The following is a 549,970-nucleotide window of genomic DNA, read 5'->3' as shown; positions in this document are numbered from 1 at the left end:
TCTTCTGTTCTTTCAAAGTCCAGTCCAGCTACATGAATCAAACATCCAAATGTGAAGATCTATGAATTCTGCAAAAGTACATTAAGTCCATGAAAGGAGCAACTCTCATTTGATAAATCGAAACAAGTTCCGTTTATTAGCGGCTCCTCCAGAAGCCAATGAAGAGAAAGTGTTGTCTCATTTCTCTGTGAGTCAAAGAGACTCCAAACCTTAAAAAGATTGCGATAAAACACTGACAGTCCATTCACGTTCACTTTAAAGGGATCCATTAGAAACAAGGATTTGTCCAGTCCTTCAGTTCTGTGTAAAATGGCGCATGTAACAGGCCACCACCCATTCACTGATGATTTATACAGAAATCTTTGTAAAAATTGCAAATGAAAAGCTGCTATTCTACTTTTCAAATGTATCAAACCATGACAACTCTGGTGAAAAAAAAAAGCTAAGTATACTTGCAGCCAGGCTAATTATCAGTATACTTCAAGTGTATTAAAGGGGTGGTAAAACACCTTTTTCCGAAGGCTTGATTGTATTTGTGGGGTGCATTGTAACGTGTTCATGCTTCGTTTTTTAAAAATTCGCATTATTTTTCACATATTTAACCATTATTCTACACTGCTCTGTCCCTCCTTGTAAAAACGGTCGGATAATTTCCGGGTTCCATAAATTACATATTGCTGGGTGTTAGATTTTTTAGAGTCACTTATTTGCTTTAAAAAGTCTTTTAAAATGTCAATGACGTCATACATATCGTACGACCAGAGATACTGCTTTACGGCAATCCTTCAGTCACTTTGGTGCTTTCGTGCTCTGCACTTTCTTTTCTCTCGAGGCATCGACAACACAGCTGACACAGGAAAACACACGTGCTAGAAGAGTTTTTGTTTTGTTTGTTTCTGGTCCCGCTTCGGATGCCACGATGCCATCAAGCGGTATCTCTGGTCGTAATCAGTCCTTCACTGACCAATCAGCGTTCATTAGCAGAATGCTAGCGTGTTATGGGCAACAACAACTCAACCTGTACGAAATCGAAAGGACATAAGTACTCGTTCATTCAACTTTCGACCTATAACCCATGTTGAACTTGCAAAACCTACAATAAATTCTGAGATTTCTCAACGGCAATCAGGTGAAAGAGACAAATTTAGCCATCTAGCCCCATAGAATCACATTCAGTCTGCGCTCGCCTGCGATCACCTCCAGTGGAATTCTAATGGAACTGCAACCAAGATCGATACAATGGGGCTAATAGGAAGTGCCAAGGCTCTCCGTAGACGGGCTCTGATTATAAACAATGGTGTTAATATTGCCATACCAGCCCAGAGAATGTTAGTGAAGAGGATCAAGCAGAACCTGTTCAAGAACGGCTGTTAAAGGACGTTTCAGAATGGTATATTTTTTGTTTTTTGTTTTACTGCAGATCTATTGTGATCGCTACTGACTATATGGCACTGTTACTTTTGTATTTTTAGAACGATTGTAGCCAAATGTCTGTCGCCAGAGCTATTAATAGCTATCTACTATGGCAGAGCCATATTTATAAAAATTTTGTAGAACGTTTCAGTTATACCTGTATTACTGAAAAGTACACTATGAATATTACATCACTAAATAAATAAGCATCACAATGTCACTTTCTGAAAAAAATTAAAATAAGTTACGGAAAAACAATGTGCAGAACTGAATAATGCATTATTTACAAACTTAGGCCTACAAATGGCTGAACCAAAGAAACAAGAGTTTGAATGTTACATCTTCATCTTCATCTTCAAGTGGATGATCACTTCTTTGAGTACAACTCATTTTCTGCAACTGAGGGCTTGTGGTTCAGACACTGTAGTATTTGAAGACTGCTTTATCACAGGATCTGTGAAAGGGAAGAATTTATATAAAATTAACCAATGATTAACATTTTTGTATCCATGTTTGAATGTATAATAATTTGCATAGAAATGCATTTGAATTCCGTTGCCTTCTCAGTTTACCTTTCAAAGCTTTGACTATATCCTCAAGCTGGACATGAGTGTCCATTTTTATCCTCTTGTCTGTTGTCACTCTACAGCACTCTGAGTTACATTGAACATGAGATTAGAAGAAGCCCAACACAATTTACAGTGAGCAAAGTTCAATCAAAAAGTCGCTGATATAGTTATTTGCAGCAATAAAGCAACTTGTAGAGGGTATGTTGTATATTGATAATTGTGTTTTTTTTTAATAGGGTATTTCCCATGAACGTGTCTTTTCAAACTTTTCAAAGATCATTTACATCATAACAATGAAGCCAAACTGTTCAGGAAATCAGAAATAAATACACAGCTTCATTTTGCAAATAAAAATAATGTTAATGTAATGTTGTACATGTTATAATGTTTTTCGCAGATGCATTGGACAATGTTTTATAGTTGTTTTAAGACAGACAAATGTCCCCACATAGATTTTAAACAGATTTATCAAAGACTTTAGACTTAGACTATATACCCAGTGCTGAAGGTGCTAGAAATCAGTGTCAGCATCATGTTACAGTGGTTAACGTCAGTATTCCACGTGTAAGTCATATTAGCAAATGCATAGCAGACCTATCCACCTAGGAAAAAGACTAAACAGTGAGCTATTTATTTATGCAAACAGCAACTAAAACTTACCAGTAACTTCTGAGGGCAGTATATTCAACTCTTCAAGTCTACTTCGACTTGAAAAGCTTGGCTCTGATTGGTCAAATTGAATGAAGCTGAACTGAAAAAGATGTGCTGTTACACTTTGTCAAAAATACGACTGGCACAGACAAGTAACGTTAATGTAATACAAATCGTACCTAGAATCACAATATAATGAGGTTCGAAATGTCACACGCCATGCAAACTTGAAGAAGCTGGGTAAAATTAAAAACACTACGTTTTCTATTAAATAGTCCAACCAAAATAAAAATCTAAATTCTGACATGATCACTCACCCTTAAGTAGTTCCAAACCATTTAATGAGACTTTTGTTCATCTTCGAAAGAAAAACTGACATATTTTAATGAAACCTGAGAGATTTACATCCCTCCGATAAACGATTCACCAAATCCATTCACGTTTCAAAAAGTTACTTGCAAAAAACATCACCTAATCCATATAAATTGCATGGTTTCCTCCTAGTCCTCTAAAGAGACATGATCGCTCTATATATTTTTAACAGTTTAAATTTAAACTTCTAAATCTAATCACATTCAAGTAACATAGGCATGCACAGCATATCTGATAAATGGAAGCTCTGAGTGAGGTGCGAGCTCATTATCATAAGAACCAATCACAACCGTTCAACGTCTCTGGAACCAATCAGGACTAGTACAAACATTTTTAAACATCTTTGGAAAACGTATCTATGATGCTTTTCAAATAATATGATGTTGAATTTCAGTAGTGCAAACGTATCGTAATGGACAACATTAATTTTAAGTATGCTTATTACAATGCAATGTACTGTAAGTAAGAGCAACATAAGTATGTTTTCTTTAAATACACTAAAACTTCACTAAAAGTATGCTTGTGTTTAGCATATTTCTTAAGTGTAACTAAGCATATATTTATTACCAATGTACTTCTAGTGCACTTGTTAGTAATATATTAAAAGTATGCTTGTGTTTGGCATATTTCTTAAAAGTGTAACTAAGCATATTTATTACCAATGTATGTCTAGTATACTTTTTTAGAAATATATTAAAATGCAATTCAATGTATTTTTAATGCACTTCAAATAAGCATGTTGGGAATACAAATGTATTATAAACATACTACTTGAATTTCAAGTATATTTTTAATACATTTAGTACCACGTCTTTTTCACCTAGGCACCCTCCTCTTTAGGTAAATGTAACACACTCTGAGGGACCCAGTGTAATTTATCCCCCAAAAAATCGACCAAAATCCATTGAATTTTTGCTTGAAGTTGTGTGAGAGGATCCAAACATGCTAGCCTATGCCAAAGGCAAGAAGCTACTAAATTATTCACAATTAATGTCCTCGCTCCCTTTATATGTCAACTTTGGTATTAACCATTTCCATTTGTCAAGCTTGCCTTTCACCTTATCAACAACCCCTTCCTAATTTTTTCTGAATGGACATTTCATCTCCCAAATACACTCCTAAATACTTAAAACCCCCTGTTCCCCAGGTTAAACCATCAGGAAGGCTTGGTTTCCCTTTTGACCAATTTCCAATTAAAAGTGTTTCACTCTTGTTTCAATTAACTTTTGCTGATGACAAAACTCTAAAATCTTCCAAAACTTTCATTAAAACATGCACATCATTTTGTCCGTTAATTAAAACTACCACATCATCAGCATAGGCAGACAAAGAAATGCTGCTTTTACAAATAGGTAAATTCAAGCCACAAATATTTTCTCTTAATTGTTGCAACAAAGGTTCTATAGCAAGTGCGCATAACATTCCAGACAAAGAACAGCCCTGTCTAATACCCCTACGGAACTTAAAAGGATTGCATAAGCCACCATTTATCTTAAGACACTCTCAATAGACACACTCTCATAGAGCACTTTCCCTTTATCAATAAAATCCTGACAGAATCCAAAAGCTTCTAAAGTTCTCCACAAGTAAAGGTGTTCGACCCTATCAAACGCCTTTTCTTGATCTAATGAAATAAGTCCAATATTAATGTTGAATCAGACTGCCAGGTATCTTTAGGGGAAGCGCCCAGCCCAAACATCTCCTGCCATTTTGACTCTTTGACACTCTCTAGTGTTTTAAGGTGCCATATATTAACACACAGAGTATAAAAGACTTTTTTTTCCAGCATCTCGAAACAAAAACAGCTGTGGTGTCTTAAAAGATAGCAAGCAACCCTCCTTTTCTTGCCTTGTCCCAGTCTCAGCAGAGACACTCAGCTCTGGAAACACACATTTGTCCACCTCCTCTTCAAAAGTTTCTAGTGCCAGTCTATAGTCCTGTGGCAGAGACTCTAAAATCTGATTCAACACTTTCTGTACCAGTCTGATTGATCTTAGTCCCAATTTTAAAGCCAAACTTTCAGCAGTTATCCATTCTTTTGTTTCCATTAAATGTCCAATCTTTACAATTTTCACTTTCCACATGGCTTTTCTGAGCGTGTCTGATTTAGAAATGTCCAAATCTAATTCAAGATTAAAAAGTAGCAGTTCTTCTTTCAGCCTTAATGTCTGTGTCCCATTTCCACTCTGTGAAAACTTAAAGTGTCCATGATTAATTTCCATAAGGAAGAGATGGCAGTCTAGACCCATGTTTCCCACTCTCCTCAGGAGGGCACAGGCAATTCCAGCCCAGCTCACCTCTTCTCCATACAGCAGTCTCTGTGCCGTCTGGATTCTGAAGGCCTTTATTCTTAACGTGACATCGATCAGCCCCTGGCCTCCTTTCTGTGTAGGCAGATACAGAACCGCCGCCTTCAACCAATGATGTCCAGTCCAGAAAAACTCCACCAGTTGCTGCTGGATTTCTCTCACCATCTCTTCAGGAGGGTCAAGTATTGCCATTTTGTGCCATAATGAAGATGCAACCAAATTATTACAAACCAGTACCCTCCCCATGTAGGATAGCTGGGGTAGCAACCATTTCCAATTAGACAACCGAGCACACACTTTCTCCACTAGGCCCTCCCAGTTTTTTCTTTTGTACTCTTCTGTCCCTATAAATCTTTTCCATACCACAAACCATCACATTTACCCCAATTAACAACTGCTTGAGGAGGCTTTACCATAACACTCTAAGGCCACCTTAAGCATCTGAATGTCATTTTGTTCCCGTATTATAACTGTGACATCATCAGCATATGCAAAAAATAATAATCTTCTAATAATATTAGAAGATATAGGGCCCTATTTTAACGATCTGAAACGCAAGTGTCAAAGCGCAAAGCGCAAGTAACTTTGTGGGCGGGTCTCGGCGCTGTTGCTATTTTCCCGGCGGAATAAATGACTCTTGCGCCCGACGCAAATCTAAAATGGGTTGGTCTGAAGTAGCTTCATTATTCATAGGTGTGGTTTGGGCGTAACGTGAAATAAACCAATCAGAGCATCATCTCACATTCCCTTTAAGAGCAGACGCGCTTTTTCCTTGGCGTATTGCTATTATAACGGCGGATTTGCCAGGCGTGCGCCAGGAGCGGTTCACACCCGAGGAGAGCAACGCTCTCGTCACTGCCGTAAAAGAGAGATAAGTGACATTGGGGATGGAGAAACACACCCAAATTAGCTTCGGTTAAACAGGCGTATAATAATGTGGGTAAATGTGTAAGCTAGATGTATGCTTTTATAATAAATTGTCTGTCTATCTATCTATCTATCTATCTATCTATCGTTTGTAATAATATGATTTGCAAAAATGAAAACTGCTGCTTCTGTGTAGATTAGAGAATCAAAGTGTATGCACGCAACGCGCCACTGACTTTAGACTAGTTTTTTTCTGGCCAGTGGCGCAATTGTTTTATGGAACAGTAAAATAGCACCAGGGATTGTTTGCGCCGGAACACGCCTCCTTTTTTGCGCTGAACCGCCCAGGGAGCGCAAGTTCATTCCCTAGTTTAGCGACGTGCTTCTGTGGAGTCAATTGCGCTGGGTGCAAGATAGGGCCCATAGTGTTAACCTTTAGACCCATTAGCTCTTTCCTCAACTTACACAGAAAACGTTCAATTACAATACTTTACAGTTGACCTGAGAGAGGACAGCCCTGTCTGATACCTCTTTTTACACTTATGGGGATACTCAATCCACCGTCCATTTTAATCATACATTTTGCCTCAGTATATAATAGTTTTTTTTATTTTATTAAAATAAAGACATCCCTTGTTAGGTGAAGATTATCTGTAATGGATCTATTCTTTAAGATTGATCCTAATGCACAATTTCTTGTAACACAAAGTTCAGTCTATTGGCCAAACATTTAGAAAGTATCTAGATTTAGAAAGTCTATGCATCCCCAGCGGATCTGAGGTGACATGTCCTTTATCATCCTTCAACGAGTACATCTGTTTTTGTTGGCCCTTTTTATGCTTCAAATTAAAGAAGTAGGTAGTAGGAGCATCCATGTATTTTACAGTCAGAAAGGCTTCTTATGAGAGCTCCTTTAACTCTTTAATTTAAAATTGAGCTTAGTTGATTTTTTTTTCTCAGTTCACCACAGTTCTTTTAGATTATCAGCATCATTATCAGTATTCTTTTTTTTTCAATGTCACAAATCTCTCTTTCCAGCCACTCCAAAGTTTTTTTTTAAATTGAAAGGAGGAATGAAATGCATATTTTTGGCAAAAGTCTCTTAAGCCCTATTCGGATGGGACTAGTTTTACATGGAGAGGTGGGGTAAAGTAATAATTACCAGAGCTTCTCTGTGATTTTAGTCCCGTCCGAATGTGCCATCTCAGTAATCATTACGGACAATGTCAGTAAAGATTACGGCGACTTTTACCTTCAGTAAAAAGGTCTGGAAAAATTACCTCAGGTTATACTAATCCTGTGCGAATAGACTCGCTGTAAATATGTACGTAAATATTTCGTCATTTCCTCTTTAAAAGTAGTTTTCCGCGTTTTTTCAAGAATGGAGACGCTTGAAAAAGCACTTAGTTGCGTTCTAGACGCTGGGACAAGTCTGTGGCAAAATTCCCACATACCATTCAGATCAGAAAGAAGATCAAAAGCACTTGTTAGAGGCACACAATATCTTTTAGCGTTAGGTAAGTGCCTATTACCAACACAATCCAATCTGAAGTTAATTAATACATCGAGAGAGAGAGAGAAAGAGATGCCTTTCTCTCTTCACTTTGAAAGACAGTTGGATCACAGAGGTGCCACCTACTGTGAGAGAAGAGGAGAATGAAGGATGGGTGGAACTGTGCATCGTTTAGCCTTCGGCATGGTGCTTTGCCAGATATATTGGAGAGGTTTTACATTGTATTTATGAAAATGATAAATGATGCATGTAACAGTCATTTACTGTTTCAGCCAATAATTGCCCTATTCTCCTCATTCCTGATGAGGTTATAATGTATTGAGCACTTCCATTACTCCAATTAAAGTGTTTATCTCGGAGTCTCAGCTGAAAAATAAAAGTTCACCCAAAAAATTTAAATCTGTCATTATTTACTGAGCTCATGCATGTTGTTCCATGACAGTAATATAATGACATTTGCCATCAATGGCATTGAAAAGGTGTTAAAGCACTATTTTCATAGTCCATGTGGCTTGTCCATTTCAGAACTTTGGCAGAGGGAATTTTCTGTGAATAATGACTTTAAAGTTTAGTTTAACTAAAAATGAAAATGTCATCCTTTACTCATACCGTTCCAAACTCATAAGACAGACGTGTGTGATGCCCAATAACCAATGAGGGTTTGATGTGCTCTGTGTATGTGTGTAGATCAACATTTATATGTGAATAATAACATGCATATAAAGTGATCATGTCTTTTCAAAAGACTTACATTAAACCTCTTAATTCATGAATTACATTTATGGTGTTTTTATGTACTTTTTGAAGCTTGAAAATGTTGATTACCTAGACTTTCAATAGATGGACAAAAGTGACAAGATAATATTAAAAATATCTTTATTTGTGTCCCCAAGATGAATGGAAGTCTTATGGGTTTGGAAACGACATGAGGGTTAGTAAAGGCTGACAGAATTTTTGGGTGAACTAACACTCTGTTCATCAAACTACCTGTATGACTTCATAAGGCCTTGAATACAACATCATCATTTTATTTCTAAGAAGTATTTTATACTTTTTTTTCTGTACTTTTGGAGTTTGACAGCCGCAGCCCTATCTCGCATTATGTAAAAAATAAAAATAAAAAAATGGCCAGGATATTCTTCCGATTTTTTTTTTCATTCTTTTTCCACAGAAGACATACATCTTTCAGACAACATGAGGGTGAGTAAATTATCTAAAACTTGTGTGTGTGTGTGTGTGTGTGTGTGTATATATATATATATATATATATATATATATATATATATATATATATATATATATACACACATTGAAAATTCCTTCAAGTTTCAGGTGAACTTCAGTCAGCTTACTTTTAGAGCTGGCCATGGTTCTGAAACAGAAAGTGTGAACTGAGAGTGAACCAAACAGTGTGGGTGTTGTCCATGGTGCTAGAAGTCAACAGTCACAGTGCACACAATGCAGTTCCCCTAGCAAAACAAATACAGATTTTTCTTCAGACATTGATCTTGCATTTATATATTGCTCTCTCAGCAGACATGTCTCTTTGGAGATCTTCTCTATCGTATTACACTCATTTTTTTTAAAGCATCTTTATCATCCCACATGGTTCCCTTTCAATCGCTCACGTTCGATGTAGTCGTCATGTCGACTAATTGGGATCATGCTGTCATCTTCGAGTATTGTAAAAATGAGCCAATGGACATTGGCGTGCGTGAATCGCATCACACGGCCCGCCCCGCAGCACGGGTATAAATACGGAAGTAGATGCAAGCACCAGTTGTCAACTGACTTGGCTCTCCAGAGCGGGAAAGTTGCAGCTTGTGCTGCTCGGCGACGCAGAGGAGAACTGCGCCTAACAGTTCTCTGCTGTCCAGGCACAGATGGAGGCTGTCCGACACATCCTGCCCTGGCGGCCCGCTGCTGCCATCACCCCACCGCCGGTGGCAGTTCCTCCACCTGCACGTCACCGAGGGCGCCCCCCTGCCGGTGCTCATGCTCTCGCTGGGCCACCGCAGCAGCCTTCACTCAGGCCTCAGCCTGTATCAAATGCTGCCAAACCAGGTGGCAAGAGCGAGACTAAGCGTCCCTGATACAGGCCACCCAGGGATGGAGGAGGATGCTCTTTGAATTGGTCCGATCCACTCCCTCCCCCCGGTGGCTCCCAAAAACAGCAGAGCCGGCGGTACCCACACTTCAAAGAAAGAGCAGTTTCCTCTGTTCCTGGGTCCAGAGAAGGCCAGACTGGTGGTGTGCAACCCTGTAAATCCTTGCACCCCTCAGCTATGTACCGCCAGCCAGCAGTTGGGTGTGGTTTGAGGACCCAGTCACGCCTTCTCATGCACATTCTGCCGCCATGAAGAGACAGGTAAAAGTCACACTACACACTCAGACCCTGCTTTGGGCCGCCTACGGGCCTTCCGAGCTTGGTCCCTGTTTTTTGCCTAGAAGTCTTTGGTATCCGTGGTTCCCCTGCATCGCTCAATTGTAGCACTACACGGTGCTCCTGGCTGATCCAGTCGGTTCTTCTGTACCAACAGACTCTGCTTCACTCGGTTTGATGACCCGGTCATGCCTCCTCACGCACTCTCTGCCGCTACCCAGAGAGAGGTGTTAAAGGCCATGTTGCAGGTTAACAACCACTGTCGATTAATGGGTACATAAATCACTCAAGATATGTATATCATTTTTAAAATGTCCCAAAAATGGCCTTAAAGACCAGTTTTTTACGTTTTTGGTATTAACGGTTTTTTTACGCAACTCGGTGATGACGTCACGTTGGGGAGAAGTGGAGGAAAGCTAGCCTCAGCCTAGTATTATGGTGCGTTCAAGCCATCTCGTATAGATCGTATTTACGAGTTGAACGCAATTAAACGCCACCACAATGTCGTAAATACTTAATAATTAAATGCATGGTCCGAGGAGAATGAGTGGAGAGTTGGTGAAGTGTTCTGGTGAGTTGCTATCATTTAACAACGCAGCAATGAGCACTGGAGCTAGTCTACGAGCAGCAGTGCACAATAACCACACTTTTTTTTTCTTTTCATCTAGAAATAGAAGGCATCATGCTAGCTATATGGGTGTTTCTAAGCGTTTATCTCTTCCTCCGGTGAAAATGTTGTTGCAAACGTAGCCGCCGCGTGTCTGTCGCTGTGTTCGGCAGGTGCTTGTGTGGGCGCCGGCGGCGGTGCCGTCCCATGGAAACTGCGTTGGAAAGCTTGTTGTGCTGTAGGGAAGTGAGTGTGTTTTGGTCGCTGGTCGAGCTCACCCCGCGACCAGATGTGACGTGCCTCACTCAGCATCCAGAGTTTTTACACCCAGCACAAACAGTAGTTCACCATTGTCAATCTACCTAACGTTATATATTTCTATATATTTATCTATCTAGCTGCTAGCTATCTATGCTATTGCTAACGTTATGCTATCTGGCTGTCTGCCTATCTCTCTATACTAGCCTATCTATCTATCTATTTATCTGTCTGTCTATCTATATCTATTTATTTATCTATAATCTGCGCTAACGTTATCTGAATACTCTCGTCTGCTACTCGTCTCTCTAGTCACTCTCAATGCGGGCCGCGGGCTTTGGTAAATTCTCTCCCCAACGTGACGTAATGGCATTGTGGGGGAAAGGAGAGTCGTTGCAAACCGCTCTACTTTTTCGTATTATATTCCGCTTTGTGATACCCAACGACATAAAATACAATGGATAACAGTTTAAATGTTTATTACCAACAAGTAAATAGCACAAATTCGATGAAAAAAAAAACCTGCAACACGGCCTTTAAACACTCAGACCCTGCTTCGGGCCGCCTTCGGGCCTTCCGAGTTGGGTCCCTGTTCTCTAGCCTGCTGCCTCACTCACGCTTCGTGTGTTAACACCTGGTCTGCTGCCAAAATCTCAGCAGTTTTCAGACCTTTTGTTTCTCCGGGCTAGGCTAATCGCTCCTAGAACAAGTGTCTACTAAACACTAGCTCAGGGGTCACGTATAACAGGCATGCAGTAAATAGGGGTTTGGGCGAGCCTCCCACTGCATTGGCATTCAATTGCCTTGAGCTGTTAGCAGTTTCCTTGTTTGATGCCACTGCTCAGCAAGATTGCACTGCCCAGTACAGCGTCCATTGCTCATATGCTTCCCTCGCATATCACAACTCGCCCGCCACCTCCTCCTATGGAGTCAGAAGCTTCTGAGGTTGCTTCTTCCACTTAAGTTCCGGCCTGCTCAATCATGCCGCCCAGGTAGCCTCATGACAGCCTGTTGCTGAAGAGAGTGGAGACTCCATCCCCAGGCAGTCCAGTTGTCCGGGATTTTCCGGGGCCGCAGTAGTTATATCTGTTGCAGACGCTCTTTCCCTTCCAGTTGTTTACTTCCTGAAACACGGAGACACTGGCTTACACCTGAGCCGGGGCCTACGCAAGATGCGTTAATTCCCCAGTGAGCCCTCCTGCACATTACTGTTAAGTCAGGTAGAGAGGGAGCAGGTTCTTTAAGTTGCCCCGTAATGGCCTAACTAGGACCTCATTCTCCAAACAGCCTTCCTGACTCTTTCCTCTGAGACTTCTCAGGGATGGGGCACCGTTGACACCTGCACTGAACCTGAGAATCCAGGTTCCGTTGCGGTGGTTCAGTTATCTATGTTTTTAAAGAAACAGTTCTCCTGCTTGCTTGCTCTATCAAGAAGCCTGCACACATTTACGGTCAACGAATCGTGCCTGGATTTGGGCCGGCTAACTCTCACTAATATGAGACCCCGGCCCTGGATATGTGCCCAAGGTTCCTACCTCTCCCTTAAGATGGGACCAGGTGGTGAGCCTGCAAGCGCTGCCCCAGAGGAGGCAGACCCAGCCCTGACTTTTCTCTGTTCCTCCCGAGTTGCGATTATTCAGGACAGAATGCAAAGTCTCAGGACCTCTCCAGCTCTCGTCTGTATCGGAAACCAGCAGAAGGGAAGGCGGTTTCCATGCAGAGGTTGGCCCACTAAAAAATTAGTGCTTGCCATCATCTTGGTGAGTTTTTCCCAAGATGCACCGTGCCCACCTGGGTAGTGAGCTCCTCCAAAAAGAGAGTGTAGCTCCTTCCTGGAGTCCCTCGAGTCCCTCGCTGACAGATTAAGAGCTGTGGGCTGGGCGACACCAGCACATTCGCTAGGAAATTAGCCTATATGTTGAGCCGGTTGCTTTCCGTGGTCTCCCTTCACACGAAGCCAGCTTCACCTTAGCCCGGTTTGAAGTGTCGGCTTGCTGCACCATTCTCCTCCTATGGATTGTATAAGTGCGCCTTTTTTGCGCCAGTTGAGTTCCCTCTTCTGAACCCTGTTGAGTTCCACCTCACCCCTTCGGTGTTGGACGTGGCGGAGCGTCCGATGCTAGACCTATGACTTGTATGCTTGTGTAACTTGTGTTAAGTGGGGTCCATATGTTGTGATCCCTATAGCGATCCAATATGTGTATTCTTCCACAGTTTGACTCCCTGCGGCTAGCCCGTGTCTTCCCTTGGCAGAGCCTGCTCTGCTGTCACTGACCGGTTGCGTCTCCCCCCTGTTATCGGCTGGAGCCACCTCAGTGACATGCCATATGTTGTACTGCCCGCTAAATTCGCTCAGTCCATGTGTATTCTCTACATGTTACCTCCTTCGGGTAGGATGTGGTTTCCGCAGCGAATGCCTTCCAACGAAAGGTACGCTTTCCCAGTGGTCCTGTGGAACAGCAGTGACATTCCTGGCCTAAGCCCTGTCCTATATCCGCCTCAATATGCGGGAGGATCAGGAGGCTTTTGTCTAGGCACTGGAAGGTGGCAGCACAAGTCAAGTTTTAATAGGATCCCAATCAGTCGACTACATCGAACGTGAGCGACTGAAATTGAACGGGTTACATATGTAACCCTCGTTCCCTGAAGGAGGGAACGGAGACATAGTCCCCTAGCCACTATTGCTGTACCACCGCTGACTGGGTTCCGCTCGGCTCCTCACCGAAAAACAACTGGTGTGTGCATCCGCTTCCGTATTTATACCCGTGATGCGGATTCCAATCAGCGTGATCCCAATCAGTCGACTACGTCTCTGTTCCCTCCTTCAGGGAACGAGGTTTACATACGTAACCGAGACGTTGATCTGAGATCAATTCATCACTGGAGTATTTTTATAGAGGATATTTGCTCCACAGACAAGGCAAATAAATAACTACTGGAGAATTGGATTTTATTTTTGTTCCCTCCAAGAACAGCTCATTTTTTTGTTCCTTTCCATTTTTTTTTCATGCCCTGTTTATGATAGCTCCATGCTTGATGTCTTATTAGGACACTTTTGAATTGAGTGTCAAGTGTACAGAATTTTGTTAAAGCTAGAATACATCCCAGCTGGTTTGTATTGCCACATGATGAGTTGGAGAGAGAAAGAGAGAGAGAGAGTAAGGACGGACCTCTGTGAGTTTTGTATTAAGCCCACAGCTTTCACCTTAGTAACTCGGCGGGTGATTTTGAACAGAGTGAATGTAATTGATATTCAGAGGAAAGGCTGGTGCAGAACTGTCTAGCGAGCTTGTGGACAGCAGCCAGAAGATGAGGTGAAGGTCCATGCCCAGCACTGTCTTGGTGGTGATAGTCATCTCTCCATATCAGTGTATGTTTTTAAGGTATAGGTGTTAGCAGTCTGCCTGAACAGTCTACATTTAGATTAAATTACCTGCTGGTGAGCTGATTGGCTGAAAGGAAACAATAAATGCTTGAGAAGGGAGTCTGACAATTGTAATCTGATATACTAGATAAATGTGAAGATTTTTCTAAAGAGTTTCTTTATGAAATGTATGTAATATTCAAAGGAATATGTGTACTTTAGTGGAATTAGGTGTTTGGTTGTTTCCTGAGGCTATGTCACTTTGTATAGCAATTCCAAGAGCTCTGAAGTTAAAATATGAAAATCATTGTGTAGTAATGAATAACTTTAAGGCATTTCAGGCCCAAACTCAGGCTGTGCCCAAAATCGCATTCTCTCTTGAGAATCTTACTTTATTTTGAATAAGTAATTTAAATAAATAAAAAAGTACATTCTATATAGTATGCATATGTGTAGTAGTATGAATGTAATCTGGATGTACTACAGTACACTTGGCATGTTGTCATTATCATGTTACCTACCAATGTCAATTGTGTCGCTTCACTGCCATTCATAAATCCTCTCCCATGGCCTCATGGGATAGTAAAGTGTCCATTGAATGCAAACTTCAGAATCTCAATAGAATTAGTACATAATCCGGGTACCTTTTGCCTACTCTTACACTGTGAATTTGGACATACTTTTGTCACATAGTTTTTCACCTACTAGGAAAGTATGCCATTTCAGATGCAGCCTAAATCAAACATGGCCGCCAATCTTTAAGATCTGATAAAATGTTAATTGATAGTTCATAAAAATGTGTTCCAGCATAACTTGCATTGTTTAAACTTGTTTGGCAATGTGTTTCTTCTGTGAAACACAAAGTTACTTCGCAGAATGTTCATGCTGCTCATTTCCATTCAATAAAAATTGATGGGGACCACAGCTGTGAATCTTTAAAAAGATTTTTCGAGTTTGACAGACTGTCACAATTGCTGTGTATATGTTCCAAAAGACAAGAGGAAATGAAACAAAAGGAGTATTAATGAACACAAGAACAGAGTAAAACACTAGCATTACAATATCAACAACAATTTTTTTAGTTCATTGTCTGGTATTGTTGTGTTCTACACACTGTTTCGTATGTGTCTTACTATTGGATAACCTGAGTTTACTTTGTTTTACTTTATTTAAATAAAATGACTTGTATATTATATTATATTTTTTTCTCTGTTCATCGTCACAAAAAGTTTCAATTATAAGGTTTTAGTTAGCTGTTTCGTCTGTTTAGTTAACTATGTTAACATGAACTAACAATAAACTACAGCATTTGTTAATCTTATGCCGAGTTCAGGGGCGATTCTAGGATTTTTTCAACTGGGGGCAAAGGAGGGACCACAATTAATACAGAGGGGTCATTCTTATGTTGTGTATTTATATGTAGAACTGTAGATTGTTGAGGGTAAATGTGGCTGAGTCGTCGTGAGCACTCAGGAGAAGTTGGATGAGTTTGAACAGATGGGATCTTTTTATTTACCCCAATTAAGGCCAAAGAAAGGCAATAAAAATTCACAAGAAAGAAAAAAAAGAAAAAAAAATACTGTTTAGTAAATAAATTGACATGAGAGTAAAAAAAAAACACAATCACAATTTTTGCAGCTGTTTAGAAATTGACCTTTGCACAAGCCACTATACATAGAGCATCGACAGACTTATGTCCTCTCATCTCACGCTCCCCCCAAGAGACTGGAGCTACTAGGCTTTATAGGACTGAAGTCACCCCTGAAATTGGCACATACCAACACAATATTACAATACAGGGGTGGCTCAGGTGAATAGGCCATAAATGCTTAAAGGGGCATTCCACCCATTTGAACATTGTTTTTTATTTAAAGTGGGTCATATATGTAGTCGAAATGTAAAATAAATTTTGAATTTGGTGCCTTCGTGACCGAGGAAAGACAAAAAATAACTTCAGGACGCATTTGTATGAAAGACAACAACTCCCACAATGCACCACATTGCACAGCTCCGCAAGCCACTCCCACTAATCCAGAAAGCGCATATCTGCCTATAAGAGAAATCACTCTTCCGTCTACAAGGCTAGCTACCACCAGAGCTTGAAATTCATTTCAAATTCACACAAAATGTCTAGTTAGTTTGCGAACTCATTAGTGCATTACTCCTCGTTTGTATTTCTTTTGAAAAGGTGAATTATTGCATGGTACCTGGATGTTCAGTCAGAACATATGCGGTGCGAAACTAGGATAGTTCTCAACACAAACGTCCGTGTCCTCGTCTGATTCAGAGATTTCGTCCAGGAGAAATTGTCATCGTTGAAATTCTTTGGCGCAGACGGACTCTATCTCTGTGTTCGTAGTTGCATCTTACAGTCTATGAGTTGCATAGTGAGATCACCGGCGCCACCAGTCCACCCTAACTCGAGCCAGTCCGGGCTCCTCGTCCGCGGCAGGCAGGTCTTCTGCCTCGGCTGCTCTTCGCTATAATGCGGCTTGTAAAGGTAGCCACAAACACCTGATTCAAGCATCAGACTTCCGAAATCCTCTTCTTCTATATCATATTGAGCACTCTCCTCCGCTATTGTCATTACTTTACATCTGTCTCCACAGCGCCTGTTAGCTTAGCTTCAAACAAGATGGAGGATATTGCTTTCAGTTTCAGAGAGTAAAGTCCCACCCACTGATCTGTAATAGGTCTGTAGCGTGAGCGGGTCCCGCCCCCTGGGAAAGATGAGGAACTAGTGCTTGTAGTCTCAACAGAAATCCCCCCCCTTACACTTCCTCCTACAATGACGCAAAATGACGATTTTTGCGTCATTGTAGGAGGAAGTGTAAGAGGTAAATAACGGATTTCTCCCACCTCAGGGGAAAATGAGAGAGTGATGCACGACCATTCAATAGTATGGGTGGAGTGTCCCTTTAAAAACAGCCGAAATGCTACATCTATAAAACTAGAAAATTACAAAATATTATTTCTATGGTTCCAGCTAACATTTGGCAAAGCCACAAGTCATATTAACAGCCAAAAAATTAATAACTCAAACTCCGGGCCACTTCCAATTGACCCGGAAGTCATAGCGTCATTTAAACCCCACCATTGCGGCAAAAATTCCTTTCCACAAACAAACCGGAGACGCCAGTAAGACACAAAGATGGTATGTCAAAGCTATGTTCCTTTTAAACTAAATAAACAAATACATAATTAACGAAGACATGTGTTGCGTGGTTATTAAATGGTTTTATATGGTTTTAAACAGTAAGATATTGATAGTAGTAGCTATAGCATATAAATCACCGTAGTATTAGATATTAAAAGTGTGCACACGAAAGCTACGGGATTTCTGTGGGGGTTTTGATGAAAGGCTAGGTTACCACTGATTTGATACAGTATGAGGATTAACAGAATACATTAACATGCTAGACAAACAAATACAGGCAACATTTGCACTCAGTCTTTGTGCGCTAGAATAGGCAGCGCATCGCTGCCGTGACTGTAGCTATGCGCCCCGTCACATAGATATCCAAATAATTTCAAGTTTAGTAAGCTTTAAAATCAGTAATAAACCGTGATACCCTATTATCTTTAAATGGCATTTATTCACTGCTGTAAATCAAAACAATCAAATACAATTTGTATTAACTTTTCACTTTTCAAAAGTGAAAGAAAAACTGTAATAAAAGAATCCAATGTATGAATAGTGTACAACTCACAAATAATAATATAACAGCCTAATTTATATAAATGCAGAATTATATTAATCATTCATATAATAAATACATAATGAAGTAATAGAACTAATATAAATTTTATACAATAAAAAATATTTATTTTCATTTTATCCACATCCGATTCAATTTGCATAGCAGCAGTTTGCATTGACGAATAGACAACATCTACATATGTCAAAGCTAATTAGTCTTGAGCATACTGACTGTATCCATACTTTGTTAGATTGCTACTTTTTCAAAAAGGTAGCTTTAGTTTAACATGCAAATTACGTGGATCCTATAAAAACAGTTTAGAATAGCTTAATTAGTCCAGTGTTATTTTAGTATTAGTTATGTATTTTGCTATGTAATCATGCATTTATATTTATGTATGATTTTTGTATTTGACAATGTTTCTAGATGTCATTAAATTACGTTTTGTCTCTATGTGAATACATACACTAAATTTAAAACTAATTTTATTCACTTTGCTTGACACAAAATTCAAGAAATGAGTCAGATTGTGCCACACAGCATTGCAATACTACAATATATTGTAGCAAGAAAACTAAACATCAAGTTATAAATTATGTACAACTCCTTTTTTCCTCACAGCTGTAAATACTGACAAAACAAAAAACAGCAATACAAAACCACTGTCCTTCTGCAAACTAAATACAGTGGGTGTAGTTTATTTTCTAAGTAAAATGTGGCTTATAATAGGTATAGCCTATGTATCTGGTTCCTTTAAAAAAAGTACAATTCTGCGATTTTTATGGTTGCTGCTAAAACGTTTTATAAACTCATCCATATTTAATGATTTTGCTGGTCTTGATTCAATGCTCAAAACCCCTAGATGGCTTAGTCTCTCATTCCGCATTGTTGTTCTGAGATGGTTTTTGATCAACATAAGTGCTGAAAAGCTACGTTCACATGCAGCACTAGGCTACTTACAGGTGTTACAATGGCTATCTTATGCCGGGTGCACACTGTGCGATTTTGGCCGCGTTTTGGCCGTCTGAGACAAATTTTGCAAATCCTAAAAGAATCCTCTGATCCTAGGCTAAAATCTGAAGTCTTTGATCGTTACTTTGACATGTTCACTGACAGGCGATAAAGTTTTACCTGAAGACGACCCAGTGAACATTTACCGTCTTTCAATGTTGAAATATGGTTGAAAAGTCAGACTTTACGACGTGATTTCAACTAAGTAGTTTCGGCCGGACTGTTTGACTACGTGTTTTCAACTGATCTTTAAGACAGTCAAATATACCACATGTTTTCAACTGATAATCTAAGACAGGATAAGTCTGTTTTACATGCTAAAATAACTGAGGAAAACAAACTACCAAACCATGTTCATTATTATCTAAAATAAATTTACAGAGTTTTACATATTCCATCAAAGTTATAAAAAAAATACATTGAAACTGCAGCAATGAGAAGATTCATACTTGGAAAGAATTACCACACCCCAGTCCAGCTGATGGCGGTAATGCACTATTAAAGTTAGTTGCCAACCGCAAGAAGCCGCAATGAGGAGGCGCGCGCACGAACCTGAATTTTTTGATCGATATAAGGATTAAGGTGAGCATTTTCCCTGTCTCACACAGCACAGTGCTTGCATGGATTTATAGGTACTGTTGTGGTAGCTAGGTAAACCTGTCTTGACTGGCAGTTTATCAACAAAGGGATGTTAGCTATGTAAGAGAGATATCCTTACGAAACTTTGGCAGTCCTTGAGAGAATCCAGGAATAAATTGTAGCAAGCATCATCACGATGTCTGCACAGAAATGTACCTCCTATAATTATTGATAAGTTGAGTAACCAATTTCTGTGTTTTGGATTCTAGCTTCTTTGCAATCACTATTAAGCTTTTTGATGGACTTCAAGAACTTGTACAAGATAACGCATCTGATTATGGATACACAGAGCATGTAGAATCCTCTGACTCTGAGCCTGAAATCCTGAATTTACACCGTGACAGTGATATTGATACACCAGATCTTGGCTGTGATTTAAGGATTTGGTCAAGTAATTCAACCACTCAAACGTCATTGAATGAGCTACTAGGCATCCTACGTAGACATGGGCACCAGCTGCCCCCAAAACCGTTGAATGTGTCCTGTGTTTCTTTAGGATCTAGGCGTTCTCTCACACCTCAGCGTGGAGTAGGAATAGGTTCCGGCTGACCTACTGTAATCTATGCAGCCTAGCATTGAATTTTAGAATTATATAATATGTTATGTCTATGTTAGGTCAAAGAGATGTGTTTTTAGTCTAGATTTTGGTGCTAAATAGGAAAAGGGTCTACCGCCAGCAGTCGATTTTGATATTTAATAAACAATGAGTTAATATCGTGTTAGTTATTAGATAAAATGGGGTTAGGGTTATCACAAACCGCATCATCCTAACTTACCTCATATTCCTCATGGCTTTCTGATTCAGAAAGTATTCTCCTATATTTCTGGCACTGCCCTCTCCCTAATTCTTCATTCCCTTCAGGTCTGGATATTTTTATGGACTGATTTTTCTCAATAGAATGAAGCTGCTTAAGCATGGCATATCTAGTTCCTGAAATGATACATAATAATTATCACAATATGCATCCATTTTATCACAGTAATGCACAGACATATTACAAAAACATACATACCAAAGTTAAAAAAATGTTTTGCAGGGCTGGATTCTTCTTTGTACTGTACATCACCACCAATTTCACACCGTCCATTAATATATTTTTTTTCTGTTGGAGGCACATCCCATTTTGGGGGATCTTCAAGCCATTGGATCAACATAAACCTAATTTTCTAAATAGGATTTAAAAAAAAATTAGGGACCGTTCGGTATTTATGGAAGGGGCCACCGGAGGAAAATAGGGGAGGGTCATGTCTTTTTATTCTTTGTTGAGGGGAGGGTCATCCAACTTTTTTTAGTCTAGGGGGAGGGTCACCCAACTTTTATATTCATTAAAACAGCAACATTTCAAAGTGGCTTGTTTGGTGCTATTTTTTTTCCATTTAGCTCCATGTTGATCTCGCGTTATCAGCCCCCCTTCGACATCAGATGGGTCTGACCCAACAAAAATCCAGTTTGGCGCTGTTTGACAGTGTGCGCTTCAGTTCGCGCTTAGAAAAAGTGCATCATGTCAGAACAGAATGCCAAAGAAATGTTTACCCGGCAAAGCTTTAAAGCACGAGCAAATAATGAACTTTTGTTAAGTGCACAGTGTCCTGTGAGTAACTCTACCGCTGCATTAACATGTGATGTGAACGTACGTCGAGTTTAACAGTATTGGGACTGAGGCGCCAGAACTGCTGATAGAATGTGCGCTGTAGGGCAAAACTGCATATTTTAGTTTCCATTCTTATTTTGTTTCCACGATGTGTAAGATGTAGGGCTACCACCAGCCGCGGCGCTACCATTGGGCCCGGGTGGGCATTTAGGTCCGGGCCCACCCATTTTCTATAGCCTATGGTTTTGTACGTTTCTTCATTCGGATCTATTTGCGATGATCGATCCAAATTCTAAACAAACATGCTTCGTCCTTGTTACATTATTCATTAAGATAATAATTAATAAATGCACGCATAATTATCAGTGAACTTGATAAATGTTGCAGATATGTTTTACATGCATGCACAAACAAATGCCTTTCATCTTGTGTGTGCAAAATTCAGAATAAAATGAATGTGCAGCAATTTGTACAAATACAGAGTCTGAAGGCCTACTGTGTTGTTACCATTAAATAAGCTCATTTAGTTTCATTTTTGTTAAAATATAATGTTATTTTTTCATCTATGTTGATTATGAAAAGTGAACCGCACACACGAGTATACGCAATATCGAGAGACATGGAGCGGGTCAGACATGATTTTGACCACTTAATTCAGTTTTGTTTTGCAGAAAGCGATTTTTTTAAGTGAATTTCGTTTTGTATAAATTGTATCTTAATTTTAATATTTTTTTTTTATCAACCAATTGCCAAATACCAAATATAGCAGACAACACAATCATAGAGGCGCCCGCGTGGTCACTTGCACTGCTCGTAAACAGGAGCGCATCTCATCCTAACTTAACGAAACTCAGCATATGCCTCACATACATGAAATATATCTTAAGAAAGCTTGAAATGTCTTTTTAACAATTTAAAACGAAAAGAAATAGGCTACTCTCTGGTTATGTAATGATGTGCATTTCTCTCTATAGGCGTGTTCACTACTACGGAGATGGCGATCGTCAACTTCATCTTTACAGCTGTTGTTGCTGTTAATAAACTAAAAATAATAGGCTTTTAATTTTATTAAACAATAAATTAAATGACATTTTTATTGTATTAAAAAAGCAACAAAAAAATCCTGTTTATCAATATTGTGTGTGTGTGTGTGTGTGTGTGTGTGTGTGTGTGTGTGTGTGTGTGTGTGTGTGTGTCGAAATAATTTGTCCGCAGCTGCTCAAAAAAAAAAAAAAAAAAAAAAAAAAAAAAAAAGTCAAAAACCCCATTGTCAGTGTTTTGTAAGGAACAGGCAAATATGTTCAATATAGCAGGAGACATTTTAATTGTTTACTAATAAAACAGTTATTTTTTTATGTCAGTGTCGGCTAGACAGATGAATTTGACGACTCGCGATCTTCGCAGCGCTACCACATCTTTAAATCACTATTAGTAGCCTAGGCTATTATTTAAGTTAACATAAAATACATAGACCTACACCACAAAAACTAGTTGAGGATAAATTCGTTAAAATTGGGCGATTCCAGTGAATGGACGTGACATTTGCAGTCAAAACTTAAAATAAAAATTCTCAGAAAATGCATTTATTTGAAACGTCTGAAAGGAGTCAAGACATTAGAAGAATATCAGTCACATGCGTTTTATATTTAATATGAGGGAAATACACATGTGACGTGACACAAAAAAATCTTTAACTTTTAGGTGGCAAAATATTTTTTAGTAGCCTAATTCTATAAATTACACTGTGCAAACCAAAATATATATACCCACCGGATGAATATCGGCCTCCACAGAAAATTAAATTTTATATTATTTTTATTTTATTTTTCGTGTTTGCATTTATGTGAAAAAAATAAATAAAAATGTTACCGACGTGACAGTTCTCCATTACGCATGGACATGACTGCTCTGAAGCGACTTTAAAAATTGCACAGAGACCTCAAACAGAAAGCACAAAGCCTTTCTTTAAAGTGAATTTCATTTTTTTAATTAATTTTATCTTAATTTTAATCAATGTCTCATCTGGATTTAATAAATAAGAAGTAGTCTAAATATAGTAGAAAATAGATAATCATGACACGGAGGCGCGGGCGAGTGAACTGGACTCTTGTCTCATAAATGAACCGAAACTCAGCGTAAGGTATGCTACTTGCCTCATAGACCTGGGAAATATATAGACAGCTTGAAATGTCTACTTTTAAACATGCAGAACAATTCAAAACGAAGGAAAACAGACTGCTTTCTCCTTATGAAATGTGCATTTCTCTCTGGCGTGTTCTGAGAAGATCGCGACGCATCGTCAACTTCATCTTTGCAGTCGACACAGAAAACACTTGTTTATTAAAAACAATTAAAATGTCTAGCTATATATGACATATTAATAATCATTACTTTTGCCGGTTCTTTGTGACAGCTTTTAGATGCTTTATTCGCAACGCCACCCACATGTTGAACGAGTCACACCGCATCAGCACCGAAAACATGATTTTTTTTTCAAATCTAAAATAAAAAATCGTGATACGAACCAAATCGTAGGTTTGGTCTATCGTTACAGCCAGATGAGAAAGCAAGAGTTTATGGTTTAAAAAACAAACAAACAATGGCTATCTGAACATCTTTGCCAAGCGCAAACCAGTACAGAATTAGGCTAATCAATAAATTATCGGGGAGGGTCATGCCTTTTTTCACAATCATTTTGGAGGGTCATAGAAAAAAATATTGCTGGCGAAGGGAGGGTCATGTCTTTTTTGACAACAGATCTCAAAACTCCTCCGGTGGCCCCTTAAATAAATAACGAACAGTCCCTTATCAGCGTTATCAATATTCTGTCAATCATATGCTAGTGGTGTGTGGGCAAAACAAATAGCGTTTATCCTAATATTATATGTTTGATGTTTAATGTAAAAAGACATGAATGTTTTATAGGTGTATTAATCTTGGTTAAGGTTTTGTTCGATCCGGACCTCAGTTCAGACATAGCTTCGCACCAGCCGGTGGATCTAGTATTTTTAAGTTATTGTTTTTGCCACCATAAAATAACGTTCCCAGAACGTTGCAGGGTGGTTACTTTTAAATAACCTAAAATAACTTATAAAGAACGTTCCCTGGTTATTTTTAAGTTTTTTTTTTTTTTTTGCAATCATAAAACAACGTTCCCAGAACGTTGCTGGAAGGTTATTTTATAGGTTGCTGGAAGGTTATGGGAACGTTAAGAAAACTTTCCTGGCTAACCAAAAACAAACCATAAAAAATTATGTTCTGGGAACCATGCAAATAGTGTTAGCTGGGACACAAGTGAAGTCTTAATGTTAAGAAAAAAAAACATTTTACGCAGGTTTACACATAAATATTTCTAGATTGTGTCAAATGTTAATATAAAGAAACTTTTAAATATGTTACTTACAATTGTTTGTCACAGCTCGTCTTCCAGAAAGTTGTATGATATCGTCTCTCCTCCGACCGTTGCGCTGCAGTGAGCAAGAATGCGCATACGCAATTGAATGTTCATGCTTACAATGTGAGTTGTGGGCAGTGTTCTTTGTATGAATATACAAATTATTTTCCGTTCAGTTTTTATGTTGACTTTCTAACCAATATTTTGTATTATAATTATTATTATAAGGCTATTATTTACATATGCAGTACGTTATACATATGTAATCTTTCCACAACACTGACCACAAATGATTCCTCTAAACAAGAAGATATCCCTACATTGAAATGAATGCAAAACAATGAGGCCCTTACAAAAGGTACCCTATTTTTACAGCTTGAAGCTAAGTATAGATAAGCATTTCAATTCGATACATTTCAAATAATTAATTAGTAAATTTAAAATATTAATAATGCAAATTATTTTTCATATTGGCCTATTGACATTGTACATCTAATACAATGTTCACTGTTATTTATATAATTTTGTTTTTGTTGGAAAGAAAGTTTTTAACCCACTAGTATTGTTCATTTATTTTGTAGCCACACTTGTATGGTTTACAGTCAAAACAGACCTGCTTTGCCACATGCTGTTGGCCGCTGTCTTTGAAGAATCCTGATTTGGGAAACTATTTGTTTGCTGCCCAAATGTAAGTGAGGTTATATCATGGGTTTTTTTGTTGTTGTTTTTTTTTTTCTTCTTTTTTTCTTTTCTTTGATTTAGTTGGAGACCTGTTTCTTTTAAATAGATTGTTTGTTTATGGATGAGGAGGTGATTTGTTGTATTTCTTTTTCTTGTAGAGGATTTTTGTGCTATTATGGTACTACTGGATTACTTACCAGATTACCTATTTCATTGATTCCCTTTGGAGGTAGACATGCCAATAGCCAAGGAAGGACATCTATGTGACCACCACTTAAACTCTACAGACAAGTCTGGTCTCATCCTGAGGAAATTGACTTTTGACATCCTGCTTATCTATCATTAACTCTTATGATTCAGTATTCTCTTCTGATCACCTACGGTTGCTATTTGGACAATTTGCTTGGCTGGTGATTGCTTAGCATGTGCTTATGTAAATATTTTCTATGCCTCAATATATGTTTGAAATGAGTTTGATCTTTTGGCTGTTTTTTTTCCATTATTCTTTGTTTGATTTCTTGAAATACATTATATCCTTCCCTGGGTATTTTGCAAATATGATCCCCCCTTTTATTTCTTTTGTAACTTATCAGTGCTAAGTAGCTGGGACAGTTATAGAGTGGCGTCCGAACAGGGACTCTTTGCAAGTTAAGAATTTCAAGAATATTTGGTACATTTTATTTTGGAAATTATACTGTAAAATGTCAGTCTCTTCAGATGTTATTGAGGATGAGTGTGAGCTCAATCCAGATTTCACTGCTGGACCTTTTGTTACACGAAGAGATCCACATCCTGTACGAGAGCTCATTACTACTTTTAGTGAACTGTACATCAACTCCGAAGAGGATAACGACTCTGAGGCCCCGCTGGACGTTCCACTTCCTCCACCACCACCTCCTGATGTACTTGATCCTCAATTCTCGACTCAGTCAATGGATGAGATAACACGTCGTATTACAACTTTGGAAGAAGATCTTCAAGACTGTGTACAAAAAGTGAGTTTATGCTGTCTAAATGCAGAGTTTAATGATCAGTGCCGTTTTTTGGAGGAGAGATTAAACTATAAAATAGAACGAGAGTGTGAAAGAGTCAAAAACGTTCTTGAGTTGAGTATTCAGGATTTGGGCAAGTCAGTAGTGGATTGTTTGAAGAGGAGAGATTTGCAAATTGATGCCAAATTAAAATCTCAAGCTCCCTTTAGATCTACTCCTATTGTGCCTCCAATGTTTACTCCTACCTTACCACACCACAGACCTTCCAGTGCTCAAATTCAGCCTCCTATACCTGCCAACCCAGATAGTGGTCATGTTTCTCAATATTGTCCTCCTGTAAGAGTTGAATTCCCACAGTTCGGCTCTGATGAAGAAAATGACCCCATTTTATTTATTGAACATTGTGAAGATTATCTTGCTCTTAGACCTCTTACTGATTATGAGATTTTAGCTTCTCTCACCTCAGTTTTAAAGGGAACAGCTAAGGATTGGTGGCTAGCAGAACGACGATTCATCTTCACGTGGAACCAGTTCAAGCAAACTTTTCTTCAAGCTTTCTTAAACGACGACTATGAAACAGAAGCTGCTAAACGGTTGTTGGAGAGGAAGCAAGGCCCCAAAGAGTCTATACGTGATTTTGCCTATCATTACAGAGCCCTGTGTCTACGATGGAAAAAGGAGATGACAGAGAAAGAGATTGTCCAGTCCATTTTAAGAAATTGCAACCCTCGCCTCGCCAGTCTCCTGAGAGGAACTGTCAAGGAAGTAGGTGAGTTGGTGAGGATTGGAACTCAAATTGAAAGAGATCTGGAAGAAGCCAAGAAATATTGGAGTCAGGCCAATGCAGATATACAGAAACGGAAAACCCAAACTGAAAGAGACATTCACACAAAGTCAAATCCCTCAAACACGCGTGTTATTCAACCTGTTCACACCCCTGCTCAGATTAACTTGAAGATGGTGACCCTACCGATGGTGATCCGTGGAATATATTTCCAGGTCATGATCGACACAGGAAGTTCACTGACTCTAATGCAAGAATCTTGTTGGAATCAGTTGAAGCACAGAGAACAGTTGGATTCTAGTCGTGGACAGACTTTCCAACAGGCCAATGGACAAGTTTTAAGTGCCTTGGGTTTGTGGAGATGTGATGGTGAGTTACAGCAGAGAAAGTTTGCTTTGTCCTTGTATATAATGAGGGATGTTGATCTCACTGTGCCTATAATCCTAGGAATGGATTTTCTTATGTCATCTGGAATTTGTCTGGATTTTCATAAAGCCCAATATACACTGCCTGCCACAAATGGATGCCAAAAAGAAGTATTTTCATTCACCTCTGTCCATTCTCCCAATGCTTTGTTGTCCTTCTATCTAGCCTTACCCATACCAGAAGAGTCATCTGAAACCCGCTCTCTTATCCATCAACTAGTGGACAATGCAGACATATCTTCAGGATTGAAGTCACGACTTGAGCAGCTCATGAAAGACTGGCCCACAGTGTGCACCAATGAAATAGGGCACACCAATATAGTGAAACATCGAATCATAACCACTAATGAAGTACCCATCCGCCGGAAAGCCTATAGAGTATCTCCTGAAAAACAGCTTTTCATCGATCAAGAGATCAAGGGGATGCTTGATAAGAAAATTATTCGTCCCTCGACGTCTCCCTGGGCTGCTCCAATTGTCCTTGTACCCAAGAAAGGAGGAGGACAAAGATTCTGTGTTGACTTTAGAGGGTTGAACTCAAAGACCTTCTTAGATGCGTATCCTATGCCAAAAATACAGGATATTCTTGAGTCTCTCCATGGAGCGGGAATCTTCAGTACCCTAGATCTTAAAAGTGGGTATTGGCAGGTGGAAATGGAACCTGAAAGCATCTCCAAGACTGCTTTCGTCACATCGTCAGGCTTATTTGAATTTCTCCGTGCAACCTCATGCAAAAGTCTTTGATGTTTTTAGGACATGTGGTATCTAGTGACGGAATACAAACAGACCCTGCAAAGGTGGAAGCTGTTACTAAATTTACTAAATTTACCTCAATGTTTGAAGGAAGTACAACGGTTCCTAGGTCTTGCAAATGGAGGGTTTGTATTGTTGCATTTCTGGATCATCATTTTGGGATTTGGCAATGTCAGACCATTCTATCGGAAAACTGGAAAAAGTGGTAGATGAGTCCTGTGATTTGACATGGGCTAATAGAGGAAGTGAAGAAACATCCAAGTGACTACATGAGAGAGTATCAGGCACAATGTTGCACTGACCTTTTCGATATTTGACACTGAAGTCAAATTCTTGTAGTCGGATGGCCCATCGGGTCAATCTGGAAGACGGCTTTGGGTGGTTAAACACCCACGTGAGAGCCGCATGATCAGTGATTATTTCAAAAGGTCTACCTTCAAGATAGGGCCTCCATTTCTCAACAGCCCATATGACGGCACAACACTCCTTCTCTGAAACTGAATAGGACTTCTCAGCTCCTTGTACTTGCTTAGCATGTGCTTATGTAAATATTTTCTATGCCTCAATATATGTTTGATCTTTTGGCTGTTTTTTTTCCATTATTCTTTGTTTGATTTCTTGAAATACATTATATCCTTCCCTGGGTATTTTGCAAATATGATCCCCCCTTTTATTTCTTTTGTAACTTATCAGTGCTAAGTAGCTGGGACAGTTATAATGTCCTCACTTATAAAGTGAATGATAATTATTATTATGATAACTGAGTACTGAGGTAATTTTGCTGGTTATCACTAGTTAGAAAAGGGTTATAAATCTGCCAAAACACTTTTAATATATTATTCAGCACATGGTTCTGTGATGGGTAAGCAATGGGTGTTGGGTTAGGTGATAGAAAATTGTTTTAGCTTGATATCAAATCCTCACTATAGTCAAATAAGTGTGTTTACTGCAGCAAGTGCTAAAAAGAAACAGAAAAGAAAAAAAAAATCACAAAGCTTAGTACCATTTTGATTAAGTAAAAAATGGAACAATTTCAAAACAGGAAAATGACTGACCAGTACCATAAGGGTTAAATAAATTGTATATCTTTATCATACTTGAAAGCACTGTCACATGTTAAAATAGTCTTTGATTATATTACTAGATTTTTGGATCCAGAATCGAGTTGCTCCCTTCCAAAGACAAGTCGATGGCGGACAAACAACACTCCTCAATGCAATTGGGATGATCTTACCCATCAGAATGAATCCTCTGCAGACAGTGAGGAAGACGAGGAGGAATTGTATGATTCTGTTGATGAAATGGACCATGGTGAAGATGAGTGGAGTGACACTCAGGGAGAATTAGACTATACTATGAATGACACTGCTGTCACAAATTCTGATTCCAAGTCCACTACTATGGAACTGTGATGGCATTCCAATGTTTACATCTTCACCTTTCTCATTGTGGCCCATCAGATGTGTAATAAATGAACTCCAACCAAATGTTAGTTTCAAAAACATGATACTCTCAGGTGTCTGGTTTGGGCGTGGTAAACTGACATGTCTACCTACCTTAAAGGGTTAGTTCACCCAAAAATGACTCACCCTCATGTTGTTCCAACCGCGTAAGACCTTCGTTCATCTTCGGAACACAAATTAAGATATTTTTGATTAAATCTGAGAGTTGTCTCACTCCTCCATAGGCTTCTAGGTGACCGAAACTTGCTGGCCCAGAAAAGTTATTAAAGAGATCGTTAATATAGTCCAAGTGACTACAGTGGCTTAATCTTAAGTATATCAAGCGACGAGAATACTTTTTGTGCGCAAAAACAAACAAAAATAACGACTTTATTCCACTATTCATTTCCTTCTCTCTGGGCCTCGTAGTGTTTTTGCGCTGCGCGTCTGTGTTGCACGTCAACACGCATCACACACATGACCACCTTCGGCCAATTGTGAGCCTACGTGGTGACGTGTAACACAGACGCGCTACGCAAAAACACTACGTGAACCAACTAGAGGCCCAGAGAGAAGGAAATGAAAAGTGGAATAAAGTCGTTATTTTTGTTTGTTTTTGCGCACAAAAAGTATTCTCGTCGCTTGATATACTTAAGATTGAACCACTGTAGTCACTTGGACTATACTAATGATCTCTTTAATAACTTTTCTGGGCCAGCAAGTTTCGGTCACCTAGCAGCCTATGGAGAAGTGATCCAGCACTCAGATTTCATCAAAAATATCTTAATTTATGTTCCGAAGATGAACGAAGGTCTTACGCGGTTGGAACAACATGAGGGTGAGTAATTACTGACAGAATTTTCATTTTGGGGTGAACTAACCCTTTAAGCAATTTGTGGATGACATTTTAAAAATCAATTCACAAGGTCTGGAATGGAGGCACCCACATACAAAAACAACTGTGGTGTCTAAAGTTTTCCCTATCATACGCTCAAGTGACGCAGTAGCCCAATGTGTGCTTCTAGGTATATATCAGCATATGGATGTGGACATTGCTTAAATGAAGGGAAAACAGTGCCAAAGGGAAGAGGATATGCCAGAGTATATCCACCCACCGAGGCACAGAAAATAACCCATGACCATGTCATTGAATGTGGGCAGAGGGCCATTGAGAATGATGTTGACCATGTGTTTCGGGTGAAGACAGTATCACCATTAGTCCTCCTGATTCCCTCCACTGTTTTTGACATTGTGAACAGCTTTCCAATTGACTACATGCACTGTGATCTCTTGGGAGTGACAAAGCAATTCTTGGACTTGTGGTTCAATAGCAAGTACCATGACAACCTATGGTACATTGGGACATCACATAAGCTTGTTGATCAAAGTCTGCTTACCATCAAACCTCCATCTGATATACCAAGAATACCACAGTCTGTGATCTATCTGAAAATGATGAGTACTCTGCAGAGACATATGACAGAGCAATTATGAATGGACAACTGTTAACGACAGAGAAATATGGAAAGGAGTACAAACACAACAGTTTTACTGTTCAGCTGAATAATGGTTGCATTGGAAAGATTGAGTCAATTGTAAATATCATACATGATCTCAAAAACAATCCACTCATCCAAGTTCAGCTTTTACAAACCACACTTGCTGGTTTTGTGTCTGGAGGATCTCCTTCCCATATAAAAGAAGTGGTGCACATTTGCTATATCGTGCAACATGCTATATTTGCATTACAACCAAACAGCATAGAGCTTGACTGATGTATAGGCCTAGCATAGAGTTTTACTGTTCAGCTGAATAATGGTTGCATTGGAAAGATTGAGTCAATTGTAAAGATCATACTGATGGCTGAATATTTTTATAGTAACTGAGCTGCATGATGTTCCTGCAAGTGTAAATAAATCCTTTTATTGTGTCTATATAGTTACACATTAATAAAGGTGGTTTGGAAGAGCGGCAACAGGCTTCCACTGAGGGGTGCGAATTGCTTTTACATTTTTAAAGAGCTCTGGTATTTCATTTTTTTTCTGGTCTTTGTTCATTTGCAATTGACAGGAGAAATTATTTTGTGCTACAGAAAAAAAACACTGTGTCCTTTATCTAAACAGTTTATGACTCCTCACGTCTCTCCTGTTCCCCAGGTTCTTTCCTGCCTCTCTCTCTCACACACACACTCATAAACCCATAGAGCATCTCAAGTGTGTGTGTTTGTGCACATAAGATATTTGCCACCCTCACCATGGATATCACAGATAGACACTGGAGAGGTCTTTTATCAACCACTCTTTGACTCCAGATTCTTTTTAAACAATGTATCAGGTGTGTCAGCCAGTGCCTCCTATCGCTTTCCATTTTTTAAATCAAGACTCAAAATTCATGATATGGCGACAGCTACACTGTGCATCATCTGAGTGCATGTGCGTCAGAAGATTCTGTCTCTGTTGTATTTCATTGTAAAGAATTTCAAGAATCTCTCTTTAGATTTAACTCAGTGTCAGATAAGAGAGGAGAGCTGCTGTATGTTTCCATAGCAACCACATCCTACTTCACTGTGTTGCAGTCTCTACTAAATCAATTGTTGCTTATATGCAGTCATTTGAAAATGGTTTACTCTTTGTGATTTGTTTAATGCTAGTACAAGGAGGTAGGGAGGAAAATAGTACCAACATTTTGAAAGTCTACTTATGATACATCAAACATGGACCTCAGTTAGATCCCCAATGCAGACATAAGCCAAATAATCAGATATGCCATAAATGTTTAACTCACAACATAAGAAAATCATAATTTAGAATGACATAGTTCCTTGTGCACACACAACTAAAAAACATGGTATGGATGATAATCTGCAGCCTTTCAAATTTTCTACCCAGTAGCAGAACGTTTCAGTCACATTCTTCCCCTGAAACTGTTCAACAAAATAATCATAAGCAATAGGGAGGGAAAAAATCTGTGGTCCTATTTCAAGGAAGTTTCTTTTCCTTGCATGCTGTCTTGAGGATTTTGCTCATCTATAATTGAAGCACTCAAAATGAGGCTTTCTTAAGTGCCGGGAATCCAGCTGTCCTAACTTCATCTGAAAACAAACTGTCATGTAAAATGTGACAAGACCTCACTGCTGTGCATGTCATGGAGAAGATAAAACCTATATTAGGTTAATTCAGTAACCGGCAGAGTTGGGTAAAACGCGTTACAAAGTAGGCTAATGTAATTTGATTACAGTTACTGATGTCAATAAAATTAAGTTACTTGCATTACAAATGTATTGTTAAGAAAAAATATGAAGTAAAATGCATTTCTAATCATGTTTGGCGTGGCTGCGTCAGTTTATGATTATGGCTTTAGTGAATCACCGGAGAACGAGTGCTGCTAAAATGGATGCAGATGAGTGTGGTGGTTGTTTCTTCAAGTTGAAATATAAACATTTAGATTTTATTGAGCGTAAATACAAAAATATAACTGTTAAATGCATGCAAACTGTGCACATGCAATTCCTAAAGAACCTTTTACCGCTATTAACTCGACCAGCAATTTGTTGAAGCAGGGGGAGAGCGGGGCACAACGTAAGGCAGGGCTAGTTGTAACACACTTGTTTTAAATACTTCCACACTTGCTAGCATGACGAAACTTGGTGTATTTACTAGTTGCCATATCAACACTATAGATAAAAAAAATGCGCCAACATTTTTTTTTTTTTTTTTTTTTTTGTGGAAGATATCCATAGACATTTATTAAACCATAGTTAATTCTTCATTTTTTTTTTTTTTTTTGTGTTTATTTAAAATTAGACAAATCGGATATTATTTTAATCTCCAATATGTTATTTAACAGTTGAGATAGTTCTTTAATGCTTCGCTAACTAGCAGAAGACACTTTAAATCCCAGTTGTGCAGGTGGGGCATGTTGTCACACTGCGTTACAATGTGCCCCTATTAGAAATATGCTTTTCTATTCTATACTTTTATTAATTCTATTGAGAAAATGTGAGAAAAAGGTGAATAAAGACTGAGAGTCAGTGTTCAGAAATTACTAATTATTTATTTGTTTTGAACTATGTTGTATAGCTGTGTTTTCCTGTGTTCGTAGTCAAAACTCAAAAATGAGTTTATAGTTAATTATTAAAAAATGCCATTATTTGTATTTTATTTAGAAAACATTTTAGTTTGTCTTGTATATATTTTTTTATTAGATCAGATAACATTTTAAGCTGTCATATGTTCATGTTACAATGTGCCCCTCACATGTTACAATGTACCCCACCTATGGGGCATGTTGTCACATTTCACTTCCATTCTTTCGGGGTATATCAAGAAAAAAGTATATACTGTATTAATAAAACAAAACCACATAATTGTACTAGATGTGGGAAATTAATGTGGGAAAAAATAAATACTCTGAACCCTAAGTAGATTTACACAAACTGAGAAAGTCAAAAAGCGTTACTTTGTGCCCCGCTCTCCCCACTTGAACATAATGCATTCTGCACAAAACTCGTCACCAAGGAGAATACCCACGCCCAAGACGAGAGCGGTGCAACCTCGCTTAAACAAGCTAGATTGGATTTTTGTTCAGGATCGGGAGGGAAGGTAACTTCTGGACAGGTGAAGAGAGGTGTTGTAGCATATGTGGTGGAGGAAATGCTGCCCTTGTCGACTGTTGAATCAAAGTCATTGCCAAACATTAAAGTCATCTCACTCAAGTACAACACAGCAACACCCGATCTCATGAAAGTGCATATCTATAGCACAAATTTTATTTCTCGTGTCATTTATATGCCAAAAATAGTTTTTGCATCCATATGATACGCACTTTATGACGTGTAATACGCACGCACTCCACACCACAAAGAGAAACAGACTTTCCAGCAAGCGATTTGAGAAACGTCTTTTGATGAGTTACAATCGCTATTTTACTGACAAGTAAAATACATGAAAAGTCAAACTGAATTTGTACCCTGTAGTGGTGTTGAAGAAACTTTCACTTTGCAGTACATACATAATGAAAAACAACTACAGGCATTCAAATATGTTTTTTTATAAATACCGTTTTCAAGTGTTATCAATTTAAAGTATTTTTTCCTGTCTTTAATGCACACAAACAGAGTTAAGCTAGCACACACATACAGTACATGTTACACAAATCAAGCAATGTTGTAGATAAGACATACTGTGCAGTCACATTGTTAGGCAGGTTTATGTTAAGAATGTTAATTTTAAGTTCTAGAAAGGCATTTTAGTCAAGTTGCACTTTGTAGTGTATTCTTGTAGGTTTGATAGGTTTTCAAAGTAACTTGAAAGTAAAGTAACTAGTAATCTGATTACTTTTTACATGCAGTAATCAGTAATGTAATCAAATTACAATTTTAAAGTAGTAATTAGTAATTTGTAGTGGATTACTTTTTTTTGAGTAACTTACCCAACACTAACCAGTCTTACAGATTCAACCATTAATTCATTAGAGTTTGTGAGTCTTTTTGAGTGATTTATGAAGATTCGAAAGAGTTTATAAGACCTAATCTGCAGGAGGAATCTAACATTAAAGAAGGTGAAAAGAAAAAAAGAAAGTTTGCAGTTGTGGTAGCTAGAATTGTACTGTAAAAAGAAAGGAATTTTGATGTATATTTTACAGTTCCTAGATGTACATGTCATTAAATAATATATTGTTTGTCAGGGTTCTGTCACTTCTGTCTAGTTCATTTCTTGGTTTTGTGACAGAGCTCTGACACTCCTGGTTTTGTCTCGTCTTTGTCAGAGTTTTGAGCCGTGCACTCACTTGTCTAGGTGCCTTGTTACATGGTGCATGGTGGTGTTGTGTTCTGTGTTGCACGCCGGTTCGTGTTTTCATCAGCCGCGTGCTTTCATGTTATGTTTTGTGTTGTACTGTGTAGCACGCAGCTTGTGTTTTTCACTAGCTGTGTGCTTTCATGTTGTCATGTTTTGTGTGAACACATGGCTTATGAGTTTTCTCATTGGCTGCGTGTTCATGCCTCGTTTTTTTGTCAAGCGAATCACATGGCTTGTGATGTTTTAATGTTTTACTGGCCATGAGCTTGTGTTTTTTGTCATGTTTGGTGTGAGCACATGGCTTGTCATGTGTTTCCTTGTGCCATGTGCTCTCCTGTCATTGTCTAACCCCGCCCACCTTGTTACCTGATTATTGATTAATTTGCCCCACCTGTCCTCCCTCATTACCTAGTCTAGTCTAGTCTAGTCTAGTCTAGTCTAGTCTTCCCCCTCTGGGTAGTTTTTGTTTGTGATTAATAAAAGCCTTATTCTTCTGCGTTTGAGTCCTCGTCTCATCTCCTCAACCCCAAACTGTGACAGCATTAATATACCACCAATTTGAGCTATTCCAAAAAAAATAAAAATAATGTTTTACTGTAAAATGTACTGACAACAACACAGATTATACATGGTAGGTCACATTATAGGCAGTGCACAATGTTGCCCACACAAAAACAAAACCATCAAGATAACATGTGCCACTATAATAATGTGAAAAATATTAACTAAAAGTATTTTGTAGCATTAAACACTGTAATATAGATGAGTGTTTGAAAAAAAAATAAATGTTGTGCTTCACTCAAGGAATTTTGGGAATTCCCCTTTTCCCATAAATTATAAGGTATTTCACAATTTTTACTTTTCTAAAACCAGAAAAGCAGTACATACTTTTTAACATATATTTATTTATTCTATCATAAATTATGATGAAACTAATACTTTTTAATCTTTAAAATCATAACTTTAACTCAAAAATAACTTTAATTGTAAAAAAAAAAAAAAGTTGCTGCCTTACATTTTTTAGTACAATCAACTTCAAGTCAAGCACTGCCTTTATAATCACACAGCCTGATTACGTAACATTCAATGTGGATGTGCACCACAATGTGAAACATTATTTGGAATATACATTGCATAATAATGACAACCCTCAGTATTACAAAGAATATATTACCATGGTTTTATAGGCTTCATTCTCTCCAGTGTGTATATAAAAGCATTATATGTTATTCTATTAAGACAATTTCTCTGCCTTTTCTCTTTCATTATATTGATCAAACAACACTAATATGGTTGCTGTTCTATCTGGACCCCTTTGACCTTAAATCCCATTAAGTATAAAGTATAGTATTATAACATTGATTCACAAATCCTCAAAACTAGTTTGACACTTACCCAAGCATTTCCAACTTAAAACTAAAGCATTTTGTTTGGATGTAATATTGATATAAGGTGATTTAGACAGCCACTCTCAGTCTGTCTGCCTGACAAAAGAATGATATTGTAAACGGAGTGAGCATGGGTTGGCACGGCAGAGCTTCCACTGACAGAGGAAGTCTATCTTAAGCTCTTCAACATAAGCTGTTACAGCTTCAGGTACATTAGCTGATTGTGTGCCATCACTCTAAGGCTGGCTAACAGTGGCTGGCAGGTCAGGTCTAATTGGACAGGACTTAACACCAGCAGGCACAGCTATGGAATGTGTGCAGCTGTTCTCCCAGCTGTCAAATAGCTGCTCTGATCAACTGATCACTGCTTCGTCCATCACATTCCCACACGTCTGAACTCAGTGCACTGAAATTGCCAGTTCATTTATCTCACCTGTCAGTTCCAACATGTACAAACTCCCTATCAGTAGTTTATCAGTTTATCCAAGGTCTGGGAAAATGCATCCTGGAGTTCTGTATTTGGATAATAATAATTACTGTGGAGAATGTCATTCCCCAGTTCAAGCTATCCTGTGGTCTATTCAGATAAAGTTAAGCTAAAAGGCTCCAAAAAGCGGTGGAATCGAAAGCATTCAGAATATTTGTCCCTCTTAATCTGTCTGAGAATGTGAGCTTTGAACATGAATGTGTGATAACTACAGAAAACACAGACTCCTCAACAACCACCTAATCCAGTCTAACAAAACATTATTTACATTTACAGACCTTTTATTTTATTTTAGCATGGCTCTGATAAATAATGCCCTTTTACAAGGCCATCGGAAATCTTTTGTGAATTTCTATTCTGATGGTTAAAAATGTAGCTTCGGGTCGATGAAGCTGGTCTTGGATCAGTATGAAAGGACAGATTTCTCTCAGAGCATGTGACTCAATTCTCTGTGATAATCGCATCTGCTGTATTATGCACTAAACGGCACATTTGTAGCATATATTAGTCAACTGATTTAATTTTGAATGCCAATGAGTGTAAATGCTATTAACTAAAAGCTTACAGTTTTCCAAACAGTATGTGCTCAATGAGTAAATGAGGTCAAATGATGATTAACTTCTTTATTATCACTGCTTAATGTAAAATCAAGAGTTTATTTTTATTTACAGCAAAAAGGCAATTATTTGCCTAAGCTGTCATTAAATGTAATTAATCATATTTTGCTTGTTCCATGAAAATGACAACAGCTTGTGGATGTTTCTGTCAGTTGGAATAAAAGCTATCAAATAAGCTTGGCCAATGTTTATATAGCATAATTATGCTATAATATATACTATCTGTCTGTTGACGTCTACATGTTGAACCGTATTACTTTCTGAGCTCCATTCAGAAGTGCAAACACAAACAACAGGATTTTTATATCCAACAATTTTATAAGATCAAAGTGCTGAATAAGTGTGTGTGTTTTGACTCACTCCATTAGACTCATTTTCTATTTCACCACATTTTTCATGACCTTGACGAAATGCTACAGGCCCACACATCTGGTCTCTTCTGGTTGGCATGCCAACAAACTAAATCTATGCAAGAGCTTTAAGTAAATGTGGCATTCTGTCGAAGCAACACAGAATTGAATCTAGGCAAGCAAATGTAGTCATTTCCCAGGCCAGTCTGCAACTAGTACTCAATGAACTATAGTGTTTTACAACATCAAAGATGTCTGTAAGTTTAATAACAATTAACCAAATCAAAAAAATGTTGTTGTGTAAATGAGTGACTTCCAAAATGTACAGTGCTTGGGGACCTGCGACTCATGAACAGGATTTAGAAACACTGGTGTAATGTATTACAATTTTAGCTAAAAATAAATGGCTACTTCTTAGTTAATTTATGACCTTTTGGATTGAAGACAGTGTCTTTTTTTATTTCCATGCCTGTAAATAATTAGAAAAAGCCTTTTCCTGTCATGTTGGAAACTGGATATTGATGCACCACCCGTGACCTCCTCTGTTTGATTTTATGGCAGTCTGATGTGCTTTGATTCGCCTCCTGCTTATCACAGTCTAAACACTTGCCCACCTTGCTAACAGATGACAGGAGGTGAGATTATGTCAAATACTGGGTAAATGCTTATTGCTGGTGGCAACAGATTAATAACTGATTCTGTTCAAATGTATTTCATACAGTACATCAATTAGAGAACTTATGAACAGGAGAGCCTTTAAAAAAAAAAAAAAAAAAAAAAAAAAAATATATATATATATATATATATATATATATATATATATATATATATATATATATATATATATATATATATATATATATATAATTATATTGCCTATTAGAAAGCATAAATAAACTCTAATTTCATTGACTGTTTAAACTAGCATGAACTCTGGTATTCCACATATTCTAATATATTTTCTGTTTGTAACAAAACAACAACAACAAACCTACATTCAGTGACACACTGAGTAAATTTGGTCTGTGGGTGTGGAGCTCTTCTAGATCAAGGTCTAACTGAGACTCGCTGACTCATGCCCTCTTCTCTTCTCTTCTCTTCTCTTCTCTTCTCTTCTCTTCTCTTCTCTTCTCTTCTCTTCTCTTCTCTTCTCTTCTCTTCTCTTCTGCATTAAACCTTGCTCACACAACCTATCTGGTTTTAGCATGTTATTAGGGTATGATAGGCTAATCACCAGCACTCCATGTAAACAGCTTTTTTGAACTATGTATGTGACATGTTCCTGGGGGATTAAAAGAGGAATAATAAATCTAATGAAAATCAAAAATAATTTAAAATTATGGTCACACTTTAGTTTAGGGTCCAAGTCTCACTATTAACTAACTATTAACTATGACTTTTGCCTCAATAAACTCATAATTACTGCCTATTTATAGTTTAAAATAGTTAAGTTTAGGTATTGGGTAGGATTTGGTTGGATTAAGGGATGTAGAATATGGTCATGCAGAATAAGGCATTAAAATGTGTTTTATAAGGACTAACAAAAAGCCAATATCCTAGTAATATGCATGCTGTTAAGCAACTATTTTCTGCAGAGGGACTAAACACTGTGGTAATTAGTGATGCAATGTATGACTATCTTCAGTTGATTACGTCTCAGACACACATATTGTGATAGTAATTAATTGGTCATTCTTTATCGTTTGTCAGTTAGTTGATAGTTATTAATGAGGCTAATCTCATTGTTACAGATCTGCCAGGCTCTCACACCAGCCAATCAAAGCGCACTCCCTCACCTGAGTTCTAATCACATACACCTGCACCTCATCATCACCGCCACTATTTATACACACACTTCACCACACCTCATTGTCTGGTCTTGATTGTATAAAGAGGAACACTTACCTTGCCTCTACGACTAACTACCTGATATCTCCAGCGATCCTTCTCCAGTCTCCAGTGTCATCTTCAGCTTCTCGTCTCCTCCATTCTCTTCCATGTTGTTCCTACAGTGTCTCGTCCTTACATGTCTCCAAGCCCACTGCTGTTCAGAGTTCCTGCCATCCACCGTATCATCTACCAATCATCACACCTGTAAGAAGAAACATATTATTAACTGCCAGCATCCCGCTCTCCAAAGTATCACTGCACTTACCGATGAATGCTTTGTTCATCTGCTCAGTTGTCACTATAAAATTCCTATTATCTTCAATCTCCTTCTCTTGAGTCTGCTTCCGTAACACTTATTTAGTAATTATTGATTACTTAAAGCGACCCATTATGCTATTTTAAAGTTTTCTAATGTGTTTTGGGGTCTCCTACAACAGGTTTACATGCATCAAAGGTCAAAAAACTGTTTCATTTCCTCATAATATACATTTGCACATCACCACATTTTCAATGATTCTCAAACGACTCGTCAGATGAATCAATTTCACTAAATCCCTCCTTTCCGTGAGATACTCTGCTCTGATTGGCCAGACAGCTCAGTCTGTTATAATTGGTCTACTGCGTACACCTCGCGTGTCGAAAACAAAAACGGCCATTGCCATAACAACGTCAGCTATCCTGAGGCGTCCTACACACAGTAAACTAAACACAGTAACGAACAATGACGTTGATTTTACCATGTCAGTCCGAGCGTGAGTCCAATGATGATACATTGGAAGAAATAGTCATTCAAACCAAACCTCCATCTCAAGGACAACTCGAGCAGGATGTTTCTCAGTGATATACTACTCAGTTTGAGGTACATTATGAGATGTTGTGTTGCGACTGTAATTCCTCACCATCAGCATTAACAAGTGCATGTCTATCAACAAACCGATTATTTTACTTGTACTTATTTATAAACAGAGAGTTTTTCTAATTTATTGTGGCGGTGAACTTGTGGAAACTGTATCAATAACAGTGCACACATTAGCCAAGCTCAAGCGTAAATGACTGATGTAACGTAATTGGTAAAACAAATCTTGCTCCAAGCTTAAGCTTTACTCAAAGTAGTGAGAACAACAGACAATCTGCATCAATAGACACAGTTTTAGGTAATAGTGGCCCACAACTGATTAGCAGAAATATTTCAGTAAGACTGTAATAATGTGAGTTAGCCAGTTAGCAGGAGACCTACACAATATCAAACTCAAAACTATGTATTTTGAACACCATCTTTCAAGAGCAAGCAGTTTGCGAATCCTGCATTGAACTCCGAGATTTGAGAAGCAGTTGTCAGAAAAATAAAGGGAACACAGCAAAAGTTTAGGATTATACTGCTGTGGTATCGTGTTAAAGATGAATTTTAACCACTGGTTCTTCACATGCTCGTCCTTGGGTAGTGGGAAAAACTGGCTTTACCTTCACATTGTAGAGCACATCGTCTTTCTCGACATGGTGCTATCCAGTATCCACAGGAATCAGCTTCCAGTTTGAAGGGGTTCAAGTTTTCCCTGGCGTCTGCGCGTGCAATAAGTGGGCGGGCAGTATGCTAATGTTTCGTCTTGACATCACAATGAAACGGCTTATGACTCGTTTGAAAAACGATTCATTTCATTGACTGAGTCGATTTGAAAGTCAATAACTTTATATATGGTGCACTTTCAGGTTTAAAACTTTACAGGATGTTTTTATTGACTATGTTACACACTACATGATAGGTCATTTTCAAAAATCCATAATAGGGGCACTTTAATAAGGAACTCAGTCCTACATTTGCTAATACTTACTGATTAGTTAAGCTTGTTTCCATATTAGTTAATAGTAGTAGCTAAAGTGTTAATGTAGTACTACTCATTTGTCCTGCATTACTTCATGCATAGTTAATGACAGGCCATTCTATTCTGAAGTGTTACCCAATATTTTTAAGCCTGTAAAAAATGCCTTTTATACCTTTGAGACTTTATCCAAATGACAGCTGATTTCAAGTTAGTTTTATCTTGTTTTTTAATCACATTTTTTTAATACTTTGGCTACAAATCATGATTGTGATTTTTACACTGAACAATTCTTTTTGAATTGTGATTTTCTACACATTTATCCAGATTAACGTTGTCTTTATCACCTTAGATTATGACCTCGGGTCTAAATGATTAAAGATTCAGAGAAGCCAAAGCATTTTGTTTGCACTGGTTTTAGCTCAGTATTAGAGCTATAATTACATTATAAGTCACAGGATGTCAAGCTCCATCGGAAATTCCTCTGGGGCTCTAGCGTATGCTGCTTTCGTAACTTAATTAAGACCTCTCTTTCCCTCCCTTGACGATTTAATTACCCCTACCATTTGCTTGATATGTATTGTATTTTTAGTATATGATAAATTACAAATGAAGACTTTTGCCCTGCAGTTATGTAATCTATGATATCTATTGTTAGAAAAGTGCTCAGTTCAAAAGTGTGAGATAACTGGAACAGGAGGAAATTATATGAGAGTATTTAAAACTTCTTATGTGCAAAAAACATTTACCCTCTGCTTCGTCCTGAGAAATAAAAATGAGAAAGAAACACTGCTGTGCTTGTTGTATGTTTGTTTTTCTCGTGTGTTGTTCTCATGGTCGGGAGTAAAAATGGGTAACGTGGGTAGTTGTTGGTTTTGCACAGTAAAATGTAAAATAAAAACTATAATAAAAATGATACTGATTGATAGCTTTAAAGCTCAGAAATGCACAGGTTGGAGGATTGTGGTTCTTTTGAACATTAAGGTTATGAATGCATAATTTTAGGATGGTGGCACTAAACCCCTATTTGGATGAATGAATGAATTCATGAATGAATAAACAAAAGAACAAGGAACGAACGAACGAACGAACATACAGCCTGTATTTGCATGTAGCATCTTCCGCATCAGATTTTTATGTTACGCAAGATCTCACTTTCTGTGGCATGAGCGAGGATACTATTTATAAAGGTATTGCAGCATTTGCTTCACTGGACATCACACAACCAGTGTTATTGGTAGGGGCTGTCTATCATAGATTAAGCTTAACCATACTTCCTTTACATGGAACTTCTGAAGGATCTATATCTCTCGGGAGGGTTCTTTATCTTTCATTAGTATGCAGTGATGATTTTTAAAGGGTTCTATAGGAAACACTGGTGAGTGTTCAATTTAAATTAAAATAAATGGGTCATGAAAAATAAATGGGTAAAAATATGGTGGCAAACATGTTCCTTGCATTTTCAGATTTATTAAATTATCAAACTTTTTGGCTCTAAATTGTTTTTGTCAACAAAATGAACCAAGAATTTTGAATCTGGCTTTATCCAATGTTCAGATTTCTCTTCTGGAAATATATGCAAATTAGCACATATTTAATGAGATAATACCTAATTTGCATATTTAAACAAATATTCTAAAAACTTGTAATACAAAAGATATGTGTCTTAATGTCAGTAATCAACTGGGGAAGTTTCATGCTGATATCTACTAGTTTTTCTAATTTTTTCTATTCACCTGGGGTGTCTCCCCTTAAACTAGGTTTATGGAGGTTTTCCTGTGAAGCACATAGCTTGGGCTTTGACCATAGGGAATGCTGTCACTGACAGCCCAGTGTAACCTGAGGGTGAGTGGTTCTGGCATTTCATTTAAACTTGCTGGTTCTGACAGTTGTCACTGCCAAATGGCATGCACTCCCCTTAGCATGGTGGCGTTGGTATATCGTTCCCCAAAGCGACAATCGATGCGACAATCGATTTCCCTTTCGAAAGGGAACGTCTGGTTTAAGACTGTAACCTCTGTTCCCTGAGAACAGGGATCGAGACACTGCGTCTTTCGTCGTACCTCGGGGCCTGCCAAACAGTCCCTTCAGACGAAAAGGTGATTGTCATTTGTGCAAGGCGCCCTTATATACTTCCAGGTTGCACGTTAATGATGTCAGCAGCTGTCGCCGGTCAATGTGATTGCCGTGATTTGATTGTGGTTTCAGACACCTGTCACACCTGAGGTGTTCCCCAAGGCGTCAATTGATGCAGTGTCTCGTTCCCTGTTCTCAGGGAACAGAGGTTACAGTCATAACCTAGACGTTATTTCACATTACCACATTGAAAAAGTAAAAAAAAAAAATGTTTTATTGTGACATTTTTAATGGCATGCAAAATATTTTTATAAGAATTTATCACTGGTGTTATAACCCTGCTTCATAAAGACCAAAAATAGAGTTGTCCTTTATCATCAGTAAAAATGTGGTTTTTAAAAACTTGTAAACCAAACACCAACACATTTTTCGCCCACCAAAAAAAAAACTAGACTAAATAACTCCTTCAGTAAGACACTTTGACCGAACTTCACAATCCATTTACATCCAAGTGACTGGTAATGACTATGAGAGAATACTCCCAGCTTTCATCTCAAATTATTACCTCTAATAAGAAAAACCACACAAGAATAAAAATAATTGGCAGCAGACTTCTAGCATAGCAATTTGTTATGTATTATAAGTCCACCTCAAGATACTGTAGATTCATATAATCGCATATATTTAAGATTCTCTTCAACAAACCATTGGTATGATTGAACAGCATCACAGCCGTCAAACATCAGCGATTAGTCAACATTTCGCCGTCTCTTCGCTCCATCTCAGCCACTCTCGACTGATCACTGACTTCCTGTCTGAGACTTCATGTGTAACATCCACAGACAGACACATTCACTTCACAAGCAGATCAGAATTAATTTAGCATTCAGGTTAGGAAATGAGCAGGAGGCAAAATGGCTTATGCCAAATTTGTGCATTAGCTGTGGTTTAGACCAATGAGCATAATAGGTAAATGACAGTAAATAGAGCTGGCAAGAGTAGGTCCCCAAAGAAAGGCAGGGAAAAAAGCAGGAACTAATCCATTTCTAAACTCTTTTGACTCATTTCTTTCATAAATGCAAAATTGGCCTGAAATCCATATATTTTGTACAGGAGAGATAATTAAACAGTGCTGTTGTAAAAGTCATTGACTGCGGGTGCCATTAGCGCTGGTTAGTTTAACATTTAATGATTGTGTTTTGCTTGAATAGATGGGCCTGTTCATCCACAGAGAGGGCTTATGCATTCACAGGGTTTCATGCTGCTGTTGCTGTTTCAAAACAGGCTATGATGGGGGTCAAATGTAATGAAAAGTTTTACTTGGCATCCAGTGATATGTTTTCTTAATTTAGGGTTTTGTTGCAACTGGGCATAAATCCCAAGAATATGATGTCTCTATGGCACAATGGTTAAAGTATCACCTGGAGATCAGTGGCATTTGTTGGCCTGTCCTTAAGATATTACAAACACCTTTATTCCTCCTTTATTTCTGTAATCTGTAATTATCTCCTGCCTTCCACAAAACAAAATCATTGACATCATAATAACATACACACAAGCCAGTATGAAATCTCTTCAACAGAAACCAAGAAAGAATAGCTTCATCAAGCAAGGTAATTCCAGACACAACCAATTTCCACAAGTATATTCTCAGTGCTGCTCCTAAAAGAGCCATTAATCTATTCCCGTCAAAGTTAATGAAATCGATTTATTCTGAGAGTCCTCAAAAGGGTTGCTTGTCTCAAGTCAATGCATAATGATATTGCAATCAGTTAGTGCCATCATAATGTCATAGTGTAGTCCACTGAAGATATATCATACACTTTGATCTCAAAGTTGAATTGTTTTAATTTAATTAAACTTAAAATATGTTAATTATAGATTGTCTTTTGTAGTATTTAAATCTGTTTGAGAAGAGTCTGCAACTCATATATGTTTCACTTTCAATCTCTTTAACCTCTGGTTTTATCTGCCAGCCTCCATCTCTGTTTGGATCAATGATGGGACACTTTGTCGCTGTCTGGGTAATTTTGTCAAAAACGAATTAAATGGAATTCACACATATTATTCCTATAAGTACACTTTAGCATACTTAAAAAAAAAAAAAAAGTATTATTACGGAAATAATATACTTTATAAAAGAATATGCCAACTGAAAATTTTTAGAGACTTATTACATATCAATTGCAATTAAATTAAACTGTATTATTGTTTGAATTTATATTAAAGGGGTCATGAACTGGATTGTTTTATTATTTTATAATGTTGCCTGGGGTGCCCTTATAATGTTAGTATGATTTTTACATAAAAAATTGTCATAATTTATAAATAAAAGCCATTTTTCCAAGCCTGATTTCTGCCTCAGATTTGAACGCTCCGTTTTAAGGGGCGTGTCTGCTGTGAGACTGCAGTGCAAACGCCCACTGCTGTGATTGGCTGACATGCTTGCAATGAAATAGCTAGTATTACAGGAACTCTCTCGAAAACTTTTACTACGTTTTTACTATTACAGCTATCGAGATTAACAAATCGTGAAAAGTATCGTTTAAAGCATTATATTTAAATCTATTCCATCACATGAAAGGTTGCAGCATGATGAGCACTGAGCAGATGACAGACAGTCTGTTGATCGCGTGAATAAAGATCTTATCATTGCAACGCAATTTTTGCACTCTCACAAATGCTTACACCAAATCACAATGCAAACACGATGTGAATACACAGTAAGAGCTTCGTTGTGTAGTGTAACAGTGTCATTATGTCATCACGAGTTTGGTAAGTGTCCAGATAAGCTCTCGCGGCTCGCGCTGTGCTGTTTGATTGACAGCTTGGGCGAAAGGGATCGTTCTTTGATCGCTTTCTGTAGGCTATATAATTTAATAACAGTTTAAAAAAAGATTATTTTCATAATACTACGAGAAATTATGTGAAGTTGATCGTTTAGTCACTGATGCATAAACAGTATTGAACGATTTTAAGAGAAATATCTGAACTTGAATAATTACACAGAAATCACTGATCGCAGATCAGGCATTAGAATACACATGGTTACTTACATGTTGCTGGCAGATCCGTGTCGGGGAATTGTGATTGATTTAATAAAGTTTAACCATGCTGGAATCCGAAGGAAGCTTAATGCAGACTTTCTTCTTCCACAAACAGGCGCTGCACAATATTTAGTAAACAGCATGTTTATTACTTGTAAGTAGCCGGTTTAGCAATTATCATGTCGTCCTATGTTATTTAGCATGTTTGGGCGAATCGGTGGGCGGGGCTAAACAGGCCGTGTTGAAGTAGGCGTTGATCTTCTTTTGTGGAGGCGGTGTTTTATCCTCTTTGACGTCATAGTTCCCCACTTTGAAAAACGAGTCGTTTGCTGAGCCTGATGTCTATAAAAGCTTTTATTGGACTAACAAGGTAGTTTTCAGTTCTGAAACTTACAGGATATTATTATAGTATGATGATCTCTTATATGTCAAAAGCTCAAGGAAACTTTGATTTCTCAGTTCATCACCCCTTTAAATGCAATTAGCTGAACTTTAAAGTGCAGGACATAAGTTGTAATGCAATTTCATAATTATTTCTATTTTATATCCAGGCTACTTCTATAGAAACTCACCTCTGTCATTTATTTAAATATAAATTTGTAATCACACATTTGTAATGATGAAGTTGCAATATAGTATATTTAAAATCAAAATTTATAATCAAGTACTTTACATGTGTTTTACTGTGTTAGTCAACATAAGAGTGCTAATTAAGAGTGCTTATTAAAGTCGGCATGAAACGGAAGTTGAGATTGTAATTTTTTCCTTGTTGTGACGTATATCCGAGTGAAACGGCTTCTGAAATTAGAAAAAAATGTAGGGCGGGGCTTGATTTCGTCCTTCGGGAATTGATTGGATCGTTGGAGGTTGGGCGTTGCAAACAAAATGGAGGCAGATTTGAATGCCAGTTTACATTCAGTTGTGGAGGATTTCTCTCCACCGGACTCCCCACCGTTACCCTCCCATGAAGGATTTTTTATTTTATTTTATTATTCCCGCGAACCAAGATGAGTCAAATCAAGTTATCAGCCTTATTAGACATTCTCTGTTATCAGTCAAGTTCACCCTCGAGAGCATCTCGATAGCCGCACCCTCATCGACTCTGGCCGCACCCTTTCGCCATGGCACGTGACCGAAAGAGAAGAGAGGTCGTTTCGAGGGGGGATGGAAGGGTAATGTATTTGATTAAAGATTATAAGGGTACATGAATTTAAAAAAAATAATGAAGTGCACAGATAAATCATTTATAATAAACACTACAATATTACATATAAAAAGAAGATTTGTCAAATTTGATTTCATGCCGACTTTAAGAAAGCACGAGGTAGATGGATTTGGCGTTAAAAAAACAAAACAAAAATTCACATGTGTCTACCTCCTGAACATGATCACCTATTTTGTAAGATAAATAAAATTGTGATGAGGATCATGAGGCTGTGTGTATGAATGCAAGGTCAATACAGAGACTACAAACATTTGATGTTCTCTGAAAATTAATGCATCTCCGTATAGATTGACACAGGAAAAACAGAAGTGACACCTTTAGCGTCAGCATTAGCTTGTATGAGGTTATCTAGCGATTGACTGTGTTATCATGAGCCAGATTATTTACTGAAGATACATATACTTATTATACTATTTCCAGGGCTATATCAATTCATGCTGGATCACATTCAGTGGCAAATAAAATTCTGATGGGTATTGTACATAAAAAATTGGCATTTCCAATATGACTAGCTTGGTCCTAGGAGTCAGGATGCATTGATATATAGACTAAGAGTACATGACAACGATGTGCTAAAAACAGAAAAGTTTTTTCTTGGTACAGATGGCAACATTATCAAAACGATCCCTGTTCACACTGATCTGCGAAAACTACCAAAAAGCTGTATTAGTCATGCCAGGCCAGCAGTTAGCAATGCCATTTAATATTAATATACACCATTAATTCTGAAGAATGAATTGTCCTTTTCTGTACGTCAGTTCAAAGTGACTGGGTATGCCAGATGCCAGATACATTTTTTAAATCAACCTTGTTGCTGATTTAAAGATGTTTCAGATGGGTCCAATGCGTTTTGTGGTCTGCGCCAACTCGTGCACATAATCCGCTCTGTGCTATCGTGACTCTGGACCAGAGCAGACTGTGTGCACGATTGCACACATATGCATTCTTCTACAGAGCAGACTCGGGCCAGACACGCACGCCTATAGTATAGTCAGACTAAACACGTAATACGCATGCGCATGACATCACCGGTTTCACAGATTCACGTTTTGGTTGTACACAGAGACGATAAAGCTTTCGTTTTCAAAAACTTGCACTTTGAAACCCATTTTCAAAAGTTAGCATTTTCAGGCCCCCAAAACACCGTTATTGTGTAAATGTACGGCAAAAACGCTTAAAAAGTTTTTAGTTGAAACCGGTGTTGTGTAAACAGCCCCTCAGTTGTAGACTGGTTGGGCACTTAATTTGAAGTATATACTGTATATGCTTATGATAATTTAGGACATGTTCACTCACATTTTGTTATAATATGTATGTTGGTCTACAGTATTTATTTGTTTATTTGTGTTATAATTGTAAAAACTGTTGCATGCTCTCCAGCTGACTTATATACAAACCCTAATCATCACATAAAAGACTGGATGTTCTACATGGTCAGGCTTTTCCTTCTTGTCTTTGTAGCTGATTCTAGGCCAGAATAAGCTACAATGTGTAGAGACTTTATGCCAATAGTCAAAAGTATGTCTCTGTGAGACGATCCATCACATTACGCGATTAACATTCATGAGCCACAGTAAGACTGTACATTTCTGGCAACAAGAATATAAATGATCCGCCATCAAAAATGATACCATATGGATCCAATGCAAATACTTTAATCCTTCACTAAACAACAGTAGGATACATAAGCTTTGCTTGAGTTATCAAATCCTCCATGATAAATTTATGAATTTCTGCCTTCATACAGACTGCTGTATTAACATTTGCTGAAGATTTGTATTGTCCTCCAACCCTGGAGAACATATGTAATCATATTTTCCCTGCTGGCTAATTATGATAATCCACATAATGGGATAAGAAAAAAGGACACACTCAGAAACAGCTAATTGGAAATACTGTTAAAACTGAATTTATGCAGTGATGTCCTTTGTTGCCCCCTTTATATACTTTTTAGAGCACAGGAGTAAATGAAGGTTTCCTTCTCCTCTTCTGACTTTCCTGAGAGCTAAGAGCTGCCAAGCTCAATAACAGACTGTTAGAAGCTTCTGTACTGTGTCAATGCACAGAGGTTGGATCTCCTCTGAATTTCCAATGTGATGGGTGCTCTGATGGCACTGATGGCTGTATTATGACTGTAGAACTTTGAAGTATTAAAATATCACTTAAAAGAAATGAAATCCCTGAAGTAAAAAAATAAATCATACTGAGTTCACTATAAGATGTTCAGAGAGCAAATTAGTCAACTAATTAGTTGACACTGTTCAAAATAGTGCATTTTATTTGAAGTATTTGAAGTATTTTTTAAAGACTTTTATTTTTTATTACAGTGTTACATTGTTCTGCAAAAATATTAAGCAGCACAACCGATTTCAATTGTGATAATAATAAGAAATGCTATTTTAACTAACTATCAATGCTATTTTAACTAAATCAGCATATTGGAATGCTTTCTGACACTGAAAACTGGAGTAATGTCTGCTGAAAATTCAGCTTTGTCACCACAGGAATAAATTACATTTTAAAATATTGTAAAATTGTACATTACTACTGTTTGTATTGTATTTTGATCAAATCAGTGCAGCTTTGGTGAGCGACAACTGGTTATATTCAAAGTCAAGGTCAACTTGGTTATTTTTAATAACTCACACAGGGAACTCGCACTGCATCGATTGATGCTAAGGGGAATGCCTCAGGTGTGACAGGTGTCTGAAATCACAATCAAATCACGGTAATTCTATTGACCATGAATCATTAACGTGCGACCTGGAAGTATATAAGGGTGCCTTGCAAACATGATAATCACCTTTTCGTCTGAAGGGACTGTTTGGTAGGCAGGCCCAGAGGCATGGCGAAAAGACGCAGTGTCTCGTTCCCTGTTCTCAGAGAACAGAGGTTACAGTCGTAACCTAGATGTACAGTCGTAACCTAGACGTTGCGGACTCGCACTGCGTCAATTGACGCTAAGGGGAACGATATACCAAGCCCTCCATGCTAAGGGGAGTGCAGACCCATTGGCAGTTACAACTGTCAAAACCAGCAAATTCAATTGAAATGCCAGAACCACTCACCCTCAGGTCACACTGGGCTGTCAGTGACAGCATTCCCTACGGTCATAGCCCATGCTATACGTTCCACAGGAAAACCTCCATAAACATTGTTTAATGAAAGGCCTACCTGGGCCTGCTCAAGGGCCTAGGACCACAGCTTCAAATTTAGAAGGGTTCCTTCTAGGGAATGTGGCTAGGGAACCTGAAGGAGCCCCAGCCAATCACTATTCAGGGGAACATACTCACCCGAAATGCCACCTGGAAGGCCTGAGCTGGTGTCACTTACATTGGACATTTTAGTCTGGCCAAATTCCTGTTTGTCCGAAGACAGAGCCCCTGGACACTTGCCTTTAGATAAGGCTTCCAACTCGAGGGACTGCGAAGCTGACAGTGAACCACCCGGATTTCAGAGACAGGGTATCCCGGAGAATATGACTCAGCATTGTGCTTACAAGGGGAGTTTCTCTGCTAGATCCACGGATCTACCCAGTGTTTGTGTTTCAAAACACTGGCCTGAAAAGGCCTAAGGGCTGATCAAACTGGGAGGCCTCATGAGAGGCCTACGACCGAGGCTGAGTACTCATAGTGACCCTCAATGAGGGGAGCACATGGTCTGCCTGGTAGGCAAACCAGGCTGTAGGCTAGATAAATAAGGTTCCGGGAGGGAACCAGTAGCAGAATATTACCATTTAGTCATGCTAGAGCGCCACCTTGCCTTCAGAAGCTGTCTGCTAAGGCCAGCTGAACTGATAGCAAGCGGCCACAGAACCCAGCGTCGCTGGGAGACCACTAACAAGGAGGCCTGGTGAAGCCTACTACCTGATAACCAGAGGGCTGGCTACCTAGTGCCCAGATTTGGGAACTCACCTTTAGGGAGGCCTACTACTACCTGGCAGCCAGTACAGCTAGCGGTGCAGTTGCCCATCCTTGGGACTTCGGCTTCAGAGAGGCCTGGAGAGGCCTACTACCTGAAAGCTAGCATCCGTGGGAACTCCCCTTCAGGGAGGCCTGGAGAGGCCTACTACCTGCCTTCAAGGAGGCCTGGTTATTGCTATGAACCCTGATTCCGGGTGTCAGTCCCAGGGCGGCCTGCTAAGGTCTGCCAGTCTTGGGGCTCAGTCTCGGAGTGGCCTGTTAAAGTCGGACGTCTGAAAGTTTTCTTTAGGTAAGAAACTGACTGCCATGGCCGAATTAACAGTCGACCACCCCATGAAGGGGCTCAGGGTCAGGGAGGCCTTGCTAAGGTCAAGACAATAAACACCTCTATTTGTATACCCTGTCACTCAAGACTCACTTAGAAGATTGAGAGGCCTACTAGGCCTGAAGCAAGTCAGTGCTGTCAGCCAAAATCATACTGCCGGGGACTCGCCTTCAGTGAGGCCTGGTTGGGCCTAATAGCTGATATCCAGTCTATTCTGCTACACGCTAGAGATGCGCAGATGGGCTATTATTTCATCCGCAACCGCATCACAAACCTCATCATCCATCCACCATCCATCCGCACCAACATTTTTTTACCAATTTTCAAAGCCGCACCGACCCTGCCCCCGCCATCTGCTGATTGTTTTAAGGTCTATGGGCGATGCAAGGCAATGCAAGGCGATGCAAGGTGCTGCTGAAGCGAGCCGCGAGGCTAGAAAGCTCTTGCATGTTCTAGAAAGGATACTGATCCACTGCAACAAAGATATTTAAAGGCTAAAGTTCCTACTAGTATAGCTTATTGGCTTATTGTATCCCCATTCCCCAGAATATCAGCAGTGAACTCCGTCTCCGATCGGCGCACAGGGACAAAAATAAATAATTAGCCTAAATAAAATGCACATCGGCAAACCTGACCTTACCTGACTAGGCTGCTGTACAATTTTATTATTGTAATAAAAAATGCAATTTGGCACATAATTTCAACATGCTGCTATTTAGCCTACTACTAATTAATGCCTATTGCACTTTATTTTTTTTGCAAAAAGAAAGACATCTCAAATAAAACAACAAGTCATTCACATTATAGGCTAATTAACTCTACGCACTGTCATGTCAGGGTGACAACTAGGACAAGCCTGTTCTGAAGACTCCCGTTAATTTTGACTGCATGGGAAGAGAGCATGTCTTTTTCAGGCAGACAGTGCAATTCATTTTATACCAGCTGGCCTATCAATCATTTGATTGGTTCAACCGCCACCCAACCAAATTTAATTAAAATATTATTTTTCGTCACGTCACCCACCAGATCCACAGAGTCCGCGGCTGGTACCGCCAACCGCACATCTCTACTACACACATATACCATTGGGAACCATACTACACCAGCACAAATATTGAGGCTACCCACAAGAGGCCTAATAAGGCTAGTTACCTGGTCGCAGCTATAATATATGTCCCACAACGTTAGAACTCCCTTCTGAGGAGGCCTGTTTAAGGCCTACTACCCATGGGTGTCAGCTCATGGCAATGCTCTGGCTTCACGGGAGCGTACTTCGAAAACCAAAAAGAAGTGAAGGTTAAAACTTTCCGGTCGACCCTACCCTATAATGGTGCCAGGTAGGATAATACAGAACTGAAAGTGAAGTACTCAGACCTACCCTGTATCACAGGGGAATACTACCACCTAACCCTGAGATTTAACAGGGTGCGGTCCCGCCAGCGGCTCTAGAGGTGACATAATTTTATCTGCACCCAGCCTAGGGGAGTGGAGCTTGCTTGTAAGCCAACCACCTACAACCCGACGCTCGAGCAGTAGCTCAGCGAGGTGAGTGGAGCCTATTCTGGTGGCCCAAATCCATATGCTAGCTCTGCACAGCGATGTGAAAGACGGCCTGACCCTGCTAAAGAAAGACCCATTGTACTGGGGAGGCCATATTGAGGCCTAATTCAGGGTCTTTATAAATCATGACTCTGCACCAAGCTGCATTACACTTCTCGCCCCAGAATGCCGAAAAGGGGGCGGGCCTTGGCCTAATGACTCCCATGGGAGGAGGCTGTCATATAGGGATGCTAAAAACCTACATTCACAAAGTGAGGGCAGAATTGCTTTAGCAGAACACCTCCACTATCCCTAGCATAGCCTAGGCCAGCTATAGAGGTACTGGCCCTGGTGAAGGCCAGCCTGTAAGCATAGATCTACCTGAGGGCTCGGAGGAGCCACAGCCTTACGAGAATTTATTTTATTTTTTTCATATGAGGGGCTGCAGAATCGCTCAGCCTACTGAAAACCCAAACAGAGCTCAAGGGGGCGATGTACTCAGGACCAGAAAATGTCAGACGGTCCTGTGGGCCGGACAAAAAATCTATTTGAAGCTCCAGCGTCAGTCTATACTCCAAAACAAAAACTTTTTTTTTTGAGAGAGAGACCAACTACTCTACCCTAAGGTGGCTAATAGCCCGAGGGCTAACACAGGTGTGTGTAGAAAAAACAAGCGGTAGCATAAACATTCCCATTCTTTATAGAAGTATGCCACTTAACTCTCCGCTGATAACATATTTCATATGACTGAGCGGTGGCCTCAAATGCTCTCACCATGAGAGGAAGCCTAAGCTATAAATATAGTTTTACAACTAGAATGAGTATTGCCACATCCTCGCTTTATCTTACATATGACAACAAGGGAAGCCATCGCATACTCACAAAAGAAGCCCATACAACTGGTGCTTCTCTCTATTGTTCTAGTCACCTAACAGGGGAACTTCAGGGCCCTAATAGCAAAAATTTTTACCTTGCCTTATGACATTGACATGACCCCATAACTCTATACAGGGTCTGTACGAGGGCTGTAGAGAGATACAATTTAGTGTTAGTTGCACAAAAAAAAAAAAGACCAACTCAGCTCACCTGCAGTGTGTGAAGTGAAGACTCACCACACAGTTCTTTGTGAACATGGGGTCTACCGCCTTTCACATACCTGAAAGAGGCGCTCTCACTAACCAAGCCAAGGCGGGCCATCAGAACATTATTCTCATCATGGGCCCAACTTCAGGCCTGATTTAAGAAGCGCCTGGGAGTCGGCTGCAATATAATCACGCCCTCAGGGAAGGTGATCCATCACCGACACTGTGTGCATTTGTGCTGGATCACCTCCCTCAGATCCCTCTTCTTGAGAGACTCGCCTTCTGAAGAACGAGAGGCAACACTGGTTCTCTGGCCCTGTCTACTGTCCTTGGACTGTGAGGGGCCAGGTCCTCCCGTTTGCCTGGGCGTGGATGCGGATCTCAGTGGTATGCGTGTCCAAAATGCTGCTGAGCGCGACTTCGCCTCTCTGAACTTTCCAACCACCGCTTCCACGGAGGTGCCAAAAAGTTCAGAGGGTGAAACCGGCGAATTGAGGAGAAAGCCCTTCTCTTTTTCCCCGATGTCAGCCAGGTTTAACCACAGATATATCTCCGTGGCCACCATCGCCGCCATCGACCGGCCGATCGTGGCAGCGGTTTGCTTAGTAGCCCAGAGAGCAAGATCAGTGGTGTGGCGCAGCTCAGCAACTGCCTCAGGGGATATCCCTGCCCCCTGGTCAAGATCCCCCAGCAGATCGGCCTAGTGCACCTGGAACACCGCCATGGTGTGCAGGGAAGCACTGGCCTGACCCGCTGCCGTGTATGTTCTGCCATTCAAACGGGATGTTGCTTTAAGCGGTTTGGATGGCAGGGTTGGGGCTCTCAGTGTCGATGCCCACCCAGACACAAGACAGTTCGCGAACGTCTAGTCAATGAGCGGCATAGACACATACCTATGTTCCCCTATCCCCTCAACATCAGCGAAACTAGCCCGCTGATGTTGGTGGATACGGGCCAAATATGGGTTCTTGCATTCCCTCTCGATCTCGATCAGGAAGGAATGGAAGGCTCACCTGAGCTGGTGGCTTAGGGCCGGGGAGAAACCGATCGTCAAGCCTACCGCGAGCGACCTCTCCCCTAACGTGCTGCCAAGGCAACCGCAGCCTGCCCGCAGCGCGATCCATCACATCCACCAGCTCTGCATACACGGGGAAGAGTGGCTGAGGGGTTTCAGAATCTGAATATCACCACCCTCATCAGCCATCTCCTGCTCATCTTGAAGAGCACTCACTGGGCTAGGTGGGGGCGAGAAATCCTCCACCTGCAGCTCACCCTCATCAGCCGCCGAGCCGTCTTAGAGGGTTATCCCCACTCTCAAGGCGATTGGCGAGCTCCATCTGGGAACCCCTTGATGCACGTTGCCGCTCTGCCTCAGCACAAGCGGGACCCAAACCACGAGGTCCAGACGCTGAACCCTCTTCGCTCGAGAAGAGGGCCAGACGAGAGCGGAGCGTTCTCAAGGGAAAACACTCACAGTTTGCACAGGCAGCTCCTTCGAGAACTGCCTGTGTGTGCTCTTCTTCCAAACAAAAAACGCACAGCTCGTGCATGTCACCCAACGCCAGATATCTTGGGCACAGGTCCGCACACTTCAGGAAGCTTTGCTTCTTCTCAGTGCATTTAATTTTTTCTTACTGTAATTCTCAAGCGCTTTACAGACAGAACAGTCCCTGAAGACGAAAAGATGATTATCATGTTTGCAAGGCGACTTTGTATACTTCCAGGTTGCACGTTAATGATTCATGGGCTGTCGACGGTCAATAGGATTACCGTGATTTGATTGTGATTTCAGACACCTGTCACATCTGAGGCATTCCCCTTAGCGTCAATCGACGCAGTGCGAGTTCCCTTTTGAAAGGGAACAGCTCCTTCAGGAAACAACAGTGACACATGTAGTAGACAGTCACAAAGAATTTTGGAAAATTGTTCGTAGTTTCATCAATACTTTTTGAGAACTGCCTACTGACATTAGAACAATACAGACAAATATTTAAATCTCTAAATTACATTGGAACATTCAGGCATGTGCCCAAGACACTGTGGCACTGATATATCTGCTAGACAAAATAATAACAACAAAACCAGATCTAAATCCTGGCTATCATACAATCTTTATATATCGCCATATCACCCAGCCCTAAAACTGCTCAATGTTAAAGCATTAAGGCATTAAATAACATAATCTCTTCAATATTTCTGCTTTGAAATACTGTACTGTGAAAAGTGCAATACAAATAAAAAAATTCCAATTAGAACCATAACCATTCTTTCTTTTTCCCTCATAGTTTCTTTTTAGAGAGAAATTTTAGACACTTTATTTTACAGTGTCCTTATTACATATGTTACATGTACTTACTGTTGTAATAACAGTAAGTTAATCAAAATTACGTTCAACTAACCCTAAACCAAATCCTATTTCTAACCCTAACCCTATAGTAAGAAAATGTTGTTTATTAATAATATTCAGTACTTAGATGTAGAATAACAAGGATACATTAAAATAAAATGTAACCATTTTTTCTTTAATCTCTCAAGGAAACAATAATTTAAATGCAGACCAGTATTTCAGCATTGTCGCAGACATGAGCTTAGTGATCTATGACGATTCACCTTCTCTTGTTAAATGAAGTAAATCACATCTTACCTTGACTTATGAGACACTTTGTGGCTGGTGGCATCATTTGGAAGCATAGGGGGAGAGAGAAATTTCAATTTGCAGCTTAACTAAGTTACACTTTCAGAGTTGTAATAAATCCTTCTGATTTGTGAGGGGCGAGTGGAATTGATCTAAATGATTTGAAGGTACCATTAGTTTGTTCAAAGGTTCTTAAAGGATTCATTGGACTCTTTGGCCACCAGTGACTTGAACTGCAAAGGTTACAAAAACAAAGTACTTTTCATCTCATTTCAGACTCATTATGAGAGGAGTTTGCGTTTCAGGTGAGGACCTCTTTAAGACAGACAGAAAATGAGACTGTGAGGACAGACACGTGAGATCAAAGAGACAGCAGCTGGTTTTCCCCCAGTGTGAGGTGAAGACAGACAGATGGTACGATATTAATTATAAGCAGTAAACAAGCAGGATTCACCTCACCTGAAAAACATGAATCCTTCTTCATTTATCCACTCTGCTTCCTGCTAGTGGTTGGTCTTCTACGCTATGCTGGGATCAGCACCCCTAATGATGTATCCTATAATAGAAGAAAAGGCCTAGATAATTCAAAAACAGCAGGAGAGAGCAGTACACACAACAGCTATTTTGAACCCTCCGGCAGAAAATAGGATCTTCTTTATTCATAAGTGGATACAAAATGTTTGATATAACCTCATTATCAAGCTTGTTAACAGATTCACATATGATCTTTCGTTTAATGAGCATTAATTATTTTAATGGTGTAGTTCCCCCTCAGATTCTTGTGGGTTTAAAATGTGCTGCCAAAGCACTGTCAATACAAAAAAAAAAAATGTTTTTTTAAATAATCGTTTTCTATTTTAATATTTTTGAAAATGTAATTTATTCTTGTTGTGGCATAGCTGAATTTTCAGAGGCAATTACTCCAGTTTTCAGTGTCACGGGAAATCATTCTAATATGTTGCATTTGGTGCTCAAATAATATTTGATAAATAAGTTCCAAAGAACAGCATTTTTAAAAATAGATATTTGCAACAAGTACTGTATAATATTTAGTGTCACTTTTGATCAATTTCATGCATCCTTGCTGAATAAAAGTACTAATTTTGGTAACTTTATTTTGATGGTCAACTTTGGTGATTCTTTTGACTATAAGTAACATTGCACCTGTTAACTGACTCTTATTAGAGTATTAGTAGCCTGCTTAATATCTGCTAACACTTTATTGTTAGAGGTGGTCCCCCAGCAAACATTCTATATAAGTAACTTTGCAAGTACATGTCAACTTATTCTACTAACCCTAACCGTCTACTAATGAAAAGGGCTCAGTGTACTGTATTAATTTTATGGAGTTTTCCATATACATTTTTTACAGGTGTTTTACCTGTATTTAGAATTTTGAACTTCATTGCGTCATGTTTTATAACGGAAATCTCCGTAAGATTACTGGATAATGTCCAGGTAATAAGCTGCCAGGTCTTTTTCTGTTATTTTACGGATTTAATTTTTACAGTAAACTTGTTACATGTTTAGTATGTCTCCTGTGTTTCATTGTGTTTTTGGTTCAGTCCCTGTGACCTAGTTTTCCCCAGTCTGTTAAATTATTTTTGTCTTTCACCTGTGCCCTGTTGATTTACTAATCAAGCTCCTTTGTTAACTCCATGTATTTAGTCCCTGCGGGTGCTTCTCAATTCTTATTTGTGCATCCTCGTTTCCTTTCCTCGCGTCTCAGCTCCACCCCCTGTAGGATGCGAGGGAAGGACGCAAGGAAAGAAAATGAGGACGAAGGAATCGAATGAAAGCTTTTTTACACATTGGAATATTGATCACTCGAGCGTCACTCCACAGCATCATCATCTGCGCTCAAAGGATCTGCCCTTATGTTGTATTAGTTTGGTTATTTAAGAAATTCATAATAAATAATAATAAAGCAAGATACCCTGTTGAAATATGTGAGATGTGTGGTTTATATAAACTGCAAAGGTAAAGTATAAATTAAAATGATTGTGATCGATGTGAAGGGGGAGGAGAATTTAAACGTGCGTCATGTTTAGATGATAAAACACCCTGCATAGGATACACCTGTGCATCCTCGCTCATAACTCCTCAGGAAGCCTCCTCACTCCTCGCCTCCTCACGGTGCAATTAGAGAATTGAGATGTCCTTCAAGATGGCTGAGCTCAATCGGTTTCCGGGTCATAGGATGGAGGACGGAGGAGACGAGGAGACGAGGAGGGATATTGAGAAGTACCCCGTGTTCTCCCTCAGTCTTCGTCCGTTCTCGTTAATGATGCCGTTAGTGTATATGAGTATTTCTTCTGAGCTAAGCCTGTTTCCTGAGTATTTGTTATTAAAGCCTGACTCCTTCAAGTATTCCTCTTCGCGCAAGTTTATACACATCACGTTACGTGACAATACTCTAATGAGAGTTAGCTGACAAGTATGTAAAATGTAACTTTGAAAAGAATGTCTAAATGGGGCCAATCAAAAAAAAAAAAAAAAAACTACCCGTAATTTCTTTATAAATCTTAGTGACTATAAACTTTTGTGTGTATATGCATGATATTAAATTAAGCCTGCTGTCAAGGAAACTTTTGCTATTTCTTTATATTAATCTAGAAGGGTTATTCCAAAGAAGCAAAACACACTGATAGATTATCAACTTTCCTTACAAATAACCAATAGTCATACAACATAGGAAATACCTCTCTTTAAAACAAATTCACTTACTGAGAAAATGAATGTGTAGATTATCACAACTAATTCAAACTGAGTGTTTAAACACTCAAGAATCACTTTGATAAATGGTACCGTGGCAGTTACGGGGTTTCAAGTTTATATTTCAGCATATGTTTACACAAGTAGAATTCATTATATTAACCAAATGTTCTTCTCAATAGTTAGCCAATCAAATGTCACTAAGTCTTAAATGTGGGTATCACTGTCTGTAGTTAATTGTGTGTTTACCTCTTTTAGTCATTCAGCTGCTCGCAGGCTCCAGCTTGGATGGTAACAGGGAAATCCATCAGAGATGTGCAAGATCATCACCCCCGCTAGTGTAATTATATGCCTTTGTTACTAAAAGTAAAGTTTCCATCTAAATGGACTTTGAGTTGTTGTGGGTATCTCTTCACACCTCCACACACACAGAAAGGAGCACAGATCAGCGCACATTATATTAATGCTTAAGGTTTTGACAAGTATTTGTTAGATCTGGCCCAATATCAGCACAAAAAGGCAGTCTCTACCTGAAGCGATAGTCTCATGAAGGCATTCATCGCATGAGGCAGACGGTGATATCAGCTGGACTTTAAATGTCACCACCCGCTGCACACAGCTGTCAGGAGTCCCTGCCGTCCTCGGCCGTGGCTTTTCCTCACTGTCTCCAAATACAGAGGGCTCTGCGCTCTTGAAAAAAAGATTCAGATGGTTTTAGAAATTATTCTGAGTGAGTCCTCACCTTGACCTTAAGTGGGTTTCCATAGGATGAATGTCAGATTATCTGTTGTTTGCTGACAAGCACTGACTCAAGGTCAGTCTTGACATCATTTACTCACCATTATATCCTTCCAAACTCTTATGACATACTTTGTGAAACACAAAGGCAGATATTTTGAAGAATATTTCAGCTGTTTTTGTCCATATGTGACCCTGGACCACAAAACCAGTCACAAGTTGCACGGGTATATTTGTGGCAATAGCCAACAATACATTAGTATAGGGTCAAAATGATACATTTTTCTTTTATGCCAAAAATCATTAGGATATTAAGTAAAGATCATGTTCCATGAAGATATTTTGTAAATTTCCTACCGTAAATATATATAAAAAAATTATATTTTTCTGAGTGGATGCAGCAAAATCGTTAACATAAATGGACAACTTCAAAGGTGATTTTCTCAATGTTTAGATTTTTTTGCACCCTCAGATTCCAGATTTTCATATAGCTTTATCTCGGCCAAATATTGGCCTTAAACGTAGTCTGAACGTCTGAAATTAGTTTACTTGTATATTCCATGCAATACTATCAACTAACGTTAACCCCATTGGTTCTCATAATGATTGGTTCTGTAACGTGCCGTGTGATGTATGTCGCAGTAATCCATGCAATTTGTGTATGTGTGCGTATGATATTTCAATCAACATTTTGAATTGAGAGTTCATCACTACAATTTTCCTTTTGAGTGAAATCATCAAGAGAGAGGATAGGGACAGCAACGAGGAAGCAGAAAGAAAGAGAAATAAATAAAGGCAAAACATCTAAGAGCACCTTTACAATCCTCAATGCAGGGGAAATTTAGTGAATTAATACCAAGCTAATTTATGCTAGGCAGAGATGAAACCCATGTGCCAAGATTTATAATGAAGTAGGAGTCTGCAGAAAATAGACAAAAGAGGACAGACTAAAAGTGCCTTTCTGCTGATGAATTTATGCGTACACCGGCTATAAATAAAGCATTTACAAAACAAACCTTTCCAACTACTTGAAACATTTTTGGGGTCTTTTGAGCAAAGGAATGCCACTGCAACTTGCCTTGACTCTAAGCTCTCTATCTCTGCTGAGTAACCCATGAGAGTTTGTGAATGCAGCAACCTTTTCAGTTCCATTCTTATCCCAGTCATGTTCTCCTCTGCCCATGTCTGAAGAGAAACCCTTGGCCCTTGAGAATACACGCCCCTGCTCCTCACACTCCCTGAGAATCTTAAGTGGCTGTACTACACTGTTTGACTGACACGCTTTTGTTGTTCCATCACCTGACTTTTTCACATCCATGTGAAAGGAGAAATGTCATGCAAACAGGAGGCATGCGTTGCTCACAGTAAGAATGATATGAAAAAAGAATTGAAATTGAAAAGATATGACCTGCCATATAGTATGTGCCATTTTACATACTGTTTTTGTAGATTTCTGGATTTAATATATTGGGATCTGACCATTAGTGAAAATTCAACTAGTTTACTTTCTTCTCTGATTTAGTACTATTTTTCCTTGACGAAAAATACCACTGTCTGTAAAAAATACATAATAAAAAGTAATTTTAATCCATTTAAGAGCCCTCCAAAAATTGGGCTTTACCTTTTAGGCATTTAAGTTACTTTTTAATAGCCGTCAGTGGGGAAATGTTTTTTAAAACTAGATAATGTTACAACACCTACCAGCAGGAGCTAACTAGACAATGCTAAACCAACCAAACCATTAAACCCATTGGCCATTTTATGAGTTATACCTGTATGGAAATCTTGGTAACAACTTGAAGTATAAGCATACAGAAGAAATGTGGGGAAGAATGAGATTAACAAACAAATTCAGTGAAAGGTAGTTCTGTGGGTAAAAAAATCTTGGCAATAAGAGAGGTCAGAAATGGCCAGACTGGTTCATGTTGACAGGAAGTCAAAAGTAACTAAGACATGTTACAATGGTGCTAGACCTATTGTACCTGTGAATGGACAAAGTGTCAAACCTTGAAGTGATTTTGTTATAGCATCAGAAGACTAGGCCAGGTTCCATTTATGCCAGCTAAGAACTGGACACAGATAATGCACCATGTCATAAAAGCACATGCAATCTCAAATTGGTTCCACAAATCTGACAATGGGTTCAGTGTACTTCAGTGGCCTCCAGGTCTCCAGATTTCAATCCAATAGAGCAGCTTTGGGATGTGGTGGAACAGCAGCCAGCATTCTTCAAAATATCTTCTGTTATGTACAGGTTTGGAATGGCATGAGGGTGAAGAAATGATGACATAATTGTAATTTACTATCCTTTTAAGCTTAAAAATCTTTTAAGATTTTTCCCATTTTATCTTCCTCAGGGGACACCTGTTTGGTCACACATTAAATATATCTCTATAGCTTTGCAGGCTTATATTTATGGGCTCTAGTATGTACATATATTAGTGTCATGTCTTCCAGTTAATATTAATATGGATTATTATGTTAAGTAGCTTGACCACTAATCTTATTCAGAATGCTGCATATTAAATCATGTCAGATGGGTTAAATTCAATTAAGCTTTACTGCTCTTCTAATTTATTCTCTAATATCACTGTATGAAATGTCAAGCACATGCTCGGATAAATAAAAAAACTCTGACAATTATGAAAAATTGTAGCTGCTATATGAGTGTAATGAGGAGCCCATCGTGATTCCAGAATAAGACTTGCAGAGAGGTGGAAAACAGAGGAACAACAAGATACAAGAGATGGATGAATAATTGTGTTGAACAGAAATAAATAAATAAATTATGCAGAAAAAAATGCAGGCCTCAGATTGCATGGATTCTTAGAGTGAAGAGGTTGGCGTTATGCCGATGGTCGCCAGGGAAATCACAAATTCAACAAGTGCAGAGGTTTCGTTAGAAATTGATGTAGCTGAATCTGAGGAAGCACTAATAAGCAATGTACACCTTTACTCCTCCACAGCAATGCAGGTCTCTGTAAGAGTCCCTATTTCTGATCCAGCTCTTTTAAATTACCTTAACTAGCAGTTACATTGTAAAGTTATTATAACAAACTGGATGAATGTTTCTGTTCCCTTTCAAAAGCTACAATCGATACTGCGCTGCTTAGCGCATTGGGAACGTCTTTAATCATGACCTGCTGTGAATATAGTGTGTAAACACGTCGATGGAATCGACAGGAAGTAATATAGCATCGGTCGGAGATGTCATCGGCTCGCACACGCGACAATATAATTAGATAAGCCACAGGTGCATCGTCAGGTCTTTTGTCTTCAGAGACCTCTCTGTGTTTGGTGTGCAAGCATCTATTTCCTTAGCCTGGCAAGCCAGACCTACATCAAGATGTTAGGTCTGGCAACTCACCATAGACACGGCTCAATCCGAGGGGCGGGATAAACGGCTGTCTTTCAAATTCCCTCTGCACGCAATGGGACAGCGCTTCAACCAACCAGAGCGTTTTCCCAAAAGCGGAGCTTACGTTAGTTCTGCGTTAGTTGATAAATTCAACTTTTGAATCTGGCCGGCAAAACTACGAACACATCTTCCTTTTTTAAGAATGACTTAAGTGCCGTTCTTTGCTCTTTTCTCAAAGAAAAACTTAACTCCAAGTCCTCCAGGGTCGCGGCCAAAGCCGATTCGAAAGACTGTTCTCCAGCAGCAGCAGCCATTCTTTGTTTTCAAGTAGCAAGGAACCGTTGCAACTCTGTCGTCATTATGTTAAGCCCGCCCCGCCTACTCTATACACGATGTGATTGGCCTGACCCAATTTAGGTTTTTACAGCTCTGAAAGTCAATGGAGAGTTGCTAGACTACCCTGGCTGCAAAATAAATTTTGCTGCCGCTAGGGTGCGTCTAGATTTCTAGGCTACTCTTTCCTCTCTGTCTACTACAGATCTTGGTTAGGAGTTATTTAGTTTTACATCTGGCAGTGTGCAGATTTTTTCTCTTTCTCATCTCTGAACGATCTAATAAAAGAGTTTAAAAGTCAAAAAGAGAAATGAGTCAGCAAAGTAAGCGCTGTGTCCCTCCATGTTCTCGTCCTATGTCAGAACTGGATACACACGCTTACTGCTTTGTGTGTTTGGGGGAGGAGCATGCGATCGCTGCATTGGAGTCAGGAGAGTGCGAGCATTGTGAACTGTTCACAATTAAGATGCTTCGTGCTCGTCTTGGGTACTTTCAGTCCGCACCCGTATTAACATCGTGGGGCTCCCGATGGATTTGGCTGACGGGTCCGTCCCTTTCGCTTGCTCGCTCACCAGATCCACAAGTTCCCTCGCGTGATCCCGAAGCCCACCCCGGTGCTTCTTCGGCTCACGCAGGGGACGATGATGAATCTCTTGGGTCTACGGACTTCTGAACATTCCTCGCACGTCGATAAGTCCGTCGAGGAATTACTCGAGGTGGTTACTCGCACGGTGGCCAGATTGCAGCTTGACTGGTCTCGCGAACAAGAGACCCCCAAACGCAGTAAGCTTGAGGATAGGTTTCTGTCCGGTGGCAGGGGGGAGGGACCGCAACATCAGTCTCTCCCCTTCTTCAAGGACCTCCATGATGAGCTATCTAAATCATGGAGAAAACCATATACCTCTCGTGTCTTTGTTCCCTCGACGTCGACTTTTTCAACTATCGTGGGTTCGAAGGCGCGGGGGTATGCGGAGATGCCTCAGGTTGAAGAGACGCTCGCCAGATATCTCTCACCTGGGTCTGCATCTTCGCTTAAGAGACCTACCCTCCCCACGAAGCCATGCAGAACAACATCGGCTCTCGTGGGTAAAGCTTACCAAGCTGCAGGTCAGGCTGGTGCTGCGCTGCACACAATGGCTGTGTTACAGACGTACCAGGCTGACCTCTTTAAGAATTTGAGTGCAGGCACTACGATAGATGAGGAAGCGTTTTCTGAACTGCACCGAGCCACAGACCTGTCTCTCCGTGCCACTAAACAGACGGCCCATGCCATCGGCCATTCTATGTCTGCGTTAGTCAGCACAGAGAGGCATCTGTGGCTCAACCTCACGGGGATAAAAGATAAGGAGCCATGCTCCCCCTAGTAAGAACTGGGTACAGGCTCGTCGCGCTCAGCAACCTCCTAAGCCAGACCTCAGGACTATCATCAACAGAAAGAAGAAGTCCTGATGGTCTGGCGCCCAGTCTGGTGGGGGTAGCCCCCCACGGAACGGGGCGCATATTACATCTGACCACCCCTTCTCGTTACCCCCCACGAAACCTCTCCATCCCAGCCACCTCTGGTGCTTCGGGGGGCAGCGGTTTCTAGCAAATTGTTAGATCAGGGGTCTCCAACCTTTTTTCATTTGAGAGCTACTTTTTAAAAATGAAAGTGGCCGAGAGCTACTCATGTAATGCAATACTTAAATCTCTTAAATAATGTCTCATAACTCTCATATTAGCAACTATCCAAACTGTTTTAGACCTAAAAGAGTTTTGTAGGCCTATATATGTCACCCTTAAATGTCAGAGATAAAAAAATATATAGAAAATTGTACTTTGCATATTATATTGTAAAAACACATAACTATAGTTTTATAATGCATCATAACTAGAGATGAAATGGCATGAAAATTTCATTTCATGATTATAGTGACAAAAATGATCAGGGTTATCACAGAATCCTGTTAAAAAAATACTAATACTACACAATAAAATCAATTCACCAAGTTTTATGTCGAAAACCAGCAAATAACAAATAAACTTAGCATCAATATGCACTTTTTGTTTACATAAACATTAAAATAATAACATTAAAAATGATGGCCAGATTTTAGGAGTGTCTTGCAACGTTATCTACTAACATGTACAAGTTCAAATAAAGTTTTGACAAAAAAGTTTTTATAAAAAGATAAACCTCACATATTTCAGCCTTTAAATAATTTTTATAAAAATAATGAGTCAAAAAAGATAAATTACTGACATTTACAATGCACTTTAGCTTAGCTTTTATTATTAATAGTAAAATTCGCTCCGATTTTCCCATGGCGTGTGTCGTTGCTATGCAACCATGCACTGCGCTCTCCACAATGACAAAGAAGTTTTAATAGCTAATGGATTTACACCACCGAAAAACGCTTGCTGTAACTTTGCTACAAGATTTATTTATGGAGAAGAAAAAAACACCAGTAGTGTTTGGGTGCAACCCCATCCTTCATGTTGACTCGCTGCGCCTGGAAAAAATTAGCTTGTCGCTTCAATTATTTGAAATAACGAACTTGAGCGCGCAAAAGACGCGATATGTGAACGGCCCTTGGCGAGCTACCTCCAATCAGGCCACGAGCTACTGGTAGCTCGCGAGCGACGTGTTGGAGACCCCTGTGTTAGATGTTCTGTTGCTTCCTGCTGTCATCCAGGACACGGAACATATAACATCCCCTCAAAAGGAAGTGTTAAAATTGATACCACTCTCAGAGAGTCTGGCAGTATGGAAACTTCTGCCAGGCATTTCTGCGTGGGTATTAAGCACAGTACAGATAGGATACAGAATCCAATTTATTCATCGTCCTCCACGTTTCAACGGCGTGGTATCCACTTCCGTGAGACCGGAGCTGATGCATGTACTGTAGCAAGAGCTACAAACTCTTCTGAGCAAAGAGACCATAGAACATGTTCCTCTTCCAGAGAGGGAGTCGGGCTATTACAGAAGATACTTCCTGGTTCCCAAGAAGGATGGGGGGTTGCGTCCAATCTTAGATCTTCAAGGCTTATACCGTACAGTCAAAGCGCTCAAGTTCAAGATATTAACCGTCAAGGCGGTCGTGTCGCAAATTCAACATCACGATTGGTTCGTCACGTTCGATTTGAAGGACGCATATTTTCACATACAAATATTGCCACAACACAGGAAGTTCCTGAGGTTCGCTTTCGGGGGCGAAGCATACCAATTTCGGGTTCTTCCATTTGGCCTAGCCTTGTCACCCTGCACTTACACAAAATGCATGGATGCAGCACTGGCTCCATTAAGACTCCAGGGCATTCGCATTTTGAATTACATAGACGACTGGCTAATACTAGCACAATCGCAAAAGGTGGCGCTTCAACACAGAGACATCGTGTTAGCTCATCTAGTTTCTCTAGGGTTGAGACTCAACTCCAAGAAAAATGTTCTTTCTCCTGCCCAGAGAACGACTTATCTCGGGATTGTTTGGGATTCGATCACGATGCGGGCACAATTGTCTCCCTCTCGAATCGAGACCATTCGGCTAACCATGAGCAAAGTCAGGCTAGGCCAAGATCGCACTGTTCGTCAGTACCAAAAAATGTTAGGTTTCATGGCCTCAGCATCCACGGTAATTCCTTTGGGGCTGTTGCACATGAGACCGTTTCAGTTGTGGCTAAAAGCCAGGGGATTTCATCCAAGGGCCAATCCTCAAAGGCAAATAAAAGTGACGTGCCGAGGGTTTCGTACACTATCTCTGTGGCTCAGACCCCGGTTCCTCGCCTTGGGTCCCACTCTAGGGGCCCCTTGTCGTCGCAGATTGCTAATGACAGTCGCCTCCCTGATGGGCTGGGGAGCGGTCTTAAGTGGTCGTCCAGCTCAAGGGGAATGGGAGGGTCATCAGCTCAATTGGCACATCAACTGCCTTGATGGCTGTATTTCTGGCCCTGAAACACTTTCTCCCCCAGTTGAGAGGCTGTCATGTCCTAGTGCGGGTGGACAACACAGCGTCTGTCTCTTACATAAATCACCAGGGAGGTCTGCGCTCACGCAATCTGAACAGAATAGTGAGGCAGATTTTTCTCTGGGCCCAGGAAAAGTTCCTGTCACTCAGGGCAGTTTACATTCCGGGTTATCTGAATGTGGGAGCGGATTTACTGTCCTGACAGAAACTACAGATGGGGGAATGGAAACTCCACCCAGAAGTAGTAAAACAGATCTGGACCAGATTTTACGAAGAGGAGGTGGACCTCTTCGCCTCCCAACAGACAGCGCAATGTCCCCTCTACTTCTCTGAGTCACCCAGCCCCCCTAGGTCTGGACGCGATGGCACACACATGGCCCAAAATGCTCCTGTATGCATTTCCTCCAGTATCTCTGCTCCCGGGAGTTCTAGCCAGAGTTCTCCAACAAGGGTCTTGCCTCTTACTGATAGCGCCACGTTGGCCGAACAGAGTATGGTTCTCGGAGATAATATCTCTCCTCGACGGCTCGCCATGGGCGATTCCGGAGAGGATGGACCTTCTGTCCCAGGCGGAGGGCACGATATTCCATCCCAGGCCCAACCTGTGGAACCTTCATGTTTGGCCCCTGATGGGTACCAACTGAGGGACACTGGGCTTTCGCCTGCCGTTATTGAGACCATTCTAAGTGCTAGGGCCCCCTCCACTAGATATAGTTATGCCAACAAATGGGGTGTCTTTGAAAGGTGGTGTGTCGTACATAATGCAGATCCGGTCAACTGCCAGATTGCTTCAGTTCTGGACTTCCTGCAGGAAAAAATTATCAACAGGCACATGCCCCGCCAGTCTCAAGGTTTATGTGGCCGCTCTTTCGGCTTGCCACGCCTTGGTTGACGGGGTGCCACTCGGGAGACATCCTCTGCTCGGTTGCTTCATTTGTTGGGCCAGACGACTGAGGCCTTCCATAACAACCAAGATCCCTTCATGGAAAGTGTGAAAGTTTTTCCAAAATACCAGATCCTCCCTATAGATGGGAAATCCTCTGGAGGTCCAATCAGAACACAGTATACTCTTGCTCTTGCTTCTGCCATGGCAACAAAATAATAACAGTGAGGACCAGTCTGTATTTCTGGGAAAACTTAAAGGGGTTCATTGCTGTATCAGCACAGTCCCTGTGCAAGGGAGCAATTGACAGCATGGTGAAGATCGATTGCTATATCAACTTTATTGTCCCCTACAGCAGAAATATTTTCTCATAAATATTCATGTGGGGAATATGAAAAATGCATGTACGGCAGGTGGAAACAGTACAACATGCACATACTCATACAATGTACAGATTTACAGGGGCTTGATATCTGCAGCAAACATTGACTTTATATTGTATAGCAGTACTGAAAGACATAACATAAGGAGTGAATTAACCACACACACTGACACATCTCTATCTCCCCTCTTGGAGGTTATTTAGCAACTGCTTGGTAAACAGCACAGAAGGCAACACATTTATTCCGCCTCCATTTGTTTGTCTTGCTCATTGATTAACCCTGATTGTTTTCTTCTGTAGGTTAGGCTGGGATCACTGCAGTACTGCAGCTATACTGCACATTATGGATATGTACATAGCATATTCCACAATTTATAAACTAGAAAAAGAAAAAGTTCCAAAAAAGTAACGCGGAAGAAACGTAATGCATTATTTTCCATAAAAAGTAACTAACTCAATTAGTTACTTTTTTAGGGAGTAACACAATATTGTAATGCATTACTTTTAAAAGTAACTTTGCCCAAAACTGAATATGACTGTATTTAGTCTTGTCTGCACAGATGTTTTCACAAGTATTTCAAATATTTAAGAAAAAAATCTGAGTGTGTAAAGACAAAATATACTTGGATTCAACATATAAAAATCATAATAGTGTTGCTTCTCAAGTAAGTTTTTAAGATTTTAAGAATATTTAGATATTTTTATTTGGAAACTAGTCAACAAAGAATAATTAAAAATTCATTAAGACGACTTGCAGTGTATGTACTGATTTGATTAATATCATTAACAATGATACACTTGGGGCCCTATTTTAATGATCTAAGCGCATGGTCTAAAGCGCAGGGCGCAAGTTCACTTAGGGCGTGTCTGAATCCACTTTTGCTAGTTTAACGATGGGAAAAATGGTCGGCACACCAGGCGCTTGGTCTAAAAGGGTTGTCCCTATTCTCATGATGAGTAATGGGTGTGTTTTGAGATTTACGTGCGTTAAACCAATCAGAGTCTCATCTCCCATTCCCTTTAAATGCCAGCTACGCTCGCGCCATGGCAAATTCGCTATTCACACGAGGACACCACAATGATTTTCCTTGTGTGATAATATTTTTCCTTGTAATTATGCATGGTTTGCAAAAATGGGAACTGCTGCGTCTGTGTAGATGAGAGAAGCAAAGTGTATGCGGGTTGTGCACACGCTACATTATGGCCAAGCATGTGCCCTTAAAATAGCATCTAAATAACGTGGTTAGACTAGGTTTTTCCTGGTCTGTGGCAGAATTGTTTTCTGAAACTGTAAAATTGCACCAGGTAATGTTTAGCACCAGGTAAAGTTCATTCCCTAATTTACTGACGTGCGTCTGTGGAGGGAAAAGTCTGCTGTGCGTCGGGTGCAAAATAGGAATGAAACATACGTCGGTGTACAAAGTCAGTTGTGCTGGGTGCAAGATAGGGCCCTTAAACAACGTGGCGCAGGACGTGAAAATGATAACCGCGTCAGACTGAAACTAGCAAAAAACATTTGCGTCGCGTATGGCGCTGCATTGCGTCGGGTGTAAGATAGTCTCTTGGCTTGACATTAATTGCAAACACGCTTAAAGATTATAAATAAACTTACTTCGAGGTGTTGCCTATGAGAACAAATTTGGCACTGTCATATCTTTCAATACAAGATATTTAGAAAAACCAGCAGCATTTTGAGAATAATTAATAAAAGAGTAAATTATACGGACAAACAGAAACATCCTTGTTCAATTCCTCAGGCACGTCAGTAAAAAATATTTCAGCCATGTATTCATAATAGCTTGATTTTTTTTCGAAGGGTATGCTCAGTTTTTGGAGGTGCAGTTTGTCTACATACATGGATAGAACAACACCAGGCGGTGGACAGACATGAGTTATTAAGGGCACATCACCTTGATTTACATAGCCTACATAGCCTTCTTTTTCAGACAGTCAGGACCTACACCTATCTACTTGAAAAGGGGATGACCGATATGTCTAAAATTGCTTGGTCGCTATGTTTTTATTGAACCTTGATGGAGCAACAGATTTTGTGTAAAAAATAAATAATAAAGTTTGTTTGTTTGTTTGTTTGAGAATCTAACAAATTCTGCCCACACATGGGGTAAAAGGCTCACCAGTATGGGGCAAAAGGCACAAAGTATTGAAACAAATATACTTGAACTAAAATAATATATTTTTGACAATGTCTAAGTTAATACTTGTTCAAAACAATCACTTTAGCAAAGGTTGAACTATTTTTGGTTTATTTTAATAAATAAAAGAAAACATTTTTGTTCAGTAAACAATCACTTTAGCATTAAAAAAATCTCCAAACTGTCATTAAAATATGTTTATTTAAAAAATTCAGAAACAAAATTATTTAAAAAAAGATTTTTAACATCAGATTCTGAATGCATTGAATGACTGAGATCCCATAATAATAGAATAAAGCTTTACAGTAGTAACAAGTAAATATGGTATTTTATTATATGAATTCTAAATATGATGGTTTCATTATAAATATGGTGATTATCTCTAAGGTGGACACACAGTTTGATATATGATATTTACCATCTGAATCTAACTATGTCATGTGAACAAATGGAAAAGTCAACCAGCTATTTATTATCATGTTAATTATTATGCCAGCAGGGGTGCCTTTTACCCCAAATACCATACTTTTACATATTCTTCTGTTATTGAAAAACTGTTGCTTTAATTTCCTTGAATAAAACTGAAAAACATTAATAAGATCTTTTTTTCTCAAAATATAGACATTCATTTTATCGATTCTCATTTGCTACATAAATCTACAATATATATATATATATATATATATATATATATATATATATATATATATATATATATATATATATATATATATATATATATGTTAGATCAAATTAGCGCAGTCCTCGATCACGTCAAGAATCAGCCAAATTTCCACTTTCATCAAAAGTGGTTGTTAAGAAAAGTGCTGAGCTGATTTTTTGTGGCATATAGTGGCTCAAAAGAAAGTAAGGTCAAATGCGTCTTTTATCCCAGTGCACCTTTAGCCCTGTTGTTCTCTATAATCTATATATAATTTAATTATAAATTCTTTAACAATTGACGTTTGGCTCATTTTATTGAAGATGGGATTTCCTTCTCTAGAGTGGACAAATTGAGCATTGCACTTTCTCCTTTTTATTGTAATTCCTGTGGACCTTCTGTGTGTAATATCGTCTCTGGTAATTCAGACCCTGAATCCATAAGGGTCAATTTGACAATTTCCCTCTAACAAACTACACGTCAATTAACTGAGCTTCTCTGAAGCCAATATTTCTGTGCTTACTGTAAAATATCACCCTGTAGCCCAATACTGGTTGCCCACTGAAGCTAAGCAGGGCTGAGCCTGGTCAGTACCTGGATGGGAGACCTCCTGAGAAAAACCAGGATGCTGCTGGAAAAGGTGTTAGTGAGGCCAGCAGGGGGTGCTCACCCTGTGGTCTGTGTGGGTCCTAATGCCCCAGTGTAGTGACGGGGACACTATACTGCCAAAAGAGCACCGTCCTTCGGATGAGACGTTAAACCGAGGTCCTGACTCTCTGTGGTCATTAAAAATCCCAGGATGTCCTTCGAAAAAGAGTAGGGGTGTAACCCCGGCATCCTGGCCAAATTTGCCCCTTGGCCCCTGTCCATTATGGCCTCCTAATCATCCCCATATACTGATTGGCTTCATCACTGTCTCCTCTCCACCAGTAAGCTGGTGTGTGGTGGGCGTTGAGGCGCAATATGGCTGCCGTCGCTTCATCCAAGTGGATGCAGCACATTGGTGGTGGTTGAGGAGATTCCCCCATCTATGTAAAGCGCTTTGAGGTCTCAGAAAAAGCGCTATATAAATGTAACGAATTATAATTATTATAAAATAACTGTTTAAAATAATTAAAAAATGTGACTGTTTAATTCGTCAAATAAACTGACCTGTGTGAGCAGCACTTGCAGGTAGTTCGGTAGAATGAAATGTCCTCATTCCTTTATATTCGCAGGTCTCGCGTGTGGCGCTGATATCTGTCTCTCATTAGCAATCGTGCCATGCTTCATACCACAGTCATGTTAAAAACATCAATGTACTCACTCATCCATAAACATTATTAGATCCTTCAGCATGACGACAAGTCTCATAATTCCGCTTATGTGTCATCAACCTACTCCTTTGTTATTGCAAGAGGTTAGCGACCCCTAGCGGCGAAAAAAATTACATATTGTAGCTTTAAAGGGATAGTTCACCCAAAAATGAAAATCAGCCCATGATTTAGGGGAGCGCGGGGCACAACCTAACACGGACCTTTTTCATAGTTAGTCAGGGTTAAGCAGGTTGTGTTTCCACTTATTTTCTCTCGCTGCCAGAAGACGGTCTCCCGCTTATTTGTAGAACGTTTTGATAAGATTTCGTGAACATACTGGACAAAGAGTGTTTTGACACCATGCAAGTAAATTTTTTCATCATACGTTTTTATTTTTGGTTTCTGAGTTGTGTGTGTACGTCACCAAATCTAACTTTATATTACCTTAATCACTGTCTTGTTGGCTAAAACATAGCACCATTTTGAAACATGTCAGCAACTCCTAGCAACTGATAGCTAGGCTTAAAATATTTTTTACACAGCAGGGTAAGTTGTAGCACAGTGTTATAACTAAGCCGCCAAGTGTACAACGATAATGAAATGAAAACAGGGAGCCACACAACTTTTTAGGTTTGACTATTTATTTATATATTTATTTTGCCACATTTAACTTTGTTGTACTTTCACAAACAATGTTGGAATTTAAATGTCAAATTTAATTGATTATTAAATTGTTTGATCAGGTTTATAGTTTCCATGATTGAGTTCAAGACAAATCTTTTCATTACTTCTGGAGCTGCCAGTTTACTAAGGGTGCTTTTACACTGGGCTTGTTTGCTGCGGTCCGAGCCCGAGCGCGTTTGTTCCCGGCGCCCCCCGCAGCGTTGGTCTGGTTTCACACTCAACTTGATTCTATCAAACCCTGGTGCATTTGCGTGCATCTTACATCATTGCAAACATGCACAGCGTTGATAGAAAACAGAACGCGAGTCAATATATTGTGTTTTTTTATTCATTTGGTGCTATTATGCACAGTTGAGTGAACAACACAGGTTTACTGTGTGTGTGTGTGACACATAAGGTGGTTTTCTGCTGATTGCAAACGGACTCATTAATTTGTTGCCCTGATTCCACACGCTATGTGTGAATACACTGCTGGCTCACTCTCGCTCGTATCCAAGGTAAATCATCAACACTATCATCCCTTACATATGTTTTATTTAACTAAATACATCATATTCAGCTAAAACGCATGGGCAGGTCACTTTTCTCCCTGAGCAAGTGTGCACCCGAGTTCGTGTTGCTTTCACATTCACGCGAACCATGACGATTGCATGTTCGAGTGCAACCAAACTCAGACCACCTCCTCCAGGTAGTCTCGGGTTCGGTACCCCAGTGCGCACCCGAGTCTACATGACAGCGTTCACATTAGCGATTTCTCATGCGATCCGTGCCCCATTCCGAACTAAACTGCCAGTGTGAAAGCACTCTAAGTTTCAAATAATTATTACACAGCAAGCACAAACTATGCAAAAGCGGCAGCCCTTCCGGTGCACTCCAAAGTGTCCGAATTCACTCACTCGTTTTGTGATCTATATTGGTGGACTAATGTAGGAAGAAGTGAATAAGGGTATAGGGTGCGATTTTGGACACAGCCCGGGCTGAAATACAAACCAGTCAAGGGAACAAGCAACAGGTGTGACTGATAATCAAACAATGAAGAAATCAAAGCAAAGGGATTCCAAGAAAACCAATTAAAGCTGGGACCGAGATGGGTCTTGTGCATGTTGTCCACTTGGGTCCCACCTAGTACCAAGTGCAATCCTACATGAAATTCATCTGGGCAATTAACATGGGGCCATTATGTAACCCGCGGACAATCCCATACAGAGCCCATTTTTCAGCCCATTTCAAACCCACATGGGCCCCACATACAAATGTTGGCTGGGTAGAACCAAAGGAAAAATAACTAAACTGACAAAACCCAGCCATAAAAAGGAAAAACACAGATAACTGTAACAGTTGTAATGTTATGTAAATAAAAGGAGATCAAAGACGCACAATAATTGCATCTTAAAATGCTATGATTCTTTTCTCTTAATGTTTCAACTTCATTTTTGTTCAAGGCCTATTTTGAGATTATCCTTAAAACATTACAACTTCATTCTCATAAAATATTTTTTATGAAAATATTATGACTTTTCATATAGTGATTCCCTGTTTATGAAAAGCAAAATAAAGTATTAAGAGAATATTATGACTTTTTTCTTGTATTGTTCCAATTCTCATTACATTCGACTTTAAATCTTTGTTTTTGTTTTTTAGCATGGCACTTAAAAGCTGTCATAACTGCATGAATGAAATAACATGTTAAAAAAAATTGTGCACGACGCATTTCACAAATAGAGATGTTTAATGGTCAGACAGTGAATGCAAGTGAACAAACATCTCTGCTTGGGCACAAGAGTGTTTCACTGCAATCACAATCTACAAGGCCAACAGCATAATTAGAGCAATACCAATGTCTGCCATTGCCATAGTAACAACTCAGTTCTGCCTAATGCCCAAATGCATAGTTCAGGTGCAGATGCATTATCTCTGAAACACAAGAACAAATCCACTGAATCCAACATTACTCTCATCTATGATTTATGAAATAAATTATACATTTTATGCCTAGATAATGAAATAAAATGAAATGTTTAAATAATGTTACAGAAATCACAAATGTATTTTTCAAAATGGCAAATATAATGAAGCCTCATTACCTCATAAGCCAAAAGTATTGTGATTACCTTCTGTTCAGAATACACTCTTTTGTATATTGCACATCACATCCTTTCAGGGCTTGTTATAGCAAATTTGAGCACTCATCTAAACTTGGCTCAGAATTAGACCTTAAATAAAGTAAATCTATTATAGGCTAAAGATCTTTATATTTGACAGACCACATTAAAACAGGAAATTACCACTAAGCAAATAATATCAATGGAAAGTGATATACACACTGTTTTAAAGGCTCATGAAACCTCACGATTAAGAAAGACTAAGAAGTGTAATTGCAGCCCATCTAATGTGAATGTCAAAACCACAAGGGAGTTATGTAATCTGAAATTCATTGCGTTATTTATTCAAACACTCACAATCATGGTGGCAGTTGCCTAAGCTCTTGTCCAACAACACCTGTTATATTTATCTTTTAATTGAAACTGTACAGATACCACACTGCGTATAAAGTCAGAGAGCTGTGCTAGAGTAGAATGATTTATGATGATAACTGCAAACATACAGTTCTGTCTCATACTGTACATGTAAACATGCTGCTGAACCATCTGTCAGATAAAGGTGTTGTAGCTAACTAAATTATTTGAAAAAATTAATATGTTAGGATATTCTGAACTTCTGTAACTATGATGGGATTCATACTGAATAAATTTTGTGGGGTTGATAAATAGTTAAGCATGAAAAAATAACAAATTAATGTATGTTAATCCTCTGATGCATGGTGACCACTACAGATATGTAACTCTCTCTAAATTGATCATTTTGAATTATTAATTCCATATTATTAGATATGGAATCATTATGTTCTTCTTTTGAAGTCACCTTTATTTTACAATACAGAATAGATACTGTCACGGAATGGTAAACGAGAGTCGAGGATACAAATGCAGAGTTAGTTTATTAGTGACATGCAGGTACGGTACAAACACAAAAACTCAGGAACTCCAGGAAACAAGAAACACGGACAACGAACCAGCACAAGACTACAAACACAAGGAGGCTAAATAGGGGAACAAACAAAGGAGGGTAACGAGACCGACAGGTGGGACAAATTAACCAATAATCAGATAACAAGATGGGAGGGGCTAGACAATAGACACGAGCACATGGCCCAAAATAACAAAACACCCATGTGCAGCACAAGACAGGACAGGCATGTGACATTACCCCCTCCCTACGGAGCGGCTACCAGACGCTCCATAAGACCAGGGCGGGACGGGAGGGACAGACCAGGGCGGGACGGGAGAGACAGACCAGGGCGGGACGGGAGAGACAGACCAGGGCGGGACAGACCAGGGCGGGACGGGAGGGACAGACCAGGGCGGGACAAGGGGAATGGACAGTTCAGAAGGCCAGGGAGACACACAACGTTCGGGAGTCCAGGGCAGGGGAGACACACAACGTTCGGGAGTCCAGGGCAGAGCAGACAGTCCATCGGGCGGCCAGGGCGGAGACGACAGTCCATCGGGCGGCCAGGGCGGAGACGACAGTCCATCGGGAGGCCAGGGCGGAGACGACAGTCCATCGGGCGGCCAGGGCGGAGACGACAGTCCATCGGGCGGCCAGGGCAGAGATGACAGTCCATCGGGCGGCCAGGGCGGAGACGAGAGTCCATCGGGCGGCCAGGGCGGAGACGACCCCTCGGGCGGCCAAGGAACAGGCACCGGCTCAGGAACAGACACCACCGGCTCAGATACCACCGGCTCGGGAACAGATACTGTACCACCGACTCAGGCACTGGAACTGGCACCACCGACTCAGGCACTGGAACTGGCACCACCGACTCAGGCACTGGAACTGGCACCACCGGAACAGGCACGGAGGAAGTCTTCCTACCTCTCCTCCGTTTCGGGACCAGCGACGAAGGCTTTCCCTTCCACTGACTGCCATCTGCCGTGATACTCTCCTCCTCCAAAGTCCTTTGAGCGCATCTGGAAAAGTACTCCAGCAAGGAAATAGAGGCTCCTTCTCCCTCTCCCTGAGGAAAAATTTCACTCCGCTGTATCCACATACTTGGCTGGTTCGTTCTGTCACGGAATGGTAAACGGGAGTCGAGGATACAAATGCAGAGTTAGTTTATTAGTGACATGCAGGTACGGTACAAACACAAAAACTCAGGAACTCCAGGAAACAAGAAACACGGACAACGAACCAGCACAAGACTACAAACACAAGGAGGCTAAATAGGGGAACAAACAAAGGAGGGTAACGAGACAGACAGGTGGGACAAATTAACCAATAATCAGATAACAAGATGGGAGGGGCTAGACAATAGACACGAGCACATGGCCCAAAATAACAAAACACCCATGTGCAGCACAAGACAGGACAGGCATGTGACAGATACAAAGCAGCTTTACAGTGATAACAGGAAAATGATTCAATGATGCAAACTTTATAGTTATATAATAAATATTATACATTTATAATAACTCAGCTGTACAGCAGCTCAAAGAGAAAACTAGTGTCATTGTTCAGCTGAAGTCAGTTCAGTGTTGATTCAGTTTTGTTGTAAAGATCAAGTATTCAGTTTAATCTATAAAGCAATTCTGCAGAAAATAGTGATGTCATCATCCAGCTTAGTTCTACCAGAAAGACTCGGGAGGCAAAATGACGTAACAAAGCATCAATTTATTAACAGCCCAGCAAGCAAGTATTGTGATATAAAGTTCTTTGGCGTAGGCCCCGTCCGTAACTCGCAATCCGAGGGTAACGGATTCTGCATTTCCTGCCTGAGGACAAAGGCAGGGGCGCAGCCGACCCCCAGAAATAGTTGAAGGAGATAATTACACCAGGACGGAGCCCGCCACCAAATAACTGTAAAGAAAAAAGTATACCCACCAGTCGTGTATTCTGAAATTCCTAAAACATAGAAAGTAAAAATAAGTTAAACATGAAATAAGCATGAAGAAACATGAAATCGTGGAAGGCCTCATAGACCGATAGCTTAATCGGTAAAGAGGGCCGCTTCCATCATTGTGCGAAAACAGTGAAGCTACTAATGGAGACGTATTGAGAGGAAAGCAAGGTAGCTGAGAAAGAGTGAAATATTTAGACCAAGAGCGAGAGGCCATCATAGCTACATAGAGACAAGGCCACGATAGGCCACACAGAACAAGGCCACACAGAGACGAGGCCACGATAGGCTATAAGGCCGTGATAGGCCACACAGAGCAAGGCCACACAGAGACGAGGCCACGATAGGGCACAAGGCCACTAAAAGCCACACTGAGACAAAGCCATGGAGACAAGGCCACTAGGCCACACGGAACCAATGCCACGATGTGCCACGATAGGCCGCACAGGACAAGGCCAAAAGGCCATGATAGACCACACAGAACCAAGGCCACGATGGGCCACAAAGCCATGATAGGCCACACAGGACAAGGCCACGATAGGCCACAAAGCCACTATAGGCCACACAGAGACAAGGCCACTAGGCCGCACGAAACCAATGCCACGATGGGCCTCAATAGGCCACGATAGGCCACAAGGCCTTGAAGACCCACACAGAGACAAGGCCACGATAGGCCACTAATGCCACACAGAGAAAAAACACTCAGAGACAAGGCCGCTAGACCACACAGAACCTATGCGCCGAAGGGCCACACTGCTACGATAGACACAAAGTACAAGGCCACGATAGGCCACAAGGCCATGATAGACCACACAGAACCAAAGCCATGAGGGCCACAAGGCCACGATAGACCACACAGGACAAGACCACGATAGGCCACAAGGCCACTATAGGCCACACAGAGACGAGGTCGCACAGAAACAACGGCCACTAGGCCACACAGAACCAAGGCCACGATAGGCCACAAGGCCTTGAAGACCCACACAGAGACAAGCCACTCAGAAACAAGGCCACTAGACCACACAGAACCTATGCCCCAAAGGGCCACACTGCCATGATAGCCACAAAGGACAAGGCCACGATAGGCCAAAAGGCCATGATAGACCACACAGAACCAAAGCCACGAGGCCACGATAGGCCACACAGGACAAGACCACCATAGGCCACAAGGCCACTAAAGGCCAAAGAGAGACCATGCCCGCTAAGCCACATAGAGACAGTTAGGCCACGCAGACGAGTAATGCAAGCTAAAGACTACTGAACAGGATAGATGAGTAATATGTGAAACCATGATACCACCACCAGTATTTGCATGAGGATTACCTAATTATTGCTAGAAAGAGATTATATTTTATTCAAATTATAGCTTGCTGAGCTTCGAGGATGATTTTAGAATCGGGTCTTATATAGAATTCACATGCAGAGGAAGACCACCTACCCAGGATCTAGATTGCTGATGTAGGAACTCTGTGTTCAGCCGCTGTAGTGGCTGCCCCGATCCTGAAGGAGTGTCCGGTATAAGGAAGGGAGATAGACTGCAGCTTTTGTGGACAGTAGCTAAATGATTCCTGACCCAGGCCTTAGAGAGAGGTGCTCCGTTAGATAAGATAAATAGGGGGGAGTGATCTGGAGTAGAGGTCTTCACAGTGAACCCGAGACCCGTCGACCCGGGACCCGACCCGGGACCCGTACGGGTTCGGGTCTATATTTTAAATGATCAGCCGGGTCCGGGTCGGGTCCGAATTTATTACTTCGGGTCCCGGGTCTGTTTAACATTGTGTGTAATACCCGTGCGATCGGAGTCATTAGATCAGACTCGGAGAAAACCCGGCCGTGATTAGACACTGCTTGTGTTTTTTTGTAACTTGCAACTTGTAAAATTAGGACACTCAAAATAAATTGCGTTAAAAAGCATCTTTTAGGTTGATCCAGCTAGCGTGCATGTGCAGTCTCAAGCGCGTGTCATGTTTCTATGGCAACCAGTTACCAGCTTCAGTGAGGGACCGCCAAACCCCGCTTTAGATTTTACAATATAAATTAACCGTCTTGTTTAATCTTAAAGTTTTAGTGGTCAGATTCAGACTCGATGCAGAGCAGAGAGCACGGAGATGATAGCAAATAAATAACGTCAGCAGCCATGGCACTGAACGAGCAATCGTTATTATAACGTTAGTTCAAAAGGGCAAACAGTCAAAAGTTATTATGCGAGTTAACTCGAGTCAGAATGTAAGTTAGCAGCTACATGTGCAAAGTTGCATTTGTCATCCGTCACCGTGACATCAAGTGGACTTTTGAAGCTGAAATAATGAGTGGATTAAGCTTGGACTTGGAATAACAAGAGGAATAACTTTCTTGTCGGAGGATTGTAATGCATGATCACAGCCAGTCAGGTAACGTTAACGTTACAAGGAAGGGAGAGGAGACTACTACGCTACCATGGCTCCTTAAATTAGGTAAGACAAAAAGTTGTATTTTTAGCAACAGGTTTATTGACTTGTAATAGCAGTTTAAGGTGGAATATGTGACAATCGGGTCCAGTCGGGTCTGTGTCTTCCCGGCGGTTTCGGGTCCAGCTTTCAAATAATAGACGGGTCCAGGTCGGGTCCGGTTAGGCATTTCTCGGATCTGCACGGGTCCGGGTCCAGCTTTTGAAATAATAGACGGGTCCGGGTTGGTTCGGTTTAGCACATTACGGGTCTCTTTCGGGATCGGGCACGAATTTTTGGACCCGTGAAGACCTCTAATCTGGAGTTTTAGGATGGATTTTAAAGAATTTAATCATGGATGAGAAGGGACAGAAACTATTATTAGTTTAAGAAGGGAAAGAGTAACACCAGATCCTTGAGAGTCATACTTAGAGTGCTTGAGAAAAAGAGTAAAGAAATTAGGTGAGAAACGTAATCGAAAAAGACCACGGGCAGGATCGAAGTATTTAGATTCGGAAGTAAATTCTCTGGATGCATGAAGCCATGAAACGCTGTTAAAAACACGGCTACGAGCTGAAAATGAATATATGAAGAGAAGAGACCATTGCGGACGGAGGTGATTAAAGGGGGGTTGATTATGATTTCACTGTTTAAGCATAAACAACATCTGCAAAGTTACGACGCTCAAAGCAAAGGGAGATATTTTCATTAAAATAATTGCTTTTTAGGGACTACAGTACAGCAAACAGCTGGTAGGAACTACACAACATTCCTCCCGGGTTAGTGACATCACAAACCCTACAATTTACATAAATCCTGCCCCCGGAACATGATTAATAGATTATCAAAACAGAATATGCTAATCAATGACTAGAAGATTACTACACATAAGCTACATAAATTCATCAACCAACCATTCAGAAATGTTGTCTACATGTTGACGCTTGTTCGTGGAGAGAGAGCACAATTGCATAAGCCTTAAAAACTGCTAGATCTGCTTATTTTTCAACTCTCTTAGAAAAAAAAACACAACCCTAGGTATTTATTTGACACAGTGGCTAAATTAAAAACAAATAAAGCTTCTACTTCTGAAGTTTCCAAAGAGCATAGCAGGAATGATCCTAGAGAATTAGTCAATTACAGGCCGATCTCAAATCTACCCTTTTTGTCAAAGATACTAGAAAAAGCAGTCTCCTCACAACTATGTTGGTTTTTTGGAAGAAATGGTATCTGCAAGGATTTCCAGTCAGGACTAGACCATACCATAGTACTGAGACTGCTCTCATTAGAGTTACAAATGATTTGCTCTTATCATCTGATCGTGGTTGTATCTCTCTATTAGTGTTACTTGATCTTAATGCTGCATTTGATACCATTGACCACAACATTCTTTTAAATAGACTCTAAAAAATTATGTTGATATTAGTGGAATTGCATTAGTATGGTTTAAATCATACTTATCTGACCGTTATCAGTTTGTAGCAGCAAATGAAGAAATGTCTTATCGATCACAAGTTCAGTATGGAGTACCACAAGGCTCAGTACTAGAACCAGGAAGTATGACAATATTAGCCTGATTTTGTCAACACTGCATTTGCTCCTTTAAATATCGTATACATTTTAAAATATTGCTGATTACTTACAAAGTACTAAATGGTTTAGCTCCCCAGTACTTGAGCGAGCTCTTAACACATTATAGTCCTTCACGTCTATTGCGATCACAAAACTCTGGCCAGTTGATAATAATACCTGGAATATCAAAATCGACTACTGGCGGAAGATCCTTTTCCTATATAGCACCTACAGTAAACTCTGCAACAGTCTTCCTAACATTGTCCGGGAACCAGACACACTCTGTCAGTTTAAATCTAGACTAAAAACACATCTCTTTAACCTGGCATATAGAAAATTATACATTCCTATTATTCAAATCAGTTAAATGATTATTAGGCTCCATAAATTAGGTCAGCCGGAACCGGGAACACTTCCTATAACACCCAATGTACTCGTTACATCATAAGAAGAATGGCATCTACGCTAATGGATCCAGGCCGTATCCAGACCAGATGGAGGACCTGCACCTAGACACGACCACAATGCATCCCTGAAGTGTCAGTAGAGATTGTGTCAACTAGACTCTCATCGAAGGCCTCATCGACACAACCTTTTTCCACCTTTGTTGCCATTGGCTTGGCTTGCTTAGCTGGGGACATTAAATTTAACATTTAATTTAATATTCAACAATAATATTGATCTGCCTGCTATATATATATATATATATATATATATATATATATATATATATATATATGTCACGGGGTGACGAAAAGGCGGGGCGGAACCTTTTCTTAGGGGGGTGTTTCCCCGTCGGAGGATTTCCGGTGAGACACAGGGCCGGTTCCGGTTTTACATGTCATGGCCGATCGCGGGGTGATGGATGAAGAAACGAGTGTCAGCTGCGAGAGATGAGGGAGGCGATCAGCGATTGGGACATGTGTCTTGGTAATGGAGATAAAAAGGCATTTTTAACAGAGGAGAGCAGAGTTCGAGATGTGAGCCACACAGCACGTGAGCGGCCGCGGCCGCGGATGCGGAGGGAGGCCGCGGGAGAGAGAGAACGAGAGAGACAGACGAGAGAGACAGAGAAAACTTCGGCTGGATTGCGGGGGGGAAGCTTTGGTTGCACTATGAGTCTGTTGAATTGCAGTTTTATTGTGGAAATGAGCACGAGTGAAACCTTACAGTGTGTGGTGGAAATGTGAGTGTGGGAATTATTTCTGCTGATCACTCGCAGTCACAGCTGTCCATTCCTCTCTCTGCTCTAAGTCCAGTGAAGAACCTGCTACCGCTGTGAGTTACCCGTATCCATTCCTCTCTCTGCCTGGGTCCAGCGAAGAACCTGCTAACGCTGTGAATTACACGTATCCATCCCTCTCTCTGCCTGAGTCCAGTGAAGAGCCGGCTAATGCTGTGCTGAGAAACGCGAAGAGAACGCTGAAGAAGAGAATGCGGAAGCTGTGAATTATGTTCATTCCTCTCTCTGTCTGAAGGTGCTGAGAAACGCAAAGAGAACGCTGAAGAGATGCGGAAGCTGTGAATTATGTTCATTCCTCTCTCTGTCTGAAGGTGCTGGGATACGCGAAGAGAACGCTGAAGAAGAGAATGCGGAAGCTGTGAATTATGTTCATTCCTCTCTCTGTCTGAAGGTGCTGAGATACGCGAAGAGAACGCTGAAGAGATGCGGAAGCTGTGAATTATGTTCATTCCTCTCTCTGTCTGAAGGTGCTGAGATACGCGAAGAGAACACTGAAGAAGAGAATGCGGAAGCTGTGAATTATGTTCATTCCTCTCTCTGTCTGAGTCTAGTGAAGAGCCTGCTAATGCTGTGAGTTACATGTATCCTCCACTCTCTGCCTGAGGCTAGTGAAGAGCCTACTAATGCTGGAAGAGCCGGCTAATGCCGGAAGGGCCTGCTAATGCTAGTGAAGAGCCTGCTAATGCTGTGAGTTACAAGTGTTCTCCACTCTCTGTCTGTGGCTAGTGAAGAGCCTGCTGATGCTGTGAGTTGCGTGTCCTCCGCTCTCTGCCTGAGTCCAATGAAGAGCCGGCTAATGCTGGAAGAACCTGCTAATGCTAGTGAAGAGCCTGCTAATGCTGTGAGTTGTACGTGTTCTCCACTCTCTGTCTGAGGCTGGTGAAGAGCCTGCTAATGCTGTGAGTTACACGTATCCTCTGCTCTCTGTCTGAGTCCAGAAGAGCCTGCTAATGCTGGAAGAGCCTGCTAATGCTGGAAGGGCCTGCTAATGCTAGTGAAGAGCCTGCTAATGCTGTGAGTTATACGTTTCCTCCACTCTCCGAGTCCAGTGACGAGCCCGCTAGTGCTGTGAGAAGAACCTGCTAATGCTGTGAGATATACGTATCCTCCACTCTCTGTCTGAGTCCAGTGAAGAACCTGCTCCCCAAAAGAAGAGAATGCTGAAGAGACTTTTTAAGATTTTGTTTTTATTATTTAATAAAGAGTATATTTATTTTGAATTCTGTGTGTGTCTGTCTCCTTCGTGTCCACGGTCAGCTCCTCAGGGGCGGCACGCAAGCGAAGGGGTGGGCGGCCCGCTGGCGCTCCACCCCGACCTGTGACATAAATGGCATAGTCGGCAGGATGCCGCCCTGAGTTGAGCGACCGTGGGCCGAAGGCATGGCGACCATTTTTTTCCTCCTTTTTTTTTTGTTTGTTTTTGCTTTGTTTTAGTTTTTTCCTCTTCTTTTTTTTTTCTTCAGCATCCTGGAGCGGATTGGTGGGGGAGGATGTCACGGGGTGACGAAAAGGCGGGGCGGAACCTTTTCTTAGGGGGGTGTTTCCCCGTCGGAGGATTTCCGGTGAGACACAGGGCCGGTTCCGGTTTTACATGTCATGGCCGATCGCAGGGTGATGAATGAAGAAACGAGTGTCAGCTGCGAGAGATGAGGGAGGCGATCAGCGATTGGGACATGTGTCTTGGTAATGGAGATAAAAAGGCATTTTTAACAGAGGAGAGCAGAGTTCGAGATGTGAGCCACACAGCACGTGAGCGGCCGCGGCCGCGGATGCGGAGGGAGGCCGCGGGAGAGAGAGAACGAGAGAGACAGACGAGAGAGACAGAGAAAACTTCGGCTGGATTGCGGGGGGGAAGCTTTGGTTGCACTATGAGTCTGTTGAATTGCAGTTTTATTGTGGAAATGAGCACGAGTGAAACCTTACAGTGTGTGGTGGAAATGTGAGTGTGGGAATTATTTCTGCTGATCACTCGCAATCACAGCTGTCCATTCCTCTCTCTGCTCTAAGTCCAGTGAAGAACCTGCTACCGCTGTGAGTTACCCGTATCCATTCCTCTCTCTGCCTGGGTCCAGCGAAGAACCTGCTAACGCTGTGAGTTACACGTATCCATCCCTCTCTCTGCCTGAGTCCAGTGAAGAGCCGGCTAATGCTGTGCTGAGAAACGCGAAGAGAACGCTGAAGAAGAGAATGCGGAAGCTGTGAATTATGTTCATTCCTCTCTCTGTCTGAAGGTGCTGAGAAACGCGAAGAGAACGCTGAAGAGATGCGGAAGCTGTGAATTATGTTCATTCCTCTCTCTGTCTGAAGGTGCTGGGATACGCGAAGAGAACGCTGAAGAAGAGAATGCGGAAGCTGTGAATTATGTTCATTCCTCTCTCTGTCTGAAGGTGCTGAGATACGCGAAGAGAACACTGAAGAAGAGAATGCGGAAGCTGTGAATTATGTTCATTCCTCTCTCTGTCTGAGTCTAGTGAAGAGCCTGCTAATGCTGTGAGTTACATGTATCCTCCACTCTCTGCCTGAGGCTAGTGAAGAGCCTACTAATGCTGGAAGAGCCGGCTAATGCCGGAAGGGCCTGCTAATGCTAGTGAAGAGCCTGCTAATGCTGTGAGTTACACGTGTTCTCCACTCTCTGTCTGTGGCTAGTGAAGAGCCTGCTGATGCTGTGAGTTGCGTGTGTCCTCCGCTCTCTGCCTGAGTCCAATGAAGAGCCGGCTAATGCTGGAAGAACCTGCTAATGCTAGTGAAGAGCCTGCTAATGCTGTGAGTTGTACGTGTTCTCCACTCTCTGTCTGAGGCTGGTGAAGAGCCTGCTAATGCTGTGAGTTACACGTATCCTCTGCTCTCTGTCTGAGTCCAGAAGAGCCTGCTAATGCTGGAAGAGCCTGCTAATGCTGGAAGGGCCTGCTAATGCTAGTGAAGAGCCTGCTAATGCTGTGAGTTATACGTTTCCTCCACTCTCCGAGTCCAGTGACGAGCCCGCTAGTGCTGTGAGAAGAACCTGCTAATGCTGTGAGATATACGTATCCTCCACTCTCTGTCTGAGTCCAGTGAAGAACCTGCTCCCCAAAAGAAGAGAATGCTGAAGAGACTTTTTAAGATTTTGTTTTTATTATTTAATAAAGAGTATATTTATTTTGAATTCTGTGTGTGTCTCCTTCGTGTCCACGGTCAGCTCCTCAGGGGCGGCACGCAAGCGAAGGGGTGGGCGGCCCGCTGGCGCTCCACCCCGACCTGTGACATATATATATATATATATATATATATATATGAAGAGTTCAGATGCAAAAGCCTCTAAGTGCCATCTGAAATTTCCTTCTAGAATGATCATTTTTATCAAGCTTGTATATTTAAGTTCAGTAATTTCACTTAAATAGCAATGAAAATAACCTATTAATTGTCATTTAAGTGAAATTACAGAACTTAAATATACAAGCTTGATGAAAATTATCATTCTAGAAGAAAATTTCAGATGGCACTTAGAGGCTTTTGCATCTGAACTCTTCATATATATATATATATATATACAGTATATATAGCCGCTCTGGAGTAAACCGTGATGTCATCGTCCAGCTCAGTTCAGTTCTTGTACAACCCCAAATCAGAAACAGTTGGGACACTGTACAAATTGTGAGTAAAAAAGGAATGGAATAATTTACAAATCTCATAAACTTATATTTTATTCACAATAGAATATAGATAACATATCAAATGTTGAAAGTGAGACATTTTGAAATGAAGCGACCTTGGGTTCTTGAAAGGCGCTATAGAAAATAAACTTATTATTATTATTATTATTGTTATCATCATCTACAGTGCATAATATCATCCAAAGATTCAGAGAATCTGGAACAATCTCTGTGCGTAAGGGTCAAGGCCGGAAAACCATACTGGATGCCCGTGATCTTCGGGCCCTTAGACGGCACTGCATCACATACAGGAATGCTACTGTAATGGAAATCACAACATGGGCTCAGGAATACTTCCAGAAAACATTGTCGGTGAACATAATCCACCGTGTCATTCGCCGTTGCCAGCTAAAACTCTATAGGTCAAAAAAGAAGCCATATCTAAACAAGATCTAGAAGCGCAGGCGTTTTCTCTGGGCCAAGGCTCATTAAAAATGGACTGTGGCAAAGTGGAAAACTGTTCTGTGGTCAGACAAATCAAACTTGAAGTTCTTTTTGGAAAACTGGGACGCCATGTCATCCAGACTAAAGAGGACAAGGACAACCCCAAGTTGTAATCAGCACTCAGTTCAGAAGCCTGCATCTCTGATGGTATGGGGTTGCATGAGTGCGTGTGGCATGGGCAGCTTACACATCTGGAAAGGCACCATCAATACTGAAAGGTATATCCAAGTTCTAGAACAACATATGCTCCCATCCTGACGTCGTCTCTTTCAGGGAAGACCTTGCATTTTCCAACATGACAATGCCAGACCATATACTGCATCAATTACAATATCATGGCTGCGTAGAAGAAGGATCTGGGTACTGAAATGGCCAGCCTGCAGTCCAGATCTTTTACCCATAGAAAACATTTGGTGCATCATAAAGAGGAAGATGCAACAAAGAAGACCTAAGACAGTTGAGCAACTAGAAGCTTGTATTAGACAAGAATGGGACAACATTCCTATTCCTAAACTTGAGCAACTTGTCTCCTCAGTCCCCAGACGTTTGCAGACTGTTATAAAAAGAAGAGGGGATGCCACACAGTGGTAAACATGGCCTTGTCCCAACTTTTTTTAGATGTGTTGATGCCATGAAATTTAAAATCAACTTATTTTTCCCTTAAAATTATACATTTTCTCAGTTTAAACATTTGATATGTCATCTATGTTGTATTTTGAATAAAATATTGAAATTTGAAACTTCCACATTGCATTCTGTTTTTATTCACAATTTGTACAGTGTCCCAACTTTTTCTGATTTGGGTTGTATAATAGTGCTGTGATGCTATTTTCTTCTGGAAACAAACTTTTTTGCATTATTTTCCTGTTCTTGAGTTTCTCCATCTTTGTGGAAAACTCCATTTTGACCATAAAAGGCTAAATGTTTTTTAAAATGTATCTGTGAGAGGTAATAGAAGCTGCAAAGAACGAGCTGTTGAAGCCCTGCCCTCTGTGCCGGGATCAGCAGCTTTTTGCATTTATCATCATCATTTGCATTTAAAGGGACAGACAAAAGCTATGCGTTTTGATCACCATCGAAGTGACATTTTAAGATGCTATGAAAATATCTGTGGGGTATTTGAGCTAAAACTTCACATACATGCTCTGGGGACATCAGAGATTTATTTTACATCTTGTGAAAAGGGCATTATACCACCTCTTTAAGGTCCGCCAGAGTTGGCAACAACAAAATCAACAATATGATTTTGTGTTGTTATGGTTGCAATCGAGGTTTCTGCAAACTGAATGCTGACGTCAGCATCTGCCAATTCAGACATGTGAAAGTACCGATATTTTATACTACAAGTATTAGAACATGATTGGTTAGATGATAAAGTAATAAGTGACGTAACAATTGAGTCTTCCTGACAGAACTTACGCTAAAGCTACCATTTCTCATCCAATAGTGTCCGTGCAGTCAAGTCAATAATACTGCTGAATATTAAGTTGTTTAAGATTGTAGTTTGCAGTGTTATTATTGAATACTAAAATCATTCAAAATAGTTGTTAATTGAAATAAATCTGAAATAAAATATAAATATATGATGGAAAAACTTAAATCTTGCCTTGGCTGTCAGGGAACACAGACTCAAGGAAACGGCGTGAGTAACTTCAGTAGAAATGGTTTTTGACAACTGATGAATGATATGGAGAAATGAACAGTCTATAATGGTATGTGTTACCACACATACCTTTAGATAGCAGATGCTTTGAAGAAAATTAACTGAAATGAGTCTTGCGGGGAAGAACGGGTGAAGATGGATACACAGGAGAACAGAGAAATCACACAAAGATAGGTAATCACATGTAAGTAAAACATTTGACTATTATGGAGATTCTAGTCATAGAGCAGACGGTGATGTGTTTGTGGAGCATCTTAAATGGAGTGGAGCTGATGAGGGTGAATGATGGCAGTTGTGGATAATTGTGTGTGCAGGTGGAAGCCAGGAGGGATTATGGGAAATATAGTGCAAGGTGACAGGTGACGGTGAAATGTCTGGAGATCGATTGACAACCATTTGAAATTTAAAATACTACAATTACTATAACCAAAATAAATAATTTAAAGCTAAGCAGAAATATTTTATCTTAAAAAAAAACACAAAAACTAATAAAATGACAAAAGAATAAAATCACATAAACTTAAATTAAAATAACGAAATAAAAAATATTAAAAGCTACTGGCCCATGCCAGAGTTGAGGGAGGAGCCATGGTGGAGACTTGGCAAGCGGAAAAACTGGGGAATGACTGACTGAGGCAGATGAGATGGAGCCACAGAAACCGGACGACAAAGAAGGGTCTTGGAGACAATGGCAGAGCCACGGGGACGAGCAGCCGAGGTGAAGCCAGGATGCCGGGAGGACTGAGGCGGAGCCAGTGGGACCGAGGACCACGGCGGAGCCGGAACCCCACAAAGCCAAAGGGGTAGAGTCACAGATGAAGGCCTGAAAGTCCATGGGAACGGCAGAGCGGTGAATAACCAAGGCGGAGCCGGGGAGACGAGGAACCCCAGTGGAGCCGTAGGGACGATGATCCCAGGTGGAGCTGAGGGAGCGAGGAGCCAAGGTGGATACATCAATACAGGAACTATCAATACATCTCATTGAATCACCCTGGGAGGTCTTTCACTCACGTTAAAAAGAATGGCTTACTGAGAACCTTAAAAATACATAGTGGTAAGGCAAGAAGAGATCATAAACCCAGGTCTGCAGGAAAAGTTACTTGAATTCAAAAACAAATATTACAGGAAAAAATTATCTTTCTGCTGGGGCAATGAGGGGCCAGCTGAATTAAAAACTAATATGATTTGTTCTGCATTGACCACCTCTGAGCCAGTGCTGTGAATCTGAAATTGACTAGAAGAGAGTTTAACAATCAAGGCAGAGACCTGAAAATGCAAACAAAATTGTTTCAAAGACATCTGAGCAGCGGATTCATTAATCTGGAGTGTGTTTAATTGTACAGTTATTCTGCCAACACATCACAATCATAATTTAAACAGGGAACCAGGAAGCATTGATATGGAGATTTTTAAAGGACCATCTTGGTGAGCTGCCCAGACATGATAAAAATATGACTGTTTGTATTGCTTTGATAAAGATAAAGACAAATTGCCCCCAAGTTAGGGGTAAGCCAAGGGACACTTGAACAGATTTCTTTTACAAAATACAAATTATGCTAACACACAAAAGCAATATGCCATTGCAAATATTTCACTGTACTTCATATTCTTTTATTAAATATAGGCCTATTCAAAGATATATTAAAGATATTCAGGGTTGACAATTCAGAATATTGTTTTAATATTTCTTTCTTCCTTTTTTTAAATGTATGGATAGTGACAAAAAAACCAAAAGGATTATTTTGGGGGAAAATCAACAAAAGCTTTGCTATGCTGCAGTATTTTCTTTAGCACGTGAATTCTGATTGAAAGCAAAGGTGGCTCTCTTTTTTCCAGTTAAGCCTCTTCAGATTCTTCAAAGAAATCTGTTCCCCCCACTTGCCCTCAGGTTTCTCAGCCAAACCAATGCAAAGGTTTTTCCTATATTTCATTGCAAATTTCACTATAAAAAAGTCCAAGTTGGGACACATTCATCTTTCTCTGAGCTCTCAGTCAATCTGAAGTATGTGTTTTTGTACAATGTTTTTGTACAACATCAGTTGTAAAGTACTATATGATAACTAGATTATCATTTTCTGAAGGAAATACCAGTACTTGCAAGCCAGAAAAAGAATAGTGTTAAATGCAAGCTTATGTAGCTTTTTGGTAAGCGTAGGTTTTATCCTCTGGTTCTGTGTAAATTTAATGCTGCATCAGAGACTCTTTGCTATCCCATAAGACCATGAGACCTGAAGAGCCGTCAGATTTGAAAAGCTGAAAAATAAAAACTGGTGAACTGTGAGCCCTTTCAATCACTGTAGGTAGCAAGAAAGTTCCTTGTAGTTAAAATGTACTTGTTTAAAGTACATTCACTCAAGTAAATTATTTTCATGGTTCTTAGCACACCATATGTCAAAGAACACATGGGTGAAAGGACAATGCCACCATAGCAGATGATGTGTGTCCAAGAATGTGTTCTTACACACCTCCATACCAAAGGAATGTACTTCATTAGTATGAAAATTTGGACACAGCAAAAGTTACAGAGTAAGCCTAAAGGTAGCAATACATAGTTAAATATATGGAACAATCATAATTAAGCGTGCAAAAGTCTGAATTGAGTCTAAATTTTTGGTAGTTCGATCTGAATTAATTGGAATACTTAAGTATTAAGTATAAGTAAGCATAGACAGAGCTGTATTGAGTTTAAACTTGCTGTTAGGGGTTGAACTTTAGAACAAAGTCCTATCAAATGTTCAAAGAATATCAATACAGCACTACACACGATAATTAAATGTTGGCAAAATTTACTCAATTTCCATTGCCTTTATTGTTTTTATAAAGGAGCCTCATTATCTAACTCAGGGTTAATCACTAGCTAAACTATTTATTTAAGATTTCATACGCTGGCAAATAAATCAACACCATATGTGTTTCATAAATAAATCATTTTATTAAAATTTTACTTTTCTCGTGTGCCCATTTCAGTCACTGAAAGATATGTATAAATTGGCTATATAGTCACATAATAAAATCTGTGCAGTTCTTTACAAGTGGTTCAATTTCCCCATTGGCACATCTTACCCCACTTTCACTTGTTCAAAGAAAAAAGGAATTAATTGCTTTACAGCATCTAGAGCTGTCACTACAGCAGACTCAAATACTAGATGACAGACTTTGAGAATAATTTGCTTGACCCTTGACCTAAGCTGATAGAAAGCCATTGTTTCTTGTCTTATCAAATAAAAATGGTGTAAGTTGCTTCAGTGGCTGCAGAGCCCCCAAGCACTGCTGTGCTTCCGTATTTCCAGATGATCCGTCCATTCATTATTTACACTGCATCAGTTCCTTACATAATTAATTGGAACCATTGATGCATAATTTGGCAGATTAATGAGTTTTAATTAAGCGAGTTTTTTTATTGTGCTGTTGATTAGGCTTACTGGGGAATGAGGTGGGGGTGTGGCTTGTGTCTAATCACTCTGTGCCTAATTATTTGAAGTTAAAATTGATTATATGGACACTAGAATTTTCTGGCACTATTAGACTACAGATACAAGTGTGTGTGTGTGTGATTACAGACTTTAACTTGCTGATGTATAGCTTATGTACTTAATGCACACGCTACATATTAGCAAATGGCATGAACTTTATAATCGATAAAACTGAACAAAACCTCTTGTACTGTTTAAAACTTGTATCAAAAACTATTCAGTTGTGCGGAGTAAAGGTAATCTATGTTGCACTACATTGTGAAACACAATAGCAAAGTTGACATTATATGTTTTAGCATTCCAAAGGTCATTGTGTCAGACCAACAAATACACAACACAACTCTATTTGTTTATGTCTGAACAGGAAAGCGCTGACCTTAAACGAAATCCTGAGAAACACTGCGAGCGAATGTAACATAAAGGTCTTTCCTGTTGTGAGATGACTGTTGCTGTGAGACATCTTTAGATCCAGACCGAACTGTCAGACCTTGTAAATGAGATCTGATATGCAGAGTGCAGCGACTGACTGACTAAAAAAAAAGTCACCTACAGGTAGATGATTCATGACAGTTAATGTATGAACCACTGGAGCTTTTCACTTCAATAACAACTATCAGATCATTCAGTCAGATCATTCAATCATTTATGGTTGTGATATATTTATCATCTGAATATCTAAAAGACAGCTTTATATGATTTATTCAACTCAGCTGTAATAAGTCACACAAATTATTTAAAACAAACTCTAAGGCAAATAAGACATAAAGTTGGCATAAAATGAAAATTCTATTTATTTTCTAAATGCATCTTATTGATCTTAATGTGAACAGTTCCTTTTCATATAATTATTAATTAATTAATTTATTTATTTATTTTGATCTCATAATTTAAATTAAATTGTCATAGCTGGATCTACCTGTGAGACAGACTTCTTTCTGGTGACCTATTCCAGACTTCTCCAATCATTTAGTTTGCTTAAACCCAATCAACTGCCAGTTGATTGTACTCAGATCTGCCTCCATCCAATCAACAAATCATAAATAGAATCAAGTTTTGTGAAAAAAAAATCTATCACTTTAAAGAGGTTCACCAAAAAAATTTTTTCCAAAATTGTATTCCCATTTACTCACCCTCATGTTGTTCCAAACCCAACGCTATCTCACGACCAACTCGTACAAATTAGTATGACCTCACATGATTTGTCTAAACGCCATGGGTGGGTGGGTAGGTTTAGGGGCGGGGTCAGGGGTAGGTCATTCATACGAATTCATACGAATTGGGCAACTCATAAAATATGTACGATTTAGCAAAAATCGCACAAATTCTTACGAGGGAGGTTGTATGAATTTGTATAAATTAGCCACCTCGTAAAATACGTACGAATTGCGGTGAGATCGGGTTGAACCTGTATGACTTTCTTTCTTCTTTGGAGCACAAAATAAGTCAGTGGGGTCCAAAGCAACATTGAGGAAAAACAGAGGGATTTTTCAGAATATCTTCTTTTGTGTTTCACAGAAAACAGAAGGTCATACAGGTTTGAAACGTAAATTGTGCAAATGAGTAAATGATGACAAAATCCCATTAAGCTAAAAATGCATGATTCTATATTAAAGAGAAAATGAAAATCGCATACAGCCTGGGGATATTATACATAGTAAAGATATTCTACAGTGGAAATTGCATTTTGGACTCTTTCTGGGACCAAATGAGAAAGTGTGTGAGAGAGAGAGAGCTGTGACTATGTCTGAGACATCCGACTTCCTAAACCCTCTGTCTGTGAGCTGGCAAGCCTGGTGCACACAAGCGTCAGTGGGCGTGACATTGGGGTGAGCGCGCGTAATGGGCGAGTGTCTCGCTGGGAAAAAACCACACAACTATATTTCTGTCTGACTGCGTCACTGTGCAGACTTAGATTATTTATGAACAAGCTTAAATGAGAGACTTGAGGAGTCTCTCTGGGTGGGACACAAAACCAACAACCCCGACTGTTACATAAGAGTGCATAGCCAAATGATCTGTCAGCCCAAGATAAGGGAGGGAGACTGTCTCAGAGTACCTTAACACAACTTCCTATTCATCTTGCAGAGAGGCTACAGTAAATATGACCACCATAAAGCACAGTATAATAACATGACTGGAGAGCGAGGGAGGAGGGGGAGCAGGAGAGCTTTCTCCAGCATTTTAGAGCAGCAGGGGGCTTCTCTGATGTGTTAATGTGTTGACGGAGACAAATGAGGCCGTGTGGTCATGAGGGGACATGGAACAAGAGCCCTGTTGTACACAGCACAGCCCAGAATACAGGAACCCCATGCCTAGGCAAACAACAGCACAGGAAGCCAGGCCTGTCAAACACAAAGGCTGTTTATTTACCCTCATGTCAACCAATCATGAGTACACAAATCAATAAAGTGTTAGACTACAAGAGACAAGCCAGGTTAAACAGAGCCTGTAGGTTAAATAATGACTGCTTTAAATAAAGACTCATTAGAAGTACAAAAGATGTTAACAGATTTTTGTTTTGGATGTTTTTCAGGCCACAGTATGTGGCGTACTACTGTTATAAATATACAAATCATATATAAATAATATCCACAATCATATCCACAGTCATAAATCATATCCACATATAAATCATATCCACAATCGTCCACGTAAATACATGGAATAATTCACCCAAAAATTCAAATTTTGTCACCATTTTGTCATTTGACTTTCTTCTGGAAGTGGAACACAAAAGGAGAAATTTAGCCGAATGTCTAAATCAGTGGTAAACTTTTTGACTTGAAGGCCCCCCATTCTCTAACACAATATCTAAAATTTTGCTGAAACCTCCCAATGGGCCCTGCCCAAGTCATATATGTTTGAAACAAAAAATCCATTGCTAGCTGTGCATTAAACTATTTTAAAGCACGATATGGAGTCAAAGAACCAAAGCGGAGTGCATTCAAATCGTTCAGTGCACAGCTGGCTGTGGATTATCCCGCTTATAACATGGCCACGTGTGTCCCAGGAGAGAGAGAGAGAGAGAGAGAGAGAGAGAGAGAGAGAGAGAGAGAGAGAGAGAGAGAGAGAGAGAGAGAGAGAGATGGGAGATGAGTGTGTGAATGATCTGCATCTGTGCAGTGTCTCTCTACACTAACAATGAAGCTGCGAGTTTAATTAATTCAAAAACAGCAATGTTACCCCCTCATTGCTGAGAAATATAATGAAGCGATTTAGTAGCGAAGCTATCTTAGTGTAATGATCAGTTTAACTGAACGTACATGCTGTTTCCTTATATCCCTGTGTTGTCTTCTCTGTTACACTCTATCACTATCATTAGACAAGACCATCAAACAGTCAACAGGCCTGACATTTCCTCCAACAATAACCTGTTTTTAGCCTCTCGTCGGTCTGATAAATTTCACCTCTTTATATGCTCATTTATTATTGTTAGCCTCATAGCATACTTGCCTATAAGTCATTTTTTTTAAATAGGACGTAGGCAATTATGCTATGAGGCTAACGTTATGTAATATCCAGTTATAAACTTCTACAATCAGTCTCTCTGCATTCATGCTTTTTAATTTGCATGAGGACAAGTACTTTGGTCCAATAAGTTTTCTGTGTAGGTGGGGCAACCAGGACAAATAGAAAGTAAAGTAGAAATAGTAAGCAAGCCACCAACAAAATTTTGTTTTGATCAGTTTAACTGAACATATGCTGTTTCCTTATATCCCTGTGTTGTCTGCTCTGTAACATTCCAAACTGTCAATAGACAAGACCTCCAAACACAGTCAACAATAACATGTTTTTAGTCTCTCGTCGCTCTGATAAACTCCACCACTGTTCCTCTCAGTAGAACCATCATTCTTCAGCCAGAGAGAGAGAGAGAAAGAGAAAGAATCATCAGCTTTGAGATACTGTGATAAGAATCAGGAGCATGTTTCTCTTTCAGCTTCTCTGAGCATGACGCCAAGGGCAGATCGCAACTCTCCACAGGTGACAGAGAGGAAGTTCACAGAGCTGCCACAAGACGCCTACAGTGGATCACTGTCTTGCCTCTAAAAATGGGATATGAGATAATGACCTGCCAGTCAAAGAGTTGGACAGGTAAAATAAAAGGTAAGGAAGAAATAGATATGAGTCCTACAAAGAGAGAGGAAGGCAGGGGGAGAGAAAGAGAGAGATTCATTGAAACAGATAATTGGGGCCTGAAAATTGGGACAGCAATGCACTGTGAGACTCATTGAGTGCTGCTGGTACTTGAGAATGAGTTCTTCAGGGAATAAAATAGACATAATTTAGACGTAACACAAAATCCAGGGCTAAGATTACAGACTCAAGAAATGAACCGAACGCAAAAAACGGGGTGTGACAAGAAACAATCACTCATAACACACATCCAATCAATTTGTGTGTTTTGAACACCAATTTTTTAATGTTCTCTGAAAAACTGGCTGTGCAGTCTTAAGCGCATGTCTCAGGACACTGACTAGTCTGTAGCAACTGGAGCTTCTAATGACAAATGCATTAATGCAATGACTTTATCAACTGGCGATTGGCTCTTTTATTTAGAAGGTGGGACTTATTCCACAATAATACCATCTTGGTACAGTATACCTAATGTATTTGCATCCAGTCGGAAACGATTCTTTGTTTGAGCGGTCTCTTGCACTTGCAGTCCAAGAGGATAATATACATACCTTGTATTTTCATGACTTCTATGATGGTTAACAACCAGACGGTATGCTTTTTTAAATTTTATTTTTTTATCATATGTTAAATTGTATTTGTAGAAATTTTGGAGAAATTTTGTATACAATCCCCCATTAATTTCTGACCCGACACAACAGTAACAAAAGGAATCATATTATAAATTAGATGATTGAATTTGAAGCAGGAAGTTTTCACATGAATGAATGAGAGAATGAATGGATGAATGAATGAATTAATTAATTAATTCATGCCCTTTCATGCATGAATTATGATAACCTCAGTTAGGATTTTTTTCCTATGTGTTTTTATTGCTCTTAGGGCATGAAAAACAAGATTTGATTTTTATTTTATTTTTTTACAAATTTTTCAAAGAGATCTTCAGATGTCCACTTGAGTGGACAGCATGCGGTTATGGTTTAAACTGAAGATATACTGTATTAAATATAAGACAATAATCAAACAGATAAAGTATGTGAATTTAACAAACTAATCAATACAATTATATCCAATCATGTGAAAACTATAAAATATATACAAAAAATATAAATGCGAAATATTGCAAAGGCTTCATACAACTTAATACAAGTTGCACATCCCGTATCTTTGATATCAGAACATGAGGACGTGATTCCATCAGAATTTTCTACAGCCTGTCAAGGTGCAACTGTGGAAACCACTCAGATGCTCCCTCCAGTGCACCAGAGTATGGATATTTAGCCATATTATATGATAATTCTGATTATGTTCAAGATGGACATGCACATTTCTATCATAGCCCTCCTCTGAGAAAACCTAGCGAGACGTTTTTTCAATCTCATCTGAAATGATCAGTGTTGAGGGTAACGCATTACAAGTAACATGCATAACACATTCAGATTACTTTTTTGATGTTACAAGTAAAGTAATGTGTTACAAGTAACATGCATTACGAAATCAGTTTTGTTTTAAAGTCCGCGTGAACCGGAAGTTGCAAACGACTTTTCTCCAGTGTTGTGACGTATTTCCCAGTGAAAAGGAATATTGAACAGAGGGCAGGGTTTTACTCTAGCGCTCCTCCTCTCCATCTCTGCTCATAGCAGACTAACGGTTTGAGGGGAGTGGTTAAGCGTTTCCCAACCCAAGCCATCAAACCTACATCATCAGAGAAGGAACGCCATTCCAGACCGGAAGTAACTTTTCAGACTTAGATTAAAGATTACGACGGCAAACAGTTTTTTTCTGTGTATTAACTTGCACGGATTAATTTTTCACCACAAGACTAGTAATATGCGCTAACAAAGTAAATAGGGTCAATTTTGATTTCAGTTGGACTTTAATGTTACGAGTAATGTATTGTAACATGCATTACCTAATCAGATTACTTTTTGATTTAACAAGTAATTAACTACAAGTAATGTGCATTACCTAATCAGATTACTTTTTGATGTAACGAGTAAAGAAACGCATTACAAGTAACATGCATTATGTAATCAGATTACTTTTTGATGTTATGAGTAAAGAAACGCATTACAAGTAACATGCATTACATAATCAGATTACTTTTTGATGTTGAGTAAAGAAACGCATTACAAAAAACATGCCTTACGTAATCAGATTACTTTTTGATGTTATGAGTAAAGAAACGCATTACAATAACGTGCATTATGAAATCAGATTACTTTTTGATGTTATGAGTAAAGAAACGCATTACAATAACGTGCATTACATAATCAGATTACTTTTTGATGTTATGAGTAAGGAAACGCATTACAATAACGTGCATTATGAAATCAGATTACTTTTTGATCTAACAAGTAAAGTAATGCATTACAAGTGTCATACATTATGTAATCACATGACTTTTTTCGATGTCAATGAAAATTACATTCTAATAATACAAATACATTTATTTACAGTAAAAAAAGTCACTGCTGATTAAGTTTTTAAGTTTTAAATTTCAAAAACAATATTCACATTATAATTATGAATTGTAGCTGAAATATAGCCATTGATGCATGACGTCCACTACAGTGGACATGTGATTAATCAGAGTTTTCTCTCCATCTAAAATCAAAACTTGGAAAATTTCACTGTGATATGACTCATTAGATATTGCTTGATGCTGCAATATTTTTTTTACCTACAAGAATATTCTAGGATAGAAGGAATGGGTGGATATTCCGGAGCAACTTGGCATGTTTGACTGACCCTTGGCCATCTTGGTTTGGAGGGGGAAAAAATCGAAACACAACGGCTTGCCACTTGGTTGCAATTTATAGGATGATGCACCAGGGTCCAATGAAGAGGTTGATGTGCAACTTTGCCATAAAAACCCATGCAAATTCAAGAAAATGCTTTTTTAATAGCTGTCCACTGTAGTGACCACTATGCGTGAAAGGGTTAATTAATGGATGAAAGAATGTATTGTGGTTATACAAGTATACATCTTTAAACTAAAAATAAGAAAGCATACTTTCAGTCTACTTTTTATGTACTTCTTTACTTACAGAAAAGTATTTTCGGCCTTAGGAACAGTATCATAGTAGTATACAAAGTGCAAAATAGTAAATAAATAGTAATCTATAAGTATGATGTTAAAGGGCCCTTATTATGGATTTTTGAAAATGACCTTTCATGTAGTGTGTAACATAGCTCCAAGTGAATGAAAACATCCTGCAAAGTTTCAAATCTGAAAGTGCACCGTATATAAAATTTTTGTTTTTCAAAAGTAAGAGTCGACTCTGAGTCAATTAAATGAATTGTTTTTCAAACGAGTCATAAGCCGTTTCGTTGTGACATCAAGACGAAACATTAGCATATTGCGCGGCAGACACCAGGGAAAACTTGAACCTCAAACCAGCAGCTGATTCCTGTGGATACTGGATAGCATCATGTCGAGAAGACGGCGCTGTGCTCTATAATGTGAAGGCAAAGCCAATTTTTTTTTTTCACTGCGCAAGGACGAGCATCTGAAGAATCAGTGGTTAAAGTTAATCTTTACCACGATATCACAGCAGTATAATCCTAAACTTTTGCTGTGTTCCCTTTATTTCACTGACGACTGCTTCTCAAATCTCGGAGTTCAATGTAGGTTTCGCAAACCGCTTGTTCTTGAAAGATGGTGTTCAAAATACTTAGTTTTGAGTTTTAGATTGTGTAGGTATCCTGGCAAGCAGAGCTGACGTTGTTATGGCAATGGGCGGTTTTGTTTTTGACGCGCTGTACATGGTATGCCAATCACAACAGACTGAGCTCTCTGGCCAATCAGAGTAGTAGAGTATATCGCGGAAAGGAGGGATTTAGAGAGATTGATTCATTTGATGAGTCGTTTGAGAGTCATTGAAAATGTGATGATGTGCAAATGTACAGGTGCTGGTCATATAATTAGAATATCATCAAAAAGTTGATTTATTTCAGTAAATCCGTTAAAAAAGTGAAACTTGTATATTATATAGACTCATTACATGCAAAGTGAGATATCTCAAGCCTTTATTTGTTATAATTTTGATGATTATGGCTTACAGGAAATGAAGGAAGCATCTCCATAAAGCTTGTCTGCTGAAGGAAGCATGAAGTGCTCTGGAAATGTCCTGGTAGACGGCTGCGTTGAGTGGACAGCACAGTGGACCAACACCAGCCGATGACATGGCTCCCCAAACCAACACAGACTGTGGAAACTTCACACTGGACTTCAAGCATCTTGGATTGTGTGCCTCTCCATTCTTCCTCCAGACTCTGGGACCTTGGTTTCCAAATGAGATGCAAAATTTGCTCTCATCAGAAAAGAGGACTTTGGTCCACTGTGCTTTATTAAATCCAGCGTCAACGCAGCCGTCTACCAGGACATTTTCAGAGCACTTCATGCTGACTTCATTTTCCAGCAGGATTTGCACCTGCCCACACTGCCAAAAGAACCAAAACCTGGTTCAATGACCATGGGATTACTGTGTAATTACTGTGTGATTTCATGTAATATTCTAATTTTCTGAGATTTTGATTTTGTGGTTTTCACAAGCTGTAAGCCATAATCATCAAAATTATAACAAATAAAGGCTTGAGATATCTCACTTTGCATGTAATGAGTCTATATAATATACAAGTTTAACTTTTTTAACGGAATTACTGAAATAAATCAACTTTTTGATGATATTCTAATTATATGACCAGCACCTGTATATTATGAGGAAATTAAACAGTTTTTTTTTTTTTACCTTTGATGCATGTAAACATGGAGAGTCCACAACAACATTAGGAAACTTTAAAATAGCATAATAGGGGCCCTTTAAGTTAACTTGAAGAAAATGTACATGTAGGCCTATACTTACAGTATAAAACTACTAAATTAGTAGTTTACTGAGAGTATAGCCTACTTCAAAGTGTACTTTCATAAACTAAAAAATGTGCTACAAGTATTTAAATCTGTATAGTTTACTTGTAGAATAGTTGCAGTGCAAACAAAAAAATCATTGTAAACTACTTGTAAATGTTGTACTACTATCTAGTTGTAAACTACTTGTGTACTCAAAGTTTACTATTGTTACGTATACTGTACATACAGTAAAATTATACTTTTATACACTAAAAAGTGGGACAATTTAGTTCCAAGGTAGCAATGAAGTAGTACACTTACACCAAGTAGTATACTACTTGTACATATTAGTATACTTACTACATAAAGTATAATTAATATGCTTGAACTTTACTTAAGTATACTTAAAATGAACTATAGAAGGATACTTATGTTTTTGTAAGTGTTTCTAGAGCCCTGCAAGTGTAGCAAGCAGCAAACAGGAAAAAAAATCATTTTAATTCTCTAATTTTTTTTAAGTGAGTTTTGAGTGTGATAAACCTAGACTCAGAAAAGGTCAGATAATCAAAAATTATCTATAGATTAAAAGAACTTCAGCATTACGCTCAGCGTGTGTGAACACACAGCAGTTGATATGACGTGTCAGCACAGAAAAGATTTTCTTTTATGGTTTTTTCACATGCATTATTTAGATATTGAATCAATATTCCAGATTGTTCTTGTACTGTGAGGGAGAACTCAAAGAAGCACACTGTATGTGGCATTCCTGCTTAATCTGTGTGGTACAATGATGTGTTCCAGAGCAAAGTCTTGTCAGTGTGTCCGTCAGTGCATCAACATAAATGATGTAGCTCAAAGGTTTTGATAGAGCTCCTGTAACGTGACTTTCCATCACATTAATCCCTAGCTGTGGTGATACATTCATGGTCAGGCATGCCCCTGAGTATCAAGCCCCCTTTTAACAAAGCCATGTTCTAGAAAGTCAGGTCCTGTTCCTTTTGGCATAACACAGCTAAATATCAGCTAGTAATGAAAAGGTGAAAATTGTTGCCCCAGCAACCTGGAGCTGAACCACACAGGCAAGATTTTATCATTTAATGCACTGAGAGCAGAACAAACCTCTGACCTTCTATGAAAAATGATCATTTGATTCACAAATATAACTGCCAAAGCATCCAGTCGTCCTTTCGTTCATATGTTAATTCGTTTGTTCATTCATTCATTTAGCTGGTCATTTCCCTCCTGCGCATTTTTTATGGAATATTGCAGTATTTATGATGAATTATTTATCTTTTTATTCGTGTGCACTCATAATCTTCAAACAAAAGAACTTCCCCTCCCTCTTGTATCTCACTCACGTTACAGCATAGCAATCTACAATGATACAACAATCCAGTAAATTCCTGGTGGACAAAATCAAGTCCCGCCTTAAATTTCTTCTTGTTCGAGAAGCTGTTTCACTCTGATATATATGGAGCCCCAAAAGGGACATGGTGGTGGAAAAAAATATGGGATGAGAGGAAATAATATTTTTCAAAGCTTTTGCATTCTCTCGCAAAACTTTTGCGTTCCCCAAGAATCTCTGCGTTCTCTCGCAAAACTTGTTGTGAGTTCGGACAGACACTTCCTGTTTAATGACCCGCTGGCAGTGTTTCATACAGCTCCGTATTCGAACTAGAATCAACTCGTGAGCTAAACGTTGTTAAAACACAAATGAGCTACAACCTAATTTTCGTTATAGTGTAACCAGCAGGAGAGCAGTGATGTGTGAACTATATTTGGTGACACTACAGTAACATTGAATCTAATGTAGTAACGCTTTTCAGGTTTTGCACATTGCAGATGGTCCCTTTGGACTTGTCTCTCAGCCGCCTGCTCATAGAGATCGATATATATTATAAAGCTCGTTTTGAGGAAAATTGGGTTGTAGCTCATTGTCTACGTTACTATGATTGGAGAGAGGTGTCATTTGTGTTTTAACAACATTTAGCTCAAAATTTATAGATTCCAGTTTGAATCTGTGAACATATTGCCATACGGAGAAGTTCGAATCTGTGAATATGTTGCCAACTTTACTGAACTACTTGAGTTAAGCACTGACCGTATTTCTTTATACTTAAGTCCAAGTTTAAAATAAAACTCTATGGACCGCTCCACTGTTAACGTACAGAGCTGTCTGAAACACTGGCAATGGGACATAAAACAGGAAGTGTTTGTCCGAACTCAAAACAGGTTTTGCGAGAGAACTCAAAGGTTTTGCGAGAGAACGTGAAAGTTTGCGAGAGAACGCATCTCAGGGGAATGCAAAAGCTTTGACAAAAAAAATTCTCCCATCCCATATTTTTTTCCACCAGCTTATCCCTTTAGGGGCTCTGTGTATATATGTCACAATAGGGAAGAAATTTTAATTTGCATAGGTTTGTTCTTGTTTTTCAATGGTGAGGCCATGCCATGCAACCTATCCAATTTAAAATCCAAAATAGTTTAAAAAAAATTCCAAGTTATAAAGAATTCCAAGTTTTATTGGATGTCAACAACAAATTATGAAGAAAATATTGTCTCCCCTCAAATTGCATTTTATTATTTGCATTTAGTACGTTTTTTTTTTTGTTTTTTTTGCTGTCTGTGAATGTGTAAAACAGACCTGCAACACTTTGAGGTTGCAACCAACCAGTTGAAAACTACTGATCAATGAAATTCACATTTACATGACAAGTATTCATTTAGCAGAAATGTATTAATTCATGTCTTTGATTTAGTTTTACAAAAATCCTAACAGGAGCCATGGTGGCTTGGTGATTAGCACTGTAAGGTAGCCTATTTGGTCTGAGTCTTATTTGTGTGGAGCTTGCATGTTCTCTCTGTGTTGTTGAGGGTTTCTTCTGGGTGCTCTGGTGTCCACTACAAGACATAGAATTTCAGGGCATGGAAATTGGAAACAGATACAATGCCTGTAGGAGTGAATGTGTGTGTTATAGACCAGTGATGTACTGGCCATCTATCCAGGGTGTTTCCCCTGCTGGGAAAGTCTCCAGCATTCAATTGACATAGGACATAGGTTTGGAAAATGGATGGAAAAGCTAATATCAATTCTGTCTCTAAACAGGTGTCTTTGGAATTGGTTTTGATAACTATGTTTGTTATCACACACAACATAAACCTGTCATTCAGTCAGACCTCCACTATAATTGCTCTGCATGAGGCAAAACAGTCTTTTCTGTGAGGCTGTAGTTTGTGCAGCAGGTAGAATAGATCAATGCTGTCAGAGCGGTTGTCCAGAGGGACTGCTGACTCTGTCAGATTTGCTGCCTGTAGGGCTGCAGACATTTCAACACACACAAGCTCACTCCTTCCAGGAAATGTGTGCCTCAATCACACACACACACACACACACACACACACACACACACACACACACACACACACACACACACACACACACACACACACACACACACACACACACACACACACACACACACACACACACACACACACACACACACACACACACACACACACACACACACACACATATATATATATAGAGACTACAGAACAGGTACGATCTGGTCCAGTCCGGGCATGTTCTTTGGTCATTATTCCTGAACAAGCTGTGTCTTGAGATCCAGACAGAACCTCACCCTTTACACAAACACACGTGCCGTGAACTATGTGTTTGGTTATGCTTTTTAGGTTTGAACAGCAGAACATCTTCAGATAATTGGACGCGGGTTAAGTAGTAAAGAATGAAGTGTTGATCGGGTGACGTTATGGATTGCAGAGGAGAGCAACAGCATAGATTTATGCAACGGCCCTCTTTTTTTGCATATCTAAGACAAAAAAGGATCATCTTTTATCATACCCACATACAGCAAATAGGACAATCAAATGGCTGATTTTATTATTCATATCTTAGGTAACACTTTATTTTGATGGTTCCTTTTGAACATTCTGTTGACTATAAGTAACTTTGCAACTACATGTCAACTAGCTCTCGTTAGAGTATTAGTAGACTGTCTGCTTGATATCTGCTTACTCTTTATTTTGATGGTCCCCAAAAGACATTATACTGACTATAAGTAACTTTGCAAGTACATTGTCAACTTATTCTAACCCTACCTGTCTACTAATACTCTACTAACACTCTAATGAGAGTTAGTAGACATGTAGGTGCAACGTTACTTACAGTCAACAGAATGTTAAAGGGACCATCAAAATAAAGTGAAACCATACCTTGTATTTATAATCAAAAGAATGTTGTATTATTATTTGATTTTCCAGTAGAGCAGAAGCAAAAACTAAATCATTTAAAGTCAGCCTTTCAGAGGTAATAAAAAATATATTCTAAATGTAATGAAGCCAAGTGACTGCTGAACTGATATTCTTCCATAGAAGACTTCTATATAACACAAGCTGTCTGAATTTCTCATCCACAGTGTGTCCGTAACTAGTTTAGTGTCAGTCTCTGGCAGCAGTAAACCCTGGGCCACCTAAAACAATATTAATGTGATTTTATATTTCTAGACACTTCAGACACACAGACTAAATCACAGCTAATTGTTCTTTCAAGAAATTTAGAGTCAAAATAAAATCCTCTCCGTCAATTTGCTTTTGATTGTTCCAATGTTATTTAATCAGACTATTCAATTCAATAAAGGGCTTCACGGTTTGGAGGTCAGCTAGTGAATCCCTAAATCATTTCCTCATACTAAGAAGCTGCTTTTAACTGTGTATATGCAGACTATTAATCTGAATAGACTATGGGTTTTGATGTTGCAGTTGTTTGGTTTATTATAGAGAATGTGTTTAAAATGAACAGTCCTGATTCTCTGAGAGCACAAAATTGTACCCAAGTATTGATTACAGTAATAGTGAGAGCGAGTAGCTTTGAGAAGACATAGAAACTTGAATTTGAATTCTGTTTCAGATTTTATGACCTACAATATTTTCAGTTCAAATATAAACAACCTAAGTCTGGAATGGTAACACCAAAATTCAGATATTTTAATACTTTTTTGTACAGCAGTAATGAAATATGGAGGAAATTGCATTTGTCCCTTTATATATTTCCTGTTGGTAGTGTATTTGGCTTCCATGGAAATAACTTAGTCTGAGAAAATATGACAGTGATCTTTTGATTGACAATCAAAGGCAGGCCGTTGATGTTTCTTCTGAGAATGCTTTGATCTGCTCCTCCTATAAAAACACATTGCTATGCAAGTCATTCCACATGGCCAGAGGCTAAGATATTATCGCAAATCATCTGCTCCCTCGCAGACTTCAACTTGACCAACAATAGCAGCAGGGCTTTTATGTTTGCATGTAAAACAGGGAAGATGAAAATGTTAAAGGTGTTGAAAAGCATTTCATGTACTTTTTTAATTATATTTGATGAGGGTTAATGTATTCCTTCCTGAAGTCCTGGGACTTCTTGACTCTCTCTTGCTTCAATTGCAATTTGATAATCATTAATGATAATAGAGAATATAAAAACACTGACATTTGCCTCTGAAATTTCACTCACATTTCTGAGATACTAAAGTTGAACATTCTGTTTTCAACAGTCCAAAATGAAAATTCTTTTTTCTATGCATGTTATTGATCTTTTCACAAGCTCACATTTATATACAGTAATCGTGTGGAGTAAAGATTATGCATATTTGCCGTGCTGTTCAAGGGGAGTGCTTCAAGTTCGGAATCAGGGGGAGTGCACCAAGTTTGGAATTTGGCCCGAACCCAGTTTTTTTTACCTCATAGTTTTTATTGAATTAGATCTTCTCTCTAGTGGCATATGCTGGACTTCTCCAATCATTAAGTCTGCTTTAAACCCGTCCCTTTCTTACAATCGACTGCAAGATCACATTCAAATCTGCCTCAATTCAATCAACAACCGATGGAAAGAACCAAGTTCTCGCCCTAATTTTATTTTATTTTTTTATAATTTGTTTCACTCGTCACAACACGAAGGAAAAGATCAATAGCTACACTCTTAAGAAAAATGGTTCTAAACAGTACCAAATTAGGGTTCCTCGGCTTGTAACAATAGCATAACCCTTTTTGGTGCTAAATAGAACCCTTTTTATAAGGTTCCATAAAGAACCATGCTTTGAAAGTGCTATATAGAACCTTAATAGTGTCAACAAATGACAGGATTCAGAAGCGAGTGTGCAAACAATAAAGTTTATTCAGGAACAAAGTAAGAGTAGATGGCAAGGGTCAGATGAAATAGAGGTGCCAGTCTCTCTCGGCAGCGCAGGGACGCGAATGGGCAACCCGATCCTCCGTGGAAGAAGGAAGAGTGATCAGGAAGACACAATCCGTAATCCAAACATGTAACTCAGGGAGCACAAAGACAGCCAGGAACAAGACACAAATCCTGGGAACTCCAAACGATCTGACAAGCTCAAGGCGAATGACAATGACTACAAATAGACAAGACTGATCAGATGCAGCTGGCGCTGATGATTAGATCAGTGGTAATCAGCAGCCACACACACACACATAGGGAGAGAGAAAGAGTCAGTGAATTCATGAACCATGACAGTACGATCCCAGGAGAACTTACCCGTTGATTCTAATCAACATTAAGGGAATGATCCAGAATGTCTCTAGCAGGAACCCAATTTACGGACCGTAACCTTCTCAGTCCACCAGGTACTGAAATCCACGTCCCCTCCGTCTCGAGTCCAGAATACGATTAACCAAATAAACTGGTTCCCCGTCTACGAGTCACGGCGGAGGGTGAACCAGGGAACGCGGATTAATATGAGAATGAAACACGGGCTTCAATTTGGAGACATGAAAGACGTGATGAATTCTCCTGTACGTAGGAGGGAGTTTGAGTCAGACTGCCAGCGGACTAAGGACTTTGGTGACAGTGAACGGGCCGATGAATTTGGGAGCTAGCTTGTTACATACGGAGTGAAGAGGAATATTCTTGGATGAAAGCCACACCTTTTGATCTACGACGTAAACGGGAGGCTTTGACCGGTGGCGATTGGCCTTAGTGCGTGCCCCCACCTGGAGGAGAGTCTAACGGGCTCTGCTCCACGTGTGGCGGCACCTCTGGACAAAGGCGTGAGCGGAAGGGTGCCCGTGAATGACACTGGTAACGAGTTATGTGCGTACTCAACCCATGAGAGCTGCTGACTCCAGGAGGAAGGATTCTTGGATACCAAACATTGCAACACTCTCTCCAAGTCTTGGTTGGCCCTCTCAGTTTGGCCATTGCTCTGGGGGTGAAAACTCGAAGACAGACTGACACTCGCCCCCAGTAATCTATAAAACTCTTGCCAGAATTATATATATATGGGACCGAGCACTAAAATCGAGTGCTATATGGGACCAGGGTCTCGAAGGGACAGTCAGGGGTTGGATTAACCCATCTGGGGTTCAATTGGAAGTCTTACCACTAGCACAAACCGAACAGGCCAAAACAAAACTCCGAATGTCACAAGCCATTAATGGCCACCAGAATCAAAACACGGTCAAAAACACGAGACAAGGCATTGGGTTTGATATTTTTGGAACCCGGACAGTACGAGAGAGAAAACTCAAAACAACAGAAAAAAAAGTGCCTACCGAGCCTGCCTGGAGTTGAGTCGTTTTGCGGATCTGATGTATTCGAGGTTCCGTCCAGACGATAAAAGGTACCCCCGACCCCTCTAACCAATGACGCCATTCCTCCAAAGCTAACTTGACCGCCAACAACTCTCTGTTACCAATGTCATAGTTACGTTGGGAGGACGACAAGCGATGGGAAAAAAAAAACGCGAAAGGGTGCATCTTGTCATCCTTGGAAGAGCGCTGGGAAAGAACCGCACCTACCCTCACCTCTGACGCGTCGACGGTCGACCTCCACCATGAACTGACATGACAGATCAGGGGCTATCAGAATGGAAGCCGAAACAAAGCGGCTCTTGGGGTTGGAAAATGTAGCTTCGGCTGCACCAGACCACCTGAACATTGCCCTGGAGGAGGTCAAGGAAGAGGAGCGGCTAGATAGCTGAAATTGCGAATAAAACGCCGGTAAAAATTGGCGAACCCCAGAAACCTCTATAGGGCCTTAAGGGAATCTGGATTTGGCCAATCTACCACAGCCTTAACCTTGTCAGGATCCATGCGCACTCCCTCGGATGAGATGATGTAACCTAAGAAAGAAACAGACTGTGAATGAAAAGCGCATTTCTCTGCCTTGACAAAAAGCCCATTCTCTAGCAGCCTCTGGAGCACTTGTTTGATGTGCTGAACATGTTTCTGGAGAGAAGAGGAAAATATCAATATGTCATCCACGTAGACATATATGAACTGATCTACCATATCTCTCAGCATGTCATTGACGAGTGCCTGGAAAACCGCAGAGGAGTTAGACAGACCAAAAGGCATGACCAAATATTCAAAATGCCCCCTGGGGGTGTTAAACGCGATTTTCCACTCATCCCCGTCCCTTATGCGAACCAAATGATATGCATTGCGCAAGTCCAGTTTTGTGAAGATGGATGCTCCCTGCAACTGCTCGAAGGCTGAAGACATCAACGGCAAAGGATAAGTATTCTTTACCATGATGTTGTTCAGCCCTCTGTAATCAATACACGGTCGCAGAGAACCATCCTTCTTCCCCACAAAAAATAACCCCACCCCCGCTGGAGAAGAGGAAGGACGAATGAACCCGGCTGCTTGAGAATCAGAAATGTATTTCTCCATGGCCTCCCTCTCTGAAGCAGAAAGTGAGTATAACTTGCCCTTAGGCGGAGACGTACCTGGTAGTAGATCTATAGCACAGTGATAGGGACGATGTGGAGGAAGAGAGGCAGCCCGGGACTTACTGAACACTTCCTTCAGGTCGAGGTACTCCTCGGGCACGTTTGACAAATTCACCGACTCATCCTGCAACACAGAACAAGACACAGACGAACAGGCAGACACTTCAGTAGGCATAGTACTGAGTACTCCAAGCTGAAATGGAACTGTGGCCCCAGTTAACCCTGGGAATGTGCTGCACCAGCCAGGGATGACCAAGGACGATAGGAACCAGCGGAGAGTTCATAAGCATGAACGACAGCTCCTCCATGTGGTTCCCTGACGTGATGAGGGTTATGAGACAATGTGAGTGAAATGTCTGGAAATTCTTGAACATTAAGTGCACAGACAGAAATCTTGTGAGTGAGGGAAATTATAGGAATCTGAAGTTTCTGAGCTAGAGCCATGTCCATGAAGTTGCCTTCAGCCCCCGAATCCAGCAAGGCCTGGCAGTGGTGAAAGCGGGTTACCCATTGCAGTCTTACCGGGAGGAGAGTAGAAGATGAGGATTTCTCCACGGAGAGTCCGCCCGATAGTAGCCTCAGTCCTACTACCGGGCTTGAACCCTTTACCTGGCAGTTAATCAGAAAGTGCCCGGCCCCACCACAGTAAAGACAATGTCTCTTTGTTCTCCGTCGCTCTCTCTCCTCCCGGGAAAGCCGAGCTCTACCCACCTGCATGGGTTTGTGATCGAAAGCGGGGCTGACCATATTGCTGATGCTGGACCTGGGACCTTCAGGGTTCTCGTAGACCAAGGTATGGCATGCTCGTTGCTCTTGTCACTGTAGTCGAGCGTCCACACGCAGAGCCAACTCAATGAGTCCATCGAGATCCTTGGGGAGTTCCAGCGTGAAGATCTCCCTTTGAATACGGTCAGCCAACCCATGCAGGAACATGTACCACTGTGCCTCCTCGTTCCATCTGCGCTCTGCTGCCAATGTCCAAAACTCGATGGAATAGTCTGAGACGGGTCTGTTATTCTGACGAAGGTCAGAAAGTAGCCGAGGCGAGGCAGCAGAGAGTGCTTGGAATGAGGAACAGCACTGATGTTGATTCTGCCACACCGCCGTTCCCCACTAAGCTCAGCGCCCAGACAACAACGTCATCACCAAGGCCACCTTAGACTGTTCTGTAGCAAACGTCAGGGGCTGAAGAGAGAAGAACAATGAACACTTGGTTAGAAATGCTCTGCAGAAGTTTGTCTCACCAGAGTACGCTTCCGGAGTGGGTAGACGCGGCTCATGCTGACGGCTACTGTTCGATGTAATGGGGGGAACAGGCGGCGGGGGTGGCACAGTGGACATTCTCAGTTGTTGGAGTTGATTGGTGAGCTTGGACACCTGCACTACCGAGGATTGCACCGCTCAACCCGTAACATCCATCTATTCCTCTTGATGATCCATACGAGCGATGTTGTTAGAGAGAAACTCTCTCAAATCAGATGCACTCGCTGAATCCATAGTGGTCAGATCGTTCTGACAGGTAACAAATGACCGAGGATTCAGAAGCGAGTGTGCAAGCAATAAAGTGTATTCAGGAACAAAGTAAAAGTAGATGCCGAGGGTCAGATGAAATAGAGGTGCCCGGAAACAGTCTCTCTCGGCAGCGCAGGGTGGGCAACCCGATCCTCAGTGGAAGAAGGAAGAGCGATCAGGAAGACACAATCCGTAATCCAGACATGAAACTCAGGAAACACAAAAACAGCCAGGAACAAGACACAAACCCCAGTAACTCCAAACGATCTGACATACAGAAGGCGAATGACAATGACTATAAAAAGACAAGACTGATCAGATGCAGCTGCCGCTGATGATCAGATCAGTGGTAATCAGCGGCCACACCCACACACACACAGGGAGAGAGAAAGAGTCAGTGAATTCATGAACCGTGACAGGCAGTTTCTCTCTGCAGATGATGAGGTTATGGTACGGGACAGCATCTGAAATAAACAATTGAGTTTAGAGTTAGACATTGTGTCTCTTCCATTTGATTATGTAAAAACAATTATGCTCATGAAGGCCAAAATGAGCAAAAATGGACAGAATGAGCCCTTTACCATGTTAAAAGGAAAAAGTGATAAAGTCATGGCATATGGTATGGCTTTAATGTTTTTTTTGTGACTGGGAATGTTTAAGCATAAAGTTATAATAAAAAAAAATCTAACAATCTGGATCAAAAATTCCATTTCTGTGTTACTTACTTTGTGGAGAAAAGAAGATGAGTATCCTTAACTGAACGGAGCTGCTCACACATGTTCTGTTAAACTAAAAGAGAAAAAGACATGATTGTTAGGAAATGATTTTTACAATTTTTAAAGTTATAATTTATAGAAATTTTAAGAAAGAAATAATTTACCTGTTGAGACTATGTTGACAGTCTGTGTAGTAGCCTAACTGTAGTTGTACAGCTGAGCTTCAGAAAATCAGTAAGAAGGAGGCTTTGACAGTTACAGATTTGAAAAACAAAAAGGCGGGAATAAAGAACCTTAAACTCTAACACAAAGAACCATTTCAGCATATGAAGGGTTTTTCAGGACGATACGGTACTAAATAGAACTGTTACTACGTGTAAAGAACCTTTAAAGAACCATATTTTTTTAGAGTGTCTTCTGTTACATTGCGACTTAAAGCAACTTGATTGCTTTGTATATACACATACTCAGTCAAAAGTGAATCAATTTGCCTTAATGTGAACAGTGCAATGTGTTCAAAAACTGTTCATCTTTTGACAAAACCTTACGCACACACAATACAGGAAAATCAAATGATCCCCTTTCTTCAGAAAGGCCATGAATCTTTCCTTTGTGTCTTTATCATAAAACTGTTCAAGTGAAAGTTGGGTAATGTCTTATTTTAAATAGGAAATTGAAGATGAGCCAATTGAATATGCAAACATTGGGGTATTTCTTGTTAACACTGAACCCCATTAATCAAGTGAAGCCAGAAATTATGAGGATGGTGGTGGTATCAGTATGTAGAGCAGAACAGCTCAAATATTTGACTTAACATGATGAAATAACTGAGAAGATACATTACATTTACACAATATGATACTTACATACGATATGTAACATTTTTTAACTTTTATGTTAAAAAATATATTTTATATATTTCTCCATGAGAACCCATTAAATGGGTTTAATTGTATTATGCAACAAAAAAAGCATCGAAAAGCATAGAAAAACTAAAAGCTCACAGGAAATAAAGCATACATTGACTACAATGTAATTAGTCATTATTATTTTGTCAGTTCTCCCTTGTTTTTAATTACAGCAGCCATTCTCCTGGGCATTGACTCAGAAAACATGTTGCATGCCTCATGCATAACTTCCTTCCAATCCTCCTTAAGTTCTTCCTAAAGATGAGCTTCATTAGAAGACCTGCATGACTTCTCACAATTCAGGTTTATAATTTCCCAAAGGGTTTCAAAGGCATTAACATCAGGGGACTGAGGAGGCCTCCTCAAAAGACTTCAAAATGCTGAGCATAAACACTTTCATTGTGTACAACTTTGTCACATGCGTGGTGGGTATGGGACCGTTATCATGTTGGAAAATATATATTTGATCTCCAAGCAGATCCTCCATACTTGGCTACACTGTGTTCTGCAGGATTACCAAGTACTGGTCCGTTTTAAAAGTGCCAGCAAAATTGTATATCCTGCTGTAGACATGCGTCCCAAATACCATTATGTTTCTCCTGCCATCCTTAATGGTGCCAAGCATGCATTTGGTATTAAAACACTCCAGTTGTCTCCTACAAACATATCTGAAACCATCCATGCTAGGTTGTTAAATTTGAACTTGTCGGACTGCAGTCTTCCATACTCATCCTTATGTTTTTTTTCTTAGTAGATAAAACTAATAAATGGTTTCTTTACTGGTACACACCCTCTCAATCCAGCCTCTTGTAGCCATTGATTTACAGTTGAGGATTAAATTGGAGGTTGGAGGTCTCATCCAGGTCTTTAGAAGCTGTTTTGAGGGGGTCCCACATTCAGGTGATTCATCCTCCTGTCAAAATGCTCACTAGTCTTCCTTGACCAGCCACAGCACTTTACATTCTGCATGGTAGTGGTCTCACGGTGCTTTGAAATAATCCTGTGGACATTGTGACCATTCATATCCTACACATGAGCAATTTCCAAAACCCATTGACCAGATTTAGCCATTTTAAGTTTCAGAGGGCAGCTCCTATCATCTGGCCATTCTCACTAAACCCCACAAAATAACATCTAATAATATAGCTAATACTTGCCACATAGTGATTTAATGAATTGTAGGCTGGGAATAATGAGTGCAAGATTGGTATGACCACTTGGTCAAAAATGATGTCCACAAAATAAGGTATGTTTCATTGTGTCATGACAAATGATACAGTTGAGACGTGGAACACGTACATTAGTTTTACACTCCAGGTACATCTTCACAACATGGATACAAAAATATTTAACAAATATTTAATAAAAAGTTTAAAAAAGGTGTGAAAAAGCCAATTTTCCTAGGACGGACATCACTTTTGCCCACTGCTGTATGTGCATAAAAATCTAGATAAAGAGACTAGGGGGTCATTTGTAAATCACACTAATTTCATGCTTGACATTTTCTTGACCTTTGACCTTTCAGAGGTACTTCATACAGTACGTGTGTTGAAAATGTTTCCAAGGTTAGCATAGCATAATTTTTCTTAATACCTAAAGCAATCACTTAAAACTCAAAAGCACCCACTACAATAAACTGTGCACAGTACTGAGCACTCATTACAACATGAAACCGCAGTATTGCATGTAAAAACACTTGATGTGACACGGCGTAACAGCACATTCTCAGATCCCACATTATTATGCGGCACGATAATCAATTTTGATTTAAGTGTTTACATTCACACTGACTGCATTGTTCTGTGAAACGAAAATGTTTTTTTTTACACTGACCGGCACTTTTGACTGTTTTGATGAATGATGTGATTAAACACATAGATGTGGTTTTTGATGACTGCACACTTCAAAAACAATTAAACAAAAGAAAATGAAATATCATTACTGATGCCAGATCATTACTTTACTGGCACATGGTCACTCAGAATTGTCTTTAAGAGGCTCTTCCAAAGTTATTTGAGCATCTCTGCTATAAAGTGTTTTCCTAAAGCTGGATAAACCCTTCAAACATCTGTCTACTGGTTGAGTTTAATCTCTAACAGTGTGCATCACATGCATTTTTCCTGTCTCCCTCTTTTTTTGTCCCTCTTTGAATTTAAAGGTTCAGCCATTGTGTATATGGATCTAAGAAGGAGGTCAAAAGTGTGACAGCGTATGCTGGGACTCTTGTGCCATCAAACAGAGGAGAAGGACCCAACACTAGTTTCTGAAGGATGAGTTTCAGGTGAATTTCATCCTTCCCCTGAGATCCACTTCCCTGAAGTGTTCGGTAAGGCTTCTTGCACCAGATGCTGCAATACAACTGTAATATCGCAATTTAGTTTTACAATGATAGTTTTAAGCCTGTTTCATGCACATGTACTGTAAGTGAAGTGGCAGTGTAACTGCAACAGAACTTTGGCTCTCCATAGAAAATAAAGTGATTTATGTTTGGAGAATATCCTATGATAAAATGCTTACCTGAAGTGTGCCACCGAAAATGATTTCAAACTGGATTTTCATGAAGAGGGAGATCACATTACAGTATACAAATGGTAATTAATTTATATGCAACAGAATCCACAGATAAATTGAAGCTTTAAACTGCTTAAATCAATCATCTAAATTCAGTCAGTTTTATGGTTTTACATATACAATTTTGAATATAGAAATATGAAATGATGGGAAAAATGACAATTCTTTGAAATATGAAATTAATAATGGACACTGTATTTCTGAATGTATAATTGAAAATATTGTGTCTATGTAGTCACTTAATATTAAGCTCTTTTTTACTGAACTGTTGTGTAAAATCAATAAATAGTACTGATATTTGGGGAAAAAACTTGCTTGTGTGATATTGCAGGGGCAGGGACATTGTATCTCCACATTCTTTTTATTAAATTTGGAGACATTTTTTGCCCCAAGCCCCATTCATTTACAACCCTGGATAGGATTTCCTTTAGGAGGTATATTCTACCTTAAATTTACACACACCCCCCAAAGCGGCACGTGCCATCAGAATTAAACAGGGTGTTTTTGCTCATGTACCAATATGTAAATAAACACTATTATGATTCCCTAACCTCTGCATACTTACACAGTTTATACTTTTATCAGTCGCTGAACACTGAATAGGTGTAGAAGAGAGGACAAGTTCTCAGTCTAAGAAACACAATGTCTCCAGAAATCTCTGAATGGTTTATGGGGAAATAAACAGAGCTTGCGCATTTTATATGGGCACAATAACTGGAAGTGGCTCTGCCTGCTGCATGGCTGACTATAATCATTTGCATGCTCTGTAAAAAAGATGGAGGTGGAAAGAGAGCATGAGCTGGGTGAGCGGTGACCATGCCAGTGTAATAACAGAGCTGTCATGGTAGGCAACATGCTGCAGATCTGTTAGATGGAGGGTGTAATTACTTGGTGAATCTGGCCTGCTGCTATTTGTGATAATTGCTTGTATATGCAGCTTCCTCCTCTCTAAACCATCTCTCATCAACTGGTTTGCAGAGGCAAACATGTATTATGAAGCATAGCTGGTAAAAGCGTAATGTAGAGATGACCTTTTGAGACTCACAATATGCAGTTGTGACTTGATGTTTATCAAATAGATCCCCATCTGAACATATGTGTTGAGCACAGTGTCTGAACACACTTAAACATAGGGTTGACATTTGAGAATGTATTAAAAATAAAATATAGGTAAAACATTGTAATAAATCTACACTGTGAAACACAATGTGACACTCCCAGTCCCTGTTAATAAAATGTTAGAAAATAAGCAGCTTTGTCATAATTACAGCACAATTACCAGAAGAAATATCTTATCTTAAAAGGGGTCCATTGGATTTTGTGCTGGACAATGAGGGCCTTGGAGTCTAAAAGGATGAGAATCACAAATTAACTGGACACAAGTAAATTCTTTATGATTCCCATCCCTTTTGAAAATCCTCCCTTTTTTTGACATAATTTCTCCAAATATCATTTCAAGTCACATGAAAGCTAAATACTTGTGAACAAACAATGAATCACTCAATTATGAGAATTATTGGATAATTCACAAGGATTATAGACACTGATCTTATACGCTGACCACACAAAAAAAGAAAGAGTATTTATGCTTTATAGTAATTTAGAATAATTGCCAAGAATTAGGTCATAAATGACTTTTGAATGCTGTACATTGTTTTAAACCACCGCAGTCGGTGATCCAGTTGTTCAGTGGCACAGACCAAGCTGTGCAGTGAGCGAACTAAGTCCATGAAACAAAAGACTGACTGTGTTTGACTCGAATCATTGAGCTCTTTCTGTAGACAAGCTGGCTTACTGTAGTGCACATGGGAAAAACAGGCATGACTTAGTGAGTATCAGTGCTTCCCTGGGCACCAAGCTGGCAGAGCAATAACCAATGGTGCCCCAGCTGGCAATGAGCTAACAGGATTATCCTAAAATGGGTCATGGTGATGCAGAATGCCAATGTGCCCAAATGTTCCATCCCTCAAGAGCTGAAAGGTGATTGAAAATGTCACTCATCTCTAGGTGCAAAACATGTCCAAGTAAATGTCAAGGTGACATGAGTCAAGAGTTCAAATCAACCTCTAAAAAGAAAATAAATGCAAACTGCAACTGCAATATTAAAGGGATAGTTCACCCAAAGGTTTTGTCATTACTTACCCTCAAGCTGTTCCAAACCTGTATGATTTTCTTTCTTCTGTTTAACACAAAAGAAGATATTTTGAAGAATTCTGTTAACCAGACAGTTGATGGACCGCATTGACTTTCATTGTAGGGGGAAACAAATACTATGGAAGTCAATGGGTGCCGTCGACTGTCTGATTACCAACATTCTTCAAAATATCTTCTTTTGTATTCAGCAGAAGAAATTCATTCAGGTTTGGAACAACTTGAGGTAAGTAATGATACCATTTCCATTTGTGAACTATCCCTTTAACAAATCTGTTATAGAAAGGTAACTTAAACCAATAAAGACAATATTTTTTATAATATCATGGGTATTTTATAGTTTACCCAGTTCTGAGAGGATTAGATTATTATTTTGAATCAAATTGTTTCGATGAACAAGTTGAACCAGTTCACAATGAATAATTTGTTCTTGAATTAGTTGCTCCAATTCATTGATTCAATAGCAGCACTTATAGGAACACGCCGGCTTTTTGGGACTTTAGCTTATTCACCGTATCCCCCAGAGTTAGATAAGTCCATACATACATACGCATCTCCGTGCGTGCCGTAACTCTGTCTGACGCACCCACCGTTAGCCTAGCTTAGCACAAAGACTGGAGGTAAACGGCTCCAGCTAGCATACTGCTCCCAATAAGTGACAAAATAACGCCAACATTTTCCTATTTACATGACTTTTTAGTAATTCAGTAATTAGCAATTCAGATTTATTTCTGTCAAATAAGTGAATATATTGTTATTACAGTAACTAACCTCTGTAAATGCATCACTAATGGCTTTAAGTAAAGTGAAAACATAGGATGCAATTTTCCTAAAGCAAATGTTAAGAAATCATGAAGATGTGGAAGATCATGGAGATGTGGATTCTGTCCGTGGAATACATTTTACACGGGAAAACTAGAAAACTTAGAAAGCATGCAGGGTCTTCCCCCCGGAACTTTAAAATACACACCCAAAGATCTAGTCTGCATATTCATTGGCTTTCTTCTATATTAAACGGTTTATTGTAAGAACTACATGCACATTTATGGACAGCAGCTATTTGCTTCTAATTATACAAAGTAATTTTGTGTTGCCAAATCAAATGTGTTCCTTTGCTGAGCAAAATTCACGAATCTGCCTGGGTTTCGCTCCTGGGTAAGACTGCTTTGTTTTTTTGTTTTTTACATCCCTTCAAATGATCACATCAGTGAATATGATTGTAGATCATGCAGTTATCTATTGTGGTGCCGTTTGTATCAAACCGTACAGACAGGATTCTCCCATAAAGCGCCACTCGTGCTGGGGGGCAGGATTACAGGAACAAAGAAACCAGGGTGAAGAAAAAGATCTTAATCCTTCATCCCCTCCTTTTCCACTCTTTTATAAAATTCCTCATCCCTTCCTTTCTTCTTATAACAATAATGATACTCTCTTGCTCTCCTTTTTCTCTTTCAAGTTCGACTAATAGCCAGGGCCCTGGAACTTCTGAATCAAAAGAATCTACACTGAGGGATATTTATTGAAGCCAATAAACTGCCTGAATGTGAAAAAAAAAGATTAAACGTTAATTTTTTTTGACATTGAAATCAACTAAAAATGAAAATGACATACCAGCATCTAAAAAGATTGGTGAGTCAAGTGTGTTTTAGGTGAGAGAAAGTGGTAGATGTGTCAAAGGTAACCATTTAACAACAACTGACATTCAATCCCATGAATGTCCACTGCGATTAGTCACTGACTGTCAAACGAGTCAATTTTTCAAGTTTGATTTCCAAACACTAAGACGGCAAAACTATTCTGGAGCTGATCGTCAAGAATCAGAATTCCTGGGCTCAGGCTGATTTTTAATGCTCTTTAGTCTTCATTTTTGAATAATTAATTAAAGTGAATAGAGAACCATATCACCAGAGCTGACAGAGAGAGCAGATGTCTGAAGGATTTTGTAATAACATGACGCATAAATATTGTTGCATTGATTTAGATGCAGAGTCCAGCAGAACTGTTCAAGCTTCTGTATATTAGTCGTTTTCTTGACATCAAGCTTATGTAAGTCCTTATTTTCAATACATGAAGCATCCATCTTGAGTCTTTTATTACTACATTTCACTATAGTTCATGTAATGTATTCATGCTCTTAAAATGTCATGTAGTTAATGTTTTTGTGAGGTGTGTTGCCCTGATGCTGTTGTCTCTGTAAACCCCTGTGCGACGTCTGTTGTACGTCTGTTTTTGGCCTTGTTTTAAAGGCAAGCTTTAAAGAACTTTTTAGGAAAAAGCTAATTTTAGTAGGTCAAGTAGTAATAGTTATAAAACTTAATGAAACATCCTGTTATAAGCTGTAATTATACAGGCATATATTCTATCCCTAATACTAGAAACATTGTCACAGTATTTTTACTGTGAATTTCTGGCTACTGCTCCCCGTTTTTTTTTTTTTTTTAACCATAAATTGTATGCAATACTTTTAAAAGAACAGAGAATATCATATATAGTATGGGTTTTCTTCCAGTACTCATTCTTGACTTACAGTATCAACTATTCGAACATTGTAGTAACTAAGCAGAGCTGAACCATTGCTAGGCAACAGGCTATGAACATCCTGTAGCTTTAGGCAGGATGACTCTGCAACAGATACAGAGAAATACATCATCCCTCAACTGAAAAACGTTTGGTTATGTCTAAGAGCTAAGATGTACATTTGTCTGTTGCTATCATGGAGGACTAATGTGCATAAAAAGATTGTACACGATTTGCGTTGCACTGTAAAAAGTGACAAACAAACACTGGCTGGTTTAGAAAGGTTACTGATCTACGCTTGAGACAACAGGCAGGTATTTTTAAATGATTTATCAGCTGTTCTGCAGGACACAATGCGGTCCAGCTCACGCATCTGGGGCTTTAAAGTGAGGATGAAATGTACCAGAAGGAGAAGAGTTGCCATCCTGTCTAGAAGACAAGAGAAGATGAGCTTTTCTGCCTTGTTAAATGAAAATCACATTAACCAATAAGCCCCATGGTTGGAATGCCTTGTTATTAAGCGGAACAAACTATAGAAGCTTTATTGGACACATGACACACTTTCACACATTGAGGAACACAGACAGCCAAAATTGTTGAAATGAACAAAGAAAAACCCACATTTTATTGCACTTAAGTTATAAGAAAATAAAAATTCTAAATGAATCAAACAAATACACAATCCCTTTAAGGTTTCTTTTTTTATCTGTCTGTTATGCCAGGCAGTTTACATAAACTGAAAAAATAAAACAGCTCCAACATCTGATTTCTCAAACCAGATTATAAATTAAACAGAAAAAAAAACCGAAAAAAAAAACAAAAACAAAAAAAACAGGAGAAAGAACAAGATTGTTTTTTCTTTTAATATACAGTGTTAAACCACTTTCACAGTTCAGCTTGAGTTGTGTGACTTGGAGGATGAGACAAATCGTTTGGCTACGGATGCGGTTACGTTGTTTATCTATGAAGCTGCTTTACCATAAAAAAAAAAAAAAAGAAAAAAGAAAAAAACAAAACAAAACAAAAAAAAACTCATGAGAGCATTACCAACGGAACCAGGTTAGCTCTAGCACTTAAAACGTAATCAGATGTCCATTTCTGTACACTAAGACCACCTTTTTTCCTCGGTAACTTAACGTCGGTTCCAACAATCTCGTTTTTCAACTCATTAAAAACAAGAACGGTATTCTTTTTTTGTCGAAGCATACATTTCCACACAGAACAGGCTGGCAGAGCTTTTGTCCCAAGGAATGTGTGAACAATTTGCTCAAACACACACCCGCACGCACACCCAGTCATGCTCACAAACGCGCAAAATAGTTTCTACTCGTCTGTCGTTTCATCTCAGCAGACAAACCCGTCTCTTTGTCAGACATTCTCCCTCCTCTACGCCTCGTAGAGGCACATTTGGCTCAAGTTTCAGTGGCAAAAAAAAAAGAGAAGCTGTTATGTGGATATCTTGCTTTTGTTGGTACGTTTGTTTGTGTCGTTTTTATAAGTTCAAACTCTACAAGTAACTTTTGTTTAGAATTTCGTCTGGGACTAAAACGTCACAGCCAGTTAAAGTTCCACCTTATTTTTTTCTGTGTCTAGCAGCATAAAATCCAGTTTGGCCACTGGGATGGACAGTACTGGGGGGAAAAGGGTGGGGGGGTGGGAAGAGACATTCCCAGGAGCTTATGGGAAAACATTCTCATTTCCCACGGAGCACCAGCACTGATGAACTAATGAGACCAGACTGGTTGAAAAACAATGAACGCAGGTCATCTCCGATCCAGAGAGCCACTGCTTATGGAGTACTGAATTTATAAAAAAAAAAAAAAAACACATCACAAGTAAAACCTCAAAAATGTGTGAAACAGCAGAGTGGGTTTAGCTTAATACTGAGACCTGTTGTTTGCAACAGTAGGCAGGAAGTGAACAAAAAATGCTGAACTTGAAAAGAAAGCACAAAACTTTAATTCACAGCTGTTGATGCGAAAACCAAAAAAAAAAAAAAAAAAACGAAAGTTGTGGGGAACAAAGCAAAAAAAAAAAAAAAAAAAAACGGATACAAAAGAAAATAACGTGCGAGGAAGAAAGGGATATTTGGCGTGTGCTGAGGTTGATGAGGACTGACAAAATTGGCTTCCTTTGTCTCTCTTTCTCGAATCACTCCTGCAGTACAAAGCTCTTCAATTCTCATCTTTCTCCATAAATTTTTTATTTGTATACACTATTTATCTCTCCGTATCCGTGTTGATGCGTTAGGGTTTCATGTATACAGTGTTGACTGTTTAGATCAAAAAAATAACGTTTGTACATATGGGTGTGAATTTCAGTCAGGCTTGAGCGAACAAGTCTCTGTGCAAGGTCGCCTTGAGTGGTAGGAAAAGGGACAATCCAGTCTTCCCAAGTCCTTCCTGTCAGTTTCCTTCCCAGAATGCTGTGGTGCATGAGCGTCTGCCCCCACCCCTCCCCCCTTCGGAAGGTGAACGGAACTGTGGCGGCAGTCGTGGACCGTGGCACAACGGGGAGAGATGTTGGCGGCAACTTATCGGGGAGGTGGAGATGCCATGAAGTGAGCGATCGGTCCTGGCGCGGAAAGACCCGGGGCAGGTTGCTCTCCCCACCCTCCCCATTTTACAAACAAGTCCCCTTTAAGTTCACCCCCTTCACTTCATGTCCACATCAAAGTCCAGCACCAGGAGCTTGGTTTCCTCCGTGCCGTTACGGCTGCCCACCGCGCAAACAAGTTTGGTATTGGAGGCGCGGATTCGCCAGACCACACCGCCGCTGCCTCCGCTCTCCAGTGTGACCAGGTTGCGGATGAACTCGCCTGTCCGAAGGTCCCACAACTTCACCGTACCGTCATCGGAGCTGGTGATGACAAAATTCTTGTTGAACTGCAAGCATGTTACTGCACTCTGGTGCTTGTGGGGACCTAAGAGCGAGATAAAAGAAAGAAAACAAGTTAAGAGTTGACATTCATTGTGAAAACTAAGTACATTCAGTATTGAATGTACACTTTTAGATTACTCAAATCTTAAAAGTATATATATAAAAAAACTACATGCAGATAATATAATATTACTGAAATAAAAGGCCACTTAAGTAGTAGGCCACTAAAAAAATTGCTGCCTTAAAGTTTTAAGTACAGTCAACTTGGATATTTACATAAGTCATTTCAACTTAAATTACATTCTATGACATATAGATTAATCTTCTATAACTTATAAAAAAGTTGAAAACCTTATTTTGATGACTTGTAAAAACACATGTTGTCAAATTATTGATCATATAATTTTTTACAGTGTACTTGGAGCACACCTTCACTTCGATTGTTTCTTGACACTCGAGTACACTTTTAAAAATTAGAATTTTTTTTAAGAAAAAAAATTAGTGCACCTTGTAATTAGAGCTGCACGATTCTGAAATGATTTTTTGTACTGAACTAAACAAAATAACTTGTAATTTACTAGAGGTTCTAAAAAAAATTAATTGCAGCAGTCTATTTAAAAAAAAAAAAAAATTAATTTACATTTATTAGAGGTTGTTTTTTTTGTTTTTTTGTTTGAACGAATGATTCAATGACTCACTCATAAAGACTCCAGCATTTTTGAACGAATCTCCTGAATGAATGATTCAATGACAAATAGCCTACATTTTTTAACAGTCACTTGTCGCCACCTAATGCTGTAATTTAACTGATACAATCTTTAAAGCATCTAGTTACTTTCAAAAGTTGATTTGCTCTATTTTGATCGCTATCATAGATAGTGTTTATATCAGAAATATCCCAGTTCTTCTGTGATAATATAAATTATTGTAACACAAATAATGATCCTGGTGTTTGAAAACTGCTCTCTCTAGCTCTTCAGCAGCGCCGAAGCAGATTTGAATGTTCTGCTGTGATCGCAGCTACTTGTCAAAGGTATAAGATTGTGTGGGTGTTTGAATAAAGACAGCAATCTTTTAACGATTAATCGTTCAGCTCTATTTGTAATAATGTCAAATTAAACGTTTTACTCTAAAGTACTTTTATTTCTATGCTTAAGTCCTACTTATATTGACCAAATAAGCACTCTTAAGATGAAATAATTGCATTAATATAAATTTCAACTAAAAGAAATTTTCATTTTACAGCAAATAACATTTCTTCAAGTGTCAAAAACAGTACATTAAATTTGCACTTGGGTATATTCTTTTAAAGTATATTATTTCCCAAATAAGTACTCTTTTTAAAGTTTACAAGGGATTCCAGATGTAGAGGCTCATCACACACACACCGCAACGCTGAGAGCCCGATAGACAGGAAATCGACCTGCAGCTATTTGCCACAACGGTGAAATCGGAGAGAGGATGTGTAACTATGGTTACGGGAAATACTGTGGCATTAATGGCTTTGATTCTATGCCCTTGAGGTATTGAATCGAGCCAGTCTTTCTGATAGGCCAAGGAACATCTGAGTCTAAACAAAAGTGCTTAGACTGCTGTCAGCGAGGCATATAAAGATAAAGAGAAAAAGAGATGTGCTACAGTACACTGGCTCCTGTTACTGCAGAGGGGTGTGGTGAGCTATTACAGGCAATCCGCAGTCAAATACTGAAAATCATGTTATCAAACATCTAGATTGAGAACAAAGACAGATTGAAGTTCATGAGTGAATGAAAACTCAAAATATCCATTTCAAAGGCATGAATTTGCTCATGAATACCCATTAGTAGAGCGCTAAAGTCAACTGTGTGAATGTAAATGAGATGGCCGCTCTCCATTGATGTGCAAGACACTACACAGAGTGACAAAATAGACCCTTTTCCTTTAATGAGTGACTGTCTATGAGCATTCGCACTTCAAAGCTCAGCCATTGAGTTGAGCATCTTGTCTGGGGTCAAATGTGTGTTTTTGTTTATTATGTCAAACGATTAAGTGATAATAGGAAATGCTCAAGACCTAATTAAATGACCTACAAACTGATATATGGTCCATCCCCCCTCTGTCTTACCCTCAGGGCACCCCCAATAGGACCACCACATCCCCCTCCAATTCCTTTCATCATGTCATCTATTCCTCACCCTTCCAGAAGATTAAAGCACAAGATGCTAAGAGAGGCTGGGAACTATGAAAAATACATATTTGGAAACATGTTTTTCTTTGGCCTGAAGACGGAGTAAAAATGTTGTTTGTGGTTAAAATGCAATGGATAAAGCTCTTAAAGGAACAGCTTACCCAAAAACAATATGTATACCCTTTTTCCCCCCAACAACACACAAAAGTAGAAAATGTTGGAAAATATTTTCATTCAACAACTTCACAGTGGCTGTCAAGCTACACAAAGGACAATCACTGTGGTCCAAACGAGACGTGTACTAAATCCCAAGTCTTCTAATGATTGCTTTGTGTGAGGAAGAGACTGAAATTTAAGTCATTAAGTAATAATCTTCCCCTACACCAAATTTTACATTTATTCAACATCTATGTTCAGGTTAAAGGAATGCTGCATTTAAATTCAGTATGAAACATATTGCAAGCTGATTTGATTCCCTATTGTGCCATATACCAAAGTAAAAAGGCTTCTCGAACTAAAAAAACAAAAACAGGATGCAACCTCATTTTGTACATGTGAGTGACAGGTTGTTGGAGGAAAGGGATTATTGTCCCGCCCTCGCACATGTCAGAGAAAAGATGTCTTTCCGATTAAAAATTACAAGGGTGCATTCATTTAAAAATAAAATAATGTGTACAGATAAATAATTTATAATAAACACTGCAATAATCTATAAAGAATTAAAGCTGTGTTTACACTGCCAGCGACAATGCGCCATAATCCCATTCATTTCACTGCTGAGCTGGCGATTTTTGGCGATATGAGTGACAGTGACAATTAGTGACAGGATGCAGGTGTGTCCAGCGACACAACAACAGCGACTTTCCGGAGCGACACAACAACCAATAGGAGTGAAGTCAGTGGATCGTATGTGATTAGTCATACAGCCTGTATTGAAATTTATTTTAGAGGTTAGCAACTTTCCTATAATTTATGATATGTCTCTGTGCACATACAGGGACACTCGCTGTGCTGACTCAGAGCCTGAATGGATTTGTGAACCCAGACAGTCCGTTGCTTGTGCTTTCGCTCCAGATAAATAGCCACAATGGCAAATAGCACCAGCTGTTTCTCATTCATCTTTAATATTAAGCATTTCATGTATGGATTCCATTTATATTTTCTCTGTTCCCTTAGTTTAGTTTAGCGGAAAAAAATGGATTCAGTGTCTAGAACATGGAATAACAGATTGTGTGCTTTTTCTGGGTGAGATGGAGTAAACTGCGGCGCTAACAGTGTCACACGATAGCACACGTTGCGTAGCCATGGACTGAAGACCAACGGCCAAGGTCAGGATTTTCGTTAAATAATGCATTAAATTTCATATCGTATACCCAAGAACACTTGGTATATACGAGTCACATGGGATCATTCTGTGATACTTTTGCATCTTTTTTATAAGCTTTATGCAGATCACTATGCACTACCATTATATGGATGAGCACGAGCTGAACATTTTTTTTTTTTTAAATCTCCTTTTGTGGTCCATAAAAGAAAGAAGGGCATATGGCATTAGAAAAACACCAGGGTGAGTAATTTATGACTTAAATTAGATTTTAGGGTGAACTATCTCTAAGTCACTGACATTTTTAGGTGAACTTTTCCTTTGACCGAGTTAAGATCAGTCATACTCTCTCTGCTCACCTTGCAGTGTCTGTAGGCACTGGCCGGTCTTAATGTCCCAGATCTTGACGGTGGAGTCAGCGTTTCCAGAGACGAGGATATTATCTTTGAGCTCCATGCCGCTGGTGAGAGACTGATGACCTGTGAGCGTGTGAATACAGTTTCCCGTTTCTACATCCCACACCCGAATTGATGTGTCCAACGAACCACTCACTACATGGATGCCGTCAAACTGTAGAAAGAGCGGATTAAATAAATCATTGTTCAGTAATTAATAAATTACATTATGTAAGAAAACTGTGGCTAAACACCCACAGTAGTCATTTGGCTTATTCTGTGTCTAGAATAAAACCCAAGAATTCAATAAAAGCTGTATTGAGCAGGGAAGGGATTTGATTCATTTCACAATGAGATGCAGCACAAGCTGAATTCCAGATATTTTCCATTCCATTGTTATTGCATTAAATGGCACTATGTTTGATTAACTTATGCAATTACTGCAAAGCTCTTAAAATGATGGATATATGAACAAATGAGGACAAATGCAGATTAGTATGGACTACAGCCCAAATGTTTTGTCCCACAGTTGCTGTGTCAAAGACACAATAGACTGTCCAAGATAAAAATCTTTGCAGGAACGTTGGTTTACAATAGTTGCCTTACACAGTTTGACCCTGTAATCTATGAACCAAAATTAAATATAATTATGCTTTTTTCAGATTCTATTGAGGTTGCATCTAATAGCACTCATGATTAGATAATCCTGAGTCACTGAAGGTGTGTGGTTAAGATAAACTTCCTGCACAGTTAGCAGTAGGTCATGAAAGCTTTTTAAGAGAATAGACAGAATGATAGTGCTTCTTATTCAGGCCAAATCTCTCTTTAACCCATGCTTCTTTAGAGCACTGAGTGATGATTGAGCCTTACTGCTCAAGAATTAACCTAGCAATGACCCGCAAAGACATTTAATGTTTCTTCGAGGAGATGGCTTGATTCTTTTTCTTGCTTTAAAGGACTATGAATCCATCAGCCATTAATCTGACCTCTGCGAGGCAGGTGAAGTGGCCGAGCGTTAGTCAGGTCACGTGTGTCAGGTGTAGGTAAATGTCTATGTTTACCTGTAGGGAGTAGACTCTGTTGGTGTGACCCTGGAGTGTGTGTAGGCAGGTCTCGGTTTCAGGATCCCACACTTTCACCATGAAGTCATAGGCACCGCTGACAACCCTACGGCCGTCATACTGCACGCAGCGAACAGCTGCCACGTGACCCATGAGCACGTGCAAACACTGACCCGTCTCTATGTCCCAAACCCGCAGTGTGGCGTCCCGAGAACCGCTCACCACCCTGAGAGAGAAAAACAAACTGGTTTAAGTGTTTGCTCGCATTAAAAGTTTCACATAATAATGTTGGAATTATTTATTTTTCAACTTATGATGGTAGAATTTAATCAGGCATTAATTCAGCAGTCTATGACAGTCAATTGCTTGTACCTTCAAGGGTTGTATTTGCTTATAGCATTACATAAATCAAAGGGAAAACATACTTTGTTTATAAAACCAGACCCCTAGGAAACGAGTTTGATATATTTTTCTTAAACAAAATGAACATTAAAATGGGTTCTGGTGAAGCAAAGAGTAACAAACAGAAACTACTATTGTTGTTGCTGAATGAAGCCTGAGGTCACTGAACAAAATAAGCAATCAAGCTTGACACAAAGGAAAAATATGCACACCAATTGGCCCAAAACAGAGAATACTTTCATGCGAGCAATTGTGTAGTTCACAACAGAGCATAAAGAAGCAAAGCTCAACTCTGTATATGAGCACTCCGCACAGTTAATGAGTACAGCTGAAATCAGATGGGAAATGTGCAGTTTAACTAGCACTGTGTGCTGCTATTGAATGGAATTATCTTTAAAGAAGTATTAGGCTATATAATGTATTTTACAATATATATAACATTTAAAAAAAAAAAATTAACTCACGCATGGTAGTTGTTTATCCAAAGCTGATACTCGACATCAGTTTTTCCTTTTCAATTTCATTTAACCAGAAATGCCACAATACCATTAATATTTCAGTTATTAATATTTAAATATTAAATTTATAAGTTTTTAATTTTAATCTAATTTTAACAGTTTTAACATATGCTTAATTTAAAAATTAAAATTTAAATCTCACTGTAAGTGAAAAATGTATTGTGTATTAATGTATTAATCATTCACTTTTTTTGTTTTCCTTAATATATCTAATAAAGTATTTAATTCATGTAAATCTGGAGGTAAACACAAAAAGGCCACGAACCAAAGTGGAAAAACTATTGACTAATCATTGATATGAAATGTTTGTTGAGCACTAAATCAGCATATTAGAATGATTTCTGAAGGATCATGTGACACTGAATACTGGAGTAATGGCTGCTCAAAATTCAACTTTGCCATCATAGGAATTAATTACATTTTTAAATATATTCAAATGGAAAAGTACTTTTTTTAAGTGTCAAAATATTTCACAATATTACTGCCTTTACTGTAATAATGTGAGTAAAGCTTGCATAACCTCAGTGGAGCAATCTATATGCATCTGGATGTACAGTAAAGTGCCTTTTGGGAGGTGGTAGATGTTACCTTTTCTCATGCAAGTGCATACAGCGCACTGTTGAGGTATGACCATACAGCGTGTGGATACATTCTCCTGTCTCTGCATTCCAGACCTTCAGCGTTCGGTCTGTGGAGCCACTGATAATGATGTTGTCTCGCATCTGAGAGGACCAGACCCCTCCGGTGTGGCCGACTAACGTCCGCAAACACTGGCGACACAGAGAGAAGGAATTCAAGTGTAAATTAATTGAATTACAATGGCATGCATTTAAACTGCAACTCAAAGGATGGCCAACAAAAACGGTAGCAAATTAATTACCCACTAATTTAAAGCACTCAGATCCATCACTTTGACCTTTACCCAAGACATTACTTATGCTTATCAACATATATCAAATAACTCTATGGTCCATTTGAAGCAGGAAGCAGTGTTACTGGAAAAAGAAACTCCTTATTTCATATCATATATTAGATATCGATCGGCATGATGAGAGAAATCCCATAGAATAATCCATAAGGCTATAGCCCATTTCCTCTAAATCTAATTAAACCAAATTCAATTTAATTTCAGAGGCAAACATGAAAGCAAAGGTGCCTGTGGTCATTTCGTTGTGTTATGAGGCGAGTGGAAAGCTTTGCAAGTGTCAAAGGCGTAACCTCTGAACCATGGCCGATAAAAGAAGGGGTGATAAACCCAGGAGATGTGAAAGAGGAGGTCTCAAGGCCTTTAATTCATAATGCAGCTGCTCCTATTTCTGTCTCCATCTCGATTCATGATCAACCGCAATGCATCATTAATCTTTAGAAGCGGTGACCAACCTCCACGCCACCGAGGACTTTCGAGCGTTTTAACGTGTCTTTCTTTGTTCTATCGCCATATGTGGCAATTGATGGAACAAAAGAGCAACTACTGAGGAAATCAAACCACTTAACATGAATCATTTCAAACCATTACTGTACCTACAAAAATGACAAATGGGATAAAACAAAGGAGTTAAAAGCAGAATGGCTTTTCATAGAGAACTGGATGAACGACAAGGACGTCGTCTCTAAACAATCCTGTGTTAAAATGTGCCCAAAGCCAATTTCTTATCTTATGATCAAAAGCTACTGCACTCACATTTGTAGTGTCCATAACATGCCAGAGAGAAAAAGGGAGGGAGGTTAAATCATGAATATTAATGTACTTCTTACTGCATTATGCATGAGGCGTTGTGTTCCATAATGAGTATGTGTTACTAAGGCGATGGATCTTTCCCATGGAATGTTGGGGTGGTTTAAATAATGCTGGTGAGCATGGAGCCGTGTTCTTAGGCGATTACAGCCTGCTCAGGCTGTCTCTGGAAAAGGAACTTTGAAACCAAAAGGCTTAGGTGTCTGTTTATCTGCCCGTTGAGAAACCATAAAAGAGCAAGTCTGTGGCACCCACGAGGCATGGAGATTAGCATTCCGTTTGAGTGGCTGATGGGAAACGTTTGAAGCCAAGGATCGAGGTTTAAATCCATTTGAGAAACCCCTTCCAAATTCCACTCATTTTACAGTCCACATCTAATCTTAGGGAAGAAGATACCGTGCAAATGGTGGCTAGGGTGGTAAAGTGCCAGTGTTTATTTTGTTTAGTCTCCTTCCACATTGCGCTCGTCGGACTGAAGTGGGTCCCATTTCAACACCCTCGTTCTCGTGTTCAAAACCCACCGTATTCCTGAATGGCCAGGATTGGCACACAAATTCCGTGTTTCAGATGGTGAGCAGACTGTTTAGAGCAGCTGTTTTCATTGCTAACCCTCCTATTTTCATACTAAAAAAGTCCTCTCCCATCTGGAAGAGCACTATTATTAAAGCTTTTCATCACCAAACCACAGACTACAATGGTTTGTGGGAACTGCAGTTTGAAGAACATCTGTCTGTTAAACACTGTTCAGCTATTGAGCCTGGGCTTTGTAAAGGAGTTAAAGGAGGGTATACAAGGTAAACAGAGGAAATTATAGTGTGCCATAACCATGGTATGGTTCTCTTAAGCACAAAACCTCTTCTAGGGCCAATAAATGGCTGATGGCTGTTTGCATAAATAGAAGGGTAAACAGAGTCTTTGCATACAAAACAATGCTGTCACTACCACATTACATTAGTTCTAAGCTTTCTGGGAAAGACTGACTATTCAAAAGGTCATCAGAGAATAGATCAGTGTTGTTATTGTTAAAACAAACTACAACTATAAAAAAAGTGTTTTCATTAATTGAAAATATAGTTCCACCGAGTCGTTTACACCGTGCTCTCTCATTTCATACCTTGTATCCTGTTTTTGGTGCGTACATTTTTTCTAATTACTTCATGAATACAGCTATGATCTGCACTCAAAATTTGTCACGTTATATTACATTTTTCACTTTTGATTGACAAAGCTGAAATATAATAAAATATAAATAGATGAAAAACAAACCCAAAATTAGCAACTGAAATAAAATGCATTGAAGAACTAAAATTACTTAAACCTAAATCGATTTTTAGAATTAAACTAAATAGAATTACCTAAATAGGAAAAAAAAAAAAAAACATTAAAAATTACAAAAACAAAATGACTAAAAACTTAAATGAAAACGAAAACTTACAAATAAAAGCTTATTCAACACTAGTAAATACTACAATAACATACAAATAATGCAAAAATAACACTGGGTTAGACGATTTCAACCTCAGTACATATGAATGGTATGGAGTTAATTATCCATCTACAGCCACATTTAAAAATCTTTAGTTGGGGTGTTAAGCCCATCAGGCCTCAAACAAGCAGAGGTTTAAGCTTATTCCAGAACAGGTTTAGACGTCTTCTAATATACGATTTGCAAGATCAGCATATGAAGGTAATCTCTGGCTGGGTGTGTTTGTTTCTCTGATGCAGGAGTGGGTGGATGGTTTGGGCAGGAGTGCTGCAGTCTGCATGTTAAGGAGTTGGTGGTCAGCCAAAGGTGCAGTCTGAGTCATGGCTGGAGCGAGGGAGGGGGAGGAGAGTCGCAGGAAATTAAAAGCCGAATAAAGCAGCGAAAACGAGGGGAGAGAGCGTGAAATGGAGCCAAAGGCTTTAGGATTGAGTGAAAGATGTGATGAAAGCAAGAAGTAAACAGGAGGAAGGAGGCTGGAGGGCTGTTTTCACAGTGAGAGACACAGATGCATATGCTCATACACTCCCTGTGACCTTCTCACTCCTCTCTACAGTACGTCATGTCACACCCAGATCTCCTGCGCTACCGTAAACACATCTCCACGAAAGGTGACCTCCAGCAGCAGAGAGCAGCTTTGAACACATTGCCAAATTAAAACCCGAAAGCCCTTGAGACTGTTTATGCAATCTAAACCCAGGGTTTCACACAGTTCATACTGTACCCTGGGTTAGTAATTAATGAAATATCACACTGTACATTTGTAAAAACCGGGTTAATGTTCTTATTTGCTTATTCATGAGGCGATAGCATGCAAGTAGGTACTTTAATAGTTAATTCGTCTATGGAAATTGTCAAATTTGTTTTGGCGTCTTAAATCTTCTGAAATATAATACAAACATAATACACCTGCTGGTTTATTCCAGTTAACGCGTTTGTTGTTGCTGTTCAACATTTTTTTCCCCTCAGGTGCTGAAACTAAATAGTACAAAAAGCTCATGAAATTTTAATGAGGTAAGCACTGAGGATGCTTATGACCACTTATTTGTTTCCAAATATTTTGCTGTAACTTTCCATCATAGGTTCCCACATTTTCAGATATATCAATTTAAATAATTTTCCCAAGACATATGTATATTTAATTATAGAGCATAACAAGAACATATCTATTGACCACAGAAATTTCCATGACTTCTCCAAGATTTTTTAGACTTTTATCTATTTACTTTTTCAGGACAGAAAATCACACTTTTGAAAGATACGCAAACTAAAGTCACATCTAAATGAAAAACTTATGATGTGCATAGATTTTTATCATAAATAAATATATATAATATAACACAATATATATATATACACACACATATACATATATACATGTATACAGAGACACTTACAAGATAATTTTTTTAACCAAAAAAATATTTTATAATAGAGCATAAGGAACATTTCTATAGACTACAGAATTTTCCATGATTTCATATGATTTTATTCATTTCAGATTCTTCTAGGCCTGAAAAAGCACACTTTTCACAATCGTGGCTAGCCAGGCCGGGGTTTCTCCTTCAAAATTACAATCGAGAAATGCTGCTTTAAGCACAGTGTGAAAAGCCCTTTAGTATTTTTTTCAGGCATTTTTCAAAGCATCCACATAACCTTTTGTGGTCACCAACTTTCTACGCCACTCATCCCTGAACAGGTGAAAAGAGCTGTGGTTAAATCCTGTCGACATCTCAGAAAAGCCAGATTAAATACGTCTTAGCCCTGGGCTGGTTGTGATGTGACAGAAAGAGAGAGATGTTGGCCAAGTGTCACTATATGAGGAATATTCCACAGGCATTTTAAAGCTGCTAGATGTCAGACATGCCCGTACAGCTGGCATAGAGGAAACTTCCATTGCTTCAGAGTTCTGGTGATTGTCTCTGAAGTTTTAGGATAAATCCTTCTCAACTCCGGAGACTGTGGACGAGTCCGACAGCTCCCAGTGAGATGGAGAGAGAGTGCTACATATAATCTGTGAAGTGGTTCAATCGATAAAACGCCTCATCTATTCAGGTAATCTGAGCAAAGTAGTTTGTTTTGTTGGTCATGCCATGGAGACAACATTAAAACCAAAGTCCATAGAAGCCCCTGTTCTTATCTTGATCCTAATCCAAAGCAGCTCATCTGCTTGCTTATGTTTCTGTCACATTTCATCCCTCATCAGACGCTTATCGTGCTGTACACATCCTCAAGCGTGGCACACATTCAAATGAGCACGATGCTGCGTTCGAGCCTAATCTTCCCTCAAAATCACTTTCCTATTACACACAGCATGAGGCCCATTCATTTACTATGGAAGGGGGCCAGTAATAGCATTATCATGCAAGTGCGGGTGAAGATGGTCTGTAATCCACGGCACGCCTATCAGATCTTTATCTTCCATTCGTATCAGGCGTCGCTCAGCCATTTACTTATTTCCATGTTGGGCTAATGATACTAGGGGTCGGGTATAAATTTAATAACACACCAGTATTTGTTGTAGTTGCCAGTCTTTCCTATGCAGCTTTCCTGATTCAGCTGAAATTAAAAGATATGTAGCCACTAAATAATGGCAAGAGAACCAGTGAATTGTTTTCACAAACAAGGTTCGTCAAAACATAACTCTTATGGGCAGATTATTGTATTAGGTTACAAATCAGGGCACTATCATTATAGTCGGATTCAATAAAATTCACCAAAAACCACACTATGGAAAACCAAACTTTTTTTTTTTTTCATAAACTCTGAATATTGCAGTTTTTTCACATTTTTTAAGAGAAAAAGTGTGCAAAAGTGCTTACCTGAAGCTTAAGCAGTAGAGCATGGTGCAGATAACACCAAGCTCATGGGTTTGATTTGCAATTAACTGAACATGCATAAACGTATAAAAATATACACCTTCAATGCAGTATAAGATTTTTTTTTTTTTTTTAATGCATCGGCGAAATGCATAAATGTAAATGTAAACTACCCTTTTCAATAAAAAAAAAAATATTTCAGGTCTATGAGGGTGCCTTTAACAATGAAATATGTGGGTCAAATTAACCTGCAAACATCATAATCATGATAGAAATTTTACACATTCCACAACAGTGTTCATGAGTGTGTTCCTAAAATGAGAAAAAGTCAACCAGTATTTGACTACTAAAAAGCCAAAATGGGTCATAATATAAAAATATTATTTAAAAAGATATGCAAATAAAAGGTTTTGAATCATTTTTGCTTATATGGTGCATCTCTAAATTAATCATAACCTTAGCCAAGACTGTATGTGTCAAACTGTTTGTGCGCATAAATAATATCCTTGATTGAAAAACTACTTTTAGCAACCGGTATTTCATGTTCTTTCCCGTCCAAGTTTTTCATGAATCACTTCAACAGAAAGCGGGAACCAGCCCATAGTGGTGCTTGCCAACTCTCAATAAACATTATCTGTAATGGGAAAAGCTGTTAATCTGGTCTCAGATCAGCAGTGAAGGGCACCTTTTTACCTAAACAGAAAGAAACCTGCTGGTTCCAACAGATGGACTGCAGCAAAATGGCCCCTTTGGAGCCTTTTTTTTTTTGCTTGTGAAAAACAAGTGAATGGCAATTTTCTGTTTTAATCTATAAACACAAAATGGGCTCCACTATAATGAGTGAAATGAGTGAAGGGTGTTTACTGAGAAAAGAGCACTTGTGTGCAAAGGAATTCCAACTATTCTCTTGCTATGACATTCTTTGGCCGGCTTTATCCTCAGACAATATCAGAGCAAAGCAAACAAAGAACGAAGAGAAATTTGGACAATGACACATCCAAATACCATACAAAGAAAAAGCACACGCTTTCATTCTTTAGACAAAATAGAGGTCAAACTGGAGGAAAACAAAATACATAGTGTTTGTCTGAGTATGTGTACATAGGGGTTGGTGATGTAGAAATCCGGGACCCATGACCCAAAGGAGCCTATTTGTCTAGATCTGCTATCGATCCCAACCCAAGAAGGTTTTAGTCTCAGAGGATGAGTATCTGCCAGTGAGTTGCTTGCATGAACTCCAGGGGGTTTACAGCACTTAAATGGTGAACTGAAGTGTAGCGAGAGGAAAAAGTAAACAGACCCAAGGTCAAGAAGACAGAGAGACTGTAAGAGAACCAGAAAGAGATGAACAGAGCAGTGGAACCGAGGGGAGGGGAGGGGGCATCCACAGATTCAGAGTTTTGTGGTTGTGGCTGTGGTCACGACAACAGAAACGCAGACCGCAAAAGTGCAGAAAATGCAAATTTTTAAAAACACAAGAAGAATATATTTTGGACTTTATAAATGTCCTCAAAAAGACAGTTAATAGTTTACAGTTGAGTGAACTGCAAAAGTGAATAGAGAGTATGAAAGAGTAGTCGCACTAAACCCCATTGTCTCCTGCTTTACTGTTCCACTTCCTCTGACAGGAGCTTCAAAGGACACAGCATTTCCTGTTTAATTGGCCCCAGCGAGTTCCACGGGACTCTCTAAAGCATTGCATCAGACTTGAGACACTATTCACACAGCTATAATCTCCTTTATATTAGGGATGCATAATATACTGGTTATCGGCTGATATCTGAAATTAATATATTATAACAATTTAAATAGAAAATATTTAAACCATTTAATTAACTTATTTAGCCATTTAATAAAACGTGGGCAACACAAACAAGTATTGACATATCAACTGTTTTCCATTATGGGCCAGCTGAACACGTACAAATACAAATGTTTTTAGAACTACTGTATGAATACATTTATATACACATCTGATGGTACGCTCTCTGATGGTAATGCCTGTTTTAGCCTTTTTGGAAAAAATGTGGGTATATTTCTGAGTAACAGAAGTTGATCCAAGCTTTACAAGCATTTTCAAGCTGGTGCTGCTTTTCGACAGCTCCGCAAACAGAACTGCATGATGGGAACAAAAAGGCAGCCTGCCATATATGCGGCGATGACCCTAATCATGGCGCATCTGCCATCTGCTACGATGATGTCTCTCATCAGACAGCATGTTGCTGCTGCACCAATCACGTCTCCGCTGTGATAAGACGAGAGCCAATCAATGCACACTAGATTTGATTACAGAAGCTCAAAGGCTGATAACCTTGGGAATGATTTGAGATCCTCTTCTGTGAAAAGCGGACTAGTGAGAGTCACATGGAAGAAAAATCTAACAAACGAGAATGACAACGCCCCTGTCAGTGTCTATTATGATAGTGAACATTGAAAGGAGAGATTTCATTAGACTCTGGATGAAAATGGAGGTCAGGATGGAAAGGGCAGCGCTGCATGATGAGTGAACCGTACACACACACACGTTATTTTACAACTGCCATAAACTTGCAGCACAAGGAACATGTCACAGCATCAGCCAGCACAATGAATCCTTAAAGTGCAGGAGGAAGGGAATGGCAAAAAAAAAAGGAGGAGAGAGAGAGAGAGAGAGAGAGAGAGAGAGAGAGAGAGAGAGAGAGAGAGAGAGAGAGAGAGAGAGAGAGAGAGAGAGAGAGAGAGAGAGAGAGAGTCAGGCAGAAAGACAGGGTGTTTGCAGCTAGTGATCATCTCAGTGTTCAATAGAACATGACTGTTCTCACATTCTCACGTGAATAAGTGATGAAGATACTCATGTGCAGGTTTTCTGGATGAATTGAGATGGTAGTGAGTGCAGTTGTACAAGGATGCTCAATGAAAACACACCTCCCATGAGAGAGAGAGTGAGAAGATGAAGAGAATGAGAGGAGGACAGAGAGGGGTCAGCTGCACATTCATGTACACTTCAAATATCTGAAAGCATTTTACAAATGCAAGCAAAGCAACCAAACTTTCTCAATCAGTGATCAATGTATTATTCAGTGATAACTGAGAAAATTAAATGATCATCATTGATTTTGATAGTGGAACTAGAGCCAATAATTTTAAATGATAATCCTGCAAATTCACATCACGTGACGACGTGACTAATAGTAGATTAATATGTGACTCTGAGACCCTTTAGCTGCATTTTTTTCTTTTTAATCTGCCAGATTGCACTGTTGCAGTAAAAGTTGAGTAGATGGCATATTTATATATTTTGGATGTGCTATATGTTGAATTATGCGTTTTTTTTTAAAAAGTCATATTACAACCGTTGCAGTTTCCGTAGAAATTTCGCATGATCAAACTTTAGTGTGACTGTGGCTTTAAGTAAGAGTGATGAAGCACAATTGTGCCTCATTTTAATCAGAATCATATGCTGTGAGTAATACTCTTACAGCAGACATTCAACAGAATATACTATATTCTGTTTCTTTAATTTGAACAAAAAAAAAAGAAGAAATCATTTAAATTTATAATTCATGTACTTAAATATGTATATATACAGTATTTATCACTGCTGAACAATGCATTTCCCATTGGATTATGCATTTACCTTTAAAGCTAAATAAATACATAAATAAATAAAAGCTCACCTTTCCAGTAACAGCAGACCACACTTTGAGTGTGTTGTCATCTGAGCCGCTCACTATGCGATTTCCACAGAACTGGAGACAGGTGATGACATGGTCGTCATGGCCTTTCAACACCTGGAGATAGAGAGAAGGCACAGGAGAGAAAGAGAGGATTAATTACAAAATGAAGAGAAACGCTAGTATTTCAGTAATGTGTGAGAATGATGTGAACCTGCTGATGTGGCAAATGGCAAAGCAGCTTTCAACTTGACATGGATGAACGAAACCGTCAGGTTCATGGTCACAATGGTAACGAACGAGTCAGGTAAATAAATGCTTCTGCTGTTCTGGTGCAGCTGAAGCATGTGTACATCCTAAAATTCTTTCTTTTCTTTTTTTTTTTTTTGCACCCACTGTGCCTTAAAGAGGATTTTTTAAGTAGCTCTTTACAGGGTAGTGCAGGTGTTTTCTAACACTTTTCCACACATATCTGTTCCAGGATTGAGCCCCAGGGGACAGGCGGATGGGTATCTCTCAAAATTAAATTTAAAGCAGTAAAAATCAGTTTGAGTGCCAATTTTGACTAAGTGATTAAAGTGATTTAATATTATGCCTTAAAGTAATGATGAAACAGAAAAATGAATGTGGGAAAAAGCAAAACCATCCATCCTTAGGCAATAAGATTTTTTTTATGTGTCTGAAAGAAGTCTCTTAGAAAGTTCATATGATCAGCAATTACTTAAAACAGAAAACAATTGTAACATTATACATGTCTGTACTGTCACCTTTGATACATTTATTGCATCCTTGCAGAATTAAAGCATACATTAGAAAAACGTACTCATGCCAAACTATTGAACGGTAGTGTTTGTGTATATAGTTAAAATAACATTATTTTTTCTATATTTAATTATTTAATATTTCCAGTAATGTGTAAGTACAAATGTACACTTGTTCCCTGTGCCATGTGCAGTGCCTTTTTAGACATATGGGATAAACACTTGAAATTTCATTTAAAACGGGTGTATGTACAGTGAAGTCCACTTCGCAGGACACTATCAGGAATGTACCTGTGAAGTAGGAGTGTAAATAAAAGTGAATACACACACACACTACCTTAGGTGATTTGAGGTCCCCTCTCCTCCAGTTGGTGTCTATTCTGTGTTGTCTGATGTAGGCACTCTTCCAGGGACTGTGTGTGAACCCTGGCTTGATAACCTTCCTTCTCTTTATGTGCAAGGGCTCGTCAATACCTGCAAAAGTGTCATTTTCCATGTTGGTGACACCGATTCAATGCATGATTCTACTATTATAACGGCATCAATCAGGCAACTATTTAATAAATGTGTGTTTTTTTTTGACTCCCTCCACAGAGTTTGTGGAGAGCAGTGAAATCACCTTCTTCTTTGCATTTTTCCCTCCAGAGCAGGTTGTCTTCTGCTAGAATACGCCAGTAACGACACGTCTGAGCCGCCTGAAGCAGATCCTTTGGCTCCAGAAATGACAATACGTGTAAGGCCAACTACAACAAGACAGAAAGAGTGAGACATCAGGAGAAGGCTACGACAGGGATCAAAACACTATTGGGATAGTGTCACAAAGGGGCTTAAAACCCCTTTTATTTTATTTCTCTCAAAATGTTACATAGCAGGTTTTTCAGGAACCAATGAAATAGGAAACGCATAGGATTTGAGATAAAACTATTGGTTGTAAAAGCTTAATTAAAAACAGAACATTGGCTAAACATTTGTTGAAACTTATTTTCAATAAACATGCTCTTAAATTATGTTCTTAAATTATATCAAATGACATAACTCATTTATGAGTTCAATATGGTGACATACTGTCATTATTGATAATATAATTAATATAAAACATAAGAATGGGGATTTGGATCTTTGAGAAGTAAAAATATTTTTTCTTAATTTGAGCTTTTATCCATTTTAACCCTATGACTAAAGTATTCACTTGATCACAGTAGTGGATTATCAATGTACAATTCTTTTCTTTTTTTTCTGTCTTCCCATTGTCAAGAGTGCTGCCATTTTGCGCAGACCTCAGTGAAGACAGAGCATGTCCAAACAGTTCCACCATTCCTTATGCAATCAATCACAACGTTTGCAGTCTGAGATTCCTCAGTGTGTACAGTACTAGCCTAAAGGAGCTTTTTCCACAATCTGCTTCAATCAGGCAGACAGACACACCCTGCATATTACTGCACTGACACAAAAGAAAAACAACCTTGATGGGGAGGAGAGTCGGGAAAGATGACAGGTGATGGAGAACAAGAAAGGCAAGCTGAAACAGCAACAGGAAGGAGAGAGGATGAAAGGAAAAGATGACTGCCATTACAGAAAGAAGAAGAGCAGAGAAATGGAAGGGGAGGGGGTGCCAAGGTAGTTTCCTCTCTATATTCTTGAACAGAGGCTGAGAGAATTGTGATCTTTTTCTTGAAGAGGTGTAAGAGAGGACATGTCTGTCAAACTAATCTCCAGCACCTACTACTTTGCTTTAAAACCACCCTGTCAAATATCAAAGCCATAAAGTGGAAGACTGCGTTAAATTAACATGAATGGACATCAGTGTTACAGGTCATATTTACCTCTCTGGGCAGCAGTGAGATGAAGTCTCTTTGAAACTGCGGTTCGATCACCTGCATCATGTGTTTCACCTGCGTGGGCTCACAGCTGTCGATCAACTCATCCAGCGCAAGCAGCTTCTCTGGGCCACTCCAGCTCTGTAACACACACGTCAGCACATGTGACCAAGAGCATATAAAGAATGTGTGCACGTTTACATTTAGAGCTTTCAATTAGAACTGGCAAATGCTTTTTCACTGGCTATACTGCAGCAAACCATTCCCTGAAATGGTAACTTCTGGTATGAACGGAACCATGAAGGTTCTTGTGAGTCAAATGGAACAGACTTCATGTCTTGGGGCTGTTGGAAACTTCCAAGGGTTCGTTCTCTCCATATTAAGCTGCGGTCAACTTGATCCAGAGGAATAAAATGTTTCGCTGATCTCATGGTGTTCGGAACTTAATTCGCTCTCAGTGAGGACGTGCTGCACCAGAGAGATTGTGCCAAAGTCATTCCGCTCTGAGGCGCATCAAATGAGGGAGGAGGATTGCTCAGGGATGTTTATGATGGAAGAGGGATGCACAGAAGACGACTATGGAGGACTATAATTCACTGCTGAAACGCTTCAGCTGGGGGAACTCGGCATTGTTGTCGCAAGCTGGTTTATGTCTATATGTGTTTATGCAAGCATAACTAACACATTTAGCAGCTCAAACTAATGAGATGCCATTAAACAGTTGAGCAAAAATCTGATTCAAATGCTTATTTGCGTTGGTTCTTTAATTGAAGCCAACTAATTAGATTAATCTTGAGATACAGGCTTCCCAAACTTTATCAATGAATTCCCATGACTTTTCAACAACACGTGTTATTACTTATGACCAAGGTTGACATTTCCAAGATAAAACATTTAAAATTCCAGCAAGGTTTCCCATGACTGTCAGAACTCCAAAAGTTGCACTTCTAATGCCCGGCTTCAACCCTGAACTGCTACTAAGATATATCACCACAGGCTTCCACTGTAGAATGCAGAAATGACACATTTAATGTGAATCACGCAAGCGATACTGAAAACGCTGACTCATAGGGATACGGAGTGTCATTTGCACCTCCAGATATAAGCCTTACAATAACTCAGGGCTGAAACAAGTAACTCATTCAAGCACTGACTGAGCAAACAAGCGAAACCATTTCTGAACCCACTGTGTAACCGCATAGACCGCAATTGAGAGGACATTATGCAAAACTATTGATTCTCTCCTGAGACACCATTTAAAGACTCGCCTTTGACGTCATGAAGAATTACGTGCACATTCCCAACTGCACTTTTATTAAAGGCTTTTTTGAGTAAACGGAAATCTAGCTTGACTCAAAATTAATTCAGAAGAAGCAAGAACACATCTTGGGCAAAACTTTGAGCATTAGACGAAAGCTTCTTCATCCTTTCAGTCAACACAGGTATCTGCTATTTCATGCCAGAGCAACTTCGTAAAGCCTGAGGACTGATGAAGCCTGTAATTATCTGTAAGGCAGAGCAAACACAGACTGAGGTGGAGACTCTGCTTTCTGTTGAGGCTCGAATTGTTGTTCTAGCAAGACGGATATGACAACGATGTAAATAGTTGCAAACTTGTAACGGCCGCATGTCCTTAAATAGCTAATTTAGATTCTGTCAGATCTTAGTACCAGCACTTAATAATTAACATAAAACCAGACTGCAAAAAAAACTTAAGTCTCTTAGCACATGTTGTCAAGGTACAGAGTCCCACAAATGTATTCATGGACACGTTTTAAGTTTAAAACAAATCCCTCATTTTAGTTAAATCATGGCCATGCTGTACTAACTCATTTCCTTGTTTTAATTTAGTTGACATGCAGAAAAAAAAAAAAAGCAGCAAGATATCAGCCACAAATTGACGATTCACTCCCATGACTTTACTCATTCCCTCGGAACAAATGAATAATTCACGGGAACAATGTTTAACGTGCATGTCACTAACATGATGCTCATAAACAAACAATCTCTAAATTCTGACATATCGCCATTATATAGCCAATATGTTCATATCTGTGATTTAAATTCTTTATTAATTCTTGTTGAAATCTATAGAATGTTCACCAACAACCATACAATTATTGGCAGAAGAATTGTGTTTGTTATTATTAATAAATATTTTATTATAATAATGGTTAATTTGTATTAAACTATGGTGTCATGTTTATTTTAAAAAACGATATGCCTAGAGAAGTGTGCTACAGTGATTTTACCATGATTACGGTTTTACTTCGCAGTGATAGCACAGTGGCACCTGGTTAACTCTCTCTGGCAGGTCTTGTGAGAAACAGACTCAAATTGTTTGGCTGAACTCACCTGAAAGGTGCGGAGCCACTCCTGCAGGCCCGTGGGGGGCTGGATGGATGTGATACGCCGTCTCTGCTGACCCTGCCCGTTGACCGCTCGCAAGCCCCCAAACGTGGTGGGGGTGGCTGGGTACGGCAGTCCTGTGGGACTATTCAGTGAGGAAGGATAAAAAGAGAGGGAAACTAATTAGACTTCAAGAGCGGGAAAAAGAACACACTAAATGATAACATTTGTAAAGGACATTCGGTTGAGGAATTTATAACAATTCACTCTGACAGGAGACATCTTTATGGTCCTTATCAATGATAGAGTGGCAAGACTGTAGTTTATAGAAGATTTCAAAACAAAATAGCTCACTGAATGTACTGTGGATGAAGCTACTATGAAAATCTGAGGCTTTATTTCAGAACAATAGTGTGAGAATTACAGCCAAAACCAAAGTGGTGTGTGGACTGAATCTGTGCCAGATGACCACTACAGCCCACTAGAGCCACTGTTGTGGTCCAACATTAGACAACGTGACCATTTACCTCAGCCTCAGAATTCAATCAGCCACCTGCCCAACACCAATTCATTCAAATGTTTATCTTCATCTTTGTTTCATTCCTGGAAACCCTTTCCTGTTTCATTTCATTATTAGAGAGCCCATTTAAAACGGTGCTCAAAAGCTTAATGTATGCAAACTAGTAAGAACTGAAGCACATTCCTTTTTCCACTTGTGGTGAGAAAAGGACACAGAGAGTTGTCCCATGTCAGCAGTCCTTACTGCAATTCTATGTCTCTGGGGCCCTACACTAAAACAAAAAAGACAATTCAGCACTCCTTCCTTGCTTTCTGCTCATCTACGAATACCTTCTCCGGTGGAAGAAAGGAACGGATGAGCAGGAGAGCGGGACGAGTGCAGGCGAGCACGTAGTGAGGTCTGTTTTTATTATGGATTCATATTTAATGGGATTGGAGAGCGAGATGCCAAGATGCTTCAATTACCCAGCGCGCAACTGCTGACTGGTTGGCCATGTACTATTCTAGTATAAACCAGGAGAACACCTGCGTCTTGACAATAAGGCATGAATACTCGTCAGAGCTTAATGCTGAGTTTTGGTTTGCTGAATAAGGAACCTCTCAGATGGTGATTCCATGATTAAGGGATTTGAGTGACTGCGTTCATTGCTGAACCATTAGCAACACCAAAAAAAGAGAGCTAGATTTGCACACGTATATTAGCTCTTGCAAAGGTAGCTAGATGATTAGATAGATACAAAAAAAGAAGTTTAAATAGCTATGTTTCCATCCTAATTGTGAATTTAATTTAGGTGAAATAAAAGGAACTGCACACGAAGAATTTACAAATAAAGCTACGCTTTCATCCCATGTGTTCAAAAGAACAAAATTAATTCCAGTTAAATTTATGCGAAACTAAAGGAAGACACTGTGGCCCTTTTTTATTAAAAACTTGTGGTTTAAAGTGTGTGGACATAACACAAACATCCTGTTCGTTAGCAATCGTGGGCAGATTCCTTGTCAGACAGTAGGAAGTAACTGTAGCCAAACATCTGAGCAAATTATTCATTGCATGAGCAAAGTCACATAAAATTTTTAATGCACATCAAGGAATTTACTCGTTAAATGTGTCTTTTTTTCCATCCAGCATTTTATATGTGGTATCCCAAAATTCCTGTATACATGTGGATAAAAACCTGGCTAATTGGGGATTTTCAAACATTAAAATATATACTACCATTCAAAAGTTTAGGGATTGTAAGATCTCTCAATATTTTGAAAGAAGTCACTTACGCTCACCGAGGCTGCATTTATTTGATCCAAAACACAGTGAACACAAATACTTCTAAATGTTATTTCAATTTAACATCATTACTACTTAATCTATTTTTTTAAAAATAGATTTATTTCTGTGAAGGCAAAGCTAAATTATCAGCAGCTATTATTCTAGTCTTTAGTGTCACATGATCTTTCATAAATCATACTAATGTGCTGATTTGGTGCTGAAGTAACATTATTGACTATCAAAGCTGAAAAAAGGCTGTGCTACTTGTTTTTGTCGAAACAGTGATATTTTTTTTTCCCAGGATTTTCACAAAAAAAACAAACATGTAAGCCTTTTTTCAAGATTTACACATTTCAATTAGTAAAATGTCATCAAATTGAATTGAATAATCCATACATATTCATATGAATAAAATTTTATATATATATATATATATATATATATATATATATATATATATATATATATATATATATAAAAAATAGAGTTTAAAACATTTTGTATAATTCTTAATGCAACAAGGGAGTGGACCATTTAGTTTATGTAGTTCATATTCTTAAACTAATTTCTTTTTCTTTTAAAAAAAATATGTTTAAATGTAAGTTTAAGAATTATATAAAATATTTTATTAAGCTTTTTTCTTATTTTATTTACTCATTTAAAATTCTTAATTCATAATATGAATAAAGGATTATTTAATTAAATTTGATGGAGTTTTACAATTAATTGAAATGCAAAATATTGAAAAAAGGCATACATTTTTTTTTTTTTGGAGTGTAGAAAGTTCAAAAGAACAGCATTTGTTTGAAATAGAAATCTTTTGTATAAGTAAATGTCTTTGTCACTTGTAATCCATTTAATGTGTCCTTGCTGAATATGAATATATATGTGTGTGTGTGTGTGTGTGTGTGTGTGTGTGTGTGTGTGTGTGTGTGTGTGTGTCTTTTTTTCACCTCATTTTTTTGTGTTTCCATCCAGCATTTTATATATATATATATATATATATATATATATATATATATATATATATATATATATATATATATATATATATATATATATATATATATATATATATATATATATAATCAATTATGTCTACCCGTTACTGTACTATTTGGTAGTTTAATGCAACAACGGCTAAAACATTTAGCAAAATTCAGGTAAGGTGGTGAGAGTTTACCTTGGACAGGGCTTTTTTCCTGAAGGGAAAGGTCGAACCTCAGGGCCATGGTCCAACTTCCTCTTCATCTGCAACAAAGAGATGGAGGGGAGCTGGTTAGTTTGGGTTTGTAGAAGGCAACAAAATAATGACAGCATAAACAACCAACAAAGCAACTTGACAGTAATGAGAGGGCAAATTCCTCAACCTGTTTAACACCACATGCTACTGATCCACCCGTGTTCCTTCCTATGTTAAGAGGTTACTGAGCGAGTCTGGGTTTTGTACTAGAGTGTGTTGGGTATTGTGCTATGGTTCCCTCACTACCAAATGTAGGCCAGAGGAAGGAAGGTCATGTCCACTTTATAGTGACATGGCACAGAAAAGATAAAGTCTGACAGCTGATGCTAACGCTTGTCATGCGAGTCTTCAAAGAGGTGTAGGGTATAAACGTACACACCCCTCAGAGGAGTTGGAAAGGGGGGCACACACACAAAAACACACATCTGTGTTGGTGTTACAGGCTGTGCTTTCACAACAGCCTACATTTATTTGGGCTTAAAAGGAAAAAAAGACTAACCCTATGCCTCACTGTCTCTTTCTATGTCACCCACCCCCCGCACAGGCTGAAATGGCCCTGATTTTGCTGCATAGTTGGTGCCTGGCTACGGAGCATCTACTCTGGAAAAACAAGGGTTCAGTGTCCTCAACACAATGAGGTCCTAAAGCACATTTGAATAAAACTATTTTAGGAGGGTACAGAGCTGCCAGTGAATCTGTGCAGTTCACTTTCAGGAGGAGCTCAGTGATAGACTCAAAATTATGAATCACTGTGCTGCGCCAAACATTTAAGAGTCATTAAGGACGTGAGCAGAAATTAAGAGTGATGAGTAAAGATTTGCACTACTGAAACAAGCACATACAGTACATTTACAATGTTGATTTGTACCACGCCACTGGTAAATAACAGGTCTGAAATGACTAAATCAACATTCATTCAGTGTGTATGCATTCACAACAATTTGCTAATGACTATGGAAAAAAGTCACATTCTATAAACTCCACAATGACAAAACACATTTATTTATTATATTATTCAGCAAGGATGCATTCAATTGACCTAAAGTGACAGTAAATTCTGATTCAAATAAAATGTTTTCTTTTGAACTTCCAAATTTTGAAAAAATGTGTTTCCAAAGATATTAAGAACACTATTTTCAAAATCGATCATTGATAATAAATATAATATTTCACAACTGTATTTCATTTTGATCTAATTAATGCAGCTTTGGTAAGCATAAGAGACTATTATTACTACTACTGTTTGTAACAATAATGATAAATGCAATCTTCTGCAAATATTACAAATAATATTACATTTTCATTCTGTATTACATGATTAGATGTCTAAATTCACCTGTAGGATTTAAAACCATTGATTCCACTAATTAATTTCTAGTTAATATAAACAAAATATCATATATTGCAATCACATTAAAATAATTACTGATGAAAATCTGTCAGCCGAAACATTTCTCTGCTTAAAACATTCGTGACATTTCATGGTATTGAGACGACCACAGAAAGACCAAAATCCAGGCCTGGTACCAGGACACATGACTTGGGGGGGACATTTCTATTTCTATAAACTCAAAAAAAATTGACAATTAAAGTATATTTTTTTATTTTCAGAACACAGTCTGAACTATATTTTGTTTTTAGGGGACAGTATGGCAAGCATCAGTTTAGACCCACTCACAGCTGATTTCCTCAGTCAGTGATCTCACCACAAAGGCAGTCAAACGGATAGGACAGGCAGGGTGTATGAGCCAATTTGCAGGAATGAAGATAAGATGGCATGACACTGAAGATGTTTGAAAGTGCACGTCTGTAACTGCTTAAGAGCCGGTGTGTGTTCGAAAGTGTTAAGACACTCTCAGGTTACTCCACGAGAATGTGTAAACACAAAACACGCAGGGAATGCCACATTTGATAATCACTACTAATACCTAAACCTGTCAAGCCTACTTGGTAAAAAGCACTTAACACAAAATAATGTGAACAAAGTGAAAGCATTCATTTGCTTAGTTATACATTCATTTCACTGAGTGGATTAGACTGTCGCTTTTCTCTAAGGTTCACAGTGAGAGCCATCTGATTTTAGATGAGTCACTGTGTAATCATTCTCCGTGTCTGACACCACAGAGCAAAAATGGCTTGGTCTGTGGTTAACAGGAATGCTTGTGTTCGTGGAAACCTAGTGAATAAATCCTGTGATTTATGAATGAATAACCTAGCTCTTTATTTTGAGAACTACTTGGATTGGTCACGACTGCGCATATAGTTAAAATTCTCGCATTTTAGACTATAAAAGTGTGCTTCACTTCATAAATGTAACCCTAACAAATCATAAAAACTGATGAAACAAACTATGAGAATGTCAGAAACTGGGCATCATGAACGTCATCATTAAAGGGATACATTTGCATGATCTATTTTCAAATTTTGTCCATCTAAGACCATCAAACATCCTTAATGAGTTTCGTTTTTAGAACCAAACAATTAGAGTAACAAGATTGCCGGGAGCATCCGTCAACGTCACTGCAGTTTACTCGATGTGGTTCTGATCAAAGGACACACTGAAAACTGCAGCGACTGCAAGCTTCTGATAAGCTCTAGGATTTAAAACATTCATTTCACTCAAATTTAAAATCATAAAGTGTGCGCTGTGCACCAGATGTGGCTCGGTTTCCTCCGTCAAAAGCAATGACACAGTGACCCAATCACACTGTAGGGTGGTCTGATGCCGCCAGCCAGTGGAGGATACACACCCTTCAACAGGCAGCGCAGAAGCTGACATGACTCCCTTACAAAATCATTCACACATCACAACATCATATACGCGACTGTACGTTAACATGGCTACAATAACAGTAAAGGGGGTTTCTGCAGCATATCAGGCTACATTCTGCAAAGCACAAAATAATATTACCAACAGGTTTACTCTGAGTGGCGCAGGAAGATGAGTATCAAAAATTTGAAGAGTCAATTATACATCAAAAAGCGGTTAACTCATATAAGATCCAATAAATCAGACTTACAAATAATGCTAAGAATGATGCAGCGCTTCTTAAGATCTAGTATAGGGAATGTTTAGATATGTATGATGAAGGAAGCGCAGGTGCAGTATTGTATGTATTAGGATGGGCAGATGGTGAAGAAATAGTGATGGAGCCTATGTTCTCCAAACCCACCACATAATCAAGTGCATCACATCCATTTCTACATATGAGCTACCTAAAAGAGACTTAAAGTATATTCAAGTGAATGCATATCGCGGAAGGTGATTCTCTATGTCAGCTGGAGATTTTTCCGCAGTGGCCGTAAGAACAGTCGCATATTTCACCGACGCACCCTTAAAGACGCGCACGGGTCTCGCAGTGTACGCGGTCAGAGCGCGACGCGACAAACCCGAACGCAGAAATTACAATCAACGAAGCTGTGTACATTGTACGCGGGCGCGTCGAATTTGAATATTACAAAGAGCTGTACGAATCCTACATCGCGCGCTTGCAGTGTAAACCGCTTCTTTGATTTATAATGGGAGCGTTCCAGTCGCGTCGCGTCAGCGTTGATGGGGTTACTACAGAGAGCCTGCTGAGAGAAGGCGGATGGCTGTATCGATATAAAAGCCGCAGTGCATCCAACACTAGGCGTTTACTCACTTTATAGAAGATCATCTTTAAAGTGCCGTAGAAACCCATGGTGATGGTGGTGACGATAATCCGGCTGTGATTCACTGAGAGACGATGAAGAATTTATGGAAATATATCTGCGCGATAAGGGCTCTATTAATCCCGGATAGATCCGACAGGGACATACTCATCCACGGACGGATGCACAGGAAGCCGAAAGGAAGAATCCAACGACCCGCCCGTCTGTCTCTTTGACCGTCCTCTGAGCGGACTGACTGAGCGAGCAGAAGGAGAGAGACGGGAGGGGAGGAGAGATATGGAGAGAGAGAGAGAGAGAGAGAGAGAGAGAGAGAGAGAGAGAGAGAGAGAGAGAGAGAGAGAGAGAGAGACTGCCCTCTTCAAAGAACTTGTCATCCAGCACAAAAACCTAGACTTTATATCACTCTTTATTAATTAAGTAAGCCTATATAAGGAGTTTTTTTCTTTCTTTTTAAGTCATATTACATTATATTTCTATTTTATTATATTACAAGTCTATATAAACACAGGGCTACCATATATTTTATTTAATTAAACATTAATAAATACATATTTAATATTTTCTTAATATTCAACATTATTGATCTGACTGTACTGACGCTGCTGTATGAGAACTGAGCTGGACAATGATGTTTTTTTTTTGTTTTTTTTTTTGCAGAACTGCTTTATAAATTAAATTAACTAATTTAATAATTGATCTTTACAACGGAACTGAATCAACACTGAACTGACTTCAGCTGAACAACAGATGAAATGCATACTTTTCCTGTTATCTCTGTAAAGCTGCTTTGAAACAACCTGTCTTGTATAAAGCGCTACATCAATAAAGGTGACGAGACTAATTACATCAAATCTTATGACCGAAAAACCCAAGATAAACAAGGATACACCAGGTTTAAACACTGGGATGGAAAAGGGGGGAAAAAATAAGCCATGTAATCAGATCACCTAAAAATGAAGAGAGTGGCTTATTCTGCTATATCATCCCATATTATAATGCTGCTTCTGAAATTAACATGCATGAAATATCAATTGAAGTTGAAATTATTTTATTACGTGGGAACAGTTGTCATTCTAATTCTCAGCTTTGCATCAGCCTCAGTCCTGATCAATTTGGTGTTTATTTTGTGATAATGGTTGGCTGGCATTACATTATCCTGCTTATTACAAAGCTGATGGCAAATGGACAAAAAATATTGATTTGAGCAGAAATTTATTTAATAACTTGCTTGTAGAGACAGCGGAGAGACAGAACGCGGCTATGTAAGAAACAAAACTCCCAAACGAGCGGTCAGTTATACAGAATTGCCCTGGACAACTGTCATTATTCATAATATTTGACATCTGCTACAATTGAGAAACTAGATTAAAGTATTCAAGAGAGCCCGGTAATAAATAGTATTATGTTATTATCAAAACAAAAATGGCCAGAAATGAATTGCTGGCTCTCAGGAGTATACACTGGCTAAACACAGGGATCAGATGACAGGTTTTCTGCAGATGAGGAAGTGAATGGTGCTGTACATGCAGCCAGAGGACGACAGTGGAAGAGCCTGAGATTATATTCAACCGAAACTGGGTAGTGCACGCCTTCCATTTGTTGTGGATCCTGAGCCCGCCCCTCAGCCGCTGAAGACGACTGCCGGCCCCTTCTCTTGTTATTTCCGTCAGACTGAGCAGGTGGTATTTGCCAATCGGGGTGGTTTTGTGTGGAATGCATGATTAAAGATCGCCTAAGCGTATACAGACACACAAGGGTTGTTAAACTACATTAAATATGTTTCAAATAATATCTACACTAAACTAGAACCAGAACACTAAACCAGAATCAATAGGTCATGCAAATAATCTCTGATAACTCTGTCAAAAGCAACTACAGTAAAGAAAATTCTGCAACACTATAGTAAGGTTCCATTTGTTAATGGCCCACTGAAGTGCCTTGAAACATGCAGCATTATTCAATGTGTAGATGTAATTTCCAATGAAATGGGAAGACAGGATGGGACATACAGTACAGAACAGCTCCTCTCATTTCTTAAAAAATAGCCAATAGGCTCCAAGCACGATCACTTCTGCGTTTTGTCTCAGCCCGCCCGGTTACATCCGGTGCTGCGTCGGAAGCCGTTTTTGCATTAGGTGGAGATAATGGTAAATTACACTCGCTGTTTAAAAGAACTTCCAGCGGTTAACGTGAATGATGTTAACAATATTGTGAGGCAGTTAGTTGTCACACCTAAGAGTAAGAAAGAGAAGGGCTTTAAATTATATACTTCGAGCTACATCGACAACTTTGAGGGTGAGTATTCTCTCATATCATGCGAAATCCGACTAGCGAATCAGTTTCTAAAATCGTTGTCTCCGTTTCTGAGAAAATGAACGTTTTGCCGCTAGTACACTTCGCTATAGAACGCGCTATGTTGGAAGTAAAGACGCTGGCTGAGATTCTACCGGAAATACATCAGCAGCGTTCGTGAATAGAGCGTATAGCGTTTTGTTTATATCATAGCTCGGCCAGACATTAACTACTAACGTTAACTAATGAAAACACTGTAGTGTTACCTGCTAACAAGCATGTGACCAAAAAAAAAAAGGTTCTCTAAAAATTAGATAGCTGGCTGTGGCGCTCTCCTGTTTAGATGTCAAGATAAGTTTGAGCAATTCAAACAAACGATAAAGAGATGCCATAGGTGGTGACTGCTTGTTGTCTGTTTTGTTCATGTGACTCACTGAACAAGCCTAGACATGTCCCACAGACACCTCAGTGATGCCTATACTGAACCACCCTGACTGCCTTTAAGAACATAGAGCCATGAGAAATGCTTAATTGTGTTCTTTAGCACTCATAATTATATTTTCATGACACAAATTCAGATTTCCCCATTTAATAGCAAATGACCTATTCTACATGACTAGTATGACTAGTATATTAAGTTACTTCCCTGACATACTGTAGTCATTATGTACAATATAAGTAGTTTTTGAAAACAAATTAATTACTAATTAACAAGTCTAATTACTCATCTTGCAGTTTCAGTAAGTCAATAAATCTAAAACTCAGACAACAGACAGATCCATTGCATCATTGACAAACTGAGAACAGTCACTGAAGCTTAACAGCACAAACACCCCAGAGTTTCTGTATCATGGCTTTTGTTTACAGGTAACAAGCCATATCTTCCATCTATGAGCACTGGAGCACAGAATAGCCACGTTAAACAAATCAGTGGTTACCATGCTTCCACCCCAACCATTTCATTACATTTCCCCAAAAAGGGTTCAGATCAAACAAACCAGCAAGTGTGATGAAGCCAGACTAAACAAATCTCAAAGGACTGTGGTTGGTGTTACAATGCTCATTACAGCCTAATCAAGGCAAATGAAAAAAAGGGAATGTATCAAGGAAGTGTTAGCAAATGTGATCTCTGCCATTTGCCTGACATTCATTACAAAGGAAACATCACAGGATTAATAGGGCATCTACTTGTGAAACAATCAGCATGGCACCAAGTACCTTCTATTGACCGCCAAGGGCTAGGTGCTCCAAATAACACCAAACTGAGTTAAAGCAACCAAGTAACCATGTTGTTAGTTGAGTTAGCAGTTTTAGCAACCACTTTCAAATCAATGTCCTAATTTTCCCCACTGAGACTGATTCTCAGAGAAATCCATTTGGAGTATAACACTGTTGCCTAACCCTGATAATGAAAGTGCAGGTGTATGAAATTGTATAAATGAATTTTATTTACAATGTGTGCGGTTGTTCACAATTGCGAGTAGTGAGAATATGCTTGAAAAGAAGGTTAAGTACCGGAAAACAAACCTTGTGGGTTTAAACTTTTTACTAGGGCTGCCCCCTAATACTCGACTAATTAGTCGACCAGAAGAGGCTTAGTCGACCAAAATTTGTATTAGTCAGTTAGTAAAAAACTGCGGCAAAGTCACGCAGTTTGTTATCGGTGAGTCTTTGTGGTAATTACAGTATGTTGTGCAGGGAATCCAAATCATCCATCAACCTCAAATATTTCTTCTCATTTGAAACATGTAAGTAGTAGCAACTTTACATGGCTGCTCGCTCTAACGTTCACCTGGATAACTGTGCACTATTATTAGGCGCATATCAAAGTGTTTGAGCGGAGTAACGAAGCTGAAGTATAGCACGTTTACTGCATGACAGGGAGGCGCCGGCACGATCACTTGCATTTTTTCCTGAAACAACTTAAAATAATTCATTTTTGGTCATACAAATAATCATTAAAAACTGTAAGGGTCTACTTTTATTTGTATAAACTCACAATAAGAAACCTTCCTTTGTATAATAAAAAAAGCAAACAGGATGTGCTTTCTGCCCTCTCGATGTCTGTGAACTTGAGCTCATCAAAAAGAAAAAAAAGAAAACTCAGTGTATACTTGCCTCACTGACATATCTACAGAAAGCTTGAAATGCCAATCGATTGTCAACCAATTCAGGTGGAAAACAAATAATCTCAGATTATGTAATCTGTATGAAACGTATATAGGCCCGTCCACAACTGTGGCGATGACGAGTCAACCTCATCGACTATCTCTGCAGCCGAGAAAAGAGAAAACATTATCAATATATTATTGTAATGTTTAGACAATCTCCTTGCGGTTTTTCACCACACATTCATAATCATTACTTTTGCCGGTGTGCTGTGGCAAGTTTTATGCGTGCGCTTGAGAGCTGCCACTGATTAGGCTATATATTATATATAGGCAATTAAAGGCTCATTATTATGATTTATATGGCTTATTAATAACACCTGCGACTAATGTTATTAATAACATTAGTCGACTAAACGCTTAAATGAACAACTAGTCGGCTAGAAAAATCTTTAGTTGAGGGCAGCCCTTTATACAAAAAAATGCATGGTTTGAACAGGTCCCTTGGTTTGTTCTCTTTGCACTTAAAAATAAAAATAAAAGTTAATCTTTGCAGGTGCAGTGATACCGTGTGCAGAGAGAGGAACACACTGAGTTACTGCGACCCAGCGTTAGGGACAAAATTGCACCTGTCAAAAGTTTCCAAGCAATTTGTTGATGAATTGCTGGAAAAAAAACACTTCATCTTACACAAGTTCCAATGAATCTGTGTCCTGAAGCCAATGAAACTGGAGAGCGAGTGAGCAGCTATAAGGGGCCGTTACGGCAATAACTTTGGCAATAAAGTCTGCACAAAATGGAGAAGAAATGAATTAAGAAACTTGGTAACACTTTTCTCTGTCGTTCACAAATGGCAAACATTGTATTTTGTTGGAATTAATCTAAGACACAGGTGTGATGATGACCCGTTTCACGGCTGTTAGAACATCACCATGGCAATCCCTAAACAAACTGGAGCGAGTTGGGGGGTGGGGTCACAGAACTGGGAGTTTGTGTGTATAAAGCTCTTTCTCTTGCCTTCGCAGACAAAAACCCTCCTAAACTTTACACAGCGGATAGGAATGTATGGCATGTGAGAAGGTCCTGCCCGTGTCTTTTGAAGAGACTCTGACCCCTCCGTGTTCACAGTGGAAAATTAACAAACTCCATGGCGAGAGGCTTTCACTGACATGCAACCGCCAAAAAAACAGGTGCTTTCCTGGGAACGCTTGCGTTGTAAAGCCCATTTTGTTATCTCCCAATTTCACAGATTTTAGAATGATATAGATATGCTTAAAGCAACAAGACCTGCCAGAGACATGATAGATGGAAAATGTTACACTGTTTTAGTGAAGCAGCAATACAGGTTCCAAGAAAATGTTAATTTCTTAAGACACTATCACAAATCAAGCAGGCAAAATGCCAAGAACATTCTGCAAACATGAGGACAGCTTGTGAAAATATGTGAATGCTAAAACAGTTGGTAGATTTGTCATGACAATGTTCATTTTTTGCCTGGATCAATCAAGTTGAATTAATTTTGGGACATAAAGTCAGAGAGGTACAACCATATTGCTTATATCATTATGAGAAAAAAGAAAAAAAAAAAAGAATGAAGAATAATTAAATTCTTGAAAAGAAAACCTTATTGGGTCCTTTGGCTTTTTTTAAAAATTCATTTTCTTCAATTATTTGTCACTGATGGTCAATTTTCGTGATTTTTCATTTCATTTTGAATGAGTCACCCTGATTCATTCAAAATTAAATAGAAAATCATGAAAATGTAAATGTCGGTTAAGAAACTTGAAATAAAACACTTAAGTTTCAAAGTATTCCTAAACATAATTTAGACATTTTGTATTTTCCCTTTTTGAAAAGAAAATGGAGGACAGACAGTGTCCTTCCCGTGAATGGGCAACCGGTGCAAAGCGAACAAACGTACATTCCAATCGGCCAGATGACATCGAGGTTAATGAATTCGCCTGCGGACTGCAACATCCTACGAAGCACAATGACACCATCTGCTCCTGACCCGGGCATTTAGCCTCCAACTTGACAATAAGACCCTGATCCATCACGTTTGATTGGATCATTACGAATGACGTTCAGACAGCATCATGGGTGGGTGAATGATGAGATGGAATGATACACAGAGACAACGTAAGGTCACTGTCCAATTTAGGATTTGGATAAACAACAATGATGGGTAAATTAAATCAGATGTGTGCAAAGCACAGAAGAGTAGAGAGAATTAACTTCTGTGATTTTCCCAAAAATCAATTAACCCGAGATAGAGATGTAGTGCAAATATTACAAAATATTCTCTAAACAGGATCCAGAAACTGCAGCAACTTCCAATTTTAAAATTACAGAATCAGAATGGATAAAAAAAAAAAAAAGGGCTTGAGTCTCTAAACACTTCAAGTCCTTTATGAGATGGGACAATATCATCATGGTCTAATGCACAGGTTTTTCTCAATTAGCACAGTGCCATTTAGTATGGCATGTGCACCCTACATAGGCAGTATGAATTAAGTAAATGCAAATGTAGTATTTGCTCCAATAACTAAAATATACAAGCATACATGCTCAATGACCTTTGCACTAATCTTATCTTGCAATATAACCGTCATAAATTCTTTGCAAACATACTGACTCATATGTGGTTTATCATGCTGTAAAATCTAAATAGAGATTTTTGTTTGTTAGCAACAGAGAAGGGAAGGCATTTTCTGCTAAGCCACAAAGAGTTGTTCCACATCTACTATCAACAGCATAACTGTAGTCTTAAGGCAAAATAAATGTCCTTTAGTTTGTGAAGGGAGGTTGTGGCCAATCCTTGTAAAACACCAGGAAAGAGAACTACAAAAAAAAAACTCCAGGTGTTGTTTTCCTATATGGGGACTGTAATTTTACCCTGTCTGTAGTGGTAATGTTGGGTAATTAGTGGGGACAGTGGCTACAGCTTTATTTTTCCAGCTGTTTGTGAAATGAAGCTCTACATGATTTCAGTAATAGTAACTGTTACTGACTGGTCACAGACTGGTTTGTCAACATTCTGTAGGATAGAGAACAGCGATAGATAGGGTGTGCAAATCCAGCTCCTGGAGGGCCCTCTAACCGGCAAAGTTTAGTTCAAATCCTAATTAAACACATCTGAATGAACTAATAACGGCCTTCAGGATCACTAGAAAATTCCAACCAAACTTGTTGGGGCATGTTGGAGCTAACCTCTGCAGGACACTGGCCCTCCAGGAGCAGAATTGGACACCCTGTTCTAGAGAACCTCAATGTGACAAAACAGAGGTGCTGACCTTAGAGTAATTCAGTGAGCAGATATGATAAGTGAACCCCTCCCCTGATAGCTTGAAGTGAACCAGAACAGTAGGGCAGCAGCCAGTCCTGCACAACATGAAAGAACAAACTGTTAAAAGCTCCACTTTTGACCCTTTGTGTTGCATTGAAAGACAGGAATCTTCAAAGGTGCAGTGACCTTTAACATAGCAGATTCCCACAGAAAGTCTTTGCCCTCATCTGGTTTCATATGATTTTCAGGCCTCTCAAAGAGTGTTAAACATAGGTAACGTGAGGAAAAAGACATGTGAAGAGCCACCAGCAGTGTCCACTAGTGGTGTCAACAATAATCGATTTGGCGATGCATCGCAATGCGAGATTCAGCATCTATGCGGCAAAGTGCCATAATCGATTATGTCACTGTTTATTTTCTGGCCTTGAGTTGGACAATAAATTTGTGAATTTTCAATTACTTCCGGGACTTTTAAACATCAAAATAACATTTATTAATATGTATTCTTGTCAAAATGACATATAAACATCTTTTCCTGTTCTATTGCTCTAATTTCAAATGGTTCTAAAGCAGAGAGAAGAGAAACATTTCTCATTCAAAGCACTGAAAGCAGTGATTTATGTTTTCTTTTTCAGTTTTCAGTTTTGAAAATGCCATATCCAATACCCTGTACCATTCAATTTTATTTTATTTAATGACATTTATGTCAAAGATACAGGAGAGTGATAATACACACATAGCAGCCAATAAAATCTGTTGTTCAATATCTGACTGCTTGTATTGCCTCATGAATGATGAAAAATTCGCCTTGTTGTGTGCAGTAGAATTTTGATGCATCGCAATGCATCGTAGAATCGAATTGAATCGAATCGTTACCTGGTGAATCGTAATCGAATCGAATTGTGAGGGCACTGCCAATGCACACCCCTAGTGTCCACTGGAAATACTATGAAAGTCTGACCTTTTTCCTTTTTGAATGAAGTTTAAAGACCAAATTGTATTACTTACCATTACCACTGAAACTAAGCCAAGGCTGTGAAACTTTCAATTTTCAAAGACAGAAAGGCAAGTATCTTGTAGCCAACACAATTAGTGAAGAAATGTCAGTGCATGACAGGGAAACTCCACATAATGAATACAGTTTGATGTTTTATCTGAAGACAGTTGCCTAGGGTCTGCTCAGAGGCATATGGCTGCATATGGATTTGTTAACCGAAGCAATCTAGTGCCACTGCAGTTGTTGATTTTCTGGCTGACGATTTTCTTCCTACTTTGAGTCACATGGTGCAGATACTGCAGACAAGTCCGTAGATAACATCTCTGACCATCTTATCAAAAAAAAAAAAAAGTCTCATTAAAAGCTGACCTTTCGTGGGCTGATTGTTTTTGAGGCGACACACTTGAGAAGCGACCGTTTTTTTAGAATCTGTGACTGTGTGTTTGTGTAAATGAGAAAGTATTGGGCTATGGAAGGTCAACTAACACTGTAGAAGATGATGATTACCACTAACAGATAAAAATAGACCTAGATTACAGTCCTGGAGCTCCACTAACAATGTTTTGTACTCTCATGAATGCATTTAAAACTGAAGAAAGGAGACATGAAGTCTGTGGGGGTGAGAGACCGCTGTGGTCTTGAAACCTCTGTGTGAACCAAACAGCTCCAGACTCACATCTAAAGGAAAAAATAAATACCCCCATAGCAGCTACACGTTCTAACATCTATCCTACAGATTTCCAGCTTTCTCTATGAAGATGATGAACATTATGGAAGAAAGTGAAATATCGTTCTGTTAGCACATTCCTTGTACTTCGGTCTTCTCTAAAGGAAACTCTTGTGATGGATTAAGTGTATCCAGAGTTGGAAATACCTGAGCAAAATTGAAAGTAATATTTTTGAAAAAGTGGAAAAATTTATGGAGCAAAGGTCTGGACTGGAGAAGCTAGAACATCAGGAAAGTTATCTCAGGATTTAAAAGTAAAGAGAATGTGCTCAATGCTGCACATTTTAATGCGATATATTGTCTCTACAGGTGAGTCAGAGATGCTCTCATGTGGAAGGAATGCAAGTGGAACATCTTAGCAGAACAAGTGTACAACACTTGCTAAAGATGTTTGCAGTCGTCAAATTGACAGAATGAAGCAGAAGTCACACTTCACAACTGACAATTCCGGCCATCAGGGTGAAACAGAGTTAACTGACATTCAAATCTATGTTTTGAGATGCATGTACCTCATGCAGTAAGTGTTTAATATCAATGTAGTCCTTTAGCTTGAACCACACGAACCGGCATTACTGCACAGGGCATGTTCAGTCTTGTTGCAGCTGTCATTAGATGTTTCCTCCAGCTCCTGTTCCAGACACTCCAGTCGGGCTGGTATAATACATCATTTTTTGGCACTGAGGGAGGATCTTAATGTGGTTAAACCACAATTGCAGCTCTTTCATATGCATGTTGACGCTGACTCTGAACCAGTTTCACCTCTTCAAATTTTACTCCTCCACAAGAAAAAAAACACCAAAGCTGATCAGGTAGTGTCAAACGTCAACCATGAGGTGCTTTTCACGAGAACAATGGCTTTTGAAATGAAGAATGGAGAAAAACCTGTAAAAATCAATCATAACTAAATGTACTACTGGTTGCTGTCCTCCAGAAAAAAAAAAAAAAAAAAACACCTTGGCAAAGAAAAACTGTTCTTGATTTTTGTTTTGGATGGTGAGTCAGTTGAAGCGAGATGATGTAACACAACAGCAATGCTGGCCTGTCTCGGATAATAAGTGAAAGACATTGCAACTTTAAACATCAAGCGAATAAAAGAGGAATATTATGGTGTTCATGATTAATTTTCTTATTTTGAATAGAACCACGTTCTTGCGCGGATTGGTTGCACAAATATTTACAAAATGGTGTTCTACTGACTCAAATCTAGTCAATTTAGCTATGGACGGCTGTCAGTGCTTAAATCAGTCCATAAAAAGCCATTTACTATACCAACAAACAAAACGCATTACAATGCCCTCATTCAAGCACACCAGATCGAGTAGGCGTGGCTTCAAATAATAGCAAGGATCAGATTTAGCTCAATTATGGAGCAGTGCCTGTGGGAAAGGTTTAAAAAGCTAACCACACACAAACAGAAAGAGTACACATAAGCAGTCTCCTCAAGAGCCTAAGGACAGGCCTCAGGGGTTGGAGGAGCTCTCGCTCACTCCATTATCTCAAACAGTTTTCAGAAAAACAACTCAAAGTCGGTAAGCGCATGTTAAAAATCAGTGTAACCTACTAGGAAAGCTGGTATCTGAAAGGTGCAAATTCTTTAATTGCACATCCAGGAGTTAATTATACAGTTTTTGAATATGGAGCAAGATTAATCACTTGAGGCACAGAGACACAAACCACTCTTCCCTTGAGATATAAGAGAGACCCGTGACTCTGGGTCAAGATGTGAGAGTGTGATGAAGTAATTACTCTTAGTCAGGCCTTGTAGGACAAAGAGTGACAGCCACTAACGGGATGATATCAAGTGTTTGGTTACATCTCCAGAGGGTTGAGGGAGCAGTCAGTCCTGAGCAGAGACACAATCCTCTCAGCTCCTGCTGTCTGTGTGAACCGCAAAACAACAAGAGCAGTTTCTCCCAGTCTAATACCGTAGGTGATGGCGTAGATGAGGGAGGAACACAATGTAGCGATCAAAGAGACAGAATGAGGCACTGAGAAAAAAAAGCAGGATGAGAATAAGCAATGGAGAATAAAGACACATTGACAAGACACAGTCTTGAGTCCTATACTTTTTTAATACTTTATAACTATTATAACTTTATACTTCTTTAGTTTCGTGGAAACAACAAAAGCACAATCACCTATTCCACATCCAGGCGTTGATAAACAAGGAATGCATTAAGCTAGAATATTTATTTATTTATTTTTAAAGCAAAGGCTCTTTTCTTTCTTTTTACATATTTCTTGATCAGATATTCATACAACAAAATATTCTGGGGGTTATGAAAATTTTGTGAAAATGATCAAAAATGCTGGTGGTGGCTGGTAACTTTTTTTTTTTTTTTACGCTAGTGGGGAAAGAGTTTATTGTACAGAAGGTTGAGGACAAATTCTCAAGTGTCTTCCTAAAGAGGTGGCTTGGTCTTAGTTTGGTGCTTTACTCTGCCTCAAAAGTACAGACGACTCATCTACTTGACTAACCCTTCCTTGAGTTTGTCCAACAGGATTGAAGTGTGAAGTTATAAAAATTCAGAAGTGCATGATCACACAAAACCAGCCTTGTAGAAGCAATGCACACTTCTATAAGAGCCTCAATTACATCACTTGCACATGGACCCTTGCATAAACCAGGTTTAGCGAGGATGGGGAAAGAGGGCAATGTGGGCCTCTGAGACTTAAAAAAAATAAAGAGAGGAAAAAAAAGTGTATGGAAAAAAGCTCCATCATACCCTCCTTCAGGGTGTTTTTGGTACTTGATTATAATTTCTGCTGAATTTTATGCTCAAGGAAACAGCTGGACCACAGGCATGGAAATTCACTAATTAAGACTGTTGTGATATCCATCTAAACAGTCCCTTAAACCACCCGGGATAGACAGTTTGTTACATATAATGTTGGAGAGGGGAAAAAAACACCACAACTACAATTAAATGAGAAGTTCTACATTGAGAAAACCAGTAAGATAACTTGCTTTTCTTTTTAATGATCTCAGAAAAGTAACAAGCAGCAAAGAGGGTGCAATAGTTCTCTCCGCAAAGTCGAACGGGTCAAGATTTTTCCCGCATTAACACCTCCAAAGACAGGCTTCATCGTCCACAACAACACAAAAGAGTTCTATATTATTCAAGGGAGCAATCTGCCAGTCATCAATAATAGATGTCTGCCAGTGGCAGCAGAACGTTAAGTGCTCATGTATTCTTAATGAGTCTTTGGTTGGAGAGGAACTGCGTGCCACCTCGTGTTCTAAACGGCCGGCCATGGGGAATCGTGGTTATATATCCCTGTTAACATGCATGAATTCACCAGAACTGCCACATCAACCTCCCCTCCCATGAATCCAAAAGCTCGGAGAAGTACTTGTCCAGACAGACCACACAGAGCGTTGGAAGACCGCAATGCCCGCAGTGTTTAACACCGTTTTGAGTTCCTACTATGAATGAAATAAAAGGAATGTATTGATCATTAAGGATGCAAGTCTCTGTTTATTCAGTAATTGGGCATTTACCATGTCTTATGGTTTCTAAAAGTTCCTTTGTGGTGGTGGCATTCAAAAACCAACTGAGGAATGTAGGTATGAGCTCAAGTTTTCTATAGTCTGCTGGCAAGAAGAGACCAGAATAAACACAAATGGCCATTTTGAGTGAGAGCTGGGATATAATGAACTACTTCCATTGTCTTGGGTCAGTTTGCTGAGGTCTTGAAAAATCGTGACTCGAATGCAAACCAATTGTGGCTGTCTCCTCTCTGTCATGTCTTCAAACAGCAAGAAATAATGTACAGCCGATTCATAATAGAGTAATAGGGCTCATCACCAATAATTAAATTCTATTTTACTGACAACATGTTTATGTTTACCAGGACAATTACTTTTTTTAAATTATCATGTTGTCTTACAGCCTTTCCTCTTTGTTGTTGCATGTTAACATGTAATGCACACACATATTTGTAAAAATTCAAATTTAAAATAATGTGAAGCCAGTCACAATGCAAGATATCCACTGTTGCAATCAGGCAATTATGTAAAAACTGAAATAGACATGTTAACACTAATTCAAATTCCCAATTTAATCATATTTATTAAAATTTAGATTACAATGAAATCGAGAGAGTATGATTCAGAATCAAATTGGGAAGTCTGCCTTAGACCCTGTCCTACAACATTCCTACTACTGAATTTCTAGAGTTGTAATGGGATTCTGGATAAGCTTATTGTGAGGATTTGGTAAAGTAAAATTTTTGTGTACTGCTGGGGAAGTTAGAACTATACAGGTAAAGTAGCTAATGAAACATCTCATATGCTACTTAGAATAGAAGAATAAAAAGAGCAAAAGTTAAGGCCACAGGTTATCTAGTCATATATTTCTCCGCTGGGTGAAGCTATGACACACAGTATCTTAAAAGTCTCTGTTCAAATCTCAGAGCACACTCCAGTGTCTGCTAAAAATAAAACCTCTCCAAATGATACTTCATGTCAAAGTGTATTAACACAGTGGTGAGGCAAGGCCTTTACATAGAAGATTATTTCATTTCAAAATGAACCATTAAGTTTTAGATACACACACAAACACACACACACACAAAAAAAACATCATTCTTAATGAATAACATCTAATGATTAAAAGAAGTGGAATGGTAGCAAAACTATGACCTTCACAACAGATGTTTCTTTTCATCCAAGAGTAACAAGTGCTGAATGCTATCATTCAGAGACAAATTAAGAAATGTTATGAATATAAATTTAATTAAGATCCATGTTCACTTAAGGATGGATAACTCTGATTATTTATAATATTTGAATAACCACAAGCTACCACGCAAAGGTGAGATGACGGTAAGCAGATAGAAAAGGATTTAATTAATCTTGACAATCCGGTTTCGTTGAAATGCTCATAACTATTTAAATATCTCTATTTAATAGTTATGTATATGTCTATTTAATATAAATGTGTATGTGCGAGATTTTTTTGTCAAAAGAACCTTGTTTTTAAATCACTTCTTCAAAGTTTAAATCATGATAAAAAAATTAGATTGTATATTTGAATAATTCCATTTATATTACAAATGTTCCACTATTTTACAGTAGAAAGACTAAGAAAGTACTGGTTATTACAAGGTAACTTCATGGGTTAAAGTTAGGTTTAGGTATCTAGTTATTACCCACTTAATGTAACGACTATGTACATGGGGAACAGGACTTTAAAATAAAGTGCTACCATTATTCATATTAAATTATTATAATTTTTTTCATCAACCAGAATTTTATCAATATTTAATGCTTGGCTCCATCCTCCACCCCTATAAGTGACACTATAAAACACCAGAATTGCACTCACATAGACGCTGGCAGCCTGCAGCAGGCCTGAATTAGAGATGCTGATTAAGGAGTTTGTCTTGGGCCGGCCGCACCCCTCTACAGCACACGCTGAAAAATGCAAACTGAACGTGGTGCTTTACGTGATGAGAGATGCTAGATCAGTGTCTATGCACCATGCAGTGTCTATGCAGTCTATGCACCAGCTACTCAAGCGCATTCTCCCACTCCTCCCTCAGTTTGGTTTTGGATATGGAGTTGTTGATTAAAGTCCAACAGGACTCAACAAGGCAAGAAGTGTCAATAAAAGTGTGTACAGAAAGACTCAAGCATGTACATGACTTCCCTTCCTTCCATCAGCCTCGCCACAAAGATAGAGCATCTTTCACGCCAGCTGGCCATCTTCCTCTGAGGATAAGACACTACATAATCCGGAGAGCCAGAAAGAGAGGTTAGCACATCTTCCCAAAAATAGACGCTCCGTCGACTGCTCGTCTTGCTTTCATACCACAACGGCAGTCAATTTTCCGTAGGAGGATTCCTTGAATTTTTATACCAAAGCCATGCTGCTGTTTCCAGCGATCACTGGACAGATTCTGTTTTAAAAACAGCCAGGTAGGATCCACTGAATGAAAGGAGATAAATCTTCTATAACACCAAGGCTGATCTCTCTGTTTCACAACCTTTTGCATATTCTCATTGTATAACCACTGCTCCACACCTCTGTCTTGGGGCCGGGTAGATAAGGGTTGAATCAATGGGCTTGTTCATGTACCATCCCTTGCTAAATCAATCACGAACATTCAGAATATAAGGGAAGAAAACTGATACATTAAAGAAATAGTTCACCTATAAATTAAACTTTTATTTACTTACCCTCATGTAGTTAAACATTTGATTTACCATCTTGCAACAAATAAATCATACTTTCAGATCAGATCTTTTAAATGAATTGGTTGATCTGGTTCACACAACCTGAACTAAACTACTCTGACAGAATCAATCCAGTGGATGTATCCAAAACCGACCCCTACAACTTCATTCATGATTCCCTACTTTACTGCACTAATATAGTCCACTGAATGAGTGAATGAAAAAGAATGAGTAATTCAGACACGTTTTCACACATGAATTAATTTGGTGCAATGCTCAGTGCATTGTTTTTTTTAAGCTAGCTGTTGACTGTGTATTGGTTGTACACTTGTTATTAAGGTCCATTATGTGATTGAATGAGTGCACTCGATAATGTCCACTATGGTTTCGTAAACCACTAAAAATGTCTGTCCCCTCAAACAGTACACTATATAAGGGTATAGGGGCTATTTCAGATTTTGTTTTTTTATTCGCCCTCATGTCACTTCAAATCCATATGACTTTTGGTCATCTTTGCAGCACAAATTAATATATATATTTTTTAATATATATATTCTGAGCATTTGTTCATCAATTGAAAGTCTAGGTAATCAACATTTTCAAGCTTCAAAATGTACATGACATCGGAAAAAGTGATCCATATGCATCAAGCACTTTAAGTCTTCCAAAAAGACACAATTGCTTTATGACGAACATATTTAAATTTAGGCATAGAGCACATTAAATAGTCATTCACTCTAAAAAGTAATTCAGGGGACCTGTAAGCACAACTTAAATAAAATGCAGTGTTGCAAGTTAAAAATTCATATTTATTTGTTAAATTAAAACTTTTAAGTTGCAAACATTATTTTGTAGAGTTCTGTTGACATAATAATGTTGATCATTACATCAAATTAATATCGTCTGTAATTTAAACTCAAATTTCTGCGTTAATTGGCTTTTTAAAAATTTTTGGTTGTAGTAACTTAATGAAATTGTCTTGATAACATCAGGAATTAGGCAGTGGATTTCTAGATCCCAGCATGCTTTGCATAGGACTGGATAAGAGGATAAATGTTGAAATAAAGTGTTAAATTATTTGTTTTTAGTGAAGGAAAGACTTGTTAGTGTTTAATGCTGTTATGTTTGACAATAAAAGAGTTTCTGCAGTGTTGAAGTTTTTGTGGTTACCATTGTGCTGAAGAGCTGTGCTGTTGATTTGAACTTAAATAGATACGGTTTATTGGTTCCAGGGCTACAACTATGGTAGTTGGAGCGATTTAAGTAATCAACTTAAAAATGTGTTTTTATGTTACAAATTAAGTTCCTCTAACTCAATGTAGCTTGTTGGTTGAACGTAAATTCACTCAAAGAGGTCACTAAAAAAAAATTGCGTTACTTTTTTTTTGTGCAGCCAACATTCTTTTTTATAAATGTGCATGGTAAAAGGAAACTCTAATGTGATTTCAGACACAGCCAGCAAATTAAACCAGAGAAGCAGATCAGTCTTGAATCATTCGGACTGTTTTTGTGAACCGAATCAATTGATTAATTGAAAACACCCGATTAAAAAATTATTTGTTCAAGAATCAGATTATTCTCATGAACGTACAAGAGTTAGGATGGGTATCAAGATTTTCAGTGAAAAGTGACTTAAATTATGATTATTCCTCAAACAATACTCATCATACAACTTCTAAAGACACAGTATGACACATGAACTGTTCTAATACAATGTTATGGTGCTTTCACCACTACAATATTCACAATCTATCCTTTTTTGTTTAATGGAAGAAAGTTAATAATACTTGTTTGGATCAACTTGAAGAATGATGTCAGAATTTCCATCTTTGGTTACACTTCCTTTAAAAATTCAGCATCTGACAGTCGATTTAAGAGTTAAGACTGTAAATTGTAGGTTATATGCATCATGAAATTAGTTTTATTTGGTGCTCATCTACAATGAATGTACCCACAATCCCTTAATCGAAGTGTCGATTAGCCTTTATGTACAGCGTACGGTACAGTAACGTGTGTAGGTACATGAAAGGTAACAGCTTTTCCCTTGTGCTGGCATATCTGCACTGAGACCTGCCCACCAGGACAGCTGTATGGAAATTAGAGAGCTTGGGCTGCACCATTACATGGCCCGCCCTGGCAGCGCTCAGAACAACGGCTCTCTCAGCAGCGTTGCTTCAGGCATGAACTTGGCAGATTAGCCATTCAGGAAACAAATAAGCCCTCTAACACAGACGGCCCCCTGAAAGGGAGAAATAAAAACAACCTGAATGCTACGAACCGGACACAAGAGGCCTGAAAAACACCAAGTTTCCTCCCTCTAAAGACATTGTGTCTGAGGGATGGAAAACCCTCTGTCGGTGAGCTTGTTTTCCATCTCGCTCTCTCTCTCTCTCTCTCTCGATGCACAAGCAGTGATATTTAACAAGGTTGTAAATAAGCAGCCCTGGGGCATTTGTATTATAACAGGATACGTGCACCCTAAAGTGCTCAACAACAGAGGGTACACATCTCTGAACGAGCAGTACAAAATTCTGAACGAGAGAAACCGTAAAAAGTACGGAGCCGACCGCCCACTCCTCTGCTACTTGTGATACTCATCTTCTGGAACGTGTTGGTGTGAGATCTAACATGAAGCAAATACCACTAAGGTTACGCTGCTCTATTGATTGGACCATAGCATATGTTTCTTGCTGAAGAGGCTGGCTGAATCCTTCGCTCATTGTCGGTAAAACTCTGATCAGCAGAGAGAGAGCGGGCGGGCTGTAGATCTCACTCACTCCATCGCCACTGACGGTGGGCGGCAGCGAGAAGGACGCTGTCCACCTCCCTCTATCTGTACATGGTTGCCAGGCAACACGGAGAGGTCTGGCCAACCGGAGGGTTGTAGTGCTCTCCTTCTGGCCACTCGTGAGTAAAAACTCTAGGACTTTTATGAATATGTATTAGAGGTGAAGGGGAAAATGAAATGCAAACTGCAATACGTTATTGTGATTGTCATTAAGACACTGAATCAACACTTAAGCAACACTTAAGAATCACTTATGGCTGTCAATCAATTTAATCAAATTAATTACATTTAATTCAAAGATAGTGACAGACCAGAAAATCAACTGGCTTTAGAAGTCAGTTTATAGTATGATCGTTAAATGTATTTAGAGGGACAGTTCACTCAAAAAAAAAAACCTATCAATTACTCACCCTCATGTTGCTTCAAAACCATGAACTCAAATTCAGCGGTTTAATTCAAGTCTTCTGAATGGACACAATCGTTCTTTATATTATATAAAAAAAACATTTTAATTTAGGCATAGAGCTGAGCACATCAAATAAGGTAAAAAGGAGGCTCTAACATATGCCTGATGGGCAAGAACACACCTCATTGGTTTGAGCTTCTATTTACTATATGTGATGTTCTTTATGTATGTGTGTTGATTTGTGTTCCGTAGATTTAAAAGTCTTTGAAACAACATGAGGGTGAGTAAATGGCAGAATCCTAACCCTAACCCTTTTTTTTTTTTTTATTCATCAATTCGGTCCAACATTATTATTGCATACAAAATACAATTCGCTTTAATATATCCATGAAACATATTTTTTGCAATTTTTTTATATTTACTGGACATTTATTTTTCATGAAATGTTGTTACAAATTTAGTTTTGTAAAGAAAAAAAAAACTAAAATAAAAACCTTTACAAAGAAAAACAGTACAAATAAAATTTGTAAAAAGTATTTACACAGCTTTAAAAATTTTACTCTAATTCATAACACACTTTAACTAGAAACCAAATATTTGGCATACTATGATAAACATTATTGATGTGCAGTTTCTACTTTTCATTCACTGATGCTTCCAAGACTATCACAAGTCAACTTGGACAAAACCATCTATGTTAGCCAGATAACATTGACAAAAGAAATAAAAATGTATAAGCTCAATGAATGTAAAATTGTCAGTGGCAATGCAGCACAGTGGGCCATGATTACTGTAAAGACCTAAGCACTAAAATTAACAGTTTGTGTAGATTTCCTCTAGTACATGTTCTAACATTTAGGTACAAAAATTCTTAAAGCTAGATACTAATATCATGGAAACAATATCTATTTTTAGTACAAAACTAACTGTTGCATGCTGAAGCAGGCAGTCCTGAATTGGTAATAAGGTGTATGAAAACTAAAGAAAACTAAATCTAATTTAATTGAGAGAAGCATTTTCACCCTAAATAAACTGATTATTTTCTCTTTTTTTAATTACACTCCTCAGCCCTCATTTTTTTCTATTGGCCAGCCATCTGTCTCTGATTCACTGTGTGCTGATGTGTGTTAATAACCGTTGTGGAAATGTAGGGACACAAACAGCCACATGGTTTACGGCCATCCGGCCAAATTATGATGCAGCCAGATAACATGCATTTTAATATCCTGACTTTTCAAGAGGGCAAAATGGGAGAAAAAGCACAATGGCATGATAATACTTGGAGACGGCAGCCATCAGTGTGCATTTATTAGGAAAAGAACACTGAACTGAACAGTCGGAAAGACACTAAAAGGAGGCTGTAAATACAATGAAGAATGAAAAGGACAGTTTAGTTACGAAGAGACTTAGGTTTTTCCTATAGGCTAGATGAAAAATTCAAAACACATACATGGTGAGCATATCTGTCCCTCAATCCAGAGATTAAACTTCTGACCTAACTAAACAAATAAAAATACATGTAATATGAACTATCATCTGCCTTCCTGCAAAGTTCAGCTCCAAACACAACTGAACCAGTTAAATAAGATCTTTAGAAACACGTAATTACAGACAAGTGTGTTGAAGCAGGGCTGGAACAGGATTGGGCACCCCTGATCTAAATCATTACAATAAAGTGATAAATTCTCATGGGTGGAATACCAACTAGGTACCCCATATGCAAGAACGAGTTTCTATGACTTTGAGAAGACAAAACTTTGAGGCAGAGTGACTTGAGTTTCTGTCTGGCCTCCAGAGATCTTCTCCTCTGAAGTTTTAATTAAAGAACCTTAATCCTTCACAGTCTAAGCTAAATCTTTTCAAAAGCATCCAACTTCTACAATAAGACTGTTAAAGGTAAATTGTAATTTTTCTCTCTTATGCTCACCAAGGCTGCATTTTTTTTTTTTTACATTTAAAATAAGGTTTGATTATTTTTAATATATTTTAAAATATAATTTAATCCTGGGATGACACATTTATCAATGTTAAAAAGTGTTGCTGCTTAATGTTTTTGTGGAAACCGAGATAATATTCAGGATTTTTTGACAAATAGAATGTTCAAAAGAACAGCACGTTTGCTGAATACAAACTAAAGAGATCAACCCAAGTATCCTAACTGATGAACATTGTACACAAGCATCCATCTTGTTAAATAAGTTTGTCTGGAATGTCTGTACTCGTAAATGATGGTGGTGCCTCTTCTAATGATGCCTAATGACGAGTGCAGTAGGACGTTTTAAAGCTCCTTTATAAAGAAAAAAAAACAAACAAAACAATGGCGTCTCCTTATTAAATTTGCACCTGTCAGTTTTAAACCAACAAAACAGTCTCCTCTCTTTCACATATTTGGCAACTCCAACAAGCTCTAAAAGTATTTCCAATCCTACCGTGTCACCTGAAACACTCAAATTTCACTTGGCAGTTCTGAAAACACTCCAAAACCGAACGACAACTTTTGTCAGGAGATGACTGGCAGGTCAAAGCACGAGTTGCTCTGCCGTGTTTACCGGTTACCTCAACTGTTTATACCAAGCTGGAAGTTTAACGGCCTAAGAACAGTGCTATAAAAATAACCTCTTTGAATGAGACTGTGGGATTGTTGATTGAAAAGCAGATGCCAAAGAGATCCCATGTCTCTTGATGCAAGCATATCTCGACTTACCAACATGTGCGTGTGCTCCACATTTAAATAAAACAGCATCTCAAGAGGATTCTTCGCACCAGCACTCAAATTTACGGGATTAGGATGCTCAAGGTCTGTTTACACATTCAAGCCTGTTTGTGCGTGACTAAGAGCGTGTGTGCACGTGTGCACTTCCTGTTTACTCTGTCAAAGCTAATGTCTGAATGAAGAATCTGAGGCGGTGTTTCTCAGCAGGTTCTGACAGGGGGAATGACCCTAGGGATGGAGAGCTTTCAGCAACACACCGGTAACAACCCTGGTGGAGGGTTTGCGCAGCAGTGTTTATTCATCAAACGGGATTAGGCTTTGGTCTGCCTTATCAAGTGATGGGGGCTTGTTTTAAGAGACAAAACATCCATTGCGGGTCGCAGGAGCTAACAGAAAATGACAGCAGGATGAAGAAAAGCTCATTCTTTCTGTCTCTCTTGTTAGTGTTATCAATGCACTCTCATCCTCCTCAGACAAGTGTACTTTATTCCAAAAAGTGTGCACAGATAAATATTATCAGTGGCATCGAAAGTGGAGAGATGAAAGATATTGCATTCACAGCCTCCACAAACACAGTTGTTCTTAAAGGGATAGTTCACCCAAAAATGACAATTCTGTCATCAATTACTCACCCTCTTTGCATTCCAAACCCATAAGACTTTTTTCATCTTCAGAACAGATATTATATATTAGATTAGAAAAGATAGAGATTTCTGACCCTTAAATGAAAGTCTATTCACCTAAAACTCATTCAAAGTTCAAAATGTTCATAAAGTTCAAAATGTTCATAAAGAGGTTGCAGAATAAAACCATCTGAAACCAAACTGTTTAATCCAAGTCTTCTAAAGGGCTGCTTTATATGATAAAGAGATTAAATTTAGGCTTTTATTCACATACAAACATTCATTGGCGAATGTACACAGAGCATTCAAATTTCTCTATTTCTTTATGAACATTTGAACCACCTTTCGTTTTGGGTGAATAGACTTTCAATAGAGGGACTGAAATCTCTCAAATTTCATTAAAAATATCTTCATTTGTGTTTCGAAGATGAAGTTTCGGTTGAGTTTGGAACAAAATGAGAGTAAATGAAGACAGAATATTCATTTTTGGGTGAACAATGCCTTAAATTAATATCACCACTGCAGCCCTCGCAAGCCGACATCAGGGTGGCCTGGTGAGTAAGACATGAACACATATGAAAAGAGATACACAAACAGAGTCAATGAGCTAGATGGACTGCACAGCTGGTTGGAAAGCAGACAAGGCTCTGGGTAGCCTCAGGATGACTCTCTCATTCCACAGAGGTCTGAGTCCATCAGACACCCAGCAGGAATTACAGCAGATCCCTGACCACATGCCAGATGTTCAATACAAACAGACCTGCAGACATCCTCAGGACGCCTTCCTCAGATGTGCCCAAGCATGAATGAGAGATGTTTATTTAGAGAAATGACACATAATTAGGCTAAAGTAAGGTTAATATGATACCACTTTTTCTTTCCCAACACTTTTAAGTGTTTTTGCTTCTTGATCAGTTTAGAATATGTAAGCCTTATGGCTAAATAAGGGAGAATTCATTTACATGCATTAGGCATCACTAACAATTAACAAAACTTTCACAACATTTATCAATCTAGGTTATTAATATTTTAACACTTACTTATACACAAATATTACACAATATATTACAAACAAACATGAATTAACGTAGTATGTTTCTTTGTATTACAACCCAGCCCTATAGTGGAAATGGTATGAGTTTCTGTTCAAAAGTTTGGGGTTGGTAAAAAAAATTTAAGCGTTTGAAAGATGTATTTTTTGCTCACCAAGGTTCAATAATATTGGAAAAATTTACTATTTAAATATCTTCCATTTTTCATATTCTTTGAAATGTAATGTATTCCTGTGATGACAAAGAAGAATTCTGAGCAGCAATTATTTTTGTCTACAGTGTCAAATAATCTTTCAGAAATCATTCTGATCTGAGCTTTGGTGCACTTTTTGATGAAAAGGTCTTTGAAATGAACATTTATTTGAAGTAGAAATATTTTTGTAATAATGTACTGCAAGTCTTTACTTTCACTTTTGATTAATTCAGTGCATCCTTGCTGAATAAAAGTAATAATTACTTCAACAACAAAAAAATCTCTTCCAACTTTTTGGACAAAAATATACAGTATAAGATCATACAGTAATTTTACTCTCAAGCTTTTTGAAGCTACACAATATAAAAGATAGTAGGCACTGGTGCCAATACCAGTCTAGATATTGAATTGATGCATTCTTAAAGTAAATATACTGTTGTATAAGTGACTTCAGAGCTGTAGAAGCTGAGAGTGGCCACGTATGAAAAGGTTAAAGGTATTAGTGATTAAGTCTGGCTCAAGCAGAGTTAGCAAGACTAGGCTATATTAGCAGCTATAATTCGGACTGTCTGAAATGAAGATGTTTAATGCTTTTTTGTATAACAGATAAGCAGATCTTTCACTCAGGATATCTTAAACAAGCATGAATGATAATGATGTTGGTAATGAGAGCTGGGTAATCACATCAGAGGTTTATTTAAAGAATGAAGGTAATCAGACAGCGAGGTAATCAAATCAAGAAAAGGAAGTCTCTTATGTATTAAATAATCAGATTCATTATCATCTTGCTGACCTCAAGTCTCAGAGAGGTTAAAGAGAAGCTATTATGCAGTTTTGACCTCTAATAATGGGGATCCAAAAACTGATCCCAGTTCTGTTAAGCCAAAGTACAGTTCAGAGGTAGTGCAAATATTTTTAGACAATCCTGATGTCCATATCTGGGACGGAAATATAGTAAAAACAATTCTGTAAAATATTATTAGTGTTTAAAATAAAATAATTTTCAGCACCCATAACTCCCAGTCATCACTGTCACATGATCCTTCAGAAATCATTATAAAATGATTATTTGGTGCTCAAGAAACATTTCTTATTATCACTGTTTAAAACAGTTGTGCTGCTTCATAATTCTGTGGAAAGAGTCATACTTTTTTCAGGATTGTTAGAATAGAAAGTTCAAAATAACAGTAGAATTTTATAAACAAATATTTTACAGTCACCTTTGATCAATTTAATGCATCCTTGCACTCTAAAAAGTAATTCAGGGCACCTGTTACCACAACTTAAATAAATGCATGGTTGCAATTAAAAAATCTAATTTATTTAAATAAACCTTTTAAGTTGCAAACATTATTTTGTTGAGTTCTGTTGACATAATAATGTTGATCATTAACTTATTATTGTGTGTATTTTAAACTCAAATTTATGTTAATTGATTTAAAAATAATAATAAAAATAACTTTTTTATTAAAAAAACAAAAAACAAAAAAAAACCTAATTTAAAACCCCGTCATGCCTCCAACACACTAGGTGGTTGTCCTTGATTTTCTTATTTTATACAATTATATGTTCTCAGCTTCCACCAGATATCCCCATTGGTTGACTTGATATTGACCACAGTACTGCAATGGCTTTGTTAAAGCTGTTAGACTGACAATTTAAAAAGTAACCCAAGATCCTCAGAGAAAAGTGCAGTACACATTGACTTGTGGAAATTGATAAGTATTTAATTTGGTTTCAAATGTCTTCTGCTTTGTAGAACAGCATGCTTGTTAAAGGAGACAAGCACCTAAAGACAACAGTGATCAAACAGGAAGGAGCTAAATACAGACTGCACAAAATACCCCACACTGCTCAAGCAAAACATCTCCTTAGACCACAATGGCCTTTGGACATCAAATACATAAATCTGCAATGTGTTGATATTGTACATATTTTTATGCTTTGCAAAGTAAATTCTGCTGATGTAAATAGGACCAAAAAAAAAAAAAAAAAAAAAAAAAAAGTGTTCTCTAGCTGGCTAATATACAGGTAGATGGCCGGAATTGTTGAATAGGTTTTGTTGAAACTGAAATAATGACTTGAAATCATCAGTTAGAATGGTTTGAAAATAGTAATGCAAATACCATTTAAAATGGTATGTATGTATGTATGTATGTATGTATGTATGTATAAATAAATATAAAATGGTATTTGCATTACTATTTTCAAACCATTATAACGTGTGTGCGTGTGCGTGTGTGTGTGTGTGAGATATCAGTTCAGAAGAGTGATTGCTAAAACAGCAGAAATATCCAAAGTAGCTGTATAGTAGGAGTTGGCCAAACAGGAGATGTATATTTATTAAAGGGGCGACTTTGCAGACAACCACTTAATAAAGAGCAGATGTGGAAATGATGGTGGGTGGTTTATAGCACATCTAACGGGCGATATGATGACACCCTGAATGAAGATCACCATAAGGAGATGATTATTTGTTTTAACTTAAGTAACAAGTGGACCTTTTTTTGTCCCTCATTTTGGGGCTTTCAAAAGGTCCACAGTAAACTGTGTAAATTCTCTGCTAGAATGCCTTAAACATCTCAAGAGATGAGCGTTTGAAGTCCACCTGTTTCTCATTGAGATTCCAGTGATGTGCGCTCAGCCGGAACACCTAAGCGTCTGCGGGAAGGGAAAGGCCGGATAACTGGCAGACTCTACACTGTCCTAGCATTGACAACAGTGTGGCTGACTTTCTCTAAAAAGGAGAGAATGCGGCAATGAACTCCATAACTGGTGGCTAGAGGTCAAGTATGCAGTTGTGGTTGGTCTGACGTTGGAAGATACTGGGAAGGTGCTTGCAAGCCCAAAAATGACATTTTAAAACATGCAGTTATGTGGAATCTAAACGGATCAGAGGAAAATAAGCCTGTCTGCTGCTATAGCAACTGGATTTGAAGATGAATGTCCTTGGTTGGTTTGTCACAGAGTTTGAAGAAATTCAACCTCACAAACACAGTCTCCAATGACATACAGTACAATGGTACAAGGGAACAGAAAAATTTAACTACTATAATTAAATAGCAGTTGAAGTATTACATTATTTGAATCACACCAATACAACAATTCTTATAGTAATTTTGAGGAAGAAATATTTGGAAAAACCAATAGTAATTTGTAAAAAAATAAATAAAAAGGTGTGTGATTCACTTAAAAGCTTATTGTGCTTTGTGGTTGTTCATAAGAGTAATTATTTGGACTTTGCTGATCTTTCTGTAGGAGTTAGATTCACTGAAAAAAAAAAAAAAAACAGTTCAAGGAAGGAATTGGATTACTCTGGTCATGCTGATTATTCTTGATTCAGTAAATGGATTTGCTCATAAGAGTCGTTTGCTCATGAATCAGCTAGACTACACTGGCTGTACTTATATTTTTGAATCAATCAATAGTCATTTGTTCAGTAATTGTACTATAATGGCTGGGTGTTCTGTTTTGTACAGCTGAATAAGTAGTGCTTTCACTATTTTATTACAGTATCCAGTTCGCATTGACAAACGCAAACATTTACATATCCAAAAGTCATTTGGTTCCGGTAGTTAAAGACATAAACTGGTTTTTAACTGATTTCCAACCTTATTCCCCTGATAAGTTGACATAATAATCCAAACGGATTCCTTTGACAAATAATCTTCAATTAAATATTTATGTATAGTAAGCAGCTTTTTGACTCAAAATTGGATTTCATGTGGGCTGGTAGGTTGCAACTTGAACACAGAGTAAGCAAATTACATTTTACTGCCATTAAACAATTTTGTTGTTTAGCTCATCACAAGACAAGGCTCCATTTAATCACTTTATGTGAATGGAAAAAGAGAGACAAGAAAGTGTTCACCACATTCTGGATCTTAGCTTAGCCTTGACAAAAAAGGCTTCTGCGGCTCTGTTTCAGGCTGATAAAATGGAAAACCAAAGCTTTTAGAAGTAAGAGAACATTAAAATGCTTTACAGCTCTTAAACGCAACTTTCCCATTCAATTTGGCGGGTTCTGATGCTAATTCATTAGGGTTCGTTTCTTTTTATGGTCTGCTGAGTTAGACTCTGGTTACTATTGTGGATTGACAAGCCCCGTTTCACAGGCTGGTATTTGCGTCATAGACCTCCATTTTACTACAAAACACTTTTCTAACAGGATGTAGCTGAAAATAGCCTTGCAAAAATGAACTAATAGAAAGAAATTCAGGCAGAAGGGGGATTTAACCACCATCTTGTAAAGACACAGTGCTTTTGATGCACTGCCAGGCTCCCAAGGTCCCTCATCTCAACCACCCCTCCGCTGGCAATGACTTCTGCCCCCATGACACGTGTCGGCCACTCAGCTTGCTTAGTCTGAACTATTGGAGAGGCTGCAGGGGGTTCCACAATACAGTGCGCCCACTGTGCTGTCACAAAGTGCGCTGCAGGAAAATTCAGTTATCTGATCGCTCCCTGGCCTTAGATCAGTGACTCACAGCTCAAGGTTAACACAACACTCAGGCCACCTCCTCGGTGCGCGGCAGAACAATTCCACTATGCCAACAATGGCACTCTTATTCAAAGCCAAGAACGGGCAGCAACAAGCTCATGCTGCCTGAGCTCAAGTGCCTTCACTATGCACCCGAAAACCCTACATGTGTTATCTTATCTAGACTACGTGAGTTCCATACCATCCCAGTGACATCATTTCAAGCCATGACTACATAAATTGACCACTGACCTCTTCAACCAAAAGTCAAGGCTGACCAGTTGCTAAAGCCTGCTAGAGTGAAAGAAACTCTGTATTTCTCAAGTTTGGTAGTGACAGGACAACCACAGCAATAGACATCCAGAAAAACTCTTACCAATGAGTTTGGCTAGATTAACAATGAAACACTTGTTAAGAACTTATTTTTCCATTTTTCCACCACAAAATTACTAATTTCATAATCTGATTCTTCACAGTGTAAAAAAATAACAATAAATAAAAAAAATACAAGAGCTCATCACTGGGGCAGTACCCTTAAAGAGACAACTTTGTACCTTATCTACCTTCATAATGCCCATATTAGAACAAGAAAGTGAATAAACTACTTTGAACAGATTTGAAAACACTAGGCATCATACACTTGCTGTCTTTGTAAATAGTAGCCTAACAGAGAAAAACTAAGCAACACAAACTCACAAACTACTACTAGGATCACACACTACGAGACTTTTAAGTAGTTGTGAACACAAACACAGAAACTTGCGTCTTATTGCTAGGAGCCGCATGGCAAATGAAAACAATGCATTTTAAAAGTGTGCTTAAAATATCAAACATGTTTGACATCCTCCGACTGAATGGAACAAAACGAAGAAAGGTGTCTGTTCCATCATACACTAAGAGAAATCTGAAACTCTGATTGGCCAAAACCGGCAGATTGGTCCCTTTAAGGGTCCTGCCCCAGTGACGAGCTGTTGTAGCCCTAAAGGTACAGTTTTTGCATTTTTTTTTTGTGCACACATAAGTTAACTTGAAATACGATATTAAAAACATGATTTTCACTTGTATCAGCTAGAAAACTTTTGACCTGATGGTCAACCATGACCAGTGCCATCACTCAATTACACTTACAGTGTAATCTCAGTGTGGAACGATTTAAAATAGCGAGAATAAACAGCATCAATGAACAGCAATGGCTAGATGAAGCATTATGGGAGGGAGCGCTTAGAGAGATTATAGTAGTGAGCTGCCAATCTCAATGAAAACATCAGCTGTTAGACCACACTGCCACCTGTTGTTCACCAACGAATGGTGCACAATAAACAGCACTTCTATGAGAAATGCTTAGTTGACTGCAGGGGGAAATGTATGTAGTGCATTGAAGTAAAGCTTTTTAGAAAAGATTCTGCTTACCTACCATGAGCCAATCCAGCGATGACATCAGAAGTGGAGGGTGAACATAGAAAAAGAAAGAAAAAAACAATTACATCACTAGTTTAGCAAGGGTTACGCTTTCACTGTAGCACAAATTAGCGTTTTCCCACACCCAATTCCTCTTTGAAATTGGTGACAGCTAGAACGCAAATACACTAGAAAAAATGAACATGTATCAGATGTTATTATCTACACAGAAGGCATCATTCCTCATGAAAAAAGGACTGCCTTTAATAATCAGTGGCACAGATGGAGCATTCCGAATCAGTATTCCGAATCTCTGCAGCCCTTCCGTCAGAATGATTGAAGACAGATAGGGATGGAAATCAACAGGGGAGAACAGGATAAACAAAAGGCCAGGGCGTCTGTGCATGCTGATGGGAGACTAATGCAGTAAAATGTGTGTTTCTGGGTGCAGATGTAGACCACTTAAACACCCCAGGAGACTACATAAGGAGTTTAATTAGCAAACTAAAACACAAGGTGTTTGACAAACATTAATATAAATGGAACAGGAGCCAGGGAAAGTGACAAGTGTGAAAGAAAGTGCTTTTAGTCCCTCATAATCACCACAGTAAATTTACCAATTAATCAGTTGATGAAAAATAATGACATGTAAAATCATGACAACACAAACTCATACTATACACAGACTGTTTTTCCAAAACTTTTGTCTGCCAAATCAGAGTTATGTGGTACAACTAACAAGCAGAAACATGCAAGAAAAAAAATTATGGTAGAGAGGTCTCTTAAAATGTCATATTTTATCAAAAGATAATGTGTGACGGTAAGGTTGTAACATGCAATTGGGTGAAACTCTCCAAAAAGAAAATATTAATTGATAAATTGTTAGTTAAAATGTTTCACCTTTAAAAAAAAAAAAAAAAAAAAAGATTAAAACAGACATGTATTCAAACTGTACAGTAAAATTGTTATTGCACTATTAAATCACAGTTTATACAGTGATTTAATGGTAACCTTTCTTGAAAATTTTAATGAAACCAACATTAATAATATAAAGAACCCATTTCTAAGAACTTCATAAGAGCGTTTTAAACTAAATATTTCCGTTATTATCTGTCATTGAACCATATAAGTAATAAAGAAAACTGCAGAACTGCAGAACAAATATCACAAGGTCTCCGAACAGCAAACAAGCACAAAGTGAAAAGGACACCAATGAAGCTGATCTTTTCACTGAACTAATGTCCTCCGAGAGAGACAGGAGGCTGAGACAGCAGTGATCTGGCCTGAAGTCACTTCTGCCACCCTGGAGAAGACATACTGCGCTCCTGACATCATTCCAAGCAGAGAGAATGGCCAAAGCCTGCAGATTCCACACTCCTGATCTCTGAACAGTGAACACACACAAGCCGTTCCTCTCTGACCTTAGAAGTCCACAATATTAGAGATGGTGGAAACTAGACTGAAACATCCCCAAGTGTCTTCCAACAATGAAATCTGCAAATACATTTAATACATACTTTTGTGATATACACGCTGGTCTACTTCATTAGAAAAGCTTTTAAGAATCCACCCGCCCCCTTTATCCTTTAGGGTTGACCAATGTTGCCATTAGCATGCTTTCATGTATAGTAAACCCAGTTGTGCTTATTAACGGAGCCCCAAAGCACAAGTATTAAGATTCATCTGTGTTGCGATATCATACACTTTCAAGTCCATCTTCCATTGAACACTGTGTTCTTTGAGGATAGAGACGGTGAGTAGATGTGGGCCTAAAGAGACTGTCTGAGAGGAAGATCAGGAACCAGGGACTGACTATAAGACTAAACACAGAATCAAAAGACCTGCTAGATTCTCAAAGTCATCCCACATGATTGATCTTCAGAGACCGGCCCAAGAGAGTCTCATAACAACCAATCATCCAAATATTACATAGCAAGAAAATGCAAATGCGACTAACTTTCCACTTCATGCTCATCTGCAAAGGCAACCGCAATTCAAATTATTTTTTTTGTCTAAGGACACTGTGTTCTTATTTGCTCAGCACTGCACAAATCATTTGAGACCAGATACTTTCAGAAGTTCTCAGGAAATGTGTATCTGCACACTGTAAAGACCAAACTTTGTACTAGGGAAGTGAAATGATGGAGACTGGTGCTTAATTTGGTATAAAGAGTTACTGAGACAAAGGCATACTGATCTTTTATTAAAGTAAAATATATCTTTCATAATAGCCTTGACATTATAGCTAAAACAATATCATCTCAATATTTATCAGCCTTCTCTCATTTCAACCAAACAGACATTGTTGCTTTGAAAAGTTTGATCATTTTGAATGCAACCTTTTACATATTTTACCTTTTTTTCATCTTTTTTTAACAAATCGAAACTGACAAACTTTCCAACTTTAGCTGCTTTTTTTGTTAGACATTAAAATTCTGAAGACTACCTGCAAGCTGCAAGACAAGAAGAAGGTGCAAGCAATTTGAAGAAAGTTGCTGTTGGCAGTCAGTTTGAGCATAAATGCGGGTCTTTGCCCAATTTTTCATCTATTTTCATCAACTATTTTCATCAAGTCAGCTGCCTAGAATTACTGACCCATATAGGTGGCTAATAACATCCAATGATCAGGTCTGAGTGGGGGGGAATCAATTAAGCCATGGGTCCTATAAATTAACAATTAGGTAGGGGTTGCCCCGAAATGAAAGTTCTGGGCCAAAAGCGAAAATTCAGGATGCACTTGGCCGAAAACCGAAAACGCTCTTTAAAAATTAGTTTGAATTAGCTTTTTTTGTATAATTGTACTACTATTAGACATTAATGAAATTCAATCATTTTAATGATACAGAATAAAATAAAATAAAGTCAATAAAATAACCACATTTTTATTGAGTAACTAAAATTGGACAGACATTTAACAGATACATTTTTTTGGGCCAATTATACAAATAATGTATAGTCCTACAAAGCTATTATTATCAGAGCATGTGAGCAGAGCATAGCGGGGAGTGGATCAGTAAATGAGAGGGTAGCGTCATTTTACCAGCGTTGCCAAGCACGGCTGTAACCATGTTACAGCACAGTAGGGCTATTGCAAACATAAACAAAAATACTACTACATAGAAATTGTATGTCAGCGTGTTATTTGAGCTGACTTTGCTTTTCCGATGAGCATGAGCAACTGAGCTCTGCATGTGCATAGGGCAGAATATTGAGCGGAGCGTCACACCACGCAGTGATAACGAGAGTAAAACTTTGGCTCACATTTGATCTTTCAGCCAAAAACCGAAAATGCCATTTTTACCCATACATTTTTCGCCAAAAATCCAATGCATGTGACACTGATATTGCATGTTATCTAGCACTGGATGTCTTAATGTCCTCTTATACACAAAACCTGAAAAACAGGTAATTTTTTAGCTGCTTAATGCATATAGAGAGATGTTACATAAAGATGAAACACAACCTCACCTAATAAGTGAATAACCAAGTAGGCTGTGTGTAAAATCTTTCTACAGTCTTATTATCATATTAAAAGCATGGATCACTTGACACACATGTAATCTGCAGACTGAGCAGGTCTGGGCACCTTATGTCAAGTCAGCAGTAAAAGGGTTCTCGAAATGTGCTGGATGAGCAACTCATGAATATTTAACTCAACGTGGTTATACAACACAACAACTTGAACTTTTATATTCATTGAGGCCATCAAACCTGACTTAGAAAAAGTTAACTCAAATTTATTCAAATAACTAAACATTGTGCAGCACAACTTAATAGGCCTACTTGATATAAATTATTCATTTTGTTCAACATTATTAACCTAAATGTTTTTGCCAAAACAATGTTTAATGAGATTCAAGTGATCGACAATAGATACAAAGTATTTGCAAGAAGAACATCTTTCAAAGATTAAGGCAACAATTAATGCGCATGAGTGACATTTCTGCCATAGGAAAATCACTTGATTGTGGTAAATCTAATCCTAGATTAATTTCACATACAACAGGAAATGCTGATGTGTGAAAATCTCCAGAAACAATGAAAACAGAGGAATCCCGGTAGCTATAGAGTATAAAACCTGATAAGCAACACTTTCCTTGCTTTTTTAAACTTTCATCCATGTAAATGCATTGCAATGGCCGTGAACACATAAGGCTGTTTGGTAAACAGTAAATAAATAAGTGTTAGGAATTATATTGCATAAAAACAAGGACTTCAACTTCTAGAAGGAAGGACACTGTGCTGTTGTTGCTTAAGTGATGCACCTCTTAAGACCAAGGCCCTTGACTAAAATGATTGGTTGTGATCGGCTTGAAATGGAGAGATGACTGTGCAATGCTCAAGTCAAGTTGGTGGTAATGCAAGGAACCTATTAATAGCCAGGCATGTCAATGGGTTACATTCATGCACATACCACCAAACCGTCTATTCAGCTTCTCAACTCAGTGAGATCCCATTAATGAAATCAAATTAATTGGGCTCAGAATCAAGTAGGACAAGGACTAAGCAAAATTTTTTAATTATTCCCTACATGCCTGTATTTGGACCAAAATCAATTTACGAATTAGTCCCTAAAGAATCAAAATACATTATCGTACAGCATTCTTGGACACTTTGAATTATTATACCTATAAATTATAAACCTTCAACCATCAGGTAGGGGTGGGGGTGCATGTTTTCTTGGATGTGCAGGCTAATATGCAGGTTTTATAAATAGGCGTAGAGAATGCCTGCGCTCCATCACCCACATGATACACGGTCTTGATCAATCTGTGAATCAGAGTCAAATTTCCTGAGCTGGGCAACGAACTCAACATGGATGCAGCAACCTCACTTCTACTGAATGCAGTCATGATAGATAAGTTCATCAGACCAGTATAGAAACTCTGAAATTCAAGAAAATACTTAAAATAATATGACAACGAAGATGAAAATAACTGACACGAGTCATTGCAGACATAACATAAGGAGCCTCAACTTTTTTAAGACAAAGAGAGCTTAACCAGTGAGAGCAGGATTGTAAATGATCCATTTTCCTATCACAAGCCAAAAGGGGCTATAAAGGGTCACATATAAACAGAGCAAGGGCCAAGGATGTTGAAGGACCTCTTATCCCTCTAGTGTCTGTACATATGGAGGACTGTGTGCAACAAAGTGCTTGCATTGTTTGCCAGTTCAAGACAATGCTGAGACCAAATCGGCCCATATCATATGATAATGGATGAACTCAGTGGTGATGTCACACTGACAACAACACTGCTCTGAGCAAGACTTGGAGACAAAATCATGGGACTGAAATAGAGAAACCAATCAGGGGTCAGTTTGAAAGGATATCCTCATCCAACTATGCAGCTAGCTACACGTGCTCAGTCGTCAGTGAGGCACGTAGTGGGTATGCAACGCCTCCCAGAATCTCTGTTATCCAGTGTCTGCTATAAATCAGTCTCTGCTTTTTCACTAAATTCAGAGCTTGCCCATCTATCTCTCTCTCTCTCTCTCTCTCGCTTACACACACAATCAATCTAGAGTGCAATCTAGGCTGGACCACACAAGCAGTGGCATACCTTATGCCCAAATTAAATGAACCATGTAGACAGCTGCGTCAGTTACACCATGGCCAAATGACTGCTTCTGGACCGCAGACAAGCCAAGTAGCCATGGGTAGGGAGGATAGGCTGATGGAGAAGGGTTGAGGGAGTGAAAGGTGAGAAACATTCCCAAAAAACTAGCGATGAAGACCAGACATAGTGTTCAGCAAGAAACTGACATCATTTACTTACCCACATGTCGCTCCAAACCTGTATGACTGACTATCTTCTGTGGGACATAAAATATATTTTGAGAAAAGTCTCTTTTTTTTTTTTTTTGTCAATACAATGGAGGCCAATGGTAACCAAAACTGTTTAGTTAACCTTTTTCAAATTATCTTCTGCAGAAAAAAGTCAGTTCGAAAAGTTTGGAACAACATGAGCGCAAGTAAATGATGACAATTTTCATTTTGGGGTAAATTATTCCTTTAACAACAAAAGTGTGTGTCTGTGCTGTTGAGAACATCACAGCAATGGGCTTAAACAAGCAAACAAAAAATCTGTGTAGTTGAGGTTGGGTCAGGTCAGGCTATCCACGGAGGAACGTTGTTCCAGGGTAACCGTTACTTGACCTGCCATTCTGAAGTAATCAACTACCCCCTCTCAAGATATCCCGATAACCAGACTCATATTACAAGCTGTTAACAGCAACAATGTGCTGTCGAAAAGCATATTTAGCACAAACATTCATTATTGCAATGGTCCCGGATATTAAAATGCATGAGTGTTTTAAACCGAGCAGCCCCATCTTCAGTTACGGCCCCTAGCTCTCGGCAGATGCTGGGAGCACGTGACACATTCCAGGGCCAGGAGAAAGCCTCTCACCCGCACTGCCAGCTCTGCAAGAAATGTCAGCACCTCTTGGCAGCCTTGCAGCAGGTGGGAGGTCTTCAAACACATGGGAAAAGTCGCTGTCTGAGATCAGCAGGTTTTCGAATTGATGGAGCTTTGGGTACTGAGGGTGGCCCAAAATCATCAAAGGGCAACTTGAGAAACAATGTCAGCACTTCTTTGTGCCAGCTGGGCTTGGACCGATCACAGTGTGTAAGCCACTTACCTTCAGCTTCAGTAGTAGTTCAGCTTCTGTGTGCTATCATGACTTGACAATAGTGTGGGCATCTACATTTTTTCTACACAAAGCTACACAAGTAAAATCCCTGACATCCCTTAATGTTTGTTGGTGGGAGTCCAGCCTTCCCATATGGAGAATGCCACAATACTGTTTGCCCAACACTTTCTGTTTGTATGACCAGCGCTGGAATGGGCCTGCTCAGAATAGCTTTGGGCAGATGCCTTCACCCAGCGTTATTTGGAGCTCAAGGGCAATGCAATCCCATCATCTTCCTCCCATAGGAGCTGGCACGGAAGGGCGGGAGGACACATCAGCTGACTAGATACTCAAACAGTGCCCATACACAACAAGGTGAAGAAAAGTCATCTAGGTAAAACAATTTCCACCTGAGATAATGCCAAGTTAGAATGGCAAGAGTTTCAATAAATGTGAAAACTACTTTTGCTCTTTTCAGATCTGCAAGAGTGGGAATGAGGCTCGGGTTGATTTTCTATGCCCACAGCACAATGGCAGTTTACTTAGAGGCTGGGGTAATAAATGTGTGCCCCTGAAATCTTTCTCTATTCTAAAATAGAGTTGTAGAATCGGATTCCTTTTAGGAAATCAGTTTGTTCAGACAGGTCAAGAAATAAAAGGGATGTATTGATACACTTGAATCACTGTGCAACAAACTGCATCTTTAAGGTAAATATGTAATTCAATTATAAAATAATTCCCCAGAAATTCCCACCAAATGTTTTTAGCAATTTTTTTTAGCAAACTGTTTGGTGCACCTGGAAAAAGATCAGCAAGTCACAATGTATACTGCTAATGCATTTTTTTGTTTTAAGTCGTGTCCTCTTGTGTTCTGCAGAAGAATGTGGAATACGAAGTGGAATAAAGGACAATTTTATTTTATTTTGGGGTGAACACTTTAATCCCCTTCAATGCTGCTGAGATGATATGAACTGCTTTGAGTGCATACATGCATACATACAGTACATACACACATACATATATTAAAATAAGACCTTGTCCCCTTAACTAACTTGCTATAGTACTTTAATAGCTTGTAGTGTAGTCAACTATTTAATAGCTTAGAAAAGACTGACAACACAAAACAATTAAAAGGTATAGGAAATAATCTCCTGTAAAGGCAGCACTACAAGATCTACACAACAGAATGCAAGTGGAGTTGAGTCTAAAGATGTCTGTGCACGCCTTGACAATCAAAGTGAGGAAATACGAGCATCAAAACTTCAGGATCCATTTTATTGATGCATCTTGAAAAAAGGAAAGTTGTGAGGGTTTTCCAAAGGAGACACATCTGCCTCTTGATCCAACAGGATTCATGAGACCAGTGTGATCATCATCATCACATTGCCCTTCAGCTTACACATACATGAAGACAAGCACCATCTTGTCTCCATTTAAAAATAAGCCCCAGAACTAACCACAGCGCACAGAAACACAAACACTTCAAAACAAATCCAAGTGCACTGACAACCCTCAAAGCCAGAGCTTAAAAAAAGCCTTTGACTGTACAGCATGTAACATTTACCACACTTAAATCTGTTAGTATGTGCTGCCGGGCTCTTGTGTGTGAGATTGTTAGCACATGGCTCACTTTAAAAACACACAGAAATTCTTGCACAATCAGAACATAAAGGAGACTGCTTAAAGAGACTTTAAGAGTTCTGGCAATCAAATGTAGACAAGATCCATATTTTGAAACAGTACTCTTTAAAAAAAGTTGCAATTAAAACAATTGTTTCGTGCTGTCACTGAAAAAAGGAGTAAAATGCCAGAGCACTATGACTCCATAGTAAGAAAATTCTCACTGAAAGATTAAGAGAGAAAAGTTGTGTTATTCGCTTTTGTCCACTGTTTTTGTGATTCTTTATTACCAACACCAGCTTTAAGAAAGCCCAGTGATTGAATGACTGGGGAAGTAAAATTTTTGGTTGATCCAAAAAAGTCACTACTTACCCATGTCATTCCAAAATGATATGCTGTTATATGTTCAGTGGAACACAATTCTCACTGAAAATGTTGGATTAGCTGTAACTTTCAAATCAGTTGTTCACATCACATCAAATTCTCACCATTTTTCATGTTTCATGAACAAATGTCATTGTCAAAGATGATGCCATATTTGATCTGGGAGCTGTGGAGAAAGATTTTTTTTAACAAACTGTCAATTTTTGGTCTGTTCTTCACACCTCCTATGGCTTCAGAAGACTTTGGAAAACTCAGAGTCGTCATATGGAGCTTGAGGGACAAAGAAATGTGGAAAAAAGTAGCATGAAGGTTCTTAAATTCTACTTTTGTATTCCTCTCTAAAAATGGATTTGGAATGACAAGAGGATCAATATATGATAATTTTCACTTTTGGATGAACTAACAAGGAAACTGGCATAGTGAGACTTACAGGCCAAAGGTAAGAGCTCAAGTAGCAAATGGCTCTTGATGGCGACCATGGCAGTGACATAGCATTGATGGGCAGGACCGGATCACTTTACCCAATTGGCAAAGCAGATCCGGAACAGAAAAGCAATACGCACCCAAGTGCTCTGGCATGAAAACAAGTTCATTTCCTGGGGGTCTTTTCAGAAACAGCTGTCTTCTATACCAGGCCTGGGAAAAATAGATGGTTTTGTCTCCTCAGCATTTCTTCATTGGAAACTCAGTTGCCATCTATTTATAAAAGGGTCTCAGAGTAAGGGCTAAAAAAACTTAAACTTTTTTTGTGTGTGTGTGTGTGTGTGTGTGTGTGTGTGTGTGTGTGTGTGTGTGTGTGTGTGTGTCTTCTCATGAAACTAAATCCATACAAGGACTTACAGAATATCTGGATATGAACAAACGTATTTTCAACCTAAGTTTGATTCCTGTAGGACTTTTTTATTATTTCCTTTCTACAATGATAAAAGCTGCTGCTTCTTTATGCTCAGTGGACTCTGCAGAACCTGCTGAGCGAAGTTTCAAGGATCTTATATTGGCCTATGGGGACCATGAGAAATTCAAGCAATTTCATTCACTGGAGCCAGCTGGTGGATCTCAAGTCTCTTCTGCAAGGTGGTGTCTAAACCAGCTGCTCAATTGGTTAGGCATGGGGATGCCTGTTTGGTGTTGAGGTTTAGATATCTATTTTTGATCTTTTCTCTTCCTCCTCCTCTCGATTTAAGAGACTCTGCAGTCTCAGTGAAGGCCTGATTTTACAAGGAAAGAAGAAAGTGAAGGGACAGCATTAATTCTGAACACCACTCCTCAAGAACAAAGACAAGCCTCAAGAGGAATGTTTCCGGAAGTTAATCTTCTGGAAGGTACAGTGTTTCCACTACATTTATTCTGTGGCGGCGGGCCGCCACACCAAAAATCCACCCCGCCGCGGCTGCAGCTTCTCAGTGACATTCGATATCGTGCGCACTATTCTGTTATAGTTAAGCCCCACTAAATGCATTAAACATTGTAAAGCACCATAAGGTTTATGTGCACTATATTCCAAGACTTCTGGAGCCATTCAATAGCTTAATGTGAGGCACTAATGAATATTTAAGTCGTTAAGGTAAAGTTAATGGAAACTTATCTCTCCTCAGTCATTCTCCATTCAGATTTCAAACAGCGCGCTGCGTTCGGATACGACAGTCAACACGATGAAACTCACTCCAAGATCAATGTTCCTATTATTATACTTAATTTGTAGATAAAGGTCTATGGCTTTGCATAAACTAACTATTTTGCTGGAGCTTACTGCGGTTTCTAAATCATGTCATCTTTCTACCGGGTGTCTGTTAGATCACAACACTGGAGTAGAGAGCAAGTATGAATTGTTCTTCATGTGCACAGTAGCTGAAACTTAAAACTGTTAAAAGAAAAGGCTCAATAAACTGTTGCAGAAATATAATACACTAAGCATCAATATCTCTTCTCTTTGTGCTTTGAATTCATCAATGCGAATCTCCGTGACTTCATGTTGCTTTAAGCGCATCAATCTGCGCCCAGGATGCGCATAAACGCTTTGTCGCTCTGTATTGGAGCCTTTCATATTATAATAGCCTACTTTTGCGCAATAAAAGGTTATTAACAGCCTATCTTGTTCTGTCATATCTATCATATATACAGTGGGGAAAATGATTATTTGATCCCCTGCTGATTGTGTAAGTTTGCCCATTTACAAAGAAATGAAGGGTCTATTTTTTTTATGGTAGGTTTATTTTAACGGATAGAGACAGAATATCAACCAAAAAAATCCAGAAAAACACATTATATAAAAGTTGTAAATTGATTAGCACTTAATTGAGTGAAATAAGTATTTGATCCCCTACCTACCAACCAGCAAGAATTCTGCCTCCCACAGATTGCTTATGTGCTCATGTGGAACACAGATTAGTCCTGTCACTTTAAGAAAGTACTCCTAATGTCAGTGGACACCTGTCCACAGTCCATTCCAACCTCTCCACCTCCATAGTCAATACCAAAGAGTTTGCTGCTGTATTATCCACTAAACTAATTTATAATAGTATTTTTGCCATAGATTATGAATATAGCCTTCTCTTACAGTGGCACTTTATATCTTTGCAAATAAATATCTTGCGTAATTTGTTTTGATGGAGATGGTTGGTTTTAATCTTTCAATTCCTCAGAAAGCGGTGAGTGCTTGTGATTCTTGGGTAAGTTTCAATGGGAATCACCCATGGGCGATGCCCCCTCCCCTGTGGAAAAGGCCTGCTACCACAGCTGGAAAAAAATCCTAGAGGAAACACTGAGGTACATGTGTATATTAGTGATAAAGACCATTTTATTTGGCTTTCTCCCTGCACTATCATTTGGTTGGTTCCCACCACATCCTCACTCTCTTGAGAACATGGGTGTTGGGTGAGAAACTAAGCACTGAACAATGAGATGTGGCAAATACGGCAAGGTTTCAATATTAATGACTTGGGTAATACATTTTCTGTTTTCACTCACTGGTAGTCAATTAAATGAATAGATTACCATGGGTAATTTATATACAACTAGATTCATTATTCTCTATTCCAGGGGTTTTCAAAATTTTTATATCAGATACCTCCAAATATATTGATTCCCTTTCGAGGAAACCCCTTCCTAAAACACTGAAAGTGACTATACACTATAGTTCAAAGGTTTAGTGTCGTTAAGATATTGCAAAATGTTTTTTTTTTTTTTTTTTAAGTAGTCTCTTATGCTCACCAAGACTAAAAATTAAAAGTTATTTAATATTTTAATTTTATTTTAAAATATAATAATTTCTTTGATGGCAAAGCTGAGTTTAAAGCAGTCATTACTCCAGTCTTCAGTGTCATTTGATCCTTTAGAAATCATTCTAATATGCAGAAACATTTCTTATTATCCATGTTGAAAACAGTTGTTCTGCTTCATATTTTTTATGGAAATGATGAATAGAAAGTTCAAAAGAACAACATTTTATTGAAATATAAAAAATAACAATAAAAACTTACTGACCCCCAAATTTTGAACGGTAGTGTGTTTTCAGACACTTTCTCCACACATCCATCATTCCCACAACTAATGGCCTTCCTTCGTATAACTTCATTACTCAGACAAATTGCAGATAAAGGATTCTTAAGACTGAGATCATCTGTAATAACAGCAATAACTTGAAGCTAAATGCAAAAGCCAGTGACATTAGACACCTAAGACTACAATAGAGGCTGCCATATATGGAAGCGTCTATAAAAAGAAGTTTCTCAAAGTATGATTAATGATGACAAAAATTAATTTCCTCATTATCTGCAGACCATCTACTTGAAGACACAAACATGATTGTTTGTCATACCCCAATGCCCTTATTCCTCAAGTTTTTAACGAAATGGCTGATACCGGAAGGTCATGAGTCAAACTTTAAGCCAGTTGGCGAGGTGTAACATTGCAATGAGTTCTCCATGATCAGAGTTGTCATGTATAGTATCTTTCCGGCCGCTCCCGCTTTGACTATGCAGCACACGTGTCGCTGTATTATGGGATTGGTGGGACGGTTCCATAGACCAGTGAGCAGCTGTTTTCCTAGCCAATCAATACATTTTCTCTGGATCATGGGCAGGGTTAAAAATAGGAACTCCCAGGCAAGTCTTTTTAAGGTCACCGGATGGGATCTTAGTGGCGACTAAAGAAATCATGAGAAATAAGCCTCGCAAACATAAATGGACACCATATTCTTTTGACCACAAAGTTTATTTTTATATCCACCCATCTATATGGTCCTATTATACCCACCTAAATGTTCAAGATGAATTCCCAAATGCTTTTTTACTAAAGCACACCCTTTTGTCAATGTCCCTTAGCGACTTACATAATACATGTACCTTCTAAAAAAGCAGCACTAAAATGACATCAATGTAGCAGGATGACATGCTCAAACCAGCGCTGCTATATTGAGTCTTCTGACTGTGCCCAAGCAATTACTGCTATTGTTGGTTTAAGAACGACAGGGAGGCTGAAGGTTGAACAATGACTCACTATCCCAGCAGTTGCCGATGCATTTTAAACAGCACTGATTCTATTCAAAATCCAAAAGCAAAATAAATACTATGACTGAAATTTCCTGGGGAACAGTTACGAAATCTTATACATAAACCGAAGGAGTCAAGTAAATATATATTTTCTAGTAAAAAATGGGTATAAACTGGTATTATTCAAGAGCTAAATGTTTAAAGTAAAATAGTATAGTTTTAAAATCACCATAATTAAAACACCCAGTACAGACTTGCGTCACCTCACATCTGTGATAACAAATACACATTTCTGACCAAGAACGCATCTGCTCATTTACACATGCAAGTAAACATCCTGACAAGACAATTGTAGTAAAGTGAACTTAATTCCTGACCAAAGCATATGGCATTAAAATGGGCATGCTTTAGGGCATAGTCGTGTGTAGACTCCTGGGACTCACCCGTCTGCGACAGAAGGGCAGACTTTGAGCTATGATGTTGATGCTGAAGATCTTGAGGATTTTCTGTGGGGGTATAGGCTCCTTGGTGACCTCCTTAGGGTCAGCCAGATCCAGTGTCTGGCTCTCCAGGGGAGCCTTCTCCTTGCCCGAGGACTTGGTCATCTTTCTCCTCGGGCTGGATGACGAGAAACGGGGAATGGGGCAATGCCGCAGCATTGCCAACCCAGGGCTAGTAGGTCATATCCCAGAGGAGGCAAATTTGTGGGATTCTGTTCAGTGGCTGAATCACTGATTTTCCCTAGAACTCACTAGAATGTTTTTGAGTTTTAAGAGACACAACAGCTCTAAGTGTCCACACCAAGTTTGCTGCCCTGGATTGTGGCCCCTTTTAAAATATCAGAGGGTCTGATGTCATCAGTGAATCTGTTGGGCCTAGGAGCAGCTGTCCTGTACTGGACTGCCCCCACCCAGGCACACAAGCATAGGAATCTACTCCCCTAGCCCACCATGGAGCAATATACCCTCTGAGATTCACATCAGAAGTAGACATATACTGTATTACTTCACATCTCCACCTTTACAGTAAAACACTAAGTTTTGATGACAACTTCCACTTGAGTACGGACCAAAGGCACATTATGGGCTAACTGACTGCCAACATTGTGAAATATTACATTATGAACAGACAGACAGAATTACTACTAAGTTTAAATCAGCATTCATGCCTAATAAAAGTAATATGAGCATACAGCCAAAGCCTTTTTAACGGTCTAAGAGTCCCCATTTTAGAATGGCCATCAGTAGACTGACAGCAGTCGTGCTCAATACGTTATCTGACTACTATGAACATTTTAAAGGCTTGTAAATCAGTGTTTCCTACAGAATTCTGTTAAGCAGCAGAGGTGCCTAAATCTTTCATAATGGTCACATTAGAAGTCAGTAATAATCACGGGTGTAAATTGGATAGTTCATCACTATACGATATGATATTGATTCTCTCAGCCAGCCAGCGATGCGATATTTGCAGATAACTCAAAAAAATTCTGCGATGCGATTACGATTCAATTAAGGGCTATATCGACTGATTTATGGATATCTAGATATTATGTGCCAAGTTTACACAACTAGTTCCATTTTTATTAACTCACAAATGCAACCAAAATATATAACATGATCGTTTAATTAAACTTTGAAAATTGCACACCCTCTCCCATTTGGGACATTTACAACGAAGTTAATTTGCAAAAACAGATAACTCTGTTCTTGTTCATATTCATAAATCATGTTTTTTTTTTATTGTGCATTCCAAGTAATATCAATCAAACTGCAGCTGGGGTTGTTTTGATTAAGTTACAATAACTCACATAATTAAAGTTCATTGAAAGTATGTTTTTTATATATTAAAAGTTAGTTTTTTAGCAAAAGCAGACTTTTAAAAAAAAACAAGTAATTGTTATGATACATAATAAAAATCACTCAGTTCATCTTTGTAACGTCAATCTCCGCAGCTGACATAGACGCCTGACAAACTTTGTTGTTGTGATTACACACAATACAGGGAGCTTTTCCCTCACCACTGTAACATGCTGCTTTAGCAAGGTTCCGTGAAAAAGTTCAGCTTTTATTTTCCTTTTACGCCCCGAAGAAGATATCACGGGTTCATCAAGTTTGAAATGATCCATCCTCGATCACTTTTAGTCAGCGTTGATGAAACTCCTCTCAGCTAGCGCGTCTTTTCGAAGTGACAAACAGCCTTGTCACCTGACCTGAATACTGCGTGCTGATTCACTAAAACTGACTTACTGGGTTGTGTTCACAAACAACATGTGTGCTTGTCGGTTTCTGCTGTAAAACATGAACTCGCGATTCCTTGACGGTGGACAATACCGGCTTTTGTGACAAAATGTGTTTAGGGTTCAGTCAATCTAGTCAGGCGTCTATTTCAGCTGAGGAAATTAATGTTACACCGGCAGACAGTATGGTGAGTAAACGAAAATGCAAGCTTTGGCGGAAATGTGTAGATGGACGTTACTTGAGGATGTGGAGAGTGTCAAAACAAAGGTACCTTATATCAATATTTTACGTCTGGCATCGGTGCATTGATCCTTATCGATGTATTGTTACACCCCTAGTAATAACATGATTTAAGTTTCACAATCCTTATGTACACAACTTTATTGTGGAAAGTAATAACTTACAGTTCAGGGAGCAAGTCAGATTCAGTAACTGCTCTTGATTCAGTGAAAAATTCATCCGACTGTACAGTTATGGTTTGGGGTTTGAGATAGTAAAGAAGGGTCAGTTTTAAACTAAGATAATGATAAATATCAATACCAGCATTTTAGGATCCCTTGAGCATTTTTGTTCTAGGGCCTCATTTTTAATTTCTCTAGTACAATGTACATTTGTGGAATATAAAGCTGTCCTATGAGGCAGAGACACAGGGTTTTCTCGAGTTAAACTGACCTGAGAGGGCAGATCTCATTTTTAGACCTGCCCTGGAAACCCAAAAGCTTCTTTCCTCTCACTTCATACAGACCCACATAAGCCTTCAACTAATCTCATGGCGCACAACTATGTGCCGTATGTGCACTGCTGAGCCTCGGCCCGATAGCATGACTGGCACAAGGTAATTGCTGGGAATGCCAGAAATGCAAGGGATTTAACCCTGGCTCCTGCAGAATGTCAGGCACAGCCTTCTGTTGGGAGGAATCCTTTATTCTGCATGCCCGTTGCTTTTTAAATATAGCCTCTCTAGGGCTGTTAGGGGAAGAAACTAGGGTCTGGAAAGGAAGAAAAGGGAATTTTCATTTATGAGATCAAAAACAGATCAAACCACAACTTCACACAAAGGAAATCATGGGCAAACAACGTAAAAGCAGACCATAAAACTCCAATGGTTTGCAGTGATGTTATTTTTTGGTTAAATATTTTTTGTTAATTGAAATAAAGCTTAAACAAAACTAAGAAATGTTGCCTTCAATACATTGGCAAAACTAAAATAAGTTAAAGAATTAAAATGAATACTAAAACTAAAATATATTAAAGCTAAACTATTTTTTTTAAACGTAATAAAAATAAACACACAAACAAATTCAAATGAAAACTGAAAATATAAAAATAAGCTAATTCAAAAAATTGATAAATACTGTGATATCATAATAAATAATACTAAAATAACAGGTGATTTGATTCAAGAAACCTCACTGGTTCTTGCATGTCTACCTACCAATTATATAATTTGTTCTCTCTTCATCATACAAGGTGATCATTACTTTAGGAAAAAAAGATCAAACCAATGGAGCTGTATGCACTACTTTTATTCTACCTTTATGACATTGTTGGACATTGAAACTTTGGACCCCACTGACTTTCATTGTATGGACAAAAACAACTGATATATTCTTCAAATGTTTTGCATTCCGCAAAAGACAGAAAATACATGAGGGCTAGCCTTATTCACTCTTCTATTAGACCTACAGTCAAGGAGACAGACAGACACACATGTTCTGACACACTTTCACTTCAGTCCCCTGAAAAGCGAGGACATGAGGCATTTCTTAAGGTCACAGGGGTCTTGAAAAGCAGACCACATGAAAAGACCCAATTCTCCATTCACTAGCAAAAGGTACATTAACACACATACACATAGCAGTTTCCCAGTCACACTTTAGTCTGGGAACACACTCACTATTAGTTAAGACTTACCTCAAAAAACTCCTAATGTACTGCTTACTAATAGTTAGTAAGAGAGTTAAGTATAGGTAAGGGGTAGGGATAAGGGGATGTAGAATATGGTCATGCAGAATAAGGCATTAATATGTACTTAATAAAGTACTAATAAACAGCCAATATGCTGGTAATATGCAAGCTAAGACACAAGTTAATAGTAAGAATTGGACCCCAAACTAAAGTTACCAGTTTCCCTTCGCTGCCCTGATGAGTGGGTTAAATAAACCAGATCTGCTCTCAACTTCACTACGATACTAGGTTTACATTCACAGACTGAAAATAAAAACCACTGATGATGAAATCAAATAAGGATATTCATGTTGAGTTGAGTTGAATTTGGGTGACCGTGAAAAAAAAAAAAAAAAAAAAATAGCCTATACATTTTAGTTTAATAGGTGAAAAATAAAATAATTTTGCAGGAAGTGGTCCACTTGCATTCTACTAATAAAGACCAGCGTAGAAATATATATATAAAAAAGGAAACACAAAAGAAATGCACATTCTTCTTCATCTACAGCACTTAAATGGAATAATTCAATAAATCACAGACTATTGTGTGAGAGACCATGCAACTACATTATGGTATAGCTACAGTAAGTAGTGCTCACACCCAGACCAGGCCACAAACTGCAGTCGACTCATTCGAGAGTAAAATAACCAAGTGAGCCATTACAATTTCAAATGCTTATGAATCATTTATGCTTAAGCTGCTTGAGGGAAAAACTTCTTCACAAGGTTCTTTAGAAACAAAGTTTTATGACAATTTCACATTTAGAACAAAAAGGCAATCCGCTGGTGAAGCTCTAACACAAGAGTTTTCCACATGGACAGTTTGCAAGGGCATTGGCATTTGAATTTTTTGTTGTTGCTTTTTTCAAAACATCTAATAATATTTTGAGCAGGATTTGAATCACAGTTTCTTTCTGCACAGTTTTTATAAGAGTATTAAGAGCAAATAAAGTTGCTAAAGAAAAAATAAATAAGGCAAAGTTTGCGATGCTGATAAGAGTTTGGCTTATAAGCAAAAAAGCTGATTTGATGCAATTTTTTCTATAAATATTTAGGAAAGCACTAAAAAAAGGTTGTCTGGGTGAGACAGTTCAAAAGTTTGGGGTTAGTAAGATTTTTGTTAATTTTGGAAATTCAGCCAAAAGAGCTATTTTCGGTTTTGAGCCGAAATGGTTTTGGAGTTAAGGTAAGTTGAGAGATGCATTATACCTTGCCAAAATCAATCCGGTCACGTAATCACCCAGTGTTTCAACCAGGGAAAGATGTCAATAAAACAGCTTGTAAACAATACAATGTCACTAAACGTTACATTTACCTCAAGAAATCTATTCAATGTCCATAAACTCATTAGTTAGCAAGAAAAAAAAAATGCTATTTGACTGTTGAATGTTAACTAAAATAATTTATTATTTATTTTTGGTTTAAATTTTCGGCCAACTGCATCCTGAATTTTCTGTTTCGGCCCAGAATCATCATTTCTGTGCGTCCCTAATTCAAAGATAGAGTAAAAACAGTAATATTGTGAAATATTACTATTTAAAATAACTGTTATATGAAAATGTGATGGCAAAGCTGTCATCTTCAGTGTCAAATGATCCTTAAGATTCTTTGAATAGAAAGTTTGAAAAAAAAAAACAGCTTATATTTTAAATATTAAAATATAATATTGTTTTTACAGTCACTTTTGATCAATTTAATGCATCCTTGCGATTTATTTGTGGAATGAGCATTAATGGCATAATGTTCAGTAGTGTTGATCGAGTGACAAAAATTGCCATGTTGAAAAATTATTTCTATTTATAAAAGTGATATACATGAAACTGAAACTGTCAGATTTAGATTGTGGTTTTTGCAGATGAAAAACAATGTATAACACAATGAGAAAGGAAAATCTGGTCCACATTCAGCTGCAGTGTGAATGTAGTCTGAGAAGAGCTGACATTGAGGATGATGTCACAGCTGGCTCAAACCTGGAAATGGCAAATTAACCAAGAGGCCTGGGATTGTTGCTGCTTAGCTGTTACTGCGGCTTCTCCCAGGAAAGTTGTCACAGATTCATGCATGTCAATATGGTATCAAATAATCAAAGCACAACTCAAACTGAAACTTTGAGTCTTTGGTGGCCTCATGTGATTAAGAGTGGAACTGCATGAAAATGCAAAAAGATTATTTTCACAGAAAATAAATCCAAATAAAAGACTTGGATTTAGAAATGCAGTAACATGTCAGGCATTGAATTCTCTTAGTTTGGTGGCATAAAATGTAAAATACTTGCTAGAACAGGTGAGCCTGCCTCAATTCATTATCCAAAAAAATGTAGCAGTTTCCTCATTGCAACAGCGTCCTGTCACTCTTCACCTGTTCATCTAACTTTTACACATAATGGGGGTTGCCAGGCAACATTTTAAAAGGCTTTCACAAGAAAGGTCCACCTCACAGGAAACAGAGTCATCTGCCCATCCAGACATAATGTCAGAGCACACCTGATGTCCTCACTTCAGTCTTGAGTTAAAGACTGCATAAATGTACTCCATATTTACCATATTTAAGACCACAGCAGTACAATGACTATTGTACTGGAGGGAGAGTCAATTCAGCAAGTAATTGATTGTTAGTGACCAAGGCATTGGGAATCAATAAAATATTAATAAAATATGTCAGAGCCATTGTTTTGTCTCAAGACGCACACCGGTAATGTTTTTTGTTAAGGGATGTTTTTTGCATCTAGATGTTTTAATTCAACTAAGGCCTAATTCTTACTTAATCTAAGCCCTGTTTGTGAAACCAGGCCTTTATGTATAATTTTCCTTTGATTTTGGAGTGAAAAATGACATCTCACAAGATTAACCATTTAGGCTTTTTGTCTAATTGTAGGAATGGGGTTGAAACTCACAATCTTTTGGTAGAAGATGCGATCATGGTCTTGTATAAACAACCCTGACACTGAATATAAAAAAAGCCAAATACTCAAATAAGACAGCAGAGAGCTGTAGATTATAGATGCATGAGGCTGTGAGTGTGTAAACCTCATGCTAGTTTCCTTCAGTTCTGTCTGGTGAATGACACTCAGACCCTTGAAGAGTTTAGAGTACATGAATCAGTGCGCTAGCCTGAAAACTGCTCTACAGAAGTCAAACGATCAAAGCCATAAATATGAAGTATTCTACCACCTTCATCCAGAAGAGCACACAATGACAGTCACACACAGACTCACTCAAACACTTCACTCGATGCACAATCTTCTGAACGGTGGTAAAATTATACCTTTCTTGAAATATTTACTATGTAATTATCCTCAGTGAATGAAAAACCAGCTCGGTATGCAAGAGAAATTCCTTCAATCTAATTAAAGAGGCTTTACGTGACCTCTGACTTCGCTTCACCCAACAGTTTCCCAGAGGACAGGTGTCCAACTACTGCCTGTGTGCTCGTTCTCTCTTGTACACAAACACAAGTCAGGAATGTCAAATGGAAGTTTCTGTAACAAGTCATTGTGTGTATTAGACCCAATACATTCAACTTGAGATTTTAAGTACCTTTCAATAAATACATTCATTTATGGTATAATGTTTGAACCATTAGGTGCACATGGTCCATGATCCAAAATCCACCCCTGTGCTTCACTCTGGGCACGACACCGTCCAGGTGTTAAGTCTATAGGGGCTTCTCCAAACTGTAACTCCCACCGATGTGGGAAAGACGTCAGAGAACAATACATGTTTCACATTGTCCACAGCCCAAGATTCACACTGTTGGCAACAATGAAACCGACATTTGGCATTGGAACGAGTCACCAGGCAGGTTTGGCTATAGCATCTCGACCATGAATATTGACTCTCAACGAGCAGTTTTGGTGGAAACAGGAGAGTTGAGGTGCACATTTAATTCTGCAGCGAGTAAGCAGCTGTGGTTTTATGTTTTTTGGATATCAGTGTTAGTACCTGGACATCCCTTTCAGGCAGCTTCCTCTTGCGTCAACAGTTACTCCTGTTGGATGTGGTTCGTCCTACGTGGTGGTATGCTGACATTACCTTGGATACCATAGCTCTCGATACACCACAACGATTGTCCTGGTCACAGATGAGCCAATGAGACGTGCACCAACAGTCCTCTTTTGATCTCGGATATGTCTCCTTATGTTGATGTACAGCTGTGCTATTGCTCAGCTAATTCAACCTTCACACTCTGCTCTTACTGATGGAATGTAAAATCAGTGAAGATTGGCCACCAGGCAGCGCATATACTGTATAGGTGTGAAACCTCCAACACTATATTGGCCAGTGTTTCAGTGTTGTTGTCCAACCACTGTATATCATTATTCCCCTAGAACAGAAATTCTAAGTGGGCCTCAAGGTGGCTTGAGATGTTTTAAAATAAGACAAACCAAGCTATAAAACAAGCTAAACCACAGAGAAAAATGGTACTTCACATTTTAATTACTCATTTTCAATTTCGTTATTTGTAGACACTCTTAATTTCTGTGGGGGGTCTCAAAGTCGAAAAGCTTGAGAACCAATGTTACTGTCACATGCTAAAAGATGAGAACGACTGCTTTAAAACATGTCTGGAAACAGAAATAAAATTAGCCAAACAAAAACCATTTTTGTAGTGATTGGTAGTATTCATCACATGATGGAATCTCACCTGTGCACTTGTGAGGGAGAAAACAGCCCATCTGCAGATGGCCATATGGCACTGTATGCCAGTAAGATTACAGATACCGATCACAAAGATACAGATGCAGCTTCTTTCCTAAAATAATTTGTTTACTTCAGATATATATCCATAAAGAAACATATCCATAAAAACTAAACTAAATCAAAATTTTGGTGAAACTAAATACAATTAAGTACATCTGAAAACATTATCTCACCAGAAAATGTAAAACTATAAGAAAGCATGAACCTTACAAATGCTCGTTTACATGATGTGATTGGAGCTCAGCGCAGAAGCTTTCATGGCACGATGTCAGCGCTCAATGAAACGTCTTAAACCCACACACCTCGGCAGTAATTCACAGCTCTACATGCGACGCCTGTACCGCACGACATGCCAGAGCCAAACGCAGCTTCCCTGACAGTGTGACAGTCCGCCTCCACATGCGTGTGCAGGAACAGGTTCAATTAATGAGCCCTGCTGTCAAATCAATCACATCCACTCAGTTAGCATTCCTGATCATGAAATGAAACTCAATGCAATGATAACTTATGATTTGAGTTTCATATAACAGAACTACACAAAAATCTACATTATAACTTAGTTTTATACTGTACCATTGCATTTTTATTTTATTTTAAATGCTTCATGGGCTGTATTGGTTAAAAAAACCTGTTTATTAAAGGTGCAGCAAGCGATTTCTGAGAAACTGTTGATATTTGAAATCGATACCCGAACAAACACTCCCTTCATTGCTCCGCCCCCAAAATAACAAACACACTATGCAACACAGGAAATGACTAACAGCTAGTGCTTCAGCTCCAGTATTAACGTGGGTCCTAATTCTTACCTGATCGTAACCATTCTTCTTCCAATTATATTCCCCTGACCTTTTCCTCTTTGGTAATATCTCAGCTATCTCTTTCAACAGTCTTTCTACAAACGTCCCGCTTGCTCACTCTCTCCTCCCCCACCATAAGCATATACCCCTATTGCTGCTTGGCAAGAGTGTTTTGGGGCTCCATGGATCAGTCCGATCCACTTTGATTTGATTTTTCTCAACATTTTTCCAAATATCTTCATGTTTCACATAAGTCAGTCAATACATACAGGTTTAGTGACAACCTGAGGGTGAGTAAAAGACAGAATTATATATATTAAAAAAAGATCAAATAAATTTGTCTTGCAAATTTGTCTTTCTTGAAAAGATTAGTCATGTTGTGATCATCTCTTGAGGTTTTGTTCATGGTGTAGAGGGTTTTTATTAAATTAACAAAAAATAAACACTTTTGACTTGACTGTTACATAAGTACAGTCAGTAATTATGCACAAACATGGTTACGAGGAAGTATAAATGAAAACCAACGCGTAGCCTACAGCGTAGAGGCTCCAGCGTAGGTCCAACGCAGAAGTATAAATCAGCCTTAAGGAATATAACTCTATTGAACAGAACACACAGGTCTTGAGATGTGTTTTTAAGCAAGCTATTTTTACCTTGAAACACCATCCTAAAGCAGAAAAGTTCATGTTGCAAAATGTTGAACCAACCGAAGCACAATGCAACAGCCAAAGAAATCAACCTGATGCATATGTAAATAGGCTTACAATTTAAAAACTTAAATAAATAGCACAAATGGACACCAAACCAGCACAGACAAAATGAACGAAATGGCCATCTCTAACTGGTTTCCTAGTAAGTACAGAAGAAAGAAGTATATACAAGCTGTTTTATTGCATTGTTAAAATAAGAATAAATGACCACCAGTCTATACGTATTGTACTGACACAACACTCGCAGCACTACACAAGTTGATCTCACGCTCCTAGTTTCACACTACAAAAACAAGAAAAGCAGACAGTGGTTCAGACAGAGCTGTGCCATATGACTGTGTGGTGTTGTGTCTCAAGAAAGGGCATATATAATGAGACGTGCATATGAAACATTCAGAGCGCTCTTCCTGTGAAGAAGCTGCTTCAGGCTCCGACAGATGGTGCCAGTCAGATGATCCCAGAGCGGGAAAGTGCCAGTGCTTTCCTGTTCTCACCTGGGGATGAGGGGAAAATGGGAGTTTGTGCTTCTTGACCTACCTAACCGAAATCTACACTTTACGTAAGATGTGCCACTTTACACTTAAGCTGTCCTCAAGAGAAATGACAATGCTAATGCAGAACTATATTGCAGGATGGTTTCTATTAACTAATATTAGAAGAAAGTGTATCAAAAAATAAAAACAAAACAACAAAAAACAAAACAACAACAACAAAACAGGGTATGGGGAAAACTGTGTCAGGACAAGGGGTAAGATGTATCATAGTGAAAGATTAATATAAAAAATAAAATAAAATAAAAAGACCATTCAAAAAAAATTGCTGCACATTATTAATATTTCATAAAATATCCCAGAAAAAGGACTAATATTTAGAATATAAAAACAATTTGTATTAGTAGTTACATTAACATTCTGTATTTCCTGCATTTGAAGGCAAAGCTTACCATCACTATAAACTAATATAAAGGTGAAAAGAGGTGGAAAAATAGGTGAAAAATGGGACAGTCCCCTTTTAAATGATATGATCATATAACAAATGTGTATATTAAAAGGGAACAGTTTACCACACTCTTCACTACTTGCCCCTCAAAAGGCAGTACACCATTCATATGAAGTCTAAATGAAGCACATGACTAAAAAAAAAAGTTTTAAATGCAAATACACATTAGGATTTTCATATTCGACAATAACAGCAGGATATTATGCAGAGTATTTTATCCATTGGGTTACGATTGGATCAGGAAAAGTACAGTATTATCGGTCAATAATTTTATCTATTAAAACCAAAAAGACATTTAAAAGTGTTTTCCTTAAAATAGCTTGAATGTAACTCTACACCTTGCCTCATAGTAAACACGGTTCTATGAATATGCAAATTAGCACCGCCTCCACTCACACCAGCTCAGAGAATCACACGTTGACGTGATTGATTACAAGGTAGTTTGTGACATCAGAAACACCAGCGATTTCAAACCGCGTTTTTGAAACCGTCTTTGGTTCACTGCAGTTTTAAAGAGAATGGTGTTGACTTATGAATTTGCACATGGTTTGTCTTAAAGCATATTAAAAACACCACATAGCCATTTAAACAAAATTAAAAGCTTCATTTTCACCTCAGGGGGACTTTAAAATGAAAGTAAATGGGGTCGCTTTTGATGTTATGGTGTCTTTATAGCTAACTGCTTATTTTCCGGCCATTTCTGATGTCAAAGCTGACAATAATTGCAGTCATCTTCCCAATTCACAACCCCAAAATTCAATCCCAAAGACTGTAGAAATATCCAGCAATGCCTGCAAATACAGTAAATCTAACATGACTTCTCCAGTGTAAATAACACCGTAAAGTAAACCCCCTGTACACAGCCCGTGAGCGGTTTTGAACATACAAGAGGGCAGCAAGTGTTTCATGTCTCTTTAAACACAAGTCTAAGACCAGATCAAAAAAGTGCAGCTTTTGATGCCGCAATCTCTTTTTGAAATCAGAGAGCGATTAGGCCTACCTCTTACCCCACTTGACGACAGCACCGGCTTAACATCAACTTACCAGACACAACATGTCCATTTCATCTTCCCTTCTTTGAAGGCCATCTGTGAACCCACACAGGCTGTTTAAATACACTTGGCACTCTTAATGTGGTTGTCCGATGCGGACAGTCTTCAAACAACCGTACCACCTTTAGCCAAGTGAGTATTTCTACATGCCAGTCTATACGACTCATTGAATAGACAAGCTAACATCAACATTTTTAGCTGAATGTCTCTCCTTCTCTCACAAACACACATCAGTTGCTGTACTCTATTGGTTTGTCATTAGACAGCTGTCGTAGTAGTTACATTGCAGGACTGTGGCCTTAAATGACACTGCAAGAACTTCAGAGAATAGTAGGATTTAAAGCCAATTAACCATCTGTCGTTAAAATTCCCTAAATTAGTCTCAGACGGCAATAGCTTTAAAGGGAAAATGTGAGTGAAAACAGTTTGTTTTAGCCATACTGAAATTAAATTGTATCTATCATTTAAAATCATCAATTTATTCTGGGACATGCACAGAAAAATCTTTGAATCCTCAATGATACCAGCTTCTTGAAAAGGATAGGAAGAAAAGTTTTTGTGGGTAGGTAAATATATATTTCCAATCAGTTCATGTTTAATTAATGACTTCATTTAAGGAATGCCTTTTGGGCATTTACTTCCAGCTTGTTCATTTTTCAGATTGTTTATCCATTGCCTGATTCAATAGTCTGTTTGAATCTATAAAACCCATGGCTAGGGTTCAGTACAGATCTGAAGAGGCTCACAGTTCACATAACACATAAAAGGCTTGAGCTAATTACACCTTACATAAACCATGAACAATGACCACAAGGGAACAACAACACTCACCAGATTTCTGCATGATTATTATTAAATATAAGCACAAAAAGTCCATCAACTTTGAGCAGATAGCTGAGAGTAATAAAAAAAAAATAAAAAAAAATCACAAGACAGGAGACCAATTGAAAATGGAACTGAGTGAACACTGTGACAAACTCAGTAGTAAAAAATAAATAAATAAATAAATTCCTTTATTCCATGGCATATTAAAAAGTTTAATTTTGGAGCCTTTCTACATTTGTCAAAAGGAATGCTGAACATTTTAAAGCGCTTAGTAAGGCAGCCATTTCAACACAGGTGCTCAGAAACATTTTCTAACCAGCTAAGCAATTTCCAAAATGCAAAGTCACATGTTAAAGACAAGCTTTCACAGCTGTTTTTATCACTGAACTAAACAAAAGAAAACAAAAAAAACTTAACATGCTTCTACCAAACCAAATAATGTTTGGCTACACTACAAAGAACAACTAAAAAACAAAACTAACTAACTAACTAACTAACTAACTAACTAACTAACTAACTAACTAACTAACTAACTAACTAACTAACTAACTAACTAACTAACTAACTAACTAACTAACTAACTAACTAACTAACTAACTAACTAACTAACTAACTAACTGTCCATCCATCCGTCCATCCATCCGTCCATCCATCCGTCCATCCATCCATCCGTCCATCCATCCATCCGTCCATCCATCCATCCATCCATCCAGTTGAAATTAAATGTGGATATTGTCATTATCTACTTGGAATCTATTTTTACAACTAACATCTATGAATTTACACAGTACAAATGAAAAGTCTTTACAATTCTTGAGTCTTTCAGAGTGACAAAACTCACTTTTAAATAGGCTGTCTACAAGGGATCTTTGAAAATGTAGCTAATCAGGAACCAAACAGCAAGGCAAGACATTTTTGAGGTCAGGTTTCATCTCCTACCATTAAAAGTTTGTTTATGTGGAACTGCTGTCCAAGATCATTTATTCAGTCCTGCTAAATTCAACCTTGAGGTCAAGACTCTGACTTGAGGAACTGACGTCAGATGAGAAAGTGCTTCAGACGTACACTTCTTTTTTTCTGTTGTCCTGCATGAGGGAATTCAATCATTACTGAGCTTAACGCAAACACTATCAGTTAGCCTAGGATATTGCTTTTGAATACAAATTTGACATTAAAACCCAGTTACTTTTACCCAGCATTTTCAAGAGCTCAACATTAGCATACTATGAAAAGCCCTGAATGCATAATTACCAAACAGAGATAAAACACACTGAAACCACATTTCCTCAAGGAAAATATTTTAGACTGACCTCATTTACAAAGCTTCAGCATTCCTATTCACGTTATTAATGAAATCTTGATCTAGCCAAGGGGAACAGGACAACAGCCACAGATGTGCTCAGTACCATTGAGTCTACAAGGCCAGCTTTACACTGCAGGTCTTGATGCCCAATTCCAATTTGTTGAGAATGTCCGATTTGTTTTTGGACAACCATCTTACATCTTTTAAAAGTGATCCCTTTCCAATATCTGCATTTCCACTTTCCACTTGGCAAAACAACCCAAGGTAGACGTAGTGACCTAGGCCGAAAAGGAAGTAAAAAGTCGCGATTTGCAATGGACGCAGACAAAATGATAATACAAGCTTTTGCTTTCTGCACCATCTTTAAAGATCAGCAAAACATTTGGCGGGGGGAAAAGACAAGACACTTGAGTTGATGTCCACCTCAGTTGACGTCATTCGCCACCATCACTTTCTTTTAATGACGTACGACTTGCATTGACGGGGGAATATCCCATCTGTCCGCTTACATGGCAGAAGCAAATACACGCATCCGATTAATATCAGATTCATTTCCACATATGAATGAGGCCTGAAACCGATCTGAGAATATCGAAATCCATGTGCTTTTTTCCTGAAAAAATTCATTTGAAGAAAAACATCGGTAACACTTTAGCTTAGGGTCCAATTCTCAATATTAACTAGTTGCTTATTGGCATTCATATTACTAGGATATTGACTGTTTACTAGTACATATAAAGCACATATTACTGCCTTATTCTGTATGACCATATTCTACATCCCTTAATGCTAAACTCTTTTGTTGCCTTGACAAGAGCGCAAAACTTAAACTTAACTACCTTACTAATAAGCAGTAATTAGGAGTTTGAGGCAAATTAATTTGCGTCGTAATTAATAGTGAGAGTTGGACCCTAAACTAAAGTGTGACCAAAAACTCTTTAGCGTCTTATATACACACACACATATATATGTGTGTGTGTGTGTGTGTGTGTGTGTGTGTGTGTGTGTGTGTGTGTGTGTGTGTGTGTCTATATATATATATATATATGTATGTGTGTGTGTGTGTGTGTGTGTGTGTGTGTGTGTGTGTGTGTGTGTGTGTGTGTGTATGTATATATGTGTGTGTGTATGTATATATATATATATATATATATATATATATATATATATATATATATATATATATGTATGTATATATATATATATATATATATGTATGTATATGTATGTATATGTATGTATGTATGTATGCATGTATGTATGTGTGTGTGTGTGTGTGTGTGTGTGTGTGTGTGTGTGTGTGTGTATATATATCTTCCTACCATTGTCCGGGAAGCAGACACACTCTGTCAGTTCAAAGCCAGATTAAAGACACATCTCTTTGACCTAGCATTCACATAATACATTATAGACTTCTATAATTTAATGTTAGGCTGCATAGATTAGGTCAGCCGGAACCGGGAACACTTCCCATAAATCCTGATGTACTCGTTACATCATGAGAAGAATGGCATCTACGCTAATTTTAGTGTCTGTGTTTATCCCGAGGTTTTCCTGCAGCCTGCCGGATCCGGGCCGTATCCAGATCTGACGAAGGACCTTCGCCTGGACCTGATGACAACGCAGTGCTGAAGTGCCAACTAGTCTCTCCCTATGGAGGATCCCACTACCACTCTACAGATAAGGCGTTGTCGGGAAATTCGTTTCGCGTTCCTACCCCAAAGCAACAAAATAAAATAAAATTCTTTATCAAAATTTATAAGGAAAGACAAGTACTTTGTTTAGGCTTGGCTTGTAGGGAATTCCAAACCTGCGTATTTTCAAACGCACATAACTATAGAACCCATTCTAAATGCGCATGTGAACGCCATCAGCGTTTCTCACAGGTTCGCGTTTAAAGTTTGTGTAGAGGGAATGGTGTCGTCTTAGCGGCCCCTAATTTAATAACAAATGATCGTTGCGACGGAAGCAAATCAATCAAAACTAACTTTAGATGGAAAATAAGTGTGTGTGTGTGTGTGTGTATGTGTGTATATATATATATATATATATATATATATATATATATATATATATATATATATATATATATATATATATATATATATATATATATATATATATATATATATATATATATATATATATATACACACACACACACACGCAGTAAAAAATAAAAAATAAAAAAAATCCTTTAAAAGATCTGACTAATTCAATTCCTTTTTTTCATCTAATGAGCAACAGGCTTTTAAGAGAATTTAACTATTCTTGTCAAGGCAACAAAAGACTGTTTAGCATTTAACAATGCAATGAGAAGCTACAAACCTTGGGCTTTTAAAATCAAACAAAGGTGAAAGAACATTACATGAGCATTATTTGCTTGTATACTACAGGCAAACATTACCCTGATAGGCAAATATCCAACAATTGCAATGAGATTCACATACAGCTCAACAATCTAATCTACACTGTGATGATCAACTGTTAATTCATAACATAAGTTGGATTTTTTTTGCAGTGTACTTAAATTCTTTATATTTAAATATTTGTATTTTTATATATTTTATACACTATTTAATGGTAAAATATAATCTGAAAAATATTTACATTTTATAATCTGAAAATATAAATTGAAATATTAGTTAACTAAAGACATTAAAGATTGACAAAAATAAACTATAAAAAAAAAAAAAAAAAATCAATTGCTTAATCTCAATATTTGAAATTACCACATTTTCTCTCCAAACATTTCTGTGGAGCCCATAACACCCTCTTGCTGCCCCCTAGTGTGCCCAGAAACCAGTTTGAAACCCACTGTGCTTTCAGATAAAGAACAGCATACTGTCAATAGGCTAATTAAATAACCACTACTAAACTACGGCTTACAATCTAATACTTAGCAAGGTCAGCTAGTCGACCATCTTGACCCCATCCCTACTAGACAGGCAGTGCACTAGATTGAGCCAATATGTTGTTAAAAAAAAACCTGACAAAACATTGACATCCTTTTGAAAAGGCACACTCCAGACATCACTGTTCTGCGAACTTCAGCCCTGCTGTGACTGCCTCAATCAGATAAACAGTGTTCTCATCCAAAACACAAGGCGGAGGAGACGCTCTCCACACACAGATGTGATAAGATGCTCTCTGGAGATTCACTCACCAGTAACAGTGCGACCTTCTTCATACTGCGATTCCCCATGGCAGCTCAGAGAGACTCCGCTCAGTCACAGAAACAAACGGTGAAAGGATTTGCGGGTCGTCTTCTGTCAGTGCGATGACAAGCGTGTCGACATCATGAGGATGAGGAGGGTCTGCACGCTCTTGCATTCCCTCCCCTCGCTCTTCTCCATCTCCTCTCATTTGCATTTCCTCTTTGCTCAAAAACAGACCCAATCTCTCTATTTTGTTTCCATCTGACTAATCCACAACGTTTGAATTAAACTGCTTATGTATATAAAATGTCATGCCAAAATACACACATTACTGGAGTAAATGTTTATGGCCTTGGAGGTTTACAATTTGTGATCAAACACTGAAACCAAAAAAAAAAAAAAACGGGCCAGACGTCTCAGATCCACAGACACATGTATCAATTATGGTGATTGCAGAATGACAACCATTGGCTGGAGAGTCAGTCTCTATGTCAGAGACGTTCCTTTTAACCAATCAGACTGGAATTATAGGTCACTTGCATCTGACCCCATAAACATCAAAACTCGTCTCCATACAGATGTTGAATTTGACAGTATGTTCAAACTTTAAGCATATAGGAACAACCAGTCAGATCAAATAGTGCAAAACGCTTTCCTTTGGAGGTCAATGACGAGTAATAACAGGCAGCTTGCTGTTTAAAACCTCAGAAGTGGACGAGTCCAGACATGACTTTTCCCACAGAACACTATAAGTAGCCAATCCGACCCATATAATATCTGGAATAACATGAGGGTGAATAAATGACAAGATTTTCATTTTTAGCTGAATCATTCCTTTAACTCCGGGTTTTCCAAACTGGGGGTTTGTGAGGGAACTGCAGAGGGTTTGAGAGTCGATGAAAAGCTAATCAATATTTTAAAAAGTCAAATTAAATAAAATAAAAAGGGCTGCACAAGTAACCTACATAAAACTGAAATCACAATATGGCTTAGTGTAATAATCCAAACACGACTTAGTCTGATGAGCTGTTCATTTACACGCAAGGTTTAGCATTTGAAAATGAAGAATATATGACATTAGTATTGTCACATGTAATATAAAATTATTCTTATTATTATCTTCAAATATTATTAGTAAATATAAAGTAAAATTGTAGCATTATAATAGTAATATATCTGTCTTCATTTTATAATTAGTTAAAAATAAAAAATACATAAAAACAATAAAGAATGTTTTTTTAATTTATAATTTTGCCAGGACGTTTCAGCAGCTACAAGAGATTAAATGTTCATCTCATATTGCGATTTAACCTCCAATATGACGATAATTTTTGGACTAAATTGTGCAGCCTTATACTGTAAATAAATCATTTTAAAATAAAATAAAACACTTAATAAAGATTAAATATATTGTATGTTAACTGCATGTCAATATGATCATTAACTAACATCAGAGAACTGTGAACATGTTAAATAATTAGAAATATTAAATTAAAATCTCAGGGGTACTGAGATTTTTTACATCAAAGGGGTTCGGCTAAAAAAAAAAAAAGGGAATCCCTGCTTTAACTTCCATCACCCAAGTGATCTGAGAATGTGAGAACAAAAAGAGCAATTTAGTTTTAAAATGAAAACTATCAAGCTAATCCAGAAATGCCTGAGCACATTCGATACAAGCCAATTCTTGACATCACCAAACCAACCTGTTTGAGGCATAATCCTTCATTTAGTCAGGGATGTGATGTTCGGGTTATGAATGACAGTTCATCACTCCATAAAATCAATTCTCACAACAAGATGATTGTTTATCTAATGCAAAGCCAAAAACGACCAGTAGAGGGAAACAAACACCATGACTGCAGAAGCCCTGACTCAATCCCATCAACATCTGCCCGCATTAGATACTTCTCACTACATTAGACTTAATCAGAAGAACATTTCCATTTGAACTAAGGACCAATTGAGAAAGTGAACTTCAGTCGCTTACCTTATTCTTGAAGACAGAGGGTGAGCTTTGGTGCTGTCGTCCAGAGGACTGGTCCGTGTTATCATTAGGGTCCGAAACACTGGTCCTGAGGGAGGGAGAGTGGAGGCCATCCTCTCCTTCCTCCTCCTCTTCAGCCTCCTCCTCCTCCTCTCTCCCACTGTCTTCTGAATGTTCAAACTCATCGCTGTCCTGGTCCATTTCCTCCTCGTCGCCATTCTCCTCTTCCTCCGGCCGGTCGTCATCTTCCTCAGAACGAAGCCCCGCCCCGACCTGCCCATCCCGTCCGCCGTTATTATTCTCCTCCTCCTCGTTCTCCTCCTCGTCGTCGCGATGCCGTCTCCGCCTCCGGCGCTGCTCCTGCTCCCACATCCACTGGGCGCCCTTCTCGGCTCCGTTCACCTCGCTCCTCCGTCCTTCCTCCACCGGTTCGCCTCCGGAAGGCCATGGCTCCTCTTCTCCTTCCCGTCTGCCCTCTTCCTCCTCGCCCGGTTCTCTCCTCTGCGCCTGATCCTCCTGCTCCTGCTCCTCCAGCACCTGGTTGTCGTGCTCCGCCTGGGGCTGGGGTGTGCGGCCGGAGGTGCTGTTACCTGCCCCGGGCCTCTGCTGCTGGGCCGCCCTGCTGCCGCTGCCCCCCGACAGCAGATCCTGGTTCATTTCCAAAAGCCAGCTTGCTACCTCCTGCACCTTCGCTAGGCTGTCTGAAGAGGACAAGGACTTGGCATTCTGAAAGAGAGATGGAGACAGAAAAATGGTTCAAATCACCATGAAAATCAACATAAAAAGGCAATAAAGGCATGTGTTGGGGCTGGTTATACAAGAGATAACCAGAGCATGCAGGAAGTGGGTAACTCATTCTTTTATTCATGCCTGTGAAATAAAACAATAGACATTTGCATCTATGCTGGGAAAGATGCAATATGAGGATCCCTCAAACAATGGGCACCTCTCCTGCTTGGCAGTTGATCATCTACACTAGGCTTGGCCTGGAAACCACGGCAACAGTATCACTTCAACACATGCAAACAAACATTCAGTTTCATTCAGACATTCAAGTTTCTGTTTTTACTCTATTCCATTTCAATTCTACTGTCTTCTTAAAAAACTTGCATGTTTGAGTTCACGTATTGTAAAATAAACACACATGAGGTACCGTTCAAAAGATTGGGGTCCAGAGGATTTATTTTGCCAAAGATATTACTTTGATTTTTTTATTTTACACATTAAATTGATCAAGTGTCGGTAAAAACATTTATGATGTTACAAAATGTCATATAACTGCTGTTCGTTTGAACTTTCTTTTCAGTTTCTACTTGTATTTTAAGCATCTTATTTTCACCTGTGATGAGACATTTTTCGTGAGCACCAAATCAGCATATCAGAATGATTTCTGAAGAATCATGTGACACTGAAGACTGGAGTAATGGCAGCCATCACAGGAATAAATTGCATTTTATTATATCAAAATAGAAAATTATTTCATAGAATTGCAATAATACTTCACAATACTACTCTTAACTGTATTTTATCATCAAACAATTCTTCAAAAATAAAATGTTAGACTCCAAATTTTATTTTATCTCCATCAATTAGAACATGAATTGATACTTAATGCACAGCTATGTGGAGGAAGATTACGGACCAATCACATTTCGCCATTGGGGGCAGAAAGTCTTGACAAAAAGTCTTTAACACAGATTCACTATTCAAGGTAAATTTAGATAATAAAAAAACACCAATCACTGCTATAACAGATCAAACACACTCACTGACAACCATAAAAAGCCAGCAGAGGGCATCACTGCCAAATAAGTGCAGTTCATGTACAAGGGTTTAGTATCCAGACATATAATGCCACGTCTTGCAGCAGGATGTACACAATAATATCATGTTACAGTAAGGATGGCCCAACAGTGTGAGTGAGTTTCTGGCTCATTGGCGGAGCTGTTTGCCCTGAACCAGGTTTTTACTCTTTTACACATTTTTTTTTTGGATGTACATCACTCTTTTGTTTTGCGGCATGTGGTTTTAGGACTACTGAAATGTTAGCTGGGCAAGTAAAAAAAACAAAAACAAAAAAAAATAAAATTTTTTAAACCTTTTAAATAAACCTTTAAATTAAACCCTGTACTAACTTCACAGAAAGAGAGGCCAGTAAAATGATAGATAACGGTACAAGTGAAAGCAGGGATGAGCAGTGTAATCCAACCAGGAGTGTGAAAGCACGCGAGTTTGATAGAGACTTGATTAAGGTAATTGAGCGTGCACAGATGGGCCGAGACGATAAGAGGCTGACTGACTGCATGAATGTTGTTGTGTGCGCATAAAAATATACAAGAAATAAGATATTTAACAAGACCTAGACACCATGAAGAGGGTACCTGTCAATTAAGACATGATTAACACAATTCTTCTCAGTGTTTATTTTTGTAACAAGTGGCCATTTTTTGTCCATAATTCATTAATGCACATTACTATAAAATTGTCAATCTTATAAATTAATGATAACTAGAACTATAAAGTTAATAATCGTTCTAATTCTATTATAATTCTATTAATAGCAACACAGACATGATGTTGTTGGAATCACTTTCAGAATGTATTCCAGCTGATGAATGATAAAAACATTGCCAACGAATTAGAATCCATCCAAGCAGTAGCACTTGGATGCAAATACAGTTATCATTATATTTATATTTACTGTTCTTACTGCATTTAGCTTTTAGCATTTATGGCCCTCAGCAGTCTGTTGGCAAATTAAAAGAATTTTAAATCAGAAATTCAATGATTGTTGAATTTTCTCATTGTACATGTTTGGTTCACTAAAAGAACCAGCTCAAAAAATAATTCAATCTAGCGGGAATTAAACGATATAGTTTGCACTGATCAATCTGTTAAGTCAGGAACTAGTAAACATTAGTGAGGAATATTTAATATATTGTCAGAATATACACACAATAATAAATGATTGTCAATCTAGCAACATGTTTTTTTTTTTTTTTGTCCAGATGGTTTAGTTACAGCATCTACCAGCAGGGGCGAACAGAACCATTCTAATCTGCTAAACTTTGTCCCTGTTCTTTAAAACAAGAAGCATCCATTACAGCTATATCCTTCATCCATCAGATCTATGCGTTTACTTCTCTCAGAGGTCTGAATTAGGCTCTAATCACAGCATATATATGAAGGCAGAGATCTCAGGGCAATTTAAAACGGTTTAAAGCATCTGATTAGATGAGCCTTTGATTACCGAATCCTTTCCTTTATAATAGAGAAGATCAGAGCAAGATCTAATTGGAAAATAATTATGTGGCGATGAACTTCAAATAGACATTTCAATTTCCCTTCCCATACAGAAGCCGAACAAGGTGAGCTCTATAAGAAAACCCATCCGTCCTCTGGTGACTAAACTGAAACTTGGTTAGTTTCTCAACGTGCTAAAAAGCAATTACTTAGCAAAGTGATGCCAGTGCAAACACAAAGAGCTTGTGCCTGGTGAAGTGGGCTATTCTGTGTCTTGAAGGTACTGGGCTTCCTGTTAGTATTCATGTCCTGCATGCTGGTCTATTCGTGCAACTGCATTAGACACAGAATACAATTAGTGCTGTTAGACTGCACAAGTGAACCAGTGTGTGATCAAGTGACAGTACTGCAATCTAACCGGCAACACACACGATAACATTAAGCCTCATTTGCATTGAGGGTGAGACTGTTAAAGTGTATGAAAACTGCTTTAACAACAGTAATTTGGTTTAGTACGCCTCACAAAGAATGCTGCCCCCGTCTCCTCTTGCTGAAGGTTTCTGCATTTTTGAAGACAGATGAGTAAGTCTATGTTCTGTCATCAGCAGTAAAGTGGGGAGCTGAAGGATTCCAGAGGCCCAGGTATACTTAATTTTCCACGTTGTGCTTCGTTTCGCACACAGTTGGGTGCGTGAGCCTTTCAAAGTTTACTCCTTAGGCCGTGAGTGCGCATATCACGTCTTTTTGCACTATCTAGAGGACTTTGTTTTCAAGTGCTCAAGTCACCTCGCAAATTACATCACACAAAAAGTAAAAAAAAAAAACCCAGACGAAACCATCATAAATATGAAGAATTCATTTATAAGGACTTGGTATACATGCATTTCGAACTAGATTTTTAAAAGCTCTTTTCTTTCATTTACTGTAGACATTAATTTGTCATTGACCTGCAAATCACTTGGGAAAACATCTTAAGGATTCAGGCTGGGTATTTTCACCAGCACAAAATAACCCAAAGTGCCTGGGTTTGAACTTGGAGGTAAGTGTAATTCAAGGGAACAAGACAAACACTTGAAGCAAACAAGTCAGTAATAAATTCATCAAATTCTTGCATCAAAAAGCAAGCAAAACAAACCAAACATTTACATGACTAATGAATACAGCACAGTTTATGCGATGACACAGGGAAAACTCCAGAAGGTTTATAAAAGTATTACTTTCCAGACATACGCTCTGATATGGAAAACTGGAAGCATTGCCTTAAAGAGAAGCATTTGGCTTGGCTCCCGGGGAACGCGGCCAGGCTGGCGTAGGCGAGCAGTCTGATAAGGGAGTGAGGTGCATCATTTCTTTAGTTATTACCATGGTGTACACTTCAGCAGCAGCTCATTTATCTACATCTAAAGGGGCTGAGAGGAAGGTGAAGCCAAAATGGGTTTTGGCACATCCTCTCAGAGAGAACGTTTTCAAAGGAGGTGAAAGGGAGGGAGGAGAGAGTAGCGGTATTATTGGTTTTCCAATGTCATTTCCTACAAATCTGCCCGACTGTCATCTCCTCTTGGACACATCAGTTACAGGAAACATTATGAATGAACAGGAAAAGAAAAGATTATATTTATTTATTAACCAAAGGTACCTGGATGGTTCTTTATGATAAGAACCAAGCCAAATAAAGGGGAAAACCCATCACCTGGTTTCTGAAATCACTAATTCACTCAAAACTGCAGCAATTACTTTTGCGCCGTTAGCGGCAGAATAATTGGCAAAATGGTAAACAAGCCCATTTTAAAGATCCTCAAGTACAAAAGACGAACAGAAATTTGGGTGACTATCTGCAACCTGTGCTGGAAAACAGATCTCCTGCAGAAAAACCTTATTAGAAGCATCAATTGGTACTTCTAAAGGCTTGCAGTTTAGTTACAGCAATAAGGGTTGGGTTGTTAGAGAAAAATGGTTTGTGAAAAAAGACAGTTTCTGTGACCTTGAGTGGCCAGGCAGAACAAGCTGAAAAGACTATCCATTGACAGGCTATGCATAGCTGAACTGCATGAGCATCATACTGAAAAACCTCAATATGTCTCCATAATTAGCTTATGCAGAAACCATACCCTTTGGCATTAAAGAGATTTTAGCTCTGTGCTACTGTAGTATGTTTATTAAAGGGATAGTTCACCCAAAAATGAAAATTCTGTCATCATTTACTCACCCTGAAGTTGTTCCAAATCTGTATAAATGTCTTTGTTCTGCTGAATACAAATGAAGATATTTTGAAGAATTTTGGTAACCAAACAGATCTCGGTGCCCCATTGAGTACCATAGTATGTTTCCCCCTACTATGGTAGTCAATGGAGCCTGTGATTTGCTTGGTTACAAACATTCTTCCAAATATCTTCCTTTGTGTTCAGCAGAACGAAGACATTTACAGTTTTGGAACAATTTGAGAGCGAGTAAACTTTGACAGCATTTTCATTTTTGGGTGAATTATCCCTTTAATAATGGAAGGAAGATACTAATTGAAGAAAGTAGGAAGTAAGGAATAATGATAGACTGAAATATGAGGTCAATTAATCATATAATATTCAGGTTATGACCTGCATCTGAATATGCAAACTTCCCTGCTATATAGCAGGTGAAAAACGGTATGTGAAATGTATTCATAAAACAACTGGCAAAAATACATGGATGACCTACTAATTCTGCCGAGATTCTGAAGCATGAAACCAATGGACACTTCACTATCCCATGAGACCACTGGAGAGGAATGGCACATGACAGTGACAACATGACAGATGTAGTACGTCCGGATTGCATTCATACTACAAACAAGTTCACTTCTCAGCAAATGTAGTATGCAATTTCAGATGCATTTACCTCCCTTCTTTATCAAATTCTTTGAATTCTACAGAGAGTTTTTAGCCAGTGATAAAATGTAAAATGTGAATAGCGCTCTGACTCTAAGTGGCACCGAATGCCAATTCCACTGAATCTCTTCAGACCGTTGAGTTTGCATCGTCTGAACAAGCCTGACATAGAAGTTCCTCACCATACACAAACACCTCTTCAGCGGAAGACATCACAAGCTGTTATTGTGAATGCTTCGCTTCACTGCCGTGTTCCGGCGAGAAGACGTACAAGAAGCTGTGGTCATGAGGTGCAGTCAAAAGAGCTACTTTCATTCGAACATCTAAAGATTTTACAATCCAAAAATGTCATAAGGCTAATACCCAAGACCTTTCCACACACACAAACATGTTATTTTTTTGTCCATGTCCACCACCTTGCCTCCAGGTATCATAGAATAGAGAGGTAAAATCAGCTAAAGGACAGAGACACAGACAGGTGTAAACACAGCTCTACTGTGGTAGAATGACTCACGACCCTGAGGGGAAAGCATTCCTCATTCAAAAAAAAAAAAAGAGGACAAGGTCACTGCAAAAAGAACTACTGGCTGGAAAAATAGCTGGATGGAGCAGTGATGTGGCTGCTTGGTGAGTCGATGTCGAAGTGAAGTGGTAGTGCATGTTTTTTACGGATGCAAGACATCATGACCATATCAGTTATTGGTCAGTGTTTTTTTACATTTATTGATATCAGTTGATATTAGATATAAATTGGTCACTTTTACAACCTTTGATTTCAGTGGATGTAACTGTAGCAGATAGGGCTGCCCCCTAAAAATGGACGAAAAGAGGCAGTCACCCAAATTTTAATTAGACGGTTGGTCAAAGAAAAAAAAGAAACTCCACAGGAAATGGAGTCATGCAGTCCGTAAGTAATTAAATTATTATCATAAATGTGCGACTAGTCAACTAATGGCTTAAATGAACGGTCGATTAGTGGACTAGAAAAAATCTTTAGTCCTGGGCAGCCCTAGTAGTGGAGCTGTAAAAACTATATTTAGCATGCAAAATGTTCAAATGTTTTATTACTTCATTAATATTAATTATGTTACAATTAAATGCAAAGCCTAAATTCACTTGGCTGATTTAAATTTTTATGAAGTTTTAAAAATATATATTATTTGCTTATAGGTCTCAACCAAACTTCAATGTTGGTCGAACCCTAATGTTTTCTAAAGCTTTTCTATTCTTACTGTCAAAGAAATTTTAGGTGTCCCAGGAGCAATGGGCCTCATTCACCAATATCTTCCTAAGAATTTTCTTAACTTTGCACTTAATAAAACTTCCTAAGAAAAGTCTATGTTGGATTCATGACATGTTCTTAAACAACAGAATTGATCGCACGGGTGTTCTTAGGATTGATGAATCCCATGTCTTCGTAATTGAAAGCGCGTGACAGTTGTTCCCAATTAGCATAAGAAAACGCCCCGCAAATTCCCATACAAGGACATGACACTTCAGGGCCGTGTGCAAGAAAAGTTGGAGAATGTCCAACGACGCCCAGACGGTGGTGGTCCACCAATCACCAAACGAAAAAAGACCTTCAGTAATTCTGAAATAGAAATTCTACTGCAACAGGTAAATGTCAAACGAGGCATAATATTTGATTTAATCAGCTTAATTGATGATGTAAATTGCAGTGTTAGTGTTTTTTTTTTTTTTTTTTTTTAACAATTGATCAGAAATACATTACAGTAAAATACTATCATTGTAAACGACTCTAGAATTAAATAAAATGCAGTAACCAATTATTTGGAGCAAACTGTCATCACTCAAATGTGCATAAGAGTGCTCTTGAGTGTGCATAGATTTTGTTCTTAGCTAAGAACAAATCCAAGATAAGAAAACATTAGTAAATGTCAGAATCTTCGTAAAAAGTGCGTAAGTGGGGTTTGAGAACACATTTCTTCGTAAGAACGGTTAGTGAATGAGGCCCAACAATTTCACAGTCAGCATAAAAACCGCTCAGACACAAAGAAAGTGTCATTAAGTACGTAGGACGTTAGCCTGGAAACACAGACCTAAATCTGAAAGATTAATGGTCTGGCATCAACTAATGAAAATCGGCCAGCGCGAGGGGCGGCACCAAGCATGCATTTTAAAATCTCACTGCACGCAATTGGATAACACTACGCTCAATCGCAACAAGCCCCATACGCTTAGCAACCAGCGGAGCTAACTGGTAGATTAGACTCTTGCCGTATCCGGTCGGCAAAACCGCAATTACGCCCTTCTTGCAAAGGAACGATTTGAGCGCCGTCTTCTGTTCCTCTTTTAGATAAAAAGCCAAGTCTAACTCGTTCATTGTAGCGGCCAAAGCCGTTTCAAACAACTGGTGTTCATCCATAGCCATCTTTGCAATGTTTTCTAATGACTTCGACGTCACAGCGCTGTCGTCATCTGTTAAGCTCGCCTCTGGCCATCATTACTCGACGCCAGAGTAACTCGCTGAGCAAATTCAACTTGTGCTCTCGCAGGAACTCTGGATTTTCAGGGTAGTAGGACGCCATTCACAGCAAAAAAAGAATTCAGTGCAATACATTTGTTTGTGTCCCACAGGCAATGTGTGCAGATCACGTTCACCTGTCTGTCAAACTCAGACTAAAAATGAGCTGCCAGAGAGGAGATAACATTATCAGTAATTTCAGTATTATTATCATTTCTTTTTTTAATCTGGCTTTGCAGGATTGTGATGTTTACACAGTTTACAAGGCAAAGGGACCATGAACAACTGATTGATTGTTTTTTTTGGTAATTTGTTTGTAATATGATTTTTTGTTAAACCAATTATGTTTCAGTACATACATTGGCATAAAAACAACCATTATTGGATCTAATTATTAATAAATTATAACCTTTTCTCTCTAATAATCAATATGCCCAAAATTAACTGATGTAATGGTTGCTGATACATCTTTCTGACAAAAGGGTTGTCAAAAATGCTGAGCAGATTAATCTTAATTAAAAATGACAGGTTTTTGGCTCGTTTAAACTTTAATGCAAGCTAAAGTGTTGCTGGATAGTTAAAGTGAAAGAATCGCAAACATGCAATCCAAATCAATTTCTATTGTTTAACAAAGTTAGTTTGGGTCCACGTTGTCAGATTACCATACATTTTCCTATCATAATAACACCACACTTTAGGACCTCTATGAGAATGCAATAAAATCAAGCGAGTGAAAAGATATATATATATATATATATATATATATATATATTTTTTTTTTTTTTTTTTTTTTTTTTGTACCTTCATTTTTTTTTTTTTTTTTTACAGTAGATATTTTGCACAGCCTCTTATGCCTCCTCCCAAAATTCCACTGGTAATTAGCAATAAGTTGCAGATAAAAACTTGAGAGATTTGAAGCAGTCCCTGAAGTGCTCCTGTCTCCAAATCAATTCTCTGTTCAGCTAAGACATGCACTCTAATGCAATGAACAATGCAGACTGACCCATACAACCTCTGAGCAGTCAACAAATATTTACAATTGCCCTGCAATTTAAAAGCAAGTTGAACCTACTTAGCAAGTGAATAAATAATAATTAATCATATGTGCTTAAAACATTAATATTACCTAAGGATCTGAAACCATCCCAGACAGCCTTGAGTGTTCATCCGAGTGCAACATCATGAGATGTCTCACCTACATATAGCTTGTTAATTGACTCAAGCATTACTTTGAACATTTTTGCACTGGCCAAAAAAAAAAAAAAAAAGGACAGTGACTAAAAGCTTGTGCCAATCACTTAGCCAAAGAGCCTGTGTCTAGAGCCAGGCCTTTTTGTGTATTTGTAAGTACTTAGGCAATATGTGCCCAGCCAGCAACCATGTGCTGCTGTGGATGCATCTGTATGGCTTTGGCAGACCATAGCATCAAGCTCTGATATCCCGGAACAAAAGACACAGATGTGCAGTTGAAGTACTGCAAAGGGGCACTCTATGCTGGCTCTGTCAGGATTGAAACACAAGCCTTAGTACCATTGATAATCCAGAGTACCTCTCCAACAGAACAGGCAGACGGCCAAGCAGACAGAAATCTTTTTCACAGAACATGCTGGCATTTAAATCAACTCTAAAGCTACGAGGATTTTCACAGAACTATTTTACTTTGCATTCACTGATATCAGAGGAAATAAATGAGACCTAGATGGAGAGAACATAAACCAGAGAGAATCATGTGGTCTGAAAAAAAAAAAAGAGCACCAGACTATAAGCATCACAGTCCCATGAATATCCCATGAAATAAAAATTGGAGTTTTGTGGCTTTTAGGCCCATTAGCAATCAAGCCATCTAAATGTTACTGTACTTCAAAAAGCTGATTAAAACTCACTTTTAGCAGTTATTTAAAATGTACAGCCCTTCTCTTCGGGAAAACCAACCAAAAATATCCATGACTCATCCTGCACTAGACAGATTTTTATCCAATCAACAGCATTTAACTCTTATGTGATCAAAGAACAGGGATGAGTCAATACTTTTGATTCATTTCCCAGAAGAAAAAGACTAAAACTACATAAAAGTGAATTTGTAAAATTGTCAACATTTGGGAGTCCCACATGCCCAAAAGAAACACTTGTCAAATTTGAAATGTGAAAGATGAATTTCTGTTTACAGAACATGAAGAATGGAAATTCTTGATCAATAGAAAATTTGAAAGGACAGTTAACCTAAATATCTAAGACTTTTGTTCATGTTCAAAACACAATCCAAGTCTTCTGAGTAGACACGATTGCTTTATGAACAGATTTATTGTAGGCTTTTATACACAGTAAAAACAGATCCAAAGCACTCACAACCACAGCAAAGCTATGTGGCTCAAATTGGGTGCTCAAGAAAATTAATAAAGGAAAAAACACTTGTTTTCCTTTTTATAGGCTTTTATACACATAAATATTGATCAACTCACAACCACATACGCATCAAATACGGTAAATGGAAGCTAAAACGCGCTCGCTTGATGTATAAGCACCAACGAGGTTTGTTCTCTGCTTACCATATTTGATGTGGTCTATATGCATGTACGCTAATCAATACAGAGACCGAAATCTATCAAGTTTCTTTAAATATCTGCATTTGTTCTGAAGATAAACAAAAGTTGTATTGGTTTGACTTAACTTGAGAGTGAGTAAAGGATCACCATTTTAATTTGAGCGAACTAACTCAAGTACTTCCAAGGTGATGAATGTGTGGCACGTAGAAAAAAAAAAAAAAGAAAATTCCTCACCCTACGACAACAAACTTGAAACAGTCTGCAAACATCCATCAACTGATCAAAAGTATCTTGTAGGGCTGCCCCCAAAAGATTTTCCTAGTCGACTGTTAGCCTTTCATTTAAGCCATTAGTCGATTGAGAAATAAACCATAAAAATGAGCATTTAAAATATAAACTCAGCACTCCAGCGCACACAAAGCTTTCTGCAGCGACACCGGCATGAACTTTTCTGAGAACAAAACAATCTAAAAAACAAAATTTAACAGAAATATTTTATATACATTTTAAACAAACAAATATACAGCATACTGAAACACTTCAAATGGGTATAGCTACCAGTGCAAAGTCTGCAAACAATCAAGCGGACAGACAATAGCCTTAACATTGAATGAAAACAAACAAAATAACACAAACAAAATAAACATACATTATGTATTATAAATATATATGATATTAAAAAACCAATAGGCTAAATAAATAAATAAAAATTACCTGCAAACAAACACTACAACAATATGGACAATTAAGCTATACCTGACTCAGAGTCACTATTCCCCCTCCGATCTCAGTCTTCTCATATAATGAGAAATGGACACAAGTTTGTCCACGTTGTCAGGGAGAAGTGAGCTCTGTGTCTTGCATACAATGAAGCCGGCCTTGCATGGAGGTGGAAGTTAAACATGTCGTGCAGTAAGCGCGGTAGTAATTTAGCTACAGTACCACACTCCGCACAAACACTTGGATGTGCGCCTAGGGTTGCAAAATTCTGGGAATTTTCAAAGATGGAAACTTTCCATGGGAATTAATGGGAATTAAGGGAATTAACAGGAATTTATGGGAATAAACTGGGAATTTTCAAAGTTGAGGGTTGGCTCTTCATAGGGAACTTAGATATAGTTGAGGAAAGTATATTTTAGCATAATCTTGACTAAAACAAACAGATGCCATTCAAATACACTTGAATATCCATGCCATTCCTCAATCCCATGCACATAGCACACTGCTTACTGCATGGCTATTGAGACCACACCCCCTACTGGCACTGTGCATGCCTCCATCACATGTACAGAAGCCCAAAGCACAAGACTATTGAAGGCACACATTTGAGCCTGTGGACTAAACAAAGTGAAGTAAGTTTTGATGATATTATGGGGAAATATATTTATTAAATGTTTAAATTGCAAATATCACATACAAATGTATTCATCTAGTAGATAGCAAGCTGATAAGTTAGATGCTAAATAAGCTAGCATAACTTTATTTACCACATAAGTAGGGCTGGGCGGTATGACGGTACATATCGTTACCACAGAAGTATTTTTTTATTCCGTGTATACCGCGACATGTAAATAAGTAGGCGTGGTTAACTCACGTGCAGCGTGCGTGAGACTGAGACACTGATATTTGTCAAAGAAACATGAAGAAAGACCAAGAGGATCCACAAAAGGAATTACGTTTTCAAAATTAACATGATATTTTCGGGGGGGAAGGCGCAGAAGTCAACTAGAGCAGTGCAGCACACTGAAAGTTTAGAGAGACGCACATGCTCGCAACGGGGCTTACTTGACAACAAGTTCATATATCAATATTCTAACGAATAGAAATAACCTTAAATAATGTATCTATCCATCTCTTATGTGTACAGTTACTTTCAAGCGGTTGCCGTGGTAATGAATATTTCCAAAATTCCCCAGCTTAACTTCCCATGGAAATTTACCGGAAATTTTCCGCCCCTTTGCAACCCTATGTGCGCCTAATATTAGCGCACATATATATAAACAAATTTTATCTAAGTTAATGTTAGAGCAAGCGGCCATGTAAAGTGGCTAACGTTAGGCTACTACTTGCATGTTTTAAATGATGAGTCATGTTTGAGGTTGCATGTCATCTTTTTGTGGTCATTCTTTACCCTCGCGAATTGTTCCCACACTTTGGATTTTCTGCCCGATATATTCCCACATGGACCATGTTACTGGTCACCGCATGACGTCAACAATTCCTGGGTTTTTCTCTGAGACTAACTGATTGAATAAAATGTAGTCAATTATTAGAGGGCAGCCCTAGTATCTTGTTTGGTGAGATAAACTAGTCTAATTTTTCATGAAAATGGGACATTGTTTACTATTTGTGTCAGACAAAAATATGCAAACCCAATCCAAAAAAAAAATCTGACTGACAGAAGTGACAGTAAAATCTCACCCAATTTAGCCATCAAATTAGCCTAGTATCACAATGACAACTCACAAGGCTCAAAGTCTGGATATAAAACTTCCTGCCAGCTAAGCAATTAGTTTTATTATTTATGTCATCCTGTGTTAATGTGTGATATTAAAGAGGATGCTAATCTATGTAATTATACTTTTGCAGCAGTCAAAGGGAGCAATAGCAGAGTCTAGGACGCATTCAGCCTGGTAATTCTATAAATACAAGACTAATGTCTCCTTTGTGCCCTTGAGTCTACGTTTCATTGAGGAAGGTATTAATCAATATCAGAGCCATGAAAGTATTCGGTCCAGTTTGAAAAGAGGTAACCCAACCCTTCAAGATGATGAGGCTTACCCAGGATGAGGGTGAATCGTCTCACTCAGAGAGAGAAAACCACTACCTGCCTACATTGCAATCAGAAAGCCACAGAGAGGAAGACAAAAAGCGTGAAAGCTTTTTCAGCTTTCCAATCAGCGTAGCATTGAGCACTCCTTTATCTGCAGTTTTTGTGATTACAAGGAAGAACAGGCAACTTAATGTGCTACATGTTGCCAATGCTTAATCTGCAAGCACTTTAAAAAGTTTGCTTCTTTAATAATAAATGATGTTAGATCAATTGTCCAAAAGTGGAAATATAATGTATTTTTCCCTGAAAATGTGCCTATTGTGGAGGAGAGACTAAATAACTGTCAAAATACATTATTTCCCATCATCTCAACAACAAATTATATAAGGAAAGTCAAAAAATAAAAAAAGCTTTTCCCTTCATAGCATTTTAGATAATTTGCTGGGGAATAAATATTTTCCCATGATGCACCAGATCGATCTTGTACGAAGTGAGCATCTCAGAGCCAGAGCTTTTTCAAAGCCTGGGCTTTTCAAGACTGTCGGTGCTGCTCAACAATCAGAACGGGCCATATTGACTATAGGCCACATTTGAGAGTCCATGACCTTTTACGCCACTCTTCTCTATTGCCAGCAAATTGTTCTGTTCAAAACTCTCCTTAAAAGCAGAGAGCAAAAAATCATCTGCAGACAGCCTTTAACAGATGTCTATTAAGAATGCATGTCGGTTCAAAGACAGCTCTACGGTTGTCAAGGTAGCAGGACAGCCATTAAATCACCTGGTTCCATTACAAAATCAATTACTGCAGTGCACTTGCATGGTCTCTCCAGTCCCTCTAATGGCCAAATAACAATGGAGACACTACTGCAAGGTCAGTCCTGCTGCGCCAATCCAGACAGACTGAAATGTTCATCAGGAGACTGCTAACAGCTTCTTTCTCAGAGAACAACTCTGTGACTGCTAGATGAAAAAAAAAAAAAAAAAAAAAAAATGGACCAACTGACCATTATTTAGAAAACTTCAAGACTGTGCATCACGTTGGCCTTCTTGACCTTAGTCTGGGTTAACTAATGGCTGGAAATGATAAACGTATGGTCTGTTCAGGCAGTGGAATTTAAGGTCTAATATCTGATTGTCTAAGGTCACCTTAAATTCTTTCAAACCTTTGTGTCCACTAGAAAATTTATGAAATTAATCATTTCCATTTTTTCATCACTTCAACTATCGACACCAAAGTAAAAAAAATAAAACAGTACAACCCATTAAACAGACAAGCACATTTATCCTCCTCAGCCTGGTTTTCATCAAAAATGGTATCTACTCTATCCATAACTTTTGCAACTAGTCTACAACAAGATGCACAATATATAAAAAGAGAGGATTCCTGCAGCAATTCTCAAACATTTTTTCAACAGACCTACAAGTTTTGGTTTCAGCTGGAGGTTACCTTGTGCTGAGGTGGGCAGCCAGTAGCCAGGCGCTGCAGGTGCTCAGAAGTGTGGCTGCAGGACAGCAGGTCTGAGCAACAAGCAGAGCGGCCCAGCCTCTTCATCAGCGATGAGATGATGCTGCAGCCACAACCGCACATTGACTTGCTCATCAGAAACCAAAAAAAAAAACTTGAAAGACTGATGACTCTAGCCCTGGTGGAAGAGAGGTTCTCAGTAGTCAGCTTGAGTGACAGACTGGGAGAAGAGTTTGAGTCACAAGTGGTTCCGTCAAAAGAGCGATCTGTCCCAAGGAGGAAACTGCCATGGAAAGTAAAGTTGCGCCAGAGGTCTACAGCCTCTCACCTGATTTCTAGAAAGAGTTCATAGGACATCTGAACAGTCAAGAAGACTAACCTGTGAGAGTTAACCTAAATACACAGTTGTTCATTTCAAGTCTTCTTCCCATCAAGTCTTTAGCTGTTCAAGTGTGGGGAAGATACCCAAGGAGCTCCCGTAAGTGCTGGAAGCTTGTCCATGCCTGTAACGTAGAGCCTGAAGATGCAGTTGTTCCCGCAGGTGGGTGGTGATCCTCAGATGGCTTTGGAACAGGTAGTCAGAGAGTACAGCTCTCAAACAGACCAAGCTTACCCTCCCTGCACTTCCCTCAGCTGCTTGTGATGAAGCTGCATCTCTTCCTTCTTTCTCTCCCACCCCCTCCCTTGTTCTGACACAGTCCGCTCTTTCGAGCATCTCGATGAACAGCAGCTCTGGAAGCCCCTCCCTCTCTCCGTCTCTCCTCGTCACGCTCATCTCGGCAGCCGGACTGCCTCCAGTTACAAACCAGCGTCTGATGCATCTGGATTTGTAGTGTGTTCAGAATAGCACAGTACCTGACTACATTGTGCAGAATTTGTACTGTGCTCAGTGTAACATGACCTACTACATGTGCTTAACTGCAGTATACCATCAACAATACCATTTGCAAAATATTATATTTAAAAATGCAATGTCCTCAATTTTTCATTTTCCATCTAATGAATGGACTGGATGCAATATCAGATTGCATAACTTCTTTCATGACTCGTTATTTGAGTGGACAGCCAAACATAATAGATACATTTAAGTTGAAATAACTGAAAGGCATTTTCTGAGTAAAATATTATGCAAAATGTCATGTGATAATAGAGTTTACTATCTGCAATATTTAGTGTTTCAGTTTCAAATTCTATATTTTTTACTTAAGCAATAAGCCCTGCGAAGCTGTGTTTCAGGCATGGCGTGGAGCGGAGTGCCTAAAACCCCCTTAGCTGTTCTAAATCCACTGTAAAACACAGCCTCAAGGGGCTTATTGCTTTTATAATATGGTAACTCCATAAAAATATTCATTTTAATATTTATTTTATTCATAAAATAAACACCAGCAACAAAAAATATAATGTTATAACCACTGATCTATATAATGACATTCTATAGTCAAATCAGTGGTATAACACATTTATTCCTCCGCCAAGCATTGTAGTTCCAAAGAGGTTTCCAAGCAACACATGCATCAACAAAGAATCACAAACGGCAGTTGCTCAATGCGCAGTAAGTAATGGATAATGTAGAGCGAGGCGGTTGTTATAGCGAATACAACCCCGACAGGCTGAAGGGGTTGTATTCGCTATAACAACCGCCTCGCTCTACATTATCCGGCTTATTACATGGCTACCTACCAAATAAATCAATAATTTGACAAAATATTGATTTAAAAAGGAGTTTATTTATTTAAAAACGATTGTATTGCTTCCGCTAAAGAAAATAGTCCGTTCCGTCTCTACGGTTAGAATCCTGCGTCCATAGCAACGCTCTGTTTTTCATGGCAATGGTGTGTTATACTTTGCAGCGGTCTGTTATCAAGAAATAACAGACCGCATTCTACATTAGAATTCAACCAAGCCATGTAATAATACTATGTAATGCGGTCACAGGTGTATGTTTGTTGAGTAATTCACAACGGCTTCGAACGCGGCTCAACCAATCAGAATCGAGGACCGGAACTATCCGTTTTATAAAACTAATATACAGTACACATACTATGCAAGGTTTTCATCCCAAATATGGCTAGTTTTGTTATAATGCAGTTACAGCTACCCTTCTTATTGAGATTGGTTTCCAAACCAAATTGCCAGTTATGTCTTTACCTTGATCCTGAACCAAGTTCACAATTGTTTCAATCACCTACTATAGGCGGGGCTATGAAAGAGCAAGACTATCCCACATAAAAATGCTGAATTTCATTAAGAAATTACTTATTACAAATAACATTAGAGCAAAAGGTCAATTAAAGAGATCAACATCAACATTTGGCTGGAGGCATGATTACTTAGTCAATTTATAAAACTGCATAGGGAAGAAATAACGTAGATAAAGGTGCCTACAGGCTGTGGGAAAAACTAAATGAAGGCAATTCTACCTGAGCAAACGATCTTTAGCCAAAACACATCATGACAGTCCGTCTCATTCCTAACCTTATCCCTCAATGTGTTGAGCTCCGTCACCTAATCTCACGCATCCAACCTGATTAGCGAACAGACTGGGATCCATTGGGCCTTGTGGGAGATATGCAAACTGCCTGACTCATCAGCAAATAATATGAAGGGTGATAAAGAGATTCCATTGTAGGGATCACACCATTGGCTGATGGAATGATGGGGGAAGATATTGCAAGGTGCAATGGTGTCTGAGAGGTGGGCAAAACATGAGGCTCCAGGCAACCAGCCAGAAAACTATAAATAGACAAACATAATCAGGACGAATCACATTTCATCATAACCAATATCAAAAAGGGCACGTGCTTTACAGGTATTCGTGTTGGGATCAAATGGTTAAGACCCTAAAGATTCAAATGAATTGTGGGAATGAACACAGCAGGTTTAGTTTGCAAAGTGACCCAACAGACTCATGAAGTCTGACTGCCACCTTAGACAAGTCTGTACTGGTTCTGTTGGGAAACGTGTTGGATCGAGATTTGATTTTTCAGTCTACACCAGCTGCTTCCATGATAAGATGTGGTCACCGCAAGAGACTCTGACTCTTCTGCTCAGTATTCAGGAAGTCAGGTGCAATCACCCAAGCGTGCAGAGGACATGCATGGAGGTCCACGGCTCCACCAGCCTGGAAATGAACTGCAGTTATCACTTCAGGGTGCAAACAACGTCCAAAGTGCATTTCACTCTCAGGTGTGAATTTTTTTTTTTTTTTTTTTTTTTTTTTTTTAAACTGAAAGCTTGGTGCTAATGGTTTGGGCCAAATTAATTGTACTTGTCACTTTATTGCACTGCACTTATGATTCGGCCTTGAAATGCATTCTCTTTCTTACTACCAGTTTCTAACACCTGTTACACCCACTTACTCCACCAAAATGAGGTTCTGAAGTAAAACTCACTGACAGAAACATGGGGCTTCACTATAAGTAGTCTTGACATTGTGATTCATTACACTCAGTGTATTCTCGGTGGAATCTTTAGCCCTGTTGCCAGAATAAATGGACCAAATCAACAAAGCCCAGCAACACAGACAGAAACTCATTCATTTTCCCAACCGTGACACAATCAGAAATAAAACAAAAAGAGAAAGAAAATCTCAACAGTGGGTCTTCATCTGGCTGGCATAATGATATCAAAGAGGTGCAGCATCCTGCACATTTTTTATAGGACAATGCAATAATCTCAAGACAGTTGAAAAGCCTTAACCTCCCCTATGAAAACAGAGTTATAGTATTTTAAAGCAACATTTAAATGTGTTCTAAGGGTTCAATAAAAGTTAAGCTGTAACAACAGCACCACAAACATGCTGTCGAATTGCCACAGAAAATAATTTAGACTTCTAATGCACTTAAAACTGAAGTCAATGAGGAAAGCCAGTCAGAAGTAATTTACAAGTATTATGTGCAGGTTTATCGTACATGGTTACAGGAGTTAAAAATTGGATATAACCTTGCAAAGTTAGTCAGCAGTTCTATTCTCATGTTGACGCAATGTTTAAGATTACTCCTCTGATCGGCCAATCTTAGTCATTTACATTTAATATTAAAAATATTTTAAACAAACCGCCAATATTATCTGAACAACATCACTTGTGTAAAAGTTAGAGGCCATTATGTCATGCTTTGATGGCTGGGCAAGTGTTCATTCATTGGAGTAGCAGTGTAGAGTAGGCTATGTATGACAGTGACACAAACACAGTCTCAAATATGATCAAACTGCAACTTTAAAGTGCATGAAATGAAAATTCAACCAAATTCACTAAAATCCCAACAAAATCATTTAGTCAGTTTAAACCCCGCCCTTGCAAGTTTACGTTCATCTACCTGAACTTTTGTGTGCAATGAACACATCATAAAATCCAATCAAGAACCTAGTTACCAACCTGCACTTTTTTTCTTTTATGATAATCCAGAAGATTATCATAGATCTGTCGCTTCTTTTATTTCATCGTGACTTTAAAAGTAGTGGCTCTGAGTTCCAGATTAATAGTTAACAGATGTGATGACCAATAGTTTGCCTGAAGTAGGACTGAGAAAAGAGTTAAAAGATCATGCTGTGTTCTATATACATTATTTATGAATATTGCTTTTCACTGTGTCAGCTCCCTGCTTTCACATCGATCCGGTGCGATCCAAAGTCTGAGAGTGTGGATTTCACTGAGAGACAGACAGAGAGGGACAGGAAGAGACATTCAGATTACTCTATAAACATGTAAAAGGAAGGTGAAAAGGGTTTGATAACCGGATGGAATGTAATAAAGTAAAAAGGTAGTTGAAAAAGCAAATGGGACAATTTAAAATAAAAGTGATTAGAGTAAGCTACTACTTGATTTTTACACTTCCTAGAGAAAATGTGATTGGTGCTTTGATTGGACAACTGCTTTTTAAAAAAAATGTTTATGTTCCTTGAGGTTCACTATGTTGTTAAAGTTATTTGCAAAAAAAAAAAAAAAAAAAAAAAAACAGAAAAATATCAATTTAAGGGGTCGCTCCTTTAAAATCGACAAAACGGAAGTGCCTTATCTTCCCTACTGTGACGTAAATCCAAGTGAAACGGATTCTGGAACAAGAAAAAATGTAGGCAGTGGAAACTAAATGGAGGCAGATCTGAATGCCAGTTTGCAATCAGTTTGTGGAGGATATTTAGTCCCACCCTCCGCAGAGATATATAGGCTACGTCATGAAGAGAACAGATGTCATTTCGAGGGTCATAACAGACACTTATGATTGGCTAACATCATTGCATAGGGAAAAAATATCAATGCCCCCTCACTATTGCACGTGAGTAACGGTTTTGAAAATAGGGGTGTTTGTATTGACAAATTATAATCGCAATATTTTCTGGGATTTTATTGATTATGATTAGATGATGTTTTGCAGTGTGTTATTGTGTTGGTACCATGGCAAGTTTAGGACTGCCGTGGACATATTTTTCATATTAAGTGTGGCAGTCAGTTCACAGCAGTGACAGAAATGATCTTTGCCAATAAGTTTTAATAGATTTTACCTTTAATGGCCATTTTTACCTTTATAAAGCCACTTAATTAAATGTATGCATGTGTCAAATTCTTACATTTAGGCTAATCAAATTCAATTAGAATAATGAGACACAATAGGGCTGTTTCCAATCAAATGAAACCGGTATCAACAAAATTCATCTTTGAAATGCAGAGGAAACACAGAAGCTGCATCTAAAGTGGCATTTAGACACATTTACACAGACTATTTAATGCAGCCCAGAGGGACATGAATGCATTTGACCTGCAGTTACAAATGCATAGGCTAAATGTTTTGATGTTTTGAATATTAATATTAGAAATGATTTTAAAAATGAAAAGATACTTTAAATATGAAATTAAAACCACTAGTAGATGGCAGCAAGACACCCCCGTTGAAGTCCACCATATGGAGAAAAATCCTGGAATGTTTTCTTCAAAAACCTTAATTTCTTTCGACTGAAGAAAGACAAACGTCTTGGATGACATGGGGGTGAGTTAATTATCACGAAATTTTAATTCTGAAGTGAACTAATCCTTTAAGCGACTAAACGGGAGTGGGAAATCAAATTTTGATTTCTCATGTCATGACTCCTTTAAAGTGCTTTTAGTGGTTGTTAGGATGTTCTGAGTTGCTGCTAGGTGCTAGGCAAAGTCTATTTGACTGTTTTATCTCTCAAATCTGATTGCTTGGACATTTAAATGCACAGTATGAGACTAGCTATGCACCAACGTTAAATAAATAGGAATAACAACTTGAACTGCTATGCATGCACAACTGTAATAGTGATCCTTGGCCAAAATAAATAAATAAAAACACACACACACACACACACACACACACACACTAATAAACTAGTAATATCAGTTTATCCAGATATTCTTGCATTTGCTAATAGATCTAGGTCTAGTTATAAGATAAACCAACCAGACAATTTTTCCAGTTCTTTGATATAGCATTAGACCAAAAGGCTGTCAGGAGAAAAAAAAAAACACTACAAAGAGTCATTTAGCTAGAATCATACCAGGAAACACAGGAAGAAGGTAGCAACTGCTCCCAAAACATTAAACCATTGTTTTACCTACACAACAGTCATTGTTCCAGGTGAGAGTTATCAATTTCCTGTAATCAGGAACGCGGCAGTGCCCGATATCCCGCACTCAGACTATTGGCAAAGACAAGCAATAGACCATGTGCAGAGGCAACTGGCCAGATAAACGTTCTGTTGGGTGATTTTACATTCACAGACAATCACTTCAAATGACCTTTAGACAGCTATGGCTAGTGTGCTGAATATGAAGGGAAAAAGTCTTTAATAAAACAGACACGCAAGGTCAATTTAAGACAGACATCCCTTGATTTTCAAACAACCTGGAGGGGTTTTAATAAATCGTGATTTTCGACATGAATTGAACACAGCAGAGGAAAAGGCTGTATGTGGATACATTGACATGGATTAGTACGCTGCAGGGTTAGTTTAAAATAGGAAAAGGCCATGATGATGATCGACAAGTCCTCTGTTAAATGACTAGTTGACCAAGATCTATTAGTCTTGCCTCTATTACATGCCTATTAGTGAGGATGACTAACATATAAGTCAGTATGTTAACGATAAAAGTCAGACACAGTAATATGTCTGTCACGATAACTACTGTTGACTACTGTTACTGTAATTTTAAGACCATTTTATGTCACCGATATAATGATAATGTAACAGCATAATAATACAAGTACATAATTGAATATTTAATTCTTAACTCTTTCCCCGCCATTGACGAGATCTTTCATTTATGAAACAACGCTTCTACGCCATTGATGTGTTTTTCAGCTTTCCATGTTTTCACTGTTATACGGTTGGGGGTGCTGTTATGCATCTTCTGAAAGAGTACACCATCGGATCCAAAAAAACAAGCTAATAAGATGATCTGTGTAAACCTGAAGGAGCAGATAGAGGATTGCTTATGCACAATGACGCTAACATGATCAAGCATTTAACAGCAAATCATTTAAAACAGACAAACCTTACCGAATAAAATGTCAAACACACAAAGAGGTACACAACTATGCTTTAGGGGTGTGGATGCGCTTTATACTACACATTTTCAAGTTCAAGTTCAAGTTCAAGTTCTTTATTCAGTCATAATGTTACTACAGACACAATAATAACATCACATCAACAAAATAATAACATTCAATGCTGAATAGGAGCATGAGGAAGACCTAGTCTTATAATTTCATGCCCCTTTTTTCAATAATCAAAACTAATTTGAAACAAATGGCTCGCCGTTTTTTTTTTTTTTTTTTTTTTTTTTTTTCTGTTGAGGTACAATATTAATTCACATCTAAATAATTAAATTCAAATTTGTCAAACCTTGGTTCTTAGGCTTCACTGCCTTCATATTTTCTAAGTACATTTTTTTTATACAATTTATTGAATTGAACAATCGTCTTACATGATTTTTGCACAATGTCCAAAGAGTTCCATAATTTGATCCCAATTACAAGAAACCCTTTTTGTTTTTGTGAGGTACGTGAATATGGTACACAAAAATTACCTTTTCTTCTATTGTTACTATCTGTGATTAGCATGAATTTGTTTTGAATATGTATTGGCACCAAATTATTTTTCACTCTCCACATCGTTTGTAGTATTTTAAATTTGACCAAATCTTTCAGTTTCAAGGTCTGCAATTTTATAAACAGATTGTTTGTGTGATCACGTAAACCTTTGTAAGTCACAATTCTTATCGCTTTCTTCTGCAGTAAGAACAGCCTATCTATATAACTGGTGCATGCATTACCCCACACTTCGATACAATATTTTAAATATGGAACAATTAAGGTTAAATATAGAAGCTGTAATGAAGCTTCATCCAATGTGTGTTTAACGTTATAGAGAATACCAATATTTTTGCTAACTTTACCTTTGATATACTCAATATGAGACTTCCAGCTAAGTTTGCTGTCTAGGATAACTCCCAAAAATTTGATTTCTGAAACACATTCAATATTTACATCCTCAATAACTAATTTTGTGCATCCCTGTTTTCCCTTATTTCCAAAAACCATATAATTTGTCTTATCCCAATTTAGAAACAATTTATTACAATCAAACCATTTCTTTAACTCTGTCATTTCCCTTTCAATAATGACCATTAATTCATTTAAATCTGTCCCCGTCTTGAACACAGTTGTGTCATCAGCAAACAACAAAAAATTTATGTATTTGGAAGCCTCAAATATATCATTAATAAATAATATAAAAAGTTTAGGGCCAATTACAGAACCCTGGGGAATTCCGCATACAACAGTTTTATAGTCCGAGACATGATTTTTAAATTGAACATATTGGCTTCTATTACTTAAATAACTTTCAAGCCATTTATATGTCTGACCCCTTAATCCATAGTGTTGTAGTTTTGTCAACAATAGGTTATGATTGACAGTATCAAACGCTTTCTGCAAGTCCAGGAATATACTTACAAGATACTGTTTTTTGTCCATTGCAGCAAGAATTTCTTCAGTTAAGTGAATTAGTGCAGTGGCAGTTGATCTATTGGAACGAAATCCATATTGATAATCAAAAAGTAAATAATTTTTTTCCAAAAATAAATCTAATTTATAAGTAAACCATTTTTCTATTATTTTAGAAAACTGTGAAAGTATTGAAACGGGTCGATAATTATTAAACTCGTGTTTATCTCCTTTTTTAAAAATAGGTATTATCTTTGCAGTCTTCATCTTTTGAGGAAAAACACCTGAACTGAAAGAAAGATTGAAAATATAAGTTAAAGGTTGAAGTATGCAATCTATTGTTTTTTTTACAATGCTCATATCTATTCCATCACCATCACAAGAAGTTTTAGTTTTGCACTTTCTCACAATAGCTAAGATTTCAGTCCCGATGACTTCATTAAGAAACATTGAATGTAAAATTCTACTACCTACTGTCGCATTACTACCATATGCAACATTACTGGGATTTTCAAGTCTTTTCGCAATATTAGGTCCAACATTGACAAAGAAGGTATTAAACTCATTTGCAATATCTGTTCCATTATCAATAACCATTCCTCTGTGCTCAAAATACTCAGGTAAATCTTTACTCTGAGAATTTGGCTTCATAACCTTATTTAAAATTTTCCAAGTTTCTTTAATATTAGTCTTGTGTTCATATAATTTATTTTTATAATAGTCTTTTTTTGCCTGTCGCATTATAGTTGTTAACTTATTCTTATATCTTTTATATTTAATTTCATGATTACTAGACTTGTATTTTATAAAATCTCGGTATAGTTTATTTTTATTTTTACAGGCCTTCTGTAACCCACTGGTTATCCATGGTTTTTTATTAAATTTATTCACTTTACCCATTTTTAAGGGACAATTTTTATTATAAAGGGTTACAAATATATTCAGGAAGACCTCATAAGCATTATTAACATCCTCTACAAAAACTTTACTCCAATCTTGATTAATCAGATCCTTCCTAAATGAGTCTATTTCCTTCTCAGTCCGAACTCGAGTGTATTTAACTTTATCAACATCACTCCTTTTCTTACCAATTTTTAAGCCACCGACAATAAAAACTGGTAAGTGATCACTGCTATCACACAATAGCAGACCACTATGGAAAGTAATGTCAATATTATTGATAAAAATATTATCAATCAATGTTGAAGTTGTCCGTGTCACTCTACTGGGTTGTGATATCACTGGAAACATACCTCTGCTATACATTTCATTTAAAAAATCATGGGTTACTGTTTGGCCTTGTGGGTTCATTAAATTAACATTAACATCACCACATAACCACATAGTCTTATTTAACATTGTACAGTCTAGAAGTTCAGTGAGTTTATCTTTAAATACTTCTACATTTGAGCCTTGTGCTCTGTACACACAAGCTATAATTATTTTTTGCTTTGTTTCCAACTCAATTTCCACCGCCACACATTCTAGAAGACCTTCAATAGCCACAGACATACTTTCAATAACCTTACAAGTGTATGTTTCTTTGACACATAATGCCACACCTCCTCCTCGTTTTCCCGGTCTGTCCACATGATACAAACTATATCCATCAATTCCTAAATCATAACCTTTGACCGCATTTAACCATGTTTCAGAAAAAGCGATTATATCAAACTTGCCTTTTAATGTATTTAAATAATCTATAATTGTATTAAGGTTTGTATAAAGACTTCTACAATTAAAATGGACAAGTGAAAAATTATTATCTAATTTAACATTTGAGTTGAATTCATCTTCACTATAATATTTGCACGGAATTAAATTCTGGTTGCGCACATGCCTTTCTGAATCCAAATCTAAATCCAAATCATATATTTTATACTCCCCATTTTCTCTCATTTCTAATGGGATCATTTGTTCAGCCATAAGTCGTGGATCAAATGTTCAAAAATAAATACACAAGAACGAAACTCAATGCGCGACAGTTCCTTTTTTCTTAATGAACCAGCGCCTTTAAAATAAAAACTTGAAGTCAGTACCTTGTGTGCGCATTCACTTCTTGATTTCATTGTCCCAACCATAATCTTGATCCGTAGACAATACAAACCCCCTGAGTCTTTAGCATGCAGCTCCAGTTGGATGCTTATTTTCCAACAATGTTTTAACAGCGTCTACGAAATCGCACACCGACGTTTTCCTTCTGCGTGGACTGACAGTTTGCCAACCAGCTGCACATAGCGTTGTCTCCAAGTCTGGTTCCTCCGCAGGTAGATCCATTGTGATGCCGAACTCAGGTAGGCCTCGCACAGCAGCCGCTGGGTTTTCAAAGATCTTGGCTTTACCGTCTTCACAGAAAATTTTCAATTTGGCGGGGAATAATATGCGGTGTTTGATCTTCCTCTCGCGCAGCACTTTACGCACACCGTTGTATTTCCCCCTTTCCTTGTAGACAGCAGGAGTAAAATCTTCATCAAAGTAGATCCTGTTACCATTCACTTGTACAATTTTCTTCATCCACGCCGCCTTAAGCACACTCTGTTTTGTGGCAAAACTTTGAAATAACACCATAATTGACCGGGGACGCTCGTGTTGCCCAGGCCGCTTTGGCACGGATATCCTGTGCGCACGCTCAATGCAAAGCTCTATGGCAACACCAAGTTGTTCCCGAATCAGATTCGACACAAAATCAATCATATTATTTCCCTCACTTTTCTCGGGCACTGAGTAAATCCTGATGTTATTCCTTCTTGAGCGGCTTTCCAAATCTTCACATTTTTCTTTAAGTAAAGTCTGTTGCTGTAACATGTGAATCATTACTCGCGTAATGTTCCTCTCATTGTCCTCGCTATCAGACAGCCTATGCTCAGCAGCGTCCATTCTTTTTTTAATATCTCCAAGTTCATTTCGTAGATCACTCACTTCTTTCCTCAGTGCCACAAAGTTCCCCGACGTCTCAGTGCGAAATGCTCTTATTTCGTTAAGTATTTCAGCCATACCAAACGCGGCTGCGTTGCTTTCCTCAGTCCCATTATCTGGGTCAATTTGTTTGGTTTTACTTTTTGGCTTTGTCATTCTCAGATTTTCAAGTCAAAGCCCTTTAGTGAAATGTTCTTCTAGTAAGGACAACACGATTTTTCCCAAAGAAAAACAGTTATAGTCGCAATATTCACTTTTCAGTTTGAACAATCATTTACCAGCCATATACTCCGGCGGCCATCTTGTCATTTTCTTCAAAGCAGCTTTACATTAATAAACAAAATAAATCGTTAGTTGTAAAATTCCACAATAACGTTCAATTTCAGCCGTGAAGCAGCTCTACAAAAGGCAAGTGACATTATCCAGCTCAATTCAGTTAAAATTTTGTTCTCATCCAATAGTGTCAACTGATGCAGTTAAATCAACATTGCTGAATATTAATCATTTCTCTCATCCAGCTGTTTTTGAACACAAGGGTGAACTTTCCCTGTGAAGTCAGTCTGATCGGGGTCAGGTGAACCCAAAAGCAGTCTAATTTTTGCTTGCTTAAACAAATAGTTCACCCATAAATGAAAATTCTGTTTATCAATTACTCACCCTCATGTTGTTGTTCCAAACCCATAAGACTTTCCAATGAGGTTTGTTCTTGTACGGTTCAGCTTTTGTTTTCCATAGTTGAGTGATCCATGCATGTTCGCTGATCAATGTTAATTCATGCAAATTAAAGTCTACATTAAATCTGTTCATCATAAGCGATTGTCTCTCTTCAGAAGACTTGGATAAAACCGCTCTATTCATATACATTTCTTTTACAATCTTCTTATGAAAGCTTTGGGTGAAAAGACTTTAAATGGAGGAACAGAAATCTATAATATTTCATTTAAGATGTATTCATTTGTGTTCCAAAGTTTTGCAGATTCCTAGTTTAAGGATTGCTCTGCAAAAACATCAAAACTGCTAAGAAAGCCACAGACAGATTCCTTTTTTAACAAGATGAGCTTCTAAGCTTCCGTGGTATGATTTCCCTTGATTAATTGCCTGTGCCAAAATTGCATGAATGGGTGGCTTCAGTCTAACAGTCAGCTGGTATTTTGGCTGGCATGAAAGCACACCTGCTAGTGCCAACATCAAAACGAGTGGTTTGAGGCGACTCAACAGCAAGAGAGCGCCAAGAGCAGAGGGGGGATCATTACCTGCCATTTATTAGACTGACGGTGCCAATATGTTGCAGCCAAAGTGAGTCATCCGAACACCTGCACGAACTGAGACACAATCACACGCCTATATGAAGATTCATGGCCTCATGCTCCTAACAACACAGCAAAATCATGTGTGATTTCAGAAGCGGCGATCACTCATACAAAACACAACAACATATCATCCTCTCTCAATTGCGAAAATTATTCAGTGCTTAAAGTTTCACTTAAGTTTAAAAGGTTCTCTCAAAGTTGAGACAGCTTTTCCAATTCATGTTCAGGCCTGGGGAAAAATACCAACTGCGATACTAATTCCATTTAAAAAGTAGTGATTTTTAAGAACACAACGTTCAATATTCTCCTCTCCTTATTAAGTTTGTTACAGATAGGTATTTCATTAACGTCTCTGCTGCTCTCTCATCTACGACTGCACGCTGCCAGTTAATGAGGATTAAACTTAAACGGGTTTACGGTCATTAGAAGCTTGATCGATTTCACAGCATCTCAGACAGTGACAATATTTCAGGATATTAGGTGGCAGGTAAATAAGTTGTGACTAAAACAATGAGAAAGCAAAAAGGGTTTAAAAGAAAAAAATATACTGCCTCACTATAATAAAATGAAATACTGTATGCAACTATAGTGAATATAACTGAATGTAAAGATGGGGTTTCAGTGACTTTCTGCAGTACATAGTTATGCCTGTAGGTGACAACAAGTGAATGTCTTTATGACAGAGTCATTGAATCATTTATTCAATAAATTTGCTCAAAAACACGGATTCATCCACTGAGTGTAGCTTAGACATGCAACGGTTGTCCCTGCTTGGAAATATTTTGGTATATGCTAAATATCAACACGGTCCCTTGTGTTGTACTGTTTAATTTTAAAAGTACAATAATTCACACTTTTAACATCTGTCATAGTAAAGAAAGAATGTGAGTTAAACAAGACAGATGGTGAGAGCATGATGAGTAAAAATGTGCTTGAAACACAACCTAATGCAATAATGAAGAAATTAGAATTTTTTCATGTATTCAGCAAATTACTCAGTGACCATAAAGGCATTCATACAAAAGATTTTTATGTGACTAAGGCATAAATAAATTAAGATATTATATTATAAACATTAAAATCATGATTTTCTGTAAAGCTGCTTTGAAAATGTGTAATCCGAAAAGAGCTATACAAATCAAATTTAATTGACCCAAATTATTTTGAAAATTATATTTAAAAAACGGTTTCCAAAAAAAAAAAAAAAACATTTATAGCAACAACTGTTTTCAATATTGAGAATAATATTATTAACGATAATGCAGCCTTACTGAGAACATAAATTAAATGTAATATACACTAAATATGTATATAGAATAAATAAAATATGTTAATATGTAATAGACTAAATATACAGTAGTGGCCAGACTAGGAAAATTGACATCTTCACCCTTCACCCAAAAAAAATTGTTAAAGATTTTGTAAGCATACTGTATAGTTGTGTTTGGAGTGAATGGTTTTATTTGTGATAAAGCAATAAAACATGCCAAATTTTGTCATGCAAAAACAAGAGAGACCCAACAAAATATCAATAACTGATTATTGTAGTCAAAGTTTGCTTTTGCCTCTGAGCTTTTTGTTTTTCCTGTGCATTTTTTTACATAGCAAAATAAAACCTGTAGCTGTAGTTTTCCAATTTTGTCAGATAAATCCTTAAAGTTTAGTATTTTGTTCTTCCCTCATATAAAACATGTATAAAAATGTCCTTATATTTTGATGGCATAGCTTAATTGAACAAATATCCCCTCCGAAGATCACTTTTGGCCACTACTGTATATAAATGGACATAAGAAAAGAGCAACTTCAACTATACAGAAATATTACATATGAAATATTTATAAAAGTAGAAAGTTTACAAAAACAACAACAATAAAAGTAGAAATGATCAGTCCAGTTTTAATTGAGTCTGTATGTTATGCCGTGGAAGATTTATTAGCATAAGAGTTGTGACAGGAATAATAAAGTATATGAGGGATTTTAATACAGTACTGCCTGCCCACACGGGCGCATTCTGTTCAAGCACCTGCATGTATCTGTATATACTGCCCTCTAGTGGGGCTCTGAACCAAGCACGCTGTAACCACGGTAACAACGCCCAGCACAGGCTCTCCAGCTTGAAATCCTAGCTTCCTGTCACCACAACAACCAGGCAGGGTGGGCTAACTGCTGTTCACTGAATGTATTTCCTGTTTTCAAGCAGCGCTTCCGAAACGTGAATGAGAATACCGACCGGAGTAAAACTGGGCATTTTTCAATGGACTGGAAGGAGATATCTAATGAGCTAGAAAGCATTGTTGGGTATTTTTAGATCTAAAAATAGCTGCTGTGTCAGAACATTCCAATGGTGCCTTAAAATAATATTCCAGGTTCAGAACAAGTTTTGCTTAATTGATTACCTCAAAAGAAATATTTTTATATAGCTGAATTTTCTGCATCATTACTCCAGTCCTCAGAGTCACGTGCTCTTTCAGAAATCATTCTAATATGCTGATTTGGTGCTCAATTTTTTCCACAGGATTCTATGATGAACAAAGTTTAAAACATTTTACAAGAAAATCACATTTCGAAATCCTTGATATAGTGCTCAAGAAACATTTCTTATTATCAATGTTGAAAACTGTTTTTGCTGTTTAAGAGTTCTGAGAAAAATTGAGAAACGAGTGTATCTGAGAATTTCACCCTAGAGTCTTTCACTGCTCTCTCTACCAGATAAAGTCATGAAGATGAATAGCCATGCATTTTGTTTTTACACCATAGTTAAAGTCGAATTACATGGATCTTACATCACATTTACTGTAAAGACCCTGAGAAATGAACTCGTTTGAAAAAACCCTGAAGACTTGTCTTCTGTAAGCCAAGTTGAGAACAAAGGATGTAGACAAGCTGATGTCAGAACAACTGGGACAACAGACAGAACAGAAACCTCTCATCCATGACACACAGATGGGTCAAAGCTGGACTGACAAGTGAGGTGGTGTGGTGTAGGGGTTAAAGATGATTAAAAATGGACAGTTGGACTGAAGCACGATGGAGTCGTGCAGACTAAATGGCTGCCGTCAGTGGCCTCTCCTGTGAACCACACAGAGAGAGCTTGAATTATTAAAGACGAATGAATAGAAGAACAGACTAAATGAAAGGGAAACACTGCAGAGGTTTAGAGTTTGAAAGTCAGACTTGCACGATGGAGACTCTGGTCTGTGTAAGTGATTCAAGACAATCTGGACGGGTTTTGATGTAGCTAAAAACCTTTCCACAAGACAAAAAAGCATCTTCTCACACCATTCATAAGATATTTATGTAAAAGCATAACTGATAAAGCAAGACCATATTGGAACACCCACTGCAACTATGGCAGTGATTTATGACCTGTTTTGATGTAAACTGAGTGAGAAGCTTTGCTTGAAAGTGACATGCTTTCTATGGAAAATGCTTATATAGTTGCTTTTTAATAGAACTGAATGTACACCATGAAATTTTGCATTTGGTGCTTAGTGAATATTTATTTTAGTTCCTGATTGATCCGAGTATATATTATACACGTTGTACCTGAAGAACAGTTTTTCATTCAAGGAGATTTTAAGAATTAGTACCATTTAGTTCATTTAGTTAACACCACAGACACAGTGTAATCACCGAGGGAAAACTGGGAGTTGTGAAAAATATGAGACTCCGGCGTTTTGCCAGATGAGAAGTTTATCTATGTATCATCTTTTTACTCTTAATTCATTTTATAACTGTATCATATATCTCTTTTAATGACTTTTATAACCGTTTTAATTTTCCTTGTTTTTATTTTGTGATTATTTTAATTCCTTTCTGTTAAGCACTTTAAATTGCCATAGTGTATGAAATGTGCTATATAAATAAACTTACTTTGCCTAATTATAGCTGTCAGAGAACAACTAAGATTATTTTCAAAACAAGATATATTTGTCATCAACATGCCAGGCATGTGATAATTTACAAAAATATTTATGGTCCCTTTATTAATATAATATAACATACCGTTTATGCATCAGCAAATGTATGCACACATATCTAAATATATAGATAACAATTATGTCTATGATATGCATATATAGAATACAAATGCATAGATATGCAGCATATTAAACAATTCGTTTTTGGCATATGTGGTGTAAGACGACATGAAACCGTATTCACAATACTTTTTTAATGAGACATTGGTGAAACAATACTTAGATTGTATAACATAATATAATAATAATAATAATAATGTTAATTTGGTTCATTTGTGGATTTGATATGGGAATGTTTGTTTATGATGTTTACTGGGAGACATGTTTGTATTTTTTCTCCCATCTGGCCATGGTTATATCAGCAGGAAAGTAGTTGGAAAATGTTATTGCACTGATGACAATTTGGGGAATGTACTTTTTTTTTTTAAAGGATAGTTCACCTAAAAATGAAAATTCTGTCATCATTTACTCAAGTTGTTCCAACCCTGTATGAGATTCTTTCCTCTATTGAACACAAAAGAAGATATTTTGAAGAATATGCATGGGACCCCACTGACTTCCATAGTATGAAAAAAAAAATATATAATATAATATAAATATAAATATAAATATAATATATAAATTATTATATTTATATAAATATATATTTATATTTATATATATATATATATATATATATATATATATATATATATATATATATATATATATATATATATATATATATATATATATATATATATATATATATTAGGGCTGTCAAACGATTAATCGCATCCAAAATAAAAGTTTGTGTTTACATAATATATGTGTGTGTATGGAGTATAATTATTTATTTTCTATATATAAATACACACATGCATATATATTTAAGAAAAATGTGTTATTTATATATAAAATATTTATATATAATATAAATTATAATATAAATATATATACACAGTATACATGCAAATATTTCTTAAATATATACATGTATGTGTGTATATTTATATATAGAAAATAATTATACACCGTACACACACATATATTATGTAAAAACAAACTTTTATTTTGGATGCGATTAATCGCGATTAATCGTTTGACAGCCCTATATATATATATACACACACACACACACACACACACACACACACACACACACACTATGGAAGTCAATGGGGCCTATCAACTGTTTGATTACAGACATTCTTCAAAGTACCTTTTGTGTTCAGCAGAAGAAAGAAATTCATACAGGGTTGGAACTACTTGAGTGTGAGTATGTTGTCAGAATTTTAATGTTTGGGTGAACTATCCCTTTAATATGTTAAATAATGAGCACAGATAAACCATAAACAGTAAGAACAGCAGCATTTATTTAGGAAGCACAGGGTCATTTTGGATTTCATGTAGCCTTTCTCATTGGATCAGTCCATACTAGGCTATGTGCTGGAATCCCTCCGAGACTCACACTCTTTGAGTCAATTTGTCCTGTCTGCAGATTAAAAAATATATAACTTATCAAATCATATTGCACAGCTCACACTGCGTTCAGAGCTTATGTATAATTCATCACTGATATATAACATTTCATATTAGGGGGCCGTCAGCCTCTTTCTCCCCCTGTCGTTTCTCTTACAATTTATCGCAGACTCCCTCAGCTCAACATCTTTTTAAAGCAAGGTATTATAAACAGCCCAGTGGCCTCTAGCAGTGCAGCTCTTTAAAAATTCATCAATGAAAGAGCTGCCCCCTCTGCACCATATCAGTTTACCTTTAATTCACAAAAGCGTGACGAGACATACATTATTAACCCAGCTGCAAGACCGGCCAAGCACACAACACCCCCCAAGCGAATGCAGACACACAAAAACAAACATGGACCCCAGAACATGAAGCTGCCCATCTCACAAAAAAAACCTTTTTAGAGTGTCAGGGCTGCACAAAGTGAGTCTTAACCGACATAAGAGGGGAAGTGTGAAAGTTCACTTCCTTGCTTCAACACCAAGGACAATGGGTGGCTGGGTGGGTCTCCACCTTTATGTTCTTTCTCCTGTCTTTCATCCTGTCAATGGTATGGCCATCACATCCGGGAGAAGACAACAAATGGTGGTAAGTGCTCTGAATGGACTGCTCGAAATCTCCACCACTACTTGCTGATCGAGTCTAAATGCCTCCAAACTGCCCACAAACTCAAAACCAAAGCGGAACGGTTGCACGTTACAGGCCGAATTAATCTCCGGCACACCACAAACACACACATACAAAAATAATAATATGAATATTCACTATTCATACAAGTACTCAAAATATGAATATACTACCCAATTATAAAGACATTTATAATGTTACAAAAATGTATTTTAAATAAATACTGTTCTTTTTAACTTTATTCAAACAATGGTGTAAAAAAATATGCATCATGGTTTCTGCAAAAACATTAAGTAGGACAACCGTTTTCAACATTGATAATAAGTAATGTTTCTTGAGCGGCAAATCAGCAAATTAGAATGATTTCTGAAGGATCACAGGACATTGAAGACTGAAGTAAATGCTAATTAATTAATTACATCTTAAAATTGAAAACAGTTGTTTTAATAATATTTCACAATACTTGTTTATAATGTATGTTTGATCAAATAAATTCAGCCTTGGTGAGCAGAAGACCCTTTCAAAAACAGAAAATCTTACCAACCCCAAACTTTTGAACGATAGTGAAGTTCTGAATCCAGGTTTTTCTACAGTAACTGAAGGTAAAATGTGTACATCATGTAGATACTTACGATTCACACGTCTGGCAGCTGAGAGTCCTTAAAGTGTGGTTCTCCACCTCTGACCTCTGTGAATAAGAGAAAGAAGGTATTAAAGACCATCTCATTGCCTCTTGCTCTTATAAAGGAAAGACACAAAACCCTATCTGCTTAAATGTTATCCAAATAATTAAGTAAAAACATGATACACCTCATTACTAGTACACAATCTCTAAGAACAAAGATTAGAAAGTGTTGTTAACTGTCATTCTCAAATTAAACCTATAGGTCCTAGGTATAAGCTATAGGTCACTATTGGATATAACATTAACACTAACATTATAGCTGGGCTGCTCAATTTGACATAGCTCATGAGTCATTGTTGATAAATAAAATAAAGCATTGTTTTTTGATTGCTACTATTTAAAAAAACAACATGAAATAAACATTTTCTATTTTATTGGGTTTTTTTTTTTTTTTTTTTACTTTTACTTTGTAAATTGGTGACGAATTTCTCCAATCATTTAGCCTGCTTAATCCCAGCCTCTTAAAATCAACTCCAAGCTCGCATTCACATATGCTTCCATCCAATCAACAAAAATAATATTTTTTTTCTTTTTTGATATTTAGCTTCACTTGGATGTACATCACAATAGGTAGAAAAGATCTGTTGCTACTTCCAGTACATCGCGACTTTAACATTCCACAGGGAACGTTTATAGATAACATATAAACTGGGCCTAACACATATGAAAAAGTTGAACTATAATCAACACATTGAAGAAACACACTCAGAATAGTGACAATTTCTGATAGCGTTTTCCATGAATCACATATTACACCCCACCCATGTATGTAACCAGAGACGAATGATAGAGAAATCTGTAGAACGTGGTGGCACCGTGCTCAAATTGTTAGTCTGGTGAACATTAAAAACAAAGTCACTGAACACTACCACATCACACTGCCATCAGTCACCAAAGCTCATGTTGGTGGAGGAATTCTGGTCATTTTGTCACTACACAATTTAAGACTTTAGATCTAGATTAAACCTCTAGAATGAAGACCGCCAAAAAATTATTACACAGAGGATTTCCAGCTGACTCAATGGAGGAAATAAACAATTGTTATTAAAGGGATAGTTTACACAAATTAAAATTGTCATCATTTACTCACCCTCAAGTGATTCCAAACCTGTATGAATTTATTTCTTCTGCTGAACACAGAAGATATTTTAAAGAAAGTTTGTATCCAAAAAGTTGATGGTAGCCATTGACTTCCATAGTGTGGAAAAAAATACAATGGCAGTCAATGGCTACCATCAGCTGTTTGGTTACCCACGTGACGTCTTTTGTGTTTGACAAAACAAAGAAACTCGTACAGGTTTAGAACAACTTGAGAGCGAATAAATTACAGAATTGTAATTTTTTGGTGAACTATCCCTTTAAGCCAAGTTTCACTTCAAATGCCTGAGTGTGTATTCCATCAAATAGTTTGGCATGGTGTGCTCTTGGTTATAAAAACGAGACATTTCCTTTCCAGTCAAACATGAGGCATTTTGACAGTGTTGATATAAACTTCTGCAGTGATGACGTATTTTTGTAGGCCAACCCAGAAGCAAGCATCACCCTGGTTGCATCAACAAAAACCCCAAATGATTCTGGATTATTGCAGAAAATAAGTTATGTGACCAACAAAAGGTTATGATTCATACACATTTTACAAGGCGGTATTAGAGATTTATTTTATGTCATAGAATAAAACATGAAAATCTTTTGAGCTTTTGTTAACCACAGACCTTATTTCAGACATTTACCCAAAAACCCATCAAAAAAAAAACACTGGCTTTGGGACGATGGAACCGAAAATGCTAAAATTGTTTCCAGGTTTTGGCCGACAAAAATACACAGCACTCCATGGGAGATCTCTGAATGAGCATGCATACGTCCAGACTACACAGAAAATAAGAATGACCTGAAATGCACTCCATGATGCTGTTCAATAACACACAGTAGGCGTGACCTGAGAACACAGGGGCCACTTAGAGGAAACTAGCTCATACACACCATTCATTGTAACTTTCACCAAAATAAATGTTTTCATACCCGAATTTCAACTTCTTTCACTCTGATCCCAGAGGTAACACGAGGACAGGCAACTTCCTGCTGGCTTAATACATGTAATACATGAGAAACACACTAGAGAGGGGGGGGGGGGGGGGGGTGTACCTCTATAGCACTGCAAAACTGGATGACGTGACTATCAACAGGCACCTAGAAGAGGTGTCTCATAGTGAAACTACAACAATTTCCCAGGATTTTTCTCAAGAACTTTTTACAAAATCGACAACAAGGGTGTTGAGACAGCATTGGGCAAGAGTGATGAATATTAGATGAGACAAACAAAAGAACAGTCTTTGGATAACAGCCTGCTTTTAGAAAGAGTTCAGTACAGCTGCTATGGGCTGCCATCTCGATATGCACCACATGAGTTCTCTAACTGGACAAAATCTGAAATTTTCTTTAGTGAAATTAACTATTCACAAGTAAATCTTTATTTTTGTTTGTTCATTTTTTTTTTTTATTCAGTCAAACTGATAGTGTTCGTAAAACAAAACTGTAAGAGTCACACAAACTAAGATGGCTGAAAAAATAGAGCCGTAAATAGTGCTTTATTTAAAAAGTCATTCAAATATAAAATTCAATTAGCCTAAATTATAAAAAATAAAACAGAAGTAAAATAACTAAAGTAAACAAATGAATGTCATGTGGACTTTAGATTAATCTGTGAATCAGTTTAAACTTCCATGCATTCAGTAAAATGATTCAGACTTGCATTTAAGAGAAGACACTGTTCAGACATGTAGAAAGTTTGCCCAAGTGTGACAGTGGTGCTCATACACATGAAAAGAATGTTTCTAAACCGAGTTCATGGCTAAATAAAAGTGTACATGGAATTCAAAATTGCCCCCATTTTCTTCTGTAATTTCACTGTAAATTATTAACCTGTGGACACAATTCCAAAGAATATTCACTCCAATCCATATAAGAGCTTTCTAACAAACACACCAGTTCAGGTGCAAACACAAGACATGTAAATATGCACTTCTCATCCAAGACTATGGCTACGTTCACGCTATCAGTTTTTGGGAATGTCAAATCACATTTACTTACAGGTGTGAGTCTCAATGTCCCATTCAAACAGCAACTTACAGTAGCGTCTTGAATATTGTCTGTATGAATGTGACAGGAGTCAAGCCCGTATTTTCTCTTAGCAGTGTTCAAAGTAATATCAAAGATGGTGACGTCCATGAAACATAAGTCTTATGATCACTTGTAATACAACAAGAGTCCAATCAAGCTGCGAGTTCATCTGTCAAATCTTCATTAACCGACAGCAGCTTTTATATCTGGCTGGAGAGCGGAGCATTTGAGTCGCACGTAGAACACAAAACTGACTTGAGAAGCCCTGGTGGAGAACAGTGACTGGATTTAAAACCTTCAGATGACACACAGCTAATTTCTCTGTCACTGCAAGTTACTCAAACCACACATGAAATCCCGCAAAACGGTAGAAACGCATTTGTACAGCACAGAGCGTCTCTCGCACATGACGTGACAGACAACTAGTTGTCCAGTCTGGTTCCATCACACAGACAGATTTTCTGAGAATGCGTCCTGAAATGTACGGGTGTGAGTTTGGTTATAGATGGCAGTTGTAACTCCTGTAAATAAACTGTGTGTGAACATAACTATATTAAGGAATCATGTAGCCTATTTGCACAGCAAAAACTGAGTAAAGCCAAGCCAATTCGTTTAAATAAAGGCATGCTGCTGTTAACATTAGCCTTCAAGACCCTGACAACTGACTCTTGCTGTGACAACAAGTTACATTTCAATTTGGCTGAAACTGTCACTTTCATACATGCAGAGAGTTTTGCCAACTCTAATCAAAGAGGGAAACAGAACCCTCCAGTGGTGACACTGCACCCGTCTAATCTTGGGCCAGTGATGTTATGTTGTGTTCCCATGCACACTCTCAAACAAAGGGCAAAAGAGGGTCATGTTCTTTGAAAGCAGCTATGCAACACTCTTTCCAACTACTTGCAGAGATCAGTTTAGCACACAGCAATACTGTACACTGAGAACAAATACCATCAACATAATTGAGATAACCTCTACTGAGGAACTTCGTAAAAGAGTTTTTGGAGATATGGGCCAACAGGGTCTCCTGACAACCCCAGATGGAAGTCATCTGGAGAACCAAAGGGTGTTACAAAAGGCTAGTTTTAGCTGCCAAATTTCTTACCTTGAATGTAAACAAAAGCTCTTGCACTAATTTACAGTTGAACACTCACGTCTCATAGTTGAACAAATATACACAAGAAAAAACAAGGTTTGTGTTCTGTATTCCCAATGTCATTTGAAAAACTTCTATATTAAAATGAATATGATAGACAAATCAATTTACCAACTTTTTAACTGCACTATAATTCACTTTTCCCATCCATTTTTAAAAATGACAATATCGGAAATTATTAAAATCACATTCTACACAAAGATTGCACTGCCAGAATACAACATTGTTAAGCATTAACATAAATAAATAAATAAATAAAACCAACCCTAGCTAAGCGGTTACGTCAATGTCATTTCCCACAGATACTGAAAGTGTTTTTGAACATGTTAACATCAAGTCGGACAGCATTACTAACTGATATTCACCTGATCAGTTCTGCACATAGGGTAACCTTCAACAAACACTAGGCTCGTTTAGAGAAACAAGCTCATGGTGCAAGTGTGCTATTCAGAAATCATTTTGTACCCTAAACTTTTGAGCTCAATAGAAGTTCCATCATTACTAGGAGTAAATATGCTGAGTAAACACAGACAAGGAAAACAAAAGGAGATTAGTCAAAAAAAAAAAAAAAATGGAATAACATTAAAAGACAAATAATATATTTTAGTCTGGCATGACAAAAAAAAAAAAAGCCAACACCAAAACAGGATAATCATTCTATCAACCTCTCTAAGTATGTCCTATCACAGGTAATCTGCACTATTCACTATGCAATTTTGTAACATAATTACTATAATAAAAGTAGTATGCCTATTAGTACTAGCCAATAATAATAAATTAATATCAGTCAATTATTGGTTGACATGAAAATCGCATTGGCGAAAATTGTAATGCATTCCTAATTGTAAAAGAAAAATCAAATGCTACCAGTGAAATGGGAGAACATGGGCAGAACATGACCTTTTTTTTTCCCAACTGTGAAGGATTGAGTGTCCCAAAAGTAACTTGAGAATGCACCTCCCTGAAATGTACAGGTCTATGAGGAATATTCTCAGCCAAAGTAGTCTAGATTTGCAAGAGCAGCAATAAGTGCAACACAATCGCAACCTTGCCACCCCGGCAAGGGTTCTCAATGAGTAACCAACACTTAGTGTCTGGGTCAAGTACATTGACACCGCACTTTTCCCCAGAGAAGAATTCACACCTCTCTCAACCAAAAACCTAAAAAATCCAGATGTGATGGCAGGGTCTGGGTTTGTGTGCTAGTTTGAAGGAATTTCATCACATGGAATCAAATTCAAGACTTAAGTTCAAGTCCAAATGTTGGTTGTGAAGGTTAAAGAAATATGCAAGAGGTCTTAAGAAAATAGGTCAATTTCATGGAAAGCTTTGTTATGTCTTTCCTTATAACACAGAGAATTCAACTCCCTCACTATCAGTTTCACACTCTGTACACTCAACTCAGTTTAGTTCACATTATTCTTTTACTCGAACAAGCCCTTAGCAGGTAGTGCGAGTGCAGCAGAGGGATAGGAAAAGGGTTGTCAAAGAGTTCCTGTAAGGCTATGAAATCTGTAATCCATGGTTTTCTTCATCGGATGTGTTATCAAATCCTCTGTAAGGGAGCACATCTTTGTGCTCCTATATCAAGTGAATACACAGGTGACAGGACATACATGGATGCACAAAGTATTACACAGGGTGTCAAGTCTTGGCTTGAATAGCTGAGAATTTGATCCACTAAGATCCGATAAACCATGTGGAGTGTTAGGGAAGCTAAGTAGTGAGTAGCTTGGCAAGCTACAGTTTCAAAATAGTTTGTCTTTACTGAAGCTAACTGAGAGGGCAAAATAAGATTACAGAAATTAGTGTTAACGTTCCTAGCTGTTATAATGTAATTTGAATAGGTTAACAGAAAAAAAATAAAATCCTTCCTTCCTTCCTTCCTTCCTTCCTTCCTTCCTTCCTTCCTTCCTTCCTTCCTTCCTTCCTTCCTTCCTTCCTTCCTTCCTTCCTTCCTTCCTTCCTTCCTTCCTTCCTTCCTTCCTTCCTTCCTTCCTTCCTTCCTTCCTTCCTTCCTTCCTTCCTTCCTTCCTTCCTTCCTTCCTTCCTTCCTTCCTTCCTTCCTTCCTTCCTTCCTTCCTTCCTTCCTTCCTTCCTTCGAGATTATGCAGTCTCAGGTGAAACTGTGTGTCACCAAAACCTTCATATGTTAATCTCTTTGGTGGAATAATGAGAGAAAAATTACTCATGTCTTCTCACAATTAAAAGGGAAAAAATTCTGAAAATAACTTTTTTTTTACTGCAGTTAGCAGCTGTAAGACATGTGACGTGAGAACATAAGTTATTTTTGCTGCAAATAAATTTGATACGTTAAATGCTGTACAAAATATGCACGTCAACCTAGTCGATTAGTCTTAAGTGACCATAAACAGTTGAGAGAAAATAGAATGTGTAGGCCTAACAGTATATTGGATCAGTGCATTCGGTCTTAAGTGACGGCATCCTAATAAACCTGCTCCAGTCTACAGAAAAAGAAAAAAAAAAAAGAAAATGAGAAAAATCACTCAGTGCTCTTGATTGAATTACTAGTGGCTTTAACAGGAATCCAAGCAAGATTCATTCTTAAAGTGAAGACTATGCTGTGTTTTATTTTACATTTGATTATTCAATTTCTGTAGTATGCTGTTAGCTGAATACTTGCTTGCATGAACAACTTAAAGCACTTTTTCTTTTATTTGAATATTTTTTCTATTGTGTTTGTCCAATTGCTTGTTCTTTGCTTTATTGCCTTTATTGTATTATTGACTGTTTCCTTGTTTTCAATAATTAGATTTTTTTTTTCTTCCATTAGTTATCCAAGTATTCTGCTCTGGTATAGAACTATAGCCTGCTCATAACAGTGTTAAATAATTATAATTAGAGTATTGACCAAAATAATCGTGAGGATTGTTGCCATTATCAAGCAGCCCTACTATAAACAATTTTGTTTGGCAGGGATTTTGTATGAATCAAAATCCTGGGGCTAATGGTTAGCAACTTATAAACTTATTAAATGCAGGTATGTGGGCACAGTGGGCTTTGAGACAGTGGGCCAAGACTTGAACGCAACATCTGGAGACCACACAGATCAAAAGCATGTCTTCTACAGAAGAAGAAAAAAAATTGAGTCAAGCACAATACTTCACTACCAGAGGGGAGGGGAAAAAAAAAAGAAAGAAAAAAAAGAAACCACTACCATATTCTTAATCTGTACACGTTTTTTTTTTCTTTTTTTTTTTAAAGAAATCTAAATTTAATTTAAAACTAATGTAAAAACCTGCCAGAGGACCAAGACAAATTGCACTTACAAGCACTAGTGCTTTTTAATTACACTAGGAAATAACAAATATCATACTGCAAGACATAAAACAACAAAAGAGCAAACCCAAATCCATTACAAGAATTAGAAACCACACAATACCATGTGTCTGACAATGTGTCACTGTACAGATCAAACTTGTTCCCCGATCAGAAGCACAGGAGGAGTGCTGGCACGGCTGCACCTGGAAGTGAATCAGGAGAAGCGAGAGGTGAACAGCATTCATAAATCATAGAAAGAATGCACACTCGTTTCCTCCACCCGTCCTGCTCCTCTTCATAGAGGTGTTGGTTCTCTGGTTCAAGGCAGCCAGGACATGTTTTTCTCATAAGACTGTTGGGTTAGGGTGGGGTACCTGATCTGAAATCGGCACAGTAGGGGAGCTTTTATTAGGAGCAGGCTCTGGTTCAAGGCAGCCAGGACATGTTTTTCTCATAAGACTGTTGGGTTAGGGTGGGGTACCTGATCTGAAATCGGCACAGTAGGGGAGCTTTTATTAGGAGCAGGCTAAACCTGACAAATATAATGATAAAGTCAAGCAATGTGGCCCATGGCACAGCTCCACCATGAGGCCCACCAAAGAGATCCACGACTAGGCTCAGGTTACAGTGCGTTCAGGTTCAGATAGTGTTGGGTTGGGCCAGCAAGTGTCTACTCCAGTTACGGAGAAAAAATGTGGAACAAAGTGAGAGAGACAAAAGAGGGAGGGAGGAATTCCAAAGATGATACAACTTCTCCCTTGTGGTGAAACTGTAATGATATAAGCCGTCATAATTCAATGTATATATATATATATATATATATATATATATATATATATATATATATATATATATATATATATATATATATATATATATATATATATATATAATATATAATTCTATGAACTCTACAGTACATCAACAAAAGAAACAGTCCATCCTCATGAGGTTTGTTGTTAAAATGAATCAACCACGCCGTAATTATTAACAAATGAAAGGAGAATCACTAAATCTAAGGCCAGGGTTCCACGAGCCAATTTCTTTACTCATTAACATAGTTGGAGAATCAGCGGGAGTAGGTGTGCATTGACAACAATTGTGATTCCACAGGCTAATAGAACTTAACAGGTCCTCTGTGCAGTGCCTGACTGGAAATCCAACAAATTGTCTTCAAGATGCATGTTGTCGTAATTACAGCCATTATTGTCTTTTAAATTACATTACACAGAATATATATATATATATATATATATATATATATATATATATATATATATATATATATATATATATATAAACCAAGCTATAGATTGTGAAACTCAATTTCTTGTTCTTTGGGTTTTCTTCAAAATATTTTTTATTTTTTTATATAGAGACTGCTGGGGAAGATTTCCACTTGTTTGTCCAATCTATGGAATTAAGAGATAAACTAAACAAAATAAAAAACTGCAAAGCAAAAGCAAGAACACAAAACAACAAAATGCATTGCAGCTCAATGGACTCCGCAGACCATAAGAGAAATTTACTTTTACCACAGAAATGGCCATTACTGAACATTACTGCATTTCTGTGAATTTTATGCATCTGTAAATGACAATTTAAAAAATCCTTATTCTTAATCTGTGAGTGTGACAGACCTCTGACAGAAGAGGGTGAGCAAAAATATTCTGAAAGTGTGACAATCTCAGCCAAAATAGAGTTGTTTAGAGGCTGGCTAGCATGATACCGCATTAAGACTAAACACTCAAATGAACCAAATGAGCCATTTCAAAGGCAAAGCCTTCCCTAAAAATGCAGAAAGGGAAACTATCCAAGCTGTCAAACACTGAGAAATGTATTTTGAAGAAAAAAATCCTTGATGGAAAAACCCATGGTAACATCTGAAACTGTATATTCAAGAGCCAATATCAGACCTCAAAGGGCATAAACATCTAACCAATCACCTTTCATTAACTGCCTCCGACTAGAAAGGGCTGGTTGAGTTTATCAAGGCAATTTCTACCTCGAGATCAGAGTTAACAGACCACAGAAGTGCATTAAGTAATAGACTGAGCAGATAACATGGACCATTTCCATTGGACCATCTCTTATTTCAAGCCAGAGCCAGCCGACAGAATTGAAAGAGCCCATTGAGGAACAAAGTTTGCTAAACATATGGCTGTACGGCTGGGAGAGGTCCAGATGCTTTTACCACTGTATCGTTATTGTAAGGGCCCCACACATCTCTATGAGAAATTTTCATCCATTCTATCAGGCCGATGAGAGAGACATTGTAGAGGTGACGCAAACCCAACAGACTGATGTAAGAAACGGGAAGAAATGGTTGGGAAAAATGGGGATGAGAGAAAGTGCATGTCTCTTACTCTCCATGTAATCTTATCATCTCCCTCCTCTGAGATGATCACCATCCAGATGGGCCAGCAGTCTCAAAAAGCCATTTGTCTTCATTAGATCTGAGAAAATGAATAAACAGACTCTACCGTCTGTTTTCCCTGTGCAGACTGTGGGCAAAAAGGAACCAGGTGCACAGTAGCAAACGCCTGCACTTAATAACAGATACGATACACCTTGACACCTACCACGTTTCAAATACACAGGTCAATGACATGAGTTCCCCTGATAAAAGAAAAAAAGAAAAAAAATATAAATGCATGTGCCAAGTTCTCTGAAATCTACCATTTATATTCATGTTGGTTTAATATGGTTTTTAAAACCTTTTTCAAGAAAGATTTAAATTAGGGGTGTCGCAACAACGGTAACCGTGATATTTAAAAAATTAAATACCAATATCATGTTAATACTACACACAAAGATAATATAGTAAATCCAGTGCCAGTAACTTTCTGGTTGACACATAGATTAGAGATTAGCTCCGTAACGCTGATTGCCACCAGTCATAAAACAGAAAAAGACCACAACGACGCAGTGCGCAACTACTGCTGAACAATCATGTCAAAAGGAGATGACAAACGAAAGCGAGACACTATACCCGAACCCTAACAAAAAAAATCAACAGTGTGGGAGGTTTTTGTAATCCAGAAAAAACATTGGAGTGTTTGACATCTGCATGAATGGCCAATCTACAGTAAATCACTGTATACATTTTTGTAAAGTTTTAGATTTTTTTGTACAGTTGTACAAAGTTGTTCTCTGCCTTCCTACACATTTTGAGTGTGATTCACTTGCCAAAAACAAATGAGAAAACAAATTACAGTTAAAGGCACAATATGTAACTTTTTTGCTTTAAAATTAGCAAAAAGCACTTTATCTATGTTATATATTTTTTTTAGTTGTGTACTTACATTATCCCGACTGTTTCCAACAACTTTCAAACCAGGAGAAATTTTAATTGAATTTTTAGACACGGGACGTTTCTTTATTTCCGGTTTGTCGCAGTCAATGGCGTCATATCCGCGTTGTCCCTGGTTTCCGCCTATGATTTCCGCTCGTACTGCCATGGTAACCAGAGCTATGAGCAGAGCCCTCTGATTAACCAAAGCGACAGACGCAGACAACTGTGGAGTTCGCAATGTCTATTTGCACGCTGTTGTTGTTTCGTTCAAACATTATGGACCATGGCAAGCAGACTTTGGATAAAAAAGGAGAACTAAAACGAGAATCAATATCAGTGCGGTGTTTTCGAGATGCCTAGAGCTCCCATAGACAGTAACGTTATATAAACACGAGCTCCACGTCCGAGACTTCGACCGCTCCTACATGTACTTATTAAACAGGTGAGCACATTTACATAAAACTAATCAATGTTATATAACGTTAGTTCAACAATGATAAAATGTTAGAATATGATCTGTATGTTATTCTAATGTTGATCTAGCTTACTGCTAAGTTAGTCTCATACAGACAAACTAACACATACTTTTCAACACATTCAAATGCAGTTTAGTGTGCTAGTGTAACGTTAGACCAGGTGAAACAACGCTGCGTTACCTCACAAGTTTAATTTGTCTAATAAACTGACCTGTGAGTTGTAATTCTGCACTCGCGTGTAGTTCGGTAGAATGAAATGTCCATATTCCTTTTATATCCGCGGGAGCTCGCTTCGCGTGTGGAGCTGATAGCTGTCTCTAAGCAATCCCAAACTGCTTCATATCACAGTCATGATAAAAGCATCGATGTATTCAGTCAACCATAAACATTATTAGATCGGCCGGCTTGACGTTGACGACAACATCCATAATTCTTAGCATGTGTTGCGTCATCAAACTACACCTTTGTTATTGTAAAGAGGTTAGCGACCCCTAGTGGCGAAAAATTCCATACTGTACGTTTAAATAAAGGATTTTTTAAAACTAATTTCTATAGATAAGCAGTAAATGTCATAAACAATAATAGTTAACTTTAAGGGCTACAAATGTCACCACTAAAAATGTCAAGCAATTTTTTTTTTCCCGTAGCGTTATTACTGACCCACATTCATTAGACTAGCATGTTTCATTTGAGAACCACAACACATCACTTATCACTTAAAATCTCTACAAATTTAGACCAAAAAAAAAAAAAAGACTAAAGCCCATGAAACATTCTGTTTGAACGTGGCCATGACTGGCAGCTAGTGCTGCACGATTAATCATATCGCAATCGCAATGTCAAGCCTATGCAATTATGAGACGCAAAATGCTGGAATAAATACATTTGGGCTGTCAACGTTAATGCGTTAAATTGATTAAATATTGATAAAATATTTAAAGCAATCAACGCAGCATCCGTTAATTGTTGTCAATTACGCGCTGCCTGTGAATGTCCTGACTGCAGTGACACACAGAAAGTATCGTGCGCACAAACAACACGCCAGAATACAGTTATCTTTCGCTCTTGAATGAACAATAACACATAATTATACCAAAATGTCCGTTTTGTCGAGTATCTTCATAACATAAGAGCAGTCTTATGATGAACGTGAAGAGTTGTGAGAGAAGAGAAGAGCGTGTGAGACCCGTGTCTCTGTCAGCAGCGGCTAGTCTTAAAGAGACAGCAGCCAATAAAGCTTTCTGTCAGTAAAGTTAATCAAAGAACAAAGGGAACAGAGACAATTACTCACTGCTCTTGACTAAAGAACTTTTGTAGCTTTAATAAGGATTATTCTATATTTAATTTATAATTTATGCAGTGTAGACTGTTTGATAACTTTGTTCAATTTCTGTATTTGTCCTACTTGTTAGACAGTAAGTAAGGGCACATGTAAATATGACATTAATTTTATACTATTGTACTATTCAATTGAGGCAACAACAAGTTTGCAATAATGCAAAGATGTCTATTTAATTTTGTAAAAAAAAAAAATATTTGAAAACACTGCATTTAGCTGTTGCTAGTGTGAGTTGAGAAATACACATTTCAGCATTATCACTAATCACTGTGAGCATTTTACCTGAGAACCAAGCAAGTTCACATATGAAACCATTTGTTTATTATAATCGCAATCGCAATATTGACCTCAATAATCGCAATATGACATTTTGCCCAAATCGTGCAGCCCTACTGGCAGCGCGCACAAAGAGGTAGTCCCAGAGTACAGCTCAGAGACATTCGCAAAACGGAAAGCCTCCATTGTCCTTAAATCTATCAACAGCTAGTCATCAGTTCCCCTAAAACTCTAAGTGGAGACAGAGGGAGTGAAAGGTGGTGGGGGGTGTTGCTATATTACATTTCCACCACGGTGAGGGAGAGCAATTTCAGTGGATGAAATGCAAGACAGTGTCTCCTAAGTTTAAAGCATCTTGCAAGTGAGCAAGGCTGAATGAAGCAATAAGCACACAAAAAAAAAAAAAAAAAAAGAGTGAAAGATGAGGGAAGGGAAAGCGATGCAAGAGAGTGCGCAGACATTTGCTCAGATAAATAAGAAAGGTAACATGGAGGAAAGTTTGAGCAAATTCCAGGGCTGATTGCTGGGAAATTGCACCGTCTGCGCAAAACAGCTGATGTAAAGAAGTGACTCTGCATCAGCAGTTTTATGAACATTGATGAAAATTGTGTCACTCACACTCATGTCATTGTAGATTTTGTACAGCAATTGAAGACAAAAGAAAAAGATTATAATCATAAAAGTGACCCACAATTCACTCGTGTTCTATATTCCAGAACTTTTGTACTCATATGCAAGCTTTGTGCGAGAAAACAGACCCCAAACTTAGTTCATTATTCACTACACATCTTGATATCCTGCCTTGATCTTTGCAAAATCATGAGACAAATAGAGTTGTACAGTTTACAAATAGTTGTTTTAAATCAAATCTGTTGGTTTAGTTCACAAAGATGGTCTGAACGATTCACAAATTGGACTGATACAGTTCTTGAGTTCAACCCACTGATAGGCCTTTTCCACAATAGTTTGCGTTCTGAAGCCAGAGCCTGTTCTCAGCCAGGTGAACTGAAGCCTATCGCGAACTGGCCACGTGTTTCCACAGACTTGAGGTACGAACGGTGATGTAACGCTGCCCGTAACGTGCCGTTTCCCTGACTGTAAACGGTCTAAAATCAAACATTGCCCATCCTGGTGTTTGTGCAGGCAGTGTGGCACTGCTGTTTTGCTATTCACTGTACCGGGAGTGATTCTAGCCAAAAACCAGAGTATACAGTGCTTTGGCCTTTAAACACATACATATTTTACAATGATGTTAGAGTGCATCTGTTCAATAAAGGACAGAATGCCTACAAACTTAGAAAACTTAAAAAAACTGGACAGCAGGGCATTTCACTAGGTTTCGGAACAGATGTTTTTGTAGTCGCTCGTGTCGGTCTTAATCTTAAGACACTCATATCCTGACGAAGCACCTTTCAAAGTCAGACAGTCTCCTCTGAATCGGTCCGTCTCTTTCTCACTCTACAGTAGAACAGGGGTTTCTTTCAGTGCTCTGAGGAAAGGTAGAACGGTCAGACGAAAAGCTTTTTGAGAACCCTCCCCAGATCACTGGACACACACTGGTGCTCATTGTCCAATGTGGTCCTGATTGGGAAAGGAGAACTGTGGGAATAGACACTGCAAACCCTACTGTCTGCGGTCTAGACACTAACCTGATGTCTGATGTACAACTCTAATACTTGCATTCATTCAGCTGAACTCTCATCTGCTGTTCTGAGTGCTGCCAAAGACTTAAGATATACAAAGACAGTGCACTCGTATTACTATGAATGGGAGGCGGAATATGCAATATGGCGGAATAAGTCCCGCCTTGTTCTAAGTAAAAGAGCCAATCGCCAATTGATAAAGTCACTGCGTCACTGCAGTTGCCGTTATAAGCTCCAGTTGTTATAGAAACAGTCATTGTTCTGAGATGCAAGCTTATGACAGCACATGCGCATTGGCTGCATGAAAAATGCATTTTTTTGTCATGATTTGAGCTTTTAATAACCAAAATTTATGAGACAGTTGTTGTCAGATTTCATTGGTGATTTCAAAAATGAAATTTAATTGTAAGCTTGGTGAACAGCTTTGGAGAATTTTATGTATCCCCATTCAGAGAAAGAAGCTGCCCTTGCATGACTGAAATAGCTGCCTGAGAGGCGTTTCAAAGATGGCCGCTGAGTAAAATGACTTGCCTGAAAGGGATTTTGGTGCTGCAGATTCTGGTTGTATACTCAACAAATGCTCCAGAGATCAACAGTTCCAGAGGAGAGGAACCATACAATGACTATGTAGACATAAACCCAACGCTTCATTAAATTTTTGCTTTAATGTAAACAGACAGTTTGGAGAATCTCACTGAGTTTCTCCACATCCTGTGGTCAAGCCCAATCAAATCCATTCATTCACTGATCTTGGCCCCAAGTGGCCTGTTGGGATTGAAGCAGTGCCCAAGTCAGGCTGATGGCCTCTACTCACATATTAGCCTCCGACAATAAAAGCACAAGCATCTGCATCTGACACTGAAGCAATTTTGTTTGTTCCAGAAAGTCTGATAGGGCCACTAAAAACATTTTACATCGTTTAGCAATGAGTATCACAATGCATAATTAATGATAGTGAGGTTGAAATTATTGGGGTAGGCTCTACATTAAAAATGCCTGAAGTGATTTATGGCAGTGGTTCTCAACTGGTTTAGATCAGGGCCCAGATTTTATACTGACAATCCAATTGTTTATACCGGTATTGTAAAAAAAAAATAAAAAAAATAATACGTGTATAATAGTAGTGTAAAATACGTGTTTATTCTTATTCCATGGCATTTATTACCCATATTTATTAGTCTGGGATGCATTTTCTTTTACCTCACATAGGTTTTTCATGGTTTTGTTCAATCTGTTCATTTTTTGGCTAGTTTCTATTAAGTGACATGATTTTGATACATCTCTAAAATGTCAAGAACACTTACATTAGTAACAGGTTCACAGCCTGCAAGTTGAGATACACTGATCTACGAAACAGCATACAAAAAAAAAAAAAACTACCCCTGAGCCCATCTTTTTTTTGTTGACAAGTTCTCAATACAAGTTTGTGAAAATGGTCAGCTTCTGTTGCGTTAGTTACTTGCGTCAGTTTTGAATAACTCCACAGCAAATAAAATAACATCAAGCAACAAACTCAACCTTGAAGGTCTACTTTGAGTGTTCAACTGAATTGGAAACCTGGAGTACAACGGAACAAAAATCAACAGAGAACGCCTTGAACCAGTGGATTTGCTAAAAATAAAATTACAATTCACTACCTCTCCAGTGTTTCTCCAGTGTAATCAGACCATTTTCTCAGAGGAAGCAAAGGTACCACAGATTCCCATGTTGACTACAAAGCCGTGAAGTCCCACAGGAAATCAAGAGCACATCAAGTGTTGGGGGCCTGGTTGCCATGGCAACTGTGGTTTGCATACAGGTGTCAGATGTGTCTTATCTAGTCAGAAATAAGAGCATGCCAGAGGACCATAGGTGTGGGATCTTGGCGTGTTTTCATTCTGCTTTGTGAAAAATGTGGCATCAAATGAGAAATTAGTAGCTACATGGACACCTTTTGTTGTCCGTGGACTGGTGGGACGTTGTCCTGCTCAAATTCACAGACAATGAGTGGAAGGAAAAGTTTAGAATGACACTACAGTCATTTATGACACTTCATTCAGCAACAACAGTAGCTCATTCCTTGCATACATACATCATCACACAATTTCTACGCCCCTGCACATGATTTTCAATCCGATCAATATCCTCTCAATCAGATTAGAAAAGGTTTAAACCACCCCCTACAATTCAAACGAAATTAACCAGATTTGGTCAATTCAGTCCGACTGACGTTATTAGTACATGTGACTGCTATTCCAACTGTGCTAGTAGTCTGATTACAATTGGATTATTAGGGTCCATGTAAAGTTCTAGTGGCTTTCTTATCTGAAAGTGTTCTGAGGGACAAAACTTCACAGTCAAGTTTCATATTCAGTCTAAGATATGAAGGGGAGGTATATTGAAGACTCAGTATATAGTATATTAACTGTACATTATCTAAAGAAACAAAGAATCAAAACTTATTGCATTAATAAATGTCCATGACCCAATTGTGTACATTTTGAGCACAATACAGTAGTTTAAGCTTTCATTGCATATTTTTCCACTGCTGAAACTTATGCAAGTTGGTGTGGAAAATATTAAACAATAACACTAGCCTAACATGATTTCATTCAATAAAATTGCAATGGGTAAATGACAATGAAGGACTGTGAAACTTCATTTTTAGCAATTGCTCTTGTCAGCATACTAGCATATGTTTTTTCCAACATCTTAAAGTTCAAGAAAGAGAGAATCCCCAGTTTTGAAAAATGGCATCCAGTGGCGAACACACAGTGACCTTTATACTGTAGCAGTGAGAGATGATGTGAAGGTGCTGCAGTTAAGAGCAAAGCGGACATGAGTCTTCTAGCAGGCCACGTACAGACTTCCCTCACAGTGACCGCCAGGCCTGAAGGATAAGACAGTGGCCAGAGCTCACAAGAGAAAAAAGATCAGCAAAACATAATGGCTCCAGGAACAAAGAGGTGTGTGGGGGAAGTTCATCCATTAACATACCAAAAAGCCCCTTACATTCACTTTTAAAAGAACACTAGCAGTGAAATGCCCTCTCTGCTAAGTACTGGAAAACAATTGTGCTAGAGGCAATGACTGTCTCAAAAACTAATGAGCTCCCTACCTAGACAAGGTTATGATACCAAAATCTCAGTAGTGTGAAGCAATACCATTTCTCAATTCTAGATGTCAATGGACCCTTTTCACATTTCCTGGGTTCCTAGAAGCGGATGGTCATTGGTCCAACAGTAAACAATAAAATGGCAAAAGATAAAAATCCAGATAGCATTTCTATGACCTTAAAAAAGAAGCAGCTTATTGAGAGATTGATAACATTGGTCAGAAGAGAGAAACTCTTCACTCCCTCAGCTGTTTTATAAGAAAAACTCAAGCAGCAGCATTAACTAGGTTTCTGCAATTTAAAGCAAAGGTAATAGGCTATATCACAAAGTATAGTGTTATAAATAGTGCATAATATTTTTAAACACACACACAAAAAAAAAAAGTTAGATTTGCAATATTAACAATTTTGGAAATATGTGAAAGGTCCATATGCTATTGAACAAGTTATTCATTTAAATATTTATTTATACACAAATTTATACTAAAATACATCAAATTACATTTAAAATTTAAACTCAAAATCATATGCACAGTCATCGGCGACGATTGATCATTCTGCCGGTGGGTTGTAACGCTAAAATAAAAAGGTAGAATTGTGTGTATTACAACCCGCCGGGACCCGATGCGACATCCACCAATCAGAGAGGTTCCAGAATCTCGATTGATTTTTTGATTAATATTAAACAATGGAGAATCTCACAAGCACTGAGCTGATGTTTGCATAGATAAACTGATATATTTTTATAAGTTTCAGTTTTTACCCACCTTCTAGCACTCCAACTGAGCCCGATTTAAAAATAAAATTCAAGTAAAATAAAATCAGAACCTTTGACATTCCAACTGAACGACATTTTAGGCATCATAGGCGCATTATTTGTAATGCCAGACAAAATGTTCTTACAATGCCGCAAAAAAAAAAAAACCCAAGCTAGCAACTCACTAGGCTGAGAAACATCTTCTGTATATACATGAGCAAAACACAGCAAAGCAGTCTGGCTTACAGCAGAATGAACAACCGCTATCCAGACGGCGAGGACAACAGAGGATTGGCAGGTCAGCAAACAAACAGACACGTGCCTGCACGCACATGCCTCTTGTTGGATAAGACGGAGGAAACACTGGCAAACGCCTGCACTACACAAACTACCTATGGTGTGCAGCCAGCAAAACACCAAATCGCACACACGCACATCTTTCTCAAGGCTTCAGGGAGACAAAAGAGGTAGTGGGTGCGCCCGAGGGCAGTGGAAAGACTCTGGAAAAGCTTAGCAGAGCAGCAGGGTTTATGCTACGCTGTTATCTCAGGCTCTGCAGAGAGACAGCCTTTGATGTGCTGAGCCACAGACTATAGGCGAGAGGAAACAGACTGGTTAAGTAAATGTAGGAAGGCAGACACACACACACACACACACACCAGTTAGCATATATCCCAAGGCCAACTCTCCAGCTAGGCAAATACCAGCTTGATTCATGGTTTGAAAAAAAAAAAAAAGATGCCACACAAACATTAGAGACTGGTTTTGCCTATGGCTTCTGGGGGGGAAGGAACACCGTCTACAGTATATGTGCTGTATTTCAACAATCAAGCATCTGTTGCAACTGCATTCAAGAGAATGAATGGGAAGGATGATTGTCATTGTCTGCATTCAAAGGGTGGCAGACAGATACAATTAAAGGTAAAGATAGCTAAAGTCGTATGCCTTACTAAGACTCACCATGTTAGTATATAGTAAGATTTGCCATTTTGTTTACATGGCTGACATAAAAGGATTTATTAGCATATTATCCTACTTATTACACAATTACTTCATTCTGAAACTGGCAGTGCATATATTTATTTGATGGTTGAACATTTAAAAAAATTAAGCAGTATTGTAAGTATCACTTGAAATTTTCCAGTTGACCTAAATTATTTTATTAAATACTTGATTTTCTATTTTACAGTACAATAGCATTAGCCTACTATTTCTCTCTTTTTAAAAAATATTTTTATTCAATAATTACAATAAAAATCATTTGAGTCATATTCAATGGGTCAAAAAAGAAAGAATGTGGCCTGTGAAAACTCAAGCAGAAAGAGTTTTTTTTTTAAACTGTACACTGTCACTGAAAGAGGTTTGAGCTGGTTCTTGTAAAGAGTAAAACTCAAGTGTGAACAAAGTTTTTATCCAAATCGTTTATCCCTCAAAAAGGATGGTTCAGACTCAAAAAGAGTAAAAAGCACTCCCAATTATTCAACCCAATTATTCTGGAATAATTCTTTCCAAATATTACCAAGTCATCAGGTGAAATTGCCAGTATTTTTATATAATCAAAATATTACAAAATCACAATGTCAGTTATTTTTCCAATATCGTGCAGCCCTATGAAATTTTACTTTACTATTAACAAGACAAATGCAGCAACGATACAAAATAAAATTTATATATCATTAATATATCAACCTGGGATTAGTTGACCGGCTGAGCAGATATATAGACATTTGGAGGAGCACCAATTCTAAGAATTTGATTGCTGATTGATAAATCAGAATCATGTGACTAGAGTAATGAAACAGGATTATTGTATTAACAATAGTAACAATAAATATTAACTGCAGTTTCCACTGTCAAAAAAAAGGGATGCCTGTGCTACATGGATAGCAGATGGCTAAGAAACAAGGACAAATTTGCTGTATTCCCATTTCAAATATAAAATATTTATCAAAAACTTCAAAGACAACTTTTTTGCCATGCTAATAAACCACATAAAAATAAATTACAAAACATGAAGACAGAAAGTGAGAGGGAGAATGTGACTGTGTCTTTCTGTAGGGCTTTGTGGCTCAACTTCCTGTCTCTATAGGATTATCTTCACTAATAGTCCTTAAGTCAGTCTGAGTGAGCCACCAGATGCCCATTACTCTGCATACAACCACATCTCCTCAGACATATGGACCCAACACATGGAAAGAGCTTTAAAGGGGGCTTATTCTACATGTGGCATTCAATTCTTCCACTGAAGTTCACCTTTAAGACATTTAGTTATCAGTTATCACAACGTAACTTAGTTATAACTTCCCTTGATTGAACTTGAGAACTCAAATGTCAAGTTGTCAGTTAATACAGCTTCATATTTTAAAAGAACACTAGTAATAGACATTAAGCTAAAACTATTTGAAAAAACCTTCATTACAGTGCACTCTTAAAAGGAAAGGTTCTTTATTTGAACCGTTCCTTTTAAGAGGTTTTTACATGTACTGTAAAAGGTTAATAGACATTAAGCTAAAACAACATAAAAAAAAAAAACCTTCATTACAGTGTACTCTTAAAAGGAAAGGTTCTTTATTGTATGTACTGCATTAGATTAAACTGAGAAGGGTCATAGTACTTGCATATTGTTGTCGTACTGGTAGTTTAACTGCTTCTGTTGTTCTCATTTGTAAGTCGCTTTGGATAAAAGTGTCTGCTAAATGAATAAATGTAATGTAAATGCATTGGCATTGATGGTTCCATCTTTAACATCCATGGAAGCTTTTCATTGCTCAAAAGGTTCTTTATAGTGGAAAGTATTAAAATGTTCTTCACACTAATAAAAAAGGTTCACTGGAAGGTTCTTTGGAACCTGTGTGATATGTAAAATGACCCATGTTATGATTGGCTAATTTCCATAAACCAAAGTAGTTCATGCTGGTCAGAGTGGGTCAAGTTGCTAATCATTGTACAGGTGTTGCGGCTGGTCATGATAAAATGTGCATTGCTGTAAAGCAGTGTAAATATTTTCTACAGCACCATGACAAAAGAAAATCAGCTTTTTACCCAGTTGTGAATTTGAGTTTGCAGTCGGAACTGAAAACGACAAGAAAAGTCTGTAACATAGAAAGATGCCAAGAAAACACATCTTCATATAGAGCTGTTAATGCAAGCAGTGCACAATATAAAAATCCTTATAGCATGACCAGTGTAGTCCAATTCATGAGCAAATGACTCTTATGAACTGGTTCTTTTAATGAATCGTTCAAGACATAAGAACTCAGGCTTTACCAGTTTAAATCAGTCTGATAATTCCATCACAGAATTAGTCCAGAATTAGTAAATCAGAGTGATTATTGAATCAACTTCTGACTGTTTACTGACTGATTGGCAAGTCAGTATAGTAATGTGTAGTTGATACACATTTAGATTTTTTTTTTTTCACAACATTTCACATTAAAAAAAAAAGCATTAAAACATTTAATAAATGGACCGTATAAACAGGAGTTTGGTGTTGTAAAATGTTACAGTGTGAATTACTTTAAAAGACAAAGACCCTATATGACAAGACATGATTTCTTCAACCATGTACAAGGATACCAGATTTACAAAACTCAAACTACAACAAGCCCTAATCCTTAGACAAGCACTTCACTTTCTGTTCCTGATGACAGAGACTGAGGGACACGTTTCTTCAGTGCCCTGGTGCAAAGAAAGGGGGGCCTGTGGCTACATGTGACAAAAGGTTTGATGGGCCTGTCCGTTCTGTAGAGAGACACATGCAGTCTGATCTCCGGCACCTGAGAATTCTGATGCATACAGTAAATAATTCAGTGTCAACGGGGTAGAAAGAAGATGTGAATGTGGGCCAACGAAAAAACAGACGTTCAGAGAGACGGATGGGCAGAGAAGCACCGCTGGGGTGAATTTTTCAGGAAAAACTGTTTTTGGACAATCTGTTAATTCAAGGAAGGTTGGAATCCAAAAGATGAAGTTCCTCCAAAGCAGTGAAAGGTTGTTTCACATGAGCTCTGAGAACTGTGCTAAAGGCAAGAGACTCCTTCAAGAATTCTAAATTATGCAAGATTTGGCACATGTGAGTTTATTACTTAAAAAGCACAATAGGCTTTGGCTTCAAGGAGAGAAACATTCTTGGAAACTTCTCAGAATGACAGAAAACATCCAGAGTTTGACGTACAGTTAGAGACCCAAAAGAGTTTACTAAGCAAGTGTGTTGCATATGGTTGGCTTGATTGAATCGGAATCGTCCTGCAGTGCCAGTGGAGGATGCTGGGATGCCACTGACCACAATTCCCCAAAGATCCATTCATACAGCCAGGTGTTACCATGGAAACTGCTCTTCACTGGGGGGCCCCTTCTTCTGAAAGAAGCGTCCTGCATCAAGCAGTCAGTGTAAAGATTGTGTTGGGCAGGAGATGGGGGTGTAAGACCTTCCTCGGAGAACCAAAAGACAGAAGTGTTGGAATAAGAGAACCAAGACAGCTCACTCTATGGGCCATTTCATATGACTTGCATCAATGTTCCACAATGTGTTAAAACCTATGGAACGAAACATGAGCTACAGTGTTAACCAAGCATCACTCAAAGTTCATTCAGTTTCAACTGCTTTTAAATTTCAATAGCAGACCACTCGAAGCTCAGCCAATGATTACCTAGTCTCAGCCTAAGACGTCACACTCACAGACCGCTCGCTGAACGTCTGATGCATAAGGCACACAAAATGGGAAACACTTCAGGAGTTTTGACGTTGTAATCTTATTGAAGTCTACATGATTTCCGGGAGATGCTTGTGTGTCGCGCGATCTTTAACGGTCCGACTGGAAACAAAGCCAACGTGACAGCAAACCCCCTAGTGGAAGCAGAAAGCTGTCATGTTTACAACTGTGGCAATGAGTACTTATCAGGATCAACAAAACACTGGATTTCCAAAAGTATGCCAAGTTCTTGAATGTATCATTAATTAATAAACGCCTGTTATCGTAGGAACATCGACTTTACATTTTCAAGATCCTAAACATGACGTGAAACAAAAACTGTGATTAGTTGCTTTATGCGCCAGTAAAACGGTTCTTGGCCAATGAAAGCTGCAATGGAGTCCATACCTTCTGCCGTCAGTCTAAAGGTCTGGCTACGAGAGACTGATTACCAGACAAATCATATAAAATAAAGGTTCCAAGAGGGTTTTTTGCAGCAACGCCAAAGAAGAATCCTTTTAGATTCCCCAAAGACCCTTTCACTGAACCGGATGTTAAAGGTTATTCATGGAACCATAGATAAAAAATAACCTTTATTTTTAAGAGCTTTTGCAATGACATCCAATTTCACACCCAAGTTTGTAGCTCTCACGCATGGTTTATAGTACAAAGCAACAAGAAATATTAAAAAGTTCTTCTAAAGAAAACATCTACCTTATTGCTTTAATACTCTCCTCTTTCAGGCATCTGCTTTTGGTGTTTTCCCTTTACATCACTTTCATAAAAAAAAGCAGCTCAAACTGAAGTTGTGAAGCTGTTTTCCTTTCTAAAACATCAAATAGTTATGATCTGCATCAGCTGATCCACTTGGCCAAATAGGCCCACTGTCAATTCCTAATTCTACTGACAGCTTTGTCAATTCATAGTATTTTTTATTATTTAGGCTATTATTTTTAAACATGCATTTTTGTTTTGTGTAAATGGTGGGTAAAATAAGTTTTCCCCATTTCAGCAAATCCCATTTACTGTCTTTGAACAGTATTATGCATATTGGCCACTCTACATTTTATTTGGTATATGCCACTTGAAAAAAAAAACAAGAAAAAAAAAAAACACATGGGTTGACCAGTGACCACTAGTACCAATGTTTTTACTGTTACGGTTTTTAAAAATGTAAAACATTTTCACTGTATCGTATACACTTTCTGCTTTCTTGCGATCTAGTAGTTTTATAATATCTGCACTTCTATGATAATACTTGCAGCCCTTTTCGTATGGAAGTCAAAGCAGCCGTGCACTAAGGCCCTAACGCAAGTCATGTGAAAGGGCACTTAAGACGAAGGCAGACTTTTTCCTGAAGTGGACGAGGGGTTCCCACGTGAAATCATGATAATTCTTTTGTCATCCTAAACTGATGTGAAACTGATAAATCTCACATTTGTTGATCATAGTTCATAGTATTGTGAAATCACTTGGTCTCATGGAATACAGGGCCAAGCGAAGGAACTGGATTTTTTTTTTTTTTTTTTTCATGCTGATGTTCGGGGGAGTTGGTGGGGGGGCAGGGCAGCTGTTGGGTCCCAGGGTGAAACCACAAAGACACAGAGGACACAAAGAGCTCAAGACAATGCAGAGGGCTACCCTTTCACAACCTCTCACGAGCCATATTGAGAGCTAAAGCAAAATACCCTGGTGGAGGTAATCCTTTTATATTTTCAGAGAGCGAGTTGATACAGCAGCATGCACGGACAGACAGAGAAAAAGCTTTTCTGTAATGCTCGAACACTTTCCAGGACACAATCCAAAGTATTCACTAATCAAAATATACACAAACAGACATTATCCAGAATCGACAGTCAAGCTACTTTAATTCAGTAATGCAGCATCTGAGAAATGTAACTTCCACTAAAGAACAATTATTAAATCAATATACAATCTATCTTGTACAATAAAACACTGATACATGCGTTTTCATATTCTACAGCTCACTAAAGCCCCTTTCACACAGAGAGTTGATCCTAGAAAATTGCCATTGAATTGCTAGAGTGCCTTCTGTGTGAATGCAAACACGTCCCGGGATCGATCCAGGGATGTGGACCTAGTAACATTGCTGCGATCAGTCCTGGAACGCACCATCTGAACAAAAGGCAGAAGGACCAATGCTGTAAGGGGTGTGTCGTAGTAGTGATGACGCTGAAGCTGAGATCATTCACCAGATTAGTGGAGCGGTACGCGATGTGCTATGATCGAATCAGGGAAAAAAAATTAACTAGCGTGGATTCTCGAGAGAGAAATCGCAGATCATAAGCATACTTGAGACACTGCAGTGACATTAAATGTCGCATCTTGATGTCACGTGCATTTACAGGATGTGTGTGAACGCACGCACCGATTCCAGAAAATCACTGGCATTGTGAATGAACCAAAATCAAACGATCCGAGACAAATCCCGGGACACATTATCAGTGTATTTTCCGGAATCTTGGTGTGAAAGTTAATTTAAAGAGATAGTTTATGAAATGTTTAGTTTAGAAATGTTTCACTGACTCTCATAACATTCCAAGCCTGAAGGACCTTTTCTTCTGCAGAACACAAAAAAATATATTTTGAAGAACGTAGAATTGTTGACGATTAGGGATGAAAAAACACTGGACACCACTGGCTTGCATTGTATGAAAAATATCTTCTTTTGTGTTCAACATAAGAAAACAATCCATGTATTGCCTGGAATAACATGAGGGTGAGTAAATGACAATGTTCTTTTTTGGGTGAATTCTCTCACTTATGAAAAAGCAAGCAAGTCTAATTCCTTGTTCCAGCTGTCAGTAGTGGGAAAACTCGAGTTTCAGCACTTACGATCTCAAAGCGTTCCATTGATTCTGCGTTCTAGACAAGTTGGAAATCCAAGTTGTATACTCCAAGTTGCCAAATATAGCTGAAATAACCTAACTAAACGCAGCTTATGTAGGAAGAGGCGTGTTGTTTGGAAATAGTGTGGAAACACTAAATGGGGATCTCAGACAACTTTAGAAAATGTGAGAAGAATGAGACGTCATAATGAGGAGTTGAGTGAAGATGATGAGCTTATAAAATAAATCTATAATATCTAAAGATCAGTGTATGGAATGCACGTCTGTAACTAATGGTTTAAAGTTCCCCCTTTTTTTAAGGTTTGCTTTATGTAACTATTTAGTCATGATTCCATCTATAAATAAGTTATAGAAATGCATATTTTTCAAAATGTCAATTTCAGATGTTATTTTTGGTTAGTGTCACCATATAATTTAATCTTGTTTAGGCCACGTTACGTTTTAGGCTTGAATGTGTCATGTTGTAATAATGAACTTGAGATTCACAGGTGCACTTGACTGCATTATCAGCTTCTCGCCTATAGACTTGAACACCTAATACGCATGCGCATGACGTCACAGTTTTTACAAATTCATGTTTTTGAACTTTACACGGAGATGATAATGGCATTATTTTCAAAAACTTGCACTTTGAAACCCATTATCAAATGTATGCACTTTCAGGTCCCCAAAACGCTGTTGTCATGTAAATGAACGGCCAAAACGCATACATTTTTTGAAAATGGTGTGGCCCTGTGGTAATTATTTGACACTTAGCTAACTGGCAAACTCCAGTAGTAACGAAACGATCTATATGGAAACTAACGAGTATAAACCTTAATTTAACAATTAAATAATAAGTTATAAAGAAACTTAACACCTATAGGATTCCGCTGTAGATGCCATCTTCTGGTCAGACGTAGGAATTCATTCTCACACTGCATTATAGGTATTTTCTAGCCGTTGAGTGTAGATCAGTTGTACACTTGTTATTGCGATGCAATGTGAGATTGAATGAGTGCACTGAATGTCCACTATGGATTAGGACACCACTACAAATGGCTGCCCCCCCCAAATAGTGCCCTGTTTCAGAATGGTGTTTGAGCAGGACCGAGCTAAATCCTGCAGAAAAGTGGCCCTCCAGGAGCAGGATATGACATCCCTTATTTAGGTGTAGCAATTCACAAGGAGAAATATTAGTTTTCAGACCACAATGAAAGCAAAAGTAAATATGCAGCTGGCTGGTTAGAAATGATGCTTCAGCAAGTAAAGCTAGGGAAGGATATCACTACATTTGCTGGATGTTGTGGTACATGTAGCCTAATGTTCTCCCAGCTTCCTATGATCTCTTAAAACCTCTTCATGCAAATTAGAGCCAAGGGCTGGATAGCAAAGCTCTGAATTATTGACATTGCCCTTGCTTACAGTGTCCAGAACCTCTGCACACAATCTCTGAGGACCAGAGCAAAGCTGAAATTGGGCCATAAAGAATGAAGGAATTGAGGGAGGTAAAAACATTCTAAACTTTAAAGCTGAAGTGTATAATTTGAGATGTTAAAATGTTTTCTCCTATCCCAGCCTAACATGCAACAATAACTAGAAGCCTTCTGCAGGTTGATTTCCTCGTAAAACGGAGTTCAAGTTTGACATCAACAAACGTGAGCACGTGACGCAAGTGCGTTCTGAAGCGGCAGTCACTTCTCGCGCAAGCTTCACAACATGCTGACGTTTGTCAAACGTGAACTTATGAAGCTGCGTATGACAGTTGGCCAGAAGCATTGGTTTATAATATTTGGTTAAAATATTAGCATTTATTTTTACACAATGATCAATCTGTTTCAGAAGACAATAATTCATCAACCGGGGTCATATGGTTTACTAAGGGTGCTCTGATCATGATTTTCGGGGCCGATCACCGAACACTGAAAGCAGTATCGGCCAATACCGATCACCAAAATAAATACTACATAACTAGTTATTTAGGGGTAATTTAGCCATTTTTAACATCAATATATTAAGTATCAAAATTAAGAGATAAGAAAGTATCATAAATTGACAACTCATTTATTAGCAAGCAACATATTCCATTCCCTCTCATAGAGGTAATTAGAAACAGCTTGGAGCTTAACATATTGCTTTCCTGTGAAATAATAATAAAAATAAAAATAAAAAAAAGAATAAAGTCTTTATCAGCAGGAAGTAGGCTAATCAAATGTAAAACACTGCATAGTCTTCACTGTATAAATTAAATAGATTATTCCTACTAAATCTAAAGAGCAGCGATTTCTTTGATAAATACAATTTTAATTCTGTCATCATTTACTCACCGCCGACCTGTATGAATTTCTTTCTTTTGCTGAACACAAAAGATGATAAAGATATTTTGTAGAATGTCGGTGGCCAAACAGTTGATGGACCCATTGACTTCCAAAGCATTTTTTTCCCATACTATGGAAATAAATGGGAGCCATCAACTGTTTAGCCACCGACATTCTCCAAATATCTTCTGTGTTGTTCAGCAGAAGAAAAAAATTCATACAGGTTTGGAACAACTGAATGAATGAATCTTATGATTACCATCGTGTTCACTGGTTTTTGAAGCATCCCATACACTTGCATTATATGGACTCAAAGGGATGGATTATTTGTCTAAAAATAATAGTTGCTGTTCATCTGAAGTTTTTGCTCCGAGTCCTAACACACGATCGGTTTCTCATTTTATTTTGGCCAATCTCTATTCCGGACTTGCGCACAAAATGCATTACAATCATTTCCCAAAATGTAATTTGTGTGGAAATATTAACTCTGTAAACAGGACGTTAACAGAGGTCAGAGACAGAACATGCTGAAGACGGACGCAAAGAGGAGAACAGAGACACGCCAACAGAGAAATTACTGTAGCAGCCACACTCACAGGTATATAAATATATATAAAATTGGGGGAGGGGGTTATATGACAGACTCTCTTCGGAAAAGCTTTGATTGCATTACCTTTACTTCATACCTCCGTATAATGCCTGTTTATAAGCGCAGCACTGCTTTTTGTACAGCGGTAACAGAGGAAATGCTATTTCGCTGTTGTTCCATAAGCGCCACCTACTGTCTGAGAGTGAATTTACATTTTCATTCAGTCTGTCTGCTGTTTTTATTTTGTGCAGGTGTGTCTTATGTAGCTTAATTTACCTAATCAAGACAGACCATTTTGTTTTTACTTTATATCCTAACTATACAACCTAATTTAAAGATCAAAAATCAAGTTTTTAATGTTTATATGACTATGTGGTGCTTTTAATATGCTTTAAGACAAACCATGTGCAAATTCATAGGTTGTGTCGATTACGTGGAGTATTTTCTCCTTAAAACTGCAGTGAAAAAAAAAAGAGTCTCAAAAACACGGTTTGAATTCGCCGATGTTTCTTACGTCACAAACTACCTAGTAAACCAATCACGTCAAAATCCAGGCGGGCTTTAGCATATCATTAACTGCTGCGTAGCAGACAACACCTGTTCTGCAGATTTGTTTTGTGAGGGATTCTATTCAGGGGGTTGAATAAGTCATTAAAAGCTGCAGTTTCAGTTAAATTTGGGGAAACCACTTGAAACGTGTTGTGTTGAGCTATTTCAATTACTTTTGTTAGATGTGTTCATTGCAAACAGCTGAAAGTCTATACATTTTCCCAATTAAACATGAGTTGCAATGGGGGTTGAATAATTTTGATTACAACTGTATGCTTTTCTGCACTGACTTTCTATGATGTTCAAAGTGTTTCTAAGGATGCTGATTTTTAGAAGGCAGACTGAGATGGAAAATGGGAACGTGGTTTGTGTAACAATAGCAACACATTATTACCTGTTTGATAACGTAGTCAAGCCAAAGGCTAATCATTAATTACCGTTATGTGTCCGAAGTTGTAGAGAGTGATACATAAAACGCATTACCATTCTGATACATCAAGTTGTAAATGAGGATGTACGAGTATACTAAATATACTAAATGAAGCAAGGGTATAGAGCTACATTCAAGCTATTTTGAGGCATGAATTTAAATGTTTAAATGTGCCATTTTGGTGATCAAAGATAAGTTTTAAGGAATAAAATTATTGACTACAGGGGGACTTAAATTAAAAAACAATAGCATCTTTGGATCGTGATTAAATTCAGTGGTTGCCTCTAATTTCAAATGGCTATTTTTTGCCTGTTATAGAGCAAATACACTAATCAATTTGCTGTAAAAAGGGGGGGGGGGGGGGGGGGGGGGAGTAAATAAATATCGGCAATCGCTATCAGAATCAGCAAATTTGCTTGTAAAAAAACGTAATCAGCAATGAAAAATCTAAATCGCATCCCTAAAATAGAAAATCATTTCATTAACCCAATTCCACTTGAAACTACACACTTCAGCTTTAAATGCTTGAGAAGAGATCTAATGAAAAGAGCGGTGGAGTGGAATAAGACCAGGTGTGAGGATTACATCTATATTCACAGATTACCTGTGACAAGACAAGCTCTTCCTGGATGAAGTTTTTAGAGGAGATCACTACAGAATAAGACAAATCCGATTTCCAAATTTCTAGACATTCATCAAATATTAGATGTTTTGTGAGGCTGGACTAACAGCGTAAGTCATCCGTGGGGTTTGAACAGAGGATGGAATCAGTCAAGTGACTAGTCACATGATTGGCCTGCTGTGACACACCTGCACATACAGGAAAGAGAAATGAACTGAACACAGTGAAAGCGAAGAAACACCCTGCACCCTTTCATCACCAGGCAGTGTGTTTAAAACAACTTCACACAGCAGTTAACGCTCAATACACAGATAGTGTCGATGCTCAAAAGACTTTTGGCACAGCAACAGGAATAAGGGAGATAATGCATATTAATCATCGTTGTTAATAGCACACAACAAGTTCTGTTTCCTCAACAAATTAAGCCTAATTTTCTTGAAAACAGAGTGCTGCAACTCTAGAGACACGCAAAACATAATGACTGAGGTGGCATAAATTTCTCAATCTGCAAAGATCCAATAGAAACAGTGAAGGAAAATATTGAGAAAGTAAAGAGCTCATTACAGCAAAGCAAATAAACACTCCATAATTCATCAGAAGAGGGACAGGGAGGCAGTGTGTTCACAAGTGTGATTCACAGAGCAACACAAGAATTCACCACCCATACAGCAAGGGCATTCACCCAAGACATAAAAAAAAATAAAAAAGAGAGATAAACAGAGCAAAAATAATCTCTCCAAATGTCACCGAAGGAATTGAAGAAACATTTGTGGAGAAATTAAGCCTTAGTTTGCAGTGTTTTGTTTAGATTTTCTACCAAACTTTGTTTTGGCTACAGTAATAGGAACATAAGAGTCAGGAAGTAAAATTATCAGTCATGATCAGATCAGTTTTATTATACTAACATCAAGATTTCTCACAATGATTTAGATAACAGAAAGTCCAGCGTTTGAAAAGGCAAGTGTTTGTAAGCAAGCAGAGCTCTCAAAAACTATACAGACACTTTTATTTTAAACTAGACACAGGCCAGGGTGGTCAACTACTCATCCAACAACCGACTAGTCAATTATATAACTGACTAATCAGCACATCACTACAACAGCCAAATGAAAAAGAAAAAACTGTTTGACTGTCCAGCTGTGGGTTTGCTAACGGTATTACCCTAAGCCAAACATCCAATTAGTAGCTAGCTAAACAACAACAAAACAACCAAAAATAGTTTAACCAGCTATGTTTTCACACGGTTACTGTTATGATTGCTTTCAGAAGGGTTGCGTATAAATTTATTACCTTCAACAATACATTAAGACAAATCAATTAGGTTACATTAAAGCACATTGTTCTGCTCCTGGGATGCACATAAGAAGTTTTGCACCAATCTAGACTGGAGCCAGTACTGAGGCTGCAGGTTATAGATATTTAGCCCATTTATCTGCTGAAACTAGTCTGTTAGTTACCCTACTAAAGGGATATTTTTAGGGCACAAAGCACATGTCCAAATGGGAGCTAACTGACGTCACAGAACATAATTAAACAAGCTTTTCTTGACAAGCTGTTCAGACAACCCACTAAATAGCCAATTAAAATATGTAGTTTTGCATACCTAAAACCAAGGGATGTACAGTGTGTAGTCAGCTAATTGTTATGCAAAAGAAACCTCTTCAGAGTGATACAAGAGCCCACTTTAAAATTATCCCTCTTATTATGTAGCTACTTGCCAAATTACTAAATCAAACAAGAAAAAAAAAACATTTCCTCAAGATGTCTCACAATACAGACCCTTTCCAAAAAATTTGAATATCATGGAAAAGTTTATTTATTTCCATAATTCCATTCAAAACGTTAAACTTCCATAGATTATAGATTCAGGGCCCACAACTTAAACGATTTCAAGTATTTAGCTGTTTATTTGTACATAATTTGGGCTTCCAGCTCATAAAACCCACGAAAACAGGATTTCAAAAAATTAGAATATTACATGAAATCACACATTAATTACACAGTGATACCATGGTCATTGAACCAGGTTTTGGTTATTTTGGCAGTGTGGGCAGGTGCAAATCCTGCTGGAAAATGAAGGAAGCATCTCCATAAAGCTTGTCTGCTGAAGGAAGCATGAAGTGCTCTGGAAATGTCCTGGTAGACGGCTGCGTTGAGTGGACAGCACAGTGGACCAACACCAGCCGATGACATGGCTCCCCAAACCAACACAGACTGTGGAAACTTCACACTGGACTTCAAGCATCTTGGATTGTGTGCCTCTCCATTCTTCCTCCAGACTCTGGGACCTTAGTTTCCAAATGAGATGCAAAATTTGCTCTCATCAGAAAAGAGGACTTTGGTCCACTGTGCTTTATTAAATCCAGCGTCAACGCAGCCGTCTACCAGGACATTTTCAGAGCACTTCATGCTGACTTCATTTTCCAGCAGGATTTGCACCTGCCCACACTGCCAAAAGAACCAAAACCTGGTTCAATGACCATGGTATCACTGTGTAATTACTGTGTGATTTCATGTAATATTCTAATTTTTTGAAATCCTGTTTTCGTGGGTTTTATGAGCTGGAAGCCCAAATTATGTACAAATAAACAACTAAATACTTGAAATCGTTTAAGTTGTGGGCCCTGAATCTATAATCTATGGAAGTTTAACGTTTTGAATGGAATTATGGAAATAAATAAACTTTTCCATTATAATTTTTATTTTTTGGAAAGGGTCTGTACATGCTTGAGCGGTCTGTTAAAGTCGTGGAATAACAGACCGCTAGATGACACGATTGAAGAATCAGAATTGAGTATTGCAGGTCAGGGAGCAGTGTAAAAATATAAATGAATGATGCATGGACAAATTTGTGAAAGGTCTGCAAGTACCAGGTAAAGCAAACAATGAATCTACATAAAATGTCACTATACCAAAACAATGTGTCTACACCAGACACAAGTGGGGCGACAAAAGCAAATAGAAGCCATTATAATCAGCAATGCTGTCTACAATGAATGTTCACCAGGTTCACCAGTACAACGGTTGGTAATGAAGAGAGACCACAGTGTGTTTTGCATGCCTCAAAAATATTCTGACAGTATTAAGCCAAAAAAGTTAAGATGCCACTTCACATCACAAACACAAAGAGAATCCCATTGAAGTTGGGAAGTTGAAGTTGTAGGCTACTGTATTAATAGCAATGTTTCAAATAAATCCTATAGGATTTTGCAAGCAAGGTCATGTCTGAGTGTCTTTATGAGGGTATGTATGTACTAAAAATATTTTTTGGTAACACTTTATAAGGTCTCATTTGTTAACATTAGTTAATGCATTAGATAAGCATTTATTAAGCCTTGTTAATGTTAGTTAATAAAAATGCAATTGAGCATATTAGTCTTGCGCAAGACTTTCAATAACTGATATAACAAATACATTTCACTTAAAAAAATGATTAGTAAATGTAGATATGTAAATTAAGTTTAAAGTATTGTTCATTATTAGTTCATGTTAGATAATTTAGTTAACACGTTAAATGAAACCTTATTGAAAAACGAATTTTTCTCTACAAAAGAAAGTCACTTTAAGACAAACCATGTGCAAATTCAATACCACTGCTAAGTATTTTCTCCTTAAAACTGCAGTGAAAAAAAGACAGTCTCAAAACAAGCCAGGTTATCCCAGTACATTTTTCTGTTGATATGAAAAATCGTGTATATTTAGCAATATATTGGGTGAATTGTGTATGACGAATATTACGATGTTATGATGAACTAAATGCCTTTCTCCACTGACGTTCTAAGTTGTTCTACGTGTTTCTAAGGATGCTGATTTTTAGAAGGCAGCAGTCTGACTCTGAGGTGGTGAATGGGAACATGGTTTGTGTAACATTAGCAACACATTACTAGCTGTTTGATAACGTAGTCAAGCCAGAGGCCAATCATATAAATTACCGCTATGTGTCCGACATTGTAGAGAGTGATACATACAACGTGTTAAGGCGGGGCTCATTTGCATAATCATGGTTCCACATATAGGGCCTACTAAATGAAGCAAGAGTGTAGAGTTACATTCAAGCTATTTTAAGGCATGAATAAAAAAAAATTCACAGGAAAAACATTTAAATGTGTCATTTTGGTGATCAAAGATGAGTTTTTGGATACAATTATTGACTACAGGGGGAGAACTGATTTCACCAAACTCCCAGAGAAATTCCATCCTCTGCTTGTGTCTAACTGTTGTGAGAGCGCATGAAAAAGCAGTAACACTCCCTGGCAACTCACACCTCCATTAAAGCAGAAGACATGACAGTCACGTGACCATTGCTTTTTTATTCCCCAGCACAACAAGTGAAAAGAGAACCATTCAAAAACTCATAAGGTATTGAGTGCACAAAGATTAAAGGGATAGTTAACCCAAAACTTAAAATTCTGTCAACATTTGCTCACCCTCACGTCCTTCCAAACCTATATCACTTTATTTCTTCTGTGGAACACACAAGAAGATATTTTAAGAAATGTTTTAACTATTTTTTGTCAATACAATGGCAGGTTACCAATATTCTTCAACATATTATCTGTTGTGTTACACAGAAGATGAAAACAAAAAGTGTTCAAAGTTTAGAACCACGTGAGGGTGAATAAACAACAGAATTTGCAACCATGGTGCATCATGAAGCTCAGCCAAAAAACAGCCACTGTTCAACAACACCAATTACGTCTGAGTCTCTACATTAGATATGTGCATGTTTAGAACAACCCACAAACCATGTGATAAATAGCCTAATATGCAAAAATGTGAAACGTTCACACCAAGAACTATAAAAAAGTTGCAATCATTGCTCTAATTCTGTGAGAATAGATAAGTCAACAGAACAACTATAACAAAAGCAACATGACATAATATTGTTGGAACTACATTTAAAAAAAAAAAAAATCCAGCTGATGAAAGATAAAAGCATTGACGGAGATTGTAAAGAGCTTGAGAATTTAAAGTGAAATACAACATATCCACACTTAAACAGAACATTATTAGGCATCCACGATATATCGGCCTGATAAGAAAATTAATTGGCCGATTCATTAAAGCCGATAAATAATGGATTTTTCCCTTCAGCTGAGACACTTCAGACGCCATGAAGTGTTCACCATGATGGTTTTGAATTGCCTGAAATATGATTGGAATCACTTCAAAACTTCAAAAAAGGAAGATACAGTTCAGTGCAACATGTGCAAAACAAGTCTGTCATATGGGCAACAAATAATAACGAGAACATTATAATTTTGTGCTTAGGACATGACTTTTAATGGTGAGACTTTTGATTTTGCAATCAGGCTCTCAAATTAAATAAAAATTTGGATTTAGATTTATCAGCCAATATATCAGTTACTGGCTTTCAAATATAAATAATTATTGGTTATCCGTATCAGCCAAAATGTTCATATCGGTGCATGCATCCCTAAACATTATCATAATTTGGTGTGGAAGCTAGATAACATTACAGTTAGCCTACCTCTATACTTATCGTTCTTGGTGGGCTGACATAGGCTACTGAACTTTTATTTGTAGATGAGTAACCAGCTAAAATATGTACAAATGTGTAATAAACGAATGAAAAGAAGAGATGTTCCAAATCAGCAGAAATAAGCAAAGCTAGCTACAGAGTTCTATGCTTCAGTCTTGTAGTATGCACTTGCCTAAAGCCGAAATCCACAGTTAAGTGAATTAAGAGCTGATTTATCAGCAGACATACAAGAAGATTTCCCAGTCTTGGATAAGCCCTTTTACTCTCAAATTCATGAACATATAGCAGACCTTTCAACTGAGCAACAGAATCAATTATCTTCCATCACAGGAGAAGCAGAATGCGAGTGAACTTCAAGAAAACTCGCTGGTAGTGAACACCTGGAAGAGACCAGAGAATACAAAGGGAGTCTGCAGTGAAAGGCTGCTGATTGCTGCAACCCTTTAAAACCAAGACTATCTTTAAATCAAAACCACACAGCAGACCTGCTCTTATTTTAGCTGAGTGCCATTAAGAAGTGGTTGGCCTGAAAAAAAAATTCTGTTCAAAGAGCCACATCAGATGACCCGGTTCCTTTCTCTCATCTCCCAATCCGGTCATGCCTTCTTGTGTGCTCTCTTTGTGTCTTGTCAAAACATTAAGGGCATTCAGCAAGTCACAAAGATCCATACGGGAGATGCAAAAGACTAAACCTTGCTTGTCGTCTTTCTTAGTGTAAAGGCCACGGTGTGAAATAACTCAAAATATTAGCATTGACAGATATAGCGCTTCACCCACCCCTATAATGCAGGAGGGAGATTCCGGCGTTTCTCACATGGAAATGGATGTTGTGGAAAGGGTGTGAGAGGACGAAAGAGCTTGCACACTATCCTCTGTGTTTCCTGTTTTTTTTCCCTCTCTCCCTTCCTTCCAATTTTATCAGACCCTTTCCATTGTATCCCAGAGTGACCTACAAACTTCATAAACTTAAAAAAACAAACCTAGTAAACCTAATGGGTCTGTGCATCACCGTCCTGATGCTTTAACTTTACAACAGGTGATAACAACTACTAAAACTAGAGGCACATTGCTTGGAGACAGCTTTTAAACTTGCAAACTGACCTCTGTCTGTTCTCTAGAGAAACCCTCCCTCCCTCCTCCTTCCAAACAAAACTTTATTTGACAACAGATATTACATAAACACATGCAATAGATGGTATTACAAACCCTGTAAAACAAGTTACATAATATTACAGATGATGCTGAAACTTTTAAACGCAAGACCCTGGACTTAAATAGCAGTCCAAATCTCCTTGGTTTATTAATTATTATAAAAGGAAAGCGTTTGCCTATAAATGCAAAAAAAAAAAAAAAAAAAAAAAAAAAAAAAAGTTTTGTATCGCCATGTGTTCATACGGTGTAGTTGTTTTCATTTGTTCAATCACCTGAGGTTGCAGAGATGGATGAAAAGTTCTGTTATTATTAATAGTTTGTGTACGCTGTATTTGAAACTTCCTGAAGAGTTTGAGAGAGAGAAAAACTATCCTTTGACAAACTTGCATCGGCTGTAGTCGGTGCTAACATGTGCTTGTCTCGCGACCTGCACGCGCTGCACATAAATCTGTACATTTTAATAATTTCACACTTACAACGTGCACACCAGGTTAATATTTTCCCGAAAATGCCTATTAAAAAGCGAAAACTCTGTGCGGATATTGGCGGGTACTTCACGTGGATTTAAAGCCCTTCTAGGAGGCGGCAGTGGCAAAGGCTGAACGTCGATTGTTAGCTAGCTAAGCTAACGTGCTAGGTTAACAGCTATCAGATGTTCCGGCTGCCTTTGGTGACACGGGCACAAAATGGAGCACTTTATATTAGAAATGTCATTCTAGAGGAAAATCGGGTAAACATATTTATAAACCAGCTTGTCTTTCGATTGTCCAGCTGTGGGTGCGCTAAAAGTGTTAGCTTAAGCTAAACCTCTTGTCGCTAACCGGCTAAACAAGAGAAAATCAGAATGAATACTACTATTACTTATAAGTTTAGTGATCTTTACTAATCCAAACCGCCAAAGGATCCCAGATATATATAAACACACTGTATAAACGGTGTAGTAAATCATCCAATGCATTTAGAGGGCAACGACAACGTTGTCTATCTGCTGTGAAGTTACATTTTCACCAAACGAGAAAATGGTTTAATTTATGAAATATGAAGTGCGTGTCAAATCTGTTTGAGCAAACAAGCAAAGCAGCGGAAAAGCAAAAAGACAGTTGCTCAAGCTTTTCTATATTCGTTTTGTTTTATGCAGCTACAAAACTCTACTAAACACTGTATTTAGTGTACGTCCTATTTCTTGGGTTAAAATAGTTTAACTGTTACCGACAATAACAACAGTTGCGAAATAGTGCATGCGAGTGATTTCTATTAGTATAAGTGAAGCACTGCAGTTTTAAATACCATGCAAACCTGCTTCAACAGACCAGATAGGCACTCTGAACAGAAGCACATCATAAGCAGCGGCACATATACTAACTATTAACGTTATATACACGAGAAAAGGCCATGCAGTCAGCTTCATATGTCCAATAACTGCATGACGTTGTGTATTGAAGCTGATCACATGGCCCTTTACTCCTACAATTTCAGCCTTGCATGGTCAAGTTTGCGTTTCTGCAAAACACTGCGTTTAAACAAGATGTTTTATTAGACAAATGCATGTATTTACCCTGGAAACTGATGGAAAGACGAACAAAAAAAGCTCCTGTGTATAGGAGGTCAGTTAGTTCCCCCAGATATCCTATCCAGAGTCCAGTTACGGTCACCGGTCTCTCCTCTTCTCCTCTCCGGTTTGCCCGAAAGAAAGATGAAACGATCCTCTGAAAACGAGTTGAAGTTTTACAAGCACAAACCAAACATTTTCATCCGATGAAATAAAGTAGGAGCGTTACGCGCACCCTTCCAGTCCATGAACCAGGGAGAGCTTTTATCAATTATTTATCTTCTGAAAAAAGTCAAATCCCCCTGTAATAATATGTGACCGATCTGAAGAACGCTAGGGATACGGCACACGACTCCGATGCTTCTCCGTTAAAGCGCGATCGCCTTTATCCAACCGATTCCTGTACGACTCCCTGTCAACCGATGATGGCGTCACCGTTTCGTCTAGGAACGTCATCGTGTCGCTTAATTAAGACGTAATTACGTTGCCAATGCCTGTGGAGTGCGGACTGTCAGGGGCCGAAAAACATTTTAGATTACAGTGGTTTCATTTTAAAGCACGATTTTAGACCAAAACCTTCTGGTAAAATATATATATATATATAAGAAGATGTTCAAAAGTGACTGTAGTTCTACTCTCTTACAGTGCACAGACAAACAAGACATGTTGGTGTTTTTAACCTTTACTTAAATATTTTTCATTGTTTCTTTGTCACTAACACTTCTTTATTGTTTTTAAAAAGTTATCATTAACCATCTTTATTTTATTTTATTTAAAAAAATATTAGCCTATTGATTTTTATGTTGTGTTGCACATTTTTCGAAAGAGAATCTGTCAGATAAAATAGGCTAGCCTACTTTACATAGCTCAACAGTAAAAAAATAAAAACCTAATAGTGCAACAGGAATGCTATAGATAAGCTGCCAAAACACTACAATCCGAAAGCACAACAAATATAAACTGTTTTAGATCCATAATAACTAACAAAGAAATCTGTATGTCACCTAATCATTAATACACGAGTACAGGTCAACACATTCAAAACCTTACTGTATCTGCACGCATGACCCTGATCAACAGGGGTTTAAATCCAAACAGATCAGACAAGACTGGAGAGGGAACAATCTAATGAGTTCCATCTGGTGTTGTTTTCCACCACTGTTACACTGAAAGTGCAACGGTTCTGCTGGACCGCATGACAGCACTTGCCTAAAAGTTAAAAGGTTTCACTCAAAGGTAAATAATGTTCTTTCATAATCCCATAGTATTCCAGACCTTTGGTATTAGATAATGCACTCAGATGTAGAACAAAAACAAAGTTCACTTTACTGAATAAGTGCAGCATGAAATATAACTATACTCATGTGTAGATAAGATTATGGTTTATTTAGGTAAATAAGACGTTACGTGTATAATTCCTTCCTATAGTCTACTGAAATGACCTATTTGTTTACTGTCTTATTTAGAAGCAGTATTATGGTAAAATGGTACATAAATAAAAATCTTTTGAACTTTCTATTGATCAAAAATCATGGGGAAAACATTATCATGGTTTGGACAAAAATATTAAGCAGCACAACTGTTTTAAACTGTGATAAAAAAAATAAGAAATGTTACTTAAGCACCAAATCATCATATTAGAATGATTTCTGAAGGATCATGTGAGACTGTTGACTGCTGGAAATTCAGATTTTAGATCACAGAAATGAATTACATTTTAAAATATATTGAAATAGAAAACAGTTATTTTAAATTGTAATATTTCACAGTATTACTGGTTTTGCTTTATTTTTGATCAAATAAAAGCAGCCGTGGTGACCATGAGAGAATTCTCTCAAAAATATTAAAAAATCTTACCGACGGTGTGTGCATGTAATGAGAACAACACACATGAACAAGCAAGAACAACGATAACAGAAGTTCCTTTTTAATATTTATATTTTTTAAAAACATACAGGAAATGTGTTGGTGTTTTCTCAAGAACTAGTGATTTATATGGCAATATTTAAATTGTAAACATACACTTGCAATACTGCATAATGTAAAAAAAGAATACATCAAATGTAATAAAATGTACAAAGGTTAAAAGAATAAAATCTTTATAATTTAAATGGAATGATGAAATGCATCTGAATATTCGAAGTTCTGTGGCAAATTCATTATTACACGATACAAACAAAACAAAATTGTTTATAATTTCGCTGTACTCCATCAAAAAGTAGTGAAAAAATCAATATCAAAAGTGCACAGAGGACCATGCAGCTTCCAGTAGAACTGTTGTATCCCGTTCAGCGCAACAGACAGAAAAAAAAAACATTTGTGTTTATTTCCTTTTTTTGTGCCGTCAAACCGATTAATCGCGATTAATCACATCTAACGTGAACGTTTTTGTAAATATATAATATATATGTGTGTGTATCTATGTATACATACTGTACACACACACAGACATATTGATATATATATATATATACACAAACTTAGATGGAATTAATCGCAATTAATCGTTTTGACAGTACTAGATTTTTCTACGAATATGTTTTAACATAAAGTTAGAGCATTATGAAACATAATATAAAAGCATTTCTCTTGGAACCAACTGTAAGTATGGTTCAAGATGTAAAGCCTACACTGTGCAACACTGGATACGAGGACACATGAGGAGGACGCTGCTGAAAACAGCATCAGGTCCAAAGCAGGTGCCTGTAAAACAAGTGAGGGAAAAAAAATGGATTAATACAAATATTTACCAAACTACACTGACTATGTTGCTGTAGACATTTGTGGACAAATCTATAGACTTTTGTGCATTTGTGTATTCTTCATACAAATAGTCTTCAACAATGCTGTATTATTCCATTTAAAGTCGGCATGAAACGGAAGTTGCCATCGTCTGTTCTTCCTTATTTTGAGATATATCAGAGTCAAACGTAGGGAAGGACTTGATTTTGTTCATAGAGAATTGATTGGATCGTTGTGGTTTGCCATTCCTGTGATGTCATCTGATTGACAGGTTGTCCCGCCCTTGCGCCAGTGAAGGCATGAATGAGGGCATGAATTTAAAAAATAATAATAGTGTGCTCGGATAAATCATTTATGATATTCCATGACTTTAAGAATTTCGGTTTCAAGATCAGATCAGTTTTCTTCTGAACTCAATTCAGCGTAAACAGAGCTGTGCCCTTACTCCTGTGCTGATGTGGCCTCCGATATTATCCGTTTATGTTTATATAAACATTCATTTGTCATTCTTGACATCACCTAGCCTTTGTGTAGCTTGCTCCCCCATAGCGCTTGATACCAATCCGATCCTGGGAAAAACACAGTCTGCATGACGTAAGCTTACATTCCTGGATTGTGGACTCTGACCCTCTGGTGTTCCCAGGGAGAGCGAGACAGAGAGTACGCAAGAGGGGGAAAAAAGAGGCCCTCCTCATCTCTGGCCCGGTCTGAGCCGTGCTTCCACGCATGCCTGCTGTAATGACTACCAGATGTCCATGCTGGCAGCGCCGACCCGGGGGTCAGAAGTCAGCAGTCACAGCTATTCTGTTCCTCGTACGCAGCCTCATCAAAACAAACTTGACAGAATGACATAGTCTGTGTTTGTGTCTGCATTAGAAAGCAAGTGAATGTCGTCGGGTGTTTGTGTAAGTGCCGTTCGCACCTTTTGGAATTGGCCAACAGACAATTCCGCTGTTTATTATTCTGTTAGACTGCCACTTCAAAACTATTTGACAATCTAGTCACTTGACAAGAGTCAATGTATCACTAAAAGTGTAATCGTGTCTTGACTTTTCAGTGTTTTTAGGAAAAAACAACACAGTAAACAAACTCGCTACCTTAAAGTTTTAAGTACAATCAACTTGGCTGTGTATGTCATTTACTTGAATTACTTAAAAATGAGTTGAATCTTATATAACTTAAAAAATAAAGTTTAAAATAGCGTAACTTATTTTGATGAGTTGAAGAAACATATGTTGTCATGACTTATTGATCATGTCATTTTTTTTAATTTTTTTTTTACAGTGAACGGGTGTTCATTTCACTTCAAAAAGTATAGGGATACACAAACTTGATGCCACAATATGTAGAGGCCTACTGTTTTAGGTTTTAATTAATTCATTATTTAAATAATTTAATTGTGAATTTGTCACTTTTTAACATTATAGTCATCAAAGAATCCTGAATAAAAAGTGTCATGGTTTCCACAAAAAATATTAAGCAGCTGTTTTCAACATTGATAATAAAAAAATGTTTTTGAGCATTACATCATATTAGAATGATTTCTGAAGGATCATGTGACACTGAAGACTGGGGTAATGGCTGATAATAATAATAATAATTATATTCACATGTATTGAGTTCCAAAAACTGTGTGAATGTGAACTGAGAAACGTTTTGGTTACACTTTATTTCGATGGTCCACTTTAGATATTTTGCAAAATATAAGTAACTTCACAATGTCAAATGACTCTCATTAAAGTATTAGTAGACTAGTAGACTGTTATATATATAGACTGGTAGGTTAGGTGTTAGGGTTCAGATTAGTAGAATAAGTTGACGTACTTGCAAAGTTACTTATAGTCAGTAGAACGTCTGTTGGGGGAGCATCAGATATTAAGCAGACAGTCTACTAAAACTAGTAGAGTAGTTGACGTAGTTGCAAAGTTAGTAGAATCTTTAAAGTGGACCATCAAAATAAAGTATTATATTGTATACATATATATATTTCTTTTTTCTTCTTTATTTCTGTGACCTGTTTACTTTTTGGTGACTGAAAGAGATCACTTTACACTTTACAGTTATGCTTATTTTTCCTGTTTTATGTCTCTTGATTTGTTTATTTGTATAATATGCTTTAGGCTATATAAAGTATGTATTTTATGTATTTTATTTCTTTTTCTTTACAGCACTTTGGTCCACTTCGGTTGTTTTAAAGTGATTGATTGATTGACTGATTGACTGATTGATTGATTTACAATAAGATTTATTTATTAACATTAGTTTACATTAGTTACAATGAACAATACTTTGACAGAATTGATTAGCACTGTGAACTAACATGAAAATTTGCATTTTTATTAACGAACATAAACTAACATTAAAGTCTGATGTCAAAACATTGTAAAGTCTGAAAGAGTGACTATTTCTTGTGGCAGCAGAACATGATCAAAACATTCATTTGTATTTGTATGTCTTTTTGATTTCTTTCCTGGGGATTTACGCAGCAACCTAAGAAGTTTATCATAGTTCAAACTGCAAATGTTTTGACAAAATAATCGAAATATGCCATTTTCACCAACTTTTGCAGTCGTAATAAACAGTAAAAGTTTGCATAGGGAATGCTGTTGTGTACAGTAGCTCTTGACTAGACTCTGAGGGGCATTCCACTGGAAAGTAAAGTAAGAGGTAACCTTATGTCATTTCACAGTTCCAGGAAATGATACCTTACACATTACATTACAGGGTGTGACACACACAAACACATTTCTTCATGCTTTGTCTTGCACCACTGCTATGTGTTTCACATCTAAAAATGGGCACACCTCAGTGGACCCCTATTATTTTTCAAATGTCTTTTTGGAAAAAAACCTCCACAACGCCCAAGAGAAAAAGCAAAGTTTCATGTTACTGATGAACCCAACGGCTGCTCTGTGTATTTTACTTTTTAAAAATGTTATTACAACCATTTATGTGACTCTTCTTCATTACTTGGAAATGATCTGAATTCAGGATGAAATGCAGTGAAATATGATGTGTGAATGTAAATAATCAAGTAATGCACAACATCTGTCACAGATCTGTCCTGAAAATTAAATATTTGCATGCTAGTACAATGGCTTTCCTGTTACTAACCGCTAGACAGCTGTCCAAGCCAATACTGTACTGTGAATATGCTCTGACTTTGTTCTAAAAAAAAAAAAAAAAAAAAATGTGTAGCTTTCCCAGGTTTGGACTACATCTTGCATAAAGGAGGGAATAATAAGTCTAGTGTACTCACTGAAAAGCTATTCATTATATTTGGCCAGTGTCCACTTTCTTGCCTCCATCTGCAAGCAAGCAATGAAAAAACACAGATTATTTATGTTAAAAGCATTCAACAAAATATGTTCCACTTCTTATTTTTCTTATCATATAGAAATAGATCATACATTTGGATAACTACAGCACTTCACACACTTTAACAGCATTGTGCACAGTGCAAACAACTTCAAACCTATAAATACAGTATATTTGTATGTAGGATGTTTTGAACCTTAATGCTGAAGTTCGGGATGTTTTAATGTGAGTAAGTTTAAGAAAACTGCCTAAAGAGCAACTTTCATGCCTTTGAGCATTTGAATGTTTTTAATGCAATTGCTCCCTCTGCTGGTCAAAGCACAAACTTACTGAATTCACTAAAACTGAAACATGTTGATGTTCAAATGAATGTAATACACTCAATGTAATAATGGGAGATGATACAACTGTAAAAACAAAACACACCATTTTTATTTTTTATTAATCGCAATAAATGTGCAATATCTCGCCACGGCCCATGGACCGTGACTCAGAGTCAGAGGACGTTACTAATAGAAGTTTTAGTGGTCACCTTTTGATATCCAGTTTTCTAGATCTTCCATTTCCAGCTCCATCACTGATGGGATATCATCCTCAAACATCGGCCTGAGGATCAAGAAAAGAACAACGCAAGCGTTTGCGGGCTGTTTATTATGAGGAGGAAGTTGATTTTGACTGATGTGGCAGATTTGTATCTTTAAAGAGGAACCAACTAACCATGAACAGCTTTTGTGGAACATCATTTTGTTACATTATGAATATATGTGAACAGGCTGACTTGCCAAAGAACAACAGCCATTAAATAGGTGTATTAGTGTGAATATTGTGTATATTATACAGGGATTCTGTTGATGTTCACTGTGAATGTTGAAACATGAGTTTTTTTTTTCAAATATGCATTTCAGATGAATACTAAATAAATGAGATTACTAAATGAATCACTAAATAAACACACAGGGAAATATGACTAGAGAGAACAATTAAATTAGTCTTTATTTGAAGTTATCAAAATTGAATTGCTAAATTGTTGAAAATAAATAATGAGTACATGGTCTTAAATGAATATTTATCCGAAAACTATTAGAATTGCAATCATGTAATGCTTAAAATCTATTTTATGTTTTAAAAGATTTTTGTTTTAGAATACTTTTATGGTTCTGATAACACCCAGTTTTGCACCTCTGGTTAGCAACAGATTCACTGACATAAAAGCAGTCTACATGGGGTCAGAAAGCTCTCGGATTTCATCAAAAAGATCTTCATTTGTCTTCCGAAGATGAACAAAGGTCTTACGGGTTTGGAGCGACATGAGGGTGAGTGAATAAAGAGCGAAATTTTCTTTTTGGGTGAACTAACCCTGTAAAGTGTGTACTTACATTGGCACCTTTTCATGGTCTTCATGATCCAAATAAGGATCTTCTTTTGTGCCTACATAAAAAAAAAAAAATTTAAAAAAAGATGACAAAGATACTAAACATTACACAGTAATTTTCTTAATTTATAAGACTTCGATTATAAGACAGTTTCAATTGCCTTCAAAGGTACTGATAGGAAACTGTAAAAATGTAAGGAGAAAGGGAAAAAACACATGGATGGCAAAAACTATGTTGCAAAAATGTAATTCAATTTGAAATTATTAAGTGTTCACATTTTTTTTTTTTTTTTTTTTTTTTTACAAATGCCGCCCAGTGGGTTTAAACTACCGTGCGTCCATTCAGATTCTAACACCACGTTATCATATTTACCATCCAGTTTCATCTACCATTGGATGATTCCAAGGAAGAGTAAATATTTGTGTCTTTCAGATAGCCTAAATATGTAAACACATGTAAACACCCCCTAACTGATGCATTTAGCTGGATATTTGTATAAGTCTGTTTGAATGCATCCTGACATACCAGCATCTTGTTTTCTCCCCCTGCGGTAGATCATGACTACACACACGATCACAGCGATGATGACGAGTGTGAGAACCAGGGGTATGATGATCATGATGACCGAGTTGAGATCCTCTGTGTCTGTATCTGACTTAGCAGTTGTCACTATTTCCTCATTATCAACAAGGCCACTGTCTGGTGTGGATCCTAAATCCAAGGTGGATTCAATTGCATATGATTTCAGTAAAATATAATTTCCTGAACCTGAAAGTCACAGTAGGCTTTAAGTTGATCAGATAAAGTTTGAAATGCTTATTTCAGCTTGAGGTCAAGCATGTGAAAAGTGCAATGCGTACGTACCCTGGTTCTCCCCATCTCCAGATCCTTCCACGATCACAGGATTCTCTATAAAGAAATAAAGTAATCATAAAAATACAACTAAACAAACATCTACACTTTATCTCTGTGAATGAAAATGACTTATATGGCTTATGAACAACACAATAGGCCTAATTTTTGCTACATAGTACAGCTGTAAAAACGGCATTGATACAGTTGAAGTACAATAAACAGCTTTTACTGCCAGTACTTTACTTAGACATGGTTTTAAATGAAAAGACATGGTTGAAACAGTATTTCACTGTAAAATTACAAGTACATTTTTTTACAGTTAATTTAGAGGTTTTCAAACTGGGGAACGCAAAGGGTTCACAAAATTTGAGAGAAAAGAAAAAGATTTTACGAAATGGCTGGTTTATACATATTTTTAGGTCTGTCAGAGTTCACATAAAAATGCTTTAGGATGATATTTATTGTGAAAAGATCATTACAAATATATCTGAACTGCAACTGTTTCTTTTGGGTTTTATATACTGTATCTAACATTACTATAATGGGTAGAAAATACTATGCTTAATACTTTTATATAATATTTTATATAATACTTAATATTTTAATAATTGGCTTTAGTAGAGTGACATTAAAAGGCTATTATTTATTATTATAACATACTGTATATTAATGTTCAAAAGTTTGGGGGATATTTTTGTAAAAATGTAATATTTTTGAAAGAAGACTCTTGTGTTCACCAAGGCTGCATTTATTTGATCAAAAGTACAGTAAAAACAGTAATATTGTGAAATATTATTACAATTTTAAATAACTTTTTATCAATTTTAATATATTTTAAAATGCAATCTATTCCTGTGATGCAAAGTTACATTTTCAGCACAATTCAGCACCGCAGTCTTCAGAGTCACAGGATCCTTCATAAATAATTTTATTATGCTGATTTGCTGCTCAAGAAACGTTTCCAATTGTTATAAATGTTGAAAACAGCTGTGCTGTGCTGCTTAACACAGCTGCTGGAAACACATTTTTTCCCCACACAAGTTAAAAATAAGAGCATTTATTTAAAAAATCGAAATCTTTTGTAACATGTCACTTTTCCATCAATTTAATGCATTCTTGCTGAATAAAATTATTCATCTCTTTCAAAAAAAAAAAAAAAAAAAAATTCTTACTGACCCCAACCTTTTGAACAGTAGTGTATACATTATACATGGTTTGTTTGAACATGAAAATATAATACCTTTATATCATATCTACTGATGCGTCAAATCAATGTAATTACCACCAATTCTTACCTGGGTCTTCGTTACCTTCTGTTGAAGTTTTGGGAGCTGTTAAATGTATAAACAGATCACATTCATTTATGAGAGGATGTGAGTGCTCATCCACTACTACACTTTTTCTTTAGATGGATAAACCCATTCTAGACAACTGTGGCAGGCATAGAGTACAAAATATTGCTTCATATGCAAATTCATTTTTAGTTCCATGCCCACAAGAAAGTAGATGTCTACAGATGAGCTTGGAGCATGACTCATTCAGTCTGCAACGTCTCGCATTAAAATAAAATACAAATGTAGGTGTTCTAAAGCAGATACTCACAATCACCTTCTTCTGTCCCCGTCTCGTCTTTGCCGTCTTCACACTGAACTGTAATGGCATGAAACTAAATTACTTTACACATTTAAGAACTGACTGTATAGAGCCTTCATTTGATTTTTACACTGAGGATTAGTTCAGACCCGTTGCAGTTCAGAAGAAAGACTTTATCTGAGCATCAGTCTCTGAATTTACCTGAGAGAGATTAGAAACATTCCTTGTCCTTTCTCATGAAATTCATCCTTTTTTTTCAATTTTATTTTTTAAACAGTCTTTAGTTTCTGTTAAAAGCCAGGTACAAAAATGGGCGGGTACAGGAACATTAAAATACATATAATGCATATAATGTTAATATAAAACATATATATATACAGGTACATTGTTAATTCATGTTTGTTCATTATACTTAACTAATGAAAGAACATGGATTAGCATTATATATATATATATATATATATATATATATTATATAAATATAATTATATATACATTTATAATATATATGTACATATACATATGTGTATAGATGTAAAATATTTAAAATATGTTAGGAAATTAGCATACAGTATGTAGAGACTAAAATTCACCAAGGTTAATAATTGCTGTAAAAGTATTGTTTATTTCAAAGCTATTTCATTGAATAAAGTTAACTCAGAACGTCACTGTAAAGTTATCAACTTCATCTTAACTACAACATAATCTTAATATCAAAATTCCTATTCAGCTACAAGAGAACTTATAACTTATACATGAGAAACTAATAATCAGTTACAAGGAAATTAATGCCATAAAACCACAAGAAAGATACATTTGACCTGAATCAACATTATCTTTGTTCGTCAACAGAGACGAGCTGTTTTTTGTTTTGCATGAAACCAAGAGCAACAAAATGAGTCAAAGAACTATTTATAAGGTACTGTGACCATCCTGTCCTCAACTTTATCATTGTCCATTGTGGTCAAAAGATACGACAGGTCATTTGAATGCACTCTTAATGTCCACATGACTCCAAAAGTGTTGTGTTGCCTAGGGGCCAATTACAGTGTAAAATGATTTCTGAGGACCCTGACGAAGAGAGCAGACAGGACAGCGGAGAGTTACTAGATGAATGAATCTAAAATGGAAAAATGGAAAGAGAGAGAGATAGGATTCTACAGAAAAAAAAAAACAAAAAAACAAAAAAAAGATCTACTACCGTGAGTACCTACCAAGTCGAGTCCGGCTAGCTGTCAATGCCAAAAGCAGGAATAGTATCAGATTCATTTCCCAGAGTCCTCGGTGAAAGCACTGGCCCACACTATGGATAGACAGAGACACAGACTCATTGCATAGTGACTGGTGTCTAACACGCCTTCATGACATCCTGCTTCCTCTTTCAGACCTGATTCACCTATAGCTACATAAAAAAAACCACACCACCCTCTCGTTCTCTCCCTCGGATGTGATGCAATCAAACAGTGAGCTTGTTACCACAAGCCGAGCTGTTCCTCAGTTAGCTGTGAAAACACATTCCTGCATATATGGTATGTGACCTGACCAAAAACCAGAGAAAAAAAGAGAAGTGCCAAAAGAGCTGAGTAAACAGAAGCAACTTTAAACTCAAAGACTTTAAACAGACTTAAGTAGGAAGAGATTGTAAAGAGTTTGTCTACACTGCTACAGCTGCCTTTGTCAAAACAGTTATGTACTTTCTTAGCAATTAAAATGGAATAACAAAAAGAACTGTGACATATAAATATACCTATGTATATACCTAATATATAAATATATATGTTTAAATTAGCATTTAGATGTCAAACGTGATGTCAGAAATAATTGATTTTTACTATAAAATGCTAAAATAAGTTATCTACCTTTCTAAACCCTAAACAGGGTGTGGCAGGTGACGGGGCGGAAGCCCCTTCTGTTGCGATACCCATTTCAAGTAAAACAGGTGAAACAAAGGCCACTACTGCCACAGCATTGTTTTGATGTCATTCAGGGGGATCAAGCCGTCATTTGGTGGGGGGTAGCAGGGTAACAAATACATACCATTTACATAAAAACAAAACAGCTCAAAATTCAGTTTGACATCTTGGCTAACATCAGCATTTTCATTATTCATTGTCAGTTTCACTGACCAGATTTGCTTTTTTTTTTTTTTTTAGGCTCTTGCCTAATATGTATTTGTTGAGGCAAATGTTCTTAGTAACTTTCTTATGGCTAAGGACTGAGTCATGAATATTAAGCCTATTTAAAAATCATAAATATTCAGTAATTGTAACAATAATAAAACATTTGTGCTGCAATTAAATACTTGATGAAGAGGGTCGGCGTCATATAAGGGTAGCTCTGTCCAACCTCCTGGAAACCTTGCAAACATAGAGATGCAAAATATAAATACATTGGGACCTTTGGCTTTTCCACTGATATACTACCATACTCTTACTTGTAGACAACACTCTTAAAATCATAAAACCTGATGTTGTTGGTGAATGAGACAAACATAAAGTCACGGCAACGCAGTCATTAAATTATTAAGAGAGAATTTATATTTGGTTAACTAAATAGATAATATTTTCATTACTATTATTCCAAACTACAGCATATTTTTTTGCGAATCTACCACCATAACCTAAACACAGAAATGTTCCGCCGCGCATGCGCACTTCTGTTCTACACTAACACGCACGCGCAGTGAGTTTCCTTCCTTCACATCTCGCGCCAAACTCAAGCTGTGGAAGTGTCAAACATGGTAAGAACAGAAGTTATTGCATTTAATAATTGTATTACTTAGAATATTGTTTAGAAAAAGTCGCTTTTATGAAAAATGGGCACTCAAGGTTTTCAGAACTGTGTTAAACAGGTCGAATAATTCCAGATTGTATTGAGATCTTTGATCTGTGAATAAATTTATCAAATTGTTTTTTTAATGACAGCCAAAATTGAGCGTTCTGTTTGGGCAGTTGCATCAAGGTTAAGTTTGTTAGATTCGTTTTTGACGAATGGTATTGCTGTTGAATGAACATAATCAATTCGTGTTTAATTCGAAGCCACTAAAGCAAATATGAGCATTCACATCGTTTGGATGCTATTAACACAATTTGATTTAACGTTAATCAAATTTATGATATTACATTGTCACTCACTACCCAACAAACACCTGTCTTCAGACCATAAGTCATTATTGAATAATTAATATGTTCCTTAAACAGAAGGATTAGGTTAATATTTTTGTTTTAACTTTTGCAATCTTTATTTATTTATTTTTAAAAACATTTTTTTTTTACTCTGTGATGCTGATTAAAACTGATAAAATCACATAATATTAAAGCTCCCCTAAAATATTTTAAGACTATATTTTGGTGACAGTTTAACAAATGGTGTTGAACATTCTGGAACACATAATAATTTTTAGATAAATCAGTTTTTTTTTAACCAATTCTTTGAAACAAACATTTTGAAAGAATCAATTCGCAGAAATTAGTCTGAATTTTTTCATCGCTACTTCCACTTGTGTCAGAAATGTTTTTTTTTCAAAGATAAAATACTGAAAGGGTTAATTACAAATAAAAACAGCACAGCTATTCAGTAATGAGAGCTGAATTATTTTGATGTCATTTATTTAATACAGAAAAATGCAGAAATGTGTTCACCTTATTGATATAAAGGCTTTATCTTTTATAATCCACAGTCTAAAAAGAAAGGACTTAGCTTGGAAGAAAAAAGAAGTCGTATGATGGAAATATTTTTTGAAACCGTAAGTAGGCACGATTTCACATTCTCATTTGAATATGAATTCATTAAGGTTCTAAATGTTTGATTGTATCCATGTCTGACACGTTCTCAATGGTTCTCTAATGGTTCTCAAACTTTGGAAAATGATATTAATTAAGATTATTTTTCTCCCTTCCAGAAAGATGTGTTTCAGCTGAAAGATATAGAAAAAATCGCCCCCAAATCCAAAGGAATCAGTAAGTTTTATCAATCTGTAGTATAATCTTTAGTTTATGTTCCTGGCATTGATAAGTCCATGTCACAGATAGAGGGAGCTCCAAGAGACCCTGCACATTTATTTAGAATACATGTAATGGTAATCATCAGAAAACTGATCCTTACCTGTTTGATTTGGATTGAAAGCAGAGGATTTCCACAGGAGGTGCCAATGTGATTAAACTAGTTATAGAAAATGCCCAGGAAGGAAATTCTGCCTTAGAGATTTAGAAGTATCTTGTAAGGCTGCCAGAATATTTATCCTCTTGAAAGAAATGCTAATAATAAAAAAATAAACTGCTAAAAAAAATGTCTGTTAATCACCACAAACACATACCAGAGCCTCTTTAAAGCGAACATCCAGGGTTAGCAACAACAACAAAAGTATAATGCAGCAGGACATTGCTAAGGAGACGAGGCTGTTTTTTAATTGATGTTAATGGATTTTTTTGCAAACAGCAATAGACAATGTAAAACAGAAATTAGTAGACTGCTGCAGTTATGGCACATTTCGGCCAACCTGGAAGTTTAGTATCACCCTGTTTTTTTCCATTGGCTTTTGGATTATTATTATTATAGCTCCGTATCCAACAAAAGTTTGATTCTTCTTACACAACACGTCTTGTTCATCATGATAATCTTCACAAAGGAACTTAACTTTTTTGAATTTTAAAGCCTGAATACAATCACAAGAAGTAAAATAATTCCCTGAAAAATCCCTGAAAGTCTGAGTTAAAATAGTTTGCTAGAGTGTGAGTATAAACACAGTGACCCCTGGTTCACACAGGACGCGGAAGCGACGCGGAAGCGGCGCGGAACGGAGGCCGCTTCCTTTCGGTGCCCATGTTAACCTATGGTGTCGTTCACACCAGACGCGGTGCGCCGCGGCGCGTTGCGGCCGGCCCGCGCCGTGAAGCGCCAGTTTCGCCGTCTGGTCTATTTTTTGCGCGAGCCGCGAGTGATCCGCGTCCATTCCGGCAGGAAGTCACACCAAGAAACACGAGACATCCGGTCAATTGTCAAAATATAAGCAATTTTCAAATTAAAATACCGTGAGTATTAACAAAAAGTATTAATACAAGAAGTGTACAAACTTCTTGGTTACAGAAACATGGTGTATTCATTTTATGAGGTTATTTACTTACCCATGATGTAAAAAAATAGCTCTGAATAAACAACAACTGAGCAGAAGCGCTTGTAGACCGCCGCGGAGAATACGCGTCTAGTGTGAACAGGCAGGCGCCGGACCGCGCGTGATTTTCCGTTCCGCGCCGCTTCCGCATCCGGTGTGAACCAGGGGTGAGGCTGTAAAATTTAACTAGTGAGTAGATGAGTTTAGCTATTTGACGTGATGACGTTTAATGTCCCAGATAATCTTTGTAGTCCCATTTATCCACTTGTTACCAACCGCCATTTTCAAGACAAGTAAAAGCTTAAAGTGCCCCTATTATGCTGTTTTAAAGGCTACCGGTTTTGTTTTGGGGTCTCCTTCAACAGGTTTACATGCATCAAAGGTCAAAAAACACTTTAATTTTCTCATAATATACACATTGCTCATCACCACATTTTTCAATGATTCTCAAACGACTCGTCCAATGATTCAGTCTCTCTAAATCCCTCCTTTCCGCGAGCCTACTCTACTCTGAATGGCCAGACGGTTCAGTCTGTTGTGATTGGTCTACCATGTACATGTGTTTGTCGGAAGCTAAAGGCAATTACCATAAACTTCAGCTCCGGAGGCTTCAAGCTCAGCGATTGTACACACTGTAAAGACCATAATGAAGGAGTTGATTTTTACCAAATCAATCCGAGCACGAGTCCGATGATGAAACATTGGACGAACGAACTAGTTATTCAACTCGAACCTCCATCACAAGGACGACTTGAGCAGGACGTTTCTCAGTAATACACGACTCATTTTGAGATTTTGCAACTGTAGTTCCTCACCATCAGCGTTAACAAGAGTATGTTCATCAACAAACTGATGTGTATATTTCTAATTTATTGCAGTGCACATGCGGGAAGCTGAGCACTAGCGTGAATGACTGATGTAACATTAAAGTTTGCAAAACGAATTTTACTCCATCCTTTATCTTTACTCAAAGTAGTAAGAACGACAGACAATCTACATTAATGGACACAGTTTTAGGTAATAGTGGCCCACTGCTGCCTAGCAGAACTATTTCAGTAAGACAGTAATAACGTGAGTTAGCACACAACATAAAACACAAAACTAAGTTTTGAACACCCGGTAGAAAATACATCCATCAATAATTATTCATACTTACAGGTTGTGATTCTGAGGAGCAGGCTGGTCCAAATAAACTGACCCATCTTTCACTAGCAAGCGCTTTGTGAACCCCGCGTTGAACTCCTAGATTTAAGAAGCAGTCGTCAGTAAAATGACATTTGTGGTCAAGTTGTTCTCGGGCAGACAATGTACATTAGTCCGGTACATTAGGTAGGCATTATGCAAATGTATTTTCTGTTGACGTAAAACTGACTCGCAGTAAGATTCGAATTACATATGACTCGTTAAGGCGGTATAGAGTTGATTCATTCTTTTGGGAGACAGTAACTTTATATATCGTCCACTTTCGACTTTGCAGAATGTTTACATTTGCAAACAGCTGTATCACACACTGCATAGAAGGGAATATTCAAAAAACCACAATAGGCAATAGGGGCACTTTAAAAAAAATCACAGTGGGTATCCACCTTTTTCCTAACGAGCCTACTGTGTTTTAGATTATGGAAGGCACTTCTGATTTGGGGAAATTCCACTCAAAAAGACTGATAACAAACCTGCACACATATATTCAAACGCACATAACTATAGAACCAATTCTTAATGCACATGTGAACGCCATCAGCGTTTCTCACAGGTTTGCGTTTAAAGTTTGTGTAGAGAGAATGGTGTCGTCTTGGCGGCCCCTAATTTAATAACAAATGATCGCTGCGACGGAAGCGAATCAATCAAAACTAACTTTAGCTGTAAAATAACTTTATTAAAGAACCGCTATAAAGCCAAAACATTCTCTGTTACCTTAAATTATACGTTTATCTCTGTAAAGCTGCTTTGAAACAATCTACATTGTTAAAAGCGTTATATAAATGAAGATGACTTGACTTGACTTGACTGATATAATTTAAAATCTTAAGGTTGCACTACAATTAATCCTTATCCATCAGTTTGATTGAATGAGCTGTAAAAATGATTTCATGTTCTGTTTTCAGATTATTTTTAAAGAATGCCTATGGCAAGCTCTTTTACACTGCATTCTTTTCCTCCTGATTCTTTTCTTTTTTTCTCCTTTGTATTCTGCTGTAACAGTATGAAAAAGGACAACATATGGTGCGCATTTTTGGTCAGCTCTCCCGATTTAATTTATGATCCCATTAATAATGTACTGGAATGCACTATGAATCTCTTGTTTTTCTCCCAAAATCCTCACACTTACTGGAGAATTTGTTTAATCTTTTTCATTAGCTCCTATGTCAGTGAAAGACGTGTTGCAGAGTCTGGTGGATGATAACATGGTGGACACCGAGAGGGTGGGCACCTCCAACTATTACTGGGCGTTCCCCAGTAAAGCCTTGCATGCACGTAAACACAGATTAGAGGAACTGGAAAGACAAGTAAGGGCATCTCTTTCTGATATCTGACTCTCATTAATCCGCACTGCTGCTTTTCTGCTAGTGAACATGTACACTGGAAAAACATACTTTGTTAAATTTACTGGAAAAAGGCAGCTGTGGTTGCTGCCTTTTTTTAAAAATTATGTGACAGTGTTTCAGGTATTATGGGATTGCATATTGATGCCGCATATACCAATATACCAATAACTTAACCTATTTATTCATGAAATAATAAATAATCACTGATCATAAAGTGCTTAGAACTATTTTATATTTAAAAATGTGTAAATTTATATGTAAAAAGTCACTGAGTGACTGATTTGAAAAGTTATAAAATGAGCAACAAAGTAATACATTACATAGAAAATGTAGCAGGTCTTTTATTTTGCATTTACACTCCAAGACTTAATGCACAGATCATTTAGCATACAGTATCAGATTATTTTGTTTCATCCAGTGCTATGGTTATCACTTTAAAGGGGAACTGAAACAAAATAGGAAGTAAAGGTGATATAATAGATGTGTTATCATTGTTATTTGTGGTAGGATACTTAAAACTGCTGAAGTAGTTACAAAGTGATGTTAGTTTGTTGTTTTGTTACTAGGGCACAGCCATCTTGAGCTTCAACGGTCCGTGACGTCACTGGCATGATAGGCTACCTTGACAGCTCCAGCAAAATGGCATCTCAAGAGCATATTCAAAAATTGTGATCTGTCCAACAAGCGAATATAACACCTCCGATGCCATCAAGGGCCGAATAACCTGTTTGCAAAATGACTGTGGCATAAATGTGACCACGGCGGGTCCTGTAAACAAGTTCCACTCACCCCTTAGTTGTTATCGTGATGTTCACCCTCACCGCAGATCACCTTGCTAAATTAATCCGACATCGAGGATGCTATCCAATATAAGCAATATCCATCGACGACACCCGCAAGATACTTGTTACTGTGATTTCAGGCGCTTTCAAACTGTGTATGAGAGACGCGGCTGCGCACCTTGCCAGTTTAAATTTGACGAACGCACACGCCTAAACGCAATGCACAGACAACCAGCTGTCACAGCGCGTGCACTAAACTAAATTCTCTTTATCGTCTTATTGCATTTAAAGTGTCAAAAACACAAGGTTCTATGTGTATCAGTATATTCTAGATCTCTGCATTACTGTATTTCTTAAAGTGACAGCAGTCTATATAAGAATCAGTATATGTTTCATTCATACAGTGAAGAATATGCAGTTTTATTATTTCATTTGATGATTCAGTTTCTTACTTAAATGCTGTTTTTAGTGTTAACTTGTACAGTTAAATTTGTACAATCGAAATCAGTCAGAGTAGCAGTAGAGTAGCCTGACATAACGTTAGTAAGTAGCCTACAGTACCATGCCAGTGACGTCATCGAACACGGCTGCGCTCTGATAAGAACAAATATAAATTTCAGTATTGGGAAAAACTTAATGTATGTTTTGTTTTTAATATTATTTTTGAATTAATTTGTTTACGATTTTAATAACCAACATGTTATCGAATTATATTTTGTTCGTTTCAGTTCCCCTTTAAATCGAATTCATTGCACATTTAAATATGGTTGTAATCCAAACTTTGCAATTTGTAGTTAGCAGAATGAAAAATATATTATATACAGAAAGCGAGCAAAGATCGTCATTGTAATCACTGAAGCTGTGCATTCAGCTCCAAGCGAGGTTCACAAAACTGCATTTTTGTGAATACTCCCAATATTATAAATGAAGCTGTCTATGCTGCACAATGAATCTCTTATTGACAGCATTTTTATACTTTGTTGGTTATAATAAAATGATTTGCGAGCATGCAGAACTCAGAATGCTCAACAAAAACTCAGCCGTTCTGTGCAGTGTTGAGAGGAATCTGACTAACTTAAACACACCTGATTGGCCATTGCTTTCACAGATATGTCTGTGATTGGCTGCAAAGCTCAACGCTGCAAAAACACATTGTAAATAAACCTTAGAAGCTCTTCATAGAGCACCAAAATATTTGAACTTATAATAAAACTCTGGTAACTTGCGTAATCTCGGTTGGATTTTCTCTGATCGCTATGGTTGTAGCTATGCTCTGTACCCCGATTGGTTCATGTCTGTGAATTTCACAGACAAATGGACTTTCAGCCCGCCAAGATGGACGGGGCCTATACAAGTCACACTGAACGGCCATCTAGTCAGATTTTCTCGACTGAAGCACGACAGTGTCGACTCAGCATGTAGCACGGCATTATATGCAATCCTCGTTCCCCTTATCTCAGGGAGCCGAGGTTCTGTGAGTAACTGGAGCATTCTCTTTCGATATGGTTCACTTCGCATGGTCCTCGCCGTCCACCTATATCAGGTTCTACAGCCTGGACGTACGGCCCTTCGGGCATAAGTCCTATTGGCCTAGACAAGGCACCACCCTCTAGGTTTTTCTAGACTTGCTATACCCTCAGCAAGCCTGAGTCTGCCTTTTCTGGACATCCTACGTCCCTTATTCTAGTAGTCTGCTTGGGGCCCTCCTCGCTAAGTGCCCCTGGGCTACGGCTTCGCAGGACGGCTCTGTTCTGCACTAGTAGCACAGCGTTTTGCAGCCGTTCCCCATAGTGATCAGAGAAGATTCTCTGACGCCATGCGAAGCAAACTGTATCGGAAGGGAACTGTCTTATGTTAATATACCAATATACTTGATTTCTTTGATATCTACAAATAACTAATCTTCTTGCCTTAATATGTACTGATAACTACCCTAATAATACAGGTGGTACGTTACCAAAAAATGGCCAAAAATCAACAAATCAACAAACTGTTTGAAATTAATTCTAATGTGGGTAGAGGTTGCATCTTTATTTTCAATAATCACTGGGATGAGATCATATATACACAATGCTGAATAAGACATTCCAGAATCACAAACAAGTTCTTATTATCAAATAAAGATCCATCGCTATGCTCCTCTTGTGGATATAATGTGTAAATAAAGACTATGTAGTTGTTTCAGTTTGTTATTGCCTAATAAATGACAATAACATTTTTAGTATTAAAGTTTTTGACAGATTCCTAAAATATTTTCCTCTTTATTATGACAGGTGGTCTAATAAATTTGCTAAGCACTATATATATATATGTATAAGTTGTGTGTGTGTGTGTATAAAATGTTATACCATTTATACATTTTCACCATAAATTTCACCTTAATTTAACTAATTAGGTTTTTATTGTACCATATTTCTTTAGAATTCTGTAAAAATGACAAACATATTTACAGTGTATGCTTTAATATTATGCCGTTGATGTGAGAACAGAAGTCATTCTGTTCTGAGATAGAGATTTTCTGCAGAAGTGTAATGTATTGATTTCTTTTTTTTGTCTGAGTAGCATGAAGAGGGAAATCAGCGTAAAAAAGCCCTTCAGCAAGCAGTTGACAAAGCCAAAGTGGGACGTGAAGTTAATGTGCGTTCACCTCTCTCTCTATTTGGACTAGATTACTACACTGTGTAATGTTTGTGGACTGTTTCTGACTACTGATTTTGTGTGCGTTTAGGATGAGAGAGAGGATCTCCTGAAGGAACTTGCGGCATTGAAAAATCAGAGAGATCATCTGAAAGTTGAACTGGAGAAGTATAAAGAATGTGATCCAGAGGTGGTGGAGGAGATCCGTGAGTAATATTTATAAATATTAAGCATGGATGAAACTCTCAGAAATCAGCAGTTTTGTCAATAACATTTTTGTTAATTGAAATAAATCTGAAATAAAATATAAATAATTAGATTATGAGAAAATTTGAAATGTTGTCTTGGCAACTAACTGAAAAAAGTTTGAGTACTAAAATTACCAACTGGAATAAAACTAAAAATGAAAAAAAAAAAAAAAAAGTAATACTATTTAGAAATTATATAAAAAAATAATAATAAAAATGTCAGAAATGAAATTAAAATTAAAACAAAAACGGAAACTATAACAAATACAAGGTCATTTAAAATATTCAACAAACCATGTTATTTATGCATCGTCAGATTTAAGATGAACCACAGTGCAAGTGCTTACCGAACCATGGGTGAAGAACGGTACGGTTTGAATTTTTACCGAGAACCGTTACACCCCTAATGTATACAGTGATGAGCCATTACATTTTGGCCACCTACCTAATTACCTGTAGGACCACCTTTAGCCTGCAAAACAGCAGCCACGCGGCGAGGCATTGATTCAACGAGGTGGTGATTGGTCTCCTGGGGTATCTGGTACCATAATGTCAACAGCAGGACCTCCAGTTCCTGTACATTGCACAAACCTGCTTTTCCAAGTCGAACCACAAATGTTCAATTGGGTTCATGTCAGGTGAATTTGGAGGCTGTTTATATAGCTACTTTTATTTTTCATTCTTGTTCTGTTCTGAATACCGTGAAATTAAAAGGATTTCTTGTGGAGTGAGGGGAACTAAAATAGTTTGTAGTGTTTTTTTAATGTTTGTAAACATTGTGCTTTATTTACTGGTATTTTACATTTAATGAAATAATAAAATACGACTTATACACAAATTATCGAATTATCTATTTTTTTTCCTATTTTCCATTTATCTATTTTTTGCACCGATACCAGTACTCGGGTATTGGTCCGATACTGTGTTCATGTACTCTTAAAACTACCCCGATATAACCGCACTCGATACCACTTTAAAGGGTCTAAAAATTCATGGAAAGCGCGGCCACACCAATTTCTCCTTCTTTTCACAAGCGCTTGCACTCCCGCCACGGGAGTCTGTCGTTGCTATGCAACCATGATCATAGGCGCGCCTGGAAAAACGAGTGCGCCGCGTCGCTTCTATTATGAGCCTACATTTGAATTAACGATTTTGTTTTGTGATTTTTGTGATATGTGAACGGCCCCTTATGGCAACGTGACATTAGCCTAACCTCTCGTCAGTTGAGCAGGTAGTCGGAGGAGGAGTAATGTCAGCCGTTTGGAGATATTTTAAGATGAGCGATGATGATAAATGTAGAGCAGACTGCAAACTATGCTCTGCTAAATTGTCAAGAGGAAGGGTGAGAAATAGCTCCTTTAACACAAGCAATTTGATTATACAAGTTGTATATTTACTTTGTTACAGTCAGAAAATGAAAAACATCTGATGAAAATAAAACATTGTTAGAAGAACTGTAATGGTATTATTAATGGGGTTGTATAATGCCCTTTTCACAAGATGTAAAATAAGTCTTTGATGTCCCCAGAGTGTGTATGTGAAGTTTTAGCTCAAAATACCCCACAGACATTTTTGAGGGTTAGCAAAAATGCACCGTTTTGTAGGGGTGTAACGATATTCGAACCGAACCGAAAAACCGCGATACACCACCAACGATACGAATCGCGATACTCTCATGGCGTACCGAACACGCCCGCCCCGCCCCCATTGGACCTCATGTCTTATGTGTACACAACGAATACAGCGTTGTTGCCTAACCACCATTAACCACCATTAACCACATTTAATCGCAAAAAGCTCAGTGTTTTGTTACTTTCGATAATAAGCAAGGTGTAATCTTTCAGATTCTGTCTATTTGATCACGAAATTCAAACATGAAATGTCGTTTTGGCGCTCTTTGATCTTGCGTGACAGGCTCCTCATTTAAAGCGGCAGCGCGGAGCGCGAGTAAACGCGAGCATCTCTTCCTCAGTTACAGAATAAACATGAATGGACACCTGAAGGTATGTTGAAAGATACAGTATACTTACTGAAAGGCATCATAACTCGTGTAATCGCTAAGTCAGTGTTTCAACAGCGGAAATACGACAATAAAACACTTAGTTTTTCATATAGCTTTATTTACCTCAGGCAAGTCATTCAGTGTCCACAGCTTGTTGGTTTGCTAAGGAAATGAACCCTTTCACTAAATAAATGCACTGTATTAGCCTATATATTATAGTTTACTTAACCTGTTAATGACATCTTGATTATTTAATGTATTTTTAAAATATCTGTCATGAAAATGACAGCAACTGTGTAAATTATTATATTTCAATAATAAATTAGAGTAAAAACATATGTTAATGTAAAAACTGCCTTATGTACAGTTTACATGTTTTCATACAATTTGTTACTTGAGTGTTGATTATTATTATTATATCTAAAAATAAATAGCAACTGAATTTAGGCTAAAAGTCTAGGCTCTAATGTCTTTAATGTTATAGTAATGTGAAAGTAAGGGCTCCTGTATAGTTTACAGCATTAGCAGATCATTTTTTTTATCCTTGCGAGACGTTTACTTGTAATTGAATTAATTTAAAGACAAGGACACAATTTGTTAATTAAAGCACTGTTTAAAAAAAAAAAAACACCCCACCTAAATGAACCGAACCGAACCGAGACGTCAAAACCGTGGGACGTACCGAACCGTCAGTTTTGTGTATCGTTACACCCCTACCGTTTTGTGTCTGTTCCTTTAAATGAAAATGAGTGTCAAGAAAAATGGCAGCAATGTCACATTTAACTAGAAGATGTAACAAACACTTTGGACTCAATCCTGTATGCACAACAACAGGGTAATTTATATCAGGGTCTACATCAGTTAAGCACAGTACATGCAACAAAGAGTTACCAATTGTCTTTGTTCAGCCGCAAAAGCAGCTGGTTCTCAAAGTTCTTTGAGCCAATGCATGCTCTTCTTGGCCTGAAGATCAGCCCTGCAACACTAAACAGTCTTTCACAGACTTCTGAGGCAGGGAGTGCTATATTAAGCTTAAGTGATAGCTGGCACACAGCTGGGAAGGACTTCAGTACCTCTACTGTGTCTCCTGGGCACCACAGGTACCCATTCAACAGCTGGTTTCAAGAGGGCCGGTCTTCTTCATGGAGGAAAAGAAGTCCTCTTCCTCAGATGATTGGGAGCCCTCCTCACTGATGTGATTCTCGGCCTGACAGTCCAAGTGGCTTCTGATATAGTCAAGGCCTGTGGAATAAAGAAACAAAAATCAGGACAATTTAGACCATATGACAGTATTGTAATTGTGTATTGGATAGAGTGTGTGTGTGTGTGTGTGTGTGTGTGTCATTAAATGTCATTTCGAACTCATTTCACTCTCTCCATAGAAATTACACGTATAAAGGGGAAGTTGAGAAGTGAGACACTTACCACCAAGTTTGAGGATATTTTCGTCACTTGTCCAGCAGGTCTTAAATTTGGGAACTAGAATGGCTGCGGCTATCAGCTCTGGATCTGCAAGCATCTCGCTGAAGCGTTTTTTCAAGGCATGAAAGAAGTGCAGCAATCAAAGGTGCACAGAACTTGGAGGCAACGTGAAGGTGCTGGAGCTTGGTCCTTAGTAGAGTTATGGTGGGGACCAACCATCTCATCTGCATACTGGTTTCTCCCTGAAGAACATCCAGTGCCTTTGCAACTGGGCTCATTGTCTTCGCATATTCTGCAAGAAATGCAAGTTCCATTGGAGTAAACCTGTACAAAGAAGAAAAGAAAAACACAACATGGAACATTTAGCCTACTTGATTTAGCACATTCAACTGGAGGAACTGATAATTAAAAGGAAAAATATTGTCATCTGAGACTTTAAGAAATGTAGTTGTGTTGCTACAAATCACATCCATAGTAAATAAGGGGACTGAATATTGGCAGTATATATGTGTTCTACATTATTCAAAGTATAAACTTTGTTAATCACTTCATTTACTGAAAGGCAGAAAAACAAGCACTTGGGTGTATCTAGTTCACTGCAGACAGCTGCGAGGGCTCCTTCGCCTTGTTCTCTTGTTATTCTCACTATTCTTTCTACGGCTGAGAAGAGTGAATTCCACCTTGTAGCAACAGGCCTTACGAGTTGGAGTTTGCAGTGGTCTTCAATTACTTCAGATGCGGTGGTTGATCTTGAAGTTTTGTTCCACAGGCGAGAGCATTTGGCAAATGTGGACCTTGACACGCGCTTGTACAATGGGTTGACCTCTGCTTTTGAAGCATCAACTGTGGACGCTAAATTGAGGAGGTGGCAGGCGCTGCGCCTGATGGTGCTTGGGTAGCTGGTATTCCAAGTAGTCATCTTCGTCCAACAGGGCTTCAACAAATCAACACGGCATCAAAAAATTCAACACCCTCAATGCTTTCCTCTTCTTCATCGCAATCATCATTTTGGCCACCACCATCCTCTTCTCCATCACCCTCTCCGACAGGTTCAGGATTGTTGTTCTCGTCAGTCTTCCCATAAACTCTGAAGGCTTTCTGGAAGTTTGATCCGTTGTCAGCTGTAGTAGAAATGATCTTCTCTCTGATATTGAATTCTGTTTGAATATCATTTAGGGCACCAGCCAGGGCAGAAAAGGTATGGGACCCTTTGAGTTGCTTGCATGCCAAGGCAACACAGGATCTCCGCATGGTCTGGGGGTTAAACCAGTACGCAGTGACACCAATGAAACTGCGACGGTGTGCCGTCCAGCAGTCTGTTGTTGTTGCTATGAACTCCATTTCACTAAGGGCAGCTTTCAGTTTTCTTTTCATTTCAACAAAGGCCTTTGTGACTTTGTTTACAACAGTATTGCGTGTCTTGACATTTGTATTTGGCTGAAGATGTTGCACAAGATCAATGAAGCCCTGTTGCTGAACAATGTGTGGTGGGTGCAAGCCTTGGACAACGAATTTGAGGACTACTTTATCCACACTTGCCTGGGACACTCTTCGAGTCGCCCACAGCTGGGTTTGTTTGGAGGGTGGGGCCAAAGAACCTTCAGTGGATGACTTCCTTTTGAGGGCTGCTGCTGTAAGTTGTGTGTACCTCTCTAGTCGAGTGGGGTGTTTCTTCTGTGGAAAAAATGAATGCACAGGCACAGATTGAGATTCATATTATTTCTCTCAAACCACAAGCTCATACTATCTAGGACTTCCGCTGTATTAAATGCCATGCTCGAAATTCTTGAATGAAGGTCAGACTACAAGTTAGGGAGCAGTTTCACTGGTCTATGCAATTGAGCAGACCAGAATATTGCCACTTAAAGCTGTTTAAGGGCCACAAGCAGCTGCTGGCATGACTGAAAAGTAGCATTATTGATGAGATAGTCTGACTAAATTCATTTTAAACAGCATTTGGCTGATAGTTGGTTAGGGGTGGGGGAAAAATCGATTCTTAGATGCATCACGATGCGGACGTGGATGATTCTGAATCGATTCACAAATGTCAAAAATCTATTTTCAAAATGTTTTTTTTGTTGTTTTTTTTCCTAATAATGTAATATTGACGGAACACAAAAGGCGGAACTCTAAAGCGTGGAAGTGCAGTGCCCTGACAGTCTGTGGCGTGCACATAACAGAGACGCATGATGGCTGAGCGCAAAATCTGAACGGCACCCTCTTCATTAAAAGCTAACGTATGGAAAATTGCCATAATTTCATTGTGGATTATTTTGTATTTTTGTATGAGAGCTGCTTTCTGTATTGTTTAGTTTTCACGTCAATATGCTGTAAACAGATCTGTATTGCCCAACTGTATTGCCCTCCACAGTCACTGTGTGTATCAGTGCAATGCCAGTCACAAAAAGTTACATCTTGACTGTGCTGTCTGCAGATGTTCATTTACTTTTTTTGTATAAGCTGTTTTTGATTGTGGTATACAGCAACAATTTCAAGTCATAAGTCTTAAGACTCTTTATTATTCATTTTTGTATAAGAGCAGCTTTGTATATTACTAATTATTCAGAATATGCGTAAGTCCACAAGCATTATTTTTGTATTAGAGCTGCTGGTACATTCTATATATTTTTGTATGAAAGCTGGTTGTGATTTTGCTAAAGCAAAAGGTTTTTTTTTGGGGGGGGGGGGGGGGGTTGTCTGAAGGATGACATTGCTCATTGAACATAACAGAAGGATGTTGGATAGGAGTCTATCATTTTATGTTAAAGATTCAGAATATGCTGAAGTTTGTAATGTATTCATTTACTACAAGTATGCTGCTAGTACAGGCACACATTTCTTTTCCTGTTTGTTCTTTGCAATGTTGGGACATATGCTGGCAAATGTAACCTTACAGTTGACTTGCCAAATCACTTCCATTTGTTTTATTAATAAAATATATTGGAAGTAAATGATTTATGGGTCATTATAAATACTTAGTTTTAAAAGTACCAACCCACCCCTATAGTTTGGCCTATTACCTCTTTACAAGGACCCATAGGGCCTGCCCCTCACAAGCACACGCACTCTCATACACAGACAGGATCATGCCTATCCTTAGTATGCTTTATCAACCAGCTGTAGACTATATATTTGCACAGTTAACTTACAAATATTGCATATAGTAATAATATAAGCTCAAATAACATTTGGCTAAAGTCGAATTTCAAATCTCACACAGAGCCCACCAAACGAACTTGCAATGTTGAATCATAGCCTATACTACTGGCAAGCAAACCATGGCATGTCTTGGCATGTACCTAGCCATAGCAAACATTGCAAATTTACCATTAGTATGTTACTACAATATTTTGTCAATAATCGACTGATAATAACAAACTTTCAGCTTACCTCAATATGCTTTTTCAAATTAGACGGCGAGTTTTTGAAAGCCATTAGCTCGTGGTACTTGGGTGTGCAGAGCTTGCAGCGCATTCGAAAGGAGTTGTTTTTGCATCCAACCATTTCAAAAAATTCTTCCTGGTACGGCCAGGGATGTATAAGGGTTGGCTGGTCTTCCTGGCTACCATCCTCCTCGCTGGTGCTTGGTTGGGACATTTTGCCCGAGTTCTCTTCTTGAGTCTCTGCCACGGACATCTTCGTACTTGGCTACATACGGCTGCTATGTCCAGTGTTGGGGTGTGACGTGATTTGTGTCATGTGCATGTGCGATGGATCGCGTACAAACCAATAGGGTGTCGGAATGGTATATGTTTATACTTCTCATCCAACCACAATCAAATTCACTTTATCCTAATGGCACGATTTATCTGGATAGGTTTTTTTTTTTTTTTTTTTTTTAACGATGACAAGCCAGAATGAAAACAAGCCGATATGAAATAGGAGTAACAAGGCTATTTTTAAACTGTAAGGAGTAGAAAGTACAGATAATTGCGTGAACATGTAAGGAGTAGAAGTAAAAAGTCTGCCGAAAAATAATTACTCCAGTAAAAGTATAGATACCCAAAATTTCTACTTAAGTAAGGTAATGAAGTATTTGTACTTGGTTACTTGACACGCTTGGTACTTGGTCTGAAAAAAAGTGGTATTGTGCATCCCTATCTTATACAGTCCTTACAAATGACAGCAAGAGTCATAGAAAAAAGGGGGTCAATGTGTGTAAGCCCTGAGGCTTGTTTTAAACTCTGCACTCTGCCTTGTCTTAAAAGAGGAAGTTTTGATATTTCTTAATATTATCAATCTTAAATTGATTTCACAATTAAATCCCCATGACACTCAAAATTTCTTAAAAACATCAGCACAGACTGCTTTGTCATCCTATAAGCATGATCTGTGTTTGTCTACATTCACTCATTGAGTTGCTGTGCAAAGAGCCCAGAGGGATGTCACTGCTATATTTAGTTTGTCCATTGTAAAGATCCTCTGTTGTAGCTGATTGCATTTTTTCTACTTTGACTTTTTGTAAAGCAATCATCTGCTGTATTCTGACTAAACACTTTTAGCACAATAAAGAATCAGCTCCAGACTGTCTGCAGAATTCTGCATAATAACGGGAACAGTGCTCACATGTAGTCTAAAATATGACTATGAATGTCTTGAAATTTACTGTTGAAGGCAGCAAATTCTTACACAAGTGGTGTTTTGATGACAGTGCTTTAAAGGAGATGATTTATGAGACTAAACTTCCCATAGAGGGAAGTTAGAAATCCTCTCCATTTGCTCAATTATTTTAGAATTGTGAATCTCTTTAAATGCACCTCCACTAACAATTTAAATCTCTCTAGTCAAGCGCACCAATCAACATCTTTTTGTTGTTGTACAGCATGTTGTATTCAGCACCTGGCAGTTTCTCAATGCACACATACAAAACCAACTGATTTTGTCACCACCACAGTGTTCCAGTGGGTCCTTAAAAAGTTTCAAAATGTCTTAAATTAAGTTTTATCAAATTTAATGTTATAAAAAGTACCCCAAATACCTTAAATGGAATGAACAAAATTCTTAAAGGGATAATTCACCCAAAAATTAAAATTAGCCCATCGACTAAAATAACTAGCTTCCGGCAGACGGCTGTACGCATCGATTTACAGCGAAAGAGTAACACTTGACCTGACGCACAACGTAATGACAAACGCGGAAGCACAGATGATAGAGCAAAACAAAATACCAGTCAAGAATTAGAAGTATAAAACGACCATTTTTAAAGAGAAATGTCGGAGGAGCTTGAGTTTGTTGCCCAGCCGTGTTTGTTTGAACTGCGAGAGCTTACGCTACTCCTACGTCATACATCGTCAAGTGTTACTCTTTTGCCGTAAGTCAACTTGCGTAGACCGCCTGCCGGAAGCTAGTTATTTTAGTCGATAACGTTTTAAATATGGATATTTTTCTTACACGAACGCATTGCTTCACTTCAGAAGGCCTTTATTAACCCCCCCAGAGCCGTGTGGATTACTTTTATCATGGATGGATTCCCTTTGATGGACTTCAAAAAATATAAAGCCATTCACTGCCATTATAAAGCTTGGAAGAGCCAGGACATTTTTTTAAATAACTCTATGAAAATATTTATATGTTTTAATAAGAAGTACAGTATGTCATATACACCCAGGATGACTCACCCTGAGTAAATCATGGGCTAATTTTCACTTTTGGGGGAACTATCCCTTTAATTGTCATTTTATAAAAAATCGTGAAATGACCTAATGTCATTATTAAACTTCAAAAGGTTGTGATTGAATTAAATGTGAGGGCTGAACATATCGAATTAAAAATTATGTTCTACAGGCTGCTGGTTTCATGATTCATGATTTATGCCATGCGATTGCTTATGATCTACTGTTGCAGACATTTTACATTAAGATCCTGGTTTTTAGGCTTGTTTATAATTAAAAGTTCCATGTTATGCCCACAATCTTTTTTTCTAGATATTATTGGCATTTCTGTTACACAAAAAGCTGAATCTTGAGATTTCCTGTCACAGGATGGAAAGGCTAAAAGCATAATTTAACACATTCAATATATATTTATTTAGTATTAACAACACTCAATGTCTTGAGTATTTTAAAACTTGTTTTGCTGAAAAGCTGTATTAAGTTATTGTTGAATGTGTGTCGCAGCATGTTTAATTAACTAAAAGAATCTGAGATGCATGATTTATTTTGAGATTATATGGTATTTTTCTGTATGGACATGGTATTAATTTTAGTTGTGCAGGTCTTTAAAAGTCTTAAATTTAAATACTGTAGATACCCTGCAACCAAAACACAGCTAAAGTTCTACACAAATGTTCAATGCCTTGTTATAATATTCCTGACCCATCGCCGTGAGTAATCATCTCTTGCAGGCGCTGGTGGAGATAATGACTCATGTCTCTTGAGAGAAAATATCATTTGTAACCTCTCTTTACATCATCCACTGTGTTCATCAACCCATCCCTGCAGTCTCTCTAACAACCCCTCCAGTTTAAATGCTGTGAAAATGTTAGTTGTCCCAGCTGAAATACTCAATGCTTTCTCTGCATCTGGGGATTTGTTATGTTTATATTTTAATCACATTTAAAATTGGCTTACAGACAGTCTGAACTATTGCATCTCTCTGAGGTGCCATTTTCTAAAAATATGTTTAACAGAAGAGCACACAATCACACACAAATGTCAGGCAACTGACAAAACATTTGTATTTATTCAGTGTAGGGTTCATGATCCCCATTTAGAATATATGCACTAGTGCTAGTAACATTGAAAGGGTATTTCTTTTGTTTTTGGTGTGTTTGTCATGGTTAATGTGGCTGTACACTTTAATGGTTGGTCTTTTTTTTTGTTTTTTTTTGTTCAGTCATTGCTTGTCTCAACTTGCTTTTTGTTGTGTTGCTATAGAGGATGTACGCTGGAAAGGAATTAACGAATTAGCGTGTGTTTTCTAACAACTTGGGGGTACGCCGTTGTCAACCAGTAAATTACTTCCATCTTGTTTCAGAGCACTGCTTGATTCTGATTGGCCAGTTACAGCATTCATGGATCAAATATTGACAGGTGTAAACGGGGTGAAAACGAAAAAGCTGCTGCTCTCCATGTTTTTCCGTCGTCTCCGGGCATGTTCATATGTAAAATGTGTGAGCTTATTTTGTCCATTAGTTTGAAAGATCTGAAAAAAAAAAAAACATACATTTACCCGCCCATAGACCCTCTCCTCAAAGAAATCAGGACAGAAGTGGTTGAAAGTGGACAAAAGAGACGGATTAAAGCAACAGGTGTAAAAGAGGATGTGTCTCCCTCATCTACTTGTGATTCAATCGACCAAAACGGGTGTCGACCAATCGACCAAAACCAGGTGTAAACAGGGCCTGGGAAACCAAAGTATCCTAAATGCACTACCATTTAAAAGAGTTGGTAAGATTTATAAAAAAAAATATATATATATTTTCTTTTTTCAAACAATTTTCAAAATGTTCAAAAAAAGAAAAATTAAAAGAACAGGACAAAGAGCAACGTATAGACTTGCATATTTACATACTCATACTAGAGCTGCATGATTCTGGATAAATTGAGTAAGCGAAGTTGTAACATTACCAGTAAATTACCGGTTTATGCGCTGTGTGAATGCAGAATGAAGATTACCATTTTTTTGTACGTACAAGGTCAGAATGCGCCGATTCAAGAAGTGATTTGGGCCAATCAGAAGCCGTTGAAAGAGCAACGGCTCTGGGTCATTCATAAAATTATGACGCAGATGACGCGTTTACTCAGCACTGCTTACAAATGTCTTTTGTAAACAGTGCTGAGTAAACGCCTTTCTCCTCGTCTTTCTCCTCGTCTGGGCGGATGAAGAGATTTGTCAACAACCATTAGCTATACTGTCACTGTCAAGTCATAAACTTCCGGTTAATTACATCATCCCAGAGTTTACTGGTATTTTGGAACCGATGTGTGAATGGTCTGACTCAAAAGGTGATTAGTCTATTTTGATCGCTACCATAGACATCAATGTTTAAATATGAACTATAAACTTTTATCCCAGTACTTCTGTGATGATTTTAATTATTGTAACACAGGAATAACAATACTGTGTGGTTGAAAAGGTTTGTGAAGCTGTTTCATACCTATACTGTACGTGACAACTGCTCTCTGGCTCAGCGGCAGCACAAACGCAGATTTGAGTGTTCGCTGTGATCGTACTGGCGAAAGGTTTAATAAATGTAGCCGAATCATTGTAAAAAATAAAATAAAAAAAATAACTGTTAAAAATACAGGTAATCTCTGGCTTTATTGCTCCTGAATATTATTGTATTATAATGACTTTTTAATATGACATCCAAACTTTGACTAGGCTAGGCATGTTGAGTATTAACTGTTCTAGGAACCTCAAAGCCTATTTTATTTTTTGTGTATTTTGTGCTACTCCACAATGATGTTCTAGTTGAGGTCAATTGAAGCGTAGGTAGGGCCCAAACCAGGGGCCCCCTAAATCCCGCCCTGTATGTTACATTTATTAGTATTTAGGTGCCGGTCATATTCTACAAGTTGTGGATTAAGAGTCGAGAGGTTCAAGAGTCCTTTTTAGGCCTTAATACTACATTAGTTTTACATTTGGTCTAATTTAAAAAAAAAAAAAAAAATTGTGGCCTTCTTACTGGTTGACAGTAATATATTAAAAAGGTCTATGTCTATATTTGTAGGAGAAATGGCCAAGTAATTTTTTTAAAGTTACACTCAAGATTCAATCCCATTACTGAATTTATCTCTCTTGTAATTTTTTTTTTATGTTTTTGAAAGAAGTTCCTTATGGCGCCAAGGCATTTATTTGATCAAAAATGTGGTAAAAATACAGTAATGTGAATATCCATACTATTTTAAATAACTTTCTATCTGATTACATTTTAAAATGTAATTTATACCTGTGATGGAAAAGCTGAATTATCAGCAGCCATTACTTCTTTAGTGCCACATAAAAAAAAGTTTATTTTTTATTATTTTTTTTTATTTTTTTTTTGTAAAAAGTCTTAATTTTCACTTTAATCAATTTAATGCATACTTGCTGAATAAAATATTAATTTATTTAAAGAAATCTTTCTGACCTCAAATTTCTAAATGATAGTGTAGCTGTGCTTGTGTTCTCTCTCTCCACAGTCTTGACAATAATGCTAATAATTTCAATTTAAAATATAGCTGCGAGCAACAATTTTTGGGGTTCAAGCACTTTAAGCCAATGTGTAAAAAGTAGTGCTGTCAGCATTAACGCATGTGATTAATTTCAAAATCCTTAACACGTTAAAATAATTTAATACAATTAATGCAAATAAATTACAAAAGAACGTGAAGCTGTGCCATTAATGTAATTTACGTCACGCAGTTAGATGATCTTGGGAGTTTATCACACTTAGCGACTGTGAATCGAAATTTCTACCTTTTTTTTTGATAATTATTGATAGTCAGACTCTAGACAATCTTTCTGCACTGGTTTAGTTCCAATCGTGCGGAAAAAAAACAAAAACCTTTTTGGACAAAATTCAAAATGGCTCAAATTAAAAAAACTGAAATCGGATGGAAATTGCTCTTCTTGAGCCAAGGATTCCAACAATATAAGATCTACGACAAATGGTTTAGGAGTTATGAGCAGTTTCATGGTTTTGATTGCCGTAGAGCCTCCTATTGGCCAGAATGGGTCATACCTTGTCGGTCTCTCCCCAAATTGAGATCTACCATCTGGCCAAGTTTCAAGTCTCTGGGCCTTACGGTTTGGTCTGCACGATCAGTTTTACGCTGGAAGAATAACAATAAAAATCCTTACAATTACATTAGGGTTTCAGCACTTCGTGCTTGAACACCTAACAATGTTTCATGTTAATTTATTTTATGCTGATTTTGATGGAAAGCTGAGATTTTGCTCATTGTCTCTGGACATTCAGGATCAGGAATCTCTTTTTTTTCTCACATAGAATATTCAGTATTCAAAACTCATCAATATTTCATGTCCATGTATTTATTTAAGTAGCCATATAGTAAGCAGGGAATGTTCAGTCAGTTGGTTGTTTTCACAAAATAAACTCCTTCATGGTGATAATAACAAGTGCTAATCACCCTGTTAGTGTTTAGATTGTGTATTAATCTTCACCGCATAGGAAAAGAGATTTCACAGTTATTTATATTCAAGGGCAACTTAATTGATCTTGAAGGTTTTATTTTTTTTTCTCCGCTTTAGTGAGCGAGGGCTCCACGCAAGTTATCAAAAGGTTACTGGTATGTGTCCCAGTTGGGACACCCAGGGGACGTTGAGTCAGTACCAGAGGGCTGCTGAGATTGAGCCTTGAGCGCTACACTTAACCCTGATTAATTCTGAGGTGCTGAACATGGCAGCGCTGTCATTACACTTTGTAGATGTGCTAATAAAAGCAAATGTATTAGTGCCTTTCATTGAATAACAAGCATGATATTTAGATTATAAATCCTTTTTTTAGTTCTTTTGAGAAAGGAAAAAAGAAATTCTGTTCAATTGCTAAATGATGAGTGCATTTCAATAATAAAATAAATCAAACTGACTTTGTGCGCTCAATGGTTTTGATTGATTAAAGGGGTGGTATAATGCCCTTTTCACAAGATGTAAAATAAGTCTCTGATGTATGTGTATGTGAAGTTTTAGCTCAAAATACACCACAGATATGTTATATAGCATGTTAAAATGGTCACTTTTTGAGGGTGACCAAAAACGCAGTTTTTGTGTTTATCCCTTTAAATGCAAATGAGCTGCTGCAACAGCTTGTGTCCTGAAAATTTCAAAAACTTTTAGCCTTTTATGTTCAAAGATGGAGAGACTCAAGAAGAAGTGACAACATGTAGACAACATTTGTGATTGGTTAGTTGAAGAATTTATGTAGCTTATGTGTATTTATCTTCTAGTCATTTATTAGCATATTCAGTAAAATAAACCAGCTTAAAAGAGTCATTATTTTAGGAAAGAACTGCTGTGCTCTGTTTTGGATTCACTGGATTAATTTGCTGTATGTTTCCTGCTCTATATTCAGTAGCAGTTTTCAATTCAGAAACATTGTCAGCGCATTATATTAGTGTGTTAAGTCTGCATTGCAGAAGAATGCACGTTCCAAAACCTTTTGTGCATCGGTCGATTACAGTACTTTTTTTTTTTTTTTTCTTATTTTCAGTTTCCAACCTTTGTGTTCTTTTGTATGGAAAAGGTTTATTATATCCCCACTCCCCAGTGTTGACTTTTGAGGCTCTTATATTTATTTAAGCCTTTATATTTATTTACATTCACCACCTGACCTGTTCTATTGCCCTGTTGCTCTGCAGTGTCGTCCATCTAATCCTGTCAAGTCAGTATGCACAGGGAGAACAGAAGGCATTAAGACTGCAGATCTACCTTTTTTCCAGATTGAATTTGACCCAAAGCCTTGGAGTGGCTTTTGAGCATTTGTTAATCTAGCTCTGAAATTGAAGTGGTCTGGGCAGCACATTCAGTTTGATGGATTACATATCAAAGTGGCTCTGCTAACTGTCTTAGAAGAAAATCTATGGACTCTATGGAAGAGAGACTAGCTAGCGTGATGTACAACCATCTGCTGCACTTTGAGTTGTTCAGTTTCACAAATCACATGTAGGATCTGCAAAGTCGAAAGTTTAACAAGACAACAACTGCATCTAGCAGATAAGATGTTGTCAATGTCATCAACAAATTTACTGACACAGACGTCTGTTAGAGAAGAGTTTTATTTCGCCAATGATAATGAAGACAAGACAAAAAACCATGTTGAGATAATTTAGTTTTATTTAAAAATACATACAAAATATATATATATATATATATACATTCATTTATATTAATATTATTATTATTTTATTTTTTACAGAAATGCTTTTGAAATTACGATTGGAATTATTATACAGATGCAAATTTAGTCATTCTGTTGGATAATATTTGTTCCTTAGTGTAAAATGGAAATGCATGGTAATTTTATTTTATAAATATAAGCAAAAAAACAATATGGTGTAACAGAGTTTTAGAAATAGACAAATCTCTCTGCATTAATAATATAAAATGCATTAATAATATGTTTGTTCGGGATTTGAATCCGTGTCATCTAAAATGATCGAAACCTAAGTTCTACCACTCGGCCACGAATTTACTTACGGAGAAATGCCCAAAAGTTCGTTTGTCCAGCAGTTAGTGTTCGCTCACACGAGCGAGAAACACTCTTCATTCCTCTCATTCCTCAATAGAATAGTAAAAATAATCAGCTTCATTGCAACGAATTTATTTTTGTTTGTTATTTTGTTTTTGTTTTTTTGTTATCGCGCTGCTCCCCTGGGGAATAGCCTAGGCTTATGTTGCCCACCGACGTCGACAATATGAAATATAGGCTATAATGTTGTCGTCTCTATTTTTAACTTTTGATTCTATTTTTCTGTTCTAAAAATGTTTTCTATTGTGTTTACCATAGTTGTAGTATTTCATCCTCGCTGTTAATTGATATTAACCCCACTTACATTTCAAAATGCGGCAATTGCTGCTGTTTTGCACAATATACCTTTGCGCCACCTGGCAGTCATTTCACGAATGACTTTGAAATGCGACTGGTTTATTTTTGCCACGGTGGTAATAGGCATTCTGGTTGACTACCTACTGTATATATATATATATATAAATGTTTATATATTTGTTGACAATATATTTGTTTGTTTTTTTGTTTGTTTTTTTCACTTTAATTTTATTTTGTCAACTAAAAATAGGTTTTTATTAATTTATTAGTTTTTATCAATTCACCTGTAATGCATGTTTTTGGATTGTGGGGCAAACCGGAATACCCGAAGGAAACCCACACAGACACAGGGATAACATGCAAACTTCAAACAGAAAGGACTCAGCAGGGACTCGAACCGAGGACGGTGCTACCCACTAAGCCGCACCATATATATATATATATATATATATATATACAGTGAGGAAAATAAGTATTTGAACACCCTGCTATTTTGCAAGTTCTCCCACTTAGAAATCATGGAGGGGTCTGAAATTGTCATCGTAGGTGCATGTCCACTGTGAGAGACATAATCTAAAAAAAAAAATCCAGAAATCACAATGTATGATTTTTTAACTATTTATTTGTATGATACAGCTGCAAATAAGTATTTGAACACCTGAGAAAATCAATGTTAATATTTGGTACAGTAGCCTTTGTTTGCAATTACAGAGGTCAAACGTTTCCTGTAGTTTTTCACTAGGTTTGCACACACTGCAGGAGGGATTTTGGCCCACTCCTCCACACAGATCTTCTCTAGATCAGTCAGGTTTCTGGGCTGTCGCTGAGAAACACGGAGTGTGAGCTCCCTCCAAAGATTCTCTATTGGGTTCAGGTCTGGAGACTGGCTAGGCCACGCCAGAACCTTGATATGCTTCTTACAGAGCCACTCCTTGGTTATCCTGGCTGTGTGCTTCGGGTCATTGTCATGTTGGAAGACCCAGCCTCGACCCATCTTCAATGCTCTAACTGAGGGAAGGAGGTTGTTCCCCAAAATCTCGCAATACATGGCCCCGGTCATCCTCTCCTTAATACAGTGCAGTCGCCCTGTCCCATGTGCAGAAAAACACCCCAAAAGCATGATGCTACCACCCCCATGCTTCACAGTAGGGATGGTGTTATTGGGATGGTACTCATCATTCTTCTTCCTCCAAACACGTTTAGTGGAATTATGACCAAAAAGTTCTATTTTGGTCTCATCTGACCACATGACTTTCTCCCATGCCTCCTCTGGATCATCCAAATGGTCATTGGCAAACTTACGACGGGCCTTGACGTGTGCTGGTTTAAGCAGGGGAACCTTCCGTGCCATGCATGATTTCAAACCATGACGTCTTAGTGTATTACCAACAGTAACCTTGGAAACGGTGGTCCCAGCTCTTTTCAGGTCATTGACCAGCTCCTCCCGTGTAGTTCTGGGCTGATTTCTCACCTTTCTTAGGATCATTGAGACCCCACGAGGTGAGATCTTGCATGGAGCCCCAGTCCAAGGGAGATTGACAGTCATGTTTAGCTTCTTCCATTTTCTAATGATTGCTCCAACAGTGGACCTTTTTTCACCAAGCTGCTTGGCAATTTCCCCGTAGCCCTTTCCAGCCTTGTGGAGGTGTACAATTTTGTCTCTAGTGTCTTTGGACAGCTCTTTGGTCTTGGCGATGTTAGTAGTTGGATTCTTACTGATTGTATGGGGTGGACAGGTGTCTTTATGCAGCTAACGACCTCAAACAGGTGCATCTAATTTAGGATAATAAATGGAGTGGAGGTGGACATTTTAAAGGCAGACTAACAGGTCTTTGAGGGTCAGTTCTAGCTGATAGACAGGTGTTCAAATACTTATTTGCAGCTGTATCATACAAATACATTATTTAAAAAATCATATATTGTGATTTCTGGATTTTTTTTTTTTAGATTATGTCTCTCACAGTGGACATGCACCTACGATGACAATTTCAGACACCTCCATGATTTCCAAGAACTTGCAAAATAGCAGGGTGTTCAAATACTTATTTTCCTCACTGTATATATATATATATATATATATATATATATATATATATATATATATATATATATATATATATATATATATATATATATATATCAGGGATGGGCAACTTCAGTCCTGGAGGGCCACTGTCCTACAGAGTTTAGCTCAAACCCTGAAAAAAATCACCTGCCTGTAATTTTCTAGTAATCCTGAGGACCTTGGTTAGCTTGTTCAGGTGTGTTTGATTAGGGTTGGAGCTAAACTCTGTAGGACAGTGGCCCTCCAGGACTGAAGTTGCCCATCCCTGATATATATAGACTGAAATGAATGATTATGACATTGTCAAATATTGACTACATTTAAAGGATTTTTTTTTTTTTATCAAAAATGAAAAGCTATGATTAAAAGGGGGGGAAAAACTGTAAAATTATGAACTTCACAATGTAACCTGAAAAGTATGGCCTTGCTAACATGTTCATCCTTTTTCTAGGTAAGGCCAACATTACAGCAAAAGAGGCCGTGTCTAGGTGGACGGGTAAGTCATTTGCATGCCTCACACCTCCTGTCAAGTCATGTGATGCGTCCACAGGTTCTGAAATGTAGGCCACAGACAATCCTGAGAATCCAGTTTTGTCAGATCGGTCTAAGATCAGTCCAGCCTTAGATCTGCACATATATTATTTATTATTCTATCTAGCACATATAGTTGTCTCAGACTGTTCTTTGTCTAATGAAAGAAAATATCACGTGCAGTGTTTTGAAATACGACCGACCATCTTGTCTGCTTGTGAAGGTGATCACAGTTGGCCCGTTCTCAAATATTGGTTTGATGCAGAAGTGTTGTTGAATTTGATACCGTGGCCCAAAGTCCCAGTCTTATTTGTGGCTGAGTAAAATTAACTTGCGTGTTTTTATAACTCCTGACTGCTGTGCAGTACAAACCCTTGGTTATTCCCAGGCATGATTTTTGTGGAATGCAGCAGACACAGACATGCATACCGCTTAACTTCAGGATGGAAATTCCTTTATGCACTCTGCAAACGTAACTACAAAAGTGCTCTCAGATGAGCAGTGTACGAAAACCTTTGGTGCAGGCATGTTTCGGAAAACAGCAGACATGCCAAATGGTAAGGGTTTAATGTTCTGTTTACATTTAATAGATCATATTTCAGCCAAGAGTCAAACACAATGTACACTGTACACTAGGGAATCGCAAACACATGTAGGTTTTACTATATTACTGAGTGATCTCATAGATGGAATGGTTTGTATGTGGAAATGATTTACTGTTAGCTTATCCCTAAAACAAACCTTATAATATCAGTAGATGTAATGCAATAGATGATTTAACTGATTTATGAGCATTTCAAATAGTGAAAGCAACTTCTTACTGAAATGTAAAATCTCTGTATTAAAAGGCAAAATCAGTGCCTGTTCTCTTCAAATGTATAATTACACTTAACTGTCTTGCTGTTTGCACAGTGGACCCTTTTCACATCCCCAGGGTTATCAGAACCGGATGTCGTTATAATTGTGTAAACTTCTATAGTGGCAAATGCAAGACGACAAATATAGCAAACATCATTTTTGTATTCCCATTTGCTCCAATAGCAAAATGAAAAACTCTGTGATAGCGTTGCCATGACTTTCGAAAAGATGGAAAAAATATTGAGAGATTGATTACAGCAAGTCAGAAGAGAGAAAGATGTCTCTCCCTCAGCCGTTGTATTAAAAACGATTCTAATACATTAATGCATTGTGAGCATTAATTAATTTTTTGTTGACACAAAGCATAGCATTATAAATGTATATTACATTTTTTTTTATTAAAATATGAAAAACTGTTATAGATTTGGAAATGCGTCATCACAGTCTGTGAAAAGGGCTGGGTTTGTTGCACAATGACTAAGATGAATTCATCTGAAATGTGTGTGTCATGTTTCACATTCATTCTTTTCCAGATAATGTTTTTGCAATCAAATCCTGGGCAAAGAAGAAGTTTGGCTTTGAGAACACCCACTTGGACAAAGCTTTTGGAATACCAGAGGACTTTGACTATATTAATTGACCAAAAATTCCCAGCCTCTTGGATCTAGTGATTGTTTGATTTGTTCAACACTGCACAATCAAGCTTTATGCATCAGTTTGTTTTACATTTTGTTCTCGGTTCTGCATGTTCGAGACAAAGCTGTGAGCTATATACATTGCGAAGAGTGCGGTGTAAATTCTCAGGAGTGCCCCACCCTTGAAATTTGAACCTTGTCTAGTCTAAGGCAAACTTCAAGATTGATTTGTCAGCATAAATGGATAAACGATGGTAAAAATGCTCCCGGTGTGTAAGCGGAGAAGGTGTTGTGTCAACCCTTGGCTGCTCAGAGATGCACCCGATAACCATACTGACTGTTTGGACTCGTGTTGATAGAGAAACTGAGCTTCACTGGTGCTAGGATAATGAATGGAGGTGCACATCAAAGGTCAATTCAAGGAAATTAATCACAGGTTAAAGTTAGTTTGAAGTAAGGTAAAATTGTTTATGGGAAAAAAAAAAAACTCTAATAGCAAAAGCATGCATGTTTCTGTATAAAGTATTCTTGCTAATTTCAATTCAGATGATTTTTTGTTTGCATTTTGGTTTTATTAGTGGCCACTTTTTCAAAGGGCACATTTTTGTATGCTGTAAATATGAAAAATGGTCAATGGCTAATAAATGCACGTTTAAGCACATTTTGTAATGTCCTATCAATTTGCAACATCATAACTACATTTAAATGCATGAAAACACCACACACACACACACACATATTGATACCTGTACCATTAGGTTCGAAGTTTGTTAAAAAATAATTAATGCTTGTTAATTTCAACAGTAATGTTGTGATGAAGTACAGTTTTAAAATATGAGTGTTTCCTGAATAGTTGTAATCATTTAAAATAACGTCTATTAATCAATACATTGTTAATAGAACAATTTTACACAAAAACAAGGTCCATAAAAAGCTTTAGTAGATTAGTTAAATCGATGGGGGGAAAAAATTGATTGATTGCAATTGCATATTTCGGTGCTTTTCTTGTTAGGAATGCTTCAAAAATACATGTACATAGTTGGATTTTTTTAATGTGGATTTTTAATTTATTTTTTAATTTGTTTTTTTTTCCAATAACAAAAATATTAGATGTTTTAAGGGTTTATATTTTTAAACAAGTTTTATTAATCCATAATCAAGTACATTTAAACAGGAAACCAAGGCACAAGTCTTGAGTAATTGGTATTTTGACGTTACAATTTTGACTTTTTAAGACATAAATGTGACTTTATAATTGTCATTATATGACTGTCATAATTTCAACTTTAAGTCATAATTATAATTTACAAAAGCATGTTTTTTTTTTTTTTTATGTGTGATGGAAATTGGCTTCCATAATTGGTGTAATATTTAACAATGATGTCATATTGTTGTCCATTTTTTACAATGACCAAAACATTGGATATCTCAAGGGTTAATTGAACTTCCATTTATTTGTGAATGTTATATAGCAATGTGATCTAAACAGTATAAGTGTACCATTTCTCCACATCTACACTGCTATCGATGCGAGTGAATGGAAGTCCGGTTCTTTCGGACAGTTCGTTTCAATGAACCGGTTCAAAAAAACGGTTCACCAGTTCTTTAACGTCCTCACGTAATTACGTCAATTCTATCATGCAGGCGGATAAAAATGAATTCAGATAAATTCATTTGTAATCATAACGTCGTCATAATCATCTTGGATAAGTTTCTTACATTTACGCTCTGCAAATGAACCCTGTACAGGCGATGTGCAAACGCAGATGTTTTACATGTCTAAATAATAGCCTATAAAGTGAATAACCTGGTCTTAATCAATTTTATTTAATCTGTTATTAAATAAACTTACATTTCGCCGCATTCGGCCCCTCATTTAAGTCCCCGGTTCACCTGAGCTCATGTATCAGCAGCACAGCATGCAGTTGGCCGAAAGAAAGATCGGTTTAGAGACTGTGCCATCACGCATGCTCAGTATCTCCAGCTCATCGGTTCTCTGATCAGAGAACTGCTGTAGCGCTGATCTGAGAACTGCTGAAACGGAACCTGAATATGATTAACACATTATAAACGTTTACTTTGCACCCTTTAAAACGTTGGCTAGTGTTTACGTCAAAATATCAACTTACTTAGAAATTAAATTAGCTCTTCCTGAAAATAATGTTTTAGTATAATAATAATAATATTATCATATTTGGTTTATTTCGAGTCAGAGCTCAGAGGGACTGTCAGGCATATCCGAAAGTGAGTAACGTTAGTTGTGGATCAGCCATTCAGTCCGATGTAGTGTCCTGGTTCGACCGGTTCACTAAAAAAAAAAAAGAACCGGTTCAAAAGAACGATTCGTTCACGAACCGAAAAACACACAGAGTCAGTCAACTGTCAGTGTGCCCTGTTGGCGTTGGTCGGGGTTTGTTTTTCCCCGACTGAATATGTTCAATCAGCGTTTGTCTGTGTCTATTGGGGCAGTGTGAACATGACAGTTATTTTTCAGAAAATTCTAAATCCAACGGAAAACTTGTTTGTTTGCGTTTGTTTGTGCTGTGTGAAATGCGAATTGGTCTGTAGAGTGTAGATGGCTTGTCTGGCTGTAGTGGGCGACACTCTCACACTCGCATAGGAAAGGAGGGAGGGTGAGTGAGAGAAAGAGAAAGAAGTGAAGCCAAGCCAGGGAGCTCAACACAGCCAGCATGGCGAGCCAAAGGGACTTCACACACAGAAAAACATGGATTAATGTGCTTCTGCGACTCCTACAGCTGTTATTGCCGTACATTCAACACGGAGAAGCTCAGTTTCAAGGTGAGGGAGACCGATTCGCCTTATTTAGTTTGTTCACGAATGCAACGCGAGTGTGAAAATGTCGGAGGAACTGCCGAGGGCTGATTTGACAAGTATTCAAGTGCACTCGTTATGCTATAAGGACACAGTATTCACCCGAAAGCTGATCTATTTTATTCTAGTTTCATTCGTCTGTCTATCTGCATAAGGATTTATCGTTTGATTCAAATCTGAAGACAGACTGCTTAAGCGTTTTTGGGGTTTTGTTCGATTTCCTGTGTTAATGCGATATGCTACAAAGCTCATATATCTGCATACAGCTGATATTCAGTGCAGTCTATGGGAACTAAGCGTATATTCGATGTTCGCAGAAGAAAACACAAGCTACGAACAGTATTAATGCACATTTAAACGTGTTTCCAGCGGCATGTAAGGTTATGTGGATTGTTGTCATGGTGTGAGCTCTGGACTAAAATAGCTTGTCCGTTCAATTGCACGCCTTTTGTCATCCACGCCACTTCATATACTGCTTACTGTTCAACTACTGCAAACCAAACATTAGATAACGCATGAGAAGACAAGCACTAGTGTCATTTTCGGATTTCCTGTATTTTTTGTGTAACGTTAGATACAGTAGTTAATTGGCCTGGTGTTTGTTGATCTGCTCGCTTTATGTTCTATATGTTTGTTATTCTTTCTTTCTGAAGCTCTGACTCAGATGCCCAGCGTGGTTTGGCAGGAGGACGCAGACTTCTTCACGCCATCGCAGGTATGTGAGCTGGTTAAAAAAAAAAAAATGACGTCATAAGCTGGACGTTTTTATTACAGTGCAACTTCACTTCATTGTGAGCCGAAAGCACGTGCGAGACATGGTGCAATGTGCTGTTGTTACATTTGCAAAGGTGGCAAAAAAAAAAAAAAAAAATCTAAATACCTTTCTTTTTTCATTTTCAATATGATTTAGTATGTATTGATTTTTGCAGTGCTTATATGGGCAGTGCGATTGTTTATTTAGCTTGGTGAAATGCGTTTCCATGTGGAGGCGGGAACTGGGAGGCATCTTTCTGTAAGGACTCTAGGATCCTGAAAGAACATAATACATACATTTTTGCACAGTCTCATGTTTTCGTCTCAAATAACAAACAGACATTAATTCCAGCAGCATATATAGTACGAAATCTATTATGTGATTTTTAAGTGATTAGTCCTAAATGGAATTTGTAAAGGTATAGTTCACTCAGAAATTAAAATGTTGTCGTTTACTCACCCTCACGCCTATTTGACTTTTATTTGGGTGAAGTTATATTATAGTTCATTAAAACCATGTACTAAAATAACAAACTAAAACTGAAGTAGAAATTAATAAAAACTATAGACATATTGTTTAAGGACACCAAAAATGATCGGCATTTTCGGGTTTTGGCCCAGAATTTTCATTTCGGTGCATTTTTTATTAAATTTTTAAAGCAAAAATAATCAAAATGACAAAACACACAAAAAAGTTGCTAAAACTTAAAAAGAAAATGGAAAATATGCAAGTAAAAACGAATGGAAAATATGAATAAAAACTGCAATAGTGTCTAAGTGATACTCAAATAAGATTTCTGAGATCCGCACTTCAAATTGTGGTTAAGCCGGTTGTATGAGATACAATAAAACGCCATACTTACTTTCCCTCCCTGTGATTAAAAAAGTTATTAGAAAGTAAGAGTTTAATTGCCAAGTATGATCTTTGCATTTGCTAGATGCTTCCTTCCTGTTCACAGAGGAATAATAATAGTAGTTAGACAGACTAATGAAATAACATATCTAGGCCTGTAGAAAAACACTTGACAGAATAACATGTACAGAAGAGTTGCTGTGCTGTGCTGTGCAGAAGAGGTAATGCATAGGTTGTATGATTAAATATTAATATGAATGAACATATTGCTAATAGAGCTATATGCAAAACATGACAACATTGGCATTTGAGCCCAACACCTGGTATAGTTATAAAAGTGTGCTGTTTCTAGTGGTGATGGATTTTATTTTATCACGATCAGGCACACGAGACTGATTAAAGTTTGATAAAGATATTTTTATCATGTTTCCTTTGGGGCAGGAAGCTAAAGCCACACAAACATGCACAGAGACTGTTGCTGCTTCAGGTTGACAGACAATTTGCCATTTTTGTGGTTAACAGTTACGCAAGAGACCTGTCTTATGGCTTGAGAATGGCTACAATCAAAGTGGATGGAAAAATAAATTTATAGTTCTCGATTTGTTTAAAGGGGCTTAGTTTGTTGTCTTGACAGTACTAGTGGAGGTGGATGCAATGTTATATCAATCTGTACTAAATATAATCTGTATGTAGTAGGGCTGTCTTTTGCGTCTTATCATGCTTGAATGGACAAAAACACACAAAATTATGTAAAAATTATGTTTTGAAGAATATCCTCGTTAGCACAGCCTGGTGTTCCTCGTGTGCCTGTTAAAAACGATAGAATTTATTTTCTATTTCAATAAAATGAATGTAGTGTATTTTAGTTTGATAATGTTTTTTTATTTAATATTTAGTATTTTTGGGGGATTTTATGGTACCAAATTATATTTATGTAGTAGGCCTACTTATAATCCATTTATGCGTTTTTTGATCATTGACCTGAAAATGAAATTTCCAATTTAAAGGGGTGATGAACTGAGAAATCAAAGTTTCCTTGAGCTTTTGACATATAAGAGATCATCATACTATAATAATATCCTGTAAGTTTCAGAACTGAAAACTACCTTGTTAGTCCAATAAAAGCTTTTATAGACATCAGGCTCAGCAAACGACTCGTTTTTCAAAGTGGGGAACAATGACGTCAAAGAGGATAAAACACCGCCTCCACAAAAGAAGATCAACGCCTACTTCAACACGGCCTGGTTAGCCCCGCCCACCGATTCGCCCGAACATGCTAAATAACATAGGACGACATGATAATTGCTACCGGATCGAGCTACTTACAAGCAATAAACATGCTGTTTACTAAATATTGTGCAGTGCCTGTTTGTGGAAGAAGACAGTCATAAGCTTCCTTCGGATTCCAGCATGGTTAAACTTTATTAAATCAGTCAATCACAATTCCCCGACACGGATCTGCCAGCAACATGTAAGTAACCATGTGTATTCTAATGCCTGATCTGCGATCAGTGATTTCGGTGTAATTATTCAAGTTCAGATATTTCTCTTAAAATCGTTCAATACTGTTTATGCATCAGTGACTAAACGATCAACTTCACATAATTTCTCGTAGTATTATGAAAATAATCTTTTTTTAAACTGTTATTAAATTATATAGCCTACAGAAAGCGATCAAAGAACGATCCCTTTCGCCCAAGCTGTCAATCAAACAGCACAGCGCGAGCCGCGAGAGCTTATCTGGACACTTACTAGGGCTGAACGATATATCGTTATCGTATCTATAATCGAGATATGAACTTTCAAGATATTACTATCGAAAAAGCAACGATATAGACGATATAGATTTCCCCTCTCCGCGCTCGCCCTGCATACAACTCTGGCAGTCACAACAAACATCAGTTTTACGAGTGCCCTTGAATGCACCGCTAAAGCCAGCGCGCTCACACTACCAGGGACGTGGGAACTATATTGTGAGAGAGGGGGCGGCGTTTCCATGGTGACGCGTCATTGCTTGTCACGTGACACACCGCAGCAGCAACAGCGCTGAATGAATGATGATCTTTCTTTATGTCATTTTTCATTTTTTATTCAGAATATTCACAAATGTGTTAGCTATGGCATGAAATATCTGATATTCCGATTGTCAAATACATGCAAGTGGAAGTGTATTGTTGTTTAAACACCTTTATAATGATCGCGTTAGTTGAGCTGTATGCGCGATGGGCGCCGCCATCTTTAGTTTGTGCCGCAGACGCAGGTCAGAGAATCGGATCTGTTGGATTTACAACACGTGAATTCATCCACTTCTCCTGAAATACTTAAAAGTAAGTGGCTGGTGAACTGAGAATAGAATAGAGTAAACATTGAATATACTTACACAATGTGTATCTGATATGAATAAAACGTGTCGAATTATAATGGAAAGGATTATTATTACCTCTTCCATAGACATCAGTATGTATTTTACAAACTCTAAATGTATTGTTTTTTTAGTACTTACGTAGTCATATCGTATTGTATCGATATCGAGATATCTGGCATGAAAATCGAGATATGAAATTTTGTCCATATCGTTCAGCCCTAACACTTACCAAACTCGTGATGACATAATGACACTGTTACACTACACAACGAAGCTCTTACTGTGTACTCACATCGTGTTTGCATTGTGATTTGGTGTAAGCATTTGTGAGAGTGCAAAAATTGCGTTGCAATGATAAGATCTTTATTCACGCGATCAACAGACTGTCTGTCATCTGCTCAGTGCTCATCATGCTGCAACCTTTCTTGTGATGGAATAGATTTAAATATAATGCTTTAAACGATACTTTTCACGATTTGTTAATCTTGATAGCTGTAATAGTAAAAACGTAGTAAAAGTTTTCGAGAGAGTTCATGTAATACTAGCTATTTCATTGCAAGCATGTCAGCCAATCACAGCAGTGGGCGTTTGCACTGCAGTCTCGCAGCAGACACGCCCCTTAAAACGGAGCGTTCAAATCTGAGGCAGAAATCAGGCTTGGAAAAATGGCTTTTATTTATAAATTATGACAATTTTTTATGTAAAAATCATACTAACATTATAAGGGCACCCCAGGAAACATTATAAAATAATAAAACAATCCAGTTCATGACCCCTTTAAACTGTTGAAATCTTGAATGCTTAGAGCACTGAATTAAAGGTGCGCTGTGTAATTTCTAGCGGCATCTAATGGTGAAGTTGCGAATTGCAACCAGAAGAAGTTACGGTGGCCGACAGATGTCGTCATCTGAGACAGCAGAGAGTAGCCAGTTAAGCAATGAGGTTTCTTTACAAAGATAAATTAAGAAATTAGAGTTACCTAATTATTCAGTAAAACTATGTTTTTGCGAATATTATTGTTGCTTGTACATCATTGTGTCTGTTTTATTCGCTGACTTTAGCTAGCTTCTTTGCACGAACAACGACATAGTGACGAAACGCATTTGTCCGTTTAGGGCTACTGTAGAAACGTGTCGGCACATTTCAATGTAAGGGGACCAGCGGTGTATGTAGATAGAATTTGCTCATTCTAAGGTAATAAAAACATAACGGTTTATTAAGGTCATTATACACCACTGAAAACATAGTTATGTATATGATATTGCATTTCTGTCAACAGATCCTCCTAAATATTACGCAATGCACCTTTAAGTTTGGTCTCTTTTTAAAGAAGACGCTTGACAGATTATTGTTGAGGTGAAAAAACTTTTAAAAAGTAAAGTTAAAAAAAAAGTTATAGAAATGTGATTTTTTTGAAAAATCCACAAAAATACTACTTTCAATTTATATTTGAAAGTGAAAATCTTAAAGCACTTTATTTATTTTGTATATTTTTTTCTTTTGTATTCATTTGTACTATTGCTTGTAATTTGTTTATTTTTAAGTTTCACTGGTATGTAAACATTTTTTGTTGAATGGCTAAAATTACTCCATCCCCTGAAATTGAGAAAAAAAAAAAATTCATAAAGACATCAGTAGCTGTATTGGCACTGGTGATACTGGCCTTTATTAACAGTTCAAAATAAAAAGATGCTATTAAACAAATATTTTAGATTTTTAAAGCTATTAAACAAATATTTTAAATATTTAAAAAAAAAAAGTTTTTACATCACTTAAAAAGCTGGTGCTGCAGTGTGCATTTTACTTTCACTTTTAAATTAGCCTCAATTCACCAGTCGCAGGGAGTTTGATTGGCAGGCGATCTGACCAATCATAATCCGCCATTTTTGTCCGAAAGCAGTCAGTCAGTTAGAAGATTAACTGTGGATTATCGGTGGATTTGAACTTGAAAAAAGGTGTACAATGTCTTTCCACGTTAAAACAACAGTCCTTCTGATGTTCGTTCATTCATGTCACATTTATTTGATGCTATAAATTAACTAAGGAAGAGATGATCGGTTCAGCTTTAACTGAGGCAATCTGTCACGACACATTAAAGAGCCACAAAACGGTAGGCCTATGTATTGTTTAATTTTGAAAAGTTGAGACTTTTTCATATTAAATGTTACCTGTCTGTCAGCGCGTTGTCGGTGTCCTCTATGTATTTTTCACAACATTAATAGCTCTAAGCACATACTCGCAGCAGTCTTGCACGCACTTAGAGCTTGTGTAAATTGCACGTAGAAAATTAAGTTAAGGAACAACCTTGAACAACCTGAATACTACTTTTAGACCCTACTTTATTTCTAACTTGGTTATATTGTATTCATCTATGCTTGTAATTAGTCTATTTGTTTTGTTTTTTTTTACTTGAAAAAAAAGTTTAGTTTACTTGTCTTTAATTGTTTGAACTTTTTGCTGATCCGAAAAATGACTCAACCTAATGTGATCTGTTCCACCACTAGTACTATAGTAACTAAAACTGAAATAAAAAATGATATAGTAAAACCATGTAGACATGTTAAAAAAATTATAAAAATGACCACAAAAAAACTAGTAAAACTTTAACAAATGAAAACAGAAATTATAAAAATAAAAACTGATTCTAACTATTAATAAAATGTATAATAGTAGTATCTGAATGATACTATAATAGCATGGTTTGAAGGCCGCTCTTCAAATCGTGGTTAAATGCTTGATGTCGTGATTGATAGAATAGCCTAGTTAAAAATACACCATCAGATTGGAGTCATTTATTTATTTATTTATTTTTTTAGTCTGCATCAGGGGAATATTTAATTGGCCTAGCTGTTTAATGGCTGTCAGTATGTTCTGCTGTGGTTCATTATCATTACATAACTGCAAAATAACAGTTTGAAGAAAGTTGGTTACACTTCTTTACAGTGTATGAATCATTCTAAAGTTGAATAGGGCAACCTTATTTCCCTTAGGCTCTATATCAGAGGAAGTCCATGTTATAAATAGCATATGCAATAGGCCTAATTGATTTCTAAAATATTGTTGAGCTGTTTTTGAGTAAATGTGCTTTATTTTAGTTTTAAAATAAGTTGTTTAGATTTAATAATACCATGTTGGATTTGTTTTTTGGGTTTGTTCTAGCATGATTGGTGTGTCCTAGATATGATTTGCTCATTCATGAATAATCTGGATTTTGATATCAGAATTGAACAAAATTAATTAAATGAAATTAAAATTAATTATAAAAATGAAGGTCACATTAACAAACAGCTTTATATTTAAGAAACACATTATCAGCTTGACAACCGTTTAAAAGCAGAGCCATAAATAGACTTTGATTCATTTGTAGTCAAGATGGCAAGAGTGATTGAGTAGACCTGCAGCATTCCATGTAAAGAGAACCACCCTCACCCGATGATGGATGGATGCTGCATTTACTCAGTGCATTCTAAGTACTACACTAAAACTCTACAGATTCACTGCATGTTTTCTATCTTGAGGAAGACTCCATACCCTGTATATTAATCCAATCATTGTAAAATGTGTACTTAACAGTCATCTGACACCAGGCAACCAAGTGGCCTCTATATACACCTATTGTATGCTTGGAGGGCTAAAGTTAGCTAGTTCCTATGGATACCCTGCTGTAACACTCGTCAGTCATGGTTTCAAGGCTCTCAGTAAGATGGCTATTTCAGAAAATTGCCTATGATGTGCTACTGGTAGTTTATGCAATAGTGTATGGTTATGTGTCAAAATCGTACAGTGTTCCCTTTCAGTTGTGGTGCTTTCAAAATAAGGTCAGCTCAAGTATACTTGTGCTCTGAATTTACTGGTTTCTATTTCCAGTTTTATGTTATTTAGGTAACATTTTTATTTGCAATGCTAAGTGAAGGAATGTAATACATTTCTTACGTATTACATTTATTCATAACTTGCACTACTGTTCAAAAGTAAATGAACAAATAAATACCAAATAAATGCAGACTTTTGAACAGTAGTTCAACAGTAAAAACAGTAATATGGTGAAATATTATTACAATTTAAATAACTGTTTTCTATTTCAATATATTTTAAAATGTAATATATTGCTGTGATGGCAAATCTGAATTTTCAGCAGCCATTACTCCAGTCTTAAAGGGTTAGTTCACCCATGATTTACTCACCCTCAAGCTATCCTAGTGTGTATATGACTTTCTTCTTTTAGCCAAACACAAGCGGAGTTACATTAAAACAAATCCTGGCTCTTCCAAGTTTTATAATGGGAGTGAGTAGCGCCTGAGATTTTGAAGCCCAAAAAAGCACATCCATCCATCATAAAAGTAATCCATTCGGCTGCCGGGGGTTAATAAAAGCCTTGTTTTAGACTTCAAATTCGTGACCGGTGTTTTGTTTTGCTCTATCCTCTGCGCTTCCGCGTCCGTCAATACCTGATGCGTAGGGTCAGAGGTCACTCTTCCGCTGGAACTAGACTCGCGTACAGCCTTTGCCGGAAGCCAGTGATTTTAGTTTAGAAAGTTATAAATATGGATATTTTTCTTAGAAAAACGCATCGCTTTGCTTCAGAAGGCCTTTATTAACCCTCTTGGACAGTATGGATTACTTTTATGATGGATGGATGTGCTTTTTTTGGGCTTCAGAATCTCTGGCGCTACTCACTCCCATTATAAAGCTGGGAAGAGCCAGGATACTTTTTTTATATACTGTAACTCCCCCTGTATACTGGGGGACTGTGACTTTTTATACCTTTTTTTTTAATGGATGGAAAATCCAAAAGAACAGTATTTATTTGAAAACTTTTGTAAAATTAGAAAATGTTTTTGTCACTTTTGATCAGTTTTATGCCTCTTTTCTTGATGTTTTTTATTTAATTTAATTTTTTTATAAATAATACAATCATACTGACCCCAAACTTTTAAACATCGTGTGTTATTCTATTATTTTATTTTAAACCTCATTACAACCTTATGTTTACTCAAAATATAACTGTTATGTAGGCTAATCTATATAACAAATATATATTTTCCCTTCCAGGCAGAGGAGCAGCACAGTGAGAATGTTCCTCGAGAGGAGAGGTGAGAATCTCTCTTTACCACAATGCCTTTGAGACTTTAATACAGTAGCCTATTTGCATTTTTTTGGTATCTTTGCTTCAGGTATGGTTAGTACAAATCTGTTGTTGTAAACCCACAATTTGTTGTATATAAAATAGTTTATAAAATTATCACGTTCAAAACTTGAAGAACAAAAGTTTTAGGCTACATTTTTAGCATCACATGTAAGTTTCTGGGGGTCTATTGTGTATATCCCCTAAACATTTAAATTGAGGCAGGGTTGGCTTGTTTCAACAGTGCATGGCATGGAAAACTAAGCCTCTTTAGGACACTGTCAGCTTTCTGTTCACTCTACATTTGCATTCATATGACTGGCATGACCTAAGATCAACACGCACTGTTTTATTAACTGCATTTCAATAGAAAGATATGAGCACAGTATGTAAACAATGTGCCAGTGAAGTCAAGTGAAGTGAAGTGAAGTTACAAACAAGCATATACATTTTGCTCAGTATGCATTTTGGAACTAGTTTTTGCATCTTGATGTTTCTATCCAACATTTATTTCTGCAATATCCCAACATTCAAATGGATGGATGTCCAGCTAGTACTTAGAAGTGTCATTCCCTCACTTACCCAAGCCTCATTCCCTCACGTATTTGTGGGTTTGACTGTCACTAAATGCAGTTCAGATGATGAGTGATTCATGTATTGGTTGCTTGAATTCTGCAGGAGAAGAAATGAGTTGTATGAAAAACATGATGTGTGGACTCCAAGCCAGTGGTATTTATTTTGATAAGATTTATTACCATCATAAACTGTGGATAATTTGTGCATTTGATCATATTCAAAGAAGACTTAAAGCATCTGTGTTTGTGCATGCAAATTTGTTCACACTCTCTTTTAGTAACTGAAGCTTTTTTTTTTTTTTACTTTCTCTTCATTTTCCCCTCTTCATTTTATCTTTGCCACATCCTCTCATGCTACCCGTCCCCAACTCTGTAGATCTCATTCTGCTATCTGCCTGTAGCAGATGTTTCATAGTTCACATTGTCTTTTCATTGTTGCCTCAGGGTAGCAGCATGCTCTGTGGTTAAGTCCTAATCAGGGACTATCACCAAGCACAATGGCTGCTTTTAACACAACAGCATCAACAAGACTCAGTTCCTGTATCAACAGCAACGTGCAGTTTCATACCCTTGCTGTAACATTGATGTTGAACACTGCTAAAAAACAACAACAACTTTCAATGCAGAAAATGAATGCCATCTTTAAAAATTGTTTGGTGTCAAACTCAATTCTCCATCATTTTTTATTTACATTTTAGTTTTAATATTTTTTGTTCCATTTTAAATATTTAAATAAACCTGCAGGTGACTCTGGACTCTAAAACAAGGAAGCAGAGATGATACCTTCACTCTGAGTGGTCTAAATTGAGTTTTTGAATGAGCAGAAATTGCCAAATTGAAATTAAATCTGTCAAGGGTACTGTAACAGTGCATAAATAATGGCATAATCATACCACTTACGTAATAATACTAATACCAATAATAAAAATGAGTGATGATAATTTCATTAAGGCAAACTAATATGATAATACAGTCTAAAATAGTAATTATTTCATTATATATTTGTTGTTTTTATGGGCTCGGGATCACCCTTTTCATCTTTCACGACTTTGCAGGTATGGGGAAAATGTATGGAATTACAGCTATGAGTATTTAAATATAGTTAAAAGGTTGGTAAAGTGTTAAACAGAACTGAGAATACTACTACACACTTATTGGTAGCCTAGCTGTATCAGCATTATCAGGTTAGCCAAGGTATTTAATAAACACAACAAATATGGGATGTGGTGAAATTAGTCAATACTATTTTAATTCCAACCCGAAGAGCAACAGAATGCTGCTCATTATGCATGTATGCAGCATGCTTTTGGTAATTTCATGGGAGCAGTGTAACAGTCTTTTTTACAGGCAAGCAGAACAGTGCTAGATGGTTGTCCGAATAGAGAAGTGAAATCGTTTGACCACACTGACTGTGCATCTTTGACAAAAGTCAAACACTGTAGAATCAAAAACTCATATGGTCTACATATCTTCAAATCTACATATGTTTCTAAATCTTTTACATTGATCTGTCCAAAAGATGGGTGTAACTCTCTAGAAATGTAACATTAGCAGACATTGAGCTTTTCAGGGAGTTGGACTTATAACATTAATGCAGTGTTAAGCAAGAGAATGTGCATAGATAGGACAGAAAACTATAGGGCCTGAGAAGCTATAACACATGCATTGCACCAATAGAGTGGTGCAGGTATGACGTCACATTGTAGGCCAATCGGCAGTTAGCATCACACTGGTTCCCTTGACAAAGCTCAATAGGATTTTTCCATAGGCTTTTGGATTATTGCACAAAAAAAACAACAACAACAAAAGTTTATGATACTTACACGTTTTGTCCATCAAGATCATTTTCCACAGATGAACACAACTTTTATGAATTTTGAAACCTAAATGCAGTCACCAGAAGTAAAAAGCTAAATGTAGACTATAAACAAACTACAGTGTCGGTCCTCCCTATACGCAAAGTACGCAAGTTGCGTGGGGCCCCCGAACCACCAGTGGGTCAATAATAATGATTTAGGGCTGTGTTTTCAATTCATTTTTGATTTAGGTGATTATGAAAACATGATGCTGCTTTCCATTCCTTTCCGTCACCATACGTAACATCCAAATCAGTGGAATCATGTAACGTCACGTGTAAAAGAGTATTGAGCTGCGAAAGAAACGCTGTTCAACAGGCGGCTTTTTGTCGGCGTGATCCGAGATGGAGAGAAACACGGACAAGTACATGCTGCTTCGGGTATGTGCTTAAACTAACAAATACACTGATAACAATTTGTCAGTGTCCGTCTTGGGGACTTTTTAACCTAATCGCATTGAGTTATGTCTTCAGAAAATCTGGTAAAGTAATCAAATACTTGTTATTATTAGGTCTGTGCATTCGGTCTTAAAGTGACAGCAGCCTAATAAACCCCCTGCTCTCTCTGCCATTTGATATGTTAATCAAACAACAAAAGAAAACGAGAGAATCACTGATCTTCACTGAATAACATTAGTAACTTTACATTTGAATCAATGTATATTTAATTCATACAGTAAAGACTATGCAATGTTTTATTTATATATTTTTTTAACTATTGGAAGAGTATACTACTGGTGTTCAGAGTTTGCTCTTTGAACTTTGGCCTTGCGTTTGTGTATCTATTGGCAGGGTGTCTGTGACGGCATCTAACTGTGTATTGGAGATTATTGACTATCTACAGCATGCAGAGCAAAGAGAAAGAGACCGTGTTATGGGTTGTCTGAGGTCTATATATGATACATGGATTTGAGTAGCTTTAGAATTTTTTTTTTGTTTTATCTGCTTATAAAACACATTATTCTATATTATGAAGTCTCTTTTGAAAGCACTTGACTACGTGGTTATAGAGCTTTGGATTTGAAACCCATTTTGAGAGGTCTATATAATACACCTGCTTTATGCAAGCTATGTGAATATTGGATTGGTCTTTTTGGCATCTAAATGTGTACATAAATTGCATAAGAATCTGTATTAAAACATTAGTATTTGACATTTGCTGATTACTCTTGAAATAGAGAATAATATAAACACTATAACAATTTAATATATTGAATTATTTTAAAGGATTTTCAAACACGTTGACAGCATTATTTTACCACTTTTATTCCCAGAACCTGTCAATTAATCCTGTAAATTTCTTTCTCGCGTCTGTTCTTTCTCATGGGATAAATGAGACAATCTGTTATTTAGTATGTGCAAAATATATTTTGGGAAAAGCCTATTTCTGCTCAAAAATTATTCCAGGAAATTATGATTCAAACATCAGACATACAATATCACACTATCACTAGTAATGGACTCCATTACAGATTTACAGATTAATACAAAAAAATGTAGGTAGTTTTGTCAGAGAATTTCAGGAAGCTATGTTTTAATATGTTTGAATACTGTTTTTGGGTAACAGATCCACATCAGGATTCACAATATTGTATGATTTTAAGTAATGGACATTAGATGGTTTGTTGGTTTCATATCTTGTGTAATGTAACAAAGTACTATTGCCTAATTGTAAATCATTCTTGATTGCGTTTACACTGCTTTGTCCACTATTTCAAATCTTAGAACATTTTAGCACTTCCAGCAGTACTTTCAGGATGTTACACCATGTTTATCTCACAAGTAAATGGAGTCTGTGAACATTTGTTCTTCATTGCATAAAACATTCTTGGTTGGGGGAGGTGATGTCACAATGACTGCTCTTTATGGCCTAGGCTATATTGTTAATTTTTAAATGTAGTGAAAGACTATTAAATCAATTAACCCATAAATGATAAAAAGTGTTATATGCAATTAAAAAAAGTCAAAAAAACTGCCACACTTGTGCTTAATCTCAGCTAGTCAGTTTCTCATACACACCCTGAGTTTTGGGAGCTTGATGTTGCACTTGGCCTTTTTGACCTTGTATGTTTTTTTGTTTTTGTTTTTCTGGTTGATAATACCAAAAAAATATTTTACCTGAAAAAGGCAAACATTTGGGTTACAGTAAAGCACTTGGTGTGGAAGTCAAGTCACATTTATTTATTTAGGGTTTTTTACAATACAGATTGTTTCAAAGCAGCTTTACAGAGATAACTGGAAAATAATGCAACAAAGTTTGATTTCAGAAGAAAAGAGCATCACAGTTCAGCTTACAGTAAGTTCAGTGATGTTTCATTTTTGTTGTAAAAAAGTTATTAATTTAGTTCATTTATATTTACTGGAGAAAACCGTGATGTCATCGTCCAGCTCAGTTCAGTTCTCATATAATGGTTTCAGTGCAGGCAGATCAATATTATTGTTGAATATTAAATTATATGTTAAATTTAATGTCCTCAACTAAGCAAGCCAAGCCAATGGCAACAAAGGCAAAAAGGCGACAGTGGCAAGGAACCAAAACTCCATCAGGTGACAGAATGGAGAAAAAAGCCTTGGGAGAACCCAGGCTCAGTCGGGGGGGCCAGTTCTCCTCTGGCCAATGAACGAACAGTGTATGATTATGATCCAGGCAGCACTAATAGGTCAGAAGTCAGATTGGATTGGAACAATCAGAATATTATCCAGTTCCATCCGGTTGAAGATCGGAGTCATCACGCTGGTATGGAGACGGGTTTGTTGAGGATCAGTGGAAGTTTAATGGGACTAATTAAATTTTTTTTAAATGCTGACTTTTTCAATTCACAAAACATGCAGTATACAATGCATGGTAATATGATTTTGACTTTTTAATATGACATAATTACTTTTTTTTTTTGTAAAGTTGTATCCAATTTTACAACTTTGTTGCCATAATAAAGTAACACCTAAAACTACAAGAACAACTTTACAACTCAGCATGAAATGAAAATTCACTATATCTTTTTTTTTTTAAATGCATGTTATAGATGTTATCGTAAACCATTAATCCGTGCATACATTTTTTTTTTTTTTTTTTGAATTTTTGTAATATAACTCTTTGCACGCCATTGAGATTTTCCGTCATTTTTGACACAGCGTTTCTCCACCATTGACAAGTTTTTCAGTTTTTTTTTAGCTTTGTCTCTGGTGACATATGCCAGACTTCTTTGATCATTAAGTTAATTTAAACTAGTGATGCAGCGATCATGATTTTTCATGGCCGATTGCCGATTTTGTTTACAAGCAAATTTGTCGTTTCTGATACTGGTTGCCGATTATTTTTTGTATTTTTGTATTTTTCTTTGAATAGGCAAATGTATTTGTTGTTTGCTCTATTGCAGGCCAAACTGTCCTTAAATAAAAACAATTATATATCTGTAGCAAATTGAAATCAGAGGCAACCACTGCGTTTTAATCACAATCCAAACCAAGATGCTAAATTTCAAGATTTAAAGCAAAAGTAGAATGGTCTAACTTTAGCTTTGTGAACAGCTTTTTAGCTTTTTTTCGGTTCCCTCCAGAGATACATTCATATAAACACCCACCCCCAATTCAATATTTATATTTTTCTTCCAACATTTCTAGCATTGCGAACAGTGAGCTTGCTGTGACCGGTACAGGATTTTCTGTGCTCTCCTCTCCTCTTTTCGTCCGTCTTCAGAGTGTCCCGTCTCTGGCCTGTTAACGCCATTTTTACAGACTTTGAAGTATTTCCACACAAATGACAGTTTGGTAAATGATTGCAATGCAGTTTTTGTGCAAGTCAGAAACAGATATCGGCTAAAATAATTTTTTTTTTAAAACTATCAATTAGGGCTGGGTATTGACACAAATTTCACAATTCGATTCGATTTCGATTCACAAGCTTGCAATTCGATTCGATTTCGATTACGATTCGATTCAATATCGATTATTTTGCATATCAGGTACAATACATTGCAAATTTTCTCAAGGAAAACAAATCTCTTAACTATTATTGTAACTGGGAGTCAGTTGTAGCCTATAGGCTTCATTAGCCTACTATAGGCTAATATTGAAGGTAAAAATTAACTGATTTGTATACAAACACTTAAAATACACTTTTATTTATTTTTATAATAATAAAGTTATATGAAATTATATACAAATTTAAATGGTGGCTGTCATAAAAAAACTTTCCAGATTTATTCAAACATGCATTAAATATTGAAGAACATTAAACATTATAATGAATATGTAATTTGGTGCATATATTTAACAAAATGCTCCTCTCTAGAGTAAATTTTTCTAGCTGACTAACGAGTTTGTGGTCACTGGATACATGTTTTTTTCTGAGGTAAATGTGACGTTACATGACATTGATTACTAACGTCTTTCCATGGTTGAAACAGTGATTGAGCGATTCCATGTGACATGATACGGACTTCGATAAGTTGTACTCTGTCTTTTAACACACTTTCAGAAGCTCATTCATGTTTATTTCGCGCTGTAACTGGTATTATTAAGGCGGAAGAGAAGGTCGTGTCCGCTCCGCGCTGCTGCTTCTCTTGAGCTGGGGTGCGTTTCCCGAAAGCATCGTTGGCCAACTATGGTCGCAAGTTCATCGCAATGTCCATTGAACTCTATTGGTAACGACGGAACTTGCGACCATAGTTGGCCAACGATGCTTTCGGGAAACGCACCCCTGAGCTGCGCCAGAGCGATCTCACGCCACAGCGCCAAAACGGTATTATGTTTTTGAATTTCGTAAGAAAATGGACGTAATTTGAAATCTGAGACTTTGTTTCATATCAATAATAACAAAGCACAAAGATGATTGCGATTTATTGGATTGGATGCGCGCAACAATGTTCCATTCATTCATCAACTGAAAACAGGATGACTAATCGATTCTTGGGATTTAAGAATCGATATCGTTTCGTAAAAATGAGAATCGATTAAAATCGAGAAATCGATATTTTTTGCCCAGCCCTACTATCAGTGCCCCTGCAAGCTGCCTCCACTTTTGAGTGCAACACCCTCATTTAAAAGTCCAGTCAACAACTGACGAATAGCACCAAGTCCCCTTCCTGCATATTTTTTTTTATGATAATCCATTATCTGATTGAGTGGACACCAGAACTCGTTCGTAAATGTGGCATTAGGGCCTCCTGAAGTCCCAATTTGAAGATAGCCATAGTGTAGAGTATGTTCTGCAGCTCTCTCTCTCTCTCTGGTTGCTAGTGCTAATTTTCACACCTCCTGCTGTGATACGCCCTCTCATCTCTTCCTCTGCCCTCTGCCAACACCACAAATAGCTTCAGCTCCTGGCATCAACTACATTCCATTAAGCCCAAAACATTCCACAATGTTTCTTCTCTGGATCATGCACACTAATATTTAGGGCAGTGTGCTTGTCATGTGTATTTCAATGAAAAGAAAAAAAAGAACAATACCAAAAGGCAAAACAAATTACCATCCTTAACCATGTGCATATTATGCATTTATTTTCCTCTTGAATTGTAGAGGGATGATTGTGTTTCTGTGTTTGTTTTGGCAACCAATATGTCACATTGACACTAACTAGTAGCAACACATTTATTGCTTGTGTGCTTATTGCTTCTGTCATGTGACCCTCTGTTGTGTAGCAACCAGTAACCGTGGTCACCTGTCACAAAGCTGTGCCAAATCTAAATCTATTAGATCTATTGAAAACAGAGCTGATAATATTCTTTTTGTTTATATTAGTCTATGGATTTTGCCATTGAAAGAACAGTGTGTTTGTATGAATTTCGGATGAAATCAATTGCTTTCCTTGAAAGTGTTGAGTCATGGGTGTTGAATATGATAAACCACCAGGTCAGAGTCCATCAAAAGTGTTAGGACAATAAAATCCAAATAAATTTAATGATGAAGACAAAGGTATGGAATTATGCTATTGCTTAGGTGTTGCTTAAGTTTAAAACAGCTAAATCGACAAACAATATTTATTTTGAAGATATTTTTATGGAGAGATGGGACATACATTAACCTTAATATAAATATAAAATAAACATATATAGGTTATAATAACTACAAATACTTATTATTATTATTATTATTATTATTATTATTATTATTATTACTATTATATAATAATAATAATAATTTTATGATTAATCTAATCTGTATATAATCTAAACTAAATAATATATAGATAAAGTCAGTTGTACATTGGATCTCAAACTGGATTTTTTTTTTAAATACTGAAGATATATCTTTTGTTTTAATTACGATCTGATCAATATAATATAATTAATATACTGAATGTTCAGACTTGACCAGAGAATATACTTTGTCAAAAGTTTGAGATCGACTGTTATAAAGGATCGAAAGCAGCAGTTTTCCATTATTCTGTTTTTCATTTTGCACAAACTGCTGAAATAGTTTTGTGGACATTTGCAGATGCACCTTGGCCAATTTATGTAAAAAAATATATATCAGCAGACACACATGCCTGTACTTCATTGGACATTGAATAACCAAAAACACACTGCTGAAGCATAAAGAGAAAAGACCAGAATCCAGTTGAACATAAGCTACATTTTACTTGCAAAACATCCAAATCAAGCTCCAGCTGAAGGATGGCTTGATACACATTGTTGATAAAACAGGGTTATTCTTGTTATTTAAAGGGTGAAAACGGTAAAAAGTAGGGTATCATCATAAAAATTCTCATCACTCTCATGTTTGTTCAAAGTATAAAGCGCATGCATTTCCATTGTTCAGGGAAGGCATGTTATGTGATTATCTTTTAAAATCATGGAAACTTTTCAAATGTGCATTTCATTAAGATAGATAATAAATAACAATGGTTGAACTCCGATGAGCTACTCAGTGTCATTTGTACACACCTACCCCTGCATTATTCAAATTTCCTACAACTTCCTGTTTCAGCTCACACAGGAAATGAGCTGTACACACTATTTGAAGCATCAACATTTTTTTTTTCTTTTGTGATGGGAAGTTGTGTGTGTGTGTGTTGAAATGTCAATTATTAGTTGTAAACTTGATTCCATTTCAGTGAATATATTATATTTTAAATATATTTTTTAGCAAGTGTGCATTTAATTGATCAAAAATTACAGTAAAGACTTTTGTATTGTTACAAAACATTTGCATTTCAAATAAACACTGTTCTTTTGAGCTTTCTATTCAAAGAATGAAAAAAAAAAAAAGTAACAGTTTCCATAAAAATATTAAGCAGGACAACTGTTTCAACAAAATGTTTCTTGAGCAGTAAATCAGCACATCGTCACCTTCCTAAAATAAGTCATTTGATCATCAAAATGACTTGGGCAATTATTTTAGGAAGGTGGCGATATTAGAATGATATCTTAAGGATCATGTGACATAGAAGACTGGAGTAATAGATCTAAATGATCATTCAGCTTTGCAATCACAGGGATGTTACATTTTAAAATATATTTAAATAATAATAATTAAGAGGTTGTTGTTTAAAAAAAAAATCCTTTAGGTTTCAGAACTCAAAACTTCTTCATTAGTCTAAAAACAGTTTTTATTGAAACGTAATAGTGCGACCTCTTCTGCAGAAGATCAGTGCCTCGCCCGCCGATTCACACGTCATGTAGTCGTAAATATGAGAGAGATGCAAATACATGAATACTCCAGCAACAAAACTATAGCGATACTAAAACTATATGTCTGGGTTCACAGCAACATCCAGAGGCGCACACAACTCTGTGAATTTCACCATATTCTCCAGAACGTGTCAATGAGCTCTCCGTTGATTGGCTTGCGCGACAACGCATCATGCAAATTTCCCGCTCGAGTTGAAATTTTTCAACTTGCGCAGAAGGCTCGTTTGAGTCGAATATCCCGTGTCCGTGGCAATCGTGCCCAATTTACGCAAATTTGCGTCTATTAGTAAATTTGCGTCTATTAGAAAGTGTGATAATTCATAATTTTGTTTACATGAAACACCGCAAGTTATCATTTGTCAACTCAATTAACTTTGACAACTTTATTTGCCACAACCTAGACTTATAAAACATATGTAATATGCATAAATGTTTCACAGTTGTTTCAACTATGTAACAAGATCATTTTGAACTCAGGAAGTTTTCAAAAACAGTTCCACACGTGTAATGGCAGGGATGTTGAAAATTACTTTAATAAGCAAAACTGTTACCCAGTCATAGCAGTGTGTGTTTACTTCCAAGTCTTAAATATGGCACTCCTATCAAAATGGATGTTACAAAAGGTCCAAAACAGGATAGAAAATAGCCTATTACTTCTAAGGCTGGTTTTGGTTATGTTAAAACCTGAACAACATTAAATGTGGACCTCAGAGTACATTGTAAAATAAAACTTTAACTACATGCTTTCATATGAACAAATAGTCAATAGCTACACAGATTAAAGTTGTTAGCTGTATATGTTTAATTCACTATAAAGAACCAATTCATAAGAGTCATTTGTTCAGGATTCAGACTACATTGGTTGCACTCTGTTTATAAGTCTTATTGTACGAGAACAGTTTACGAATTATTAAATGTTGGTAATATTGTTAAAGTAATGAAATATTCTGAATAATAACCGTTTCTTAGTTCCCGACCATAAAAGAGTGGCATTACAAACAGCCAAGTGCCTTTCATACAAAAAACTGAAGAAAAAAGCTCACTTGAAACTCTTACACTGTAGTTCCTGTTTCAGCATAGACAGCATGTATGTACCCACAGGTTAAAAATGACTGCACTTGATAGTCGATCATCTGATGTTCATGCAAATCAATTTTTGCTGTGCAGTGATTCAGTGAATCTTTACTCACTCTCGGAGCCAGTGCACAGTGTTTCTGTTTTACCTCCAGGAAATATGTTCAGGGTACAACATTATGCCTTAGAGAAAGTCAAACACACTTGATTGTGTTTTTGTTGACATTTCTTGACAGGATCATGCAATGTTTTGCTGCTTTCAACACCCGTCAGCTGCCATTTGAAAACACAGCAGGCTGATGAAATTTTGGATATCCGGTATCAGATCTAACCAGTGAATTTTTACACACTCACTCAGTGATGGTTGTCTGAGCGACTTGAATTCTGTGTAGCCCAGAATTTAGATTAAGATGACTGCCATAAAGGTTAATAATGTGAACATGTTTTACCAGTATGATAATGTCCAGACAGAGTATATGAGGCCCAGGAACCTGTGACCTTTCTCTTTTTTTTTTTTTGAAGTCAGTTTACATTTGATGCTCTTCCAGGTTCTTTCTCCAGGTTTGATTTACTTTGTTCATTTGCCTTTTATGGAGAACTTTGAAAGCTGTTCAGAGTTATAAACAAGTTCTCTGAGGTTCTGATGCTACATAAAAGTATTGTTGGTTTGTTTCATAAGATCTTTCCTGGAATTGGTACAGAAGTGATTCATACCTCGAGTTCTCCTCTTTCTTTTGGTAATCAGTTATGATGAAGGCCACTGATATGTGCGTCTTTATGTCAGAGTTCCCAGCTGTTGAAGGCCTGGACAAGCCACTGACAGTGTCGAAAGGAAGGATTCCCCCACGACTCAACAGATGGTCTGTTCCACTCACCGGAACCCGCTAGAGCTCCAATTTTGGAACATTAAAAACAATAATTAGATAAAAGAGGGGTCAGGCATTTTATTAATAAACAAGTCAAGTGAGTAGATCTATAACTATTCAAAGCTGGTTATGATAGATATTTGTGCAGTTCCTCAAGATTAGCTATTGCTTTTGGCTTTAAGTTTGCTAATTGTATTTTCAGGAATGGTAATCCATTGTCTGTTTTCAACCCTTTACACACACAAACGCATGAGCATTTAACTTCAATTCCAATTCAAAAGCTTTTGATTAGCCTATTTTGATTTTTAAATTGTTTTGATTAGATTTGTGTAATTTGTCATTTTGAAGGATTCATTAAAAGAACCAACTCAAAAGACTCATTAGTTATAGGAATCAGGCTACTCGGCTTGTGTTGTTTTGAATTCACTACAAGCAATCATGAGTCATTTGGTTGTGAATCACACTACACTACGGTAGATATTATTTATTTTTTTGCATGCAGCCTACAAGGACAACTTAACAAAAAAGGTTTTAAATTGAATTATTTTATAGACAGACTCTGACCTTGTATTCATACATAAAATATGAATGTAATTTCTTTTGTCATGTGCTAAAGATTCTGCAGTGGAGAAACCTTGTAAATTTGGATATCATGATGATATTTGAAAGTGTGACAGTGACATCTGCAGTTAAAATCTTTGGAAAAGTACTTGTATGTATTGGTTTTTGTTTTTGTTTTTTTTACATAACCCCTGAAATTAAGCATAGAGTAGAAAGGATGTGGGATTTTAAGTATCTATATCACAATGAATCGGATAAATACATTTTTACACAGTTTTTCATTTTACTAAACATAAGGACATGTTTATCATCACTCAGTACCAAAACTTGTTCAGCTTATTCATCTCAACTCAACAGCAAAACTTCTTGGAACAATTTCACCTGCATTATTAGGTGTTTTCAGAGAAACGGTGCAATTCATTAAGTATTAGGAGAGTATAAACAAAAGTGTTGATCATTTGGTCTGCTTTGACCTGCTGCCCACTTTAGCTTCCTGTTGTTTTTAGTTTCCTGTCACCCTTTTGCCACACTTGTGTTGTATTTTTCATTATACTTCTCTGGTGTTTTATTATAGCTCACTTTTTTGGAGTTTGTGTTGTTTTGTGTCAACTCAATAACTGATGGATGTTCATTTAGCTTTTCTCCATTTTTCTCTTATGTTCGTACTAAATCATAATTTTCTCTTGTATTGTAAATTCAGTATAAGTGTTTCTCAGGAGGAATGAAGTCACTCCCTGAGACTGCCAACAAACGATGCTCTGTTTGTGGTTTTTTAACATTCATGCATGTGAAACGATGACATTGTGTGAAAAAGTAAATTTCCTTTCGCTTTGTCGAACTAGTGAAATCGTCCAGGCTAAAAACAACAACAAAATCAGTTCTTAACGCTGATTTGAATAAGGGTTTTGCATCATAAGATCTGCATGATCTGAGGTTTAAAATGCTTGGTTACATACCACTACATAATACTACATGGGCTACATAGTCATATTGTTTTGATTTGTTCAAAATGTCACCACTTTTCAGCATATCGTATAAATTTTCCCCACCATTCCCAGAGAGTAGCTCTTAAGACGACCTGGTGGTTTGATTCTCTTGCTTTGTACTTTTCAAAAAGCATTTTTTTTTATTTTCTTGTTTTTTATTTATATATGTAGGTCTAACTCTTGTATTTTTGTAATTCAGTTTTTGCCATGAAGATAGCCACAGATGCTTACATGGCATTAAATAAAACTTTACTGATACTGTAATTTTTAAAGTACCTATTCATGTAATCTGCATGGCATTCACATTTCTTTCTTTCTTTTCTCCTCCTCAGATCCTCGTTTTATGTGCAGGAGAGTGGGAGACAGCTCCAGTTTCAGCCGCCCACACTGGACTTCGGCCCACAGTAAGAGTTTTATATTTCATACATTTTACCCACAAATATCAGCATACACTTGGTCCATAATAGGTTTATAAAAATGTTAGTAGCTAATGGCAATGCCAGGAAAATACATTTTCATTTTTCAAACCATACCATAATATATTAAATGGATATTTTTTTTTATTTAAAAGAAGTTGCATGATATAAATAAGAATTTTTTTGTCTTTGATGTAAAATTTAAGTGTTTCTCAATTAAGTAAACATGGTAAATATTTCTCAAACAAGTAAACATTCTCCTACGATGAAAATTAGCTTTGTTCTTGTTTAAATGTGGAAGGCTTTTTTGTGGACATCCAATGCGTGCGCATAGAAAAGGTGAATTTTATTGTAATTTTAAACCATTCAAGTGCAAGAAGGCCCACGCTATTTTCTGAGGCGCGCACATCCAAAACGCGCGCGCAGAAAGCTGCCTCTCATACTTTTTCGCGTCTTTTTGCTTTTGAACGGACAAATGTAGACAAAAATGTCAAAATATTTTAATAAACTGTCGTTTGTGTCTTAAGTGAATGTAAACAGTTGACAAAGAAAATGCATGATAATATATTTGATCAGCTAAGTGGCAGCACCAGAGAAAATTCATTTTCTTGTTTGAAAAAAATTTGCAACTATATTTGTAATGTAGGCCTATATTTTATTTATAAAGTGCAGTATTATTTTACATTTGATTACAGTTTCTGTACCTGAATACCTGAAAATCTTAAATCGGATCTTTGTTCAGTTGTATTTATTTGTGCGATTTGCTAATTTGTTTTTGTTCTTTAACAACAAATATTCGAAGCTTTGGAGGGAGGGGTTTGAACAAATTCTTCTCACTAATAAAGGCAGGAATCTGTGTCTGTCTGTCTGTTTGCATTTTGATTATGTCGAGAACCGTTCATCCAATCGACTTCATGTGGCGGGTGTGTTGCTGCGGAGCCAAGGGAGTGCAGTGCAGTGTCACATTTTGGTGCAATATGGACACGCGACACATTCAGAATTAATAAACGTTTAATGAACAACAGAACGGCGCGAGCCGTAAGCGGTGTGCCTCACGTGGTAGGGCTTATATGCTCCGAGAACGGACACTTCACTAGTGATACAAAACTCACAGGTCTGTAAAGAGCAATACTTTTAATAAAGGTAGCCTAACATTTTTCTGATGTTTGAATATCAAAACCAGCAAACAAATCAATCCCAAAGAAATTAGCAGCACAGTAATTACTGACACAGTAAAGGGTAGGCTATTTAAATAAAAGAAGAATGAAAAATAAATGAACGGACTGTAATAAATAAAGAACACGGTAGGCTACTTTTAATAACAGCATCACACATTTCAATTAACGAACAGTTTAAATAAAATTAAATGAATTTCCTTATATAGAATGAAACAAACTGTAATAGGTTAAATAGAATAAGGTAACGTTAAGTTGGCTAGCGGAATTAGCGCAGCTCACATTTCAATAAATGTGACGTCCCAAAATCTCAAGTTTGAGTTTTAACAAGCTCATATATTTCACAGTAGTGATAACGGGTAAAAAGGCTTATACATTTTGTTTCTGTTATTCTATTTTCTGCAATGTCAAAGCAACTCAGCTTAACCCAAAATACAAGCTCAGACATGCGCTTCTGTCCATACAAGCTCATGCAGGTGTGTGCCCTACAGAGAATACTCCAGTTGCAGGGAACACTTTAGTAGGCTAAAAAAAAGCAAATATATAACGAGGTTGGGTTCCTTCAACTGTCCATCCTGTTAAAAATGGCTATTTATCCAGACTTGGCTCACTGTAAAAGGCATGTTTTGGGTTAAATATAACTTAACAGCTTTATAGAATACAAAGATTTACAAAAAATATCAATCTGTATGTTTATTATGATGTGTAGAAATATTGGCTGTAACTAAGAATTTTAAAATTGGTTATACTTTCAAAACCATGTGACATTCACTTATTTTGTAGCGGTTGCCTTCTAGACTTCCATTAAAAGTCCATAGCTATAAACACAAATAGTTTTATATTTAAAAATTAAGGGTTGAAAGTTATTTTATTCGTTAATAGTGCCACAAATGCTGTCCATAAAGTCAAAATGGTATTTTAAAGTCTGCTCTATTTTAAAGCTGAACTCTGCAGACAGGATGACCAAATATGGCTGGAATTTCTTTTCTTCTGATGGAAGAAAAGTGGCAGAGTTTGGAGTCTACTGATTTAATTTTGCTCTTAAGAAATAACTACAGTTGTAAAGTTGTAGATGTTCCAATGCTGATAGTCTCATTTGTTGGAAGCATTATTGGAGGTTGTTACCTTTTATTAGGACAACATAGAGCCAGATTTCACAGCTATGTGTGCAAAATTTTCTTGGTGTGATTTAGATCTGCAACAACTAATAAATCAAATTGATAATTGTTAATGAAAATGCTTCTTTACACTGAATACTAAAAATGCAAATTTTTGTTTTTACCTTAAATTATTTCTGTTTAAAAATGTTTCTAAAGCATTTTTTATTAAATGCTTCAAAGAGGGTCCCAGTCATGTAATTTTCATCAGGGCATAAATGTCAAGTCAAGTCATCTTCATTTATATAGCGCTTTTAACAATGTAGATTGTTTCAAAGCAGCTTTACAGAGATAAACGTATAATTTAAGGTAAGATTGTCTTGGCTTTATAGCGGTTCTTTAATAAAGTTATTTTCCAGCTAAAGTTAGTTTTGATTGATTCGCTTCCGTCGCAACGATCATTTGTTATTAAATTAGGGGCCGCCAAGACGACACCATTCTCTCTACACAAACTTTAAACGCGATCCTGTGAGAAACGCTGATGGCGTTCACATGTGCATTAAGAATTGGTTCTATAGTTATGTGCGTTTGAATATATGTGCGCAGGTTTGTAATTCCCTACAAACCAAGCCTAAACAAATTACTGGTGTTTCCTTATAGTTTTGATTCAGAATTTTATTTTATTTGATCAATTTGGGGTAGATACGCAAATTGAGTTTTCCCGACGACCCTTTATCTGTAGAGTGGGAAAGGGATCCTCCATAGGGAGAGACTAGGTGGCACTTTAGCACTGCGTTGTCATCGGGTCCAGGCCAAGGGCCTTCGTCAGATCTGGATACGGCCTGGATCCGGCAGGCTGCGGGAAGACCTCGGGATAAACAAAGACACTAAATTAGCATAGATGCCATTCTTCTCATGATGTAACAAGTACATCAGGATTTATGGGAAGTGTTCCCGGTTCGGGCTGACCTAATCTATGCAGCCTAACATTGAATTATATAAGTCTATAATGTATTATGTGAATGCTATGTCAAAGAGATGTGTCTTTAATCTAGCTTTGAACTGACAGAGTGTGTCTGCTTCCCGGACAATATTAGGAAGATTGTTCCAAAGTTTTGGTGCTAAATAGGAAAAGGATCTACAGCCAGCAGTCGATTTTGATATTCTAGGTATTATCAACTGGCCAGAATTTTGAGATCGCAATAGACGTGAAGGACTATAATGCGTTAAGAGCTCGCTCAAGTACTGCGGAGCTAAACCATTTAGTGCTTTGTAAGTAATCAGCAATATTTTAAAATTGATGCGATGTTTATTAGGGAGCCAATGCAGTTTTGACAGAACTGGGCTAATATGGTCATACTTCCTGGTTCTGGTAAGAACTCCAGCTGTTGCGTTTTGAACTAGCTGTAGTTTGTTTATTAAGCGTGCAGGGCAACCACCCAGTAGAGCATTACAATAATCTTGCCTTGATGTCATGAAAGCATGAACTAATTGTTGCGCATTTGTCACTGAGAGCATATGACGTAATTTAGATATATTTTTAAGATGGAAAAATGCGGTTTTACAGATACTAGACACGTGACTTTCAAATGAAAGATTGGTATCAAAGAGCACACCCAGGTTCCTAACCGACGACGAAGATTTAATAGAGCAGCCATCAAGTGTTAGACGGTATTCTAGGTTATTACGTGAGGAAGTATTTTGTCCAATAATTAGAATCTCTGTTTTTTCAGAATTTAGAAGTAGGAAATTACGAGTCATCCAATTTTTTATATCAGCTATGCATTCTGTTAATTTAGTGAATTGGTAAGTTTCGTTAGGTTTTGAAGAAATATAGAGCTGAGTATCGTCGGCATAACAGTGGAAGCTAATTCCATGTTTCCTAATGATATCTCCTAATGGTAGCATGTACAGAGTGAACAGCAGCGGTCCTAGTACTGAGCCTTGTGGTACGCCATACTGAACTTGTGATCGATGAGACATCTCTTCATTTACTGCTACAAACTGATAACGGTCCGATAAGTATGATTTAAACCATGCTAGTGCAATTCCACTAATGCCAACATAGTTTTCTAGTCTATTTAAAAGAATGTTGTGGTCAATGGTGTCAAATGCAGCACTAAGATCGAGTAACACTAATAGAGAGATACAACCACTACCGGATGATAAGAGCAAGTCATTTGTGATTTGTGAAAATGTAGTAGTAGAAGTTAACACACACACACACACACACAGACTCACACAAAATCTAAAGGTGCAGGTCATGGCACATATATAAAGAAGGAAAAACGAACGTGCAACTTTTCCCCAAATGCAAAGAATTTGAACATTTTACGACCTTTCAAGGTGTCTCATTTTGCCAGGACATATCTAACATTTTACTATTATATTTTTATAATCTGAACATTTTAGTTTTTAATGAAGAAATGACTCATCCTAATAAGAAGTGTGTATTGTTGTTTAACTTGAAATACTTAGAACATGTGCATACATGTCAATCATAAGTAGAGCAACAGAGAAAGGAGTGCACAACCAATATAACATGAGATTTATGGTTTATATGAACTATAATTGTAATCCTGTGTGTATCACAAGTAATTATATAATATATAATCAGTAACTGGTGTGAACTGTTAAATTTCATATCATACTCTTCCTCTTTCCACCTCTTAGCTAGTTTCATGTTCTTTTAATAGTATTTATTAATATTATAGTAATTTTATATTGATTAATCAATTGTCAAAATGCAGCCTAAGGTACAATAAACACTTTTGATTTTGTGGAATCTTAACTGGGTCTTTAAACAGTATTGGGGCCAAAAATACGATGTCTTCATTACCATTTATGAACACCTAACAGCTTTATATGTTTTGTAGGGCTTTAAATCTTTGTTGACAGTGGATCCATTTGATTCATGATTCTTTGGCATTACAAACATTGTAAATGCGAGTGACTAGAGATGGAAGGGTTATTAAAATAATAATAATAATATTCAATATTTAATTAGTAACCTAATCCAAACATTACAGCCTGAAAATAGTTATCCTCAGGGTTTCCTGAAGGTCAATATATAGCCTAATGAAATGATTGGATGACTGGATGGATTGTGGTCTTCTGTATACAAAAACAAAAGCGTGTTCTCATCGTTCATTGTTTTATCTTTTCACATGTTATATTATAAAAGGTTTGTCAAATATTATATATAATATATAAATAATACTATATTTATATAGTATAACTTATTGCCCCATATAAATGTAATGTGAATATTATAAAACATTTCCACGGCAATAAAGCCTAAAGTTGGCCACTGTTGCCAAACCAAATCATTATTATCTTTTGGTTTTAAATATCAAATTGATTTTTGTACAGATATTTTGACACCAGCTACTCTAGATACACAGAGGTGTATTGCATAATAATGTTTCTTTGCACATGTATGCACAGGTAGGTCTACACCTTTTTCCCAATACTTGTTCCTGCAATGATGCAACACCAACTGCTGCATAACCTTTTAGAGAGAGAGAGAGAGAGAGAGAAACATGCCCTTGTTTCGCCTGGCTGCTAATTTCAATAGTGCTTCTGCACCACCATCTACTTCTTATTATCTACCTTGAACACACTCACACACACCCCTCATACTCCCATCACTGCTTCCATTAGGCCACACATAGAGAGACAACAGCTTAGACTTGGAATGGCATTTCTCAGGCATTGTTACATAATTATAAGTTACATTGGTTTTCAATTTTGGTAACCTGTTGCAAACTATTACCCAATTCTTCTTTTTGACTGATAACCAATATGCACATCCATTTTTTTTTAGGCAGTGGCTATTTGCATAAGTGCAAATAGCCGCAATAGATGCTATTTACACTAAGTTAAAATAGCATATTTCCTTTGCGATAGATGCTATTTACACTGTGCAAATAGCAATAGCTTCTATTTACACCATGTAAAAATAGCAGTATTCTCTTTGCAACAAGTGTAAATAGTAGTTTGATACTATTTGCACCTCAGCATTTTAGTACATTATAAAACAAAATGCAATAATTAAATAATTATATTTCTTAAATAAATGCCACCTTATTAGGACAATAAGGCCTACACCTAACCCTACTGATAAACACTTTATTATGAAATAACCGATAGGCACTTTAATTCCAATTTTCACACATTTACTTCATATTTATTGAAAATAAATGCCTTTCCAATCTGATATGCGATGGAAAAAGGGAGCAGAACAAGTTTGGCAAAATGCGGATTCATTCAGGGTTTCCTGAAGGTCAATATAATAGCCTAATGAAATGATTGGATGACTGGATGGATTGTGGTCTTCACAACCTTTTACGTATTTCTACTCTTCATTTTTTTTGTCATGGTGAAGTGTGTCCATCCATACTGCTAACATATTTCCCTGTGTTAGCTTATCCATGTTGTGTGCATGAGATAGACATGAGATAGATTAGAGAAGCAGCAATTAAACATTACTGGTTCGGTTAATGATTTTGGCCATCCTAAACTCCTTTCTTTCTTTCTTTTTTCAATTGAGATTTAACTGTCTAATATTTTTCATCTTTGTTTTTGCCTAATTGCATATTTCTTACTTGATAATAATGTTTCTTATTTTAAAAGTTGAGTAATTGTCTATACAGCTGTTAGATGCTATTCTTTACAGAAATGGCAAATGGTGCAGTTTATCAAGAGTCCCGATAATAAAGAACCAATAACGGACTAGGTTGACAAGTTAGTTATCTTGTCTATGCATTGGCAGTTTTGGTAGCCTAACTATAGATGTAGTGTACCTAGTCAGACACATATGAACACACAAGATTCAATGCTGGTCTGATAGGATCTGGAGTCATTTTTTTTTATTGGCCGCCGTGTTTCACATGCTGTTATTCACACACCTCTTTTGAAGCTGGCCTTTGACCACAGGAACATCATAACATAAAGAGCTGAGCTGCTAAGCTTTATGTGGTTAGAATCAGCTTTGAAAGGTCAACTCAAGTCTTTTAATAGATGTGTGTGGCTTTGAATGACATTTACTTTCATCTTTGCTCAAGTGTTGTAATACTGAACCGTTTTCATTGTGATGCTTTAGGGAAGCGTGCACTGTTAGAGTCAGCCGTTTCAGTCTGAAGACATAAATAAATGATCTCCTTTTGAACAAAGTTATGCTTTCACGGCAAGAATGTTCATATAAGCATAACAGTCCCTGACATATCGGTCATTTAGACCAGCTTTTTAGTTTCACAATGGTTGTGTTCTTCACAGTGACATGAATGTGATTTGGGAGTCTATAATGCAGTATTTGGCTCTTTAACATGTGGATCTGTCATTCTGCAGGCCGGTGGGGCTGCCAAGAGCTGAAACCGTAAATATCCGAAATCCCAGCCCAGAGCTCCCAGTCTCTCTGCTCTCTGTGTTTACATCCAGCAGACATTTTCACATGCCTTCCTTCCACAGAAGGGTAAGTATGCACTCCATTTCACATTTGCTCTGCTCTCCCTCTCCCTCTTCCTCTACATAAATTGTCCCATATGAATGTAATCCAGTGTTTCTTGTTATTCAGTTTCTTGTAGATTGTATTTTCTTTTGTGTTACAGGTAATTCCACCCGGAGGGAGCGCGCTTTTTAAAATAATTTTCCTCCCCACAGTGGAGGGCAATGAAGAAATCTCTTTATTTATTAACACATCAACCCATGGGGTGATATCATACCAGGCAAGTTGTATAGAACTAGCATTACACGGTCACTTTTACGCACTTTTTAGAGGTTTCATATACACATCACATTTTACTAAGGCGCACATATGGGAGATATTCATATTTTAAATAGATTTATTTTGCTTGGCAGCAGTTCAAATTTAGCCGTTTGCATAAAATGACAGTTGTAAATGGTATTCCCACAGATCACTGATCACTTAAGAATTTTTTTTTTTTTTACTCCCTCAACCAAAGTGCACATTTCAGCCTATCATTTTGGGTGAAAATCACATGACAGACCAAAGCTGCACCTGGGACAATTTGCGTGCAGTTATCTTTTTTGTCTGCCTTACTCTTAACATATTCTTTCAAATGTTTAAGATATGTTTGTCAAATTTAACTGAATCAAGGTCACACTGTATCATTCTGGAAATGTAGGGCAGTTATGTGTTATATACATAAGCAACAAGCTTGATGGTACAGATTCCTTTGAAATAACCAGAATAGTGTTATGCTGTATGACTGTCATCAAACAAATTCACCATAATCACAAAGCAATCTGCACTGGCATATACAATAGTATTCAGGTCATGTAACGTGCATTGCAACTGTCTTCTGTAGTCATGTTTTCATTATGAATACATTTCTGGTGATCTTTATATGAACAAAATTCTATTGAAATGCTGCTTACACTACTAGTCAAAAGTTTGGAAACACCTACTAAATCTTTATTATACTACCGTTCAAAAGTTTAGGATTTTTGAAATGGTTTTGAAATAAGTCTCTTATGCTCATTAAGGCTGAATTTATTTAATCAAAAGTACAGCAAAAAAAAAAAAAAAAAAAATTAAAATAAAGGTTTCCTATTTTCTATATATTTTAAAATGTAATTTATTCCAGTGATGGCAAAACTGAATATTTAACTGCCATTACTCCAGTCTTTTTAATATTTTTGTAGAAACAGTGATATATATTTTTTAGGGTTCTTTGAGTAGAAAGTTCAAAAGAACAGCATTTTAAAATAGAAATCTTTTGTAGTATTATTGTAGGGTGTTTTCACATCTAGTTGATTTGATTGGGAATCGATCTGCATCATAACACTACAATTTCAAGCAAACTCTGGAGAGCCATGTGAGAGGCGTGTCCTAGCAATTACCTGCAGCTCTTCAACATTGATTGTTAGCACCTGTGTGTTTGCTTCTACTTGTGTGTCTTTGTCATTATAAGACCTGTTTTCTATCTGCTTCATTATGCCCTGAAGAAGGCCCCATGCCGCTACGCGTGGGCATTTTAAAGTCGTCCAGTTAGGACATGTCATTTTTTCAATAAAGACATTTTAATTAAGGAGTGCCTCGGCTACTAGAGATTTTTTCTCCACACTGCACCTTAGATGTTCTACCTTGGACCGAAGAGCACCCAAATCAAACTTAAAAGGAGTTGAGCACGCCATCCATCCTGAATCAAAACTCTGGAATGGTTAGACTTTAGTGAGAATGCAATCCCATAGTTCTTATATAATTATTAAATAGTTCTTCCCCAAAAAGACAATTTCCTGATTATTTACTCAACCCAAGGTTATCCAAGATGTATATGACTTTCTTTCCTCAGTTGAAGGAAATTCAGTTTTTGGAGGAAAATATTCCAGGAATTTCTCATCTAATGCTAGTGAATGGTGCCCAACGTAGATCATTTTTGATGGTCCAAAATCCATAATTAGGCAGCTTCAAAGGGCTCCACAAGACCCCAGCCGTCAAACAATTGTCTACTAGCAAAACGGTCAGTCATTTTAAGAAAAAAAATACTGTACTTAACAACAAATGCTTGCCTGGGTCCAGCTCTGTGAAGCGCGTTCACAAGAAGGTCACGCGTGATGTAGGGGGCAAGAAATGCCCCATTGTTTACAAGAGGGAGTTTACATCCAGGATACACGAACGGATCATTTTAAACAAAAAACAAAATACCAATATACAGCAATCACCATTGTTTTGGACCGCACTCCTCCACTGTAAAGGATTCTTGCATGCGTGAGCTTGCAGATGTGCTTGCATCACGTGAGAGGTCATAAACGCGCCATAGCATAGCTGGAGCATTTGTAAACTTTTTTTAGTTCTTTTTCTGAAAATGACTGATTGTTTTGCTAGAAAAGACCCTTGGAACCCTTTGATGCTGCCTAAATATGGATTTTGGACCTTCTAAAATGGTCTTTGTTGGGCACCATTCATTTGCATTAGATGGGAAAAAATCCTGCAAGGTTTTTCTCCAAAACCTTAAGGCTGAGCTTGGATGGTTTTGGTTTTCTTAGGCTGAGCTTGGATAATCGGAGTTAATAATCAGGAAATTTTCATTTTTGGGTAAATTATTTCTTTAACAAATTTTGGTCTGTTTTGAAATGTTGAACCAAGAAGAAAAAGCAACATTATAGCAATGTAGTTCCTATTTTTTTGGAACAAAGCAAACCAAATACAGGTTAAAAAAAAATGTTTTTAAATATATATATAATATAATAAAATATATATAAGTAAAAAAAAAAAAAAAAAAAATATATATATATATATATATATATATATATATATATATATATATATATACCATAAACTCATATATAAACCTTTAACTCATTTTAAATTTGTCTACAAAACTCATTTCAATCATTTAAGCATAAAACTTTTAATTAAAAGTAGTTTTTTTTTTCTTTTTTTTTTACTGTTTAGGAACACTCTATTTAATTTATCTAATTATTTAATTATTTATGACACTATTCTTATATCATGTATATGCTGTTTCTTTCTCTCTCTCCTAGGTTTTTGGGGTTGGCGTCCATGGGGGATCAGTCAAGGACGTCCAAAGAAAAGATAGCATTCTGATATTTCCCCACATACAAAGCATTAATCTAACACAAACTCAGGTAAGCATCATGTATGCAAGTATACTGTTTGTTTTATTGTGAGCTTGCACGCACAGATGTTTTTTTCTTTTTACTATCCTTTGTGCTGGATGACACATGAGGTCTAGCGACAGCTGAGTGCTTCTGTCTCCTATTACTGTCATAGCCATTAACACACACACACACACACACACACACATTCAGGTCATCTTATGTACATGGAAACCCAGGCATACCCACATGACTAAAGTCTCTCCTGTGTTGATGTTTTTCTTATGGCCAGCACAGAAAGAAAAAATGACTGCATTAGGGGCCGTTCACACAGAACACATGTTTGCATTCCACTGTGCTTCTTTTCCATTCTTTTTGTCTGTAAACATTCGTGTTTGACCTTTGCATTCACGTCTTTTGCAGAATCTCGTGCATGGCATTCTAAACATGCAGTGCTCAAGTTAAGAAGTCTTTTTGGGACAATTAGTAATTAGTATTATTTTTATTAAATACATTTAATGTTTTTTTTTTTTAAATATAATACTTTACACATCTTTTATACAACAAAAGATACATTTACCCCAGAACTGACTAAACTTGTCCCAGAACTAACTCATGCTCAGGAGTCTAAAATAAATCATGGTTGATTTATGTTAGACGCTTTAATAAATCACTATCAAACCTGCATCACAAGACCACTGTATGTTTCTTCTCAGTGTTGATATTTGACAGAGGTAGATGATGTAGTCTGTTTTATCTCATATAGGTGTTCTGCTGCATCTTAGCTCTCATAAACAAGTTTAAATATAGACTTGCTTCTGTTGTAGCGGTCACATTTAAATTGAGCTCTATGTTTGGATGAAAACCACTGCAGTGTCTCATACTGAATATAAGTGGCTATTCCACTTGAGATCCAGCTGACTGGTCTGGTGGGACAAAATAACTTCCATCCTTGCCTTGAAACTCTTGATATCGGGAACAAAACCTGTATCCACACACTTCTCTCGACTAATTTCAGGCTTAATGTGATCATGTGTAGTGCGACTCAAGCCGTTGGTTCGACCTGATTAGCTAAAAGTTATTGCCAACAGATACATTCTTGAGGAGAGATGATGTAAACCTGCTGTTCACTTGTAATTGAACAAAGTGCTTTCAGCTGACATTTCAAGATACTCTAGTATGTGTTGAATTTACCAACTCAAAACAACTTGATAACAGTAGGGGATGTTTCACCAATCGACAGCTGCTGAAAAATTGACACTCCTGGAAGAATGGTGCTCAATTAAACCGGTTCCTCTGACATTTCGCTGTCATATTGCAGTGCAATGACTTTTCACCATGGACAATCAGTGTCTTGCTGTAGTGTTTGTAAAATGTGCATGAACTTTTTACAGGGATAAGCCCCCTCAAGCTACTTGGTGTTAAAATATAGTTTGCTGTGTCATCATTTATTTACTCTCATGTCTGTCTGAACTCGTATGAATTTCTTTCTTCCTTGTGACACAAAAGAAGTTCATTTCCATACATTAAAAGTAATGGTGAATGGAGGCTGATATAATATATATATATATATTATATATAAAAAGGACAAAACCCACAGCAATGAAAAAGCAATGAAAATGATCTCAGCCTTATACAACTGCACAAATCAGATTTTCAGCTAATAAAGACTTATATTTCAGCCTTCAGAAGACTTCAGAAGAATATGGCACACAAATAATATGTAGTTAACTACTTTTATGTTGCTTTATTAGAGCTTTGTTGTCATATTTGGAGCTTGACTAGCCCCTAGTCACCATCTACTTTAATGAAAGAAAAAAGAACAGTGTGAACATTCTGCATCTTCTTTTGTGATGGTCATACTGGTTTGGTATGGTATGATGGTGATTAAATAACAGCATTTCAATTTTTTTTTTCACAAAGGTTATGGGTTTGATAATGTTCACAGATGCGGTCACATACACCTCCTACATTCAAATCCCTCAAATTTAAATAATACTGAAAATCGGTTGAAAAGTCACTTGGAAAGCCACTAGCTTTAGAATGTATTTTCACTACCACTATTCAGTGGTAGGCTGAGATGTCTACCTGTCTCTTAAAGGGGCCCGTCTCATTGACTGATGGTCTTGAATGTATAGAATTATTCATGTTGCTTGTAGAGGTGGAGGAAGTGAAAGTTAACATCTTCAGTGGAGAGCACAAGAAGAATGAACAATAAAGCTGCAATGGCCCCTGAAGATACATTCACTACCTTATTTAGAATAATGTACACTTAAGACACTTTCTTTGTTCACTATTGAAACTGCCACACATAAATTGTGTATTGTGTAACAATGGAGTTATGCTTGTGTTTTGTAATGTATTGTAAGTTGCTACAGATGAAAGTGTTGTAAATAATGTAAATTACATATATTTTTTTAGATGATTTAATTTACCCTAAAAGGCCCTTCTGAGCTGATGAATTTGAAAGTTCTTTTTCTTTTGCTCCTGCAGGAAGATGCTTCTAATATAACAATTTTAGGTCTGCTGCTTGACTGCAGTTTACCAAAACCGTTCTACAATCAGCCCCAGGTATGAATATTACATTTACTAACCATTGGAATATTCTGTAACTCTTATTGAGATAAGGTCATTGTGTGATTTTAACTTGATCTTTCAGCTTAGTATAAAGCTTAGTTCTTGACTCTACACTGTTAATGTGTGAAGTAATCCCAGTTTCAGGAACTGTTTTAAGGCCTGCATTTGAATGCCATCAATGCAACAGTTTTTTTTATGGAGAGGTGTTCTAATGCATTTGGTCACATGCTCAGGTACTGCTGCTGTTGCATAAAACTTTGAGCTCACGAACAGACTGTTTTACTAAAGGCTGGGCCACATTAAAAGATTTTTTAAATATGAGAGACCACAAACATGACGATAAGAAATCATCGATTTAACCGTTTTGCTCCTCTAGTGTGTGGAGTGCCGCAATGTGACCAGGATAGCACATCACACACTAGCAGATTCCATTAACAAACAACCGGAGTCCCGCCTGTGTACACGGGGGAAATCTCGCAAAATCTCTCGCATCAAACGTGACTTTAAAGTAAACAAACATGGCGAACGACCAACAAGAAGAAATGGCGCAATGGAGAAAAATGTTTCGATGAAGCCATGGAGACAGTGTGAACATGGACTTTATATGTTACAGCGCGAGCTGGAGGTGTGTCTTCCTTCAGCTCGCTTTCTGATTGGCTATTGTTTCGTTTCATGTGATGATCTCCAGAGCGTGTGCGCGTTTGTCCTCAGGGGTTCCCCCAAACAACAGGATTTCTGATCATAAATATTCAACATGTTCCTCCGTCGTTCTTCCGAGCAGATTCAGTCACTCTTAACACACCTCACACAACAGGAAAATCTGATGAGATAAACTGTAGAACTATCAAGATAATCGGTTTCACCGATTTGATACCAATATCTTGGTAGAGTGTGGATGGCTTAAGCATCAGTGAATAACAGAGAAAGAATCAGGAACCGAATGCAAATCACCTTTCCAGCTCCTTTGTTAGTAGCATAAAAACAACGAAATATCCAGAATGTAATAAAAGCTCAGGTCCGATCCTGACATCCTCCATCATTGTTGTTGTTGTGTCAAGGTCAGAATAAATGTATTTTTTATTTACTATTTTTATCATAACCGTATTGTACACAGAAACAACATCACCATGAGTTTCCCATTGTAAGTTTGACGGCTTTAGCTGCATTGTTTACAAGTTATCTGGTGATTGAATGTTCAGACAGGGCAGGTCTTTAGTTGGAACGCTTTGCATTCCTGTCATTTGTGTTGTAATTTGTAGCATGTTGATGAAATATGTGCCTACAGCCTTTACGTTTCTCTCTCTTTCCTCACAGGGTTGGTGTTTAGTATCTGAAGGGGGCAGAATTGCACTTCAGATCAGTCTTTCTGAAAGAGGGGAAAGGCCGACCCACCTGGACAAACTCAAGCCATACGTGCTGGAGAATATTGTGGTGCTCCTGGTCCTCCCATCACCAGATGCTGTCTGTATGTCAATTTGTAGTTTTATTTTATCCATCATTTCTAGTTTTATTTTCCATTTCGCACTTTTGGATTCAAAACCCATATTTGTTGTCTGCAGATTTTTGACTCAAATCGTCCTAGTGATATTTAAAGGTGCACTTTTTGTTAGTGTTTCCCTGGCTTTATTTTTGGCTTTTGTTTATTTCTCCGAGTGGGATTTGACTTTATTGTTTACACCTATCAGCATTTTTTTATCTTTTGTTATGATTCTCATTCTAAACACGCCAATAAAATGGAAATTATTGGATTGTGTCCAAACACATTTACGGTGTCCATGGGCATTTAGTGGTGTGGCCACTGTGTCCATTGTCTTTTCACGCTCCCCATGTGAGGTCTGTAAGATTTTACTGCTTTTCCACTCACACTCTTTCGTCTGGACTGCTGAATCGCACCTGTGGGTTTGTGGGGCCCTAGGTGATCATAAAAATGTAAGATTTAAAAAGATTTAATGTAAACGAACAACAATTGAGGCAGACATATACTGTATGCCAAAGTGAATAGGCCTTTAAGGTTTTGTTTACTCACTACCCAATTCAGATTTGTTTTTCAAATTCAATCATTATGGCTGACTCTTTAAAATAAGGTCAGCCAGACATTGAAAAAATGACAATAAAATGATTCAACTACTGTCAGCTACAGCTGTACGTTTCTCACGTATGTTATAGTGTGTGAGAAATATTCAGTCCAAAAGTGTGAGAAGATCATGCATTGTTGACCAAATATGATCTCAACATGGCCACCCCCATGATGGGGAACCCACTCTGTGTAAAATTAAACTGCTTTTTCTTATAGGAGTTCACCTTCTATGTGATGTACATTATAAATGTAGTTGTCCGACTTACATCTAAACCTTTTTTCCTGATTACACCATATTCCTTGATTGCAAGGATCAGTTGTCTTGCATTACGCCACCATGTTTGTTGCATTAATGTATGGTGATCCATTAATGCTTACTTTTTTTTATTACAATGTACACTACCATTCAAAAGTCAGTATGATTAAAAAAAAAAAATTATACTTGCATACAGTACAGCAAAGATCCATTAAATTGATCAAAGGTGACAGTAAAGACTTTTACAATGTTACAAATGATTTCTGTTTCAAATAAATGCTGTGCTTTTGAACTTTCTGTTCATTAAAAAATCCTGGAGAAAAATGTATCATGGTTTCCAAAAAAAAATATTAAGCAGCACAACATTGATAATGACAAGAAATCTTTCTTTAGCACCAAATCAGTATGATTACTAAAGGATAATGTGACTGACGACTGGAGTAATGGCTGCTGAAAAATCAGCTTTGCCATTACAGTAATAAATTAATTTGAATATATATTAAAATAGAAAACTAAGTTTAAATTGTAATAATATTAAACAATATTAATGGTTTTATTTTATTTATTTTTTTATCAAATATATGCAGCCTGGGTGAGCATAAGAGACTTCTTTCAAAAACATCCAAAAAATCTCTTACTGACCCAAAACTTTTGAGTGCTAGTGTATATGCCTTTGAATTTATAGCATGTACTTTAATGCATTATTGTACTTGCCACTGAAAATATGCTTTTTAGTTTACACCCTGTTGTATATAGTAACATACCATTGAATTATTGAAAATTACTGCACACTCTGAGGTGATAATGTAGCCACAATGTTTCTGCATTCATTTTCAGTAATTGAATGATCTTATGAGTCAGTTATTCCGTTTATACCACAGATGTGGGAAAAAATTATATCACCTGTATACTTGTCATAGATTTCATCTCTGCTTTCAAAACCATTAACCTACTTGAACTCTTCAATAAACTGTCAGATATGAGCATTAACCCCATTTCACTTCCCATGATTAAATATAGAAATATTTTTGTTTAGATTCTCCTTGGATCTGATGCATGGTCACCTTGATAACTTTAGGAATGAATAAATTCATATAATTTAGAGATTGATTTTAGTGAATAAATAAATAATCGTCAAGAAATATTCCACCCCGAAATGACCTGGGGAAAAGTGTGTCATTTAAGCACAGCTAATGGGAAAGAAGTGAACCATTACTTCCTAGATCATGGGTTGCACTGGATTTGAAACTTCTTTTTCCAGCTGCTTAGCCACCACCGCCCAAAAAATAACTTTCCTTGGTGTCATAGCACCACCTTGTGGCTTTGCCACTGTACATTCTCTTTTCCAAGTATGTGTACAGGTATATTTTAAAACTATATTTTTAATCCACAGCAGATCCCAGAATAGGAGTGTTCATGTTGAACTCAGGGGTTAAAAAGCTCTTTGTTAAGGTATGTGTGGTGAGAATAACATTCTGTTGTGGTTAATTTAGCATATAATCAGATAACATTTATAATGTAATTATAACATAACATCTTGTGTCTTTTTAAGGAGATCCAGCTCTTGTCAAGGACGGACAGCAGCGTAGAACTCACTGAACTGCTTCTCCAGCCTTCAGCTTCTAACTTCACTCAAGTGGCTTCACTTTTCTGTAGACGTCAGTACTTTACTGTCAGCCTAACTTTCTCGTGTGTATTCTAAATAGTTCACAATGGACATGCTATTATGTTAGCTATGTTTATTTGGTTCTCTTTTCATTTTCTTTTTTAAGGCTCTTTGTCAGCTAAAAGTAAAAGGTGTCAAAGTCAGTTTGGCCTGCAGATATTAGCAAACAGAACACTGAATTTATATCCACTGCTGGAAAGCACACACAGGTAAAGATTTCTATATTAGCAGCGATTTTACTGTAAATTAAATTAATGCTTTAATCATTAGCATTATCTGAAGTTAAATAAAATTAAATACATTTTGGCAAAGAATGAAAATTCTTTTAAATTCTAAAACTAGCACTGCACTGTTTTGAAAGTTTTAATGATGATAACATTAATAATTGCATATGTACACTACCGTTCAAACATTTTGGGTCATGGGGATTTTTTGTTGTTGTTGTTTTTATTTTTTTTATTTTTAAAGTAAATTAATACATTTATTCTGGGATGCATTAAATTGATTTTAAAAAATGACCATAATGTTTATAATGTTACAAAAGATTTATTTTCCAAATAAATTTAGTTTGTTTCTAAAAAAAAATTTTTTTATCAGTTTCTACAAAAATATTAAGCAGCAACTGTTTTTAACATTGATAAACTATAAATGTTACCCTGACACCAAATCAGCACATTAGAATGATTTCTGAAGGATAATGTGACACTGAAGACTGGAGTAATGATGCTGAAAATTCAGCTTTGCCTTTACAGGAATAACTTACATTTTAAAATATATTAAAATAAATAGTCATAATAAATGACAATATTATAAATTGTCATAATATTTCACATTATTACTGTCTTGACTAATTTTATAGCTATGGAGAACATAAGAAACTACTTTCAAAAACATAAAAAAAGGATACCGGCCCCAATCTTTTGAATGGTAGTGTACTTCCTTCACCTCTGTGACACAGTTAATGCTGTGTTCATGCTTTTTGTTACAGAGTTGTTCCTCTCTGTGTGTTTCAGATGGTCGGACTCTGAGCTGAGTTCTTTAGTTCAGGTCAGACAGAAGGAGAGGGGCACAAAGCATGTCGAGCTCTGGCTGTCCAACCCATTCCCCTTCACCTTCAGAATCACTAACATCTTTCTTTCCCAGCATAAAATCTTTAAGGTAATGCTCACCTGAACACCAGAGACTTAAATGTGTAGTGACCACATGCCTTCGAGACTATATTGTGGAAGTTCTGCTTATTCTGCTGGGAAATAGAGGGATTGAAAAGTTGGTGGGTCAATGACTCTGTTAACTTTATATTCACATCCATATATATTTGTTTTTTTTAGGGTTATTATTCAAAGCTAATGTCATATAGTAGGACACTGTTTGTGGACTGTGGCTTTTTTTTCTGCTGTCGCCTTGTATAGAACATGTGCAACTGACCATGTGATCCAAGACTGGTCAAAAAAGACTCGTCAAAACTGGTCAAAAAAAGATGTCGACTAGTGGCAGAGCTATTATCAACTAGTCAATGTAGCGCTTATAATACACATTAAAGGGTAGATTAGACACATTAATTTGAATTACACAGAAATCAAACTCACAAAAATAGGATATTTGTCAAAAAGTTAACACTGCAGTTTAATGATGGTATAAATTTTCCCATCTTATAGGTTGTAAATTTTACAAAGTCCATGGAAGTGAGCCCTGGTAGCAAGAAGCTTCTGTCTCTTCAGCTACTCTGCAAATCTTTACCCATCAACCTCAGAACCACAATTACCCTGACAACCAGTGTGGGGGTCCCACTGGAGCTTCACCTCCAGACAGATTCTTCTGCCTCAAAGGTAAAGCTTGACTACATCAGCATGAACACACATTTAAGGTGATAGTTCACCCAAAAATTCTATCATTAATTACTCACCCTCATGTCCCGTAACCCGTAAGACTTTCGTTCGTCTTCAGAACACAAATGAAGATCTTTTTGATGAAATCTGAGAGCTTTCTGTCCCTCTGTTGACAGCTACGCAACTACCACCTTGATGCCTCAAAAAGTTAATAAAGTGAGATCGTAAAACTAACCCAACCCAAATTTTCATAATTTTTCTTGATTGGTTTATACGTTGAACAGATTTAATTTCAGCTTTTATTCACACATAAACATTGATCACCGAACATAAACAGAAGCTCAACCGAAGTTGCTTGACACGCGAGAACAAACCTCATTGGTTCTTGCGGAAGCTCAAAGGTGCTGCGTAACGTGAGATCGAACCTCATTGATTCTCGCTAGTCAAGCAAACATGCTTGAGCTTTTGTTGACCACAGCTGTTCTGTTTATGTAAATAAAATCCTAAATTCAATCTGTTCACCATATAAAGTGTTTGTGTCTATTGCGTAGCTATCAACGGAGGGATAGAAAGGTCTCAGATTTCATCGAAAAGATCCAAATTTTTGTTCCAAAGATAAACAAAAGTCTTACCGGTTTGAAACGACATGAGGATGAGTAATTAATGACAGAAATTTCATTTTTGGGTGAACTATCCCTTTATATAAGCATATATTTGCTTCCAAACAGAGAGATAAGTTTCTTGTTGTGTTGACAGAAAACTGTTGACAGGTTTTGAAAAGAGAATGTATGTTTATGCTAAATAATATTACTTGGGGTCAAATTTCTTTTGCCAAACTTTGCTCCCTTTTGCCTGAATTGATCACGTTCTTTCCTCAGCAGGGAGATGTTATGTTTGAGACTGCGGAGGAGTGTGAACAGCTCTGTCCTCTTTATATGTCCCGAGCAGGTGAGACAAACACAACTGGACACATTTGAGGATTTTTCTGAGTAACTAAAATAATATTTCAAGATTCCACAAGTTTTAGCAGCTGAATGTTCCTCAAAGTTCCCATGCTTTTTACCCAGTGACTCTTCCAGCTGATCATGATTTACTGGTTAAGGATTAAGGATAAAGATTTTGTTAAATATTTTTTTACTCGCAATTTCTTCCCGATAAACTATTTTAGAGATTACATAAATAGGAAAAAGTTTTCTCATTATAAAGTGCCCATGGAATTTAAAAATTAGGCCACTTCATATATCTAGGTTTTCCAAGACTCTGGGAACAGTTTCAAAGGAAACAAACAGTTGAGGGGGTACATTTAAGTTTGAAATATTTAAGCTTATTTTAATGCTTGTTTTGTCTTGTTTTTTTGTAATTTTTTTTAAGTCTTGAGGCCCTCTTAGAAGTTTGCTGGTTGAGGACCACTGACTGTTCTAGACTACTGTAAAGTCACTTGTAGTAACCTTGTCTTGTTATAAATGGATTGAAATGATTGTAGCGTACTAGTTTGCACATGTCTTGTGTGTATGGAGTTGCTTAGTCAAAAACTATGTAATGTCCTCCTGTGCAGGACGTTTGGAGTGGCAGCAATCCCTTCACCCAGAATCCTCCTCATCTCTCTGGAGAGTGGACAGCAGCCTGGCTTCTGCACTCTGTGGTCGTTGGCACTGTAGCAAAGAGCTCTCTTGCAGGTAAACATGCAGTGTGTGCACAAATATAGACACAACCCTGTGGAGTCAAATATTGTATATTCATTTTGTATGCTATTTAAACTACACATTTTGTTTGCGATTTAAACATGTATGCATTTACCGCAAATGCTCATACTGTTTTATGATGTAAATATTTCTGTTTCTGTTTTTTGTGTGTGTTTTGTTCAGGTGGCCCAGGCTTCCTGCAGACCACTCTTCACCCCTGGACTTTGGGGCCACACCGGTCAATGATAGCAAGGTATGCAAATCACTGATAATGATCTTTTGATCTGAACTTTACCTTCATTTTTTTTCTGTGAAACACAAAATGAGTATATTTAAGAATCTTCAAATGACAATCAACTTTTGATGCATCACATGGAATTATTAGCATTGTGTGAAATATGTTTTTGTGATTTTATGAGACTTATTTGGATCATAAGATTGTTGTACTTTTTATTTCAGGTGAAGAATTTCACTCTGAAAAACCCTACGGGTTCAGTTATTTCTGTGGAGATCCGAACCCTCTCCTCATACCCCGTTCCGCTTGAAGCCCTCGACATGCTGACCAAATGGTATTTATTATAAACACTTCTGGCCTAAAGTTGGTTCTGTCAGAAACCTTAGTTACAATGGTATTTATGTATTTATGTACAAGGTTAATAAGCAGAGTGATAAACAGTGCTGTTTTAGCTAGTTTAGTTAGTTTTACTTCAATTAACGACACCGCTATTTAATAGTTTTAAGTTTTGTTAACAATAACAACACTGTTAATGAGACCAGAAATTACATCATGAATGTATATGTTCTAGGTTTAATATTAGCCCACTGTCAGTGAATATCACTACAACAGAGTTTCTGCTGTTGGCTACAAACCATAAGGTGAGGTCATGATCTTTATATAGCATTATTAAGTGTACATATAGTAAATGTGTCTTGTTGTGGTAAATCTGGTTATAGTGTACTCATATTTTTGCCAACAGGAAAGTGAGCGAGGCAGTATACTTAGATTCCTGCTTCAGCCGTGGGAGTCGAGGACGGTTTCTGTGGCGTACCAACCCACAGAACACAAGCCTGTTACCTCACTGCTCCTGATCAGGTACTGCTCTGCCCTAAATGAGTTGTAACTGAGGGATTTGTATGACTGATCGGTTTACTTATCTTAAATCTGTTTAATGGATTAAGGAAAAAAGTTTAGCATTTTTGTTGGTATGTTGCTATGTACAGGACTGCATGATCGTAAAAGAACCTGGAATTGTTCCGAAATCTTGGAATAATCAGGGAAGAAACTTGATTTGACTGAATGATCCATTTATTTTGCACTTAGATCATGCTTTGCCTTAATATGTGCGTAATAAAGTTAAAGGCTCAGGGAAGGAGGCGGCGGGAACTGGCTAACGTTCAATGTAAAACTTAAAATGCTTCCCTTCACAGATGACTGCCGCATAGACTAAACCAAAACCACATTAAGTCCCAGGCCTGGTTCTCTCTCATCTTCCCCTTTCATCACTCCTCCGTTTATCCTTCCGGAGCTCCTCCATGGGACTCCAGACTGGTGTGTCGCTCATTAACATTCGCTCCACCGGCCTCACTCCGTTCCCATGGCTTTCAGCCCTGCCCTGCCCTGCCCTACTGCAGCGTGGTCACATTTACCAGTCACATTTGTTAGAAAAGTTTCGAAGGCATTTTCTTTTCAATTTACCTCTATGTAAAGTAGTGTTTGTTATCCCAGCGCTGCTTGAGTTTGTGTACAGCCATTACCAGGGAAACATCTCTATTTCTTGTGTTCCATAAGCGTCACCTACGGTCTCGTTTCGAAGGCTGCGTCCTTCCGATGTCGCATTTGTCGGCCGTATATAAAAATATATTATAAATATATATATATATACACACACATATATATATATATATATATATATATATATATATATATATATATATATTATATTTTGAATTCATGTTTATAAAAAGGACTGAGCGTGACCATTCCTAGTGAAGCATAAATTATTGAAATTTCTTTATGACTTTGTCGGACTCGTTTGACTAGTTGGACTCGTCAGTTTACTTTTAATGAAGCAGCCTTATTAGTGACGAATGCACCCTTTGGAGGACGCAGCCTTCAGCCTGTCTGCCATTTGTGTTCAAACCAATGTGAAAATCTGAATTTTTTTATGTACAGTTGATATCAAATAAGCTTATGGGCATTCTAAAAATAAAAAAAATTGGTGATTCTAAAAAAAAATTGGTGATCCTAAACAATCTAAACAAAAGTACTGTATCTAGAATTATTCACATAAAATACCTATTATCATTCATCATTTTGACTCATCCCTTTTCTTAAAAATGTTTTTAAGGTTACACTGTGAGGTTTATCATTTTATAAAACTTTTTTTTAAACTTATAACTTTATTTGAACATGTATTCATGTTAGTAGACAACATGTTAAGTCACCCAACCAAAAATTTTAAATTCTGGCTGTCATGGTTAATGTTGTTATACCATATTAAATATAGTATAATAACATTAACTACGACAGCCAGAATTTATCTTTGATTCACATTTGTCATTCGATGCCCATATCAAAATGGTTTCAAAATCTGCATTTTTTCATCTCAAAAATATTGCCAGAATTCGACCTCCTTTATCCCTGCCAGATGCGGAAAGGCTTATCCATGCATTTATCACGTCGAGACTAGATTATTGTAATGCACTTTACTCGGGTCTCCCTGATAAATATACTAAGAAATTAAAGTATATTCAAAACTCGGCCGCACGTGTATTGACACACACAGCTGTTCAGCAGCATATTTCCCCTGTTCTTTATGAACTCCATTGGCTTCCAGTATTGGCACGAATCGATTTTAAAATCTTGATTTTAACATATAAAGCCATTCATGGGATAGCGCCGGCATATCTCTAAGCTAGTTGCTCCTTACACTCCAATTCGTTCTCTCCGCTCTTCCGACTCTTCTGCAGCCCACATTTAAATTGAAGTCGATGGCTGGTCGTTCTTTCTCTGTTACAGATCCACGGTTGTGGAATAAACTTCCTCTTGTGATTAAAAATTCCCCAACACTGGACTGTTTTAAGAAGTCTCTAAAGACCCATCTCTTTAAAAATGCTTATTGTTTCTTAAGTGTACTATCATTAACTTCTGTTTATTGTATATTGTATAGACTGTATATTGTTTTGTGTAGCGCTTTGGGTTGGAGAAAAGCGCAATATAAATAAAATGTATCATCATCATCATCATCATATATACATTATTGTTTATGAAAACCCAAAAGTGCATTGTGACGCTCATTTTATTTATTTATTTATTTTTTCGATTCTTTGTTAAATGATTTTAGTGTGATTCCAGCACATTTTAATAATATCATGATATTATATTGATAACTATGATCATTTTGGTCCCTATAATTGTGATATGAAATTTTCATACAATTTCATCTGTAGTTTATAGGGACTTCTGTGTGAGCTGTGCATCGTTACACTATTGACAGTAAACATTATTTACCTGATGTGACCACGCTTTTGTTTTTGTTTTCTTCGAGTGTTTTTGCTAGATGTTATCATTCAGTAATTGTGGCTTTATCCGTTAACAGGAACAACCTGACCGTGTTTGACATGGTTCTGGTTAAAGGATTTGGGGCAAAGGAGCTCCTGAGGGTGGGAGGGAAGCTCCCCGGGCCTGCAGCCTCACTGCGCTTCAACGTTCCCCAGTCCACTCTCATGGAGTGCAGAGATGGTGAGAGACACAGCTGAGCCACTCCTGACGTTTCCTTTCTCAGAGTTTGGTGAAAAGTACACTAGCGCTGGTAGAAGTAGTGATTGTTTACAAATTAATTGGTCTCTTGAATTATTATTTTTTTTAAATAAATTTTAGTCCTTTCTGTTACTCTGAATTACCCAGATATTCCCAAACTTTTTTGTCAGCCGAACACCTTTGACTTAAATATTAACAAGTACCCCCTGAGAATTGAACCCTTATAAGCTATTATTTTTTAATGTACACTCGAGATTTTGGAATCTCCAGAGACCCCAGACAATAAAATGTGATGTTGTAACATAATAAAAAATAACAAAATCATGGCTACTGTAAACAAAAGTCAGTGAAATATGCAGAATTGAAAGTAGAAAGTATTTAATAAATAATAACGAAAGAGGAAACAATGACACAAAATGCATTAACTGCATTTTTATTCTCTTTCTTGTCTTTTCACAGGTTTACGATCAAGTAAGCCCTTGTTTGCCATCCAGAAAAGCTTTAAAGTGGAGAATGCTGGCGAGTTGCCGTTGACTGTAGTATCCATGAACATTAATGGATATAAATGTCAGGGTTACGGTTTTGAGGTGCAGCACTGCAGAGCCTTCAGAGTGGACTACAACTCATCCTCAGAAATCACCATTGCGTAAGAATGTGCAACTTTTTTTTCAAGATGAAATAAAATCTGTTTTACAAATAACTTTAGGACAGTAATATTGTGTAGCCTATGCTCTCTGCAGAAAGTTGTCTGTGTCTGTTTAGCGCTGTTGGTAGATTTAGTAAAAAAAAAAATATATATATCTGTATTCTCATGAAATAATAATCCAGAATGCTTGATGTCTTTAATGAGCCGAAGAGAGCACACGTCACACCTCTCCTCACAAAATTGCACTGGTTGCCAGTTGCCGCTCGCATCAAATTCCAGTCACTGATGTTTGCCTACAGAACAACCACTGGCTCTGCTCCCTTTTACCTAAACTCATTACTCCTAACTTACGTGCCACCCAGAAACTTGCGCTCTGCAAGTGAACGTCGTCTCGTGGTGCCATCTCAAAGGCACAAAATCACTTTCTCTGACCTTCACCTGGACTGTAATGACCTGCCCAACTCAACTCAAGCTGCTGAGTCCATAGCCATTTTCAAGAAACGGCTGAAGACGCATCTTTTTCGGGCAACACTTGATCCATTAATACTATTACTATTAATACTTACTGCGTAAGACTAAACTGGGAAGGGTCACAGTGAAAATACTCTGAAGAATTTAAAGGAAATTTATGATTTAGACCCCAAGTACCTGACTGATCAGAGACAACGTAAAAGCCCATTTTAGGTTCCCTTTTTCATGCTAATTACTGCTCCTATTGCCTATTCTATTTCTGTGGTCTAAAGTCAATGAAACTTAAATGTTTAGCAGCAGCTAATGATTTTGTATAATTCAGTTTGGCTGCCATTTCTCTGCCTTGCTTTTGTCATTCGCCTCTTATTTATTTATTTATTTTTCCTGCTTGTTTTTTTTTTAAAGGGATAGGTTGGGTGAACTATCCCTTTAATCCCAACCTGGAAGTTAGCCTAATAAGGTCTGTGACTAACAAAATCTTATGATTCTTAAACATTTGTTCATCATGATAATCTTCACAAATGAACAACTTTTATGATTTTTCGACACGTAAAACAATTGGCTGAAGTCAAAAGCTAAATGTAGGCTGTAAACGAGCTACGTGACTTCAGAGTCACCACTAAGCTTTCAACAACTCTTTTTTTTTTTTGTTTAAAAACATTTTCGCTGAAAGTTTGAGTTATAATAGTTTGCAAGAGCGTGATTATTAACACGAGTCTGTGAAAGCGGACTAGTGAGTAGATGAGACAACCTCTGTAGTCCCATTTAAGTGAAAGCTTTAAAAAGCTTTTTTTTTTTTAGAAGGTGTTACTGATGTATTTTATATCGTAGAAAAAAAAAACTTGAAAATATCTTGAGCTTGTGTTCACACAGACCTTATTTCAAGCATTTAACCAAAAACCCATTGACATCAGGACAATGAAACCGGAAGTGTTAAAATGCGAATTCGTTTTTGGGTTTTGGCCTACAAATATACGCCATCCCTGTACCACTCTATCACACCGTGTACTCCATCATCCTTCTTTCTCAATGTTTTTTTTTTTCTTGTCTGTTTATTTTCTCCCCATCTCAACCATTCTCTCTGTATCTCTCTAGATTTACTCCAGACTTCACGTCTTCGTGGGTGATCAGAGACTTGACTCTGGTAACAGAGCGTGGCTCCATTTTCCACTTCACCCTCAATGTGACTCTGCCTCACCACATGCTGCCCCTGTGTGCTCAGGTGGTACCAGGACCCAGCTGGGAGGAGTCCTTCTGGGTCATCACACTGGTCTTGACCTGGTTAGTAGCCCATATACATACTTAAACCACATGAAATGCTTCCTTGTGCATGCAACTTGAAATGGATTCTGTGCATTAATATCAAACCTGTTCTCTCTGCAGTTCCTCTCTAGCTGGTGTGTGTCTGATGGCTTTCTATCAAGCTCAGCACATTCTGAGCGAGTTCTCCACTCCAAGTCCACGTAGCAATCACAACTCTGTACCTCGTGAAAATATCAGTGTCAACCACAGCTCCTCAAATGGTGTCAGGTGAGTCAGCATCAACATTTGTTATCAGGGCTGCACAAATAATCCAAATAAAATGGAAATCACACACACAATAAAATATTTTCTGTGTCTTAGAGCGAGTTGGTTTACAGTCAGTGTTTCTCCACACAAACTCAGGTGCTCTGAGTTAGGGTTGCTCTGTTTTATATATATATATATATATATATATATATATAATATATATATATATTACAATTTCAAACATTTTTGGTTTACATCATTGCATAAGATTTGTAATGAGAATTGTATTAAAAACTGTTAACTGTACTATACACACAGAAAGTAATAGATGATAATAATAATAATAATAACAACAACAAAGTAGTAAATTATTATTATTGCTAATTCTTCTACTAGTACTGTAAAATAAAGATTTAATATTCAATACAAATATTCAATAATTACTTTTATTAAATAAACATGAATAAATAAACTACAAACTATCAAGCAATGCCTTTTTATATAATAATAGAAATACAATAGTGGTGAATAGTTTCTACTACTAGTATTGTAAAAATCTAAGATTTAGTATTCAATAAAATTAAAAAAATGAACTATCATAAACATAATTATTGTTAAAAATATAACAAAATAGTAAATTATTATTTCTACTACTAATACTGTAAAATAAATATCTAATATTCACAAATAATTACATTTATTATATAAACATTATTATTATTTAAAAAGGCATTGCTTTTTAGTTTGTGGTTTTTGCACATTGTATTTCTATGTGTTTATTGTGTTTTTCTTTACCTGGAAATACAAGCAGCAATATGTGATGTTACGATGATCATAACACAGTTATATATTTTTTTGGCTTGATTCTAGTTAGCTTTTTATTATAGACAATTGTATGAGTTGGAGCTATTTTTAACTAATAGTTTTTTGTTTGTTTGCTTAGTAGAGGAAAAGGCAGTTGTAAGAACTACACTGACACAAGCCACCCCTCTGACAAAGGCAAGGGGAGGGGATCTCCAGCTGTGGCCAATGGGACGATTCGCTCGCAGTCCTCATCCAAGAAAAGTTCTGGAGGTTCTTCCCAGCCTCCAAAGAAGCAGACTAAAGTGTCTTTCCTCTACAGTAGATATAAAAATAGCCCTGCATCTGCAGCTGCTAGTGTTTCTGCTACCTCGGACTTTTGCAACCCTCCAACCGATGAAGATAGAGATCACACCTATGAGTTAGACCCAGAAGTTTGTAACAACAACAACAACAATGACATATTTGATGAAACCCTTCTCCCTGCTGAGAAGAAAGAGCACTTTAGAGAATCCATGGAGGACAAGGCTTTGCCAGCTGATATGTTTCCTATGGAAACAGTTCCTAGACTACCTGAAAACGTCACAGCAGGCGTTGTCCCTCAGCCTGCAGATGAAGTGATGGAAGGCGAGGAGTGTAAAAGAAAAATCAATGCTGAAAAAAGGGATTATGTAGATGAAGAGGTAAGAGCTATAATACAGCATAAGAGCATCACCTTTCGTTTTACCCTGCTAAGATCTGCCTCTGTGAACATTTTTCACCTCACTAAGAAAAATGAGTTGTTTGTGCCCCTCCTTCAGAAGATAGAAAGAGGCAGCGGTCAGAAGAAGAGACCGGAGAAAGATGCAGAACTTGGAGTGTCTGCCACCAACACCAAAGCAAAGAAAAACACAGGCAGGAGTCGCAGGAAGGCAGCCGAGCTCATTCCTGGGTACGTGTCTGTGATGAAACGATGAAAATGTTCTAGAGCACACTTTGTTAGTTATGTTGTGTTACAAGTAGTAGTGTGATTTGACAGAGGATTGATTTAAATCATGATCCACTGGATTTTGATTCAGTCCAAAGCTATTGTTACCCTTACTCTAAAGAACATTGCCACACTATGTTTCCTTTATTATAAATACACTACATTAACGCATCATGATTCATTTGATTTTTAGCATTTTAAAACAATTATTGACCGCAATATACAAATACAAAAGCCATATTTCAAGGTGGATATGGTGGCCAAATGTTCTTGTCGGGCCAATAATGATAACATTAAAAATGAACATATATCTGCTGATATTTTGTGCATCCCTAGCTTATTTTTTTTCTTTCATTCTGGCAACCCAACAGACTTCCTGAAAACAGTGTTGTCATGGTGACAGAGAGTGAGAGAGAACCTCCACGTAATGCTGCTAGAACCCGCAACATGAAACCTGAACTACCTAAAATAGGAACCAACCCAGACAGCCCTCTCAAACACAATGGTGAGGAAGTTATGTGTGAATGACATCATACCAGTGTTCCTGAACATCATAATGTTACTACGGTTGTTCAAGACAACATCAAATGGTTTTAAATGATTAAATTTAAAGAAGTCTCTAAGGCCGTGTGTCCACCAAAGCGTTTTTTCACACGGCTGGTGTATTCTTTCAGTTGTTTTCAATGGGAGTGCCGCGTTTTTAAAACAGCATGAGCGTAACGAGGCGCTGAGTTTTTTTCACGCTGAAGCACTAAGCGCCTGGCGTTGAAGAATGTTCATCTTTGGGTAAAACGCAGCGCTCATCACTGTCACTTTTTACCCAGCCGTCCAATCACAGTGGAGGATGGGTGGGACAAATACCACACCGACCAACCGCCACATTTTGCTTGTACAACGTTAAAAGATGTCAACAAGAAGCATAATAATGGAACAAAATAATTTAAAACAAGAGCCAGAGAAAATACATTCCATTGTATTGACATTTTTATATAGAATCAACACAGAAACAAAATATGTGTGAAATGAGATACTAGTAACACTTTCGCGGATATTTCGTATCATAACAAGCAAAGCGTCTCAACTGAAAAAATGCTGCGCTGCCGAAACGCTCTCAAGCGCTCACAGCTAGGCGTTTTCTGCTGGCTAAAAACGCTTTGGTGGACACACGGCCTTATGCTCACCAAGGCTGCATTTATTTGATCAAAAATACAGTGAAAACAGTAATATTGTGAAAGATCATTACAGTTTAAAGAACTGTTTTCTATTTTAAGATACTTTAAAATGTAATTTATTCCTGTGATGCAAAGCTGAATTTTCTGCAGCCTTTACTCCAGTCTTCAGTGTCAAATCATATGTATATATGTATATACATGTACATATATACATGTACACCCACATCAGCCCACATGCTCCACATCAGTTCTGTTAATCGGTTTCTTTTTACACAAACGCAGGCACGTGTTTAGTCAGAACGAGGCGTAAGTGTCCTGAGCGACGTCTGCACTGGGAGTCAGGCTCTGATTCGAGCAGTTCATCAGGCAGTGTAAGAGCCAGCCGAGGATCCTGGGGCAGCTGGAGCAGTGCCAGCAGCATAGAGGGAGAAAGAGACCCCAACAGACATCCCTGCAGGAGTAAGAGATCACACATGCGCTTACTACACACTTTTGTACTATAGGTGTGTTCACGCCATGTTGAAATTACCATCATTTCGAGATTTCATGTCCTTGTAGAGCTCGTAATTACAGCACGTAAACTGGAAATTTTCTGAGAGCTCCTACTTCTCTCTTCATTTAGGCATTGATAGTGTAATAGAAACACACAGTTCACACTCCAAGGATGTGAACAGAGGACATTTTGTCATTTCGAGCCTAGGGTAATTACGACATGGCATGAGCGAAGAGAAGAGAAATTATTATGAATAACATTTTAATCAAAATTACTGTTTGGTCTTTGTTTTTTTAGGAGACAACATCCAGTACCACCCATATCCAAAAGATCGGGAATGTTACCTGAACATGAACCATTCATACAAAACCCAAAGGTAAAATGAGTGACTTAATCACTTGAGTTAAAAAAAATATTAGAAAATTGAGAGTAATCTAGGTGTGATTGACAATCTATGTACACATTTGTCCTCAGCATGAACAATCTATATGTCAGGGAACCATGCCAAAGCCCAGAAGTCTGTCCTGACCCTGTACTCCCTCAGAGCTTCGCTGATGTAGCTGCAGGTGTGGACAAAAACATCGGTGAGGGACATTCTCACATTATAGAGAGGATCGTTACGGTTAAGATGTGCGATCTTGCGTTTTATTTATGCGATTATGCATTTTGGTTTCCACAGACATAATTGGCTCTAATGTGATTGAAGAGACATGGTCAGCCGCCTCCGTTCCCCTGACCAATGGATTCAGGTACAACATGACCGAATCTCTTCCGTTTGTCCCTCAGAGTCCCCCATCCGGATATGACGGGTATGTCTCAGGCTTTTAGTTGTTTTGTATTTTATTTTGACTTCATTTGAGTCCATCCACTGACAAATTCAAATGCTTATGTGTCAATATTATGCAGCTTCCCGTGGAACAACATGAACAGCCAGTGTACCAGTCAGTATCCCTATAGCGATCAGGCCAACTACATGCCAACAGGTGAGGGGTTTTCTTTCACTATGAGAAATGTCTCACTGTAGTACATAGTTACCGAAGGATGAGTGACCATTTTCTTTGTTTTGTCCGTGAAGGTAACGGCAATTACCAAAATGCATTCTCGTGCCCTGAAAGCCAAACCATGACCCACAGCCATCAGCCAGTCTGGGGACAGAATGGAGCCCATGACATCAACTCCACATGGGACACTGGCAGTTGTGTGGGGAGCAAGGTGAGATTTACACAAGTGTTTGTTCTTGTCTTTTTAACTTAAAAAAAACAAACAAAAAAAAAACATTTATTCGGCAGTAATGTTGTCACAATACTGAAATTCTAACTTCAATACAATACTTTGAAAAATATCGATATTTGAGGCAGGAAACCCCAGGTGAATGTTTTTTTTGTTTGTTTGTTTTTTTACTGATATTCCCTTACTTCCTCAGTTGATTGATTACATTTCTGAAATATAATGTTTAAATATGTAAATGAGGCCGTAACTAATTAAATATGCACTCATTTGCATACCTTTCCAGAATAGAAATCCGAACAATGGCTAAAGCCAGGCTTAAATTTCTTTTTTTATGTTGTTGACATAAGAGGCAATGATTTTAGTAATAAAATGTTGTATAAAGTCAGGTGAATGATATATGAACAAACCCCTCAGTAAAAATGTTCAGAATATAGAATGTAAAACTGTAACTTTTGGTGCAAGTACTACAGAAGTGGAGATTTCCGGTTGCAATGCAAGTGAAAACACAAATAGATAAAGTGCAATAAAATAAATGCTTAAAAGTGTATTTTGGGTGTTTTTCTTTCCACTAGTCTGAAGCAACACTATGAAAAGTCAAGTAGCCCAAAATCTCAAAATTGACCAATGCATGAAAAACAATGGTTTTGCCTGTAATTTTTTGTCTTGATAAAATACCATTTTTGATACCATAGACAAAAATTGCAACAATTAAAGGCATAAAATTTAAACAGTATCTTGGTTGACTATAATCAAAGCCTTTGCACCATCAGGCCGAACGGTTCTGAGAACGGTAAGGAGCGGTTCCTGATATACACTCACCTAAAGGATTATTAGGAACACCTGTTCAATTTCTCATTAATGCAATTATCTAATCAACCAATCACATGGCAGTTGCTTCAATGCATTTAGGGGTGTGGTCCTGGTCAAGACGATCTCCAAACTGAATGTCAGAATGGGAAAGAAAGGTGATTTAAGCAATTTTGAGCGTGGCATGGTTGTTGGTGCCAGACGGGCCGGTCTGAGTATTTCACAATCTGCTCAGTTACTGGGATTTTCACGCACAACCATTTCTAGGGTTTACAAAAAATGGTGTGAAAAGGGAAAAACATCCAGTATGCGGCAGTCCTGTGGGCGAAAATGCCTTGTTGATGCTAGAGGTCAGAGGAGAATGGGCCGACTGATTCAAGCTGATAGAAGAGCAACTTTCACTGAAATAACCACTCGTTACAACCGAGGTATGCAGAAAAGCATTTGTGAAGCCACAACACGCACAACCTTGAGGCGGATGGGCTACAACAGCAGAAGACCCCACCGGGTACCACTCATCTCCACTACAAATAGGAAAAAGAGGCTACAATTTCCACGAGCTCACCAAAATTGGACAGTTGAAGACTGGAAAAATGTTGCCTGGTCTGATGAGTCTCGATTTCTGTTGAGACATTCAGATGGTAGAGTCAGAATTTGGCGTAAACAGAATGAGAACATGGATCCATCATGCCTTGTTACCACTGTGCAGGCTGGTGGTGGTGGTGTAATGGTGTGGGGGATGTTTTCTTGGCACACTTTAGGCCCCTTAGTGCCAATTGGGCATCGTTTAAATACCACGGCCTACCTGAGCATTGTTTCTGACCATGTCCATCCCTTTATGACCACCATGTACCCATCCTCTGATGGCTACTTCCAGCAGGATAATGCACCATGTCACAAAGCTCGAATAATTTCAAATTTGTTTCTTGAACATGACAATGAGTTCACTGTACTAAAATGGTCCCCACAGTCACCAGATCTCAACCCAATAGAGCATCTTTGGGATGTGGTGGAACGGGAGCTTCGTGCCCTGGATGTGCATCCCACAAATCTCCATCAACTGCAAGATGCTATCCTATCAATATGGGCCAACATTTCTAAAGAATGCTTTCAGCACCTTGTTGAATCAATGCCACGTAGAATTAAGGCAGTTTGAAGGCGAAAGGGGGTCAAACACAGTATTAGTATGGTGTTCCTAATAATCCTTTAGGTGAGTGTATTTCCACTAAAGCTTGGTTTGTAGGGGTGTAACGATACGCGTATTCGTATTGAACCGTTCGGTACGAGGCTTTCGGTTCGGTTTTCGGTACGCATTTTCAAACCGTTGGACCATTTTTCCTGCTGACCAAAATTTCGTTATTTCAAATGTAGGCGCATTGCGCATGGCAAGCGCGCTCATAATGATGCCGGCGCGACCACAACATTGTCCGACATCAAATGGCAAACGTAATGCAAGCTGAACGAAACTGCTCGTTATTGTGTGGTTGAAGGACCGTTTATCAGTTTGAACCAGTGCAGCGCGAGCCGATCGTGATCATGCGACACTGTTACTACACAGCGCTAATAAGAGATCCAGTAAAGAAAGCATTTGAATTCGCCACAGAAGTAATAACATCGCTGCGAGATCTAGTGAGAAACATTCACATTTCTCCGTTATTAAACCAGGAAGAAACATTGTGCCATGAATGAACTATCCAGTGTCCACAGATCAGCAACATTCACCATGGATTTACTGTAGTAACACTAACTGCAACCATGGAAGTTTGGCAGGAATAACGTTAGTAGGCATAATGCCTTCAAGTAACATTACGTCGGTTTTATTTTGACATTATGAATACAATTGCTGCCCTCAAATGTTAATCTGAACTAAAATAAACCTTTGTTTATAACTACTACAATATTACATTTAATTTTTTCCAAGGAGCTGTTTTGCTTTATATGCTCCTAAGAAGAGTCGATTATAGCTCTAGAATTGCTCAAAGTAAAAAAAAAAATCATACTTTATGATGTTAGTTTTAATCAAAAAAAAAAAAAGAATTAAAAAAAATTTAATCAAGGAAATTTCTCTGGCATTTCTTTCTTTTTGCTGTATCAAAAACGTACCGAACCGAACCGTGACACAAGTGTATCGTATCGAACCCAACCGTGAATTTTGTGAACCGTTACACCCCTATTGGTTTGGCACAACACGATTGCAAACCGTTCTCGACCTAGAATTAGTTAGCCAACCGTGCTGGTAGAATGCGTTTAGTGACGTCGCCACTCAGGATTGGAACCATACTGTACGTACGCCTGGGTCGAAACAAGATCGGTTTGGCCCGATGGTGGAAAGGCAGCTAAAGTATTTTCTTATCAGCTGAAACTCTGTTGTCTGAGATTACTCAGAGATTATGATAACTCTGAGGGAGATCATATAAAAATAATCCTTATTATTGTATTACAATTGTATAACAAATGCACTGTAAAATGCAGGGATGGCGTTTGCTCCGTTTACTGTGAAGTGAGTCGCTCTGAGACACTGAAAACCCCAGATCGTGAGCTGCTTACATGCAAGAAACATGCAGCTCAAAGGACTTTATACTTGTATCAAAACTGCGAAAAAAATAAATATTGAATGTTTCAAATATTCAGAATCTATGTATTGGATTATTTATTTTTTTCAACACTATAAGGCAGTTCTTGAGCTGCAAGTTAAGAGATAGTCTCATGTTAACATTTAAACTAGTACATTAGTGTGAAATACAAATATAGGCAGAAAATTCCAAATGCAAACAAATGCAGAAAAAAAGGGTTTACAATGGCATCTGTTTAAAAACAATTTGCACATTCTTATTCTGAGCACCTTAGAAACACCCTTTTTACACACGTTTCCTGTTAAAGTGCGTAGTTTGTCCTCATTGAGAAGTAGATTCTTTGTTAAACATGGAATATTAAAGCAATGCTCAAAAACTGACAATTTTTCCCTTATCTATCTTTTCCAGCCATACTTTTCAGGAACCAGAAGTCTGTCACCCATGTCCAGTCTATTTGGCTCTATCTGGACACCTCAAAGCGAGCCTTACCAGAACCACTTCCACCCAGAGCGCTCCGCTCCCGTCTCGCCCCACTCGCCCATCTCACCCGTCGCACCCGTCGCACCCTTCAGCCGTGAACCAGGCGGCGCCTGCCCGGGAAAACAGTACTCCAGCTTCAATCCTTTTGGACCACACATGAATTTGGACATATGGAACTCCTCTTCAAACCGGAGCTCCAACTCTCAGCTCTCCAACGATTCAGGCTACTGTGGGGAAATGTGAGGAAACTGTGCTTTTGAATAATGAGGAAAAAAAGAATGTGCTTTTATCTCTAATTGGGGAAAATGTGAATATTCTTCTTTCTTTTATGTTTGTTGTTGTGGTAAGGTTCAGCATTTTGTTGTATATTTTTCTAGATGTTTTGCAAGTTTGACCATCGAAAATAAAAAAAAAAGGTTTTGTATTTGACTCTGTGTTGTGAATTACTTTAAGGTTTCATTTTGTCAGTTGTTTAAATACATGCTACTCGGATCACGACAGTGAAAGGAAGAAATGCTATCAGACAACGTAGAGTTTATAGTTGACAAATTTTGCAGACATTGAACAAAATAAAATATTTTCTCATTTCCTATTTTTTCTAAAGCAAATTCATTTTATCTAGATAATGGTGACTTTAGCAATTTTATTCATTATAATGAACCTGAGAACCACTCACTTCAAAAATGGACACTGCAAAAAATTAATTGAAATGACATCAGGCACATTTCAAGCAAAAAATTTTAATATTTGTGAGATTATAATATGCTTTCCCTAAAATGGATCAAATATGTTTTTCTAAAAAAAGCTGTTCGAATTATGTCAATGGACAGGAAATTTACCCTAAACTGTAGGAGGACTAGGGAGGTGCTCTTGGCTGGAAAGTAATGCTCATAAACAACTGCAAGTTGAGTCCTGATGAACTCCGTAAGAACAGAGGGAAGTTGCTTTTTTTTGTCGTGAAGCTGCAAGGGTTTATGATGGTCCACATTCTAGTAATTATAAGTAACTTTGCAACTACATGTCTGCTAACTCTCAGAGTATTAGTAGACTGTCTGCTTATTATCTGCTAACACTGTATTTTGATGCTTCCCCAAAAGACATTCTATTAACTACAATTAACTTTGCAACTACATGTCAACTTACTCTAACCCTAGCAGTCTACTAATACTCAACTAGTACACTAATGAGAGTTGACATGTAGTTTCAAAGTTACAAAGTAGAGTATCGAAAATGAATGTAACCTTACAGTCTTCTGTTTCCAACTGAGGTTCTAGATTGCTTTCATAGTCATAAAAGTACAATACAGAAAATGAAAGTGTCCTTATAAAACTAAGTACTTACATTTTCATTTACTATTAATGAATAGAATATATTCGGAACAGTTCAAATAATGCAGTGTGCTGTGCAAATATAACGATTTAACACTGGTCATATGAACGTGGAGCTAAAACAAATTTGAAAGCATAATTGGTGTTTTATGCCACAAAAGTTAATACAGCAAAGGAGCAAGGATTCAAGCTTTATTGCTTCAAAATCAGGTTTGTGGGTATAAAGGGGAAAGAAATACATTTTGGAATGTATGCAAAATTGTGTATATTTTTGTGCAAACAAGCAGCACTAGTTCCATGTTTATGACAACGGGACTGTACATGAGAACAGACATACGTTGAGACAATGAAGGTTCACTTTCTGCATTTATCTGTTTGGCATTAGTACACTTGAAAAGAACACAGGGCACTTTTTCAGTTTAAGCATGAGTATGAACAACACAAAATAACACTCTCACAAGTCACAACACATGATCATCACTAACTAATGCATGTCTTCTGATAAACATTAAACCAGGGGCCCTTTAATATTAGCACTATACATGTTTTTTGTGGTGCTAATTCACAAAGTGCATCGGGTGAATTGCGCATTTGATACATCACTGATTTTTTTCTGGTCAATTCTCTTTATGGCACGAATTGAGAAATTAATAAGAGAAATTAATTAGAATCTTTTTAATTCAGTGCATTGATATTAAAAAGGTCGTTTTTTGTAGGTATCTAAACAGCATATCAAGTGATTTGTTTCTTGCATATTATGGGTTAAAGTGATTACAGAGATGTACAGTAATTGCATTATACAAACATTGTACCAACCACAGTTGTGCACATCACAGTCATAAGCACATATATTGTGGTATAAGTTATAAATATTCCTGACATCACTTTTAAACATAACTCTGGACAAATATTGGTGATACTGGCCCACCATAGTGAGATTATTTTGTCTATTTGATGTGTAGATATATAAAATTTAATAGCAGTTTGGAATCGCATTACTTACATTCTTATACATGCCAATACTTTGAAGAGTTCCCTTTTTAATCAGCTGAGTGTTGAAAGAAGAACATTCAGATTCACACAGTAGAAACAAACGCTTCCCCTAATCTGTAGCAGTTTTTGAGTCAAAAGTGAAGACCAGCATAACCTAAATCTATATTGTTTAATTCTTAAAGGGACAGTTTCAATCAAAAACTACATTTCTGTCATAATTTACTCATCCTCGTGTTGTTACAAATTATCGTGACATTCTTCCATGGAGCACAAAAGGTTTTTTAATTATTGTGAACAGTCTCTTTCATATAATGAAAGTGGGAAAACAATCGAAAAAGTAGTCCATACAACTCATGCGTCATGACAGATTTGCATACAAATGAATGCCAATTAAAAAAGATCAAATTGAACATACATTGTTTCTCATCCTCTTCACTGAAACTGAAATCAATTACGAAAATGATGCATCAATGCCAACATCATTTACGCAATTTATTCGATTTGAGTTACAGCGATGATTTTCAATGAATAACAAATTTCGTTTCGTGCCTTTTATATTCCATGGAAAATTTTGAACAACATGAGGTAAAAAAAAAATAAAAAGACAGAATTCATATTTTTGGGTGAATTATTCCTTTGAATTGCAAAATCAATGCTTTTAGGTTTGCAAACCTCTATGATCAGGGTACAGAATCCCATTTCCTTCGGTTTTATTCTCCAAGGTGAGGGTGTCACGAGGCTACAACGACAACTTCAATGCAATATGAGGGTCCCATTTGGCACGAGGGCGGCAGCATTAAGGAATAAGTGCTATTGTAGATAACGGTATACTTTAAAACAGTGGTTCCCAGAGTCTGCCACCACAACGTGGCCATCAGAGGTGAGAGCCAATCCTTGCGGGCCATACAGAGGGTCTGCGGAGGTGTTGATGTAGGACAAGAAGGATCCACTGCTGTCAAACACCTGGAGTCCCACAGATGGATGATATAAAGATGTTAAATCTACTATTTTTTACCTGACATGACTAAAATATATGTGTGCTGCCAGTCATCACACTGTTCAACATTTACTTAATCTCACAAGTTAATGTGTTTACTTTGTTTAAACTAAAACTTTTTATTGGGGCTACCAATCACACATTTTTGTGAAATATTTTGAAATATTGAGTTGATCTAAGCCTGTGTTACCTGTATCCGGCTGTTGCCCCAGTCGGCCACTATAATATTGCCATTGGCATCTACCGCCACACCTGTCGGTGCATTAAACTGCCCATTTCCTTCGCCATTCGACCCAAACTTCAGTAGAAACTCCCCCTCTGGACTGAACACCTGCAATTTGATGACACAATCTGCATTAACACATCAGTATTTAAAAAGACTGAGGTTTTGAATGACTTTGAACAGGTATGAGTGAACTGTTTTTCAAAAAGTAACCACAATGGTGGCTAACAAGACAGCACATTTTAGGATTATGACTATTATAGGATAGGATAGGAAATTTTACCTTTACAGAATGATTATGAAAATCAGTCACAATGATTTCATTATTTTGATTCACTGCTGCAAAGTGGGGACCTATGAAAATGAAAGAAGAGTTGCACATTCAACTTTTGGTAAACTAAAGCCCTCATCCCACTAATCTACTCAATAATAGTCACTGTTGTTTTTGATGAAATCTCTCCTGTTCTTTTTTTGTCATTAAGTGTCCCATAAAAGTGCTTGGTTACACAATCAACATAACATTTGTGATATGTGGCTTTTCCTTTTGGTTGAAAAATTAGCTAGAGAAAACACTGTTTTAGATACTGTATGCGCTGAAGGCTGAAACAATTTGAGCAAGGACAAGGTCGTTAGATTAATGCCGCCTTCATGTGTTATCTACATTTTTCTAATTCTTTCTTCTGAAGTCGTAAGTATGACTGTGTTGTATTAAAGGGTTAGTTCACCCAAAAATGAAAATTCTGTCATTAATTACTCACCCTCATGTTGTTCCAAACCCGTAAGACTTTCGTTTATCTTTGGAACACAAATGAAGATCTTTTTGATGTAATCTGAGAGCTTTCTGTCCCTCTGTTGACAACTACGCAACTACCATCTTGACGCCTCAAAAAGTTCATTAAGAGATCGTAAAACTAATCCAAATTAATTGAGTGGTTTAGTCCAAAATTTTCTGAAGAATTGCTTTATATGATGAACAGATTGAATTTAGGCTTTTATTCACATATAAACATTCATCAACACACACATCAGTTGTGGTAAACGGAAGCTCAAGCATGTTTGCTTGATGTGTGAGAACCAATGAGGTTCATTCACGTGTGTTACGAGAGCAAGAGGTTTGTTCTCACGAGTCAAGCAGGTTCGGTTGAGCTTCTGTTTATGTTCGCTGATCAATGTTTAAATGTGAATAAAAGCCTAAAAATAAAATTTAATTTGTTCATCATTTGAAGTGATCTGAGTCTCTTCAGCTCAATTCATATGGATTAGTTTTATGATCTCTTTATGAACTTCCTGAAGCATCAAGGTGGTAGTTGCGTAGCTGTCAACGGAGGGACAGAAATCTCTCAGATTTCATCAAAAAGATCTTCATTTGTGTTCTGAAGATGACCGAAAGTCTTACGGGTTTGGAATAATGAGCAATTAATGACATAATTATCATTTTTGGTTGAACTAGGTTATCCCCTTAAAGTGCTGTTTTGTCCGAAAAAAATAAATAGGAATCATGGAAGATGCCAGGTTTATTCTTGCCTATTTCTTAGGGAAATCTTATTAAAGCTAAAATGTATAGCGGATTTTGAATAAAATGTAGCATCCAATTTGTTGGCAACCACATAAACATTACCTGCGCTATTGTATACATTCACCGTGTTATCTAGAATCTGGGATTTCTTTCAAATAAATGCCGTTTTCGCTGTATAAAATACATACAATGTGCATCAAATGGCTGTTTATATACATGATTGTAACAGCAAAAGAAAGTTGAACAAATTAAACTTAACAGTCACTACAGCAATGGTTATCTACTCAGCCATGTTTAAATTTATGTCCTGCCCAATTCGGAAACTTGGGTATCAAAATTAGTTTTGCGTTCAAGCCATTCATGCTCAATTTCTTACTAGGAAACTTCTATTTACAATAATTCGGATAGCATGTGAAGGCTGAATAAGTGCCAGTATGTAACCAAGGTAAGTACCTGCAAATTGCTTGTCACTGTTGCCTCGGTTTCCAAACTTGGAAACAAGTTTTCCATTGGGCTGGAAAATGAAGACGCAACAAGATTTATTGTCAACTACAATGATGTGGCCATTTCTATCAACCGATACACCCTTAGGACCCATGAGCTTCCCTGAGCCAATTTTAGTCTGAAAAAAGACACCGAGGACACGAGAGAGAGAGAGAGAGAGAGAGAGAGAGAGAGAGAGAGAGAGAGAGAGAGAGAGAGAGAGAGAGAGAGAGAAAAGTGTTAAAATTCAACCTGAAAGAATTTTCCTTTAAGTGTATTTATAAAAAACATGCCAATAGCAAATATTTCTCATACTAACAAGTATTTGGTACAAATCTATTTGCCATAAATTCTTAAAAGTTCAAATTTTCTTTAATAAAACTACTAATAAAAGCAGATGGAGATACCTTAAACTTGCCATCACTGGAGAAAATGCTGACCCATTTGTTATCATAGTCAGCAATGATGATGTCACCATTGGGGTGCACAGCGACACCAGTTGGCCGTTGAAGTTGTCCTGGTGATCGGCCCCTCACTCCGAAGCGACTCTTAAATTGTCCATCATTTGAAAATATCTACAAATGAAACAATTTACATCTTAAATTAAGCACTTGTTTTCTTAATTGTTTTATTAAATGAAAAGGACATTAAGCAACCCACAGAACGATGGTAAAAAAGAGTGAATTTAAACTGATTAGACAGGTGAGGTGTAGAACTGTATACCTGAACACACTGGTTGTTACTGTCTGCTATCAGGACCTTGCCAACAGAAGAAGCAGCAACTCCCTGCAGATTGGTGAACTCACCCTTATTTCTGCCTTTAGTTCCTATGAAAAAAATAAATAAACAGATAGACGGACAGATGGATGGATAAACAAACATTTTTCATTCAGAAATGAAACTTTCATTGATAAAATGTATTACAGAAACTTCCTATCTTAAGTCTAAAGTTAAGATAAGTTAATTTAGGATTTTGCACAAATTTGTATTACAGAAGCAAATCTTATGTTGATTTAGGATTCTTATCCTATCTTACAAAATCTCATCTTATCTGTAGTTAGGAAATCTTTAAGCCCTCCATCGAGTTCGGTAATCAACTCTCAGGTCTGTTACCAAGCAACCAACTACACGTAAACAGCTGCTGTGAAGTAAAACGGAAAAACTCAGATAATAGAAATAACTGAGATTAAAATGGAGATACAAAATAAGTGGTGCTTTTCATTAAGTAAAGTTTTGATAAGCTTGGTAGAAAAGGCAAAGCCTAATCCTTTTATTTCATAGGAGTCTGTAATTATTTGTCAGTGTTTTGTTGTCAAAGTGCAGCACATCATTTGGGTGTTCACAAAGTCTTTCCACCATCAAACATCGCTGTTCTTCATCTTGTATCATTAAAAAATGTGACGACATTCTTAGACAGGGCTATTATGAGATTTTTATAGTTGGCTTTCAAATCATTTTTACACCAGTGGACACCAGTGGGGTTAGGATGCCTCTGTAATACCATTTTCCTATCTGTAGTTAAGAAATGTCATTTTGTAATAGCTTTTGTCCTAAATGAGGTCCTAACTGAAATTGTCATGGTTACCAAACAGATAAAATAGGATTATAAAGTTAGGATCTTTCTGTAATGCGCCCCCAGGATAATATAAATGCTGGATTATTGTATTTTTGTGGACAATCATTCAAAAGTGATGATTCATTGTTATTGTCTATCATCTGCCAATATTGGATATTTAATTGTTTATTAAGAGTAGCCTATAGATTTATATATATTTCGTATAGATTTATAATATCGACCAATATTGGACACACACTAATCATTAGATCCACAAAACACCTGGAAATTTAAAAGCTCTTGCACTTTAACAAATAGATACTTTTCTCAATAAAAGTAATTTTATTTATTAAAAGCAATCCCCTTTTATAGTGACCTGACTGTAGTAGTGTTAATTTCTTATGCAATCTGTTAGGACAGGATTTAGACAAAAGGAATGTGAGCTCATTATACCGATTCGGAACATGAGGTCATCTTCAATTGGGTTTTCTTTCCGTTTGCCGGTGCTGTACATGCTGGCCGGGCGCTTGATGGCACGCTGTTTCACATGGCTGCTTCCTGGAGATTTGAGGCGTTTCTTGCCTGCGTCTGCAGTCAGGGAGATCTCTGTCATTTTGTTGGCACGTATGCTGAATGGGCTGCCTTTAATATGCTGATCATAGAGCTTCAGCGAGAGCGTGAAGCGGCCCTCACACGGGGCCATGTATACAAACTCATAAGTGCCATTTTTATGATCCGTGACTTCACCTTCCCCCACTATGGTGCCATCAGAGGCAGAAAGATTAGCTATGAGCAGAGCATTTCCTGTCCGGCACAGTCCGCCGTCTCTGTCTTTTGTTGTTATGGTCACAGAGGTTTGCTGTCCCACGATGCAGTGCCTCAGGCCTTCACCGGTGGCAACAGTTTCTGCGGCTACAGCATTGGTGGTTACTATAGCACCAAGGTTGTGGATGGATTTGCGAAGACCGTCGGTCTCCACCAAGAAGTCCAGCTGGTTGTTCTCTTCAGGCTGAAGTGGGAGCTCCTGATTGGCCAGCTCGTCAAGACGCTCACTCATCTGCTTCTTGACCAATAGGACCTCAGCTTCCGAGCCATGATTAAGAGCCTGCTCAGTGAAACTGCAGCTGCTGCATATGCCCTCCTGCCCCTGCAGCAATGACTCCAGCTGAGCTTGCAACACCTGCAATGACATACAAATTATATTTCAGTTATGACAACTCTCAGAGTGGAAAAATTTCAACCAGCATTTATTGACATGGGCATTAAATATACATAGGTTTGATTTTGGCGGACAAGATCTGCTACGCTGCTGCTGAGCAAATACAATCATTTGTTCAGCTTAGTCAAAAATAACAAACAAAGGAAAGGCGGCTGCAAAAAATGGTAGAACCCCAGTAGCATATCTCTACAGGTGGTGCTGGGGAGGAGGAGGGATAACAGAAGTATTCATATCGCGCAGCGTGCCGATCGCAGGCTAGGGTGCGATATGGTAACGTGGATTTGGAAGTACTTCTGATTGGCTGGTGCCGCGCCATTGAAAGAACCAATCGGTGTTCGGGCATACAATAACACTCATTTAATGGCCCAACGCTACAAATAAGTGTTCCTGAATCCAACTGAGCCTAAAAGGTTTGTTCACAATGGCATAAATATTTAGATCTGCAGCCACACAGACATAGCAGCACAAACAGATGATGATACACATATAAACTGCATATACAGTGGGGTCCAAAAGTCTGTGTTTTTAGATTTAGAAAATGTAAAAGAAAGACATTAAATGAGAGAAAATATTTAATATTTTGCATTATTTCTAAATCACCAATCAAATACAATAATTGTGTGATCCTCTTAACTTAATTTGAACAGAAGACCGGATGTTTTTGCTTCCATTAAAGCACAATATGCTCTCTTGAACATTGGCAAATCATGCAGGACAACATGATCATAAGGTTTTGTACTTAGGCTGTGTAAGATCAAGTACATGCTGTCAATTAAACTACTAAAAACCAAACCATTTTCACATGTGGAGCCCAGTGTCTGTGTAAACAAACAAATGCTACAGTAGCAGTTAATAAGTGCTAAAAGCATATACTGGACAACATAAGTCACCTCTAATGAACATCAATTCCTGAGATGTACAAGTGCTAATCATTTACCGAATCTGGTACTTATATAATGAATATCATGGTCTGATGAATTAGTTAGCATAGCATGACAAGGACCAAATGTACTCAACAGTGACAGATCCATGCTTTGATAAAGCCACCCTGTTCAGTCATTTCAAATACAACAAATATCAAATGAGGAAAAACTTGACACAGTTTGATCCTAAAACTAAACTAAACTCCATAACAAACTCAATTCAGAATCCTACCTCACCTCAACTTGTTTATCACAGTCCTCTTCCATTACAATGCCCCAAACTATCTGTGCCTGTTAGCTACTAGCTGTGCTGACTTTGTTTACTTTGTGTTTAAAGGCTGACTCTGTAGTTGGTCTGGTTCTTCCAGATGAATCATTCCCATGTGACGCACTGCCAGATGCCAGGACTGATGTCAGACCCACACACAGAAGCATGTGCTACAGAGTTATTAATTTGTTTAATCATTCACCACAGCAAAACAGTGCGACTGATATGGGAGGAGACAAGATTTAGCATGCATGCAAATAAACATTGCAAGGAATAAACAAGTCTACTCTACTTTGCAGCTTATTTGGGTCGAGAACTGCCCTTTGAATAAGAAAGAGGCAGGCATGTAAAATAGTCAACCAGAAATCACTAGTTTTTATTTGACATTTATTTGACATTGGTCCATGGCGATATGTAATAGATACAGTAGGTGCGATCTGTGGCTCTGCCTTCTTTGACGTGGATATCTTCTCCAGTTCATTTCTTCTGTTTAGTCAGTTGAGGTCGGACACGAGTATAACATGAACACGCTGGAGAGCTGCTTTAGAAATTAAAGTTGTGATTCTAACTGAAAGTGTCACTGACACGTTTCTTTTTTCATGGTTAATACTGTAGAGCTGCTTGCTTTAAAGCACTCTATTGTATAAAGTGGTATATAAATAAATGTGAAATGACTTCACTGGAGTGCTGAATTATAAAGCTGGTGCAAACATACTGTATCTACAAGATCAGATGTCTTTACTGTTTTCTCACTGCTGTCATTTTTGTTGTGTTTATTTTGTTATTGAGAGGAAAGTGTGCATATTTATCTAAACGCTGCATCGGGATGTTTGCTAACAGTATAGCGCTGCTCAGGTATTTCAAACTTCTTTTTACCTCTAAGCGAAGAACGGAAAGAAATTTGCCATAAGTATATCGGGCCTTTAAGGATATTTTAACAAAAACTTAAAATAATACAAAATGTTGCAAAGATTTGATGGTAAGAACACGCTAAACAGCTAATTACTTACCAATGATAACATTTTAAAAATGATAGCCTCTAGATAAGTGTACTAGCCTTCTGTTTGAGTCCGTAGTTGACCTCCAGCTCCATCAGCAGAACACTCTTCCGTACATTGAGGGTCTTCTGAAGTTCCTCAAAAGTAGCATGAATCACTTCTTCTATTGAACTCTTCTGATTGCTCAGCTGCTGCAAAATCTCAGACAGAACCTCCAGCGCAGAGTCAATTTCTGGCAGTCTAAGGAAAAGAAGAACAAGTTACTCATTTTATCTCTTTTTATGTTACTTTTACTACAATTTTTTATACACTACTAGTCAAATGTTTGGACAAATCTACTCGTTCTTTGTTTTTTGTTTTTATTACTATTATTTTCCACATTTTAGAATTATAGTAACGTCGTTTAACCTATTTTTTTGTTTTTTTTGTTCCATCAGTGGTTTTCAATCCTGATCCTGGGGACCCACCGCTCTAAACATATTGTATGTGTCCCTTATTTAACACCTATACATACAGTACACTGCCGTTCAAAAGTTTGGGATCGGTTTTATAAATGTTTTTAAAAAAAGTCTCTTATGCACACGAAGACTGCATTTATTGATAAAAAATACAACAACAAAAAACAGTAATATTGTGAAATATTACTACAATATAAAATAACTGTTTTCTATTTGAATATATTATAAAATGTAATTCATTCCTGTAATCTCGAAGCTGAATTTTCAGCATTAATACTCCAATCTTCAGTGTCACATGATCCTTCAGAATCAATCTAATCTGATTTGGTGCTCAAGAATCATTTAGACTTATTATCAATGTTGAAAACTTGAAAAATGTAAGTTCTGTAACATGATACCTTACTGTTCAAAAGTTTGGGGTCAGTAAGATTTTTCTTTGTGGAAAGAAATTATTACTTCAGCACTGATGCATTAAATTGGTCAAAAAAGTGACAGTAAAGACATATACAATGTTACAAAAGATTCTATTTCAAATAAATGCTGTTCTTTTGAACTTTCTATTCATCAAATAATCTTGAATTTTTTATAAATGTTTTGTATTATACACATGTACTTTATATAATCTAATAAAACAGGCCTCCCTGGGTGACTTATTTGGTGTAATGGGTGAAATTCACAGTACATTTCAGGTGTTCACATTAATTTGCTTGTCTTCATATTGCGAAACGAGCCTTATTTTTAATACGACATTTTACTTAAACAGAAAACAATGTAACTAAAAATTCTGCAGCAATGTGTACGTAAGCGTATGTTACATGCCTGTTTTTGACGGCGTCCAGCTGCTCCTGTAGCGAGGCTTTGTGCTGTTCTAAAACATCCTTAAGCGGGACGGTGGCGTGTTCTGCGTGTTCGCCGCTTGTACACTCCTCACACATGGCTGTCTCGCATGGTGGACAGTAGAACTCCATTACCTGATGAAAAGAGAGGGAGAAGCATCCCTGCTGGTGACAAGCCAAAGACAACTTTTCACGTTATGTTTGCATATACTCCCATTGCAAAAACCTTAAGGAATTTCACATACAAAAATGAACAGAATGCAACTTGCCAGGAGGAAAATACTTCTAACATACCATACAGTCGGGCTTTTGTACAATAGAGATTTAGTTATCCTGTACTGCTGTGTAAGTCTTACGTTTCCTCCATGATTGGGACAGGAGAGTGGTTGTCCAGTGGCCACTCCATTGATAGCGTCTGTGCAGTCCTCACTGAGGTTAATGTCTGGGCTCCTCTTTAGCACCTCCATCAGGTTGGTGATGAAGAAATTACTCTGAAGTGCCGCCACACCTTTCTCCGGCAGGATGGAGGTCTGACGGCACACGGGGCAAGACAGAGTCAGACTGTGGGCGGGAATGTAGTTCTGCAGACACCTGGAGCAATAGGAACAGGTTATTGAAATGACAACCTATGTGGTAATAACTGGCTCTCACTAGAAAGACATATTCATATTGTTTTTTAGATAAAACTAATCATTGGGCATCTTGTGGGCACCCTGTATAGATTCATGTGGAGTGCTATTCTGGAATAAAACGGCAAACATCTGGTTAACACTCATGTTTCCTGTGAAATATAAGGGAAGTATATAACACTGATGCCGTGTACTGTACCTTTCCCTTCCCTTTCCCTGTTGTGTGTTGCTTCACGGGATATGGAAATGAAGCCTCATGAAGCTCTGAAGCTTTTCCCTGATGAAACCAGGACTTTTTTTTTTAAAGCCTTTGAGTATTGACAACAGCCCCATCTGCTGGTTTGTAAATTTACAACAGCCATAAAGCCAGGAAATATAATGCATATTGTATCAATTTGAAAAGTTATTAGACATAGGACATTCTAGTTTTTAAAGCAGATGTAATTTCTTACATAAGTATATAAGCATTTGTAAGAATTATCACTGCTTCACTTAAACACCAAAACCAAACGGCTTAGAAAACTTTAAAAGTACACTACACTCCTCACAGTTAAGACTCGGATTAAAGTTCTGACATGGAAATCGATTGAACAGAAAATGAGGCTTTGTTTGTCATCCCTCACGTGATTATCTGAAAAGAATAGAAGCCATAATACAGGGCTTCATTGTAAATTGTGCTGCATACTCAATACATGCATTGGCACCCCGGTGCCATATATTACATCACTAGTTGCTTCTATTATTTTTGTTAAATGCAAAAAGCTAGTATAGAAGAGGGACTTCCTCAAATTTCAAAAATCATTTCCTCTCTCAGTTTTATTATTCCTCTATGATCCTAGACGGAACTGTGTCCAGTCAAAACTTTATAGCATCTATGAATTAGTAATATGGCCAAATCTAATATTTTGTTTCACACTTGTGCATTTATGCATGTACAAATGTGTCAGTGTTTCTATTCATGTTCACACAGCATCTATTAAACAAGCATCAGGTTCCCTGCACGTCTCCTTAAGACAAAAGTGTTGACGTATTTTGCAGGCGCCCACTTATACTCTGCTGATGACATCATAGACTTTGACTTTGACCACTGACTTTCATCGTATGGACATTTTCTGTGATTCTTAAAAACAAATGTAATTTTTTTTAATGAAATATCCCTTTAAGTTGTACTCTGTATTACAAAGCCTTCTAATGACTAAAATTACCTTTACAGAACTAAGAATGGGAAATAAAAAATAATGTAATTTACACTTTACAAAACAAATAGCTGTAAAATAACCAAATTAAGCAATATAACGGAATATCAGAAATGAAGTACCTTTCACAGAAGGTGTGGAGGCAGGGTAGGACCTTGGGATTGTTGTAGCGATCCAGACAGATACTGCAAATCAGGAACTGTTTGTTGATCTGACGTACCACAGGACTTGGGAGGGTAGAAGCTTCAGTGGCCATCCTAACACTCTATCAAAGGCCTCCCACACGTCTTCAGCCCGAGCCCTGGGGAGAGGTTAAAGGAGTTCAAATAAATAAATGAAAAAATAACAGATGAGCTATTTTTCCTGGAAAGTGCCACATGATGTAGCTGTTTCTTTTTTCTGTGAAAACGTACTGTATTAATGAACACAAATAAGGTGCTAGGTGCAGAGGATCTCACGTCACAACACTAGAATTCCAGTTCTCAAGAAATCTTAAGCTTTCACCATTACAAGGTGGAGTAGTACGCCATGCCTATAAAACCATGCCTTGCAGCTGGTTTGCGTCTGTAAGCTCCGTATAGCTTTCTGTTTTGAATCTCTATTTCCTATCATTCCTTTTTGTTTATATTGCTAAATATAACTTACTCATCAACATATATTAGATTTAGTCTAATATTGCCTATCACATTAATCTGACTTCGCTAGCTTTTATCTAAATCGTTATCGCTAGTACAACACGCTAGTATCTCGCTAGCCTGTTAACCTGCCATCCGTGCTTGCCGCCTTTTTTCTCTCACGCTTTTTACGAGTCTATCAAACAACTGTGGTAAGTTGGATCAGTCAACAAACACGGTGAGTAATGTCTTCTCCTGTTATTGTCACTTGCACTTCGTGTCACGTATAGCATAGCCTTCTCTGTCAGCACAGAGGACTTTTCATGTGATAAATGCAGGGAGATAGTCAGGCTGACGGAGAAGATTTCAGAACTAGAGACACACATCCAACCTTTAATCGAGAATAGTAAGAATGCAAGGGCTATAGATACTGCTTTGGATGCGACTAGCTTAGTGAACTCTGTACATTGTTCGGTTCCGGCTATAGAGCCCGTGCAGCAGGGCAACTGGGTGACCGTGAGACGCTGTAGTCATGGGACAAAACACCGCTCTTCCGTTCCGATTACAACATCAAACAGATTCTCCCCACTCAGTGAAACACCCACTGAGAATCCTGTTGAATGTGCCCTAGTCATTGGCGATTCTATTACACGGAACGTGAAAATAGAGACACCAACCACCATAGTCACATATTGGTCGGGAGCCAGAGGGCCTGACATCAAAGCAAATTTAAAAGTTCTGGCTAATGCTAATCGTAAATTCTCTAAGATTATTATTCACGTTGGCACTAATGATGTTCGACTTCGCCAGTCGGAGTTCACTAAAATTAACGTTAAAGAGGTATATGAACTCGCAAGTACGATATCAGGCACTGTAATTTGCTCTGGCCCCCTTCCTGTTCGACGGAGTGATGAGATACTTAGTAGACTGTCCTCACTCAATGACTAGCTGTCTAAGTGGTGTCCGCAAAATAATATAGAATTCATAGACAATTGGAGACGTTTTTGGGGCAGACCTGACCTGTTGAAAAGAGATGGTATTCATCCCTCCTGGATGGTGCTGCTCTTCTCTCTAGTAATATGCCACATAGTATTAGAGCTCAAAGATGAATTGGGGCTCAGGTCAGGAAGCAGACAGACTGGCTAAACCGACCATAGCTGTCTCACGTCACTGAGGTCAGATAAATCCCATCACATAGAGACTCTTTCACCTAGATATCATCAGAGACTGTGTCTGTTCCCCGAATTAGGAAATACAAAAAACTCCCAAACCCATTTAAGGGTAACAATTTTATTGATGTTCAACAAATAAAAAACAGATATAATATAAATGAACAAATGATAAAGCTTGGGTTGCTGAATATTTGATCCCTTACTTCAAAAGCACTTATTGTTAATGATATGATCACAGATTATCACCTAGATGTGCTGTGTTTGACAGAAACCTGGCTAAAACCAGACGATTAAATTACTTTTAGTCCACCCCCCCAAGATTATTGTTATAAACATGAGCCTCGTCTGAAAGACAAAGGGGGAGGTGTTGCTGTAATTTATAATAATCTCTTCAGAATTACTGAGAATTGTTTTGACTATAATTCTTGTTCATAAGTGTTGGTGCTTAATGTAACACTATCTAATGTAAATATAAATAACGTTTGAGATTTGTGCTGGCTACTATATACAGGCCACCGGGACACCAGACAGACTTTATCAAAGAATTTGCTAATTTTCTATCAGAGTTAGTACTGGCTGCAGATAAAGTCCTAATTGTTGGTGATTTTAATATACATGTAGATAATGAAAAAGAAAGATGCATTGGGAATGGCATTTAAAGACATTCTGAACTCTATTGGAGTTATACAACACGTGTCAGGACTTACTCATTGCCATAATCATACTCTATATCTAATATTATCACATGAAATCAATGTAGATGCCGTTGAAATTCTGCAGCAGAGTGATGACATCTCAGATCAGTATCTAGTCTTGTGTATACTTCATTTAGCCAAGGCTTCAAAGCCGACTCCATGTTACAAATAATGTTAGACCTATCACTTCTGCTACTAAAGATTGCTTTATTAATAACATTCCTGATCAGTTTCATCTCCTCAGCATCCCAGATAGCTTGGAACTCGATATTGCGACGGAAACTTTTAACTCTCTCTTTTCCAGCACTTTACACACAGTTGCTCCTTTGCGCTTAAAGAAGATTAAAGAAAATAGTCCAACGCCGTGGTACAATGAGCACATTCAGGCCCTTAAGAGAGGAGCCAGAAAAATGGATTGCAACTGGAAGAAAACAAAACTAGAGTTTTTAGCATTTCTTTATTCATTTTTTTTTAGCAAAGAGAGTACGATTGCGTACAGAGAGGCCTTAAAAACTGCTAGATCTGGTTAATTTTTCGACCCTACAAGAAGAAAATAAACAAAACCCTAGGTATTTATTTGAAACAGTGGCTAAATTAACGAAAAATAAAGCTTCAACCCCAGACGTTTCCAAGCAGCACTTGCAGTAATGACTATGAACTTCTTCACTTATAAGATTGATAATATCAGGGAGAAAATTATAACTATGCAACCGTCTACTACAGTATCGCATCAGACAGTGCATTGAGTCCCTGAGGAAAATTTGATTCATTCATTGCTATAGAAGAGGAAGAATACACTAAACTCGTTAAATCATCTAAATTGACAACATGTATGTTAGACCTTCTCTTATCATCTGATCGTGGTTGTATCTCTCTATTAGTGTTACTCGATCTTAGTGCTGCATTTGATACTACTGACCACAACATTCTTTTAAATAGACTCGAAAACTATGTTGGTATTAGGGGAACTGCATTAGCATGGTTTAAATCATACTTATCAGTATCAGTTATCAGTTTGTAGCAGTAAATGAAAAGATGTCTTATCGATCACAAGTTCAGTATGGAGTAGCACAAGGCTCAGTACTAGGACCATTGCTGTTCAGATATCATTAGGAAGCATGGCATTAGTTTTCACTGTTATGCTGATGATACTCAGCTCTATATTTCTTCATGCCCTAACAAAACTTACCAATTCACAAAATTAACGGAATGCATAGCTGATATAAAAAAACTGGATGACTATTAATTTCCTACTACTTAACTCTGAAAAAACAGAGATTCTAATTATTGGACAAAACATTTCGTCACGTAATAACCTAGAATACTGCCTAACACTTGATGGCTGTTCTGTCAAACCTTTGTCGTCGGTTAGGAAGGTGTGCTTTTTGATACCAATCTTTCATTTGAAAGTCACGTTTCTAGTATCTGTAAAACCGCATTCTTTCATCTTAAAAATATATCTAAATTACGTCATATGCTCTCATTGACAAATGCGGAACAATTAGTTCATGCGTTCATGACATCAAGGCTAGATTATTGTAATGCTCTTATGGGTGGTTGCACTGCACGCTTAAAGGGGTGATGAACTGAGAAATAAAATTTTCCTTGAGCTTTTGACATATAAGAGGTCATCATATTATAAGAATATCCTGTAAGTTTCAGAACTGAAAACGTCCTTGTTAGTCCAATAAAAGCTTTTATTGACACCAGGCTCAGCAAATGACTCGTTTTTCAAAGTGGGGAACTATGACGACAAAGAGGATAAAAGAAGATCAACGCCTACTTCAACACGGCCGGTTTAGCCCCGCCCACCGATTCGCGCATTACACGCATAGCTAAATAACATAGGCCTACCTCGTGATGACAAACCGGATTGAGCTACCGAGCAATAAACATGCCGTTTACAATATTGTGCAGTGCCTGGTTGTGGAAGAAGACAGTCGCTGCATAAGCTTCCTCTGGATTCCAACAGGAATGCATGGTTAAACTTTATTTTTAATGACGTTCCAGCTGATGTGGGTAAAACATTGTCCGTTTGTTCGCTTCATTTCACTGAGGATTGTTTTGTGACACAGGTCGAGACTGGATTTGCAGACCGATTAAGATTAAAAAACGGTGCTGTGCCTTCTATATTGGATCCAACAGGAATGGTGCAACACACTTATGTGAGTAAAATTTTTATTTAAAATAAAAATAGGCTAATAGGCTGATAGGCTAGTATTGCATTGTTACAGATCGTTTGATATCTAATAATTATGTGTACGTGTCTAATCAGTCACAGAAGAGTCCAACTATGAAGGATATAGCTTGTCAAACAGAATTTAATTTAACATCACAGGGCACTGACGAGTGAGTTGAAACTCATTATAATATGCAAAACTGTTATCCACTCACAGCAGTGGGCGTTTACTTCCAAGTCTTCAATGCGACACGCCCATAAAAACCGAGCGTTTTTGAGCCTATTACTTATTCATTTTGATGTTTTTGAATGTAAAAACCAAGCGAACGTCATAAGTTGACCTCAGACAACAATTAAAAAAAAATTTAAAAAGCCAGTTCATGACCCCTTTAATAAATAAACTACAGCTGGTCCAAAATGCAGCAGCTAGAGTTCTTACCAGGACCAGGAAGTATGACCATATTAGCCCGGTTCTATCAAGACTACATTGGCTCCCTATTAAACATAGTATAAATTAAAAAAAAATGCTGATTACTTACAAACCACTAAATGGTTTAGCTCCCCAGTACTTGAGCGAGCTCTTAACGCGTTATAGCAGGGTTTCTCAAACTCGGTCCTGGAGGGCCACTGTCCTGCACAGATCTGATGAAGGACCTGCGCCTGGACACGACGACAACGCAGTCCTGAAGTGTCAACTAGTCTCTCCCCTGTGAAGGCCCCCTTCTCCTTCCCTTAACCTCTGTACAGATAAAACGTTGTCAAAATAGTTCCGGTTCACATGGCTACTCGGAAGCGATAAATGTATTATACATTTTTAAGATCAGACAAGTAATTTGTTTAGGTCAATTTGTAAAGAAAGACAACACGCCTGCGCACATATATATTCAAACTCGCATACCTATTGACTAAACACGTAATACGCATGTGCACGTCGTCAGCGTTTTCACAGGTTTGCGTTTTCAAAGCTTGCGCAGAAATAAAAAAAAAAAATATATATATTTATTATATATTTATTATATATATTTTTTTTTTTTTTCTTCAAGGCTTGCACCTTGGAACCTATTTCAAAGTTTGCGTTCTCGTGCCACCAGGCACTGTTGTTGTGTGAATGAGCGGGCTGGAGCTCGTTAAGGGTTTTCTGTTAGAACGGTGTTGTGTAAGCGGCCCCTAAGTTAATAACTAGTGATCTTTGCAACGGAAGTAAGTCGATCAAAACTAACTTTAGCTGGACAATAACTTTATTCTTTATTCAAAACAATCTCTGTTACTTTAATTTCCTATTATCACTGTAAAGCTGTTTTGAAACAGTCCATATTGTTAAAAGCGCTATATAAATGAAGGTGATTTGACTTGACTTGACTTGACTAGTAATTAAAGCGTGCTGTCATAACTTATTTTCAGTGGACAAATGGATCAAATGAATAATTAAAAGGGTAAAACATGAGCCATGACTGACAGTGGACAGTGACCTGATCTGAGTGCAATGTCACAGCTACAGCACAATATTAAATATTAAATGTTTACTGGTTAACTCTGGATATGTGGTACTGCAGCACTGCATTATAGGCTCCTTATGATCAATTGTGTTTTTTACTTTTTTGTGTGTGCTAATTTGGATTAAAAATAAATAAATGTGAAGTTTTCATATATGTTCGAAATGTAATAAGACATACTGATTCACACACAAGATTAGGGATACGCCAATTTTTTAATTCTGACCGATATGATAATAAGCTAATAATTATTTCCATGCTATGGCTGATAGTATAGTAAATTCTACACTAATTTGTGTAGTAAGTAATTAGTAAAGAAGTTTGTAAATAAACAAGACAATTAATAAAAATAATAATTAAAAATAAATTAAAATTAAATTAAAAAGTAATTTTTGCCATTGCAACTTTAAAATGTACAGTATGAAAAATGAAGGCCTATTAATTTTAAGATTTGCTAAAAATGTAATTTGTTATTAAATGTGTTAATAAATTATTAAGTGCTAAATAGGGGGTTGCATGAGCTAAATCCGAGAAGAAAGATGCGTGACGCAGTTAATGTACACCCTGGTATGAGTGGTAGTGTGTCAAACTTTTACAAATTACTGCTAGAAAATGTGGACAATAACACAGAGAAAATAAAAAATAACTGGGAGGAGGAAATTGGTTTTAACATTCATGAAAACTCATGTGGGATGAGTGCTTGAGAATGAATGCTAGACGCCATTTTATTCAGTTCAAGGTAATTCATAGGCTTCATTAAGTCAAAACTTCATAAAATGTATGTGTAAAATGCACACGGAAAATTCTTACAGGTGGACTGAACAAACTTTGTTTATTATTGTTATTTATTTATTTATTTATTTTTTGCTTCACATCTCCTTTAATTTAACTGTCTGATAAGTTGTTGCCGTTCACCAGGATAAAATATTGTGTATGTTCACTCTTTGCCCATGTACAAAATGTTTTTGTTTGTAGAGCACTTGAAGAAACCTTCTACAATCATTGCAATAGTGTGGGGGGAGGGGGGTGGATGTTCTAATTTAAAAGCTGTAAGTACCTAGCTCAAAGTAGCATGTACAATGGTACTGCTTAGAAAGTATATTTAGTTATATTCATGTATAGTTACTGTTTTGGTGGCATTGTGCGTGTGTGTTGTCTTTAAGAAAATTAAAATAAAGGAATAAAAAAAAAAAAAGATGTGTGACGCAGAATGAACTGTTAATCAACACAGAGCGAAAGCATATACAACTAAAATTGACTGACTGAGGTGGCACAGAATAGCCAAAGAGCCAAGGCGACATTGAAGGCCTGGAGGGCCACGGTGGAACACAGGCGCACGTGACCGAGGTGGAGAAGCGGGCTTAGCAGACCAGGGTGGGAGTGAGGACACTGGAGGAACCAGAGTGAAGGAGGAGCCCGGCGAAGCCAGAGGGTTGATGGAGATCCGGACGTCTGAAGCAGAGCCAGAGTGATGACAGACAAAGGTGGAGCCAAAGGGAAGAGGGAGCCCTGCAAAGCCTGAAGGATGACAGACCATGGTGGAGCCGAGGAAGCATTGAGCAAAGGAGGGCCAAGGTGGAGTCCGGGGCTAGTGACGACTTGGAACCGGGCTTATCCAGCGACGACTTAGATGACTTGGAACTGGGCTTAACCAGCGAAGACTTGGAACTGGGCTTAACCAGCGAAGGTTTGGACAACATTAGACTTATCCAGTGATGACTTAGACTTGGTGTTTGATGACAAAGACGACTTGGAACTGGGCTTAGCCAATGATGACTTGGAACTGGGCTTAACCAGCGCCGACTTGGAACCAGGCTTATCCAGCGCCGACTTGGAACCAGGCTTATCCAGCGCCGACTTGGACCCGGTCTTATCCAGCGATGACTTAGACAACTTGGAACTGGACTTAACCAGTAAAGACTTGGAACTGGGCTTAACCAACGCCGACTTGGAACCGGGCTTATCCAGCGATGACTTAGATGACATGGAACTGGGCTTAATCGGTAAAGACTTGGAACTGGGCTTAACCAACGCCGACTTGGAACCGGGCTTATCCAGCGACAACTTAGATGACTTGGAACTGGGCTTAATTAGCGATGACTTAGTTAATATGGAACTGGGCTTATCCAGTGATGACTTGAAACTGGGCTTATCCAGTTTCACATAGTGAACCTATGTTCTGACGTACAACCCAGAAGCGCTGCGCTGTTACACTACGTGAACTCACTCAGAGGCCCACACAGAAGAAAATGAATAGTTGTATAAAGTTGTTATTTTTGTTTGTTTTTGCGCACAAAAAGTATTCTCGTCACTTGATAAACTTATGGTTGAGCCACTGTAGTCACTTGGACTATTATAAACTTTGTCTTTACTAACTTTCTGGGCCGGCACGTTTCAATAACATAGAACTTAGAAGCCTATGGAGGAGTGAGACAGCTCTCAGATTTAATCAAAAATATCTTAATTTGTGTTCCGAAGATGAATGAAAGTCTTTCATTAGAAAGTTACGGGGTTGGAACAACATGAGGGTGAGTAATTACTGACAGAATTTTCATTTTTGGGTGAACTAACCCTTTAATCTTTTATTTTTTTGTTCTTTTCTCTTTTTTGGGGGGCTGTTCCTTTTTTACACAGTAAAAATGAAGGCAAAATATCTGCATTTTAAGGATACTTTTAAAAAGGCTTGGTTGTCTTGTTGCAGTGCAGGTTGTAGGCTTTCACCAGTTTTGTAAATATCTATTTTTATTTTTAAGAGATGCATTACAGAACCCCTAAGATGTTATTAAAACAGAAAGAGTCGTAGCAGTAAATATTTCATTCGGCCTTTAAAAGCTGTCTGTTTTAATGCACACAATGCAAAAAGCCAAGCAGAAGAGCATGCCAGATGTCCTCACTGCTGAGCAGAGCAGAATCATGCTTCTGTGTTTCGATCCACTGACCACAACGTGCTCAGTGAAAGTCAAACTCTAAAGACAGGCTTCAGGACAATATCTACATTAACTGACTGAAAATTATACTCTGGTGTGGGTTACGGAAGCTCATAAAGAGAAAATTGATGGGTTTGTCTGCTCTGGATGCCGTATAAGGTAATCATTTTAGAGTGAAACGCAAATCTCTTACATATTGGGAACTCTATTTAAGTCTGCAGTTTAGCAAAGCAACACCCTCTCATCGTAGATAGATGGTTAGTATGAAAAAACAAACAAACTTGCTTTTACATTATAATTCATTCACATTAATACCATACCTTATCATGAAAACAAATACAGTGATAAAAAGTCCTAAAATGTATTATTTAAAGACAGACAGATAGCTTGTCTTATCCAGTCTGCCCTCAATGATGAGGAAAATTGAGACTTTATGCTCTAAGATTAAAATGCTTCAGATTACCACAATACCAGCATGGTTCCACTCAAACCCATTTGTTCTGTAATTGCTATCATTTCCTGTGTAGAGTATCCTCTTTCTTTTCTTTACGGCAAAGTGTTTGTGTTTATTTCTGTTGGCTCTGCCTCCAACACTCTTCTTGGACCCTGATGATCTTAAGCTCTTCTTGAAATCAATAACACTGCCTTTTTACGCATAGCTAAAGTGTGAGCTTCATGTTACATGTAAACCATTTCTGCCCAGTTCCTAATTCCAATACTAAATTTGGCAAATTTGTGCAAAGTCATTAGACCTGAGGGGTACCAACAGTTCAAAGTTGTAGTACTAAAATTACTAAAATGGAAACACAAAAGTAATTAAAACTATATTGAAATATAAATAAATGAATAAAAAAAAAAATCACAAGAGCACATAAGTAAAAAAAAAAAAACAACACTAAAATAAAAGTGAAAACGGACAGCATAAAATAAATAATAGTTAAATAACAAAAAACTTTCTCCACAGTTGAAACTAAGCTGCAAACAGTTTGTTCTATACTTCTGCAAATGTCTGACGTGTGCATTTGAACGCATGAACACATGAACCCACATTTACACATCATCGATGCCTATTTAGTTTTCATAAATCTGACTCGCCCAGTTGCGTTGAGGAAATACGGAGGAAGTAGGATATCACTGATAACATCAGAAGAACTGTCAGACCTTGGGATGTTCCCGACTGTATATATAACAAGATGCTGTACATATCATACAATTGCTCATATTACAACTGAAAATCAGCTGGGAAAAAAATGACTAGTAAGACACTGGCATTAGAGATGTAACAAGCAATTTATGAGAAAACATCCATAAACTGTCATCTAAAATAGAAACATTAGATATGATTCACAGGAAGTGCAGATTAGCTTGCAATGTAGGGCATGTCACAAGTACTGTAGATCAGTGAGACTGAGAGAAGCAGGACACAGCCACAGTGCTGGAGCGGATCCCTCAAGGGCATCCACCCCCTCGTTCTACTGGAAAAGAGCTTCACTGAGAACACATCACCATAGCAACATTGAGAGACGTAAGGAGGCCATGAATATCTGAACCAGAGCATAAGGGGGCGTTCACGTAGGACAATTTCTTCAATTAAAACCAGCTAAACGGAACACAACGGAAGTGAATTAACTCCCATACACTGCTGCAAATAAAACAGATAGCGTACCCTAATACGTAATATGTAAATGTATCTGTATATTGATCTGATTGGTCCATTGTTTTGATGTAAATTGGTGAACTATTTTTAACTTGACATGGTGTCAAATCACAGAGATCGTGGTGGAAGATGCTGAAAAAACAATGATACATAGCACAGTTCACACAGCAGCAGAATACAGTTGTCACTCTAGTATTTGAGTCCTTAATTTGGTTATGTTTACACACAGTATGGTTATTTACGGGAGCGACAACTGCATTCTATATCTGAACTCACACCCGTAAATTTTCAGGACGCATTCTCAGAAAACCGCTGTGTGACGGAACCGGACTGGACAACTAGTTGTCGGTCACGTCATACAGTGCGAGAGAGACGCTCTGTGCTACAAATGCATTTCTACCATAGGCATTAGGGCTGCACGATATTGGAAAAAAAATTACATTGCGATATTTTTTTCCCAACGATATATATCGCGATATTGCGAGCCATCAATCCAGGCTAAAGTCAATTCCATGTTATTAATAATTTCACTAATAAGCAAGCTTCATTACAAGTAACAAAAAGGCCACTTAATATTTTATTCCAGAAACATATTTCTCTCAGAATTCGTTGAATGTACTACACAGGACCTAACGTTCTTCAGGTTCTAGGACCCGAAAAATTATGTTTTCTGTGCTGATTCGGTGAAGCGTTCATGTAAACGGCACCTAGAACCAGCAAAAGTAATGATTAATAATATGTAAAATATTACAATGAGACATTTTAATTGTTTATTAATAAACAAGTGTTTTCTGTAAAGATGAAGTTGACAATACTGACTCGCGATCTTCGCAGCAGTGATCAGGAGAAAAGCACTTTTCATACAGATTAATTTTTTTTATTTTTTTTAATGGTTCTTCTGTAGATAATAGTTATATTTCATTTTTTTATTATTATTGTTATTTTTAGGTGTGTGAGGCGAGTAGGCTACCTTTTATGCTGAGTTTCGGTTCATGGATGATAGCTTAATCTCCAGTTCAGGGCTGGCTGCAATATTTAATTTTTAGGCTATTTATTAAATCCAGGAAATTGGATAATGAAATACTGATTAAAATTAAGATACAATTAATACAAAACGAAATTCGTTTTAAAGAAAGGCTTTGTGCTTTCTGTTTGAGGTCTCTGTGAAAGTTTTAAAGCAGTCTTTTAGTGCCGCTTTCATAAGGTCGCGTGACGCGTCCGTAATGTCACGTAACATTGTTTTTTCCTCATAAATGCGAACACGAAACGACTTTTTTTTAAAAGACAACCATCCACAACTTTATAACACTCCAGCAAATGAGCCTACCACTTTTTGGTCAACATCCTCCTTTTTGTAGACGAAATTGGCTAGTCCCAAATAGCTGATTTTGACTTTTTTTGCGGCGGATCCTCTTCGTCGCGCATTTTTAGCTATAGGATTGCCAGTGAATGTTGGCTGTGAGCGGTGAGCTGCGGCACAGCGAACCAATCATTGTGCAGGCACGCGGAACGCGTCGCGTATGTCACCCCAGCAAAAAGCCATACAACAAAGCCATACAACATGTTTACTGTGTGCTACCCTGGTGCTACCGTTCTCTTACACTATGGGTGCTACTAACGTTACCCTTCACATCGCATGTTCCGGCGATGTGACTATCGCTCATTCGCACATCGCGATGTCGATGTTAAAACAGAATATCGTTCAGCCCTAATAGGCATATTAGCGGGTGGGACGGTTAGGACATGTCCCCAACACTTTTTGCCAGGGTCGATAATGTCCCCACCAATTTGAATCTCGCTGCACGTATATACCTAATGCAAATGAAACATATCCAGTTGATGTTCATTTGTGTTAAATAAGAGGCGATCTGGCACTGAAATGTGTTGTTTTTTAAATCATGCTGAGTGTTTGTTGCCAATGTTATCAGTTGCGGAACTTTCTCTTCACACAGACAAACACTTCAATCTATTGCTTAATGCCGTTGAGGAGACTCTCCATTCTTTCCAGTGAAATCACAAAACAAAATGCACACAATGTGCCCTTGCTCTTGATATACAATCATTAATGAACATCTTTGATCTTATTAAGGAACAATACGAGGGCGGATTAGAACCCGGAACCTCTGGCACGCTTGACAAAAGTTCTACCACCAGACCATTAGGGAATATGAATAGGCCTACTATCTATACATAGGGTCTATGTATTTATTCACTAACGTAAAGAATCTCGGGACTAACAATATATTGTAAAATAGTAGCCTGGGAAAACCCAGACAACTTCCGGCAAATTTAGATTTGCTCTGCAAGTAGTCTGGCAAAGAGCTCATTCAAGCCCATTTCTAATCCGTCGAAATCGAGGCACCAATCAGAAACGTTGGGGCGGGCTTTACACAATGACGATCGCTCTGATTGGTTTTAGGTCTATCCAATTGCGCCCAGAGGCATTTGAGCGACGTCTGTTGGTGAAGCCACCAACTTTTAAATGCATTATTATATACAAATTGCAAACACATGAGGACAGTCTCCATGAAAGACCCACTGGCAGATGAACGTGCTACTACATTTCTCTCCGAAACGGTAGGAAATTAAATTAGATTTAATAGAAGATTTTAACTGTGACAAGATGATTGACAGGGCAGTTTACGTGACAGGATGCACGCGACAGATCCGTCCGATAAAGATGACGAAGTAGTATGTCCCAAAGCTTGCCTACTTTTTTGCTACACATTCAAAAGTAAATACATTTTCTTCACAAAAAGAGTACATACTTTTATGGCGTAGTGTAACTGTAGACGCAGCATATGGCTTTACACGATGACGATCGCTCTGATTGGTTTTAGGTCTATCCAATTGCGCCCAGAGGCATTTGAGCGACGTCCGTTGGTGACGCCCCTTTGGAAATTAGTTATTAATGAAGCTTTGCCAGACCATAACTCAGTTACTACTGAGAATGGTCTGGTTTTAACCAGGCTAGTAAAATAGTAGATGTAAGAATGAAATCCCATTAAACATGAGATATTGATACATTAAATTCAATGTACTATTGAAATTGATTTCTGGACATTGAAATGTTATTTTTTCTACAAAGGTTATTATATATCTAATATAGCATTGCATTAGCATTTGTATTGACACAGCCATGGTGCACTGGGAAAAATTCTCATCTTTCGAATACATATAGCACAGACTGAACACAAGAATAATTCCTAAACCTGAAGATCTGCGCTAACAAGGCTAAACAACAAATACAAGGCTGTGGGTTTGAGAGGGCACTAAAGCATGTGAGTTGTAGAAGAAATGTAGCATATTAGCAAATAAATAAATAATTATTTTGAACCGGTATACTGTGAATTATTTTTAAAAAAGCTTACTAGATCTGTCCCTATGCTAAACACAAAAATATAAATTAATTTATAGGTGTACCATTTCTCAAATGTTGAAAGAAAAAAAAAAAGACAAATGAGTATGCATGTAATGTATTTAAATAAATAACTTAAAAATTTTACATTTAACATTGTAAAGTTATGGGTTATGGATGAAAACAGTTGCATATTCTTTTTGGTAAAGGCTTAAAGACAAATACTGTGCAATGTCAGCCTGTTTCTTTTTCACACATAATTATTTTGTATTTAAGGGATAGTTCACCCAAAAATGAAAATTTTGTCATCATTTAAAGGGGTCATCGGATGCCCATTTACCACAAGTTGGTATGATTCTTTAAGGTCTTCGTGTAAAGTTTGTAACATACTTTGGTTAAAATTCCTCAATGGTTGTGTAAAACAACATCCTTTTTACCTCCTCAAAAACAGCTTTGTTCACAGCGACCCGTTTCGGTGCATGTCTCTTTAAATGATAATGAGCAACTGCTCACCCCACCCCTCTCTTCCACACAAGACAAGTGCTGCCATGGCAACCTGCCTTGCAGAAAGTATACAAATGGCTGAGGGTGGAAATATGCTAATACGGGACAGTCCGTCAGCGGTCATGGGCGGAGCATGAGCAATAAGACATCATATTTCTTAGAAAATCCAAACAGCTTGATTATTGAGAGTGTTTAGGCTTTTTGAGGATTAAAAAAAAAAGGAGCGAATGGATTTTTTTCATTGTATGGTGGTTGTGTCCACAACTGGTGGTTGTGTCCAAGACACATTTATATGCAAACACCATATAAAAGTGAATTTTGCATCCAATGACCCCTTTTGTCGCAGTTCATGGATCTGTGTGTTCATTTTGCGTATGTGTGGTGGCTTGTTTGATGCCAAGTAACCAGCTGATCATTCCAATCAGTCATTCAGCTGCAGCTAGTCAGCTGCTTATATCTAGCTGGAGTGAGATATGCTTGGTGTGGGTTCGTCACTCTTGTTTTGTTCTCTCTCTCAGTTCCTGTGTCTGAGTTTCCAAGCTGAGTTCATTCCTGCATCCTCATCTGTGCTTCTACGCAGTTCAGATCTAAAGTTTTCTTCAACCAGCAGTCCGGTCTGAGTTCCCACGCTGAGTTTGATTCCTGTCTCTTCAACGGCATCTCTCTCTCTATTGGATTATTGCATTGAGTTTGCCAGCCTTGTGGTTGCGCCATTCTGTCGGAGTATTATCGCTGTCCTGACTGTCTAAATAAACTGCCATACTTGCATTTGGATCTACGACTCTCATTGTGACACCTTTAAGCCCTCAAGTTGTTTCCAAACCTCTATGAGTTTCTTTCTTCTGCTGAACACAAAAGAAGATTATTTTAAAGAATGTTGGTAACCAGACAGTTGACGGTAGCCATTGACTTCCGTCAATTGTTTCATTACCAACATTCTCTAAAATATCAAACTCAAACGTCTTTCAAACGAAAGAAACTCATACAGGTTTGGAACAACATTTAGTTATGACAAAGTATTCATTTTTGGGTAAACTATCCCATTAAGTTGACACTAAACATCATTTGCTGAAGTTCACTTTCAAGGCAACAATTGTGTAGACCCTTAACTATGCATGTATCCCACCACTCTCAAATAACCACTGTAGCCAGAATTAAACATTCAGCGAAAGCAACCTCATGCCCTATGTGTTGGCTTGGTCTACATAGGTCACACTCACAACTTATTATATTTCTATTTTAACAATTAGTGTCTATGTTTACCAGTGTTACAATAGTCAGGCAACTCTAAAACAAACACATTTCCCAGACTCCTAAAGCCCTTGTAATTTTCCGCATACCATCCCTGCTTGGGTGTGTTACATAATATTTATATAAGCAAGCCTTGTGCAGAATTTCTGTCACATCAAAGAGTGCATGCTAAAGATGACATCTGATTTTAATACCAGACTGAATAACAACAGGAATTTACCACTATGAACAGATCATTCTTGGCTAACACTACACACCAGAAGTCACACCATGAAGCAGTTACTGTAGTCCTTATGCCAACCATAAAGATGCATCAAGAACAGATTATTCTAAATATATATAATCTATCAAGATATCATTTTCTCCACACACAAATTAGCAATAATGAAGCATTGCTGTATCAGGATAAAAGAAGAAGCCTACATTCTGGCCAACATAACAATGTAAAAACAATGTCATTGAGTATTATCATCCAGTGACAAAATGTTACCAGCAGCAAGAGAATCAATGGAGCATCAACAGTGCATATCAGAAAGAGCTCCAGCTGAAACCTACCATCAACCAGCTGTTCTCAAGGCACCATCCCACATGTTGATACCCGGCAATGCTGCGTTTCACGTCTGCACTGAGAAGAGAGGAAATCTGAACACAGCTAAGCCAGAAAACAGATGACAGCTCATTTCAAACTAGCATATGAGGAGAAGGATTACTGGTCTCTCACTCTCTCTGGATCTTTAATCAGGCCACACCTTTCTTTCGTTCACTCTCTACGTCATTCATAAATTCAGCATGTAAACATTCACTTTCCCCCCCTCTCTTTTTCCTCTCATCAACTCACTCTCTCTAAATGCTAACTCACTGCAGTACTCTTTGCAAAGCATTGTGGGATTGTGATGTAATTCTGACTTAGAGGAGATGAAGGTGCAGATGCCGCCAATGCGAGTCAGTTTCTCAGCCAATAGGGCATTAGGAGATTAGAGAAAACAATGATCCAGAAGCAATAGTGCCAGTGTGTGTGTGTGTGTGTGTGTGTGTGTGTGTGTGTGTGTGTGTGTGTGTGTGTGTGTGTGTGTGTGAGAGAGAGAGAGAGAGAGAGAGAGAGAAAGAGAGAGAGAGAGAGAGAAAGAGAGAGAGAGAGAGCATGAGAAAGCGCAAGCCAATGAGATACAGCTGCTTTTGTCAGCATGCATCCTTAGTGCTGACTCACAGTAAGGCAGTCAGAATAAGAGGGACGCTGTGGGACTGAAAAACACACACACAGCTAGAATAAACAAACATATACAGTTCCAAGAATGAAAGCTTTATGAATATGAATTTGGTAATGAATAATAATTAAGAGATGTGGTCAAAACCAAAGGAATGTGAAATGAAAAAAACAACAACAAAAAAAACACCCTCAACAAGACAACTTTTTTCCCCCTATATATATATATATATATATATATATATATATATATGTGTGTGTGTATATGTGTGTGTGTGTGTGTGGACTACACCCCCCCCCACCACCACCACCACCACTCGATTCATATGGATTACTTTTGCGATGCCTTTAGAAACTCTCTGAAGCATGAAAGTTTTGGTTGCATGGACCTTCAATGTACAGAAATCTCTGGCTATCTATGAGGATGAATGAAAGTCTTATGGGTTTGGAACGACATCAGGGTGAGTAAATGATTACAGAATTTTCCATTTTGGGTTAACTGTCAGTTTTTAACTTATTATATAACCAGTGTAACTCATTTAATAATCAATTCTGTGGTGTCAAAATTGTTATCATGAAATGGTATTGCTTTTTGTGTCCACTATTGCAATTCTTCTATTGTAACAACCCAAGTTTGTACACAAATAAGCAATCAGGTAAAGTGTAAGAAAACAAAAGCATAAAATGAAAGACAAATTCATATACAGTTGTATAATCTACAAGTGGCTCTAATTTTTCAATCACTCAAAAATAATATTAAATGCATATTTAATATACCCTAACAGCAACACCTTTTTTTGATATCTTAGGTTTAAGCAAAAGCAAAGTTAATCATGACAAATCATTATTAAGACAATATTTCACATTAATATGCATTGCTTTAAACAGAAATTTCATGGTAGGGTTTACTCACTCTCTCACAGAGAGAAATCCTAGTTTTCTTCAGAATACAGCTATAGCAAAGCATTACTGCATTACAGTTCAGCTCTGCTATGATGATGTTGATCTAAACAGTCCAGCCCATCACAGGGCTTTCCAGATACTGAGCTCAGCTGTTTTGTTTATGACCCGCCTTTGGCAATTGACCACATTGGATTTGCACAATTGTACTGACCAGTGACCATGGTGATACCAAGACCTTGACCACATCAGTCCAAACAACAAAAGCATAAACAAAGCTCTGTGTTTTAGTGAAAAGTAAACCTATTTTACTTACAGCAGAGTGTAGGCTAGGGATTTGAGTAAGACCATTCTTATAGTGATCTGAAATCAGATATTTGATTGTTAAAGGGATACTTCACCTCTGGGAAGATGAATGTGTATTTAAAATAGGTCATTTAAGTAGAAGAAATGTTAAGAAATTTTTCAATTTGGAGCTTTCTAGACTGAGAAAAGCCAGAAAATTTATTTTTGGCTTATGTGGATGAAAGACAACAACTCCCAGAATGCACTTGCTTCGCTGCCTTAGGAGGCCACGCCTACCGGTAAGGGAGCGCAGTTGGAAACAAACAAGGCTAGCCTACGTGATGAGTTTGCCAGGGATTTAGAGATCGCCGAAAATGTCCGGGATTTGGCTTTTGCGTTCTACAGTCGCCATTCATCATGTTTACTGTGGCGAGCAGGACGAGGCTGACGGCCGCGGGAGAACGGCGCGAGACCGGTGGCGTCATTACTGAGACGCGCCGGGTCTCGCATCTCTCACGGAGGAGCGGGAATTTTCTTAGCAATGGTAAAACGCACATCAACCGATCACTTGTTTAGCGTTCATGTAAACACTACATTCAGATTCACCAATCGGAATGAATTCAGTTAGATTGAAACAAAAGGTGTGCATGTAACTTAAACAATGAATGGCGACCGCAGAAAGCAAAAGCTGAATCCCGTACATTTTGAACGATCTTGCCCGCCAGACAAGTCCGAGAAAAGGAGGATGGAAACCCCTACTTACTCAGCTTTCTCCTACTATTAAGCTTTCTCCACAGAACAAGAGCCTGCTAGCTTAGCTTCCAAAGAAAGACGGCTGACACTGTGTACATTCTGTGAGTGAGATCCAACCCTCTATGGGCGGGCTGAAAACATGCGGAACTACGCCATCTACTGGCTGTAGTCTTTAGCCTCTGGCCAGAAAATCCTCCGATGACGCAAAATGACGATTTTTGCGTCATCGGAGGATTTTTTCCAGACAAAAAATACATAAATCTCTTGTCTCAGGGGGATATGAGGGTGGAAAGCAGGGTAATTCAAAAATACTACAGGTTTTCTACTAATACAAAGCTTAATGCTAAATCCTGAAGTATCCCTTTAATGTTGAATATACTTTACTGTAAGTATTAAAGCTAAATATATTTTGATTTGTCATCTTCCTAAGCAACCAATATAATAACATTTACCATTCTGCTGCCTTGACCAGCTCTGGAGGATACAATGTTATAAAACTAGTTTATTTTCATTTTTTATATCACTTTGGCATCTTTTTTCATGATTAAGTGGCACATTTTCCAAACTCAAAGTATTAATTTGATATCCAAAAAGATAATCATGATCATGGCTATTTCCAAAATGCTTAAGCTTATTTTTAATAAAGATTTCATCTAGACATACCTTTCAATTTAAGTAGCATAAGTACTGTATAAGTAAGAACTTTTCACTTGCATATGATCTCGTCCATTTAAAGGGTTAGTTCACCCAAAAAATGAAAATTCTGTCAGTAATTACTCACCCTCATGTTGTTCCAACCCCGTAAGACCTTCGTTCATCTTCGGAACACAAATTAAGATATTTTTGATTAAATCTGAGAGCTGATCACTCCTCCATAGGCTTCTAAGTGATTGAAACTTGCTGGCCCGGAAAAGTTATTAAAGAGATCGTTAATATAGTCCAAGTGACTCCAGTGGCTCAATCTTAAGTTTATCAAGCGACGAGAATACTTTTTGTGCGCAAAAACAAACAAAAATAACGACTTTATTCATTTCCTTCTCTCTGGGCCTCGTAGTGTTTTTGCGTAGCGCGTCTGTGTTGTACGTCATCACGCATCACATGACAATAGTGAGCCTACGTGGTGACGTGCAACACAGACGCGCTACGCAAAAACACTACGTACACTAACTCGAGGCTCAGAGAGAAGGAAATGAATAGTAGAATAAAGTCGTTATTTTTGTTTGTTTTTGCGCACAAAAAGTATTCTCCTCGCTTGATATACTTAAGATTAAGCCACTGTAGTCACTTGGACTATATTAACGATCTCTTTAATAACTTTTCTGGGCCAGCAAGTTTCGGTCACCTAGAAGCCTATGGAGGAGTGATCAGCTCTCAGATTTAATCAAAAATATCTTAATTTGTGTTCCGAAGATGAACGAAGGTCTTACGGGGTTGGAACAACATGAGGGTGAGTAATTACTGACAGAATTTTCATTTTTGGGTGAACTAACCCTTTAAATTCACTGATCTTAAAGTCGACATGAAACGATTGTTTTTTCCCTCTTTATTGTGACGTATATCAAAGTAAAATGGCTTCTAGAATGTAGGGCAGCCGCAGAAATTGATTTTTGACATCGGGAATTGATTGGATCGCTGCCATGTGAGTGACAGGTTGCTAGATGAAAAGGATTGAAACTGAAACTGGCTATTGGACAACATTGCCCAGCCCTTGTGCAGGTGCACACATTGTGTTTGTAAAGTATCAACATCTAAACTACTATTCAAAACCAATTAATTATTTTGCAGTATAACCACTACAGTTGACCATGTATTGTATGTAAAGTATTTGTGTGAGCATTTGCAGTGTGTTAGTATACAGCAGGATAGACAGCAAGGGAGAGGAACCAATCAATGACTTTGTAGAGGCTCATCAGAGAAGTCAAAGAGGCGGCCCTGGGGCCTCTGAAAGAGGGATGAACACTGTTGTATCAATGCAAGGTCAACTGTCAATTTTGATGTCACTCACTTACTGTATGGAAAGAAACATGTTAACAGTAAGAATGCACAATATGCACTACACTACACCATTGCTGTGTACATTAGTGCAAGTACTTGCTATCTATCTATCTATCTATTGACCAACAGAAAGAAAGAAAGAAAGAATGTGAAAGCGCATACTGGAGTTAAAAAAGAGCGATTCAAGCCATAGATTGTTGGGTCATTCAGTGAAAACCCACTTTTTTCATTAAACAGGATGTAAAATAGGGCTGTGTGATATGGACAAAAAAGCTATCACGATTTTATTTTAGCAATATTGCGATTTCAATTTTAATCACATTTTTGAAACAATATTTCCTAACACACATCCTTGTCTTATTGATGATATTTGAGGGCACCATATCTTTGCATAAATGATAGATTATGTGACGGCGTCGGTTATTTCTTATGCCTTTTTGAACTTTTATGTTGTGCAGTTCGTCAATGCCTTTATCAATTTTTGTTCATCTGGTTCAGAATGTGTGCCATTGTTTTTCTATGTAATCATGCACTAGGTGGACGTCTTTAACCATTGCGCTCATGTCTTTTGCAGCAACTCCCGCATGACACAGCATTTCTACGCAGCGGGAGCGCTCAAGGTAAAAGAAGTCCAACTTTAAAAAAAGCGTCTCTAGACCTGCAGCGATAGTTGCAAATTACCTAGCTATATAACACATCATCTCTCCTGTATCCAAAATATTCCAAAACCACAAATATTGATTTTTTCTCATCCTGCCCTGAATTCACCTTCCCCGTGTCTGTGTTTTCCTTGAACTTTACTTGTACTGAGAGAAAAGTCCAAGTATATTTGGCATGTACTTGAACTCAATCTTTTGATCGAGATATACAAGTTAAAAGTATAATTAAGTATTCAAAGTATACTTGGCTTGTAGTTGTGTTAACTCTTTTGATCGAGTAGCCTATTAAATATACTTTTTTACATAGTTTTTCATATACAGTCTTATGAAACTTACATTATTTGAAAATATTGATTAGAATATTGATATAAAACAAATATGTTTCTAATTCTGCGTATCTGAATTTTTGTGTAAGCTAGTCCACTTGTAGTGTATAGGAATTTACTCTACTTCTCCCCACCATTGACTGAATTTTCCAGCTATCCATGTTTTCACTGTTATACGGTAGGGGGCGCTATGACACATCTTCTAGTACAGAATCTCCGGATCAAAACACAGAAGAAGAAGCTGAAACAAGTGATAGAAGATTGCTCACTCAAATGGAAAATAACATAAATCATCAAACATTAAACAGCGTGTAAATCAAAACTGCTTAATATTACCAAATGAAATGAAGCGTAACCCATGAAGGGAAAACGACTGTGAAGCTTTGGGGGTGTTGGACTCGATCTACTCCATCCGTGTTTTGATCATCGTTCTGAATCTGATCAAGGCATAGTCTTTGACAAAAATGTGATTTTCTCAACTGTCACACTGCAGGAATATTTGCAAATTAATGCAATGGAAATATAACTAAATATACACATACACAAACAAGTCAAACAAGTAAAAGTAGGCTACACCTCAGAGAACTAAAAATATGAAAGAAAATTAGGTGCACACATAGACATGTTTGACCTTTGCCATACATTCACAGCCCAGGGTCGACAGCCCTCCCCCAACAGTTTCATCAGCAGCACTAATCATCATCTCATCAGGGCTTTAACCCAGACAAACACACACACACACACACAACCAGGGCATGTGTGACATCCAACAATGAGCACAGGAGAAACCACAAAGCAATAGTAAAACAGTACATTCTGCTCATTCATCCTACCACAACTCTTAAGAGGAATGGCAACTGTGTTTATTTAATCAGGTTAGCTAAATTCCTATTTCTTACGAACCTAAAAGATAATGAAATGACCCTACAGTGTTGACGCATCATTCAATAGAATAACCATGGAAACTGAATCATATCAACAACCTTTGAGTCTATGATTTCAGAATGAGGGCAGTGGGTAGAAAGAGCTGGTCAATGCACTGTAATATCTGTCATGTTTTACCATACGCCTTCTATATTGATTTATAAGAGCTTTGAGTTACCAATATAATAAACAATTCAATAGATGACAATTTTAATAACTTGAATTGAGAATCCTCCTTTAAAACTTTGTTATATGGTTTAGCCAAATTTGTGAACAGTCACAATACTTGTGCAAATACCCTGTTTTAGCTAATAAACATAATTTGACCAATTTGTCCTCAGCAACAACCTAACCTAAAGCCTTAAAGTGTTAGTCCACCCAAAAATGAAAATTATCACATAATTTACTCACCTTCAAGACATCCTAGGTGTTTATGACTTTCTTCTTTCAGCCAAACACAATCGGAGTTATTTAAAAAATATCCTGGCTCTTTTTGTAAGAAAAATATCCATATTTATAACTTTATAAATAATAATCACTGGCTTCCAGTAACAGTGTACGCGAGTCTAGTTCCGGCGGAAGCGCAGAGGACAGAGCAAAACAAAACATCAGTCACGAATTAGAAGTCTAAAACGAGAATTTGTCGGAGGATTTCGATATATACTGTTTGTTGCCCAGCCCTATTTGTTTATAGAGGCGTCTAACTCTCACCTAAGCTTATGCTACATTCTACATCCTACGTCATACGTCGGGTCAGAGGTCACTCTTCTGCCTGAACTCATCTAGCCTTGACACTTCTGCCTGAACACTGGCCTTTACTGGAAGCCAGTGATTATAGTTATAAATATTTTTTGTACAAAAACGAATTGCTTAACTTCAGAAGGCTTTTATTAACCGTCTGCAGCCGAATGGATTACTTTTATGATGGATGGATGTGCTTTTTTGGGCTTCAAAATCTCAGGGGCTACTCACTCCCATTATAAAACCTGGAAGAGCAAGGATATGTGTTTGGCTAAAAGAAGAATGTCATATACACCTAAGATGGCTTGATGGCGAGTAAATTATGGGATAATTTTCATTTTTGGGTGAACAATTCCTTTAAATTTCCGTTAAAACAGATTGGTAAGTCTAGTAAATTTTTGTCCAAAATGACCAATTTGTATACTCTACATACTAAAAATAATTATACTGAAACTATGAACCATACTTAAAACCTGCTAAAGTGTCAATTTAAATCATGATAGAATGGTGAGCAGAACTTCATTTGCATACAGCTGTGAGTGCAGCACACTTAGACAACAGGATTAATAAAAGAGGAAGAGATGTGCAGGAAACTGTGCAGGAACATCATTTGTTTTTGCATGTGTGACATCTTGTAGCAGATTTACAATAGCTTAAACATCAATCTCTTCTACACAAAACTTGTCTAATTTTATGGTCATTTTTTGGACAAAGTAGTATAAATCAATAACCACTTTTAGTTGTATGGGAATAAACAGCAAGGACATTTTTTTCTAATTTCTCCTTTTATGTTCAACCAAAAAAAAAAAAATAAAAGGATAAAAATAAATAATAATCACACAGGTTGCGAACAGCAGGGTGCATACAATAGGATAAATTTTTTTGGAGGGTTAATTTTTCCTTTCAGTGTTAAAATTAAAGACAACATTCTGTCTTTAGTACCACTAAAAATATCATGAGCCACTGCCTTCCTGTATGCAAACCAGGACACTGGGCCAATCAGCTTCCTGAGGACGCCTCTCTGCTTCAGTGTGTGTGATTCACAGCCCAAGAAGACAAAATGATCTTGTTTATAATCTGCATTTCCTATCACAGTCTAATTTTGGTTAAGACAAACAACAATACACAATGTTTGTCTGAAATTATGTGTTGATTCAGACAAACTGCTGGCTTGGAAGTAGTGCAGTGTTACAGAAAACTGCTATTACAACTGTGTGTGTATGTGTGTGTGGCAGCAACCTTAACTGATTATATGCATTACAGTGATCATTAAAATTGCAATCCCTGAGTGATTTACAATAGGAGAGCAGAGAGCACCACCAAGGTCTGTCTAACTGTCGAAAAGATTAACATTACAGAACTCTCTCACAAACACACACACACACGCACACGTCTTCTCATATCAGAGTGGCATATTTTCCTTGAATAGGCGTCAGTGCACAGTCTGCAAGTGTAGATAAACTCTTTCCAGACATGCAGGAAGGGAGCAGGGCTGTCACGTTACAATGAATTACCACAAAAAGAATGGCTTGTATAATAATGTTCAGGCATTCTGAATCTGAAATATGGTGGTGAATCATTATGATACAATTAATCACATGTGAATAAACCTCAATAAAAACGTCTGCTTACTGATTAAATGTAAATAGTGATAAATGGTAGGCCTAACTGTGATATTTCTAAACATGTCGGCTACAGGTGAATTCAAGTCAGGTGACCTGAAGCATCTGAACACACTGCTTGCTTGAGCTTCAGTCGAATACATGGCTTAAATAATAACAACATATTTTAATCATAAAGTTCATTATTTAAAATACCAGAACTGTAGTTTGTAACTTATCTTAAGGCTAAATATTAATGTAATGCATATCATCACAAACTTACAACCTAAGAACCGACATACGAATGTTTTCTAGTTATGTATTTTATGAAGAAATGCTTATTCATTGAAAAAAAAATAAAACAGATTGTCTGCTATGCCATGTAAAAAGTTATAGAAGCATGTTGCATGCCGCATAATGCATCACAATATTGTTTAAAAATGCACATGTTGCTGGCATCGCAGATAGCAGAATAAAGCAACACAACGTTGGGAAAGTGCATCTCTCTGGGTGCCTTCTTTTCTCTCTATGTCTAAAAATACTTACGCGTTCTCCATGTCTGCACTCCTGCTCAAGCCGATTAATTCCAGAAAACAAAACCGTCAGATTGTCTGTCCACTCATCTTTCTCAAAACGAAACGTGAGTCACGAATAACAAACTCACTGTACCGTCAGCTACTGTCAAAAGCCAAAGGGAGGAGCTGTAGAAAGTGACCAATCAGAGCGGGTTTGGTGAATGTCAGGGCGGAGTTACCGTCACTAGCCGCAACTTATGGCCAATCGTAAAGGTCTATTTTAAATGAAGTGGTTTTTTTTTAGGGGTTAAACTCTCACTGACCACGCAGCAGGGATGAGAGGATTTAAACAGTTCAGGTTGTGTATGTGTGTGTGTGTGTGTGTGTGTGTGTGTATGCAAATTTGTACCCAGAAGTGAGCTAAATCTGACAAAATCTCCTGAATCCTAACCCTCCTTTTGGGGTCGTTTTCATTTGTAAAAACGATAGGCCTATAAAAATGATTTTTTATTTTATTTATTTTTTATTAAAATAAACTGTATATTTAGTTTTCTTCAAATGCTACACACATTAAAATTAACTTGCTATTCACTTGTTTTCACGCATGCACCAATCTGCACAGTATGCACTATGCCTAATAAAGTCCATCAAGTAATTTTGCCAGATGTCAGTGTCCCTGTGTTTCATTGTGTTTATTCCGTTTCCCTATGACCCAGTTTCCCAGTGTGTCTGATTAGTTATCCCGTTCACCTGTTGTCTTGTTAATTAACTCATTAGTCCCTGTGTATTTAAGCCCTTTGTTCTAATCGGTTCCTTGTAACTGTCTACATTAATATTGTGGTGTGTTATCTGTTCCCCTGAGTTTTAGCTGCCTGTTCAGTGAGTTATTGTATTGAAGTCTGTTTCTTGATTCCAGATTCCTTCGTCTTTGTTATCTACTTCCTACCACCTGTGACATAATTGGGTTATTATTCAGTATTTCCATAAATTAGATGCACATTTTAGATATCTTTGCTTTCATTAAAACCTATAAGTAGTTAATGAAATCATTCAATTTGCATTCAGTGTTGCTATGACGTATCTTCAATTAAAATATGGGTAATTAAATATGTAAATATTCAAATACCTATAAAAGTTCAATTGAATCTCTTTTACTAGGATTCTGCCTTGTCATCGGTTATTCAATTATTCAACTAAATTGATTTCAACAAAATTCAATTTTAAATGGAAAGTTGATTTAGTATTTTACGTTAATGACACAATTTAAAAATATATGAAAAGTAATTTATACATTCTGTAAAAGTTTTTCCAGGGGCTTCTTACCCCAGGTAAATTCATGTTAAACTTACTGTATATCTAAATGTTACAATTTAAAAGAAAATACACATTGTTCTTAAAGGGGCATCATCCCCCATGTTACACGTATCTCTCCTGAGTTTAAAGGTGCAATAGGTGATCTGGGAAATTAGCCTGCTAGCATTGAAAGCATATGATCCTGCAAATCACTGTCCAAAGCCACTGCAATGATTGAACAAACATTTTATGGTCTTATGCCTTCCACAGACAGTATATATTTATAAAAATATATTTAGACCGCGTTACATAGTGATTTCTATCAGGATATGAGGAGACTTTCAACTCACATAACAAAAAAAAAGTTCAGTAGAGAATCAGTTATTGCTCCTTTAACATAATTAGTCTGCAAAAAAAATCTGTGATCTCCAAACACCTTATAGATCATTAAATATTACCTATTTTTATATATATTTTATAATACGTATTTGTCAGTTCCCATAATGACTGAATAAATTGCTGACACAATTGAGACAATCTCATTTACTATTTAAAGAGGCAATTAAAGACAAATTATATATAACAAAATACATGTTGCATCATTGAATCGTTTACTTGAGCCATTGTTGATTGGATAAATGTATATATTTAATTTGTTTGAATTTCTGTTATTAATAGAATTTCTTATTTTTTATTTTTTTTAAATTTTTTTTTTTTAGGTCTAAGTGATGCTCTGCTGCCCTCTTGCGTTTGTATCCAAACATTCAGCCTAAATATTTGAATGCGATTATTCGAAAATAAGATAGGCTAACTTGAATAAAAAAAAAAAAATAATAATAATAATAAAAAATAGAAATCGTTTATGGTGTTTTACCTGGTGTAGGCTAATGCTGGAAAATAATTTAGAAAACTTTAGATTTTTGTATTATTGGTGGTGTTATTTCTATTGCCAACTGCATATTGAGTCGTCAGTCCATACTTTGCAGTCCATTCTTAACTACATGTGTGTGAGCTTTGTACTATTTAAGAGCTCTTTGGTTTGTAGTACAACAGTAGACCGTGTAATATTCGACGCCATTAGTGGACACGTTAAACTGCAACTATGTTCTTGTATTTGCATGAACATTTTGTTACTGTTATATAACGTCATGCAATGGAACACAGTGTTGCTGTAGCCTGTAGTAGGCTATTTTGATTCTTGTTTGTGACTGGGACGAACAATATTATATACAGAAATACATAAAATAATTATTCATTTGTGTTTAGATTTATACATCTAAAACATATTTCTGAAACATCTCTGATTCTGATTTTCTCCTCCTTGTGCCTGACTCATTCCATCTACATGCTACCGTTTGAGTGACGGGGCGAGAAAGATCGATGAGAGAGCCAGCCCAGAGCGGTAAATTAAAACGGTAGGTTTAGTAACCCAAAATTTGAATCCATAATATTAATGTTACATACAAATAGTCTACATAAGAAAGCATCACTAATTCTGGTCTAGCCTCTTTATTTCTGTGCATGATTCTCTCCATCTAGAGAATGGAGTTTGACCACACAATGAAAATATGGCAAGAATGGTCATGCGAAAACATTAAATTAACATGGTATGCCAACTTTCTATTTCAAACACTAAATCACATGCACAATTCAACAATTCTGACCTCAGTCCTGTCCAAACAAGATAAATACGGTATCTATTATGCCATCTAGTGGTACAACTGTGCATACTGGAGGATCTGGAGTTAAACAATTAAAGAGTAGAGGTTTGGACTTTTGCTACTCTTCACCTAAACAATTTGCTCATTTTCAACACATAGACATTTACTTTTCTTTCTACATTCACAGATCCTAAAATTCACTTTGTCATTTTTCGTCCTCTTGGTCAACAGGGTAACTTCGAGAATCTAGACAAGCTTTCCTCTGAGAATGACATTCAACTGCTACATTAACATCCATCTGGACTAACCTCCAGTTGCTGTCTTTCTTCCTATACCTCATGACAGCTGATAGCTTTGGGATGTTTTTCACTAATAAGCTGGTGACCATCAGCAACAATTTCTCTACACTCCACAACCAGCGACTGCTCTTAGCAATCTGTTGTCTTTCATGAAGACTGACGTTTCTCCACTTATTCTACCAACTCACCTCAAGACCATATTTTGCAAGATACAGCATTTCTCCATCTCTCACATACTGTACATCAACAACAACTACATCAACAACAAATTTTCTGTAAAAAAAACACATTAAACTTGAAAAGATGCATTTCACCTTTACTTGTACATTTCCTGATGACTGCCACTGAATGTCGCATTGGTTTAAATTGTGTGCTAAAGGAATAAATATAAATTTGACTTATCTGTCCTGTGGTAATATTTTGCACTTTGAGTACAAGTGAATTAGGGGCAGTAAAAAAGAGATTTACTGATAGAATGATGAATCAGTTTATTCATCATTCATCAACCTGGCAAGGCTGTGTGTGGGACATGAAAACAGTTAGAGGAAATCTTTCCTTGCATCAATGACAGCCTAAAAAAACAAAACAGAGATACATTTGAACTTTACTTCCTAAAATCTTGAAGATAAAAAAATAAAAATCACTGTAAACGTAGAGGATAACTGTTTGTTTCTCATATACTGTTATTTATAATTCTCTAAATAAACAATACATCAGAAAATTCTGATCTGACCTCAGAGTAAACTCTGACCATACACCGGACATAATAGCTTCAGCTAATTTTATTAGTAGCCAAAAAACAATAAAAATAAAATTGTTACAGGAGGGACTTTTGCATTCCTTTCACGAGTTAATTTGCCCATATAATCTTTAAGCTAATAAGGTTAAGTGTATTTGGCTTGCTGTCTGCAGTGGAGGGGCTTGAGGAAGCAGCTTCAACTCGAGCTTAGATACACCCCCCAGTGGGACTAATGCTTGGATGATGAGTATGGTGGTAGCAAGATGGCAAAATTATGTTGGTGGAGTTGAGGAGGTGGAGGGATGCCAAAACAGCTGCAAGGCGAGCGGCTGCTTCTATGCTCCGGTTGTTAATTGAAAGATTAGATGGGTTCACTCCTCCCGAAATTACATTTGTGAACTAAGAACTTTTAAGAATTTTAGCCAGTATTCTGAGAAAGTGCAGTAAAGGGTGCTGAAGGTACAGAGGTCAAAAGTATCTGTTTGCAATTTTTTATCCAATAATAAAGCCCAGCTTAGTATGTCTCCAATCAACATCTTTTTAGCATAGCCTAATACTGATAAACACACACACACAAAAAGAAAACACAAGTGGTCTACATTTATCTTGATGATTCATAAAGTAGACTGACTTCAGAGTTGATCAATGCTATACAACACAATTTCTCTAGCTGAACAGTAGAAGCACTAAAAGAGAGGTCTAATGCGCAACAGAAAAAGCTCTTTCCGTCCATTCAATATTTAAACAGACCCTGATGTAGTGTGATGGGCATGAGGTTTTTTTTTTTTTTTTTTTTGTAACCAGTTATTTATAGTCTCTCAGTTATCAGGCAGTATTTAAACCAAACTGGACATAATATTCTATGAATAAATATTATCTTTACCAGGAATGTTAGTCAAATGTTAATTATTTTGCGCTCTTAATCAAACGCGAAGCAACATTGTTATGATAAAAAAAATCTACATTTAGAACTGATCGTGAGAGGTAATTTTTTTTTTTTTTTTTAGCTGATATTCCTTCTAGCAGAAACTATTTAAGACATAAACACCAAAATCATCCAAGCATAAAAGAGAGGAATAAGCCTTTGTACATGTATGGGTATGTATGTAAATGGGTTTACATACATTTAACATTTAAACATACATTTAACTACTATGTACTTGTGTCAAAAATGTAATTTAGTATGTACTTATTGGGTCCATGTTGTAATGCACAACACTTTTTCTGCTATTAAGGTGAGATACAAATTAGTGACAGATTTCATGGTATGGTTAGTTTTAAGGGTCAAGAGTAATTATAGATGTAATTAATGAAATAAATTTAAGCTGTAATTATGCAGGTATTTAAAATATATATATATATATAAGTACAATGTAAAAACATGTATGTACAAAATAAGTGCATTTTATCAACTGATTAATTTAAATCACTGTACAGATTTACACTTAATATAAAGTGGGAACAGCAAACAATCTGTACCTTTGCAGAAAGATGACCAGATTAAATGACCAGGTCAGTCATTTAATCTATCTGCACAATGACATTGACATTCATCACCAACACAATGTGAATCTAAAGCCCAAGTCAAGAGTAAATAAACCATTTTGAACGTGTTTGTGCAAACATTTTTTTGTGTATGTACAGTATGTGTTTGGCTCAATATACAACTGAAAACAAGTTGTCAAAACATCATCAAATTTAATCAATTCACACATATCGTTTTAAAAGTTGTAGCGTAATGATGTGATGGAGGACATCTGTGAGAAAAACATTTTCACACATCTTTAAAATGATTACACGAGCATGGCATGCGTTAGAAATGTTTAAAACTTACGCTTACTATGTAGGTACCCAGCAGTCCTAAGAGTCCTTTTTGCATTGAATTATAACGGTCTTGTTGAGAGAATAGCTATACGCACTGCCTACAGCATTCAAAGTGAACATGTCATCTTGCTGAGTCTCACTAGGATGCTTCATGTAAGACCAATTTTATGAATTATTCAGCTGTTCGTGAGGAGGGCGGAAAATATAAATAAATCATAGATTAGCCTTGTTTGCAGAATAAGACTGTTTTAAAAAATAAAATCAATGTTGCAGGATTCTGTCTTGTGACAGATAGGTGTGTTGTTTCTTTCATATTAATTCAGACCTTCCTCTTGAGCTGGCAGACATTCTAATTTCCAGAATATTTTTGGTCAGTTTAACAACTAAAGTGAACACATCATTTATTTGTGGTGAAGGAGTGGATTCTGGAATCCACTGCTGCTTCAGTGTATATCTAATTAATGATTATATATATTAATCAATATTTTTCCTTCTATATATCACATGAGGTGAATTACTTTTCTTGGCTTATGAGATTTTACTTGTTATAGAAGTTACCAATGTGATTACTGAAATGTTTTTTTCATGTATTCTCTAATGTCTGTATTAAATATCTGAGAGGTGACCTGGCCCATGCCAGGAATGCAGTAACAGTGTTTGCTTATTTAGCCCAGCTTCCAGAAATGAAATATGGACTTGTTTTGTTTCAGAAAGGTCTTCAACATGTTAATATATATATATAAATGTTCTTCTAGCTCACCATGACCACTATAGGTCAAGGGTCAGTGGAACCAATTTGAAGTGACTATTTCTTAGCTAAAGCCTTTACTTTACTGTTAGATTAAAGTGTCCTCTCATTGAGAGAAAGAACATGTTATCTGGATGTTTTGAGAAGACTCTCCTGTTTATAGATAGAGTCTGGCCAAATCCAACTTTGAAGAAGCTGTGTGTGTTAGTATTCTTGGTCACAGGCTGAGGAACGAGTGGCATTATTGGAGATTGACTGACATGTTTTCTTCGACATGTTGGCGCCTAGAGCCACTTGTACCTAACTCAGGGTCCTGGTGGCATCCGTACCGACTATGGAGATATACTTCAGTCTGTCTGTCCATGTGTGGAATTTTACTACGTTTATCTATTTCTTAGCCAATCAGAATAATTCAACCTGAAGAAATGACGTAGCTTAGACCTTGATGTAGGGTATAATTGCTGTGATCTTTGTAACTGTAAGCGGGATGGCCTACGAACTCCTTGTGAGTCTTGAAGCTGACTTCTGCCTAATGAAACTGCAAATATCTTCAGTAAAAAATGTCTTTAATTTATTATAATTCTTGTCTTAAATTGACTGCACTTCTAACTCCTGGTCTTAATCAATCATATCCTTGGGTCTTTAACTGTAAATCCCATAAACAGTGGTGAGATACTGTTGTAGATTTTTCCCTAAACCTAAGTCCTATCTCATCTGACCTAAGTCTACCGGGGCCGTCTCCAATCGACGATCCCTAACGTCTCCAATCGACGCTTAATAAATACCTGGTCCGTCTCCAATCGACGATCCCCCTGGGCTGTCTCCAATCGACGCTTAATATATAGTCTACCTAACTAACTTGCTTCCCTAACTAGCTTTCTTCCTGCGCAGGAATAATTGACAAACAGACCTTAGCAAATGTCCTTTAAATGCTTTAATCACGACCAGAGGATCTCTCGAGCAGTTCTCAGAGAATCTCCCCCAAGAAGCAAGGCCGGAGGTTTCTCAGACAAATTCCATTGAGAATCCCACCAACTAAAAGAATACAACAGTTTTTATAGAATAAGGAGGTATGGCAAAAATGTCATACTGCATTACATAATTTCCCCACAATTTGATTGGTTTTCATAGACAAACCCTTCTGTTACCAGGTAAAGCAAACTTTGTTTTAATGATTACTTCATTGTTAATCACAAGGTTCAAATTTAGTCATCTATCTAGTTTCAATTCCCAAACTTGTTATTTATACACTCACACAACCAAAGTAAAAGGGGTATGGTAACACAACATACAACATTCAAAAACACAGGACAGAACGTTTAGTACATTGTGTTTCAAAGTGTTATCATGTTAGGCCTGAAAAGAGAAGTAACGTTAGATGTTAGAAACATGGTTAGTTTAATATACAGTTTACTATTTTATCTATTAAAAATCTACCACAATACATCAACAGAGCAATTATCAAATATAGAATATAAAATCTTAACTATATTTTTTATAACATCAGCTACCATCTATCACAGTTAGAGGAACAAAACATATTACTTGACATAAATATCTCAAATTATACAATAGTTGTTAAGATATATTTCTTACTAGAACATTTGTTCAAAGTTATGTGGTCTTTAATAACGTTATCAAAATGTTAGCACAAAAAAAAATATTTATACATTGTTTATGGAACGTTCTTCTTGACATTTTGTAATGTTACAACTTACAACATCCAGTTTTTTAAACGTTTTAAAAACTTTTTTGGGGGTTATGTGAACATTAAGGGAACCATTTGGTCATTTGGCAAACATTATGGGAATGTTGCTTTTGTATGTTCCCTGAAAAACTTTAAAAACATTTAAAAAAAAAAAAAACGTTAGCCATGAGTTCTGAGAACGTTCCCTGTTAGCTGTGTTGGTACTTGTTTCAGATGGTTCAGACACATTCAAATGCAACGTTCCCGCTTCTTCACCAGATCCTCCATCGAGTGACAGTGACACTAATAGTTGATTGTGTTCAGTACTTGCTCTGCAGTAAATCACTGAGCCATTTCAAGTTTTGCTAATGATACTTCCTACTTTTGTTTTCTGCCTGCAGTAACTATGAGTGAAACGTCACTTCATCACTGTTTATCAGACATTGCCACAGTGTGGAATAAAGGTAAGTTGCACTTACGTTTACATTTATTCATTTAGCAGACACTTTTAATCAAAGCGACTTACAAATGAGAACAATAGAAGCAGTTAAACTAACAATATAAGACAACAATATACATGCAAGTGCTATGACCCTTCCCAGTTTAATCTAACACAGTATGTGTACTTACTTTAAAAAATAAAGATAATAGATATAGAATAGAAGATAAAGTGTTAGTATTAATGGATCAAGTGTTGCCGAAAATGATGCGTCTTCAGCCGTTTCTTGAAAATGGCTACTGACTCAGCAGCTTGAGTGGAGTTGGGCAGGTCATTCCACCAACAGGGAACAGTCCAGGTGAAGGTCCGAGAAAGTGATTCTAACGAGACCACGAGACAACGTTCACTTGCAGAGCGCATGTTTTTAGTCTGAAGTAATGAGTTTAGGTAGGAGGGAGTTTACACTTATTCAGTCATCAAAGATTCAATTGTTATTGTGCAGAAAAAATATACTTTACACTGTTACACACCTCTATACATTGTTTTACAAAAAAATAATGGTAAAATAGGCATTCTTTTGTAATTTCTTTCTTAATATATTGTTTATAATGAATTGATTGAGGAATACTAAAAAGGTTGATGTCTTACTTTATAAATTGAATGAGGAGGAGGGTAGTGAATGACGCCCGGGTCACTAAAGACCCAAGTTATACGTTTAAGGGTTAAATGTGTTATTTTCAGCTGGTTGTGGAGACTCGTGGTTCAATAACATGATGCTCCTTTTTGCAAATCATACTGTACCCTACTTGAGTATACTTTTTTACGATGAGTATTTTTTCATTTAAAAAAAAAAGTACAATCACATGTTTTTACATGATAGTTGCACCACATGACATTTTAGAGTCATTTAAACCTTTCTTGAAAATGATTTTTCAAACCATATTAAACCAATATGAATACAGTATTTTAAATTGACTTACATTGTTATTGCTTTGATTTTGGACGGCTCAGCTTTTAGGCCTTCAATAGTAAAGATGTGGCCTATACTTGTGGTGTCTGTCAGGAGTTATTAAGTAATGAAGCACACAAGACAGGAGTAGCGAACTTCATTCATCTTGTTTTCTCTTTCAATTCCGTTCTCCACACGTTATGTCAGAATACAACACTTGAAAATAGTGGTCAACAATGCACAATTATTCTCATGCTTGGTTGAGAACTTTTTCTGATTGTCATCATTTTCTTGAGTTCCACGGATTTCGATGATGCCCTTCATTTTGATTCCACCATAAGCAACAAAGTTATTTTTTACATTACATTTTGCCCCAGTTTCTAGTCGTTTATGGTTTGGGAATCATTTTGGTTGTCTTATGCTGTGGCTCCGCCTGCTGGAGACTAGGTGTACTGAATTAGGTGCCTGATATTATATTACTCTTTTTTTCCTCATATGCACCGATGACCGATGGTTTTGGAGACAGACTCAGTGTCTTTTAAATAATAACCTAAACTGTCACAGCCAAAGTGCAATCTTTTAACAATATATCACTGCTGTAGGAATTTTATGTTGTTTCTGGTTTCTTGAATACAACTTGTGTCTCTCTGAATTCATTGGGTGCAATGATTACACCTTACTACCAGTGAAGAAACAATTGAATACATTTGCATATTTGGCTTTAATCCAAAAAGACTAGGGCTGGGCAAGTGGGATTACATTTTTTTTGCCATTGGATGTATTCCCTGAGAATTGACCCTATGTCCTTAGAAATATATGCTCTCATATGCTCTCACAGAAAACTATTCAAAATGACTGTTAACTAACTGTGCAGCAAGCTAGTCACTGTAGCACAAGGATTTTTTTCTGTTTATCTATAAAGTTTTACAGACAAACAGTGTCTTATTCAAACACAAATAATATGTGTCACCCATGTAGTTAAGTAAACTGACCATTTATTAACCTAACTATTGTTAACCGAGGGACTGTATATTTTTCAGGGTCAAGCTCAAACTAATTATATCAACAAGCATCATAGTGTCTCAAACATGTACTGTATTTCAACATACAGTATGATTACACAATTATCTACATTAGTAGATAGGCTATAAAGTATTTAGCTTCATGAAATTATTTATTTTATTTGATAAGAACTCTGATGACATGCAAATCTGTGCCCTTTGTTTAATGCTAAATATTTTTTCAACACAAAATAATGTTGTACCTTGAAGTAGTTCACATAAAACAATTATTCTGTCATAAAATCTGTCACAATTTACACACCCTTATGTTGTTCCAAAACTGTTTTACTATTTTCTTCTGTGGAGCACAAAATAATATATTTTGAGGAATGTTTTAGTGTTCATACAATAGAAGACAATGGTAACCAAAAATGTGTTTAAATGAACTATCCCTCTAAGTGCCATGGACAGAGGTGTTTTCACTTAGTTAAATTGTAGTTTGATATTTAGAGTGATACAAATAAAACCCCCTTTAAGGGTAAATAGTTCTCCACTGGAACAGCATCACTATAGCAACTTAGGAGCTAGAATAGAGACCACCATAAAAGTCAGGCGGTGGGAAAAGGATCTCACGCCAGCATCACCCAGCACTGTTTATGCTCCTTCACAGAATGAACAGCAGGTGGCATTCTAGTAGAGAAAACGTAAAAAAAAGGTAGGATGAAATGAGAGCGTTTGCCCAGAGCTACAGGGGTGTGTTGAGCTTGTGTGGGTGCAGGTACCGTGTAAAAAAGAAAGACTAAAAAGAGTGGAGTTTTTTTGTGGTACTTTTGCTGTTATCAGGGTGATTTTCCCTCTTTTTGTTTGCCTTACTATTTTTCATTTGCATCTCTTTCTCGCTCTCACACACCCACACAACTAAACATTGGGTGTGGTTCAACAAAAAAAAGTGACCATTGTCAAAAACAAACCATAGCTAAATAAATAAGCACTCCATAGCTAAATAATATTATCCCCCCTCCCCTCAGGAGTTTCGAAAAAATAACACATTGTAATTCACAACTGGCAAACTGAAATTTTCTCAGTGTACTTTTCACATGTATTTTATTGAGGAGCTTATGTTGATTGTATATTCTACAATCACAGATGAAAGGGCTCAGAAATAACATTCAAAATAGAAAAAATTAAAGCAATATCAATAAAATATACACATTGACACATATGCCCAAGTTGTCTGACTGGACAAATGCAACTTTCATTTTAAAGTTATAGCTTAAAGTGATTTTGCTCCAAATTTTGCTAGTTTTATCTACAGCTGGAACAAGGATTCCATTGTGTCAGACTTCACCATGTTGCCATGGATATATTCTAAAGCATGTTAACCAATCAGTGCTAAATACAGATATGTCAACTCCTAAACCATAAACCTTTCTAAGAACATAAAAAGGCATTGTACATTGTAACTGAGGTACACCTGCAGAATCATTGTGAAAAGACAATGATTCACTTGATGAGTGAGCCATCAGAATATAAGAACCAGAGGTGGCAAATATGATTCTAGAGGTAGAAATCAGGATTTTTAGGCTATTTTTTTGTTATCATGCTGTGAAATCAGTATTGTCTTCATCAGCTGACAACTATCTATGGTTACACTTTATTTTAAGCTGTCCTTGTTACAGTGTAATTATACAATGTACTGAGTAATATGAATTAACTACATGCACTTACTATAGGTTAAGGATTACATTTGGTTTAGGGTTAGTTGCATGTAGTTATGCATAATTTTTTAGTTATTACAACAGTAACTAAATGTAACGTGTAACTAGGATACTGTAAAATAGTGTTACCTTATCTATTATTGTTTACCTATTCATACGTTTTTATTTTTTTGTATTTATAATAATTATGAATTTACATAACCATATTCTATTTTGAGCATATACTTTATGCCCTCACCAACATGGTGGTTGCTTGATAAGGAGAAAAGGGTTAAAGTACTCTTGGTGTCTGGTTCATATTGCACAGCTTTTACCACTGTATTAATCAAAACTAATTATGCTTAACCAGTAACACTTTTACAATATGGTTCAATTTGTTAAACTGAATTTAACTAATTAGTTAATGCATTAGGTCTCTAATACTATCATTGAACAGCTGCTTTTGTCGCATGTATTAATCTACAGTAGGTTCATGCTAATTTATTAACATACTATTGTTCATTGTTAATTCATTATTGTTCATAATACATTTGCTAATGTTAATTTTACATTTGTATTAATTAATGTATTAGCATATATATACATATATATAGTATACAGAGAGAGAGCGAGAGAGAGAGAGAGAAATTTATATTAACCTAAATTAGTAAAAGAAGTCAAAAATATTATTTCATTCTTATTATTGAATTAATTGGTGTTTAGAACCGTACTGTAAAAGTGTTACCTCTTATTCTAACACTGATTTGTTAGTTTTGAGCAACACATGTTTTGTAAACAACATTTTTTGACTACCTGTCAACTTAATTTCAAGCAGATAATTTGAGAACATTTGTTGCATACAGTGTATGTGCTTTCTCAAAAGTTTGGGCCAAACTGAAACTTCACAGCCTTTCCTCTAGCACCAGGTTTTGCCACTCCCGGTTAACAGTATGGCTTTACAAAGAAAGAGCTATCAGCATATTCACAGAAACGTCACAAATACAGTGTCATCAGCAGCAAGACAGTGTACAGCGATGTGTACCCTGCATGAAAAGGCAAATTGAAAATAAGCAGTTCAGTTTCCAAAAACATCACTGGAGAGGCATCTTCGAACTGCTAGCTGTAGTACATACTCATTGCATCAGCTACACTAAGGTGTAATTGGATAACATTCATAGACATATTCATCAAACAGTCTTCAGTGTGATTTGTCATCATGCACAGAAAACAGCTAAGTGAAATGTGGATAAAGTGTTCATGATTTTTTAATGGAAATGTTACCCTAGTAAACAGTATTACATTACTTTTACTACATATTATATAAAATAAAGCAAGCATATGGATATATGACATAATTGTCTTCTATTTTGTTTGTCCGCAGCAATTTGTGAGAACAGCTCACATAGTCTTTGTAGAATTAATATCTATTATAAAATATAGGGTTAATCTAACACTAAGTACAATTTGTGATTGATGTGACAGTTGATAATGTGTCAAGTATATGTAAGAAAAAGGCCATCAAAACCATCCTTGTGTGGATGTTGAAGTGCTACTAAATGTGCTGTCAAATGGTGACAGTAGCTCACGTTAATATTAAAACTCTTGGTGAGCATCTAGTGACACAACTTCAGCTACATTTTAAAGGCTGTAGATACATTCAGAATAATTTAAGAGGCTTCTGTGCCTCTTTAGTAACTTTAGTATGTGCAGAAAAGTTTGATCTTCTTTGTTAAACATTGTTTTTTGAGCCGCTACATAATATGTCCATTCTACTTCCATGTAGGTTTGTTGGTCCTGTTAGCGATAGAGTCTTTAATCTGTGTGGATCTCTCTGAGAAACTGCTACTTTTGAGGGAGTGTTCTCGTCCAGACTGTGGAGGAGGAGTGTCACTGCTCCGACTGGAAGCCCTTACACTTTGAACCCTCCTAATAGACCCCCCTAGTTTATCCTCACTCCTTAGCAAAGGTCCACTACTGACAGAGTCTGTTCTAACACCAGGCAATTTCTGAGAGCTAGTTCTGGATAAGCTCTTTGATGGTGTTCCTGTTACAGCTGGTGAGGGCAAGTCTTTTTTAGATCTGGAAGATGATGCCACAGTGTTGCGAGCAAAGCTAGGTAAAGGCGAAGAACTTTTTAGGGTGTTGCTGGGACTGTCAGGTGTACTCCCTTCAGAGGTTGCTTGTGTCTGGGCCTGAGCCTGGGCCAAGGCACGCATTGTAGAACGACACATCTTTTCCTCTGGTGCTGGTTTTGAAATGTTACGAACCGGTTTGGAATTAGTTTTTTTGATGGAGGGTCTGTGTTGAGTCGAGTCCCTTGCCCACCGAGAGTTGCTTGGTGTCGCTCCTCTTTGTGCCCTGGGATCCTCTGGAGGGAGGCTTGAATGCCGTGCAGGTCTACCTTGTCTCTCGCCTCTCCTGGCTGGCATGCTTTGGTCGCGAAGTATACGTCTGGGTTCAATGCTCTCATGTCCAGGTGGTTTTTCGACTTTCTTCATGCTGCTACTTGATCGATTCTGCCTTGTAATTGGCACCACTTTGCGCAAGTTCTGAGTCTCAGTTGCTGTGAGGGTTCTTGTAGGACGACTGGCATGAGCAATCACTTTGAATGGAGACTTGGTTTTGACAAGTGTTCTGGGGATACAGGTCTGGACTGCTTTCTCACCAACTCTTCGCCCTTCAGCTGTGTCACAGCTATCTGTCTCTGCTTCTTCAGTATTTACAGACAGACTGACTGATTCTAGACATGCTTGATCAAAGCTTCCTACTAGTGGTTCATCACTTGATATGGACACAAAGTGACAATCGGTGGACTCAAAATTGGAGGATAGAGAATTGGTGTCCTGAACGACTCTTGGATAGTTGGCATCCTGTGACTTTTGGTTAAGTCCAAATCCTTCTTTCATGATAGGAGAACTCTCAATCTCAGAACAATCAGTTTCAGTGCAGTCCATGACATTCAACCCAGGTTTCTTACTAGACACAGAAGGATCAAGGGGCAAAGGTGTGTCACAAGTTGTTGAGGAAAAGGTGCTTGTGTCCGCTTCCTCCTTCTGTGATGAGATAATTTTGTCATTCCATACTTTTTCTGGCTTAGGCCCCACCTCAGAACTCCTACTAGATGGGGGCGTATCAAGGACAAATGCTTTGGGAGGGTCTTCTTTCCTTTCCAGATTTGTTACAAACACTTCACACTGGTTGTCATTATTGATCTGGCTGGTTATCTCAAAGGGTTGAAGGCCAGAAACTAGTTTGTGTTTCTCCACACAAACACTCATGTGTCCAACACCATGACCAGATGTCCCCTGATAAACATTCTTTGTGTTATTTAATTGAGGTGTAACTCCACCTTCAGAGAGAGTAGTATAATTATTATTATTATAGGGATCTGTGTTCATGTTGTAGCCAAAACTTGAGTATCTAGCTAAAGGACTGATGGGTTCTGTCTCAGCCTTTGGTGAAGCTGCTAACTTCTCTTGGTAAACCTGACTCTGCGGACCCAGCTCCCTATTATCATCCTGTGAGACAAGCCATGCCATGGTCTTTCTTTGATGGTTCCTGCCTGAACGTGGCAGGCTGCTGAATTTGGCATAGTCGCTTTCTGAAGACCCAGAGATCTGCTCCATATAGCCACGGACGTTGCGGTCACTAGAGGTGTGATGGTAACGGCGGGCACTAGATGAGCGCCCCAAAGGACTGTGGGGGCTTTGAGGTCTTGACTGAAGCAGGAAGTCTCTGAGGCCTTCTTTGGTAAGGATGTCAACATCATTTTCGCTGCTGCTGCGACCAAAACCTCCACTATCTCCTGTCTCAGTATTGGCTGCACCCCAGGCACACCGTCTCTCCTCCAGTTCCCGTAAGCGTCGCAGTCTAGATTCCTCCTTCAGTTCCCTGTCCAGGTTGTCCTGCAAGTGGACAAGAGATCACTATAAGAGGGTGTTCACTGACAGATGATCTGTAGCATGATTCATAAAGACTTTAAAGGGGATCTATTATGCCCCTTTTTACAAGATGTAAAATAAGTCTCTGATGTCCTCAGAGTGTGTATGGGAAGTTTTAGCTCAAAATACCCCACATATATTTTTTATAGCATGTTAAAATTGCCACTTTTTGTGTGTGTCCCTTTAAATGCAAATGAGCTGGTGCTCCCGGCCCCCTTTCAAGAAGAGGGCGGAGCTTCAAGAGCTCATGCAACAACAAAACAGGACAATCTCACGCACTTAAAATGTCAAAAACTGTCAGTAATGGTGTTCAGCCTTATATGTTCAAACGAAGTTGGACAATGATGCCTACAGAGCCAGAGAATATATGGTGCATGGAGATATGACAGGTATAGTTTAGTTTAATTACGGTTATTACTTGTGTTGTCATCTTGCTTTCATCCACTATTACTACAAGCCTCTTGTAGCAGACCCGTCTGAATGATGGCCAAAATTTTACTGATGAGTTTTATGGAGTTTATTGTACATCCCACAAAAATAGATGATGTGTCCGTTTTCACTCCAGAAAATCACTAGAGGGTATGCATTGATGTGACTGGATTTAATAGGGGAAACTGCGAAAACGCGAGTAAAACAAACGATTATCAGTTTAAAATAAAGGTTGGACTCGATATAGTGTTCCTTACAAATTAGTCTTCCTGGTCGACTGACATTTGCTTAATAAACTGCTTAACTTTATATCCGTAATACAACTCTGATGAACTGTAATAAAGTGCGTGCTCTCCTTTTCATTACTTTCATTACATTATTTTAAATATCTAGTTTGTGGCGGAGTGCAAGCTTAGCCTGTTTGTCTAAAATAATTGTGTATTTTCAGCTTCAGAATCATGAATATTTTTATTCTGGTGTCACCATTGCCCTGTGGGTTACCAGCACCAAGTCCAAGCCTATTCATTTAAACCCACAATGTAACAGTAAATTTAGCATTTTAATCAACAGTAAATTTTTTGTTAACCTTTTACTATATGTTTTGGAGTATCACCATATTATCGTATCGTGAGTTCAGTATCGTGATATATCAAATTGTGACATGAGGGTACCGTTACACCCCTAGTGGTACTGATCCATCCTTGAGTAACAACTTTTTTAACAAAACTTGTGTTTTGTATTGTCCTTTTGTATTGACCCTAGTTCACAAAGCAGTCTGGCGTAAAATGATACTAATATGGTCCGTCAACAGTCATGTGTGGGGCCTGTACAAAGTGACGTCACTTTGCCCAGAATCTGTGAACGGCTTGTTCTATGAAAGTGCTTATGATTTATGGGGATAAAAAAAAAACTAAAAAGGAGCAGGTTGATTTTTATCATTATAGGGAGTTTGTGCCAACACACATTTATGTGCAAACACCATGTAAAAGGGTGATTCTATAATTGCAGGTACATTTGGTGTCCAAAGTCATTATTTTCTTTTGCTTTTTCTACAGGCCATAACATTATAATATTTTCTGTAAAAATGTGTCTTATATAGCTGAAAATCATGATTTCTTGTTGTCCGAATTAGTCAGTATATATATTTTTTTCCATCATGCATCATTGTGTAATCAAAGTATTTTATTTTACTTTTCTCTCTGTAATATTTCATTTATTTTATTTATAAAAGCCCTAAATAGTAATTTTCCTAATTCTACAACATTAAATTGTTTAAAAATGTCTTTTATCTTATAAAAATGTGTCCATAAATTTTCCATTAATTCTGTTACCGTACTAGACTGGGTAAACCCAGCCTGATCTGCCGGTGATTTGATTTTGCCTTGCTGCTCAGGCTGGAAACCTGTACATATATCTATCCTGCTTCCTTTACAAATTTGCAGGAACCAATCACAAACTGGCTTATCCACCTGGCGCGCTATTGGCGGGTTTAATCCAATCCAATTCCAGAGCTGTTACGGCTCTGTCCAATTCCTTTTAACCTTCTCGACGATGCTCAATGGCTTCCTTTTAGCAAACAAATCGCTCGAGTGGGTGTAAATAAATACCACTAACTTTCATGTTTTTTTTTTGCACAACCTACAAAAATCGCTCGATTCCATTCCTGCTTCTGCAAACCGCTGATCAACACGTTTGGTTACACATTTCCTGCCTGGAGTTTTCGCGTTGCTCTGCAAAGTACGTCACCCGGATCGTTGGTCTGATTGGTTGAAGGACTATCCAATTGCGTACAGAGTCATTTGAACTATGCCCGTTGATCATGCCTCTTGTGCAGTAGAAAATACATAGCAGACTCCCCAGACCAATGCTCAATCTTAAAAGATAGAGCTTGGTCTTGTGACAGCCAGGCTATTACCGTACCATACTTTGCCTTTAAATTGGTGAAATGTTCTCCACAACTATGTAAGACACAGGAAACGATGTCACTTTCCCTCACTGATAAGATCTGAAGCACTGAAAGTTATGTGTGCTCTCTCTGAGAAAATATTTTAATCTAGAAAGTTCTTAAACCAAGTGTTATTTTGTAAAACGTCAACATTTTTACAACAATATCAAAAGGAAAAAATGTATCACTGATCACACAGTGGGTTTTAGATAAAAGTCTTTTAGTCATGATTTCATTAGTGTCATTTGCTCTTAGCATTTATGCTAGCAAGTGGAGTTTTTGACTAAAAAGTTAAAAATGGTCAATTCTGTTACCGTCAAACTCTGTTACCAAGGTAGAGTAACAATAATGTTGACAGTATGAAACAGAATTGACAGTAACAGAGTTGAAAAACAATACTTTAAAGAAATCAGTTTTTTCATTAAAAGTAACTTGTGTTTGGCAAGCACGGAATTATTAAAATGTAATATGTTTTCAATAAGATTCTGGAAACAATTTCTGTTAGTGAACATTTTTTTCCCTTAATTTTTTTAAAATACATAATGTATCTCCACTAAAAAGTGAATTTTGCATAATAGGTCCCCTTTAATGTCTTTACAGATGAACTCCTAATTATTTCATCTTAAAGGGATAGTTCACCCAAAAAAGAAAATGCTGTCCTCATTTACTCACCCTCATGTTGTTCCAAACCTGTATGACTTTCTTTCTTCTGCTGAACACAAAAGAAGATATTTTGAAGAAAGTCGGTAACCAAACGACTGATGGACCCCATTGACTTCCATAGTAGGAAAAAAAAATACTATGGAAGTCAATGGGGACCAGCAACTGTTTAATTACCAACCTTCTTTAAAATATCTTCTTTTGTGTTCAGCAGAAGAAAGGAAATCATACAGGTTTGGAACAACACGAGGGTGAGTAAATGATGACAGCATTTTCATTTTTGGGTGAACTATTCCTTTAAATAATTTTCTTTACTGTTTTTTTAATGTTTTTTTCCACCTTTTCTTCATTTTTGCTTGTTAGTAAATGTGATATGTACCTTTACAGCTTTTTTGAATTTTAGACAGAAGTCTTGGAAAATTCTGAAGCACTCATCCAGTTTAAAGGTGTCTTTGTCTTCACAGAAGAAGTCGATGAGGGCATTGCCCTTTTTACGCAAGTCTAGCCTGCGATGTTTGAGGTCCTGCAGGGCATGTGTAGAGCTCTAACAAATAAGAGGGCAGCAGGTGAGTCATTCTTATTGGCATAAAAAAGTTAATCAAATTATTATAGCAAATACAATACAAATATAAAACCAAAAACCTTTAGTACAAAAAAAACAAAACATACTCTACTATGGAATTCTAATTGGGGGAATGATTAATTTACCTGCAAAAATGGACCCAGCTGCTTTTGCAGCTCATCGTCATCCTGAATCTTCTCTTCCAAGGAACGTGTTTTGACATAGAGAGAGGAGAACTCTCCTTCTATATTTTCTACTGAAATTCTACAACAATAAAAATCTAAGTCAGAGAAAGATTGAGGAAGGGGTCATAGAAAGGTGAGACCTGTTGCAAATGTTAGAAGAAATAAAACCTAATACATTATTAGCACTAGTTAAACCAGAAGAATTTGGATTGATTTTGCTGTAGTCTCACATAGCTAGACCTTTACAGGATTGTAGATACAGGATACAGGATTAATAAAACTCTAGATTTTCTAAAATAGAGTTTAAGTTTCATAAAATGAAAAGACTATTAATAAGAGAAGTTTTGAGAAATAATAATATAAAAATATATATATTTTGTGTTACCTGGCTGCACTCTGAACATGTGTTAGCTTCTCTGGGAACTTCAAAAGGGCCTCATCCTTTTTCTGTGCTTCCTTTGTGACAAAAGTTAAAGAAAAATCCAAATCAAATCAGTTAAAAAAATTGTTGTTGTTATTGGCTGGTTTCCTAAAACATTTGCAAACATTTATCAGTAAATCTGGAGAAAACTACAGTGCATCTGGTTCGGTCCTACTTACTAGTGCCACAAAATGGAGCAGGTTCATGCCAGGCTTGTTGGCCTTCGTATCAGCCAGAGAGAGAAGCGAGGACAGTTTGAAGCCCAAAGCATTGCCTGCATAGCCACCCTATGAAAACACAGAGAACATCAGTCAATGTCTGGTCAATTCTGTAAAAGCCAACAACCTTTCCTGATTTAAAAATGTCAGGGAATGTTTTGGAGAGAAATAGTTGAAAGGAAAGAGCAAAGGTGAAAAGAGGACTGGGGGAAATGTCCACAAAAAACGGACAGATGAGGGGTAAAGGATAGGGAACAAAAGAAAGACAATAAACAGAAAAAAGGCTGGAGACAGAGAGAGACTTACTGCATTCATGATATTTCCCGCTTGGAGAACTAAGTGTAGAATGGCATGGAGCTCTTCACAAGTCATTAGTTCTGAGGAATAATCAATAGAAATTGAATAATCATAGGCCATTTAGTAAATTACACAACACTCTAAATGCTATTACATATCCTTCCTACTGTCTACAGTCTAAGAAATTTAAAGGAAATCTATAGACTCAATGCACATTTAAATTAGAAAAAAAAATGCTGACAGTATGTCCTACTGTATCATGATGTGCTGCTAAGATTAGTTAATGCAGGATTAATAAAACTCAATTTGAGTTTTTATAAATGCTCCTAAAATCAAAGTGATGATTAATGGAGTGCCATATCTTTACATTTAAGTACTATTGAAGTGTAGATAGGTCATGAACCATTGAATTCTGATAAGGCTAATACAGGCAAAAATGTCTGAAAATGTAATCCCATATCTCTACCTGTAAACCTAACCCTACCCTATAAGTTATCCCTAAATTCAGAGGGAAATGATAGATGAAAAACACTGATGTAGAAGCATCTAACCCTGGTTGTAAGCCTAAACTTGACATAAATTGTAAATTTGTCCCTAAAACCTATTTGGTTGATTGGAATGTTGTTCCAGGATCAACAAATATGTTGATCAGAAACATGTTGCACTTGGTGAAAAAAGCTGAGTGAAAGAACATGACTCAGCAAAATGCACTCAACTCAGAATTGAGTCCTAATGAAAGTTCACTCTACTGTTTATTGGTCTACACTTGACAGCATATATTTTGAAAGTGGTGGAATGGTGCATCAAATGAAATGGGTTGGTGAGTTTGTGTATTAGAGAGAGAGCATTAGATAATTTAAAAATGACTTTGCGTTTATTTACCCCCACCCCCCACCCCCAATAACCTATGGTCCATAGAGGCTCAAAATGTTTTGCCTACTTAGCTGAAAAAAAATTATTTGAAAAAAATTATTGCTTCAGATTAAAGGGGAAAATTACATAAACTTCAGAGCGTCCAAATAGTAGTTTAGTATGTTCTTACCTTCTGTAGCCTGACGCACAATGTTAATCTCACGACTCATGACCGTGCAGGACGGGAGAAACTCTTCCTGAAGTACCATAGCCTCAATACACACCTCAAAGCTTCAAACATAAACACACAATCATAGTCGACTTGTCTTTTTTGTCATGACGTTGTTCGGTATTATGAAAATGTATATTTGCATATCCTCGGTAAAGAGAGATGTTGTGCGTCTCTTACCGTGGCACTTGAATCAGCAGGAACATGAAAGAATCAGCCAGTGTCAGCTTATTTGGGTCTCCCTTGAATTCCTTCAATCTCTTCACCTAGAGAAGATAAGTGATTTAAATTCACATTCAAATATCAGAGCAAACACAAAGCATTTGCACGATGGGATTCTCAATGTATTTGTACCATTTTTAATTTATCGATAGATTGGATTAATTGTACAAGCATTTTTTTTTAATAATATAGATTACCATTGCCATCATATCACTCAAAGTTAATCTGCTGTCGGTTAATTAAGATTTGACATATGAACTCGCGGCTGCTCCATTTGACTCTTGTTGTTTTAAAAGTGATGAGACTTTTCAGTTTTATGGACGTCGCCATCTTTGATATTACTTTAGTCACTTTGATATTACTTTAGTCACAGAATACAGACTCAATTACATGTAAGAAATCCCATTTGATTGCATGTTCACGCAGACAGTATTCGAGATGCTTGTGTAAGTTGCTGTGTTAACAGAAAGTTTCGAGACTCACACCTGTAAGTAAATGTGGTTGTTAATTCTAAAAACTGACAGTGTGCATGTAGCCAGAGTTCTCACCTCTTCTGCCTCTGGTAGTAGTTTGAGCAGTTCTTTCAGCTGTTCAGTTCCATACTGCTCACTGTTGCCAAGACGGATGTCTTCTACTATTGCATGATTGGGCCTGAGGGAGAAAAACAGAAGAACAAAACAGACAATCAATTTGTGGCTCTGCCTGATCATCAGCTCAGTAGATCTCTTGTAGGATACTTCAGTGTATTGCTCCAAAGAAAGATGGAAATACAAACCTTTAACTTCACAAGGACATTGTGAGTTATGTATACATGTATATTTAAAACAGTGCAGGTATTTTGGGTGCCACTCTTGCCATTTTAGGTGTCTAATTACTATGTACATATATTAAATTATGCATAATGTAAGGTTAGGGGTATATAACTATGTAACAGCAATCACACTAATTCTATTAGGGGTATATAACTATGTAACAGCAATCACACTAATTCTATCTATCCATCCATCCATCCATATTGTACATTAATGTCCCATTTGGAAATCTTCATTAGTTTTGTAACAGGCTTTGATTATAATTTCTCTTAATAAAATACAAAATGAATGTGTCTCTAAATAAAGACCCATTCAAATATGAATATTAAGTATAAAAAAAAAATTGTGAAAGGTTCTTCTTTTTCCTATGCATTTGTCTTTACATGTAACACTAAAATGGATGCAGGAAGTGACTTGACTCACAGTGTCTGATCAGCCCTACTGTACATGGCCACTCACATACACAGAATACACACAAACATCACAGACAAACATAAATATGATATAATCTGATTACACATGAAAACATTGTCTTTTTGCATAATCATTTATAGTCTTTGAGGATGTTGAAATACCTGTTCAAAAATAAACAAAAACCCTGTTTACACAGGCCACATCCACCTTCAACTGCCCATTTCACCAGGTCTGACGTAAACTTATCTTGTTTTATTCTTTTATTCTGGCCTAGTTGTCTGTTGAGTACTGACAACATACCTTGTGTCTTATCTGTATCTAGTACTTTTCACAGTGAATGTATACAGCATCCTCATGTGAACTCTCAAGTATCAATCAGAACCTGAAAGCTATTGATCTTCACACAAGATCATCAGGTTTCTCTTGACCACCACCAGATCCTATTTCTGTGCTGAAGCACATGCATACAAAGGTTTTTACACATGATGATGCTTAGAAACTTACTTCTTAAACTGTTTGAGGAAAATTCCAACGTTCATTCCTCTCTTGGAGTCCAAAATGCTGATCTGGGAGAACAGAGGAGAGAGGTTAATTAAAACGGATGGAAAGATACACAAAGGACAGACTGTGTGTGTTCTGAGCAGAAGCATCACTCCCATTCAAATTTTGGGCTTTCAGGTTGTTGTGGTAAGTTGATTTGAATGCAACTTCCAAAATAAATATAACTACTATCTTTGATGGTGCAAGATTACTATAGGTTAAAAAAACTATTTATTTACCTAGTTATTATTTTTATTATTTTAGTAAAATAGTGTGCATTTGGTTCCAAAATGTACGGTAATTAGAAAGAAGGAGACAGATGAATATCAAGGGCACACTAATGAAAACCACGAGACTTATATGTCTTATATTTAATAGAACTAGAACTAATAGAATATAACTAAGTTGTGTTTTTAAGTGTGCCATACCCGGACTACCACTGGTTCCCCTTAAATAAATAGGTTTTTATGATATGAGAAAGACAGGCAGAGTTTCTTAGATTAATATAAGTTGCTTTACAAAATAGCTGAACATCAATTCAAATAAGCTAAACAGGAATGAACCTCTTTCCAGTTTCTAGACATGTTATTGTTATTTATTTGTATGAATCTTAAAGGGATAGTTCACCCCAAAATGAAAATTCTGTCATTATTTACTCACCTTCATGTTGTTTCAAGCCCATAAGACTGTTGTCAATCTCTGAAACATAATTACGATCTTTTTAATAAACCCTGAGAAATTTCTGTCCACCCACTGAAAGTTTGTAAAACTTTTTTAAGCTTTTAAGCTTTAGCGTCATGGCTTTTAGGGGAATTGACTTTCCATGGAGGGACAGATATCTCAGGTTTGAATAAAAATAACGGTTTCGCTTTATTTTGATGGTCCCTTTAACACATTCTGTTGACTGTAAGTAACATGTCTACTAACTCTCATTAGAGTATTAATCGAGTATTAGTAGACTTAGGTTATGGTTAGAATACTGTAAGTTGACATGTTGTTGCAAAGTTACTTATAGCCAGTATAATGTCTGTTGGGGACCATCACAATAATGAGTTAGCAGATATCAAGCAGACAGTCTACTAATACTCTAATGAGAGCTAGTTGCAAAGTTACTTATAGTTACCAGAATGTTCAAAAGGGATCATCAGTGTTACCAAAATATCTTCATCTGTGTTTTGAAGATGAGGGAAAGTCTGAATGGAACGACATGAGTGTGAGTAACTGATGACAGAATTTTTGTTTTTGGGTGAACTAACCCCTTATAGAATACAATGTTATATACTTGTTATTCTCATTAACACAACATCAGCACCAGGAAACCCTCAGTAGCGTGATGACTCATTTTGGCCCATGAGATCATTAACTAACTAACACGAAAGCCATTTTAGTGGCACCTAAACAGACACACAATCTGTCACTCTCTCTAGCAAACACATTTACAGTATCTCACAAAAGTGCAGTAACTCACATTTTAGCAAACATTTTAGTATATCTACTCAAGGGACAATATTATAGAAATGAAACTTGGATATATTTTAGAGTAGTCATTGTGCTGCTTGTATAGCTATATATATTGACTTTCCTCTGAAAATAACTCAACATACAGCCATTATTGTCAAAATAGCTGGCAACAAAGGTGAGTACACCCTAAGTGATAATAGCTGTACGTCATTTAACCATGCAAAGCCACATGTCCTGTTCATCATGTTCATGTTTTTGTCTGCTTGACAGGACCATACAAATTGTTGTATCTTGTATTAGAGCAGTTCAAATTTATGCTTTGAGAACAATTCTCTCATACTGACCACTGGATGTTCAACATGGCACCTCATGGCAAATAACTCTCTAAGGATTTGAGAAATAGAATTGTCGTTTTCCACAAATATGGCCAAGGCTATAATAAGATTGGTAACACCCTGAAACTGAGTTACAGTACACAGGCCAGGGTCATACAGAGGTTTTCCAAGACGGGTTCCACTTGGAACAGGCCTCGCAAGGGTCAATCAAAGAATTTGAGGTGATGAAGGTGATGGAGTGGCCAAGTATTTCTCCAGACCTGAACCCTATTGAGCAGCTGTGGGGCGTCCTCAAGCGAAAGGTCCGGGATGTCATTATGGAGGAGTGGAAGAGGGTCCCAGCAACAACCTGTGCAGCTCTGGTGAACTCCATGGCCAGGAGGATTAAGGCAATGCTAGATAACAATGGTGCTCACACAAAATATTGACACTTTGGACACAGTTTTGACATGTTCACTTATGGTGTGCTCACCTTTGTTGCCAACTATTTTGACAAGAATGGCTGTATGTTGAGTTAATATCAGAGGACAGTAAAAATATACTGCTATACAAGCAGCACAATGACTACTCTAAAATATATCCAAGTTTCATTTCTATAGTATTGTCCCTTGAGAAGATAAACTAAAATGTTTGCTCAAATGTGAGGGGTGTACTCACTTTTGTGAGATACTATACATGACCCATGTGTGTGATACATGCAATTTGTGACGCATCACAAACTCAAAGGACTAGCAGGATGGTGTCTGAAATTACAAACGGGGCCACACGCATGGTCCACGCCACCTCATACAAACAATAAAAAAGCTTCATTAGATCGACACAGGTACTCTTGGTGTCTTCGTGGATAATTACAAAGCTACCAAGACCAGCGGCAACCACACAAACCAAAACAAAAACACAGCTGGTCGCTTAGACACAAAACGACAAGCTCACGGGAGCATGTGTTTTGGATGAATGTTTGTTTCAGCGACATGTTTGTTTTATGTGAAGGTGGAAAACTAAGTTGTGCACACCTAATAACACTTCTTATAAGCCAGTAAGAAAATCCCCATGCTTCCCACATGATAGGAAATTGTTAGCAAATTAAACATAACAAACATATGAATGTCATACAAAATAACCACTTTTTTTGGAATCAACTTGATTTCTTTAGTTTTTGTAGGTATGTTTACATATAAACTGAAAAGGATTAATTTACAGTATCTAAAACATAAGTAATTATGCATGCACAGCTTTTGAAATGTTAAAATCTTTATGAATCCCTTATATTACTTTTATATAATAGCATTTTACTATTTATATTTTTAAGGCCCTAACCCACCCCTAAACCTAAACACTTCTTAACAATATCAAAAACAAGTATACCGGTACTGTTATAATGCCAAAGCATAAAAAATGTAATGTGATTTAACATATTAATCTTATGGATTAAATACAATAAAATCAATATTATACTATGAATGTAAAAGTTATTCATACTGTAGATAAAATGCGTATGTTTTACATTTAGTCAATAATGTTCTTCAGATATTGTAAAATAAATAAACAAATATGTTTCAGTGTCTGCAAATTTATGGAAATATATATGTGTGCTAGGACCACATTTTATGTAGGAATACCAACGATTACTGATAAAATCATATTGAATATAAAGATGTTTCACTGTATCCGGTAAACTAAATAAAGTTACTCTAGCAAGCCTAGTAGCTGTAGTAGATGTAGCCTACTTTACACTGAACAACGCAAATAGTTCAATGATGTTATGTTAGCTTGCACTTCACTTCAAGGCATTCATTTTTGTCAGTGATATACAGTAATTCAGAAATATCAATACTGATAAGTGGTAATACTTAAGTGTTGGTTGTGGGATTTGTTTCTCATATCTTAATAATTACTAACCCAATTCTATGCCTGATTGCAGAGCACATTGCAAATGCAACGTGTGATTTTTCTAATATTGTTCCTACAGAATAACTGGATTAATTGCATGACTTCCAAAGACCACAGATAAAAAAAATTTCAAAAAACTATAGCTAAAGCTCTTTAGAATTCAGAGAAAATTAAAGAAGATGCTCAAACCTGGGTATAGGTATCGGATCATAGATAAAATAAAAATTAAGCTAATAAATTATAGCCAAATGATCATGTGGCCCAAATTATGCCTAGTATTCCTTTCTATATAGTTAAACACAAATTACATCAAATATTTACTTTGAGTATGTCATTTATTTTTTTAATCCATTGCATGTTTCTTTATTATTTACTATATTTGTGAAAGTATTTATCATTACACTTTTAAAAAAAGAAAGTTGGTCATAGATGTGTATAATTTTTTCATTGTAGGCCAGCATTTGCTACATGATTGTGGGAGAAGGTTGTTTTCTGCAATTGTTATGCTGTTAACTGAATGCTTATTGCATTATTTTAGTGTCATGTGTGTTACCAACCGTGACAGTGTTTTGTATTTTGTATGACACTGTGTGCACCTTCTCTAGTTTGTACATCAGCTTGTGGAAAAGCTACCTGTGATGAACTTTGATTCATGTTTTTGTTTTTTTTAACACCTGTGTTTTTAAGGGAGTTGTCAGTATACTATAAATGCAAAAAAAGTAATTTGGTATATTAACATGATTTCCAAAACATTTTACTGTACATTTAATTTCTGTCTGTAAAAATTAAAACCCCCCGTTGGTGAAATGTCTATGTGGTGTTAATATGCTTGCAATGTGCAAATTCATGTCAACACCATTGCTGAGTATTTTCTCCTTAAAACTGCAGTGAAAAAAAGACGGTTTGAAATGGTTGGTGTTTCTACCTAACGCGTCACAAACTTCCTTGTAACCAATCACGTCAACGTGCAGGCGGGCTTTAGCATATCATTAACTGCTGCGAAGCAGAGGAGCCTCAAGAGAAGCCAGGTTATCCCGGTATATTTTTCTGTTGATATGAAAAATTGGGTTCTTTTAGCAATATAGCGGGTGAATTATGCATGATGTATATTATGATGTTATAATGAAGTATATGCCTTTCTCCACTAAAGTTCTAGTTCTAAGTGTTTGTAAGGATACTGATTTTTAGAAAGCAGCTGCCTGACTTTGAGATAGTGAATGGGAACGTGGTTTGTGTAACATTAGCAACACATTATAAGCTGTTGGATAACGTAGTCAAGCAAAAGGCTAATCAATTACTGTTATGTGTACGACGTTGTAGAGAGCGATACATAAAACACATTACCTTGACTACAGGGGGACTTTAAAACTTTCCTTTTTACAGTAAAGTTTTGGCAACCACATCTTTTACCAAATATTACAATACATCTATTTTTTCCATTGCACAAAGTGTATATATTTATACTATTAGCCAATTTATCGGTTTCCTGCTTCAGTATTTAAGCAGTTATTTCCATATTGATGCATGATATCTGGCAGTATTGGCAAAAAAATTGTCTTGGGCCATCTTAACACAAGGCCAGCTATTCATTCACATTTAAAAATAAACTTAATTGAAATAGGAAGTCTCACGACTGCTGCATGGAATCGCAAAACATATGCATATTGTGTAGAGACAAGAAAAATCACACTGTCTAACAAGCTTTAACTGCAGATATTCCAAGCAATGATTAATTTCTACACAGGTTGCCTTACCTCATCCTTGCTCTCTTTAAATGAACCTCTAGATCTCCCAAGACGAGATTGTCCATCGCTTGTCTGGGTTCGAACTTCCTCCTGCTGGCCGAACAGCTCCTCCACTGTCTTTACGTCAATCTGATACTGCTGCTGTCTCACTGCCAGAGTCCAAATATTAGGTTTACCCCTAACCTTCTCCTCTGGAATGGTTTTCCAAAAGAAGCTCCGTACCCGTCGTTTCTTGCGTGAAGCGTGTTGGCCTGGAGCCTGGGGTGGTGGTGGAGGAGGTGGAGGCGGTGGTGGGGGTACTGCCGAAGGGCAGGAAGTGCTGTCATGTCCATGGCTAGGGTCATTTGTAGAGGTTGTAGAAGGTTCAAATGGCAGTGGATTTACTATTGGTATGGTACAGTCGCTTGCCGACTCCTCCAGAGCAGTCACACTGGCCATGACAAGCATTACATTAGCAATGACACCAGTCCTGGAGGGGCAGGCTGTGAGGGGAATTTTTGCCCCGTTTCCAGAAGACCCTTTTATAAAACACCAAATAAATCGGGACAGCCTCCTTGTTTGATTCTAGGTGGTGTCTGTTGGAGTCCCAAGGTCTCTCTCACTCATAGTCGCTAATATAACAACTAACAGCTATGTAAATAATGAGTTTTTCCTCAAGCAGAATATGTGCGGCGTTCATTCTTAATTAGGATTTAGTGCAAAGAACAAAACTGTTTTACAAAAATCTGTTGACTGACTCATGGCTCTGACATGATGGTGTTTCGCAATCTTCTTAGGTCAATGTCGTGACATTCTCACATATTTTGTCTTCACTTCTTCTACATAGTCCCATAATGCCAAGATGTTACTTCCAAGCTTTCACCCACTGCGGTGTGGTCAGAGGTCAAACCCTTGGATCTGCAGGAAGGACAAAACCCACACACATTCAAAATCAAAATTACTGAGGTGCAGTCAAGCGAATGAACTTGGAACCTAAAAACAGAGGAAATGAGAAAGTAACAGACATCAAAAGAGATGTGGTTGTACACTCAAGAAAAGGCCCCAGTAGGAAAATGCCAAAAGCTATTGTTCGTCTTAAGGCATTGGGGCCAGCCTGATATGTGTAAAAATGATCTTGACAGATGAATCAAATCTTCACTAATGAAAACTCACACAAGGCACTTTCAAGGGATTTGTACGTCTCATGGCAAAATAATTTGGCACAATTACCTTTACATAACATTAATTATACAGTAGTTACATAACTTGTGGCTTACAGTAGTTTGGTGCTAATCTAAAACGTTGTACATATTAAGAAATAAATAATGTTTTTTATGAAGCATCATATGAATGGTGTACATGAAATGAAGACTCATAATACTGTAGTTCTGGAACAAGTGTTTTAAGTATGGTTCAGGTCATAAACAATAATAAAGACTCAAGCTGCTTCTTTTTTTGTTGGACAGGATATAGGAATTAAAGGGGCTCTAGGTAACTTTTTAACCTTAACTGAACAGCTTCGGAGTCAGTGGAATGGTTATATTACTTATTTCGGGTTGAATGGTGGTGGTTTCGCACCCCCCTGGTGCCCGAGAGCGGAAAAAACTCACTTGCAACTTTGGGACGCGGGTCGGTGTCAGGAAGTATCGCGTGATATCAGGTCTCGCGATGTAACGAATTGCTTGACGGCACTGCACACGTACACGCCCCTATTCAAGCACCGGCGGGCTAGCTATAAGCAAAGAGCAACGATAGATTGAGTTATGGCTGAGGCTGAGCCTGTAAAAAAAAAAGCAGAAAGCTAGGAAATCTTTGTCGGAGGACCAACGAAAGAGGAAATGGGAGACTGACCGAGCAAGAAGTCAGACTCGAGTAAATATATCGGACCGGCTTTTTCAGAATGGTGAGAACTGAGAGAAACAAAAGCCTGCAAAACGGATGCTGATCCTGCTGTTGCACTTGTAAGTTAAGTATCTTTGGAATAAACTGTGTTTAATATTTAAATTTCAAGTAATTGCGACCTCAGGATGTTTGCTATTGTCTGTAAAGGTTTTTATTATGATCGCTGTCTGTTAGGGGCTTACTAGTACGCTAGATACTATAACTTTGATGTTAGCATTGTCATCATAGCAAACACGTTTGATTTCTGTTGTTGTTTGGCCGTTCCTCTGTCGGTTTTATTTGTGTAACTTACACTTTTATTTTATGTCAATAAGTCAACGCGTCTGATAGTAGGCAATATCAGACGCGCAAAATGTTGCACATATCATGATCGAGCTAGAAAAAACGTTCTGTTTTCTTAGACAAGCAAAGGTAAACCATCATTCTACCAGATGAACTTATAGACCTTGCTAATATAACTTTAGACAAATATTAGCCTCCGATATATATATATTTTTTATGCTCATGCCCATTCTCCCAAAAACAAACAAACAAACAAACACGAAAGCAGTAGTTCGCCTCGTTCATATCGTTCGTTCCCGGTAAAAATACTAGTATGCATGACAACACAATAAATAAAAAAATCGCCATCAGTTGGAAAGAAAGTATTGCTTTACTTGCCTCGGTAGACATAACTGGTTTTGAAATAGCCGGTTCCTCTGCTCAGCTAGGTTGACAGCTGATCAGCTGGGTTGCTCGTGGCAAGGGGGGAGGGACAACAGTTCGTTTTTACGACAGAGTGTTTGAAAGCATTTACTACCAGACACTAGGGGGAGCTCGTAGAGAAAAAACACTCAGACTTGCATAGTGTCCCTTTAATTATTGTGTAAACCGCTCTCTAAAACTCACTTGTTGTAACGGTCACCAGCTGGAGTGCCCTTGAGAGCCACCAGAGGGCACTCCACATAAGACTATTATCACTCACAAACTACATTTCCCATAACTCACTGCCCGGACTCATCATCACTTATCACTGATCACATTCACCTGTACCTCATTCACTGATTGCATTCACCTGTGTCTCATCATCATGTTAGTCTCAGTCTATTTATACCATGTTCATTCATTCACTCACCGCGAAGTTTTGTTTAAGTGTTACACTGCAATTCCGAGCGTTTTCCCTGGTTTCTTGTCTTTTGGTTTATTTGGATTTCTTGCCCTGTTCCCTGGATTACTCTTTTGCCTCTGGTCCCTGCATGTTTTGTTTGTTTCTTTGTTGGTTTGTTTGGACTGCCTACCTGTGTTTTGACCTTTTGCCTGTACCCTGGATTACGCCTCTGGATTACCCACAATAAAGCTGCGTTTGGATCTTAACCCTCGTGTCTCGGAGCAGTTCGTAACAGATGTATTATCTGTGTAATTTCAAAAAATAAAAATAATTCTAAAAAAATAACTGATAGAGTTAGCTAGCTAAAGACATACTGAATGCACCTTTAAAAATGTAAGTAAAATGTGTGCACAATCATAACGAACACTGAACAAGAACTTTGCTCAAGGTGTAAATGATCTAAACATTGTTTTTATTTTACATTTGGAAGGAACTGCACTATAAATTTGTATAATATTTTATATAATAAATATTGGTAAAAGTTTAGCCATTAAATAGTGAATGACATAATTACAATAGTTTTCATACTGGTGATTCACTTGAGCCACATCTGTTATTTGAATATGCAAAGCAACTGACATCAAACAGCCTTCAAAGTACAGTGAGGTTGTCAAGGAGACCAGGCAACAACCAATCCACAAAAAAGCAGCTATTTCACACAGACATTTGCAAAGAAATGCAACCAAAGCTCTGAAAAAACAAAAGATATTGCAGCTTATCTATTATTTTGATATATAATTTACAAGAGCTTACATTGATCAGCACATTACAGTATCAGATTACTATATGGCTCAGGTCATGTCATGCAGGTGTCTCTGTATCACAGATATCGAGTGAACAGACTGAAGTAAATGGCACTGGTTTTCGTCTTATGTCCTACTGTCAGGAGAGACATACTGCTGTCTGCTGGGAGAGGCCACGGCAAAATGCCACAGCACTTTTGACTGTCAGACTGAACAGTCTTATTGGGAATCTGTTATGTAACCTGTATCTCAGAGAAACTGAAGGTTATAAAAGTCTGATTTCATGGTAAAAGCAAAAACGCAGGTTGTAGTGGCATCGTTACTTATGAGTTAGCCTATCTTTAAAGTCACCATGAAATCAAAATTGACTATCCTTTTTTCTTATGGAATATTGCAGTATTTTTTAATTCATGTGCCCTTAATCTATATTTAAAAAAACTTCCCCTCCCTCTCACAGCAACATCTCTTCTCTTCTCTGATGACGTGTTTACTGGTGCGATGGGGATTTTTTTCTTGTTTGAGAAGCCGTTTCACTCAGATACATGTAACAATAGGGAAGAAAAGACTTCCGTAACTTCCGTTTCATACCGACTTTAATGCTGAGATCGATGTGTAGACAACACAAAAGTCTGAAGATGTTAGTTTTTACTAACAAAGTCAATTGCAACTGAACCCTAAAATGGTCCATTGTTATTGGTTTGTACAGCTGTGGTGAAAGATGTTCTAGAAACAGAGAATAAGACACCAAGTGCTATAAACCAGAGCTCATCATACTGCAACCTGTTAACAGGGTCTCATTCGATCCTCTAGGTTTTTACTTATTAAAAGACAATTGACGTCACAGGAAGACTCTGTTTCCATGCTGGTTCAGCTGAGTTAGGCCACAGCTACTTTGTATAATTAATTCATGTGTAAAAGTAGATGTATTTTTCCTTTTAAGGCATCTTCTTCATAAGGGTTATGCTGTATGCTGTTCTAACATGGTTTTACCACTTATACCGAGTAAAAACATGCACTTTATTTCAATATCTACAGCTATTTTATATACAGTCAATTAAAATAAGATTAGCATAAAATAGATTAGAGTCCAATTCTCACTATTAACTACTATTTGCCTTAATAAACTCCTACTGCTTATTAATAGTTAGTAAGATAGTTAAGTTTAGGTATTGGGAAGGATTAAGAGATATAGAATATGGTCATGCATTAATATGTTTTTTATACTAATAAAAACAGCCAATATCCTAGTATTATGCATGCTAATAAGCAACTGGTTAATAGTGAGAATTGGACCCTAAATTAAAGTGTCACCAAATATAGATATATATGTGTGTGTTCACTGTTCAGATCCTAAATGAACATGTACTATGTTGGCTAGAGAAGAGAATACAGGGTTAACACTCTGTAACACATTCTTCCTCACCTCAGTGGTGTCTTTGCTGCAATGTCAGCGACAGTGTACAGCAACACACCCAGATACACCGCACCAAATCTCTTAACGATTATAACCAACATCACATTTACAAACATGCTGAAAACCCATTTGAGGGTACATTAAAGTATCAATAATTTAAAGATAAATCAGACACTACAATAATATGATTCAACACAAACACACAAAGCCTAGCAAATCTAAAGAACGCAAGAAATCCAATCGGCTACTCATGAGAATAACATATGTGGATGAAGGAAACAACACTGTTCATGAAATGAATGAACAAAGGGATAGTTCGCACCCCCCAAAAATTCTGTCATTATTTCCTCACTCACTTGCTGTTTAGACTACCACTAATCTTGAACAGAAATTATGTTTTTTATTTATTTATAATATTCTCTCATCATTTTTGCGTGTCCATGCATTGAAAGTCAACACATCAGCCAAAGCTTTCACACACCAAAAAGTACAAAAAGACATCAAAAAAGTAATCCAAATGAATCTAGCGGATCGCTTTATACGAACAGATTTAATTTAGACTTTTATTCATGTATAAACATTGATCAGCACCCATACCTAGAGTTCATTAAATATGCCATATGCAAGCTCAACCCTGCTTGCTTGATGACGTTTGTTGATTCCATGTTTTAAATCCTAATGGCTTTAATGATCAGCCTCCTCCTGAACTGTGATTATAATGTTTTTCCTCTCTCACACAACTTAAACATGTGACATAATTTAATATTGTTGTACCTGCTGCCAATCCTAAATGTTTACCTCATTTTGGAGTGGTATGATTTCCCAGATCATGTCACAAATACAATTTATTTAAGCTTATGTTTAAACAATGAAGCCTGTCCTTGTTACTGTGTTGATATATATATATATATATATATATATATATATATATATATATATATATATATATATATATATATATATATATATATATATATATATATATATATATATATATATGTATTTTTTTTTTAATTCATAAAGAATGCAGACTGCCATGATACATCACATGATGTGGGCAGCAGAATACTTCATTAATTTTACTGATAAAAAGAGAGGCTGTTTTTAAAAAGAGGCTAAGCCTCTTTCTAATAAGAACTGGGAGCAGGACTCCGGTACTGTGATTTAAAATCTACCTCATCACAAAGCTGACAATTTTAAGTATACTTAATGGATATTTGAGCACATTTAGAAAGATTGGGGCAGTGTTAATAAGCAAACACACTGTACCCAGACCATTAGACATCTGTTCACATGCTTGGCAGTCTAGCAAATTAATCTGACCTCCTTTTGAGAAAATCTCCTAACATTTCTCATTGTTTGTTTGTTAGTGATTAGTCCTTTTGTTTTTGGAAAAGATGGCAGCACAGAATCATCTAATAAACTGAATGGAGCGTAGGTTATATGCTTAAATTTGAACTTGATTTGAAAACCAAATTTCCCAGGAAGAATTCTCATTCTATTCTGGTTCAAAGGCTTTGTTCAACACTGTAAAAATCTTAAGGGGCAATCTCTACCTGATCTACCCCTTAAATTTACGTAGTTTTAACCCAGGTTTTCCCAAACAGGAGTTTGTGAGTTGATGAAAAGCTAATAATAATTATTATTTTGAATGTAAAAGTCAAATTATTACAATGATCAGATATTCTCTGTATATTCTATACAATTGTAATTTACAATAGTTTTCTGTATTCATTCTTACAGTATAGCCTAAACTTCGAGTTAAAACATGCTACTACAACTACCACTACTACTACTAATTATTATGTATCATTATTATTATATTATTATCAACAACACAGAGATCTGTGAACATGTTAAATAATTGAAATATAAACTTATTAAATATAAATCTCAGGGGCTATTTAAAGTAAACAGTTTACATCTAAGGAGTTTGGCTGACAAAAAAAGTTTAGGACCCCTGGTTTAACCTAATGTATATATAGGGTGATGATAAATAATATTTTTGACTTGAATAAAATCAATTAACTTAGATATTATTACATGCAACATTTTTAGACTAACATTTTTTTTTCAGTGAGGTAAGGATACTGTGATACTGATACTGGAGGGTAGTTAGTGGCAGTGATCATTCAAAAGACCGTCAGAGGCAGCAGATGCACAAAAGTGCATTCATATTCATTTTCAGATAGCATAACAGTAGATATGTTTGCCCTTGGGTCTGTCTACACACAAACACAGACAAATGGTATGTCTTCTACCCTATCACAACTCTTCAGACAAAGTCTTGCCCTGTTACCAGACTCAATTGATACCGCAGTTTGAAACGCTCTACTCGTAGATTGATTTCCAGTATGTCTGGTAAATGAGGGCCAAGGCAACAACCTACACAACGATGATCTGATACCTTCAGTGGAATATTTGGGTGCAATGAACAGCACCAAAAACAAAGAACCTTTGAGGAAACACACAGCGATTAAGAAATACTTAAGGAGATTCAAGTATTAATGTCTTAATGGTGCTTGTGCTTTGGATTCAGTGTTTTCGGTGCAAGTGTTTCTCGGTAAATCAGCCATGTATCAAAGTCCAAACACACACTGCTTTCATAATCAAGGGAAAGACTGGCAAGCTAAATGGTCTAAAAGGAACATTGATAAAAGCCACTGGTTTTGTTTGAGACCCAGACATACTGACCACAGTATAACATCATCAGCTATGCAAATCATGAGGTTTAATTAATTTAATGTCAAAGTGTGATGATGGTTTAAAGCTGTTGAAAGCCGATGATTTAGATTAGAAAGGCTAATTATAGGGGAATCATCATCTGTAGCAGCCATAACATGTGATCATCAGCAGGTGCGAATCTTGTGTTGTGACATTTTATGACAACTCACTAATTCTCAAATGCATACAATAATTTTCTATTATTTAGGGTAGGAAATATCCATGAAGACCATCTTTATTTTGTTGAGTAAGTATTACAGTGATAGTGTGGCTGATCATCTACTGCACCAGCTGTCAAATTTCAGACCTTGCAAAAGGAAAATACAATCTGCTTCAAGCTCAGTCATTACTGTCTTTACATCTTCAGGTTGTTATAGCCTAATTTCAAAGGATTTTATAATTGTGTAAAATATGCATTTTTATGTAGCCTATGTGTAAAACATGAGGCAATCAAAGCAATCAACACTGTACCAGTCAGTATAGCTACATTTGGCCTACATTTATCTACTACTATAAAAATATTGTATATTAAATTGAATATTGTTGTTGCAAATTGTGCTAATAAAAATATCACCACCCTGGGGGTGTTCACACTTGTAGTTCAGTTCTCCTGGTCCCTTTGGTCCGGACCAAAAAAGAAAATTATATTCAGTCCTGGCTCACATAGCATTCACACTGACAACAAAAAACACCTTTTATGATGCACATTTTCAACGGAACTTAAATATCCAAAACAATGCTGTGTGCTAAATGGGCTCATTATGTGCTTGCATGTGATGTACACACAAATGAAGATCTGCTGCAAGGAGACATGGTTCTGACAGCTGTACTGAACTGTGACGATGAGATAAACCAGGGATGCTCGAGCATTCTGTCCTTTTTAGTGTTGCATCTTGTGACATCACGTCCTGTTTGTGGTTCGTTTAGATGTCTATGGTCCGTGTTGCGTTCAGTCGAATTGCACCAGAGTTGATTTGGAAGTGGACAGAGACCCATCTTTTCAGCATTCTCAGTCCTCTTGTTTGGTGCGGACCAGGGTTCGGATGGCAGCGTTCACACTTATTCAAAATAACCGCACTAACAGAGCAATCACACCAGGGTTCGTTTTAATCAAACCAAACCTGCCGAATGTGAACACACCCTAAATGTTATAACTGGTTGACATAGTTGAGGATTGATGAAATAGCAATTAATTTAGAAAACATCAATAAGTCAATCTTTTTTTTTCACTGTATTTTTTTTTTTAAATAAATATAGCTTTTATGTACTTAGTAGCCTATAGTTATATAGCTGCTTAATTTGCAGGTTATATTGTAAATGAAAAACATAGCAATGTTTTGTAAAGTAACTTAACATTTAATGAAAAACATAAATATTTCATATTTGCATTATATATTTCAATTCTATATTTGTATCCGTATTTCTGTCACATTAAAAACATCTAGTTGAAAATATCCTTGTTGTTTTGCCCTGATATGACTCTTTTAATGAGGTCACAACAGAATTGGCCCTATTTTATATGTGAGGTGTTGGTCTGTTTGTGAACAGGCTGGTTTGGCAGCATCAAAGTGCTTCGATATTTACACATCCTCCTGCATTCATTCACAATGTGGGACACAAGAAGTGAGAAAAAGATAGATATGTGCTATGGAGTTTTTTTGCAGGATCGTTTCTACTATCCACAGAACCACATAAACACTGGTAGTACCATCATTTTTTAGCTCAAGATGCAGTGTATCTTTGATTATAAACCTCTCTTGATCGAATTCTGTATAGGTGAAAATATTAATGTACAATGTAACAAATTAAATGTTTTTTTTTTTATATAAAAATGTGTAATAGCATAGCACCATGATCTCTCCATTCTGGTGGCAATGACGAATCTTCTGCTAATCAAATTTAACCACGGCTGGGGGGAGGGGTGAAGCTTAACCCAAATACAGATTGAAAGGAAGATATTATAATGAAGAGATTAGATAAAAAAGAAGAGGGAATCAGACATGAAACGCATCTGGATACATTCAAGAGAACTTTAGGAGAAAATAAATAAACAAATAAAATTCCCTAAAACATCTGTGTAATTATATTATAAATCGACATATAATTGCGTAAATGTAAAAGCTGATATTTTAATTGAAACAGTGCTGCTGGGAGGTGGTAAGCATCCAGCATGAGAAAGCTTGCCTCTCAAAGCCTAGTGATCTCTATTGATCGCAAATGGCCATTAGAGAAGGTAAATAAAGCAGCAACAAAGACCACCTAACAAGTAACCAGACAGAACTCAGGGAAATCTAAGAGCTTGCTTCAAGAATTCAAAGAGCTCAAAGAAGCAAAGTTCCAAGATGATCTAATTAACAAAGTGTGACAATTTCTGTACATCACACACTGCATGAATCTGAAGCATCCATCAGAACAAATGCGATATGAGAAGGGGTTTTTAATGTGCCCTTTAAGTTTCTGGGAAACCCAGAATTTGTCTATAGGTTCTTTTTAAAGCTGTTTGAGCCCTGAAGATCATCCTGTCTGCATGGGACAAGGACTTTAAAAGTGCACCGACTGGAGTCTGCACTAATGTTAATGGTCCTTGCTGTCAATCACAGATGCTGCATATTGACTGGTATTGGGCAAAATGCTAATGCTTCACATGCTTCACTTTAATGTGAACTGAATGAGTGTTTAGTATGTAATCTCTCACATACACTCACACGTGCTAAAATGGACACAATTCGATTACTAGAGAGGACTAGCAAAGCGCACGCATTGCTCATATTACAGTCACACACTTGGTCTGACTTGGCCTTTGACCACAAACAGACAATATTTTCTGTCTCCCACAGCCACTACAAGCTCAACTAAATGATTTAGAAACCATAGGAACAGCTAGTAATAGTAGACAGTGAAATGACCGCAATAAAATATAAATGGGCTCATACAAAGAGAGCACACGGGTGTAAATCAAACCTCTCAGAATACCAAAACAATCCTAATACATCTATGTAGCATAATCGCATTTAGCTATTTAATAGAGCAATAGAACTAAATAGGTAATACTAGATTTCTGATGTTTTTCAAGCCATTTTATACAAGGAAGTGAATCAGCCAGTGGGACGACAGTATGCCCTTTGGTTGCCATGGTGACAGCAGGTGGGAGGGGAAACTGAAGTCCAAACACCTGATGTTTACGTGTGTGCAAATGAAAGAGCTATATGCTTGCTGCTGAATAGAGTCCCTTTAGAGACCATTAGAAGTGTTGAGACAGATTAAGTAAAAACAGCAACTGGAACTGTCATGACGGCAGTGTTGTTAATGGTAACTAAAAGCTAAAACTAATAAAAACATTTTTTTTTATTTAAATTAAGCTGAAATAAAATAAAATATAAATATTAGATGACAACTTAAACTTAAACTTGGTAACTAATTGAAATAAAATAAGTTTAACAAGTATACTAAACTTCTCAAACTGAAATAAAAAATACATTGCAGCTAAATAGGAATGTTTAAAACAAACAAAAAAAATAACATTATTAAAGGAGAACTCCGGTCAATTTTAACATTGAGCTCATTTTTTTGTAAATTTGGAGTGCTGTCAGTACAGAGAACAACGACAAAAATCGGTGTTGCCTACATCGTGTTATCCTCTTTTTAATATTTGCACCCTGTTGACTTCAATGGGGCAAGTTTTAAACCTGCTTTTAGCCTCTTAACATCCTTGATGTGTCATTACAAGTGCACAGCCAATGTGAGTGATTCCTTCAGAGTGAACACGGTGAATCTGACTGCAGTAGATGTGAAAGATATGAATAAAAAAGTTAATTCGGCCAGCGCACATACCTGTATTTATTTACTGTTTTTCGGTCGAAGTCCATAGTAATCAATTGTCGGGTTCACGCGCGTGATCATAGGTAGCTAAGCAACAGTGGAGAACTCTAAAACTTTAAAACTTGCCCCATTGAAGTCAACAGGGTGCAAATTTTAAAAAGAGGATAACACGGTGTAGGCAACACCGATTTTTGTCGTTGTTCTCTGTACTGACAGCACTCCAAATTTACAAAAAAATGTTGAATGTTAAAATTGACCGGAGTTCTCCTTTAAGATTAAAATCAAATAATACTAAAATTACACTGCAAGACAGGTACATGTTGTTTCCTGTTCAGATGCTGTATTTCGGTGTTCTGTCTGTGAATAGAAAATAGATCTTTAATATGTCTTTGTTTAACTCAAGTCAAGTGCTTTATTTATTAAGCGCTTTTACAATACAGATTGTTTCAAAGACGCTTGACAGTGATGACAGGAAAATAATGCATCAAAGTTTGTTTTGGCTGTAGAAGATCTAGAAGAAAATAGTGTCATACAGCCGCTTTGGAGAAAACAGTGATGTCATCGTCCAGCTCAGTTCAGTTCTCATACAATGGTGTCAATGCATGCTGATCAATAATTTTGTTGAATATTAGGTGTCCCCGACTAAGCAAGCCACACTTACTAAAACTTACTAAAATTTTGAATGCTATTGTTTTCAAATATCCACTCTGATATTCCTTGTACAAGCAATTTACCAAAAACATGAAATAGCTACACCGTCAGAACCCAAAACAATCCACAAATTCGCAATCATGTGTTACCACGGTAATCAATCAAGTCAGTACTACTTTAGGGGGGCTTCCACCAATTGAGTTCCACTACTTTAGGGTGTGTTACCGTGGCAATGTGACAACAGACAACCACCCTCCCCGTTGACCTCACCCTGAGGGAAAACTTTTTCCTAAGCTTTGTTCCAGAACTCCTGAATGGATTGTCTCAATTCATCTCACCATGAGAAATGGGATGGGTCACTAAAGAAGCTGGCTTCAGAGGATTACAATAAAGCACATCACAACCGGTGACAAAGCAGCACAAAAGCACTAGAAACAGCCCAAAGGGTCTCTGCGGGGCATAAGAAAAGCTGATCAGCAAGCAGAAAACTTCACATTTATTTATTTGTACGTACAGTTCTACTGTCAGTAGCCTACACATTTATACTGTGTGACTATGACAGATTTCAGATGATGTAATGTTTACAGACCATGTTCCAGGCACAATAGGGTTAAATAAAGGAGGCACTGGAGGCTTTTGAGCAGGAACCGTGGTAGACTTTTCTTATTAAAGTCTGAACAACATGAGAGAGGTGACTGACTCATGGGAGCAGTGAGGTTACACCAGAAATACTGTGATCTTTAGTGATGCGCGTCCTATGGCGTGACAGCGACCACAGTAAAGGCTACAGAATAAAACCTGAGTGTTAATGAGACGGAAACACAGGATGGATCGATTAAACCCAAAGGGGAAGACAGGGAGAATTACGGACGAAATTGCAGAATCAATAAATGAATACAGCTGTCAGTCTACACTACTCGTAGCATTTATTATAGCCTACACATAGCATAATATAAGTATAACTTTAATATTCTCCTCGTGACCTCGCATGGTAGCACATTAGACAAATATTCCTGCTTTAGGCTATGACACAGTAATAGCCTAGCCTATAGGCTATATATATATATATATATATATATATATAGCTCATTTGAGCTATATTTCAAATGAGAATATTACAATTACTATTATTGTGTCAAAAGAGCAGAAATAGCCTATATTTAGCCTACCTGTGCGTTCATGCAAGAATCACGAGTAGGGTAGCCTATTAAAGTTATGCTTTTCAGAATAAACCCGTTCAGTCGGTCTATGAATGAATGGCATACGCATATCTACAGGACATCGCTAGAAGAAACAAATCATTCAGCAGCAAAAGAGTAGGCTATAAAGCAAGATGAAATTTTCGGATCTAAACATGCACATTAAACTGCGTTAAAAAAACTTACCTTGTACAGTTAAAGGAAAAGATGTACTAGTTTTTTTCCTGTTGCGGCAGGTGCGTGTATCCGAGGGTAGGTGAGTGTGTGTCGGTATCACCGGCATTCTGCGCGTCCAGCGCTGCAGCGACGCTCTCCAAACTGCAGTGTATTACAGCTTGCGGACACACTGCGCATGCGCTTGTGGTGTGTGCCGCGAGACCGCGCATGAGCAGCGCGCTCTCGCTGAGACTGGTTCAGGTGAGTCTTTTGGTCGAGTGTGACGTATGTCAGTCGCTGGTGACGCGTGTAACATTAGCCTACTGCTCAGACACAATTATTAATATTGACATACATCGTCGCTGGCTGTTTATTAAACATAATCTGGTCTATATTCGGCAACCATGGAGATGACGGGCCAATTATTTAGATACAAACAGTAAGTTGAGGGTAACTTTAGAACTACCTGAAAATGTATTAAATATTATAAAAAGCTGTGAGCACAAATATATTTTTTCAAATCCAGTGGCAGGAGGAATGTGACTGACACATTGTCAAGCACCATTTCCCTCACTTAAAATCAATCTCCCCATTCACAGCATCATCATGATCCATCATTAACGACTAAACGAGTTTTATATAGAAACAGTTATTCCAGTGGTTCTCGACCAGGGCCCACTAAGGGGCTGGCAAACTTACAGGGGAGCCCCAGTCGATAGTTCACCCAAAAATGAAAATGCTGTCATCATTTATTCACCCTCATGTTGTTCCAAACCTGTATGATTTCCTTTCTTCTGCTGAACACAAAAGAAGATATTTTAAAGAATAATGGTAATTAAACAGTTTTTTTTTCCTACTATGGAAGTCAATGGGGTCCATCCGTCGTTTGGTTACCGACTTTCTTCAAAATATATTCTTTTGTGTTCAGCAGAAGAAAGAAAGTCATACAGGTTTGGAACAACGTGAGGGTGAGTAAATGAGGACAGCATTTTCATTTTTGGGTGAACTATCCCTTTAAAATGAACAATCTTGTTTCACATGCTAGAAATTCTTCTATTCTTTTTTTTTTTTTTTTAAACAAAAATGCTACAGGTAGCCTGCAAAGCAGCTTTGATAGGAGGGCCTTTGAATAGTGTCTTGGACAAATGGGGGCTGAGTTATTCTGTAATGCTAGCAGAAAGTCAATGAAAACGCTAGGTCAACTAGTAAGAAAGACAACAGTGCCCTCTGTAGGCAGAATGCAGTCTTGACTTCATGATAAATAATGTCATAATGTATCCTGTGAACTGAAACAATGTTACAAGTCAAATAATGCTTTAATTCATAACCAGAAAGGGTGTCAGGTGTAAATATGGTAAAAAGCCTACATTATCACTGAAAGTATTTAATAAATGTGAATAAAAAAAGAGAATTATACATAAGAATTAAGAATTTTATTGTCTCCCATAATTCAACATTCAGTACTTCAGTCTTTTTTGCCCTTAAACACCCAGTCCATTATTTATCAACAAATCCTCAAAAAAGCACACAGCAAAATTCTTTATACCCAAAGTAAAATACACGATTTTACAAATATATAAATGTGTCCCCTCCCCACCTACATACTGCTATGGCAGAATTTCTTTAAATGTCCAAATCTAAGGCTTTTCCAGGTTAGCATCTGAGTTGGTACTGGGTTCATCTAATTTGAAAAAACACTATACTTTTGCATTTACAGAGTTAAATTTATTGGACCCTTACTACAATAATCAGAAGTGAATGCTTTAGAAAATCTCTTCTTCCTTTAACATGTATATATATATATATATATATATATATATATATATATATATATTTTTTTTTTTTTTTTTTTTAAGTTGCGCAGAGAAAGAACAACAAAACCCAAACAGATATAAACAGCTGAGGCAGCTGACATGGTATTTCATGTCAAATTAATTTGGTTTACATTTTGTACAAAATAGTCTCCTGGCTTAGTTATTAAAGAAACGGAATGCAAGGAGAGATTGTTTAAAAATGAAACAAAAGAAAAAAGAAAGATATCACAGATTGTAAATGTCAAGTTAAGTAAAGTTTGCTGGTCTACGTGTACGAATATGTGATTATCCAGGGCTGCACATATGGCTGTGTTTATTGGTCCATTCTATAGTCTGTAGGATAGCAATGGGAGTACATTTGTTTTTCACAACTCCTGACAACACTGAAGATGATTAAAATTGATGATTGACAAAGAGCAAGGCACATCAAGTCAGAAATGAAGCTCCGTCCCCTTCCCATGGAATCTACAAGATTCCCTTTAAATTTATGACTAAACTTTAAAGATAAAAAGCCAAAGATTGAGCATTTATAACGTCCTGTTATCCTGCCCTTTTAACATGCCCTTGAAGGCAGAAGTGTGGAAATCTATGCCATTGTTCTTGATGACAATATAACAATGCAGTTACATAAGACTTAGGAGAGGTGGACACAAGTGAGGTCTAGAATTATGTCTCAGATTGGTAATGTTTTTTTATTTCAAGATCAATTTGATTTTGAATCATCTTTGTGTAAAAACTACTTTAAAGGATTTACAACATACACATGGTGCTTCATTTCTTTCTGCTTCCTGTTAAGTTGTCTGTATTTTTGTATACTATAAAGTGCTGGTAACTTGATTCAAAAACAACAAGATTGTTTTTTTTGTTGTTGTTGTTGTTGTGCAAGAGAGTGCAAACTCTCTGACAAAAGAAAAAGCATTTATTTTAAAAACTAAACTTCAAGTGTTAAGTCAGACATAACAAGGATAAAGAGAGGGGCTAAATATTTCTCTCTTTTATCAAGCAGTTTCCTGTTTTAGACATTTATTGACAGGATTTAGTGTCCTGAAAGGAGTAAAAAGGGAAAGGAGTGATAGAAACATTTTTGCTTTTTTTTTTTTTTTGGATTTGGTCTCTTTTGGGAGTGCACATATTTCAGGAATGCGGACTCAATCAGTGCTCCTCCAGCCAAGAGGGGGTTTCTCCTCCTGGTAACTTTAGTTTGATGTGGAACTGTTTAAGGGTTTGTTCCAGCTGCTGTTGGTTGCCTGCGAAGTACGCTGCGATGGCGTTATGGAAGAGAATCAGCTGGTTGTGTAAAACTTTCACCTGAGGAAAAGGGAATGAAAACTCTCAGTGACTCACACCTAGAGAATGTAATTCAGAACTCAAAGTACGGAAAAGGAAAAAAAAAATCATCAGTATAGAGAATTCAAGAGACATATCAACTATTTCAATTATATTTCAACAATAAAAATGTATTGGAAAAAAATTGACCCCACATTTTCTAACTGATTATTTCCTAAAATATGCCTGGCAAATTTGGAGTAGCCTAGACAACCGCACCGCTAACCAGCCATTTTTGTGTTTATCTTACAGCAACTGAATAAAAAAGATGCCTTAATCAGTTTGAGTTCATCTTTTCCAAAAGGATATATTAGTCAACTTGAAATGGCCTTTGCAACATATTTTACTTCTGTAATGTGATGCGCTGTTTCCAAGTGAACAAGAAAGGTTGAAAAACAAGAGAGTTTAGTTAGATCAGCCAAAAATGAAGGTTGTTGCTTTCCAATGATTTGATTTGGTTAGTTTTTTAAGATCACAAACATCAGCATCACATTTACAAGGAGAAGATTTAAAGACATTGAACTTTGCTAACATTAGCACTGTAGGTACAGAATAATCTATAAAACCTGCTACTACCTAGAAGGTCTAGAAAAGAGGGAAGTAGCAGTGTTAGGAAAAACTCATTATTTCAGCAATTACGTTTTGTCATACAAATGGCAATTTACACTGAACTTTCAATTTGGTCAATATAGTGCAATAAAGTACCAAACAAATACTGAATAGCCACCATATTAACTTCATTTTATTATAGACTATTAAGATATACAAAAGCAGCTGATTTCAAAAGATACATTTCACCTACCTTGTTTTCCTCCAGAAACTTAAGTTTGACCGAGACGTCATTGCGCATCTTTTCATATTTTTCACGGTGGATCTGGAACTGTTGCTGAGACAGCTCAATCTTGGGGAGTGTGGTGGCGTCCCGTGGACCCAGATTGAGCTCCTCTAAATCTGTGCGATACGCATCATATTCAATCCTACCAAAAAAAGCACATGCCTTACCAGAATGAGGATGTTTTGCTCTACTGGTATATATATATATATATTATATAAAAGTAGCATACAGTGGTTTATAAAGATATATTCAGACCTTGCTGCTTCATATTGCTTAATGTTGATCAAGGTGTCCTCAATAGTTTTATCCACTAGAGTTTTAACACTGGCAATGAAGAAGTTGATAGCTCCTAACAGGGTTTCTCCATTTTTCGCCAGGAGTTTTTGGGTTTCAGCATTGTAGCCAAATTCCTCCTGAAATACAATTCAATAAATAAAACACACAGAGATGAAATGCATATTTGTCTACAATAAAACACAAACGCACAAAAATAGACAGCTAGACAGTGAAACACCACAAATAAAACAATGAAACGGTCCCCTCTCTGAAAATTAAGTCATTCAAATAAAATGGTACTCCCCAAGAAACCAATGCACTTTCTGGTTATAGTCTAGCCATAAAGTATTTAGTATTTGTGGTGGTTCTGGAAAAAGCAATGCCAAAGTGTATCCAAGACAGTCCATGAATAAATGATACCTTAAGAAGGCATCCAGTTTTGCCTTTTGTCAGAATTGCAATTTTCTTTATCAATAAAAGCTGAAAATCGATGTAGTCTTCACAGATGCATTTGAGTCGTATTATGGTGATTCAAACCAAATGTCACAATTATGAAATGATTGTTTGATGGCTATTTTCTATTGGTATATTGCATTTATCTCATATAGACACACACAGACTATAAATAATAATAATAATTTGGTTTGCTGAGAACATGTATTCTCTGTGTATTAACCAGAGCAATCACAGTTTTTATCACATGACCTAAGGATATGTACTAAGTATGACAACCTGAAAGCAAGCACTGCTGTTTTTTTACTTGTATTATTTCAAACAGTACTGTTTTACCATTTAAAAACAAACAAGAATTTTGTAGAATATTTGAGAGATGATTTGAGATTATTGGTTTTGAGACCACTGACAGAAAAGTGTGAGAACATGTGTTTAAAATGTGTTTATGTTGTATAACCAAATTTATATAGCAAAATCACTTACCACTGTGAAAAAGTACTTAATTAGAACAACTAAAAAACTATAAGATGATTATTATACACTTTTAATGAAAACTCAAAAACTGATTCTGATGACATTTTATTTAAAATCCAAGAGGCTGTAGCAGATATAACATTAGATGCAAGATTTTTTCTACTTACATGTAGTTCGGGTGTCTTGAGACTTAGGTCAGCGAACGCATCACCTAGCTGTCTTTGCGTCTGCAGCATCTGCGCCAGCTGAGTGCACAGCGTCTGCGCCAGTTTGACAACATGCTCGTACTTGCGTTTGTTTTCACGGAGAACCTCGATCTGAGCCTCCAGCTCCAGATCAACTGTACGGGAGCCGCGACCTAACTTCTCTGACAGAATTTGCTTAGTGCACTGTAGGGATACAAAAAAATCTAAAATAAATATATATTTTTTTCATCTTATACCCTTTAAGATGAAAAAAAATATATATATATATATTTACAAGGCTACACAAGACTACAATGGGCACAGGGGAGATATAGAAACCCTTATTATTTTTTGATAATAACATAGAGAGGACAGGAAATGATGGAGAGAATAGTGGGGAGCAGGACTGCAGAAATTGCCACAAGTTGGATTAAAGGAGAACTCCGGTCAATTTTAACATTGAGCTCATTTTTTTGTACATTTGGAGTGCTGTCAATACAGAGAACAACGACAAAAATCGGTGTTGCCTACACCAAGTTATTCTATTTTTAAAATTTGCACCCTGTTGACTTCAATGGGGCAAGTACTAAACCTGCTTTTAGCCTCTTAACATCCTTGATGTGTCATTACAAGTGCACAGAAAATGTGAGTGATTCCTTCTGAGTGAACACGAGTGAGTCTGACTGCAGTAGATGTGAAAGAAATGTATAAAAATGATGTTATTTAAGCCAGCGCAAATACCTTTGTTTACATCCTGTTTTTCGGTTGAAGTCCAAAGTAGTCGATTGCCGAGTTCACGCGCGTGATCATAGGTATTAAACCTATGCGTGTGAACTCTGCAATCGACTACTTTGGACTTCAACCGAAAAACAGGATGTAAACAAAGGTATTTGCGCTGGCTTAAATAACATCATTTTTATACATTTCTTTCACATCTACTGCAGTCAGACTCACTCGTGTTCACTCAGAAGGAATCACTCACATTTTCTGTGCACTTGTAATGACACATCAAGGATGTTAAGAGGCTAAAAGCAGGTTTAGTACTTGCCCCATTGAAGTCAACAGGGTGCAAATTTTAAAAATAGAATAACTCGGTGTAGGCAACACCGATTTTTGTCGTTGTTCTCTGTATTGACAGCACTCCAAATGTACAAAAAAATGAGCTCAATGTTAAAATTGACCGGAGTTCTCCTTTAAACTTCTATCACACATTCTTTCAACTCCATATAGACCACAACTCTAAAGAGCTATGCACTACATTTCTGTTTCACAAAAATAATCCAAGTGCCTCAAACCCAGCCTTTTTTGACACATGGATGCTTGAGACATTTTTTCCTGAACACTGATACCTTCATAACCAGCATGACAGGAATCACTCACTTTGTAAGTGTTGATGCTCCACTTCCTCACCAGCTCCAGTTTCTCTATGGCAGGACTCTTCATGTCATCGGCAAGGACCACTGCTCCTCCCATCTGCTGCTCTCTCAAATCACCTAATGACAGAATGACATCTGTTTAGTGACAGTGATTACTGTACAGTATGTTATTACCCCTCTACTCTTATTGTGACTCACTGGCAAAAATTATTAACCCCAAAATATGTCACCTGATGTGATAAAATGACTGAGTGATTGGCTGAATCAAGTCAATCAAAAGTCTGTAGAGAAAACTCCGCATTCAAGATAATTATGCATTTGACAAAACACGACAGCGTAGTTATCGTTAACTAAAACAAACTAAAAGTAATAAAGAATCATTTTTGTTACTTGAAATAAGGCTGAAATAAAATTAAATATAAATATTAGGATGAAAACCCTAAACTAAATGGAAATTAGAGTATAGCTGATATAAAACAAACTAAAGCTGAAATACAAATAAATAAAACCATTAAGAAATTCAAAAAAGTTTTAAAAATGGCAATAGCAATTAATAGCAAAAATTAAAGTGAAAAGTGAAAAAATAAAAATAAATGCTAATTCTAAATATTAATTGAAAACTAAAATAGCATATAAATATTAAAAAACTAAAAAAAAAACTAAAATAAGACTAATACTAGACTAAGCATACTGTAGTTGAAAAAGAGTCTTTTTAAAATGTCAGAAGGTGGCAGAGACAGTGAGAATCGACAAAAGCAGTGCATTGTTTTGCATTAACAAAGTCCTGAAAGGGGAAAAATAGTAAATTATTGATGAGAAACGGTCTTTATCTTTTGCGATCAGTCAGGAAGGCAAAAGGTTACAGGATGGTCAGCCAACACGAATAAATGAGCCCAGACTTCAAGTTATTAAAGAGGGAAGCAACAATAAGGAAGAGAACAGGCCTGGAGATCACAGAGTTTGATAGAACACCATCATAAATTTAAACACTGCCAATCTAATGAATGCTGCGAGACACATTTCAAAAGCAGGAAGTGATGTCAATTTTATGTCTCTTGAAGATTGTACATTTCAACAGACATCACTGGAATCTACTAGAATAAAGTCTTTATGATGGTATAGTCTGAAACGGACAGTGCGGCGTTAGAAAGGGAGAGATTAAGGAACGCAGATTCATGCGTGACATCGTCTGTTACAGTATGTGGTACCTTTGTGTGTCTCCACCTGACTATCGCTGATGCTGCGAGCTAGCCGGCTGGCTGCTGCAGGACTGGGGACAACTGTAGGTGTGGTGGCCTGGAATGGCGACTCTAAAAATGGTCAGTGATTAATTTTTATCATTTATACACCGAGTCTGAAAAACTATTAGTACAATACAGCCACAGAGGGGGAAATGTCCATCTATCAAAAAGTTAATTAATTAATTAATGAATAAGTAAAAAGAAAGTATTGATTGTTAGGCCTTGTTGTTTATGGAAAGTATGCTGCAAAAACAGGTAAACCAGAGCGTGGTAATAGTATCAAAACTACTAGCGCATTAAATTGACTACCCACATTTACACTACTAAAAGTTTAGGGTCAGTTTTTTATTTTTTATTTTTTTATTTTGAAAGAATAATGCTTTTATTCAGGAATTATGCATTAAAGGTACAGTAAGCAATTCCTGAGAAATGCTATAGAAAATTTAAATCAACACCTAAACCATAGACTGTAAAAAAAGATGGACAGTGCGTCTCCACTTCCTTCCATTGTAGAAAAATGTCTACCCACTAGTGATCCTGAGGTGGAGCCACGGCATCAAGGTCCCAAGGTTATACTCATACTTAGTGCTGGGCGGTATACCGGTTCATACCGAATACCGGTGTTTATTTTTTTATGATATTAATATTTAATATACCGCAATACCAAAAAGAGTATGTCGCTTAAACAATGTTGGGAACGCGGCACGGCGTGACACTGTTTGAGAGGGTTCCCTTTTCACTGTTGCACTGTGGTGAGGGCACAGCTGTATGTGTTACTAAGTGTGACGGTGACATGATTTGCTCTTATCATCCGATCGTGGTTGTATCTCTCTATTAGTGTTACTCGATCTTAGTGCTGCATTTGACACCATTGACCACAACATTCTTTTAAATAGACTAGAAAACTATGTTGGCATTAGTGGAATTGCACTAGCATGGTTTAAATCATACTTATCTGACCGTTATCAGTTTGTAGCAGTAAATGAAGAGATGTCTTATCGATCACAAGTTCAGTATGGCGTACCACAAGGCTCAGTACTAGGACCGCTGCTGTTCACTCTGTACATGCTACCATTAGGAGATATCATTAGGAAACATGGAATTAGCTTCCACTGTTATGCCAACGATACTCAGCTCTATATTTCTTCAAAACCTACCGAAACTTACCAATTCACTAAATTAACAGAATGCATAGCTGATATAAAAAATTGGATGACTCGTAATTTCCTACTTCTAAATTCTGAAAAAACAGAGATTCTAATTATTGGACAAAATACTTCCTCACGTAATAACCTAGAATACCGTCTAACACTTGATGGCTGCTCTGTCAAGTCTTCGTCGTCGGTTAGGAACCTGGGTGTGCTCTTTGATACCAATCTTTCATTTGAAAGTCACGTGTCTAGTATCTGTAAAACCGCATTTTTCCATCTTAAAAATATATCTAAATTACGCCATATGCTCTCATTGACAAATGCGGAACAATTAGTTCATGCTTTCATGACATCAAGGCTAGATTATTGTAATGCTCTACTGGGTGGTTGCCCTGCACGCTTAATAAACAAACTACAGCTAGTTCAAAACGCAGCAGCTGGAGTTCTTACCAGAACCAGGAAGTATGACCATATTAGCCCAGTTCTGTCAAAACTGCATTGGCTCCCTATTAAACATCGCATCAATTTTAAAATATTGCTGATTACTTACAAAGCACTAAATGGTTTAGCTCCGCAGTACTTGAGCAAGCTCTTAACGCATTATAGTCCTATTGCGATCTCAAAATTCCGGCCAGTTGATCATAACTAGAATATCAAAATCGACTGCTGGCGGTAGATCCTTTTCCTATTTAGCACCAAAACTCTGGAACAATCTTCCTAACATTGTCCGGGAAGCAGACACACTCTGTCAGTTCAAAGCTAGATTAAAGACATCTCTTTGACCTAGCATTCACATAATACATTATAGACTTCTATAATTCAATGTTAGGCTGCATAGATTAGGTCAGATGGAACCGGGAACACTTCCCATAAATCCTGATGTACATCATGAGAAGAATGGCATCTACGCTAATTTTAGTGTCTTTGTTTATACCGAGGTTTTCCCGCAGCCTGCCGGATTCAGGCCGTATCCAGATCTGACGAAGGACCTTCGCCTGGACCCGATATCAACGCACTGCTGAAGTGCCAACTAGTCTCTCCCTATGGAGGATCCCTTTGCCACTCTACAGATAAAGCGTCGTCAGGAAAACTCAATTTGCGTATCTACCCCGAATTGATCAAATAAAATAAAATTCTGTATCAAAACTATAAGGAAACACCAGTACAAACCTGCGCACATATATTCAAACGCACTTAACTATAGAACCAATTCTTAATGCGCATGTGAACGCCATCAGCGTTTCTCACAGGTTCGCGTTTAAAGTTTGTGTAGAGAGAATGGTGTCGTCTTAGTGGCCCCTAATTTAATAACAAATGATCGTTGCGATGGAAGCGAATCAATCAAAACTAACTTTAGCTGGAAAATAACTTTATTAAAGAACCGCTATATAGCCAAAACAATCTTACCTTAAATTATATGTTTATCTCTGTAAAGCTGCTTTGAAACAATCTACATTGTTAAAAGCGCTATATAAATGAAGATGACTTGACTTGAAGATGGATAGGTTAAACTATAATTGATAGCTGTCAAATTATATTACAGTGTTTCCCAAACACTGGTTCACAATATCAACACTGCCCGCCACAAATAGATTTTTACAAAAGGCTTTGACATTGTTGAATAAACATGAGCACTGCACATTTCAAAGTAAAAACGCGGCGCATGTTTTTTTATATGAATGTATCTTTGAAGGGAACTGACTGTCTTTAGAAAAGTGTCAATGTTATTTTCATTTAGTCTTTCTTTATCTTTCCAGATAAAGCAGCGTTTATGAGCGCTGTGCTGCTTTGTGTACAGACGTTACCGGGGAAACCGTCATTTCTGCTGCTCCTAAAGCGCCTCCTGCTGGCACCTCTTTGTAAACTTTACAAACCTGTATTAATACTAGTTTATACCATGGTCTGGGTGAAAACTCGATTCTGATTGGCTGCAGGGTGTCCATTAAAAAGTGATAGAGGACACCTAGTAAAGGAGTTCTGGCGAAACTGACTGTTTACCGTTCAAAATTAATAAATAAATGCGCTGGCTACATCAGCTGTGAGTAACCATAGCAACAGGCAAAGTATCTATACGGACTATAAATCGAGCGGACTATAAATTTCTCCGGTTGCTAAATAAATCGTCAGGCGTAACCAGGGAAACCAAGTTATTGTTTGTAAAAACTTTAGATTTCGATTATAAAACTAATTAAAATATAAACTAATGTTTTAACCATGTGGGTAACACTTTATTTTACGGTGCCCTTGATACAGAGTAATTACTTAATTAGGTACTTAGTAATAGATGTTGTAATAACATGTAACAAAATGTACTTAACATGTAACTAAGTTATGGAACAGCCTGTACTTACAGATTGTAATTACACACATGTAATAGGCAGCTACTGTTACACATGTGTAACAAGCCGAGTTGGATAAGGTTTATAGATACACATGAAGTACACTTAAGTACATTCTTGATACACTTTATTTTACGTAGCTTATACCTGTGTAACATTATGTAATTACAATGTAATTAGGAAACTACTGCATGCATATAAGCTGTGAACTAGTAAGTTAAATCAAACTAAGGCAGAGATGGATAAGGTATGTATACACAAAGTACACTTAAGTACATTCTTGATACACTTTATTTTACGTAGCTCATCCCTGTGTAATATTATGTAATTAGGAAACTACTACATGCATTTAAGCTGTGAACTAGTAAGTTAAATCAAACTAAGGCAGAGATGGATAAGGTATGGATACACAAAGTACACTTAAGTACATTCTTGATGCACTTTATTTTACGTAGCTTATACCTGTGTAATATTATGTAATTACAATGTAATTAGGAAACTACTGCATGCATTTAAGCTGTGAACTAGTAAGTTAAATCAAACTAAGGCAGAGATGGATAAGGTATGGATACACAAAGTACACTTAAGTACATTCTTGATGCACTTTATTTTACGTAGCTTATACCTGTGTAATATTTTGTAATTGCAATGTAATTAGGAAGCTAATGCATGTATTTAAGCTATGAACTAGTGGGTTAATTCAGATAGATAACATATGTAGATACACAGGAAGTGCACTTAAGTACAATCTTGATACACTTTATTTTATGTTACATACAAGTAATGCTACAGAACATACACATTTACCATGTGTAACTGCAGACCTTAGTAGCCTAACATATTTAAGTACTTGTTGTTACATTGTGTTATACTAAGTACTTTCTTACATAATTACAGTGTACCAAGTCCGTAACACGTATGTAACAGACTCGGCTTGTTACACATGTGTAACAGTAGCTGCCTATTACATGTGCGAAATTACAATCTGTAAGTATAGGCTGTTCCATAACTTAGTTACATGTTAAGTACATTTTGTTACATGTTATTACAAAGTCTATTACTAAGTAATTAATTAAGTAATTACTCTGTATCAAGGGCACCGTAAAATAAAGTGTTACCAAAATGGGTTATTTGGCAAGTGACCATGGTATAAGCGGGTTAATGCCCTTCGAGGTGTCCATTGTCAGGTATTAATGGACTTCGGCGGAGGTCCGCTGCGCGTCGGACTGTTCACACCTTGCCATCGTCCATTAATACCTGACAATGGACACCTCGTCGGGCATTAACCCTTACGTGGAATTTTTCTAAAATATTTACTCATGCCAGTACAATAGGGCATTCTAAGTCAATCTACTGCAGTATTTCCTCTCTCAATCGGTTGAAAATGTGGTTAACACCCAGTCATGCTTAAAAAAAAACAAAAAAACCCGTCATATACCGTGAAACCGGTATACTTCGAAAAATACCATGATATAAATTTTTGGTCATACCGCCCAGCACTACTCATACTTGTACACCATGTATGTAGACTGTATGATGATGGCACTTTGAATCGTAGGCTACGAACGACACAAGTTAGTATAGAAGAATAAAATGTCAACAGCATGTGCTAGTGGTAAACAAATCAAGCAAGATGAATCGCACTTTTATGCGCACTGAAAAAAAAAAAAAGGAAGCGAAAGAAGAGAATATGCACGCAGTCATGGCAAGGGAAAAGAGGCCAACTTGGCATGCCAATTTTGCAAATGGCACATTTTTGCAAAGGAGCATGAGGTAAGTAGTTTTAATTTTAGCACCGCCATGTCACATTGATCAATACGCCATTTCACGTTGCGTTTTTATTGGCTAGTCAGTAGACGTGGGTCCTAACAGCAAACGCACTGTGAAAATATCATGTTAATCATAATTCTGACACTGTCAACAAATGTACGCAGGCTATCTTTAGTCGCAATACCGTGAAAAAGGCCGCCTTTGAACCTCTCTCACTGTACCGTTTAGGAGCCACGACCACAGAAATCACCACGATTGGTCATCTTTTGTCTGGGACAGCCTAAAATCGTACAATGTGTACAGGGCACAAAACCAAACTTATTGGGAAAATTAACACTTGAACATAGTGTGATAAGAACTACCTAAAATGAAAGAAACCATCAGTAATTTTTTTTTTGTATTTAAAAAAAAAAAAGTGATTGGATTTTTTAGTGTGGCTCATATCGCATTCGACTACATGGAGACCTATACTGCAGCCAGCCACCAAAGGGCGATCGAAATGCTTTGGCTTCACTTCTCAGGACTTGCGCGGCCACTTTACCTAAACAAACAATTTTGTGAATATTGTCTAGATGTCTGTCCTGTGTGTGTGTGCTGGAAAAACAAAACAAAATTGGTTAGTACATAGTACTGGCTGGAGAAAAAACAAAGTGAATTGGACGATCCACTTATAGCCAAACAGCATTATAGGGGGCGTATACATTCATGATGGGGGCAAGAGAAAGTAAGACATTTGCAGAAAGACCAGATCAAAGGAATACAATTGGAAGAAGAATGGTTATGATCAGGCAAGAGCTAGGATCTGCATTAATATGGGAAAAGCTTTCCAGTGCTGGAGAGACATTAGAGAGCAGCAAGGCCTGAAAACAGACACCGAGTTTGCTTTGTTTCTGCTCGATACATGAGTAACATTGGTTTTTGTTGTTGCAGAATTTGTTGTTACATATCGTGTTCATTATTTTGGGGGCAGAGCAATAAAGGGAGGGGTATGTTTGTTCGGGTGTCGATTTCAAATGTCAACAGTGTTTCTCAGAAATTGCTTACTGCACCTTCAAATGGATTAAAAAACTTTCTATTCATCAAAGAATACTGAAAGATCATTTGACATTGAGGACTTGCTGCTGAAAAATCAGCTTTGCATCACAGGAATAAATTACATATTAAAACATTCAAATAGAAAAATATAATAATAGAAAAGTTATTTTAAATTGCATAAATATTTCATTATATTGCTGTTTTTACTGTATTTTGACCGAATAAATGCAGCCTTGGTGAGCAAGCATCAGTGACTATTTTCAAAAATATTTAAAAAAATCTTCCTGACCTCCATATTTTAAACAGTAGGCCTAAAGCTTGTGTACTAGGGCTGAACGATTTTGGAAAATAAATTAATTGCAATTTTTTTTAACCAATATTGCGCTTGCGATTTAATATGCGATTCCTTTTTAAGCTCTTTATCTTCTGTATCATTCAACAAAGACAAGCAATAAATCATTGTATAGTAGTGATGAGAATCTTTAGGTACCTCATGATCAGATTCGAAAACTATTGTTGATCTACTATTTTTTCTTATTAATTAATCTTATTATTAAAGCTTAAAATCTTTTTTATTTAATTACATATGTAATTATAAGTACTTTAAAAAACAATTACACATTACATTTTTTTATTAAAACAATTGCATTTTAAGAATTTTAAATAGGCTAAGGCTATATCAACTAATATAGCTTCAAAACATAAAAACAAGTGAATAAAAAAAAGAGTGCTTTCAGTATTTAAGAGTAGGCTATCCAAAGATTTTCCATTCAAGAGCTTTAAAATTAATTTTGCGTCATAAAAGCATTTTCAGATGCAAATAGCTACATTTAACCACGGAGACGAGTCGCTCACAGCCGCATGCGCGAGCGCTCTTCACAAAGCGCGCATAAGTATTTGAAGTTGAAAGCAGCCTTCTGTCAGTGAGTTTCATATTTTACTATGTAAGACCCACTGCAATTCTCTGAATCGATCCAGAATCATTGGAGAGAGAATCTATAATACAATATCACATAAATAATGTATAAAAAAAAAGATTTTTTTTTATCATATTATCGCAAATGCAATTAATCGTTCAGCCCTATTGTGTACACAGAAATTACTATTTTGATTTCAGCAACATGAACAGTCGAGATTCCAACTTGTTTACATACAGGACGTCTTAAAAGTACGGTATCAACATCAGGGGAAAATCTGAAATGATACAAAACTTTACAATATGGCCCCTTTAAATAAAATGTTTCAAATTGATTTCATTGCCAGTAGGTGATACTGCAGCAAGGAGATGAAACAAGCTCCATAGCTTACTAAGCTAACAAGTGACAAGGGAAATAATAAAAAGGGGTGGTCCGCAATTACACCCAGCTAATGACAGGTTGCCAGGTTTCTGTCCTACAAATTAATTCACATAGTAAATGAGCATGAAATAATGAAAGGGGAAAGCAGATAAAAAAAAAAAAAAAAAAAAGATCACAGACAACTCCGTAATGAGACGGGGACACTTTTCTTTTCAAATTCAAATTCTCCCTCTCTCCACAACACACACAAAGAGAAACACAGACAAACAAATGTGGGTTTAAAATAGACAAACTGGATAGTGAGAAGATATTGAACCTAATGACTGAAGAATAACGCTCTATCCAGCCTGATCTCATTTAATACAATGAGAGGAAGTGTTTTTAAATGATTAACATTTTGTCCATCTGTCAGCGAATTGCCAATCTGTATGTAATCTTATGTAAGCACATTCGTTTGTGCGCAAACAAACTAGTCAGCTGTAGCATGCTGAGTCATTGTTTGTATTTGTGTGAAGAACAAATGCAAAATAAAATTCATGTCCAATGCATGCTTAGTGTTATACCTGTGAATGGACCCACTTGGACCACTCCCTCAGTCATTGCATAGTTTTCATTTGAATTGTGGGAGTGTGACATGATTGTTCCAGAGGAGATATTATGTGGCAGATCCTTGAGAGAAATAAAAGAAAGAGAACAACAAACAAGAATATAAATGAATGACACTAAAGAAAGATATCACAACAAAGCATTTCCCGAGTATACTGTGTTTTCTCCCATTTTTCCATCTGACTTTTAGCCGTCAAAATTTTAAGTTACTTAATTTCAAAACTGAATCATTTAGCCAATTTCATGCTAAAAAACAAACAAAAACTTCACTCTTAAAATAGTCTAAACTCTGTAAACTCAGGGTTAATGTTCTTATTTGCATATTTATGAGGTCAATAACAAATTACACAAATACAATGGGCATATTATCAGTGTCAGTGTGGCCAAGTAAATCTGCTCTGTGTGTTTTAAGTCACCCTATATGTACAAAAGTATAAAAAATTATTATGGGGTCTCTCCTTTACATCAAAATGCTCTTTATTTCCTCAGACACTGAAACTAAATACATTGTGCATTTGTGAAAGTTTCTGTGACTGTACAAAATACATGAATATTTAATGAATTTAAAATAATGCATTTTTATAACACAGGGTTAAAAGCGGTGCAAGGCATCTTTAAAATTTCTTGTGTGAAACATTTAAACCGGTACCATTATGTACAGTCATGGCCAAAAATTTTAGGAAGTAACATAAATGTGTTTCGCAAAGTTTGCTGCTTTAGTATTTGTAGATTCTTTTGTAGATGTTTCTGTGGTATACTTTAAAATGATAAGAATTTCATAAGTTTTAAATGCTTTTATTGGAAAAAACATTCATTAGATGCAAAATGTCAATATTTACAGTGTTGACCCGTTTTCTTCATAACCTCTGCAATTCGCTCTGGAATGGAGGATATCAGCTTCTGGGCCAAATCCTGACTGATGGCGATACATTCACAAATTGTAGTCTTCTGCTTGTCCACTCGCCTTTTGATGACTGACCATAGATTCTCTACGGGATTAAGATCCAGGGAATTGCCTGGCCACATATCCAAACTTTCAATGTGATGATCTCCGATCCACTTCATTATCACTTTTGCCTTGTGACATGGTGATCCATCATGCTGGAAAATGCACAGATCATCACCAAATTGTTCCTGGATCGTTGGGAGAAGTTGCTCGTGCAGGACATTTTGATACCATTCTTTAGTCATGGCAGTGTTTTTGGGCAGAATTGTGAGAGATCCCACTCCCTTGGATGAAAAGCAACCCCACACATGGATAGTTTCAGGATGCTTCACTGTTGGCATGACACAGGACAGGAAGCGTTCACCTATTCTTCTCCAGACAATTAATTTTTCAACAGTTGGAAGGGGGCATCATCAGGAAAAAAAAAAAACCTTCCAAGTTCCAATCCTTGTAATTCTGCAGAATTTCAGTCTGTCCTTGATGTTTTTCTTGGAGAGAAGTGGCTTCTTTGCTGCCCCTCTTTACACCAGGCCGTTATTTGAAAAGTATTTGCCTCAGTGTTTTCAGATGCAAGTTCTTGATCAGGTAAATGGTTCTTTCAGGTGCAAAATTGTGAGGCATTTTTTATGCATGCGATGATGGTTAAACGTCTTTTTTTGGAGGTAACCATAGCCAACACAAGAACACAATGATTGGAAACACTTCTTCCCTCCTTTATAACAATCACTTATATAATCCAATCAGAATGATACGTGATTTCAACTGACTAGTACTTGTTCACACTTTCCCATGTGCTGATGATATGATGAGTAATATAATGTTAGCTGCTCATTTCGTGCTAGGGCCAAAAAGAAGCAGCATTATTTGGGTAGTGATAAAGCAACATTTTTTGACCAATGAAGTTTCTGCAATTATTTAAAATGCATCTAATCACTCTGCACAATAATCTAGAAACAATGTGAAACAAAACCACAGCAACAACTGAAGCAAACTGTGCAAAACACAAATTTGTCACTGCCAAAACTTTTGGCCATGACTGTGCTTTTAAAGATGCCTGTTGATTCATGTGGTCTAATTCTTCTGTTTAATGTGAAGAATGCCTAGCATATAGACTGTTGCCATAGACATGACACACATTTAGTTAAATACTCAACCATGAGCTCTCTGGCTGGCTTGGATGTTGGCACACTTTTATGAAGCTAATAAAAAGAAGTCAAGCTCAAAGTAAATCCTAAACCGGATACATGAAACTGAAGGTGGGGCTGGGCAAACCAACATAATCCATAACATACAATAATAGCAACTATGGTTCAAACCCTGTGCATTGGTTGGTTATAGAATCAGAGCAGTGCTGCATTGATTTGTAAAAAATAAAAATAAAAATAATATGGATTGGAATCCACTGCTGCTTAAATGTATATGTAATCAGTGATTATAATCAAGGTATTAATCAATATTTTTCCTTCTAAATGTCAAATGAGTTGAATGACTTCTCTGGAGATTTTACTTTGTTATAGAAGTTACCAGTGTGATTACTGAAATGTTTTTTTTTTTTTTTCATGTATTCTGTAGTCTGTATTTGATATCTGAATGCAGTAACAGTGCTTGCTTATTTAGCCCGGCTTCCAGAACTGAAATAGGGACTTGTTTTGTGTTTAAACATACGTTTAAACGTTAAAACATATTGGGGTCATTGAAGACAATAGTTTAAGAGACCATTTCTTTGTTAAAGCCTTACTTTCCAGTTAGACTAAAGTGTAGCTCTCCTTGAGAGAAAGAATGCATTATCTTGATGTTTTTAGAGGACTCTCATTTATAGTTAGAGCCTGGCCAAATCCAACCTTGGAAAAGCTGTGTGTCAGTGTGTGTGTTAGTCCTCTTGGTTACAGACGGAACCACTGGCATTATTGGAGATTGACTGAGTTGTTGACTGGACATGTTGGCGCCCAGCAACCCAAGTCTGAAAACTGGAAGGTCTTGACGTGCCTAACTTCAGGGTCCGAGTGTCAGCTGCATAATCAATGGAGATATGATTCAGTCTATTTGTATATGTGTGGAAAAGTACTATTTATCTATTTCTTAGCCAATCAGAAACCTGAAGCAAGGACGTAGCTAAGACCTTGGTGTAGGGTATAACTGCTGTGATCTTTGTAACTGTAAAGGAGGTGACCTATGAACTCCTGTGTGAGTCTTGAAGCTGACTTCTACTGATGAAACTGCAAACTAACTTCAGTAAAACTTTTCTTCAATTTATTATAATTCTGACTCCGGGTCTTCTTTCAAACAAACGGTCCTTGGGTCCTAAACTGTTAACCCCTAACTATATATATACATATATATAGAGCAGCGTGTTCTTCGGTGGTGGCTGACGGACATGGTCATCCACACACAGTAAGCAGTAGCCTACCCACGTGATGTGCGAGCCCAATACTGACAATAAATGTCAAATAAATGCAATGAAACAGTTTGTGATTTTCCTTATTTTATTTTGATATCTCACTATGTATGATCTCTTAACAATGTTTGTTTCTTTTGTTCCTCATTGTTTACACATGGTTGCTCATTTTTTTTTTTTTTTTTCGCCCCTCATTTTCTTCCGGACTGTGGCTGTTATAGGCTATGCAATTATCAGACACCTATACCTGTCACCATCACAGTCATCCTTTCTTGTCCTCTTTGCAAATAAAGCTGTGATTTTACCACTGGGTTTCATAGCTTTGTAAGATAAGATCCTTCCTTGCTAGACCTGATAATTATTTTTGTATTATCATATTAACATTAAAAAGTTTATTTTAACTAATAGTCTAATTTTCTACCATATACAATAGAATAAAATTAGCAGCTAGCTAACAACAACTTGCTTTGTTCTGGTTTCACCTCACTCCAGTCTAAACTAAATGATTTTGAGTAATTTACTACACATTGTCAATATAAATAACCTGAAATTGCTGTGGATTATTAAGGCTAAATCTTACAAACCACTTTTGCTGAATGAGGTAAGCACACTTACATTTTAATTTCAGAGGTGTTCTGAGTAAAAGATTTGTTATACCCAGATTCAGAGAGTGATGTCTCGTGAGTTTAGTGTTGGACAGATCACTTGTTTTAACCATTCATTAAAATTAATCGGTTCAAAGGAGTCATTAGGTCGCAAATCGGACACTAGTGGATGTAGATGCGTTGTGAGCTAATCCCGGCTGTTAGGACATCGCAAAAGATTTGACAACACAGAAAACACTTCATCACTGAATAAGATTATTTTTAGTTTCATTCAAGTGTGGCTTATGTCAGCTTCATGTGTGGAACGCTTGTCAGAGAAGAGGCAACGTTTTTTTTTTTTCACGGTAATTCAGGAAAGAAATTCTCAGAATACACCACGTGCAACATATATTCTGTCTTCCGACCTTTTACCATTTCTGTCTTAGTTTGAAGACAGAAAGTGCGCGCGCAGGAGGGAGAGGCTCTTTGTTCGTTCTCTATCTCAGTTAACGCCCTGTCACAAGCGCAACAGTCATCTACATCACTCATAAATCACAATAACTGATCAAATAAGGCTTTGGCAGGACAAAAGTTCAATGTAGGAAAAACCCTATATAGTTGTAATTTAAATTATTGAACCCACATTGCAAATCAGGTTGATTGGCAAAATGTACAGACCTTCAGCTGTTTGCAATGAACAAATCAAACAAAAGTAATTGAAATAGCTCAACAAAACAAATGTGTCCCCAAACTCAACTGGAAATGCAACTTTTAATGACTTCTCAAAATTATTCAACCCCTTCATGGCAAGCATCTTTAGTACTTGGTAGAATACCCTTTTGATGTTATGACCTGCTGCAAACGAGATGTATAACCAGACACCAGCTTCAGGCAGTGTTTCTGAGGAATCTTAGCCCATTACTCATGAGCAATGGCCTCCAGTTCAGTAATATTCTTGGGATTGCGTGTTGCAACCAACTTCTTCAAATCTCACTAGAGATTTTCTAGGGGGTTCAAGTCAGTTGACTGGTATGCCACTTTAAAAACTTCCAGGACTACTTCTACAACCAAGCCCTGGTGGATTTTAAGGTACTGCTTGTAAATGTGATCATTGTCCTGTTGGAAGATCCAATGACGTCCAAGCCTCAGCTTCCTCACTGACGGCATGACGTTTTTTCCTAGGATTTCCTGATACTTCAATTAATCAATCTTGCCTTTCAAACGCTGCAGGTTTCCAGTGCCAGAGGATGCAAAGCAGCCCCAGAGCATCACAGAGCCACCGCCATGCTTAACGGTGTTATTTTCAGCATATGCTTCATTCTCCTTCCTCCAGACATACTGCTGATCCATAGGGCCGAAAAGATCCAGTTTTGTTTCATCGCTCCACAGGACAGTGTCCCAAAACTTCTGTGGTTTATTTATATGATTTTGAGCATTTTTCGTGTGCTTTTGGGTCAGTAGTGGTGTACGTCTTGGAGTTCTGGCATGGAAACCACATGCATTTAGTATGCGCCCTAGTGTGCAAGCTGAAACCTCAGTGCCTGTTGCCTCCAAGTCTTACTGCAGGTCTTTTGCAGTCACACGATCGTTTTTCTTAACCTGCCTTCTCAGAAATCTGATTGCAGCCATTGATAGATTCCTTTTTCTGCCCCGTCCAGGTCGTGTAACCACTGTTCCTTTAAAGGTGCTGTATGTAACTTTTTCACTCTACTAAAGCATAAAAATACCATAATATGTTTGCATATATTGAGGAAACATGCAAAGTTCACATACTCGTTTCTCTGAAAAACACTTCTACAGCAAGTTATTTTACTTTGAAATGTGCGTTTCCAGGCTGGAATGTTTGTTTTTGTTTTGATACAGCACGTTGCAAGATCTTCACCATCTCTCCGGCTGCGCAGTGGGCTCCATCCTCTCCAGTCATCCCCATGGTGGCCCTCACCAACATTCCGCCGCCAGTCAACGCCACCATGGGGCACTCCGCTGGCTGTGGCCTGGATGGAAATCCATCAGCCCTTCCTACTGTGCCTGCTGTCTATTTTGCCAAGCCTTTGCCATCTCCTCATCCTCTTTGCCTCGTCACCACGGTTCTGTCACACTCTCACACCACTTGGACTCGTTATGTTATGTCATCACCTGCCTTCGTCACTCATTTGTTGTCACGACACTAATTACGTTCAACTGTGAACTCATCAATCACCATCATTAACACCTATATATATGTTCAGTTCTGCTTGAGTTCAGTGTCCAGTGTCGTCAATGTTAAGTGTGTGTTGCTCTCTGTTCACCTGTCCGTTGTTCTCTAGTTAAATAAACCTTTGAATTGGATATCACGTCTTCCTCATCTGTCTGCCAGCAACCACCTGGGACAGTTATCTTTTAGTATCTTGTTCCTTATATTTCATGTGTTCTAGCTCAAGCAAACCTGGTGCAACTAATGAAGCACTTGATTAGTTGCATCAGGTGTGCTTTAGACAAGACCTGTTTTGCAGATTTGTGCTGATTTGAGGGATTCTATTCAGGGGGTTGAATAATTTTGAGACTGCAGAATCATTAAAAGTTGCATTTTTCAGTTCAATTTGGGGAAACCACTTGAAACATTTGTTATTGTTTATTGTATATATACATATTAATTTATTATTACTGCTGATCTATAAGTAATAATATAATAGTCTGTTCATCCTTTCCAATAATTAGGAACATAAGTACAGTCATGAGACAACTTAAGTCATTTTCATTAAGTGTCATCATTACATAGTACCTTGGAAACATTCATCTCCAAATATTCTGTGTTCAAATGGCACCATTGTTAGTTGAAAAAAATTGGTCTTGCTCTATGCAGCATGTCTTACCCTCTGAAACACTTCCTCGTGACTTTTGTCTGCTTCTCCGTTTCTGGTGACTGAGATTTGCGCAGCTGGGCTTCTGTGGGCCTCCTCTGCCATAGCCACCTTCAATACACATTACACAGACACACAATTACTAGGGCATAAAAAACAACATTGAAGCAGTTATGCTGAGAGTTCAGATGCAGAGCGCTTCCACCACCAGAAAAGCTTTGCACAGGGGCTTGTCGGGGCTTGAGAAGTTATAACCGCACCACCATAAGCAAAGAAAATACAGCTATAAATAACAAAATGGATCAGGTCAACTGCTGCTTTGGAATAACTATTTAACAACAACAGGGAAACATAACTATTAGTGAATAAGAAACTAATCACAGACATATCACCCTGTAGCCCAAGACTGGTTGCCCACTGAAGCCAAGCAGGTTTGAGCCTGGTCAGTACCTGGATGGGAGACCTCCTGGGAAAACTAGGTTGCTGTTGGAAGAGGTGTTAGTGAGGCCAGCAGAGGGTGCTCAACCAGTGGTCTGTATGGGTCCTAATGCACCACTATAGTGACGGGGAAACTATACTGTAACTAGCGCCGTTCTTCGGATGAGATGTTAAAACTCTTGACTCTGTCTGTGGTCATTAAAAATCCCATGGCACTTCTCGTAAAGAGTAGGGGTGTAACCCCGATGTCCAGGCCAAATTCCCTCCATTGGCCCTGATCAATCATGGGCTCCTAATAATCCCCATCCTTTGAATTGGCTTGATCACTTTATCTCCTCTCCACCTATAGCTGGTGTGCGGTGAGCGCCCTGGCGCCGTTGTTCTGTGGCTGCCGTCACGTCATCCAAGTGGATGCTACACACTGGTGGTGGTTGAGAAGAGAACCCTGACATTGATTGTAAAGCACATCTGGGTGTACAGTAGTACATAGTATAGCACTATATAAATGCTTGATTCCTTCCTTCATTCATTTATTCATCAGGTACAGGCAGAATAGCTAAGTCTAACTACACTGCCATCTGGTGATCATTGTTTTCAGTTTGAGGGACTGCAAGTGAGGGACAATTTATTTTCTTTACTTCTTTAGGGGAAAAACAACAACTTTGGACTCATTGTAAGGGAAGAAAATACATAAATAAATGGTAACACTAATAAGGTTACATTAGTTAACATTGGTTAATGCATCAACTAACATTAAGTAACAATGGGCAATACATGTTACAGTATTAATCTTTGTTAATGTTATTTAATAAAAATAAAACTGTTCATTGTTAGTTCATGTTGCCTCAGGTCCATTAAATAATATTAACTGTCAAAACTTTTGTTTTTAGTAATGTATTAGTAAATGTTGAAATGAACATCAACTACTAATGTAGTTAACTAATGTTAATAAATGGAACCTTATTGTAAAGTTTTACCAAATAAATAAATAAATAAATAGCCTAAATAAAATCTAACCTGACTGAACTCTGTACAATGATGAGAGAAAGTGAGAGAGATAGCAGGCGAAAACTCACTAACAAGATAAAGCCTAAGTGACATTGCATTAGAAAGTTGTGCCAAGTGGCTAAGAAGATTGCTGATGAGCTTTGTGGACAGTCTTTAAATGCTCTGATAAAAGCTGAAGTTCACTGCATTACAGTAAGTCCACAGGCTGTTTTTACATGACACACGATAGACAGAAGAGCTTCTAAGGACACTTGGTCACTTCATGCACTTTTACTGAAAAAGACATGAGAAGACACATTTGAAACGCACAAAAATCTGATCACTCAATCCAGGTACACATGAGCTATAGCGACCATACCCGATCCGACAAATGACCCTGGACACGATGCAGGAGTGAGAGTGGAGACTAAGGCCCTGTTTACACCTGCTATTAAGAGGAGTTTTGGTCGATTGAATCACAAGTAGATGAGGGAGACACAAACCCGTTTACACCTGGTGTTTTAATACGTCTCTTTTGTCCACTTTCAACCACTTCTGTCCTGATTTCTTCAAGGAGAGGGTCTATGGGCTCGTAAATGAATGTGTTTTTTTCAGATCTTTCTATCTAATTGACAAAATAAGCTTGCGCATTTTACATATGAACATGCCCGGAGATGATGAAAAAAAAACACAGAGCAGCAGCTTTTATTTCTGCTCTGATAGCCCACGCTGAACGCGGTGGGTCAAACACATTTGACCACATGAGCATTTACAATACGAAAGCAATCCATCCTAACGCATTTTCGACTACCTCTGGAAGTGGTCGAAAGTAGACAAGCTCACAACAGTTTAAACCCTGTTTACACCTATATTTAGCGTCATCACCTACTTACCTACTACAACAGCGCAGGGAATTTGTTGGGCCCAGGAGTAAAACAAAAAGACATGAACTTTCTTTTATTCCACGTGCTCTTAAATTGTTTTATAACTAACTTACAGGTTTGAATGTATGACGCCTGGTGTATTTCAGGTTTTTCTGTGTATCTGTTTGGCCCCACCTGTTATTATTTTGTTGTTGTTGTTTTCAATTTCTTTTAAACTAGGTAGATAAGGTTGTCTTGAGTATGTGTTATGTTTGATACATTGCAGGGTTTTGTTCTACAATATTCTACCTTGTCAAACTCTAAATAAAACTAACTAATCCACTTGTGAGCCGATCGAGCAAAACGCATCTTAATACCACGTGTAAACTAGGCCTAAGGGTGCTCCGATTGATCAGTGCACTTTCTTTCCTCCCTAAAAGCCCACATCAGCTAGATCATTGATTGTCATAAAATACAGTCAACTGCTAAACTGCAGTTACATGTGCAAATGAAAGCAAATTACGAATGCAAAATACAGCTTGCTGTCACTATTTTGTTTTGCAATTTATGGCTTTAAGCAATTAAATATGCCATTATTGTTAAAGTGTCCTTGCATGTGGTTTAATGTGTAACTACAAAAAAGGCTATTACGGTTTGCGTTATGCGGAAAGGCTCAGTGATTTGAATCTTAAAGAACGATCGTTTGTTTGTCTGGCCAGTGAAAACAGCACACAGTGTCCAATAACAGCGCATGAATCTTTCAAAGCCACCTGATGCCATCATGCCAGAAGGACAGTGACTCTAAACTCTCTCAGATGAATCAAATGACAACTGTGGTTCTCACTGGTTTCTTTAAACAACTCTACAAGCGATTCAAATCTGGATTGTCTTTTGCAGTCACTATTTTAAAAGCCCTTATTTCCAAACACTGCAGTTTGTCACCAGATTTGATGATTAAAGCAGCATTGATGAACAGTGCCTCGGTCAAGCCCAGCAGAAGAGTCCCCTAGAGTTCAGTTGCTTAGAGACATTAACAAAGAGAGCTACAGAAACAACAGCAATCTGATCAGACATTCTAAAGACAGAGCTGTTATCATGATCTCTTCATGAAAGCGACATAGGTCTAATAAATGCTTGAATAAAACGAAAGATAGGTTTCTTAAGCAAACCCTTCAGTTATCAGAATGAGTCAGTTAACATTTCCTTATCAGGACAGGCTGAATAACTATTTCAATCATGCTGACAGATAAAGTGCAGTAATCAGGCATGTGACTAGCTGACAAAAGACAAAAAAACTGACATGACGTGAAGGCCGAGTAACCCATCCTCGGAATTTGTCCTCTGCGTTTAACCAATCCAAGTTAAGTTAGGTTAGTACATTAGGAGCAGTGAGTAGTGAACACACACACACACACACACACACACACACACACACACAGTAAACCGTGGACACACACACCCAGAGCAGTGGCCAGCCATTTTTGCTGTGGCGCCCAGGGAGCGATTGGGGATTACGTGCTGTTGTATTACAAATTTATTAAATGTTTAATTTAGGTTCCACTACAATAGTATATAAATTGAATAAAAGTTTAGTAGTAGCATTTGATGTATAAATGATGATTATTGAGTTTCCAGCAAGAGATTCCTGCCAGACCTGTTTTTTTTTTCTATTCTAAGTTAAATGAGTCAGACTCTAACCTTTTGTCTTTAATGGCTTTTGGAGCTCGAGCCCCAGCCCCAGTCGTTGAATAGTTAGGCTGATTGGATTAGCATATATGCGTTTGAATATTTATGCTGATTGGATAAGGACTGGTAACACTCTGGAGTCTAGGGCGGGTTCCTCAACCTGTATACTTCATTTACATGCTTTGTTCAACCACAATGTAAATCCCTCCCCCTAAATGTATATAAAATTGCAAGGCAACGTTCCTTAGATTAGACTGTTGGGACGAACTGCAGCAACGCACAGCTAAGTCCTCAATAAACTTCTGCTTGAAAGATATCCCAACGTCTCCTGGTCTCTGCTTTGACGAAGAAAAAGTTTCCAACAGTGCCTTGCTCAAGGGCACCTCAGTCATTTCCTGCAGGTATTGATAATTGAACTTACAACCTTCAGGTTACCAGTCTGACTCTATAGCCATTAGGCCACGACTAGGCATTTTATAAGCAACAACACTTGCAGAGTAGCGTTTTCAGAAACTGAAAATGAACAGTGCAACAAGTAAGACTATTTATTTAAATAATTACATCAAACCGTTATGATATGATGATCGCACTAAACCATATCATTCTCACAACCATGCACTGTCAAAATTCATAATAAAGTTAAAGTTTAAGGGCAACTGGGCAGTAGCACAGTTTCAACTGCGATTTTTACTCGCATTTAGTGCTTTAAATCCTGGCCAACATGCTAAGGGTGTCCCGCAGATGGCGCCGTGAACTTGTGCAGTGCTGTCAGAAGCAATCCTTGCATGAAATAAATGTATTAAAAAACATAACATTTTGCAGATTATTTTGTAATTGTTTAAGGCCATTTCATGATTTCAATCATCATACAGTAACCAGCACCCCCCCCCCCCATCCCCATTTTGTTCCCCCTCAGATTTACCCAATTCATGTGGGTCATACTTAATATGGAAAAATCACATCTTGAGTAATATGTGTCCTGCTGTCAGTTTGTTAGAAAAGCACCCATAGTGCACTGGGCTTGTTGCCGTCCAAGGCCATTTGCACCAGTCTGCTATGGATACGCCTATAGTCAAATACCGCCTAGCTTTAATAGGAAATACTTCTTAGAAAACTTTTAGTCACAATGGTGTTGACTTGTATTGTTCCTGGGTGCAAAAATGCACAAAAAACAAAAACTAAAAAAACAAGTTACTTTTGGTTTCCAATGAAGGATCCAGCATGTTGTAGGCTGTGGCTAAAGGCTGCAAAAAATCATAAATACGGAGAGAACAATGCACCGGAAAATCTGAAAAACCTTAGTGTTTGTAGTCAACATTTCAAACTGGATGCCCATGAACACAATGTTTTAGGCCAAACAGAGGGGACAAAAATGAAAGAAACTGCTGTTCTGTCAGTTCCGCCAAACCTCCATAGCAAAACACAGTCATATACAAGTAAGAAAGCTGTTGCCATAATGTTTAATTTTTACCATAATGCCGTCTAAAGACTAGACTAAGTACGATAATAACTGTTCTGTTAATAACCCTCTGTAAATCGAACTGTCCATGGGCGGGGATACAAATATGCGGAAGAATAATCTGTAGTTTTCACGAAAGCCTGGGAGCGTTTTGCATCATCCAGCGGACTTTTACTGACAAATAAACATGAATTTCTCGGTCCAGGTAACACGGAGAACATTCTTCATTTACATATACTACCAGTACCGACACTGAAACAATACAAAGCGGATTGAAAATAGGCAAATTTACACTTTAACGTTAGACAGTTTTGATTTATATGCTGTTGAATGATTAATGATCACTTTGCAATTTGCATAAGCAACTTACTGGTTCAAACTTATTTTTATTTGCTTCTTTTTGGAACCGGAGATGCTGTACTATTTCAGAAGATCCGTATTGATGCCACCTCTCTGCTAGGTTTCCACTGTAAATTTATTATGGTTACATTTAGAGGAATGAACTAGCAGATTGTTTCACTGACACTGGACATATATAAATATAAACATTGGTTGAAATAAAGTGCATGATTTTATGCACAGGTGAATTTGATTTTTCAAAAAGTGTGTAAAGTGCATCACATCACCACAATGCATGGCAATGACAAGTCTTTAAACTAAAGAGCATGAAATAGTACATTAAATAAATGCAATAATAACAGCAACGACCAAACAAAATTTACCAGAATAGGCAATAGGAATATATTTAAAAAATTTAAAAATTAAAAAAAAAGCACCATCACCCATATAAAGGAATAAAGGACACCTCGCAAAGAAATAGAACAAGAGAAAGATGCTTCATAATGCTGTAACATTCAGGCAAAAGTCCAGTTATTTTAAAATCACAGACAATTTGGCTGATTCAAATAATATTTATATTTCCCACTCATGCCTGAAACATAGCAACATGTATGAGCGAGGTTAAGCATAAGCCAAGCTACAGGTCTCACAATGTCATTAGTCACCTTCACTTCAGCTTCTGTCGCCACACTGCTCGTTTCAGAATCACGATTATCCTCAATGATTCCACTAGTTTTACTGTGGGCCTGAGAATCCTCATCTTCATCACCATCCTTACTAAGAGTATTATTGTGGTTTCCAACTTCCTTGTTCTCACTGATGTCAATTTCAGTCATGTGTGTTTCATCCAGGCTGTTTTTTCTGGCCTCTGATTGGCTCAGAGATTCTGCAGTATTTTGGAGGCCCTGTTCTTTAGGGTCCAATTGATTATCCTGTGAAGCATTCTTCTCCGAGTCAAAACTAGCTTCTGACATTCCTGAAAGTAAACATACATATGAGCAACTGACCAAGTTTTTTTTCCCTTGTTGAGCTGAATTCAAGAAAATGTTAGAATTCCACAGAGGCTGATGTTTCAGGAAGGGGATCTGCCATTATACATTACGGAACAAACATCCACTTTAAGTACAAACCACCTGTAATTATTACAGGTCAATGACCAAGAACCAATGTTGATGGCTGAAATTCAGACCTGGCAAAAGATGGGTTAGTAAATCGAAATACAGTGTATGCGCCACCTTTCTGTCGAATGTTAGTTTCAATTGGCTTTTAGATAATGTTTTTGACAGAAAGCCAAATACAGTCCTTCTTATAGACCTTATGTAGCCCCGCCCCTTTTCAGCGCTGCGCTCATTGTCTTTTGACTTCCGGTCTGTATTTTCACAGTGATCTTAAGTATTTATGAATGAACGGCTTGTTTTAAAATCTTCCCGGTCTACTGACATTTGTTGAGACATCTGCTTTAAACATTACAATCCTCATGATAACTTTCGTTAACTTTACATTAATTATATCCACTTCAAAAGCTAATTACTCCTGGACAGCAATGCCATAGAAATATACAGAGCGACTGCAAAAACGGAAGTTCAAAGACAATATTCTAAAGATGGCGGCGCCCTCGTTTCTCTGGCACATAAGGTCTATAAACTACACAAAGAAATGCAAATTCAGGCCTAAAAAGACATTTTATACATTTGCAGCACTTTGTACAGCAGTGACTAGTGACTAAGATCCACCATCTACACTACTCACATCCAAAATATTAACTTTAATAAGGGAAGAGTTAAATTATAAATTAGACTAAACTCACAATAGATGGCTGAAGAATTAGCCAAACTCTTTTATGATAAGCTATGCATCTGAATGAATATTGAAATTTATATATCCATGTCTGTGCAGTGTGCACACAGAGAATCTCCCATGATGCACATATCAGTAAGAGTTGAGTTAACCTAGAAAATAGGGTAAAAAGTTTGTATAATGAAGCTCCAGTTACACATTGTGATGTTTTCTACAAAGGAAGGCTCAAATGTTCTTTAATTATTAATGTCTTGTCTAGATATTTTCATATCCAGTAAACAATATAAAAATTATATTCAATACCAAAAGCAACCTCATACTATGATCATGCTGCCTCACCAGTGTCATTTACAGTAATCTCAATTGTATTTGTATTGCTTGCCATGCAAATCTGTCCTAGTTTTGAAGATTGGTTAACCATTCAAACATATATTAACCATGATTTTACTACAAATACCAAAAAAAAAAAACTTACTATAGTTAAACCATGGTAATCATGGTTTTGCTACATTAACCAAGTTTAACCATGGTTTTTGTGGTAAAACTGGTTATACAAATGGTAATCAATTTGCCCAAACACATGGTTACTACACTTTTACTATAATAAAACCATGGTTAATTTTCATACCGTGTTCAAGAAAATTGTACAAGTGTAATTTACTCATTCCGAGTTTGAAATAAAATATTTAGAATTTTTAAGCATCTATTTAGTTTTAATAGAAGAAGGGTAAAAGTAGGCCACAGACAATTGTAGGAAGAAGCCCACTGTTCCTTCAAAAAAAAAAAAAAAAAAAAAAAAAAAAAAAAAAAACCTGGACAAGAAATTAAGAAACCTATTACGGCGAAGGCCTCACACTGGAAGATCTCACTTAGGTCACGCTAGTTTGAACTCTTCATTGGACCGTCAAGTCACATGACGTTATTAATATTCATGAACAATTCCTTTGCCATAGTAGGATTCGTTATTTCGCGTCGTGGACACGTAAACGATTTTCTACTTTCCAATGTTAAGCAACATGTTAATGCCGCACAACACTAACAATCAAAAACAAAACAAGGTGTATATTTAAAAGCATCCTCTTTATGAACACAAGTTTTGTTGCTTAATTAATGGCATTGTCTTATTCCTTCCTGGAATTCAATCTCTCACTGTTGCACCCGCACGTCACAAAGTTGCTATTGAGTTACTTCCTTTGCCTGGAGCACTTCAGTCGAGTTACGTGTTACAAAACGCAATAAACATGCCCTTTTACTCTCTATACCGCTTTTAAATCAACGATGCGTCCTTCATTAATCATGAACATATGAATGATAAGGAATATGAAGAGTTGACATTCAGTTTTTTCGCCTCCTCATCTAAGGCGTAAATGATTAGAACCGAATATAAAACAAGTCGACAGTTTGGTATGCTGAATTTCCTTAAGTTACTTTTTCCCCCATGGAAGAGGAGGCAGAGGATCAACCCTGCACACTGAAGCCATCATGCCAGCCATCATACATTCATGAGCACCGATGCAACAGTTGACTCTGTTCAACAGCACTCACCTGCACACGGATTACAACTGTTCTCTTTCCTGTTGCACAGCTCGTTTCATAAAAATAATCTTGGCTTGACTTTGAGTTGCTAGGTGTATCATTCGATACACAGCGAGTCCCTCCACAGCTCAGTGAAAGTCTTTTCAAACACACCCGGAAGAGGACGTGTGTGTCAGTAGATATACTGGAACCAGAGCATGTCTGTCTCCTAGCGGTCAAAATAACAATGCCAACACCGACCAAACAATAAACATCGTACAGTAACCACAGAAACAACTCAAATATAAATCAGATCCATATTTTATTATTTGATTTATTATCATTTGATTTGATTTTATTATTATACTGTTTATTCGTATTTTAAAAGAGCAAATGTGTATTATATATTTTTAAATGTAATTTTTTTAATGTTTTTAATTAATGTTTTAATTTTGTTATTATTAGTTTTTGATATTTATATGTAGCTTTAATTTGTATTTATTTTTGTATTTGAATCATTTTAGTACTTAATCTTAAGATAATTTTCATCTAATATTTGTATTTTATTTTATGTCAGCTGTCTTCAGAAATGCATTTAATATACTGACTTTACATTTAGTCCAAAACAATTTTGTGGTGGTTAAACCGATGACTAGTATACAACATTTTTGTGGTCTCCTCGTGGATCCAGGGGCGCCGCCAGCAATTTTTGGGCCCTATGAAAGAATATGAGGTTAGGCCCCCTGCCGCACCCATTCCATTAATAAAATCGATCTCTGGGGCCCCCAAAAGTGCATGGGCCCTTAGAATCGTCCTAACTTTCATCCCTTAGCGGCCCCGCTGCATGGATCATTCCAAAACGTAGCATGGAAATCCAAATAATGGGTGTCTTGTAAAATCTGCTCTACCTTGGTAAACGGAAACAATTTTCTTATCAAATTAGCCTATTTATTTTTAGAGTGCATATCTACAGTATGTTGAGTGCAAGTACGCATACAATTTTAGCCACTAGGTGGCATGGTAGGCTATGTATGTTTTAGTAGTGTACAACAGCCCACATGCTAGGGCAGACCCCCCCCCCCCCCAAAAAAAAATCTAAGCATATATTCATTTCTAATTTATCCTTTTTTTTTTTTTATTCAGCAAACATTTTACATTTCTGCAAATATACTGAATATTAGTGAATTTTATTGTGATTCTATTGATAAAGTTATTGTTAAAATAAGTTTTAATATGCAGTTTGATATAATGCAACATTTAGTTTTGGGGAAAAAAAGTTTGAGCATCTCTGCTCTAGTGGTTTTCAAATTAGGGTAAAAAAAATAAAGTGTTATGTTTAGGGCTGTCAAAAGTTAACTTGTTAAGTTAAGTTTAAAATAAAGTTACCATTAATTAAATATGTTTAACATGTTCATTTACAGCTCTAGTTTAACAGTAAGAAAAAAGAAAAGTACTTATAAAGCATTTCTGAATTCAGTGCCATCACTAGGGGCCACTAAAGACCACAAATACCTGCAACTAACTGAAGGTCTGTTTTAAAGTTACAGGTCTGTTTATCAGGATGGTGGCAAAAAAAAACTTTAAGAATAAACACCACGTATGATTTTCTTTTCTTAAATTTATTTGCTCTTATTTTGTATTGAGTGACGGCTGAAGAAAAAAATGATACAAATCATCAATGATCAAATTACATTACATGACGGTGGGTGTTAATAAATGCACTTAACACTAATGAAATGACAACATATTGCTACTGTGACAAACAAATAAAATGCTACAGATGTTGAAAATATGTACAAACATAAAAACCTGAATATTTACAGAGTATGACAAAAGTTTGGACATTACCATGAGATGATTTAACTTACCAACTTCTGTACATAAAGTACAATTGAATCAACATTGCTCTAAATGAGCACTGAGACCGAGAGAAAAACATCTCTGTGGTTTTACCAACATGTGACTTTACTCTAATACTGGGTATTCATAAGCCAAAACAAAACAGCAAACAACTTTGTGAGCATAACAAGAAACAGACCCATACAGTACAACATTATTAATATAACTGACACAGAAAAGAAATAAACCAATATTGTGTATACAAAATTGCTGATTGAAATTCAAAAGGCATAACATAGAAACAGTGCAGTATTTAGGCTCAAGTATGGAGACAAAAACACTGGGTTAAAGAAATGATGCATTTGTGGCCTTCTCATAACTGTCTGGGGAGAAATGAAAACATTCACATTAACGTATGATTATGCTTCAGAGACTAGCGTCACATGGGATATTTTGAAACATTGAGAATAGAGCCAGCTATCTCATTGTGCTCATAGGAAAACTAACTGTTGGCAGATTCCATGTAGTCCATGCTAAAAATAGTGTCTTAACCATGTTTGATAGAGGGAAACATCTTTCATCTTTTTTTTTTTCTTCTATCATCTTATGGCCTTAAAATCTTCACACCTACCATTTTAACATCTCACATAAACTACATATTTACAAAATATATGATAAACCCTTTCTAATTAATGGGTCTGGTAATTCCAGTCATTTCTGTGAGGACAATTATTGCAATGGCATACAGTGGCATTCTATGGATTTTAACTTTGTTGCAACGAAGATTATCATAAAGATGTTCAATAGGGTTCATGTCTAGACTTTGTGCTGACTGGTCAAATTCTTGCACATCCAACTCAATAAATCAATACTATATGGAAATTGCTTTGTGCAAAGGGGTATTGTCATTTAGAAACAGAAAAAAGACCCTGCCAAAACTGCTTAAACAAAGCTGGAAGTACAGAATTGTCTGGAATGACATTATAATGAGAAGCATTACAGGGATAGTTCAACCAAAAATTAACGTTCTGTCAAGACTTTTCTTTCCCTTCTTTTCTGCCCCTCCATTTCAAGTCTATTAAACCAAACCTTTGATGCTTCAAAATGTTCATAAAGGCATCATAAAAAGACATCCATATAGGCGAGACATGATGGCTTTATATGATGAACAGATTTCATTTAGGCTTTAATCACATAAAAACAGGGATCAACATGCATAGAGCAAATCAAATCTAGTAAACGGAAGCTCAGACATGCTTTCTTGATAAACGAGAATCAATTAAGTATCACGGAAGCACGTTCAAGCTTCCTGCAAGAACCAGCGAGGTTTGTTCTTACGCGACAAGCAAGTAATGTTAAGCGAGTTTAGCATATTTGTTGAGTTCTATGCATGTGCGTTGATCAACTTTTATATGTGAATAAAAGCCCAAATTAAATCTGTTCATCATTTAAAGCGATCATGCCTCTTCAGACGACTTGGATTATGCCACTTGATTCATAGGGACCACCTTACAATGTCTTCTACAATTTTTTAAAGCATCAGCATTTTGGTTGAATAGACTTTCAATGGAGGACAGCAATCTCTCAGGTTTCATGAACAAATATCTTCATTTGTGGTTCGAAGATGAACAAAAATCACAAAAGATGAACATGGATTTGGAACGACATGAGGGTTTTTGGGTGAACTATCCCTTTAAAGTTTGTTTTCACTGGAATTAATGGAATAGCCAAACTCGTTAATTAGAAGGGGGTTTCCACATACTTTTGCCCTTATAATGCAGCATCTCATTAATCTAAGCCAATTTTAAAATAATAGCATTGAAAATTTAGACTAAAGATATAAAACATCTCTCTGGAAATTGTTCTGCACATGAGTATTGTGGATGGTAAATATTACAGGTAAAGTAAATGAACAAAAGTCATGAGTAGAAATGAAAAGTTAGAACTGAGCTGAATCTATGCTAGGTACTTTTTGACAGTTACATCCGACAGCTCCACTACCCTCAATCCTGAGATCTGAATGGCCAGTTCTCAAAATGGCAATGGGAAAGCAGACATTAGGGTTTTGAATGAACTTTTGCATCTATCTATGGTGTGACTCTAACAGGTCTTCATTTTCAAGATCCTTTGAGTGCTCTGATCAGTGGACAATCCTAGCACTGAAGTTTGCGAATACTGCGGGAAATTCTCTTAAACTCCCGCTGACCCTTCTGCCAGCGCTTCAGTGATGTGATGACTAAATGACCGTCCATCTTCTGGCCCATCACCAGATAAGCAGCGTTGATGTCATTCATTTCGTCGCACACACACTTAAGACCATCTTTCAGCCAAAGCACTGTCTTCCTGAGGTCACGCTCAGTGACGCCACCATTTAGCTTGTAGATAGTCTTGCTCTTGGTTTCTGGAATGATCTTTGTGTCGCCATTCATGTAGGAGATCTCCTTGACTTTGATCTTTAAAGCTAGTGAGTGAATATGATTGAAGGTTGAGGACAATGGATATAAACAACTGTTTAAATTCATTGCAAACTATGTATATATATATATATAACCTTTTGGTTTTTCTGAACACTTAAAAATAAACGTTCCTCAGTAATTCTTTGTAGATCATTTTTTCATTTTCACATAGTCTGCTGAAGAGTATTAAGATGCCTAAAAGTGCATCTTAAGCCAGTGAAGAACAGTAAACCAGCCTTTGCTGGTTTAAGCAGATTTTTCAGCAACTATATGTGACCCTGGACCACAAAACCAGTCATAAGTCGCACAGGTATATTTGTGGTAATAGCCAATAATACATTGTATGAGGCAAAATTATCGATTTTTCTTTTATGCCAAAAATCACTTATATATTAAGTAAAGATCATGTTCCATGAAGATATATTGTAAATTTCCAACCATAAATATATGTATATAAAAAAATATTTTTGTGAGTGGATGCAGCAAAATCACGAACAAAAATGGACAACTTTAAAGGTGATTTTCTCAATGTTTCGATTTTTTTTCCAAAGGTTCTTTAAGTTTTTGAACTCTATAAAGCACCAGATGGTTTTCAAAAGTCCCTTGTGAAATTTAAAGGGATATTTCATGCTAGTTCTCCCAAAAATGAAAATTTATGTTATGATTTACTCCTGTATGCATTCTGTTCTTTTGAGGAACACAAAAGAAGGAATTCTGAGAAATGTCTCATGGTCAGTTTTTTTCTTTTTCTTCCCCATACAATTAAGTCACATCAAGTGTTGTTTTGGACCCCAGTTGCATTCATTTTATGGGAAAAATGAGTTGAAATATTATAAAAAATATTTTATTTTGTGTTCTGCAGAAGAAAAAAAAGAAAGAAAGTAATACATGTTTGGACATGAGGGTGAGTAAATGATCTTCATTTTTGGGTGAATATGGCTCATAGCTTTAGGCTGCATAACCCATTTAGGTAATAAGGAACCTTTATTTTTAATAGTGTAAAACAGAGATAACTCTACACTAATTCAGATGCTTAAAGCAAACATAAAACATACTGTATCCTTACCGAAGTCATTTTTGCACAGGCTGTCCACAATTTCATTGTCATTCTCAGGCTTTTCTTTGCAGGCATCACACACCTTTGGAACTGGTGGGGGGAAAAAGAGAGAGAGAGAGAGAGAGAGAGAGAGAGAGAGAGAGAGAGAGAGAGAGAGAGAGAGAGAGATCACCATATCAATGAAGGTAAAGGGTGAAGATGCATCTAAAAAGTGAATTATACTTTCATACCTTCCTTGGTATCTGGCACTAAAGCATCTGCACCAGCGGGTGGTATGCACAGGTCATTATCCAGAGGGAAGCGATCGCAGTCCAGCATGTCCGGCCAAGGAAACCCAAAAGCGGCCATCACTGGAGCGCAGCCGCTCTTCACGTTCTCACACAGTGACCTGCACGGCTGAATCGGCTCGTCCAGATCATCCAGACACACCGGAGCAAACAGAGAGCAGAGAAACTTCTTGGTGTCCGGATGGCACTGTTTTTGCACCAGAGGGGTCCAGGAAGATGCCTGCTGCAGAACCTCGTTCATGGTTTCGTGTCCGAGGAGGTTAGGCAGCCGCATGTCCGTGTACTCGATGTCATGGCACAGGAGCAGGTTTGCAGGAATGGGTTTGCAGTTGCTCTTTTTCTGAAAGAGCTCTGGCTGATCGAAGGCGTATAATCCATGAAGCGCATCCAAATATCCAGGTAAGGTAAGCGTAACCAGCAGTGCCAAATACGCGCGCATCTTTATTTCAGTTTTGCGGAGACAGAAGTCTAACGAGGTGTTATGGATAACTGAATTCTCTTCTGTGCCAACCTGTTATCTTAGGAAAGTCTGGGCGGAGCGAGAGAAGGCGCTCAGATGTCCACGGTTGTTACGCTGTTTCCTGCATATAGCCTAGGTTTGATTTCACAACCTAGTTAGTTAGGATGCACACCTACATCGCTTTTGGTCATCGAACGTTCGAATTTGTGAAAAATGTTTCCTCTCAACTAAAAAAAGCAAGTTCCAACTTTGCTAACGAGTGTTATAAAAACGTTAGGCTATTTCTGTTCTCTGTAGGCTACGTTCAAAACGGACCCAAACCTTACAAAAAGATTATTCAAACTAGAAGTAGGGCCTAAGATTTTTACTTTTTATGTACTTTTCAGATATATAAAACAAAATTATACAAGTGGCTTATTTATCTTTTTGTAGCCTGCTTCTATTTCATAAGAAATAACACTTATAAAAAGGTTTTTTTTTTGTTTGTTTGTTTTTGCAGCGGTGCCATTGTGTTCCCCAAAGAACCTTTCGGTGAACAGTTTTCATGGAACCATTGAAGCTAATAAAGAGCCTTTATTTTCAAGATACACTCAAGTGCAATGAATGCAGATTGTTAAAGGGTTAGTTCACCCAAAAATGAAAATTCTGTCATTAATTACTCACCCTCATGTTGTTCCAAACCCGTAAGACTTTCGCTCATCTTCAGAAAACAAATGAAGATGTGAGAATGTGAGAGCTTTCCGTCCCTTCATTGACAGCTACACAACTACCACTTTGAGGCCTCAAAAAGTTTATGAAGAGATCGTAAAAATAATCCATATGAATTGAGCGGTTAAATCCAAATTTGTGTTCCGAAGATGAACGAATTGCTTACGGGTTTGGAACGACATGAGGGTGAGTAATTAATGACAGAATTTTCATGACAGAATCGACTTATTTAAATGACTTGATGGTGATAAAGCACTTACACAGTCATATTACTATGACAATATTTCATATGAAAATATGCAAGATATTGTGGTAGATTTTTCTTTTTTCGCACCTGACCTAAGACTACCTGGGTCTCGTCTACAATTGACGGCCCCGTTCAATAATATTTATAGCGCGTCTCCTCATCGACGTCGGCCGAGTCCCCTAATCCTATACTCTAGCTTCTGTTATTTGGTTGAAGCAAACTCTGTTTTCTTGTTTACTTCATTGTTAATCACAAGTCCCCTATTTGTTATTTATACACTCACAGTCACGAGTTTTCGACCAAAGGGTTTGGAAACATTTAAGATTCAAAAGCATATGAATGTTGTTCCTGCAAGAAAAATAAATGTTAGTTATGATTAATTAAAAAATCCATCAAAATATCCATTCTCTTTTCTTTTCAAGTGATCAATTGATTTATGAGTTGCTGTGTAAGGCTTTCATTTGGTAGGTGCATAATTCATATGGTGAATGATGCTGTGGTCTTTACCCTTTTCACACTCACGGTCATCTGTCATCATTAAGGCACAATATGAGAAGTTCATAAGTTTATACAATATGGCTAACATTTTTCATCTATATATATATATATATGTGTGTGTGTGTGTGTGTGTGTGTGTGTGTGTGTGTGCGTGTGTGTGTGTGTGTGTGCGTGTGTGTGTGTGAAGTAAAAATGAGAAAGAATGAGAATGATGGAGAAAATAAGAGCAAGAGAGCTGTTGAGGGAATCTGAACTCCTGCAATAGATCTGGTTCCTGCATCATTCATCACTCTGTACGGTCCAGTTTTAAGCCACTGAGTGGGTCACACAAACAAACCCTTTCTCATCTCAAGACAGCCTCCCACCCCTCGTCCCTCTAGAGTTAAAGGAAGCTTAGAGTTGACAGCGACAATTCTGAACCACATAATTTGTTAAGTGAAGACAAAGGTTCTTTATAGTGGAAAAAGGTTATTTTTAGATTATTAAAATGTTCTTCACTCTAAGAAAAATGGCCATCATTAAATCAAAATCAAAATGCCATCTCTGCAAAAATCCTTTTGAATCCTTTTTAAGAGTGTAAAAAGAACATTTTGTTGAATGGAATGGATCCATGGATGTTTAAGGTTCTTCATGGAACCATATAAATACCAATACAAAAACATAATTTTTAAGAGTGTATTGTAATGGTCTGGTTGTATGTCATTTTAAGACCCATGTTTAGGGTTTCCTCAAGTCTTGCATTTGTGAGGAGAATGACGAAGGCGAATATATGCTGTGCCATTCTGTTCTGGTTTATGCTTTAAAAAAAAAAAAAAAAAAAAAAAAAAAACTATTGTTAACGGCAACCTGTGTTATGTGGATCATTTACAATACACTATAGGTTACAGTATGTAGCATTGTTGAGACACATTTTTTAGATCTGTCTTGTCACCAGGTAACTGAGTAACTGAGTAACAGTTTCTCCTAAAGTCCTTGTGGAGAAATTCCCCTTAGGCTTCTAAAGGTCATAGGTTCAGAGGCCCCCATTAAATACAGGTTAGCTGCTGGGGTTTCCCTTCTTTGGGATCCTGCTGGGAAGAAGTCATTTAAAGGCTTGTTTCTAGCTGTAAAGTGATATTCCTGGGTCTCTATGACGATAAGACAAGTTTTGCTCTCTAGGAGATCTGTGTCCTCCATTTGCCCTTTTGTTGTGCTTATGTTGTGTGTAAGTGTCAATATTTGTCTGTCTAGCCAGAGTGGAGGGGTTACTAATATTGATTAGATACCAGATGGTGTCTTCTTAAGTTTGGATCATTCGGGGTCGCATTTTATGAGCATTACAGACAATGTTTTTTTATATATCAATGAAACGGTTCTTAAACTGATTTAACATCAACTGTTCAGCTGTTGAACAGTCTAACACCAACTGCTTTAACTTAACCTTGTGTCAGACAGCTTAAAAACTGGTTTAAATAAATTAAAATATCAGTGTTGCTGGTTTTATTAAATCCCCTTTCACCCAAATTACATAATGTTTACAAAAATCATGGTGAAATGAAGCTTGAGTTTGATTTAAAAATGGTTTCTTATCAGATTTACTCAGTGCTTTTGACCTTAGAGCCATTCAGAATTGAATTAATAATGCCTTTTGACCCTTTCCAAATTTTCCAATTTTCCAAGTGGTGCTCACTGCAGAGCCAAATGACGTCCAGCTCCACCACCTCTCTGGACGTCATGGGTTGAGCTAGTCCAGCTCCACCTCTGTGGATCTAATAGGTGGGGGGAAAGCGTTATGGGCAGGGTTAGGGTGTGGATGGACCTTCTATAACTCCACCTATTACGCCATATTACATCCAGATAGGGGGAGCTCCAACAATGCCTCTGCAGTGAGCTGCCACTCGAATTGTCCTTCTTTTCCGTGTTTTCACTTACGGTGGGAGGCGCTATTGCGCATATTCTGAAAGAGGGTAGAATCTCTGGATCAAAACACAGGCAAAAAGGGAGCAGCAACAAGTGACAAAAGCATTGCTTATGCATGTTGTATTCTTTGAAAGAGTCTATTTATACTAGTGCAAATAGCTCCGCCCATATCTAGTTGGGCCAAATAAAACTATTTTTTGCAATAGTGTAGGGGTAAGGCGCATGGTAGAATCTTTTGACGCAAATCGACCAGAGTTCGAATCCGCCTTTTGCCGAACTCGCTCTACTCCCTTTTCCCATCACATATCGGACCGGAAAGGCATTTATTTTCAATAAAAATGAAGAAAATATTGAAAAAGTGTAAATAAAGTGTCTAACGTGTGTTTAATAATAAAGTGTTTATCGGTTAGGGGTAGGGGTAGGTGTAGGGAGGGCTTTATTGTCCCAATAAGGTGGCATCCATTTCATAATTGTAATAGCCTAAATATAATCATTTACACTTGCATGCCATTTAATGTACAACTACACTGAGGTACAAATAGTTGGCTATCTGCCTCATTTATAAATAGCATCCAACTATTTACACTGAATGCAAAGAAAATACTGCCATAAGAAAATATTTTTTTACATAGAGTAAATAGAATCTATCTCTATTTTAATTTATTGTAAATAGAATCTATTGCTATTTAAACTTAGGGTAAATCGCATCTATCTCTATGAAAATACGCTATTTTTCTTTACTGTAAATATAATCTATTGCTATTTAAACTTAGCATCTATCAATATTTGCACTTAGTGCAAATAGCCGCTGCCAAAAAAGAATGCATGAAGCTTGAATAAAACGGGTTATTATGTTTAAATGAAGAAGCTTTGTTCTTTCTTTTGATGTATTGCAGGTTGAGATATTCATACAACAAAATATTCTGGGGGCCATGGAAGTTTTGTGAAAATTATCAAAAATGCTGGTGGTGGCTGGCAATTTTTTTTTTTTTTAAAAAACGCTTGTGGGTGGGGAAAGAGTTGAAATCCAGGTAAAAAAAAATAAGATGCTGTATTGCAATTGGAATTTGAACATAAGTAAAAAATAAAATTGATTGAAATTCTCAAAAAAATTATATAATTATTTTTTCATTCTAATTGCTAGAAAAACAGTGTCAAGACAAACTTTGAATGTTAGTTTGACAAAGACTTGCTTGAAAATGTTTTGGGGAAAAAGGTTTAAAAGGCTTGAAGTGTAAAAGGATAGTTCACCCAAAAATGATGCCATAATTTACAGTATTCACCCTTATGATGTTCCAAACCTATATGACTTCCTTCTGTAGAACATCATTAGCATATTTTGAGGTATGAGGTATTTTATATTAGTTGTTGTTACTTGTATGTTGTTCAATACAAAGAAACTTGATGGTTACCAAAATTGTTTGGTTCAAAATATCTTTTGTGTTCTGCAGAGGAAATGCCAAGAAAAGTATCATATTAACTTTCCTAAACTATTTAAAAGTGTATGCTTAACAAACAGAGATAATTAACTACTAATTAACAACTAATTCAAAATGTAACCTGTGATGTTAAGTGATGTAGAAGTTAAAGTTTAGCGCTTGTAATCAGGTCGCTAGTTCGTCTCCAAAAGGGTTTGGAAACATTTAGGATTCAAAAGCATATGAATGTTGTTCCTGCAAGAAAAATAAATCTTAGTTATGATTAATTAAAAAATCCATCACAATATCCATTCTCTTTTCTTTTCAAGTGATCAATTGATTTATGAGTTGCTGTAAGGCTTTCATTTGGTAGGTGCATATTTCATATTCTTTGGTGAATGATGCTGTGGTCTTTACCCTTTTCACACTCACGGTCATATGTCATCATTAAGGCACAATATGAGAAGTTCATAAGTTTATACAATATGGCTAACATGGCTAAAATATTCTGGGGGCCATGGAAGTTTTGTGGAAATTATCAAAAATGCTGGTGGTGGCTGGCAACATTTTTTAAAACGCATGTGGGGAAAGACTTGAAATCCAGGTAGAAAATAAGATGCTGTATTGCAATTGGAATTTGCAAAAAGATTAAATAATTGAATACATTTTAATAAAAAAGTATGGCTAAAGCTATAACACAGTTGCAACTATCTGACGTGATATTTTTAAATACATATTTTGTAAAAAAAATGTATGAAATTTTATTTTTATATGTGTAGCATGAATTGTATGTATTTAGCATAGTCTTTGGTCAGTTGTGTTTCTCCTAAGAGTCAGTGCAGGGTTAAAAGCTGTCTTCGGACCAGTTTTGAGATATAACCTTCACCTTCAGCCTTCATAGCTGACAGCAGGTTCTCATTAATGTGCCCATGAGAAAATGAGAGCCAGCTTGCAGCAGTTCAGCATCTTACATCTGTACCTCTCTAACCTATGTGTCTCTCTCTCTTTCTTTCCTCAACTTCCAACTGCATTACACATCACTATTTCCCTAATAATTTTTTTTTTTATCAAGATTCACATGTCAGGCCACTGTCATAAATAATTAGAGAACGTATGCTTTCTCTGCCTGTGACCCTGCAGAGGCTAAATCGGTTTGGAGAATGGATGGATGTACTTTCTGGCAAGAACAAATGGGCCTTTGATAGTTAAACATCTTCTAGTGTAAGTTCAGTTCTTCAGCGTATTTATTTCTTCGACATTAAAGTTCTTTTTCTTTTTCAAATAGGGTGGTCAAATAACAGGAAAGTATGTTGGCTCATACAAACTGTAAATGCTGCCAGCAGTTGTTATTATAGGGTAAATATTTTGTTTCCCAAAGGGCACACAGCAATCATAATGTAACAATTGCATATCTTTCCTCATAATTGTTTCTTTGAAATTAATATTCGGTGTTGCTTGTGGTAAAAGAGTCAAAATTTCCGGTAAGATAAATATGTTTCTACTTTGTAAAACTAAAGTAAGTTGTACGGTGATATCTTCAATGAGATCGTCAAAAAGGGGAACTTGTTATTTTAAAGACCAGGGGCCGTATTCACAAAGCATTTTATCTTACCACTAGGAGTACTCCTAAATCGCACTAAAATATTTTAGCTAGGAGTTTTCTCTTAAAAGTTATTCACAACACCTTTCAGACCTACTCTTAGTAAAGAAAAATGACAACTCCTAAACTAAGAGTGAGTCTTCGTTGCTATGGATGACGTCATTACTCATGCACGAGCTTGACTGAAGTGACCACCTTGATTGGCTGATGATTGTAACGCGGGAATGATTCCAAACACCTCCCCTACGATGATGAGTGACAGGTGACAGGTCTGAGAATGCGTGCGCTACACAAGTAGTGCGAAGGACGGAAGATGATGAATAACTGAATAAATAGCCTACATGAATAAAGAGTAAGGCAAAACAAATAGCCTAGTAGCCTAATGAAACATATGGATTGATGCAATATCTTTGCAACATTACTGAATTAATCTGTCACTATATGCCTCTGCCTACGTTTGCAAAGAGAAGAACATTTTAATTTGATTCACAATGAAACAATTAGTTTACATGCAATGAGTAGCCTAGTTTTGGTTGTTGTTGGTGGCGTTATTGCATCCCTAGTTATGCCTACAATGCAAAATTGTTCTCTCGCGATTGGAAGCTCCTGTTGCCGCCGCATATACGCATTTCAAAACATCGCAACGTGAAATGCCACAAAAAGCGGTTTGTGAATAGGTCTTAGTGAGTTAGGAGTCCTCTCGACTTCTTTTAAGCTGTCCCAGACTTAGGTGCTACTTTTAGGGCTAAAATGCTTCGTGAATTACTCTTAGTGAAAAAAATTAGGAGTCCTAAAGTTACGAGTGACACGCCCATTATTTTTAGGAGTTGCTCCTAAATTCGCCAGTTAGGAGCTACTTTTAGCCTTAAAATTCTTTGTGAATACGGCCCCAGATCTATTAATTTATTCAAAATTTCACACATGCTATGACTAGAGATCTTCTATTAACTTCCATGATTATGTTTATTTAAATAAAAGTAAAATTCTGATATTTTAATATGTGCCATAAATTCAAAATGGTCAGGTTGATGATACAAATGTCCATATCATAATGAAGAAAAAAGGCTCATTAAAATAATGAAAAAAGAGACATATTTATATTATTACAAAAGAAAATTGTTTACTCTTTTAATATTTTTTTCAGAGAAAAAACATACTCACTGATAAGTATTTTAACAATTTTGTCTGCCAATGTCTATTAAAAATCAGGGCTGCATTTCTCAAAAGCATTGTGAGCTAAGTTGATCATAAAGACCACTGTTGGCAATGGTTCTATGATCACCGTAGGCTCAGGATGCTTTTTGGTTGCACTTTATTTTACAGTACAGTACTTACATGTACTTTCAGTACATGCTTGCCTATATAAAAAAGTACCCAGTAATAATTAACTACATTAGGTTTTTGTGTAGGTTCAGGGTTAGTGCCACTCTACATGTACATGTGGAATGGGATATTGGGATTGTGAAATAAAGTGTTACCAATATTATACTTCTGACACTACCTGACATATTTAGTCATTACATTTAACCATATGAAATCAACATACATACAAAGATAACTTTTCGAACAAAGTGGAACGTGTTTGAAACTAGATTTCCTTTTCCTTATTGTGAACACTTTAAATTGTCATTCAGGGAATGTGGGGGATTAACTGTGGATGAGGTCTAAAGATTCAGCAGAGGGCATTAGCACTCATGTGGACTGTGTCTCCCCTGCTGGGAAGGAAAAGGGCAGTTTAGAGAGAGAAACAAGCTGCAGCCCTAACAAGCTTGTTAGTGTCAGTCTCGGCTCTGCACAGCTTGAGCTGAAGAATTCAATCACACTGCAAACGTATTAATGTAACTGAAGTTCCATGTAGTCATAGAGATTGTGCTTACATGCTGTAATTCAAAAATGCCCCTCAATAACACATACAAAGAACTGGGAGGTAATTGAGTCAGCATGTAACCAATGGCAGTATAGACTGAATGACTAATGTGGGAAGACTTTCTGCAAGTGTGTCTGCATGTGTGAGTGAATGTGTCTGTTTTTTGTGTGTGTTTTTTTCAAAAGCAGGCCTATATGAGATTAATTTTATTGCTCAAGGTTCTAGTCATTTCTTTCGTAAATGAAATCTGTAAGTCAAAGTCTGGTCCACATTGAGAAAAACAAACAAACACAAACTGTGCATGCGTTCTTGTTCACTGGCTAGTGAAGTATGAAATTCAGAGGTGCTTATATACCGTGCTACCAATTATATATATACCATGCTATATTATAGTATATACCATGCGGTTTGTTCTTGGCCCACAGATACATACACAGATTAATATATTTAGCTTCTCTTCAAAGTAGCTGAGATTTCAGTATACAAGTTTAAATCACATACAGTACCACCAATAGAAAAACATGAACTTTTTTACAACATTTATTAATCTATGTTAATGTTCATATACTATTTTTCAATTTATGTCCGTTCATACAGTGTTTGTAATTTTTACAGAAAAAAATCCTATAAAACCTTGTCATATACTGTACCGTGGAAAGGTTTTAAATGGTTTAACATTGGATCACATGTTTTTTTAAATTAAAAAGTTTAATAATCTAATAATTTACAGTGAAACACAGTAAAAGGACAGTCCTAGATGTACCTGTGTGACACTGTGTACCTAAATGTACCTGTGTATATATTTTATCTAAACAATTTTGTTTCTTCTTATTTTTGTCATAAGTAATCTGGTAATCTGGTATTTTGTTACATTTTCTGTTAATTTGTACTGTATTATTTTAGTGTTGTGTATTACTCTGATTGTTACAGCCCTGTCCCTGTTTTTTAACTTTAGTTTTTTTTTGTGAGAATTCTAGGACCAACTCCTCCTTGGTGGGCGGGATTGCCCTAATGAAAACCAGCTGCACCTGTGGCACCCTATTTAAGAAGCTCCTGGATTTTGTCTACATGTAGCTCTCTCTCATTTTTGTTTTGTGTCTTTGTTTGAAGAATGGTTTCTTGAGTTGTTGTGTTCCCGTATATGATTTCCATGACTCTACAAACCCCATTTCCAACAGTTTATTAATTTGAGGTTGTATTGATATTTATTATTACTACCTTATGTTTTGACCCTAGACATTATTTGTTTAACTTTTATTAAACTATATTTTCTTTATTGAAACCCATCTTGTGAAGTGTCCTCTTTATTTTATGACTTTGAGCCGGGCCGTAACACTGGAGTTTTGACCCTGTACACCAGCATTGGCCATGTTTTGGGGACAGGCCACATGCCACTTGCGATGAACTCTGATTCATTAGGTTTTCCACCACCTGGTGGTTATCTGTACATTTTAAGGTAATAGTTCAGGTAGACTGATAATGTGGCAGTTCAAGTAGACTGGTAAATGAACAGTATTTGTAGGTGTGAGTTGTAAAATATACAGGCTCCAATTTTACTGAGCCTGTTTTTTTGTTTTTTTTACGTAAAGTTCATGGTATTGTTAATGTTACTTTATAGAACTTGTTTAGCACTAACCTAGAATAATAAATGTTGAAAAAGTATTGTTCATTGTTATTTTCATGTTAATGATTGAATTAACTAATGCTAACGTATATAATCCTAAAGGAAAGATTCACCAAAAATCTTTTATCTTTATAAAATGATCTTTGTCAGCTCATATAACAGTGAAATGTTCGGAATGTTTAGTGTAAGACATGCCAATGCACAAATGTCTGTGACCTCTCACCTGTGAGTCTTCAATGTCATAAAGTGTCTTTGTGGATGACTGTGCTCCCTAACATCTGTTTTACTTGTGATTTGCTCATGGTAAGTATCAGAAATGTAACTTCAACAAAGACTTACTTTTTAACTCTTTTTAAAGAATAAGAGGAATACAGGAGTTCTCAATTAAAATGAAGGATGCATGGTAGTTACAGAAAATGGATTAACTGCTGTTCTCTGGTCTGATACAAGAAAGTATTTCATAGAATAGTCTGGAATAGCGAATGTCAAAGTTCAACAAAATCATCCACTGCATATAGAGTGTTACATGGGCTGCAATGTGACATAAGGTGACCCGGGGCATTCCTGAGAATTGCTTTGTGGGTAAATAAAGCCTGGCATCCATAAGGGTTTGCTTGATGGCAAAAAAGGGTTTACAGGCATCAGCCAAACGACCTGGTGATACATGAGGCAAAACAGACACCCAGTAACCCCCACTTACTGTCTCACACATGTGCACACATTTATTCTGTTATGACTGTGATGTATTTAAACCAAAGCTACACTACACAAGGCATGCAAAGAGAGTATATTCATCATTGCATGGTCATTTGAAAGATGTATTGTTGAATAGATATTTTGTTTGGTTTTGTTGCTGTAGACAGGACTGTATTAATCAGATTGATATACGGACAAAGCTTTTAATCTGTTATGCTCTAGATTATATTGTTTTAACAAGTGAAAGTTGAGTGATTCACTTAGAAAAAATCTCAGAAGTGGAGGTAAAAAGATAGAGATCTATGTGGAACCAGCTGTATCAAGAAAGAAGGAATGCCATGCTCTCTGGAACATAAAATAACAGACAAGGTTGTAATCAAAGAAATTTAGAAAATAAATGATTTTCTACTAAATGAAAGATGTAAGCAAAGGGGATGCTTTTACATCTTGGCAATCGAAAAATAAAATTATTTTCGGCTGTAATTTTGCTATTATGCAAAAACACTTTAAAAAAGCAAAAAATGCAGGCTATTGCTCAAAACTGTGATGGATTTAGTTGTAGAAGAGTATTGGGTGACAAGATCTATTAAAAATGGTAAAGCTCACAGTTTCAGAACTTGTGGACTAGACTGAACTAGTAAAATGACTTTTGATCTATGAGACATTTTCCTCTAATCTATTGCAGTGTTTTGTAATCAATGTTCATGCTAAGTGCTATCACAAGGTCACCATTTTCCTCTTCTGTATCACTTCAAGTCAAGTGTTGCACATAATGAAACTTGCTTTCATCAAGCTGCTGCTGCATGTTGAAGTGTTTGAGTTAAAGTGGCTGTTTGATTATTATGATAAGGCATGATGAATGATTTCGCAGTGGCTTGAAGTCCCACAGCATGAAGGCTTCTGGGAGTCAGGGTAATTTCTTTGTTGTTTTTCTTTAGCCAGAAGGCTTTTCCTCTGACTAACTAAACTTAGAACATTTGGGCAGTATGACAAAAAGGAGATTATCATCTTTGGCCCTGTCCCAGATGGCACACTTCATGTGCACTTGCAGTCTTGTGAACTTACAATGGCCGCCGTGTGCACATGTCCATTAAGACCACAAGACCATTTTAGTTTTTAGACGGGTGCTCACAAACACCCCTTTTGGGGCCAATATGCACCCTCGATGTGCACTTTTGCCGAGCAGCAAGCCTGCGAGCTCCGCAGCAGACTTCTACTCGACAGGAAAGCAGCATCAAATATGTGTGGTCTCGGAGGAAGATCTTAGGGTACATTTGGGACAGGGCCTGTGTTTGGCTGTTTGTCATCTTTGTTCACCTGAAAGTAACATTTTATGCAAATAAATTTAATATATTTTGTTTGAAAAACTTTCAGAGTAATATTAATGTGGTTTTGTTAGAAAAAGAATGTGTAGGTTTCATAAACTTATACTGTTTGAGCAGTCATGAGTTATGAATTCAGAGGAATTTAATTAACCTTTTCACACATACACTGCCATTCACAAGTTTGGGGTCGCTAAGATTTTTAATGTTTTTAAAAGAGTCTCTTCTGCTCACCAAAGCTGTGTTTATTTGATTAAAAATACAGTAAAAATTGTGAAATATTATTCCAGTGTAAATCAGCTATTTCTATGTGAATATATAGTAAAGTGTAATTTATTCCTGTGATCAAAGCTGAATTTTCAGCATCATTACTCCAGTCTTCAGTGTCACATGATCCTTCAGAAATCATTCTAATGATGATTTGATGATCAAGAAACATTTATGATTATTATCAGTGTTGAAAACAGTTCAGATTTCTGTGGAAACCATCATACATTTTATTTCTCAGGATTCTTTGATGAATAGAAAGTTCAAAAGAACAACATTTATTTGAAATAGAATCTTTTGTAACATTATAAATGTCTTTACTGTCACTTTTGATCAATTTAATGTGTCCTTGATGAATAAAAGTATTAATTTCTTTAACTTCTTTCCAAAAAAAAAAAAAAAATTATTACTGACCCCAAACTTGTGAACGGTAGTGTAAGTTTAAAATATTCTATCTGACCCCCCAGCGTGAGTTTTTTAGAACGTATCACCTTATAATTTCCATGGGGACGCATCATGCTTGTCACGTGACACACCGCAGCCACAATAGTGTTGTATGACAGATGTATCACTTTTATTTCCTTTTTCATTTTTTATTCGAGGAGTCAAAGGTGCTCCACTTGTAGTTTTTGTTTTACATTCGCATACAGACAAGCATCTCCTGAAGACAAAAAGAGTTGATGTCTATTGTCTCTTATACTTACCGGCACTCCGGTAATGACGTCATGGACTGTTCCCGGCCAATGAAATTGTTGTGTCTTCGTGTTCTTCAGACACCGGTCACACTGTTCCTCATAGCCTCGATCCAGTCGCAGTGTTAAATTCCACTTCGAAAAAGGAACTACAATTTTTGTTCCTTCACTAATAAGATCAGATACAATATGGTTTTAGTTAAAAAAATGTAAGTTGTGACTGTTTTATAAGCTTACTCTCCGCCGGGTCCAAACGTACTGGGGAATGCAAAAGGTGTATACAGCTTCCTTTCGAGGTGGAACTTAATGCTGCGTCCTTGAAATGGGAACAATTCGCGTGAGCCCGTGTTTGAAGCACGTGTGAATACACGGCAATTTTGATTGGCTACCGCCGTAAGATGATGTCACAGTTGCACCGACCAGCTATAAAAGGGCGCCTACAGACCACATCATCAGATTCTTTGTCTTCAGGAATCAGTTTGTTTGTGTGTGCATGTGAATATCTCTGTCTGTCGTCAGGAGAAAATAAAATAAACCATGACTAGCAGATCTAAGAGATGTGTAACGCCGTGTTTGAAGTTTATCCACCAGATGATGCACATGACTTGTATGTCAACTGTTTAGGAGCAGAGCACACTTGGTCAGCTCTTGATGGGGCTAGCTGTGCTCACTGTAATCGTTTTAACAGTAAGGAAGCTCTGCTCCCACCTGGCTCTCCTTAAGGGGGATGGAAGCCAGTCATCTGCACTCCAAGGCTCGGGTCCTGCTGCTACCGAGGCATGTGGTTTGCTATGTGGTTTGCAAGTGGAGTTGGGCTGAAGACCTTGAGATGGGTTTATCCCTTTCTCAGGCATCACTCGCCAGCTCCGATGCTCTTTGTCCAGATCAATGTATTGTATCTCGTTTTAAAATATAAAATTATTCCAGGCTACAACAAAAGCATAAATGCATTAACACCAGATATGAGGTCATAGCAAACAGGTTTCCAGAAACAGCAACAACTTTTGCACATACGACTGCCTTAAGAAGTTTACTTTAAATAGTTTCATCACTAGAAGATCTTCTTTCTGTCCCTAGAAAACGAGAATCATCAGTGCTGGACTGGGGCTAAAATTCAGCCCATCCGGCCCACACGTTTCTCCATGTTTTGCTGTGGTAAGTTCTTTAAATTGGAATAAAAAAAGGTTTAACAATATTAATATTGCATTATATTGCAAGGCTCTTATTTATTTTTATTTTTTTGCAGATTCAAATGACTCAAGCAACTTGCACTGGTTATTGCTTCAATAGAGTGGCGAAAGCGTCAAGCAAGTTCGTCAGCACTGTGCGGAAGATGGTCCAGCTTGTGGTTTAATCAGGTAGCCATTTCATCGCTTAGCTTTTGGTCTTTGTTTCCAGGTGCACCAACAGTGCTTAATATATGGGGGCGTGGTGGGGTTTTTGCCATCGACCCACCGGAAAAAGTTCAGGTGCTCCTGATGGTCAGTCAATCTACTCTACAGCCAATCGTGGGCCCTCGCCTTGCTCGGCTTCAACTGAGGCTTCAACCCCCCTAGCCCTATTGTTAATGCTGCCCTGGTTATGACCCACGTCACAGTCAGACTTAATTTAAACTGGTCTCTGGAAAGACCGGAATCTGCTCCTGACAGACTTGATGAGTGTTTGCTTGCGGGTCACAGATTATTAATATTATGATTTCTGCAAGATGTAAGTAGGGGGTGATTGGATGCTGTTTCATACAGTGAGTGCTAATTCAGGAAGGGATGTGGATGTAATTTAGTTTTTCCACTTTTCGCCCGTTGCTATTTTCAGTTGATTTGGATGCATCTCCCTATCATCATTTACTGAGATGCATGAGGAAGAGATTGGGGAATACCGCCACTCGCACCCCAATACAAATATGAAGATGATATCGGTATTTATCCTCCCTGTTAGGGGTGTATACAGAATAGGAGAATGAGCAGCTCCGCCACTCGCATCTCATTTCCTAATGTCACCCTTGCTGATACTGGAAGTGTGGGCGTTAGTGATATGCTGTCTTCGTGGCAGAACTGATGATGAGAGTGGGCACTCTCTCATCAGATGCTGTCCCTGATCAGGGGCTTTATTCTGAAAGAGGGTGAAGATGGTGGCAAGACTAGAATACTAAAATGTCATGAAATAGTTTCAAGTTACGTATCGTCTAGCAACAACCTACACATTCCAGCATAAACGCTCCCGATAAATTATTTGTTATTAAAATGGTTACGTTCGCAAACCACTATAATTTGAACAGAAAAGCAAGAATAGCCTACTGAATGCGTGATTTAGCATGGCAGCCAATTTAAATAATAAATAACTATCGCCTTGCCTAATGCAGCAAAACAAAAGTTTTATTCAGATTCTGAATAGATTATATATTGCCTAGCAAGCATGCAAAGAGCGCTCCCTTTATAATCACTAAAATGCTGTCACCTTAATTCAGCAATCTCACAATGTTCCTCTATAATCAATAGCTATGTTTCTATCACCCTGTTTTTATGCGCATTTTGAAATATCGCATCAGAAAGGAGTGATGGAAACGGCAAATAAAAAAAACGCTTGAGGTGTTTTTTGACTTGTGCGAAAGAGAGTTAATGCGAATAATGGGAGATTGAAACTCATTTGCGAATAAATTCTGCTATAGCAAACATTAAACCCATGTGACTACTTGGCTATTTCCTTATGATGGGAATTCCGGCTCTTTTTAGGGAACCGGATCATTTGGCTCAGCTCAGTAATAAGAGGTAAAAAAAACATATACTGTAGGCTAATGAAAAACCATCTAACACTATTAAACATGTATTGAACATTTTATTTATATTGAACTATCCAAAATAAAAAGCAAATCACACTTAAAACAGAACACATGTATAAGGTTGTTAAAGTTAGTCCCTGCTCGATATGATAGTTTTACCTTACAAATTCCACGTTCTGACTTAATTTTGTCTATGTTATTAAAAAGCACCCAAATGCTACTTCGTCATCTTGTTTTCTGACCAGATGATCTTTTCACCACACTGCTTGACCACATGCACTCCATGCAGTGACATATTACAGTATGTTAATGTGTAGCCTTCTGTAGCGACAAATTGAGAGCAGCGGGGTAATGTCATCACACATGATCACACTCACATACACATCAAAATTACATTCAGCTAAAGACTACTTGACGTGTGGCTGCGCAGTGTAGCGAAAGGATAATCATATTACTCTGTCTTGTATTAATATAAAAAAGACTCTCACTGGTCACTTAAAGGAGCCGGCTCATAGAACCGACTTGTTCGCGAACGGCACATCAGTACTGTTTCCGTTGATGGTGTTTTATTTACTGTTGGTTACTAGTTTACCAATACCACTGTCATCTGCTCTAACAACTTGATTGAAACGCTCCTACTTCGCATTTGTTTTTGTTTTTTTGCCAACTTTTTCTGCCAAAAAGATTTGATTCACGTTTGGATGGAAACCCAGCTAATGAAGCTGACTACACAATAAATATCGTATTTAGCCGACATAATAACACATTGTTTGGTATAAGATAACTTATAATAAGAGGATTTGCTAACATGCAGAACTCAGCACTGGAGCGGTTTTGAGTGGTGAATGGATTCTAATTTAAACACGTCTGATGGGCCATTGCATTCAAGAAATCAACTGATATGTTTGTGATTGGCTACATTGCTTAACACTGCAACACTTGGTTAACATTCTAAGTAGAGAAAAAGATACAATAATAAAAAAGTCATTTAGACATCTCTAGGTTGTAAACATTACACTTTTTTTTTTTTTTTTTTTTATTAAAATGCACATAATAAATTACAGTATTGAACAGTCTGTATGTTATTACAATGCCAGTTTTTGTACATTTTAAAAATATTAAGTTACCTAGTTTTAATTTACACTGTAACAAATTCACAAAAGATCAACCTAAATTAAAGACATGGGTCTTATTTATAATTCATAAGTCTTTAAATGTATAGTCAAAATTTAAATGATGTATATTTGCAACAGTGTTAGAATGCCCTTTACATTTCCCAGAGGTATAGCCATGACTGGTAGCCTGTGTTTGTGCATGTGTGTGTGTGTGTGTGTGTGTGTGTGTGTGTGTGTGCGTGTGTGTGTGTGTGTGTGTGTGATCTGCCTTTGATTAATGATCTCACTGTCTGATTGAAAGCTGGCTTGTCTCACAACATTTCCCGGCCAGCCAGATGTGTTTTATGCTTTACAGTTGTTTAAGAAAATACAATAAACTCTTATTAAGCTCCAAAACTGTTATGACTGCACTATATTAAACCTGACAATATAATCTGGTATATCTATTTCATACCTACCAACTAGAGAGAAATTAGACTTCTTATGTACCGTTTTAATAATAGTATATGACAATTCACTGGTTACAAGCTGTGCAAATTTCAGGCAGTTTTATTATGAAACTCTCCAACTTTTTTATCTCTCTTCTCAGTCAATCCATTCAACAACAACACAAAATAAATAAATAAGTAAAAGAAAGAAATAATAATAATAAAAAATTCCACCCACTAATGGCCAGGAACATAGTCCTGGATGAGTTATAAAAAGAGGTCTGGATTGAAATGCCTCTTTTGACTGTCAAGGACACATTTTATTGTGAATTATTAAACTGAATTATGGCTTGAACATGCTGGAGTGAGCTGAAAAAAATATAACTATTGGTCTCAGTAAGATGACATGACAAAAATATATTATCTGACCCATGTCTGCAACTATGTATGTTGTCATATGTAAGGCATAGTCAAGACTGGAAAAAAAAAAAAAAAAAAAATTTAGGATGATTCAGACAATACAAATATCTTGTGGTTTTGCTCTAACTGTGACTTGGAAAGGTCTGAATCACAAAATACATTTAAATAAATAGATTATATATCATTCTTTTCAGCTTATCAAACCATTGGAAACAAATGTTACAAGGCAGTATTCGCACTATTAAGTTGTGGTTTTGCTCAGTGCCATGTGATTTTCTATAATTTTGGCAGAAAAAGAGTATGTTCACCACCAGCGTTTTAGTGCAGGCTGGAACAAACCAGATTCAACCCTCTATATGCTGCTGACAGAATTAGAGAATAGATTTTTAGTGATAACTTTTAACCTGTAAAATACAGACTGTGAGCTACAAGGTTGTTAATCAATGGTAAATGCTTTTGTTGAAGCCATCTGTTTGCATTATTTCAACTTATTTTTTAAATAATCATTTTAAACAGTGGAATTCCAGGTGAAAAACTACATTACCCTAGCCTGACGTCGTCATACTCAGATTCTAGTCAGAATACGAGTCTGATACTGCTCCATTGGGCTGTGATTATGGGGCATGTTTCAACCAAACAAGGAAAGAAAATGCCTCTGCAGTCAATTGGATAGACCTACAACCAGTCAGAGCAAGGAAGGACGTAGGAAGGACGGCAAAAACATCTTTCCGATCGACAAATGCCTTGATTGCGGTTCTCTATTCCTCTTTTAAAATGAATGTCGATATCTTCTATAATAGACGCGGTGGCGGAATCGACACATCTCAATTCTCCAGCGGCAACTATCTTTGTTGTAAACGAATTCAACCCAAGAGCTCTTTGGTGACGTAGATGATTACGTTACTGGTGATCATCTGTCCATCATCGTATAATGCCCGCCCTGACAATTTGATTGGTCCAAACAGCTCTGGTTCGAGCATAGTTGCTCTACAACGGATCAAGTCCAGACCAAACTTCCCGACCTCAAATGTTGTGGGCAAGGCTAAGTTCGGCTGGCATCCAGGCTAACTTTACCCATAATTCTGCAAAATAATCTCCACCAATCAGAGAATTGAAACAAGCAAATTGCACCAAAAGAACAGGCGTTTTCGGCTTGAAGTGGCTCTGCGCAGACCGACTGGTCTATGACATCAAAGTATCACGAGAGTGATTCAAAAGCATACGAGCTTATACACTGATCAGCCTGCGCAGCGCTACTTCAAGCCGAACACACCTAAAATTGTAGTGCCTACTCACTCCAATGAAGCCCTGCGAATTACGTAATAGGTTTAGGTCTAGGCTTAGGTTTAAGTTTAATCAACATATTTAAATAAATATTTTTCTCCTTCTTTTTCATTTATGTAATTTGCAATGCTTCTTGGGATTGTAGTACACAGTCTTGTACATACCTTTGTCTTTTTGAACAGTTTGTCAAATCAAAGTTTAATTCACCTCATAGCTGGTAGTTTATGGCTTTTTTTAACTCTTTAACAAAAATCCCTATGGGGAAAATGCTTTCGGAACTAAGGTTGCTGAGAAAGTGGCATGCTAGCATGCTAAGTGGTGTTAGTAGCATACTAACACTGTAGCAGAGATTTTGTTGGAATGCACCAATATATATGTTCATGAACAAGATGAAATGTCATTAAAACAACAAAATTGAAGGAAGAATAATTCGGTAATTATTCATTAGAATATTTTATTACTGTTCTGGCACACACTGATATTCTGAGTTTATATGAATTTGCATCATTGCATCATTCACCCATCCATCCATGTTCTATTTATTTTGAATCATTTATAAATGATTCCTGTAATTTAAAAGCAATCAAAAACTTTGTTTTTTCTCTTTCAGACATCTGGTTTCAACCATTCAGAAACTTGGTTTAGGCAGTGAGTAGCATATTATTCACTCCCTAATTATTGTGTGCTATGATTCAAAGCATTTGATGAGTATAGGCTCCCATATATTGTTCTTATAACTTAGATTCAAGGAAATTAGTTCAATTAAATGCGACATTGATGGATATGTGCCGTTAGATGCAAAGAACCTGAAGCAATAAAAAATATCTGCATGAAAGAAAAACAAAAAAACATTGTGTACACAAAGTAAACCTAAAGGCAAGGAGGAAATTACTGTTACTCAAGCATTTGAGACAATAGCACACAAAATCATCATCATTCCTGTAATCTATCGTTCAAAAATTTGGGGTCCACATGGTTTAAAAAAATAAAATAAAATAATAATAATAATATTTTATTCAGCAATAACAAATTACTTTGTTACTAATAAAAAAATATATTTCAAATAAATGAAAACAAATAAAACAAATAAATCAATAAATAAGCAAAACACTGATGATAATAATAAGAAATGTTACTTGAGCAGTACCAAATCAGCATATAAGAATGATCATGTGACACTGAAGACTGGAGTAATGACTGCTGAAAATTCTTTTAAAATATATTAAAATAAAAACAGCTATTTTGAATTGTAATAATTTCTCACATTATAACAGTTTTTTGATTAAATAAATCCAACATTGTTGAGCATAAGAGACACACTTTTTTGTTGCAGAGTACCACTGCTTACATTGAAAAGCAATGTTAAAGCCTGTATGATTTTCATAATTGGATCCACTGAGGACTTCTTTGCACCAAGGTATCCCATCATAAATACTGTACAGTGTAACCGAGGTGTTTGAAACATGATCCCATTGCAGCACAAGGTTCATTGCCCACTGCTAACCTGTGCCAAAGGTCTGACTACATGTTCCAAGGCTCTGTTTAGTCCTGAAGTCTTTTTACAGAATATTTTGTGTATCTTTATTGATTCCAGGCATGACTACATTTGAGCAATCCACGTTTGCAGAAATTAAGATTAATGTTGTGAACATGCTCTGAACCTCATGGTATCTCTTTTTGTGTTTGTGTTGATAAATATTCTAAATAAATATTCTAAATATTGATAAAAAAGTTCACTTTTTAGTATGAAAATAATTTTCCATTGCTTAATGGAAAATTAATTTACAGCAGGAGTCCTGGTTTATGAACCAAATCAAATTCATTTTATGATCAAAGTTGTTTTCTATCATAAGATTTATTGGTTGAACAGTGGTTTCTGTTGCTAAATTTACTTACTAAGTCAAGAAATATATGAAGTTATATTTATTGGTTATTGAGGAACAAAGAAAAATCTGGGTTTCTGCGTGAGGTCGCAAAACCATGCTTATGTAACACAGTGCATGTGTAACCAATCAAAAAATGAACTTTCTCTCTATATAGTCAGGGCTCTGGAGCATGTGGGAAATTAAGCCCTCGTTTCACCCTCTCTTTTCGTTTAAGTCAGAAGCTATTAATGATTAAGTGCACCATGAATTGCTTACGATAACAGTGTCCTTCCTTTCAAATGCAGCTTTTTGCTTACAATAGCACATGGTACTTCAAACGAAACCCCTATGCTGCATTTGCATCAGTGATTAAACCCGGCCCAGCTGCGGTCTGATGCCTCTGCATGCCTTGGGAAGATGAAACTTGCTCCTCATTCTGCATCAGGTACCAATTGGGATCTGGCAAACCACAGGAGAACTGGAACAACTTGACCTATACTGTATAGAGTCTGTGACCCTCCACAGAACATAACATATGGATTGTTTCCTGCTTAATTTAGGCATTGTGGGCCAGTGCACTCATTACCCTTGTCAGTCACACTCCAGCATACTGCTCAGCCCAGCAGGCCATTTGAACTGTGGACTGCCGGGGTGTAAATCAAAAGCTTGCTGGCCTTGACCTGGTGACCGCCCTGGTTGAAATGCATTCCGACTGCTAAAAGACTGGAGTAAATGGGTCAGTCTAGGAATCCCAGTGTGCACAGAACTAGAATGAAAAATGTTTGTGATAAACCTTCCCAAATTCTCTGGTATTTGTACGGTAAGTGGTATTTTAGCATGCACAGACATTAAAAAATGCATTATTTATAAATTGACAGCCTCTGAAACGTAAGAATTTTACATATGAATAACTTAAACAATTTAAATATACAAATGTTTACGAATTCTTATTCTCACATTTTATGCCTATAGTTTTATATTGTTGAGAAGGAGGTTTAGGGTAGAGTGGGGTAAGGGGATTGAAAATACCCTTGTGAAAAATAAAACACTTTACAACATTTACTTTATTTAAATAGAGTATGTATTATAATAAAATGTAAAGAATAAAATTAAATGCAAACTTAATGTAATGTTTTTGGACATTTTTGTAAATTGCAATGAAATGAAATGAAAAAAATATTATTGTTTAAATTCATATTAAATGCATTTAGCTGAACTTTAGACTGTTTTTTTTAAACCCACTGACTCTTCTACAAAACATTCAGATTATTATGTAATTTCATAATTACTACTTTTGTCTTTGAAACATGGTTAAAGTGTACTGCTGAATGTCTTGACAAACATTTATGGTAACTAAAATATACTTTAATGTAATTTCTATTGAAACTTGTATGTCATGCATTTAAAAACATAAAAACATTATTAATGTACAACGTTGTAATTGTACATTAATAATGAAGTTGCAATTTAGTACATGAAAACATACTTGTCCAATTTCACAAACAAGGCTTAAGCCTAGTCCCAGACTAAAGATTTAGATTTTGTTGACTAAACTCATCATATAGCTACTTCTGGAGAAAATATCTATTAACCTGTTAATAGCAATTATATTAAGGTTTGAAAATGCAATACAGACACAGATTTAACTGCTGTGACATATAACATGTCTTTATTTATCTTAAAATTATATATTATAAAACCACTTGTCATAAAGAAACAAGAACATGGTCTTTTTAATGAATGATATATGCATTATTTATAACAACCTCCATACAACATTCCTATTCCTTTCAAGCAGACATATTTATTTGAATAAATTAAATATAGAGATAAAAATCCTTATTAAAGTTATAAAATAACTTTGTGTGTCAGCGCCCAGGAAGAAGCGACACTCCTAGTGGAGTGGGCTCTCAACCCGAGCGGGCAGGGCACGCCTTGGGCTTCGTAAGCCAAGGCGATGACATCCACTATCCAGTAGGCCATCCTCTGTTTGGAGACAGCCTTTCCCTTCTGCTGGCCTCCGTAACAGACGAAGAGCTGATCTGAGGTCCTGAGGCTTTGCGTTCTGTCCACGTACAGACGCAGAGCGCGAATGGGACAGAGAAAAGCCAGGGCTGGGTCTGCCTCCTCCGAAGGCAGCGCTTGCAGGTTCACTACCTGGTCCTGGAAGGGATTGGTAGGAACCTTGGGCACGTATCCGGGCCGGGGTCTCAGGATCACGTGAGAGTTAGCCGGGCCGAATTCCAGGCATGATTCGTCAACCAAAAATGCATGCAGGTCCCCTACCCTCTTGATGGAGGCCAATGCAAGCAGGAGTACTGTCTTACAGGACAGAATTTTTAACTCAGCTGATTGCAAAGGCTCAAAGGGTGGTCTCTGAAGTGCCGAAAGGACCAGAGACAAATCACAAGAGGGTATAGAGAGTGGGCGAGGCGGATTTAGTCTCCAAGCCCCCCTCAGGATGATCAGGTCGTGCTTTCCCAGCGACTTACCTTCAACTGCATCGTGATGTGCGGTGTTGGCGGCAACATACACTTCAAGGGTGGAGGGAGGAAAGCACGGCTCTGATCGAGCATGTTCAGGGGTTCTACTCGTGAGAAGAACACCACTCCACGAACAGGTTCCACTTCAACGCATAGAGGCATCTCATAGAGGGGGCTCTAGCGGAAGTGATAGTGTCAACTACTGCTTGGGGTAGGTCACCTAGAACCTCCGCGTCCCGTCCAGGGACCAGATATGGAGTTTTCAGAGGTCCGGACGTGGTTGCCATAGGGTGCCTAGTCTCTGAGAGAGCAGGTCCTCTCTCAGAGGAATGGGCCAGGGAGGGGCTGTCGTGAGGAGCACTAGTCCTGGGAACCAGGTTCGGTTGGGCCAATACGGCGCAATGAACAAGACCTGCTCCACGTCTGTGCAAGAAGGCTCAATGGGGGAAACGCATATTTGCGTAGACCCTAGGGCCAGCTGTGTGCCAGTGTGTCCGTGCCGAGGGTCCCCTCGGTCAGGGAGAAAAACAGCTGGCAGTGCGACGTGTCCAGGGCGGCAAACAGATCTATCTGTGCGGTCCCGAAGCGCCGCCAAATCAGCTGGACCACCTGGGGGTGGAGTCGCCATTCTCCCGGTAGTACCTGCTGCCATGATAGGCGCCCATTCTGGATCGGACTCTGGCAATGCTATACTCCCTGAAGGTGGTAACACAGCCGAATCCTCATCTCCAGAGGACTGAAGCTCCCACTCCGATGCTGCGACCGACATCTGATCGTCAGGAGGAGCCCCAAAAGACACGACTGGTCGTTCATGAGAAGGACCAGTACGCTCTTTTGGAAGCTCCAGCGGCGGCCGCGTTTGTGAGGCATGAGGGGCCCACGGAGATTGCCTCAGCGGGGAAGCCCTCACGGTAATCCTCAGATCACCCTGGCTAAGCACCGAAGTAGGCCTATAATAGGCGATGCAGAATAGACACTAGATCGGGGCATAGGCGAAGGGACTGCACCTCCCTTGAGGTAATCGAGTCTCGATCTTAACGCGGCCATAGTAATACTCCCTCAATGGGAACATAAACTATTCACAAAAGCTGCCTCAGCTTGCTGAATCCCCAAACACGAGAGGCAACTATTGTAGCCGTCTGCTGGCGCCAGGGAATGACCGCAATCAGAAACGCACAGGCGGAATGACATCCTGAAAAGGACGCAGTGTCACGCCTCTGTGTTGCTCTTTTATGAAGAAAAAATTAAATAAAAAATAGTCTTTCCACAAACTCTCACAGTGCTAAGGCACCCAGGGAATGGCCGCTGTGTAATGTGTAATGAGGGAAATGCCCACCGAACCGACACAAGCTCTTGCTGTAAAAACAGCAATTGTTGAACATAGAAATGTTTGTGACCACTCGCTGCACTCGTGATCCCAATTATGTCGTCACGTCGACGTTACGTCGAACGTGCACGACTGATAGGGAACTAATCCATATGAATTGAGTGGTTTAGTTCAAATTTTCTGAAGAGACTCGATTGCTTTAATTCAATTCAATTCAAATTTATTTGTATAGCGCTTTTCACAATACATATTGTTTCAAAGCAGCTTTACAGAAAGTGCATTTCAGAAATGTACATAGAGAAATACAGTTAGTTAATCATGTATTGATTTAGGGCATAAACATCGCCAGCGTCGAGTCGTCTCTTCACAGGCGCCGAGTCGTCTCTGCACGGGTGTTGGAGAATCTGTAGTTTCCATGAGAGGCTGGATACAAACTGGAGCTGACGATCTGTATTTACCTCGGGACTAGCGTCCCGAGATAACAACAGAAAAGCAGATGGGAAATAATTAGCGTAGCTGCTGTTCGCAATATTAATGCATTCAATCTGATTCAACTGTAGTATAAAATGTAAGTATTATGTGAATGCCTGGCTGAAGAGATGCGTCTTTAATCTAGTTTTAAACTGGGACAGCGAGTCTGAGCCTCGAACAATATCAGGAAGGCCATTCCAGAGTTTAGGAGCTAAATGTGAAAACGCTCTCCCTCCTTTAGTGGACTTAGATATCCTAGGAATGACCAGAAGCCTCGAATTTAGTGATCTTAAAGAGCGCGATGGATTGTAGGGCGATAGAAGTTCCGTTAAATACACGGGAGCTAAACCATTTAGGGCTTTATAGGTCAGTAGCAATACTTTGTAATTGATACGGAACTTTATAGGTAACCAATGTAGAGACGACAGAATTGGTGTTATATGATCGTATTTTCTTGATCTAGTAAGAACTCTAGCGGCGGCATTTTGGACTAACTGTAGCTTGTTTATTGAGGATGCAGGACAACCAGCTAATAAAGCATTACAGTAATCTAGTCTCGAGGTCATGAATGCATGAACTAACTTTTCTGCATCAGAAACAGATAGCATGTTACGTAGCTTAGCAATGTTTCTAAGGTGGAAAAAGGCTGTTCTTGTAACATATGAAATATGATTTTCAAAAGACAAGTTGCGGTCTAATATAACACCCAGGTCTTTTACTGTAGAGGATAAAGTAACAGGACACCCTTCTAAATTAAAGTTGTATTGTAAGAGGTTTTGTGGGCAGTTTTTTGGACTAATAAGTAATACCTCCGTTTTATCTGAATTTAATAGCAGAAAATTACATGTCATCCAGTATTTTATATCTTTAACACACTCTGTTAATTTAGATAATTTAGCGTTTTCATCTGGTCATGATGAAATATATAATTGAGTGTCATCAGCATAACAGTGGAAATTAATTCCATGTTTTCTTATAATATTACCAAGTGGCAGCATATATATTGAGAATAGCAGAGGGCCTAACACAGATCCTTGCGGTACACCGTAGTTTACTGACGTTATCTTCGATTTTTCCCCATTTACGCAGACAAAATGGTAACGGTCTGATAAGTATGATCTGAACCAGCTTAATGCCTGTCCCTGAACACCAGTGTAGTTTTGTAGTCGGTCTAAGAGTATTGTGTGATCTATAGTATCGAACGCAGCACTAAGATCAAGTAAAACTAGTATTGAGATACAGCCTTGGTCAGAAGCTAAAAGTAAATCATTTGTGATTTTAACGAGCGCAGTTTCTGTGCTATGATGCGGTCTGAATCCAGACTGAAACTTTTCATAGATATCATTTTCTTGCAAGAAAGAGCACAGTTGAGCGGACACAACTTTTTCTAGTATTTTAGACATAAATGGAAGATTTGAAATGGGTCTGTAATTTGCTAGGTTATTATGATCTAATTGTGGTTTCTTAATAAGAGGTTTTATAACTGCCAACTTGAATATTCTTGGAACATGACCTAAGGATAAAGACGAGTTAATAATATTGAGAAGAGGCTCTTCCACTACAGGTAACACTTCTTTCAATAGTTTAGTTGGTATTGGATCTAATAAACACGTTGTTGGTTTAGATGCAATGATAAGTTTATTTAACTCTTCCTGTCCTATAGTTGCAAAGCACTGTAATTGTTCTTGCGGGGTGATAATTGAGGCTGAATCATAAGACACCATTAAAGATTGTACATTTACAATTGTGTTTCTGATGCTTTCTATTTTCTCAGTGAAGAAATTCATAAAATCATTACTACTACACTGTAACGGAATATTTTGCTCCGGTAACGTCTGTTTATTTGTTAGTCTAGCGACGGTGTTAAATAAAAACCTAGGATTATTTTGGTTGTTTTCTATTAGTTTGCGGAGATGCTCAGCCCTGGCTGCTTTTAGGGCCTTTTTATAACGTGACATACTGTCTTTCCATGCGATTCTAAAGACCTCTAGATTAGTTTGTTTCCATTTACGCTCTAAATTACGAGTTTCTCTCTTTAGAACATGCGTAACACTGTTGTACCATGGTGCTTTAGTTTTCTCTCTAACCTTTTTTAATCTAATTGGTGCAACGATGTCTAATGTACTAGAGAAAATGGTGCTCATAGTGCTAGTCATTTCCTCTAGTTCATCTGTTTGTTTGGGTTCACTGAGCAGCTGAGATAGATCAGGTAAGCTATTTGAGAAATGATCTATAGTTGTTGGAAGGATTTGGTCGATAACGCGGCGCAACATGACAAATTTCAGCGGTACGTAGTATGCAAGTGACCATGTAATGGTCAGTGACTTCATCACTTTGCGGTATAATATCTATATCGGTTGGATCGGCTCCATGTGATATAATTAAATCTAGCGTATGATTAAGACGATGAGTGGGACCAGTTATGTTTTGCTTGACCCCAAAGGAGTTTAATAAATCTGTAAACGCAGCCCCTAAAGCATCATTTGGATTATCTACGTGTATGTTAAAATCTCCAACAATTAATGCTTTATCGACATTGACCAAAAGATCTGAGAGAAAGTCTGCAAACTCTTTTAGGAAATCAGCGTAAGGCCCTGGCGGTCTATATACAGTAGCCAAGGCTAGAGATAATATGGATTTCTTTCTTACATCTAAGAGAGTAACATTTAGCACAAGTACTTCAAACGAATTAAACATGTGACCTGTTTTCTGAGTAACAGTAAGAATATCTTTATAGATTATAGCAACACCACCGCCACGACCAATCAGACGGGGCTCATGCTTGTAACAGTATCCAGGAGGAGTAGACTCATTAAGACCGAAATAATCATTTGGTTTAAGCCAGGTTTCAGTAAGGCAAAGTACATCGAAACTATTATCTGTGACCATTTCATTTACAATAACCGCCTTAGGTGTAAGCGATCTGATGTTTAAAAGACCTAGCTTTATAAATTGTTTTTGTTCACTAATATTGAGATTTTCTGGTTTAATCACAATTAGATTTTTCTTAGATCCTGCAGTAGATTTATTATTTGATCTCACTAAACGAGGAATAGACACAGTTTCATGTTCTACATTGGTACTTATATCAATTAAGTTTGGACAGCAAAGAGTGTGATTTGGACTTTGACTTAATAGTCATATGGTGTGTAGCGTCTTGGAGATGTTGTCCGACAGAAGAGCCGCTCCGATTCTGCTGGGGTGAAGGCCATCAGCTCGGAAGAGCCTAGGTCGCTCCCAGAAAAGATTCCAATTATTTACAAAGAGCAGTCTCTGTTCATTACACCATGACATTAACCATTCATTTAGAGCAAATAATCTACTGAACCTTTCGTGTCCTAGTCGGTAGGTGGGAAGCGGTCCAGACACGATAATCGTGGTTTCAGGCGATGTACTGCGTACCGTCTCGATCAGGCTCCTGTAGTCCTTCTTCAGAACCTCCGACTGCCGTAGCCTGATGTCGTTCGTTCCCGCGTGCAGCACGACAGCTCCGACGGGCTCGTCACCGTTCAGAATCCCGGGAACCTGTGCAGCGACATCGAGAACACGAGCACCAGGAAAGCAGTGAGTGCGAACCTTACCTTTACCTATGGTAGCACGGACATGCCGGACGATGGAACTGCCGATGATCACAGCGTCGCATTCCGTCTCGCGTAGAGGGGAGAAGCGGTTCCGGGTGGAGATCTCGAAGGCCGGGAGGGGCGGAGAGGTCCTAGCTCTGGTCCTGGCCCGCGTCTTCCGCTGTGGAATCACCCAGGGTCCATGTTGTTGTGTCGGTGCCGGAGTGAATGAAACCAGGGATGATCGCATCCTGGGCAGAGAAACACATGGAGTAGACGAGGTCGGAGTCAAAAGGTTACTAACCACTGACTTGTGAGCATCGGCGCGTGATGTTTCAAGCGCGAAACGTCGATCTCGTAGCTCAGCCTGTCTCTCTAGTAGGTCGCGGATCTGCTTCTCCACGGATTCCAGCTCTAACTGCACAGAATGCAGCTCGAAGGTGTCCTCACTTGCACTCAAAGGTAACGTTAGACACACATCCGTTATATTCGCCATTATAGCAGATGTGCTATAATGGCGAATTATAGCTTTCAGTGATACGGGTGTAAATAAGTCGATCGATAGGCGCGACCACGCGTGTAATGCTAGCGGGCTAAGGCTAGTAGCGGAAGTTCGAAAGGTTGGATATATGTAGCGATATCAGAGCAATCCGATTGTTTTTTAAGGAGAATAGTATTCCAGATATGTTCACACGCTATAAAAATGAAAAAGTTCGTTTGTAAAAGAGTGTAAAGAAGAAAAACAAGGTTTCTGAATTAATTCGACGGAGCTCCAAACACAACAATGCACTCAGTCGCGACGCATGCGCAGTGTCAAACAGTGTTATATGTTATGCTTGTTATGCTATGTTATGCATCTTTATATGATGAACAGATTTAATTTATTATTTTATTTACATGTACACATGTACATGAACAGCAATAAATAGTATGTGTAAATAAGCATAAATGCCATGGAACTGCTGTTCCCCGCAGTGTAATGGCTTTTGTTGATGTTCAAAGAAATCAACTTGCAATTGATCTTTCTTTCTTTTTTTCTTTTTTATCAGTGCAAAGAAATGCAAGTAGTGCCAGTGCATCAGATGGCGAGATTGAAAAGTTCATCAAAAGATGGCTGCAGCTCACTTCGGACAGAGAAGGGAGAAGAAAAGAGCACATATGGATGTTAATTCATGGTGTATTAAGTGGGGATGCCATGAAAATAAGGGGTGTTAGGGTCAAACCCTTAGTCTTTGTAAAGTTGACAAATTATTCAAAGCTATGTTTTTATATAAAAACTGGAAGGAGTCTTTAATACACACTTTAAAAGTTGTACTGAACACACCAAGAGTAAGTGCAAGTATATTTTTTATTTAGCAAACAAGACTCAGACCAGTATCAGCATGATTGTGGCCCAGAGCCGGCAGTGTCAGCTCAGTGTCAGTACCCAGTCTCGGACAAATACCGGCTAAGTGTACCATATTTGTTGCCATGATTGTGGCCCATTGCCAGCAGTGTTGTCTCAGTTTTAGTACTGGCCCAATACTGGAAGTTTTGGCAGCCGGACTCGGGCCAGTGTATTTGGACTGATTCTGGGGCGTCATTCATCCTGCATCCATCCTGAGTCTGTCAACCGCAACCGGGCCAAGTTATTTCTTCCGGCCTGCCGGATCTGGGCCATTATTGGGTCGAACTGTTTTGCCTACCTGGGTAGTTTTTCCCTAGTTTACAAGACTACTGTAGTGCATGGGAACAAAACTTCTACAGTTCAAACAAGTAATTAACTGATTATAGTAACTTATTATAGTAACTGATTATAGTAACTGATTATACTGTCTATTATTAACTGACAGTATATGTACGTGACGTGAGAGGACGCTGGCGTTGTTTGTTCGCCGCTTCTCCGTCCAAAAGTCTATCCCTATGCTAAAACTGGCATTATCGTTTCAACTTTACTGACCACGATTGTCAACTGTAATCCAGTACCTCTCCATCTGTACATGGATTATATCAATTTGGATGTCAACTTACCTGCCATCAGCTTCAACGGCTTCTACCATTGACCAACACCACCAGCACTCACGTTGCTGCCATCCGGATTTCTCCGTGGTAACACCACCGCCACCGGCAGCTCATCTCTGGGTAACTCCACAAACTTTTGCCCTTCTCAACGGGAAACGCTAGCTGGCTCAGCTAACGCCATTTTAAATCGCCCGCTGCCTGCCTGACGCTTACATCCTGGATTTCCTCACCACTTCATCTTCTTCTCCAGCACTGCTACTGCGTGGTAGACCCCTGGACAGTCTGCTGCTGTCCGGGTGCAGTTAGGCTTCGTTGCCTGGGACTGCTGCCTCCAGTTAGAATCTGCTAGCCGCTACTAAGTCAGTAGGAGGCTAGCTAACGTTACCGAATGACAGTGTTGGCTTCGGCAGCTTCGGCTACTTGACAGTGGCTTACACAGTCGACCTCTCAATACCTGTCTCCTCTGCTCATCATCCACGTTCACCAAGCTTCGTCCACCGTGGCTTTCAGTCAGTTTTGCCGACTGACCTGTCGTGTCGAAACTTTCCCATCAGCTAACGTGTGACTGTAGTCTTCACCCTTACCAGCTAACTATGTCATTTACATACTCTATATTACAACTGTACAAGCTGAATACCCCTATATCTCCATTCTGTATTTCCATCATAAAAAAAACTCGGTCTTCTACGTCGCCCCCGCTACATCCATCGAAGCTCCCGTAGAAAGATTGTTTACTCGGGGTTCAACCACAACATTCCGTCCATCTGGTCCAACGCTTACCCTGTCGCTTCCTGCTTACGTCATCACAACAAACAGCATGTGCGCTCCGCCTGCCTACAAACACTAGTCAAATCCGATCAGATTATACAAAACCAACCACTCCTCAGATTAGCCCTTTTTAACACCCGCTCTCTCAGCAACAAAGGCTCCATTCTCAGTGAATTTATTTTGGACAATAATCTGGATTTCCTCTGCTTAACCGAAACTTGGCAAAAACCACTTGAATACTTCTCTCTCAAACCCATGAACACAATCTCCAACTCCTTCACCACCACTAAGTGCGACTTGTTCCTCTCCTTCTTCAAAACCAAGAGCCCATAGCACCCCCTACCCAACCCCTGGACCTCCACCACCCTCCCCTCCATCCCACTCTCTCTCTTCATTCTCTCCAATCACTGAAACTGAAGTATCAACCGTAATCTCCAGCATGAAGTCCTCAACCTCTCCGCTTGATCCTATTCCCACATTTCTTACCAAGGTTTGCCTCCCCTCACTTTCCCCCCTCATCACCAACATAATCAACTCCTCTCTGGCCTCTGGTATTGTCCCCTCACCGCTCAAGCTTGCTGCCATCACCCCCATATTGAAAAAACCTGGTTTGGACCCAGACATTCCCAACAGCTACCGTCCCATCTCAAACCTCCCATTTCTGTCCAAAATCCTGGAGCGCGCTGTTGCAACTCAACTTCAAACATACCTCAACTCCAATAATCTATATGAAGCATTCCAATCTGGCTTCTGCTCTAAACACAGCACCGAAACTGCCCTCCTCAAAATCACCAACGACATTCTGCTTGCTGCCGACTCTGGTCTCCTCACCATCCTCATCCTCCTAGACCTCAGTGCAGCCTTTGACACCATCAAACACTACATCCTCCTTTCACGCCTTCAGCACCTAATTGGAATAACTGGCTCCGTCCTAACCTGGTTCACCTCCTATCTCTCTGACAGACACCATTATATCTCTATAAACAACTGCACGTCTTCTACCACTCCAGTCACTCATGGTGTCCCCCAGGGTTCAGTTCTTGGCCCCCTCCTCTTCATCCTTTACATGCTCCCCCTTGGACAGATCCTCCGTCAACATGGTCTCCACTTCCACTGCTATGCTGATGACACCCAACTCTATCTCTCCTCAAAGACCATCACAGCCTCCACCCACTCAACCCTTACAGCCTGCCTCATTGACATTAAATCATGGATGCAAGAAAACTTTCTCCAACTCAACTGCAATAAATCAGAGATTCTCATAATTGGTCCCAACTCCCTCACCCAACATGCCCAGACCTTTTCCCTCAACATCGACGGCTCCAATGTCACCACTTCCACCTACATCCGCAACCTTGGAACCATCTTCGATCCTACCCTCTCCTTTGTACCACACGTCAACCACATCACCAAAATTGCCTTCTTTCACCTTCGTAACATTGCACGGCTACGTCCCTCCCTGTCTACCATTGCAGCTAAAACACTCATCCATGCCCTTATCACCTCCAGATTGGACTATTGCAACAGCATTCTTTACGGACTACCAAAGAAAACCATCGATAAACTTCAATATGTACAGAACTCAGCTGCCCGCCTTCTCACCTCCACCGGCCGCCACGATCATATCACCCCTGTCCTCTATAACCTCCACTGGCTCCCAGTCAAATACAGGATCAACTTCAAAATACTTCTCCTCACATACAAAGCCCTTAACAACCTTGCCCCTCCATACCTCTCCGTTCTACTAACCCGCCACACTCACGCCCGCCTCCTCAGGTCCGTTGGTGCTGACACACTCAAGACCATCAGAACTAAGCGCCAGACCTGGGGAGACAGAGCCTTCTCCGCTGCTGCACCTACCCTCTGGAACGCCCTCCCCGACCACATCAAACAGTCAAGCACCTTAACATCCTTCAAACAGGCCCTCAAAACTCACCTCTTTGAGCTTGCTTTTCCCTGTTAACAGATTTTCCCAGTTCTTCATCTTCATCCCTTACATCGCCTCCTCTCTTGCTTTGCTTCTGCTTGTCCTTGGTCCTATGTGTTTTTTTTTTTTTGGGTCCTAGTCCTTTGGGACCTATGGGTCCTAGTTTCTTCTTATTTTCTTGTGTTATCCATGTAACCCTGTCTATATACCTTGTTTGTTATCTGTTTTAGTTTTTCTTTGAATGTAAACCAATTAACTGCAAAGCGTCTTTGAGTGTCATTAAAAGCGCTATAAAAAATAAATGTATTATTATTATTATTATTTATTATTATTATTATGTATAACAGAGCTGCCAACTAGGAAAACTCTGATAAAGTTGAATCTGCCACAGGCCTTGATGATCCTGTTCCTCTATCATTGAACATGTCACCTCATCCATTGCTGTGATGAGTGTGTTATCTGATCAGCAGTGTGATTCAGTGGCTGCAGCGTGTCAAGATCATAAATGATAACACTTTACCTCTCACTTTGATCTTTTAGATCTCAAACTTAAAGAAACATTTCAGTCATTAAAACAGCCAATGAATCACCAGGCACAATTCTTCCAACTGGGAAGAGTCTGTCATCAGCAACTTTATAATTTAATACATTCAGGTACTAAACCTCTAACCTGTTTTTTCTTTTGTTTTTTTGTTTTTCATTCTTTAATATTAACCCATAAATTGTATATATTTTACACAGAATTTATATAGCTTGTTGTTTTCAATATGAGATACATTTTCTATCAATAACCATTTAGTTTGTGTGGAAAAACTAAAAGGCTAGAGTCTAAATTGTGAAATCAAATGTTCTCAAGTTCAACCAACATCTTTGATGGAGCAAAAGCAAGTCTGAGAAATAGTCTGAACACCCAAATGTACATAAAAATAAGGCCTTTGCCTTTGTCTCAAGGTCCAGAGAGCAATTTGGAACACATCTGAAAATCATAGAGCTAATGTTCCACATGGTTTTGATAAGGTCTGATGCAAACAATAGAATGTGAGGGAAGCTGAGGCCTATTGTACAAAATACATGGTCATAAATATGCACAGAGGTTTAACACATTCACTGTCAAAAATCGAAAGTATTTTAGCTTTTAACTATGTGATAATCATATATGTAGCTTATGATATATACAAATTAATATAAAAAACCCATTTATAAAAAATATAAACATTCAAAGAAAAGTGTTTAGCATGTAATACCACATGGAATGCAATTTAGACCCTAATTATTATTATTTCTATTATTTCTAATTTTGTTTGATTTAAAAAAAAAAAAGGTATCATAACCTCATTCATTTCATGTATACCTTGTTGTCCACTTATACACACAAACACAAAATAGGCTACATACTGTATGGACTTCAAAATGAGGCCAGAGACCAGCAGTCTCGAACAAAAAAAAGAAAAAGAGAACCAACAAAAATATAGCTCAACTGACCTTGGGGTTTTTGGGGCAAACTTTTGACCCTGTCCTCCTTTCCCTAAATGTCTGGGTCTGGTGTTGTGGAGATTGTTCAGCGGTGATGAATGTTCGGCCATCATTTATGCAGTGCTCTACTGTAGTGATGAAAGATAGTAAACAGAAAGCTGGAGCTGCTGTAAAGTCTGCTGTCTGTCATTTATCTGCATTTAAAGCATCACTCTAAGCTGGCTGAAATCTAACACAGATGTGTAGTCTCTCGTTTTCATGTTTTTTGGCTGCTTTGTCTTAAAGGCTCTGGAATATTGTCGACAAATGGAATGATTTAATGGTTTGGGATTGCAAGGTTTCATTGTTACCAACAAGTGTTGGCAAGTGGCTCAAAGCTCATAGAGTTGATGTGTAATACATTTTTGATGGCTTCTGCGCAAGCTGAAATGAAATCAGGGTATTCCAGAAAATGGTTGGGTGGACAGTTGAAATCTGAACTTTGTATGATTGGAATGATATGGACAATTAATGTTTGAAATCTTTGGTCTGTAGTTTATTCTATTACAGTTTTTATTTTAAATAAGCAGTACGCTTCAAATTAGGCAAAAATGTATTTTCAGAACCATCACCAAAGACATGTATCTAAGCTCTGCAGTTTTTATTTTTTATTTTTACGTTTTCATATTAAACACACAGAGATAAAATAAAAAAGAAACACAGAAGACAGTTTTGGCATGTTAAGTTGGGGCATGAGGTTGATTATGTATTTCAGGAAAAGGAAAAGAAACACTCCCAGATGCTTTGCTATGATGCTTCTGTATGTTTGAGCTTAGAATTGTTTCTCTGAGTCTGTCCAAGCCTCAAAATTATCCATGCTATCCACATTGGAGCACATCTGTATACATTTAAGAGCTGCTTCATAGTGTTTTGTTTGAGTGCTATACATTAAGCCCTATGTACTGTAGCATCCTAAAATGTAATTCAGGCCTTTTTTAATAACCAAAGGTTAATTTGCATGTCTTCCAACACCATTGCTTAAACACATACAAGAAAGTGATCAGATTCCAAAGTGGCATGATAAACAATTTATTGATGTTTTCCATAAATTAGTTATATATATATATCTTTATGTGAGTTTTAATTAAATATGTTTATAATAGGGAGAAAAAAAAATAGATGCAGTATGTGAAACTCACACATGCCAAGTAATCAAATACACATACTGAAGAAGGGCCTGAAAATCAAGCAGATCAATACATCCTTGGTGGCCAAAGATAGCATGGTTTGTTTGTTGTCACCAGTGTCATGGCTCAACTGTTTTTTTGTTTTTGTCAAAGCCGCTGAGCTGAAAACATTTAAAGTAGAAGATGAATAGACGGTAAGGGGTGATTTGTGGGAAATGTGGGAAATGTGGTCATGCGCTTTTACTGAGTTTGGATTATAGGAGTTGTTAAATTGGCTAAGGCATTTCTGCCACCTCACTCATGATTTTAGAGCCCCTTATCATGGTTCTGGAACTTGGCAAATTGGCAAACAGGTGGCCACATTTAACAACTCAGCTATAAGAACATAACTCTGCCTCTTTGTTCCAACAAAACCTTAGTTCCACTTCTTCAAAGTAATGTATAAACAACATATTTGGCGCAATATATTGGTCATGTGACGCACAGGCTTGAAGAGTCTAGCGGTTTAGACTTTGCATGAGGCCTTTTCTGTAATTTCACTAAACTCGTTCAACATTTTGACATACTGAAGAAACAAAAAGTGAGAGAAATTCTAATAGTGAGGAGATTTTCTTATAATTGTAAGCACTGCTACTTGGGCGCAAAGATATCACGCAACACCTGAAATCCGCTATCTCTGCGCCCAAGTAGCATGTGAATTATCACTGAATATAAACCCAACAGATCACTCAGATCACTAGGATCATATCAGCTAGAAATACCAAGGGTTCACTCTACGCATGGCGAGTCCGCTTTTAGCTATTATGCCAGCCGCAGCTGGAACCAGCTTCCAGAGGAGATCAGACGTGCTCCTACAGTAGTCACATTCAAATCCAGACTCAAAACACTTCTGTTTAACTGTGCATTTACTGAATGAGCACTGTGCCAATGTTCGTCCGACTGTTTGTACTGTATTTTATTTTATTTTTCTAAACTGTTTTAATTATTCCTATTTCTTTTATTATTTTAATTTCTTCTATGTAAAGCACTTTGAATTGCCATTGTGTATGAAATGTGCTATATAAATAAACTTGCCTTGCCTTGCCTAACTACACCTGAAGTGCAAACTAGATCTAATGTATGACTGTTTGTGTGTTGGAAAGGTAACATAGCCTACTAAGTAAAATTAAAACATTCTAAAATATCCATAAAACTCACAGTATTATTACAATTTACGGTCAATATAAGTGTAGCCTGGCAAAGGAAACATATTCAGATTGAAATAGTTTATGGAACGGGTGTTCAAATGTGCAAACCTGGTTGTATCAAGGCAGACACTTCCACTAGATGCAGTAGACTTCTTAAGATAGGAGAGATTAGTGGAACAGATACCACATGTAGCTGTGTGATGACAATCCAAGCACCTTTGAGCATTATGAAATCCAGATGTTCAAAATAATTCTTGCCTTAAACTCTAAATAAAACCAGTATGTAAATAATACATTTAAAGCAGCAAGGCCGCATATTGTTATTGGATATAATCCAAATAGCGAATAGTTAGGTGTCCGGGCAGATTGGG

General features: G+C 37.6%; 9 protein-coding genes across 20 annotated transcripts; 2 read left to right on the top strand and 7 right to left on the bottom strand.

Annotated features, from left to right (window-relative positions):
- Positions 1-121,723: 121,723 nt before the first annotated feature.
- Positions 121,724-195,898, bottom strand: LOC307154037 (F-box/WD repeat-containing protein 7). 2 transcript variants are annotated; one of them, XM_079863934.1, is made up of 11 exons: positions 195,520-195,898; positions 148,989-149,056; positions 146,029-146,167; positions 143,680-143,814; positions 142,476-142,599; positions 142,194-142,330; positions 141,099-141,212; positions 131,994-132,175; positions 130,486-130,711; positions 129,389-129,599; positions 121,724-125,581 (listed from the first exon to the last, which is right to left on the bottom strand). In XM_079863934.1, exons 1-11 carry the CDS (start codon positions 195,733-195,735, stop codon positions 125,313-125,315), a joined length of 1,821 nt encoding a protein of 606 aa, XP_079720060.1. In that variant the 5' UTR covers positions 195,736-195,898; the 3' UTR covers positions 121,724-125,312. The 2 variants fall into 2 exon arrangements, with proteins under 2 accessions (XP_079720060.1, XP_079720061.1); XM_079863935.1 differs by lacking the exon at positions 195,520-195,898 and adding an exon at positions 152,693-152,966.
- A 2,182-nt stretch (positions 195,899-198,080) lies between these two features.
- LOC307149385 (uncharacterized protein) lies at positions 198,081-289,250 on the bottom strand (the record flags this gene model as incomplete). The annotated part of the gene is made up of 4 exons (XM_079855682.1): positions 288,836-289,250; positions 250,090-250,145; positions 214,792-215,514; positions 198,081-198,302 (listed from the first exon to the last, which is right to left on the bottom strand). Exons 3-4 carry the CDS (start codon positions 215,443-215,445, stop codon positions 198,081-198,083), a joined length of 876 nt encoding a protein of 291 aa, XP_079711808.1. The 5' UTR covers positions 215,446-215,514; positions 250,090-250,145; positions 288,836-289,250.
- Positions 289,251-290,723: 1,473 nt separating this feature from the next.
- On the bottom strand, positions 290,724-301,372 carry tmem154 (transmembrane protein 154). 2 transcript variants are annotated; one of them, XM_079863953.1, is made up of 10 exons: positions 301,013-301,372; positions 299,925-300,013; positions 298,720-298,767; positions 298,413-298,448; positions 297,127-297,171; positions 296,788-296,973; positions 296,266-296,317; positions 295,422-295,495; positions 294,831-294,879; positions 290,724-291,532 (listed from the first exon to the last, which is right to left on the bottom strand). In XM_079863953.1, exons 1-9 carry the CDS (start codon positions 301,099-301,101, stop codon positions 294,845-294,847), a joined length of 654 nt encoding a protein of 217 aa, XP_079720079.1. In that variant the 5' UTR covers positions 301,102-301,372; the 3' UTR covers positions 290,724-291,532; positions 294,831-294,844. The 2 variants fall into 2 exon arrangements, with proteins under 2 accessions (XP_079720079.1, XP_079720078.1); XM_079863952.1 differs by lacking the exon at positions 301,013-301,372 and having other exon boundaries at positions 290,733-291,532; positions 296,788-297,030; positions 299,925-300,128.
- On the top strand, positions 301,363-330,160 carry mnd1 (meiotic nuclear divisions 1 homolog). Its single transcript, XM_079863971.1, has 8 exons — positions 301,363-301,450; positions 302,390-302,455; positions 302,612-302,669; positions 306,179-306,327; positions 309,711-309,785; positions 309,877-309,991; positions 328,464-328,508; positions 329,935-330,160. Exons 1-8 carry the CDS (start codon positions 301,448-301,450, stop codon positions 330,039-330,041), a joined length of 618 nt encoding a protein of 205 aa, XP_079720097.1. The 5' UTR covers positions 301,363-301,447; the 3' UTR covers positions 330,042-330,160.
- A 2,221-nt stretch (positions 330,161-332,381) lies between these two features.
- On the top strand, positions 332,382-392,208 carry tmem131l (transmembrane 131 like). Of its 6 annotated transcripts, none has more exons than XM_079858297.1 (34): positions 332,382-332,835; positions 333,522-333,583; positions 341,892-341,932; positions 355,848-355,919; positions 363,553-363,676; positions 363,813-363,929; positions 366,712-366,816; positions 369,280-369,357; positions 370,678-370,828; positions 373,093-373,148; positions 373,249-373,354; positions 373,469-373,571; positions 374,376-374,520; positions 375,018-375,188; positions 376,067-376,136; positions 376,744-376,864; positions 377,054-377,123; positions 377,330-377,439; positions 377,677-377,746; positions 377,848-377,963; positions 380,470-380,612; positions 381,090-381,276; positions 382,843-383,028; positions 383,131-383,277; positions 384,200-384,740; positions 384,858-384,988; positions 385,396-385,529; positions 386,479-386,655; positions 386,987-387,065; positions 387,164-387,273; positions 387,369-387,498; positions 387,596-387,672; positions 387,765-387,901; positions 391,708-392,208. In XM_079858297.1, the coding sequence occupies exons 1-34, from the start codon at positions 332,727-332,729 to the stop codon at positions 392,020-392,022; spliced, it is 4,491 nt and encodes a 1,496-aa protein (XP_079714423.1). In that variant the 5' UTR covers positions 332,382-332,726; the 3' UTR covers positions 392,023-392,208. The 6 variants fall into 6 exon arrangements, with proteins under 6 accessions (XP_079714423.1, XP_079714426.1, XP_079714427.1 ...); XM_079858300.1 differs by having other exon boundaries at positions 332,400-332,835; positions 376,070-376,136; XM_079858301.1 differs by having other exon boundaries at positions 332,400-332,835; positions 384,203-384,740.
- A 1,074-nt stretch (positions 392,209-393,282) lies between these two features.
- On the bottom strand, positions 393,283-431,329 carry trim2a (tripartite motif containing 2a). Of its 2 annotated transcripts, none has more exons than XM_079858342.1 (12): positions 431,186-431,329; positions 405,524-405,702; positions 403,933-404,167; positions 403,560-403,711; positions 402,342-402,522; positions 399,328-400,054; positions 398,043-398,146; positions 397,727-397,894; positions 397,290-397,458; positions 395,604-395,674; positions 395,288-395,428; positions 393,283-395,063 (listed from the first exon to the last, which is right to left on the bottom strand). In XM_079858342.1, exons 2-12 carry the CDS (start codon positions 405,655-405,657, stop codon positions 394,911-394,913), a joined length of 2,235 nt encoding a protein of 744 aa, XP_079714468.1. In that variant the 5' UTR covers positions 405,658-405,702; positions 431,186-431,329; the 3' UTR covers positions 393,283-394,910. The 2 variants fall into 2 exon arrangements, with proteins under 2 accessions (XP_079714468.1, XP_079714467.1); XM_079858341.1 differs by lacking the exon at positions 431,186-431,329 and adding an exon at positions 421,807-422,120.
- A 13,636-nt stretch (positions 431,330-444,965) lies between these two features.
- Positions 444,966-474,531, bottom strand: fhdc1 (FH2 domain containing 1). The gene is made up of 12 exons (XM_079850210.1): positions 474,414-474,531; positions 460,659-461,546; positions 455,183-455,244; positions 454,001-454,103; positions 453,411-453,496; positions 453,192-453,292; positions 452,159-452,229; positions 451,814-451,921; positions 451,599-451,669; positions 451,175-451,292; positions 450,846-451,010; positions 444,966-447,396 (listed from the first exon to the last, which is right to left on the bottom strand). Exons 2-12 carry the CDS (start codon positions 461,094-461,096, stop codon positions 445,261-445,263), a joined length of 3,459 nt encoding a protein of 1,152 aa, XP_079706336.1. The 5' UTR covers positions 461,097-461,546; positions 474,414-474,531; the 3' UTR covers positions 444,966-445,260.
- A 1,705-nt stretch (positions 474,532-476,236) lies between these two features.
- arfip1 (ADP-ribosylation factor interacting protein 1 (arfaptin 1)) lies at positions 476,237-506,632 on the bottom strand. 4 transcript variants are annotated; one of them, XM_079852956.1, is made up of 10 exons: positions 506,442-506,632; positions 503,765-504,075; positions 497,340-497,438; positions 490,520-490,625; positions 482,331-482,432; positions 481,127-481,239; positions 479,729-479,950; positions 478,614-478,771; positions 478,326-478,500; positions 476,237-477,505 (listed from the first exon to the last, which is right to left on the bottom strand). In XM_079852956.1, the coding sequence occupies exons 2-10, from the start codon at positions 504,071-504,073 to the stop codon at positions 477,350-477,352; spliced, it is 1,440 nt and encodes a 479-aa protein (XP_079709082.1). In that variant the 5' UTR covers positions 504,074-504,075; positions 506,442-506,632; the 3' UTR covers positions 476,237-477,349. The 4 variants fall into 4 exon arrangements, with proteins under 4 accessions (XP_079709082.1, XP_079709083.1, XP_079709084.1 ...); XM_079852957.1 differs by lacking the exon at positions 482,331-482,432; XM_079852958.1 differs by lacking the exon at positions 503,765-504,075 and having other exon boundaries at positions 506,442-506,581.
- Positions 506,633-508,750: 2,118 nt separating this feature from the next.
- sfrp2 (secreted frizzled-related protein 2) lies at positions 508,751-512,569 on the bottom strand. The gene is made up of 3 exons (XM_079897861.1): positions 511,994-512,569; positions 511,773-511,853; positions 508,751-510,711 (listed from the first exon to the last, which is right to left on the bottom strand). Exons 1-3 carry the CDS (start codon positions 512,487-512,489, stop codon positions 510,404-510,406), a joined length of 885 nt encoding a protein of 294 aa, XP_079753987.1. The 5' UTR covers positions 512,490-512,569; the 3' UTR covers positions 508,751-510,403.
- Between the last annotated feature and the right edge of the window lie 37,401 nt (positions 512,570-549,970).

Source organism: Squalius cephalus (assembly GCF_949319135.1).
Source record: "Squalius cephalus genome assembly, chromosome: 2".
NCBI lineage: Eukaryota > Metazoa > Chordata > Actinopteri > Cypriniformes > Leuciscidae > Squalius > Squalius cephalus.
The sequence above is the reverse complement of the archived record's forward strand: the minus strand, read 5'-3'. Positions and strand labels throughout refer to the sequence as shown.

Bases quoted from the DNA above. Each gene is read 5' to 3' on its own strand.
- fhdc1 (XM_079850210.1), bottom strand. From the start codon at position 461,096: ATGCTTGTCATGGCCAGTGTGACTGCTCTGGAGGAGTCGGCAAGCGAC. The intron at 451,922-452,158 runs GTAAGTCTCTCT...GTGTTTTCATAG, and splicing joins CGGGAAATATCATGAATGCA to GGTGGCTATGCAGGCAATGC. The intron at 447,397-450,845 runs GTACATATCACA...GTCCACTTGCAG, and splicing joins AATTCAAAAAAGCTGTAAAG to GACAACCTGGACAGGGAACT.
- sfrp2 (XM_079897861.1), bottom strand. From the start codon at position 512,489: ATGCGCGCGTATTTGGCACTGCTGGTTACGCTTACCTTACCTGGATAT. The intron at 511,854-511,993 runs GTATGAAAGTAT...TCCCCCCACCAG, and splicing joins AGTGCCAGATACCAAGGAAG to TTCCAAAGGTGTGTGATGCC. The intron at 510,712-511,772 runs GTAAGGATACAG...TTCACTCACTAG, and splicing joins CCTGTGCAAAAATGACTTCG to CTTTAAAGATCAAAGTCAAG.
- trim2a (XM_079858342.1), bottom strand. From the start codon at position 405,657: ATGGCCACTGAAGCTTCTACCCTCCCAAGTCCTGTGGTACGTCAGATC. The intron at 400,055-402,341 runs GCTAGTACACTT...ATGTCATTGCAG, and splicing joins ACTACGGACTCAAACAGAAG to GTGTTGCAAGCTCAGCTGGA. The intron at 398,147-399,327 runs GTATAATGAGCT...TTTTTTTCATAG, and splicing joins TGACCTCATGTTCCGAATCG to GAACTAAAGGCAGAAATAAG.
- arfip1 (XM_079852956.1), bottom strand. From the start codon at position 504,073: ATGTCAGAAGCTAGTTTTGACTCGGAGAAGAATGCTTCACAGGATAAT. The intron at 490,626-497,339 runs GTAAGACATGCT...ATTTCTCTCAAG, and splicing joins ACGAGGAAGTGTTTCAGAGG to GATCTGCCACATAATATCTC. The intron at 478,772-479,728 runs GTAAGTAGAAAA...ATTGTATTTCAG, and splicing joins TCAAGACACCCGAACTACAT to GAGGAATTTGGCTACAATGC.
- tmem131l (XM_079858296.1), top strand. From the start codon at position 332,727: ATGGCGAGCCAAAGGGACTTCACACACAGAAAAACATGGATTAATGTG. The intron at 381,277-382,842 runs GTAAGAATGTGC...GTATCTCTCTAG, and splicing joins TCCTCAGAAATCACCATTGC to ATTTACTCCAGACTTCACGT. The intron at 386,656-386,986 runs GTAAGAGATCAC...TTGTTTTTTTAG, and splicing joins CAACAGACATCCCTGCAGGA to GAGACAACATCCAGTACCAC.
- tmem154 (XM_079863953.1), bottom strand. From the start codon at position 301,101: ATGTATTTATATTTTGCATCTCTATGTTTGCAAGGTTTCCAGGAGGTT. The intron at 300,014-301,012 runs GTATTTAATTGC...GTCTATCCATAG, and splicing joins ACGCCGACCCTCTTCATCAA to TGTGGGCCAGTGCTTTCACC. The intron at 294,880-295,421 runs GTGACCACTAAA...GCTTGCTTGCAG, and splicing joins AGAAAACTGGATATCAAAAG to ATGGAGGCAAGAAAGTGGAC.
- mnd1 (XM_079863971.1), top strand. The intron at 302,456-302,611 runs GTAAGTAGGCAC...TCTCCCTTCCAG, and splicing joins TGGAAATATTTTTTGAAACC to AAAGATGTGTTTCAGCTGAA. The intron at 306,328-309,710 runs GTAAGGGCATCT...TTGTCTGAGTAG, and splicing joins TAGAGGAACTGGAAAGACAA to CATGAAGAGGGAAATCAGCG.
- LOC307154037 (XM_079863934.1), bottom strand. From the start codon at position 195,735: ATGCTGCGGCATTGCCCCATTCCCCGTTTCTCGTCATCCAGCCCGAGG. The intron at 146,168-148,988 runs GTAAACTCTCAC...CTCACTGAATAG, and splicing joins GGAAAAAAGCCCTGTCCAAG to TCCCACAGGACTGCCGTACC. The intron at 142,331-142,475 runs GTGATTTCACTG...ACACTTTTGCAG, and splicing joins GGAAAAATGCAAAGAAGAAG to GTATTGACGAGCCCTTGCAC.